The sequence below is a fragment of the Cryptomeria japonica genome, chromosome 2 (assembly GCF_030272615.1).
Source record: "Cryptomeria japonica chromosome 2, Sugi_1.0, whole genome shotgun sequence".
In the NCBI taxonomy this organism is placed as follows: Eukaryota; Viridiplantae; Streptophyta; class Pinopsida; order Cupressales; family Cupressaceae; genus Cryptomeria; species Cryptomeria japonica.
Window position 1 is genome coordinate 653,488,034 of NC_081406.1, and position 518,363 is coordinate 654,006,396.

The 518,363-nt window shown below is 37.4% G+C and overlaps 1 protein-coding gene across 1 annotated transcript; it reads left to right on the forward strand.

The window, feature by feature from the left end:
- The first annotated feature begins 186,067 nt into the window (after window positions 1-186,067).
- Window positions 186,068-484,314, forward strand: LOC131038390 (myosin-11). Its single transcript, XM_057970810.2, has 39 exons — window positions 186,068-186,634; window positions 233,404-233,532; window positions 233,811-233,954; window positions 234,431-234,576; window positions 234,691-234,847; window positions 235,028-235,086; window positions 243,449-243,605; window positions 243,759-243,908; window positions 244,045-244,181; window positions 282,567-282,713; window positions 282,818-282,919; window positions 326,437-326,494; window positions 326,593-326,694; window positions 332,401-332,438; window positions 333,323-333,449; window positions 333,566-333,739; window positions 333,907-334,038; window positions 334,227-334,336; window positions 334,598-334,658; window positions 334,965-335,142; window positions 335,354-335,559; window positions 363,339-363,458; window positions 378,724-378,822; window positions 390,884-391,105; window positions 427,690-427,829; window positions 428,243-428,357; window positions 428,678-428,728; window positions 428,836-428,925; window positions 429,021-429,191; window positions 454,094-454,246; window positions 458,467-458,664; window positions 477,929-478,072; window positions 478,876-478,946; window positions 479,050-479,149; window positions 479,239-479,295; window positions 483,055-483,111; window positions 483,226-483,306; window positions 483,423-483,499; window positions 483,754-484,314. Exons 1-39 carry the CDS (start codon window positions 186,632-186,634, stop codon window positions 483,878-483,880), a joined length of 4,590 nt encoding a protein of 1,529 aa, XP_057826793.2. The 5' UTR covers window positions 186,068-186,631; the 3' UTR covers window positions 483,881-484,314.
- The last annotated feature ends 34,049 nt before the right edge of the window (window positions 484,315-518,363 follow it).

A 518,363-nucleotide genomic window follows, 5' to 3' on the forward strand; every position in this document is an offset into this window, starting at 1 on the left:
TTGTTACATCTTCTCAAGTCACAGTACTTGAGGTGGGGAACTTAACCATCAACTGACACCAATTGAGCATGCACGTCTGATTTGGTTTGAGCTCAGTTTGTAGAGCGACTGATACCAATTGTTGATGTGTCAGTGAATACTAAACGCCTGTCGATCAACCTGCAACACCTCTGCAATTTCCATCTCCTGCAGCTTGAGCAGTCAGTATCCTTGCAATTTCAAGCAACCCAGCTCTTCATCATGAGAACTTGAACTCCCCCTGAGTCATACATCTCAGGTGCTTATCTCCAGTCAGGTACAGTACCGGGGCTTCAATGCTCTTCGTATACCATTTTATCTATGCATATGTGATCATCTGATGATCCTTCAACTCCATTATAACCACCACAGCCTATGACATGATCCTGAATTTTCCCCATATAATGACATCATCATGCCAAGAGACAAACCAGTTAGCCCAAAGACATGCAAGCCTGCATGGCCAACAATTATGGCCAACATGTCTTTCCGGTCTCCATCAGCACCTCCTGAGACATAATTTCACTCCATGCTACTAGGGCTAATGCAATGCTCTCCAACCTCATTGTCTTACATAACCCGCAAGTACCTGTTAGCATACATGCAAGTAACATCCTGCACATACCGGTTAACATCTGATGCCAGTTGTTAACCTTCACTCTTTGAAACATGCAGTGGTGATCCATCACTAATCTGTAGGTGTGTAGTCAAGGCAACATCTATACACACTTATCTTTACATTTTCATCCTTCATACCAGCAGCATCATGTTCTTTCATGTTGCCTCCTTCACTGAGGGGGTGGTGTTGGCATATGATGAAGTGGTGACAATGTATGTTGTCATTGATGTCAATAGGTGAATTGGTATGAAGATTGGAAGCGGTTTTGGTCAACCGGGATGGAGTGGATTTGTGTCGGGGTTCACTAAGCATGTCTATCGGTTGGTAGTCTCTGATTAGCTCTAGGGTTTCCAGTATGGCTTGTGTTGAGAAACCGATGGTGTTTTGTGAATGTTAAGGATAAGGATTAGGATGCCATGTTAGTTGTGTGCACGTGAAGGATTTCCTTGAGGATTTTGTGCATGGAGATCGAATGCATTGAATGCCTACCTCAGGAATGCACGATTTTCTGAGTAGTGTATAAAGAGCGCGTGATGGGTTACCATTTTCCAGATGCGGTGAAGATCGGATGATGCAGAGTGACTTGAGATCTGTTTAGATTGTTTCGTTCTATGTAATGTGTTTGGACGGTCAAATTTGGACCGCTTGAAATTGTAAACCTAAAATACTTAGGGTTTAGGGTTTATGTTACTGACCTAATTTTTGTCTATAAGGTCGATGAGTTTTGATATTGTTGTTGTTGGCAAATGTTGTGTTTGTGTCTGCATGTTAAGATACTTGACAAACCAGAGTGTGGAACCTGCAGAGTGTGATTGCAGAGGAGAGGAGCTAAAAAGGATATGCCTTAGCAAGTAGTGTTGTTATCAGATCAAAGCTTTACCTGTTGACTTCTAACCATTTCAATAGAAGAAAAATCCCTTGACCAAGTAGCTTTAACAGGCTTGTTGCAAATCCTCTAACCAGGTGACTCAAGTTCATTGATTTCTTTAAATCCTCTAGCGAGGTAATCTTTAGTAGGGTTTTATAGCCATCCCTTAACCGGGTGATCTCTAACAGGATCGGTTCCTAACAAAACCTTATTGTAAAGTCTTTAACCAAACTAGGCTCCTAACAGAGTGAACTTCAAAAGAGTTCAAAACAAGCTTGTGGGTATTCATCCCCACTGTGGTTTTTTCCAGTTTGGTTTCCACGTGAAAAATCTTTGTTATCGATTGTGAGTTTTCATGTGATGATTGAGAAGTTGTTGATTAATCTAGTTATGCATGCAGTGCTAAATGATTCTGGTATTGTTAATACAACTCATGCTTGATTATATCAGGAAGTAGTCATCAAGATCTAAGATTTGTTAAAGTACATTTGGTTAACCGGTTTAGATGTCTGGAGCATTTATGTGTTTAACCAATATACCCATGGTTAAGTTCAGTGGTGAAGATAACTGGTCAGCATTGTTTTAATATGATAAAGTGTTAAGAAAGTTTTTATCTGTATTGATTCACCCCCCCCCCCCTCTCAGTACTAGTTAGGGTATTAGTTGTTCATCATTATTTATCAATTTGTATCAGAGCAACTCCAGCTCCTCGGTGATATAAGCTTAACCGCTTGAGGCAAAAGATCCTGCTTTAATGATGAAGAGAGAAGGTCCTAAGTAATCCCCACTGGCACTCTAACCGATGATTAGAAAAGAGATATTCAACAAAATAGGCAAGTCATGGAAGCCCTTATTAGCAGCCTATCCGATATTGAGTTCATTGATGTACAAGATAAGAACACTCCTAAGGATTTATGGGACACACTGGAAACCATTTATGGTGGTGATGAGCATGTCAAGCAGGCTAAGGAAGAAAGCCTTAGAGGAAAATTTAAAGACATGAGGATGGTTGAAGGTGAGACCATTCAGCAATATGGCATAAGGATCAAGACTGTGGTTGGAGATATCAAGAGCATTGGTGGAACAACTGATTATGTCACCATTTTCAGTAAAGTTCTGAGATCATTGTTACCGGTCTATGCAATCAGGGTTGCCTCTATTTAGGAGTTAAGATCTATCAACAAAATAAAGGTATCTCTAGACTCTATCACTGCAAAGTTGACTGCATATGAATTGAATAGCTATGATGGTAGTGTTGAGAAGACAGAGTCAACCTTTAGAGCATTTGTTTCCTCCACACCAACCAGAAAATGAAAAGAAGTCAGCACCAGCTATGAATCTAGGCCAAACAGAGACATGGATGATGAGGAGATTTTGATGGAGTTTGAAGCTCTTCTTGCCAAGAGACTTTCAAAAGGCACTGGAAAATACAGAGGTAAGCTTCCTCTAAAATGTTTTTCCTACAATAAGATAGGACATATAGTTGTTAACTGTCCTAACAATGACAATAAGGACAAACCGGAAAGGTTTAGAAAGTATAAAGGAGGAGGTAGGACAAATTGTTTTGTTGTAGTGGATGAATGTGTTACCGATAAAGAATCTAGGGATAAAGAGAATGACGACATAGTGTTTGTAGTTGTAAAGGAAGAGGTGTCTGTTCATAAATCCCTTGTCTCTCGTATTGACAACTCTAATGAGTGGATCATTGATAGCGGGTGTTCTCACCACATGACTGGTGACTGGAGAAAGGTTTTTGTCTCTGGAATAATATGATGGAGGTGTTGTCTGGTTTGGCAATGATGCACCTTGCATGGTGAAAGGAAAAGGATCCATCTCACTGAATGGAAAAAGCAGTGCGGATGATGTCTACTGGGTGGAAGGCCTTAAGCACAACCTTTTGAGTGTTGTTTAGCTGAACGACAAAGGACTCATTCTAGAGTTCAAAGGTGGAGTCTGCAGAATAATTGGAAAGAGTGGTGAACTTATTGCCACCGGTAAGCAGACCAGAGGAAACCTATTTCAGTTGAATGCCAAGATTAGTCAGCGCCTGATGGCAAAATTTGATGGCAGTTGGATATGGCATAGGAGACTTTGTCATATGAATTTTGACAATATTGTAAAGGCAAGTAAGATCAAGGCAATAAGAGGATTGTCTTTGCTAAACAAACTAGAGAATGTTGTGTGAAGAGAATGTCAACTTGGGAAGATGTCTTCCTCAACATTCAAAGGTAAGTCTTTTTCAGCAGAGAACTTACTTGATCTTATAAACACTAATTTGTGTGGTCCTATGAAAACAAGAAGTATTCAGGGAGATCGGTATTTCATGATTCTTACTGAGGACTGCTCAAGGATGATGTGGGTCATATTCTTGAAAGACAAGTCTGAGGCGTTTGGAAACTTAAAAGCCTTTAGAGCATTGGTTGTGAAGGAGAGCGGCAGAAGAATAAATTATCTTAGAACTGTTAAAGGAGGTGAATTCACTTTTGATGAATTCAACAAGTACTATGAAGAGAATGACATCAAGAGGCAGTTGTTTGCCCCAAGGACACCACAGTAGAATGACATAGAAGAGAGGAATAACATGACTGTAGTGGAAGCGGCCAGAACTATACTAATCCAAGGAAAGGTTGCTCACACTTTTTGGAGAGAAGCGGTGAGCACTGCAGTCTATACCATGAACCGGGTACTCATCAAGAAAAGTAAAGACAAAACCCCCTATGAGTACTACAATGGGAGAACTCCTAATGTGATTTATTTTAAAGTGTTTGGTAGTAAGTGCTATATCAGGAGAGGTAAGCATCTGAGCAAGTTTGATGCTAAATGTGATGAAGGAATATTTCTAGGATATTCCACTAAAAGTAAAGCTCTCAAATGCAACAACAACATGACTCAAAAAATTGTTGAGAGTATCAGGGTTGATGAATCCCTTGAAGAGCCTGAGCAAGCCTGCAACAAGCAAGCGGAAGATGAAACAGGTGTAGCCTTTTGGGAACCGATTAAGAAGGAAACAAGTTGCAAACACCAGAAAGACATCAGTGTTCCTATACCAGTAGAAGCTGCAGCAGGTGAAGAAGAAGATGAAGTGGAAGAAGAAGAGGAAAAGCAAGTAGAACCAGTTAGAGTCATTCCTAGGTATGTGTAACTACATCATGATCCGAAGTAGATCATAGGAGATAAAGATGTAGGGATACTCACAAGAAGAAAGGTAAAAGAAAACTATTGCATGATTTATGAATTTGAGCCTAAGACCACTAGAGGCACTTACCGATGAAGACTGGATAAAGGAAATGGAAGAGGAGATGGGCCAGATAGAAAAGAATGCAACATGGTCCTTGGTACCCAAATTGGAACACACAAATGTAATAGGTACCAAATGGGTCTTCAGGAATAAGTTGAATGAAGAAGGCACAGTGGTAAGGAACAAGGCAAGACTTGTATGCAAGGGATATGATCAGGAAGAAGGAGAAGACTATGGAGAAACCTTTTCCCCAGTGGGTAGAATGGAAGGTGTCTGGATGCTACTTGCATTTGCAGCATTCAAGGGATTTAAGGTATACCAGATGGATGTAAATCTGCCTTCTTGAATGGAATCTAGGAAGAAGAAGTGTATATTGAGCAACCAGATGGGTTTGCTTTGTCAGAAGATAGTAACATGGTGTGTAGATTACACAAGGCCCTGTATGGATTGAAACAAGCACCAAGGGCATGGTATGAATGGTTACACACTCATCTTGTGAAAATGGGATTTTAGAGAACAAGTGAGGACAACAACATATACCTAAAATCTAAAGGTGATCAAATATTGATCTGTGAAGTATTTGTAGATTGCATAATCTTCAGAGGAGATGATGAAATGAGTCATGCATTTGTAGATGAAATGAAGAAACAGTTTGAGATGTCTCTCATTGGAGAGATAAAGTTCTTCATTGGTCTATAGATTCAGCAGATGAAAGAAGGAATCTTCATTACCCAGTCCAAGTATATCAAACAGGTATTGAAGACCTTTGGCATGGAGGAGAGGAAATCGGTTGGAACGTCGATGGTGATCAGCTGCAAACTGACTAAGGAGGATGACTCAGCATTGGTGAATGAGAAGGAGTACCGGTCAATGATCGGTAAGATGCACTATGTGGTGCACAATAGACCGGATATTGCTCATGCAGTGGGCATAGTAGCTCAATTTCAGAAGAGTGCAAGAGAATCTAACTTGGTAGCAGTAAAGAGGATTCTTAAATACCTGAAAGGGATAGTTGACTGTGGAGTGTGGTATCCATACAATGGCGACTTTGATCTCAAAGTGTTTACCAATGTAGATTGGGTAGGTAATGTGGACGACTAGAAGCGCACAATCGGTGGAGCGTTCTTCCTTGGTGGAAGACTAGTCTCCTGGACGAGCAAGAAGTAGAGTTGTATTTCCCAGTCTACAGCTGAAGCAGAATATGTGGCAACATTTCTAAACTGTACTCAGGCAATTTGGATGAAGCATGTACTGAATGGCTTCAAAGTGCCTATATCTAAACTGGTGATTATTTTTTGTGATAATACTAGTGCAATCAATATTTCAAAAAATCCAGTATTGCATGCTAAGACAAAGCACATTGAACTCAAGTATCATTTCTTGAGATAAAAGGTTCAGAATAAAGAGGTTGTATTAGAACATATTTCCAATAAAGAGCAGTTAGTAGACATATTCACTAAGCCCTTACCGAAGACAACATTTACCTATTTGAGAGGTGAATTAGGGGTTCTACCCCTTCATGAAGTGAATTAAAAATGTGTGCTCCACATCAGTCAGCTACTAGAATGACAAATCTTACAAGGTTGATGTGTTGAAGGATGCCACTCCATAGGTTGAGTAGCATAGTGGAGCTTGGAAGCTTGTGCCTCCACTTTGGAATTGTTGTCAAAGGGGGAGAAGATATCTAGAGGAGAAGATATCTAATGTATGGGGGAGAAGATATCTGATGATGAAGATATATGGCAGAGAACATACTGACCAGTCCAGATGGTGGTGGTTGTGATCTTTGAACCGGTATATGTTATTAAGCATGGTGCAGATACTGAGCAATGATACACTTAGTATTGCCATCAATGCCAAAGGGGGAGATTGTTGACATATGATGAAGCAGTGACAATGTATGTTGTCATTGATGTCAATAGGTGAACCCATATGAAGATTGGAAGCGGTTTTGGTCAATCAAGATGGAGTGGACATGTGTCGAGGTTAACTAAGCATGACTACCAGTTGGTAGTATCTGATCAGCTCTAGGGTTTTCGGTATGGCTTGTGCAGAGCAATTGATGGTGTTTTGTGAATGTTAAGGATAAGGATCAGGATGCCACATCATTTGTGTGCACGTGAAGGATTTCCTTGAGGATTTTGCATGTGGAGATCGAATGCATTGAATTCCTACCTCGGGAATACGCAATTTTCTGAGTGGTGTATGAAGAGCGCATGATGGGTTACCATTTTCCAAATGCGGTGAAGATCGGACGATGCAGAGTGACTTGAGATCTGTTTAGATTATTTCATTCTATGTAATGTGTTTGGACGATCAGATTTGGACCGCTTGAAATTGTAAACCTAAAATACTTAAGGTTTAGGGTTTATGTTACCGACCTAATTTTTGTCTATAAGGTCGATGATTTTTGATATTGTTGTTGTTGGAAAATGTTGTGTTTTTGTTTGCATGTTGAGATACTTGCCAAACCATAGTGTGGAACTTGCAGAGTGTGATTGTAGAGGAGAGGAGCTGAAAAGGATTTGCCTTAGCAAGTAGTGTTGTTATCAGATCAAAGCTTTACTTGTTGACTTCTAACCATTTCAATAAAAGGAAAATCCCTTGACCGGGAAGCTTTAACAGGCTTGTTGCAAATCCTCTAACTAGGTGACTCAAGTTCATTGAGCTCCTTAAATCCTCTAGCGAGGTAACCTTTAACAGGGTTTTATAGCCATCCCTTAACCAGGTGATCTCTAACAGGATCGGTTCCTAACAGAACCTTATTGTAAGGTCTTTAACTGGACTAGGCTCCTAATAGAGCGGACTTCAAAAGAGTTCAAAACAAGCTTGTGGGTATTCATCCCCACTGTGGTTTTTCCCATTTAAGTTTCCACGTGAAAAATCTGTGTGTTATGGATTGTGAGTTTTCATGTGATGATTGAGTAGTTGTTGATTAAGCTAGTTATGCATGCAGTGATAAATGATGGTGGTATTGTTAATACAACTCATGCTTGATTATATCAGGAAGTAGTCATCAAGATCTGAGATATGTTAAAGTACATTTGGTTAACTGGTTTAGATGTCTGAAGCATTTTTGTGTTTAACAGATATACCCATACCCATGGTTAAGTTTAGCGGTGAAGATAACTGGTCAGTATTGTTTTAATATGATAAAGTGTTGAGAAAGTTTTTGTCTGTACTGATTCACTCCCCCCTCTTAGTACCAGTTAGGGTATTATTTGTTCATCATTATTCATCAAGTGGAAGATAAGTTCAAATTGCTACTCCCCCTAGGATCCTGCATCTCCTTTAGGCCTTAGGAGATATCACTTGTGCGCTGAGTGCACAGTGTCGGTTCACGGTCTTCTTCCTCCATACCTGCTTGGTCTCACCCTTCTTCCCATTTCCAGATTCTTCATTACGGTCGGAAGTAGTGCTATAGTAGCACACAACCTCCATCCCAACTTCATGATTGGGAAATCTCTTGACATACCGGTTTGACCATCTTCTCCTGGTCATGTTGCTTTGACTAGCAACTGGAACCGGTGAACCTCTTACTCCTGCAGGGACATTTCTCCTTTGGTTCCATGCAGGTTTCTATCTTCCATATGCTCTATTTTCACTTTTCTATAGAGCATAGCCATTTTGTCGGCACCCATGTGACTGCAGGTTCCTCTTCTTGCATTCAAACTCTCTATGGCCAGATCCATTATAGTTATGACAAACAATCTTTGCACTTCTGGATACATATTTCCCATAAGCATGATTTCTATGAGATCCTACATTATCCTTTCTAAATCTCTTTTTACATTCCCCTACCATATGGCCATAATCATTATAGGTAAAGTAGTAACTGGTAAATGATGCCATATGACTTACAAATTTACTTTGCCATGCATGAGGAAATCTTGTTGGTTTTGCATCCCCATCTTTTCTTTTTTGAGAATGGACCCTTGGTTGTCCATTTTGATCACCTCTTTCATCTGATCTCTTCTTCTTCTCCCACACTTTCTTTCCCTTGTGGTTGGTTGAATTTTTTTGTCCTCTGCTGGTAGAGGGTCTCCTTTGCTACTTCTGGTGGAGTTTTCTTCTTCCATCTTCCCCTTACCTCTGGGATCTGCAATAAGATTCCTTTTTGTAGCATTGATATTCACTTTTGTCTACAAGTCCACACCAGTTGTGATTAGGTCAACCTTCTTTCAAGGAGCATATCTAACTGGGGAGGTCTGGCTTTTGTTCTCTCCAAGCAGCCACTGAAGTTCTTTGCCTTTTATTTCTAGCTGAGACGCTAGATCTTCACACCGGCATTTCTTGGTGTCTTCTGCCTGAGTCTTGAACTCTGAGATGCATTTCTCAGATTCTTCAAGGCATTTGACTAACCGGTTCTACTCCACAATAGAAACATTCTTGAATAGCTTGTATTCCCTTTTAACTCTATTGAGTTCTTCAAGTGTATTTACAAGCTCTCCTTCAAGGTCAACTTTTGCTACTTCATCATTAGAAGGGTCTTCATGGCTAGATACATTTGCCATGTCTTCCTCTTCTTCATCATCACTGCTCAACAAATCCTGTTGAGGGGAACTGTTTGCCCAGCCACTTTCAAATTCTTGGGCCACGAAGAGTTGAGCTCCTTCTTCATCATTGTTGCGGCTGCTAGCAGATCTATCTTCATCATCCAGATAATTATGAGAGGTATTTCTCATATTTTCTTTAATTTCTGGTTCCACAGTTGATGGTTCATTTCCATATATCTTCTTCAATCTTTCCCATAAGCTCCTTGTTGTTTTACACATGTCCACCTATGAAGAGACATCATTGGTGAGTCCACTTAAAATAGCCTTCATGGCTTCTTTATTGCACTGGTTTCTTCTTTCTTCTACAAATCCGATGGAGGATTGATATTTCTAGGGAGACCATCAACTATTGACATCCATACATAAAACCCTAAAGAGGATATGAAAACTTCCATTTTGCAACTCCAAATAGAAAGGTTTTAACCATCAAATACTAGAGCAGAGATAAACACTAAACAAATCATTGTGTCCTTAAGCTGGAATCTACCCAAGTTGGAGAACACTCTTCTAACTGGGAACCTATGCTTTGATACCAATTGTTAGACACAGTATACCACTAAGAGGGGGAGGGGGTGAATCAATGGTTCTCAAATCTCTTTCCCTTTTGCAATCCTATATGAGCATATCAGTTGATATATTTAACTCAATGCAGACTTACCAGTTATGGAGGAGACTAACTTAAATGCAAACACACTCACAAGGGGACATCACATAACACTAGCATATATGAGGAAAACCCAAGATGGTAAAAACCTCGATGAGCAATATTGCTGAAGTCTACTGCTCCAATCCAACCTCACAATAAACACAATTACAAAGTTTAGAGCACCAACCCAAGGAACACCAACCCTTACTTGATTTATGGGCTACAATCCAAAGGAGCACCAATCCCTGACTTTAGGGCACCAACCCAAGGAGCTACAACCCCTGCACCGAGCTACAACTCAGTGTTCACAATGTAAACATCAAATACATAAGTAGTTATCTTGTTACAAGTGAATCTTGCAACCATTATACATATCTTACTCTGTCAGTGAGATACCTTCTCTACTTCACCAACTCACTTATTTGTTGCTCTTCACCTGTTGCTTCTCTGCTAGTAAGCCCTACCAGTTTATCTCTCTTCTCAATTTCTCTCATTGTCTCTCCTCCTCACTGCTCTTCTCTTTACTGATTCAACTCTCTGATGGTTCTCTATCTATCTTCTCTACAGTCTCCTTCACCTATGTTCTGTCAGTATGAATACTACCAGTTGTTTTCTCCAACCGATTGAATGCTTCAACTAGGTTCTCTCTCACTCCCACTCTCTTCTCAGATGCTCATTGAACACTTGGCTGATTTTCTCTTACTTGCAAAAGTCTTCAACTTTGCAATCACACAATATTCTTCCATTCAGCAACCCCAAACATTCTCTTTGGCCCCCACACTTATCACCAGGTTTTCCCTCCAAAAACCAATTCAAAATCCAGGCGATTAGGGTTTCCTCACCATCCTCGAGGCAAACCAAATCCAATCAGATCTTGCATGATCTGATCTTTCTGACATTCGATTGCTCAACTCTATCATTTTCGCAACTCTGGCGATTTTCTTTTTACCCTAATAGCTGATCCCTTGGTTAATCATGAAAGAATTGTCATGTCGTTTCCTCCATCACCTTGATCTTCTCAATCACTCTTAGCTGACTCATACTTGTCTTCCAGACCTCAAGCCTCAAACCCCTGCAATAGCTCTGCAACATGTCCCATGATTTGAGTGACTTCTCATTAAAATTGACCAACCCTACAACAACCTGTCGATGTACATTCCATCTTTATCCACACGCATGTTCGCCATGTTGACTCCATGTGGCATCCATATTGACTAACTGCCAGCTTGGCACTTCATGTTGGTCTAAATAGGATCACCGACCAGCCACTCAACTGGTTCCTCTTTCCTGTCGATTCATTAACCTCGGTGGTACCACACACTGTATCGGTAATCTTATCATATCTACATTCTGCACCTTGCTCATATTACCGGTGAGCTTTACATACCGATTATCACTCTTTGATGATACCAGTCATGATCCTTCACTAGACTCCTTCATCGGTTAGACCATTCTCCTCTGATTGTATCTACTCAGTTGGTTTGTCTAAATGACAAACACATCACTCATATGTTGTATCAGCATCTCAGCATGCCTTCTCTATCAGTCTAGTGCATAACCCTAATCTCATGCACTTAAGGCATTCCCTCAATTTACTTGTGGATCTAGAGTGATCCTTCAAGTTCTTGCCTTTACCTATTTTCTCTTATCCCACCAAACTATAATGCACTTAATGCATATAGGGGATAAGCTCCACTTACTTGGTGGAGGAACACCTTGTCATCTGCTCATGTGATTTCCCTGTTTGTGCAGCATATCTTCAAACAGGCATGTGTGAACCAGTGTAAGCACATACACTGTCAGTCATTGCTTCTCATGATGACTAGATTTTCTTCCGGTGGGAGTCCTATTGCTCTACAACCTCATAGCATACCGGTGACCTGTTCAATCTTCTCTTCCAATGTGGATGTGATTCAGATAACATTCTGCCTCTTAATCACAAACAACTACTCAAACACCTCTCTATCTCATCACACAAGTCGGGCATTAACTTGTGTGCAGATGACTCCTGAGGTCATGTTCCTTACCTTACCGGTGTTCTGCAACACAAGGTGATATCCAAGATATCACATCCTGTACTTCTTCATAGCAGTGTTGCACATACATCTCATCTACTGGTGGTCATCCCATACCAGTTGACATCAATGACAACACAATACCAACATAGGGATCACCTTCTTCATCCTGAACTCCATCTAGAAGCCACACCAACACCACTTATGCATTCTGCCAGGATTTCTCACTGAAAGCTCTGCTGGTTAAACCTTAAACCCATGCTGGTAAGGGTTTACAAGAGTGTATGATAGAATCTGATCACCAAGTCAATACCAACTGACCAAAACATGCTCCAGAAACATGTAACACATACAACCAGACATACCCCATTGATCCAAACATGTCGGAAGTGTCCAATAGATAGTCCCTCCTGTCAATAATACTAGATCTTTTACCAGTAACCAACCATAACAACTAGTGTTGACATCAATGACAAAACATCAATACAACACATAATCAGTTCATCCATATTGCCAACAATCTCCCCCTTTGGCATTGATGGCAGCACTAGATGTGAAAAAAATCTAAGTACCAAGAAATGCCAAACAAGTCTCCCCCTATGGAAGACAACCAACAATCTCCTGAATATCAATAACTCTCCTCCTGTGAATAATATCTTTGTAAAGTTCTGAATTTATTTTTCACATCACTATCTCTCCCCCTTTGACATCAATGCCATAAATCTGACAAAAATATCAAAGCAAGAATACAAACCTCTGAATCTCAAAGCTAACTACTCCCCCTGAGTAGTAGCACCACTCATCAATGCCGAAATGAATAATATCTCTGCTAATGCATGTCGAAATGATGACAATCTGCATCAATCAAGTCTCTGTTGAAGGGGCAGAAACCCCGAACCTATCTCTCAAATACTCAAATGATTCCTTAGACAACAGTTTAGTGAATATATCTTCAATCTACTCTTTTGTGTTCACATAAACCAATTTGACTTCCATTTCTTCTACCTTGTCCTTCAGAAAGTTATATTTTATTGATATATGCTTAGTCTTATAGTGAAATACCAGATTCTTAGACATGTCAATAGCTGCAAAGTTATCACAATAGATAACTACAGGTTCACTACAATTTACCTTGACATCCTTCAATATTTGCTTCATCCATAAGACTTGAGTGCAATTAGTTTCTACTGCAACATACTCAACTTCTGCAATAGATAAAGAAATGCATGATTGTTTTTTGTTGATCCATGAAACCAGTTTCTTTCCAAGAAAGAAAGCTCCACCAGAAGTGCTCCTCCTATCATTAGTATCTCCTGCTCAATCTAAATAAGTATATGCACATAAAGTGAAATCATCATCTCTAGAACACCATAAGCCATATTCTGTTGTTCCTTGCAAATACTAGAATATCCTCTTTACTGCACATTCATGATTTTCTTTAGGATTACTTTGATATCTTGAAACAATACTTACTGCATTCATAATATCTAGTCTAGTCTAAGTTAGATATAACAAGCCACCAATCATAGACTTATACCTTGTCGGATTTACCGATGTAGATGTATCTTTGATAGATAATTTCTCACTTGTCACCATAGGAGTACTTACCGATTTGGAATTATCCATACCAAACTTCTTCAATAATTCCCTCAGATATTTAGTTTGACAGATAAAAATCTCTTTGTCGGTTTGGGTAATTTGAAAACCTAAGAAAAATTTCATCTCACCAATCATGGACATTTCAAATTCATTCTTCATATTATTAGAAAATTCCATGCACAATTTATCTTCTCCAAAAATAATATCACCAATAAATACTTCAATAATCAGAATATCATCATCAGTGATCTTATAACACAAATTACTATCAGCACTAATTTTTGTAAAACTAAGCTTCAAAAGATATTTATCCAACCTTGCATACCAAGCTCTAGGAGCTTGTTTAAACCCATATAAATCTTTCCTCAATCTGCAAACCATATCTTTATCATCTGTCAATGAAAATCCATCGGGCTGTTCAAAGTATATTTCTTCCTCAAGTTCACCATTCAAAAATGCACATTTAACATCCATTTGATAGACCTTATAGTTCTTATAAGTTGCATAGGCAAGAAATAGTCTAACAACTTCAATTCAAGCTACAGGTGCAAATGTCTCACCATAATCAATTCCTTCCATTTGAGAATATCCTTTACAAACCAATCTAGCCTTGTCTCTTACAACTTGACCATCCTCATTCAATTTATTCCTAAAAACCCATTTAGTTCCAATAACATTCTTATTTTTAGGTCGGGGAACTAAAGTCCAAGTCTCATTTTTCTCTATCTGATCTAATTCATCTTCCATAGCTTTTAACCAATGTTTATCTTTACAAGCTTCAATAACAGATGTTGGTTCAATTTGAGAAATAAGACATACCTCTTCATTTGCCATTCTTCTTCTTGTCATAACTCCCTTGTTCCTATCTCCAATGATTTCATCTTCAAAATAATTTAATCTTACATACCTTGGTGTCTTCTGAACTTCAGGTTCACTGCTCTGATCATCAGTCACAGTTGAATTTTCTGATTGTACTAGTGTAACTGTATCAATTTCCTGTACCGGTTGAGGCATTGTCGGTTCCCTGTCATATGATATAGATTGATTTCTGTATTGCTCATCCACTTTCACATTAGCGCTCTCCACAATTTTTTGTAATCTTTTGTTATAACATCTATATGCTTTTCTTTGAATTGAATAACCAAGAAATATCCCTTCATCACATCTAGGATCAAACTTCCCAATTGAATCATCCCTTTTGATATAGTATTTACTTCCAAAAATTTTGAAATATTTAATAGTAGGTGTATGTCCAAACCATAATTCATAAGGGATCTTACTGGTTTCACCTTTGATGTGAACTTTGTTAGACTATTGTACTCACCATTTCTCTTTAGTAGATGTGAGGCAATTTGGCTTCCATCATCATAGATCTTGATGCATCCAAAATGGTTCTATTCTTCCTTTCTACTACTCCATTATGCTGAGGAGTCCGAGGTGCAGATAATTGTCTCCTAATTCCATTTGTCCCACAATAACTATCTCTTAATTCCATTTGTCTCACAGTTAACATGACACAACATTTTATGCCATAGCCAACTCTCATCAATATGAGCAATCAAACATGTCTTATTACCAGTGTTCAAGTGAAAGATATTACCTCCAGTTTGAATACTAGTTGCAATCTCCAAACCAGTCTTGTTAATGATTTTGCATTTTCTATCTTTAAACTGAAGTTAGAATCCCTTGTCCACCAATTGACCAACACTCAAAAGATTATGGTTTAAACCTTCTACATAATAGACATTATCAGTATTATGCTTGTCATCCAGAGAAATAATACCTCTACCTTTGATTATACATGCTTTGTCATCTCCAAATCTGACTTGACTGCCATTGTATTCTTGCAAGGACATAAATTTTCTTTTATCTCCAGTCATATGATGCGAGCATCCACTACCAATTACCCATTCATCCTTATCTTCAACTTTTGCTGCCAGGGCCTTTTCTTCATTCATGATAGCCAGTTCCAGTTCATCTTCCTTTAAAGCATAGAACACCCATTCCTTTCCATTGTCGGATCCACTAGCAGAATCTATTACTGGTTCATCCTCAAAGTCATCACTTACTCCTTCCTCATCCGCTATGTAGCATTGTTTACTTTTCTTGAATCTATATCTGTTTTGATTAGGCTTAAATGATTTCTTAACTCTTTCTTCAAATCTTGCATTCCTTTCAAGACATCTAGATGCAAAATGACCAATCTTATTACATGCAAAACATTTAAAAGGTGTTTTTCCTTCATACTTACTTCCTGTCGGTCCTTTAGGTACTCTTCTACCAAATAAGGCTTCAAGTTTCTCGAATTCTTCATCTTCTTTCCTCATATCTTCCAATTCTTTTGCATATAAGGCTTTCCGATCACTTTTGTTGGTAGATGATGATGTTGAATGAAAAGAAGGTTCAGACTTTGCAGCTCCAGAAGGTCCAAATTCTTCAAGCTCAAAAGTAGATAATTTCCCAATCAGAATCTCTCTGTTAACTGAGTGTTTTCCATTGTTCTCATCTCATTAATTGCAGTTGCCTTCATCTTGTAAGCCGGTGGAAGGGCTCTCAATATTTTGGAAACTATTTCATCTTCACTCAGAGATCCTCCACAACATTGAATTCCCATAACAATCTCATTTACTCTTTCCATAAATACAACAATTCTTTCATTATCTTCCATCTTCAAGTTTTCATACCTTACCCAGTAACCATCAAGTTTAGCAATTTTGAGAGTAGGATCACCTTCATTCAGAGTTTTCAATTTATCCCACATAACATTTGCAGATGATTTATCAGTCAATCCCATGATTTTCTGATCAGTGAGTGCACACAAGAGGGCTTCTCTAGCTCTACAATCATTTTCAATATTCTTGTCCAAGTCTGCAGGAGCAGGATTGCTAGATGCTGGATCATAAGGTGTGTATCCTTTCTCAGTGATCTCCCAAATATCCTTTCCAAGACATCTAAGATGATTCTCCATTCAAATTTTCAATATCCCATAATTTGTTCCATCAAGCTTAGGGATTTCTCTTCTGAAAATAGTTGTCGGTGGATTTGAAGTGTTAGTTGCCATAGGATCTACCTCAAGCACTTAAGCTTCTGCAAAAGAGGACCAAAGTTGTGATACCAATTATTGGGATAACTGGTGAACAACTGAGAGGGGGAGGGGTGAATCAGCTGTTAATAAATTATATCAACCAAACCACTTAATAACCTTTAAACGGATCACATAAACATTAAGTACCGAAATAGAAGAAACAGATACTGGGAAGCAATATAACTTAACAATAAAACAGATAATCAACGCAATGCATCCATACCGCATAGCACCATGACTTGTATGTGGAAAAATCAAAAAGGGAAAAACCATGGTGGGAAGCCTACCCACAGTCAGATGATACTTCTGCAGAAAGTATGTGATACAATACGGGGCCTGCACATGCAAGAAGGTACATTGCCTAGAGCGTACTGCTCATTACAAAAGAGTCTCACTGACTACAGAGAGATTATAACCACCTCAAGATAAATGGAAAACAATCTAGAATAATGAACTGCTAGAGATAGCATCTATCATGCCTGATTACAGTCTCGGTTAAGCTCAATACCTGAGGCCTTTGACCTCTTCCTTAATCCCAATTCGATCACCTATGATCTACCGAATTTCCTTCGCATATGATATTACATTTCCATTCCCATGCAGTGATCTAAAATGAGATATTACATCAATTTATACCAACCCTAAAGCCTAAACCAATTAGGTTGGTCACCTAAAATATATTACAATAAGATCATTACATACATATTACAATGATATGCCATGTCGGCTTAAGACCAAAACAACAATAACCAATCTATAAATCATCCTGGTAACATGTAGATAACACGTTAACATGATACTGGTCCATAACCTAGATAGGTACCAGACCTAATCAAGGTCCACCATGCCAAAGCAATATCTTCAAATAATTGAAGCATGATCAGGGATCACAGTCTACATCCTAAATTCCATCTAGAAGCCGCACCAACACCACTTATTCATTCTGCCAAGATTTCTCAGTGAAAGCTCTATCAGTTAATTCTTAAACCCATGCTGGTATGGGTTTACAAGAGTGTATGATAGCATCTAATCACCAAGTCAATACCAACTTACCAAAACATACTCCATAAACATGTAACATAAAACCAAAATACTCCATTGATCCAAACATGCCAAAAGTGTCCAACATATAGTCCCTTCTGTCAGTAACACTAGATCTTCTACCGATAACCAAAACCTGTCTATCGATAACCAAACATAACAGCTAGTGTTGACATCAATGACAAAACATCAATGCAACACATAATCAGTTCATCCATATTGCCAACATAAATAGCTACCAGTTCACTACAATTTACCTTGATGTCCTTCAACATTTGCTTCATCCACAAGACTTGAGTGCAATTAGTTGCTGCTGCAACATATCCAGCTTCTGCAGTAGATAAAGAAATGCATGACTATTTTTTGCTGATCCATGAAACCAATTTCTTTCCAAGAAAGAAATCTTCACCAGAAGTGCTCTTCCGGTCATTAGTATCTCCTACCTAATCTAAATCTGTATATGCACATAAAGTGAAGTTATCATCTCTAGAGTACCATAAGCCATATTCTGTTGTTCCTTGCAAATACCAGAATATCCTCTTTACTGCACATTAATGATTTTCTTTAGGATTAATTTGATATCTTTAAATAATACTACTACATTCATAATATCTGGCCTAGTATGAGTTAGATATAACAAGCCACCAATCATAGAATTATACCTTGTCGAATTTACCAGTGCAAATGTGTCTTTGATAGATAATTTCTCACTTGTCACCATAGGAGTACTTACCGGTTTGGAATTCTCCATCCCAAACTTCTTCAACAATTCCCTTAGATACTTATTTTGACAGATAAAAATGTCTTTGTCAGTTTGAGTAATCTGTGAATTTAAGAAAAATCTCATCTCACCAATCATAGACATTTCAAATTCATTCTTCATATTATTAGAGAATTCCATGCACAATTTATCTTCACCTCCAAAACTGATATCATCAACAAATATTTCAATAATCAGAATATCATCATCAATGATCTTGTAATATAAATTACTGTCAGCACTGCCCTTAGTAAAACCAAGCTTCAAAAGATATGTATCCAACCTTGCATACCAAGCTCTAGGAGCTTGTTTCAATCCATATAATGCTTTCCTCAACTTGCAAACCATATCTTTGTCATCTGTTAGTGAAAATCCATCAGGCTTCTCAATGTATACTTCTTCCTCAAGTTCACCATTCAGAAATGCACATTTAACATCCATTTGATACACCTTATAGTTCTTGTATGTTGCATAGGCAAGGAATAGTCTAACAAATTCAATTCTAGCTACTGGTGCAAATGTCTCACTATATACGGTGAAAATGGAAACAACAATGATGAAAGACTAAATGAATTCAACCACAAAACCCTAGCCTAACAACAACAAAGATCCACCATAACATATGAAGATTACCTAAGAAAATGCAAATCAAATGAAATCACAAAGATTATACCATCACTTGTCCAATAGGGTTTGGATCTTCATTCTTCCTATCTCCATTGATCTTGCTTGATATATTTGCTCTCAGATTTTATATGTACACAAGAGCTCAACAAAGAATGGAAATGTTGTTGCAAGTAGGATCGCATGTAAAAGTGCAAAGGCATAGTGTAGTCAAGTAATCAAGTAGTTAGTCAGTTAGGGTTTGATAATGAAGGAAGAATCTCCTTATATAGAAGACACCATATGAAATGAAGCGATAAGATTGAGAGGTGTAAAAGATAAATGGTCGGCTATGATTAGAGGGTAGGTAGAGAAAATAAGAAAATAATGAGAGGGTAGGTAGTGTATGAATTAAGAGATGAATGACATGTGTCATAGGTAGAAAAGGCTAATGAATGAATTAAATAAATAAAGATTTATTTGATTAATAGAAGAAGTGGGATCAATTAAATAAATAAGATATTTATTTAATTTAGAAAAGGGATAATTTAAATAAATAAATGTATTTATTTACATGAGAAATAAGGCTAGAAGAGGATAAATGAATTAATTAAATAAATAAAGATTTATTTAATTAATAGAAGAATCAGGCTAAAATAATTAAATAAATAAAGATATTTATTTAATTAGACATGACAATTTTAGGTGTCTACATTTTGCCCCTCTTTGAGACAATGTAGTTTGTCATGTTGTTTCAAAGAAGATAAGATGAACTGATACAAAGTTGCTCCAAGATGGGAATGATATGCCCCCTTGAGAGATTGGATGAAAATATCTGAAAAGATCGCAGACAATCTCTCGATAAGGAAAAAAGGCTAGAATGGACTAACAGGGTAAAGTGACAGAGTCACGGGATAAAGAAGACTGACTTGGGAGATGAGGGCTAGGGCTAGGGCAGTCTATAAAATAGACCACGAGGGGGAATACATCCTCATTGTCATCCACACTTCCAAGAGATCATAGCACAGAGATAGCAGAGAGTAGTCAGCAGTCAACAACGATGGCATTGGTGCATAGATTCGATCGCGTTCACCGATATCAGAGGCCAGTAGATGCAGGAGAGCCGGTAAGTACTGCAAAACCTCCTTGTACTTTGTCATAATAAATGTTGTCATTAATGGACGCTACGTAGTGCAATAAATGCACTTTAGGATAATGTCAAAAAATGTCAAAAATGTGTAGGCATGTCTGCGTTGGTTCCAGGTGCATCTATGTTGGCTAGGCGCATCTGCGTTTGTGCCAGGCGCGTCTATGCTAGGAAAAGCATCTGTGCCAGATGCGAGCACGTCTGCGTTGTGCAGGCGCGTTTCTAAAATGTGGGCACATCTGTGCAAGATAGGCGCGTCTGTGCAGAGCATAGGCACATCTCTCTATTTCAGGCGCATCTATGCAGAGCAAGCTTGTTTGTGCAGTTTATAAGCGTGTTTATGTCATGAAGGTGCATTTATGTCTTCAAGGTTAAATCGACAGTTCTATGATGAACATACGCTGTTGATTGGATAAGCGGCTGAGAGGATACACTCAAGCAGGTCCTTTAGGGAAGACTAGGATAGATCGAGGCACTTTGTGATGAACAGTGAGTACTAAGACATAGTACTTTGTGATGAACAGGGAGTACCACTAGGATAGAAGCAACACTTTGTGATGAATAGGGAGTACCACTAGGATAGAAGCAACACTTTGTGATGAACAGGGAGTACCAATAGGAGTAGCACTTTGTGATGAACAGGGAGTACCACTAGGATAGAAGCAACACTTTGTGATGAACAGTGAGTGTCACTAGGATAGATAGCAACAATTTGTGATGAACAGTGAGTGTCACTAGGACAAAAGCAACATTTTGTGATGAACAGTGAGTGTCACTAGGATAGAAGCAACACTTTGTGATGAACAGTGAGTGTCACTAGGATAGAGAGAAACACTTTGTGATGAACAGTGAGTGTCACTTTGAATGACATGATTGATTTGCTTGACTGCAGGAGTACTTGCCTATGCTGGAGTCATAGGAGAGATTCCCATCAACTCCGAGGTTACAACCAGAGCTGACATTCGAGGATAGGGTTGCCATTGAGGTTATGGGTCGGAGATATATTCTGTATGTGCCTGAGTTTCAAGAGAACATGGGTTTGCTGACTGCACTTGCTGAGAGGTGGCATTCTGAGACATGCACTTTTCATTTGCCAATGGGTGAGATGATAGTCACCTTGGAGGATGTGTACAGGATATTGAGGATACCAATCGATGGGGAGCTGATACCCTATGATTGAGATGGAGACAGGGAGGCCCTGAGATGAGTGTTCTAGGATCCGGGACTGGAGATGAGGGTTGGACACGTGGCATGGGCCACGATGACAGCAACAGGATTGGCACTACCAGCAGTGCTAGGAGGAGTGATCAGTGGGTTCCTATGTCCAGACAAGGTGACATGGGGGTTGGCTGTGGGTTGGAGGAGCACCTTGGAGACACTAGTTAGACAACATACCAGATATGCCTGGGGACCGTGCGTGCTAGCACACTTGTACTATGAGCTTCATCAGTTTGTTTATCATGGATCCGTAGGATTGTGCTATGGAGTTACATTGTTGCAAGTTTGGGCATATGAGCATCTACCAGTCACATGGTCGATACATTTCAAAGGCCTGGGTCATGGATGTAGTTTTGTTCATCTATATGATATGATTACCTCACACCCACGGATTGGCAGGTTGGAGCACTGGCGTCATGTGATCGATGAGATTGACACTGTGATATGGAGGTCGTACCATGAGTGCGAGTAGTGGGAGGATGATGCAGTGAATCTACCCTATACCTTCAGGAGTAGATATTTGATTGGGCAAATGCCCTATATACTGGAGAGGCAGTTGGTAGACAGGGTATGCAGGCAGTTTGGCAGGATATAGTGGATGCCACGGGGTTCTGGTATGCATGTGTGAATAGTGCAAGACCATGCACACTTTGGGCCACTATTATCATATGATCAAGCCGTGATGCAGCTAGTAGAGATGGTGCCCATGCCATGGGATATGTGGCCTGAGATTGAGGATGCAGGGATGGATGCAGAGTATACTGCATATTGGGCAGAGTATCCATTTCCATGCCTGACAGACCCAGGTGAGCAGATAGATGGAGATGGTGGGGGGGATGAGGATGATGATGGAGATGGTGGTGGGAGAGGCCGACGGAGGAGGTGGGGTGCAGTTGGAGAGAGGAGGGTGGCTCCATGGAGAGAGGGTGGAGAGGAGAGGCAGGCTTGGGTGTTGAGGGGTCGTGGTGGATTGCCACTACAGGTGCCAGCAGCACAGGGTCCGAGACAGGTGTAGGGATAGGGACAGATGTAGGTACAGGTACAGGTACAGGCAGAGGCATAGGCACAGGGGGCCAAGGAGGAGGAGGATGAGCTGCTTGAGCTGAGGGAGATCTGCCAGGGACAAGCAGATGAGATCCAGGATCTGGAGAGGGAGATAGTTAGGCTCAGGAGACATCTGAGGGATACTAAGTGGGAGTGGGATCAGGTTATCCAGTGTTATACTGAGGGTGAGACAGCACTGAGGGCTGGGAGGCAGGCAATAGAGGACACAGGGGCTAGATAGGCCTATGTTCTGCAGGCAGGGGAGAAGATAGGTTATTGGCGAAACCTATACAACGGGGCAGTGCTATTAGAGCAGCGGGCGAGGAGCTTCCGCAGACCATCACGGACAGTGATGGCTACTAGAAGGTGTCAGAGGAGACAGGCATCCAGCAGTGGGGTTATGGGTCCTCCACCACCACCAGATAGAGGGGGTAAGAGAGATGATCCTGGGGCAGGTCCTTCTAGGGCTCAGACTCCGTCAAGGCCATGCAGCTCTGAGGGAGGGAGTTCATCATAGCATAGAGGGCTCCCTATGTATCAGTTTTGTACTATTTTGTATGATGATGTAGACACCTTTGGGTGATTGTAGCCATATGATTTTGACATCATTGTATCATGACACTTTTGATTATATATATATGAGATGATTCACCTTTGCGGTAGCTATATGCATGTGTACCCATGTGATGCTTATGTTCCTATGATGTATGTTTCTATGTGATGGTTATGATATGGATACAAATATGTACATGATGAAATGCAATATTTTTGTTCTTTTATGTTTTTATATGTTATGCAAATGCAAATGTGAATGTATGAAATGCAGATGAATATGATAATGCAAATAATTATTTACATGATGAGAATGTAAAATGTGCTAATATGTGTTGTGTGCAGGATGTGATGCAATTATGATACCTATATGTATGTATGAAATTCTTAATATGTGGTAATCCAGGTGCAACTACATGAAATGCAAATATTTTTGGTGTGTCATTATACTCAGTCATGTGATGGCAAGCTACACGGACTCAACAAGGATGATGGAAGTCAATCAAGAAATGGGGATGGAAGATAGAATATATGAAAGTGAAAGAGCTTCTTGTGCGTTATCATCATTGAGTTTTATTATGGCAAGTAGGTTATGACAATCGAGGCATATGTTCGACCCAGAAAGTCATTGTACCTGTTTGCATGGAGATAAGACAGTCACAAACAAGGAATGCCCCAGTTCATACTAGACTCACAGTGTCCTCATATCCTTGGACAAGTAATAGCATTACTAAGAGACAATCCACAAACAACAAAGAAAAATAGGTGACAATACCCCATCTTCGCCTTTCTAGTCAAAGACATCCTGGTGATAGAATCTCTAGTTAGAGACATCTTGGAAAAGCTAAAGACATGTCACCAAAAAGATAAAATCAAAAGAAAACCAAGACTCAACACCAACATTCACTGTAGTCCTCAAGTGTAGTGTCTCTTGTCACTTGTATAAGTCTTATTTGATTGTGGTCACAATGTTTACTTTCACAAAAAAGGATAGATAGCACTGAACCATAATGTTGTCTAAGTCTGTTGAAAGATTTGATTTGTTGAAGCCCATTGTTGCTGCTGTCTCATCTGAAACTGACTGAATCCATGAAACTAATACTTTATTGCGGAGAAGACAGAACTTTATTGCAGATTGGCAATGCAAATGTTGCTTTATTGTGGATTGTGCATGGATAGACTGAAGAAAAGTGGAAGAAACTGTACTCCTCGAAAACATGTGATGCTCTTAGTTCCACACCCATTACTACACGTAGGATTTGCCTTAGCCACAGATAGGAGCTGATTTATTATGAATGGAAAAGGGTGAAAAGGAAGCTTTTATTATGAATGGCTAACCAATCTTGGGTAGATCAATAACAAGCCATGATGGGAATGGGTAAGTTTATTACGAATGAATAGGTTGTGAGTGTGTGTAAAGTGAAAGGATGAAAGTGAATCCTAAAGGAGGGAGGAGCAATGTCTCTACACATGGCGTCGGTGACCCAGTTTTCACCATGGTACTTGCCCAGGGCGCCACTGAAGTGGTTTTCACCATTGGACGAAATGTTTTTCTATTTTTCAAAAAAAAATTGTGTCACAAGGCGCCTATTTGGCAGGTTTTCACCAAGTAATGAATTTTTTATGTTTTATGATTTTATTTTTTTTGAATTGGGATACTCTGAAGAGCTATGTGTAAAACCTACGAAGGTGCATGTTGTTGATAGGATCATCTAAAGGTTCACCCTCTGTGGTTGAGAGCTAATATGCACAAGATCCATATGTTGTTGTGATGATGTAAGGACCAAGCCAGTTTGGTTCGAACTTGCCCTTCTTCTCTTTATCTTGTTGATTTTTAGGGTTTTCTCTAAGAACCAAGTCACCTACCTCAAATGTGCAAGGCTTGAATTTATGATTGTAGCTGCGACTCATTCATTGTTGATAAGCATTGAGATGATTAAAAGAAATTTGTCTTCGTTCATCCAATAGTTCAAGTTCTTGCAAGTGAGAGACCCTGTAGTTTTCATCACTGATAATGTTTTGCAAAGAGACTCATAAAGAGGGTAACTTGACCTCAATAGGCAAGATAGCTTCAGTGTCGTAGACAAGTGAATAGGGTGTAGCTCCTGTAGGTGTGTGGACGCTTGTGCGGTAAGCCCAAAGTGTGGGATTAAGTTGGATATGTCAATTACAGCCAGCATCATCGACTCTCTTTTCCAAGATTTTAAGGATTGTTTTATTAGACGCCTCAGCTTGACCGTTACCTTGGGGGTAATATGGTGTGGAAAAATGATGGGTAATATGAAAACGGTCACAGAGTTCACGAACATCCTAATTTTTTAAGGGACACCCGTTATCAGTGATGATGGAAACAGGAATACCGTATCGACAAATAATATAGTTGAGAATGAATGTAGCAATTTCTTTTCCAGTGACTTGTGTGAGAGGCATGACTTCGAACCATATTGTGAAATACTCTGTGGCATGATGATGAATTTATGACCGTTGGAAGATGGAGGGTGAATCTTGCCTATTAGATCGAGTCCCCACTAACAAAAGGGCCAAGGAGTCACAATTGGTTGAAGTTCTTATGCTGGCGCATGGATGAGGTCTCCATGAATTTGACATTGCTTACATTTCTTGACAAACTGATATGAATCTTTTTCCATATTGGGCCAGTAATATCCAGTCCCAATGATTTTCTTGGCTAAGGTAGGACCACTAGAATGTGGACCACATATCCCTTCATGTACTTCATGTAATGCAATCAGAGCTTCGTCGCTTTCTAAACATCTAAGAAGAGTGCCATCTAGACCTCGATGGTAGAGGATATCGGCTAAACTGATATATCAAGAATATTGGTGAATGAAAGTACGACGTTGGTTATTGGATAGGTCAGGAGGTAGGATGTTGTCATGAAGGTATGTGAAAATGGAACCGTATAACTGGGACTCAGGACCAACAACACATATCATCTCAGTAGGAGTGATTTCATATGAGGGAACCAAAAGGTTATCCACCAAGAACTCATAGCGGGTCTCATTCGGTGGTAGATCAATTAGTGAAGCAATTGTAGCCATGGCATCTGTGGCTCTATTCTGCTCTCTTGCTATCTTCTCAAAGTTTATCTTCATGAAATGTTGTTTCAGGTCATCCACCATTCTTTTGTAGGGCATTAATTTCTCATCCTTTGTTTGGTAATCATTAGTTGCTTGACAAATTACAAGTTGAGAGTCCCCAAAAACATGAAGTTCCTGGATCTTCCACTGAACTGCAATCCATAATCCAGTTGTTAATGCCTCACATTCTGCTATGTTATTAGTGTAGGAAAATGATAATCGATATGATTTTGGTATAGAATCTCCTTGAGGAGTTATGAAGAGGATGCCAGCTCTTGCCCCATGCTGTGTGTATGAGCCGTCAAAGTATAGTTGGTAAGGCTTTGCATGTGACACTGTTAAAATGGATTCATCTGGAAATTCTGAAATTAGAGGAACATCATCTAACATGGGAGCATCTGCTAACTGATTTGCGATAGCTTGTCCTTTTATTGCTTTTCTATCCACATACTCGATGTCGAATTCACTCAGGAGCATCACCCATTTGGCTAATCGCCCAGTAAGTGTTGCTTTATTGAGAAGGTATTTCAATGCATCGATCCTTGCAACCAACTTAGTCTTATGAGTTAGCATGTAATGTCGTAATTTCTACAAAGCAAAGACCATAGCGAGACATGCACGCTCAATTGGTGTGTAGTTTAGCTCGTATCCCACCAATGTGCGACTGATATAGTATACTGCCTTTTCTTTGCCCTCAGCAACCTGTTGTGCTAAGAGTGCCCCCAGTGCTATTGAAGTAGTTGATATGTATAGTAATAGAGGTTGGTCTAGAACTGGTGGCATCAAAACTGGCAGATTCAGAAGATAATCTTTAAGTGCCTGGAAAGCTTGTTGACAATTATCATCCCATTTGAATTTGAAGTTTTTATGTAGCAAGTGTTGAAAAGGATTACACTTATCTGCAAGTTGTGCTATGAATCTTCGTATGGACTGGAGTCTCCCTTGCAAAGATTGAAGTTGACTGATGTTTCGTGGTGGTTGCATCTCTAGGAAGGCCTTGACTTTTGTTGGATCAGCTTCGATTCCTCTATTTGATACAATGAATCCCAGGAGCTTCCCAGAGGTTACTCCAAAGACACATTTCTTGGGGTTTAATCTTACTTTATACTTTTCCAACCAATCAAAGACGACTGAAAGTATGTCCAAATGTGTATCTCTATCTATTGATTTACCCAAGAGGTCATCAACATAATCTTCCACAGTCACGTGCATGAGATCATGAAAGATAGTAGTCATGGCTCTTTGATATGTAGCGCCTGCATTTTTTAGCCCAAAAGGCATGACATTCCAACAAAAAGTTCCCCAAGGACAAGTGAATGTTGTTTTGTATTGATCCTTGGATATGATTTTTATTTGATTATAACTAGAGAATCCATCCATCAAAGATAACATCGCATGACCTGCTATGAGATCGACAATCAAGTCAATATTTGGTAATGGAAAATCGTCCTTAGGACAAGCTTTGTTGATGTCTCTGAAATCTGTACATATTCTGATACTATGATCTAGTTTACTGACAGGCACTAAGTTGGAGATCTATTCGGGATAATCAATTGGGCGTATGAATCCGACATCCAATAATTTCTCAAGCTCTACTTTGACTAATAATGCCACTTGTGGATGCATCTTTCTTAATTTCTGTTTCACTGGTTTTGCCCCCGGTTTAACTGTCAAATGATGCATTACCAAATCCGGATCCAATCCAGGCATATCAGCATATGACCATGCAAAGTTGATTTGTCGTTCTGTGAAGAAACTTATGAATTTTGATCTTTCTGACTTTGTCAAAGATTGAGCCAGGAATATGTTGTGTGGAACTTCTTCTGTGTCAATGTTTGTTTTGATAGTCTGCTCTACCAACATGGATGACTTTTCCTCATATGATGCTGGGAGAATGTCGAGCCTTCCATCTTCGGGTGCCTCAGAGAGGTTTTTGCCCTCAGATATGTACTTTCTTTTTACTTTTTTGGGGTCAGATAGCGCCACAATGTGGTTTTCGCCATAAGACCCTTGATTTGTTTTTATTTTTATATTTTTGCAACTGGAAGGCTCGACACCCTCACCAAAATATGCCACGCTATTGAAAGCTATAGTGTATCCCTCTTTATGGTCCCTAGGGGGAAGATCATCTCATATGCCAAGATAGTCAATAAAAGCTTCACCATTTTGGAATGTGTCAAACTGTGCAGGTCCTTCATGGTCCCAGTCAATAAGTTGGTGGTGAACAAGGGGAAGGCCTTTGATGTCTTCGAAGTTAGCGGGGCTAAGAGTGAAGATGCAGTTATATTCAGGTATGTCGAGGTAGTTATCAAGGTCATCGTTGGCACTCTCCTCATCAGTCTCGATCATGATCGAATCCAAATTGTCATCACTAGTAGCACATTCTGGGATAGGTGTTCTCATTCTATGTGATTTCGACCTAGAACCTAGAGGCAAGGACTATTTGGGATCCTCTGAGATTGTTTCTTGACCAACTTTGAATTTTCCATAAAATTCCTCTTCTTCTAAGGGTTCACCTAGTTCTCTAAATGTCTCAGTGAGCTCATAGTCACAGGAGGATTTGTCTAAACCCCATTCCCATTCATTAGAGTCTGTGGAATAGCGATTCTCTTGTTGAATTTTGGCAGCTTTGATCTATAATGCTTCTTTTGACCTTTGAGTATGGACCTTGGAAGTCACGAAACCAAGTCCCTTCGAGCGTTCCTTTTTGAATGTCAATCTAGGTTGCAAAGGTTCAATGATGCCTTCCTTTCTTAATCCAAGAGGGCTTTTTCCATCATACCCAAATTTTTGTAGGATCTTGAACCCTTTGCCATACTTTTCACATGGTATGCTAATGTGATCTTGTGTATCATTTTCACGGTCTTTGTAAAGCATTTTGTATAAGTCTTCCTCTTCCAGTTCACCCCATCTTTGAAAGATAGTAGGGTCCCATTTGAGTACAATGATAGATACCTGCTTATTAGGATGTGGTCTTCCATATTCTTTTGGTGAACTAATGACATGTTGTAAGTACATGGTTTGATTCAAAGTGTATTCACCCATGCCCTTGTCCTGGAATTTGCCTTTAAGCTCACCTTGTTTTGAGGTCGAAGGTTTTAATGATTCAGGATCAATGTATGCAGAAGAAGGGACAGCTTCCCTATTACTTCGAATAATCGTCTCATTTTTCGGTCTCAAGTTATTGCAGTATATGAATGGATTAGGATCACCATTAACTGTTATCTCAACTCCATTGTGAGGAAACTTAATGCATTGGTGGTATGTAGATGGGACTGCCCTCATTTCATGAATCCAAGGACATCCTAGTAATATATTGTATGTGAGATCTAGGTCTAGGACTTGACAAACCAAATCCTTTGTAACTAGCCCAACTTTGAGAGGTAAGGTGACTGTGCCCTTGGATGAACGCTCCTCATCATCATATGCCTTGATGGTAATTTTGTTTGTAGAATTCACAGCTTTATCAGAATATCCTAATTGTTTAATAGTGCTCAATGTACAAATGTTTAGACCTGCTCCTCCATCTATCAGGACTCATTTTATTCAATGTTTGTGTATGAAGGCTTCAATGTGTAAAGGTGCGTTATGTGGCTGACTTACGAAGGCATCATCAGCTTCAGTGAATGTAAGAGAATGTGGAACAGAAAGGTATCCCACCATGGCTTGAAACTGGTCCACGTTCAGATCAGTAGGGATAGAAGTGTCACTCAAGATTTTGTCAAGAATGGCTTTATGTGCAGGGGATGTGTGTAAGAGCTCAAGGATGGAGATAAGCACAGGTGTCTTCCCTAACTGTTCTACAAGGTCATACTCAGGCTTGGTTGATGAAGAATCTGTGTTTTTTGTTGGAGCACCTTGCAAGGTGAATTTACCTTGATGAGTTGTAACATTACATTCAGAGGTAGGTTCAGAAGAAGATCCAATGCCTTTTAGGACAATCTTGGGTCTTTGGGTAGAATTCTCAGGCATTTTGTCCTTGATGATAATGGTAGAGACATAATTGTCCATCAAGATGTGATTGATAGTTGAATCATAGTTATAAGATGCTCTGGTATAGTTGGTTTGGTCATCTGTGGCTTTAGACTTTCCCTTGTCATGCTTTGGGAATGGTTCCTTAAACATCTCATGTTCTTGGTTGGATGAGTGTCCTTCGATATCAATGTCACCTCTATCAATAAGATCTTGTATGATGTTCTTCAGTCGATGGCAATTTCCTATCTTGTGACCCTTTCTCTTATGAAATTCACAATACCCATCATCATTCCACCAATTTGGTTCATATGGAGGAAAATCTGGAATAGTGATTACTTTGTTTGGCACTAGCTTCTTGAAAACTAACTCAAGTGGTTCTCCCAATCGAGTGTACTTCCTTCATGACTTTGAAGTTGTTTGAGTATTCACTTGGTTGTTTGTAGAGCTTGATCCAGAAAAAATGATTTTGGGTCGTACTGTATTGGTATCCACAACACCATCATTGACTGTGTTCTTGTTTTTATTCCAAAATCTTGGCTTATCTTTTCCTTTAAAGTCTTCTTTGTTTTCCTTGAATATCTTAATGACTCCTTGTTCAATTAGGACCTTCTTTGTTGCTAAGCCTTTTTCAATGACGTCCTTGAAGGTGGACAAACAAGCTTTTCTTAGGTCATAACCAATGTCTTTGTTGACATTCTGGGTGAACATCTCTACCATTTGTTTTTGTGGAATTTCACAAGAGCATCTGCTGGCTAGATTCCTCCATCTTTGTAAAAATGATGAAAAATACTCTCCATATTTTCGCTTGGTGTTGCACAAATTAGTGACTGATATGTCTGTCTCTATGTTGTAGGAGAAATGTTGGATAAATGCCTCTGCTAAGTCACCCCATGACTTAATTCCAGGTGGGAGTTGGGAGAACCATTCCATAGCTTGATCACCTAAGCTTTGTGGGAATAATCTCATCAAATATGTCTCTTCTGCTACCACTTCAATGCAAGCTATGAAAAACTGTCTTTTATGTGCCTTAGGATCTCCTTTACCTCTGTACTTATCAAACTTAGGTGTCACAAAGTGTGTAGGAAACGGAGGCATTGGAATGCTCTTGTCAAATGGATAAGGACATATGTCTCTCATTGTGTATGTTGGCTTTTGTGTATTTATGTCCTCCATTTTCTTTTGTAAGTCCCTGATTTGTTGTTCCAAATTGTTCTTCAGTGGAGACAGACTTCTTGGAACATACCCCATGCCTGAACCACCGGGTGGAGGAGGAGCATGTTGCATATATGGATGATATTGATCATACACATGTTCATATGGAGGAGGTCTATAATGATGTTGTGTATATGGACCACTTGGTATAGAGTCATGTTGAGGAACGACATATCTGCTTTGTCCATGTATACCATACTCTATAGGAATGTCATGAGTTTGTTCTAGTGTGTTGCCCCCAAATTTGACACAGGGTTTCCTTGTGTCCAAATTTTGAGCATGCCTTTGAATATCCAATTGCTTTGGTGGTTGATCCTTAGCATTGGTATGTCTGCATAAGACTTCCATAATGGTCTGCGAAGGTGAGTATCATATGCTTGACCATGTGTGTATGGGACTTCTGGTTTTTGAAACAAAGATGATGGTGATTCAGGCACCATATGTGGTCCTCTATTGCCTCCACTATTAGGCCTCCTTTGATCCATGTTGGAGTGAGTTTGTTGCAAAGTTTGATTTTCCATTATTTGAGACATGTCAAAATCATGAGGGATCTTGGCTCCACTTTGTACCATCACTTGTAGAAAGTATTGCCTATCTCTCCTCATTATTTCCTCAACCAATCGATTGAAATGGGGATTACTAATGGTATCTTTCACTTTTGCCGAATGTACAAAAAAGTTGTCCATATTGTCATTGTGTGTATCATTGTTGTTTGTAGTGTCCATGTTCTCAACATTTGGAATGTTTCTATAGGCATCCATGTTAGGTAATGTAGTATGATCAGAATTGAAAAAGATATCATTGTCATACTCATAAGAACTCATATTTGCAAATTCTTGAGCCTCTTTAGCTTCTCTCCTAGATTTTTGGGAATGGATTTCAACCATGAACTAGGTATTGACCAAGATGTGAGAGACTAGATGAAAATGGAAAGAGTATGGAAGACCAAGAGTTGGATGAAATGTAAATGAATCTGAGGTGTACTTGCAATGTCCAAAGTGTAAGACCAAGTATGTATGTAGTAGAGTAGGTGTGGCTTCCAAAGAGATGATAGTTTCTCTTGATGAGGTAAGTTGACCTTGACTCTAAGTAAGACCAAATGAAACCCAAAGGTGATAGACCTTGATGAGGGACCACTTAGCAAAATGTTGTATGTATGTAATGTGTTGACAAAGTATGATGAGGACAAGCAAGTGACCTTTTGACTCAAGTTTGGACAAATGTGAATGTAATGTAAGGTGTAAAGCAATGATGGACTTTGTGAGACCCAAAGACAGGTTGAATGCTAGATGAAAACCCAAAGAGATAACCTATGAAACTCAATAAGTCTGAAACCTAATATTCTTGTTTGTGGAATTGTGAAAGTTTTCAATCCTGAACACGGACATGTCTATATACTTCACAGACGCACTTAAACGACACAGACACTATTCTATCAGACACAAACGCGTTTCTGAGATGCTACAATGTTTCTCAAAAGACACAGATGCGTTTTTGCCCTTCACAGATGCATTTAGATGACACAAATGTGGTTCTGTCAGACACAGATGTGTTTCTACAAACTTTGTGCAATTTTTCCAATCTGTGAAGTTGTTTTTTTGTGACCAAATCTAAATGTTTGACTATTTTTCATGACAAGAGGACACAGTGTTGATGAGGACTCAACTTTTGCAAGTGTTTAGACTCCAAAATCACTCCAAAAAAAGTGTGTTGTTTGATGTAAAATTGTTTTGCATACACTTGAAGACACAAAAGACACAATGTTTTGGTGTTTGGTCTTGAATGTTTGATTGTTCAAAATAAGTCAAGCACAATTCTTATGGCTGGCCAAGACAATAGTTGTTGATCCCACATGGAGTTTCCCCCGAGGCTACGCTATTCAGAGCGGATACTTAGATGCTTGACCTCACTGGCTCCACCCTCGATACTCACTTCTCGGGGCAGCCAAGCATCAGTCCCCACGAAAACTCCCCGTGGTGAACTTTGTATCTCTACTAAGAACCGTATGTGTGTGGGCTGCTACCAGAGGTTAGACCTCCTGCCCCAACAACTAGAAGGATTTTGGCTTCTAAAACAAAAAGGTGCTAGTAAGGGCATCCGCTCGTGTGGCCATACATGCGGCACTTTCAGCTCTATAAATACAGAAGGCTCCCAACTGGTAGGGGTTATGCCCTACAACTGATCAAATAAATTTGATCAAACGGGTTTATGGGGAGACATAGTGTCGGTATGAACTAATCAGCACACGTTATCCATAGTTTTCACCATGAATACAGTTATTTATAGTGGTTTGGAAGAAGATGGCTTTTCTTTTGCTACCACTTGGGTCATTCTCTCCTCACTAGTAGTCCTAATGACCACATGGGGAGATAGGACCTCTAAAGATTAAACAAAAAGAGCCTATTGCTCAAGACACAAAAGACACTAGTTCAATTTTAGTGCACCAATTGAAGTGTTTGCTAATCTATGAAAACAAGGCACACAATAAATATCAAAAACCCTTGCCAAGGTCCTACAACAAAGATCTATTAGTAGTTTGGATTGTTTGAAATAATCACCCCTTCCTGCAAGCACACAAGTTAGGTGAATTTTAAATCCAAAAGACTTTATGAAATAAGGGCCTTCAACAAAACGATTTTGCTTTCAAGACAAACTACACCAATTTCGTTAGCTAGATCTAAAAATGTTAGCTCAAAATAAACCAGATATGAAATCCGAGTGACGAAAAACTGAATCAATGAAACCAAAAATGCAACAACCCAATAGAAACGCAGTTGTCACAGACACAGACACTGCAATAACACACAGATGTGCCTAGATCTGACATATATGCGGCTCCTGAACACAGATGTGGCTCCCTAACGTAGATGTGTCTGAAGACTTCACAGACGCGACTACGAAACACAGATGCGTTTCCCGAAATCTATAAAAAAAAAAATTGTCGAAGACGCAGACGCGGTTCTAGATGTCACAGGCGTGGCAGAAAATCAAAAACATGATCTGAAAGTGCGCAGATGCAAAAATATCAAAATGTTGTCGGAAATGTTAGATCTGCAACTTCAAAACACAAAATCTACAACAAAAGATGTTAAATGTAAAAGGGACAAGAGTCCCACCGGGCGTGCCAAAATGTATACGGTGAAAATGGAAACAAAAATGATGAAAGACTAAATGAATTCAACCACAAAACCCTAGCCTAACAACAACAAAGATCCACCATAACATATGACGATTACCTAAGACAATGCAAATCAAATGAAATCACAAAGATTATACCATCACATGTCCAATAGGGTTTGGATCTTCATTCTTCCTATCTCCATTGATCTTGCTTGATATATTTGCTCTCAGATTTTATATGTGCACAAGAGCTCAACAAAGAATGAAAATGTGGTTGCAAGTAGGATCGCATGTAAAAGTGCAAAGGCGTAGTGTAGTCGAGTAATCAAGTAGTTAGTTAGTTATGGTTTGATAATGAAGGAAGAATCTCCTTATATAGAAGACACCATATGAAATAGAGGGATAAGATTGAGAGGTGTAAAAGATAAATGGTCGGCTATGATTAGAGGGTAGGTAGAGAAAATAAGAAAATAATGAGAGGGTAGGTAGTGTATGAATTAAGAGATGAATGACATGTGTCATAGGTAGAAAAGGCTAATGAATTAATTACATAAATAAAGATTTATTTACTTAATAGAAGAAGTGGGATCAATTAAATAAATAAGATATTTATTTAATTTAGGAAAAGGATAATTTAAATAAATAAATGTATTTATTTAAATGAGAAATAAGGCTAGAAGAGGATAAATGAATTAATTAAATAAATAAAGATTTATTTAATTAATAGAAGAATTAGGCTAAAATAATTAAATAAATAAAGATATTCATTTAATTAGACATGACAATTTTAGGTGTCTACACTCACCATAATCAATTCCTTCCATTTGAGAATATTCTTTACAAACCATTCTAGCCTTGTTTCTTCCAACTTGACCATCCTCATTTAGTTTATTTCTAAAAACCCATTTAGTTCCAATAATATTCTTATTTTTAGGTTGGGGAACTAAAGTCCATGTCTTATTCTTCTCTATCTGATCTAATTCATCTTCCATGGCGTTTAACCAATACTTATCTTTACAAGCTTCAATAATAGATGTCAGTTCAATTTGAGAAATAAGACATACCTCTTCATTTTCCAGTCTTCTTCTTGTCATAACTCCCTTGTTTCTGTCTCCAATGATTTGATCTTCAGAATGATCTAATCTTACATACCTTGGTGTCTTCTAAACTTCTAGTTCTCTGTTTTGATCATTAGTCATAGCTGAATTTTCCGATTGTGTCAGTGTAATTTTCTCAGTGTCTTGTACCAATTGAGGCATTGTTGGATCAATTATGATCACTTCCACTGTCAATTCTCTATCATATGATATAGATTCATCTTTGTATTGCTCATCCAATTTCACATTTGCGCTCTCCATAATTTTCTGTAATCTTCTGTTATAACATCTATATGCTTTGCTCTGAATTGAATATCCAAGAAATATCCCTTCATCACATTTAGGATCACATTTCCCAATTGAATCATCCCTTTTGATATAACATTTACTTCCAAAAATTATGAAATATTTAATATTAGGTGTATGTCCAAACCATAATTCATAAGGAGTCTTACCAGTTTCACCTTTGATATGAACTTTGTTGAATGTGTAGACTGTTGTACTCACTTCTTCTCTCCAGTAGATGTGAGGCAATTTGGCTTCCATGATCATGGTTCTTTTTACATCCAAAATGGTTCTATTCTTCCTTTCCACTACCCCATTCTGCTAAGGAGTTCGAGGTGCAGATAATTGTCTCCTAATTCCATTTGTCTCACAATAACTATTAAATTCATGAGAAGTGAACTCACCGCCTTGATTTGATCTCAAACATTTGATTTTCAATCCAATTTTTGTTTCCACCTTTGCTTTAAAGATCTTGAATTTCTCAAAAACTTCAGACTTATCCCTTAGAAAAGTCACCCACATCATTCTAGAATAATCATTAATTATTAGCATGAAGTACCTATCACCTTGAAAGCTTCTGGTCCTTGCTGGACCACATAGGTCAGTATGAATTAAATCAAGAACATCATTACATTTATCATGTATGCTCTTAAAAGAAGTTCTAACTTGCTTTCCCAATTGACATTTCTTACATATTGGATTATGAGGCTTTATAATCTTAGGTATATCTCTAACTGCCTTTCTTGAATTGATCTTAACAATACAATCAAAATTAACATGACACAACCTCTTATGCCATAACCAACTCTCATCAATATGAGCAATCAAACATGTCTTATTTCCAGTGTTCAAGAGAAAGATATTACCTCCAATCTAAGTACTGGTTTCAATCTCCAAACTTGTTTTGTTAATGATTTTGCATTTTCTATCTTTGAACTGAAGTTGGAATCCCTTATCCACCAATTGACCAACACTTAAAAGATAATGCTTTAAACCTTCTACATAATAAAAATTATCAGTATTATGCTTTCCATCGAGAGAAATAGTACCTCTACCTTTGATACTACATGCTTTATCATCCCAAAATCTGACTTGACTGCCATTGTATTCTTGTAGGGACAAAAAATTTATTTTTATCTCTAGTCATATAATGTGAGTATCCACTATCAATTACCCATTCATCCTTGTCTTCAACTTTTGCTGCCAAGGCCTTTTCTTCATTCTTGATAGCCAGTTCCGGTTCATCTTTCTTTAAAGAATAGAACACCCATTCCTTTCCATTTCCTGATCCACTAGCAGAGTCTCCTGTCGGTTCATCCTTTGAGTCATCACTTACACCTTCCTCATCCGCTATGTAGTATAATTTTTTTTTCTTGAATCTATATTTGTTCTTATTAGGCTTAAATAATTTCTTAACTCTTTCTTCAAATCTTGCATTTCTTTCAAGACATATAGATGCAAAATGACCAATCTTATTGCATGCAAAACATTTAAAAGGTGTGTTTCCTCCATACTTACTTATTGTCGGTCCTTTAGGTACTCTTCTAGAAAATAAGTCTTTAAGTTGCTCAAATTCTTCATCCTCTTTCATATAGGGCATTCCATTCACTTTTGTCAGTAGATGATGATGCATGAAAGCAGGTTCAGACTTTACAGCTCCACAGGGTCCAAAATCTTCAATCTCAAAAGTAGATAATTTCCCAATAAAAATTTCTCTATTAACTGAAGTGTTTGTTATTGTTCTCAATTCATTAATTGCAATAGCCTTAATCTTGTAAGCTGATGGTAGGGCTCTCAAAACTTTAGAAACTATTTCATCTTCACTCAAAGATACTCCACAACATTGAATTCCCATGACAATCTCATTTACTCTTTCCATAAATGTACCAATTCTTTCATTCTCTTTCATCTTCAAGTTCTCATATCTTACCCGGTAACCATAAAGTTTAGCAATTTTGACTGTAGGGTCACCTTCATTCAGAGTTTGCAATTTATCCCAATTAAATTTTGCAGATGATTTATCAGTCAATCCCAATATTTGTTCATTAGTGAGTGCACACAAGAGGGCTTCTCTAGCTCTACAATCATTTTCAATATTTTTGTCCAAGTCTACAGGAGAAGGATTGCCAGATGTCGGATCATAAGGTGTATATCCTTTCTCAGTGATCTCCCAAATATCCTTTCCAAGACATCTAGGATGAGTCTCCATTCATATTTTCCATATCGCATAGTTTGTTCCATCAAGCTTAGGGATTTTTCTTCTAAAAAATAGTTGTCGGTGGATTTGAAGTATTAGTTGCCATAGGATCTACCTCAAGCGATTAAGCTTCTGCAAAAGAGGACCAAAGCTCTAATACCAATTGTTAGAATAACTAGTGGACAACTGAGAGCAGGGGGGCTGAATCAGTTGTCAACAGATTATATTAATCAAACTACTTTACAACCTTTAACTGGAGCACATAAACATTGAATACCGGAGTAGCAGAAACAGATACCGGTAAGCAATAAAACTTAAGAATAAAATAGAGAATTAACACAATGAAACCATACCACATAACACCATGATTTGTATGTGGAAAGCCTGGTAAATGGAAAAACCACAGTGGGAAGCCTACCCACAGTCAAATAATACTTCAGGAGAAAGTATGTGATACAATAAGGGGCCTGCAAATGCGGGAAGGCACATTGCCTAGAGCGTACTGCTCATTACAAAGAAGTATCACTTACTATAGAGAGGTTATAACCACCTCAATATAATTGGACAACAATCCAGAAGAATGAACTGTCAGTGATAGCATCTACCATGTCTGATTACAGTCTTGATTAAGTTCAATACCAGAGGCCTTTGACCTCTTACATAAACCCAATTTGATCACCTATGATCAACCAAATCTCCTTCACATATGATATTTCATTCCATGACCACGACCATGATCTACAATGAGATCTTACATCAATTTATACAAACCCTAAGGCCTAAACCAATTAGGTCGGCCACCTGAAAGATATTACAATAAGATCATTACATACATCCATATTATAATGATATGCCATGTCGGCTTTAGACCAAAACAACATTAACCAATCCATAAATCACCCTGATAACGTGTAGAGAACACGTTACATGATACCGGTCCATAACCTGGATAGGTACCAGACCTAATTTGGGTCCACCACTCTAAAGCGATGTCTCCAATTAGTCGAGGCATGAACTAAGATCACCTTCTGCATCCTGAATTCCATCTAGAAGCCGCACCAACACCACTTATGCATCTTGTCAAAGATTCTCAGTTAAAGCTTTGTCAATAAAACCTTAAACCCTTATCGGTATAGGCATACTAGAGTGTATGATAGCATCCGATCATTAAGTCAATACCAACTGACCAAAACATACTCCATAAACATCAAACCAAACATATTCCATTGATCCAAACATGTCGGTAGTATCCATTTGATAGTCCCTTCTACCGGTAACACTAGTTCTTCTAATGGTAACCAAAATCTATTTGTCGATAACCAATCATAACAGCTAGTGTTGACATCAATGACAAAACATCTATTGGCATTGTGTTGTCATTGATGTCAACCAGTATGGGATGACCACTGGTAGACGAGATGTATGTGCAACATTGTTATGAAGGAGTACAGGATGTGATAGCTTGGATATCACCTTGTGTTGTTGAACACTAGTGAAGGTAAGGAAGAGGACCTCAAAGGTCATCAGTACACAAGTTAGCGCCTAACTTGTGTGATGAGATAGAGAAGTGTTTTGAGAAGTTGCTTTTGATGAAGAGGCAGAATGTTATCTGAATCACTTCATCACTAGAAGAGAAGAATGAACCAATATGATGTGAGGTTGCGGAACAACAGGACTCCCACTGGTTGAAGATGTAGTCATCGTGAGAAGAGTCAGAGGAAGTTTGAAGTGTTTGTCACCTTGACAAACCGGTAGAGGAAGAAACAACATCAATCAGGAAGAAAGGCTGAGTAGGTGTAAACATAGGAATCTGACCTCACTGAAAGAAGATAGGAGTCTTTTAAGGTTGATGACATGGTCTCATCATGAGTGATGACCGATATATGAGTCCATCGGTTATATAAGAAAGGTGAAGTTTCAAAAGATTTCTCATTTATGGGAATGAGCATACATTGGATTTACCAATCTAGAGACTGGTTTGTGTGTTCCATCGACATGTCAAGATGAGAGCAGATATCATAAGGTAACTGGTAGAATGGTTGAAACCAAAAGAAGTAAGGAATCGGTAGGGTGGTTGGTCGGTGATCCTACTTGGACCAACTTGAAGTGCCAAGCTGGAAAATAGTCAACATGGCAAACCCACATTTGGATAAAGATAGAATGTACAATGACAGGGTTGTTGCAGGTTTGGTCAACTTTAATGAAAAGTCACCCAAATCACGGGACATGTTGCAGAGCTATTGCAGGGGTTTGAGGCTCAAGGTCTAGAAGACAACTACAAGTCATCTAAGAGAGATTGACAAGATCGAGGAGATGAAGGAAACAGCATGACAGATCTTTCGTGATTGACCAAGGGATTAGCTATGAGGATAAAAAGCAAGTCACCAGAAAGGGAAGGCGTGACCCAGGAGATGCGACCATGGTGGAGTTGTGCATTCAAATGTCAAAAAGATCAGATCATGCAAGATCTGATTGGATTTGGTTTACCTCTAAGATGGTGAGGAAACCCTAACCGCCTAGTTTTTGAATTGGTTTTTGGAGGGAAAACCAATCTATAAGTATACGATAGAAGAGGAAGAATGTCATTGCTGAATAGGACAATATTGTGTTGTTGCAAAGTGGAAGACTTCTGCAAATAAGAATAAGACCAGCCAAGTGCTCAATGAGCATCTAAGAAGAGAGTGGGAGTGAGAGTGAACCCGGTTGAAGCTTTCAATTGGGCTGGAGAGAAGAACCAGTAGTTCTTTTACTAGTGATGTGCAGAGAAAGGTGTAGATTCAGCAGAGAAGCAACAGGTGCAGAGCTGGAAGAAGAGTGAGTCGGTAAAGGAGAGAAGGTACTTCACCGACAGAGAAAGACATATGATATGTTGCAAGATTCACTTGTAACATGATAACAACTTATGTATTTTAAGTTTACATTGTGAACACTGAGTTGTAGCTCGGTGCAGGGGTTGGTTCACGTTTGGGTTGTAGCCCATAAATCTGATAGGGGTTGTAGCTCCTTGGGTTGGTGCCCTAAAGCCAGGGGTTGGTGCTCCTTGGGTTGGTTCCCTAAACTTTGTAACTGTGCTTTATTGTGGGGTTGGATTGGAGTAGTAGACTTTAGCAACATTGCTCACTGAGGTTTTTTCCATATTGGGTTTTCCTCGAATATACTAGAGTTATGTGATATTTTCTTGTGAGTATGTTTTGCATTTAAGTTAGTCTCCTGTATAATCAGTAAGTCTGCATTAAGTTAGACCCTTCAATCATTGTTCTCATAAATGAGAGCTGAAAGGAAAAGTTTTGAGAACCACTGATTCACCCCCTCCCCCTCTCAGTGGAACATTGTGTCTAACAATTGGTATCAGAGCATAGGTTCCCAGTTAGAAGAGTGTTCTCCAACTTGGGTAGATTCTGGCCTAAGGACACAATGGTTTGTTTAGTATCTATCTCTGCTCCTATATTTCATGGCTCAAATTATTCTATTTGGAGTCACAAAATGGAAGTTTTCCTATCCTCTTTAGGATTTGATGTATGGATGTCAGTAGTAGATGGTCTCCCTAGAAAGGTCAGTCTTCCTACCGGATTTGTAGAAGAAAGAAGAAACCAATGCAATGAAGAAGCCATAAAGGCTATTTTCAGTGGACTCACTGGTGATGTCTCTTCATAGCTAGACAGGTGTAAAACAACAAAGAGATTATGGGAAAGATTGAAGAAGCTCTATGGAAATGAACCCTCAACAGTAGATCCTGCATTTGAAGGAAATATGAGAAATACATCTCATATTTATTTGGATAAGGAAGATAGATCATCCAACAGCCAGCACAGTGAAGAAGAAGGAGCTCAACTTCTTGTGGCCCAAGAATCTAAAAGTGGCTAGGCAATCACCTCTCCTCAAAAAGATATGTTGAGAAATGATGATGATGAAGAGGAAGATGTGGTAGATAGTTCTAGCTATCAAGATCCCTCTGATGATGAAGAAGCAGGAGAAGTTGACCTTGAAGGAGAGCTTGTAAATACACTTGAAGAACACAATAGAGTTAAAAGAGAATACAAGCTATTCAAGAATGTTGCTATTGTGGAACAAAACTAGTTAGTCAAATGCCTTGAAGAATCGGAGAAATGCATCTCAGAGTTTAAGACTCAGGCAAAAGACACCAAGAAATGCCGGTGTGAAGATCTAGCCTCTCAGCTAGAGATAAACGACAAAAAAATTCAATGGCTGCTTAAAGAAGGCCAGACCTCTCCAGTTAGGAGTGATCCTCTAAAAAAGATTGACCTGACCACAACCGATGTGGACTTGTAGACAAAAGTGAAGATCAATGTTGCAAGAAGGTATCTTCATACAGATCCCAAAGGTAAGGGGAAGATGGGAGAAGAAAACCTCACCGGAAGCAGAAAGATGAGGAAGCAGCAAAGGAGACCCTCCACTAGCAGAGGGAAATGAAATGCTACCACCCACAGGGGGAAACAAGTATGGGAGAAAAAGAAGAGATCAGATGGAAGATCTTCTGACAATGGACAACCAAGGTTCCATTCTCGAAAAAGAAAAGATGTGGATGCAAAACTGGCAAGATCCTCTCATGCATGACAGAACAAATATGTAAGTCATATGCCATCTTTTACCAGTTATTGTTTTACATGTAATGATTATGGCCATAAGGAAAGGGAGTGTAGAATGGGATCTAGAAAGGATAATGTAGGATTTCATAGAAATAATACTTATAGGAAGGATGTACCCAGAAGTAGATACATGCATGTCCTTTCTCCCGATTATGCAAGGATTGTGTGTCATAACTACAATGGATCTGGCCATAGAGAGGTTGAGTGCAAGAAGAGGAACCCGCAGTCACATGGAGGCCAAGAAAATGGTCATGCTCTACAGAAAAGTGAAAACAGAGCATATGGAAAGCAAAAACCTGCATGGAACGAGATGAGTGGTGTTCCTTCTCCAGCAAAGTATCCAAGGAGACTAGGTGATGGCTACAATAATATGACAAGAAGAAGAAGAATGAACTGGTACATTAGAAGGTTCCCTTGTCAAGAGGTTAGTATGGATGTTGTGTGCTACTATAGCACTATTTCCGGTTGTAATGCAGAGACTAGAAAAGAAAGGGCCCATCAGCAAAAGAAGGCAAACCTTGCTCCCAAGTCCGAAAGTGGGAAGAAGAATGAGATTAAGCAGGTTTGGAGGAAGAGGACCATGGACCGGCACTGTGCATTCAATGCACAGGTGATAACTCCTAAGTCCTAAAGGAGATGCAGGATCTTAGGGGGAGTAACGCATTGAATTTATCATTCACCCCCTCAGTAATGAAGGCAACATCGACAACCATGTTGTTGCCGGCATAAAGGAAGAAGATGATAATAGTGTGTAGGTATTTCCTTGACTACACACCTACATATCAGTGATGGATCACTACTGCATGAGTCAATGAGTAAAGGTTAACAATTGGTATCAGGTGTTAACCGGTATGTGCAGGATGTTACCGGCATGAATACAAAATAGGTTATGTAATACAATGAAGTTGGAAATCATTGCAATAACTCTGGTAGTAGGGAATGTTGATTTTATGTCTCAGGAGGTATTGGAAATGCCCTGAAAGACATATGTTTGCCCCGTGGTTGATCATGCAAGCTTGCATACATTTGGGCTAACCGTTTTTTATTCTTGGCATGATGATAACATTGTTTGGCATTGTGTAAGTCCAAGATCATGTCATAATATGGTGGATACAATGTAGTTGAAGGATCATCTGATGATCACATATACATAGCTCAACCGATATATGGTGAAGAATGGAGTTCTGGTATTGTACCTAACTGGAGATGAGGACCTGAGATGTATGACTCAGGGGGAGTTCAAGTGCTCATCATGAAGAGTCTCATAATGAAGAGCTGGTTTGTCTAAACTTTGAAGGATATTGACTACCTAGATTGCAGGAGATGGAAATTGTGGAGGTGTTCAAGGTTGACCGACATGTGAATAGTATTCACTGACACATCAGAAATTGGTATCAGTCTTTCTGCAAATTGAGTTCCAATAGCATCAGACTTGCATATTCAACTGGTGTCAGTTGATGGTTATGTTCCCCACCTCAAGTGTTGTGACTTGAGAAGATGTAACAACTGGTGATAAGATAACAAGTGGCATCAAAGGAAGTGTTACATCCAATGAAGATGAAGGGGGAGAAATTATTATGTCAGTGACCAGTACATACCAAGAAAAATAATATCCTGATAGTGCCCTTTGTCATTGTGTCAAAGGGGGAGAATAATTTTGTAGTATGTCAGATACTACATGTATTGACATCAATGTCAAAGGGGGAGATTGTTGGCATTGTGTTGTCATTGATGTTAATCAGTATGGGATGACCACCAGTAGAAGAGATGTATGTGCAACATTGTTATAAAGGAGTACAGGTTGTGATAGCTTGGATATCACCTTGTGTTGCTGAACACCGGTAAAGGTAAGGAAGAGGACCTCAGAGGTCCTCAGTACACAAGTTAGTGTCTGACTTGTGTGATGAGATGGAGAAGTGTTTTGAGTGGTTGCTTGTGATGAAGAGGCAAAATGTTATCTGAATCACTTCATCAGTGGAAGAGAAGAATGAATCGGTATGCTGTGAGGTTGTGGAACAACAGGACTCCCACTCGTTGAAGATGCAGTCATCATGAGAAGAGTCAGAGGAAGTTTGAAGTGTTTGTCACCTTGAAAAATTGGTAGAGGAAGAAACAACATCGATCAGGAAGAAAGGTTGAGTAGGTGTAAACATAGGAATCTGACCTTACTGAAAGAAGATAGCAATCTTTTGAAGGTTGATGACATGGTGTCATCATGAGTGACGACCGTTATATGAGTCCACCGGTTATATAAGCAAGGTGAAGTTGCAAAAGATTTCTCATTTGTGGGAATGAACATACTTTGGATTTACCAGTCTGGAGACCGGTTTGTGTGTTCCATAGACATGTCAAGATAAGAGAAGATATGATAAGGTAACTGGTAGAATGGTTGAAATAGGAAGAAGTAAGGAATCAGTAGGGTGGTTGGTCAGTGATCCTACTTGGACCGACTTGAAGTGCCAAGCTGGAAGATAGTCGACATGGAAAACCCGCGTTTGGATAAAGATAGAATGTACAATGATAGGGTTGTTGCAGGGTTGGTTAGCTTTAATGAAAAGTCACCAAATCATGAGACATGTCACAGAGCTATTGTAGGGGTTTGAGGCTCGAGGTCTGGAAGACAACTACGAGTCAGCTAAGAGAGATTGAGAAGATCGAGGCAATGAAGGAAACAGTATGACGGATCTTTCATGATTGACCGAGGGATTAGCTATGAGGGTAAAAAGCAAGTCGCTAGAAAGGGAAGGCGTGATCCAAAAATGCGACCATGGCGGAGTTATGCATTCAAATGTTAGAAAGATCAAATCATGCAAGATCTAATTGGATTTGGTTTTCCTCAAAGATGGTGAGGAAACCCTAACCGCCTAGTTTTTTAATTGGTTTTTGGAGGGAAAACTAGTCTATAAGTATACGACAAAAGAGGAAGAATGTCATTACTGAATAGGAGAATATTGTGTTGTTGCAAAGTGGAAGACTTCTGCAAATAAGAACAAGATCAGCCAAGTGCTCAACGAGCATCTAAGAAGAGAGTGGGAGTGAGAGTGAACCTGGTTGAAGCTTTCGACCAGGTTGGAGAGAAGAACCAGTAGTTCTTATACCGGCAAAGTGTGATAATGGTGATGTGCAGAGAATGAGCTGCAGATTCAGTAGAGAAGCAACAGGTGTAGAGCAAGAAGAAGAGTGAGTCGGTAAAGGAGAGAAGGTACTTCACCGAGAGAGTAATACATGTGATAAGGTTGCAAGATTCATTTGTAACATGATAACAACTTATGTATTTGAAGCTAACATTGTGAACACTGAGTTGTAGCTCGGTGCAGTGGTTGGTGCTCCTTTGGGTTGTAGCCCATAAATCTGATAGGAGTTGTAGCTCCTTGGGTTGGTGCCCTAAAGTTAGGGGTTGGTGCTCCTTGGGTTGGTGCCCTAAACTTTGTAACTATGTTTTATTGTGGGGTTGGATTGGAGTAGTAGACTTCAACAACATTTCTCATCGAGTTTTTTCCCATATTGGGTTTTCCTCGTATATACTGGTGTTATGTGATATTCTCTTGTGAGTATGTTTTTCATTTAAGTTAGTCTCCTGTATAATTGGTAAGTTTGCATTAAGTTAGACCCTTCAACCATTGTTGTCATAAAGGAGAGCTTAAGGGAAAAGTTTTGAGAACCACTGATTCACCCCCTCCCCCTCTCAGTGGAACATTGTGTCTAACAACATCAATGCAACACATAATCAATTCCTTCATATTGCCAACAAATATTCCTCTACCACCTCCTCCTCTTTGATAATCGATTGGAAAATGATCACCAATCCCTATACAAGCAATATTTGGTCCTTGCTTCATATCTTCAACAATGATTTCAATCAACCCCTCCTGCAAAGGCTTCCCTTCAAAAACTGTCTCTTTCTCACACAACTTGATGCCTTTGTTGGCAAGCCAGTTTGCCACCCTGTTCCCTTCTCGATAGGTGTAATTAATTCAATTATCCACTAGATGATCGAGTGCACCCAATACTACATGAAGTCTCTATTTCAATCTTCAATTCATAACAATATTTCTTTGAACCACATTTACCACCAATTGAGAATCCCATTCTATTTTTACTTATGATATGCCCAATCTTCTGCACAATTCTAAACCCTTCTCCGGAGCTATAAACTTAGCTTTTTTATTGGTGGCTACACCAATGTTTCCCATAATCGTTGAGATCATAATCCCTTCATGGTTTTTGATGATGGCGCCAAACCCCGTAGTTCCTGGGTTCCCTTTACTCGCACCATCAAAGTTCAATTTAAAATAGTTAAATCTTGGCTCTTTCCATTTAACAATAGATCTATCTTTTTTCTTTTTGAAATTGATTTCCTCTGCCTTTAAAGTCTACCATTTCTCTTCCATCTTAGTGTCATACTGAGTGTATGCCTTAACTATCTTACTAGCCATCTTCCCTCTAACTAGTTTTGAGATTGTCTCCTTAATTCTACATATTATCATTTCTGGAGACAGATTTTTTTCTTTAAATGCATGCCTACTCCTTTCTTTCCAAATCTTCCACACAATGATGGACGAGCCCAAATATCCCCACATTTGGTCTTCGATCGATCTGTGGGCCAAGAGCTACAAAATCCAAGAACGATTCATTCTTAGCCATCTACCATTCTATCATTTTCATGAACCAATCCCAGAACCCTTCCGTGAATTGGCACCAAAGAAAAAGATGATTAGCAGTTTCCTCTACTCTTTTACACATTGGGCACCAACTCGTTCGTTCAATGCCTATGGACTTTAACCTATCTCTTGTTAGAATCCTAACGTGAAGGGAAATCCACATGAAGGATCCTTCTCTTGGGAGAAATTATTTATCCAAACATAATTTTGCCATCCAGTTTATATCTCCTCTCCTCATCCTATGAACCTCATAACCCAGGTTGACATTGTTGGACACAATGGATCACTGAGAGGGGAGTGAATCAGTGATTTGAACAGTTTTTACTTAATCAAAGCTCTACCGATTCAATATGAGATACACAAGATGCAGACCAGTTATCAAAGCAATTTAAACAGTGTGTGTAGGAGAAATAACTAAAGGATTAATGCATCACACACATGAAGATGCAACACATAACACCAGATGTATGAGGAAGACCCAATGTGGGAAAAACCTCGGTGAGAATAGTTGTTGGAGATATTTTTCTCCAATCCAAACTCATAATGAAAAGATGTAATTACAAATTTTAGGGCACCAACCCCTGATTTATGAGCATCAACTCAAAGGAGCACCAACCCCTACATAATTTATAGGCTACAACCTAAATGAGCAACAACCCCTGCATTCAACAATATGAAAAACTCAGATAAACAATTTGGTTCCTTGCTCCAAATCAAGTTTTGCAAACTTTCAAAGCTTTGCACTGTCAGTTTCTATCTTACCAGTTTATATCAACTCAACACACACTGCAACTTAGCCTTCTTGCTAGTTCTACCTCTCCTTAATCTTCTCTTCCTCTGTTCTATTGAATTCAAATCACACTTGGTCACTCTCTATCAGATACTGCTTCTTTCATTTTGTCACCTCTGCATTCTATGTTCACTCTGTCAGTTTGTTCCTTACACTGGTTTACCCTGCTTCTCCTTACTGGTACAATCTTTACTCACAAACACTTCAAGTGTTTTTCTCTTCGGCTCTTAGACAAAAAATTCACTCTCTTTTTTACCCTTTTAGCAACAGCAACTCTATCCATCTTAGGTCACCATATTTAAACTGAAGCTTTCCCGCCAAAAACTAATTCAAACAGAGGGAGGCTAGGGTTTCCTTCTTCTGACCAAATCTGCATCCAATATTATCCAATCCACCTTGGATCGCACACCTACATTGGAGGAATAAGTGATCATGCATTTTCCATCTGTCCAAAATATGTTTACCAAAAATAGCAAACCCGACCATGATTTCCAGCCTTGAAATTTGTCGACTCATTTATGACCCAACTGTTTCCTTCTCGAGGTCCTCTTTTAATCTGATTTCCTTGCTTTGATCCAGGTGCCAAAAACTCCTTGATCTTTCTCTATTGTTCATTTTTCCTCGAGCCGCATCAATTTTTTATCGACCCATGATTTCTGGTTGTTTCATTTAATATCAACTAACAACTCCAACAACCATGTCGATAGAAACTTCACCGACCTCTACATGCTTGCCACCTCATCTCCATGTGGCATCACATTGGCATACACTTAGCTCACTGACACAAGGTCAGTTTAAACTTGATCATTCATCAAACTTATACCGGCACAAGCCCTTACCAGTGAGACCTTCTTTTGCTGCTAACCGGTGGTGTACACTACACCGATAGCACAACTTCACCTCCGGTGGTTTGTGATCTCTTTGTCACTCTCCTCTTTATCACAAGCAAACAACCAACCTTTATACTGGTTACAACTTGTCATGCCAACACACAAATTTATATCACCTCTTACCGATGATGTCACTGATAGTCTCAATACCTACTTGTCTCCCACCATACCGATTGACAAGCCTTCATGTTAATCTTCCTTATGCCTGATCAATATTCTTCATACCGGGTTGATATACCTCTACCAGTAGTGTACAATACCGGTTGACATGAATGACAACTCAATGCCAAAAATCTCCCTCTTTGGCATTGATGTCAACATTATGTGGTCTAGTTTCTCTCCCCCTTTGATAGCAATGGAAAAGGGAACCTTAGTCTGACCCCAATAATCTCTTCCTTCGCTACACCTAGCTAGGACACAATCTCCCATTGTATCCATGCTTCATGATTCAAGAGTCATAAGAGAGTACCAAAGATTGACTCCCCCTGAATCATACATCCTCCTATGCATTTAAGTGTTGTCGGATGGTGGGACAACTCCCATCTTTTGTCTTAAGTACTCAAATGGACCTAAAGGAAGTGGCTTGGTAAATATGTTAACAATTTGCTCACTATTTGGAACATATTTAACTATGACCTCTTTATCTACTACCTTCTCCCTCAACAAGTGATATTTGATTGCAATGTGTTTTATTCTTGAGTGCATGACTAGATTCTTGGAGATTTTGATTGCACTTGAGTTTGATGGACTTGAAAAGAACTGAGAGTGGGGGTGAATCAGTGACACCAAAAATAAAAATACTTCAAACACTAACAGGTAGATAAACTTAACAAAACTTTTAACACAATGCATGCAATCCAAAATGATATAACAACATCCACAAAAAGAAAAACATCCACCATAACACAAGTGTTTGTACGTACAAAACCCAAATAGGTAAAAACGATGGTGAGATGGAACTCACAAGTTAAATATCTACAGCTATAGATAACTTGCCGGTTAAGCTCTACAAAGTGCTCTGCTAGGAGCGAATCTTGTTAGAGATCCCAAAGCTTGATTAGAAGCTTATACCCTATTAAAGATAGTACCCTGTTAGGAGTAACCTCGGTGGAGGATTTCTGAATCCAAACTAATGGATCACCCTATTAGAGGATTTATACATTGAAGCTTGTTAGAGCTTACACAGTTAGGGGATTTGATTTTGTTGTAATTGTTAGAAAACAACGGGATTGGTTTGATCTGTCTGAGTAGCACAATACTTGCTTGATCAGATCCTTCTAAACATATTCAACACCGCTCTTCTGCATACTCTGTAACTTAACTTTTTTTACTTTTGCACACAACATAACACTTTCAATTATATCAAATAATTCATTGTGATGTCAATATATAGACATTATGATTTCATGTTGGCCTTAAGAAATCATAACACAATTTCCTAAGTGCAGTGTATCTGGACAAGTGATCATAACACATCACAAAAATTACCGCCAAAAGTTTGTCGGTGGGATAACTCATCATGATCTATGGTAACTCATCAGAAAATTACCAAATACCGGTTGGAACAATCAAATATTGGTTTGAGTAAAACATATGAACCGTTATCCTTGAATCTCCTATCATGATCTCCACTTGATCTCCATCTTGATGTCAACTTAGTATAACCACAGGTTGTCTCTTATGCACATACCGGTTATCACAAAGTACTGGTTAGAGATTAACCACTAAGCATACTGGTTGACATTGTAAACAATTGAAGTAACACCGAAGTCAATATAATCATATGTGTGTGTGTGAGTGTTTCATCAATGATAACATATGATGAATGCATTACAATCATCATGCCAACAATCTCCCCCTTTGGCATTGATGGCAACACTTAGAAAATTTTACAGTAATACTACTAAGTGTGCATACAACAAAAAATTTTACACATATACGCATGCTCCCCCTTAATACATGCATTATACAAAATTTTCAAAAACACACATACATATTTCTACTCCCCCTTTGACAACAATGCCAATATATATATATATATATAGAAAATTTGTATCAATATAACTGAAAAACTTGAATCAAAGTTCAAGCATAAGCAATTCTCATGAAAATAACATTGTAGCTCTTCTTCAATTGTGACAAAGCATTTTTCCATGACACCAACACGTTCTCGGTGTACTTGAATGTAGACATCAGCTGTGAATAGAACTCTTCCATGGAATCCAGTGTACAGGTTTCTGGAGTTGCTAGGATAGCTTCAACATTTGAGTAGGCTCTCTGAAGTATGTCTACTTGTGATGTGAGCAGAATTTTCAGTTCCTTTAGAGAGTGGAGTCTTTTTGCCTTGTCATTATCATAGATATCTAGCCTATTATGCAAATCATGTACATATTTGCTAAAGGCAAAAATAGAATCCTGAAGAGGGACATATGCCTTGCATATCCTTTCCAGCTCTTGCTCTATTTTTGTTTGTCTTTTTGAAATGTCAGAATAAAAGAAAGAAACATTAGAGGTGGAAGCAAGATACTTTCCTCCTGTTTCAATAGCTTTTCCCCACAAATCTTTATTGTGTGACAAAGCCATTTTTCCACTACCAATATCCTTTGCCAGTTTCTCTCCATACTTCTTCTTCTGATTTTTCTCGGCATAGGTCTGAGTAGCTTCTCCAAGTGACTTGATTTGATCATATGCATTTGCAACTAACTGACCAAGTTTGCTAATAGGGGATGTCAGATGTGTTGTAGAAGTGTCTAGTAGCAGACCAGATAAAATATCTATTGTAGTCTAAATTGTCTCTGCCTCAATCCTTTTATCTTGCAGTCTCTTCTTATGCGCCCTAGATTGCATGACATTAACAATCTTCATCATTTCCGATGCGCTCATGTTGTCCACATCAATAGGTCATGAAATAGTTAAAGAATCATCATCATCATCATTAAGTTTCATTTGCTTTGCTGGTTCAGAGGATACAACCTTAATGATTGCTTTCTCTGTATTTTTCTCCGTTTTCTTTGTAGAGGACTGTGTGACAACCTTTTCAATAGACTCCTTATTATTATCTTCAATGACCGATGGAGATTGGGGATTCTCCAGTTGTTTTGTTTCTGGTGGATTGACCACTTTTAGTTGAGTTATCGATTGCTCAACTAAGGTAATTTGTGTATCAATGATTTCAAAAGGTTCCATATCTGGTGCAGTGTTTTCTCCAAATAGATCAACTGTGTCCTCAACATCATCATCAACATAAATAATGGTGTCATCCTTCTTCTTGATAGGATAGACTTCATCAGCTTGAACAATCTCTTCTTCATCCATTTTTGGTTGATTAACAACATTTTCCTCATTCATAGAGGAATGGATGAGTTCTTCCATCTTTTTGATTTCATAAGCTATTCAATGGGTCTCAGTTTCAATAATTTCCCTCTTTCCACTTAGTAGCTTCAATCTTCTTGCTTTGCACATAAACTGAGATTTATATCGAGCGACTAAAGCACTAATTTGATCTTTAGAAAATTCAGGAAAATATTGTACAAATACTTCATCAATGATTTCTTCTTCCAATTTTATAGGGTAAAAGTACAAAGCTATGTCACACTTTTATAAACGAAATGGTCAATGTTGATTCAACTTTACAAATTAAATCAATAGAAAGTGAAATATATGTTTTGAATTTTGAAATGATGTAAACTAATAAAATTTATATTCTTATGTCTATTTTATGTTTGTAATTTTAACAAAAACTTAAAAAATTATTTGAATTTAGTTTTTTATAAAGTAAACACTATAATTTAGTTGCTGAAAAAATGCTGAAATTGAAGTTACATAAGCCACCACACTTTATTTAGTAAATTTTACCTTTTTTTCTTGAATTGTTTTTTGTATATTGATAACTTGAAACTTTAGTGCATGGATATATTTTTTACTATTTTTATAAACACATATTTTTCAATAAATTTGAAAAGTTGTGTGTGCTGAAATAGAACTCTTTCCAATTCCCACCATATTTTTTCTTAATTATTTATCCAAATTAGAAAATAATTATATCATCTTGACATAGATTCTTTTCTCTACTGCATCATATTTTTTTCCCATTTTTTTAATAAATTTTAGTATTTTTCCTTGACAAGATAATCAACCTTAAATTTTAGTGTTGGTGACCTACTTTCAATAAAAATAAAATATAAAATATAAAAAATAATTAAAATATTAAAATATATCTATTTTAGAAAATTCACTTATAGATCTATAAAAGGGTATTTTTACATTTCAAAAAAAAAAAATTTATAAGAGTAGGAGTTGTTGAAACATCGAGTTTTATTTTTTTTTGTAATTAGACCAAAAGTAGTATAAAATATACATTTAGTAGACACTTCCAATTGGAAAAGTTGTGGCCCATATATAACTTAGTTATAATGAATCTATATAGACCATATGTTTGACTAAAATTAATTTTTAGTTAGAATTACTTAAATTCACTTGTGTTGATAAGTTAGCCTGAAACGTGACACAACTTTGTGCTTTTACCCTATAGCTTCCTCTCATTTATCTAAAAGAATAGTGTACAAAGAATTTGAGATATCATTTTCTTGTTCATGTGGATATCTACAGTAATGACACAATTTGTTCAAAACTACAACTTCCATAGGCTCAAAAGTAATCATTAACCTCTCTACAGATATTGAAGATGATGCCATTGCAGGTGAACAAGACTTTGAAGCAAGATTTTCAAAGAAATACCTTTTCTTACACACGCTGCCTCATTTTACCGGTAGTATGCCCAAGTGCACACCAATTCGACTTTTTCCAAGCTTCAATTAAACTTGATTACACAAATCACAAAGCAATTTGGCAAATGATAGCAAAACAATCTTTCTCAGCTCAGCAAGTGCTCCAAATTTCTTTCTCGAATGCGTTAGGATAAAAATGACAAAGTAAAAACCTGATTTTATCCTTTTTACCTACTGCATTAAATGCTTGCCTGTTAGGGTTACAAACCCTGATTTCACCGCTCAAGGAGAAAAACCAGTTGATAACATATTGACAAAAAGTTACCAAAATTTCATGCTTCAAAAATTCTTTTACTGCTCATTTTTCTCAAGGGGTCCGTAGGCAATTTGACCATTAAGCTCCCCTTAGCCATATTAAAAAGTGTTGATGTAAATAATTATTCATCTTGGATATTATTACACTTACTTAATTTTACTTAGGAATGCATTTCACAGTAGTTTGGGTATGAGACACTTGGGTGTTTGTGCCACATTGGGATAGTGTGTGTAGGAGAATTTCCACCTTTTATGGTGTTGATCTTGTTGTTACACTCCACATTCAGTGGGTGATCCACCTCATGTGGACTATTATATTATTTCTCCTACCTAACCACACCTATTTCCTACCTACCCTTGTTTCTTATTGAGCCACATGTCATGTTTGTGTGCTCACATATCCATATAGCCTTGCCTATATAAGCAGGCTTATATTCATTGTATGTAATGCTTGATAATCCATTTGATCAGTATTTTCATCTTGATAGAATACAGTTTATTTTATCATCTATTTTGTTTTCTCTATTTGTGCTTTCCATTGCCTCTAGGTCTTGGAAAAGTCTCACATGGTATCAGAGCCATTAGAGTGTCATTGGTTTGCCAATTGAGAGAAATTTGATGTTATTTGGGGTTTACATTTTGGATCTTTCTATCGCAGGTTATTATTGAAGCTTGATGGATCAAATCTAAGGTTACCATTGGATTGAGGAGGTCCAAAAAAGTCAGTTTTACCTTTTGTTTCATCCAAATCGAACTTCGAAGGCTAAATCTAGAGGCATTTGAAGTTTGAAGTTGCAACGGAAATTTTCTAGAAAATATAATTTTGCAAGTGATTTTCAAATAGCGATATCTCAATCATCCGAACTCCTTTTTTCAAGCAATTTTTTTTGTTTTGGGGTAGAATTTCATGATCTGTACAATGGTCTAGGATTTTTCTATTTCTCGGATATAGGTGTTTTGGAAATCATGAAATCCCGATTTTTACAACTTTGGAGGCTTCATTTGGGCTCTTATGGACTCCTTTTCAGGTGCCATTTTTTTCTAAAGTGCATATTTTTTCATCTACTTTCATAATCTACCATTTGTTTGCAGTAATTTTAAGTAAAAATTGTACTTTCATTATTTGGCCATTTTTGGCATATTTGGTACTTGCATTTTGCTTGGATCTCAGTTTAGATCACTAGCAGTATTTGTTGAAGTCTCTTAGATCTCATTTTGAGAAGTTGTAAATTGAAATCAGAAGTCCACTTTGCCTTGTTTTGTAAGTGGCCTATTGTACACGCACTACATATAAAGTGCCAAAATCATATTTTTGGGGGGGTACTTTGACTGAGTGAATTTGGGGGGTGTCTCTTGTGCTTTTGTGCTCTTGTGTTCCTTCCTTTTTGCTACTATGGGTTCTTCTAATTTTCCTCTCTTAACTCCTCATAATTATGCTACTTGGAAAATTGATGCATGGAGTAAACTTATGGAAAAAGGACTAGCTCATTACACTGATGGAACTATTGTTGCTCTCGCTGATCCTAAGGTTGATCCAGTTGGTCACTTGGATTGGCTCACTAAAAATATTATGGCAATTGGTACCTTAAGAAAGTATGTATCAAAGGATCTCATTTTTCATATTGAGAAATGTAATCTAATCAAGGATGCTTGGCAAAAGTTTCAAGACTTATATGGTCAAGTTGATGAGATTAGGGGATATCAAATTGATAGTGATCTCACCATGTTGGATCCCAAGAACTTTGATACTATAAAAGATTATGTCACTAAGGCAAATGAGTTGAGGGCACAACTCAAAGATTGTGGCATTGATAAGAAGGATACTCAATTGATCTTCAATTTGATAGGAAAGCTTCCACAAGAGTATGCAGCATTTGTTTCTAGTTTCCAAACCCATAGGATGACAATGGGGTCAAGCTACACAATGCCTACATTTGATGCTTTCAATGAAATGTTGTTGATGGAACAAACTAAGTTGATAAGCATGGGCATTATTAAGGCTTCTAAGTCTCAAGCATTAGTAGCAAATCAAGGGAACAAAGGAAATCAAGGAAAGGACAACTCAAACAAAAAGAAATGGCAATCAAAGCCTAAGGACAAAGCATCATCCTCTCCACAACAAGGAGATACATCCTCTTCCAAGAGGGATAATTCACCAAAGAGGGAGAGACCTACTTGTGCCTATTATAAAAAGTCTGGTCATGAGGAGCATCGTTGCCATTTTAAAAAGATTGATGAGCTCACACATATCATCAAAAAGCATAACATTGATTTGCCTAATGTCTACAAGAAGGATGATTCATCAACTTCCACTTCCTCACATTCAAAAGGAAAAGGGCAAGCATTCATGGCTTCTACAAGTGGGAAGACTCACTCTTTTGGGACAAGAAAAGGAAAAGCTCTTTGTGCTACAACAAGTCATGATTCAGAGAGATGGCTTCTAGATTTAGGGGCTTCTCATCATATGGCATCTTCACAGTCTATGTTCTCTACATTTGAGCCTTGCACCATGCCGCAGATTTTGATGGGCAATCATACATACATGGATATGATTGGGAAAGGATCTATTGATATTGTGGATAACTCTTTCAATATTGTGTTGTGTGTACCCCACTTGACAAACAATCTCCTTTCTATCTATCAAATCACACATGGTGCAACTAAGAGAGTTGTGGAGTTCAAACCTGAGTCAGTTTTCATTAGGGACTGGAGACTAGAGCTATCATTGTGACTGGGGTGGTTGATCATGCATCTCGGTTATACTCCTTTTCAGGTTTTGTTGATGATGATGATTTCACATTTGATGATTCTACACATGATGATCACACTTCTTGTGATGGTTTAGTTTTTGAGGAGAACTTTGGCCACTTGAACATGGGGATTCTCACATGTGACCCCATTCTTGAGTCTTGTATTTCATCTCCTCATATTGATATCACATCACCTACTACACCTGATGATGTGGATAGTGCGACATTTTTGCCTTCATGTGATTTAGTGCAGCAGGATATTCATTGTCTTCCAGCTTTAGATTCATGGGATGATTACTTGACAGACATTGCAGGTTTATTTATGGAATCCTACATTGCATATTTGGGAGACATCATTGATGACATTCATCTTCTCTTTGATGAAGGTGATCCTTCTTCGATTGTTGTGAGGGAACACTCTGACCCTCTTGTTCATTCTCTACATGATCATTCTTTTGAGGTTGACATGATTGTGGATACTTATGTACAGCAATTGGAGGAGGTCTCTTTATCTTTTGAGGAGACATGTGAGTCTTTGGGACATGCTCTACATCCATCTCCACTAGATCTTGGAGTGCCTTTTTCAGTAGTGTGGCACAGTTTACTACCTTTGGAGGGGGTATCTTTCAGCATCGACATGGGGACACTTGAGCAGTTTTCAGAGATTCCTTTCATCATGAGTTTTCTTCATACCTCTTCCCTTCATGATTGGGGAGACTTCATGGATACACCTTTGGTTTTGTTTCTTCCTAAGGGGAGGAATGTTTTTCGACGTTCATGGAGAAGTTTCTTCATATATCGAGCTTCTATCATTGGTGCAGATTCCACATTGAGGGGGGGCTTCCTAGCTTCTCTTCTTCTCTCATATGGGGGGGACTTTTTCCTCACATGGGGTTTTGTCCTTCACATTCTTCTATGAGAGTTCTCTTGTATGTTTTCATCTCTCTTTTGGGGGAGGGTTTTTTCCTATTGGGTTTTTCTCTCTTTCCCCACTTTGTGAGAGATTTCTTTGCATTGGTTTTCATGCATTCGCATTTGTACATGGGTACCTAACATGGCCTAGTATTCGGGACCCATCTTGCATTGCTTAAGTTGCATTGTAGACTTAAGTGCATTCCCCTAAGTTGCACTTAAGGGGGGGTGTTGGTGTAAATAATTATTCATCTTGGATATTATTACACCTTACTTAAGTTTACTTAGGAAATGCATTTCATAGTAGTTTGGATATGAGACACTTGGGTGTTTGTGCCACATTGGGATAGTGTGTGTAGGAGAATTTCCACCTTTTATGGTGTTGATCTTGTTGTTACACTCCACATTCAGTGGGTGATCCACCTCATGTGGACTATTACATTATTTCTCCTACCTACCCACACCTATTTCCTACCTACCCTTGTTTCTTATTGAGCCACATGTCATGTTTGTGTGCTCACATATCCATATAGCCTTGCCTATATAAGCAGGCTCATATTCATTGTATAAACAATATCGATTGATGATCCAATTGATCAGTATTTTCTCTTGATAGAATACAGTTTATTTCTATCATCTATTTTGTCCTCTCTTATTTGTGCTTTCCATTGCCTCTTGATCTTGGCAAAATAAAGTCAAGTAATGTTGAGAGGTTAGTGGAGGAGTGAGCTTGGCATTGTGAGTATCTGATGATTCTAAATTCTAGTTTCATTTTGTCATCTTAGATAATGTTAATACATACTTAAGCAACTCTATTATTATCCATATTTTTGAAACTCTTGTACTGTAATCGTCAGATTCCCTTCTATTTTAAGATATATAGTAGAGTTTATAAAATGAGCATTTTATGGAAAATGAGTTGTTAGCTATTATATATATATATATATATATATATATATATATAGAGAGAGAGAGAGAGAGAGCACGTGCTTTGTTGGAAAAGTCCATTTTCATAAAAGATATCTATTTATAAACTATTTTATTTGGATCACTCATTGACACATGAAATGGTTGAAGAGATTATTCTATGTAGTTTCATTCTTTTGATTAAAAAAATCATTTTACAAAAAAATAGTGTTTCCTATTTATTTTAACTATTACTAACTAAAAACTTTTAATTTTGTAAGTGTAGAGTTACATTATTTTGATTTTAAATGGGGGAGAATCTAAAACCCTTGAAAATAGATTAAAAATAGAAGAAATTTAAATCCAATAAGAATGTACTGCACAAAATAGGATCTTCATATGCTAGATTCAGTACCGGTGTAATGCTGATATGCTTATACAAAAACCTAGCTTCACCTTCAAATGATGTCTTCGTGTATACCTCTACTTAATCTCACATATACCTTCACTCAATTCTTTTTTGCATTCCACACTTGATCTTACAAATAAGATCTTACATCTATACCATACCCTAAGACCAATTTTAGTAGGTCGGCTCTACAAGATATTACAATAAAATCATTTTACAAACAATATAATATCCGATGCAATAACCGATTAAACATGTCAGCTTAATGCATTTACATCAATAATAAATCATCTCCATAGCGTGCCATGTTGATCTGGAAAAGATAAACCTGTCGGTGTAACCCTAGATAACTTGGACCTATTTGTCGGTAAAAGCAAATATGCAATTATGAATATACCAATGATTAATTCTTCAAAACAAAATGTCCACACGATGTCTTCAACATTACCAAGTGTCTTCCATATCATTCTAGATACCAGTGAATATTATATCCTGTCGGTGAACCATATACCAGTAACTATGCAATAGTTACTTGCTTGTCGGTGAATGTTGCTAGATCTCTAAAGTGCTTGTTTTCAGTAGGTGTTGACATCAATGACAAAACCATACCAAAATACCAACAATCTCCCCCTTTGGCATTGATGGCAACACAAGATGGAAAAACCATCAAAGTGCCAAAACAGAAATGCCAAATACCAAAAACCAACAATCTCCATTACTCCCCCTGGGAGCAAAATGTGTTTATCCAAAGATTTATTTTCAATACCAATCTCTCCTCAAAAGATAATGTGCTTTTCCATAGATATCTCTCCCCCTTTGACATCAAATTCCAAAGTTATAAAAATTAATTTTATATAAAATACCAACTACTCCCCCTGAGAAGTAGCTTCCTCATCAAAGACCGGAATAAAGATTTGTCTTTGTTCTTCTTAAATCTATATCTCTGATATTCAGGATTAGGCTTGTATGTTTTTCTAGCTTCTTCTCTTACTCTAGCATGTCTATCAAGGCATCTTGAAGCCATATGACCAATCTTATTGCAGTTAAAACATTTAAAGGGTGCTTTACCTTCATATTTACTTCCAATTGGACCTTTTGGCAGTTTCCTTGCAAATAGTGCTTCAAGTTCTTCAAGCTCTTCATTCTCCTTTCTGGATTCTTCAAGTTCTCTTGCATAAAAGGCTCTCCAATCTGATTTGTCAAATGATGGAGCAAATGATGTTGATGCTTTAAAGGCCAAATCAGTTTTTATAGTAGCAACAGGACCAAATTCCTTAATTTCAAAGGCTGAAAGTTTTCCAATCAATGTATCCCTAGTTACTGATGTATTAGGCATTGTTCTCAACTCATTTATAGCAGTAACCTTCATTTTATATGCTGGTGGCAAACCTCTTAAGATTTTTGAAACAATTTCATCCTTACTCAAAGTTCCTCCACAACATTTAATACCCAAAACAATTTCATTTACTCTTTCCATAAAAGCAGAATCCTTTCATCTTCTTCCATTTTCAGATGTTCATACCTGACTCAGAAGCTTTCAAGTTTTGCAATCTTAACTATGGAATCTCCTTCATTCAGTGTTTCCAAATGATCCCAAATAGCTTTAGCAATAGACCTATCTGATAATCCCATGATTTGTTGGTCTGATAATGCGCTCAAAAGTGCTTCTCTTGCTTTGCAATCATTCTCTTCATCTTTAGCTAAGGTAGTTGGAGCAATATGACCAGCTACAATAGTAGTATAACCATTCTTTGTAACTTCCTAGATGTCTTTACCAATGCAATTTAGATGTGTCTCCATTCTGATCTTCCATATCCCATAGTTGGTTCCATCAAGTTTAGGACTGTCCTTTCTGAAGTAATTTGTAGACATTGGATCTCCTCAAGTTGTTAAACTTCTGCAAAAGAGGACTAAGCTCTGATACCAATAGTTAGGTCCTGGAGACAACTGAGAGGGGGGGGTGAATTAGTTGTCTAATAAATTCAAACCAAAAACCAATTAACCAACTTAATGCTTAATACCGGTAAACCAGTTAAGTATGCCGGTAGACAGTGTTAACAGTAAATTGCTATACCGGTTAAGATTAATGCATGAAACACAAACATAAAGTCATCCACAACACATAACACCAATATTTGTATGTGGAAACCCTGTAAGGGGAAAAACCATGGTGGGAAACCTTACCCACAATCAGATGATACTACTACAGATAGTAAGTGTACATAAAAAATGGGGTCTACACATGCAGAAAGGCCAACAACCTAGAGCTCACTACTCAATCACAAAATGGGAGTCACACTAACTACAGTTGGATGGTTAAATCCAATAAGAATGTATTGCACAAAATTGCATCTTCATATGCTAGATTCAGTACCAGTGTAATGCTGATATGCTTATACAAAAACCTAGCTTCACCTTCAAATGATGTCTTTGTGTATACCTCTGCTTAATCTTGCATATACCTTCACTCAATTCTTTTTTGCATTCTACACTTGATCTTACAAATAAGATCTTACATTTATACCATACCCTGAGACCAATTTTAGTAGGTCGGCTCTACAAGATATTACAATAAAATCATTTTACAAACAATATAATATCCGATGCAATAACTCATTAAACATGTCAGCTTAATGCATTTACATCAATAATAAATCATCTCCATAGCATGCCATGCTGATCTGGAAAAGATAAACCTGTCGGTGTAACCCTACATAACTTGGACCTATTTGTCGGTAAAAGAAAATATGCAAATATGAATATACCAATGATTAATTCTTCAAAACAAAGTGTCCACATGATGTCTTCGACATTACCAAGTGTCTTCCATATCATTCCAGATACCGGTGAATATTATATCCTGCCGGTGAACCATATACCAGTAACTGTGCAATAGTTGCTTGCCGGTGAATGTTGTTGGATCTCTAAAGTGCTTGTTTTCAGTAGGTGTTGACATCAATGACAAAACCATACCAAAATACCAACAAAATGGACTAAACCGGTTGTCGTAGGGTCTTTGCCAGTTCAAGTTTACCCGGCTGTAAAAATTCCTCATCCAGACACCATTTGGTCTTGGATGCATGTGTGGTACAGGATTGTTTGCTCCATATCTGCACTCAACAGATCTATGCCCATACATTCCACATGTGAAGCAATGACCTTCAAATTTCTTGGACACATACCTAGCATTAGTATTGTAACTTGCATTGCTATTAGGTTTGTCTCTACAAACATTTGTAGTGTGACCAGGTTTATCGAAAACAAAACAAATAGGTTTAAAGATCTTCTTACTGGTAGGCTTATTGATCTTAGGAGCATATTTGTTCTTAAGAGTGTTGCTCTTTGTACCAGAGGATTCACCTTTTTTAGATGTGTGAAAACCAAGTCCAGAGATATCACCCTTCATCCTTTGTGATTGAATTTGTTCTTCCAGCATGGTAGAAATTATGTTCAACTTTTCCAGTGTCTCATTAGCTTCAGTAAGCTGTTTGGTGAGATCTTCATTCTGTGTTGATAGGTTCTCTCTCAGAGATGATGCAAGTTGAAGATCTAGTTGTAGGTTCTCCTTTTCTTCTCTTTCAACAACCAAATGCTCATGCATAATGACATTTTCTTGCTTGATCTTGGCAATCTCTTGATTTCTTTCCTTGATAAAATCTTCAATAGCTCTTCTGGCTTCCAATTCCTGACTTATGCGAATAGTGAGACCTTCTAGCTCTCTCCTCAGATTCAGTTTCTCACCGTTTAACTTTTCAACTTCCTCTTCTAAAGCATCAATATTGGCTTCATCTAAAGAACTATTATTAGATATCTCTAACAGTTGTTCAGTTAGCTCTCTCCTTTTGACTTGTGAAGCTTTCAGTTTGACCCTAAGGGTTTCAAGCTTATTTTTGCTAGCTTCTAGCTCTCTAGCCATCTCGAAGTAGCTCATGTCCCCCATGATGGTTTGAAGGCTCCCTTCTAAGTGATTAGGCTTCAAATAATTTAGGCTCTAATACCAATTAATGGACTTAAAAAGCACTGGGAGGGGGGGTGAATCAGTGACACCAAAAATAAAACTACTTCAAACACTAACCGGTGGATGAACTTAACAAAACTTTTAAATGCAATGCATGCGATCCAAAATGATATAACAACATCCACAAAAAGTAAAACATCCACCATAACACCAGTGTTTGTACGTGGAAAACCCAAATAGGTTAAAACCATAGTGAGATGGAACTCACAAGTTAACTATCTGCAGTAATAGATAACTGACTGGTTAAGGTCTACAAAGTGCTCTGCTAGGAGTGAATCTTGTTAGAGAACCCAAAGCTTGATTAGAATCTTATACCCTGTTAAAGGTAGTACCCTGTTAAGGGTAACCTCGGTGGAGGATTTCTGAATCCAAATTAATGGATCACCCTGTTAGAGGATTTATACATTGAAGCTTGTTAGAGCTTACCCGGTTAGGGGATTTAATTATGTTGTAATTGTTAGAAAACAACATGATTGGTTTGATCTGTCTAAGTAGCACAATACTTGCTTGATTAGATCCTTCTAAACATATTCAACACTGCTCTTCTGCATACTCTACAACTTAAATTTTTTTACTTTCACACACAACATAACACTTTCACTTATATCAAATAATTCATTGTGATATCAATATATAGACATTATGATTTCATGTCGGCCTTAAGAAATCATAACATAATTTCCTAGGTGCAGTTTATCTAGACAAGTGATCATAACACATCACAAAAATTACCACCAAAAGTTTGTTAGTGGGATAACTCATCACAAAATTACCAAATACCGATTGGAACAATCAAATACCGGTTTGAGTAAAACATATGAACCATTATCCTTGAATCTCCTGTCATGATCTCCATCTTGATCTTCATCTTGATGTTGACTTAGTATAACCACAAGTTGTCTCTTATGCACATACCGGTTATCACAAAGTACGGGTTAGAGATTAACCACTAAGTATACTAGTTGACAGTGTAAACAATTGAAGTTACACGGGTAGTCAATATAATCATGTGTGTGTGTGTGTGAGTGTTTCATCAATGACAACATATGATGAATATATTACAATCATCATGCCAACAGAGTTATCACACCGAATTAGAATAGGATCTGGTATCTCCACATGTATGGCCTTCAATGTCTACTTCATCCATAGCACTTGTGAGCAACATGTAGCAGCAGCTATATATTCGACCTCAGCAGTAGATAATGACACTAAGTCTTGCTTCTTGTTGTGCCATGATACTAATTGGTCTCCTAAGTAGAAAGCACCTCCACTTGTACTTTTTTGGTCATCAATACTTCTTGCCCAATCTGCATCAGTATAAGCATGTAAAGAGAAGTCTCCTTTCTTTGGATACCACAAGCCATAGCTAATAGTTCCTTGCAAATACCTGAAAATTCTTCTGACTGCATTTAGGTGAGACTGCTTAGGAGCAACTTGGAATCTTGCTACCATGTAAACAGCTTGTACAATATCTGGTCTAGATGTTGTTAAATACAACAGACTACCAATCATAGACCTATACAGTGTTTTCATAACTTCTGGTGACTCGTCTATTTTTCTCAACTTACAACTGGTAACCATGGGAGTACTTACCGATTTGTTTTCCTCCATTTGAAATTTCTTGAGCATGTCTTTCACATACTTGGTTTGGGAGATGGAGATTCCTTTCTCCTGTTGTGAGATCTGTAAACCAAGAAAAAAGGATAACTCACCCAGCATAGACATCTCAAATTTTGTCTTCATCTGATCTGCAAATTCTTTGCACATGATGTCCTTGTCTCCACCAAAGATAATATCATCCACATATACAACCACTATAATCAAGTGATCTCCATTTACCTTGACATACAAGTTATTGTCTTCATTTCCTTTGTGGAATCCTTGCTCCTTCAAGTATTTATCCAATCGAGAATACCATGCTTTGGGGGCATGCTTCAAACCATACAAGGCTTTCTTCAACTGGCATACAAAAATCTCATCATCATGTAAAAGATAACCCTTTGGTTATTCCATATATACCTCTTCTTCGAGGTTACCATTCAAAAAGGTAGATTTGACGTCTATTTGGTAGACTTTGTAACCTTTCTAGGCAAAGAAAGCTAAAAGTATTCTTATTGCCTCTAACTTAGCAACCGGTGCAAAGGTTTCTTTGAAGTCAATACCTTCCACTTGAGCATACCCTTTGCAAACTACCCTTTCTTTATGTCGTATTATCTTGCCTTATTCATTCATCTTATTCTGGTAGACCCAATTGGTACCTATGACATTCTTGTCTGACTGTCTAGGAACAAGTTCCCATGTTTGATTCTTCTCAATTTGTGTCAATTATTCATCCATGGCATCTACCCATTTCTCACTTTTGCTAGCTTCATCAAAAGTTTTGGGTTCAAGTTCTATCATGAGGCAGAAATTTACCTGATCATCATTTCAGGCTAGTCTTCTTCTAGTTTGCACACCTTCATTTTTATCTCCTATGATTTGTTCTTCCGAATGATTCTTCTGCACATACCAATTAGATTTATTGCTTGGTGCTTCCTCTACTAGTCCATTTTCATATTGATCTTCATTCTCATTGTCTAAAACATCAATATAGGGTGTCGGTGCAAATTATTTCTTATGTACGTCTTCATCTATTCTCACATTTATACTATCAACCATTTTTCTCAAATTCTTTTTGTAGCATTTGTAGGCTTTTCTCTTCGTTCAGTAACCCAAGAATATTCCTTCATCACTTTTGGAATGAAAACTTCCTAAGCCATCTGCATCTCTCTTGATGAAGAACTTACTTCCAAACACTCTAAATGCTTGAGTGATGGTTTCGGTTGTACCATAACTCATAGGGAGACACTCTACTATTTACTCTTAGTTGTACTCGATTTAATGTATAGACAACATTATGAATTGCTTCCTTCCAGTATGTATCTGGTATGCTAGCCTCATTTAACATTGTTCTATCCATTTCCTTTATTGTCCTATTCTTCCTTTCTGCCACACCATTGTACTGTGGTGTTCTTGCTGCTGAATATTGTCTCTGGATTCCATGTTTCTCACAGTAGTCAATAAACTCACTTGAAAAATATTCTCTGACCCAGTCTGATCTTAAACACTTTAACCGGTGTCCACTGTCATTTTCAACCATCCTTCTAAAAATATTGAATCTTTCAAATGCCTGTGATTTTCAATGCAAAAATGTCACCCAAGTCATCCTTGAGTAGTCATCAATGAATAGCATGAAGTATCTCTCACTAGTGAGGGCTCTTATCCTTGATGGTCCACACAAATTTGTATGTACTAACTCTAGAGGTCTTGAGGTATTATACTCTTTTGTTTTGCAACTCACTCTGATTTTCTTGCCTCTAATGCATTCATCACAAAAAGTACTTTCTGGTTTAGTTATTTGTGGAATGTTTCTTACACACTGGTTCTTGCTTATCTTCACCAGATTGTCAAAGTTCACATGGGCTAATATTTGATGCCACAACCAGCTTTCATCAACCTATCCCATCATACATTGCGACTCATAGGATTCCCTCAGATTGTAGACATTACCATCTATTCTCTTTCCTTCTGCCACAACCTGACCAGTACTCTGCTTTCTTATCTGACAACCGGTAGCGTCAAATGTGAACTTGTACCCTTTGTCACACATCTAAATTACACTCAGCAAATTATGCTTCATTTCTTTTACGTAATACACATCATGAGCCTTAAGCTTGCCATCAATATTCAATGTACCATGACCTTTAATCTCGATGGAGAGTTGTCACCAAAACGGGTAGAACCACCATTCCAATCATCAAGCTTGATAAAAAAATTCTTGTCTCCAAACATATTATTTGAGCAGCCACTATCAACTACCCATAAATTCTTCCTTTCAACATGTAGAGCAATCTGTACAATCAAGCTTGACACTATCTTGTTCTTCTCCTTCTCTATCCAAACTTGTTTCTCTTCTTTCTTCTCCTCTTTTGTCATCTTGTGTTTCGGTTTAGTCTCTATCTTCTGATCGAGTATAGTTTTCTTTTTCTCACCAGTTCTCAGCTTACAATGCCTTGTTATGTGACCAAAAAAATGACACTTATAACATTTTACATTAGTATTTAAAGATGTATCCAAATCATTCTTATAGGACATCTGCACACTTTTTCTACACTCATAACTCTTATGACCAAACTTATTGCAATTGTAGCAAGTGACATTTGTACCTTGTAATGCAGTAAATGAGTTTCTACTCTCAAAATTGGGATTTACATTGATTTTCTTATAGTCTGCCATTCTATGACCGAACTTATTACAATGGTGACAATAACCATGAAAGTTTGGAACATACCAGTTAGATTGTCTTGGTCCTACAAATGACTTCCTCACCAATGGTCTTCCTTTCATGCTGCTGACTCTCATGAACCCTTCATGATAAACTCTTCCATTTATCCTTGGATTTGCATGTCAGTGCATTGAGTGTGGTCTTTGGTTCATTGATTGTGTATACCGGTTTGTGTGACGATTCTTGAAAGCATCTGCATATGTCTTCTTACCGGTATCTTTGCTTACCGTGAATGTCATCTTCTCTTTGCTTTCATTTGAAGAAGTAAATGGGTTCTCCTTACTGCATGTGCCTTTACTATTTTAACTTTGACCCCCTTCAAATCCTAAGCCACCAGTATCCTCAGATTGCTTTTCTTTTCTCAACATCTTGTCTAAAGCTTCAATGTTGGTTTCATATTTGCTTCTCACTTTCATTTCTTCCTTGCTTTTCTCTAATTCCTTCCAGAGCTTAAAAATTTATTCTTCTAGGTTCTGATGCTCCTTTTCCTTTTTACTCAAACTAGTGCTAGTAACTTCACTGATCTTCTTGGCTTCTTCCAATTAAAGTTTTAGATCTGCAATTATTTTCTTAGACTCTTCAAGAGATTTCCCCAACATCTCTTGTTCTTCAGCTGCAATCTTTTTCACCTTCTCCAGATCTCTTCTTGTTTTCTTCAACTCTTCCAAGGCACTAATGAGCTCTACTTCAAGATATACTTCTCCTTTTTCCTCTTCCTCTTCTCCTTCTTCAGGTACCAGAACCTCTTGGGCCATGAAAAGGTTTGCTTTGACATCATCTTCACTGCAACAGTCATCTGAGACACTATCCTCATCTATGGTGTCATTTTCATGTGTGTAGAGACTATTATACTTCCAGTTGCCTCTTCTACCATACTGGTAGACATTCTTCTTCCTCTCTTTACCATATGATCTGCTACCACTTGATTGACCATCTTCATTCCTATCATCATAGGGACATTTAGTAGCAAAATGTCCAACCTTTCCATAGTGAAACATTTCAGGGGTAGCTTGCCTTTGTATTTTCCTGAACCTGTCTTGAGTCTTCTGACAAAATTTGCCATGTTATCATCAAAGTCTTGACCGGTTTCATCATGAGCAGACTCCTTTTCCTAATGTTTTGAATGCAGCTTCTTTCTTCACAGGCTCAGTACTGGTAGTCCTCATTTCATGAGCAGTTAGGGAACCATACAACTCATCCATTATAAAGACTCTCAGATCTTTTGCTTCTTTTATTGTAGAAACCTTTGTATCATACTTAGGTGTAAGGGATCTAAGTACTTTCTTCACTACCACCTCATCTTTTATTTCTTCTCCAAGCCCTCTAATGGTGTTTGTTGTTTCATCAATCCTTTGGAGATAGTCAAGAATCTTCTCTTCACCTCTCATCTTCAAACCCTCAAGCTATGCTCTCAATGTTTGTAACTTGGCTTCCTTGAATTTAGCATCCCCTTCAAATATTTTATGCAACTTAGCCCAAGTTTCTTTGGCAGATGAGCAGTGCATGACCTTAACAAACTCATTATCAGATAGCCCACTCAGAATAGCATTCATTTCCTTAGGATTGTTCTCATATTCCTTCTTAGCATCTGGATTAGTAGGAGGATTATTAGGGATAGTATACCCATTCACAACCGACATCCATACATCACAACCTAGAGAGGACAAATAGGTTTCCATTCTTCTACTCCAAATGGCATTGTTGATACCATCAAACATAGGGGCTTTTGAGGAGGTTGATTCATTTCTTGCCATTATGAACACTTCACAGGATCTACCCAAGCTAGAGAATGCTTTGACAAAATAGGGTACCTAGGCTCTGATACCAATTGTTGGACATAATGGATCACTGAGAGGGGGGTGAATTAGTGATTTGAATAGTTTTTACTTAATCAGAGCTATATCGGTTCAATATGAGATACACAAGATGCAGACCGGTTACCAAAGCAATGCAAACAGTGTGTGTAGGAGAAATAACTAAAGGATTAATACATCACACACATGAAGATGCAACACATAACAAATTTTCATGCCAACACACAACTTCATATCACCTCTTATTGATGATGTCACTGACAGTCTCAATACCTACATGTCTTCCACCATATCAGTCGATAAGCCTTCATGTTAATCTTCCTTATGCCTGATCAATCTTCTTCATACCAGGTTGATATACCTCTACTAGTAGCTTGCAATACCAATTGACATAAATGAAAACTCATTGCCAACAGACCTTGTAGTCCCCACTTTTTGCTGCACACCAGATCACTCTATCCTCATCTCCTATCATCACTACTCTTCTTTTGGCTAAAGCCTTCTTCAATTTGAGTTCATCATCTTTACTAATCCCTGCCTCAATCTCTCTCCAAATCAGCTTATTTAATTTGACCTCTTTTATATAGTTTTAAACATAAACACCCATTTTTGTCTCTACTTCCCTGATCTAGTCTTGGTCTGTAAACATATCGGCTAAGGCTGCTTCCCCAACCCATGAATCCTGCCAAAATTTGGCTTTACATCCATTACTGATTTTCCATGTGATATGCTCTAGGATAATACTCTTTCTCTCCTAGATGAATTTTCAAACCTTTGATCCACTTCTAGATTTTGTCATGGTGAGAATCATTTATGGTATATATGAACCTAGGTACTTTTTACTCATAATTCTACACCAAGGCTTGTCCAAAAAATGTATAAAGCTTCCATACCAATTTATCCCCTAAAGCTAAATACTATAACTTCATTTTCTTGAGTCTTTCTCCTCCCTCCTCCTTTACCAAACACATTGTCTCCCAATTGATCAAAGGAATCCTTCTAACCTCTTTTGATCCTTCCCACAAAAAAATTTTCACTAGGCTTTCAATTGACCCAATAGTTCTTGTCGATAATCTGAAACATGACATAGAAAAGATTGGAACAATCGATGGGACAGATTTAATCATCAATATTCTTCCTGTCTGCGAGATCCACTTATTCTTCCAATCTTAAGCCTTTGCTTGACAAGTATTCATCACATCCTCCCAAAGTGCAGAAAGATTTCTTCTGGGAAATAGCAAAACTCCTAGATATTTGACGGGAAAATTTGCTATCGGGAATTCAAGAATTTCTACAATTTTATTTGGAGAACTTTTACTTGTATTTAGAAACAATACCTGAGATTTGTCCTTGTTAATTAGCTGACCTGAAGCTCTAGAGTACTCATCCAAAGTGCTCTTGATGACATCTACCTCCTTTACCAAGGCTTCCCTGAGCAACAATGTGGCATCTGCAAATTACAAATGAGAAACTTTGTCCAAGTCCTTGTGGACTTGAATCCCCTTCCACACCCATTTCGTACATTCTACTTTGATGTTATGACCCAAAACTTCAGCAATTAGAATAAATAAAGAGGGAGACAATGGTTCTCCTTGACAGAGACCATTGGTGGCTTCAAAAAAACCACTCGTCACACCATTTACTAGCACAGAGAGTTTAGTAGTAGAGATTAAAAAACGAATACAATCTAACCATCTCTTACCAAAACCAATTTTTTTCAGAACTAATAACAATAAATCCCAATTGACATGGTCATAATCTTTACTTACATCTAATTTGACTACCATACTTTTATTGCCCTCTGCTTTGATGGAGTGGATGGCCTTAGCTGCCAATATAATACTGTTAGTAATCTATCTCCTGGGGGCGAAGCCATTTTGTTCCTCTAGGATGAGCTTGCCAAGGAGAATCTTAATTCTATTGGCAAAAACTGTAGAGATAATCTTGTAAATGGAATTGCACAATGAAATTGGTCTATAGTTCGCCATTGATTCGCAGGGCTACTTTTTCAGAATGAGGATGATGACAATATTGTTGATCTCCTTCACAAATCTCCTCATCTTCTTGAAGTCCTCCACCACCTCCAAAATATCTGAACCCATAAAGGCCCAACACTTCTGGAAGAGTTCTACTATGAATCTGTCTAGCCCAAGAGCTTTGTTGGGATGTAAATCAAATGTTTCTCTTTTCACTTCTTGTAAAGTAAAGGGTTGAAAGAGGAAATTGTTATCCCCCTATTGAACTTCTGGCTTAATAACTTTTGTCAACCTATCCCACAGACCTCCTTCTCCTTCCACCTTTCCGCCAAGAAGGTTCTTGAAATGAAGAACAGTAGCATTTTCTATGTCCTCTACTACAGTACACCATCTTCCATATAAATAACGAACACCTTCAATTATGTTTGCAACTTTTATTGCTTTAATCGAGGAGTGAAATAATTTGGTATTCAAATCACCCAAGACAATCCAGAGCTCCCTCAACTTATCTCTCCAGTGCACCTCTTCTCTTGTCAACAATTCCAAATTTTGTATCTTCGAGATCTTTTCCCTCTTGAAATACTCATTTTGCATACTGAATTGGATGATCCTCTTATTTACTGAGCGAAGTTACTCCTCCACTTTTAGTATTTTCGCAAAAATATTTTTAAAATGTTTAGAATTCCAAATCCTAATTTGGTCTTTCAAAAAATGTAGTCTTTTCACAAGGCGGTAACTCGGAGTGCCAACAAATTGTCAGCTCTGTTCCCACCAATTCTGGACACTGCTAAAAAATGTGGCATCCCTCCACCACATGCTCTAAAACTTGAAATACCCTTTCTTCTTGGAGACACCCAAATCAATAGCTAATTGAACCAAAAAATGGTCCTGTAGACACCTAAAATTGTCCAGTCTAATTAAATAAATATCTTTATTTATTTAATTATGTTAGCCTAATTCTTCTATTAATTAAATAAATCTTTATTTATTTAATTAATTCATTTATCCTCTTCTAGCCCTATTTCTCATTTAAATAAATACATTTATTTATTTAAATTATCATTTTCCTAAATTAAATAAATATTTTATTTATTTAATTAATCTCACTTCCTCTATTAATTAAATGAATCTTTATTTATTTAATTAATTCATTATCCTTTTCTACCCATGACACATGTCATTCATCTCTTAATTCCTACACTACCTACCCTCTAATCCTAGCCGACCATTTATCTTTTACACCTCTCAATCTTATCCCTTTATTTTCTTATGGTGTCTTCTATATAAGAGGATGATTCTCTCATTATCAACCCTATTCAATGAGCTAATCAACCCTTCAAGCATTCTAGCATTCGAACTTTCATATGTGATCTAGCTATCAACCACATTTCTGTTATTTGTTGAACTCTTGTGCACATATATCAAACAAGATCAATGGACATATGAAGAATGGAGATCCAAACCCTATTGACATGTGATGGTATAATCTTTGTGATTTCATTTGATTTGCATTGTCTTAGGTAATCTTCATATGTTATGGTGGATCTTTGTTGTTGTTAGGCTAGGGTTTTGTCGTTGAATCTATTTAGTCTTTCAATATTGTTGTTTCCATTTTTACCATAAACATTTTGGCACGCCCGGTGGGACATGGATTTATGTTAGATCTATGTTTTTTTTTGCAGATTTTTCTAACCCTATATTGTTTTTTTTTTAAACAATTTGGAGAATAACCTTTTGCAACTAGAGTAAAGGACACAAAATTAAAATCTTGGAGAGATCTAATCTGATTTCACAAACGGCTTGGAATTTTTGCATCAAATTTTGTTGGAAGGTTGAGAACAGTATCAAAAGCTTTCAGTAAAAATTTTAGATCTTTTGGAGCATATTTGAATTCTCTATGAAATTTTTATGAATTTTCATAAAAAATTAATTGTGAGAGCTGTAGACACCTAAAATTGTCCTGTCTAATTAAATAAATATTTTTATTTATTTAATTATTTTAGCCTAATTCTTCTATTAATTAAATAAATCTTTATTTATTTAATTAATTCATTAGCCTTTTCTACCAATGACACATGTCATTCATCTCTTAATTCCTACACTACCTACCCTCTCATTATTTTCTTATTTCCTCTACCTACCCTCTAATCATAGCCGGCCATTTATCTTTCACACCTCTCAATCTTATCCCTCCATTTCTTATAGTGTCTTCTATATAAGGAGATTCTTCCTTCATTATCAACCCTAATCAAACCTTCTAGCATTCGAACTTTCATATGCGATCAAGCCTACTTGCAACCATATTTTCGTTCTTTGTTGAGCTCTTGTGCACACATAAAATCTGAGAGCAAATATATCAAGCAAGATCAATGGAGATAGGAAGAATGGAGATTCAAACCCTATTGGACATGTGATGGTATCATCTTTGTGATTTTAGTTGATTTGCATTGTCTTAGGTAATCTTCATATGTTATGGTGGATCTTTGTTGTTGTTAGGCTAGGGTTTTGTGGTTGAATTCATTTAGTCTTTCAATATTGTTGTTTCCATTTTTACCATAAAAAAGAGCAAATGAGCGAATTTTTTGGATTTTCTTACATTTTTGGAAATCTCTCAGAATTATACACAAGATTTGTTCTTTGTGATTTTAAAGTTTGATGCAAAATATTTCCTAAAAAATCGGATCTTTACAAATTAGGGTTTTTCATTATTTTGATCATATCTCACAAAATTCTTTGAATTTTGACATCCACTTATTTTTTATAGATCAAGAACAGTATTAGAAATGCTCAGTAAAAAAATCAGATTTTTTGGATCATATTTGAAGTCTCTATGAATTTTGTATGCATTTTCATAAAAAATTATGTTTGAGAGCAAATTAGCGATTTTTTTAGATTTATTTACATTTTTGGAAATCTCTCATAATTATACACAAGCTCTGTTATTTGTGATTTTAATTTTGAAGCAAAATAATTCCTAAAAAATCAGATCTTTAAACATTAGGGTTTTGCATTATTTTGCTCATATCTCACAAACTGTATGGAACTTTTGCAGGAATTTTTGTATGTAGGTTTGGAATACTATCGAGAGTTTCCAATAAAAAATTTAGATCTTTTGGATTCTTTTTGCATCTTCTATGGATTTTTTATGATTTTTCATAAAAAAATAATTTTTGGAGCAAATTAGAAACTTTTTTGGATTTTCTTATATTTCTGGAAATGTCTTGAAATTTTATAGGTGGTATGTTTTTTATGATGCAAAATAAATCATGTAAAATTAGATCTTTGAATCTATCAAAAAAACATCTTGTCGAAGAACCCCTATTTCACAAAGTCTTTTGGATCTAAAATTTACCTAACTTGTGTGCTTGCAAGAGGGGTATTATTGAAACACTACTAACAAATCTTTCTTGCAGAATTTTGGCAAGGGTTTTATTTTGATCTTCATTGTGTGCCTTATTTTCATAGATTACCAAACACTTCAATTGGTGCACTAAAATTGAACTAGTGTCTTTTGTGTCTTGAGCAATAGGCTCTTTTTGTTTAATCTCTAGAGGGCATGTCTCCCTGTGTGGTCATTAGGACTACTAGTGAGGAGAGAACAACCCAAGTGGTAGCGAGGAAAACCCACCTCTTCTGAACCACTATAAATAACTATACCTATGGTTAAATCCATGGGTAACGTGTGCTGATTAGTTCATATCGACACTATGTCTCCCCATAAACCCATTTGACCAAATTTATTTGATCAGTTGTGGGGCGTAACCCCTACCGATTGGGATCCTTCTATATTTATAGAGCTAAAAGTGTCTCATGTATGACCACAAGAGTGGATGCCCTTACTAGCACCTTTTTGTTTTAGAAAGCCAAAATCCTTCTAGTTGTTGGGGCAGGAGGTCGGACCTCTGGAGCGGCCCACACACATACAGTTCTTAGTAGAGACACAAATTTTTCCACAAGGAATTTTCATGGGGACTGATGTTTGGCTACCCTGAAGAAGTGAGTGTCGAGGGTGGAGCTAGTAGGGTCAAGTATCTAAGTATCCGCTCTGAATAGCGTAGCCTTGGGGGAAACCCCATGTGGGATCAACAACTATTATCTTGGCCAGCCATAAGAAGTGTGCTTGTCTTCTTTTGAACACTCAAACATTCAAGATCAAACATCAAAACATTGTGTCTTTTGTGTCTTCAAGTGTATGCAAAACAATTTTCCATCAAACAACATACTTTTCTTTGAGTCATTTTGAGTCTAAACACTTGCAAATATTGTGTCCTCTTGTCACAAAAAATAGTTAAAAAATTCAAATTTGGTCACAATAGCAACTTTACAAAATTGGAAAATTTGCACTGAGTTTCTGGAAACGTGTCTGTGCAGTGTTCAACAACGTTTGTGTCATTTAGCTGCATTTGTATAGGACAGAAACGTGTATGTGTTATCATAAGCCAATTGCATCCACAAAATCTTAGAAACGCGTATGTGCAGCATTTGGTCGCGTCTGTGTTGGGAAACCGCGTTTGTGAAGTATACAGGCACGTCTGTGTTTAGAATTGAGAAAATTTACAGTCCAACAAACAAAAGCAGTCAGTTTCAGACTCATTGAGCTTCCTAGGTTATTTCTCTAGGTTTTCATCTAGGATTCGGCCTATTTTTGGGTCTCACAAAGTCCATCATTGCTTTACACCTTGCATTACATTCACATTTGTCTAAACTTGAGTCAAAAGGTCACTTGCTTGTCCTCATCTTGCTTTGTCAACACAATACATACAACAACATTTTCCTAAGTGGTCCCTCATCAAGGTCTATCACCTTTGGGTCTTATTTGGTCAAGGTCAACTTACTTCATCAAGAGAAATTATCTCTCTTTGGAAGTCACACCTACTCTACTACATACATACTTGGTCTTACACTTTGGACATTGCAAGTACACCTCATATTCATTTACATCTCATCCAAGTCTTGGTCTTCCATACTTTTCCATTTTCATCTAGTCTCACACATCTTGGTCAAGACCTAGTTCATGGTTGAAACCCATTCCCAAAAATCTAGGAGAGAAGCTAAAGAGGCTCAAGAGTCCGCAAACATGAGTGCCTATGAGTATGACAATGATATCTTTTTCAATTCTGATCATACCATATTACCTGACATGGACATTTATAGAAACATTCAATATGTTGAGAACATGGATAATACAAACAACAATGATACACACAATGACAATGTGGACAACATTTTAGTACATTCAGCAGAAGTGGAAGACTCTATTATGGATCCCCATTTTAATATATTGGTAAAGGAAATCATGAGAAGAGATAGACAATATTTCTTACAAGTGATGACACAAAGTGGAGCTAAGATACCTCATGATTTTGACATGTCTCAAATAGTGGAAAATCAACCTATGCAAGAAACTCAACTCAACATGGATCAAAGGAGACCTAATAGTGGGGGTACTAGAGGACCGCATTTTGTGCCTGAGTCACCATCATCTTTGTTTCAAAAACCCAAGGTCCCAAATACACATGGTCAAGCTTATGATACTCATGAAAGAGAATCTCATTAACAACTCCATCTACGCAGACCATTATGGAAGTCTTATGCAGATAAGTGTACACAATTTCATACCAATGCTAAGGACCAACCTCCAAAACAATTGGATATCTAGAGGCATGCTCAAAATTTGGACACAAGGAAACCTTGCGTCAAATTTGGGGGCAACACACTAGAACAAACTCATGACATGCCTATAGAATATGATATACATGGACAAAGCAGATATTCCATTCCTCATTATGACTCGATACCAAGTGGTTCCTATACACAACATCATTATAGACATCCTCCATATGAACATGTTTATGATCAATACCATCCATATATGCAACATGCTCCTCCTCCACCCAGTGGCTCAGGCATGGGATATGGTCCAAGAAGTCGTTCTCCACCTAAGAACAATTTGAAACAGCAAATTAAGGAATTACAAAAGAAAATGGAGGACATAAATACACCAAAACCAACTTACCCAATGAGAGACATATGTCCCTATCCATTTGACAAAAGCATTCCAATGCCTCCTTTTCCTACATATTTTGTGACACCTAAGTTTGATAAGTACAGAGGAAAAGGAGACCCTAAGGCACATATAAGACATTTTTTCACAGCTTGCATTGAGGTAGTAGTAGAAGAAATGTACTTGATGAGATTGTTTCCACAAAGCTTAGGTGGTCAAGCTATGGAATGATTATCCCAACTTCCACCTAGAATTAAGTCATGGGGTGATCTAGCAGAAGCTTTTACCCAACATTTTTCATACAACATAGAGATAGACATATCAGTCACCACTTTGTGCAGCACCAAGCAAAAGGATGGGGAGTCTTTTTCATCATTCTTACAAAGATGGAGGAATTTAGCTAGCAGATGCTCTTGTGAAATTCCACAAAAATAAATGGTAGAGATGTTCACCCAGAATATCAACAAAGACATTGGTTATGACTTAAGAAAATCTTGTTTGTCCACTTTTAATGACGTCATTGAGAAAGGCTTAGTGATAGAGAAGGTCCTAATTGAACAAGGAGTAATTAATATATTCAAAGAAAACAAAGAGGACTTTAAAGGAAAAGACAAGCCACGATTTGGAACAAAAACAAGAACACAATAAATAATCGTCTTGTCAATGCTAACATAGTAAGACCCAAAATCTTTCTTTCTGGATCAAGTTCTACAAACAATCGAGTGAATACTCAAACAACTTCAAAACCATGAAGGAAATACATCCCATTGGGAGAACCACTTGAATCAACCTTCAAGAACCTAGTGGCAAACAAGATAATAACAATTCCAAACAATCCTCCATATGAACCAAAGGTCAAACCAAATTGGTGGAATGATGATGAGTACTATGAGTATCACAAGAGAAAGGGACATTAAATAAGAAATTACCATTGGTTGAAGAACATTATACAAGATCTTATTGATAGAGGTGACATTGAGATTGAAGGACATTCATCCAATCAAGAACATGAGATGTTTAAGGAACCATTCCCTAAACATCACAAGGGAAAAGCCAAAGCCACAAATGAGCAGACTAACTATACCAGAGAATCCTACAACTATGATTCAACTATTAATCACATTTTGATGGACAATTATGTCTCTACCATTATCATAAAGGAAAAAAACACCTGAAAATTCTACCCAAAGACCCAAAGTAGTCCTAAAAGGCATTGGGCCTTATTTTGAATCTACCTCTGAATGTAATGTCACAACTCATCGAGGTAAGGTCACTTTACAAGGTGCTCCAGCTAAAACCACCACTTCCTTAGCAACCAAACCTAAGTACGATCTAGTAGAACAGTTAGGGAGGACGCATGCGCTTATCTCCATCCTTGAACTTTTACGCATATCCCCCGCACATAAAGCCATCCTTGATAAAACTTTGAGAGAAACTTATATCCCCACTGATCTAAACGTGGACCAGTTTCAAGCCATGGTGGGATACCTTTCCGTTCCACATTCCCTTACATTCACCGAAGCTGATGACACCTCCATAAGCCAACCACATAATGCACCTTTACACATTGAAGCCTTCCTACATAAACATCGAATAAAACAATTCCTAATAGATGGAGGAGATGGTCTCAATATATGTACATTGAATACTCTTAAGCAATTGGGATATTATGACAAAGTTGTGAATGCTACAAACAAAATTACCATCAAGGCATATGATGATGAAGAGCGTTCATCCAAAGGCACAGTCACCTTACCTCTCAGAGTAGGGTCGGTTACAAAGGATGTGGTTTTTCAAGTCCTAGACCTTGATCTCACATACAACATATTGCTAGGATGTCCATGGATTCATGAAATGAGAGCTATTCTCTCAACATATCATCGATGTATCAAGTTTCCACACAATGGAGTTGAAGTGACCATCAAATCTGATCCAAACCCATTCATATATTGCAAAAATCTGTGACCTATATCAGAAATAACAATCCCAATCAATCAAGAAGTTGTTCCATCTTTAGCATATGTTGATCCAGAATCGTTGAAAGCTTCTACATCAAAACAAGCAGAGATCAAAGAAAAATTCAAGATTAAGGACATGGGATGTGGTGAGTATATATTTCATGTTGATCAACTCCCACTATCTCCTAAGCTATTCAGTCAGCAGGAACAATCTATAAACAACTTCCAAGGAATTGGGTGTGAACCACCTAGTGTTGTGGCTACTAAGTCTGAATGCAAATCTCCTCTAGTGGTGCAAGCATCTCTTGATATAAATAGTTCTAAGAGTGGTTCCAACGAAGAATCTATTCAGTGTATCACTAGCCCTCTTGAGAACTCACATAGCTTTACCAATTCACCCACTCATTCCATTTTCACTCCTCCTAGACTTGGATCAACAAGAATCACAAAATCCCTTACTAATCAGGGATCAAAAATCAAGCTATGAAAAGAAAAATCTAAAAGTCAAAAATAAAGAGAAGTCATGTAGTCCAAATCAAAATCAAAAGCTATTGGACTCTGCAAAAATCAAAGTCAAGGATAAAAATCCTATGAACGAAAAAGAACAAGAGATGATCTCCCATAATATCAAAATAACTGGGGGCAAAAGCTCTAAAATTTCAAGTGAAAAAGCATACTTGTTGATCCTAAGTCTCCAACATATCATGATACTTTCACTTCTTTTTGCAATCATAAGCCTTCATAACTCATCCACTTTTTCCACACATCCATTCCCTTCTAGTGATACATCATGGACCTTTAATGGATCTTCCTCAAGGGACTTTGTTATCAGGGATGCCCAAACTTCTTTAGGTGACACGCATACGGGCCTATGTAGTCCACAAACTAGTAATTCTACCCCAGTTCCTTCATCAAGGGAGAAAATTATGTGAGAAACACATCATTTAGTCAAGGAACAACGCATCTACAAACATAAGGTCAAGCCTTGCACATTTGAGGTGGGTGACTTAGTTCTCACAGAAAATACTAAGAATCAACATGACCAAGAAAAGAAAGGAAAATTCAAACTGAATTGGCTTGGTCCTTACATCATCACAACAGTCTATGGATCAGGTGCATATCAAATTTTGACACCAGATGGAGAAAATTTGGAAGATCCTATCAATAGCATGCACCTTCATAGACTTTACACATAGCTCTTCAGCATATCCTAATTCAAAATACCAAAAAAAAAAAAAATCCAAAAAAAAAGAATCATAAAAAATGAAAAACCGTTACTTGGTGAAAACCTGGCAAACAAGTGCCTTGTGACACAAAAAAAAATTGAAAAATTTGAATAAAGTAAAGAGAAATAAATTTTGTCCAACGGTGAAAACCACTTCGGTGGCGCCCTGGGAAAGTACCATGGTGAAAACTAGGTCACTGGTGCCATGTGTAGAGACATTGCTCCTCCCTCCTTCAGGATTCACTTTCATCCTTTCACTTTTGTTCACACTCACAGCCTATCCATCCACAATAAACTTACCCATTCCCATCATGGCTTGTTATTGATCTACCCAAGATTGGTTAGTCATTCATAATAATCCCTCATTTTCACCCCTTTCCATCCATTATAAATCAGCTCCTTTTTATGGCTAAGGAAAATCCTACGTCTAGTGATGGGTGTGGAACTGAGAGCATCACATGTTATGAGGAGTACAGTTTCTTCCAGTTTTCTTCAGTCTATCTGTGCACAATCCACAATAAAGCAACACTTGCATCGCCAATCTGCAATAAATTTCCATCTTCTCCACAATTAAGTATCAGTTTCATGGATTCAGTTAGTTTTAGATGAGACACAACAACAACAATGGGCTTCATCAAACAATATCTTTCAACAGACTCAGACTACATTATGGTTCAGTTCTATCTATCCTTTTGTGAAGGAAAACATTGTGACCACAATCAAATAGACTTATACAAGTGACAAGAGACACTAAAATTGAGGACTACAATGGATGTTGGTTTTGAGTCTTGGTTTTCTTTTGATTTTATATTTTGGTGACATGTCTTTTAGCTTTTTTGGGATGTATCTGACTAGAGATTTTATCTCCAGGATGTCTTTGACTAGAAAGGCGAGGATGGGATATCGTCGCCTATTTTTATTTGATGTCTATGGATTGTCTCTTAGTAATGCTTTGACTTGTCCAAGGATATGAGGACACTATGAGTCTAGTGTGAACTAGGGTATTCCTTGTTTGCAACTATCAGATCTCCATGCAAATAGGTACAATGAATTTATGGGTCGAACATATACTTGGATTGTCATAAACTATTTGCCATAATAAAGCTCAATGATGATAATAGCACAAGAAGCTCTTTCACTTCCATATCTTCTATCTTCCATCCCCCTTTCTTGATTGACATCCATCATCCTTCTTGAGTCCGCATAGCCCGCTATCACATGACTGAGTATAATGACATGCCAAAAATATTTTCATTTCATGTAGTTTGCACCATCATTACCACATATTAGCATTTCATACATACATATAGATATCACAATTACATCACATTCTACACACACCACCGATTAGTATATCATATACATATCATGCATCTCATCCTGTACATTATCATATTCATTTGTATTTCATACATTCACATTTGCATAACATATTAAAACATAAAAGAACAAAAAAATATTGCATTTCATCATGTACATATTTGCATTCATATCATAAGCATCATATAGCAAAATACATCACATACATACACATGCATGTAGCTTCCGCAACGATGAATCATATCATATATATATCAAAAATCATAAGTGTCATGATACAATGATGTCAAAATCATATGGCTACAATCACTCGAAGGTGTCTACATCATCATACAAAAATGGTACAAAAAAATTGATACATAGGGAGCCCTCTACGGCTATGATGAACTCCCTCCCTCAGAGCCAGCTGGCCTCGACAGAGTCTGAGCCCTGGAAGGACCTTACCTAGGATCATCTCTCTTGCCCCCTCTATCTGGTGGTGGTGGAGGACCCATAACCCCACCACTAGATGTCTTTCTCCTGTCTCTCCCTCCAGTGGTCGTCGTCGTCCGTGATGGTCTCCAGAAGCTCCAAGCCCACTGATCTGGTGGCACCACTCCATAGTACAAGTCTCTCCAATAGGCTATCTCATCCCCTGCCCATAGAACATAGGCGTATCCAGCCCCTATGTCCTTTGTTGCCTGCCTTCCTACCCTTAGTGTTGTCTCATCCTCTATAAAGCGTTGAATAGCCTGATCCCTCTCTAGCTCAGTGTCCCTTAGTTGTCTCCTAAGGCTAGCCGTATCCCTCTCCAGATCCTGGATTTCATCTGCCTGTCCCTGGAAGATCTCTCTCAAGGATAGTAGCTCATCCTCCTCCTCTCTCCCCTCACCCTGTCCCTGTGGCTGCTCCTGTGGTTGCCCTTGTCCCCGTCCCCATCCCTGTACCTGTTTGGAAACCTATGTTGCTAGCACCTATAATGACAATCCACCATCACCTCAATCGTCTCCCTCTATCGGCTCCCCTGGATCCGTCAGCCGTGGAAACAGATGCTCTGCCCAATATGCAGTGTACTCTGTATCCATCCCTACATCCTCCACATCTGCCCAAATGTCCCAAGGCATGGGAACCATCTCCTGCAGTTGCATCACTGCCTGATCATATGACAATAATGGCCCTAAATGCACTTGATCCCTCACTGTCTGTGCATACATCCCTGAACCCCATGGCATCTGTTGTATCCTGCCAAACTGCCTACATACCCTATCTATCAACTGCCTCTCAATAATAAATGGTGTCCGCCCAATCAGATACCTACTCCAAAATACATACGGTAGCTCTACTGCATCATCCTCCCACTCCTCACAATCTAAGTAAGGCCTCCATACCACATTGTCTATCTTGTCAATAACCCGACGCCAATACTCCAGCCTCCCAATCTATGGCTATGACGTAATCATATCATACAGATGCACATAAATGTGCCCATGTCCCCTTCCTCTAAAGTGTATTGGACGTGTAACCGACAGATGCTCATATGCCCATACCTGCAACAGTGTCACTCTGCATCCTAATCCTACTGATCCATGATATACAAACTGATGCAGCTCATAGTACACGTGTGCCAGCAGACATGGCCCCCATGCAAACCTAGTGTGCTCACTCACCAATGTCTCCAATGTCCTCCCCCATCCCACTGCCAACCCTCGTGTCACCCTGTCTGGATAGAGGAACCCACTGGTAACTCTTGCCAACACCATCGGTAGCGCCAAACCTATCTGTGTCATGGTATCCCAAGCCACATGTTCATCCCTCATCTCCAGTCCTGAATCCTGGAACACTCATCTCAATGTATCCCTGTCTCTGTCTCGATCATAAGGAACTAACTCCCCATCGATCGATATCCTTAGTATCCTGTACACATCCTCTTAGGTGACTATCATCTCACCCATCGGCAAATAAAAAGTGCATGTCTTTGAGTGCCATCTCTCAGCTAATGCAATCAGCAAACCCATGTTCTCCCAAAACTCAAGCACATACACAATGTATCGCAAGCCCATAGCCTTCACTACTGCTCTATCCTCAAATGTCAGCTCTGCTCACAAACTCTGAGTCAAAGGGAATCTCTCTCATGACTCCAGCATAGGTAGGTCCTCCTACAGTCAAGCCAATCAACTGTGTCAATCCTAGTGGTACTCATTGTTCATCACAAAATGTTGCTTTTTATCCTAGTGCTTATATCTATCATATGGCACTCTATCCTAGTAGCATTCCCTATTCATCACAAATTGTTGCTTTTATCTTTTAGGGCACCTAATTGAGTGTATCCTCTTGAGTAGCAAGTATCGAATTGGCAACTTAGGTTCTATCACAGAATTGTCAGTTTCAGCCCAAGCCAATTAGCAACGTATGTTCTATCACAAAATTATGAATTTCTATGGTACTCCCTCTTCATCACAAAGTGCCTCGCTCTATCCTATCCTAGGGCCTCTGCTTGAGTGTATCCACTTGAGTATTTTCCTAATTGGCAACGTCTGTTCTATCACAGAATTGTCAATCTTAGCCCTATCTGCTACCCTAGTCTTCCCTAGAGGACCTGCTTGAGTGTATTCTCTCAGCAGCTTATCCAATCGACAATGTATGTTTATCACAGAAGTGCCTATTTGACCTTGAATACATAAATGCGCATTCATGACACAAACATGCTTGCATACTTCACAAACGCGTCTGGCACCAACACAGACGTGCCTATCCTACCCAGACATGCCTAGCACTAGCGCAGACGCACCTTGACTTTTTTTCCCTCGCTTGACACTTTTTGCAACCTACCTAAAGCGTATTTATTGATCTACCTAGCATGCATTTATGACAACAATTAATGCAACAAAAGTGCAAAGAGGTTTTGCGGTACTTACTAGCTCTCTTGCATCTACTGGCCTTTGATATCGACGAACGCGATCGAATCTATGCACCAATGCCATCGCTCCTGACTGCTCTCTGCTCTCTCTGCACTCTGATCTCTTAGGTGTGTGGATGACAATGAGGATTTTTTCCCTCATAGTCTATCTTATAGACTACCCTAGCCCTTGTCTCCCGTGTCAGTCTTCTTTATCCCATGACTCTATCACTCTATCCTATCTTGTCAATCCCTTCTAGCCTTTCTTTATCGAGAGATTGTCTGTGATCTTTTTAGACATTCTCATCCAATCTCTCAAGGGGGCATATCATTCCCATCTTGGGGCAACTTTGTATCAGTTTATCTCATCTTCTTTGAAACAACACGACAAGATGCATTGTCTCAAAGAGGGGCAAAATGTAGACACCTAAAATTTTCCAATCTAATTAAATAAATATCTTTATTTATTTAATTAATTTAACCTAATTATTCTATTAATTAAATAAATCCTTTTTTATTTAATTAATTCATTTATCCTCTTCTATCCTTATTTTTCATTTAAATAAATACATTTATTTATTTAAATTATCCTTTTCCTAAATTAAATAAATATTTTATTTATTTAATTGGTCTGACTTCCTCAATTAATTAAATCAATCTTTATTTATTTAATTAATTTATTATCCTTTTCTACCCATGACACATGTCATTCATCTCTTAATTCCTCCACTACCTACCCTCTAATCCTAGCCGACCATTTGTCTTTTACACCTCTCAATCTTATCCCTTCATTTTCTTATAGTGTCTTCTGTATAAGAGGATGCTTCTCTCATTATCAACTCTATCCAATAAGCTAATTAACCCTTCAAGCATTCTAGCATTCGAACTTTCATATGTGATCTAGCTATCAATCACATTTCCGTTCTTTGTTGAGCTCTTGTGCGCACATAAAATCTGAGAGCAAATATATCAAGAAAGATCAATGGAGATAGGAAGAATGGAGATCCAAACCCTATTGGACATGTGATGGTATAATCTTTTTGATTTCATTTGATTTGCATTGTCTTAGGTAATCTTCATAAGTTATGGTGGATCTTTGTTGTTGTTAGGCTAGGGTTTTGTGGTTGAATCTATTCAATCTTTCAATATTATTGTTATCCACTTTCACCATAAACAGGTCCAAAACTGAGATTTGTAAAATTGAGGTTATCAATGAGAAATTTCCCTCCATCCAAGTCGATCCCACCAAAAAATTGATCTAGCCTTTCCACAGTATTTGTAAAATTTGATCTATGGTTGGTCTAAGTAAACAGGTCATTTTTGGGAGAAATGTCGACTAGATCGTTGCAAGCAACAAAATCTCAAAAATCCTTCATTTTTTTGTTAATTCTAGTCAATACTTCATTCTTTTCCTGAAGGTTCAAAATGCCATTGAAGTCACCTACAACTATAACCATCTCCCCTGCATGCTTCCTAATACAATTTGATACCTCCTCCCACAGTCTAGCCTTCTCGTTTGTTTTTGTGGGCCATACAAATTGAATAGTAGGAAGTCCAAATTGTTGGCTATCAAGGTTACATTGCAAAACATCCAATTATCGTTGGACTCTACAAATCAGATTTTAAACAATAGAGGATTCCATAGGACCCCCAAACCCCCTAAAGATTCTCTAGCCTCTTGAAAAAAATCTTCCCATTTACCATAGAAGTTTATAAACTTGAGTGCCTTATCAAGATTAAGCTTGGTTTATTGCAATAAGATCACACCATTAGAGAGATTCTCTAACATGCACCTCACCATGTCAAGGGTCGATAAACCCCTGACATTCTAGGTGGTCAATCTCATTGATCTCCAAGGGAGATCTTCGCTCCCTTGGATCTTTTCATGAAATCTATGAGACTGATTATTCCTTTCTCCTTGGATCTATCTTCCCTCTTTTGTTTATGGCTTCTCCTGCCTCTCCTAGACTTTGAGTTCCCCAACAAAACATTGGTCAATTGACTCAAACTTCTAGGGTCAATGATGTCCAATTCATCGCCTAAAAATTCTTCAAAACCTTCATCAGACTCTAAATATTCAACCGAAACATTTTTGCTGACCAATACCTTGCCTCCGATCCCCATTTCCTTCCCCTACTTCTTAGAGGGACAATCCTTCTGATTGGGTGAAGCCTCCATTCATCCTACCTTGATCCCTTGGATAGATTGTGATGCTTGAGTCTCTAAAACCTTCTTTTTCGATTTAGCCATAGGCAACATTGGCAAAATTGCCTACACAACCATTTCTTCATTATTCCTTTTGAGAATCCATTGTTTCTTTGTTTTATCCTTAAGCTTGCAATTTTCCTCAAAATGGTTCCTCTTTCTGCAATGCAGGTATTATTTCTTAATCCTTTTGAATTCAATGCATTGCATCCACCCTTTTCCTTCTGATGATAAACATATCTTAGAAGTAACTCTCCTCACTGCAACAATATGGATTCTTGCATATAGGTATGACTCCTTTTCAACCAGGTCTTCATCAATTTCCAATAATGTACCCAATGATTTGTTGATGTTTTCCAAACTACCTTCTACCCAATATTCAATTGGGAGGTTATATAACCTAATCCAAATTGGACCAGCATAAGGTTCCAATGCCAGCAGGTCGAAATTTGGAAACCACGGTTGCATGGTTTCGAGTGACTTTAGTACCACCAAACCTCATGCTGCAGAATCCTATTGTTCTCCATCTCTTTCATGAAAATCGCAATAAAAAATCCTTTAGGGATAAATTTCAGAATGATGTTGGTTTTCCAATGATTGTCAACCCATGCCTTGATACATTTTCTATCAAATCTAGGGTCAATAATCCTGCAAATAACTGCCAAATTCTCCCACAATTCGATATCTTCCTCAATATCCTCTGATAAGTCAATGGATAAAAAGCCCTCTATTCTACAATGTTTCTTGGTTTCCTTTACATCAAACTCCCCAACATTCCCTAAAAGACCACCTTTGTTTTCTTTGTTGATGCTCTACGCCTTCTCCATTTTTTCCACCTCACATATTCAAATGTATCTTGAGATTTTGATCATTTGAAATATTTGTTATGGAATATTTTAACTATTTTTCTTAGCTTGTGATAAGGATGGCAACTACTAGAGTATGTCATCAATAAATCTAGAACATTCATTCACCATTTGGGAATGAGGTATGTCACCAATCTATGGGAGGGTGCAATCAACCTTGGGATTAATGAGATCATTTTTGTAATAATTTTTTATTTCACAATGATTGTATTTCAATAGGATCATGTAATGATATGAGAATATACTAATATTTCTAATTTGTTAAATCTTTAAATGACCTAAGGTTTTGTCCTTTTATACAACACAATAATATTTAAATTTGCATATATTGTACATGAGTTGGAAAGAAATGGGTAGTTAGACTCAAGTTAGCTTAGGCCTCTAATTAGATTTAATTGTTGAAAATGGGTTAAAGACCACCCTAGTGGTCCTAAGCCATGTTTAGGGTTTCATAGGAAGGCTTGAGATAGGATTGAGAACAACAAGATTAAGGGCTTTCTATAGACCACTAGGGTATGGGGAAGTTTAAGTCTAGGATGAATCCCAAATCTTACACAAAAATACACAAATTGTGTATTAAAATATTACTAGAGACAAAGGTCAAAGTGATTCCAAAGAAAAATGGAAAAATGTTAGGTTGTTAGGTCCTGAAATTGTTGCTCCGCAATCTTAGAATGTAGTTTCAACTTCAAGGCTAGGGGATGCCATCAAGAAGGTAAAATGGAGGTACATCAATAGATTGAAGAGGTTTAAAATCCAATAAATGAGAGTGGGTAGCTCTCCTACACATTGGGCTCAACTTGTTGTCCTCATTTTTGTTTCCAAAAATGAAGGACCATTACATAATTTTTTTGTGAAAAAATGAAAAATTTTACTCTATGGCGTGCTTCCTGAGGTAGAATTTCGACTAATCCTTGGACTGGCTTAATCCTCAGTCCATCCTCGAACTACGTTTCAAATTTCATCGAATTCTAGGTTCATTTTCTATGTCTTTCCTTCAATTTCGGGTTTTAAAATCTCGACTGCAGGTGGAGAATTTTCTTCAAACTGCAAGTTTTAATGATATCCATTATTTTGGTCTTTGTAGGGGAATTTTCAGCTTATTACATGTGCACTTTTATTAAAAGATGAATACTTGTAATTTGTTTTAAATTTCCCCTTTGTTCTTTTTATTGTTTTTATTGTTTTTTGGCTTGTTTAGTTAAAATAGGGATTTTTTGGCTAAATTGCAAGTAAACTTGTAGTTCTCTCCAAAAACCCCTACTTTAATGGTTTTTACATGTAATAGGGATTTTAAACCCCTATTACATATGTGCAAGTAAGTTATAACTTGGTGTAGGGGTTTTATTTCCCCTTTACAAGTAAGTAAAACTTGCATCTCTCTCCAAAAATCCCGATTTTGCCTTGCAAGTGAAAAAGTGACAATTTTAAACTTGCACTTTGGTCTAAAAAACCTGATTTTACACATAAAGTGCATTTTTGACAATTTTAAACTTGCAATTCATTCCCAAAAACCCGAATTTGGCTTTGTAAGTGAAAAAGTGCAAATTCGAACTTGCCATATCTTCTCTAAAACCCGATTTTCACATGTATGAACAAATTCGAACTTGTTCTTGTCTCCAAAAAACCCGATTTTCAATTGGAAGCAAATTTGTGGAAATTTTCAATCAATTTTTGTGGAGATCTTCTAGGAATAAGAAGGCAAAATGATTGCAAGGCATTTTTTGTGAGTGTGTAAACATGTTGCCTTTGATTTGGTAAACAGTTTACACTCCATTTGCTGTGTTTTTACTTCTTCAAACCGTTTTCCATGTGACCCTCCTTTGGCTGCACATTGGAAGGATTTGATGTCGTGTTTTCCCTTCATCCTTGGGCATTTGGCTTTGACATTTTCATAAACGGTATTTCCCTAAGGATTTGGCCCTATCTTCATACATTTGTTGCCACGTTTTTTCACATAAGACATTTTTCCAAAAATGTGGCAAGGGTTTGGGGATTATGGTTTGTCTCTATTTATTGGATATTCTTCTTCATTCCAAGTTTGATTGCATTTTTGGAGAAGCATTTTCAGTTTGAAGAAAGATATGTTCTCTTTTCTTTCTTTCCTTCTTTTTATTATTTTCTTGATTTCTTTGTTTTCTTTCTTAATTGCATTTTTGTAAATATGTTGTTCTTCCCCCAAAAATCGATTTTTGTGAGAGAGATCTTCCCCTTGGTATGCAATTTTTGAATTGCATTTCCCTCTTTACTTGTGTAGACACCTAAAATTGTCATGTTTAATCAAATAAATATATTTATTTATTTAATTACTTTAGCCTAATTCTTCTATTAATTAAATAAATTCTTATTTATTTAATTAATTCATTTATCCTCTTATAGCCTTATTTCTTATTTAAATAAATACATTTATTTATTTAAATTATCCTTTTCCTAAATTAAATAAATATCTTGTTTATTTAATTGATCCCACTTCTTCTATTAATTAAATAAATCTTTATTTATTTAATTAATTCATTAACCTTTTCTACCTATGACACATGTCATTCATCTCTTAATTCATAGACTACCTACCCTCTCATTATTTTATTATTTCCTCTACCTACCCTCTAATCATAGCCAACCATTTATCTTTTACACCTCTCAATCTTATCCCTCCATTTCATATAGTGTCTTCTATATAAGGAGATGCTTCCTTCATTATCAACCCAATGCACCCTACTGACAACCTGACTATGCTTTCGAACTTGCATATGCAATCAAGCCTACTTGCAACCATATTTTCGTTCTTTGTTGAGCTCTTGTGCACATATAAAATCTGAGAGCAAATATATCAAGCAAGATCAATGGAGATAGGAAGAATGGAGATCCAAACCCTATTGGACATGTGATGGTATAATCTTTATGATTTCATTTGATTTGCATTGTCTTAGGTAATCTTTATATGTTATGGTGGATCTTTGTTGTTGTTAGGCTAGGGTTTTGTGGTTGAATTCATTTAGCCTTTCAATAATATTGTTGTTATCCATTTTCACCGTATACATTTTGGCACGCCCAGTGGGACTCTTGTCCCTTTTGCATTTAACATCTTTTGTTGAAGATTTTGTGTTTTGAAGTTGCAGATCTGACATTTCCAACAACATTTTGATATTTTCACGTCTGCGTGCTTTCGGATCGCGTTTTTGGTTTTCTGCCGCGTTTGTGACATCTGGAATCGCATCTGCACCCTTGACAGTATTTTTTTTTTTTTGCAGATTCTGAGAAACGCGTCTGTGTTCCCTAGTCGCGTCTGTGAAGTCTTCAGTCGCGTCTGCATCTAGGAGCCATGTCTGTGTTCTGGAACCACGTCTGTGTCGGATCTAAGCACGTCTACAAAGTTATATGACGTTTGTGTTTCTAATAACCGCGTCTATGTGAGGCTATTACATTTTGGGTTTCTTTGATTCAGTTTTTCATCATTCAGATTTTCAGATCTGGTTTATTTTGAGCTAACATCTTTAGATCTAGCTAACGAAATTGGTGCAGCTTGTCTTGAAAGCAAAATCGTTTTGTTGAAGACCCCTATTTTCACAAAGTCTTTTGGATCTGAAATTTACCTAACTTGTGTGCTTGCAGGAAGGGGTGATCATTTGAAACAATCCAAACTACTAATAGATCTTTGTTGCAGGACCTTGGCAAGTGTTTTTGATCTTTATTGTGTGCCTTGTTTTCATAGACTAGCAAACACTTCAATTGGTGCACTAAAATTGAACCATTGTCTTTTGTGTCTTGGGCAATAGGCTCTTTTTGTTTAATCTTTAGAGGGCCCCTCTCCCCGTGTGGTCATTAAGACTACTACTGAGGAGAGAACGACCCAAGTGGTAGCGAAGAAAACCCACCTCTTCTGAACCACTATAAACAACTGTATTCATGGTGAAAACTATGGATAACGTGTGCTGATTAGTTCATACCGACACTATGTCTCCCCATAAACCCGTTTGATCAAATTTATTTGATCAGTTGTAGGGTGTAACCCCTACCGGCTGGGAGCCTTCTATATTTACAGAGTTGAAAGTGCCGCATGTATGGCCACATGAGCGGATGCCCTTACTAGCACCTTTTTGTTTTAGAAGCCAAAATCCGTCTAGTTGTTGGGGCAGGAGGTCGGACCTCTGGAGCAGCCCACACACATATGGTTCTTAGTAGAGATACAAAGTTCACCACGAGGAGTTTTCGTGGGGACTGATGCTTGGCTGCCCCGAGAAGTGAGTGCCGAGGGTGGAGCCAATGGGGTCAAGCATCTAAGTATCCGCTCTGAATAGCGTAGCCTCATGTGGGAATCAATAACTATTGTCTTGGCCAACCATAAGAATTGTGCTTGACTTATTTTAAACATTCAAACATTCAAGACCAAACATCAAAACATTGTGTCTTTTGTGTCTTCAAGTGTATGCAAAACAATTTTACATCAAACAACACACTTTTCTTTGAGTCATTTTTTAGTCTAAACACTTGCAGACATTGAGTCCTCATCAACATTATGTCCTCTTGTCACGGAAAATAGTCAAACAATCAGATTTGATGACAACAAGTCACTTCACAGATTAGAAAAATTGCACAAAGTTTTCAAAAACGCATCTATGTCTGACATAACCGCGTCTGTGTCATATAACCACGTTTGTGAAGGACAGAAATGCGTCTGTGTTCTCTTGAGGAACATTGCACTTACAACATCTCAAAAATGCATCTGTATCTGACAAAACCACGTCTGTGTCATTTAAGCACGTTTATGTCTGACAGAATAGCATCTGTGTCATTTGAGCGCGTCTGTGAAGTATACAGGCACGTTTATGTTCAGAATTGAAAACTCTCATAACCCAGCAAACAAGGAACAATCAGTTTCAGACTTATTGAGCTTCCTAGGTATCTCTCTAGGTTTTCATCTAGCATTCAACCTATCTTTGGGTCTCACAAAGTCCATCATTGCTTTACACCTTACATTACATTCACATTTGTCTAAACTTGAGTCAAAAGGTCACTTGTTTGTCCTCATCATACTTTGTCAACACACTACATACAACAACATTTTTCTAAGTGGTCCCTCATCAAGGTCTATCACCTTTGGGTCTCATTTGGTCTTACTTAGAGTCAAGGTCAACTTACCTCATCAAGAGAAACTATCATCTCTTTGGAAGCCACACATACTCTACTACATACATACTTGGTCTTACACTTTGGACATTGCAAGTAAACTTTAGATTCATTTACATTCCATCCAACTCTTGGTCTTCCATACTCTTTCTAATTTCATCTAGTCTCACACATCTTGGTCAATACCTAGTTCATGGTTGAAACCCGTTCCCAAAAATCTAGGAGAGAAACTAAAGAGGCTCAAGAGTCTACAAACATGAGTTCTTATGAATATGACAATGATATATTTTTCAATTGTGATCATACTACATTACCTGACATGGATGCTTATAGAAACATTCCAAATGATGAGAACATGGACAACACAAACAACAATGACACACACAATGACAATATGGACAACTTTTCCGTACATTCAGCAGAAGTGGAAGACACCATTATGGATCCCCGTTTCAACAATTTGGTTGAGGAAATAATGAGAAGAGATAGATAATATTTCTTACAAGTGATGGCACAAAGTGGAGCCAAGATGCCTCATGATTTTGACATGTCTCACATAATGGAAAATCGACCTTTGCAACAACCTCACCTCAACATGGATCAAAGGAGGCCTAATAGTGGAGGCAATAGAGGACCACATCTTGTACCTGATTCACCATCATCTTTGTTTCAAAAACCTGAGATCCCATACACACATGGTCAAGCATATGATACTCACCTTCGTAGACCATTATGGAGGTCTTATGCAGAAAAATATACTCAATCACATTCCAATGCTAAGGATCAACCACCAAATCAATTGGATATCCAAAAGCATGATCAAAATTTGGACACAAGGAAACCCCGTGTCAAATTTGGGGGCAACACACTAGAACAAACTCATGACATGCCTGTAGAGTATGGTATACATGGACAAAATAGGTATTCCACTCCTCATCATGAATCATTACCAAGTGGTCCATATACGTAACATCATTATATACCTCTTCCATATGAACATGTGTATGATCAATATCATCCATATATGCAACATGCTCTTCCTCCACCCGATGGTTCAGGAATGGGATATGGTCTAAGAAGTCGGTCTCCACCTAAGAACAATTTGGAACAGCAAATCAAGGACTTACAAAATAAAATGGAGGACATAAATACACCGAAGCCAACATACACAATGAGAGACATATGTCCCTATCCATTTGACAAAAGTATTCCAATGCCTCCATTTCCTACACACTTTGTTACACCTAAGTTTGATAAGTATAGAGGAAAAGGGGATCCTAAGGCACACATAAGATAGTTTTTCACAGCTTGCATTGAGGTAGCAGTAGAAGAGACATATTTGATGAGATTATTCCCACAAAGCTTAGGTGATCAAGCTATGGAATGGTTCTCCCAACTTCCACCTGGAATTAAGTCATGGGGTGACTTAGCAGAGGCATTTATCCAACATTTCTCATACAACATACAGACAAATATATCAATCACTACCTTGTGCAACACCAAACAAAAGGATGGAGAATCTTTTTCATCATTTTTACAAAGATGGAGGAATCTAGCCAATAGATGCTCTTGTGAAATTCCACAAAAACAAATGGTCACCCAGAATGTTAACAAAGACATTGGTTATGACCTAAGAAAAGCTTGTTTGTCCACCTTCAAGGACGTCATTGAAAAAGGCTTAGCGACAAAGAAGGTCCTAATTGAACAAGGAGTCGTTAAGATATTCAAGGAAAACAAAGATGACTTTAAAGGAAAAGACAAGCCAAGATTTTGGAACAAAAACAAGAACATAGTCAATGATGGTGTGGTGGATGCCAATATAGTATGACCCAAAATCATTTTTTCAGGATCAAGCTCTACAAACAATCAAGTCAATACTCAAACAACTTCAAAGTCACAAAGGAAGTACACTCCATTGGGAGAACCACTTGAGTCAATTTTCAAGAAGCTAGTGGCAAACAAGATAATCAAAATTCCAGATTTTCCTCCATATGAGCCAAAGGTCAAACCAAATTGGTGGAATGATTATGAGTATTGCAAATTTCATAAGAGAAAAGGTCATAAGACAGGAAATTGTCATCAACTGAAGAACATCATACAAGATCTCATTGATAGAGGTGACATTGAGATTGAAGGACGCTCATCCAATCAAGAACATGAGATGTTTAAGGAACCATTCCCAAAGCATGACAAGGGAAAAGATAAAGCTACAGATGACCAAACCAACTATACCAGAGCATCCTATAACTATGATTCAACTATCAATCACACTTCGATGGACAATTATGTCTCTACCATTATCATCAAGGACAAAATGCCTAAGAATTCTACCCAAAGACCCAAAATGGTCCTAAAGGGAATTGGATCTTCTTCCAAACCAACCTCTGAATGTAATGTCACAACTCGTCGAGGTAAATTCACTTTGCAAGGTGCTCTAGTTAAAAACACTACTTCCTCATCAACCAAGCCTGAGTACGATCTTGTAGAACAGTTAGGGAAGACACCCGCGCTTATCTCAATCCTTGAGCTCTTACACATATCCTCTGCACATAAAGCCATTCTTGACAAAATCTTGAGAGACGCCTCTATCCCTACTGATCTAAACATGGACCAGTTTCAAGCCATGGTGGGATAACTATCCATTCCACACTCCCTTACAGTCATAGAAGTCGATGATGCCTCTGTAAGTCAACCACATAATGCACCACTACACATTGAAGCCTTCATACACAAACATCAAATAAAATGAGTCTTGATAGACGGAGGAGCAGGTCTAAACATTTGTACATTGAGCACTATTAAACAACTGGGATATTCCGATAAAGCTGTGAATTCTACAAACAAAATTACCATCAAGGCATATGATGATGAAGAGCGTTCATCCAAAGGCACAGTCACCTTGCCTCTCAGAGTTGGGCCAGTTACAAAGGATGTGGTTTGTCAAGTCCTAGACCTGGATCTCACATACAATATATTACTAGGACGTCCTTGGATTCATGAAATGAGGGTAGTCCCATCTACATATCACCAATGCATTAAATTTCCTCACAATGGAGTTGAAATAACAGTTAATGGAGATCCTAATCCATTCATATACTACAATAACTTGAGACTGAAAACTGAGACGATCATTCCAAGTAACGAGAAGTTATTCCTTCTTCTGCATACATTGATCCTGAATCATTAGAACCTTCGACGTCAAAACAAGGTGAGCTTAAAGGCAAATTCCAGGACAAGGGCATGGGCGAATACACTTCGAATCAAACCATGTGCTTACAACAAGTTATGAGTTCACCAAAAGAATATGGAAGACCACATCCTAATAAGTAGGTATCTATCATTATACTCAAATGGGACCCTACTATCTTTCAAAGATGGGGTGAACTAGAAGAAGAAGACTTATACAAAATGCTTTACAAAGACCCTGAAAATGATACACAAGATCACATCAGCCTACCATGTGAAAAGTATGGCAAAGGATTCAAGATCCTACAAAAATTTGGGTATGATGGCAAAATTCCTCTTGGCTTAAGAAAGGAAGGCATCATTGAACCTTTACAACCAGAATTAACATTCAAAAGGGAATGCTTGAAAGGACTTGGTTTCATGACTTCCAAGGTAAACACTCAAATGCCAGGAGAAGCATTACAAATCAAAGTTGCCAAAATTCAACAAGAGAATCGCTATTCCACAGACTCTAATGAATGGGAATGGGATTCAGACAAATCCTCCAGTGACTATGAACTCACCGAGACATTCAGAGTACCAGATGAACCCACAAAAGAAGAGGAATTTTTATAGAAAATTCAAGGTTGGTCAAGAAACAACCCCTAAGGATCCCACACAGTCCTTGCTTCTAGGTTCTAGGTCAAAATCACATAGAATGAGAACACCTGTCCCAGAATGTGCTACTAGTGATGATAATTTGGACTCGTTCATGATCGAGACAGATGAGGAGAGTGCCAACAATGACCTCGATAACTACCTCTACATACCTGAGTATAACTGCATTTTCACTCTTAGCCCTGCTAACTTTGAAGACATCAAAGCCCTTCCCCTTGTTCACCACCAACTTATTGACTAGGACCATGAAGGACCTACATAATTCGACACATTCCAAAATGATGAAGCCTTTATTGATTATCTAGGCATACGAGATGATCTTCCCCCTGGGGACCATAAAGCAGGATACACTATAGAACTCAACAGCGTGGCATATTTTGGTGAGCGTGTCGGGCCTTCCAATCGCAAAAATTAAAAATAAAAACAAATCAAGGGTCTTGTGGCGAAAACCACGTTGTAGCGCTATCTGACCCCTAAAAAGTAAAAAGAAAGGATGTATCTGAGGGCGAAAACCTCTCTGAGGCACACGAAGATGGAAAGCTTGACATTCTCCCAACATCATATGAGGAAAAGTCATCCATGTTGGTAGAGGACACTATCAAAACAAACATTGGCATAGAAGAAGTTCCACACAACATATTCCTGGCTCAATCTTTGACACAGAGACACAAAGGTCAAAGTTCATAAGTTTCTTCATAGAACGACAAATCAATTTTGCATGGTCATACGCTGATATGCCTAGATTGGATCCGGATTTGGTAATGCATCATTTGATGGTTAAACCGGGGGCAAAACCAGTGAAATAGAAATTAAGAAAGATGCATCCACAAGTGGCATTATTAGTCAAAGCAGAGCTTGAGAAATTATTGGATGTCGGATTCATACACCCAATTGATTATCTCGAATGGATCTCCAACTTAGTGCATGTCAGTAAACCATATCGTAGCATCAGAATATGTACAGATTTCAGAGACATCAACAAAGCTTGTCCTAAGGATGATTTTCAATGAACCAAATATTGACTTAATTGTTGATCTCACAGCAGGTCATGCGATGTTATCTTTGATGGATGGATTCTCTGGTTATAATCAAATAAAAATCGCATCTGAGGATTAGCACAAAATGACATTTACTTGTCCTTGGGGAACTTTCTGTTGGAATGTCATGCCCTTTGGGCTAAAAAATGTAGGTGCTACATATCAAAGAGCCATGACTACTATCTTTCATGATCTCATGCACGTTACTGTGGAAGATTATGTTGACAACCTCTTGGGAAAATCAATAGACAGAGATACACATTTGGACATACTTTTAGTCATCTTTGATCGGTTGGAAAAATATAAAGTAAGATTAAACCCCAAGAAATGTGTCTTTGGAGTAACCTCTGGGAAGCTCCTAGGATTCATTGTCTCAAAAAGAGGAATCGAAGCCGATCTAGGAAAAGTCAAGGCCATCCTAGAGATGCAACCACCAAGAAATATCAGTCAACTTCGATCTTGTAGGGGAGACTCCAGTCCATATGAAGATTCATAGCGCAACTTGTAGATAAATGTAATCCTTTACAACATTTGCTACATAAAAACATCAAATTCAAATTGGATGATAATTGTCAACAAGCTTTCCAGACACTCAAAGATTATCTTCTGAATCTGCCAGTTTTGATGCCACCAGTTCCAGATCAACCTCTATTACTATACATATCAGCTACTTCAACAGCACTTGGGGCACTCTTAGCACAATAGGTTGCTGAGAGTAAAGAAAAGGCAGTATACTACATCAGTCGTACCTTGGTGGGATATGAGCTAAATTACAGACCAACTGAGCGTGCATGTCTCGTTGTGGTCTTTGCTTCGCAGAAATTACGACATTACATGCTAACTCATAAAACTAAGTTGGTTGCAAGGATCAATCCATTGAAATACCTTCTCAATAAAGCAACGCTTACTGGTCGACTAGCCAAATGGGTGATGCTCCTGAGTGAATTTGACATTGAGTATGTGGAAAGAAAAGCAATAAAAGGACAAGCTATCATAGATCAATTAGCAGAGGCTCCCATGATAGATGATGTTCTTCTAACTTCAGAATTTCCAAATGAATCCATCTTAACAGTGTCACATGCAAAGCCTTGGCAGCTATACTTTGACGACTCATACACACAACATGGGGCAGGAGCTAGCATCCTCTTCATAACTCCTCAAGGGGATTCTATACCAAAATCCTATCAATTATCATTTCCCTGCACTAATAACATAGCAGAATATGAGGCATTAACAACTGGATTATGGATTGCAATTCAGTGGAAGATCTAGGAACTTTAGGTTTTTAAGGACTCTCAACTTGTAATTCGTCAAGCAACTGATGACTACCAAACAAATAATGAGAAATTAATGCCTTATAAAAGAATGGTGGATGACTTGAAACAACATTTCACGAAGTTAGACTTTGAGCAGATACCAAGAGAGCAGAATCAAGCCGCGAATGCCATGGCTACGATTGCTTCACTAATCGATCTACCACAAAATGAAACCTACTATGAGTTCTTGGTAGATAACCTTTTGGCTCCCTCATATGAGATCACTCCTACTGAGATGATATGTGTCGTTGGTTCCGAGTCCCAGTTATATGGTCCCATTTTCACATACCTTTGTGACAATACTCTTCCTCCTGACCTATCCAATAACCAACATCGCACTTTCATTCGCCAATCTTCTCGATATGTCATTTTAGCCAATATCCTATACCATCGAGGTCTAGATGGCACTCTTCTTAGATGTTTAGAAAGAGACGAAGCTCAGATTGTGTTACGTGAAGTGCATGAAGGGATATGTGGTCCACATTCTAGTGGTCCTACCTTAGCCAAGAAACTCATCAGGACTGGATATTACTGGCCCAACCTGGAAAAAGACTCATATCAGTTTGTCAAGAAATGTAAGCAGTGTCAACTTCATGGAGACCTCATCCATGTGCCAGTGCAAGAACTTCAACCAATTGCGACTCCTTGGCCCTTTTGTCAGTGGAGACTCGATCTCATAGGCAAGATTCACCCTCCTTCCTCCAACGGTCATAAATTCATCATCACGGCCACAGATTATTTCAAAAAATGGATCGAATCCGTACCTCTCACGCAAGTCACTGGAAAACAAATTGCTACATTCATTCTCAACTATATCATTTGTCGATACGGTATTCTTGTTTCCATCATCACCGATAACGGGCGTCCCTTCAAAAATCAGGATGTTCGTGAACTCTGTGACTGCTTCCATATTACCCATCATTTTTCCACACCATATTACCCCCAAGGTAACGGTCAAGCTAAGGTGTCTAATAAAACAATCCTTAAAATCTTAAAAAAGACAGTCGACGACGTTGGCCGTAATTGGCATATCCAACTTAATCCCACACTTTGGGCCTACCGCACAAGCATCTGCACACCTACAGGAGCTACACCTTATTCACTTATCTATGGTGCTGAAGCTATCTTGCCTATTGAGGTCGAGTTACCCTCTTTATGAGTCTCTTTGTGAAACATTATCAATGATGAAGACTACAGGATCTGTCGCTTACAAGAACTTGAACTATTGGATGAACGAAGACAAACCGCTTTTAATCACCTCAAGGCTGATCAACAACGAATGAGTAGTAGCTACAATCATAAAGTCAAGCCTCACACATTTGAGGTAGATGACTTGGTTCTCAGAGAAAATCCTAAAAATCAGCAAGACAGAGAGAAGAAGGGCAAATTCGAACCAAACTGGCTTGGTCCTTACATCATCACAATAGCATATGGATCTGGTGCATATCAGCTCTCAACCACAGAGGGCGAACCTTTGGAGGACCCTATCAACAGCATGTACCTTCACAGGTTTTACACATTGCTCTTCAGAATATCCTAATCCAAAAATACAAATTAAAAAAAAAAATCAAAAAATTCAAAAAGACAAAAAAATCAAAAAAAAAATATAAAGAAAAAAAGCATTTCGTCCAACGGTGAAAACCACTTCGGTGGCGCCCTGGGCAAGTACCATGGTGAAAAATGGGTCACTAGTGCCATGCGTAGAGACATTTCTCCTCCCTCCTTCAGGATTCCATTTCATCCTTCACTTTGCACACATTCACAACCTATCCATTCATAATAAAACTCATCCATTCTCATCATGGCTTGTTATTGATCTACCTAAGATTGGTTAGCCATTCATAATAAACCTTCTTTTTCACCCCTTTCCATCCATAATAAATCAGATCCTATCTGTGGCTAAGGCAAATCCTACATCTAGTGATGGGTGTGGAACTACGAACATCACATGTTTCGAAGAGTACAGTCTCTTCCAACTTTCTTCAGTCTATCCGCGCACAATCCACAATAAAGCAACATTTGCATCACAAGTCTGCAATAAAGTTTCATCTTCTCTGCAATAAAGTATCAGTTGCATGGATTTAGTCAGTTTCAGATCAGACACAACAGCAACAATGGGCTTCAATAAATCAAATCTTTCAGTAGACTCAAACAACATATGGTTCAGTGCTATCTATCCTTTTTGTGAAAGTAAACATTGTGAACACAATCAAATAGACTTATGCAAGTGACAAGAGACACTAAACTTGAGGACTTCAGTGGATGTTGGTGTCGAGTCTTGGTTTTATTTTGATTTTATCTTTTGGTGACATGTCTTTTAGCTTTTCTAGGATGTCTCTGACTAGAGATTTTATCTCCAGGATGTCTTTGACTAGAAAGGCGAGGATGGGGTATCGTCACCTATTTTTCTTTGTTGTCTGTGGATTGTCTCTTAGTAATGTTATGACTTGTCCAAGGATATGAGGACACTGTGAGTCTAGTATGAACTGGGGCATTCCTTGTTTGTGACTATCTTATCTCCATGCAAACAGGTACAATGACTTTTTGGGTCAAACATATGCCTAGATTGTCATAACCTATTTTGCCATAATAAAGCTCAATGATGATAATGCACAAGAAGCTCTTTCACTTTCATATCTTCTATCTTCCATCCCCCTTTCTTGATTGACCTCCATCATCCTTCTTGAGTCCGCGTAGCCTGCTATCACATGACCGCGTATAATGACGCGCCAAAAATATTTACATTTCATGTAGTTGCACCTGCATTACCACATATAAGCATTTCACACATACATATAGATATCACAATTGCATCACATCCTGCACATGACACATATTAGCACATTTTACATTCGCATTATCATATTCATCTGCATTTCATACATTCACATTTGCATCATGCATACACATATAAAACATAAAAGAACAAAAATATTGCATTGCATCATATACATATTTACATCCATATCATAACCATCACATAGAAATATACATCATGAAACACCTCATCACATAGATACACATGCATATAGTTGCCACAAAGATGAATCTCATATATATATAATCATAAGTGTCATGATACAAAGATGTCAAAATCATATGGCTACAATCACCCAAAGGTGTCTACATCATAATACAAAATGGTACAAAATTGATACATGGGGAGCCCTCTAAGGCTATGATGAACTCCCTCCCTCGGAGCTGCCTGGCCTCGACAGAGTCTGAGCCCTAGAAGGACCCACCCCAAGATCATCTCTCTTATCCCCTCTATCTGGTGGTGGTGGAGGACCCATGACCCCACCACTAGATGCCTGTCTCTTGTGACTCCCTCCAATGGTCGTCGCTATCTGCGATGGTCTGCAAAAGCTCCTCGCCTGCTGCTCTGGTGGCACTACCCCATAGTACAGGTCTCGCCAATAACCTATCTCCTCCCCTGCCCGCAGAACATAGGCGTATCCATCCCCTATGTCCTCTATCGACTGCCTCCCAGCCCTCAGTGCTATCTCAGCCTCAGTATAATGCTGGATATCCTAATCTCACTCTTGCTCAGTGTCCCTAAGTTGTCTCCTGAGTCGATCCCTCTCCCTCTCCAACTCCTGGATCTCATCTGCCTATCCCTAGTAGATCTCCCTCAACTCTAATATCTCATCCTCCTCCTCCTCGACCCCCTGTACCTATAGTTTCCCCTGTACTGGTGGTTGTACCTATGCCTGTACCTATGGCTACTCATGTGGCTGCCCCTGCCCCTATCCCCGTCCCTGTACCTGTCCATGCACCTATCGAGGACCCTGTGCTGCTGGCACCTGTAATGGCAACCCACCTCGGCCTCTCACCACCCGAGCCTATCTCTCCTCTCCATCCTTTCTTCGTGGAGCTACCCTCCTCTCTCCTACTGCACCCCGCCTCCTCTATCGGCCTCTACCCCCACCATCTCCATCATCATCCTCATCCTCTTCGCCATCTCCATCTATCAGCTCTCCTAGATATGTCGAGCGTGGAAATGGATGCTCTGCCCAATATGCAATATACTCTGCATCCATCCCTGCATCCTCAATCTCAGGCCACATATCCCATGGCATGGGCACCATCTCTACCAGCTACATCATGGCCTGATCATACGATAATAGTGGCCCAAAGTGTGCCTGGTCTCGCACTATCCACACATACATACCAGAACCCCGTGGCATCCGCTGGATCCTGCCAAACTGCCTACATACCCTGTCTACCAACTACCTCTCCAGTACATAGGGCGTCCGCCCAATCATATATCTACTCCTGAAGGTATAGGGTAGCTCCGCTGCCTCATCCTCCCACTGCTCGCACTCTCGGTATGACCTCCATATCACAGTGTCAATCTCATCAAGGACTCGACGCCAGTGCTCCAACCTGCCAATCTGTGGTTGTGATGTAATCATATCATACAAGTGCACAAAGCTGCGTCCATGACCCCTACCTCTGAAATGTATCAGTCGTGTCACTGGCAGATGCTCATATGCCCACATGTGTAGCAATGTAACTCTGCAGCCCAATCCTACGGATCCATGGTAGACGAACTGATGGAGCTCATAGTACAAATGTGCTAGCACGCACGGTCTCCAGGCATATCTGGTATGTTGTGTCACCAGTGTCTCCAAGGTGCTCCCCCAACCCACAACCAACCCTCGTGTCGCCCTATCTGGACACAGGAACCCACTGATCACTCCTCCTAGCACTGTTGGTAGCACCAGTCCTATCACTGTCATGGTGTCCCAAGTGACATGTCCTACCCTCATCTCCAATCCCATCTCCTAGAACACGTCTCAATGCCTCCCTATCTCCATCTCGATCATAGGGTATCAACTCCCCATCGATCGGTATCCTCAATATCCTATAAACATCCTCTAAGGTGACTGTCATCTCACCCATCGGCAAATGGAATGTGCATATCTCAGAGTGCCATCTCTCAGCAAGTGTAGTCAGCAAACCCATGTTCGCCCGAAACTCAGGCACATACAGAATAAATCTCAAACCCATATCCTCAATGGCAGCTCGGTCCTCAAATGTCAGCTCTGGTTGTAACCTCTGAGTCGACGGGAATCTCTCTCGTGACTCTAGCATAGGCAAGTACTCCTGCAATCAAGCAAATCAAATGTGTCAGTTAAAGTGGCATTCACTGTTCATCACAAAATGCTGCTTTTTATCCTAAGCGTTTATGATACTCTATCCTAGTGACACTCACTGTTCATCACAAAGTGTTGGTTTTTATCCTAGTGGTACTCCCTACTCATCACAAAGTACTACGTGTTTGCACTCCATGATCATCACAAAGTGCTGCTCATATTTGCACTCTCTGTTCATCACAAAGTGCTGCTCTTTTTAGTACTCCTTGTTCATCACAAAGTACTATGTCTTGGTACTCACTGTTCATCACAAAGTGTCTCGATCTATCATATTCTAGGGCCTCTGCTTGAGTGTATCCTCTTGAGTATTTTCCTAATTGGCAACGTATGTTCTATCACAGAATTGTCAATCCTAGCCCTATCTGCTATCCTAGTCTTCCCTAGAGGACCTATTGGAGTGTATCCTCTCAGTAGCTTATCCAATCGACAGCGTATGTTCATCACAAAACTATCAATTTGGCCTAGAAGACATAAATGTACATTTTTGACACAAACGCGCCTTCATAACATAAACACGCTTACATATTGCATAAACGTGCCTGCTCTGCACAGACGTGCCTAAAGTACACAGACATGCCTCTGTTCTGCACAGACGTGCCCACATAGCACAAATGCACCTAAACAATACAGATGCGCTCACATTTTGCATAGACGCTTTTTCTGGCACAGACGCGCCTGGCACAAACATAGACGCGCCTAGCCAACCTAGACATGCCTGGCACCAACGCAAATGCGCCTCGGCGTTTTTTTGACATTTTTTGACATTACCTAAAAGCACATTTATTGTGCTACCTAGCATGCATTAATGACAACATTTATTGCGACAAAGTACAAAGAGGTTTTGTGGTACTCACCGGCTCTCCTGCGTCGGCTGGCCTCTGAAATCGGCGAACGCGATCGAATCTATGCACCAATGCCATCGCTGCTGACTGCTACTGCTCTATTCTCTCTCTGCACTCTAATCTCTTGGATGTGTGGATGACAATGAGGATGTATTCCCCTCGTGGTCTATTTTATAGACTTCCCTAGCCCTGGCCCTCGTTTCCCAAGTCAGACTTCATTATCCCATGACTCTGTCACTCTATCCAGTCAATCCATTCTAGCCTTTCTTTCTTATCGAGAGATCATCTGCGATCTTTCCAAACATTTTCGTCCAATCTCTCGAGGGGGCATATCATTCCCACCTTGGGGCAACTTTGTATCAGTTCATCTTATCTTCTTTGAAACAACGCGACAAGCTACATTGTCTCAAAGAGGGGCAAAATGTAGACACCTAAAATTGTCCTGTCTAATTAAATAAATATCTTTATTTATTTAATTACTTTAGCCTAATTCTTCTATTAATTAAATAAATTCTTATTTATTTAATTAATTTATTTACCCTCTTCTAGCTTTATTTCTTATTTAAATAAATACATTTATTTATTTAAATTATCCTTTTCCTAAATTAAATAAATATCTTATTTATTTAATTGATCCCACTTCTTTTATTAATTAAATAAATCTTTATTTATTTAATTAATTCATTAACCTTTTCTACCTATGACACATGTCATTCATCTCTTAATTCATACACTACCTACCCTCTCATTATTTTATTATTTCCTCTACCTACCCTCTAATCATAGCCGGCCATTTATCTTTTACACCTCTTAATCTTATCCCTCCATTTCATATAGTGTCTTCTATATAAGGAGATGCTTCCTTCATTATCAACCCAATGCACCTTGCTGACAACCCGACTACGCTTTTGAACTTGCATATGCAATCAAGCCTACTTGCAACCACATTTCCATTCTTTGTTGAGCTCTTGTGCACATATAAAATCTGAGAGCAAATATATCAAGCAAGATCAATGGAGATAGGAAGAATGGAGATCCAAACCCTATTGGACATGTGATGGTATAATCTTTGTGATTTCATTTGATTTGCATTATCTTAGGTAATCTTCATATGTTATGGTGGATCTTTGTTGTTGTTAGGCTAGGGTTTTGTGGTTGAATTCATTTAGCCTTTCAATAATATTGTTGTTATCCATTTTCACCGTATACATTTTGGCACGCCCGATGGGATTCTTGTCCCTTTTGCATTTAACATCTTTTGTTGCAGATTTTGTGTTTTGAAGTTGCAGATCTAACATTTCTGAAAACATTTTGATATTTTCGCGTCTGCGTGCTTTTGGATCGTGTTTTTGGTTTTCTGTCGCGTCTATGACATCTGGAATCGCGTCTGCACCCTCGACAGTATTTTTTTTTTTTTGCAGATTCCGGGAAACGCGTCTATGTTCCCTAGTCTCGTCTGTGAAGTCTTCAACCGCATATGCGTCTAGGAGCCACATCCGTGTTCTAGAACCGCGTCTGTGTCGAATCTAAGCGCATCTGTGAAGTTCTATAGCGTTTGTGTTTCTAATAACCGCGTCTGTGTGAGACTGTTACATTTTGGGTTTCTTTGATTCGGTTTTTCATCATTCAAATTTTTAGATCTGGTTTATTTTGAGCTAACATCTTCAGATCTAGCTAACGAAATTGGTGCAGCTTGTCTTGAAAGAAAAATCATTTTGTTGAAGACCCCTATTTTCACAAAGTCTTCTGGATCTAAAATTTACCTAACTTGTGTGCTTGCAGGAAGGGGTGATCATTTGAAACAATCCAAACTACTAATAGATCTTTGTTGTAGGACCTTGGCAAGGGTTTTTGATCTTTATTGTGTGCCTTATTTTCATAGACTAGCAAACACTTCAATTGGTGCACTAAAATTGAACCATTGTCTTTTGTGTCTTAGGCAATAGGCTCTTTTTGTTTAATCTTTAGAGGGTCTGTCTCCTCATGTGGTCATTAAGACTACTACTAAGGAGAGAACGACCCAAGTGGTAGCGAGGAAAACCCACCTCTTTCAAACCACTATACACAACTGTATTCATGGTGAAAACTATGGATAACGTGTGCTGATTAGTTCATACCGACACTATGTCTCCCCATAAACTCGTTTGATCAAATTTATTTGATTAGTTGTAGGGAAAAATATTGCAAGCGACATATTGATCAAAGTGCAGCAGCGTGAAGAGGGAAAAATATTGCAAGCGACATATCAACAGGTGGATCCAAGAGCCACGAGCCTCCTTCTCAAGGTGGGCGAAGTTGTACCACTGCTATTTCAAATGGGAAATAGGAGACACCATAACCCTTCTCAGCAAGATGATGGGCCTCGAGTATTTTAATTTCTTTGAGCCATGGATGTATCAATTCATCATGTTCATAAGGCAGTCTCATCACATTTCATGAGGAGAAGTCATCAGCGATGCCTTGTGTGAACAACTTGCAGCAATCCCTACCACCATGACTTTCTTCATGAATTCGTATTTGGTATACTTGGCAGCATCACTTAGACACTTTTCAGGTCTTTCTACCAAGGGTGATCACTCACTTATACCAGTTTGGGAATATTATGACCAGTTGTCGTTGAGACCCAGCAGATTGCATTTCAGAAGAGTTCAAGATGCATTCTTCGGATATTTCATGTGCCAGTTTGACAGAACTCTGAGGAACAAAAGAGTATCAGATGAGGCATGGGAAATGGTGTGTGAATATGGATGTTAATTTCTAGAGTTTCCCACCTTCACCTATATGAGGATTGGATGCTATGGTGGTCAGCCATATATGCTTCCCAGATACCCACCTGATAAGATCATTCTTATGGAGTTGGGAAGACAGATCATGGCTGTCCACACTTTTCAATCTGATAGACACAAGGTTGGAATGGAGATCTCTACCACAAATCCACTGAAAATTGGTCGGTATTCCCTTGTCAGATCTGTGAAATCTAAGGCCGTGGAGACTGAATTGCATGAAATCAAGCTCAAAAGGTTTAAACCTAGAGATGATTTTGATTACACGGGGTGAACTCACAAAGCTGGTTCCCACTTTTGCCAACGAAGGAAATTGGCGAAAGTGAAAAAAAAAATTTACGAGGGGTTCGAGCGAAGTGGGGGTGTTCGAACGGAATACCCTTTTGGGTTCGAGCGAAGACCCCACTTCGCTCGAACCCCATCTTTCGAGCGAAGCACCTTTAATGCCCTTTTATGTCATTTTTCAATTATAGCGCGGGGGTTCGCTCGAACCCCCCTTCATTTGAACCCCCCTAAAAATAGGGGGTTCGCTCGAACCCCCCTTCGTTCGAACCCCTTTTTTTAACACTTGTCTGAAAATTTCTACATTTTTTTGCAGATTTTTGGCCTTGAAACCTCTAGTTGAAGGCTCAAATGGAATGATCTTGACAACCCAAAATGTAGTATTATAGTCCTCGAAGCAAGCTTTCCAATGAATATAATTTTATTACATATTGAGTTTATTATGAACTTGTTTTTTTAATTTTACCAAATATAGGTTTTTCATCGAACATGAACTTCTCTGTTCAACGCATTGGGAAAAATAGGAAACTAATTTAAAAAAAATCTGAAAAATATATAAGCCCTGGGTATTGATGTCTTCTTTCTAACAAAAAAAAAAAAAATGAATTTCGATATATATAGAATAAGTTATGTGTTCAAACGTAAACCTATGTCTGAATTATGACTAGTCGGACTTCAAAACTTAATAAAATGAAAAATATTGAACATATCACTATCAAACCAACTACAAGCCCTGGATATTGATGTTACAAACCAAAATTTGAAAGAATTGAGTTTTTATCATTTATAGAAAAAAAGTTATGAGTTTCGGGAGACACATCACTCTTAAAAAATGTAGTTTGTTGTAAAAAACTACTTTTCGAGGGAGATGGAAAAATTAAAAAAAAATCCTTCAAAAAAATTTGAAAAAAATATATACAGAATCTACAGACAAAATTCTACAAATCACTAATTTACATCATCTTCAAATTCTTAATAGTTTAAAAGTTATAGTTGTCGGAAGTTGAAGATTATTTTAAAATTGTTCATCTCAGTGTCAAAAGTGGCAAAAAAGTGGGAACCATTATTGTGAGTTCACCCCACGGGTATGAAGGAAAAGATCAAGAAATCCTTTGTGCATGTGCATCGCATTGAGGACATCTGGGTAGATCTCCACAGAGAAGTCAAAGTTTTGAAGATGGATTACTGCAAGCTCACTGTTGAGAAAATTGTTGATTTGAACTTGGTGGATATCCCACAAGGGATGATTGATGATGGGCACATACTTGATCCTGAATACATTGCACAGAGGGTTGAGGAAGCTCCACTTCCTTTGATCCAATGGTTGCACAAAGAGTGCATATCCATCCTTGAGAGATTTCAGCTATCTTGGCTAACACTAACACATGGTTGAAAAATAATGTTGTTAGACTTATAAAAATCAAGGTTGGAAAAGAAGATGATTCTACAGGGCCTCTTGGACGTAAGTCTGAGATTCAAGTTGACAACAAGGAAGGTGCATCATCTTCAGGCACAAGGATCAAGTTGCGAGTAAGTCGGGCAATAGTGCTTCCTCCTGAGGAAACAACAGTTCATGGGAAAGAAAAATCATGATTTCATGTTCAAGTGGTTGATCTAGATAATCCAGAAGAAGGACAGCAATCTGATGATTCTCTTAAGACTCCAGTTTCAGACTCGCCTCATGAGATCATTCCCCCAGTTTCCATTAAGACGCCTCTTTCTCCTCTTGATTTGCTTGTGGATGAATCTCCTTAGAATGTTATTCCCATTTCAACATACGAGCCACCTCCTGATCATCAACAAAAGAGTGTGTTGGAAGTTCCTGAGGATATTTCTACTTGCATTCAGTTGTCAGAAATTGATACTTCCACTTCTGATTTTGAAGAGTTTATGAGGCAATCTTCATGCCCATTGGTAACTGAGAAAACCGTGGTCACTATCCAAACAGATATTCCTCCCAGGATGACCATGGTGACTCCAACAGAAACTACTTCTCCTTTGCCTACAACTGCTACTAAAGGGGAGTTGATGACTTTGCCTCCATGACTCAGTTCTTTTACTCCAAAAAGGAAGAAGCAAGAAATCTCACCTGATGCCTTCGACTATCAGCAACTGAAACAGTCCAGATCCAAAGTTGCTAAGAAGGTCAAGACTATCTCCAGAGTAACTATTGACAGCAACAAGATGAAGGTAGCTGAAATTGTGGAACCTATTGCAGATAAGCCACTTGAAGAAATGTCAATTGTTGATTATAAGGTTACAAGGATAGAGTTGGGAAAACAAATTCATGAGGTCATTAAACATGATGCTCGGTTTTCTGTTGCTTCATTGGTGCAAAGGTGTGATGAGCTTCTAACAAAGAAAGACAAGCTAGAAGATGAAAACTGACAACTTATGGCAGCCGTTCATAAAATCACAAAACCTGTTGTTGAAGGGAGTAACTCCATAGGTTCTTTTGGTTCCCAAGAATCAATTCGTGGAGTGGAAAGGGCTGCTCAGAAGGTACAAGCACTAGATTCTTGGGTTGATCAGCTTCATGATCTATGTGCATAGGTAATGAAAGACATTTTTCAGATGATGTCTAAGTTAGAAACCATTAATGAGAAACTGGGTCAGACTTCTAATACTTTCAAAAATAATCTGGAAAGTGTTGAAGAAAGTTTGACAATCTGGCGTACCATGCCCCAACAACAACTGAGTGTTTTGTAGGAGCATGCCATCATCTCTTCCAGGGTCATGTACTTGAAATCTGAAGAGCTCCTGAAAAACAAGGCCCTTGTTCTTAAATCCCTCATTGAGGAGATCAGTGATGCAAAGAGATTTTGGGGTGAAGTTTTCTGAGATATTGTCTCACATTGTGAAAGGGCCTCTTGCAACATAGTAAGTCAAGAAGGAGAGCTGATTCCAGAAGAAGAATTCCTTGATGATTTACAAATGGGGATTTATAATGAATGGAGGAGCAAACAATTCTCGGCCGCTTCAATTCATATATTGATGAAATATCAATCCTTTTTGCATGAAATCCAATCTATCCTGGATAAAAACAACTCTGCGCTCCTCCGGTGTCATGACACTATTGTTAAGACCATGGTTGTTGCCAAGAACACCCATGAACTGAATTCTGAGGAACTACAAATGAGCATCCAGAAGTTTAGAGGATTCATGTCTTCACGTAATGCAACTTAAGTGTTTTTCAACACTTAGTTGTATTTTACCACTTTTGTAATCTTTAATTGTAATTTTGTTTTGACTAGTTACATGTAAAAATATTTTTTGTAAAATGCAAGTTACACATTACTTGCACTTTTGTAATTACATGTAAGGCAACTACAAGTTGTGTCCAATTAAGACTGTAGTTGGAATAAGTCTTAGTTAGTTATTGAAGTCTTAGTTAGTTATTGAATAAGTCTTGGTGGTTGAGAGAATCTCTCAAGTTAGTTAGGATCCTCCCACCTTTTTCTCAAGGCTCCTCTTCTATAAATACTTGAGGGGTCTATTGTAATCTTTATCTTTGGAAAGCAAGCAAAAACTCTGTTAAATTTACAGCAAAGAAGTCTTTGAGCTTTCATGTGTAAATTCAAGAATTGAAAGGAATAGAAGGAAATTTCTCAAGCTTTGAGTCTTTGTGCTACATTCTTGAGTTAGTGTTCTATATTATCTTTCTTGCAAGTATTCCTAAAGAGCTTAATCACATCTGATTTGCAGTCTTTGTGCTGCAAGTAGTTGAGTTTAATATATATTAAAATAAATATTTTTTTGAGAGAAGCTACAAGTCTTTTTGCTTTCACTTGTTCTTAGGAGAATTTAGAAATAGATTTTGTTGGAAATATCTATGAGTCTTTGAGCTTACACTACTTCTCATTGTTTTAAAGAAGAAAAGAATAGTGTTTTTCAGTCTTTGAGTTGTCATAACTTGTTCTTTATATCATTAGTGTAGAAAAGGGTAGATAAGACTTCACATAATCAAGTCTTTGAGCTTGATATTGTCATCCCATCTCGAAGGAAGTGACGGAAGTCGAAAGTCTTTGCACTTTCAAGAAACTTCATTTCCTTTCTTTCATTTCATTTGAAAGTGGTTACTGTTGTTCATATTCAATCGCTATCCTTTTCTGTGAAGAGAAAAGGATATTGTCTTTCTTGAAGGAAGAAGAAAGATTATTGTCCCATCCTATTTTATTTTCAAAGTTGTAGTTAAATAGGGGGAGCCTTCCCTTAATTAGGAGATTTTTTACTCATGTGCTGTGGTTGAAACCACAATTTTGTATATTTCCCCAAGTGTACAAAATTTTCAACCAACACAACTTAAACCCAAGAGAGTAATTTTAGATATAACCTTAATAGGTTTGTCCATCAAGTAAAATGTAACATGACTACAAAAATCAATAGCTATACCAAATGTACACTTGACCCTACATTTATCACTAGGTTAAAAAATTAACTAGTTGTATATAATACCTCTTATGTATAGTTGATTTAATACCTTGCACATGTATCTATACATGACAATAATATTATAACCCCCATGGATGATTTCATTTAATATTTTATACACAATGGAAAGGTGCAAACATACATTTCATGATTCTCTTAGTATTTAACTAATTAAGTTATCTTAAGATTAGTTCCTTGGTTTCTAATGCTCAATCATGAAGACCATGCATAGCCTACACTAAATATAATCTACTCTTATTGTAGCAAGGATGGAGAGTGTTTAAATGATGTATATTTGATCCTTCACAAATGTGAACCGATGCTTACTCCATTAGGAGATCAAGTCATAAGTAACAAAGTGGAAAGAGATATCATCAAATAAATTTTAATTACTATTTTATATGTCATTTACATGGAAATTGAATGGTACATTCCATGTGATGGACATTGTTATTATGATATATATGGTTATGAGACACCACAAATGTCATATGGGTCATTTATAAACTCATATATCCATTCAATACCACTTAAATAGTCTTAAAACATCTCTGATATACCAAAATAAGCTATAAAAGTATAAAATATTATAGGAGAAAAGACAAATTCATGGGAATAATATAATTAAGTGTTATTATGAAATGATATGATGGAAAGAAATTATGAAAGGGTATTGAGAGGCTATATAAAAAGGAAAAAGTGGGACATAAGAGTGTGAAATTTTTGGCAACCGGAAGAAAACTGAGAGGGGGGGTGAATCAGTTTTCACAAAATCTTTCTGCAACTTATACCACAAATCAAATCTGATAATTAACAATTAAAACATGAAACAACACCACATCAATATCACAAATAACACCAAGATTTTTGACATGGAAAACATGGTTAAGGGAAAAACCATGGTGGGAACCTACCCACAATGAGTTAATACCCTCTTAGGAGTAAATGGATTATTACAATGGGGAATGCACATGCATTCAGACTCACATCCTAGAGCTCACTGCTCAAATAAGAAACCTAGATAGGCTACAACCTTAAGGGAAGGATCACTGCCTTACACAAAGTCTCGCTGACTTACAAAAGCATTCAAATAACAAACTAGATTACATGAACTGCAAAGATAGCATCTACAAATGCCCAGAAGTACAGCTCCGGTTAAGCACGCAGTCTGTTTTGTAACACTTCTCTTCTCTTCTTTACTTCTGAAAGATAAAATCACTTGTTTGCACATACAACTCGTTCATACACACTTTCAAAGATCACAGACGTACATCTTACATTATTTTTACATTTCTTTATACATGACATCAACCCATGAAGTATAGGTCAGCTAAACTCTCAACGAAAATTATAAAATAATAGCCTCACACGCTACAACAACATATGCAGACCAAAATAATGTCAACTAAGACATATCCAGGACAAATATTCACACTGCAAACTCGCAACAGCTCCAACAATTATGCCTTGATCATCTGCAACACGCTACAACCTCCAAGAATGTCGTATAACACGAAGAACATCATCAGACCAAGAAAATCTTCAATAACGTGCACAAGAATCAATGTGAACCACCAATACTCAAAGAACATGATCTAGATATATTCAAAAGCAACGTTAATTGTACCACAACAACCACAATAACTCAAATTACAAGAATCATCACCATCTCACCACTAGAGCTCAAGAAATCATAAAAACTGACTGACAACAGGAAATATTTTCGCATGGACATACAAACCATGAACCAATTGAACTGAGGATACACATCAACGTCCCGAACACATCCCATACATCTGCAACTAAATATATACCAATTCTGAAGTAGTTCATAGCAGAAACAAAATACTTAATAACATGATCAACTGAACACAAATCTCAATACTGAATCATATAACTCAATTAGAACATTACGTGGACCACTGAGAATTATGTTGAATCAACTAGAGATACTTATCTCAAAACTCATTAAATCGCAGCAGCTCATCTGCAAAACACTAACCAAACCAACTCATTTAATCTGACAGCAACACTAAAATACATAGAAGAATATGTTGACATCGATGACAACACATCTCAAAGAATCATCCAACAATCTCCCCCTTTAGCGTTGATGACACCATATGAATGTGAAAAATAATAAATGTAAAGAAATAAATCAACAACCAACAATCTCTCATAATACACAACAAACTCTCCACAAGATATAATAGTTTTTCACATGCTTCTCTCCCCCTTTGACATTGAAATGACAAAGACATATACAACACAAATCTGATTCTCTCCCCCTATGATAAATACACAAATCTAAACATCAATACTGACTACTCCCCCTAAGTAGAAGCCTTACTCATCAATTCAAATCAAAAGATAGCTCTATGAAGTGCATCGGACTGATGCAAATCCATGCACCTTAGTCATTATCAGGAGGGGCAATTACCCCTAACTTCTCTCTGAGATACTCAAAAGTATCTTTACGCAAAGGCTTCATAAAGATATTTGCAACCGGTTCCTTTGTAGATAGATACTCTAGTCTGACTTCTTTCTCGTTCACCTTCTCTCTCAATTAAAGATTGAGTTGGAGTTGAAGTTTGTGGTTTTAAGTTTAAATAAGATTATGTCATTCAAGTAATTTATTGGTGTCACACAAAATGTAGTTGGTAAAAGATATTTGAATTATGTAATATTGTTTAAGAATATTTTTTAAAATCTTGGTGATATTTTTTTAAATCTATCTAAGATCTGAAACACTCTAACATTTCTATTTTTCTTCAATTCCTTATTATTTGCCCCAGATCCAACTTTACAATTCAAATAAAACTTCAACTCAAAAAGAGGAATCAAACACACAAATCCAATCAACATCTCGACCCTTTCTTTAATTGAATTATGGATAGATCTATTCATTTCCATTCCTCTTTTAAATGTAAAGGGTTAATCCCATGAAATTAGTAGTTTTAACTACATTTTGGTGAAGCCTTAACTTTCCACCCTTCACAAACTCCTATCATGATAAATAAAAGATGCACATACCAGATTGCAAAGATAATTATCAAGAGATAAAGAAGTGTTTCAAAGTTGCCAATAAGTTATGAGAATGAGGAAATAGATGGTTGTATTTAGCCATATGGGTGGGAAGATTTTTTACAAGCATGTTTGGTTGATGTGGCATACATCAAGGATAAACTACATGGAATATTTTGGTCTTAATCTCAAAATATACTAGGACATTAGTGCATCGTGTAGATATGTGTGTGTCATACTTTCATCCAACCAACCTTAATATGTTCTAATTAGATAAAAATATGTTCTAATTAGATAAAGTGAGGAATGATGAGAACTCTTACATAGAAATCAAATAGAAAAAAGGAGGGGTCTCACAAGGTGTGAGATAACCCAGTATTAGAACCAACACCCACAACCAAAACACAACCCCTAGGAGAGAAACAAATGATCTACAAACTAGGGGCTTTAATAGCTTTCCAGTCTTTCTTGAGGTCTATTATCTTCTCATGAAAGGGAAGCCTTTTAATATGTTTGATATATCATTCAATAAAAATTATTGTGGTATGATATTTTTCATCAAGTGGTCTAGTTTTCTTGTTTATACTTTGTGCAACCTTTTGGTTTTGGGAGTTGGATGCTCATAAGTCCAGAAGGTTTCAGATCCTTTTAAAAACCCATGGTTCGCTGCCAAGTAGTCTTGTCCACTTTTAGGTAGCAACTCTTTGATTGTAAAGGGTTTTAGGGCCCCTTCAAAACCTGTTTATCTTAAGTAAAAAACAATAACTATGCCAACTTCACCAAATTCCTTCACATACAAGTTTGGACTATGGGATATTATGAAAGCCTTGAACTTCAAATATTCATCAATCTTCACATATAGAACCCTTGGATATTACTTCATGCCATAGAGAGACTTTATTAACTTGTAAACTAAGTTTTCATGTGCTAAAATTTTAAATCGTTTTAGTTGAGGCATTTAGATATTTTCATCAATTTCTCCATTCAAAAAGGAATTATTAGAGTTTATTTGGTGAAGAGACCACTTGAAATGAGTTTCTAATATTCTAGTAATCCTAATAGTATTCATATTTTCTATTTAAGCAAAAATTTCTACGTAGTAAATTCCCTCCTTTGGTGAGAACCTTAAAGCCACTAATATTGTCTTATTTTTTTTAATGCTTTCATCAAACTTGACTTAATTTTAAATGCACACTAATTATTGACCATCGGATTTATCCTCAGAAATTTCACCGGTTCCCATCTTATTATTTATTAAGTAATATTCATTATGCATAACTCATTCCCATTCATGTTTTCCCTTAGCGTCATCATATGTTTGAGAATAAATAATCTTTATTATGGTGGTCATTAGGAGATAGCTAACTTCCTGAGTCATTAGATAAATTTATTAAAGAATATTGGTTCTTGGAGGAGGACTAGATTCTTTAATTGCATTAGAAGATTCCTTTGAACTTTGAATAATTTTCAAGGTTCTATAGTATTCATCATTATTTATGTCTACTTGTGGAAAGAAAATGAATTTATCATTTCTTCATACACTTCATTAAAATTGGCATCCCCACTTGTTATCACATCCTCCAGTTTAGGATCATATGACCTATACCCTTGCCTTTGACCATCATATCCAAAAAAATGTACTTAACATTCTTCTTATCAAATTTATTTTCTCTAATCTCATCAAGTATGTGACTGAATGACACACATAAATATTTTAATCACATTATCATTTGGTCTCTTACCACTCCATGATTCCTCAAGAGTGATTATATACAAGCAAGTTGTAGGCAATCTATTCAAGACTCTAGATGTAGTATTAATAGTCTCAACCCAAAGAAACAAAGGATCCTTAGATTTTAGCATTTGTTGTTCCAGTTCCACTAAGGTCTTATTTTTCCCTCCATTTTATTGAGTATATCTACATTTCTCTATTGATCCCATATTGTTCACAAAACTATTTGAACTTGTTATTGATGTATTCTCTACCATTATCTATTCTTATTCATTTGATCCTATTTTGACTTTTATTTTCCATGAATACTTTAAATTTTTTGAATTTTCCAAATTTTTCATCCTTTTTGTTATGGAAATACACCCAATGTTAATATGTACCTAGATCCTCCATTCAATGCAAGATTCGTAGGCCCTACATAAATTACAATAGACAAGTTCAAAATATTTAGTTTCCCTCTATATAGATCTTTGAAATTTGTCTCTATGTTGTTTTCTCTGAATCCATCCTATATAGGCATTTTATTTAGCCTTATCCAAGGAAGTCTATTAACCATACTCATTTTGAAATCATAGCCAAACTTTGATAATATGAGTAACTAAATTATTTATGCCACAACTCACTTGTAGAAGAACTTTTAGTTATGTATAATGGCTTATCTAATATGATAAAAAATATATAAATTGTTACTTAAATGTCCTAAAGTGGCTAAAGAGGTTATTAATATATTATGATCACCTTCCTCTTGATTAAAATTTAATTGTCTTCTTTGGTGGAACTTTATTTTCCCTCTTATATTTGATTTTTTAAGACATTGATCACTTTTATGTCATTATTTTCCATAATTGTAATACGTAATGGATTTTTTATTTTTATAATTGTCTTTCTAGTTTTCCCATTCACTTTATCATCCATCAGTTGCTTTCATTATCTTTGATATTTTCCACCTCAAAAATGGATGGCCAATAGAATATTTCCTAGAGTATATGGTATATTATATCTTTGATAAGCTTATGTAATATGGTCTTCAACATAGCATCACTAGTATGATCCAAAATTTAAATTTTTAAATTCATCTTTTTTAATTGAAAATTATAATTATTAAGTAGGTGCAAAAGGCTAGCATTTGGTCCTATGTGGGAAAGCTATCAATCATTTTCAACCACTCAAAGTTTATCCATGTGCTTTACTGTTGCTACCTTCAATTGTTTTAGTGGCTAAATCTACTAGATTTCTACTTCAATCTATTTCCAAGCACTTAGAACCCTCAAATATGGTCTAGATGACCAATCACAAACCATTGGTGACTAATTTTCCCTTGTGTACCCTAATAGAGCTCTTTTTCTCTAATTTCCATAACTCTTTGCAAACAATACTTCATCAAAAAGTTGGTTTTAAGAACTTCTTAGCAATATAGGTAATTTTGCCAAATTTTCTTGCAAGTACATTTAATTTCTATTCAAAGTTAGATCTTCATTTTTGGTCTTTGATCTCATTACATTTTTCTTATATCTCCATTTTTTTCATTCTTACAACATTTGAAAGGCGAACTAAGGAGCTTTATCAAGCCATCTATGAACTTTTTCTAAATTCAACCCCAATTACTATTAGATTCACCAATGGTCTCAAGCTAATAGGATCACTTGCCAAACCAAAAGATGTCTTCTACAAGAGAATAACAAGAATAAAATATTGCTTGATTGTGATGCACAATGAATTAGATCTATTAATCATAAATTATGAATGAGATTAGGAATCACCTATTGGTTATGAGATTAAATGATCAAAGATTATGAATGCCTCTCCTTAATTTCAACTACAAGAGAATGTAAATAAAGAAAATGATGCAACTATGATAATAGATCCCAATTACTAGACAATGTTAGGTGCCAATTTACGAGTGAAATCTCTCACAACAAAGTAAAGGAGAAAACTTAGTGGAAAAAAATAATCTCCAAAAGAGATAAAAGATGTGAAAAAAACATAAACTTGTGTTTGTACTTGATATATATGTGGATGTTAACTATTCATTGTAAAAATTTTGAAGTTAATAGGATACTCCTTAAAGTTTGTGGCATTATTTTATATATAGTACAAATCTTGTGTAATTAATTCATCATCCTAGTGTTCTATTACAATCCATGGATTTCATTTTTTAATAATAAAATTTTGATTATGAAGTAGATGCAAAATATCAATGTTTGGTTGTATATGGACAAGCCAATAATCATCACCAATTTCTTAGGGCTAATCCTAGTAGGTGGCACGTGTTCAATTTTGGCCACCTTTGGTGGCTCTATTCACCAAATATACCATGAAATTGCCTCAATCTACCTACAAGTTCTCAAAAAGCTCACTAGTGCTCACATAGGTGAACACCCAACCCATATGGGCCTAAATTTTCCCCACATGCCCTTAGAGGGATTTTTTTTGTTTTTACCATAACTTTATGCCATAGAGTAAAAATTTTGTAAATAATATATTGTCAAAAATATAGTTCCAAGCACCTGGTAATAGTGCAAACTAAATTTTGCTAAATTTAACTACAACTAATTTTAATTTCTATTTGATGTTGTAACTTTATTTTTGGCCATCAAGCTCATAAAATGTTTTCTAGATCTATAATTTTCTTTGATCTTTTAGTGTTAGAAATATATTTATGAACTCAATAAAGTCATCCATGTACTTTTTCTATATTCAACTTCTAGTATATTTTAGTTATTTTGTTGCATATTTTTATTTTTAATGATTACTTGGATATCTTGGCACTTGGAAAAGTGTTTTTAATAGGTTAACAATTAATTTCAATTGGTTAATATGTATTCATATTTTATTTTATCATTTGAGGAGTGTATCATTAAAATATATTGGAATATACAACACATCATTTTGTAACAATTCTAACTAAGGATAATTATGAATTTTGGAGAAAAGGCATCATGACACATTATAGGTGGATTAATATTTTACAATCTTTATGGTTTCATCCATAATAGTACAACTAAATAGTACAACCATTGGATACACCTTGGAAGAAATATGTTTTGGGTGATAAAAAACACCATATGAATAACTAAATAGTACAACCATTGGTATAGACATTATTTGGGATACTTACTCGAAGATCTCAAAGATCAAGTTCCCACCCTTACTTTAGACCAAAATTTTGGAGATCTATTTAGAACCACATAACTCTTGATTCTCATATGATTCTACATAAAATTGACTCATTCCATTTGATGGAATTGATAATATACCCAAGTTGATTATGATACATTAGAGAGTATATAATATGATGTAACGCTTGAGCTTCTTGATGATACTAAAATATCTCTGGTTTCTCTATCTACGCCAACTAGGATCACAAATACATCACCTAATTTTGAATATTTGAGTTTAGGGTTTCTTCTTATAGAGATTCTGATGATTATTTGCAATAGGTAAGTCATAGTATTACAAATTCATTTTTATGGGATGGCTACATGATAAGTATTTCAAAAAAAAATATTAGATTTGAATGATAAATTTGAGGGGTTATTTATCCTCTTTGATGATAATCCCATCATAGCTATTATCACATCATCTTTTTCTTTAGATATTTTTTACCATTAATTACCTCTTGGTCTCGGTTTGTCGAGTCTTGGTGCAAGAGCACCCGGGTGCATCCGTGATTAGCACCACCAAAAAAATAGTTTGTTTCAAAATTGTTTTCTTTCCCAATTTTGGTTGTTTTTAGTTTTAATTAGCATCTCTCTTTTGTTAGCTATGATAAGAAAGTTAAAATCTAAATTTTTCTCTTATTATTGGCCCCTGAAGTGGGAGCTATGGAAAAAGGCATTGATATCCAATTCTTAATAATTTTGTCTAATATTGTAATTACCCTAGTAGATGTGCTTGCAAATGTGGAAGCATAGATTAGAATGTAGACTATTTGATATTTCCTCCAATAAATGTGTGTATTGATTCAATATGATACATAAATACAAAATAGATTTGTCAAAGAGATTCTAAACAAGCATAAAGCCAAATTCCCTTGGTGCATGGCATAAGTTGAAACAAAACTACGTTTAGCTATTCGATTTAGCTTCAATGTTGTGGGATGAAAGGACATTCATTGACTGGAATTATGAACATGAAGAGACATCTAATTATTGTAGGGTAGTTGCAACAAACCTCTCTTATTATTGTATTTCCTCCCATTGAGATTAAAAATTCCTAATATTGTAACAGAGTTTATAATTGCTTATTTGAGAGCTTCTATTCATTCTTGCAATAGGTAAATCATAGTCTTTCCAATTCATGATTATGGGATCATTAGTTGAAAAATATTTCAAACCCTTTTGTAGACTCTCACATATTAGATTTGAAGGATAAATCTAAGTGGTTATCTCTCCTCTCTGATCACAACCCCATCATAGATATTGTCAGATCATCTTTTTCTTTGGATCTTATCCAACATTAGTTACCACTTGATTTGTATTTGTCACCTTCTTTATTACTTGAGCATGTAGCTAGTTTTATTATGACATTGTCAGCTTTCACGAATATAGCAACACATGAGAAAATTCTAAATACACCTTCGTCATATACCTTCATTCTTATTTTGACTAATTCCTATCTAGAATTGGAATAATTCTTACATTTATACTTGGTATAATTTCTTTCCCAGGGGAGAAGTATTTTTTGTAGTCATTGGATCTTGTTTATGTTAAGAATCACCATTTTTGTAGGAGATTATATATTGTGGGGGAGATACATAGTATTCTATTTGCCTCTTATGGGGATATTAATTGTATACTTATGATGGATCTCATCCTTGGAAATCTTAAGTTTTCCCTCCATTATTTTTTCATGCTTGTTTACATATTTTCTCTCTTCTAGGGAAGATTTTTTCCTTGATGGATTTTCTCCTTTTCTCAAATTGTCAGAAATGCATTTGTACATCGGTTCCTAACATGGCCTTGTATTTGAGACCCATCTTATTACCTTTGCATTTATGTACATATGTTTACATTATTCCTAAATTAAACTTAAGGGTGGTGGTTTTGGTGTTAATAGTGGTATTTCCTATCTCATATCCCCCTTTATAGTTTGAAATAAAGGTGAAAATACTTGATTAACATTATACATTTATAATCTAGAAATAGATGCAAGGCATAATTTCATAAGAATAAATGCCTATAATAAGTATTCTAACAATGTAACAATATAATGGAGAGCAAAAGCGAGAGTGTGAGGTGTGGAGATAGGGTTTTAGAAGGAGATGGAGTTGCAGAGGAGGATGCGGGAGAAGATGGTGAGCCTGATACAGATGGTGTGGGATGTGTTTTTTGGCCCTTGGTTAGATGGGATCTCCTGGTGGATGTGTTTGAGGAAGGAGACTAGAATGGAGATACTTCTCTATTTATGTTCAGTTTCACTACACGGAGTGTAGATGACATTTTGGTCATTGCGCTCTTTCTCTTGCTCTTAGTCTTTGTGTGGTACTTACTTTCTTTCCCCCTCTTCTCTATTTTTAAGTTGAGGGCCATCACTACTTTTTTTCCTTTTCATGGATTTGCGGAGGTGATATATTTGTGGCCTATTCTTGTGTGGGATGTTTTGACCTTTTGTTTTGTTTCCAAGACTTTATTTATAAGGGGTTTGTCCCTCCCCTACTACTTCTTGGGTGTCCTTGCACCTCTGGTGTGTAGGGAGGGGGTGTTGGCCTTTGTTTTGAGATACTTTCAATTTATGCACAATAATATGAGTGGCTTTTGTGTTGGTCTCTACATGGACAATGTTGGGGTGCTTTCTTCTCAGTTTCTTCATTCACTACCTAGTGTTGTTGAAGGATGGGTCAGCGTGAGGTCTTTCACCCATGTTCTTGTGTTGTTGTCTTGTGGATCCAATCTTTAGGTCTTTCTGGTATTTCCAGAGTGTTCTCTAGCTCTGACCTTTGATGTTGGCCTCTCTAGTATTTCTTTGAATGCCCTTGTTTCTGACTGTGCCTCTAGTGTGGGTTGGTACTTTGCATATGCTACCTATCCTATTTCATGTGGGTGTTTTCTTGCAGATCACCTTCCTATTTGTAGGTGCTTCCCTAGTAGTTGACAGTGTCTACTGATCTCCTAAAGATGTGGTGGTGATAGGTTTGGTCATCTCTATGTTACATTGATCTCTCCTATTGTATGGTGGAGCCATGGTCGGTGCTATTCTTGGGGCTTGTTACATGGTAGATGATGGGGATCACTCCTTTCATTTTTCCCTTCATTATTGGGGCCGGGGCTTTTGTTATGTTTCAAGGCACTCTTGGAAACTGATAACTCTCTTTTGTATGCACAATTTGATACCTAGCTCCCTATTTATTCTATCATTAGCCCTATGGAGGTGGATTTAGAGGATAATCTCAATCCTACAAATCCTACAGAGGTGGATTTTGTTGATATTTTTGTTTCAACTATTGGTCTCCTAGCTCTTAGTGGTACTGCGGATAGTAGACCTATTGAGGTGGTCCATGTTTCTCTATTTTCAAGGATATCCAACAATGTAAGGTTTAGGTATGCCTTTCAAAACCCTTTGAGTTTGTTTGTTCTAGTCCATTTTTGGGTTTTTTGTTTAATGTTCTACGTACCAGAATTTCTAGGTCATTGTTTTAGCACAAGGTCTTTGGTATCTCTAGATATTTGTGGCCTCATCCCTTGTCTAAGATTGTATTGGCTCAAGGTCATCCTTTGAGTAAAATATTCCAGAAAGCCTTTCAAAATCTACCTTTTTTTCAACTACACCCTTAGCTACTTAGGTTTTAGGTCAAGGGTTTTTTCCAAGAAGATAGTTCGAGGTTTGGTCCTAAACCCCTATGTTCTAATTATGTGATTTTGTTGGGTTGGGACTCTTGTTTCCCTAGTTTTTTTCTGCCAACCAAAAGCCTCATTTCAAAAAATGATTTGTCTTTTTTTTGGTTTTTGTGGTTTGGGTGGTCTCACTACTTATGAGTTTCCCCCATTTATGAGCTTGTGTCACAATTATGTAATGGTATGGGCCTATCCTGATTTTATCTAATCAAAACAATGTAAGAATATAACTTACTACTCTAGTGTTTCTCCCTTACTAAATTGTTCATGCAAAAGAACCATAAAAACCTCAAATTTCATTTTTCCAAGGGACGCAAAAATGTTGATTAAAAAATACATATATTCTTGAGAAAAAATTTATTTCAATAAAAAAATCTTGAATCAAATGGAATTCCATTAAGCTTCCTTATAATCCTTGCAAGGGTGTAGCTTTGAGTTGAATTCTCAAGTTTGTAAACTTTCATTTCCCCAAACTCTTGAATCATAGATTCCCAAATTATTGGACAATACTCCACACTAAATTGCACCCATAGAGATCCTTCAAGTTTCTTTATGAACCTTGAAAATCTATAATTCTTGATCATAGCTTCATGAACTCAATGGACAACAATCCATATTGATTTTTACCAAATGCATTACTTGTATTCAAAAAGAAAACTTCACAATATATGAATTCTTCAATTTTATTGGCATCAAAAAAGAAAGAAGAAGATAAAGAGGAAATATATGTTTCTCATGAAAAATACCATCTAAAAGTGAGAAATTAGCTTGAGATAATGGAAATTATTCCATCCTCTAATGCCTCCAACCCCCAATTGCTAAGGATCAAACTTGTTCTTTCTTTTCTTCCTCTTTATTGTTGGAGACCTCTTTCTCTATGGTTCTCTCAACTGAAAGAGATATGTGATAACTATAGACACCTAAAAATGTACCATGTTTGTGGGCACTAATTTACTAATTATTCATCTTTAAATAATTAAATAATGTAATTAATTACTTAATTCAACATCATTCTTCTAATTCAATTTCATAATTCAAATTTCCTCTAATTCCATTATCAATTCATCATTAATCATTTTCTCTCTAATATTAATTAAATAATCTTATTATTTAATTAATTTCGATTTCCAATTTAATTAAACTAGCAATCACACTTTGGTGTGCAATGGGTACGCCAAAGAGGTGTGGAAGGTCAATTGGGGAAAATTTTGGTTTATTTTGCATACATTTATTTAGTGCATAAGTTCAATTCGTAGGCCATTTAAAAATTGATGTTGTTTGTGCAACCGAGGCCTCAATCAAAAAGTGGTAGCTTAAAATGAAATATGCATCTAGTTATAGGAATCCAAACATAACTAAAAAAATTCTTTGAATCGGGAAGATAACTAGATTCCATTACCAACATGAACATGTTATGTTTGTAATAGGTGGAGAGGGAGATATATATATGAATAGGTAGAGAGGGTGGGAGAAGAAAGGAGAGAAATAAAGAGAGGAGAAATAAGAAGAGAGATATAAAAGGAGGGAGTGATAGAGAAAGAAAGAGATGGAAGTAGAGAGGAAGATGGATAGGGAGAAATAGAGGTAGAAAGAGGGAGACAATGAGAGGGGGGATGGAGACATAGAAAAATAAAGATACAAGAAGTGATATATATAGAGAGAGATAAAAGGATGCATAGAGAGAGTAGGAGAGATGGAGTGAATAAAATAAAGATAGAGATAATGAGATATAGATAGAGAGGGAGAGGAAGAGATGGGAAGATAGAGCTAGAGGGAGTGAGAGAGAGATAAAGGAGGTAATAGAGAAAAAAAGAGAGAGGCGGGATAGATATAGATAGAGTTAGAGATAGAGATAGAGATAGGCGGGGAGAAACAAGGAGTGTGTGTGAAATGTGAGAGATTGAGATAGAGATGGGGATGAGTAACAAGGAGTGTGTGAGAAAAATTTAGATAGATAGATAGATAGAGGATAGAGAAATAGAGAGATATAGAAAGATGGAGTAACACAAAGAGGAGAGAGAGGGAGAGGTATAGATAGGGAGAGATAAGGATAGAAATAGGGAGTGATAGAGATAGGCATTATGAGTGTGAGAGAGAGAGAGAGAGAGAGAGAGAGAGATGCATGGAGAGAGAGAGAGAGATAAATTAAATGTATTAAATATAAATTACAATAAAAATTCAAAATATAACTGTTCTACAATAAACTAAAATTCTAAACTCTTTACTAAAGCAAAAAAATCTATTAAGACTACATTATTATTATTACACTTTCATATCATTATATATATTATTATAATATTAGACTGAGATAATTATGAAGTTAGCTGATTGCATGATGTAGATAGACAGAATTGATTATCAAAACTCAACTCAGAATGAGTGGTAGTTGAGAGGAGAAAATAAATAAAATAAATTCATAAAATTGACTAGTTAGGTAAAAAATTGATCACTAAATTCATAAAATAGGTAGAAAATAAATAGGTAAAGGAGCTAGCAAGTATTATGGTGATAGCGATAGTGGCACCAACAATGGTTTCCCCATAGGGGCTTCACTTAGTGAACTTGGTTTATAGCACATGCGTTCATGGCATACTAAATAATCCCCCTATCTTCAAAAAATATTGCCCTAAAATCCTTTTTTGTCACCCCCTCCCAATACACAACCCAAATTAAAAACCCCCCTATTTTGACCATATATTGCATTTTTTCATTGCCCAGATTAAAAAAACCCCTATTTTCACCAAATAGACAATATATTGAGCTTATTTTTTGAGATATTAAACCCTACAATATGAATGCACGTGATATAATATTGCCTAGCTAGTGAAGCCCCCTTGCATTTCCCCACTACTACCACTTTAAGGTTATGCCTTTACTAGACATTATTCATTTCTTACATACATTGACCTTTGGTTAGTAGTTCACAATGTTCCAACTATTTATGTGCATATTTTATTTGGCCATTGTGCATTGGCCCTTGGATAACTCACCCCCCCCGCCCCCGCCCCCGCCTCCCGCTATAAAATTGAGGCTTTACCCTCTTACTATTAGCTACATCAATAGCACATGGCTTACGTTATTTTTTATGTAGTGCATTCTTATTAGCCTACATTGATTCCAATGCCTTAAAATTAAAACATCTTGAATCAGCTACGAGTTGTTATTTTATTTATTTAAAAGAACGTTCATTCTGGTATAGTTAGTGATCTTGAATTGCGGAGATAACTCCTCATTTTAAAAGCATTTTAATCAAATAAATTGAAATGATATTTTTTAATAAAAAAAATTAAAATGAAAGTTATAAATACAAAAGAAGTAGAAAAAACGATTAATAAGTATTTAGATTAGAGAAAATAGCATTAAAAGATGTTCTTATTATATTTCAACCTACTAATGAATAAATAATTATATTTCTTATTTTCTTTTCTTTTATTTTATCATCAATATACAAATAAAATGTAAAATTTAAATTTTCACATTACAATCTTTAAATAGTCATGAGATTGCTCAATTGGTATCAAGTTTTTGAACAACGAGTCATGAATTATTTGGGTTATAACTAATCATTTCTTCACATCATGATACCTAGTGTTTCAAGTGGAATCCATCATCACCAAACCCTAAAACTTGTGCAATAATATGTAAAAAAAATCAGTGGAGAACATGACGTCGTTGCCATGCTAATGCGCAGCCAATAGAATTTGGAATAGGCTGCAGCGACAGGATAAGCATAAAAAATCATTGAAAAAAGCATAAAAAATCATTGAAAAAAGCATTAAAAAATCATTGGAAAGCATTTTGAATAGGCTGCAACGATGGGATAAGCATAAAAATCATAAGAATCAAACTGTCATGAGTTCTCGCTATTAGTGCTACCCATGCTTTTCCATTGTCTGTTCAAATAATTGCATTCTTTTTCATTGCCTCTTCATTAATATCAGTCTTGCGTTGGGATTCTTTCTCATTGTCTCTTCAAATATATGCATGCGACTCCATCATCTCCATGTCAACTAACTATTTTAATAGGAATTTCTCTGCTATTTCCATACGTTATTTATCCTTTCCTCTCTGAGTTTTCTCGGTTATTAAAACAATACTTGGAAAACACTCCATTAACGCTTAAAATTTTAGATTTTTTTTTAGTTTGTCGACGATTGCATATCATTTCTGTGGTAATGGTGGCTATCCACTTTCTACAATGCACCAAATATCTATTATAATGTATAAAGGATAATGATATCTTGGTACGTTCTAAGAGTTGGATAGCGCATGGTTTTCTGACATCCCTTACTCTGATAGTGAAGATAATACTGGTGAGATTGAAATGTTAATTTATCTTAGCATGGTTAAATTCATAAACTATTATCACTCTCTACATTGTTAATGTTTATTCTATCTTTTTAATAGAGTTTCCTTAGTAACGAAATTTTAACCATGCAAAACATACCTAAATATACCTATATAGAGAGAAGTTGCAACTATATTGGTTATAAAGAAACAATCTTACATCTTCAAATTATTATTAGGGCATTTTTTCATTGGAGTGTTGTCTGTTAAGGCCGAGGACCTCATTAGACATGATTTTGAATAGATTTTTCATTTCATCAAACTTATTAGGGATTGATGGATTAGAAAATTGATATTTTTGGTGCTAATCTTGCTAGAGTAAAATTCATTTTAGGATGTTTGTAGCTCATTATCCATGTGTGTACTAGTACGGAGGGTATATGTTGACATATCATAGAATGAAAGGGTGAGGTGTCAACTTTTCAATTTGAATTAGGTCAAAATTTGAAAGAAATATCAATTCCATGTACCTCTAAGAAAGTGTTTCCCCTTGAAATGGGGGGAGTGGGAGTCTTAGCTTAGAAATGTAAACTAAGAACTTCGGTGAACACTATTCCGACTTGTTTTTCATTGAGGAGGTATAATCTATAGGATCCAACTTCAACTCTTGAAGGAAAGACAATGTAAAGAGCTAGGGAGTTGACAAGAAATAGCATGAACAAGAAGATAAAAAACTACAAATCATAAAGTAAACTCAAATTTGAAAATGGGATGCAGAAAGGAACATGTTTATGTAATGTGGGCATAAAAGTGTCAGACTAGGTAGTGACGTGTCATTGACCAGGGGTGTCTTCATCAATTTTTATGTGTGGATTCTAGATCAGAATGCTTTTTAGAATGTTCTCCCAGAATGTTAATAGAAAAGTATCGATCACTAGAGTGGATTACACAGTGACCAAGATTTTCCACCTATTCAAAATCTAGAAATGTGTATCTCTATCTTCTTTCTACAAATCTGCAACTCTTTGTTGTCAAATATGGAATCTGCACATAGAAAAAAGGGTAGAAGTGATGGGTTAGATAGGGGCTTTCCTAAATCAAACCACGGGTAAGAATTAACCTCGACTAAAGAAATGATGATTAAAAAGGGGAGCTTACCCCTAGTGGGGCAGAGGCTAAATTTGAAGTAAAATGTTGAATTGACAAGAATATACCTCGAGATTGATAATGGTGGTGATTCAATGCTCTTTGACCTTCAAGTGTTGATGTAATAACATGACATGACATGGCAAGGCAAGATCACTACGGAAACACACTTGCATGTAGGTTGTTGTAGCTTGTTGCTCCATATGCTCAAATCTAAAGAAATTCACTCATAATGCTTCCTCTAGGATGTACTTGAATATGATTAGTTTGGAAATGAATTAGGAAAGATGTTCTTGTATAGGTTTCTCAAGGCATTTCATATGCTAGGCTAACTTCCAATAGTCATATTCAAATATCAGGATCAAATAGTGAATGATGGGAACTGGTGCAACAACACATTTGATTTTGGGCCCATTACAGGGGAATTATGGTGCCTAGTATCCTAGTCCACTAGGACTATAGCACCCAGCACCCTATTCCACTAGGAATATGGTACCTAGCACCATAGTCCACCCAAAAAAGGATGAAACATAGGCAGATGCATTGTTTATAGGTCCAAGACATAGGATCTGGTTACCAAGTGAATATATGACAATAGTTTGGCAATGACAATGCCGAAAATATGCTTGAAATGGGCTATGAAAGGGCACACTAAGGCAAGGGCCCAAAAGGAATTTTTAAATTGTAAAGGGGTTACAATTTACAACACTACACCCCTAGTAAATTTTCTAATTATATCAATTTAAGATTCTATCGCCTCCAATTAAAATATCTATGTCATATTTGATGAAGGGTGGACCTTCATAGGACTTCAAAATCATATGTTTTAAAATCTACTATTCAAATCATCCAACATCTCCACTGAGGGACAATTTATTGTGGTGAGCCATGTTTTCATAGTGAAGTAAAAGTTCATTTAAATTCAATGAATTTATTAATCAATGTTTAATCTAACTAGTCATAACTATTTGTTAAAAAGGAAACTTTCCTTTCAATGAAGATTCTATTAATATGAGCATATTGTTTTCCTCTCAAATGTTAGAAATCAAGCAATGATTCATAATGTCATGTAGATGTTTAGTAGGAATAGTTAGGTCTTACACTATAAAATGTATGTGTGAGAGAGAGAGAGAGTGCGTGTAATATGAAATTGAGATGGATCCCTACATAGTAGGTGGTACAATTGATATGTGTAGACCTCTTGTATTCCATACTAGAAATAATCTTCTTTTTTTTATTGGTACACTTGATAGGATTTTCCTTTTGGTTTTAATATTGAAGTTGTAATTTAGTTTGAGTTATTATTTATGGGATGAGCACAATAAGCTTCACTTGGATATGTGGGTTAGCTCTAGTTGTATATATATTATTAGTTTCAAGCGTCATAATACTAGATCAATCCAAATAAAATGTATAAAGATAAAAAAAAAATTAATGGAGAATAATTCACTTTGAATCCACAATTCTTTCAATCGTTAAAATGAAGGATAAGGTTTTATCGTGGTTTGAGTCCCACTAGGCATGCCAAAATCTATTGAGAGGTCTAAATGCCTTGTTTATAACTAATTCACCACACAAGAGAAATACCAACACTAGAAATAATAGCTAATGTGGGATGTTACTAGCACATTAATCTTTGAGATTGAAAGGCCAACTCCTCCACTATTAGAAAAATATAAAGAGGCTATAAAATCACTAACAAAAAGGAAGGATCATGCTAGATAGATGTATTCTCAAAATAAGTGTAGAGCTTCATATATAACAATAAAATAATAAATATAAGGAAATCATATGCAATAGTCAAAAAATGAAAAAATAACAAGAATCAAATCTTTTTTTAAATAGATTTGTATATTAATGCTCATGAGGCCACTTAAAATTACATATAATAAATCTATTGGAAACATCCATAGAGGCCCCCCTACATGAGTATGAGAAGTTCAAGGGTATGATTAAGCACTAATCAAAAAATCTCAACTACACAAAAACTCTACAAGGCTTAGCTTACACAATAGGCTAACAATATTAAATGTAGAAAAATATATCTGGGCTAATAAGAGCCACACATGCCATTACATAAGATAATAATTATTTGAACCCAAAATTATATTTTACGCAAGGAACAAGAGGGTCAGTGCAAGAAGATGACTCCACTTTTTGGCCAAAAAGTGGAAGTGTTTTCCCTAATTTTCAGATTTTGTCTCATTTGAGCTTAAATTTTGAAACACTTAGAGATTGAATCTTGGAAAAAGTCAGTATTATAAAAGAAATCCCTCTGAGTGTACTTTCCAAATATGTAATTTATTTTAATACCCACATAATAAAAAACTACTTTTTGAATGGAGTTCTAAAAACTATGTTTTAAAAATGCTTGTTTCAGGACCATACCATGCATGTGTACGACCCACACTTTTTGACACAATTAAAATTATTTTCTCAAACCGTTTTGGGAAATGGTTTGTAACACACTGAAGATTGATGAGCATATTTTTCTATATTTATTTTTCTAATATGTTTTTTTTTAATTAATTTTTTAATGGCCGTAATTATCTTTTTAAAAATTTGACGTGTACGACCCACATAATTTGACGTAAACTTAACATTTTTTTATTTTTTATTTTTAAATAGAAAAGAATTTTCATAATTCGTTAAAATAAAAAAATTTATTAAATTAACAAAATTAGTTAATATTGGTGGCATATGGACACTCCAATGAGACATTGTGTGTGATTGAAGGTTTTGTCATTGATGGCAACCTTGCAATCATATGGCACCGGCAAGACATTATACCGGCAAAGCATTACTCAGACAACCTTGCAATCCTATGGCACCGGCAAGACATTATACCAGCAAAGCATTACTTAGGCAACCTTGCAATCCTATGACACCGGCAAGACATTATACCGGCAAAGCATTACTCAAGCAACCTTGCAATCCTATGACACCGGCAAGACATTATACCGGCAAAGCATTACTCAAACAAGATAGTACACCGGCATCAGCAAGATCAATCTACACCGGCACCGACACAGAAGATGTACACCGGCACAGAAAAGAACATGTATACCGGCACTGAGGCCGACAGGATTTTTGATATGTAATATTTTGTTTATTATTGTAAGCCGACTTGGAAAATTATAAAATGACTCTTGTATATAAAAGAGATCATTGTAGGCATTTGTAGGATATGGATAGGAAGCATAATAAATTATAAGGCAGACCTAATTTGTGAATTGTAGGTTAAGGGTATATGTAAAGAACCGAGCAAGAATCGGTACTGAATCTGGCATTGAAGATGTTATTGTAAAGCAGTACAGAATATTGGATTTGTGTAAATCCTCATTGTAAGTCAATGTGACTTCTTATTGAGCAGTGAGCTCTAGGCAATTGGCCTTCCTGCATGTGCAGGCCCCTATTGTAAGTAATATTCTCTTATTGGCCAGTAAGTGAATATTGTGGGTCACAAATCCCACCGAGGTTTTTCCCACACCGGGTTTCCTCGTTAAACATCTTGTGTTATGGTGTTCTTTTCATGTGGATGTTTTTAATTATGTTATTTACATTAATTTTTACATACCGATATACTGTTACTTTATGTTCTTCATATTCAGTTTCAAGAAAATTTCATTACCGATCCGATACTGATTCACCCCCCCCTCTCAGTATCTGTGGGAACCCTAACAATTGGTATCAGAGCTTGGTCCTCTATTTTCAAAAGCCTAACAGCTTGAGGAAGATCCTGACACCGATAAAGATGGAAAACCTGATGAAGCAACTTCAAGGAGCTCTTACTGACTATGATGCAGAGAAGTTAAAAAATATCAAATTAGAAGATGATTTAAAAGCAACTCAGGACATTATTCAGGCACTTCAAGAAAATCTTACTGTTACAAGGAATAAGAGAAGAGAACTTTGTGAAAAATTACAAAATGAGAATGATGAAAAGGAATCACTAAATGATATGATAAGAAAATTGAAACAAGAGATCATGACAACAAAAAATGAAATGCAGGATATGACTATGAGATTTTGCAAAGAGATTGAGGACAGAAAGAAGAATGAAGAAGAATTGACCAAAAGACTAAGTGATGCAGCAAATGAGAACACAAGACTTAGCTATGAAAATGACATGTTGAAGACAGATCTGATGCATACTCAGAATGACTCAAATGAACTAATGAGACAAAAAGAAATCTTGGAAAGGGAATTGGAAACTGCAAATCAACACAAAGAAAATTCAAGAAAAGCTCAGAAGAACTCGGTACCTTATTGAAGAATTAAAAACCCAAAGGTGACACTTCTGGAATTGGATTTGAAGTTGGAGAAAGCTCTGGTACTGCAAATACCCAGGATCACAACAAACCGGTAAGACCTTCTAATACTTACAAATTCAATGGAAAATGCTTTAACTGTAATAAATATGGTCATAGGGCGAATGAATGTAGATCTAGGAATTATCAAAACATCAATCCTCCCACCGGTCAATGCAACAAAATTGGTCATAACTCTGAAAATTGCAGAATGAATGTAAGATGTTATGTTTGTGGAAGATTTGGTCATTTATCAAATAAATGCAGAACACAAACCGACATAGGTTATGGGAAAGCTATTCAGAAAAATAATGTAACTTGTTATGCATGTAACAAGATTGGTCATATTGCTAAATTTTGTAGAAGTAAAGGTACACCGGTAGATAACAGAAGTACTAACTTGAAAGGTAAAGAAAAGGTTGAAGAGGTTAAGCAAGAATTTTCAAAGCAATGGATTAGAAAAGGTGAACTAAATATTGGGGTTACTCCTCCACCAGTAGAACCAACAAATGCTTCACCGGTAGGACAATATGATGCTCCACCGGCAGGACAGAGCAATGCTCCACCGACAGGATATCAAATTGAAGAAAATTATCTTGAGGGTTTGGCAATCAAATGACACATGTGCTATTATTCCCTCGGTTAGAGAAAAGAAGTTGAAAATCTTTCATTACCGGCAAATAAAGTTGAGCTAATACATTACCGGCAAGCAATTAATGTGGTAGGTAGTAGAAAAGACTTTATAAAATAAGGTTTTTGGTTCCATTTCATTTCACCGTGAATTCAAACTTTCAGAGAGCACGAAGATTTCCGAGCTAAGGCATTCTAAGCAAAGAGGCAAAGCACTTCAGCAATCAATCCATCCAAAGGTAGAAAAAGGTATTTATCATCATGGCATCCTCCTCTGTACCTAAATTCATAGCAAACCCTACAGTAGTCAAGGTTATAAAAAGACCTAGGCCCGTGTTTCAGCTAGTTCCCGAGGTAGCTAAGAAAGATGACAACATAGGTGTTTTTTCAAAAATTCCAAAAGGTGTTGTTTATGCAGAAGACCCTAGAATGTATATTCATTGCAACATAGAGGAATTAGGTGATGAAGAAATCAAAAACATGTATAAGTCTGTTATATGTGACAACTCCGGGAATGTGAAACCTGAACATAAAATTGTTGAAACCCTAGGATTCACTGAAATCCTCCGCATTCCTGAATTTCCCAAGGAAGTGGTTAGGATAGTTCTGAGTAGGGTACATGGTTCATTCTTTTGGCTTGACTAGGTGCATAAAATTACAAAGGTAGCTGTGAAAGCAGTAATAGGGTTACCTTCCACCGATAATAGACCCGACAAAACCAAGGTCTCCAATGACTTGGTAACAAACTTAACTGGTGCAACATCTGACAAGAGATCATTGAGGGTTAATGATGTGACCGATACAAATGTTAGATTTGTTAGCATGATTCTAGGTTACAAAGCAACTCATGCTAATAGGCTTAACTCAGTTTCCAGTTTATGCATAAAGAGTGCTTATGACATGGTTAAGGACAATGTAAAAATTGATATCTGTGAATGGTTAAAAGATGAGTTAATTGACAACTTAGCAAAAATCAAGAAGGATAAGAAAGGAACCTTTAGATTTGGAAATTTACTTGTATGCTTAATGCTACACATAACCAAATAGGCTCCCGGTATAGGCAACAAGGATTTTGGATTCGACATACCGGTAGGAAAACAACTGTCTGACTTATTCAACAACATGGGTGAAAACAGAGAAAAGAATATCAATGAGTATTTTCAAGCACTAAAGATCAGAATAAAAGAATCAGACTATCACAAGAAATTGTCAACAAATACAAGGATGATATATGCTTTGTGATCAAAAAGGATGAGATCTGGAATCTGGGTTACAGAGATGGGGTATGAAACAGATGACCACATAGTGGAAACTTATGCCAAAGCACTTCTGGAAGCCCCCAATGAACCAAAGGAAGAAGTATTCGGTAGTACTGAAACCATCGAAAGTCAAATTCAATCTAAAAAGAGAGTAAAGAAAGTTGAGGCATTTGTGAGGAAAGGAACCAGACAAGCAAAAGCCATAAAGGAAGATGTATTAAAGAAAAGTGGCATAACAGAAGATGAGTTGGCAGCCCAACAACTTGAAACTCATCTATCACCGGTAGATACTTCCTCAGAAGGAGATATGCCAGCAACTTTCAAAAGAGTTGTTAGGAAAAGAGACCCCTCACTGGTATCCACTCCTTCACCTAGAAGGACAAGACAGAAGCAACAAGCTATGAGGTCTCCGGTCAAGAAAGCCACACCTAAGAAAAAGTTGACCCCCAAAAAGAAGAAGAAGACAAACATTGACTTTGCCCCTCTTGACATACTACTGAATGAGATCACAGAGGAAGGTAAATTGAAAAACATAGGGAAAATCTATGACACCCTATCAGATGATGAGAAAGGACAAGTCGAGGAGAGTGTTATATTACACATGGACATGTATAAAAAGTTTTTGATGCAAGTCCTAAATGAAATTCCTGATGAACTATATAAAAGACTTGAGGCCAGAAGGCAAGGAATAATTGAGTTGGATAAGAGAATAAAAATAGAGAAATTACTTGCAGTATACCCGGTCAACTCACCTAAGGAAATTGATGATTTGATAGCTCAGGCCAACCGGATAGTTTTTTCCACTGCACACTAGCAAATATCACTAATGGCAGGTAGAGTTACTGAAGTTTCAGAGGAAACAGAAAATGGTTGGGATACATTCTTGGTTGAAAAAGAAAAACAAGAAGAATATAGGAATCCCAAGCCCATTCCGGTATATCAAAAGGATAAAGGGAAAGGTAAAGTTGGTGGACCACCAAGTATCAAGATTAGAGACAACTTACCCCCACCTCCTTTAAATACTCCACCGGTAAAAACAACAACTGCAGAAGACCAACCGGCAGCTGAGAGCATGGACACAGAGGATAATAATCCTAATCCTGAAGTCCTATATACTGTGAATGTTGATACGCAGAAAATCAACATAGTGGTAGATAAGGATACAATAGATAATTCAGAAAACAAAGAGCAACCGGCAGCAGATTCAGAGAAAAAGATGGAATCTGGAACACAAACAGAGAAACCAACAGAGCTAAAGGCTCCAGAACAGATGCCACCGGTAAGAAATGATGTTGGAAAACCAATGCTTAAAGAGATGGAGACACAAATAGACCTACCAGAGGTCAATACTAGCATGGTCACTTCCACCGGCACTCAGTTTGTTGGGTCACCATCAAATGTAACAGAGGTATTGCTCGAATCTATCAAGAAAATAACTGATTATAGCTCACAAGCCTATAAAGCGATAGATGATTCAATTCCAGTTTTGAAATCAATAGCTCCCAATTGTAATATAGCCAACAAAGATTCTTTAGGCCAATTGGATACACTTTGTAAATATATTTCTGGAAATTTTGAGCAAACAAAGGTAGAAACTGTAAAGGAAAGTGTAGAAAAAGAGAAACAGAAATTCTTTGAGGAAGGAATAAAGAAGTGTAACAAGGAATTTGACACACTTCTACCGGAACTGTACAATTTATTGAAAGAGTACAAAACTCTATACAAAGACCCCTATAAGATAAACTTTTTGACCATAGATGTAGACAAAAAGATGAGCAAGGTACAGGAAGAGATCAATAGACTTGCTAATAATTTTGTTAACTCACCCGATACATTATCAGTTTTTTAGGAAAAGATAACAAATTTTGAGGAAGAATTGCTCAAATTAGAAAGAGAGAAAGAGAAAAAAATAAACAAGGCAAAATTATTGAGATCTAAACTAAGTCCAAGATTGGACTATTTAGCATCTCTGCGAAAGGAAATCTCAGAGGCACTAACACAGGGTAGCAAAACACCGGCAGAGCACTTGCAGCATCTCACCAGTACAATATACAGAACTGAGATAGCAATAAAGGAGAGCAAGAAGTTTATGGATGGCATAAACTTAATTTTGGGAGATATTCTTCAGATAATAACCACCCAACTACAAGGTTGAGGTTATGAATTGGTACAACTACAAAATCTACTAACCTTTGTCATTGATGCCAAAGGGGGAGTAGTAGATGAGAAAATTCAAAACACGGGGATCACATGCTCAGGGGGAGCTCTCACATTTTTTGTAACATTTTTGGTCTACACATTTTTGGATATCTTTTTAAAATTTCTCATGAGTGTTGCCATCAATGCCAAACGGGGAGATTGTTGGCATATGGACACTCCAATGAGACATTGTGTGTGATTGAAGGTTTTGTCATTGATGGCAACCTTGCAATCCTATGGCACCGGCAAGACATTATACCGGCAAAGAATTACTCGAGCAACCTTGCAATCCTATGGCACCGGCAAGACATTATACCGACAAAGCATTACTCAAGCAACCTTGCAATCCTATGACACCGGCAAAGCATTACTCAGGCAACCTTGCAATCCTATGACACCGGCAAGACATTATACCGGCAAAGCATTACTCAAACAAGATAGTACACCGGCATCAGCAAGATCAATCTACACCAGCACCGGCACAGAAGATGTACACCGGCACAGAAAAGAACATGTATACCGGCACTGAGGCCGACAGGATTTTTGATATGTAATATTTTGTTTATTATTGTAAGTCGACTTGGAAAATTGTAAAATGACTCTTGTATATAAAAGAGATCATTGTAGGCATTTGTAGGATATGGATAGGAAGCATAATAAATTATAAGGCAGACCTAATGTGCGAATTGTAGGTTAAGGGTATATGTAAAGAACTGAGCAAGAACCGGTACTGAATCTGGCATTGAAGATGCTATTGTAAAGCAGTACAAAATATTGTATTTGTGTAAATCCTCATTGTAAGTCAGTGTGACTTCTTATTGAGCAGTGAGCTCTAGGCAGTTGACCTTCCTGCATGTGCAGGCCCCTATTGTAAGTAATATTCTCTTATTGGCCAGTAAGTGAATATTGTGGGTCACAAATCCCACCGAGGTTTTTCCACACCGGGTTTCCTCGTTAAACATCTTGTGTTATGGTGTTCTTTTCATGTGGATGTTTTTAATTCTATTATTTGCATTAACTTTTGCATACCGGTATATTGTTACTTTATGTTCTGCATATTCAGTTTCAAGAAAATTTCATTACCGGTCAGATACTGATTCACCCCCCCCTCTTAGTATCTGTGGGAACCCTAACAAATATTTCAAATTTATGGACCCGATTTAGTATAAATTAAATGAAAAATAGTTAAAATAATTATTTTTTAAATAAATTTACATATTTAGAATTTAGACAGTATAATCTGAAATGGGTTTTAATTTCTTATAAAAAATCTCTGATTAGAGGCACGTAAACTATTTCAGAAGTTCATATTTGTGCTTTCATTCATGGAGATTTGAATTTGCAGGTCCATGTCTTAGGTGTGGCCATCCCAAGCCAAGTGGCAGGTTGTGGATTCAAATTCTACTCAACAGGGGCCCGTTCCATTTTTTTGCCCGTTGGATTTACTAACGGGCCCCCGTTCCTAAATAATCGTTACTATAAAAAAAAAAGGACAGATTGCATCAATATACCACACTATCATTGAAATCCGTACTGACAAAGATTTTTTACATCATTTGGCAGTACTTTTTAATATTTTTTACACAAATTTTTGAAGAACTCGGTAAAAAGGTTTTTTTTTTTAAGAGGAGTTTGTAAAGATGGGTTTTAAGCAACGTCAAAAGAAAAAAAAAAAAAAAAAAAAAAAGAGGACAATGACAGCGAACAAAATTCAAGCACAAAGAGAGAAGGAGGCAAAACACCAAAGAGATCGAAGATCACAACAACGACAATTGAATAACACTTCTGAAGCATCTAGTTCAGTTCCCGTTGTAGATGAGACCATTGAAGACATCATGATGGATGCAAGAAATGTAGAACCAAACACGGGTATGACTGTTGATGCAAATGTTCATGTGGATGTGAATCCTGGTATGTTTTTAAATCCCCATGACTATGATGTCAATCAAATTGTTGATTTAAATGAATCTAGATATAAATTTCATACACCAATACGAAAAGAAATAAAAATTAAAAATATTACACCACCCTCTCTGAAAGAAAATGAATGTAATTTGTTTACTATTGATAGTAATGTGCTAGATAATCTTAATGGGTTAGTTTCTTGGAGACAAATCAGAACACATGCGAATAGATTATATAAACAATTTTTCTACAATAAAAAGTTAGGATTCCAATGTCAATTAATGCTACAATTAATAAAAATGTTAAAAATGCGTAAAGTCATGAAAAAAATAGGTATTTATGCAAAACCAAAAAGAAAAGATGAATCATATAAGCAAGTTGTATCTACTGTTGCCAGTGCCATCGATTCTATCGGAAAAACAAGTCGATCTAAAGATAAGAATGCAGCACATAGAGTTATAACGACTGCTATAGTTGACAAAATGATGGTTAGTAAAAGAATGTTAAGTGATATAAGTGGCTATTTGAACTTACATCGTAGAACCTTGTCAAGAGCAACCAAAAGAAAAGACACAATTGAAATTGATCCACTAAACCATTGTTGGAGTTTTAGTGGTAAACTTCAAAGGTCGGACATGAAATTAAATGATGAAACTAAACAATTAATTTCAAAATTTTGGCATGATAGCACTAGAGTTTCATCAAATGCTAGAGATGTTTTAAATTTAAGGGTGGGATCAAAAATTCGTGATCCTCATCTAAAACATCTTGTCATGACTCAAACTGAATTTTTAAAAAAAATTAGTGATGAATCTGTGCTAATGAATTTACGAATTAGTCAAAGATCATTTGAAAAATGCAAACCCTGGTATGTTAAAATCATAAACAAAGAATATCTTGTTGTTGTAAGACTCATGTTCAGTTTCGTTACTATTATGATGTTTTTTGATATATACGTTGTATGTTGCATGGTAATGATCTTGTGCAGGATTGTGGTGTTTATGTTCCACCTGAAACTATAAAAGATTTTATTGGAAGTTTATTTTGTAAACCACCTAATGAACAATTATTTCTTTCCAGTTCATGCATTTATGGCCTTTGCAATTTATGTGCGAACTATTCTTTGATAGGTGAATGTTTGCATGAACATGTTTCATCTGAGTTTGGATAAAAAATGGTTGATCTTAGGATATTTATAAATATAGAATACCCTCTAAAGGATGGAAAGATGGGGAAACGTTTAGAATTGATTACAGAACAGAATAGTGTGAATGCATTTATTAGTGAGTTTAAAAGTCATATTGTTCCAAAATATGTGAAACATTCCCAACATGCCTGATGGCTTCATGGACAGTTTCACATATGCAAGAACACATTTCCAGTTGGAACAATAGTATCAGTTGTGGATTTTGCAGAAAATTATACTCTAAAATCACAAGAGGAAACTCAATCACAATACTACAACTTAGTGCAAGTGGCCATATTTGTGCATATTATATATAGGCATGACCATGACAGTACAGAAGATAACAGAAATTTTTTGAGGGAGTATCATTTCTATGTTAGTGATAATCGATTGCACTCTTCAAAGTTTGTTCAGCATTGCTTTGAGGTATTTCATGATAATCTTAAGGAAAGATAAATTGACATTGTAGACGTATAAAAATGAATATTCAATGTTCATTTTATTCTCATTCCTCTATTTAGTTAAATCTAATTTAATTAAATCACCCACATTCTTCTATTTAATTAAATAAATTATTCAATTTATTTAGTTAAATTCACTTAAGCACTTTATGTCATTTTATTTAATTAAATCCCTTCTCCTTACTTTTTAATAAAATTTACATTTAATTAATAGTTTACCCCAATTGAATAAATCTAATTTATTTAATTTCCCAATTTGCAACCAAAATGAAATAAAGCAATTTATTTTAATTAATCCTATTATCCCTCATCCACTTGCATTTTCCTACATCTCCCACTTGCATCCTAACCCTACTCCTAATTTCTTCTATAATCTATCTAATCCTAATCAATTAACCTAAACCCATCCATTACCCCTTTTCCCTAAATTTGAGGAGGTCACTTCTCAAATTTGGAGTAAAGTCTTCAAAAGGCATTAAAGCCTTTATGCCTTCAACAAGCTAACTTGTTGAATACCCCCAAATTTGGAAGGACTCTTACAAATTTGTCCCCAAAAGTCTTCAAACCATTAATGGTTAACTAACCCTTAGTGGCATGGTTAGAGACTTTTTACCTAACTTAATCCTCATCTAACCTAGGGGTCTCATCAAGCATTCATTGCTTTGACCATGGTTATCCCTTTAACCTTTGCACAAGAGTTTACCCTTTTGGTAAAAGCTTTATCCATTGGATAACCCTAACCTAACCTTAACCCTTACCTTCTAAGGTAACCATGAGGTCTTCTCAAGCATTTAATGCTTCTTTCATCTCCTCTCAAGCAAACTTATGTTGACAATTGTCACCATTTCATTGGTGAGAATTGTAAACATGGATTGATAACTTTCAATCCTGACCCTTGATTAACTCCTTCAATCTTGACCATCCATTGCCCTATTTTCACTATAAGTAGAGCTCTCATTCCTCCATTTTAAACATCCATGCAAGCTTTTAGTATCTCATTTATGCTCAAATTTATCAATACATCTAGCTTCTCTGTGTAATAGGAATTAATCTAATAAGCATTTTAGAGTATTTCCTTTATCATTAGCTTAAGTCATTAACTAGTATATCATGTTAGGATAGTATTGCTACTAACCTTGTCATCTTATAATCTAGTTTGCTTCATTTGTAAAATCATACATAGATAGGATGCATTTCATGCTAAAATCATTATAAAGCATCCCTTGTTCTTGCATTCGTCATCCCTAAGTCACTTTGCTCAGTGATCTAAGAGCAAAGGCATTGGCTTGAGGGACCTTGTGAGATAGAGAACCATGGAACCTACCTTGGGAAGTTGAGTCATTCTTCATGACTCCATAACTTGCACCAAGAAGTCTCGTGGGTGTGTGGACAAGTCTCTTTGAACATATTATTCACATTTTAAGTTTCATTGACCCGCTTTTCCCACACACATTTATGGCGCCCACCTTGGGGAACTACCCCATTAATCAAATCGGTTTTTGAATATAATCACTTTGGCAAGTACGTAGGAAACAAGAATCGGTGTGTGGGGAGCATCCCTTAGTGCATCTGGTTAATCTTCCAGCACATCCGGCTCACTGTTTAGCGCATGGGACTCATTTCCCAGCGCGTGCAAACCATAACTTAGCGCATCAACTTTACTAACATTTTACTGTAGGTCTTGGCACAGAAAAACAACAGAGAAGCGCATCTCAAAAATAGTTCAGCGCATCCCGGTTGTTTTGTAGCACATACAGTCGTTTTTGTAGCACATAATAGATAGAAGACAAAAATTAAAATTGTAACCAATTATAAAGTTAGACTTGTTGAAGTCCACAAAAGCCTGTATTTTTCTAACTACTGTGGTGGCTATTTTACAGGATTTCTGACATCTTATTGCAGGGAGGAGCTTAGTGTTATTTTTAGAATTATAAATAGTTTAATTTTTTACTAACTTGTTTAAGTTAGTTAGAATTTAAAGTCTTTTTTATTCTTGTTAAATAAAATTGAACTCACCTTATTTGGGCTATAAAAAGAACCACAAAAACAATCTTTTGTTGCTTTTCCTAGGAAGACAAATTTTTATTTTGGGCTTTAAAAAGAACAAGTCAAATTTTCATTTTTGCAAACAAAGGTGTTTAAAAAGAACTTCACCATCCTTTGGTGCATAAAAGGATTCACTTCAAATTTTTGCAAAGTAAAAGAATCACACATGTCCAAAGTCATTTGCAACTAAAGAGGGAAGATCTTCCCCTTTTGATCGATTTATTTTATTGACCAAACATCGAATTTACTTTGTTAACCAGTTCTTTTTCATAGATCAAAAAATCGTTGCCTTAAAAGGATAAAATAAACACCATGTTTTCATGGAGCAACATCTCCATATAGATTTTAGCAAATCATTGCCTGGAAAGATAAAAAGAACCTTGTTTGTCTTGTCTCGAAAGTGGAAGGAATATGCTCTCCCCTTAACTAGGTGATCAAAAAGCCAGACCACTCTTACGCTTTCAATCATATTGCATTAAATCCTTTAACAGGCCTACCTTCTTGAGGGGTTGAAATACTCTTAAAGCCATTTTTTGGCTGGTGTGAAGGGAACGACCTAAGTGGGAAATGGCTTTGAGGCCAAGTGTTCCAACCCACTATAATCAAAAGTGGAAAGTGATGAAAGTCCTTTTCAACAATTGTACGCAACAATTAGCCTTCCCCCAGTATCCTTGAGATACATAAAGCCTTTGTTCTAAAGGTTGGGAAGCCTCCTGAGGAAGTTTATCACTGACGGCCGAATGGGAAGCCTGATTATGAACTTTAGCATAGAAACTTTGAGCCGAGTCAGTATCCAGACATTTGTAATATCATAATGCAAGGGTGGGGAAGAATCTGCCCCCAAGATCGCTCACCATATATCTCCCAAGATAACTACTCAATTGTGAAGCAATTCACTTTGGGTTAATTTCTGGCAAAAGGCAAAAAAATGGGCGCCCCCTAGGGGGTGACACGACTATTTGAGCTGACGGAGTATCCAGACTAGTGGGCTATGATATTGCTTATGACCCTTGAATAAAGAGTCTAACTAAAGTGCATGTTGTATCTAAACCTGTCAAAACATTGAGGATTTGAACACATCCTCATAGAACATATACTTATTGTTTAGATTAAGCAAAATGGTTGTCTCTTTGGTGTTGTGTCTTCATTTGTTACTTTAGAAAATCATCTATCATCACTGCAAACTCAAAACAAAATTTCAAAAACTGTAGAAAAGCAACCAAGTCAAAATATCAGGGTAGTTTAGCGCGTAAGAGAAACCTCTTAGCGCGTGGAAACCATCTTTTAGCGCATTCGACCTTTACCCTAGCGTGTTATGGCTTAACGTTAGCGCTTCGTAAAAATCCAAAACTAAGAATTTTAAGTAGCGCCTTTTGAAAACAATCTGACGCGTTGAAGCATCATCTTAGCGCGTGGAGATCAAACTTTAGCGTGTGGAGATCAACAGTTAGCGCTTTGGCGGCCCATATTAGCGCATAACCTTTTGAACCAAGACAATCGAAGCAATCCAGTTAGCACGTCACAAGGGCCAGTGTAGCACGTAGGGTCTTTTCTCTAGTGCATTAAGGACTTTCTGTAGCGCATTGCATCTTTGTCTTAGCGTGTAGCCCAAAACTGGGAAAACAGGGGGCAAAACAGAGGTCATTTTTGAAAAATTTGAAACAATTTTAGGAACTTTCCTTCCTCAACCTGAACTTCATCAAACAGGAAACCAAAACAGAGTATCCAAAACTATTCTCAAAACAAGTTTTTCGTCGAACAAAGTTGTCCAAAATCTGAAAACTAGTCGCAAGATAACACATCTCTCCTATCAAAATCAAGAAACCTCATCACAAGTATCAAACAGGTCCCTTCAATCAAACGGATTTCTATCCCAAAACACACTTGTTTTAAAACTTGGGCAAGTGCAAGCTAATGAGTCACAAATTCGCGGAAGTCTGCGCGTTGGAAAATGCGCTACTCAAAACGGACCCCCGTTTTCAAAAAATGGGGGCCCGTTAATGGTTCGGGCTCCCGAGCCGAAAGGTGACGAGGGCCCGAAGCTAAAATAAATGGGGCCCCGTTTTGTTATACAAACAGGGGCCCATTTTTAAAAATCAGGCCCCCGTTTTTAAATTGTATTTTTACTATTTTTTTGGGCGAATTTTTCATTTTCACCATGACAGTAAATTGAGAAGAGGAGATCAAAAACGGGCCCCCGTGCTATGGATTCCATTTCAAGCCTCCACCACTATCCTAGGTACACATTCAGTCATCTATTTTCACATTTCATAATTTTCTTGTATATTTTTCCTATTTTTTGTGTATTATTTAGTTTTTTTTGTATTATTTTAGTTTTTTTTTAAAGTAGCCTATAAATAAATTAGTTTTTATATTTGTAAATTCTTGATTTTGATCTAAAATATTCTTCAACATTAATCATAAACCCTAATCAACAAATTTACAAATCAAAACCAAACCTAGATAGTTAACAAAACAAAATATCAAATTAGATATCTCAGAAACATCAAAACGAAAACGAAATCAAAACAAAAACAAAAACAAAAACGAAATCGAAACAAAAACAAAAACAAAAACAAAATTGAAACAAAAATAAAAACGAAAATGAAATCGAAACAAAAATAAAAAACGAAAACGAAATCAAAACAAAAATAAAAACGAAAAGGAAATCGAAACAAAACCAAACATATGTACCAAAATTGTTCTTAATCCTCATTAGGCAATACAAAACTTACCATTATTAGTATAACCTTAAAAGTAATTATCATTACTCTTCAAATTTTAGATATCAAAGTTTAGGCTTAGGTTTATGCCATGTCATGGCATAAAGGTCCTATCATGGTCCTATTATGTCATGTGATGGTATAAAAGGACCAATTATGGACACATTATGTCATGTCATGGCATAATAGGACACATTATGCCATGATGAAATAATGTGTCCTATTATGCCATGATATTGCATAATGGGTCCATAGTTGGTCCTATTATATCATGTCATGGCATAATAGGATGGCATAATAGGTCCTATTATGCCATGACATTTCATAATAGTCCACCTATTATGCCATCATGGCATAACAGGTCCATAATAGGACCTATTAAGCCACAACATGACATGATTTTCTCAAATTGCCAACTTCATCATCTAATTAATCTCCAACACTTAAACTATGCTAATTCGACATGTTTACTTAGTATGATAGGGCCAATTATGGACCTATTATGCCATGACATTGCATAATAGGTCCATAGTTGGTCCTATTATTGGATTTTTAAAAACTTATAAATATCTTGTATATCATTTAACATATCCACACCTAAAGGATTTGGTCTTACATTAAAATTAGAAAAGAGAGAAAAGTAAACATAATTTTTTTATTCATGGGTGAAAACCATTCTTATGACACCTTGGACAGGTACCTTGGCATCATGTATAATTTTTTTTTATAAGTACCCTACACTTAGGATTATACCATAATCCATTCAAATTCTCTTTATTCTCAACCATCCTTGTCATCATCCATATCATGTATCTCACATTCCTAGTTTTTTACCTTGATTCAAGTGTTTTAATCATTTTGAGACATGTTTTAGGAAAATTCTAATATATAAAATCTTATTTACAGAGAACTCTTACAAAAAAATTGAGAAGATGAGTAACATATATCCACATCTCTACCAAAGTAGGGAGTACGAGTTGAACATGTGATGCCTACCTAGCTAGATATCTACCCAAGTAATCTTATCCTATCCTCTAGGTGCAAATATGCAATACAATAGTTAGCTAAATGCAAGAAAATAATGGTGCACCAACAAAGTGAATGTACACATTGAGGTGACACATAACATAAAAGAGAAACCACTAGATATCACATAATTTAATCTTTTATGTTTACTTCATATTATATTACCCCACTTGTAGATCATGTTTAATATTTTCTCACTTGATTTCTTTTTTTAATCCTACTTTTACTTCATGTGTAAATTATCTCCTATTTTTACATTATCTAATCTTTATGAGTAACTAGACTAATTTCCCATAATGATTTATGTCTTATACTTTAATCTTTGTTCTATCTTATGATCTTCAAGACTATTTGCTTCACATGTATGTTCATATAGTGGTTTTTTTATCTTATTAAAGCATTATCTTATGTTTGTATATTGGTTAATATATCTTCTTAAAGTATTATCTTATGTTCATACATTGGCAATTTATCACTTTAGATCCTATTACCCCGCTTGTAGGGCATGTATTCTATTATCACTTTAGATCCTTATACTTCCATGAATTTGTGCATGTATTATATTACCCCACTTGTAGGGCATGTTTAATATTTTCTCACTTGATTTCCTTTTTTAATCCTACTTTTACTTCATGTGTAAATTATCTCCTATTTTTACATTATCTAATCTTTATTAGTAACTAGACTTATATCCCATAATGATTTATGTCTTATACTTTAATCTTTGTTCTATCTTATGATCTAAAAGACTATTTGCTTCACATGTACGTTCATATAGTGGTTTTTTAATCTTATTAAAGCATTAACTTATGTTTGTATATTGGTTAATCTATCTTCTTAAAGTATTATCTTATTTTCATACATTGGGCAATTTATCACTTTAGATCATTTTTGTATATCCTTCCATTTATATATAATTATATCTTATGTTCATACTGTTGTCCTCATTTTTTTGTTTCCAAAAATGAAGGACCACTACATGAAATTTTTGTGAAAAAATGAAAAAAATTACTCTATGGCATGCTTCCTGAGGCAAAATTTTGACTAATCCTTGGACTGGCTTAATCCTCAGTCCATCCTCGAACCTCGTTTCAAATTTCGTCAAATTCTGGGTTCGTTTGCTATGCCTTTCCTTCAATTTCGGGTTTTAAAACCCCGACTGCAGGTGGAGAATTTTCTTCAAACTGCAAGTTTTAATGATATTCATTGTTTTGGTTGTTGTAGGGGAATTTTTGGCTTATTACATGTGCACTTTTATTCAAAAATGAATACTTGTAATTTGTTTTAAATTCCCCCTTTGTTGTTTTTATCTTTTTCTTTGTTTTTGGTCTTGTTTAGTTAAAATAGGGATTTTTTGGCTCCTCTACAAGTAAACTTGCAATTTGGTCAAAAAAACCCTACTTTAATGGTCTTTGCATGTAATAGGGATTTTAAATCCCCATTACATATGTGCAAGTCTTTCTTACTTGTTTTAGGGATTTTATTTCCCTTTTACAACTAATTAAAACTTGTATTCCTCTCCAAAAATCTCGATTTTGCCTTGCAAGTGGAAAAAGTAAATTTTAAACTTGCTATTTGTCTAAAAAATCCCGATTTTGGCTTGTAAGTGGAAAAAGTAAATTTTAAACTTGCTATTTGTCTAAAAAATCCCGATTTTGGCTTGTAAGTTGAAAAAGTGAAATTCAAACTTGTTATTTCCTCCCCAAAACCCGATTTTCATTGTTTCATGACAATTCAAACTTGTTGTTTGTCTCCAAAAACCCGATTTGCAAGAAAAACGGATTTGTTGAAGATTTCAAAGCGATTTTTTGTGGAGATTTGTTGGAGATGCAAGGTGTTTAGGATTCTATCCTATTCTCATGCATTTACAAACACATTTTACGCCATTTAGGGTTTATTGTTACTAGTTTTTTGAGCTAAATCAGCTAACACGTGGTTCCTTCAATCCACATTTGGGGCATTTTTCACTCCACAAATCTGCATTCTCCTTAATCATTTTCCCTTCTCTCACCTAGGTGTGGAGTTTGGGATAAGCTTTAAGCTATTTAATGATCCATCTAAGATGCATTGAATATCACGTTTTTCAACTAACACGTGATTCCGTTGTCTCCATTTTGGAAGTATTTAATGCCACGAATCTTTAACAAGATGAATCATTTTTGCTTTCCATGCTAAGGCCTTGGGGTTTGAGGAAGATTTGACCTCTTCTTGTGCCTCCAAGTTTGCATTTTGTACCACGATTTTCTGCTAAAGACGTTTTTCAAAAACGTGGCAAGGGTTTGTGCATTACGGTTTGGGTTTATTGATTGATTTTGCTTCTTCATTCCAAGGATTGTTGCATTATTGGAGAAGCATTTTGCATTTTCAAGAAAGGTGTGGCTTCTTTCCTTTCTTTCCTTTATTTTATTTTCTTGTTTTCTTAATTTTTCTTTCTTAGTTGCTTTTTTAATTATGTGTTGTTCTTCCCCCAAAAATCGGTTTTTGTGAGAGGATTCTTCCCTTGGTATGCAATTTTTGAATTGCATTGTTCTTCCCTAAATTTTCCCTCTTTACTTGTATTCGGGATTTTTAATCCCGATGACAAGTTCGCTGGAAATTCTTGTTCTTCCCCTACGGTAAAGGAATTTAACCATTTTTGGTTAAAATTTCAAGTTGAAAAGTGTGAAATACCCCTCCCTTGCAAATTCGGGTTTTGAAAACCGGATTACATGTTGAAGAGTTCTTCCCATTTTCATGAAAATGACTTTCCCGGATTTTCCCATTTCTATCCATTCATGTTCTCCATATTCGTACTTTCCATTTCCGTCATTTTCTGCAAGTCAAAATCTCTTTTTTTGTCCATTTCTCCATTTTCGAATTTACAAGTGTACTTGTATTCGGGTTTTAAAACCTCGATTGCATGTATGTCCTTTCCAACTTGTATACTTGCGAAAATTCTCCCAAGATCCGAAATTGGTCAAAGTCAAGATTTTCCCATTTCTACATATTTCCCCTCTTCCTCTCACAAAATCGTGAAATTCAAGAATCAAAGTTTTACCCATTTGGAGAAGGAAGAATGATATTTGCAGTTGACTATGATGTTGCCTTAACTTAAGTCTTCATCACAGCATTCCAGGTTCACAATCAATGTCAGATTTGTCGGCATCTCCAACTCCAAAGAAAATGAAATACAAATAGGAAAAATATCAGAATGAGGTTGCACCTTCCCAGGTTTCTTCTCCTTTGGATCGCATCAGAGACACAGAGATAGGGCACGTTGATATGGTAGAATTCATCAATAGGATAGAAGATCCACAGGATAATAACTTGCAGCAGCTGTTGGATAGCCATATCCATCATGCATCTTCCTTCCCGGTGGCTGCCCTAGAACCTGAGTTCATTCTTGCATGCGCCCATCATTTTGACAAAGAATCAAGAGTCATCAAAAATGATGATAGTGAAGCTATAATTCGTCTTGATGCAGATACAATCGAGAAGGTCTTCAGAATACCTCCTGCACCTGTTTATATGGAAATCACCAAAGAAAGTGCATCGGAATATTACATGAAGAGGGAAAAAGATTGCAAGCAGCGCATCAATAGGTGGATCCAAGAGCCACGACCTTCCTTCTCAAGGTGGGCAAAGTTGTACCGCTGCGATTTCAAATGGGAGATAGGAGACACCATCACTCTTCTCAGTAGGATGATGGGCCTTAAGCATTCCATGTCTTTGAGCCATGGATGTATCAGTTCATTATGTTCATATGACAATCACATCACATTTCATGGGGGGAAGTCATCAGTGATGCCTTGTGCAAACAACTTGCAACAATTCCTACCACCATGACCTTCTTCATGAATTCTTATTTGGTATATTTGGCAGCATCACTCAGACACTTTCCAGGTCTTTCTACCAAGGGTGATCGCTCACTTATACCAGTTTGGTAATATTGTGACCAGTTGCCATTGAGACCCAGCAGACTACATTTCAGAAGAGTCCAAGATGCATTCTTTGGATATTTCATGTGTCATTTTGATAGAAATCTCAGGAATAAAAGAGTATCAGATGAGGCATGGGTCAAGGTGTCTGAGTATGGGTGTTTGTTTCTGCAATTTCCGACCTTCACCTATATGAGGATAGGATGCTATGATGGTCAGCCATACATGCTTCCGAGATACCCAACCAATAAGATAATTCTTATGGAGTTGGGAAGATAGATCATGGTTGTTCACACTTTTCAGTCTACTCGACACAAGGTTGGAATGGGGATCTCTACCACAAACCCATTGAAAATTGGCCGATACTTCCTTGTCACATCTGTGAAGGCTAAGGCCATGGAAACTGAATTGCAAGAAATCAAGCTCAAAAGGTTTAAACCTAGAGCTGATTTCTATTATAGGGGTATGAAGGATAAAATCAAGAAATCCTTTGTACATGTTCATCGCATTGAAGACATCTAGGTAGATCTCCGCACAAAAGCCAAAGTCCTCAAGATGGATTACTGCAGGCTCACTATTGACCAAATTGTTGATTTGAACTTGGTAGATATCCCACAAGGGATGATTGATGATGGGCATATACTTGATCTTGAATACACTTCACGGAGGGTTGAGGAAGCTCCACTTCCTTTGATCCAATGGTCACATAAGGAGTTCACATCCATCCTTGACAGATTTCAGCCTATCTTGGCCAACACCAATTCATGGCTGAAAAGTAATGTTGTTAGACTTATCAAAATCAAGGTTGGTAAAGAAGATGATTCTACAGGGCCTCTTGGATGGAAATCTGAGATTCAGATTGACAATAAGGAGGGTGCTTCATCTTCGGGAATAAGGATCAAGTTACGAGTCAGTGGTGCAGTAGTGCTTCCTCCTGAGGAGACGACTGTTCATGGGAAGGAAAAATCATGATTCCATGTTCAAGTGATCGATCTGGATAATCCAAAAGAGGGGCAACAATCTGATGATGCTCCTAAGTCTCCAGTTTCAGACTCGCCTCATGAGGTTATTCCTCCAATTTCTATTGAGATGTCTCTTTCTCCTCCTAATTTTCTCATAGATGAGTCTCCTCAGAATGTAATTCCCATTTCAGCATACGAGCCATCTCCTGATCATCAACAAGAAAGTGTGTTGAAAGTTCCTGAGGATATTCCTACTTGCATCCAGTTATTAGAAATTGATACTTCCACTTCTGGTTTTGAAGAATTCATGAGGCAATCTTCATGCCCATTGGTAACTGAGAAAACCGTGGTCACTGTCCAAACAAATATTTCTCCCAGGATGACCATGGTAATTCAAACAGAAACTACTTCTCCTTTGCCTACGGCTGCTACTGGAAGAGAGTTGATGACTTTGCCTCCATGGCTTAGTTCTTTCACCTCGAAAAGGAAGAAGCAAGAGATCTCACCTAATGCCTTTGACTATCAGCAACTGAAACAGTCCAAATCTAAAGTTGCTAAGAAGGCCAAGACTATCTCCAAAGTAACGGTTGACAGTAACAAGATGAAAGTAGCTGAAATTGTGGAACCTATTGTAGATAAGCCACTTGATGAAATGTCAGCTATTGATTATAAGGTTACGAGGATAGAGTTAGGAAAGCAAACGCATGAGGTCATTAAACATGATGCTCAATTTTCTATTGCTTCATTGGTGCAAAGGTGTGATGATCTTCTAGCAAAGAAAGACAAGCTAGAAGAGGAAAACCGACAGCTTATGGCAGCCATTCATAAAATCACAAAACCTACTGTTGAAGGGAGTAACTCCATAGGTTCTTCTAGTTCCCAAGAATCGATTCGTGGAGTGGAAAGGGCTGCTCAAAAAGTACAAGCACTGGATTCTTGGGTTGATCAGCTTCATGATCAATGTGTACAAGTAATGAAAGACATTTTTCAAATAATGTCTAAGTTGGAAACTGTTGAGGAGAAACTAGATCAAACTTCTAATACTTTCAAAAAGAATCTGGAAAGTGTTGAAGAAAGTTTGACAATCTGGCGTACCATGCCCCAGCAACAGCTAAGTATTTTGCAGGAGCATGCCATCATCTCTTCCAGGTTTATGTACTTGAAATTTGAAGAACTCCTGGAAACCAAGACCCTTGTTCTTAAATCCCTCATTGAGGAGATCGGTGATGCAAAGATATTTCAGGGCGAAGTTTACAGAGATATTGTCTCACATTGTGAAAGGGCCTCTTACAACATAGTAAGTCAGGATGGAGAGCTGATTCCAGAAGAAGTTCTTGCTAATTTACAAATGAGGATTCATAATGAATGGAGGAGCGAATAATTCTCGGCAGCTTCGATTCAAGCATTGATGAAACACCAAGCCTTTCTGCATGAAATCCAGTCTATCTTGGATAAAAACAATTTTGCACTCCTCCGCTGTCACGACACTATTGTGAAGACTATGGTTGTTGCCAAGAACACCCATGAACCAAATCCCGAGGAACTACAAGTGAGCATCCAGAAATTTCAAGGATTTGTGTCTTCATAAAATGTAACTTAAGTGTTTTTCAACACTTAGTTGAATATTCCTTTTTTGTAATCTTTAGTTGTAATTTAGTTTTGACAAGTTACATGTAAAAGTATTTTTTGTAAAAAGCAAGTTACACATTACTTGCACTTTTGTAATTACATGTAAGGCAACTACAAGTTGTGTCCAATTAGGACTGTAGTTGGAATAAATCTTAGTTAGTTGGAGTAACTCTTAGTTAGTTAATGAAGTCTCAATTAGTTATTGAATGAGTCTTGGTGGTTGAGAGAATCTCTCAAGTTAGTTAGGATCCTCCCACCTTTTTCTCAAGGCTCCTCTTCTATAAATACTTGAGGGATCTATTGTATTCGATATCTTTTGGAAAGCAAGCAAAAACTCTGCCAAATTTACAGCAAGAAGTCTTTGAGCTTATGTATGTGGATTGAAATTTTTTGAAGAATAATAAAGAAGGATTACTCAAGTTTTGAGTCTTTGAGCTACATGTTTGAGTTTGAATCTTTGATTTCTTCTTTGCCAAGTGTTTCTAAAGGAGCTTAGTCCAATCTGATTTGAAGTCTTTGAGCTGCAAGTAGAGAAGATTAATTAAAATAGGAAACTCTCTTGAAGGAGTAGTAAGTCTTTGAGCTTGCGTCTATTCTTGAGGAAAAAATACTGTTTGATAAGAAATAGCAGCAAGTCTTTGAGCTTGCATTAGTTCTTGTCTTTGTGTTGAAAGAATAGATTATTCCAGTCTTTGAGCAGTTATCTTTTATTCGTTGTAAAATTTAGTATAGCAAAGGGTAGATAGGACTTCCAATAGTCAAGTCTTTGAGCTTGATATTGTTGTCTCGTCCCGAAGGAAGTGACGGAAGTCTTTGCGCTTTCAGGAAACTTCATTTCCTTTCTCTTATTTCACTTGAAAGTGGTTACTGCTGGTATTCAATCGCTATCCTTTTTGTTGAAATGTGGCAACTGATCAGCAAAGTACTGTACACTCAGCACGTATCCTTGTCGGGGTCTTTTGCTATTTTTTTGTTGATGAAAATCAACATTGTAATAAAACCCTAAAAAGGCCGACTTTGTTTGTTGCCCTAAAAATGCATGTTATAAGCGGCTGGGATGCTTAAGGCATTGTAATGTTGATGTACTATTTTTGCTGGATAATAAGAAAGATTGGACAGCTGTGTATGGTGGACGTAACCCATTCTGGGTGAACCATGTTAAATCTATGTGTTATCTGTGTCCTATTTTATTCCTTTATCTTTTGTATTTAAATGTGCATATAATTGTTAGTTCATATTTGCTTCGGATCTGCTTGAAACCCTAACAATTGGTATCAGAGCGAGGTTTTCTGTAAATTGGCAGGACTTTCAGATTTGAGTGGGAGCAATGGAGGATTCCAAATTCAAGGTCGAAAAGTTTAACAACCAGAATTATCAGTTATAGAAAATGCAGATGGAGGATTACCTGTATCAAAAGGATTTGTGGTGGCCATTAGAAGGAAAGGCAAAGAAAGCGACCACAATGTAAGATGAAGAATGGGACATTTTAGATAGAAAGGCACTGGGATCCATTTGATTGTGTCTTGCATCGTCTGTAGCTTTCAATATAACAGAAGCAAAAACGATTGTAGATTTGATGGCAACATTGGCTAAGCTATATGAGAAACCCTCGGCTTCGAATAAGGTATTTCTTATCAAGCATTTGTTTAATTTGAAAATGAGTGAGGGAGGATCTGTAGCAGAGCACTTAAATGAATTTAATACGATTACGAGTCAATTGTCTTTGATAAAAATTACTTTTGCAGAAGAGGTTAGGGCTCTCTTGATTTTATGTTCTTTGCCAGAAAGCTAGAATAGTCTGGTTATGGCTGTAAGTAACTCTATCTCTGGAAAAAATACTTTGGTACTTGATGATATTGTTGGTGTTATCCTAAGCAAGGAAATGTGAAGGAAAAGTACAGGTGAGACTCCAATATCATCAAGTAGTGTTTTGAATGTGGAGAACAGAGGAAGATCAAAGGAAAGAGGAAAAGGCCCTTTGAATGAGAAGTCACGAGGGAAGTCAAAGAAATGATGCTCTCAATCTAGAGGAAAGAAAGATTGTTGGTACTACGGAAAGCCTGGTCATCTAAAGAAAGACTGTAGGTCTCGGAAAAACAAAGAAAGAGACAAAAATGAAAACGACAGTAAGGAAGCTAATATTGCAAGTAATACTTACAAGATGCTTTAATCTTATGTTTGGATAATGTTAATGATTCATGGGTAATAGATTCTGGGGCTTCATTTCATGCTACACCCCATAGGAAATATTTTCTAGATTATGTTCAAGGTGATTTTGGACAGGTATATTTGGGTGATGATGAGCCCTGTCAAATTGTTGGAAAAGGAAAGATAAAGATCAAGTTGAAGAATGGTAATGAATGGTTTCTGCAGGAGGTAAGACATGTTCCTAACTTAAGAAGAAATTTAATTTCTGCAGGGCAACTAGGTAGTGAAGGTTGCATAGTTACCTTCTCAGACAATATCTGGAAGGTCGGTAAAGGATCATTAGTAGTAGCTAAAGGTGTGAAGGTAGGCATATTATATCTGTGTACTGGTAACACTTACTCTACCTTAGCTGCTACAGATAAAGTTATTGTAGGGACAACAATAGATGTTGCAAGAACAGATTCAATAATGTGGCACCATAGGCTTGGGCACATGAATGAGAAAGGGATGAAAATTCTTCACTCCAAAAATCTATTGTTAGGACTAAAGAAGATTGATATAGAGTTCTGTGAAAACTGTGTTTATGGCAAACAGAAAAGAGTCAGATTTCTCAAGGTTGGGAAAGAGAAGAAGAGTGAGAAGTTAGAGCTTGTGCATTCAGATGTATGGGGATCGGCTCAGGTATCATCTCTTGGTGGCTCTTATTATTATGTTATTTTTATTGATGACTCAACCAGAAAAACATGGGTATATTTCCTGAAACAAAAATCAGATGTTTTTGAAACTTTTAAGAAATGGAAAGCTTTGGTTGAGAATGAGACAGGAAAAAGGTTGAAGTGTCTTAGATCGGATAATGGAGGTGAGTATTGTAGCAAGGCATTTGAAGATTATTGCTCCTTAAATGGGATTAGAAAGCAGAAGACAGTTCCAGGAACTCCATAGGAAAATGGAGTGTCAGAGAGAATGAATAGGACTATCATGGAACGTGTGAGGAGCATGAGATTGCATGTTGGATTGCCCTTACATTTTTAGGCAGATGTTGTACATACTGTTGTCTATTTGATAAATAGAGGACCTTCAACCCCTTTGGATGGTGGTATTCCAGAGGAGGCATGGACTGGTAAAAAGGTCAATTATTCTTTTTTGAAAACCTTTGGTTGTGAAGCTTTTGTCCATGTTGATAAAGAAACCAGAACCAAGCTTGATGCTAAATCTCATAAATGTACCTTCATTGGATATGGAATAGATGAATATGGCTATCGGTTATGGTATTTTGAAAATAAGAAAATAACTAGAAGTAGAGATGTTATATTCAATGAGAAGGTTATGTATAAAGAACAGATGCGGGAAAAGAAGCATGAACAGGACAAGCAAGAATATGTGGTGTTGGATGAGATTCCTGAAAATGAAATGCCACGGGTACCTGATGCTCAGCAACAATAGAATTTCCCACAAACTCCTGCAAGTGTTAGACGTTCTACGAGGTCAAGTAGACCCCCTGAAAGATTTTCTCCTTCTTTGTATTCTATATTATTAACTGATTCTGGTGAACCGGAAGAATATGAAGAAGTAATGCAGGTGGATGCCAAACAACAGTGGGAGCTAGGCATGAAAGAGGAGATGGACTCCTTGATGAAAAATAAGACTTGGGACTTAGTCCCTTTACCTGCAGAAAAAATAGACTTGCCTAACAAATGGGTTTATTGGCTGAAGGAGGAGGAAGGAGGTCAGAAAAGATATAAGGCCAGACTTGTGGTAAAAGGTTTTGCAAAGAAAAAGGGTATATATTATGATGAAATATTTTCTCCAGTTATAAAAATGACTTCAATTAGAACTGTGCTTAGTCTTGTGGCTGCAGATGATTTACATCTTGAACAATTAGATGTGAAAACGGCTTTTCTCCATGGAGATTTGGAGGAGGAAATTTACATGTTGCAACCACAGGGATATGAGGTCAAAGGTAAGGAGAACTTGGTGTGCAGGTTGAAGAAAAGTTTGTATGGCCTAAAGAAAGCACCCCGACAATGGTATTTAAAATTTAATAGCTTCATGGTTGAACACGGTTATCATAGATGTCATTCTAATCATTGTGTATATTTTAAGAGATTGGATAATGGCAGTTATATTATCCTGTTGCTTTATGTTGATGACATGCTTGTTGTTGGGTCTAACATGGAACATATAAATGATCTTAAACATAAATTAACCAGGTCATTTGCTATGAAGGATTTGGGTGCAGCTAAACAAATTCTGGATATGAGGATTACACAGGACAAAAAAAAATAGAACCTTGAATTTGTCCCAAAGTGAGTATATAAAGAAGGTGTTGAAAAGATTTAACATGCAGGATGCAAAAGCAGTTAGTTCACCTTTGGCTAGTCATTTCAAATTGACTAAGGAGATGTTCCCAAAGGCATAGGAAGAGGTAAAGAAAATGTCTAACATCCCGTATTCATCAACTATTGGCAGTCTGATGTATGCAATGGTATGCACAAGGCTAGATATTGCACATGCAGTGGGAGTTGTGAGCAGGTTTATGAGTAATCCGGGTATGGAACATTGGAATGGTGTGAAATGGATCCTTCGGTATTTGAAAGGAACCACTACGAAGGCATTATGTTTCAAAGGATCTAATGCTGCTCTGAGTGGATTTGTTGACTCTGATCTGGCAGGTGATATTGATTCATGGAGGAGCACTACAAGGTATGTTTTTACTATAGGGGGAATTACAGTCAATTGGATTTCTAGGCTGCAAAAGGTTGTTGCACTTTCAACCACTCAAGCTGAGTATGTTGCTGCTATAGAAGCCAGCAAGGAGATGATTTGGTTACAATATTTTATGGAGGAATTGGGTCAGACATAGGAGGATCACCCATTGTATACCGATAGCCAGAGTGTCATTCATCTTGCGAAGAACTCTGCTTTTCATTCAAGGACAAAGTACATTTAGCTTAGGTACCACTTCATCCGAACTGTTTTGGAGGAGGGTCAATTACGGCTTGAGAAGATTCACACAAGTGAGAATCTTGTCGATATGTTCACGAACGTAGTTCCACAGGAGAAGCTGATTTCTTCATCAGTTGCTATTGGTCTTCTTGATTGATAATTGTGAAATTTATACTAGTCGAGTCCTAGTGTTTTATCCAACGGATGTTGCATGTACAGTGGTGTCATGTAGTATCAGTCTCCAAGTGGGAGATTGTTGAAACTTGGTGACTGATTAGCAAAGTACTGTACACTCAGCACGTATCCTTGCCATTTTTTTTGTTGATGAAAACCGACATTGTAATAAAACCCTAAAAAGGCTGACTTTGTTTGTTGCCCTAAAAACGCATGTTATAAGCGGCTGAGATGCTTAAGGCATTGTAATGTTGATGTATTTTTGTTAGATAATAAGAAAGATTGGACGGCTGTGTATGGTGGATGTAACTCATTCTGGGTGAACCATGTTAAATCTCTATGTTATCCGTGTCCTATTTTATTCCTTTATCTTTTGTATTTAAATCTACATATAATTGTTAGTTCATATTTGCTTTGGATCTACTTGAAACCCTAACACCATGGATTTAGGATAAGGAAAATAATCATGTCCATAAGAAAAATCCAGCTCTGCAAGATCTGGTGAGCAAATGCAAGAAAATGCATAAAGAAATGCTAAACTGCAAAATAGGGAAAAAATTGAAAAAGAAATGTTTTTGGTTGATGCAAGATTTCCAAGAACCAGAGATGCTCCTACATTAGTGTGCATGGTTGTACCAAGTGTAGGCTTCCCTTCCATCGACCATAGTTTCATGAGCTCATGCAAATTAGGATCTTTGAGCCACATCAAATAAAAATTAAAGGGAGGGTTCTTTGGAATTGAGAGTACCAAGCTATTGAATAAGATAGGCTAATGATCATGATGAATAATTATGAACAACAAATACCCTAACTGAAACTAAGAGGGGGGAGTGAATCAGTACATACAAAAACTTCTCTGCAACTTATCAAGTTAAAACAATGCTAATTGGTTGTCTTCATTACTGAACTTAACCATGGCAATATCGGTTAAACACAGTAAGACTTCAGACAACATAAACCGATAAAACTGAACACTTCAAATACATTCAATAATTGATAACTACTTCACCCATAAACATATGCATGTGGTGTATCATCAATACCATAACCATCAGCTCTGCATGCATAATCACTCAAACAAAGAATACTTAATCATCACATGAAAAATGCACAACTCATGACACACAGATTTTTCACGTGGAAACCCAAATGGGAAAAACCACGGGGGGGATGAATACCCACAAGCTTGTTTTGAACTCTTTTGTAGCTCGCTCTGTTAGGAGTATAGTTCGGTTAAAGACTTACAATAAGGTTATGCTAGGAACCGATCCTGTTAAAGATCACCCGGTTAAGGGATGGCTATATACCCCGTTAAAGGTTGAAACCTTGTTAAAGGTTACCTGGCTAGAGGATTTAAAGAACTCAATGAACTCGAGTTACCTGGTTAGAGGATTTATAGTAAGCTTGTTAAAGCTACCTAGCAAAGGGATTTTCCTTTTGTTGAAATGGTTAGAAGACAAGGGGTAAAACTCTGATCTGATAACAACATTATATGCTAAGGCAAACCATTTTCGGTTCCTCTACTCTGCAATCACACTCTGCAATTTTCACTTACTCGTCTGGCAAGTATCTCATCACTCGAATACATACACAACTTTTGCCAACAACAACAATATCAAAACTCATCGACCTTATAGACAAGAATTAGGTCAGTAACACAAACCCTAAACCCTAATCATCTTAGATTTACAATTACAAGTGGTCCAATCCTGACCCTCCAAACACATTACATAGAATGAAACAATCTCAAATAGATCACAAGTCATTCTACATTGTCCATTCTTCACCACACATAGAAATCAGTAACCCATCATGCTTTCTTCTCATGTCGCTAAGAAGAATGTTCATTCTTGAGGTAGACAATAAATGTTGTCGATCCTCACATGCAAGATCCTCAAGAAAATCCTTCACCTGCACAAAATTGACGTGGCATCTCGATCTCATCCTTATTTCTTAGCTACCTCATCATAGAATATCATCGGTTGCATCGTACAAGCTAGATTGCCAAACCAGAAACCCTAAAGCTGAGACTACCAACCAGTAGTCACACTTAGTGAAACCCTGACACCAGTTCACTACATCTCTTCATACCGATTGACCTGTACTGCTTCCAAGCTTCATATTGGTGTACCTGCTTGAGCACATATTGACATCAATGACAACATACTTTGTCAGCGGTTCATCATATGCCAATAATCTCCCCCTTTGGCATTGATGGCAATACTTAGTGTAGCATTGCAATTATAAACATCATAAACCACTGCATCTAAAATATCTTCATCAGATATCTTCTTCCCTATCATATATCTTCTTCCCGTTTGACAACAATGTCAAAGTGGAGGCACAAGCTTCCATACTCTGCTATGTTGCTCCCCCTATGGAGTAGCATCCTTCAACACATCAATTCTGAAAGATTTGTCATTGTGATACCTGACTGATGTGGAGCACACATCTGATAGTTCTGATACTTAATGTAAAGTACAGATGCCAGTAGCTAACAAGATGAGAGGGGGGGTGAATCATACAAACTTAAACTTCCATAAAATTAACGGATTCAACCTCGGTAACTTATACTTCAGCAACATAACCAAAAACTGCTAAACATGTAAACTCATAAACACATAATCATCATAACACTCATAACACCAAATTTAACGTGGAAACCCAAATAGGGAAAAACCATTGTGGGATTTCGGACCCACTAAGAAATATACTCTTCTAGAGTATGCTTGGTTAAAAGCAAATCCTGTTAAAGATTACAAACACATTGCTAGATGTGACCCGCTTAAGGGATTTCCCTCAAATCTGTTAGGATCTTCACTTTGTTAGAAGTGACCTTGTCAAAGGATTTCAAACACTCATTTAGAATGTTACCTTGCTATAGGGTTTACAAATAAGACTGTTATGTCCACTTGGTTAAGAGATTTTCTGTCACTTACAAAATAACAGTAATAAAAATCTATCTGCAACTTCACATCTAAAATGCTAAAGTAGATTCTTATTTGCTCGAAAAAATCTAGTCATAGGACTTATCTTGTCCCTCTGCTGGGCTCTCTAATCTGTTATTCAAACAGGTCTTCAAGCTTTTGTGCTCGGTAATCACTATGTAGCATCCTTGTGCTTACACTTGGCCGCATACATTGTTTATTAACAATTCCTTATTTATAAACAATTGCTAACCGCTAAATCTCCTTGATCACATTTCCCATGATCAATCTTAGCCATTAGATCTTCAAACTTGACCAGGTTCAATGTATCCTTCCGATCTGAAAATGTTTTACCTTGCCTCGGGACTTGCATTCCCTTCTTGGAACTTGCACAAGGTTATTGCGGTTCAATCTGCGCTGTAGATCTTCCTGCCGATTTTTCTTTGTCATAGATCCTTAACAAACTTCATGCACGACATACCAATCATTTATACATCTCCAGCTAATCATTGTCCTTCATTAAATAATGCTTTTATCCATCCAATGCGCACTATCATAACTCGGTTGCAACTCGATAAATACTAAACTTTACTCGGTAGACATTCCACCTTCATTAACCGATATCGATAACCTTAGGGTTTACCGACTAGGTTTTTTACTCGGTGACATAGTATAGTATTAACCTTACAATCAACAACACATGTAGGATATCAAAACAATCTAAATATCATGATCTCATCATTGTCTAACTCGGTAATAGTTGCCCATTGAATAACTTATTCCTCCTCTTATTCATCACATTCTTTCTATGTCTTTTACCGACATCTTAATTCTCTTCAAATCAATCTTCTCAAGATATGGCAACAACATACTGAATCAGATAATCAATTTCTTGACATCAATGAAAAAATAATGTTATAAAGATAGTTATCATCCTTCTTTAGTTATATCAATAATCTTCAACAACCTTCTCAATATCCTTATTGAGAACCAACAATCTCCTGATATTGAAATGCCAACAATCTTTCTTACTGTAATGCCAACAATCTCCCCCTTTGGCATTGATGGCAAAACCAACAATTAAATGGTAATAGCAACAAGATATTCAAATTGATTCGGATTCAGATTGTTGTTAGACTTCTCTTGTTATCCTTGATCTGTTGTCTTGCATTTAGTCTTCTCCATGTTACAGTAATCTCCCCCTGTCATTAGTCTTCTGTTATTTTCATCATTCAGGGCTTTACCATTCAGTCAACCATTTAGTCTTCCAACCATTTTATAGTCTTCTCCCCCTTTGACAACAATGCCAAAAAGTAAAAGAACTAAATCATGATTTCTTCCTCTATGAAGTGATTTGCCTTGTTGTGTATCATCTCAGTCTCAGTTAGATCAACTTGTCTCTATTCACTATTTCCTGTATACCTTTAGAAAACTTTCTAAAGTGCGTAAATCAGCATCAATCCACACATAATATTCTATAGATTCATCGAATTGATGTTTTCACCGAACTCGGTCAGTGAGTAGAGGATAGGGGTAGGACCCCTAACTTGCTTCTGAGATATTCAAAAGTGTCCCTTGGCAATGGCTTTGTGAAGATGTCTGCTAATTGCTCCTTTGAACTGATATATTCCAGCACAACTTTCTTCTCTTGAACTTCTTCTCTGAGATAGTGATACTTTATAGATATATATTTTGTCTTAGAGTGCATTGCTGGATTTTTTGAAATGTTAATGGCACTAGTATTATCACAGAATATAGTTACTGGCTCGGTAACTTTCTCATTTATACCTTCCAACAGTTGTTTGATCCATGCTATATTGGTACAATTCAATGTTGCAGCAACATATTCAGCTTCTGTTGTAGACTGAGAAATACATCCTTGTTTCTTGCTAAGCCAACTTACTAGTCTTTCTCCTAAAAAGAAAGCTCAACCACTTGTGCTTTTCCTGTCATCTATGTTGCCTGCCCAATCAGCATCAATATAAACTTTTAAATCAAAATTATTCCTCTTTTTATATACTAAGCCATAATCTTAAGTGCCTCTCAGGTATCTGAAAATTCTCTTGATTGTTGTCATATGGGTTTCCTTGGGATCTACAGAGAATCTTGCTACAATACCTACTGCATGTGCTATATCCGGTCTACTATGCACAACATATTGCAATTTTCCAATCATAGATCGGTATAGTGTCTCATCAACAGATGCATATTCATCATTCTTTGATAATTTTGAAGAATACTAAGAGGGGGGGTGAATTAGTATGCCAAAAATCTTTGTACTAAAACACTTTGCAAGACTAGCAGTAAACCGGTAAAATAGTTTAACAGACAAACCAGTTAATAAACATGCAAACCAAATAGCTAATAATGCATTCACCCACAGAAGCACAAACACCATAACACAAGATATTTTGACGTGGAAACCCAAATGGGAAAAAACACGGTGAGATGGAACTCACAAGTAACTATCTACAGAATAGGAACCAGACTGGTTAAGGTCAAACCGGTTAAGGTCTTACAATGTTCTTTACCAGAACAGATCCTGTTAGGAATCTCAATCTCTATTAGGAGACAAGTCTGATTAAAGACTACCTTGCTAGAGGATTTTAGATCCACAGATGTGAACCACCTTGTTAGAGGATTTACAAAAAGGCTTTTGGGCCAACCTGGTTAAAGGCTATAGACTTGTCAAAGATGCGAGTAATCAACAAGTGTTTGATCTATCTAATATCACAGACTGCTCAATTAGATCCTTGATAGCTCGTTCTTAATGCACTCCAGCATTACTTCAGTCTTCTACACATTCATATTCTCTCCAACTCCTCAACCACCTTAAACCCTAGCCGCAATATCAACTATCGCAACAACAACAACTTCAACAACCTAAAACCCTACACATGATGTCCTTATAAAGGAAACTAATTTCATGTCGGTCCAATAGGATTACATTACAATTTCCTAGGTTATATGAACCTGGACATACTTGGTAATACGTCACAAAAAGCATCGCTACAGTGTCGGCACCGTCAAACAATCGGTGGATGGTAACTCATCACACAAATATAGTTGGTAACTCATCACAGAGTATACCGGTTCATATAAAGTGTCGGTTGCCGGTTTGACAAAAATGAGGACTGGTAGAAATGTGTTATGTCGCTTTAATCCCTCATACTGCTTAAGGTTAACATGTCGCTTTAGACCGGGAAACACATTCTGCAAAACATCAATAGTCTAAAGACTATAATACTACCAAATACCAGTTGTTCTCTAACTCATACATATAAAGAGGATCTCAATGCAAGAGTGTGTCCATCGATGACAACCACAACATAAAACATCAAAAATGCCAACAAATTTACAGTTAGTAGTCATAGGAGTACTTACTGGTTTAGAATCCTCCATTCCAAATTTCTTCAAGATTTCCTTTATGTACTTGGATTGAGTAATGAAAATCTCATCTTTCATTTGCAGTATTTGTAAACCTATAAAATACTTTATCTCATCGATTAGTGACATCTCAAATTCTTTGTTCATTTCATTTCCAAAATTCTTGCATAAGGAGTCATTACCATAAAATATAATATCATCAACAAATATGGCTGAGATCAGTATTCCATTGTCCTCATCTTTCTTCATGTACATATTGTTGTTTTCACTTGTTCTTATAAAACCAATCTTGATTAAGTAAGAGTGCAGTCTCTCAGACCATGCTCTAGGTGCTTGTTAAAAACCATATAAAGCTTTGTTTAGTTTGCATATATGATCTTTACTCTTGTCTTCAACAAATCTTTCAGGTTGTTCAATGTAAACTTCTTCTTCTAGTATACCATTCAAAAATGTAGATTTAACATCCATTTGATATACCTTGAAATTTTTGAAAGCAGCATATGCCAACAATGTTCTTACTCCCTCAAGTCTAGCCACAGGTGCAAAAGTCTCACCATAATCTATTCCTTCTTCTTGAGCATAACCTTTGCAAACCAGTCTTGCTTTGTTGCGAATGACCTCACCTTTTTCATTTAGCTTGTTTCTGAAAATCCACTTTGTACCGATTACATTTTTGTCCTTTGGTCTTGGTATCAGTTTCCATGTGTCATTCTTCTTGATTTGATCAATCTCTTCTGTCATAGCATTTACCCAATCTTCACTGTTAAATGCCTCTTTTACTATTCTCGGTTCAAATTCAGAAATCAGACATGTGTTATGTCTCAGTTTGTTTCTTGTCATCACAGGATCATCCTTATCTCCTATAATCTGTCTTGATGCATGATGTCTTCTGACATATTTGGCTAATATAGGCTTGGTAGTTTTTGTATGATCTTCTTCATCGCTCGGTAACTGGATATTATCTTCATTTGCTTCAGCAGCTTTCTTGGTAGGACTTCTCGGTTGAACATAAACAAATTCTTCATAATCTTTTGGTTCTTTGGAATTTCCTTCATCATTTCTTTCTGCAAATTCATCAATTTTCACATTTGCATTTTCCATTATTTTGTTAGATGATTTGATCAGACATTTGAATGCTTTACTTCTAGAAGAATAACCAAGAAATATTCCTTCTTCACTTTTCTGATCAGACTTTCCATTTCTGTCTTCTTTGTGAACATAGCATCTACTTCCAAAGATTTTAAAGTAACTTACATTAGGTTTCTTGTCATACCAGATCTCATATGGTGTCTTCATAGTTCCTTTCTTCATTTGAACTCGGTTCAAGGTGTAAACTGCAGTGTCGATTGCTTCTCTCCAAAACATTTGAGGTACCCTCTTTTCTATCATCAGGGTTCTTGCACAATCCATAATTGATCTGTTTCTTCTCTCGACTATCCCATTTTGCTGAGGTGTTCTCGGTGCAGATACTTGCCTCTTTATACCATGATCATTGCAGAATAAGTTAAATTCATCAGAAGTGAATTCTCCTCCTCTATCAGATCTAAGACATTTCAGTTGTCTTCCTGTTTCATTTTCAACTCTTGCCTTGTACCATTTAAACATTTGAAAAGCTTATGATTTTTCTTTTAAAAACATAACTGACATTATCCTTGAGTAATCATCCACAAATAATATGAAATACTTATCACCATAATAACTTTGAACTTTCATAGGACCACAAAGATCAGTGTGTACTAGATCTAAAATTCCTTCAGAAGTGTAGGACTTACTTGTAAAGCTTGATCTTGTCATCTTACCCATCTGGCATCCTCGGCATGTAGCATTCTCAAGTTTTTCAAGAATCGGTAGACCTCTTACTCGATGCTTCTTACTTATTTTGATTAGATTATCAAAATTTACATGACAAAACCTTTTATGCCATAACCAGATATCATCTATCTTTGCATAAAGACACTTGTTCTGAGTTGAGTCAAGATGAAATGTATTACCTTTTGTTTGTGTCCCGGTAGCAGCTAACTTTCCATGCTTGTCATGAACTTTGACAATTCCTTTCTGAAATTCTATTCGGTATCTTGTATTGTTTAGCTGTGCTACACTCAACAAATTGTATTTCAAACCTTCAACCCAGTATACATCATCACATTTAGCATTGTCAAGAAGTGTTATAGATCCTTTACCTTTTACCGGACATGGTGCATCATTACCAAATCTTACATAGCCTCCATCATAGTCTTCTAATTTAACAAACTTGTGTTTATCACCTGTCATGTGATGTGAGCATCCACTGTCTATGATCCAAGAGTCATTATTATTTATGTGAGATATTAGGGCTTTTTCTTCATACCTTTCTTCATCAGATCCATCTTTAATAGCCACATAAACAACTTCCTCTGTATTAGTTTCATCAGAATTGTCATCGTTGGATTCCTCATCTGCTACTAGACATATCTTTCTATCTCTCCTTCTGAAGTCTCGGTGTCCTCTGTATTGGTTGACTTTCTGCCTGTTATCTCGGTATTCTCTCTTTTCACTAGATTCTTTGTCAGGGCAGTTAGAAGCCATATGTCCTATTTTATCATAATTGAAACATTTTAAAGGTAGCTTCCCTTTATACTTACCTTTTCCTCTCGGTAACCTTCTGGCTAATAATGCTTCAAATTCTTCTTGCTTCTTGATTTCCTCATACAGTTTGTGCACTTTTTCCATGTTCTTGTGAAATCTTTCACTTGCTCCACTGTGATCCCCTTCAGAGTACTTACTCATTCTATCATTGTAATCATCAGATTCTCCAATATGAAAAGAACTGAATGCAGATTCTACTTTATTTACCGAAGACCCATTGTTATCAAAATTACTTAACTCAAATGCATGTAGCTTACCAATAGTAGCATCCAAAGAAACTGGCATGTTAGGTACAGACCTCAATTCATTGATAGCAGAGACTCGAATAACATAAGCTGGTAGAAGGGTTCTCAACAACTTACTTGTTATATCCTTTTCTTCAATAGTTCCACCTGCTCCTTTAATTTGATTGACAATCTCCTTTAGTCTTGTACTATATTGGGTTATGTTCTCACCTTCATTCATTCTCATGGATTCAAGTTGTCCTCTTAGACTATCTACTTTAGCTCTTTGAACATGTTCATCACCTCCATACATAGATATGAGCTTAGTCCACATTGCTTTTGCATCATTACAGCCTTCTAGATCATTAAACTCCGAGTCGGTCAATGTTGATGTTATTTCAATCATAGCTTGAATATGTTCTTGCTTTGCCTTTATCTCTTCCAAGGTCATAGGGTTGGTGCTCGGTGCAATGTAATCATTCTCTAGATAATATGTTGCATATTCTCCAATTCCTAATAAATGCAGCTTCATCCTTTTCTACCACGTGGAGAAACTTGACTTGTTCAGCTTTGACGCATCCATTTTATACATCTTCAAATCTTTGCCTCAAGTACCTTTAAACTTTTCTTCCGAAGTCCAAAGCTCTAATACCAATTGATAGTTCTGATACTTAATGTAAAGTACAGATGCCAATAGCTAACAAGATGAGAGGGGGGAGTGAATCATACAAACTTAAACTTCCATAAAATCAACAGATTCAACCTCGGTAACTTATACTTCAGCAACATAACCAAAAACTGCTAAACATGTAAACTCATAAACACATAATCATCATAACACTCATAACACCAGATTTAACATGGAAACCCAAATAGGGAAAAACCACTGTGGGATTTCAGACCCACTAAGAAATATACTCTTCTAGAGTATGCTCGGTTAAAAGCAAATCCTGTTAAAGATTACAAACACATTGCTAGATGTGACCCGGTTAAGGGATTTCCCTTAGATCTGTTAGGATCTTCACTTTGTTAGAAATGACCTTGTCAAAGGATTTCAAACACTCATTTAGAATGTTACCTTGCTATAGGGTTTACAAATAAGACTGTTAAGTCCACTCGGTTAAGAGATTTTCTGTCACTTAAAAAATAACAATAATAAAAATCTATCTCCAACTTCACATCTAAAATGCTAAAGCAGATTCTTATTTGCTCAAAACAATCTAGTCATAGGACTTATCTTGTCCCTCTGCTGGGCTCTCTACTCTGTTATTCAAATAGGTCTTCAAGCTTCTGTGCTCGGTAATCACTATGTAGCATCCTTGTGCTTACACTTGCCTGCATACATTGTTTATTAACAATTCCTTATTTATAAACAATTACTAACTCCTAAATCTCCTTGATCACATTTCCCATGATCAATCTTAGCCATCAGATCTTCAAAATTGACTAGGTTCAATGTATCCTTCCGATCTGAAAATGTTTTACCTTGCCTCGGGACTTGCATTCCCTTCTTGGAACTTGCACAAGGTTATTGCAGTTCAATCTGCGATGTAGATCTTCCTGCCGATTTTCCTTTGTCATAGATCCTTAACAAACTTCATGCACGGCATACCAATCATTTATACATCTCCAGCTAATCATTGTCCTTCATTAAATAATGCTTTTATCCATCCAATGCGCACTGTCATAACTCGATTGCAACTCGGTAAATACTAAACTTTACTCGGTAGACATTCTGCCTTCATTAACCGATATCGATAACCTTAGGGTTTATCGACTAGGTTCTTTACTCGGTGACATGGTATAGTATTAACCTTACAATCAACAACACATGTAGGATATCAAAATAATCTAAACATCATGATCTCATCATTGTCTAACTTGGTAATAATTGCCCATTGAATAACTTATTCCTCCTCTTATTCATCACATTCTTTCTGTGTCTTTTACTGACATCTTAATTCTCTTCAAATCAATCTTCTCAAGATATGGCAACATGATACTGAATCAGATAATCAATTTCTTGAAATCAATGAAAAAATAATGTTATAAAGATAGATATCATCCTTCTTCAGTTATATCAATAATCTTCAACAACCTTCTCAATATCCTTATTGAATATCAAGTATCTCCTGATATTGAAATGCTAACAATCTTTCTTACTGTAATGCCAACAACATCTTTAGTTTACTTCATGAAGGGGCAAAACCCCTAATTCACCTCTCAAATAGGTAAATGTAGTCTTCGCTAAGGGCTTAGTGAATATGTCTGCTAGTTGCTCCTTACTTGAAACATGTTGTAATAGAACCTCTCTTTTTTGAACCTTCTCTCTCAAGAAATGATACTTGAGCTCAATGTGCTTTGTTCTAGCATGCAATACCGGATTCTTGGAAATATTGATTGCACTAGTATTGTCACAAAATATACTCACCGATTCAGATATAGGTACTTTGAAGCCATTCAGTACATGCTTCATCCAGATTGCCTGAGTGTAGTTCATAAATGCTGCCACATATTCTGCTTCAGCTATAGATTGAGAAATACAACTCTGCTTTTTGCTTGTCCACGACACTAGTCTTCCACCAAGGAAGAATACTCCACCGGTTGTGCTCTTCCGGTCGTCCACATTACCTACCCAATCTGCATCGGTAAACACTTTGAGATTAAAATCACCATTGTATGGATACCACAATCCATAGTCAATAGTCCCTTTCAGGTATCTAAGAATCCTCTTTACTGCTACCAAGTGGGATTCTCTTGGACTCTTTTGAAAACGAGCTACTATGCCCACTGCATGAGCAATATTTGGTTTGTTGTGCACCACATAGTGTAGCTTACCGATCATTAATCGGTACTCCTTCTCATTCACCAATGTTGAATCATCTTCCTTAGTCAGTTTACAGCCGGTCACCATTGGTGTACCAACCAGTTTGCTCTCCTCCATGCCAAAGGTCTTCAATGCCTCTTTGACATACTTGGACTGGGTAATAAAGATACCCTCTTTCATTTGTTGAATCTGTAAATAAATGAATAACTTTATCTCTCCAATCAGAGACATCTCAAACTCTTTCTTCATTTTATTTGCAAAAGCATGACTCATTTCATCATCTCCTCCAAAGATTATGTCATCTACAAATACTTCACAGATCATAATCTGATCACCTTCAGATTTCAGGTAGATGTTGTTGTCCTCACTTTTTCTCTGAAATCTTATCTTCACAAGATGAGAGTGTAACTGTTCATACCATTCCCTAGGTGCTTGTTTCAATCCATATAGGGCTTTGTGTAATCTACACACCATGTTACTATCTTCTGATAAGGCAAACCCATCTGGTTGCTCAATATACACTTCCTCTTCTACGATTCCATTCAAGAATGCAGACTTCACATCTATCTGGTATACCTTAAATCCCTTGAATGTTGCAAATGCAAGTAGCATTCAGACACCTTCCAGTCTAGCCACAGGAGCAAAGGTTTCTGCATAGTCTTCTCCCTCTTCCTGAGCATATCCTTTGCATATAAGTCTTGCCTTGTTCCTCACAACTGTGCCTTCTTCATTTAGCTTATTCCTGAAGACCCATTTGGTACCTATGACATTGTTGTGTTCTACTCTGGGTAGTTGCATTCTTTTCTATCTGGTCTAGCTCCTCTTCCATTGCCTTAATCCAGTCTTCATTTGTAAGTGTTTCTCTAGAAGTCTTGGGCTCCAATTCGGAAATCATGCAAGAGTTTTCTTTCACCTTTCTTCTTGTGAGTATCCCTGTATCTTTATCTATTATGATCTCCTTCAGATCATGATGTAGTTTCACATATCTAGGAATGACTCTAGCTGGTTCTACTTGCTTCTCCTCTTCTTCTTCACTTACCTTTTCTTCTTCACCTACTGTAGCTTCTACCGGTACAAGAACACTGAGGTCTTTACTTGTTTCTTTCTTAATCGGTTCCCAGAAGGCTATACCCAATTCATCTTCCATTTTCTCACTGCAAGTTTCCTCAGGCTCCTCAGGGGATTCATCAACCCTAACATTGATACTCTTAAAAAATTTCTGAGTCCTATTATTGTATCACTTGAGAGCTTTACTCTTAGTGTAATATCCCATAAATATTCCTTCATCATATTTAGCATCAAACTTGCTCAGATGCTCACCTCTCTTGATGTAACACTTACTGCCAAATACTTTAAAATAACTCATAGTGGGAGTCTTCCCGGTCCAATACCCATAAGGGGTTTTATTTTTACCTTTCTTGATGAGTACCCAGTTCATAGTATAGATTGCAGTGCTTATCGCTTCTCTCCAAAAAGTGTGAGCAACCTTTCCTTAGATCAGCATTGTTCTGGCCACTTCAACTATAGTCTTGTTATTCCTTTCTGCTATGCCATTTTGTTGTGGTGTCCTTAAGGAAGATAACTGCCTCTTGATACCGCTATCTTCACAGTACTTGTTGGATTCATCAGAAGTGAATTCACATCCTTGATCAATTCTTAGGCATTTTATCTTTTTACCACTTTCCTTCTTTACTAATGCTCTAAAGGCTTTGAACTTTCTAAACGCCTCAAACTTGTCTTTCAAGAATGTGACCCACATCATTCTTGAGCAGCCATCAGTAAGAATCATGAAATACCTATCTCCCTGAGTACTTCTATTTTTCATAGGACCACACAGGTCGGTATGCACAAGATCAAGTAAGTTCTTTGCTGAAAAAGACTTACCTTTGAAAGTTGAGGAAGACATCTTCCCAAGTTGACATTCTCTGCACAAAGAATTCTCCGGTTTGTTCAGCAAAGGCAATCCTCTTACTGTCTTGATCTTACTAGCCTTTACAATATTATCAAAATTCACATGACAAAGTCTCCTATGCCATATCCAACTATCATCAAACTTTGCCATCAGACACCAACTTATCTTAGCATTCAATTGAAACAAGTTACCTCTGGTCTGCTTACCGGTGGCAATAAGTTCACCACTTTTTCCAATTATACTGCAGACTCCACCTTTGAACTCCAGAATGAGTCCTTTATCATTTAGCTGAGCAACACTCAACAGGTTATGTTTAACACCTTCTACCTAGTAGACATCATCCACACTGCTCTTTCCATTCAGTGAAATGGATCCTTTTCCTTTTACCAAGCATGGTGCATCGTTGCCAAATCTGACAACACCTCCATCATATCCTTCTAGAGACAAAAAATTTCCCCGGTCACCAGTCGTGGTGAGAACAACCACTATCAATAATCCACTCATTAGAGTTGTCAATGCGAGAGAAAAGTGTTTTCTTATCAGACACTTCTTCCTTTACAACTACAAACACTATGTCCTCATTCTCTTCATCCTCATATTCTTCATCAGTAACACCTTCATGCACTGCAACAAGACAATTTCTTCTATTTCCTCCTTTGTACTTTCTAAACCTCTCCGGTTTATCCTTATTGTCATTGTTAGGACAATTAACAGCTATATGTCCTATCTTATTGCAGGAAAAACATTTTAAAGGAAGCTTACCTCTGTATTTTCCAATAACTTTTGGAAGTCTCTTGGCAAGAAGAGCTTCAAACTCCATCAGAATCTCTTCATCATCCATATCTCTGCATTGCCTGGATTCATAACTGATACTTACTTCTTTTCCTTTTCTGGTTGGTACAACAGATGCTCTAAAGGCTGACTCGGTCTTCTGAACACTACCATCATAGCTATTCAACTCATATGCAGTCAATTTTGCAATGATAGAGTCTAAGGATACCTTGGTTTTGTCAATAGACCTTAACTCCCGAATAACAACAACTCTGATTGCATAGACCGGTAACAATGATCTCAAAACTTTACTGACAATGGTGGCATCATCAATTGTTCCACCAGTTCTCTTGATATCTCCAACAACAATATTGATCCTTATGCCATATTGTTGAATACTCTCACCTTCAACCATCCTCATGTCTTCAAATTTTCCTCTAAGGCTCTCTTCCTTAGCTTGCTTGACATGCTCATCACCACCATAAATAGTTTCCAGTGTGTCCCATACATCCTTAGGAGTGTCCTTATCTTGTACATCAATGAACTCAATATCAGACAAACTGCTAATAAGGGCTTCCATGACTTGCCCATTTTCTTGAATCTCTCTTTTTTGATCATCGGTTAGAGTGCCAGTGGGGGTTACATAGGCATTCTCAACATAGCTCCAGTGTTGAGCACCCAAACTCTTGATATAGATCTTCATTCTGTCCTTTCATATTTTGAAGTTATCTCTATTGAACTTAGGACCTTCCCTCTTCATCATTAAGGCAGGATCTTTTACCTCAAGCAGTTAAGCTTATATCACCGAGGACCTGGAGTTGCTCTGATACCAATTGATTAATAATGATGAACAACAAATACCGTAACTGATACTGAGAGGGAGTGTGAATCATTACATACAAAAAATTCTCTGCAACTTATCAAGTTAAAACAATGTTAACTGGTTGTCTTCATTACTGAACTTAACCATGGCAATATCGGTTAAACACGGTAAGACTTCAGACAACATAAACTGGTAAAATTAAACACTTCAAATACATTCAATACTTGATAACTACTTCACCCATAAACATATGCATGTGGTGTATCAACAATACCATAACCATTAGCTCTGCATGCATAATCACTTAAACAAAGAATACTTAATCATCACATGAAAAATGCACAACTCATGACACACAGATTTTTCAAGTGGAAACCCAAATGGGAAAAAACATGGTGGGGATGAATACCGACAAGATTTTTTTGAACTCTTTTGAAGCTCACTCTATTAGGAGCCTAATCTGGTTAAAGACTTTACAATAAGGTTCTGCTAGGAACCAATCCTGTTAAAGATCAACCGGTTAAGGGATGGCTATATACCCTGTTAAAGGTTGAAACCTTGTTAAAGGTTACCTTGCTAGAGGATTTAAAGAACTCAATGAACTTGATTCACCTAGTTAGAGGATTTACAGTAAGCTTGTTAAAGCTACTCGACAAAGGGATTTTCCTTCTGTTGAAATGGTTAGAAAACAATAGGTAAAACTTTGATCTGATAACAACACTATATGCTAAGGCAAATCCTTTTCAGTTCCTCTACTCTACAATCACACTCTGCGGTTTTCACTCACTGGTCTGGCAAGTATCTCATCACTCGGATACATACACAACTTTTGCCAACAACAACAATATCAAAACTCATCGACCTTATAGACAAGAATTAGGTCGGTAACACAAACCCTAAACCCTAAGCATCTTAGGTTTACAATTACAAGCGGTCCAATCCTGACCCTCCAAACACATTACATAGAATGAAACAATCTCAAACAGATCACAAGTCATTCTGCATCGTCCATTCTTCACCGCACATAGAAATCAGTAACCCATCACATTTTCTTCTCATACCGCTAAGAAGAATGTTCATTCTCGAGGTAGACAATAAATATTGTAGATCCTCAAGAAAATCCTTCACGTGCACAAAAATGACGTGGCATCTTGATCTCATCCTTATTGCTTAGCTAACACATCACATAATATCATCGGTTACATCACACAAGCTAGATTGCCAAACCGGAAACCCTAAAGCTGAGACTGCCAACCGGTAGTCACACTTAGTGAAACCTTGACACCGGTTCACTACATCTCTTCATATCGGTTGACCTGTACCGCTTCCAAGCTTCATATCGGTGCATACCGATGTACCTGCTTGAACACATGTTGACATCAATGACAACATACTTTGTCACCAGTTCATCATATGCCAACAGATCAGACCCTTTCCAACCCATTTTTTTTATTATGTGGACCAATTATTATCCACCCAAAAATTAGAAATAGGGAATATGTGTAGCCTTTAAGAGATAGATCGAGTTCCACACCTACAATTACTTTAAGATAAAATTCTATTTCTTGGATTTATATCCACTTAATTGAGAAAGGAAATGTTATCATTCAACAAGTTTGATGAAGATCCAAGATATTTAACCGCTCCTCATTTCTTATTTATGCTAGCAATATTATTAAAGTCACGAGATACAATCTAAGGAAGAATATGAATGATAAAATAGATAAACCTAATATGGGACTTGACAAACACCTCACCTAAGAAGCATATGAATTTATAAGAATAATAGATTCCCTAAAGCCAAAGTAGAAAAAAATCATAGAGATTGAGTTATGTATTGCAACCCACCAATTTAGTGTGATTGTGCATAGATTCCAAAGACATGCCACCTCTATAGAAGAACCTTGTACTCCAATACAAACACATTTCCCTCCTCTTTGAATATTTGAAGATAAATGAGCCATATTTTTTTCTAATAACTTTGTTTTTTGAATACAAATAATATTTGGTTTATGATCTTGAATAATATAAGAAGTAGCTTTTTGTCGAGGGATGCCAACTCAGACCCCTATCACTTTAGGAAACTACAACCATTTTGGGGATTTAGAAAAGTGATTATCTACTATCCTTATGACACCAAATTCTACTAGATATTCCCCTTTCAATTTAACTTTGTCTTGATCTTTTTTCTATCCAACCTTTTATACCTTTTTAGTACCCACTTTTTGTGTTCTTTTGAAGGAGGCCTAAAATTAGAGGAGCCTTTTTTTACCATTTTATTTTTCCCTTAATTCTTGCAATGGATTTAAAGAACTAATAACAAAACTTGGATATATTTGACTATCTATGAAGGGGATAAAAGCTAAAATATTTATGTGATTCCCTAACACCTCTTATTGATTATCATTTATCTCGAGAAGACTAAGATTTAAAATTCCCTCTTCTCAACCATAATAATGTCATGCCCACCAAAGTATTCATCCTTAAAAATTTCAGGAACATAAAATTTATTACCAAAAGTCCCTCTAGAAATGCCTTTGTTTAGACAATTAGAAATCTTCAACCATGAGATAGATTTTATTGGAATAATTTCATCTGATTCTAGAAAAAAAATTGAATAAAGGCCTTTCTTATAGCTTTTATTTTTGCTACTTATGCTTCAATAGTAGGAATAAGAGATCTAGTACCCATTTTTGTCCAATTCCTCTATAGATGACCATATTCATAAAAATATTGACAATAAGTTGTAAGTGCTTCATAGTCAATGTGTTGGATCCAATTAATGTCACCCAACTCAATCTAAAAGGCTTTGTGATGCAAATTATTCAAATTAATTTCCACACAAATACAAGAAAATGTGGTAAAATTCCTATCGAGGGTTTCATGGGAAACCTCTAAGGGTTTCCCACCTCTAAGGGTTTCCCTATGATTGCCCTCATAGATTGTAGATGTTGTGTAGGAAATTGATCTTAGACTAACACATGTATTAACCTAGCTCAATCCTTCTCCTAGACAACATTAGATATGTGATTGGGATTGGGTTGTTGTCCACAAGGAAGAGCCGCACAATCCCAAACTCAAACTTTTGTTGATTACATGTGAAAATTTTAGGAAAAAGTTTATGGATTCTAACACCCAGTTTTAGTGTCCCAAGGTTTTTCATTGTCTGAAGTTTGGAACTATTTGTCACTATTTTCTCTATCTATTTGTATTATCATCTTGATTATAATTCATCATATATACACCTATACACATGAAAGAGGAGAAAAGGTTGTCTTGTATAAGGGCTTGCCCACGTCAAACCATGTGTTGCTATTCCCACCTTCACAACAAAAAAGATCATGAATGGAAATCGTCACGTGCTCCCTTAGGAGAAAAGGAAAATGAATAACATAAACTAAAATGATTACCTTGGGCATGAAACCCTTTCCTAAATCTCATGTAAGGTGAATTTGACTTTCTCTCGTGAAGATCTTCAAAAGGTTAGTACAACATGATAATAATGATGGATCATAAAAAATAATGATACTTGATAGCAAATAATTGCATGCTTGATATTGCCTTTGGAATTTTCTGTTGAACACATAACACCACTGAGAGGGGGGTGAATCAGTGGTTCCTAAACTCTTTTCTTTTTTAAGGCAACTTCAAAATACCAGTTGTTGTCTTAAGCACTAAACAATCAAACTAGTAAAGCAAATGAGGAGACCAAAGAAGACAATCACACACATGAAACTGACAACACCAGATGTAAGAGGAAAACCCAATATGGGAAAAACCTCGGTGAGAAATGCTGCTAGAGACTACTACTCCAATCCAGCCTCACAAGTGAAACACTGAATTACAAAGATTTAGGGCACCAACCTATGGAGCACCAACCCCTTCACCAAGCTCCAACTTGGTGATATATAGTGAAATACAATTTAGATACAGTTATGGCTTCTTGTTGCAAATGAATTTTGTAACTCTTTATCAAATAGGTCTTTGTCGGTTAACAATATTCTCTTCTTTACTGGATCTCACACTACCGGTTAACAACTTTCTCTCTCTAATTCTCGGCCTCTCTTCTCTTTCTCTCATAGCCTCACAACACTCCATGTCACACCTGGATGCCTTCTTGATCACTCACACTTCACCATTTTTCTCAACTATTAGACTTGCTGCAGTTATACTGGTACTCTATCACTGTAGGTTAAACCCTCTCACCGGTTTTCTTATTGACTCACTCTACAACTTTCTTAGAATAAATTCTAAGGGAGATGATTCTTCTCTACACTTAAGCTCTCTTCAATCTTATTCTCCACCTCAAGCATCAATCATTTTTATTTTGAGCTCATGTATTTATAATCAAGGATTCCCACCAAGAACGCATTCCAACACTGTCGTGTTAGGTTTTCCTTTTCCAACTCAATCTGAATCATATTTGATTTGATCTACTTTTTAGGGATATGCTCTTTATGACAATGATCAATCACCAGTACAGTTGTGCAATCCAATGTGCGTTTTCTAAATCTAGAGGTCTGCACCATGTTTTTCTACTTTTCTCTGTCACTCGCGATTAATGGATTTGCTATTTCCTTCACCTAACAGGTACGAAGATCAAATCTTATTGCAGAATCCGTGTAGTTTCTTTTCTAGCTTGCCTTTCCCAAGCCGCAATCCTTTGGCATCCTCCATGACTTGTGGGTTCCTCATTAAAGCCGACCTGCTCACAGATTTTTGTGTCGATGCACACTCCACCGACCTATGCAGTACCTCCACTTGGCATCCAGCTATCATGCTTGTCGACATCCACCTCTTCTTGGATTACTATGTCGGTTTGACATTCTTTGTCGACCAAGGTTGACTACCGATGTGACCATCAACCATCCTTTTTGTTCTATTCACTGGTTGTTGTGCCTTCATAACACATAGACAACCTTCATCTTGGTTTAAGCCTTACCGGTAAGCCTTCTTTACAGGTAGATGACACAAGTCACATTTACCGGTAGCCTTTCTTCTGTCTTGATCTTCTTATCCCTGTCACCATTTCTTACTTACCGGTGACCTAGCCAAACCGGTTGACATCAATGACGACTTAATGCCAAATTGCCAACATTTTCAACTTGATTGCTCTTGAATTATTAAGATTGGGGAGAGAGAGAGATAAACTCTTTATAAAGTGTTGCAAAAGATAAATGGAGTTGCTTTTATATGCAATTAACACCTCTTTACAAGAAATTTTTTAAGAGATACCAACATAAGAACGTATTCATTAAGGGCCTGACATCAACATCCAAAAAATTTGAATATAGAGCCAAATTGGGGGGACAGTAGCATTAGCCAACCCAATTAGGCTACCAAAGGTCTAGGCACAAGGGGCTGAGACCAATATTGTAGACACGGACTTGGAATGAGCTTGTTTGTACAATATTAGGCACCACCTCTAAAATGGGTGCTAAACACAATGTAGAATTGTAAAGGGTATACACTACATGATGTTACATTTATCCCCCAATTTAGTGGGGGTATTAGCTTATGTACATACCCATACTAAAGTAGGGAGAAACCAAGTTCAATGCACACATCAAATATACCCAATATGAGGGAGACACATATAGAGCATTAAAAAACACAAAGTAGACATGAGTTGAATACACACAAGGCAAAAAAAATACATGCAACACACATAAAAGACACATGAGACATATAGAAGACACACAAGACATGTAGAAGACACATAAAACACATAGAAAACACGTGAGACACATAAAAAACATGCGAGACACATAAGACACATAGAAAATACACAAGACATGGAGCAAACACATTAGGCATGAGGTAAATACATAAGGCACACAAGGCACGTAAGACAATTATGAAGCATAAAATTAAATCTAACACATAATAGAGCAAAAAAGGATTCCAAGTTAGCAAGGTAAGGAGACATTAGTATGAAAATTTATCCCAATACCAAGTGTCATCCCTAGAATATAACAAAAAAATGAACTTAGCCATATAACACACATATGCAATGATTCAATATACAATAAGCATGCACAAGAACATAAACACATGTATGAATATAATAAAATATATATGCAAGAATTCAATTAGTACAAACACGTAATGGTGCATGACTCTGTCATTAGTTTGCTTTGTCACTAGGGGCCATGCACATTAGAAGACCCCATGGGTCTAACAAGGTGTGTTATGCTCGATTACCATGGATGACCAATGCTTCAGGGAGTGTAAACAACAACAACAACCATAAACTAACAAGTTGTGCTATACTAGAAGACAATGTGAGTCATATGAATTCTAGAAAGCCTCACTATACTAGGTGATTCATAGACCAGTGATGCCTCTGGGAACATAAATAATAACAACACCATCACAAAAAGGGGTACACTAATGAAAATAACAAGGAAGGAGGCCATATGCCCGTCCCTTCTTTAAGATTTTAGCATATTAATATGACAATATCTTAAAGAAAAGAAAGGGCATCCTCATTAGGGATACACACCATCAAACTAGGAGAAGGGAACCTCATTAGGGACATGCCTTTAAAATAAGGGGGATGGGATCCTCATCAAGGATAAACACCTCCAAATAAGGAAGATATCCTCATCGGGGATACATCTTCCAAACAAGGGGGAGGGGATACTCATAAGTGATACACACGTTCAAAACAAGGAAGAAATCCTCATTAGAGATACATCTTCCAAACAAGGGAAAAGGGATCCTCGTTAGTGATACACATCTCCCAAAAAAAGAAGAGATCCTCATCAAGGATACATCTTCCAAACACGAGGAAGAGGATCCTCATTAGGGATACACATCTCCCCAAAACCAAAGACGATGAATCCTTGACCAAGGATACACACCTCCCAAAACAAGGAGAGGGGATCACCAAACAAAGATACACACCTCTCAAACACTAGTCATCATTGCCCCCAATGCATAGGCAAGAATAACCATACAATAGACTATTATGTTGTTACCCAAGATAAAGTACAATGCACATAAAATTGTACCATTGTGAATAAAAATGAGGCCACATATAAGGTTACAAATGTCACACAGTGAGAAGCAAGATAATAGAATTTTTTTTATTGATTATGAGGGACTGAACAAAGGAGAAACCCATTCTTGGTTGTCATATGAGGAACAAAAAAGTGCATAAACCAATCGAAGGTGATATACCAAAATCAAGTAGTTGTTATAATTTATCACTTAAAGCTTGTTATCCACTAGTAAAGTGGCCAATCACTTGATGATATGCATAGAAAAAATTATTTATTTATTGTGTTTATCAAATTTCTTACATATAGACAATAGAGGAGGGGGTGCAGACAAAAGAGAAGGTCAAAAACCTAAACCTGTTTTGTAAAAGGTATGGTGTAGGTTTCACAAGAGCCTTGAATTCTTGTTGCATATGCACTAAACCATTTCTATTATACTGAAGTTTAGAAAGAATTTTGAATCCAGGTCCATAAAGTGTCTCCAACACATATGGAGGCAGGGAGGCCACATTACTAACCTTGTCTATATGAGAAGTATTATCAAAATTTGAAGAAGAAATAGTAGAAAAATTAACATGAGAAGAGACATAAATTATTTTGCAATAATGCAAATCCTTAGTGGTTTTTGAGACATCAAGGTGATGAGGGTCAATCTTAGTCTTGACTAGTCCATGAGGGATCAAATCTAAAGAGCCCCAATCATCACCAAGACATTTGTTAGAAGGAGAAGGTACATCCTTAACATATTTGATTTGTTTATGTTGGCATTATGTGAATCGGTATGAAGACATGATGACATCGTATGTTGTCATTGATGTCAATATGCTGAAGAGGAGAGAACTGGTATATGTGAGAACTGATATGTTACCAAGAACTGGTATATGTGAGAACCGATATGTTACCAAGAACCGATATGTTACCAAGAACCGGTATATGTGAGAATCGGTATAACACTGTGAACCGATATTTGTGCTAAAGTGAAGCGGTGTGTTTGCTTAAGGTGAACCGACATGTGGTTATAGGAACCGACACATGGAAGCTTTGTATGACTACCGGTTGGTAGTCTCAACTTCAGGGTTTTCGGTTGAAGTGCTTCAAGCCTGTGTGGCTCAACTGGTGACTTTGTGTGATGAGTTAGCATTGTAATGAAGAATAGATCATGTTGCCACATCATCTTTGTGCGCATGAAGGATCTTGCATGAAGGAGATTGTCCCTATCTACCTCGGGAATGTGTGAAGTCTGTAAACGGTGATAATATGTGATGGGTTATCAGCCACCATGAAATTGGTGGAAAACGAACGATGGAGAATGTCTTGAGATTGGATCAAGACTGTTGCATTTAATGAAATATGCTCAACGGTCAGGATTGAACCATTTGAATTCCTTAACCTAGCAGGTTTAGGGTTTAGGGTTTATGCTACCAACCTATCTGTTTCCTATAAGGTCGATGTTGTGTTTCTTTCTGAGGTTGTTGGCAAAAGTTGTGTGTGTGTATCCAAGATAAGAGATTTGTGATTCTTGCCAAACCAGAAGAGAGAAGTGATACCTGCAAAGTGTAAGTGCAGAAGGTGAAGAGGAGCTAAAGCGGATCTGCATTGGCATTGAGTTCTGCTACCAGATCATTGTAATACCTGTTGATCTCTAACCACTTCAACAGTTGGGAAATCCCTTAACAGGGTAGCTTTAACCGACTTGCTGTAAATCCTTTAATAGGGTGACTCAAAACCATCGAGTTCTTGAAAATCCTTTAACAAGGTAACCTCTAACAGGGTTTAACCCTTAACTGGGTATTCTAGCCATCCCTTAACCGGGTGATCCCTAACAGGATCGGTTCCTAACAGAACCTATTGTATCAGTATTTAACTAGACAAGGCTCCTAATAGAGCGGATTTCTAAAGAGTTCAAAAACAGCTTGTGGGTATTCATCCCCATCGTGGTTTTTCCCAGTTGGGTTTCCAGGTGAAAAATCTGTGTGTCATGTGTGGTGATATTCTTGCGATGGTTTGAATGATTTGTGTCTGAAGGTAAATCATGTTGATCTAGCTGCTTATATATCTTTTGATGATAGATTACCTATTCATGCACTAGGGTGAAATGGAAATGAAGTATTAGAATGTATGAAAAGATAAGTGTCAACCGGTTTATGCTTGTCTCAGTTATTCTGGGTTCTGCTGGTTGTACTCTGTTTAAGACCGGTGTTACTGTTTGTCTGTCAAAGCACAGTGTTTGCTGACAAACCGGTTTAGGATTGTGTTTTTGTCTGTACCGATTCACCCCCCCCTCTCAGTACCGGTTTGGTACTATCCGTTCATCATTGAGTTATCAGTTTAAAATAAATAGAAGCCACCATCAAGGTCTTTGGGTTTGATCCATAGACTTTATTATCTCTAAATGAAGGTGTAAAGTCTTAGAGCGAACCCCAATCATCACCAAAGAGTGCACTCGTAGATGATATACAATCCTTGTCCACTATATTGTTATTAACAGTAAGTGGTGGATCCATTATTGTTGAAGATGGAATCAAATTGCTAAGAGATGCAGATATAAAAGGTTGACAACCACTCTTCACTTGTAAGTAGATGCTCAAATTATTATAAGCTTCAATTGTATGAATCTTGTTATTATATATGAATTTTACCTTTCAATTAAACGTAGACGAGACTACCCCCATGTCATGAATCTACAACCTACCAAGAAGAAGATTGTATGAATTTGACCTTTGGTCATAACATGGATGAACAAAGGTAAAGTCATAGGTCCTACCTTAACTAGTAGTGTGATTGTACTTAAAAACTGTCTAGCCACATTATTGAAGCTACAAATAGAAAGATATTTAATTTTAATAAAAGACGTATCTACACCAATCTTATGTAAAAGGTCTATGCTATAAAGATTAAGACCCAATCCATTATTGATTATAGTATGCTTTCCAGTTCAATTAATGACGACCATAATCATAAGAGGATAATATTGTTGCTAAACTTCTAGGGAAGGTAAGAAGATAATGTCCAAACATGTCAAATACATATAATCTAACAAAGCTGCTACATCATCCGATCTACCAAAAGGTGGGACAACTTTCCTCTATAAGGGCTCTTGGAGCATTTGCATTCCCCATTGATGATGGCTACTTTTCCCATTGTAAGCATTGATGATGCCATGATTATTAAACTTTACTTTAACAAACTCAAGATATAGAGAACCATTATTGGTCTAGAGTTATTATAAAGGGGGAACTAAGTAGAAGAAAGAACACATAGATAAAATACAATATTAAATGGATGAACAAATGGGACATTAATATGCAAGAGTGCCTCTAAGACCTAATAAGGGAATGAAAAAAACATGTAAGCAAAAAAATTTAGTACTACCATGTAGACAAAGCAAATTGGTTAGAATAAAGTTTTTACTATATCAAAGAGTTTAACTCCATATGAGACATGGAGAAAAAGTTTACATGGAAACAAGAGTTAAATGAAAAGCAAAATTGTTGATGGCTCATTTAAGGACTAGCTCACATTATCTTAAATGTGAGACCAACAACCAAACAATACTTAAAGAGAAAGAATTTTTTTATATGGAAGCAAGAATTAAATGAAAAGCAAAAATGTTGATGGCCCATTTAAGGACTACCTCACATTATCTTAAATGTGAGACAAACAATCAAACAATACTTAAGGAAGACTGATAAACAAGAACTTGCTTATTTTTACAACAAGAAAGTGGTAAAAATAGAACGACACTCTAAACAAAGTGTTTGACTTATAATGACATCCATATTAGATAGAAAAACACTAAATATATGATAATAGAACTTCATCGAAAAGAACTAAAAAATGATTTAAAAGTTTCCTATTTTTCTCCTAGAATACCAGTAACTATTATTAAAAGTCATAGATAAGACTTTTAACACCCACTAAATTACAAAATAGTCTATGACAAATTGATAAAGACTCCCTTAAATGTGAGCCAAAGAACCAAACAACACTTAAGGAAGAATGCAAAATAAGAACTTGCTTATTGTTACAACAAGAAAGTGGTAAAAATAGAATAACACTCTTAACAAAGTGCTTGACTTATAATGATATCCATATTAGATATAAAAACACTAAATATATGATCTAAACACCATATGGAAGAGATATACTTAGACAAAATAACAATCTTTTCATAAAAAGTTCATAATGAAACTTCATCAAAAAGAACTTAAAATTGATTCCATATTAGATATAAAAACATTAAATATATGATCTAAACACCATATGGAAGAGATATACTTAGACAAAATAACAATCTTTTCATAAAAAGTTCATAATGAAACTTCATCAAAAAGAACTTAAAATTGATTTAAAAGTTTTCTAATTTTATCTAGATACCTGAAACTATTATTATAATCTATAAATAGATCTTTTAAAGTCCATTAGATTACAAAATAATCTAGGTATGACAAATTGAAAAAGGCTCCCTTAATCCCCTAATTTCATTTCATTATGAATAGTGATTAGACATGGCAAATTGAAAAAGACTCCCTTACAAAAACAGTTTCACATGGGTGTCCCTTCATGGAGACAACACCTTCCTTTCTACACAATAAAGTTACATGGTTTCTTCGTCTCGAAGTACAACTTCGACTCTTAAGTAAGGCAATCAAGGGAAATAACCGACAAAAACGGCCGTGCGCTGGCCCGACCCAATTATTACCAATATTAACAAAATTTGCAATTGTGTTCTCGATGGCCGCGGCACGTTTTCCGTTTCAGCTGGTTATGCTGTGCGTTAATTTTGAGGATTAAAAAAATGGCGCGTAGTACGCAGAAAATAAAGAAGGGTTTTGGGACAGACACCTTGCAGGACTTTCACACGCTAGCGAGGAATAGAATAAACATTGTTTGATGTTGCTGAAAGGTGGAGGACTTTTTAAAGCTCAACCTTGCACCGCCATGAAAGATTATCTTGGCCCCACCGCGCAGCCAAATATAGTAATATTTGCAGGGTCTCGGCATTGCAGACTTTGATTTCTCCATTATTACGGCCCTCGTTCCATTCGCAGCTTGAGTAGTTATTTTCAGTAATATATATATATATATTTTGGTTTTACACTGTCGAGGCTTTTGCCGTAAAGGTAATGGTTGCAGCTGGGGGATTTTGAATTTCACGTCAATTGACGGTGTGGAAAGTTAGCATCTGCGTCAACTGACGCAGCTGCCATCTTCGTAACCATGGTTAGCCTCTCTTTTCTCCTGCAGTGCTCAGTCATTTGTTGAGAAGATTAGAATTTGTGTAAAAGTGAAACGAGAAGAGAAATTAGGGTTTTGTACTAGGTTCTGGTATATCTGGGAAAAAATCATCTTCGTAGTTGATATGAACATCAGTGATAATCTTGTACTAGATGGCATAAATTTCAGTTATAATCATGTTCATAGCTGATATGAACCATATTTTTTTTTTCGTCTCTTTGCAGTGTATTTTAAAATCTAGTTAAGACAAAACTTATTACAGAACTAGTCTGCGTAGTTTTCTGATTTTTCTTTTGACTCTTGAGTGCTGTACCTTTTTATATAAATCTCTCTGTAAAGATATATATAAGAATCTTGTTAGCTGTTTTGACATTCTTGTGAGAAATCAAAACTTTGATAAATTAATATATGGGACAGTTTCTGGATTCAGCTGCTCAGTGCTATTCATTTTCTATGTTTGGGGTGTGGTCCGTGGGGTCATCATCAGCTCAAAATGCTGGAAAAGAATCGTGTTATGCAGCTGAATCCAGAAACTTATCATATATCTTTGCACTCAGAACATAAAATATGCACTAAACCATTATCTCTTTGGAAAGATCATGAATGCTCTGAATTAATTTAATGATCACTTCGTGAATAAGATTAGTTACTTTTAATTTGGACATATCATATTTTTTTACTGATGGCCGAAAGTTTACAATATAAGCCCGTTCCAGACATGGGCCTTGTTTATATGATTTATTAACAGGATAATTGTCCTTCAACTGTGGTCTTTAAGACTAGATACATGCTACTGAGATCTTGAATCACCTAACCAGCTAAGTTAAAACTGGAGCCAGTAATACGGGGTTTGGTCTAGTGTTGTCCATACTATTTTTTGTGAGCCGTCATAGACATCTGTAAGAAGGAAAAACATGATATCAATCTTAATTGATTTTTTTTTTTTACGTATTAGGTTATGCACAATGCTTATTGTTCTTTGTCTAAGCGCATTAGAGCACAGAAGTTTGTGATGTCTTGGATTTCTAACTTGTGAAATGAATTGTTGAGTTTGAATGATCTCACATATTTCTTCAAGACCTAACTCCTCTTGAAGTTTCTGACTTTATGAAATAAATTACATCAGGCCGATATGGTGTCATGTCATTGTTGTACTTGATGCAAAATGACCTTAAAAATCTACCAGATTTTAAGAACATTAATGGTGAATAAGCCTAAAGAAGGTCCTTAGGCAAGGGTATCAACTATCTTGGAGGCGTGTTACCGTAACTTGTGGATGCCACCGATATTTTTTTTGAGAAATTTGCAGTAAAAATAGTTACACGCAACATGAGATTTCTACCTCTTCGTTGCAATTTTCAAAGACTGCATTGAAAACTTTCAATAATGAAAATTTCAGGAAGAATCCACTACATGGAGATTGCTATTACCAATAAAAGGCTTCCGAAAAATTTGAGCAGGCAGTGCAATTTCAAGTCCCCACCTTTCCAGTGGCTGTTCAAAGTCTGGCTAAAAAAAGTTGCCTCTCCAAATTTCAAGATAAGATTTGTTTATTCCTTGTTGCATGTTTCAAACTGTCATGGGATTACAAGCACAGGGAAAATGGGAGTGTTTTCCCCAACTGTTGCTGGAGGTGGATTGGTAAGGCTAGTTATGAATTCGAAACCCAGGGGTAGAAAATGTGAAGTATTTATAAGGTAAAGCAGAAAGAAATATGTCAAATTGGTTTTTAGCTTGGTTGTGGCAAAAAAATTCCTTTTTTAGCAACCGTTAAATTTAAAGTTCTCATTAAGTATAAGTTAGTTGCTCTAAATGCTTAAAGAACCATAAAATATAACTTTCACATTCATTTATAAAGAAACCCTAAAGTATAACTGAATCTCTCTATTATAAGTTATCGCAGCACAAAATTTTTGAAACAGCCTAGGATTTAACTAAGGGAGACTTTGAAAAGGTTATGATCAAAAGTTAACCAAAATTACGTTTTAAAGATGCAACTGTTTGACATTTCATGAGCTTTTTGCCTAAGAAACTCTTCGTTTAGGCATATAGATTGTGTTCTCCCCAATCCCAAAGGTATTTTTTGTTAGACACAATGCAACCCTGAGAGGGGGGTGAATTAGTGGTTCTCAAACTTTTCCCTTTAAGAATCCTATTTGAGTATACCGGTCAATAGATCTAACTGAATGCAAACTTACCAGTTAGTGGGGAGAATAATCACAAATGCATTCACACATAAAGGGACATCCCATAACACTAACATATACGAGGAAAACCCAAGATGGGAAAAACCTCGGTGAGAAATGCTGCTGAAGACTACTGCTTAAATCCAGCCTCACAATGAAACACTTCGGTTACAACATTTAGGGCACCAACCCAAGGAGTACCACTCCTGCAGTTTATGGGCACCAACCCAAAGGAGCACCGACCCCTGATTTAGGGCACCAACCCAAGGAGCTACAACCCCTGCACCGAGCTACAACTCAGTGAATACAAAAACATATTTTGATATCAAGGTTATCTTCTTGTTACAAATGGATTTTGTAACTCTTCTTCAAATCTCTCTGTTGTATCTCTTGTCGAGTTCACTGTCGGTTCTCTCTCTAGTTGCCTCTTCTCTCTGCTGCTCTGCTGCTCTTCACCGGTACTACACTCTGCCGGTTTTGTGCTTGCCTTCTCTACGGTTTCCTTCACTTCTGTTCTGCCGGTATGGACACTATTGATTTTCTCACTATTGCCGGTTGATCCTCTCAACTTGATTCTCACTCGCACACCCTCAGTCTCTTTTCATATACTCGTTGAGTACTTGACTGATTTGCTCTCACCTCCAGAAGCAGTACTCTCCCTTTCACCAGCAATACTCTCTCCTTCAAGAACAATACTCTCTCCTTCAGCAACACCAAACAATATCTTTGGCTCGCATACATATAGCCAGATTTTCCCGCCAAAAGCCAATTCAAATTTAGGCGGTTAGGGTTCCTTCTTCGACCGATCAAATCTTCATCAGATCCGATCCAATCTGCCTTGGATCGATCACCTGCATTGGAGGAATGCATCTGTACGCGTTTTCCATCATCCAATGCATATTTGCTAAAAATAGCAAATCTAACCCTGTTCTTCAGCCTCGAAAACAGTTGACACATTTATGATCCAGCTGTTTCCATCTCGAGGTCATCTTGCAAACTGATTTCGTGCCTTGAACATTACGCCAGCAAATCTCTAACCTTCCTTTGTCGTTCATCCTTTGCAACGCCTCTGCAACACGCCCCATGATTTATGGGGTCTACCATTAATATCGACCAACTCTGCAACAACCTCGTCAGTGCACACCCCATCTACTGTTGCAAGCGTGTTCGCCACCTTGACTCCCCGTGGCATCCATGTCGGCATCCACCGCTGCTCGAACAACTGTGTCGGTATGGATTGGATCACCGACCAACTCCATTACCGGGTTCATCTACCGACTTACTAACTCTGTCGGTTAAACCCTCAAACCGCTCTGTCATCAACCTTGCAATTTGCTTCTCTTTCGGTGTAACACTTAACCAGTTAGCACTCTTGCTAACCTACCTTATGCATATCTGCATCAGATGGGAAGTCTTCTGCATCTGCACCTTGTCCATATTACCAGTGGACTTACATATCGGTAAACACTCTTGATGACACCTTGTCATCAACCTTCAATAGACTTCATCTTTAATCCGACCATTTTCCTTTGTCTGCATCTGCTCAGCCTTGCCTACTTCCTGATCAGCTCAGACCATATCTCAACTGGTTTGTCAAAGTGACAAACTCATCACACTTCATCTATTCCGGCAGCTCAACATGCCTTTTCTGTTGGTCCAGTGTATATCCTTGATTTTTATGCACTTGAGGCATTCCTTGGATTCACCGATAGATCCGGTGTGAGCCTTCAAACACCTGCCTTTACCTCTTCTTCCTTATCTCACAAAACTATGATGCACACTTTGCATAATAGGAGATAAGTTCCACTTACCGGTGGTAGTGATTCCTTGTCATTTGCATCCTGCAATGCATACATGTGGCTTCCCTGTTTGTGCAGCATATCTTCAAACAGACACATGTGATCCGGTGTGGGCACATTCATTGTCAGTCATCTCTTCACATGGTGACTGCATCTCTATCCGGTGGGAGTCCTGCTGTTCTGCAACCACACAGCATACCGGTGACCTGTACATCCTTCTCCTCCCATGTTGATGTGATTTAGGTAGCATTTTGCCTCTTCATCACAAACAACAGCTCAAGCACCTTGCCCATCCTGCTTGTACACTGGTCATGAGCTTGCCGATTGGCCACTACTTACTGTCAACACAACACTTGCCAGTGGACATCCTTTCCTTACCGGTGATAGACTGTACCGATAACCTGTCCATTTCATCCACACAAGTCAGACACTAACTTGTGTACCGGTGACCTCAGTGATCATTCCTCTGAATGACATTCTCTCCCTTACCTTACCGGTGATCTGCAACACAAGGTGATATCAAAGATATCTCATCCCGTACTCATCCATGACAGTGTTGCACATACATCTCTTATACCGGTAGTCATCCTATACTGGTTGACATCAATGACAACACAATGCCAACATTTTTTTACCACATAATCATCAATTATTTGGATTTAGATTTTATCCATAACTATATAGTGTGTAGGTGACACTTTTATTATCTTTAGTGCTATAGACATATTCCATTTTCATTTGTGGGTAGATAAGTACATCTCATGTCTTTACATGTGAACTATCAGTCCCTTAATAATAATAGAACACTATCTTTTTTAGTTATGCAGTATTGTGCTTATGTTAACATTCACACTTGGGTGCAACAGTTGGTATGATGGCAGTTTTGGCTGTGAGTCCATAAAGGATGCCATTACAATTGGTGCTCATAAATCTCATTTGGTATGTTGGGTTTAGGGCTATTTTGAAAGTACACGTAATGATGATATGTATCTTTTAGGTTGTAAGTGTTCATGCTATGCTCAATGCATAGATTAAAATGATACCTAGAGCTTGTTAAGACTTTCCAATAGTCAAACATCGAGACAACTTGAGGGTTAATATAAACCAAAGAAACAAGATTTGCTTGTTTTCACCAAAACTCGACGAGTCATGAGGCGACTAATGCTAATTGAGTTTGGGGGGCTTGAACTCGGACTTGGCCGAGTCTTTCCCAAACTTGCCTAGACTCCGCCATTTTTTTTTCCTTTTTTTAATTTCAATGCTTTTTTGGTTTATGACATGTCCCCAAGATATACACGTAATATAACATTTAACTCATCGTCTTTGTCTTAAAGTCAGTCTCATTCTCTTCATCAAAATATATAAATGAAATATAACATGTAAGTAGAAGTCACATTTCCTTTCTTATACTTTAAGTTATATTTCATGTATATATTGGTAGGATGTTTGAGAGTGGTTTCAGATTTCTAGTAGTTATAATGCAAATTCTAGGTTTTAGATCTTATAAATTTTTCAAACTTAGTCAAATTTTAGTAATTAGCAGTCTCTTATCATCATTCTCTCTATCTCTCTCTATCTATCTATCTCACTCTCTTTATCTCCCTTGAACTCTAGATCTCTCTCTCTCTCCCTATTACTCTTCCTCTATCCCCTCTCTATCTCATTTTATCTTCTCTCCCCCAAGATCTAGACCTATTTCCACCTTTCTCTCTCTCACCCTTAGACCTTCACGAGGGGTGCTACCCCCAACCTTGTTTTGGTGCTGCCCTCAAACCCCCATTAAAATATAATTCTAAGCAAGTGATAGGCCAATGGTGAATCATGATCATAAAAATATACATAATACATATCCTTGTTGCAAAATTTAATATATTCATAGTTAAAAATATATTATGGCTGCTACATCATCCAGGGCCTACCTTAGATGCCTTTGTAGGAAGGATGCAGGTTCCTTTGAGCCATAGACTTCTAGTTGTTGTTTTGATATTTGTTTAAAACTTTTGATGTCATGGATTTTGTATTTAATGAGTTTTGTATACATTTGACAATATTTATATATTTGTGTGCTATTTCCTTTAGCTACAATTTGCATTTATACTTATGTGATCGATTCATACTTGTGTCTGTGATCAAATTAGCTTCTATTTGATGATGTTATTGTGTTTTTAAGGTTTATTTAATAAATGGTGCATGAAGTAAGTTTTAAATCCTTAAAAATCTTTGAATTTCTTGGGTTTTTTCACTTTGCCGAGTTTTTGCCGTTTTTCTCCTTCGAGTCCAAGTCTGTGCCCGAAATATGCTTGCCGAGTCTAAGGTGAGTCCGAGTCTTGTAACTATGTTATAAAGTAATTTTGAATAAATTTCAGTAATGGTGGGAGCAAACATTACAAGGAATAATTAGATAATTCAAAGGGTAAAGATAAAGGGGAAGAACAATTCAATACATAGTGGGACATGATGAGGAGGGAGAACAATAACTATATTGTAGGTATTGAAAATGTTAACAGCATCAAAGGAAAAAATTGGAGATGAGCAATAAGAAAAGAGATGAAGAACAGTACATTGAAAAATGCAGACAATCAACAAGGAATATCCCTAAGATATGAAGAATATCAATAATGCTAGGAAAGTTTAAAGATGATTATCACAATTATGTAGGAAAAGGGCATTGATAATAATTTGTGTGATAATGAAATATCATTGCAAAAGATATTGATAAAACAAGTAAAATTCCACAGTAAGAATCTGATGGTGCTTTAGCCTACATGTTTTATTGATGTCTCTTGGAACAACAACACAAATTAGTCAAAAAAAACACAAAGACAATAAAGAGATTGAATTAATTTCTGCCAATAATTTATGTTTACACTCTTACCTGTGTGGAATATATAGACGCACGACAATGAGGATGCATGCTGGTTGGATGAGGCTAGCTGCTAAACATGAGAAAAAATAGACAACATAGCAAAAAATTAATTCAAATAAATATACAAGAGCGAAGCTCACCTTTTCCTCCTTGTTGAGAGGAAGTTTTCCTTCATTTTGGCATGATATGGTGAAACTTTCCTATAAAGTGATGGCAAATGAACACTTAGCCTTTGTTGGTAGAGAATGTTTGCTTGTATAGCTAAAGCTGGTTCACTTTGATAACATCATGGATGCTAATGAGTTTGGAGAATAAGCCCTGTATGTGATAGGATTCAAGACATCCTTTGATCGACATCTTGCATATTTATCTAGTAATGAGTTCATATAATCACATGCTAATTCTAAGATTTGTATTGAATAATAACATTAATCAAATGGTTACAAGGTTTTAGTAACGTCGAGGAGAATCCTTTATCTTTGTCATAAAGCTTCACTTTTCATGGTATGGTTAGTTTCATAGGTAAACATTGCTTCAAATCATTTAGGAAACCCCTCCAATGCAATGAAAATCTCACCTCATCATTATTATACGTTTCTTTCAATAAGTATTGTGAGTAATCAATGCAAGCACACATGTTTGCTTATATGATATAATTTGGTATGATTGATTTCATATGTTTGCCTAGATGATATACTTTGGGATATGATTGAGTTCATATGTTTGTCTAGACAATATAATTGGGGATATGAATTAGTTAAATTTTTGTGAACGTGTTTACACATGCACTTCCCTTGTCCACCACAACATCTTAGCAATACATGTTGGGAAATATTTTTTGTGAGTTTTTGAAGCGGGAAATGTTAGTTGGAGAGGAGTGCATAGAGGTCATTGAATGCATGCTTAGTTCAAGTATTTGATTAAATCTAGAATAGTTTTCCCCATAACTTGTGAAATGCTTTTTCTTAAATATTTATATGGATGTTTTCTAACCCTTTTTTGAGGTCTAACTTAAGGGCATGCGATGCAAGATTGGTATCAAATGGATGGCCTAGAGATGTATAGGTTGAGCTCGTGATCATGAGATATTGTTGAGCAAATGATTTTAGTGGTGGCGGTTGTTGAGAATAGGAGGAATGGGAGGTCAAATGAAACATATAGGCAATTGTAATATGTTGTGACATATGATATGAATTGAGGGCATTGCATAAAATTTCAATTTGGGTACACAAAACTTTGTGTTTGGGATAGAGTTTTTGCAAATGATCAATCAAGAATGCTTGGGTACAAGTGACTTCTTTGTTAAGGATCATTACATAGGAGTTTGAGTGCAAAGAAATTAACTTAAAAGATAGATTTTGGTTATTGAACTAAACAAGGATTTTAGACAAAGGTGCAAAAGCAAGTTGGATTAGGAAAGAAAAAATGAGAAATTGAACTCAATTAATGAAGGTAATACTAATGCACACGAGGGAGAAGACAATCCTTGGACAACTTGACAATAGAACAAAGGAACTTGTAATTAGTGAATGGAATTTGTTAATCTCATTTTGTGAAGATGATGTTTGAACAAGTTCATCAATAAAATGTGCTTGATAAATGGTTTGTTGTTGATGAATTAGAAAGGACACTCAAATGAGCTGATTCATTTGATACAAGTGGATTACAAAGAAGGGTATATGACCAAATAGTTATTTTTAGGTAGAGGGAGATGGCGTAGAATGGCCTAAAGGAGTGCGGTAGATGACTTGGTAGGCCTTAGAATTGGAAAGAGGCTGACAATTTTAAATACGACATGTTAAACCTATTGGTTTTTGTGGGTGTTTGAATGATCTCATATGGTTTTCATTGAACAACCTCATAGAGGATTGTGCAAACCACCATAAATGAGATTTTTTGAAAGAAGCTTTATCCATGAATTGCCATAAATGCATCTGGTACAGAAGAGATAAACAAGTGTATTGTAAACAAACTATGAGAAATAATAAAAATAACAACAAATATAGATGATTTATTAAAAGTATCAAATATCAAATGGGACTTAAATCCCATAATTACAACGTCTAGACAACAATATCAAATTATCTTATAATGCCTCTAATCAAGTTAGTTGCATGTAATATCATTGCCCTCGTTCATAGTGTTGATGTGTTTTTTATGCACTTCATACATAGAATAAAATACCAAGGTATCTTATCCTCACTTGAGCAAAATCTCCTCTTATGCTAAACTTCATGATCATATGAGGCGACTCCAAGGTTCCAAATGTCAGGTCTTGACGTGTGGGTAAGCTCAATGCTTGATGTGATATTGCTGGAATCACAAAATGGACTTGCGCATTTTGCATGAACTCTTGCTTGAATACTGTTGGAACGCGAAAATTATTGGATTTGAAAAAAAAGATAAAAGGATGAGATTTTAGAAAGCTAGTCTATTTCTAAGATCAACGATAGCAGTGGATCATGCTAGGGTGGACACATTCCTCAACCAAGTTTTGCTTCACCATGTTGCCAACAACTACACAAAGCCGATGCGATCTTCCAAGGAAATGAAAGGTTTTCATATCATGAGTCATTTACCCAAATACCCAATACACTAGCGCAACTTGAATAAACATATCCACGATTGAACTTAACACATTTCAATGTTCAGGCTAACTATGCACTACAATTGAAATCATCCAATCACAAACAGTATGAACAAGGAATTATCAACATCCACACATTGCATCACAATCAATGAACTTCATCTAACACAAGGATTCAACAAGAAATTATGCAATATGTAGAAGAAACAACACATTCCACCATATCTTCCATGCAAAGGATGTTTATTTACAGGCTTGGCAACAATTTCTCCTACTCTACTTATAATTGCTAACTGCTTGCTACCTACTGCTCTCTACTAACTATTAACCTGGTATTAACTATTCACTATTAACCCTTACAAATGAGGAGAGCAAGCCTTATATAGTGCTCTCAATACAATTGAATGGTCAGGATCAAATCCACATCAATGGCCAAGATTGAAAGATAGAAACCCTAATTAGGGTTTGTTACACCCATTACATAACATTTAATGCTTGACCAATGATAAAATTACAATAAATAGGACACATGTCCTTCCTCAAATGTTGACCAATGAGTGATGAGGTTAGGTAAGATAAACAATATTTGATGAAGTGACATGTGTCACTTGCTGCACCTTTGAATGAGTTAGGTTTGTTGAACTTTATGCCATCGCATGTGGTAGTTATCCTCCTTGATGGATGAGTCTTGTGCATTGAATCTGGACGCCTTGACTTGGAATGAAGTGATTGGGTTGAATATGAGTGGGCGCCACCTCAGCTAGCAGCTAGCTGCACACCTTGTAACTCATTACAAGTGTTTGTGATAGGCAATATCTCTTGATACTCAGCATTTCCGAGCCTGTGATGAATGAGATGATGGTGGGAGATATTCCCAAATTGCATCATCTTATCTGACCTGATCATCTTCACCCATTCCTCCTTCATGTGTCAAGAACTCTCTTGATGATTTGGCAATGATTCTTGGATTTCCAGAGGAAATTCAAGATATTTGTAAAATTCCTTACTTATCGTGAGTGCTTGATCCTCCTCGTATAATGTTATCCTCTTCATGTTGTGGAAATTCTTTATTTCAAGCTTGGGTTTTTTTATTCTCTCCTTGATGTTGATGATCTCTACACTTGCCTTGTAGCACCTTTCCATTGATGCCTCCTCCCCTTGAAGGTCTTGATCCCTTCAAGTTGTAATGTCTTCTCTCCATTCTTCCACATGCTTGCTTCCTTTCATTCGCTACCTTCACTCTCTTGCATGTCTAGACTTCTGATGTCCCTGTTGATTCAACCTTGAAGTATGTTGATCCTTGCCCTGGTGATGTTATCTTGCATTTGATTCCTCAAATCTTGAATATCTTGATTCCTCCAAGTTGCAATGTCTTCTCTCCATCATTCCATGTGTTTACTTCTTGCATCAGAACTTGATGTTGCTGAGCTTTTAGAGGATGACTGGAAGTGCTGTGAGGAAGTCTGCGCTTTTGGGGGGTAAGTGGCAGTTGATAAGGTAGGCTAGGCTTTTCAACATGAAGTGGAAGTTGATGCAAGATGGCCGGACTTTTAAGCACCAAGTGGAAGTTGAAGGAAGATGGCCGAGGTTATGGGGGTGCATTGGAAATCCATGGATTTGGAGGCTCACTGGAAGTCAAGCAAGCTGGCCGGGCTTTTGGAGGGTCACTAGAAGTGACTCAAGCTGGTCGGGCTTTTTGTCCCCAAGTGTAAGTAGTGATTTCTCCTTCCACATTAATATTTTTTGTTTAATCAATCTTTTCAAGGCATCTTTATCTTCCCTTGCTAAGTATACTTCCTCGACATCACTCAACATTATCTTTCAAAAATTGTGAAGTATTCAACCTTTACCAAGCATGGATCTCAGCAAGTGGAGGAGTATGTGCATCTTAGTTGGGGTTTTGAGCATGAAGTGGAAATGGAAGGAAGTAGAAGTGGAAGTGAAAGGAAGTGGGATGACTTATTCAATTTTGCTGATTCCAACACTTATCCCATCTATTTCAAGACTTTCCTATCCTCATTCTCTAAGGCAACCTCATCATCATCAAGGCATTTTCATCATTCCTTGGGCCTTGACCGCTTCTCACCAAACACTTTATCTCAATTAATTGTTCATCACTTCTTGATTGCTCCTCACCTCCATGCTTTGACTAAAGGAAGTCCATTTATTCACTTGACTGCCTGTCACCCCTAAGACCCATACTTTGACCTAACCTAGAGTTGCACTACATCCCCTCTCAAGCAAGAGGTTAATAGCTAAGGAAACTACTGCCAAACTAGACAACTAAACTAAGACAATTAACCTATGAGCAAAAAGTGGGGGTCCTGTTGTGACGATTTCACACATCGCCCCATTGCAAATGGGGACCCCTACTTTTTTGGCTTTCTAGGTTAGTTGTCTTAGCTTAGTCGTCTAGTAGTGTTTTAGCTATTAGCCTTTTGCTTGAGGAAGTGCAGTGTCTTAGATGGTCAAGAAGTAATCAAGTCAAGTCTTTCTCTCTAAGGGAGTTGAGTCAGTGTAGCTTTTCAGGGCTTGGCAATGAACAGTATGATGATCATTTCATTTGATCATCATCATCAATGTTGATGCAAATAGCATCGGTCAGATAAAATCTAATACAGATCCATTTACATCAAATGAAGAATGGCATTAATGCAGATATATATGTTCGATCTTGGAGATGTATAAATATATAACTTGTTCTTCAAATTGAAAATTGCATATACATTTACAATAAAAAATGGAAACAATGAGTGAAAGTGTTGAGTCATAGGAATTGAAAGGTTAGATGCATGTCAATCAGGATGAAGGCCTAACAACCATGGAGGCTTGGTTGATGATGAAGGACCCTTAGGATCGGAGAGGTGAGTGCTTGATGTTTGAAGAGATTGAGGTGATTGAGCAAGTACAATTGATATGTTTGAGTCACTGTCAGTGAGGGGTGAAAACCCCGAACACTGTCAGTGCCCTATCAAAAGCACGACCACTTCCAGTTAGTGCTCATCCAAATCTCCGACCTGCCTTACACCTAGCCTGTGATCCTTCAAAGGCACGATCAAGGTGTGGAAAACTTGGCAAGATGAACATTGATTGAGGTAAATGCTTGATGTTTGGGGGGGGGTTAGTGATGAATAATTTAGGTGAAATCTTCTAGCAAAGACTTGAAATGCTTTAAACCAACTAATGGAACAAGTGAAGTTGACACCTTTGTGTCACTGTCAGTGACCCTGTAAAAGTCCGACCATTTCCAGTCAATGACCCCCTAAATCCCCGACCATTTCCAGTCAGTGACCCCCTAAAAGTCCAACCATTTCCAGTCAGTAACCCAATAAATCCCCGACCGCTTCCAGTTAGTGCTCATCCAAATCCCCAACATACCTCTTTTAGCACTGCCAGTTGGTGGTAAGATCTCCGATCTGCCTTAAGATCATTTCTTGTTGCCTACTCAGGTTGGGAAACTTATGAATTTACTGAGATCAGTGTTCCTTGAAGTCAATGCTCTAGAATTTTAAAGCTAATGATGTTGCATAGTGGTAGGTGGAAGCATGTTGAAATGCTAAATGGGCAAGTTGCAATCATCCTTTGATGTCCCTGCCAGTGGTGCATCAAAAGCACGACCTTCCTATTGCCACTGTCAGTGACCTATGAAAAGTCCGATCATCTTTTGATGACTGTCAATGCCACTCAAAAAGTCCGAATTTCCTATGCTCACCTAAAAGCCCAAACTATCAGTGCTCACTGAAAAGTCCGATCTCCACAAGCCACTGCCAGTGCTCCTTCAAAAGTCCGACCTATTGCAACATACTTCCAATTGCTCCTAGAATCAGCGATCTGGCCTAGAAGAATGGAATCAGCAATTTAAACCTATAAGCAACTAAAATCAGACATGAAATCAAGTAAAATCAGATCAAAACTCAGATCATGAAGTGGCTGAAAGCATGAAAATCAGACCTCAGGGACTGCAATCAGACCTAAAGACATCCCTTAATCAGACAAATCAGAGCGCATATAGATGAGAGATAGGTAAAATTAGTATGCATCATATATATTTGACACCCTCTTGTTTGTTTTGCAGGTAAAAGCGGAGGATCAGGTCTGATTGTGAAGGATTAGAGTGGCACTTTTAGGAAGGATTTCACCACATTAGTAAAGGCAAGGGCCCAAGGTAGAACTTAGCAACAAGTGATGAAGATCATCTCAAAGATGATGGCAAGTTAAAGACAAGTGAGATAGGAGGCAAGGAAGAGTATGATCAATGCCTTTGTGACATCAAGGAAAGACACAATAAAGCAAGTGTAGGGCGTGGCATCAAAGGAAGTCAAAACATATACTTCACTTCAAGCCAAAGAGGTATATGCAACGCGAGGATATCAGCTTGCTTCATGAAGAGAGAGATCTCACCACATAGAAGATATCAAGGAAGCACAAGATTCACAAGAGCTAGCATGAGAGGTGCACGTGCTAAAGGAAGAATATTTTCACAATCTTGAATTTCCTCCGGAAATCCAAGAATTATTGCCAGTACTTCAGGGAGATAATTCCAGAAGAGTTAATCAAAGTTAGAAGGATTGATCCCCAAGAAGGATACAATTTGGGAATATCTCCTACCTTCGTCTCATTCATAATTGAGCTTAGAAATGTTGAGTATCAAGAGATATGCATCAATCACCTACATTTGTGATGAGTTAAAAGGAACAAGCTGAGGTGGCGCCCAATCATCACTTATGCAATCACATCATTCCAAGACAAGATGCCTAGATTCAATGCATCTGACTCATCCACCAAAATGATAACTACCACGTGGACACAAAGTTCGATGTACCTACCTTCACCATCTATTGGTTAGAAATTCAAGGAAGGATATGTGTCCCATAAAATGTGATTTTATCATTGGTCAAGCATTAAATACTTTGTAATGGGTGTAACAAACCCTAATTAGGGTTTTTATCTTGTAATCTTGGCCATTGATTGTGAATCAATCTGAGCCATTCATTGTAAGGATCTACCTATATAAGGCTCCACTTCCTCATTTGTAAAGGTTAATAGTTCAGTATTAGTTCAATTGCAGGTTAATAGTTGATAGTTTGTAGAGAAGTAGTAGATAGCAAGCAGTTAGAAGTAGAGTAGGAGGAGAAGGCAGAAATTGTACCCAAAAATTGTAAATAAACAGTTTGCAGATTGGATCTGTTTTCAAATTTTAAGTCATTCATTTCATATTCATTGCAGATACATCACATATAAATGTTTGCTAGAGTAAAATGCATTTAGCCAAACGCTAAACTTCAAACTATCAACATATATTTGCATAAATCTGTAAATGAAGTGCAACTAACATATTCAAACCTGAAAACAAGACCACTGGAATTTGTCATCAGCTCACACTAATAAACTCCTTTGGCATTAAGCATTGCCTTAATAGAATAACACAATGTTTTCCATGACCTTCGAAGCTAAAAATCAATTCTGAATTTTATGTGCAAATCTAATCCACCCAAAGAAGCCCAACACCCTGAATAGAGGGTTCCAAACATGAATAATAAACTCGGAAATTTCTGCAGCAAATCTGGGTGCTAAAATTAGACGGTTGAATTCCTCAATAAGTTTCAAAGACCCCAAACAAGGTCCAAATCTGCTCTCAAACAGTAATATTATTTTCTGAACATTTAAGTGCTCCTACTGAAGGTATTTTAGCATTCAAAAGTGCAGATTTAATCCTCCAAAGAATCTCAGGTGTCAAGGAAAATCTGTACGGCCCTTCCCAAATGGGTGACTAGCATGAAAAATTCAAATGTTGTCCAAACCTTGCTAATAAACTAATGTTTTTTATACTGCAGTAAAGAGGAAGGCATTGCAACAATACCCATAATGAAAATGGCTTAATTGCAATGATATGATTAAAATGTGCTTCTCTGAATAGCTGGAATGGTATGGCCAGCACTGGGAAAATGTCCAAACCCTTACAAACACAAATGACATTCCAAAAAGAAACTAAACACACCAAAATCTGAATTCCCAAATCAGGAAACTTTATAAATCTTCATCTTCATCAAACCTTTATCACCCAACTTTGAGCAAACACAGAAAACTCTATCTGAAAATCAACAACCAGCTAGGGTGGATCTTGCACCACGGAAACTTGATCAATTGTAGAGGGTTTTCGTCTTCAACAATCTCTAAAAGAAGTCTCTAGGTTCATTTCAATAATATCTTGTTATGTGTGCACAAGCAGAATAATACAAATAAGAGCCTCAATCCTCCTTTTATAACTTTTTGAAAGTTTTTTTTCTCATTGCTTTTTTGAAAAAGAGCTTTTTGCTTTTTTTGAAAGTAGTTTTTCCATACAAAAGGACCCTTTGAAATATTAAAAACATTTCATGTGCAAACTCCGCCCCCTCCCCGCTTATCACTCCCCACTTGAGGGACAAAACTTAACACTTCTATAGATAAACTGTAAAGTGAACAATTAAATGTCGCATTATTACTTCAGTGCAAAAATTAAATAATACCATTCACCTTGCAGAAGAATTGCCAAGACACAGGAAAAGAAAGTCAATCATGTTGGAACACAACTGATGCTGAAGGATGATGACTGGTGCTGACACGGACACATATTATAAATGACAATGTTCTTTGAGAACCAAAGAGAACAAACCTGGAAAAACCCATAAAGATCCGTGCCATGCAAGCACTTACCATAAATAGCAATGTTCTCCGAGGATCTAAGAGAACAAACCCAAAAATACCCAAAAGGATTGGTGCCATGTAAGAATTTACTATAAATAGCAATTGTTGTCAAAACTCTTTGAAACTGAGAAATGAGCTCACCAAGAGCATTGGAACTCTCCCAGCACATCTGGAAACCTACAAAAATCCCTAAAAACTGGCCAACACTCACAGAACAAGATGATTTAAAAATGGGAACATTACAATTTTTTTTTCTAATCCTATGAGAGTTCATAATTTTTTTTCTTCTACTACAGTCCAGATTTGGTGTCATTTTGAGTAAAATTTAATGAGTTATTGCAAAATCTGGGTTTTCAATTTCATCAAATTTGCTACAAGGTTGTTAATAAGCAAATTTCTAAGAGATTTCTTTTGGAAAGTGAGATCTAAGACACATTAAGCTGTAGTAAAAGCTCCATATTTATTGGATTTATTTTGTGTGGGTTTCTACTAAATTTAATCCCAAGGCTATATATTAGTGAAGCTCTTGGATCTTTTTGGGTGGTGAGTTCTTCAAACAAAGAAGTAGCAAAATAACAAGAAAAAGAAGAACAAGAAGCAAAAGGTAAAGAAGAACATGAACAAGTAGAAGAAGTAGTGAAAGAAGAAAAATAAGTTGAAGAAGTAGCAAAATAACAAGAAAAAGAAGAACAAGAAGCAAAAGGTAAAGAAGAACATGAACAAGTAGAAGAAGTAGTGAAAGAAGAAAAATAAGGAGGAGGAGGAGGAGGATGAGAAGATGAAGTAAAATAAAAATAAAAAGAAGCATCCAAAAGCGATTAGTGTTGAGGACAATGCTTCTGTAAAGATGGGAGGATTGCTATGCCCCTAACCCTATAGTGTGTATTGGGTTATGGGGAGTTGGCTAATGGCTATGTTAACTCTTAAGTAAGTTTCATAATCATCATTATAATCATATGTAGGCATTCAAGTCGTCCTAATGGTTATAGTTAAGTATCTAGATTGGCCTGGGTGGCATTCAAGGCATTAAGTATGGTATATATATGAGTTATAGATTAGTTATCATGTGGAGTATTGTGTTCTTATTGAAGATTATTGGAGGTATCTCCCTCAAAGTGGATTTGGAGATTGCCCCCTTGTAGTGTCATATTATTATCAACTATTTTCAGCACAGTTCTTATATTTTCTCTTGTACAAGTTAACCATTACACAAAGTGCTATTTGTTTGTCCAAAACATTTCGTGAGATGGTATTGTTGCAAAAGGTTGAGGCTTTGGGTCATGTTGTTGATTCCATCACAAGCCAATGAGCACAAAGAAGTTCTCTTGGTGCAGGAAGACCACGTGCGTTGGATCTTGTATTTGATATATTTTATTGTTTCTTTGGATGATATTGCAATGTGTATTATCATGGAAGATAGTATGATACTTAATTGCGATCCAAGTATAATTATTTTGTGCATCTCCAACAATCTTGGAATGGGTGCTTGGATATTCATGCTGTTGAGTTTTTTATATTTTATCAGTATTGCCCTTGTTGACTTGGAATATTGGTTGTAATGGCATTCATAAACATTGAAATTCGAAAATCAAATTGCTGTAGGACACAACAAATCGAAAATTATTATTAATTTTAGAATTTGTTACAGAAATACAGGTCTGTTTTAAATATTTTCCATGTGCAACAACTTCCGCAACAATTCCTAAGCTCAATCCACAACAAACATGACATTCCCAATGAGTGTAGGGCATCCGGAAAACCCAAAAATGCATTGTAAACCCTCCAAACTTGGACAGTATGATCTTGATGCCTAGAATATTAGATATTTAATTATATTTAGTCAACTTTGTTTAGTTATTCTATTAATGGTCATTTAAGTTCGTTTAATTCATTTAATTTGTTTAGCTTAACTGTTGCTTCTTTTATTAGAAGGCATAGTTAGCTTTTTAACAATTTTTGCTTTTTAGCTTTTTAGCTTCATTGAAACAGTTTGTTCTTTTTAGAACACCGTCTTGTAATCTCTATTTAAGGAGCCTTCGTCTCCTTTGTTAATACATCGATTATTTGAGCAATGAATTTTTCATAGTATCAGAGTGGATGAAATTTTTTGAAATTTATAATTCTAAAATTTTTTCCTATTGGAATTTTTTAGTGAAATTACTTGAAGTTCCTTTTTTGGGCAAATGTGTTTTTCGTTGGATTTTCTTCGTAGGAGGGTTTTTAAGAATCATGGGAGTTTTTCGCAATTGTAGGAGGGTTTTAGCATGGATTTTTTTCAAGGAAAATCATGTTTCTGTTCAGCGTGATTTTTAGAACCCGCGATTTTTCTGTGCCTGTGGTCGCTGCGATTTTTTCATGGTTTCTTGAGTTTTTTCATGCGATTTTCTTTGTCTCCGGCCGCATGTTTGTGCTTTTTCTTGATTTTGATACAACACGATTTTTTTTCAGCCCAAATTTTTTACGCGGGTGGTGCGATTTTTTTCTTTTCGGTGCCGCGTCTTTTTTTCGCTGCAGCAACTTTCGCGTGTGTTGTGGTTTTTTTTGACAACTGTTTTTTCTTGCGCGCGAAGGGTTTCAACGGTGTGATTTCCACGTATTCTCTGTGCGACGTTTTCCACCTCCGTTTGTGGTCTCTGTTACTAGTGAATAGGGCATTGTTACTATTCAATGTTGAAGCTTGCATTCCTCGGGTTTTATAATTTTTGTCCCTTAAAAAAAAATTATTTTTGGGTTAATGCAGTTATTTTTGGATTGATTGTGTAAAGAATTTTTTGCATCAATGTTTTGGATCACACTTCGTGATCCATCATCAAGATGAAATTATTTTTGGGTTAATGCAGTTATTTTTGGGTTTTTATAATTTTTTCCTCAAATTATTTGTATGGGTTTTCTGATTTTTCTTCACAAAAAACCATGGGAGGGTTTTGTTTTATTTTTTCCTCGAAAATCAGGGAGTAATGTTTTACCGCATGATGTTAGGGGTTTTGCTGTGCGACGTCTCAAGGTTTTGTTCGATTTTTTCCTCAAAAACCGTTTCAGGTTTTTGTTCGATCTTTTCCTCAAAAATTGTTTCAGGGTTTTGTTCTTGTTTAGGGTTTTTACCATTTTTTTCCATAAAAAATGATGATTTGTAACTTCAATTTTGGAGGGTTTGTCAAATTTTCCTCGAAATCGTGGTTTCAGTATTCAGTTTTGTTACCCAACATCAAGTTGGATGGATTTTGGTAATCTTGGTCATTAACACTTTGTAGATCCTAGGAGGGTCTCCGTAGCAGCAGAGTGTTCTTTGCATTTGTGATCAAAAGACCTGGAGTGTTTTTTGTAGGGTAGTTAGTTGATACAATGACCATTAAGGGAGGGTATTAGAATATTTAATTATATTTAGTCAGCTATGTTTAGTTGTTCTATTAATTGTCATTTAAGTTCGTTTAATTCATTTAATTTATTTAGCTTAACTATTGCTTCTTTTATTAGAAGGCATAGTTAGCTTTTTAGTGTTTTTCGCTTTTTAGCTTTTTAGCTTTAGTTAAACGGTTTGTTCTTTTTAGAACACCATCTTGTAATCTCTATTTAAGGGGCCTTTGCCTCCTTTGTTAGTATATTGATTATTTGAGCAATTGATTTTTCATAGAAGAGAGTATGTACTGCCAAATGATAGTAAACTGTAGCTACTCCTACAACAAACTCGATAGAAAACTCCAAACCCAAACTAGGAACACTGAAAACTACTCCTTGCAAACCAAAACGCTGAAAACTGTTGAAGGTGCCAACTCCTTCTGCACAAATGTAACCTCTAGATGAGATTACCTGCTGTAATCTAAGGCCTGCCATCTTCAAATCACCTGAAACCTGTGGACATCCCGTCCACAAACCTTCAACTCAAATGGTTTACCAACCACTGAAGAAACACAATCAATAATATTTATGAGGGCAAAAGATGAAAATGTAATAATGTCGAATAACAAATTTTCTGTTTAAATATGAAAATGGCCCAAGAGGGTGTCCAAGATTCCAAAGCCTTGCATATAGGAGCCTTGTCAATTAGTTGCCAAAATTAACCCTTGGCAACTATTATTGCCAATTAGCTTCATTGGTTACAAAAAGGCAATCGTTTATAGGATTCTCTATTCCCACAATTGTTCAAAAGACTCCAAAAAGCCCCCAAGCCAAACAAAGCAATTTACTATTCATTTCCTTATTTAATGAAAATTTCATTAGAACAAATAAAATATTAAATTAATCATTATTTTTCCAAAGCTGTCTTGTGGCCCCGACTTACCATTTTTGGACATTGGGAACTTACTATTTTTGGAGAAAGTGACATTTCAAAGTTCTCTTGGTGCAGGAAGGTTGTGGGCTTTGGATATTGTACTTGATATATTTCATTGTTCCTTTGGATGTCATTGTACTGTATAATATCATGGAAGATTGTTAGGATAGTATGATATTTAATTGCAATTTGAGTATATTTATTTTGCATCTTCGACAATCTTGGATGGGTATTGTTATCATTTTATGGCACCCTTAGTCCATCAGTAAAAACCGATTAGAGATACGATCCATGGACCAGCGCTGCCCTAAGTTTATCAAGGAGAAAGTAGAAGAATCATGAAGTGTGAAGTGTTGCCTTGTCCAGAGGAAGTTCCTCCCTTGGCCTTTAGTTTTCCCTGAAACTTTGGAACCTCGAGGTTTCGAAGTTCCTTCTCTTTGCCTTCTCTCGCTTTTCCTTCTTTGAAACTTAGGAACCCCGAGTTTCCGAAGTTCCTCTCTTTCTTTCCCTTTCTCTTCTTTTCTCCGGATCTTCGGAACCCCGAGGTTCCGAAGTTCCTTTCTTTTCTTCTTCCCTTCTCCGGAACTCCGGAACCTCGAGGTTTCGAAGTTCCTTTGCGCAGTTCCGCCTTTTCCTTGCCTCCTTCCTCTTCCCCAGAACTCCAGAACCCCGAGGTTCCGAAGTTCCTTTCCCTTGCCTTCTTTGGAACCCCGAAACCCTGAGGTTCCGAAGTTCCTTTCCCTTGGCCTTTCCTTCCTCTTCCCCGGAACAACAGAACCCCGAAGTTCTGAGTTTCTTTCCCTTTGCCTTCTCTTGTTCTTCTCTCCGGAACTCTGGAACCCCGAGGTTCCGAAGTTCCTTTGCACAGTTCCGTCTTTTCCTTACCTCCTTCTCAGGTCCCCGAAACTCCGGAACCCCGAGGTTCCGAAGTTCCTTTCCTTGAAGTTCTCCGGATCCCCGAGGTTCCGAAGTTCCTTTCCTTGAAGTTCTCCGGAACCCCGAGGTTCCGAAGTTCCTTCCCTCCTTCCCTTTTCTCTCTAGTTTTCTTCGGAACCCTGAGGTTCCGAAGTTCCTTTCTTAGCCTTTTTCTAGTTCTCTGGAACTTCGGAACCCCAAGGTTCTGAAGTTCTTTCCTTGTCTTTCCAACTTCGGGAACCTGAGTTTCCGAAGTCCCCAGACTTCCTTCTGGCTTGCAACACTTCCAGATGGCGTGATCGACACTCAAAGATTTAAATGCTCTGACAACTTTTGTGACTTGTGCACCTCCTTTTGTGGAGCCACATGGGAGCATTTAATGTTTTTGGCAGGATTTCCATCAAGAGAGGTACAGGGCCATGCTTGTTGTAGTGACTTATGTCATGTCTGCATACTTTGACTTTGGAAGGTCAATCAATCCACTTTCTCAAGGTTGCCTTTTGTGGGTATGGCTTGGTTGCTTGCATGTACAAGTCAAGTGCATGCACTTCCCTGCACTCCTAGATTGACATACAGGGGTCATGATCACTCTTGTAACCATTTTTCTATATAAAGGCTATTAAGCCTCATTGTAAAGGGTTCTCTCCCTATTGCGTTGAGCTTTCCTATGCTCTTTCTCTTCTCTTGACGACTCGTAATTATTTTTGCAATTCTGAAATTGTAAGTTTGGCCTTCAACCTTTGAATGAATGAAATTACATTCTTGCCTTCTTTCAACTTATGCATGCTGTGTATGTTCCCTTACCTTCATCATAGGTGTATGTTTTGTGGCTCTTATCTCCATATATGCTCTGTTAACTTGTTTTTTCTGAGTGTGGCTTGTGGGAATCCTTTTCCCCTCTTGACACTTAGCAAATTCTAACCTCCATACATGCGTTTGGGTCATTCATGCAACTGAAATTTGTGCATCTCTTGGGTATTTCAGTTGATTCCTTGTGCCATTTTGGGTGGGGAGAGGAACAATCTTTTATCTTGGTGCATCACCTCCTTTGATTTTAAACATTTCTCTCTTCCCTTTACCTCTGCAATTTGTTAGGATAGGCCTATGAGTTAGTTTTGAAGTGTTGAGTTGGTTCAACACCTGCACCTTGATGGAGAAGGAAGTCGACCTTCTCTGGAGATTCAACCACCTTGGGCAAGGTCCCACACTTCGGGGTTGTTTCCATGTTTCACAAGGTTGCTGAGTTGATAGCTTAGCAAGGGTGCGAGCTTTTGTGATAACAGTTTTTGGCACGCCCGGTGGGACTTAGTTTGACATACATGCTAAGGATTCAATGCTAATTCTTAGTGTTTTAGCCTTTAGAGGCAATCACCTTTCAAGCACTTGGCGACTCTGCTCAAGGTCTAGTTCTTGTTCACGCGAAGTTCATAACTTAGGGACTCCAGAACCCCCAAGTTCCCAAGTCATCGCAAATCTCACAACTCCGGAACCCCCATGTTTCGAAGTCCGCTACTCCGGAGGTTCGGAACCCCCAGGTTCCAAGGTGCTTAAGTTCAGAAATCCGGAACCCCCAGGTTTCGAGGTCTCCGCTCAACAGGTCCACTGCTTGCTCATGAGTTGTTGCAACTCCAGATTTCATGCCTTGAATTCATACAAGGCGTCTTCTAGAGGTAGTTTCCAGTTCGAAGAACTCTCATCTTCAGGCTCTAGAAGACGGAGAGGTAGACCTTCTTTATCACTAGTTAGGGAGGTCAGGGTTGTAAACACTCCATCTCCCAGGACTCATTCTACCCCTCCATTTACAAGACCATTTCTATCAAGGGCTCCCACCACTCATATCAATAGACCATTGTTTCACATGGCAAGAAATCAGGTTTTTGTTACCTTAAATGGGGGGAGTCCTCTTATTTTGACTCAATGGAGTGACATACTAGTGGCTGCGTTGAAGAGTATACCATACTTCACCGGTGAAACAACTACTACGCCTATTGAGCACATTCAAGACATTGCAAACATCTTCTCTGTCCATAATATCACTCAGGATGATGTTGCTGTCAGACTCTTAGCCACATCTTTGAAAGGAAAAGCTTTGCAATGGTATAGAGGGTTTCCGTCTAGCTCCATTCACAATTGGGATGCATTGGGGGAGAGGTTGTGCAACCATTTTGAAGACAAAAGTGACCACCTAGCACTTGTAGAGCAGTTGACTACAATCAAGAGGGCACCCCACAAGTTCATGGGAGATTTCAGTTTTAGATTCCATAAGACATGGAATAGAATTCCTGCTCTAGCGAAGCCGTCTCCAAATCATGCCTTCTTGTATTATCTTAGAGCTCTCAACAGCAATATAGCTGTCATGGTACAATCAATGAGAGGAGCCTCTCTACCGGGTGCGTATGACATAGCCATAAGAGCAGAAAATTGTTTGATTCAGGCTAGGAAGATAGCTCCAAGGCCTCCAATGCCTCTCTTCCCAGAAGCTTCTACTCAACAACCCACCTTGGCTCCTATCTCCATGGCATCCGCAGGTCAACCATCCACACCCTGCACATCCTCCAATGAGCTCCATGAGGTCAAGGCTCTATTGCAAAACTTTAGCAATGAGTTGGTGACACTAAGGAGGCAGCTAGCCCAGCATAGCAGATCTTATCAAGCACAAAATCAGAACTATTAGTAGAATAGGCCACCCTTTCAAGGGCAAAACTAATGGAGCAATGCCAGGCCTTTGAATAGTGTGAACCCCACAACCGCAAGCAACTCAAAGGCGATAGTTCCAATGCAAAATAACCTCGCCCAAGAGCAAGATTGGTGTCAACCATGCAATTAGCCACACAACCAAGGTGCATGCCAAAATGGAGGGTTTGTCCAAACCTTAGTGGTGCAGGATGAGCCGACCACTTCTGGCCATCAATATGACCCAAATCAGCCTAGTGTTGGCACTCGGGCTTACTTACAAGGGGATTCTACCTTTGTCAATTGGCAGGAGGCAGAATTCTGTTGTTTGAACCAAACAAATGGTGAGTCTATGTTGCAATATACAAGGTCAAAGAAGAGAGCCATGGAGGCTGCCTCACCTCAACATCAGCCCAAGCTCCAACACCCCATGTAGCCGCCTATGATACAAGCCAGAGTACCATGCAAGGGAGCAAGAGGCCCAAGTCGTCCAAAGAGCAAAAGTAGACTTTGTAGCATCAAAGGGGCTTTTAAAGTCAGCTGGTGTTCCTTTCAACATAGTTGATTAGATGAAGAAGGCCAACCTCAACGTCACTATGTGGGAGGCCCTTTCAATCCCATCTCAAAGGGATTTGCTTGAGGAGGCACTGAGGGACGTCGATCAGTCAGGTGATGAGGCAACGGTCAGTGGAAAGGCAGTCTCCACCAGTTTGGTGCAACCCAAGGAGGAAGAGGATTCAAGCATGGTCAGCAAGTCTCCCCCCTTCTATCTCTCCTTAATCATAGGAGATAACTTGGTTCACAACTGCATGATAGATTCAGGAGCTAGTAGCTCAGTCATGCCTAAGAAGGTAGCTGATCTTCTTGGCATAGAATACGAACCTATGACCAAAGGGGTGGTCCAATTAGATGCCACTTCTATTAAGACAGTAGGCGTGGTAAAAAAATTGAAGTTGACCTTGCATGCATGCCCTGGTTGCACTGTCTTACAAGACATCAATTATCGACCTCCCTGCCTTCTTTGCCATCTGCCTGTCTAGAGACTTCACCGCCAAGATAGGTGGGTACCTGTCTTCTGATTGGTCCCACATGCTATTTCGAACAAGGTATGGTACCAAGGTTACCATAAGGGCAGAGCCCATTGCCCAAAACCACATTGATCCCTACACCCCCAACCCTATAAACATGAATGTCGCTTTGCATGAAGAGGGGGAGGAGTGTATTGTCCGTGAGCCTGTTACTCTTTTGCAAGAGGTCCCTGATTGCTTGCTGGATGAATGCGCCAATGCTTTTCAGTTTGATCCATTAGCTGAGGCTGAAGAGACTGGGCTTGGCACCTATTGTATCCATGAAGAGGATACTCCTATCCCTAACTTCATCAAGATACAGGGAGACTCAGAGGGGGTTATGGAACATGTTTTTTGATGGTTCAAGAAACAATAATGGTGCAGGTGCCGGTGTGATGTTTGTTTCTCCTAAGCAGGAGAAATATTTCTTCTCTTTAAGCTTCAATTTGGTTGCACCAACAATGTCGCTATGTATGAAGCCTTGATCCAAGGCCTCGAACTTGCACAAAGCAGGATCAAATCCTTGCAAGTATTTGGAGATAGTGAGTTGGTTGTTAATCACATCCGAGCTCAAAGTGTAACAAAAAACAACCTACTCAAATCTTACAAACATAGGGTTTGGAATTTGATTGAAGGATTTGATGCCTTCAATATCTAGAGCATTCCTAGAAGTCAGAACAAGCATGCTGATAGGCTTGCAGTAGTTGGTGCTCAATTCGACATACCAGCGCATGTTGGAAGTGAGAAGGAGCAACACATCAGGCTTGTTGTGAGGCCTGCTGTCCCAGACAATCAGGTAAATTGGCAAGTGTTCGAAAGCGATTAGCAAATCGTCAACTTCTTGCAAAATGAAGCAGAATTTTCTGCTAAAAATCAGTCTAAGCTGCAAGACTAACATGGAGCTCAAATCATGCAGCTCAACTCCAACAAGCTGCCCAAAGGTCTAGTTACCTTGGAAGGCATTTTCAACTCGGATGATCAGTTGAAGAAGAAGGTGAACTTGGCTGCAAAGAGGGGTGATTACAAGCCAGTTGCTGTTGTTGAGGGTAGGTCCTTGAACTTGGGCAAGGTGTGTTCCTCAACCGAACAAGAGGCCTTTGTTGAGCTTTGCCAAAAGAAAGTATGATGATATAGTTGCTTGGACCTATGAAGACTTGAAGGGTTTTGACCCTAGCTTTGCCCAGTAGACCATAGAGCTAAACCCAGATGCAAAGTCAGTTAGACAAAAGCAAAGGCCAATAAACCCCAAGATTGAGCCACTAATGAGGAAGGAGTTGACCAAGCTTATAGAAGCCAATATCATCTTCCCTATCAAGCACTCCTCTTGGGTGGCCAACCTCGTCCCTGTAAGGAAGAAGAATGGGGAAATTAGACTATGTGTTGACTTCAGAAAATCTCAATAGAGCCTCCCTCAAGGATCACTATCCCCTTCCCTCTAAGGAGCAGATTCTCCAAAAGGTCAGTGGCTCGGAAAGATTTTCATTCTTGGATGGGTGTTTAGGCTACAATTAGATCTTGGTCCGAGAATCAGACCAATACAAAACTGCATTTACTACTAACTGGGGTACCTATGCTTATTGTAAAATTCCCTTTGGGCTAACCGATGCAGGTGCCACGTTCCAAATAGCAATGGACATGGCTTTCAAGGGTGTATTAGCAAAGTTTGTGCTTGTATACCATGATGACATAACTGTTTATTCGAAGCATGTAGCTGACCATCTTGGTCATCTTGAGCAGGTTTTCATGAAATGCAGGGAGAATGGTGTGTCCTTGAACCCTAGAAAGTGTGTATTTGCTACTGATCAAGGAAGATTGCTACGACACATCGTATCCAAGGAGGGTTTGACCATTGATCCAGAGCGAGTGGAGGCTATTCTTTCTCTTCCACTCCCCAATCACAAGAAAGGATTGCAAAGTTTCCTTGGTAGGATCAACTTTGTGAGGAGGGTCATTCCCAACCTTGCCACCATGGTAAAACCCCTCACTTCCATGTTGAAGAAAAACTTGGCTTTCAGTTGGACCAAGTGTAATGTCCTCACTTTGAAATAAAATTTAATAATAAATGATAATAATAAAATTAAAATATTTAAAATTAAATTAAAATATAAAATAATATAATTAAATATGATTAATTAAAAATTAATTAAGTTAATGAAAAGTCAAAAGACATGAAAGGAAAAGTTGTGACTCCCTCAATAATGAGATATAAAAGGGAGAAGAGAACCTCATATGAGAGGGGGGATAATTTGGAAATGAGAAGTGCAGATCTAATTTAAATAAAAAGTGCAGACCTGATTATGAGAGGTTGTGTCCCTTTCAAAGGGCAGAAATAATGAAGAGTTGCACTCTATCAAAGAGAATGGTGAAAGGGTGTGTCTCTTGCCAAAGGGCATACATGATGAGGAGGTGTGACCTCTCCCTCACATTGAGAGATATAAAGGAAAGGAATCAAAAGCATCTAGTAAGAGCACCATGGATCAGATCAGATCAGAACTGTTATTAAGTTACAGGCAGTAACATCCTTGTTCTTGGTGGTATGCATGGGGATGTGTTTAATAAGTATCCTTAATATATGAAGCCCAATAATGTTCTTATGCAGAATTAATAGTAATACTAATATGGACTGCAATATGTATGATAGTCATACTTAATTTCATATACGTATTCATAATACATAAGAAATATATATACTTATAGTCTAAATCATGTTATTACTTTCCGTATTTAAGAAGATGGGATTGAGATGTTCCAAAGAGGGGCAGTCTAAATCCAAGCAATAGGTTAAGTCCCAAGATAGGGTGGGGATCAATGACCAATAAGCCTTGAGGGTATAGACCCAAGATAGGTAAGGGCTTGGATCTATAAACTTTGAGGGAACCTATTGTAGTTGGTTTCTAAGCGCTTTTGTAACATATGTAAACCCTTCTCCCTTAAAACTGAAGTAGTAGCAGGGTTTGATATCTATATTAAGAACTATGAATAATGAAATTAATCAGCTAATGAGGAAAATAGACAAGCACTTGTTAATAACTTATTGAAGAAAATCTATCAATTTTAGTATATTTAAATAGATCAGGTAGGGGACATTACACCAAGGAGGGGAGGGCCGGCTTTGAAGAGATCAAACAAGCAATTGCTCAGGCCCCTACCCTTGTCAATCCTAACTATGAAAGGGATTTTATCCCCTATACCTTCGAAGGAGAATCCAACGTCTCAGCTGTCCTAACACAGCCGAACGATGACAATTTGGAGCAACCTATTGCTTTCTTTACTGAGGGGCTAAAGGACTATGAGCTTAAGTATAGTTATGTAGAAAAGCAAGTCCCCTCACTGTTGTAAGGGCATTAAGAAAGTTTAGACACATGTTGTCCAACAACAGGATCCATCTCTTAGTTCCGCATGCAAGTGTCAAAGATTTCCTTCTAAATAAGGACATTAATGAGAAGAGGGCTGGGTGGATAACCAAGGTCATGGAGTATGACATCAACATCAAGATCACCAAGCTTGTAAGAGGCAGGGGCCTATGTGAACAACTTGTCTTATGTTTTGAGACTACTTCAAAGGTCGCCCTTGTGTTACAAGAGGATCAACCAACTGACAACAACACTCAATTTAGTTGGGGAAGTGACATGACCACCTTCTTAATGGAAGGAAGATACCCCCAAGGTCTGGACCAGACCAAAAGAAGGCATTTCGGCTTGCAGTCCATTCCCTATGTCTTAGTGAATGGCACTCTTTTCCGTAAAGACTCCAATGGAGTCTTACAAAGATGTACTAAGCAAAACCAAGTCAGCAGATTGTTAGAGGAATTTCATGATGGCTCTTCAGGGGGCCACTTCTCTGCAAGGACTACGACTATCAAAATAATGAGGGCTAGTTATTACTGGCCATCCTTATTCAGTGACTCACATAGATGGGTGAAGAATTGCAAGAAATGTGCTCTCTTCTCTGGGAAGCAAAGACTAGCTGCCCTACCTCTTCATCCCATCCAAGCAGATCAACTGTTCGCCCAATGGGGTTTAGACTTCATTGGCATGATAAACCCACCTTCTAGTGCTGGCCATAAGTGGATCTTGGCCGCAACAAATTACTTCACTAGGTGGACAGAGGCAGTTGCATTGAGGGATGCCACTGAGGCCTCAGTGTTGGAATTTCTTAATGGAATTGTGACAAGATTTGGTGTTCCCTCCACCATCATATCAGACAATGCCAGGGCATTTGTTGGAACCCAAATCAGTTCTTGGGCAGTTAAGCATGGTGTATACTTGAAGACATCATCCAACTATTACCCTCAGGGTAACGACTTAGCTGAATTTTGCAACAAGAACCTCATTAGGATAATTAAAAGGACAACTGAAGACAATCAGAGGGCATGGCATACTAAGTTAAGGACAGCCTTATGGGCTAACGGGATCACACCCAAGAGGGCGATTGGTAACTCCCCTTTCATGCTTAGTCTATGGGAAAGAAGCAAGACTCCCAACTTCCCTAGAGTTACCCTCTCTTGAACTAGCACATCAACTGGAATTGACAGAGAACGATGCCATGATAGTAAGGCTAGCTGAGCTGATGGAGCTGGAGGAGGTTAGAAGTCAGGCTATGCATACACTTGAGACTCATCAAGAGCAGGTCAAGAAAGTTTTCGACAAAAAGGCGACTAATAGGGTCTTCAAAGAGGGAGATCTAGTTCTCAAGTGGGATGCAGACAGAGCCAAAGCTGGGCGACACTCCAAATTTGATGCTATCTGGAGTGGCCCATATGTCATCACTAGTTGCAAGGAGGCCAATGCATTTCATCTCTCCAGGCTTGATGGCGAAGTTCTTCCAATCCCAGTGAATGGGATTCATCTCAAGCCTTGCTTCTGAAGAAGGTGTTGATAACTATGTAAATATTAGACTAGAAGTTGTTTTGCCTTCATAAGTGCTTGTACACTTACTGCATTCTCCTTAAGAGGGTGTGCGCTCTAGTTTCTAGTTTTCCTCCAAGTGATGGCACACATATGTTTTGGGTCTTTCAATGACTCAGTGCCCAATGGATGCTCAAGGCTTCTAGACTTCATGCTGAGCAGGCAAGCATCTCGCAGAAATCGCCAAAAATGTTGTCATTTTATGGCACCCTTGGTCCATCAGTAAGAACCGATTAGAGATACGATCCATGGACCAGTGCTGCCCTAAGTTGATCAAGGAGAAAGTAGAAGAATCATGAAGTTTGAAGTGTTGTCTTGTCCAGAGGAAGTTCCTCCCTTGGCGTTTAGTTTTCCCCGGAACTCTGGAACCTTGAGGTTCCGAAGTTCCTTCTCTTTGCCTTCTCTCGCTTTTCCTTCTCCGGAACTTCGGAACCCCGAGTTTTCGAAGTTCCTCTCTTTCTTTCCCTTTCCCTTTCTCTTCTTTTCTCCAAAACTCCGAAACCCCGAGGTTTCAAAGTTCCTTTGCGCAGTTCTGCCTTTTCCTTGCCTCCTTCCTCTTCCCCGGAACTCCGAAGTTCCTTTCCCTTGCCTTCTCTAGAACTTCGGAACCTCGAGGTTCCGAAGTTCCTTTCCCTTGCCTTCTTCGGAACCCCGAAACCCCGAGGTTCCGAAGTTCCTCCCTTGGCCTTTCCTTCCTCTTCCCTAGAATTCCGGTTCTTTCCCTTTGCCTTCTCTTGTTCTTTTCTTTGGAACTCCGGAACCCCGAGATCCTGAAGTTCCTCTCTTTTCTTCCTCCCTTCCCCGGAACCCCGAGGTTCCGAAGTTCCTTTCCCTGAAGTTCTCCGGAACTCCAGAACCCCAAGGTTCCGAAGTTCCTTCCTAGCCTTTCTTCCTTACTTTCTCCGGAACTCCGGAACCTTGAGGTTCCGAAGTTCTCTTCCTTTGCTTCCCTTTCTTCTCTCCGGAACTTTGGAACCCTGAGGTTCCGAAGTTGCTTCCCTCCTTGCCTTTTCTCTCTGGTTTTCTCGGGAACTCCGGAACCGCGAGGTTCCAAAGTTCCTTCCTTAGCCTTTTTCTAGTTCTCCGGAACTTCGGAACCCAGTTTCCTGCTGTGTCTCTTTCCTCTTCCCCGGAACTATGGAACCCCGAGGTTGTGAAGTTCTTTCCTTGTCTTCCCCACTTTGGGAACCCGAGTTTCCGAAGTCTCCAGACTTCCTTCTGGCTTGCAACACTTCCGGGTGGCGTGATCGACACTCAGATTTAAATGCTCCGACGACTTTTGTGACTTGTGCACCTTCTTTTGTGGATCCACATGGGTGCATTTAATGTTTTTGGTAGGATTTCCATCAAGGGAGGTACGGGGCCATGCTTGTTGTAGTGACTTATGTCATGTCTGCATACTCTGACTTTGGAAGGTCAATCAATCCACCTTCTCAAGGTTGCCTTTTGTGGGTATGGCTAGGTTGCTTGAATGTACAAGTCAAGTGCATGCACTTCCCTGCACTCCCAGACTGACATACAGGGGTCATGATCACTCTTGTAACCATTATTCTATATAAAGGCTGTTAAGCCTCATTGTAAAGGGTTCTCTCCCTGTTGCCTTGAGCTTTCCTATGCTCTTTCTCTTCTCTTGACAACTTGTAATTATTTTTGCAATTTTGCAATTGTAAGTTTGGCCTTCGGCCTTTGAATGAATTGAAATTACATTCTTGCCTTCCTTCAACTTATGCATGTTGTGTATGTTCCCTTACCTTCATCATAGGTATATGTTTTGTGGCTCTTCTCTCCATATATGCTGTGTTAACTTGTTTTTTCTAAGTGTGGCTTGTGGGAAATCCTTTTCCCCTCTTGACACTTAGCAAATTCTAACCTCCATACATGCGTCTGGGTCACTCATGCAACTGAAGTTTGTGCATCTCTTGGTATTTTAGTTGATTCCTTGTGCCATTTTGGGTGGGGAGAGGAACAATCTCTTATCTTGGTGCATCACCTCCTTTGATTTTAAGCATTTCTCTCTTTCCTTTACCTCTACAATTTGTTAGGATAGGCCTAGGAGTTAGTTTTGAAGTGTTGAGTTGGTTCAACACCTGCACCTTGATGGAGAAGGAAGCCGGTCTTCTCCGGATATTCAACCCCCTTGCGCAAGGTCCCACACTTCGGGGTTGTTTCCATGTTTCACATGGTTGTTGAGTTGATAGCTTAGCAAGGGTGTGAGCTTTTGTGATAACAGGTACTTGGATATCCATGTTGAGTGATTTTATTTTATTATTGTCCTTATTGACTTGGAATATTAGTTGTAATGACATTTACGAAGGAGGTGGAGTTGGCAGTGGAGGTTCAGGTTACAATGTTATTTTTGGCACATTCCTCTACTTAGGCATAAGATCTGAGTAGTGGAGCATTTTGCAAGTTATTGGTGTGTTCAGATGAGTTGGGTGGTGAATTTGCACGCTTACTTTGGGATATGGGACATCATGGAGGAGTTGGAAGTCAAAGATGTTGCCTATTATTTGTAGGGAGATTATTTTTGCTATTCATGGCCTCATTGAGAGTTACATTTATTATTCTTGGAAGAGCCTCTTCATTTTGGACGTGGGAGTTTTTGCATTTTACCAATGGTTTGGTGTCACGTTTTGGGAAACCATTTGTGATATTCCTCTCCCATTTCTCTATAAATTGGAGGCACAGAATAGTAGTTTTATCATGTTATTTCATAAGTGCGCAGGTGTTGTTGGAATGATCTCAGATTGAAGGGAGTTAGACTGTTGCATATGTGTTATATTCTGAAGATTAATACATATTTGAGCCTCTCTTTGATGGTGGAGTTTTTTTTTCTGAAAGGGTTTCTCCATGTACATCCACTGTTATGTGTTTCAACTTTCAACTTTATAGTTTTCTGATTTTAAACAGTCGCATAATATTTTATGGTTAATCCATTGTTGCATAAATAAAAGTCAGATTTGCATACTTATTTAAAAGTTTTCATTGTAATCTTTCGTCATGGTTTAACAAGAAGTGTAATAAAGTATCAACTTGTGTATCACACTCTATAGAATGGAAATTTGTAGCCAACCAATAACCTGTAACTTCAAAACTAAGTTGCAAGGTTCGTGTTTGTGTTTAGTTCAGCAAAGAAAAAAGTAGGATCAAACTCATCAACTAATATAATTCGGGAAAATAGTTTTGGATTAAATCTAAATAATATGAGTGCAAATTTTATTTTCATTTAAATACAGTATATTAAATTTAAAGTTAAATATTAAAATACAAATGAATTTAAAATAATAGAATTTAAATAAATATAAAATAATAAAATTTTGGCAATCAGAAAATATTTGAAGTAAAATATATTTCAAAATATTAGAAGTAAATAAAATTTAAAATTGAAATGTAACATAAATACAGTAGATTACTAATAGTAATAGTTTATAAAATTCTAAGTATCAACAAATGTTTTTAATTAAAAATTAAAAGCTAAAGACTAAACATAAAACTGCCACCTATTCTAACCCCTTATGACACCCAATGCAAACAGACCCTCAACGGAAGGAAATAGAAACCCCAGTATGCATAGAAAGGGTGCAATGCAACCAGGAGAATAAATCAGATAATTTTTGTTTTGCCACCACATATTGATTTTCTTCTCATAAATCAACTAGTGAGATCTCTTTCTCCAATAACAACATTTCCCAGCAGAATAGCTCTACCTCTTTCGCAACATATAAATTTATAAACAAAAAATAAAAACAAAAGCTGAACTTGGCATTCTGCTGGTTTAACAATGATGCCGCTGTGGCCTGGAGATCTGGAAAACCTTTGATGCCAAAGCCACCTGGAAAACCCTGATGCCAACTGAAGAACTGATCTGTCCTGCAGTATTTTCCTGTCATGCTTTTGCAATTTCTAATATTTTTCTGTCACAAACTGTATGGCCATGTTCAGATGAATCTAACGGCAATTTCAAAAAAGTTCTAGGTTTTCTTATAATATTTACCATATTTTGATCATCTATGATAAAATCTGCCAAACTGTGACTTAGCTTTAAAATTTGCATGATTACACATTAGTGATGTTGGCATAGGCAATGAGGACTGCTGTAGGAGAGAAAGATCACAAAGCTGGAATCCTAACAACATTTGGACCTAATCAAAACAAGAATTCATAGGAATGATAATAATTTGGATCATTAATATAATTTTTGCTTTTGCATGCTTATTTGCATAATAGAATCCGTTATTTGTAGAGTAAATGTCTTTTAAGTCGTTGTTTCCAACTTCTACCTACAAGCTTCCAACTGTCCACCTCCTTTTTTATTTCTATCTGCCCTTTGAGTTATTCCACAAACCCACTTGCATATGGGTTTGTCTGATTTGTATTACACTTACTGTTTACAATAGATGGCCTCATCAACCACAAACCATTTCAATGTATATTCCAAGATAGTTGTAAGCCCAACAATATATAGCAAACTCATGTTCATGTTGATTCCTCATTTGGGTGCAAGTCATTATACAAAATTGGATGCAGCAAGAAACATGGGAAAGGATAAAGAATAAGGTTGGATTACACTAAAACAAGACCCCCAAACAGATTTTAGATAGATATAGCCATATATACACCCATTTGATGTTGGCATTTGTTCGTCTTTAATTCTAGTTTAAGGTTCCTTGAAAGGAGACTTACTGAGTGTTGAATTTCAAGCTCATTCTTTACGCCAACTTAGCTCAACTCTTCTGAAAAATATAATCTATTACCACTCAAAGGTACTAGCCTGTTGTGTTGTCATGTAGAGCAAATACCACACAATTAAATGTTAGATTGGTATTCCACCCACTTAAATTGGAGAATGATGTTACAAATCTTCTTCACACCTCCAGGTTACAGTATGAATTGCATATGCATGCATGACTATGTAGTTTTTATGATGCATATCACGAGGCAGAGAAAACAAGGTGATGGTCAAGTTCTTATCTTTTTATGTCATTATTAGTTTATCTTTTGTCGGAGTTACAAGGTAGTTATGTTCTTATCTTTATGTGAATTATAGGGTTTGTTATTACTATTACCTAATTGGCTTATGAGCATTTTTGCATAGATTTCTCCAAGCATCTATCATTGGACTCCCGCGACCAAGTCTTAATTATTGGCCTGTTTTACTAAGTGGAATCAATGGAATACCTCAGTTGGTCATTTTTACTTAATTCCTATAATTCCCATACTTTTAGTTTTGAGTTTAGTGAAACCCAATTAAATAATCTCCATAAATTTCTTACTTTTTATGTGTATTTGGGATAGAAAGAGATGGTCTGTAACAAACATGACAGAAAATAACTTATGGAGGTTCAATAAAATTCTATGATGGGTAGCTTGAACATTTTTAAGAGCTTCTTTGTTTGTGCTTTACTTCTAGCATTCTTTCGGATTCATAATTGATGGATTTGTTTGTAAGTTAGTAGTGGAATTAATATGTCCTTGGTCTGCTGGTGAAGTTGAATGGTTCTTAATGAGCCCACCAGGGTTCAAGTCTTGCTGAGTGCAAGACTCCAACATCATCGGGGATGAAGCTGAGATTGTGCCCCAGGCAAATTTGGCGGAATGGATACTCCTCAGTCCTCGGCTCCTTAGCTGAAGAGGTTTGTCATGTCCCCTAATAAGTGATCACGAATGTATAGAATATTAATTATCTTATATAAAGCCCCCATTCACTTATATAAATAATTAATATTTATAAGACATATGTTGCAATTATATGTATTTTTGTTTAGCCATAATTAGTCTTAACTATTACGGGAATTCAACCAACTCTTGTCAATAAAGGATGGGCTCACGATAGGAAGAGCATCGGATTTTATAAAATCAAAAGTGTGGAAGGAATATTTGAATCTGCGTGTGTAACACTCAGACCCATCTTACCTTTCGTCAGTCTCCAATTGACCTATTGGTTTCACGATTCTGGAAGAGAATCGATTTGCTAGAATGAAGTGAACTTCATCGGGGGTTCCAGGTTGCCACGAGTATGTATATTGCATAGTAGAGTAACTGGAAGTATAACCTGATGTCACACATCTTATCGCAGTCAACGGGAATTCCAAAATTGCACGGCGTGTGAGTTACAGCGGAATCGCGGGGGAAGTGAAACCCGACTATATCCTATTGCAGACGGCGGTGACTCCAGGTTGCCACGACGTGTGTGTTGAACAGCAAGAATCATAGACAAAGCATCCCATTTCCTACCAATCGCACGTCAGAAACCGAAGACTTGACCACTGCGCAAGACGTCACAGCAGTATCGTAGCAATCCGAAACCGGGATGTAACGCGGGAGGAGCATTGTGGTGTGCAAACGGAATGCAGAGTACCAGACCCGTCGTTATATAGGCATTGTATATTCTGATAAATCGATGCAAAGTTTAATCAACAGAAAGCCCAACCAAGTGCATTATGACACAAAACTTACCTCTGTTCTTTGAAAGAATAAATTGATTCCATGTTTACAGTGACTGCTCTAGTTGTATATTTATTGGTGATTACTTAAATAGAACTAGAATCAATGCAAATAAGGAAGACACCCAACTAAGAGATGTTGTATAAGAGGTTATTTCCACCATTGGTTATATTGCACAAACAATCTTCTACAATGTCCTGGTTATAAAACTGATTGGTATCAAATCCTAGGTAGGGAATTTTACAGTGGTATCAAAGCTTTTGTATCTTGCCAGCCTATAGGGTATTGACACTTCTTGAAAACTTATGCACAATTGAGTATGCACCCGGGAAATTATAATTTTCGAAGTACTAGGGCCCGTCAAAACAGATTTCCAAACTCTCCTTTAGTGCAAAATAGTTCATCTATTCCATTTGAAATTGAGGATAGCCACACAAAAACAGACGAGGAATTTATTTTTGGAACCAACATGGGAGACCCGGATAATAGTAGGGATCTATTGGCTGCATTGATCAGAAGTCAGCAAGATATGCAGGATAATGTTAACAGAATGACCAACTTGATGGCCTAGTTTATGGCTAATAATATTAATCAACATCAAAATAATGGAAGACAGAATAATCAACATCAAAATAATGGGGGAAACAATGGGGGTAGAGATGAACAGTCAGTTAATAATCAGCCAGAAAGAACAGGAACAACTAGACCATTTATGCCTACATTTACTGCTAGAAACCAGCCACCTGAAAATGAACCTACAATAAGAGAAATACAGGAAGAAATACATCAGGACTAGTTAGGTTTCGGTGAAGAATTCAGATCATCAATGACATTTAGAGAATATTTAGATGTTAGAATGAAACATAGACCAAGAGGACAGCGAGGAAATAACAGTGAATTACAAAGAAAAATTGGAAAAATGTCCATTCCTTATTTTCTAAGTTACCGGGTTCGCCCCTGGGACGCCCTGGTACGGGTCCGGTTCGACCTGGGTTCGACCAGGGTTCGAAAAACCCAGGGTGGGTTCGGCCCGGGTCGAACCCAATCGAACCCGGGGTCGAACCCAGTCGAACCCGGGCGGACCCAGGCGAACCCGGGCGGCCCATAAAGCTAAAAAACAAACCAAATTTTAATTTTTTTTCAGTTCCGCCTTTTAAAAAGTGAAAATTATAACCTAAAAAACACTTCTAAAACACTTTATTGACACATTTCACCTCATTTGTGTTGCAAACAAATTTTTTATGAGAGCAGGTTGAAGAAAGGTTGAAGAAAATTTGGCTTCCAAGATCAAAGAGGAGGAGTTGAAGACTGATTTTAGAAGCTTCAACAAGTGTTGCAGCATCATTTCCATACATTTTCAAGCTTCCATTGGCTGCAAGAGGTAGGTTTTTAAACATTTTTTTCCAACTTTTTTTGTTTCACAAATTGTCAAACATGAAACTTGAATTTTTTTTCATTATTTAGTTTTTGTTTTTGAATATTTTTATTTTATTTCTTGCCATAGGAACTAGAATGGCATCTACATCTTCCTCCATTGGCAATGAACAAATAATTGCAAAACAAAGAAATGATCCAAATTCTCCCTTATGGAAATATGTGGACATTATAAAACAACTTCCGGGAGGTGGGGGATTCCGTTGGAAATGCCATGGATGTGATATTGAACGTAATAGTTCATATTATCAGGTGGTAGGCCATTTGTGTGGAATAAAAGGAAGAGGCATCAAAAAATGCCTTGGAAAAAATGGTAAACCTATACCAGATGAGATAGTGATGAAATATATTAGGGAGCATGAGGCGGCAGAAGAGAGGGAAGCCCGTAGATTGAACCAAACCGCATCAAAGAAAACAAGGGGAATGCAAGGCCCTTGTAATCCCAGTATTGTAGTAGAAGACCACCCCTTCTTTGCCACAAATGAACCTCAAAGTGAACCACCCTTGACACGTAAAAGAACAAAGGGGCCTTTAGAAACCGCATTCCAAAATGAGAGTAGAGACAATGCTGATCAAGATATAGTAAGGTGCATTTATGCAAATGGGTTGTCATTCAATGTTGTTCGCTCCCCATATTGGAAGCAAATGATAAAAAGTGTTAATGAGGCACCAAGAGGGTATAAGGGCCCCAGTTATGAGAAGGTACGTGGAACATTATTGGAGAAAGAGGTGAAGAGGGTTGAAGATGCATTGAAACCCATAAGGGATTCATGGGTTGAGACAGGTGTAACAATTGTTTCAGATGGGTGGAAAGATGCTAAAAACCGTCCCTTGATCAATGTCATAGCGGTGTCCCCTAAAGGGGCAATGTTTTTGAGAGCTGTGGATTGTGAGGGCCAAATAAAAGATGGCCAATTTATTGCAGAAATTCTCATCTCTGCCATTGAGTCTGTGGGACCTCGCAATGTTGTCCAAGTCATAACAGACAATGCAAAAAATTGTAGAGCTGCTGGTTTGTTGGTTGAGCAACGCTATGATCACATCTTTTGGACACCTTGTGCGGTACATTCACTCAATCTTATGCTACAAAGGATTGGGCAAAAAATAAAATGGATCAGAGATGTGTATGCAGAGGCTGAGGACATCTAGATGTTCATCACAAACCACCACATGTCTCAAGGGATTTTTAGAACCTATTCAAATTTGGAGCTATTGAAGGTAAGTGAAATAGTAATTTAATTTTACATTTTCTGATTTTTTTGAATTTTCAATGTTAATAATATCATTGTGTAAGCTATATTGTGTATTCTTCTTTAAAGTTTGGCTTTATTTTTTAATCATTTGGCATTAATTTGTGTTATAGGTTGCTGAGACCCGTTTTGCATCAAACACAATCGTCTTAAGACGACTTGTGAAAGTTAGAGTGACACTATGCAATATGGTGATCAACACCAATTGGACTGTATGGAAGCAAAGTAGCACTGAGAGGGCAGAAAAAATTAGGGATAGAATATTGAATGAGAAATGGTGGGATCTTGTTACATATCTCCTAAGTATCACTGAGCCCATCATGAGCATGATTCGCTATACAGACATGGATAGGCCTTGCATAGGTGAGATTTATGATGGCATTGATTCAATGCTTGAAAAAATAAAGGTCACTATAAATGAAAAAGAGAATGATCCTCAGGAGAAATTCTTCAAAGAACTGGAAGTAATTATTGTAGAGAGGTGGAATAAGATGACCACTCCTTTGCACCTTCTTGCCTATGCCTTGACACCTAAGTACTATAGCAATCAGTTTCTTGATAAACCAGGAAGGATTCCACCATGGAGAGATCTAGAAGTATCTGATAGGTATAAGGCAACATTTCTTAGACTATATCCCGATGATGATTTGCGAGATGTTGTTACAAATGAGTTCATAGAATTTGCAAATGGGAATGGTCTAAGTGTTGATGCACTTCGTCATAGATCCAAGAAAGATGCTCATAGCTGGTGGTACTTCCATGGCACATGCTTCCAATACCTACAACCCCTCGCTATAAAAGTTTTATCACAAGTAAGTTTAATTAATTAAAATTTTAAATTTACAAGTTTTAGTTTATTTATAGTTTACTTTGTCTTCATAGGTTGCTAGTAATTTTATTTTTATTAATGTATAACTTTAATTGTTTACTTTGTCTTCATAGGTTGCTAGTTCATCTGCTTCAGAAAGAAATTGGAGCACATACTCTTTCATCCACTCAGTAAAGCGCAATAGGTTGCTATCATAAAGAGCGGAGAATTTAGTATATGTGCATTCCAACCTACGTCTTCTTTCACACAAACAACATGACTACACAAAAGGGGAAACAAAGATGTGGGATATAGAGCCAGAGCATACTGATTTGGATGCTCCTGCTTCTCAGCTTCTTGCATTGACACTTGATGACTCGGAAATTGAGCCAACTTATAGTGCAAGTGCAAGTGGCATTGGCTCATGTAATGTCAATGTCAATGAGGAGGAGGAGGAGGAGGAGGATGAAGAATTAGATGATCCATTTGATGATTAAACTTTAAGTTTATATTGTTGAAAGTTGAAACAATGATACTTGAATATTTTGTCATTTTGATATTAAACTTGATGTATATGATGCTATTATCAATTATGGTATGATCATGATGCTATGATTACAAGTTTATGTTTGTTTTGTTGTTCATATGATGCTATGTGACATGCATATTTTAATTCATGCTTATAGGCTTCACAAATATCAAAAAATATATATATATATATAAAAAATTTACATGTTTTTGTACTAACGAACCCAAATGAACCCAAACCCCTTTTCAAAATTTTGCCGTACCGACATACCGGGTTCTTCGAACCCGAACCGGAACCGGAACCGGAACCGACAACTTAGCTTATTTTGATGGTTCAGGTAAGAGAACGGCTCAGGCTTGGGTGCAAAAATTAGATTCATACTTCCAATTAAATCCTATGTTGGAAGAAGAGGCAATTAAATATGTTGCGTTACATCTTGATGGTGTAGAACATGAATGGTGGCATCATGGACAAATAACCTTGGGTCATAATTTGATAGGCACTTATGTTGAGTTCACCGAGAAACTTATTTATAGGTTTGATTCTGAAGATTCTGAAGATCCTGGATTTAACTCAGCTTAAGCAAACTGGAACTGTTGAACAATATATTTCCGAATTTGAAATTGGCTGTCTTAGTTACGGAAATTTCAGAAAGACACAAGATTGTGATATTTATAGATGGATTGTCTGATTCCCTCAAAGGGTGGGTTAAATCCTTAAACCCCCTTACTTTACAAACAGCTGTTAAAAGAGCAAGAGAATTAGAACCATCTTCAAAAGGAATTTTTTTTAACAAAGGATCACCTCCTAAACCAGAAAAAGACAAACAACCTTTCAACAAAGATAATTTCCCTAAAAACAGGCTAGATAAAGAGGAAAGAGAAGAGCTCAGAAGGAAAAAACTATGTTTCAGTTGTAGATAAGCGTGGCAGCCTGGACACAGATGTTTAGGGAAGGGGAAAATTCATTATATTGAGGTTATGTCTGACAGTGAGGATGAAGAGAATGTTGATCCTAACATAGAACGAACACCTCAGAATACTGAGTCAAAAACAGGTACCAAACTAGGAGGAGGAGTAATAGCATCCATGACAGGAACCCCACATTATAATATTTTCAGAGTTAGAGGAGTTTTGAATAGACAACGTGTAATTGTTATGCTTGATAGTGGTTCTACACATAATTTTATAGATGCAACACTTGTGGAAAGGCGTGGTTTGCAAACTGAAAAACATGAGGGATTTGATGTTAGAGTAGCAGGAGGAACTAATTTATCTAGCACTCATAAAGTTCCTAAATTGAATATTACTCTTGGCAATTACACTGTTACTGATGATTTTTATGTGATTGATTTGGCTGACACTAATGTTGTTTTGGGCATACAGTGGATGGAAACATTAGATGAATATACACAGAGTTTTAAAAGAATGGAATTCTCTTTTAAAATTGATGATAAGAAGGTAGTCCTTCGTGGTATGTCTAACAATGGTCCTAGGATCGTCAGTGCTAAAAGAATGGAGGCTATTTTCAGACATGGAGATGTGGCGTGGTCAGCACAATGTTTAATCTCCAACAAGGTATCGGGCTTTGAATCCAAATCTTATCAGAATGATTTGTTAACAGTATTAGATTCACATCATTTGGTTTTTCAGTGATATTCCTCCAGGAGTCCCACTTGATAGAGTATTTGAACATACTATTGAATTAGAAGAGGGTGCTAAACCAGTTATCACTACTCCTTATAGACACCCTAAAACATTCAGGGATGAAATAGAAAAAGCAATTAAAGAATTATTGGATATGGGACACATCAGACCTAGTTCTAGTCCTTTTGCATCATCTGTAGTGTTGGTCAAGAAGAAGGATGGAACTCTTCGAATGTGTATTGATTACAAAGCTCTTAACAAGAAAACAATCAAAAACAGGTATCCAATTCCTCGAATTGATGAATTGTTAGATGAATTGCATGGTGCTATTTATTTTTCTAAAATTGATTTGAGATCAGGGTATCATCAGATTAAGTTAAGAGAACAAGACATTCATAAAACTGCTTTCCGCTGTCATTATGGTCATTATGAATTCTTGGTTATGCCGTTTGGTCTAACAAATGTTCCGGCAACATTTCAGTCCTGTATGAATCATATTTTTAACAAACAGTTAAGGAAGTTTTTGCTAGTATTCTTTGATGATATATTGATTTATAGCAAAACTTGGGAAGAGCATTTGAAACATATTGATATAGTCCTTGGTATTATGGAATCACAATCACTGTATGCAAAGGCGTCTAAATGTGAATTCAAAATGACTGCAATTTTGTATTTAGGACATATGATCAGTGCAACAGGGGTACAAGTTCATCAAGAAAAGATAAGAGCCATTTTGGATTGGCCACCACCATGGAACCTTACAGAATTAAGGGGATTCTTTGGTTAATGTAGTTATTACAAGAGGTTTGTCAAAGGTTTTTCATAGCTTGGGGCACCCTTGACAGATCTTACCAAAAAGGGGGCATTTAGATGGACTGAGGAATCTCAACAGGTATTTGAGAAACTTAAAGAGGTAATGAGTTCATGTCCAGTACTTGCTCTGCCAGATTTTAATCAGCCTTTTGTGTTGGAATGTGATGCTTCTGGTGATGGAATAGGGGCAGTTTTAATGCAAAACAAACATCCTATAGTTTATGAAAGCAGGAAACTTAATAAATTTGAGAAATTATATTCTATCTATGATAAAGAAATGTTGGCAATCATGCATGCATTGACAAAATTTAGACAATATTTGGTTGGTAGCAGATTTGTGGTGAAAACTGACCATAACAGTTTGAGATATTTCTTGGGACAAAAAGATTTAAATGACAGGCAACAGAAGTGGATCAGTAAAATTCAAGTTTATGACTTTGAGATTGAATATGTAAAAGGTAAAAATAATGTTGTTGCTGATGCTTTATCTAGAAGGCCTGAAATCAATGCGTTATTTGTCGTAACAACTGATTGGAAATCTTTATTGCTGATCGAGTATTCAAAGGAATCTTTTTCATGTGATTTGCTAGATGGTAATATACAGGATGATAAATATAAAATTGTTAATGATGTTATTTATTACAAGGACAGGATTTATTTAACTCCAGGATCGAAGTTAAAAGAAAAAATTCTCCAATCTATGCATGATATTCTTCTAGCAGGTCATCTTGGATACTTCAAAACGTATCGTCAGGTAAGAGAAAGGTTCACTTGGAAAGGCTTAAAAAACGATGTCCTACGCTATGTCAAGGAATGCACCACGTGCCAGCAAAATAAAGCAGAACAAACGTATCCTGCCGGGTTACTACAACCACTACCTATACCAGATCAAAAATGGGAAAGTATATCCATGGATTTCATCACAGGTTTACCGAAATCCCAAGGTTAAGATTGTATATTTGTTATGGTTGATAGATTAACTAAATTTGCACACTTCTTTTCTATCACTACAGAATTTATAGTAGTTCAGATTGCAGAGTTATTCTTCAGAGAGGTTTTCCGATTATATGGTTTACCAAAGACTATAATCAGTGATAGAGATAGCAGATTTTTGAGCATATTTTGGGGGGAGCTTTTTAGATTGATAGGTACAGAGTTGAATCATAGCACCAGTTATCATCCGCAAACCGATGGGCAGATGGAAATAGTGAACAAGTGGATTGAAGGTTATCTTTGTAACTATGTAGCCGATCATCAGAAGGCTTGGGTTCGTTGGTTATATTTGGGTGAATATTGTTATAATACTACCATTCATATGTCAATTGGTATGTCTCCTTTCAAAGCATTATATGGCTATGATGTACTTTACTTTCTTGACCTTGCTTTTGAACAGAGCAATGTACCTAGAACTCGTGATTGGCTTCAAGAAAGTCAAGACATTTTGTCAGCTCTCAAGGAGAATTTGCAATGTGATCAGAATCAACAGAAAATCTATGCAGATAAAAAGCGAGTTGAACGCCATTTCGAAGTGGGAGATTTGGTATTTCTCAGGTTGCAACCTTATCGGCAATCTTCTCTCAAACGTAGTGGATTTGAAAAACTTAAGCCTCTGTTTTATGGTCGCTATCCGGTAGTACGGAAGGTTGGTACAGTTGCGTATGAACTTGATTTACCGGTAGATAGCAAAATACATAATGTATTTCATGTATCTTGTCTCAAGAAAGCTCTGGGGCAGTAGGTGTCAGTATCCGAAGACTTACCTCCCTTGACTGACGAAGGGAAACTTGAAATGATACCAGAAGTAATTTTGGAAACACGGGACAGGAAACTGCGGAACAGGACTATCAGGGAATATCTCATCAAGTGGAAAAATCTGCCTCAAGATGATGCCACTTGGGAAAATGAAAGAGTTTTGGAGTTGCTTGAGGGTAAGCAACACGAGGCAGGGGAGATTGTCATGTCCCCTAATAAGTGATCACAAATGTATAGAATATTAATTATCTTATATAAAGCCCCCATTCACTTATATAAATAATTAATATTTATAAGACATAGGTTGCAATTGTATTAATATTTATAAGACATGTTGCAATTATATGTATTTTTGTTTAGCCGTAATTAGTCTTAACTATTACGGGAATTCAACCAACTCTTGTCAATAAAGGATGAGCTCATGATAGGAAGAGCATCGGATTTTATAAAATCAAAAGTGTGGAAGAAATATTTGAATCTGCGTGTGTAACACTCAGACCCATCTTGCCTTTCGTCAGTTTCCAACTGACCTATCGGTTTCACGATTCTGGAAGAGAATCGATTTGCTAGAATGAAGTGAACTTCATCAGGGGCTCCAGGTTGCCATGGGTGTGTATATTGCATAACAGAGTCACTGGAAGTATAACCCGATGTGACACATCTTATCGTAGTCGACGGGAATTCCAAAATTGCACGGTGTGAGTTACAGTGGAATCGCGGGGGAAGTGAAACCCGACTATATCCTATTGCAGACGGCGGTGACTCCAGGTTGCCACGACGTGTGTGTTGAACAACAGGAATCATAGACAAAGCATCCCATTTCCTACCAATCGCATGTCAGAAACCGAAGACTTGACCACTGCGCAAGACATCACAGCAGTATCGTAGCAATCCGAAATCGGGATGTAACGCGGAAGGAATTAGTCATTGCGGGAGGGGCATTGTGGTGTGCAAACGGAATGCAGAGTACCAGACCCGTCATTATATAGGCATTGTATATTCTGATGAATCGATGCGAAGTTTAATCAACAGAAAGCCCAGCCAGGTGCATTATGACACAAAACTTACCTCTGTTCTTTGAAAGAATAAATTGATTCCATGTTTACAGTGACTGCTCTAGTTGTATATTTATTGGTGATTACTTAAATAGAACTAGAATCAATGCAAATAAGGAAGACACCTAACTAAGAGATGTTGTATAAGAGGTTATTTCCACCATTGGTTATATTGCACAAATAATCTTCTACAATGTCCTGGTTATAAAACTGATTGGTATCAAATCCTAGTTAGGGAATTTTACAGGTTTCAGCCTAAGGCTCATGCTCCCGTATTGGGTAGCTAAAAAATGAATTTGTGGATGAATATCCCTCCATAAAAAAAAGAGCAACCAAATATAAGGAACCGAGTTGGTTTCAGCCTAAGGCTTGTGCTCCCGTATTGGGTAGCTAAAAAATGAATTTGTGGATGAATATCCCTCCATCAAAAAAAAAAAGAGCAACCAAATATAAGGACAGTTATTGCATCTGTTTGCAATGTTTAACTATTGCAATCATCAGTACACTGGTTAGGATGTTGCTTGGGGTATAATTTACAGTAGTGGTTGATGGTGCTTAGAGTTTAGACAATGTTGGTGTCCTAACTCTTACAAAATGTGGCTAGAGAATCTTGATTGACCTATGTGAAGCAGCTAGAAGCTTTCCAAATAAGCAAAGAAGGAAGTAACTCATGATCATTGCATTACCTCGAGTTCTATTTTTGCATAAATCTTTTTTTCTGCAGTTGATATTCTTCTATTTTACAGTTAAAAGTCTGGTTTGGTTTTGGTAGAAATATGGTACTCCACACATAAGGAACACCATTTTCTAAATTTATAGTGGAGATCTAAGTTGTTAATTGGTGATCTATAACAAATATGGAAATGCCATGGAAGGTTTTTGTCAGTCACATATAAAAGCAAAATTTAAGAATATAGCTACTAAATGAATCATGGAGTATCTTTTTCTATGCTTGTCAGATGCATCCAATTACAGTTTTTTGTGTTCTAGAAATGTATAGGCAATGATGGATGTGTGTGGTTTGTTTTCTTCCTAAAAAGATGTTTACCTTCAGCTTTCTATGTAACAGGCAACTGAAAGAAACATAGTTGCTGGGTCAAAAGTGTGGATTGAGGACAGAGAGTTGGCATGGGTGGGTGGTGAGGTGATTGAAGTTGTAAATGGGCAAGCTAAAGTTTTTTCAAGTAGAGGAAAAACGGTAAATGTTTCTGCACATTTGTTTATACCATCTTTCTTGGCTTGCATAACTGTGGGCTATAATCCTTGCTTTATGAAACTTTACTGTGTCTGAATGAATGCCTTTGGCAATGCTAGGATATGTTTGATGCTTTTCATCGGTACAGAAGTATCAATTTCTGTTTATATTTATGGATGATATTAAATGCTTTATAGATACACCTTTTACATGGATTCTAGGCTACCATGATCGGGGCTGAAGAGCTTGTATTTTTTGTTGTTGTTTAACTGTTGATGCAGCTGCTTATTCCTATTCAAAAGGTGCATCCAAGGGATCCAGATATACAACCTGGAGGAGTAGATGATATGACTAAACTAGCCTACTTAAATGAACCAGGTGTTTTATATAATCTTGGGAGAAGATACGAACTAAATGACATTTATGTGAGTGATATGAATATGTAATCTTTCTTTCTGTTGCAATGGAAGATAAATAGTCTAGCATTTGTGAGGTCATAACACTAGCCTTATTTATGGGAGAAGTCCTAGAGGCTGTGCAACAGTTATTCTTTAAATTTTAATGTTGTGTTATCATGGGGAATGCTTCTTACGTGGCCTTTGTGTGTGCATGGTGATACTTGTGCAATTTTATATTTCATGTCTTCTGAGCATCGAGTCAATAATGTTGTAAATTTGTAATAAATTTCTGGTAATTGGCAATCTTATATACCATTTCAATAAACTACAGTTAAATTTTGGATTATAAGAAATATGTAGTTGTTTCAGGTCTATCTAGGCATGTTTTCATATGTTTTCCTCCATGTCAAATGACCATTTAGATGGCTTATTTCTATATTGTCTTGGCCATTTAATGGTAGAGCATTTGTTGTCTCTAATAATTTCTTTTGCAATGGAGGTAGACATATACAGGAAATATCTTAATTGCTGTTAACCCGTTTACAAAGCTTCCACATCTATATGATGTTCACATGATGGAGCAGTATAGAGAAGCCCCCTTTGGAGAATTGAGCCCCCATGTTTTTGCAATTGCTGATGCTTCATATCGGTAAACTATTCAATCACTGAATGAGAACAGATACTATGTTTTGTTGGCTGATTGCTGATGACAGAAAAGTTTCCTTTCTTTTTTTTTTCTCTCATTTTTACATTTTCATTACAGGGCAATGATCAATGAACAATGCAGCCAATCAATCCTGGTTAGTGGAGAAAGTGGAGCAGGAAAAACAGAGACAACAAAACTCATAATGCAGTACTTGGCATATATTGGTGGTCGATCTGTGGCAGATCATAGAACAGTTGAACAGCAAGTTCTGGAAGTAAGAATTGTTTTCTGGAGCTTTTATGGGCCCATGTTGAAGCATGTTTTCTTTGGATGCCAATTAAAGCTTACTTGACAAGACTTGAAGTTGCCACATTTGTCTGATCTTCTCGTTCATTATATGCTAAAAGTTCATTTGGGTGTTTCTGTACTCATGTTGGTTTTGTGATTTCTCCAGTCAAATCCACTTCTAGAGGCATTCGGCAATGCAAAAACAATTCGAAATGATAACTCAAGGTGAAATAAGTTAATACACCAGTTTTGTCTTTATATTGCACTGCTACCTACAATTGTTTTCCAGTTGATAGAATGCGAAAAACTTGCAGCTTAATAGGATTTCATAAAAACATTACTTTCAGAGGAATTCTCCATTTTAAAGTATAGATACGTTTGGGAGTTATTGATGATAAATAATCTTTATAGAGATGAAAGGATCGTTATGTATAATAGCCTCTGGTGAATATAATTTTGATTTGGACTGCATAATGTTGAGTTTAGCCTTTTTGCTTAGATTATTAGATTTTGCACCTAAAGTGTATGCTTGTTTTGGAATTCCAATACATATTTAGAGAGAGTTTTGTTATAGTATTTGCAATGTATTGCTGTAATCAGTTAAGCTTTTACAATATGTTTACTTGTTAGACGTTTGGGACAACCATTTATTTTTCCCTCTGTTATATCTGCTTTCTCTTATTCTGATAGATACCCTTTTAGTGTTGCTAGATTTGCTAAACATAATGTTTCTCTTCTGGCCTGAAAGGTTGAGCACTGAGACCTAAAAATATCAGTGACTCTAGCAGGTTTTAGTTATGATACAGTTACAGATGCAGACATAGAAAGTCTGAGCAAAACCTTGGATATTATACAGGTGCAATATGCAAGCAATACAACATAGAATATTCAAAAGACAATTCATCAATTTAGTAACGAGGACAACCTTGCATATGATATGGCTGGGTATATATATATATATGTTAGCTACTTGAGTAGGTTTTGGGGATCAGTCCTTCAAGTCTCATGAATATGATACAGTTGCAGATACAGGGATAGGAAGTTTGAGCATATATGATTGTGTGTATGTGTACATAGACACACACACACAGACATATATACACATATATGAATATATGTATACACACATATATACATATATATGTATATATGTATATATACACACACACTGTATGTATGTACGTATACGTATATGTATGTGTATATATGTGTTTATATATATGTATATACATATATATATGTATATGTGTATGTATTTATGTATGTATATAAACACACACACATATGTATATATATAAACACATATATACACACGTTTGTGTGTGTATGTGTGTATACACATATATGTATAAATACATGACAAAATTGCTTGATATTGTAACAATTCTTGATCAAAAAGGAGAATGCTGAGTAACTTTATGATGGAAAATGAAATAAGTACTTGTGAGGGCCAATTATAGTTGCCACTGAAAATGCTAAAATTGGGTCCGGGTGTGCATTCATGGGGAATTATAGTGAGAGGTGGGTGGGAGAACCTTAGCCCCCCACCCTTGTCTCCTTGAAGAAACAATAGGCCTTTGGGGGTTGGTTGATTATGAAGAGAAGATACCGCAAGGTATGCTCTGCTCTTTACTTCAACTGTCATGTCACTTGCGCTCGACATGAATCACGAATGGATCATTGCCAGATATTTGTATTGAAGGAGAGCAGAGCGTTTATAGTCTTCTGTCTGATCGGGGCAGTATGTATACGTATATACACATATATGTGTGTATATACTTTATATATGTATACAAATAGTTATATACACATATATGTGTGTATATATATACATATATGCACACATGTGTATATATATATGTGTGTGTATATATATATGTGTGTATATATATGCGTGTGTATATATGTGTGTGTGTGTATATATGTGTGTGTTGTGTGTATATATATATACACACACAAACACTTATACACACATATACACATGTGTGTGTATATATACTATATACACACAAATATGTGTATGCATGTACACACACATGTGTATATGCGTGCATATGTATGCACACATATATATACACAATTGTGTGTTTATACACACACATATATGTGTGTTTATCGACTCTAGTAGGTTTTAGGTTCAGTCCTCCCAAGTCTCATGAATATGATACAGTTACAGTTACAGGGATAGGAAGTTTGACCAAAACCTTGGATACTATACAGTTGGACATGGATAGATGTGTAAGCAATACATGAGAAAAATAGACCACACAACATAGAATATTTCATCATTTTAAGTTTTGGGGATGAGGGCACCTTTGGATATGATACAGTTGGGTGTGTGTATATACATAAAGTTTTATGATTATTATATTGGAGATCTATAAAAGGAGCCCAGCTTAATTATATGATAAAACCTACATGGTCACAGCACAACTGCCATAAAGTATATCAGAGAAAACACAAAACCAGCCTGTCTCCTCAGTGATACACCGAGAAAACAATACACAAAATGCTCAGTAGTTAAAGGTAGACCTGTACCACACTAAAAAGCTTACAGAGTATACCTAGAAACCTAACGACCCATGGCTACAGGACATAACAGCAGACACTGTGACTAAAAAGGATGTTTGGAACAACAGCTGTCTGGATGAGCTGTTTTCCAATGCTCAGATACTCATCCATATATCCCATTCTCTGAGACGGGAACCACCTTCAATAACAGTGTGAATGCACTAGAAGCAGGCATTGCCCCGTGCACCTTGATGGCTCTGATAATCTGCATCCTCCGCACAGCCCTTGTCAGCAGACCATTCTCTAGTAGCGGCATCATGAAGTCACTTGACAATTCCAGAGTGCCATTATGAAAGGTTAAAAACTTAAAACCATATGACATATTGCCAAGCTCAGGTCTTGACAAAACTTTTGCAATATTTTATTGTCCACCCTAAGCTCATGCATGTCTTCTTGCAGATGCATTATGGAAGCTTCAATCTGAATGCACAAGGGTTTGATGCCATTTTCTGCCTTTTACATACTTCAGCTAAACCTCTAGATCACAACTCTTTACATATTACTCATATTTAACCTTAACCAGGAGCTTCAATACAAAGTCCTAATGTCCTCATTCATTATAGACTTAGACAACTTCTCCTTGAACTCAGCGAATATTATAGCATGTGACTAAAAGCAACTACAATAAGCCAAGCCTCCATTAAAATTGCCTTCACCAGCTGAAAAGGATCTGCATTATCACAATTGAAAATCCTCTTTAGCCAGTGGTTTGAGACTGGTCACTGCCTATGTGGGTCCTAGGACAATTCCCTGCATGCCATCCTACAGGAGACTACACTGCAACAAGATACGTACACCTAGCAGCCACACTACAAGCTATGTGCCATCTACATTATCCAGTACTTTGCCACTCAAACTAACAAATAAATTCTAGAAAAATGCCTTTGAACGTATTAACAAATGTTTCTCCATACTTCTCTTGTGAGCTACTGCAAACCAGGAGCCTCGTTTGAACAATATTAATGGAAAACCTTCTCCATACTTCTTCTATGAGCTACTGCATACTATGAACCTCCGCACACTTAAATCCAACTCACTTTCTTACAATGCCTTAACTTCTCATAAAGCCTTTAAATTTAGGCCCATGTCAATCTTTTCTGATCATTTATGTCTTTACTTTCAACCAAAGAGAATTTTTGAAGTGAATTTTGGAAGGGTCAGGAGCGAAATTCAAGTTTTAGACTTGATCCTTCATTTCCTTCACTTCAAGTCATCTTACAAGGCAAAAATACATCACTCCACCTCCAACCACGCCATAGGAATCAATGTCTTGGCTTCACACAAGGAGAAAATAGGTGGTTTGAGGAATTTCGCTCTGGACCCTTTGGAAGGGTCAGGAGCGAAATTCATTCTTTGCTTGTTTTCTCTTACTTACCTCCATTCTTCTCACTTTGTTCTACTTTGACACTCACCTTTGGATCCCCCTCCCATGAAGACAACACCTGCTTGATGTCAAAATGGCTTGAAAGGAGAATTTCGCTAAAAACCATGGCCAGGGACAGGACCTACTTAGGATTTCGCTCTGGACCCTTTGGAAGGGTCAGGAGCGAAATCCTTGTTCTAGCTCAAAATCTTGATCATTGGTGGTCACAATCCATTCAAAGGCATGCCTAGGGGTCTTTCCAAGCTCATTTCACCTTGATCAAGGTTTGTCTTGACACAAAAAATGGAAGAAAGAGGGATTTTGGGAATTTCGCTCTGGACCCTTTGGAAGGGTTAGGAGCGAAATTCTTGTTTTGAGCTCATTTCTTCATTTTTTCAACCCCAATCCACCTCAAAAAGCAAGGACACGTCACTCCACTCCCATCCACGCCATAAGAACTAAGGATTTGACCTTCTCCAAGGAAAAATAGGTGTTCTTCAAGAATTTCGCTCTGGACCCTTTCGAAGGGTCAAGAGCGAAATTCCTGTTTTGGCTCAATTCCTTCACATTTGGTGATCACAAGCAACTCAAAGCCATGCTTAAGGACATCTTCAATCTTGATCCACACTTGACACAAAATTGAGAGAAAAAGGTAGATTTTGGGATTTTCGCTCTGGACCCTTTGGAAGGGTCAGGAGCGAAATTCTTATTTTAGGCTAAAATCCTTCACTTCTTCACATTCCATCATTTCAAAAGGCAAAGACATGTCAAACCACTTCCAAATATGCCCAAGGAGCTAAAGTATTGGCCTAAACAAGGGAGAAAATGAGGTTTATGAAGAATTTCGCTTTGGACCCTTTGGAAGGGTCAGGAGCGAAATTCACAATCTTGGACAAAATCCTCACTTTTCAATGCTTTCAATCACTTCCTAAGGCTAGAACAAATCAATCTACCCCTACCATGTCCAAGGAACAAGGTTTTCAGTGCAAACAAGGAAGAAAAAAGAGGTCCTCTAAGAATTTCGCTTTGGACCCTTTGGAAGGTCAAGAGCAAAATTCACAATCTTGGTTGATTTCACACCTCTTTCATCCAATCCATCTTAAAACTTGATCAAACTCACCCTCCTCTCGCCACATTCAAGTGAATTTGCCACCTACTTAGTTCAAAACAAGGTCTTTCCAATGTCCTAGGCAAGATAGAGGGTCAAATGAGGATTTCGCTTTGGACCCTTTGGAAGGGTCAGGAGCGAAATTCACATTTTGAGCTAATTTCTCACTTATTTTCTCCTTTTCATGCCTTGGACATACTTTGTTAGGCTTCCTTCCATCATGATCATGTGAATTTGCTCTTCGAGTTGACATCTAGCCCAAGATTTTGTGAAAAATAGGGTTTTACATGAATTTCACTCCTGACCCTTCCAAAGGGTCAGGAGCGAAATTCACCGTAGGCTATAATCTTGACTTCATCTTTCACATTTCTTCATTCCAAATAAGTGTTTTGCCTTCACTCAAGCCTGGGAATGAGCTAGTTCGTGGCTTTGGGCAATGTAAAGTGTCTTACAGAGGAATTCGCTTTAGACCCTTTGGAAGGGTCAGGAGCGAAATTCCTATTCTAGGCTCAATTCACCTTGGATTTGACTTGACTTTGCCTTAGACTTGATCCTAGATCCATTTCCTTCCCTATCCTTGCAAATTTGCTCAACCATTCAATGACTTAGGTGAAATCTTAGGTCCTTTGTGAAATTTCGCTCTGGACCCTTTGGAAGGGTCAGGAGCGAAATTCATGATTTTAGCCTCTTCGTCAGGATTGACATATGGAATATAACATTTAAGTATAAGTGATTACTTATACTTTAAGTTATATTCCATATATATTGTCAGGATGTTTGAGAGTGGTTTTGGACCTCCCAGAGTTATAATGCAAAGTCTAGTTTTGGGAGGATTCTTCAATTTTCCAGACTTAGTCAAATTTCAGGATCAGGATGACATTCCAGACTTAGCCAAATTTTAGGATATTTGAAGATCAGGATGACATTCCAGACTTCTCAAGGCGAATTCGCTTTGCCCTTGATGTAAGGGATGGGACCTAGGAGGACATTATGCATTCAACCAAGGTTTGATTCAGCATCTTGAAGTGCGACCAGATAGTACACAAAAAACATCCTAGGAATGATCTAAATTACCCCTAATCACTCAATTGACATGACCTCTTGAGGAGATCCACCTGACTCAAGCAGAGCCTGCTATCCTAATGAGCCCCCTCGCGACCCTTCAAATGCAAAAGGTCAATAGACAAGAACCTAAAAGACCTAAAAAGAAAACCCTAGAAAGCAGAAAGTAGGGGTCCCCATTTGCAATGGGGCGATGTGTGAATATGTCACAACAGTTAACAATATAGCATGCCATGGTATTTTGAACTTTATAGCAATATGAAATCTTGAAGGAGAAGAATTCTGATCTCCATCCTTTAACTTACATTCTATTTCCAATTCAATTCAGACAATGCCCGTTTAATCTGAGATTTTCCCTAACTTCTACTTCTCGAAATCCTGCTGTAAAAGTAGCCTTAAGACCAGCTAACAAAGCTGCCCATTCTATCTAATTATTCGTTTGCTTGTCCAGGTTAATCGAACAACCCATTTCAAAAGCATCCAACACGATTACGTAGTACATAGCCTACATTGGCCTTACCTTGATTTCCTTTGGAAGCCCCATCAGAATTCAGCTTCACTTCTCCACTTGAAGCCTGCCATCCTAACTCCTTCCTACACTCAGTTTTCTTATTTGTTCTGTAATGGGAATATACATAAGTAATACACGAGCAAAAAATTAAAGCAACTTTGTAACTAATACAGGGAAGGCATAAGTTCTACTCTCATACATAATGAAGTTGTCTATTCATAGCAAAGAAATGGGAATTGCCATAAATTGCCTAAACTCGGCGAGTTCGAGTCCGAGCCATGCTCGCTGAGTCTCTGGGACTCGGACTTGGACACGTCCGAGTTTGGCGAGCAAACTTGCCAGACTCGCCAAGCTGGCGAGTTTGGCTCAAACTCGCCAAACTCAGCTACTGCCTAGGTTAAGTAAAGTGACAAAAAAAAAACATTTTAAAAAGTTTTTTTAAAATGAATGGTCTCCTCTTTGTTTACTACAACCTCCGTTTGAGAATGAGAAAAATTAGGGTTACAACATGTCAGCCAATAGAAAAATAACACCGGACGCATATTCAGTTGTTTGAGTTGGAGCCGACTATTCTAACAATGGACAGTAGTATACACTAATCTTTTTAAATTGGAGAGGACCTTTTTTATACCGAACACCTTTGTGTACTTCTTCATTTTGCAGAGAGTTCGTTTTTTTGTTGCACTTTCCATTTTTGAGCATATTTCAATATACCTCTATATATCTACAAAGTGTTTAGTGTTACTTGATTAAGATTGATGCCATCTAATTCCTGAAATGACTATTTGGAAAATAGTGGTTTTTACTTTTGTGCTTACTTGAAATAACAGTTAAGTATTACTTGAAATAATAGTTAAGTCTTATAGATTTTGGGTCTGAAGAGAAAATGGCCCTACTTGATTGATATAATTGTTTCAGTAGCAGTTTGGATTTTAGGAGCAACTAGAGCTTGTCCACATTTTGAGAATAGTGACCTACATAAAGAGAAGGGATCAAATCTACGTGGACCTGAGGTGCTACTCAGTGGGATAGAATACTTGGAATACAATCATTCTGGCAGGCAATGAACCCTATCCTTCTAGTGTTAGACCATGCTGTCGGAGTGCCTGGTTACCTATATGGTCTCGGTATGCCCAGAGGACTTGTTATTGTCCTCATTAGGAGAAAGATCACTACAGAGCAATCAAGTTGACCGCAATGGAGAGGTCTAGTCGTGCTGCAACTTTTTGGAATGTTGTTACCTTCTAGTCACTTATCATGGGATCGAGGATCAGAAAAATCTGGATTGAGCAGAGGCAATTTTCAGTTTCCAGTTTTTCCAGACTCAAGAAGATTCAAGTTTTTTCTTTTATCCTTGGATAGCATCATTCAGATGTCTTTGTGTTCTTTTTGGTTGGAGCACATGTTTAAGTGTGGGTTTTGTATACTTTTTTATAAATAGATGGTTAACCACTTTTGTCCTTTGTGTATTCAGCTCATCTTGACGTCATCTTTGTGAGTTCCCTGCTTTGTAGACTTGTTTAGCCAAGCTACAGGATTAAGTTCATTTAAAAATATTTGTACCTTTTAAACAGAAGATATATGAGAACATTCCAATTGAAGGTTCTCTTGTGAGTGTTCACAGAAGATTCTTGGGAAAGCAGTTTTTACTTTTCCTCTGTAATCTGCCCATTTGCTCTTGTTTTTAGAAGGGTAATTTTTGTGATGTTTGTTCTTCTCATTCAATTGACATTTGAAAGACTGTTATCTTAGAAAATTGCAGCTTTATCCTTTGTTTTTGTTTGATGTATTTGTCTTTTTTGCATGGAAGTGGTTTTAGATATTAATGTAGTAGTTGAATTAGACATAACAAAGTGATGAAGGCATGTAATCATTGCTTAGATCTTTGACATGAACTAATCCAATATTATAAAATATGAAAAGTAAGTTTTGGCTATGCTGGTTAACATCGTGATTTCATTTCCTCGTACAGCCGCTTTGGAAAATTTGTGGAAATACAGTTTGATAGGAATGGTAAGATATCTGGAGCTGCTATTAGAACATACCTTCTGGAGAGATCTCGAGTAGTGCAGATTACGGATCCTGAGAGGAACTATCATTGTTTTTATCAACTATGTGCTTCACCCGAGGTTAGCTGATTGTTGAGTTGAGTCTGAAATTTTCTTGAATGGCATTTAACTTTTGCTGCCAAGAGTTGTCTGTGCTTTTGGTGTAAATGGTATTCTTATCATACAGAGATTATTTATCATGTTTTTAACTTGCTGGCTTCTTTACATTCCAAGGATACTGCTATGTACAAGCTGGGAGATCCCTGTATGTTCCACTATCTGAACCAGAGCAATACTTATGACTTGGATGGGGTGAGCAATGCTCAGGAATATATGAGAACACGAAGAGCCATGGATATTGTTGGCATAAATCTTGAAGAACAGGTGCACATTCTTTTGATGCATATATGTGCTGCTGAGTTTGTTTACCTAGTCAAATGAACTTATTTTATTCAATTGCTAGATTATTCAAAGGGTAAGCTTACTGGTTTTTAGTGTCTTATGACTAATTTGGTGACAGGAAGCTATATTTCGTATTCTGGCAGCAATATTACATTTAGGGAACGTTGAATTTGCTCCAGGGAAAGACCATGACTCCTCTATCTTGAAGGACCAGAACTCTGTATACTATCTTCAAAATGCAGCAAAACTTTTCATGTAAGCATGTTTTGTAAATAAAGGTAACTGCTTAGAACAAGTTGCACTTCCATACAAACAATTTCTTTTGAAACTGCACAGGTGCAATGTATTAAATTTAGCTCTCAATACTAGTGCATTTATCACATGAATTTCTTGCGCTCTAGTTGAACTTATCTGTAAGTCAGCAAAATTACTACTGTTACCATGAGAAGTGAAGTTGGCTTGATTGATACGTAGGTTGCAGACACTTTGAAAAGGGAATATGCAATTATGAAAATTATTCAGCATGCTAATCATGAAAATGCTAGTAGTAATTAATAATAGCGGTTTTATTAATGTCAAAAGATCAGTGGACAAAAGAGACCCCAAAATAGTGAAGATGAATGTTTTTCTCCTAGTCCTAATTGCATCAGCATTAATTCTCAAATAGTCTCTACATAAAGCTGTCCTAGGCAAAATTGTGCAGTGTGAAGTGCTTAAGGAATAAGTCTAATTGATGTTAATGTTTAGAATTTAGATCTCATCATACAACTTTGTAATCTAGCCTTTGTGTTAGCTCTGTGAGTTCCCGTGTATTGTATGCAATCTGTAATTCCTTTTGCAGCTTACAGCTTTCATAGCTCTTGGAACACTAGCAATCCTGTATAGAAGGTTCCTGCACTAAAGAATGACCTCACTCACTTGTGTAGGTATTTTATGGCTTTGTTCAATGTTGTCTGTCATCTACAAACTTTCTGTAACTTTCCTGCTTATACTGGTGTTTCTCTGTCCACTTTCTTCTACTACCCTGATCTAAGATGCTTGGCACCTTTTTTCAGGAGGTCACCAATAAAGCATATATCTCTCTCCGGAAGTCCAATGCCTATCAGATTGATTACTTTCCTCTTTCAGCCCATAATAGATTTCGGAGGCCTTAAGTGCCTTTTGGTTACTGCTGATTCAAGTACTGATGGAGGCAGATTGGCGAGGCATTGCTCATCCTTGCAGCTACTACGACTAATATTTTTTTGTTTTACTGCGACTTCGGGGAACATCAAACACCCCTCTTTGATGACATAGATCATGGAGACAAGCTCACTTTACATGTTTCTTTTATATCTGCGAGCAGCTTTTTGGCCATGAGTGTTAGGGAAGGTTCAATGCAGATTAGGCCACATCCTAGGATTGCATAGCCTGAGTTCCTTAGCCTTGGAATTTCCCTGATGAGAATTCTGAGACTCTGCATTGGTACTCCTACATGGATGATAATTTCATTGGTTTCTTGGATGTGTCCCAGAATATAGACACCTGATGATTATCGTTCCCTGCTTGGGTGGTCTTAGTCTACTTCCTCTGCTGTTTTTACTTGTACTTGTTTGGGGTTTGGCATTTTCTACGTTAAGCCCTTGTGTGTTTGTTTGTTTTCCCCGCTTTTCTTGCTTCTTTTAAAGGTTGCTTTTTGCCCTAGTTCTTTGCTATGCATTTGTTTTATGCTCCAATCCCTTTCACATGTTTTTGTAATTTGTGGACTTCAACATAACTTTTTTTTTCTTTTTCTTTCTATTTGAGGGCTTTCCGTAGCATATATGGTGTTCTTCATTTGTATTAGCTCTGCATTCTGTATCATGAAGTTGAATCAATAGAAACCAATTAAAATGCCATAAAAGAAGATAAAATACCTTTTTTGATTCAGACCATGATTGAAGTGGCTACATGGCCCTCCTGTTGTATAAAGTACAATGCAGTGCATTGCTTTTTAATTTTGTAAAACTCTGATCGTTAATAAACATTCTGTGTAGGTAGATAATCATACCCTCCACACATGCACAGATATTGTACATTTTTAAATAACTTTTTTCCCCTATGGTGAGAAACTATTAACTGGAAACTTTTTATATGATGTGATGAGTACATCTATCAACATGTTCTTCATTCTTCTTAAGCTCTTAATACAACTAGAATTTATATTTAATTAAGATCAGAAGAAATTTTAATAATCCTTCAGCAAAATTTAGCATCCCATAAGTAAGTAAGTCAACAAGAGGTTGATTGGAGGAGTCTCAAATTTCAAATGGATGTCTTTTCTGAAGGAGCTTAAGATTAGCTCAATACCCAAGACCACCTGTAAAAACAAAGAAAGCTTCAACAAGAGAGTATGCAAGAAATGAGCTTGCTTGATATTAAGATCTATGAGATATGATAAAAAGTGTACTGACCCTTGCTTATATAGGCCAGGTGAGTGGTAGGATTAAACAAGATGTTGACATGTGTCTTAAATCTTATGTTGTGAGACAACTAACTTAGAACAAATATTAAATGACCTAGGACACAAGAAGTAGTGAGATACATGACCCCATTATGAGTAACTTCTAGAAATAAACCATTGTAACTGACTTCTAGAAATAACACCTAGGACCTAAGTTAACTTGTGAATGTGTCCGCAACAAGGAATTATTTAGGACATGACCTTATTCACTCTTAACATTTGATGCTCATTAAAGATCCTGACATTATTACTTTGAAATGAAGTGACCTTGTCATTCAGCGTTACATAGGTGTCCTGCAATGAAGTAAACACCTCACAAAGTTTATTTTTAATTGGAAGTGAAAATTTTCTCACAGATGCTTTCAAGGAGCAAATTTTCTTCCTCAAAATTAGTAATAATGAAAGAAAGCTACAAAGTGCTGTTAAATAGCATCAAATTAAAAAACAATGAATACCGACATTTTTCTTGCAAAAAAGGTTTTAAAAGTTATAGCAAAGCAAGATGATGCAAAAATTTCAGCTTTTTGACTGCATTCAGGTATTTAACGGTAAACATCTAGAGGCCAATCAATTTAAATAATATCAGAAAAATTGTGAGGAGTCTCTGTTGTCAATACAGGTGTCACTGGCTGTATTGAGGCTTGCCTGTTCTTCTTTGTCCTACTTTGTAGTTACAGTCCTGCGGTGGTGATATGGGAACTTCTTAATGCCATGTGATTAAATATGTTTCCAGATACCCATTTTTCATGTATAGGCCAAATTTTGGAGAAACAGAGAAAAGTACAGAACTTGGCTAGTTGCAACTTGCAGGTCCTTACTGTGGTTTGACTTCTTAACAAGGAATGAAATTATAAAATATTTCAGAGATTGATTTCACATAAAGGTTGAATTTAGTCATCTTACAAAAGTATTTTTTATATGTACCGACTTAAAGAATGAATTTGAGATTTTTTTTTTTGATAGATAAATGAGGAATTTCAGTGTAGCTTCACTTATAAGAAGTAGCTCTATGGGAATTAAGGGTTACGGTACAAAATTGCTGCAAAGAGCATGGTATTGAGTGACGAGATGATGAAGGTCAGTAAATGCCCCTATCTGTGTGAAGTCTGGACATGCAGCTAGAGCTACAATACAAAAAATGCCCCAAAGTGCATACTAGCAAAAACCAAGAAATAAACTGTTGAAATGAGACCACATGAAAGAGAGTGAGAAGACCAAAGAGTGAGGAACCATGGTGAGACTTTGGAGGCTGAAGGATTGATATCTTGCCCAACCAAAGTTCACCATTTCAAGTCCATGTCATCCCCAACAACCATTTCTTTTTCGAATACTACTCCGTGTTGTTTGCCATCTCCAACAACCAGACTTACCCGCTCGATGGATCGATCAGCATCCAATGCCAACTTACCACTTGAGCCATACACCCTTGCTTCTTCAGGATGCCTTTCTTTGTACTAGCCATGCCCCTGGCTGACATAGTCCACTCTCTAGGCAGGGTTCTTGCCCAAACCAACCATCTAAGATCCAATAATGTTCTAAAGAGCAGTTGAAGCAACTTCAGAATATCCACTTTGGGTTTTTAGTAGGTAGGAAGGTGTCATGTTGCCATTTTTGGATTAAAATAATTAATAGTATTTTTTTTAAGTTGGGTCTGAACAGACAACTATAGAGGGAGGGTTTTTCCTCATTCATGACCATTCAAGTTACCCTTTTGCCTTCAATTTTTGGATTTGAGCTGTTTGTTCAATCTAGGGCATCCAAGGATGAAAATTCTATTGGATTCCACATTTGACATCAAGGACAAAAACCATTGTTTTCAGTGGACACAATGTGCTCTTTCAGGAGGAGGAGACAAACCAACATAAGATAAAAGGTGCTTGTAGTCACTAACTGTATTTAGAAAAATCCGGTAAGTTTATTTAAATACATTTAATAAACATTGGGCAGTCTTTCAAAACTACTTAGGCTGTCATCTAGGAGGAGTTGATGTACGCAGTGCCAGTCCTCCTTGGAAGGGCTGGATAGGGATGTGAAATAAACCATTCTTACATGTGGGTTTGCTAAAAAGGACTGGGATCCTTTCTAAAGCAATGCTTGAAGCTTATCACATTGAAGTTTGCTGCTAGCCATCTCACCTCCTTGATGAGATACTCTAGCTTCCAGCTATCCTTGATGAGATACTCTAGCTTTCAGCGAGGGATCTTCCTCTTCATTACAGCATTAATAACTACAAGGGAGTCTCTCTCCATATCAACCATTGGTAGGTATTAGGAAGCTGGCCAAATCAAGAACCTTAATCAGTTCCAAGGCATTTGTCTTCTTTTTTGTTCCAAGGTTAATATGACTTGTAGAAGCTATAATGTTGATCTTTCTTAATCTTGGATGTGGAATCTGGCTCCTTTAGCACCAAGGTTCTCCTTTGACGCTTTGTCAAAATTGACTTTACATGTTTACTAGAAGGAGAACATTTGCTTGTTGGTATCCCAACCTTTGTGTCTCTTACCCTTTAATAGGGCAAGAAAAATAAGTGGTCACATGCTTGATAAATTTTTGTCTCTCTAGTTTAATCCAATTAGATTTTTCTCAGCATGGGAGGATTCCTCTTAGGGACAAGAGCTTCAATTTTGAGTACACATTGGTTCCAAGGCAAGATGCACTATTGAAATTTCTTCCTATTATATTCTAGCCAAATGTTTGATAGAATGATACCCTTTCCACAAGACTTATAGCTGAGATTTTTTTTCCAGGCTGTAAGAGTAGGATTAGAGATCATTTTCATTGTTGGCTAATAGAACTTCAATTTGGAGAGTGCAAGTGTCAAATGCAAAATTTTTATTCATAAGGGAAGAGGAGCTAGTCTCTTTTATATAGAGTACACCAGCTTGAATAATGGTAGCCTTGCTTCTTTAGCTCATCCAAAGTGAGAATTTTGTGCCTAGCTTTCAATTGTATGAGTTTTGCAATCTTAGGGATGTAAAGTTTAGACTGAAGCTTTCTACCATGTAATGTTCTTTTGTCTTGATTATAAAATTAGATAGATTAATATATCAGAGTTGATTTTGTACAACGGATTTGTGAATTTCATTCTCTAAGTTTAAAGATTATAAAGTTTTCCCAAAATTAACTAGTTTAAGACTTAGCGCGCTAATATATATATCCAACAATATGAATATTATTGAATGGAAACCAATAACATCTTTTGAGAATTTAATTTAATTAACTTCATACCATTTATTTATAATTTTGAATATCTTTGAATAATAATAAGTTCAGTTTTATCTAAAGCAGATTACTTGGAAATATCACTCACCCTAGGAATATTTTAGTAGTCATGGTCCTCATAGCTATGGCACACTCTAGGAGGAAATTGTTCTTATTCAGAACACAACATGTAAAGCATGTACAACAGAGCAAGTGTTGAAACCCTATCTAGGACAATCTTGAGCGTACCATGTACCTTGAGTTGGAGACACTTTGTATGTCCTTCTCCAATGCGCATAGCCCACCAAAATTTCCTTCCTTGAGTGATCTCCATGCTCTTTCCAAGTCTCACTAAATGCTTTATATCATAGAAACATAAATCAGGAAAAAATCAAGGAAATCGTGATCAATTGCTAAGTGGAAAAATGCAAATTTTATGAAATGTTGTTAATTTGCCAAGTTTGATTGGCTATCTTTGTTTTTTCAATTATAATCATGGTTTATTGGAGGGTTTTTGCCTATGTTTTTTTTGGTAGGGGTTTTCCATGATTTTCACATTGATTTTTGTTTTCTTCCTCTAGTCATGGCAAATAAATTATTGACTTTGTAGGGTGTAGTTTTGTGATTTTATTTCATCTATGCCCTAGGATTTGCAATTACTGTGGCTTTTTTCTAGATTGTCGTTGCATGAGTGAATAGTGGCTTTTATTTGAAGATTGCTGTGACACGGTAGATTTTTGTTATTGTAAATTTGGTTCCTCCTTGTAATATACCTTTATTCATTCTTCAATCATTAAGAGAAAAGCTAATAGTTAGAAAGCACCTATGCTGCCAGATCCACTTGCAGATTGGCCAGATTTGCGTTTTGTTCAAAATGGATTTGTGATCCGGTCTAATTTGTTTGTGGATATAGGTAGGATGTGGGAGAGTGGGATTGGGTTTGACTGGGACGAACTTGGGTAGGATCTAAGTGAACCTAGGTGAACCTAGGGAAGATTTGTCCCTTTTTTTTTGCTTTGAAAAATAATTCCCCATTTGCCATTACCTTTTAAAAAATTATAAAAATGTTGTGCGCCATGGTAGTGTATGTAGGTTTGAAGGTCTTCATTTGGGCTTGGTGGTGCGGGCTTTGCCGCTCAAATCTGCCTTGTATTGTGACAAGAAACGTGCGAGGGGTGTTGCCCTGAACTTTGTGAGGGGCATTGCCCCTCCATCCTATCAATTGTGTTGATCCTAGACCCTCACAAGTGACATTGCACGTTGACCCTATTGGGGGCATTGCTTTCATACCTGTTGTGACCTAATCACACATCACCCCATCCCAAATGGGGACCCCCTTAGCTTTTAGGCCCTTTTGGTCGTTTGGCTTTCGTTTTTGTGTGTGTTAGTGGTAGTCTCTTCAATCTCTCCACGTTATGGGTGTTTGGGAGTCAGTTGGGGTTAATCTGCTTCTCTGTCAAGCAAATTCTGTGAAGTCTAAAGCCTGTTTTGTCCTTTTTCTAGGGTTTTGCCTTCTGTCCTAGATTTTAGGGGTTCCTGTTAGGGTTTCGGGGAAACTGAGCATACGACTGGAGTCGGGACCCTTCAGGGGACCTCCCAACAAAATTTGAGCCCAAACGGAGCAACTTTCTATTTTTAGAAAGTCCCTATTTTTTAGGGATTTTTTCGAGTCCTGGAATGTCGCCATTTTGCCAAAAATCAAACTTACTATTTTTAGTAAGTTTCTATTTTTAGTAAGTCATTATTGCACCCGGTTCGGGGATCTAACATTGACACCTGGAAAGTTTCTATTTTTGGAAAGTTATTACAGGCAGGGTCAGTCAACCAAGGCGACAAGGATCAGGCATTCACAGGCATTTCTAATTCCGAAAAGTCAGACAACAGACAAAGGTGGCCAGAAATGGGTCAAGTGCTGGAAATCCATGCCTAAAATGGAAAGCTCAGGAAAGCACTCCCAAAAGCACAGAAGGTCAAAATATTCTAAGTTTGGAAGGCATTCACAAGTACAATATTCCGCCTCTCCATGGACATGTGCAAAATGCGCCCAGGTCTGGTCTGGGGCGCTGAAACCAAGGAAGCATTCACAAGTACAATATTCCGCCTCTCCATGGACATGTGCAAAATGCGCCCAGGTCTGGTCTGGGGTGCTGAAACCAAGGAAGCATTCACAAGTACAATATTCTGCCTCTCCATGGACATGTGCAAAATGCGCCCAGGGCTGGTCTAGGGTGTTGAAACCAAGGAAGCATTCACAAGTACAATATTCCACCTCTCCATGGACATGTTCAAAATGCCCCCAGGTCTGGGCTGGGGCGCTTAATCCGAGAAGTCATTCATAGAGGGAAAATTCATGAATCCTTGGCATGGTAAAATTTCACCCAAGCAGAAAATTTGAAATTTTGCCTAAGGCACGAAATCCAAGGAGTGAAGGAGGAATAAAAAACAGAAATTCCCCTCGGGCGAATTTTCAAATATGCTATTTTTAGACATCAAATCTCGGCCAAATATTGAAATTTTTATAGATTCCGAATCAGGACGAAATTCCCCATCCAATGAACCTGACTCCTAAAATTTAGGAAGATCCCTAAAAAATAGGGATATGGAGGAAAGCTAGGAAAGTTCCTTCAACAGCACGAGATGACAAGTCGGAGTGGAATTGAGCAAATCCCGAGAAAGATCCTGCAATCTCCCTCCAAAATTGGAAAGTATGAAATCAACGAGTTGGTAGGAGGAATCTTCCAAGTATGACGCATGACTAGGAGCATTTAAGGAAGGTTCTAAATTTGAACTCACACGCATGGGAAACTGCCTTGCATGTCATAGTGATTAAGGAAAGTATGACGTGCCATAAATGCAATTTCTAATTTGATGCCTCTTGAGAATTCTATGTAAGTTCGGAAAAACATTTCATTTTTCACGTGCAAGATTTAGGAAAGGAAGAGTAAAGAAGTGAAATTTTTTTTATACTTAGTCTCTATTTCATCATTTCGAAGTATTCCCAAGATGGCGGAACCTAGTTGGACAACTACTATCTCCAAGCAGGCAATGATCAAAGCAGAGATGAACGGTTTCCTTCCCCATTCTCGGTTGAATTCAAGATGGGAAGAGATCAGTGATACCAACTTCGGCACGTTCAAACTGGGCTGCATTCAAGATAAGAATGTTCGGAACTACAGGGCACAATCCATCTCCGACAGCTGTCAAAATTGTGAGAAGTGGAATAGTTGCAGCAGCTGGCTTTCCTCCCGCCATTCAATGCCCAGATCTAGTCTTAGAATGTGCAGCACATTACAATCTGGAGCAGAAGACAATCTCAACGCCAGACGGCAAGTTACTGGCAACTTTGACTCCAGAAGCAATTGGTGAAGCCTTCGGAATCCCTTCACATTACTCCATGACGTACAGGACGAGCAGCGGAGCTCAAGCAGTCTATGAAGCAGGCCCCGCCAGATGTGCTGATTTGATCAACAAGCAATGGTTGCTGAAGCCTAGAGTACACGTTTCCAAGATGCCCAAACTCTCACAATCTTCGAGTTCAAGCAGGAATATGTGGACATGATAAAGATGCTGAGCAGAGTAATGGGATGCTCACACTCGGTGAACTTCGAGCCTTGGATGTTCTTCTACATTCGCGAGATCATGAATTCTAATACACTGATCGACTGGGCTAGATTGATCAGCCACTACCTGCACGAACAATTGAAGAACCTGCAGGAGAAAAGGTCTCAGTCCTTTTCCATGAGTTCCTACCTATTCTATATGCTGGCACGAAGGGGTGGATTTGATGGGCTGCCAGCAAGAGGAATCATGGGTTGCGGGCCAGCTCAGCTGAAGGTGCATGAATGTTATCCTCAGCTACATCTCCACAACGTGAATTCTTACAAATTGGCGAATGACACCTTCACCATGTACCTGACACGACTTATGCAAAATAAGTTGCACATGAGGTTGTCTCCGCAAGCAATTGCTGTGGTCCAGAAGTATGGCGCCGCATTCCTGCAGTTCCCCAAGTTCACCTACATCAGGACGCAGGGCTTCTCCTTCCAGTCTTACAAATTGCCTAGATATCCGTCGGATAAGCTTATATTGCTCGAGCTCATGAGGCAATTGATTGCCTATGATCAGCTGCAGAAGAAGAAGAAGAAGCAATCTATTGAATTTCCAATTGTCTTGGGGGATTTCATGGAGATATGCCCAGGATTGGAGGACGCTGAAAGTGCAGCAAGCGAATTGGCGTTCTACTGCCTACCATTTTACACTTCCAGGGCCCAATATGATCCTTACAGCCAGATTAGGAAGGTTGCCAGTGTCAAATTCATACATAGATTTCACTTGGAGGATTACTGGGCAGGAGTCGAGGATGACCTTGAGGTCAGGAGAAGAATGCACTTCAGACTGCCCCTCGACACCATTAGGATAAGTGAGGTTCATCAGGGACCAGACTAGGTGAAGGAAGACTCAGATTTGATGCAACCCGAATTCGAGAAGATTAAGGATCAACCTATCCTATTGCCAGATTGGTCGGAGCTTGAGGTAGATGATTTGAACACTTTGGCCAAACCAGTGCTAAAATTCACTAAGCACTGGATTGATAGGCAGACAAGAAAGTTGGTAGAGAGCCATGTCCATCTGACATACCAGCTGATGGGGAATCTGGATTCCCACAGTGAGGCAACTGAAGGCTCTTCACAGGGTCAGGCAGGAAGAGAGGCCCGGATGGACAGAGGGAAAATTGCCCCAAAGAGACCAAGGATAACAAAGACGAAGGATGCCCAACATGAAATCCCGCGCGAGGTTCAGCAGGAAGCCCAACAGGAGGAGCCTCCACAAAAGAGAACGAGGACAGGAAGGGAACATTCACTATTCAGCTCCGTGAGCGTACAAGAAGTAGAAATGTTCCCACATCCCGCAGGCCCACTGCTAGGAAACGTTCCAGCACCTGATATACTTAGCATCAATGCTTCACAAGGGCCGTCATCAGCCAAGAAGTCAGAGGCAAGAAGTTTCCCCGCACCTGGAAGAAGTTCGCCAGGATAATTTCATAGAAACTATCTTTGGCGAAATGGAAGAGGAATCTCAAGAATGGGAGCATGCAGAGGACTACAACCATTCCATCCCCGCGCTAGATTGGTTGGTAGGCAGATTGGGAAATGAAGCAGGAGGGGAGCCCAATCTTGCTTAGGAATCAGAAGAATTATTGAAGAGGATGGATCAGCCACTGGAAAGAAAGGCCCCTCGAAAGTTTTCCAAGGTAGTCAGGGAAGAATCCGGAGCCCGGACCTTGCACATTGCCGAACCTGCGGTGGATAAGGATAGGAGTGAGATTAGGTAGGAAGATTACGTCATCAGACAGGTGGATCTTGGCCATGCTTCCACCGGTCAAGTAATGGGAGATTTCAACGATTCTTCCTTTGCCATGAAGGAGAAATTGCTGAAGTCAAAAGCAAAATGTAAGCGGCTGAAGGAGGAAAACGGACTTCTATGCGAGTATGTCAAGAGTTTCAAGAAACCCCTCAGGGAAGCAGGTCCTTCATCCACTCCCCCTCCCTTCCTTCCCAAGGAAGTAATTGATGATGCAGAACTTACAAAGGCAATGGCACAGAATTCCCGAGAGTGGGTAGAGGATGTTTACGCTGAGGCAGGGAAATTTGTAGAAGATCTAGCTCAGCTCCATTCGAGGTTCGTGGCCCTCCTAAGTAGGTTGGAAACAGCGAAAGGACTATGGGAAGATGTTGATGTCTACCACGACTTAACCATTTCCCAACTCAGGGCTCTGATGAGGACCCCAAGGCAAACACTGGTAGACGAGAAAGTAATCCAGGAGAATGAAGCCTATGACTTTCCCCGATGGTTCTACGCCATCTGTTTAGGGAAGAACACCCTTGATAAATTCAACATTGATTCCGTCACCTTGAAGGAATCTATCAGAGGGATACAGGAAGAAATCCTTAGTGCCATGGAAGCTTTATTCTCAAGGAAACTCAGCGATGGGGGAATAACAGTGAATTCCTTGAAATCCCAGTTGCATGATTTCTTCTTCGTCGGTTCGTTTCCTAAGGAACATTTTGCAAATGTTTCTTCATTCTCCGGTATGATGAAGAAAACACAGGAAGCCATGGCAGATTGGGAAAGTTTCTTTTCCAGAAGCGAAGAGGAGATTGCCTTGATGGAATTCAACGTCGAGAATGTGCCAAGTGTCTCCATCGAAGAATTGGAGGCCGTCGTCGGTAGGTTCATTGCATGTGCCATTAATGAACGAGATAATGGTCGTTCGTTTTTGGACGAAAGTTTTTTGATTGAACAATGATGGTGTATTTATGGCTGAAGGGAACATTGACTAGGCGCGGGACCAGTCAACGCATGCCACCACAGGATAAGGAATCTTCTTGCATGTCGTCCTCATTATGGTTATGACGGATTCTTCTTGCATGTCGCCGTCGCTTGGAGAGTGATGGGCATTTATGACGGTGTCGGTTATATTCTGGGCATGATCATCATCATGGGGGCTATTTTAGGCCCTTTTAAATTTATTGTAAGTGGGCATAATGGGTTATTTAATGCAGATTCCCACCTTGTTGCACCTTGAGTGGGGAATCTTTAGGGCAAACCCTAATTAGGGTTTTGCATGTAATCTGGGCTGTGAGGCCTATATAAGGGGGTGACCCCCTCATTTGTAATGAGGAGAGACGATCGTCAGAGATTGTTGTTGAGAGTTTTTGAAGCAAACACTTAATACATTGTTCAATTGTTGGTGTGTTCTTGTGTTGTTTTGGAACTCGCATGGTCTCGTTCTCTTCATAGATTAGATTTGTTTTCATGCAATTAGATGAACTAGATTTGATAGGATTGCTTGTTGCCAAATTCGCGCTCATACTTTTGGTGTGCAGCTGATTGTTGCATACCGTACAAAGTTAGTTTGAGCCTCATTATATGTGTATGTTCAACTTCGATTGTTAGAAGAGATTGTTCTATCTGATGGTTTCTTTTGACGATTTGAAAATCCTTAGCACTCCCCCTGAAGATTGCACCGCCTTCGTGTAAGTTGTGCTTTGCTGGCGAAGCGAAGCGCGGTTGGATTTTGCACAAGTTTGTGCCGTCTCCTTGTTCCTAGGATTAGATTTCCCCTTTAGTTTAGTTTCCCTCTACCCTATTCCTATTTACTTTATGCATATTTCAAAGTCCAAAAATCTAAAACTTAGAGCTTCATTGCAAATCATCCGCATCAATAAATTCTTGAGCTTGAATAAATTTCTTCGACATACGTAAGGCCCCTTGGATTACCAGCAATCACATCAGCCAACTGAGTCACATCCGCAACGTAAAAGGAACCTTGGAGTCGGTTGTTTGATTCTCCTACTATATCAGCATGCAATCGTACTTTGATCAAGAGAGAGTGAAGTGACCATTGGGCAACTTTATTCTGTGTTGGACGCCGTCATAAAAAACACATGAACAATACCCCCATGAAGCTTTGGGATAGATGGAGCCAAAGTAAATTGACTTGGATACTTGCACTTTCTAAGTTGTTACACTTGGGTTTGAAAGCGAGTAATAGTGTGAAAGCTAATTGCTTAGAAATTCTTTTGAATTTGCAGGGACACAAAATAATGAAATCACTAAAATATTTTTCCTATCGAAAATTTTTCATATAGCTTTGTTTCTTAAGAAAAGTGTGGAATTATTGGTTTTCCACTGGCAACTTACTCTGAAACATACATTCAAATGTACTCATTGGTTCACTCAAGTGTAGATTTATGACATGAAAAGGATATATCAATTCACATTAGAAGCCAAACATGACTTTAGGTATGCATGCCAAAGCTTGTAAACTATTATTATTAAATGGGGTGTAGAAATGAAATGTGATATACTTTTGTCAATTATTTGATCATGTCATTTACATTGGAGATGACTCTTTTAGAATTTATCAAGCACACATTATTTAAAATTATTCATGTCTCTCTTCAAAATGTCATTTAGTGAAAAATAGTCTACAAAATTAACAAGTTCTAGGAACATTGGCTGGTTAATTTAAGATTCTTAATTGCCAGATCAAAATAGAGTCTCCTTATTAGAATATCTTTCAATGTGAGAAATGATTGTTTTAAAAGGGGAGATCTTAATTAAAGGGATCTCTATAGTTGCATAACCCAACAATATGATGCACAACATTTATCTAAACATATGATTTGCACAATTTTCTTGTAAGACTTGTGCAAATTGTTTGGTGTGGAGCCTGATCAGTCTCCAAGTGGGAGAAGTTGGTATGTGGCAATTGATCATGTTGTCGGGTTTAAATTTGGTGACTTTGTCAATTGTGTTTTCTCCCCAAGTCAGTTAATGGGGGAATGCAAGGGGGCAAAGCCGCTCTTGTGGGGCTTGGGCGGCAGGATCCCCTGAGTGGGGGTCTAGGGGCAACGCCCTAGCGGGGATTTTTGGGGGTAGCACCCTCGAGAAAAAATTGCCCATTATTTAATGAAGGAGTCGGCTATTGTTTTGGTATGTAAACTGATCTTCGTAAACCACCAAAAAGAATTGATAAATAATTGTTTGTGGATTGTGAATATTATCAGATTGTACTTTGCTCTTTGCTAGAGAATAAAAGGAAAGTGGATGGCTGTTTCTCCGTGGATGTAGCCTGCATTGAGTGAACCACTTTAAATTTGTGTGTTATTGTGAATTGTTATTTTTTGCCTCTTTTATTATACATTATATTTAATAGTTTATTGCTCCAGTCTGCCTAAACCCTAACAGAAACTTCATCCAGAAGTTTCTAAAAATCTAACATTTGAGCATGGGTTTTGCACAAGTTCCTCATTTAGAATGTATTAGTCCTACTTGGACATTTCCTTTGTATTGGTGATCACAAACATCATATAATTAGGGAAATTCCCTTCAATTTAAAAAACAAGAAGTTTTACTCTCGTTTTCTACATTTTTTTAAATTCATATATATTTTTTTAGTTTAAACCCCTAGATCTTAATTAAAGGAGATCTTCGTTGTTGCATAACCCAACAATATGACACACGGCATTTAGCTAAGCATATGGTTTGTACAATTTTCTTTTAAGACTTGTACAAACTTCATTAAGAAGTTTACGAAAATCTAACATCTGAGTAGGCGATTTGTACAAGTTCCTCATTTAGAATGTATGTGTTCTACTTGGCAATTTCGTCACAATTGTATTGTAGATCACAAGCATCATACAACCTAGATGTTTGAATATCTCTATGTTATTGAAATGCCTTTCAATTTCAAAAACAAGAATTTTCTCCCCTTTTCTACATTTTTTAAAAATCCATTTTTTTCTTGTTTAAATCTTGATATTTTTGAAAAAATATTATACTTTTGGTTTGCCCATTTTTTCCTTAAAAGATTTTTTGCTGCTATGCTTTAGATAATCCCTTAAGGCGTGGTTTTTAAACCATCACACCCTGTCACAAAGGGCTTCTTTAGTTTGTTTAATAAATACTATTAATCCTCTATTACAAAACGAATCTATTAAAATTATTCGTTATTATGCCCCCATTTAACTAAAGGGTCATAATAACCTTTATTTTTCTATCTCATTTATAATTCTTAAGGTTTATTTTATAAAAAGAATAACTTTCTTTTCACTTTGGGGAAAAAAGTCCCATAACATACCAACTTTCTCCTGCATGTCCATCCAATTTTCTTGAGCAAGCACCCAATCATACCCTTTTTTGTCTGAATGAATAATTCTTATTCATTGTAGCAACCCATCCAAGAGTATTAGGTTGAGGCAAGAGCCACAAAATTCTACTCTTGAGAATGCCAACATATTTGTCTATTTGATCTTGAGGGGCTGAGAGGGTGTCATAATATCCTTAAAATCTGGATCCAGTGATAATGGGGTTTATCCTGTCCATGGGTCCTCTTAGAAGCATGTTTGGGTATCATCCTTTGTATCCCAGGCGAATATTCACAGACAATCTAACAACAATCCTTAATGAAGTTCCATATGTTTGAAATTGCAAGTAGTGGGTCAAGAAAAAAGAAGCACCTTGGGCTGCTCTTACCCAAGTATTTGTGTTTTAGTTGTGAATGACACAAGCTAGATGTCTTGTCATATATTCTTCAGTCCACTTTTGCATTGAATTCAAGGTTGTGAATCTGTGATTACCTATGACTTAAAGGTTTGCTCCTTATCTATTTCGGAAGACAAATTGACATTCAATTAGGAGGAACTTTTGATTGTTAGAGGGGCCTTGACATAGAAAGTTTAAGTTCCTGATTAAGGGAATTATGGAAATCAACAGAGGCCTTATCACAAAGAACATATAGATTGGAATAAATTACAAAAAACATATTTGAATATAAGCAACTACTTTGCTAAGCTTAACTATTTAGTATTTTCCCCTCCAGGAAGAAATTTTGGCTTATTGTTTTTTATAAGATCTCAAGAATAGAAGGATACCTAGATATCTGATTCAGAGCTGGTCAAATTTTTAAAGTCCAGTATAAGAGTAGGGTTCTAGTGAAGCCTTGGGTTGGCATTGAAAAATACACTGGATTTTCTGCTCTTCTAAAAACTTGAAGTCGTAGAGGAAAAGATTTTCTTGACCATTTCAGCTTCCTCCTTTTTAGTAGCAGCAAACAAACTTGTATTGTCAACAAAGAACAAATGAGAGAAGGGGTTAGCTTCTGGGACTAAAAGTCTTTCCTTTCCAATATTGAGTAGATTTAGTATTTGTGAGGCTCCTACTCAAAGCCTTAGCCATGACGATAAACAAGTAGAGTGATATTGGGTCCCCCAAATGGCGTTGGGAAGGAAGCCAACCAAATATCCATTCACTAGAACCAATAATGGAGGGATGGAGAGACAACTCCAGATCCAATCACACCAACTGCTAGACAAAGTACAATGATTTGGTACTCTTCTTTGGAAAATTGAGCTTATCAATTTTACCCTTTTATTTTGATAATTTGAAAGATTGCATGGTTTCATGAGTGAGCATAACATCATCAAGGATTTTCTTTCCTTCGACAAAACAACCTTGCTTTGTGGAAATAAAGCAGGGTAGGACTGCTTTGAGTCTGTCGGCTTTTGCTTTCATAATAATTTTGGAGATTGCCATACAAAGTTATGGTTCTAAACTTTAAAGTGTAAATTTTCTCTAAGTCTTCTCTTTCAGGGACAAGGGGAAAAAAGGTGTTGTTGATTTCTTTTAGGATCTATCTAGTTTTCTGCCCTTCATTCATAAGCATAATTACTTCACAGTTTAGGATACTATATAAAGCTTGATAAGAGTCCTTGGAGAACTTGTCAGCCTCTTGGGTCTTATCCTTTGTCATTGCCAGTACAACTTCCATTTTTTCATCTTTTGAAAAAGGATTGAGAGATTGATGTATTATCCACCAAAATAAATGAGGGATGCTGGCTAGAAATTCCTCTTTGGCTAAACAACATGTGGTGTCATTAGAAGAGAGAAAACTGCTAAAAAAACTTTTAACTTCTTCTCTAATATCTCCTAGGTCACTAATTCTTCTCCATTGCTAGATTGAATCTTGCTAATCTTAATAACTTGTCTACTAGAAACTTGGAGTCTTGAAAAAAATTAGTGTTAAGATCCCCAAGATGCAGCCAGATCTTTCTAGACTTCTGTTTCCAAATGCCTGCCTGGCATGCCTCCTCTCCTAACAACTCAGCTGTCAAACCATTCATCTGCCAAAATTAGAGTAATCATCATTGATTGTTCCAGGCAAAATCCTTTTTTCCTCCTCTAAAAGACTTTTCTAAAACAGGTTTTTGCTTCACTCTTGATGCATCATTTACCACACTCAAGTTTTAACATAAAATCAAACATTTAAGACCACAAAAAGGCGCTCCCCTTCCATGAAAATTTGAATAGATCGTGGATTGTTTGATATATTAGTCATTTGCGTTTGAGTTTGAAAGGGTTATAACTTATGAACAAATCTTCTTTCATCAAAACTCATATTGGGACATGGATGGATTGGAACCCTGGCTAGAAAAGATTCACCAACCTTAGACTTTCTCCTAAGAAAGTATACCCAAGATTACGTAGAGTACTCATCATTGAATGATAAATAGTATAGACCTACCGATGAATGGGATATTCATAGGACCAAACACATTGCTGTGTATCACTCCCAAAATCTCTTAAGCTTCAGTACTTCTAGAGTTGAACTGCACTTGATTCTGTTTTCCAAGCATACAATGTTCACAGATATCAATCTTCACAGAACAACTCTTAATTTTGTTTTCCAAGCACACAATGCTCACAAAAGTCGATCGCCACATAACAATGACCAAGACCTTCCTCTATATCTTTGCTTACTGAGATTTTTAGACCCTTGTCAGTCAGGTGACTTGATCTAAGATGCCATAAAAACCTAGATTTAAATGTAGTTACATTATTTTGATGTGATACATCTGACGTATATAGAGAAGCACATTTGACCCCTTTTGGAAGGACCAAATCACATCTTCCTAATCTACAAGCTTTTCTATCAAATGTGACATGAATTCGCAAGTTAACCGTTTTAGACATAGACATAAGGTTTCTAGCCAAACTTGGAATGTGTAGAACATCCAAGAGTGTCCTTACCTTACCATCCATGATGGCAACTTTTAGCTTTCTCAGACCAACTATCTTCAAGAATTTGTTATCGTTGAGGAACACTTGCCCTTCATCACATGTAGTATACTCTGAGTATCATTCCTTGTGTGGTGTCATATGAAAAGAAGCACTTGAGTCAATTAACTAGGAATCATCACTAATCATGTTAGCAGAAATAAATGCATCACTACTATACTCATCATTGTTAGAGGACTTATCAAAGGATTTGTTCTTAATCTTGGACTTACACTCCTTTATGTGACCCTTCTTATCATAATTCCAGGATTTTACTTTAAATTTACTAGGAGATTTACATGTGTCCTTACCCTAGACTTTTTATCTCCTTTGTCAGAGGACCCATCAAAGGAATCCTCCTTCATCTTGGACTTACACTCCTTTATACCACAATTCTAGGCATTTTAATTAAGATTTACTAGGAAATTTAGACCTGTCCTTACCTTGAGACTTCTTATCTCCAATCTTCTTTTTATCACAACTAGGGCATCAAAGGAATTATTATCCATGAATTTTTTCCTAATCTTCTCACCTAACAAAATGTCAACAACATTTTCTTTAGGGGTGCAAAGTTATTGTTGGTGGACATAATTGATTTTTCCCATGAATTTAGTAATGAACAAAGTAATAGAATGCTCTTGTACTCATCATCCATTTTGACTCCTATTGATGCAAGTTGACTTAAAATCATATTAGATCTCTTCAAATGATCAATTATTGAGTCTCCCTGTATTTTTAAAGACTATAATTTCTTTGTTGAAACAATTAACTAAACTCTTAGATTGATATAATGTAGCTACCTTCTTTTACAACGAATTTGCCATTGTTTCAAAGACATTCATTAGCACAAAATCTTATAGACATTATTGGACTGTACCTCGTTCTTTCTTATCAAATTTTACTTCGTCTTCATTAGACATTGTTGAAACAATGTAGCGTCGGTAAGATAAATGATTGAATGAGAGATAAATGAAGTCTCTCATTCAATCATCTATCCTATCGATAAATCTACATACTAATGGTAGACATCATAATCATCCTTATAAGCATCAAAGATATGATTGTATTTATGCAGTGATTTCATTTATATGCTGTGATTGTAATCGGTTCTGCATATCTATTCTAGTTGTCATATGACAACACTAATTAGTGTTGTCATATGATAACTACAATAGTTATCACCTTAACATATTTTTGCTCTTATACCGATTCATAATCGGGTTACATTTACCACCGATTACCACAAAATAGCATTAAGTATAAACCGATTGGTGATTGGTTAATGATTAAATTGCATTAGAATCTAACCGATATATTATCGGATACAATGATAAGCAAACCTGCATTTAATCACAAACCGTTTGGCATTTGTTATAAATCGGCTTTGACATTAACCGATAGTTATCGGTTTGCTCCACGAAGAGGCACCACCCTTGATCAAGACATGTCTTGATCGGACATGTCATGAGACATGTCCGGTCAAAGCATGCCTTGATCTCAAGGCGATGCCTATATATGTGCCGTGAAGCATGCTGAAGATAACATTGAAATCAATAAATATTATCTACAGCCACCTGCAACCAAAGAAGTTTAAATTCATGATTAGAAATAACTAAGAGAGTACAAATTAATAGCATTGAATATTGTCTAAGAAATTAAAGAAAGATAAAATCCTTAACATTTCAATTTTGAACATAAATTTTAATACTTTTACATGGTATCAGAGCCAAGGTGATCGAACCCAAGGCATTCAAATTTGAGAAGTTCAAATCGAGGATATAGACATCACATTTCCATGGCTAACGGTATCAGATTTGAGGATAGACTTGACGGAGGCGACAATTTCTCAGCATGGAAATTCAGAATTAAGATGATTCTAAAAGAGAATAAAGTTGAATCATTTGTAAAAGTTGAATCTAAAGAACTTGAGAATTAACCCTACAAATCGGCATGGATTGAGGGAAATGAAAAAGCCATGAAGATCATTGTCGATGGAGTGAGAAATCACATTATGCCAATAATAACAAAACATGAGACTACCTATCAAATGTTCAAAGCACTTGAAAGTGCATTTGGGATAAACAATGCAAGTAGAACCTTGGCTCTAAAAAGGGAAATAAATCATATAAGTATGAATAAAGGAGAGTCAATCAATGCATACTTTATGTGGATATCAGCCCTAAGGGATGAACTGGCAACGCTTGGATATGAGATCCAGAGCAAAGAGCTAACACTCATTGCTCTAGATGGGTTGCCTAGTACATGGGAAACATTCATCCAAGGCATTAGTGCAAGGGCTAAATATCTGAAATTTGATAGGCTAAGAGCAGATTGTCTTCGAGAGGAGTCAAGGTTAAATAAAAAGGGGATCAAGCAAAAGAACATAGATGAAGATCTCCATGTCCTAAATACCAACTCCAACAAGAAAAGCAAGAAGAAACATTTCAAGAAGAGAAAGAATCTACATGAGATAAGGTCATCTAAGAAAGACAACTCTCACATTCAGTGCTTTAGGTGTGATCAATATGGACACTATGCAACAAGATGTCCGGATAGAATCAAACAACAAGCTACATTTGCAAAAGTGAAAAAGGAAGAACATGACTCCGAGAAGCATGTATTCTACTCTGCCCTCTCTAGCCAAGTATCCAATAAATCTAACACCTGGATCATTGACAGTGGGTCTTCAAGACACATCACTGGGTATAGAGAATTATTGGATTCCATGTTAGAAGAAACTAATGAAGAAGTAACCATTGGTGATGACTCTGCACATCCAGTGAAAGGCGTCGATACTTGCACCATTAAGATGAAGACAGGCATGTCCCTCCAACTCATTGGAGTCCTATTCATTCTTGGCATGAAGAGGAACTTAATCTCCATATCTGCACTTGAAGATGATGGGTATAGAATAACCTTCATGAATGGTAAAGTTCTAGTATGGCCACAAAACTCTTCCATCAAGAAGGCTATAACCCTAGGACATAGAAAAGGCTATTTGTACGAGGTATGTACTGAATCTAACCTCGCCCTACTTCATGAGATTGTAGATTCTAATGAAATTTGGCATAGAAGATTAGGTCATTTAAACTTTGGTGCTTTATATTCAATGGAAAAATTAGTAATTGGTTTGACTAAGTTAAAACAATACCATTCCGGTACATGTAAGGGGTGTGCCCTAGGCAAAAATACCAAGAGTTCCTTTCATAGTTCTAGGAAAATGAGCAATGTTTTGGAACTAGTTCATTCTGACCTATGTGGGCCAATGTCTGTACCATCATTAGGAGGGTTCCTTTATTATGTAATATTCATTGATGACTTCTCCAGGAATACCTGGATCTATTTCCTTAAACGTAAAGAATTTGAAGAGATTCTCAAGAGATTTAAGGAATTCAAATCCCTCTCTGAAAACTCTTCCGGAAAGAAAATAAAAGTCCTAAGAACTGTTAATGGGAGGGAATATACCTCAGACATCTTTAGGGAATTTTGTAAAGAAGCTGGGATTAAGAGGGAGTTCACTATTCCTTACAACCACCAACAAAATGGGGTTGCTGAAAGGAAAAATAGAACCATTGTAGAAGCAGCCAAAGCCATGCTCTAAAGATTACATCAAAGTAGCTGTTCAAAATCAAACATGCCGCAGATGGTAGCATAGAGAAACACAGAGCCAGTTCATGTTTGAACCTAAGGAGATACATCTTATGGCTGTGAAACATATTATGAGATATCTTCAAGGTACTCTTAACTATGGACTCAAGTATGAGAAAGTTGATTTGGATCTTCATGGGTTCATTGATTTAGATTGGGCTAGAAGTGTGACTGACAGGAAAAACACCTTAGGATGCTGCTTCAGTTTGGGTTCAGCCATGATATCTTGGATTAGCAGGAAACAGTCTTCAGTAGCTCAGAGTTCTATAGAGGCCGAATATATCGCAGCTTCCATGGCTGCACGAGAAGCCGTATGGCTTAGAAAACTACTTGTGGGATTATTCGGTGAGCCACTGAAGCCTACTATAATTCATTGTGATAACCAGAGCTGTATAAAACTCTCCGTGAACCCTGTATTTCATGATAGATCCAAACACATAGAGATTCCTTTCCACTATGTGAGAGACATGGTGGATAGGAATGTGATTTAGTTGTAGTATATCAGTACAAGAGAGCAGACAACAGACATATTGACCAAGCCTCTATCCAGAGTAAAAGTTGAACACTTCAGGAAAGAACTTGGTATGATTGAATTGTAATTTGCTTTATAATCTGTACTAATATATAAGATGTTTAATGTGTAAACTTCTTTTGTCGTGTTATGACTTTATGGGCTCCTCCCCTTGTGTCCATTTCTAAGAAGTGACGACTTTTTAGATAATGAACACTTGTACTGAACATTACAAGGTGACGATCTTGTAATGTTGATATCATGCCGACTTGATATCATCTTGACTCATGGATGTGCCATGATATGTTATGGTAGAGATTATGTGACCTAATGTCAGTGCACATACCATAACCTGGATATAAGAGAATTCAATATTCTCAAATTATTTTATATCCAAGGTATCGCGTGTTATGCGATGCTGATGTCACGTGCTATGTGATATCTCTATATCACGAGATGATGTGATATATTTCTGTGTCACGAGCATATGTGACACATCATGTCACGAGCATATGTGACTTGATCGTTTGTATTACGAAGTCATGTAATACATTCTATTATGAGAAATGCGATGTTATATAATTAGATGATTATTTTTCTTCCCTAGCTAAGAGGGAGTGTTGAAACAATGTAGCGCCGGTAAGATAAATGATTGAATGAGAGATAAATGAAGTCTCTCATTCAATCATCTATCCTATCGATAAATCTACATACTAATGGTAGACATCATAATCATCCTTATAAGCATCAAAGATATGATCATATTTATGCAGTGATTTCATTTATATGCTGTGATTGTAATCGGTTCTACATATCTATTCTAGTTGTAACTACAATAGTTATCACCTTAACATATTTTTGCTCTTATACCGATTCATAATTGGGTTACATTTACCACCGATTACGACAAAATAGCATTAAGTATAAACCGATTGGTGATCGGTTAATGATTAAATTGCATTAGAATCTAACCGATATATTATCGGATACAATGATAAGCAAACCGCATTTAATCACAAACCGTTTGGCATTTGTTATAAATCGGCTTTGACATTAACCGATAGTTATCGGTTTTCTCTACGAAGGGGCACCACCCTTGATCAAGACATGTCTTGATCGGACATGTCATGAGACATGTCCGGTCAAGGCATGCCTTGATCTCAAGGCAATGCCTATATATGTGCCGTGAAGCATGCTGAAGATAACATTGAAATCAATAAATATTATCTACAGCCACCTGCAACCAAAGAAGTTTAAATTCATGATTAGAAATAACTAAGAGAGTACAAATTAATAGCATTGAATATTGTCTAAGAAATTAAAGAAAGATAAAATCCTTAACATTTCAATTTTGAACATAAATCTTAATACTTTTACAGACATAACTAAGGGTTTGTTTGAAGAAGATACTATAGTCCACTAATCTCTTTCTACTAGAAGATCATCCGCCTTCAAATTCCAATTCAAAGTTTTGCGCATTGAATCTCTCTCCATTTTAGACCTCGATGTGGTAGCTATAGATTTAATAATTCTGTTTTCTCACAAAGTTTTTCAATGTTTTCTTTTGTGTCTAATTATATACGAATTGCAAGAAACCAACTTTTGTAGGGTTTGCCAACACACCTGCTAGGGTTTTGATTCACAACAAAGTATAACCAGCCAAACAATCTACACTTTGATATGAAATGTTGGGGATTTTGAGCCATTTTTTAGATAGCCAATAGATTGGGACGGAGAAACTTAAGACAAAATAATTAGATAATAGTCAACAACACTTGCAAAATCTATCTAACTACATGTCTAAAAGTAAATGGAACAATATGCATGTACAAGATTACACAAAGATTTACCTCGGAAACCCTTTTGCAAGAAAACCCACTGGCAAAAGACATTCGTAGTTACGTTATTTAGAATCAATAAATATCTTTGAACTTTTTACAAAATCCTAATTTACAACATACTTATTCTGAAATTGCTCTAATGACACCAAACAATGTTCAGTCCTGTTGGTGTGTTTTTTATGCACGGGCAACTTAGAATAAAATGCCCTAAGATATCCTATTCTCTCTTGATCAAAATCTTCTATGTGCTAAATAGATGGACTGTGTGACAACAAAGTCAACTTCAATGTTCTTGATTCATTCGGATAGTCTCAGTTGGTTCGTTGTGATATACTGGTAATCTCAAGGGGGACTTATGTGATTGTTCAAGGAGTGAATCAATCAAAGGATTTTACTAATTGCCAACACTTGTAATTTTCTTCTTTTTTGGAGTGATTTTTCAATAAGCTCTTCCAATCCTACTTCTACTAAGACCTGGAAAAAAAGGCAAAAGGATGAGGGTTTAGGAAGCTACTTCTAATCTTAATCTAATCCTATGAATTAGGGCAACAAAAATTGCAAAAGTGGAATCCAAGACCAATTCTTGCTTCACCAAATTCAATGACTACACAAGAATGGTGCAATCTTCTAAGGAAATCAAAGGATTTTCATATCGTTCATATTCACCAACATCTTGAATAGTGAATAAAATGATAGAAGTTAAATTTCATCTATTAGTTTAGGCTAACTTTGCACGATAATTGAAAGTCATCCAATTATCAAAAGTATGAACACATCATTCCACATTGAACAATCCTATCAAATCCTTCATTCAATCTATCAACTTGGAAATGAAATCTATTCTATTGAGAGCCAAGAAACCATGGTAACTTGCAAAAGTAGACAAAATTCACCAACAATTGAACAATGAACATGTCTCAGCCCTTAAGAAGTATCACTACAACAATTTCCCAGAAATCTCTCCCTTTACAAATTAGAGGGTTTATATAGGCACCCCATTACAAACAATGACTTGGATTGATTTAAGATCAATGGCCAAGATTAAACACAAAACCTAATAAGGGCAAACTAGCAAAGTTATACAAACTGGACCAATGAGAAAATTATAATGCTTTGGATAACCAATGAGAAAATAGGAGCCACTTAATATCTTCCACTTTTTGAGTCTAGTTCATTGCACCTGGACATGTCTAACTTGGAACCCTTGGATTGGCTGATTGATGACTGGGATGGCACTTCAACTTGCCTTGCAGATTTGATTCCCTATCATAAAGAAGTTTTGATAAGGCAATATCTTTTGGATAATCAAGTTTCTAACTTTGATTAAAACTATCTTCCTTCCTCGATCATGAAATTCCTTGCTTTGGACTTGGATTCCCGGGTGGAGTTCTTGACTTCATGTTGCAACATTCAAGATTGCTTCCTTGTATTGACCCCTACTCTTGGATTTCCTACGGAAATTCAAGATGATTAGAACATTTTCTTCATTCTCATTGTGTCTTGAACCTATCGCTCCTTGGTGTGGAATCTTTTGTGTTTTGGATTTTCCAAAGAAATCCAAGGTAGATGTAGATCCTTTCATCCTTGGATGACTTAATCTTCTTGAATGTCTAGATGAAGTGTAAGTCCTTCTTCTTTGTTCTTTTCATCTTTGGTTTCCACCTTGAAGTGTGAATGTTGTCCTTCCATCATCTTTTCAATTGGTTCCTTGTTTCATCGACACCTTTCTAGAAATCCCTCCTTGTGCTGACATCTACTACCTGAAAATATGAAAAAATATGAAAAGTTTCTAAGTTAGGGAAATAGGCATGATGTACACATGACAAATTTTGAAACATAACTTGAATTCTTGAGATGATACCCAAAATCAGACTGAGTAAAGTCATAAAAACGAAAAGTCAGAGTTAGAAAAACTTTGTAAATTACGGAATTAAGTCTGATTGTGAGCTTTAGAAATGGAAATTGGACTTTAGGAACATTCTGAAAATTGAAATCAGACTTAGAAAATCTCTTGAAATCATGAAGTTAAGTCTGATTTATAAACTTGTCCATCTCAAAATTGAAAAAGCACAAAAAAGCAATATGTTCTCTTTGACGAAATTCGAAGGATTTGCGAAGGAAATCCATGGGCAGGTCTGAGAATCAGAAATTCAGATTGATAGAGGGAATTTTGAAGTTCAAAATCCTGAAAATCTGTCTTGAGAGTGCTTTTAGACCTGGAAAATATTGAAGCAATTCTTCAGCTCTGTCTGATTCCTTCCCTAAAATTATTTTGCACCTGCAATTTTACTCTGAAAATCTGCCTCACAACTTGGAAAAAATTCTTGGAAGAGTTCAAATTCTATTTGTGAGAGACAACTTGTGAAGAAAAATGGATTGCCAAGGCTATGTTTATAGGGAATTCAATCCTTGCCCTGCCTTGTTTTTTTTTGTTTTAATGATTTTTAATCCTTTTTTTCCTTTTTGATTTTAATTTTTTCTTTATTCACCCTTTTCACTTCTCAAGACTTAAGCAAATTCTTGCTTTCATCCTTTTTCGCTTTATTTTGTTTTTCGATACTCTTAAAGTTTTGCCAAGTTTAAATTCTTTCTCCCCATGTGTTGAGTGAATTTCTCCTTGTGCTCATCTTTTTGTTTTAATCACTTTTCATCTTGCCTTCATGCTTGAGTGAACCCTTGTGTTTTATTTCTTTTCGTTTTGATCCAACACTTAGGTAAATTTTATGATTTCATCTTTGACTTTTCACCTTGGCTCAACCCTTGGGTGAATTCTTTTTGATTTAAGCTTTTTGTTTTCCCTTGCTTTAATCCCCAACTTTATTCATGCCAACCAAGGGCGGACTTGATGGTAGCTTGGGGAATTTTTTTACTTGACATAGGGCGGACTTCATGTGTTGGTAAGGATTGTTGCCAAGGGGAGGGGCGGACTTTGCTCTAGGATAAGGAAAATTTTACCATGCCAAAACACCTAGCCAAATTTCTCTTCCTCACCTTGGGTGGCTTTCATGATGGTCTAGGGAATTTTTTAAAATGTCCATGGGCGGATTTCATTATGGGTTTGGAAGTTGTCATGACGCTGCCTACACTTAAAATGTTTTTCTTAGCCTTCTCCCAACACTTAATCTCTTTTCATACCCATTCCTTGAGCCGACTTTGCACATGGCCAAGGAAGTTTTTAAACAAGGAATTTCTTGATCTTGATTCCAAACTTGACCATTTCGCCATGGTATTCCACTTAGCTTTTCAAGAACATCCTTTGAATTCGAAAGATATTTCACGCTTGGTCCGTTCTGGATTAATTTTTCCATCCTGACACTTCCCATGATCCTAAAACCATCCACGACCAAAAAAGCAACTTTCTATTTTTAGAAAATTTTAAAAAAAGCAGATCGAAAAAGCAAGTTCCCTGATTGGCCCCAAAATGCCAAAAACAAAACTTTCTAAATTTAGAAAAAGCAAAAACGTAAAAAATTCTTGAAAAAACAAGTTGTCAAAATTGACCCCAAGAAATTGCGATTTTACTCCTTCGACCTATTTGAGCCCATCCGTAGCATTAGAACGTCCATTTGACCACTTTTCCTCCTTATTGACGTCAAAGACTCCTCCAAATTTCGACAAACTTGAGTCATTTGTAGAGGGTAGAAACCGTAGACACAAGACCCTAAGACAATAACCCTAAAAAGCAAAAATTAGGGGGTCCCCGTTTGCAACGAGGTGATATGTAAAAATGTTACACATACACACACACATATATGTATACACACACACACAGACATATATAGTTCATGGTAATATCAATTGTCTAATTGTCCAACCAACCCAAGGAACACCAAGAGTCGTGCACTATAATTTGACCATACTGCTACAATTGCTCCAATTATACTAGATAATGTTCAATTCAATGCTATCAATGTTTGTATTTTCTATTCAACCTTCCAACCTTGGTGCATTCACACAAGGTGATATATATAGACGTGTTCATGGGAATACCAACCATCTAATTGTCCAATCAACCCAAGGAACACCAAGAGTCATGCAACTATACTATGGCCATCCATGATGTCAGCATATTGCATAAACCACCAAGTGTAATGTCTCCACATGGATAATCACCTTGTACAATTTGCCATTGCTGCACACTATGAATCAATAGTTGCAACTTTTACACTATTGGTGTACTTGCTTGTTTCTGGTATAGCCATCAATGCCAGCTCCTCACTTGCGGTAGCTTGCACCAAATAACATTACTTATAATTGCTTGCTGTATCTTGTGCCATCTTCTAGGACATTGTCGTGCTCTCAAATTGTGCTGTATGAACTCCAGTAAATAGAGATTGGTAAGGAACACAAATGTGTATAGTAGAAAAAGATAAAGAGATAGAAGAGGCATTGGAAGAAACACTAGAAGAGTCCAAACTAACAATATTTTGCCATCCACTATTATGAATTAGTACCCCACAAATCCTAAATGTAGTGGGATTTCTGAAAAATAGTGACAATATTAGTTGTTCAGGCATAACTCACGATTTCAACAACATAAGGTTAGCCCCACATTTGAATTGCTTTATTTTCTCAACACTAGAATTTCAAGTTATGATTGAAGATAGGGATATTGTCAATTGTTTAGGGAAATGTTGTGATATCAAACTTACTATGGGGGATTAAATGTTGACTAGCCCTATGTTTGCCATTCTATGGAGGGAGTAGATCTAGATGTAACATACACTAATCTACGCAAAATAAATTACAACTTTTGAACAGAAAGGAAAAGAAACTTGCAACTTTTGTTTTTGCAGCTACAACATTACACTGAATAGAATCTTGAATGCTAAACAAAATACTAGAAATTGAATAGAGATCTATTCTATGAGCAAAATAATTGATAAAAATGAAATTTCTATCATTCCAAATTGAAAGAGTAGAGAGGTTTAGAGGTTACATTTTCCAGATGCTCATTCTGATCTTTATATAACTTAACCATATATTTTGAAGTAGGAAAGTATCATTAGGGCGCTTTTCCGCCCAACCACGGACTTACTGGTCCCCCATGCCGTATCCAACTGGATTGGCCCAACCCTTCACAGGGAGGTAACGAGAAGTTGAATTCATGCCATCTGAGGCTGGTGTATAATCTTACACAGCTCCTTAGTTGATCATACACTAAAGGCTACCCCTAACTAGTATGACCTTTGACCGGGGTGTATATCTGGACTATTGAACCGACTGACGCTCTTTGAATCGAGCACTACCTTGGCCAAAGGTTTTAACTTAGTTACAGTCATGCTAGAGTGCGAAGTCAAGTTCCACCCTACTCGGCTGCAACATAAGGTTCCAAGACAATGGTTTTTGTTAAAGAGTTATAAGTTTTGGTTGTTCATTATCGCAATCACTTAATAACCAAAAACCACACAAGAGTTAAATAGGAATTTAAGTATACAGACAATGGTTCTTGAATGTAGATTTTTGTTTTGTTCCTCTCTCTGTTTATTGTATCAAGGGTTGAATTAAGCTAACATCTAGTTGTGAAAGATAAGACAGGCTTGAGAGTTGCTAACTCACATGTACACCTTAAGTTTTTATGTGTATCTCATGCATGACAAGACTCTGCTGTCACTGCAATATCTAAGTGTTTTTTTAACTGAAATGCTAACTGCATTATTGAGTACTACTGTTTTACTCTTGCCTGTCTTTCTTTTCCCAAACTAAAGATATGTTATCATTCATATCCAATTGGAGGTTTATCTCAAATTCTGTAAGCAGCTTCTCAGCTAAAAGGTAATTTTCCACTTTATGCATCTCTTAATGACTGAGCTAATTAACAGTCTTAATAGCCCTTTATTGTTATTTTTGTTTTCAGAGAATACTTTAATTGTAAATACACCCTAGAAATCGAGAGGGTCCGGGTTGCAGCCCCAGCTCAGTTCTATTTGCAAGACTACAATGACTAGTTAAGCAACTCTGGCATATATTATCCCCTTTTCAAAATAAGAATTAAACACGGTTTTACTGTGAATTACAGTGAGGGTATAATTTTTCCTACAGTCCATTTGAATTATTTCCAGCCATACTGTATAATGTGTAGGGAAATATATTCTTCTTCTACAGACGAAATACTCACTGCTACACATTATAAAGTACGGTGGGGTAAATATCTTTAAAAAATTATCATTATTTACAGCCTTACTGCGTAATTCATTTCTTTTGTTAAAAAACAATGAACTTACAGCCGTGCTTATTATTGCTACACATTATAAAGTACAGTGGGGTAAATATCTTTAAAAAATTATCATTATTTACAGCCTTACTGCGTAATTCATTTCTTTTGTTAAAAAACAATGAACTTACAGCCGTGCTTATTATAGCACTAGTATGTATTTAGCCTTTTTTTTAACTTATATTATGCTTAATTCTCAGTCAAACAGAAATAAAATACTTCCTATCAATTTTTCTTTCATAATTCAAAACTTCAGAAGGTAAGAATGGCTGCACAAAGCCTTAATAGGCTTGGAAGAAGCAACATGACCTAGTAAAATAGATGATGAATGACTTGCTAAAGGCTCACTGTGCTGCTCTTCAACTCTCGAGAACCTTCAGAGCTTTTGAGAGGAAGGATATCTTTCCAATACTGTTTCCGTATGCCAATAACAGAAGAAACCGGTAATATTTTTATGCAGAGCTCGTATGTTTTCTAGCAAAAAGGTAAAAGTGTCCTCATCGCTTCCCAATAAAACTATATAACCTCTCAACATGAGACGGTTTTATTAATTTCATCTCATTTACTGCATTTTATTCCAATTTGGATAAATCTCTTCCGAAATGAGAAGCATGCCGTAATTTTTGCAGCCACTATGGCGGCGCTAAAACCCTCAAAGTCTTGAGTATAGCTCAACAAATTCTGAATGCCCTCGATGTAATATCTTAATGATATGTGGAGATATTAAAATGGTATCGGTACAAGCATTGGACTTATACTAAAACATAGCACTCGATACATTGCTAAATGCCAATATAAACTTTAGTGGAGCTTAAGAATTATTTAAATTAATCTAGTTCACATATAAAAGCCCCCTCCACGAACATAGCTTTATATTAAAATAGCCATATAATAGAATCAACTAATGCATTATAAAGTGGACTTTTCGTTGAAAGAACATAAGCAAATTATATACATATATTTATACCATATAAGTGTACATGTCAATACAAGTACGTATACGCATGTACATATCTATATCTTGAATACATGCATATACACACTTATATATATAAAAGCAAGTGCAATAATGCAATTTTTAATTTTTAAAATAAAAAGAAAAATAATATTATTAATAATAATAATCTAACCTTGAATACCAATTCCACGACTTAATTGATGAAACCCTAAACATCTACTTAGACCATAACATGGTTACCTGGCACAATAGGTTGACAAAACTAGGTGAATGGAAGACAACTTGACTCAACTTATGGTGAGAGTTTTCAGATGGCATGAGCTCTCTTTCATTATCTCTTGACTTGATGATACTTCCCCTCCCTTCTCAGAGGATGACGAACTCTTGCACACTCTTGGCCAATTCAAACAGTTAGCTTGTAATCCTGTCATGACTTGACATTGGAATATAATTAACAGAAGTAAAACATCTTATATGTCATTATATTTAACATCAAAACATCAATATAAAAGTTGTGAATCATTGCATTGAGGATAAATAACATGAAACAACTAGGCACAAGTAACATTGCGTAAATATAGCATAAAAATGTCTAGGGCACAAAAAACATGGTGTAAATATATAGCATTTAAACATGGCACAAGTGGGATGTAACATATCCTTCTCCTTATGAATCATCGTCCTTGATGATTAAAAGTATCATTTAAAAACAAACATGCAATTTACATTGTTTATACAACTTTTAAAGGAACAAGTTCAATTGTTGAAAACATTAAACAAATGAGGGAATCTTTGATGTATTTAATTATAATCTTCCCAGGTGGCAATGTCCTCAGAGTACTGATCCCACTAGACCTTGCACTGAGTGACCTCCCTGTTACATAAGCGATGCTTACGTACCTCGAGCACCGTGACTGGCTTGATCATGACCACCCCTGGGTCCCGTACTTGAAAGGAGTTCCAGTCAATCATCTGTGCAAAATCAGAAACATACTTTTTTAGATAACAAACATGAAATACATCATGCAATCGGGCAAGACTTGGTGGTAGAGCAATTTTGTAGGCGATCGGGTTGATGATCTCTAGGACTTCAAAGGGTCCTACATCTGCCGATAGTTAGCTCCTACTAACCTTTTTCTGATCAGCTTTACTTGCTCTTCCATTTTCGAGAGCATTTCTGGACCGAGGGTTATCCTATCTTCTAGCTTAACCTAGCTGATAGTAGTTCTACACCTTCTCTCATATAGTGCTTCGAAGGGTGCTATCTTGATGGATGACTGGTAGGAATTGTTGTAGGCAAACTCAACCAAAGGAAGGTAATCTTCCTTCTTGTACTGCTGATCCATGCAATACATTCTCAAAAGGTCCTCTAAAACCTGATTGTCCCTTTGTGTTTGGCCGTATGTTTCCGGCTAATATGCTGAGCTGATATTCAACTGAGTTCCTAAGGCTGTAAATAAAGTCTGCCAAAATCTGGATGTCATTCTAGCATCCCTATCTGAAATGATTTTTCCTAGTAATCCATGTAACCGAAATATCTCTTGCACAAATTTATAGGCAATGATAGGCACTCCATCTGTTAGGTTGCCTGGAATAAAGTGAGCTACTTTTGTTAATCTGTCAACCACTACCAGAATGGCATTATGCTTTTTCCTCGACATAGGCAATCCTTGGACAAAGTCCATGCTGATTATCTGCCATTTCCAGTCAGGTATTGCGTTGGGCTTTAACAACCTGTTGTGACCATTTCACACATCGCCCCATTGCAAATGGGGACCCCTGCTTTTTGCTTTCTAAGGTTTGTTTTCTAGGTCTTTTAGGGTTTTGTCTGTTAGCCTTTCGTTTTTGAGTGTCGCCGAGGGGATCACCTGGATAGCAGGTTCTGCTTGAGTTAGGTCAAGTTGGTGAGTAATGAAGTCTGGAATGTCCTGATCCTGAAATTTGACTAAGTCTGGAAAACTGAAAATCCTCCAAAAACTAGATTTTGCAATATAGCTCGAGGAGGTCTGAAACCACTCTCAAACATCCTGAAAGTATATATGGAATATAACTTAAAGTATAAGTGACATTTCCTTCTACCTTTCACTTAAATGTCACTTATACTTAAATGTTATATTCCATAAAATTATCCCGACAGAGAGTTCAAAAAGTCAAATTTCGCTCCTGACCCTTCCTGAGGGTCCAAAGCTAATTTCGCTCCTGACCCTCTCAGGAGGTCCAAAGCGAATCTCGCCCCTGACCCTTCCAGAGGGTCCAAGGCGAAAATCAACCTAGGACTCATTCCTTGCCTTATTTGACCAAATTTTGATTTGCAAAGCATTTTGTTTGGACTTTGGAATTGATTGAAAACCTTGAAGGAAATGATGAATTTTGACCAAGATTAGGAATTTCGCTCCTGACCCTTGCTGAGGGTCCAGAGCGAAAATCCTATTTGAGCCTATTTGTCACTAATTTTGGCTAAATTTTTATGTGCAGGGTCTCCTGGAAGGAAGGTTGAATATCATTCAAAGGTTTGGATGCTTGAAAAATGGTGAATTTTGGGCAACAAAGGTAAATTCGCTCCTGACCCTTGTTGAGGGCCTAGGGCGAAATTTTGAATAGCTCTCATCTTGCATGGAAAAAAGTCAAGTTTTGGACATAGATGAAACAAGGACATCTCCCTTTACCCACACTCCAGTAAAAGATGCCATTTAAGATATCTAGATGAAGTTTTGGACGTGCAAAAATAAGGTATTCAAGGCCTAATTTGAAAAATCACTCCTGACCCTTGCTAAGGGTCCAGGGCGAAGTTATTGATATTCTTCATTAATACCTTAGTCAAGTGTTGATATCCCTCAAAATCACCAAATTTGCTAAATTCCAAACATTTGGGAGGATTAAAATAAATTTGCATTAATTTTTTAATAAATTAATTTTTAGGCCTTGAAATAATTAAAAAATCCACCTTGGAGGCACTAAAATTAATTTTTAAAATTAAAAAAAAAACAAATTGAGCTCTCAAACACATTTATTGGCTTTTGCAAGCAAGTCGGCCTCCTTTTTAATGGATTATTATCTTATTTTATTATTAAAAAAACTAGGTCGGCCTCATGGTTGAGTGAGGTGAGCGCTCTATATAATGAGGGAGTATTGCCTCAAGTTGCAAATCATTCATTCATCCTTCTAAGTGCGAAATTGAGGAGCAAATTGGAGAGGCAGATTTCTTGCTAGATTGGAGGATAATTTCCAGATTTTGGAAGGTATTTGAAGGCGAATTTCCAGATTTTGAAGAAGCTAGTGGAAGGTGGAGCTCTTTTAAAGACTAATGGAGGCGTAATTCATCCAAGGGAAAATTATAATCTAAACCTTGTCTAGTAAAATCCAGTCTTCTTTCATCATTTTCGGATGTCTTAGAGTTAAGTACTCAAGAGAAGGTATGGAAATCATTTTGATATTCTTCGTCGAGGCTTGTTTTAATTTCATAGCAATTTTTGAAAAAAGTCTAAGGCTTGAGAGTTTGATTTTGATAGATTAATTAATTAGGAAATGAAGAATTCTGGATTTATCACGAAATTTCCTAATCAGTATCTTGAATCTTCCCTTTGGAGAGTCTTAATTTCTACACTTTAAAATATAATGCTTAAAGACTAATTTTGGAATTTTTGTGTAGGCATCAAATGGTGACTCCCAAGCCCAGAGGATCTACAAGTTGGCAGGCTCTCATCAAAGAAGATCCGGTCCAGGACAAAGATGATCTCCTCCAGCTCAGTATCATTAAAGAAGATCAAGCAAGGATAAGGGCGACCTCCTCCAGTCCAGCATTGACAAGGACGGCCTTCTTCGGTCAAGCATCATTAGGAATAATTTCTTCCAATCTAGCATTCCAGGGTGAGGTACATCATCATCCTGCACATCAAAGACAAAAGGAGTTAGAGCAAGGGTTCGTTGAAGAAGCAGATAGTTTTAGAAGAGTTAATTAAAGCTAGCTTCGCAGCAACATCAAATTGGCATCAACCAAGTGTCAGATGAGGTGGCATCCTAGTCATCGCTCCTCCAGTCGGTGTGGTCCACCTCAGCATGTCCAGATTCAATGTACCTAACTCATGGGAGATGGCACAAACTTCGATGTACCTACCCCAGCTATCCATTGGTCGAATTTTTCCAGAGAAGACATGTGTCCAATTAATACAATTATTTCATTGGTCAGAATTGAGTTTGTTGTAACAAACCCTAATTAGGGTTTTCATTGTTGAATCTTGGCCATTGATCTCAGATTGATCTTAGCCATTGAATTGTATTAAGGGCACTATATAAGCCCCAACTCTTCATTTTGTAAAGTCTAATAGAATAGAAGAGAGTTAGCGAATAGAAAATAGAGAGTAGTTAGAAGGTGAATAGTTAGCTAATAGTAGATAGTCAGTTGATAGAATAACAATTAGAGTAGAGTAGAGAGAGAAGGCAAAGATTGTTGCCAAGATGTTGTTGTAAAAGACTTGTAAAACTTCATTGAAGAAATGGTGAAATTTATGGGTCGATTCAACAATTTGCATGGTCTCTATACTTCTCATATTTGATTTCATGTTATTAGATGAGTGGAAGAAATGTGTTTGATTGATGGTGAAATTCGTATATCCATACTGCTAGCAGTTTGTTGATTGTAGACTTGCCTTGTGTAGTCAACTGGAATCATTCAGCTTAAGCTTAACTTCAATTTTCGCTTCTTCATTGATATGCATCAACCTGATGGTGTCTATGCCTATAGTGATGATCTGAACATCATAAAGCTTTCCTTTGAAGATCGCACTAACCTTGTGGAGATGGTCCTGGGATGTCAAAACAAGACTTAGTTAGAATTTCATCAAAGATCATTCATTGCTCCTGCATTCTTAGTGTTAGGATTAGATCCTTTCCTCGCCCTCGTCTTTTTTTTCCTTTTTTCAAATCTAAGCCAGTGAAATCCTGTGTTCCAGCAATATTCAAAGCAAATCAGACGTTTAGGTCGACAAGTGTAAGTCCCCTTGTGATTCCAGCAAATCACATCATACCACAAAGAGCTTATCCACACGTAGAGATCCTACAACAAAGAACCTTGAAGTCATCCCGATTGATCCTTTTCGCGACATCTTCAGCATTCGGAGACTTTATTCAAGAGAGGATAAGGTACCTTTAGGTATTTTGTTCTGTGTTCGCATGTGCATAAAAAACACATCAACACAACCCTACTGGGTGTTGATATTCGGCTTTAACTAACTCACATTCAAAACAACTGGCCACAAACCTTGCAGCATCCTTTTTCATCCCTTTCCAAAAATACAAGGGTTTGATGTCAGCTAGGAGTTTAGTAACTTCTAGATGTCCGGAGTAGGGTGCAGAGTGTATTTCTTTCCATACCAAATTCCTTAATTCAGCAGACTTGGGTATATACATCCTGCCTTGGTATCTTAATAGTCCATCGGTTTCAATCCGGAAACCTTCATACCGAGGATCTTGGGGATCAAGTCGTAGGGGCTTCTTTTAGCTGTTGGTAATATCTATCCCCTCCTAACAACCGAAGAACACGGTTTCTAAAATCAGTATGCACTACAGTAATGACACTAATATGGTGCCGACGACTCAAAGCGTCTGCCACCTGGTTTTCCTTACCCTTGATGTAGTTGATCTCAAAATCATAATCAGAGATTAGTTCTAACCACTGTCTTTGTCGTGCATTGAGATTGGGTTGAGTGAAGATGTATTTCAACCCCTGGTGATTTGACTGAAGTTTGAATGGTTTACCTAGCAAATAGTGATGCCACATTGCAGGGCATGAACTATTGCCGCAAGGAACTAGTGCAATGGTAATAAATTTGAATTAAGTGTATTGGAAGCAAAGATTCCACAAATGGTAAGTTCTCAGTAAATGCAAAAGTTGCTCAAAAAAGATTCAATAGGGCTTGAGGAAAATTATTCCTCTAGAGAATCCATCATCACTACCAAGAGTTCACACTATGGAAGATCACATTCTACACCACCAAGAGTTCACAGTATGGAAGATCACATTCCACATCAACAAGAGATACAATCTCAAGAGGAATTTGGCCATGGTGCAAAACTAGATGAAGCAACAGGTTGACTATCACTAGAGTGAAAGGAACTTTGAAGTGGGAGATTGCTTTTTTTTGTGGTTTCAACCTTTTAAGAAAATGTCCATCAAGTATGAAAAGAAGGATAACAAGTTCTTACCTAATATTATGGTCCTTATCAGATTTCATAGAAGATTGGTAGTTTGGCATGCAAGTTAGAGTTACCCCCAATAACAAATATACATCCACTTTTTCAGTTCTCTTGTTTAAAGAAATTTATTGGACAACGAATTTCAGCACAGGTAGTTTTGCTTGAGCTGGATGAAGAGGGTAGAATCATCTTGATCTCAAAGAATTTTTGCAGATATGCTCAAAGAAACTAAGGACCAGGTTAATAATAGAGTATCTCATCAAGTGGAAGAACTTGCCTATGAAAGATGAAGCTTTTATGCACAAGCTTCTACAATCAATCCATGTTGAGAATAACACTTGTTTGAAGGGTTAGGGCATGCTACACCCTTAACCCATTGAATATATGGGGATATGTGATTGCCAAATATGGCTCACATTATCGTTATTTTATTCATTTATTATTGCATAAGTATATTTATTGTAAGCTAGGTTGGCCTCATTGGGATTGGGGATTAATATTGCCAAATTAATCCTGTAGTGAGTAGCTGTTGAGCATTGTATTGCAAGACTTTTGGAGGTTGCCCCCTCAAAGTGGCTTATTATAATAAAGTATTTGCATCTTCCTTTCTCTTATATTCTTCTCTTGTGCTATGCAATTTCATTACACACTATAGAACACTCCAATCTGTCACTGAAACACAAAATTAAAAATCCTCTTATGGATTTCAAAGAATGAATTTAGTAGGCTTGCTAATTGTGTAATATTTGTGTTCTTGTAAATGAGTATGGTTTTAGCATCATGTTCACCTAGAAGATAAATAAGGAAAAATTAGATATTGTCAAGCATAGCAATGTAAAAATTATCAAATAAGCACTTTAATGAAAAAATGCAGTTTAAGAAAAGCCATAAATGCATGATTAAAACTTTGCCCCTTGAGGATTTTGTGTCAAAACTAGAAAGCAGTGTTGAGCTTTATTTTCCTTGTCTCAGGTGTGATGCAAAAGTACTACAAGATGCACTATGCACCCGCATTATTGTGACTCGGGAGGGGAACATTACAAAATCTCTTGATCCTCCTGCCGCTGCAATCAATCGTGATGCTCTGGCAAAGACTGTATATTCACGATTGTTTGATTGGTCCATATCTCATACCATTTTTATAGTTCTTTCTCTATTGTCTTTAAAATTATGAGGCTTCTATGTACTTGGATGGAGAGATGATTCTACTTACCTTGCTACAGGTTGGTTGATAAAATCAACAAATCAATTGGGCAAGATCCAGATTCTGTATCTGAAATTGGTGTCCTGGATATCTATGGCTTTGAAAGCTTCAGGAAGAACAGGTTTGTGAATTCAATGCTATAAATGTTTTTCAAGGAATACTACATTTTGACTAGAATTGTTTCTTTGTCCAGTGTAATGAAACCTAGTTTGAGATGGATTAGCTAGACCGTGAAAATCAGTGCCACAAATGCATTACCTTGTAATTGCCATAAATTTATTTTATATTGTTAATGAATACATTCTCATCAATTTAGTGAGCTTAGTTTCGGTGAAGAAAATATTTTGGTTCCTTGAATAGAAAATACTTAGCTTATATTTGATGCTCAATGTGCATAGTTTGTGTAAGTATGCACTGGGAAATTTAATGTTGTTTGCTGCTGTAAGTTGAAAAATATTGTTTGTTGATTTTGCCCTTGCTCTCCAAGTGATTGGACATGGACATGCATTAATTAATCAATGTAACAATTGAAATGATTATTGAAAGAGAATGTTTTAAGCTTGGATAATAAAAAGTTGGAAAGAGGTTGTGAGATACTCATTGAACTCTGCTAATAAATAGTTGGAAAGGTGTTGCATAACTCTCAAAATTTTAACAACTATCCAATTTTAATGAAAAACCTGCTGTCTCACTAGTCTTGATATTGAGGCTGTTAAGCATATGCGCTTGATATTGAGTCTGTTAAGCATATGCTTACAATCCTGAGAAGGCCTTTCCAATTAGAGGAGGCAACAAATAGCATATTCAAATTCCTAGAAGATAGTCTGCTACCAAAGATGGGTTTCAAAGTTTGTACAAGACACAAATTAAGTTGATGAGGCTATCTCTTATGTTTATTGACTTCATTGTGATATTTCTAATTTTAGGCTTGTGAATCTTGGAAACCTTTTTTGCTTGCTTGGAAATGGATTTTGGATTTACATGGATGCTTCTGCATGCTAGAAACTGCCAGCAATGCCCAGGGGTTGGCTGAAATATGTGGAAACAGTTACCATGGTGTGTATTGAGTTCCCTGGATATATTTGCTGGGGATATTTCCAGTTAATCCTCACAAGTTTCATGTCATTTCCACCACGGGACTTGTATGATGAGCAGATCCAACCTTTTGAGTAGAGCTCCTCAAAGGCCGATTCTACTAAGGGCCACACTATCTCCATATGAACAATGGTCCAAGACTGTAATATTTTGTGGCCATTCTTGGGGTGAACAGTGGAGAAGGTAGTGGCAATATGGGAAAGGCAAGAATGGTATAGGAAAATGGGCAATTAATAGGTAACTCTAGGAAGAGTAGAAGAAAGGATTGGAGGGGCCCATGTGGATCTGGTTCTTATTTCTGATTGTGTGGTACAGTTAAAGAAGAACTTTTGGAGCTTGTGATCTCTTAGGACATAAGGGATTAAGTAGAAGAGATGTAATCTGTGTAGTGGATGGTTTGGCAAGAATATGGGTTGTGTGCAAGATAGTGGGAGAAAATTTGAAGCTAAAATAGGCAATAAAAGGAGAAAAAGAAATACAATATTTCTTTTTGCTTTTTTTGTAATAGCAATCCCTGCAACAAACATGCGTTGGTCTTTCTAGGCTTTTCTAGTTTCTACGTGTTTTTAGGAAAGCAATTGCTATTGAGCTTTGTGTATGCTAGTGAATTGCTAGAGTCTGCAAGGGCATTGGTTAGGGAATAAAATTCAAAATTAGCAATGAAATAAATTATACAGGGCAACTAAACAATATCTCTTAGCAAAACCAATGTCAAAGAAGTTGAGCACAAAACCAATCCTTTAAGTCTGAAGAAGTGATGAAGAAACTACCAAAAGGTGCATTGTATGTAGAGACAAAAACAAGATATGAAACGTATGATAGATGAAAATTGAAATAAGCAGGCATAATAAAGCATTAAATGAAGCAAAAATGAAATGAGAAATCTGACATATCAAACTGAGCAAAAGAAAACTAGAAGTTCAAGGAAAACCAAAAACTTAATGGCAGCAGCTAAAATGAAAATTGCATGTTCAAGAAGAGGATGAGAGGAAGTTGCTGAAAGTCCCAGGGGAGGTTGGGATGTCTCTTACCTTCCTTGGAAGGTGCAGGGGCTAACAGAGTCCTGCAGATCATTTGATTAACATATGATGGCTATTTGTGGCTAGAGACCAACACTCTTATCCTCTTTCACTCCCTGGGATATTGTAATGTGCACTATTTGAATCACCTTATATTTTGCCCACAAGAGATTAGACTATCATGGTTCAGGTCTGATCTGATTGCTTAATGAGAACTCCTGCTATGCTTCCATGTCCTCATCAAATGAAACCTTCTTCACTTATATCTTCCAATGTGAGGGAGGGTCACACCTCTTCATCATGTCCACCCTTTGTAATGGTCACAACCTTTCACAATCACCACCCTTCAAAAGAGTCACGACCTTTCATCATTTGTGCTTGTTGAAAGAGTCACAACCTTTCATAATTTCTGCCCTCCGTTGGAAGAGTCACTTCCTTATTTACTTCCTATTCCTTCCTTCTTCCATTGATTCTTCCTTGATTCACATGCTCCATCTTTCTTCTCCTCCGCCCTCAAAAATGAGGTTCTCTTCTCCCTTATAAATCTCATATTTGAGTCACAACTTTTCATTTCAGGCCTTTTGACCATTCATTCTTAATTAAATTTTAATTATATTTAATTTTATTCGTTTGTATTTTAATTTTATTATTAAATCCTATTTCAAAGTGCGAACATTATAGTCCGCCCCAACCAAGATTGTTTGTCCTCAAGCAATGATCATGGAGTGTTCAAATGATTCCCAATATGAAATGGCTTTGGAAACACACATGGAATAAACTTGCTGAAAACACATCAAACATGATGCGAAGCATATTTTAGACAGAAGGCTTACATTAGGAAGGTGCTCATATAGTAGATATGTTGGAAACACATCAGGTATGAACCAAACATGGAACATTCACATAAAAACACAAAGCATACACATGAATGCATGTAGACATAGTGAATAGGTAGATTACAATAAACATTATGACTAGCTAATTATCCTATAACCAATCATTGCTTAGTTTGGTAGTGTAAGAATTTGCCTATAGCAACCCAAGTTCTAGAGGCCAATGAATAGCACAAAAGAAAAAGAGAACAAAATAGACGAGAATAAACTGCATTCCTATCAATGATGCAAAAAAAAATGGATCTCCATACAATGTACATGAGCTTTCTTATAAAGGCAAGGCCATAGGAATGCAGTTTATTCTTGTTCCCTTGGGTAATCAATTCTTCAGTTGGCCTACAAGAGGTAGGAACGTTCAAGCATGACTAGTTCCATCCCTTGGGGTAATCAATTCATCACTTGGCTCACAAGAGGCAGGAACGTTCAAGTATGACTAGTTCCATCCCTTGGGGTAATCAATTCATCACTTGGCCCACAAGAGGCAGGAACGTCCAATCATGACTAGTTCCATCCCTTGGGGTAATCAATTCATCACTTGGCCCACAAGAGGCAAGAATGTCCAACTATGACCAGTTCCATCCCTTGGGGTAATCAATTCATCATTTGGCCCACAAGAGGTAGGAACATCCAACTATGACCAGTTCCATCCCTTGGGTAATAAATTCATAATTTGGCCCACAAGGGGTAGGAACTTCCAACTATGACCAGTTCCATCCCTTGTGGTAATCAATTCATCACTTGGCCCACAAGAGGCAGGAACACCTGTTTAGTCCTTAATGTGAGGTTGGTAAACTCACGGATAAAATAAGGATATCCCACACGTACCAACTATTCATGTAACAGAACATTCATATGTCAAAGCATGAGTACCAATAACAAAACAGCTATACCAGAAGAATGATATCTTTATTGAATTCTCAAGAATATGTCTGTACAATACCGTCCTTGCCGATGTTCCATCCAAATCATATATAGACTCGACGGTTGGCCAAGTTGCCAACCGTCACTAACTACTTACTACCCCACGGGAACCTCTCGGCGATTCAAACATAACCAAACATAAACATCCATCCCAACTACAAACTAACATGTGTTATTGACCCCTAACATCAACCCCCCCAAAAAGTAGTTGTCTTCCAGACGACTAAGACAACACTAGCTGGAAAACAAAACAAAAGACTAATACTGAGAAGGGGGAGGAGGCGTCCCTGTGGTGGTCGAAGAAGAAGGTTGTTGGCCTGTGTGGAGTTTGAGGTTCTTTTTTGCCATCAATTGCCGTTCCCGTGCCTTCTTCACCATGTGTGCGGCCTCCAATAGTTTTTTGTCCTTTTGTTCCATCTATAGAGTAAGCTCAGCCACTTGTGCTGCTAGTACTTGTACCTCCTTCTGCATGTTGCAACGTGCCTCATAAGTAGTCACCTGCGTCTCTAGCTCAGTCCTCAGGTTCTTCTCTACTGCGGCTAACTTCGCGTGTTTCTCCCCTTCCTTCTTCAGTTTCGCTGTATACAACCGCTGTGTCTACTGCTCTATTTGACTTTGTCGCATCTGCAGATAGACATCCCGAAAAGATCCCTCCATACTGCGCAAGGTGGCGCCCAAGGTGCCCACTCCCTCCACCAGTCGCATGCGCGTTCATTCTTGTACCATCTCCGGCATACTACTGTCTGGCCACCCTTGTTGCTCAAAGTGGCATGCAAACTCGTCCGCACATCCAGAAGTCATGAAGCGGCGCAGCTTCTCAGCGTTGGCAGAGTTGCCGACATCCATCTGCCCAGTCAACTGTGCCATTCCACATGCTATATCTGAAATCCCCTGTAGCTCCCCAAGGAACCGCTGGAGCGAGCCTGCTAGATTGCTAGGGTCTGGTGGCGTGAGGTGAAGTCCGACCAGTAGTCCTTCGGACTCACTTTCCCAAACATTGGTGATCTTCAGGCTCTGCCCACCCCTTCCCGTTTCTCTATTCTGCTCCTCAGTAGACATCCTCTCATCTTGATCTGTGATAGGGGTGGTCCTGTTCTGTGTTTGGTTCGGTCCAACGGCCATGGCGTGTGGTGAAGGCGAGGGGGGAGGGTGAGGTGTGAGTGCAAACTGCCCCAGCCACCCATCCAACGATGCATCTATATCTTCATCCGTCAGTGTCTCTAGTATTGTCAACTGCTCCAAACCATCTCCCGTCATCGGTACATCCCCCGACTCCTCTTTCTTTGCTGGTACCGTACTAGTATCTGCTGTGCCAGTACCCAAACCTGCTGTGCTAGTATCGATTTCCTGTACGACTACCTCTTCTTCCCCTGGTACGGTTGTCTCCTGAACCATTTTATTCGGACTATGTTGTATGGCCTCCTCTGCCACCGTACGGTCTGTCATACTCCCACCACCTAGGTCACTAATCGTATGATCAAGCCTACTGGTATGTTCTGCGACTGGTGCAACTTGTGACTCGAGTATAGCTAGACTAATCTGCGACAGTGACACCTGTCGCTGTGTCGGTGGTTCTCCTTCATTAATTTTCCGGAACAACACCCCTACTGGTCGTACGTCCCCTACCGGACTCGCCACTGTAAGTGCTTCCTGTGGTACCAAGTGTGCTGAAGAGGACAATTTTGGGGGTGTAAATTTCACCTGCGTGCTCTTCCACTATGCTCGCAGCCCTCCCTGCTGCTCTTCCTCTTTCTCCTCTTCCTGCTGCTGTGATTTCGCTTCCCCTTCATCCTCTCCTGCCGTGTATGGTGCCATACGGAACCCCTCATCTCCACTCTCTTGCTCCTCAGTTTCTTCGGCCTCCTCCTCGGAATCCTCGATGTTGCTGTCATCTTCGACTTCAACGGACAAGTCCAACTTCCTCCTCTTTGCCGGCTGCGTGGTGTCACCAAGCGTGTCCAGATGGGCATAATAGTACATGGATGGCTTATTAGGTTCCACCCTTCCGCGCAGTTCGAAAGTCCTCCACATCTCCGACGACACTTGCAGGCGTACGACAACCAAGAAGAGGTTGATGGCGTGGTGGCACTTGTAAAATGTCTTGTGTTCCAGCTTGAGGAAATCATGAATCCTCTCTGCCAAAATCTACCCCCAGTTGTAAACTTTGCCACACTTAATGCCATTCATGAACCCTATCATCCAGATGGCTATATCGGATGCACAGCTGGCCCCTGTGAGCCGAATTTTTACCAAGTCCATGAGCATTCTCCATTCTCCTGGTGCAATAAAAGAACGCTTCAATCCCCTACTGTCAGACCAGGCACTCTTCCATTGCTCTTCTGTGAGGTCATCTCTGCATACCAAGTCCAACAACCGCATACCAAGTCCAACAACCGCTTCTTTTTCTCCTTGGTGAGCTTCTTGGCTGGTTTCGCTGCAGATGCCCCCTTCTTGGGTATACCAAATACCCTCTTGAAATCTTTCGCCTTGAAGGAAACTCGTACCGTGCAGCCCTGGAACTGAATAATGGAAGCCCTTTCCTGGAGGTTGTATCTAGACACCATAGTTCATAACACCGACTCAAAATTCTTGATGTTGAATGTCGGCATCTGGATGGCATGGTCTACCTATGCCTTCTTGAGGGAGTCCTTTATCACATGGTCGGGAGGGGTTTCCTCCCACCAAGTTCGACATTCGCTGCCAGTCATGCTCTCAAAGGCTACATTCTCGATAGTGATTCCCTCTGGATCTTTCTGTATTTTTGTCCTGATTTTGGCCTTCTTGCTGCTGCTGGCTGGGTCTGTAGCGGTCATGGTTGCACTGCAGCTGCTTTGCCCTGTTTTCTTGTTTTTGTTTAGTCCCTGACCGTTATTATAACAGTTTGCAAGTGTGCTCTGCCAATTTGTACGGACCATTGTGCTCACTGTTGCTGGTGTGATGTACGGATAGGTCTGTATGCTTCTCTCCTTTGGTCGTACAACCTCTGCAATTTGTTTCAACTCTGTGCCTAACATCGTACGGACGACACGGATTTCCAAACTGATGCCTTCAAATTTTTTATAAACTGCTTCCTTGTCTGTACATTTGTCGATCCTCGTACAACACTGTATGATATTCTTCCTGTGGTCCATACGAATTGCTCTTGGTTGTTGTACGACCTCTGCCTTTGGTTGTCGTACCTGTAGCGTGGGCGTAGGACCTGTTGTGACCTTTTTCACACATCGCCCCATTGCAAATGGGGACCCTCTCTTTTCCTGCTTTCTAGGATTTTGTTAGTATCCTGTGACCTTTTGCTGCAGTTTCACCAAGCCTTGTCCAGTTCAGAGCATTTCAGGCCTTGACGATTGAAAGTTAGTTTTTTGCAAGTTAGATGATTCCGAAGTGTGAACACCACCAGAGTGCTTAGAGAGGCCAAAGGACGAAGATCACAATTGATTTGGACGAATTTGGACAACTTTCTATTTTTAGAAAGTTTGCTTTTTTTGCTTTTTCCTATTTTTTAGGAAGTTTCGTTTTTGGCATTTTTAGCCCAATACTCGGTATAGCGTTTTTTAGAAAGTTTTCCCTATTTTTTAGGGATCTCTGCTTTTTGCTTTTTCGGAAGGGAAACCTAGGGTTTACACTTGTGCCATTGACCTACTTCGACCGGAACCCGAAAATTCCAAGTCTTGATCTAAAAAGCTGGATCCCTAGATTTTAGGCTTTTTGCTTTTTCAGATGATCCACCTAAGCACGGATTTCAAATTTCAAGTTAATTCGGTTTAATTAGATTAAACTGTGAAATTTTGAAATTTCTTTGAAAATTCTTCTCAGTCTGGCTAACAAGGGTTTTGAAGTGTTTCCGCAGGTTCAAACCCCATCACCATGGTTGAAGAGGCCATGAAGGAGCCATGCATGAAGTCCGCCATGCCTTAGGAGGCTGTGTGGGTGCTCTCATCAAAGTTCGCCATGCCTTAGGGAGGTTATGTGGGTGCCTTGCCTAAAGTCTGCCAAAGCTTGAGAAGCCATGAAGGGGCTAAAGCTAAAGTCCGCCATGCCCATGAAGGGGCCGTGAAGAGGCCAAGCTAAAGTCCACCCAAGTTTGAAGGGGCCACGAAGGAGCACTCTCCAAAGCCTGCCCAAGGTTGGGAGGCTAAGGAGGAGGAGTGATCAAAGTTCGCCCAATGAGGAGAAGCACTAGAAGTCCGCCCAAGATGGAGAAGACACCAAAGCCTGCCATAGTCATGTGGAAACCTTGCTAGAAGTCCGCCCAAGATGCTAAGTCAAGCAAGAGGAGCCTTGTCTAAAGTCCGCCCCACCTAAGGAGACCATGGAGGAGCAAGGGTTGAAGTCCGCCCAAGTCTATAGGGGCCACATGTGTGCTAAGGCTAAAGTCCGCCCCACCTTGATGGAGGTTATGTGGGAGCAGAGGTCAAAGTCCGCCATGGGTTGAAGGGGCCATGAAGAGGCCAAGCCAAAGTCCGCGAAAGCTTGAGAAGCCATGAAGGGGCTAAGGTTGAAGTCCGCCTAAGTCTAAAGGGGCCATGAAGGAGGCCAAGCCAAAGTCTGCCAAAGCTTGAGAAGCCAGGAAGGGGCTAAGGTTGAAGTCCGCCCAAGAGGAGGGATGCTTAAAGTCTGCCCTAGGAGGTGTCTCCAAAGTCCGCTCAAGGAAGGAGCTAACAACAAAGTCCACCCAGGCTTGCCAAGTGTTGGGAGCAACCTCCAAAGTCTGCCATAGGCTAGGAGGGTCCATGGGTGTCATAGCCAAAGTCTGCCAGGATGATGGAGAGCTTGAGGGTGCCTACTCCAAAGTCCGCCCCACCTAGAGAGGCCATGAAGGAGTCAACACCAAAGTCCGCCAAGGTAAAGGAGGCCATGGAGGAGTCAACATCAAAGTCCGCCCCAATGCCTTGGTCAATTTTTCACGTTAATAGAGGCCACGAAGGAGTTCTAGACAAAGTCCGCCATACCTTGGAGAGGTTGGCAAAATTCGCCAAAATTTGAAAAAGATGGAGATAAAATTCGAAAAATCAACCTACACATGGAAGGTAAAACAAAGTCAACAAAATCCACAGAGAATTCAAATTAAATCCAAAATGAAGAAATATCTAAATAAAAAAAAATCCTCAAAATAAATCCAAAATGGAAAGTTTTTTTGAGAATATTGAGGGAATATTAAAAATTTATTGAGATATTAATTCAAAATGGAAAGTTTTTTTGAAAGGGAATATTGGAGGATTAATGAATATCTTCAAACTTAAATCAAAATGGAAAGTTTTTTTAGAATTAGAAGTATGAGTTTGATGATTTTAGGGGTTTTGCTTAAAACTTGTCTACAAATACTTCATTATCAAATTCATTATTACATCAAGTTCAAAATTACTAAGGAGAGCTTAGTAAAGTATGTCAGTTTGAAGATTATCTGGAGGAAATTCTAGATATTGCTGGAAGTGGGATAATATTTTTTTTAGCAGAACGCTTACAGATTTCTGGAGAAAGGCATCTTTTCTAAATTTTCTCAATATTTTGGAGAGAAGTCTAGCCTTATTCCTATCCAAGTTGGAGGTAAAACTAAAATTGTGAATTTTCTGAATATTTTCTGGAATTTAATAAATGATTTTTTTTCAAAAATTTTGGAGAAAGAAAATTATTTTTTTGGGTTATGTATGAAAATTTTTGAAAATTTTAACACTTGATGGTAACTTCAACCGACCTCAAGGCTGAGGGTCGGGAGGTGAAAATTCAATTTTTTTGGTTAAGTACGAAAATTTTCGAAAGTTTTAACTTTTAACACTTGATGGTGACTTCAACCAGCTTCAAGGCTGAGGGTCTGGAGGTGAAAATTCAATTTTTTTGGTTAAGTATGAAAGTTTTTGAAAATTTTAACACTTGATGGTAACTTCAACCGACCTCAAGGCTGAGGATCTAGAGGTGAAAATTCAATTTTTGTGGCTAAGTATGAAAATTTTCGAAAGTTTTAACACTTGATGGTGACTTCAACCAGCTTCAAGGCTAAGGGTCTGGAGGTGAAAATTCAACTTTTGTGGCTAAGAAAATTTTCCAACACTTAGCCATTTCGTAGCCTCATTATTTTTTTTTTCGAAATTCTGCAGAATTTTTCTAACTTAAAGTTTTTATCATTCATCTGTAGGTCTTAAGCACCATGAAGTTCCAAGTAGATAAAGATGCTCCTCCAGAGTCAAGGATGACTTCCAAGTGGAAGAACATCAGTGACACCAACCTTGGACACATCAATCTGAGGGAGTTTAAGAAGCGAATGTTTGGTCTGGACAACCTCGTGCCTATCACCATTGCGCGGAAAATGATGAAGAGTGGTATCGTGCACGCTGCTGGCTTCCTCCCCACCATGCAGTGCAATGAACTAGTAGTTGAATGTGCCAACACTACAACCCCATCAGTAAGGATATTGTTGCACTTATGGAAGAGTGTTGGCGAATGTCAGCGATGAGGCCATCAGAGAGGCCTTCAGGATCCTTGAGTACCACAACACAGTATATATGACCAAGGATGAAGCTGACAGTCTGTACCATGATCACCTGGAAGAATATGATGCCATAGTTAATCATTCTTGGCTAGACAAGCCGAGGAAGGGCGCCTCCAAACTCTAAAGAAAGAGCCTAGTGCGAGCATACTTCAAGGAGGACATTGGGGACATGATTGTCTTGCTCAATAGAATAATAGGAAATCCTTAGGGAGCTCCATTCGAACCCTGGATGTATTATTTCACTAATGAAATAATCAATGGAGTAAAAATGATAGACTGGGCCCGTATGATCAGTGACAACCTAGACAGCCAACTAAGGAATCTGGAGGCGAATAGGACTTTTTTCATGAGTTCTTGTTCTATTCTTTAGCCAGGACCTACAGGTACAAAGGTCTCACTTGTAGAGGAGAAGTTGGGAACAAGGAGAACCAATTTCCGGTATGTGATTGCTATCCCCAGCTCCATATGGAGGAGAAGTTCCATTTCAAAAGGGTGAATGATGCCTTCCTAATGCACATTACCCGGACCCTTCAAGGTGGCCTGCACCAGAGGCTCTCTCAAGAGTCTATGGACTTCATCGGTCGGTTCGGGTGTTGGTACATCCAATATCCAAAGTTCACTTACCTCCGAATTCAGGGATTCTCTGGTCCTCCATACAAGCTTCCAGCTTACCCTACCAACCGAGTGGTGTTGCTCGAGGTTGTGAGACAATTGGAGGAGTATATAGTGATTCAAAGGGATAAGCAGAAGAAGGCAGGCACATCCTCACTTACAATTGGTAATGGGCTGGAAACATGTGCATCATCACAAGCTGCAGCTACCGCTGAGAAAGAACTGGCCTGGTATCCCTTTTACCAATACAAGGCAAGAAAAGATTTCGATCCATTCCATAGGATAAAGAAGATCGAAGGGACAACGTTTGAGCACAGACTAGATCTGGAAGACTACTGGGCTAATGCAGCTGATAGTTTTGAGATCCGGAAGAGGTTTTGGTCAAGAATTCCTTTAAGTATGGTGAGAGCAACAAAAGTGTTCAAAGTTGCCGATCAGGTGGAAGAAAGCCTAGAACTTCAGCAGCCGGGTTTTGAGAAGATGAAGAATGAACCTTTAGTCTTGATAGATTGGACAGAGGGAGAAAAATCAGATCTAGCAGACCTCATGAGGTCAGTGGTTGAGTACTCAAGGTGGTGGGCATCTGAAAAGACAAAATAGTTGAAGGCCAAAGGTATGGTTCTAACTTATGAATTAATGGGAGTGGATGATACTCTGTCCGTCCACCCTTGTACCTCCGCCGGTGATGCTTGGAATCCGGAAAGCGTTGGATCTCGAAAGAGAAAGGAGTTGGGTGGAAACTCCACAAAGTGCACAGGGAAAAGGGCTGTAGTTGAGAGAAGAGAATCCAGCGAAAGTCACTCCATCGTAAGTGTTGCTTCCATTGCACCTGATCAGAGTACAATTGGGGAACAAGAGATGAACATCTATGTGAGTGATGATGAAGTAAGAGTGCTTTCCTAGCTAGTTGAGGAGGTGGTGGAGAAGGTCTTCCGAACTCCAGACAGGCGGCAGGATGAAGCCCCTATAATTTTCTTGGATGGCATACCAGCGAACCCAGGAGAAGCAGACGATGAGTTTGATCGGAACACTGTAGAACAATCAACCATTCCTGATTGGCTCAGAGCAAGGATAAAGGCCAAGGTTCCCAAGGATGTCCACTCAACCGAGGAGGCTACCGCAACATTCCTGGAGAAGGTGAATGAACCCGCCGCAGCTAAACCGCCCAAACCAGCCAGGAAGTTCTCCTTGATTCAGAGATACAGTGCCGGATTCAGGACAGTGCAGATAGCAGTGCCCAAAGAAGGGAAGACTAGGGACATTGTCACCGCAGATGACTAGAAGATCACCACCATAGAGATGGGTAAGCCTACCCAGGACCAGGAGATCCAATATTTTGACGACTCCTGTAATGTTCTAAAGACAAGGCTAGCTCATGAGAAAGAAAAGAGAAAGAAAGTGGAAGAAGAGAATCAATAGTGGAGGAAGTATGTTCTCCATCTTACCAGCCCACTCAACCATGAAGTCCAGCTACTTCACCACAGCCTCTTCAGCAAGGATCAATGAAGGACTATGATGAGATGAAGGGATCATACACTCAAGAAAAGGAGTGGATTTCGAAGGCTGTGATACGTGCTGACACCCTGGTAGAAAACTTAGTATCAGCACATGAGGGAACTTCTTTGTTGATTGATCGTATCCAGGATCTATCATCCAATTGGGAAGAAGTGGATGAAATTCAGAATGAAATACTCCCTCACCTAAAGGTTATCCGAGGCATGTCAAAGAAGAGCTTAGTGGATGCAGGCATCATATAGACAGGAGACAGGTACGACTTCGGCACGTGGTACTATGCTCTGGTCACTCGGATTGAGGTTCTGAAGAAATCCGAGACCAATTGTTTTGAGACAAAGGAAAGGGTTAGAGAGATCGTGGGCAAGGTATTCCGGGTTGCGTCAGAGATCTGGCAGAAGGAAAGCCTAAGGGAGAAGCATTTACAAGCAGAGAACCTGAGAGCCAGGATTCAGACAAGCTTCTTTCGAGATTCAGGGATGATTGACAAAGGCGATCTTTCTAAGATTGCAAACTTCCTTTGCATCGATGACAACTTCCTCACCCAAGCAGTGGAGTGGGAAGGCATCCTTGCTACATGCCCCGACGATGTGGATCTCGTCGACTTCCAAATTGGCGGTTTGCCAAGTGTCACCATGGAGGAGGTCAAGCTCGTGGTGTCCAGATACGTTGAATCTCTGAAAGAGGAAAGTGGCCACTCACCTCAGTAAAATTAGCAGCTGCGCCACTTGTCACTCTTTCATTTGCTTGAACTGATAGTATTTCGGGAAACCCTAATTAGGGTTTAGGAATTTCAATCTTGGCCCTTGATCACTGTTTGATCACGGCCATTCATTTATTTTTGAGAAACTATATAAGGTTACCTCCTCTCATTTGAAAAGGGTAAGGTTTTTGATGTATTGTTGCTTAAGGTCATTTTCAGATAATATATTGCATGTGCGCTGCTTTGTAATCTCTATTATTTGAATGATTTGCATGGATTCAATTGCCTCAACACTTAGTTAGAATTAATTTAGATTTGCTTTCGTTGTTATTAATTTGAATGAAGGATTTGATAAGTGTCAATTGATGGTGTATCTCCGCTCATACTTTTGGTAAATGGATGATTTCCATTCTACCGTGCAAAGTTAGTCTGAGCCCATCCCCTGTGCATCCCAACAGCTCGATCATAAGCACAACCCATTGAAGATTGCACCGGCCTTGTGTAGTTGTCCCTAGTGTGGCGAAGCAAGGTTTGGTTTCTCGAGAGCACCCAGTTGATACCGTCTCCAGAATTCGTAGGATTAGATTAGCCTTCCTGAACTCTATCCCTTTTTCCCTTTCTTTTGAAAGTCTAAATCCCAGAAAATTCCCCAAAAAAAGAAGAGCCTAAATTGCTAAATCCATCTAAGTCCAGCAGTTCAAAAATACTTTGTCAAACGTAAGTCCCCCTTGAAAATTTCAGCATACACTACCCAAGAAGCTATTCCACTAAAGTCGCTTGTTCGCACATATAGACCTTGGAATCAGTAGTGATTTTTCAAGAGAGGATAGAATACCTTCGGGTATCCTATCCTAATGTTTGGTAGATGATAAAACAGACACCAACAGGACCTCTCCCTAATTGCTTCCTTGTACACTGTACGATGCCTCCTGTACAATATCCATATGGCTTCCTTGTGCATCGTACAACGTTCCTTGTGTAATATCAGTCGTACGGTTTTATCGTACATCGCACTCTGTTCCCTGTGTAGTTTTTGCCGTACGCCGTACGGGTTGATTGGGTGAGCTATGCTGTACGGAATGGTTGGATGAGCTACGTTGTACGGGTAGATTGGATGGGCTACGCCATATGGATGAGCTACACCGTACAGAATGGTGCTCTGTCGTACGCTGTATGCACTCCTCTCCTTGCTCTGTGCCTGTGTGCTGACCATACGCATAGTCCGTATACTGTATGGTATTTCTGCTTTTTCGCCTACATCGTACGGATTTGACTTCTCCTATGGCTGGATAGGGTTTTTCCTTCTCTCTCTTGATTTGTCCTACTGTGAAGTCTGCTTCTCCGACTCTGACTCCTTTCCTGAAATGTGTACAAATGGCCTTTTTGGGGGTTTTATAATCTTTTGTCAGGGTTAGAGTTAGGCATAAGTATTTTATTAACTTTTTATAAAATAATTGCCTTTTTACCAATCGTATTTTTTCCTTACTTATTTACCTTACTTCTGCCTTGCACTTTAATTTTTTAATACTCGCTAACCTTGGCCTTTTTATCTCCATATACTTTTCTTTTTCCACTTTTAATATCCCCTCTCTTATCAGCTGTTTTAAACTTTTTACTTGACAACACTTTTTAAATGTAACTCTTCGTACCTTTAGTTTACCAAGGTATCCCGGAGTTAGGTTGCGTCGTTCAGATGGCCCTTTGTGATCCATAGGGTAGCTTATTGCCTCTGCGAACGCTGCTGAATAATCTTTTTGCCCCCTTAGTTTCCTCCTTGTTGTTCGAGTACTTGATTTCTTCCTTGCTATTCCCTTGCCACCCGTCTCGACTTCCTTCCACCTTTTGTTTGATCCTTGGTCGACGTCCTTGTCTTCTCTGTTCCTCTTCACTCCTGAGGGGTCATTCTGAGTCCTTAGCCTTATCTTTGAATCGTGCAACCACATACATACGTGCGACATCCTCCTATAGCATTCTTGTGCACAACACGTCCCCACATACTCCAGGTCCCATATCTTGTCAACTAACGGAGCGGGTCCCACCCCCTTATATCGCCTGTCAATGTAGCGGCCTCCGTACTGTTGGTACCATTTTACTTTTACTCCGTCAACCTCCGGTGGTCCTGCGGGGTTAGGGATCACTCGGTATAATGAATTTGGTCCGGCATCCAACTTGCCTGGCTGGGAGGCGATGATGAATAAATCTTCCGTTTTCAGCACCATTTTTAAACAGGGACCTAGGGTTGCCTCGTACTCCTCTAAGTCAAGTTCTTCCTCCATGTCTACAGGTTCCTCTTTAGTTGCACTCTTGGCTTTCCTTCGGGCTTCAGCCTCTTCATCGATATCGTATGCTACGTACCCTTCTCGAAGACCTTCATATGGGACCTTCTTCTTCCAATGCCCTGAAACCCGTACCCATACAGCTGGATCCCCAAAATACGCGTTTGTGAGGTGCTTGTGGTTCCTCGGAACCGCAACACCTTCCACCTGCTTTGGCACAAGCCATTCTTCCATGACTGCAAAAGGCTTTGCCTAGTCTTCATCTCTTCGGTAGGGCTTTGCTTTTACCACCGGGTCTTCGTCGACTTCCTTGCTCTGGCCAATGGTCCAGTTCCCTTTTGTAGCATATCCCAACATGTTAATCCCGATCACAGGTTTGTTTCGTTCTTTGTAGACTTTCAGTTTTGAACCATTCACTGGGTCCCTGATTGGATTGTTATCCAGAGTGAATAGCTTCACTGCCCCGTTCTTGCCGACCTCTCTGATCTTATAGGTTCCGAGCCAACGAACATTAAACTTCCTTGGTCGGAGTTTGTTTCGGTCGTTATACTTCAAAACCAACTACCCCAGTCGGAAGTTGACCCGCCGTAAGTGCTTGTCATGACAGTGCTTCCGTCGTCGCTGCGCTACCTCCGTTGCCCATTGTGCCATTACCCTTCATTCGTCCAGTTTCACTAGGCTGTCAAGCCTTGCACTCAAGCTTTCTTCATCACCGAGTCTATTATCCACGGCCACCCGGAGGCTAGGTATGGTGTACTCGGCCGGTACCACTGCCTCCTGCCCATACATGAGTTGGAACGGGGTATGCCTCGTGGTGACCTTGTAGGTTGTGTGGTAGGCCCACAGTACGGCTAGTAGCCTTTCCTCCTAGTCTTCCTGCTCCACCCCACACGACTTGTAAATTATTGTCACCAACACCTTGTTGGTCGCTTCTGCCTGTTCGTTAGCTCGGGGGTAGTACGGACTAGAGAGATTGTGAAGATTTTGAACTCTACGGTCATGGTACGGATTACTTGGCTGACAAAGTGCACTCCCCTGTCACTGGTGATTTGAAGGGGTATCCCATACCTTGTGACGATTTGTTCATACAAGAACTGTGCCGTACTCAGAGTCGTGTTATCTGGCAAGGCTCTCGCTTCTGCCCACTTGGTGAGCTATTCCGTAGCCCCTACAATATATTTGCACCTTTGCATGCTACTCAGCTTCAAGGGTCCTACAAAGTCCAGACCCCATCGTTCGAATAGCTCTTGTGGTTGCGAGGGAAAGAGGGGCATGAAGTCCCGCTTGAGTGGTTTTCCTGCACGTTGGCAAGTGTCACACCCAACCACCCACTCCCGGGCGTTGGTGTGTAGAGTTGGCCACCACAAACCAGCCAGAAGTACTTTCGTGGTAGTTGCATCTGGTCCCATGTGTCCGCCTGCTAACCCGTCATGTGCTTCCTTCAAAAGACTTGGAATATCCTCCTCCATAACACATCTCCTTAGGATTTGGGTGGGGCCCATTTTATATAATAGGCCATTGATCAACTGGAAAGTCTTTTTCTTCAGTGCTAGCTTCCGTCGTTCCCCCGGGGACATCTCCTGTGGGAATGTGGAAGTAGAGAGGTACTGACCGATCTTCTCATACCACGATGGTAGTACTGCAACCTGGAACAAGTGTGCATCTGGGAAGTCCTCATTCACCCCTTTGGCTGGTTCTCCTGATCTGATCCTTGATAGTGTGTCGGCTATCACATGGGACTTGCTTGGCCGTACAATAATGGTGAAGGTGAATTCTTGCAGGAGTAGTAGCCATCTACTTACCTGACCCTGGATAATTGGTTTATTTACCAGGTACATTAGTCCCTGATGGTCCACGTAAAATGGGAACGGAGTAGTCAACAGGTAGTGGTGAAACTTTTGTACCGCGTACACCATCTCGAGTGCCTCCCTCTTCGTTGTGCTATAGTTTCGTTGAGCCCTTGACAAAAGTCGGCTGGCGAAAAAAATGGAATGACCTAGTCCTTGTGGCCCTACTTGTGCAAGGGTAGCACTAATCGCGAAGTTGGAGGCATCGACGTGTACGCAAAACTCCTTATTCCAATCCGGGTACACCAGTATTGGTGCACTTACCAACCGATCTCTCAATTCCTTGAATGCTTCTTCTTGCTTTGTACCCCATACGAACGACTCTCCCTTCCTTGTCAGCTTGTCTAGGGGATAGGAGACTTGTGCAAAGCCTTTGATAAATCTCCAGTAGTAGCTAACATGGCCCAAGAATGACTTCACCCTTGTCACATTCGTCGGATTCTCCATGTTGGCAATCACTCCTATCTTATCTGGGTCTGTCTTTAGACCTTCTTTACAAACAATGTGGCTAAGAAGCTTTCCTTGTGGTACCATAAACCTGCATTTCCTTGGGTTAAGGGCTAGCCTAGCTTTTCGACACCTTTCCATACATTCCTCGAGTGCCTTTAGATGGGTGTCTTGATCACTGAAAATCGACCAGTCATCCAAGAATGCCCTGAAGTTTCCCATGGACATTTTGTCAAAAATGTGTAAAATTATTCTCTGGAAGGTTGCCGGTGCATTACATAGCCTGAAGGGCATGCGATTGTAGGCGTACACCCCCTCCACCACGAATGTGGTCTTTAGCTTATCTTCTTCCACAATACTTATCTAATTGTATCTGGATAACCCATCTAGAAATGTGTATATCTCATGCCAGCTACTTCTTCTAGAATGCTGTCAGTGAATGGGATTGGGAATGGATCTTTGATTGTTACTACGTTTAGGTACCTGAAGTCTACGCATATCCTTATCTGATTAGCTTCCTTCTTGAGAGAAGTGACTATTGGGGAAACCCAGTCACTTGTTTCCAGTTTGAATATGATCTTAGCTTCCAACATTTTGTTGATTTCCTCATTTACCTTGGCCGCGTAGTTCTTATTCATCTTGTACGGTCTCCTCCATACGGGTTGGGCTCTTGGTACGAGGGATATGTGATGTACGCACAATTCCGGTGCTACCCCCTTCAAGTCCTTGTAGGTCCAGGCAAAGACGTCCTTGTATTCTAGGAATATCCTGAAAGCCGCCGCCTTCAGTACGGGGTTCCAGTCATCCCCTACGAGTATCACCTGCAGGTCCTCGTCCTTGCCTAGATTGACTTTTTTCACATCCCTTTCCTCGTACTTGATGGGCTTGTCTTGTTCAAACTGGTGGGCTAGTGTGTCATCCACCCGTGCCATTCCCTCCTGGTACCTACCATACTCCGGGGGAAATGATTGCTCTTCCATACCACCACTTGATTCCCCAATCTCGCATATTTGCAGCATGTGGCACTCCGAGTGGAAGACCTCGTAGTCCTCTATCTGCCAATGGAAGAGTCCGGCCAGCGAACTAGTTCAATCTTCAGAGCATCCGTCCAGTTCCAACAGTCCTCCTTTGTTGGGTTCCCTTCCTCCTCTGTCTCCTTCGGAACGCCACTCCCATCTATTTGAGTCCTTCGAGTCGGAGTTAGACGACGCGAGCTCTTCACTGACAGACTGATTCCTCATGTTAATCACATACTTATGACCTTCACTCTCGATTGAGAGTGTATTCTTCTTCCAGTTATGATTGGTTCTAGCCATGATCGTACGCTTTTCTCTCCAGTGGAATGACTACGAAGTTCAAAAGGAATTGCTGTGTTCCGATCACCACCTTTTGTGCCATGAGAGTCTCAAGAGGTTTGATGCCGTGCTGATCCGCACCGACGAGATGGAACGTTGGTGGCTAGAGCGTAGGCTTGCCAAGACCTCTCCAAGTTTCTTCCAGTAGCATGTTGACTCCAGATCTGCCATCCACAATGGTGTTTGTGAGCTTTTGTTCCATTATGTCCATCTCCACCACGACAGGTTTCCGTCCAATGCTTACTGTGAGCACCATAGGGTCTATGGCATTCGTACCAGGTTCCTTCACCAGAGCCGCACAAGGTGGTTCTGTCATCGTCTGGTGTTCCTGGTCGACGGTGATGTCACCGACTGCATTTGTCAGGGCCATCCTCAACTGTGGCATGGTCTGTAAAAGGTTGGATACTCGTACGGGTATAGTGGTCTGTAACATCTGCTTAATGATAGTTTTTTTTGGTCTCGACTGGAGTGGGGTACTGGCAGCCGAGTGCAAGGCCCTTCGTTCTTCTGCCATCGCCCGCTCAATATTTGCCCTGGCTTCCTGGAGTCTTTCTTTCTCCGTGCGAGGGTCAGGATAAATGGCTTTCTTGTTTTGCAATCTTGTGATTGCCAGTACGCCTTCCTCCGGTTCTTCTACCTCCAGCATATTCACCCCTTTTTGCTTTGGACATTCTGTGTCCTCATGATTTCCCGGACCGCACCATTTGCACAGCAAACTTCCTGCGTCATCTCCATTTTGACATTCCCGTGAAAAGTGACCCCATTTGTTGCATTTCTGCCATTTGATCATGGGTCATCCCTTTGCGTCGTATTGAATTCTACTCCTCTACGTGTTAGTGTTGGGCCTGTTGTTACCTCGCCGATTGTTTTGGTACCCTCCAAGAGAGGCGTCAGAGTTTGCTACCGGCTTCGGAGGTGTCGCTGGCGGTGTGACTTGGTTGGGTTGGGTGTAGAGCACTTGTGTGCTCCGTGCATTCAAGTTGTACAAGCATTCCTTAATGGAATGTCCCATTACTTGGCAGATGTCACAGAAGGCTTTTCGAGGGCAACTCCCCTCAGTGTGCCCTTCTGTCTTACAGTCGGTGCACCATAGTTCCTTTCCTTCCTTGCCAATTTCTTTGTCAGCCTTTAGTTCTTTCATCATCCTCGTCATATCCCTTCAGAGTGCTTGCACTGTTTTGGACTCCCCATCGCTGTCTTCATCCGTACTATCACCATCGCTCACTCGGCGCTTCCCTCGAGATGTCTTATTTTCACTCTCAATATCCATCGCTCGGTTGTATGCTTTGTCATTCGAGGGTGGAGGGACCACCTTCATCTTTCGTCTGAGAGATGATACTAGTCCTTCAACAAACCATCTCTTCTTTAGCCCATCAGCCGATTGGTTCTCCATTTTGTTGAGCAGTTCCCTCAGCCTTCTGTTATAGGCCCACACACTTTCACTTTTTCCCTGCTTGGTATTGTAAATCTCAGCCACGATTTATTGTCATCTCGTAGGAGTTTGAACTCCTCTTGGAAAGCCTTCTTCAAATTGTTCCATGATGTTTTATATTGGGCATCCAGGTTTGTATACCAATCAATTGCTATTCCTCGCAGAGTGGCTGGAAATGCCTTCAATTAGTAATCCTGGTCGTCCTGGCCATTTGCCTCCCAAATGGTCACGCATGTCTTACAATGTCGTACGGGATCCTCCGACTCGTCGCCCATGAATTTTGGAAGCTTTTGTTTCTCCGAGGTATGTGCCATTGTTTTTGTCTGGAGGGTTTTATGTAGCGCTTGGTAGTTACTATATGCTCGGAAGGTACCGTATGCTCGACCTGGTTGGACCCCTGTCCACAGGGCTTTGGTCACCCTCGCTCCTATCTGGATCTGACTCTCCTATTTTGGTTCCCTCTGACAAGGACAAATTCCTGATGCCGAATAATGTTGCTTCAAAAATATTGGCAATCTCTTCGTGCAGGTCTCGTACTGCCTCCTCTCCTTGTTCAGAATACTCTGACGGGTTGCTCTGCTACTCGGCTCCAGGGTCTTAAGACGTCGAGTGTGGGGCTTGGGTGGCGAGATCTTCCTCCACTACGTTTGGAAGTGGCGGGTTCCTGGCGACCTCCACCAACTCCTTCCACGTACACGACCTTTGTCTCTCTCGACTCCGACTCCGACTCACACTCCGACTTCTACTATGTTTCTCAGGGCTCTTCGAGTTAGCAACCTCCCTTAGCCGTTGTCTCCGCTTGGCCTATTCTTTTATATGGAGAGATCTCCGTATAGTTCCCTCGTCTACTCCTTCGGTGGTAGTGGTATGTTTGTCTTTGTTTGGCCGTAGGGGCATTAAGTGCCAGGGGTACAGTGTCGGCTTGTCTCCCTCTCCTCTTCCTCCCTACGGTTCCACTTTTCGTACTTTTGGAGTACATGTGGCTGATGGAGTTCCTGTGCAGTTTCCTCTCTTTCGTCTTGAAGTGCAATCAGATTTTTGGCAAGTAACCTTGAAATACTTCCGAGCAGGTCAAAGACGGGAGTGCTGACAGTGAGTTCACCACGTACCATGCCTTTAGAGACGGCTCTCTCCTGTGCCTCCCTCTGCATGTATTGCGTGACCGACACATCCCACAACTCTACCAAGTTTGCCGTTAATTGATCCTCTCGTGCCTCTTCTGCAGTACTTTCTTTGTGTGTGTCATTGTCTACGACAATTAATTGCTGGTTGAATGGCCGGCCCATTAATTCCTTCTGCCTGCAGCCATAGTTATCTCCAGGTTCGTTTAGGCAATGACGCCAAAATGTTTAGTCTTTAATGTGAGGTTGGTAAACTCATGGATAAAACAAGGATATCCCACATGTACTAACTATTCATGTAAGAGAACATTCATATATCAAAGCATGAGTACCAATAACAAAACAGCTATACCAGAAGAATGATATCTTAATGAATTCTCAAGAATATGTCAGTACAATACCATCCTTGCTGAGGTTCAATCCGAATCATATATAGACTCGACGGTTGGCCAAGCTGCCAACCGTCACTAACTACCAACTACCCCATGGGAACCTCTTGGCGATTCAAACATAACCAAACATAAACACCCATCCCAACTACAAACTAACATGTGTTATTGACCCCTAACAACGTCCAATTATGACTAGCTCCATCCCTTGGGGTAATCAATTCATCACTTGGCCCACAAGAGGTAGGAATATCCAACTATGATCAGTTCCTTCCCTTGGGGCAATCAATTCATCACTTGGTCCACAAGAGGCATGAACATCTAACTATGACCAGTTCCATCTCTTTGGGCAATCGATTCATCACTTGGCCCACAGGAGGTAGGAATGTCCAACTATGACTAGTTCCATCTCTTGGGGTAATCAATTCATTTTTTGTCCCACAAGAGGCAGGAATGTCCAACTATGAATAGCTCCATGTAATCTAACTTGCTTCTTATCTCAATCATAAGATTGTCACTTCTCATTACCCTTCCATGTAGGGTTAATTCCCAAAACCCTTGTCCCTCTTGTGTCCTCTTCTTGGTTTATAAAGTCATGAATGTCCCTTTTTGGACTCTCATACCTTCATCCATGCAACACAAGTCTGTGCATATTCCCCCATAAGATCTGCAACAAAACACCTTCAAGATCTGCTTAATGTTCTTCAAAATTTCTGCTCAAGGGGCTCTGATACAATCTGCTCACAAATCTGCAAAAATCTGCCCACAAGTCTGGAAAATGTCTGCCCGTAAATCTGGAAAATGTCTGCTATAAATTGCTTCAGAATCTGCTTATGAACTTTGATGTTCTATACTCATAAGGTCTGCTAAATCTGTTCAGGAAGTCTGAAATAATTTGCATTTTAACCTTTAAAAATCTGCTCACAAAGGCTCCATAAGTCTGGTCTTAGGTCTGCTACAAATCGTCATTAACATCTCCTACAATTCACCTTTGATTCTGCTCACTAAGTTTTGTCAGATCTGCTTTTTAATCGGAATATTAATAAATTGAATCCATGATAAAATGATCTCCAATAATTTCTTATTTATACCCACAGAATACCACTTGTAATGTCCCTCAGGCTGGCAGAATCATGCTCTGATACTATTTGTAGTGTCCCCTATTTGAATCACCTTATATCTCGCTCACAAGAGATTAGAGTATCACGGTTCAGGTCCGATCTGATTGCTTAATGAGAACTGCTATGATTCCATGTCCTCATCAAATGGAACCTTCTCCACTTATATCTTCCAATGTGAGGGAGGGTCACACCTCTTCATCATGTCTGCCCTTTGTAATGGTCACAACCTTTCACAATCACCACCCTCCAAAAGAGTCACAACCCTTCATCATTTTTGCCTGTTGAAAGAGTCGCAACTTTTCATAATTTTTGCCCTCCTTTGGTAGAGTCACTTCCTTATTTACTTCCTATTCCTTCCTTCTTCCATTGATTCTTCCTTGATTAACACGCTCCATCTTTCTTCTCCTCCTACCACACAAATGAGATTCTCTTCTCCCTTTTATATCTTATGTTTGAGTCACAACTTTTTATTTCAGGCCTTTTGACCATTCATTATCTTAATTAAAATTTGATTATATTTAATTTTTCTCTTCTTATATTTTAATCGAAATTTTATTTTTATTCTTTTGTATTTTAATTTTATTATTAAATCCTATTTCAAAGTGGGAACATTACAGATAAATATTGCCCTATAAATTCAAAAGCATGATTCGCTGATTTAGAAAGCCTTACATCTTTAAGCTAGGGTTAATTGATTGAACTTGACCACATGAGAGAAAAACACATTTACTTTGGCAAAATTAAACTATAATATATATAAATGAAAAGAACCAAGAGTCAGAAAATAAATGCCATAAAGGATTGGCAATAAGTTAAGGTCTTTGGGCTTTATTCTAGCATATTTGGTTCTCATTATGATAGACTACAATTAGCATGACCATCCATGTAGCAAATACAAGTGACTTTGGCATCTTACAGTAGTTCATTTTATGCGAATCTGCAATGAATTTCTTTAGAATGTCTAATGATGCTTGATTTTGTAAATGAAAAGCTATAAAATTTGCATATTTTTTCTTGATTTTTTCATTTTTATTTTTGAATATTATAATATTTTTTTTTATATTTATGTTTTCCATCACCAAAATATGTCAATTTGTTTGCTGTAATGGAATCTCCATTGAACACAGCAATCCAATGGCATGGATGACCAATGTCAGAGTGTCCATTCTTCTGAGCCTGGATTGGTTTCAAAATATTTCCCATCCTACACCTATTTGGTTTTGATCTTTGACTTTGTGGGGCTAGCCAGCAGATACTAGGATAGCCAATGTGTTATGTTGTTGTATGTACATATTCCGGTTGGACAATTTGTAAGAACTTTTATATATCCAATTCCTACTTTGTCTTTATTTGGTGGTAGCGGACATATAATTTTTAATAGGCTGCCCTATTAGCTATGATTTCCCTTGTCAAGCTCACTGTTGGTATTTCGTCGAACAGTTGGCAGATTACCACTGAAGGTCAAATTTTTCCTTTCTTGATAATATCTGTGGTTTAGTTGTTCCCTGGTGCGTCTAAGTGTTTGAAAGAGCTTTAATTTTAAACATGAATCACATTCAAAGTGAACAAGATTTAAAAAATTGCATTAACTGAAAATTTTTATACACTTACTGCTGTCTCAGTTTACACTACTATAAGCATCAGAAGAATTCAAAGGTTATCATGGTTTCACAACTCAATTTAGAATAAATGCACAAAATGTAATCACCACAAACAATAGAACCTGGTAATGTCCTGTGACTGTTTTGAACTCCAATGGCAGCGCCATTTATATACCAATATCTGAAATAACGTGGTGATGCTTGATGGCGGCACCCCCTTGGTCAGCCAAATACCACGAACTCCCTTCACAATATCTGCCTTCACTAATTCTCCAACTACGGCCTGCTAAAACATGGCGTCTGCTCTTAAATTGCGCCCAGCATACTGTTCAACTCCCAGCGAATAAGAATGAGCTCTGTATTCATTCTTGGCACCCAACCTGTAAGCTACCAGCAGTCCATACGGCTCATACAATGGATCTCGACCTGCTTCCTCAGTAATTTCTGCCGCTAGCTCCAGTTCCAACCCACGTCTTCTGCAGTTACTATTCAAAACGTACTGACTGGAATCGCCTAACTTCAGCGCTGTGAATGTTGGCTTCTACACTAACTAAGGACTGCAATTCTTCCTGTAGCATGTCATGTCGGGTCTGGAATAGCTAAACTCTAAAATCGAACCCTTCTTCTAGACACTATTCGGTCTGCAACAACATTCTTTAATGCTGGAAATCTGAATAAGTACCTGAATGCTGCGATTTCTACCCAGCTGTGACTACACAATCAAACTGAAATATCTTTGCCTATTGTCTCATGCAGTGCCAATTTGTTTTTAAATAATTTCCTAGACCTGGTCTTTCACAGGCGTAAGAAATGTTGCAAGAGAGGGTGTTCGTCCTCCATTGCATGAGAACAATCTCCAGATTTCTCCAGAAATCCAAAATCCAAGAAAGACGCAATTTCCCCCATCCCATTAATGCTCTACAAACTCCCTTTTATAACTTCATTTGGGCACGTTTTCCAATTCACCACGAGTGTGGGACAAAAGAATGTTATAATAAAATAATATTATCTCCTTATGTCTCCCATTTTAAGGGGCCTTTTAATATTTTCTTTTCCAACATTAGTCCCAGCATTAATTAAACATTAAAGTTAAATATTTAAATTTAACTTTAGCTTTAGGAGTTTTTAATTAAATTGCCCAATTAACTAATGGCTCATTAAATTTGCAAACCTGATGGCAAATATTGATCACCATAAATACTGGCATTATAAAATGGATCAAATATTTCCCGCCATTGAGCCACAACTGACTTACTATAAATAGTAAGTATCTGGAAACCCTGTTAAAACACCTCCAATTGGCCTGAAACTGAAATCGCCTAGGCCAAATCCCTCACTAATCCCTATAAAGTCCTGGTTAGCCCTCGGGACCAAGGCAAAATGGGCTAACGACACATCTTCTGATGTCAGACTAAAATGGGGACATTGCATAATTAGGGTCTTTTGTTTCTGCAGTTTGTTGATTTTTTATTTTTTCCTCGTGGAATTCCCCCATCATAGGGACATCCATATGATATATTGCGTCAAGTCAACCAATGCCTCATTGGGTAAAGAAAATTCTCGATGTGGCCCCTACAAACCTTATCCAGAATGAATTTTCTAATTCAAGTTGCCTGATTTGTAAATTGGTTCCAATACCCGCACATCTCATTGACAATTGAGGCATTCAAAGAAGACCTCATATCTAACAGACACTTTAATATCACACTTTGATAAGAAAATGTAGTTTCTGCTTTTTACCGCCTTTATTAACCTAAGCTTCGCATGCTACCTATGCATGTATTGAGCAACTTCAATTTATATATTTTGTTAATATGAATTAGAAGCACAATTGTTCAAAAAGCAAGATATAAACTATGGATGAAACATGGTGTTAAACAAATGTGAATGTGCTTGCTTCAGTTATGGTTTGTGTATTTTGGATGCCTTTTCTCAATTATGCTCTGTGTAATATTGGAAAGTTGCATGATCTCAACTACATTAATAAGGCTTTTGTATTCCATTGTTCATTTGGATTAAGTATCTGTTACCTTTAAGAAGTATTGTCCTCAAGTTGACATCATAATCAATTTAATCCATGACTTATTGGTTGAACAAGTCAATCTTTTTGAATAATGAATAGATGAGGTGTTTTAACTGTTTGCAACGTCTCCAACATGAACTTCTTGTTTTCAGGAGTGTGGTCCTTATGGTTTAAAACTTTCAAAGGCCAAGTCTCTTACTTGCTAGGATCTCAATAAACAAATCAAGTCATGTCTTGCCAATATGGCACTCAGATTAAATTGAAAAAGGTCACGAGGATGAAGCAATGGGTAATATTACAATGGAGGAGGATGCAATACACCCCACTTCACATGCCTAAGCAAGAAAGAAAAATAACAACAAATAGAAGGCAGCTTTCCAATCATGGAGGAAGAGGTAGCACATTACTGGTCCATACAGTCAAGGAAGAAAACAAAACAGTATAGAAGAGAGGGAAGCCTATTGATGACAAAGGAACAGGTAATTTGATGCAATTCGGCAAGTACTATGCAAGGTCATAGAATCTATGCATACGAGGTTAGACTTTTTATTGGACATATTGTCATTGATGTGGAGTCTTCAATATGATGCAATAGAGAATGTACTGAAGATTTATTATGGCAAGAAGAGGTTTCAATATGAGGAAGTCAAGAAGAGTTTGCTTATGCATGGAAATAGAAAATATATATAAATCATGGAGCGATAATACACATATTAAATTGTGAAGCAATGAAGCAGCTATAATACTTATATAGGCTGGTCGACATCACTTCTTTTATGTTAGGGCCCATGTTTATGTTCAAGACAAAGCAAATAAAAGGCAATGTATAAACATAAAGAGAAGCATGTTCCAAGGAATATAATGATTTAAGCTCCCAGGTTTGTGGCTAATAGAGCATCAATTTAGATTTGTAAAAGGCAGAATTATATGGCAGCAATTAGTATGTTTCTAAAGACAGTGCTCAGAATTAAAAGGAAACATAGTTTAAGGCAGCGATTAAGTGTATTAAGAGGCAGCGATCGTTCTTTAATAAAAGGTGATGACTTTTCAAGATGTTCTCTCTCTTCAAAGGATGGCTCTCTTCATAGAGACACAAGGATATAAATAGAATGAAAAATGTGTGAGAGAAAAAAGATATATCATCCAAACACGAGTATTTGATGAGGAGAAAAGAATATTTGTGTAAGACAAATTTTTGTAAAGAAGGTTTATATGATCATTATCAGTTGAAGGGAAGCCAACATCTTCCTTATTCAAACAGATTTATAAGCACATTTGAAGATCTAAAAGCATATTGAAGCTGATTTATAAGCATAATTGGAGCAGATTATTGAAGCAAATTGGAGCTGATTTGTGAAGAATTAATGAATAGATTTATAAAGATACTTTAAAGGAGTTGTGAGCAGATTCGTCAAGGATTTGCAATCAGAACTGAGAGTAAGAAATAGAAGTGAAATGATACAAGATTAAAGGTTATCGAAATGTCCATCATTTGTTGAAGAAGCAACATACATGGCACTTGGATTTGATATTTGTCAATTAGTGATAAGCAGATATAAGGCACACCTACCATATAAGGCACACCTATCATTTGTTGAAGAAGCAACATAAGAATGCACACCTACTTAATGGCACTTGGATTTGATATTTGTCAATTAGTGATACTCAGATATAAGGCTCCATCATCTCCACCAACCATAGAAACGAGATTTGGACTTGGTGTGGACCTAGCAAGGGTGACTCAGCTTGGGACTTGGGACTTGACAAAAAAACGGATGAAGACTCGACAGGACTCTACAATGTGAAAAACCCAAGAAATTTAGAGATTTTTAAGGATTTAAAACTTGTTTCATGCACCCTTTATTTGATAAACCTTAAAGGCACAATAACATCATCAAATGGAAGCTAATTTGATCACATACACAAGTATACATTGATCACATACACAAGTATACATCGATCACATAAGTATAAACTCAAATTGTAGCTGAAGGAAATAGCAAACTTAGATGTATAAATATTGTGAAATGTATACAAAACTGATGGAATATAAAATCCATGGCATGAAATGTTCCACACAAATATCAAAACAATAACTACAAGTCTATGGCTTAAAGGAGCCTGCATCCCTCCTACGAAGGCTTCTAAGGTAGGTCCTAGATGGTTCAACAACTATAGTCTTTGTCCGTGACTCCATGCCACCCTCACCAACATCAGCTGTGCTTGTGTCTACTTGTGCTCTAACCTCCTCCTTTGCCATGGCTACAACCTCAACCTCTCTATTTGCTTGGTCAACCCAATCAAGGTCCTCGTCACTAAAGACAAGATCCATAGTCTCAGTGATCCACACAAGGTGTTAGATGTGAGAAAAGCCCAACGATAGAAGCGGTCCTTGCCATTTTTTGAGATTTAAAAAAAAAAAAGAAATTTTGAGTTTGGCCCAGTCTAGGCATAAGGGCTCGTCGAGTCCGCGAGGCCCAGGCCTCACCAGGACTTGCCTAGGACTCGTCCAGGACTTGCTAGGACTCGAGTTTGGGCCCTTGGGACTTGCACAAGATCACCCGCCTCGGAACTCGCCGAATTCTGGTGAGTCCAAGAACTCTGCCACCAACTGATTCAGCTAGAAAAAGGGCAAGTGAAAATAATGCCAAATCCATGACTGCAATTCTATGTGGATTATTTGCATTGGAATTTGCCAAAGTTATGCATTGCACATTGGCAAAAGATATGTGGGACAAATTACAAAAGACCTGTGAAGGGGATGATAAGGTTAAGAAGGCCAAGATTCAATCCCACAAGAGGCAATTGAATAGTCTAAAGATGAAGGATGATGAAAATGTTACTGCCCATTTGTTTCATGTGGATGAGATAGTTAATACCGTAAAGGGTCTTGGTGAAAATGCAGAAGAAACAATGGTGGTGCAAAAGATATTAAGGTCTCTACCCTTACGATTCAATGCTAAAGTTTCTGCCATAAAAGAAAGGAAGGATTTGGATAAGATAACTATGGATGAGCTATGTTGAATCATCCTTGCATATGAGATATTGACCAAAAAGGAGAATACATCCAAATGTGAGGCAGCCTTCAAAGCCTCCAAAAGGATGAAGAATAAAGAGTCGGAATCAAATGATAACTCTAGCAATGTTTCAGATGCAAAGGAAGATCATTTGATCAGAAAAACTAAGGGAGGATCCTGAATGTATAAGGGTAAGATGCCTTTCAAATGCCAATTGTGGAAAGGTAGGACATCTTGCTGCCAAACGCCCACATGCAAGTAGTGAGGATGAAGGTCATAGCATGGACAATGATATCATATATTATTGATACAAAAAAGAGCCATAAGTATGGTAAAAAGGATAAGAATTATTTTTACAAACATAAGAAGATCCTCTACTCCAAGGAGGAAAGTAGTTCTTCCGAAGAGAGTAACTTCGTCCATGATAAAGAAGAAGAATTTCTATTCATGGCAATAGAGTCGAAAGATGATACCTTAGAAAATGAGGAAAAAGAAGAATTTTTAGAAATACTGTAATAGATTGGGAAGTTGATTGACAAATATGAAGGAGAAGTTAATTTGAAAGAAGAACTTGTATACTCTTAGTGAAATCAAAATACTCAAGAAAAAAATCATGAATTTTTTTTTGGAAATCCAACAATTTGAAAGTGAAGATGATGATTCAAAAGAAAATTATCACAATGCCTTGAGGAATCAGGAAAACTCATTATTGACTTAAAAGTGCAAATTGAAGAAGCAAAAATAATGGAGGATGAAGCGAGAATTCAATTAAAAGCAAAATATGAAAACTATGAAAAACTAGAATTCAAAATTGTTTCCTCAAGGAAGGAACTGGAGAAATCAAATGCTCCATCGAACAAAAGCTTGAAGAATGAGATGAGTATGAAAACATTAAATGACAATATCAATAGACAAAGGCCAACTTATGATTAGATTGTTATTGGCTATGAGGAAGGTCAAAGTTCAAAAGCTACACAATTCTCAAAGAAGATAAATGGAGAAAAGCCAAAAGGCTATGCAGATGCTTTCAAATGTCCTATTAGAAATGAAGGTAGCAAGAAGTCAAACACTCCTAAAGTTAACAAGGACAAATTTAGGAAGTCCTTTTCCCAAGGCAGGCACATATGACCATGTTTCAACATGCTTTATATGGCTATATTTTTTCATGCAATTTATCTGGTCACATAGGAACTATAACTCATTTTTTCAATTAGTAGACTATAATATCATATGCTACAAATGCAACAACTATGGGCATAAGGCAAGATTTTGTAGAAGTTGTATAGAACGTAAATAGGGCAATAAGGAAACCATGGGTAAGCAAAAGAAAGAACCTACAAAAGTTTGGAAGAGGAAATAGGAGCAAGAGAAGGCGAAATCTATGCTTGTGCTTGTGCTTCATGCACAAGAAGTATCACTGAGTTCATAAGGAGAAGTATGAACTCAGGGGGAGCTAATCATTGCATTATCTTATAGCTAAGTTACCGGGTTCGCCTCTGGGCCCCCCTGGTACGGGTCCGGGTTCGACCGGGTCCGTGGTATGGGTCCGGTTCGACCTGGGTTCGACCAGGGTTCGAAAAACCTAGAGTGGGTTCGACCCTAGTCGAACCCAGTCGAACCCGGGGTCGAACCCAGTCGAACCTGGGCGGACCCAGTCGAACCTGGGCGGCTCGTAAAGTTAAAAAACAATGCAAATTTAATTTGTTTTCAATTCCGCCTTGTAAAAAGTGAAAGTTATAACCTTAAAAGCAGAAAATTAGACGTCTTAAAAAAACAGAAAACTGATGCACGCCATGGAGTTCCGTGTGGGTTTGAAGGTTGTGATTTGGTGTTGGCGGCGGGGGCGCTGCCCCTCGACCCCGCCCTGTACCGCGACAGGGAGCGCGCCCTGGGCGCTGCCCCAGGACCTTGCGAGGGGCGCTGCCCCTCGACCCCGCAAGGGGCTCTGCCCCTTGACCCCGCTGGGGGCGCTGCCCCCAGACCCCCGCAAGGGGCGCTGCCCCTTGACCCCGTTGGGGGTGTTGCCGGCAAAATCCAGGTCCTCAGTTTGAAAAATTAAACTTGGATGTTCTTAGTTTGAATCCATTTAATGATCAAACTTTAAATTGTTGAAAGTTGAAACAATGATACTTGAATATTTTATCATTTTGATATTAGACTTGATGTATATGATGCTGTTATGGTATGATCATGATGCTACGATTACAAGTTTATGTTGGTTTTGTTGTTTATATGATGCTATGTGACATGCTAATCTTAATTCATGCTTATAGGTTGCATACATATATAATTTACATGTTTTTGTACTAACGAACCCAAACGAACCCAAACCCCTTTTCAAAATTTTGCAGTACCGGCGTACCAGGTTCTTCGAACCCGAACCGGTACCCGAACCCGAACCGGTAACTTAGTCTTATAGCTACATTGAAGAAGACAACTCAAAGAATGAAGACTTATTGAATATTAGACAATAAGAAGATGTTTCCCATGATCTATTTATGGATGAAGTACAATGAACATCTCATTGCCATTGATTTTAGAGAAGGGGAGAGAACTACTGAAAAAGAAAATGAAGCTATTGATGTCAAGAGGAAGATTATAGGAAGGGGGAAATTCTTTGTGAAAGTATTGTACATCCATTTGCCATTGATGTCAAATTGGGAGAGTTAGAGAAAGGGGGAGGAATAGAGACAAGGGGAGCATTATGTTCTCACTTATTCACATGTTATATCTATTTAAGGCTACCATCAATGACAAAGGGGTGAGATTGCTGGACATATTGTCAATGATGTCAAAGGAGTCTTCAATACGATGAAATAGAGAATGCACTAAATATTTTATCATGGCAAGAGGTTTCAGTATGAGGAGGAAGTCAGGAAGAGTCCACTTATGCATAGAATAAATAGAATATATATATATTGTGGGGCAATAATACACACTTATATATGTAATCATGAAGCAATGAAAGAACTATAATAATTTTATAGGCTGGTTGACCTCACTTCTTTCATGTTAGTGCCCGTGTTTATGTCCAAGACAAAGCAAATAAAAGGGAACGAATAAACATTAAGAGCAGCAAGTATGTTCCAAGGTATATAATGATTTAAGTGCCCAGGTTTGTGATTGACAGGGCATGGAATAAGATTCATAAAAGGCAGAATTATATGGCAGTGATTAGTATGTTTCTAAAGGTAGCATGAAGGAAGTGCTTGGAATTAAAAGGAAACATAGTTGAAGTCAGCAATTAAGTGCATGGAGAGGCAGCTATCATTCCTTAATAAAAGGTGATGATTTTTCGAGAGGTTACCTCTCTTCAATGGATGCCTCTCGTCATGTAGACATAAGTATATAAATAGAATCAGAAATTGGTGAGAAAAAAACTAAAATATTATCCAGACACAAGAAGATTTGATGAGGAGAAAAGAATAATTTCGTAAGACAATTTCTTGTAAAGAAGGTTCATATGATCATTATCCATTGAAGGAGCAAGCAGACTTATGAGCACATTTGCAGCAAATTTAAAAGCATATTGAAGCAGATTTATAAGCATAATTGGAGCAGATTATTGAAGTATATTGGAGCAGACTTGTGAAGAATTAATGAATAGATTTATAAAGATACTATAAAGGAGTTGTGGGCGGATTTGCAATCAGAATTGAGAGTAAGAAATAGAAGTGAAATAATACAAGATTAAAGGAGGAGATTGAATTGTCCATCATTTGATGAAGACACAACATTCAAAGGTGGAATGTTGTTTTGGAAGTTGGTGCTTCCTAAGGAGAGATGGGTGTCTCTCACTAAGTTGGTGCCTATGAATTGTGGGGATTGGTGTCTCTAGTGGGTTGGTGTCTACAAATGATTTAAGAGGGGATTGGTGCCTCTTGCGGATTGGTACCTACGAAACTTGTACGAGAGATTTATATAGAATAATTTTTTTGCTTGGTTTCTCTTGAAGGGTTTCCATTTAAATCTTGTGTTTTTCGTGTTGCATAATTGGTAGATCTTATGTGAATGATATTTTGCAATTGATATTATTGTGGTTGTTAGTTTTAAGTAGAGAATTATATTATATTGATTCACCCCCTTAGTATAATTATATGCTCATCACTTTTGTTTTTGCAAGCACTGTAGAAGTGGTTATATACTCATTTTGTTGGAATATTCATCTTTGTTATTTTGTGGAAAGATTAACCATCATATGAGCATATGCCCGAGGGGGCATGACAAAAGGAATGTTCTAAGTAGTTTGAAGCCAGGACAACTTGCAAAGGATCTCTCTTTCTAACTTATGGAAGAGAAAGGCAAGAGAGGAAAGAAATGATGCAAACTGCTTCAAAGAACCATTGTAGCTATTGCAATATTGATGAGCATTGTATTACACAGTCTTGGAAACTACACCTAGAGATTCAACCTTAGAAACAAATGGGAAGGCGCTTTGACAAGTATATGCCAACTAAGAACTTGAGGAAAGGAGTAGAAGATGCAGTCAAATGGAGAGAATCCTTTTTTCCCCAAAGGAGGAGGGCAAATTTCATTAGGAATTATTTAAGGTTGCTACATCTTCAAAAGAGGTTTCTTGAATCATCTCTAATTGAAATTAATTTCACACTTTCAAGATGATTCATACAGCCAAGTAGTTTGTATCTAAAGAGGGGAGAAAGGGATTCGACTTGCATTCATGTATCATGGAATGACAAATTCACTTAGGAAATCATGAACAAGTGGTCAACAAATCTTGTTTGGGCACAAGGGGGGTAGTAAATCCTCTTGTGCAAGCACAATAAATGGGGCATCAAATCCACTTGGTTAAGAATAGGCAAGGGGGCAACAATTTCACCGGGGTATGCATAGGCAAGGGGGTGACAGTTCAACATAGTGACTAACAAACATAAGAAGAAGATGGGGTAAGGAAGTTAATAAATTTTTAGCCATAAAAAGTGACATGTGTCGTAAGGTAATCATGCATGATTATGATTTTGTTCATACCACTTGGTTGTGCTTAAATAAAAGTCGACAAGCAAATGTAAGAGGAAAAGTAGAAAAAAATAAGGTGTTGTCAACATTCTAGATGGACACATTTTATAGTAAGAAGCGCTTTAAATGAGTAGCTGTAACATGGTAGGACTCCAAATCTGTTCCCTCTCACAATCAAATCAATTTCTTTGGAGAAGGAATATTGTACTTTATAGAAGGTAGAAGGTATTTCCTCATTGTTTCAGTGTATGAGTTTTTATAGGACCACAAGCATTAAAAAGGGAAAGATACGATTAATAATTGATTGACACAACCATTCACAAGTGCAAGACTTTGTTCAATTCAGTTGGTAAATGGTGAAAGAATGACTAGCTGATTGCTGGTGGCTAATGAAAATTCATTAAGTGTTCTACATTGAAATGTTTGCAGAAGGTTATGGCATCTGATTTACTTGTGTTAGAAATGTCATAGAGTCAGTCCGTGAAGTTTTGTGTAGATATGATAAGTTTATTTAGGTTTTCATTCAGTACCATTGGCAGCCTGTTAACACAGTTTTAATGCAGATTAATTAAATTTTTCATATCATCTAATGGTAAGATGAAACTTGGTGTGGGCAAGTTGGATTTCATTCTTGAAAATGGTTGTTATATATCATGCAAAAGCCTCAATTATTTGATGGGTCAACTCTCAAAATGTGAGCACAAGTCAATGGGAAGGTGAATGATTTGGGAGTGCTAGGAAGTTGGTAAAAACTCAAATATGATGAATTCAAGGCAATGTGAAACCTATCTGGAAAGTGTACAAAATAGTTATTGCATGGTTTGTATCCAATAGAGTCATTGTATGTGTTGGACACATCCTGAACTCTTCCAAAGGTATTCCTAGAAACTGTCCAACTCTTCCTGTTATAATCTTTAACTTCTGTGGTTGTGGCAGTTAAGGTGATGCATCACCCAGGTGGTTCACTCAGTCTTTCTATGGGGGTTCGATAGGGAATCAAATCTGAAACATTCCTCCACTATATATAGATTGAAGTAATCATGCAATTTTGGTCGATTTAGAGTTTATATCTTTGTTGATCTGTGATAAATCAACTTGTCTGGGGTTCTACGGTGCTTCTAGGCAGATTCTAGTAGAATGTACTTTTTTCGAGAGTGAAGGGATTTGCAAGTATCCAATCTCCCAAAAAGAAATAAATTTTATCAGTTTACATGAATAACCAAAATAGTTCAGTGGGACTTAGAAAGCACAATTAGATATAAAAGAGTACCTTCTATTCATTGTCAAGCCATGAACATGAATGGTGTGTAGCTTTTTATTGCTAGAGTTTCTCCTACATTGGATTTCAGCTGTAGTTGCATTTATTACTGATAAAGGACCATGCACATCATTACGAGCTTGTGAAGCTAGTCATGTATATTGCTTCTGAGCACAGTGGAATCAGTTATCAATTTTTACATATGTATATTGAATTTCAGTATTGTAGAGCATTGAATGAGCAACATGACAATTTTAATGATTTATGTTGGTGAATTTTTTGCTTGAATATCCAAGGTGTACAATCATATAAGCATGTGCCAACACTTTTTGTATCTTAATACCAGTTTGATCCATATGGATTAGCATATGTAGTTGATACCAACTCAGAATTGAAATTGCATGATTTTGGGTTTTAATTTCTATTATTTCGTGTCTCATCTTTGCATTTTTTTTTTTGATAGATAAGGTGCAACAGAGTTGCGGTTGTATTAATATAATAAATTATTTACAATATCTAGTATGGCAAGCCAGTAACATTAATAGCTACAGTTCTACTTCTAACCATGGCTGCAATAAGGCAAAATGGACATAACGTCCTTACATCAAATACAGAGGTACAAAGTATGTCAAAAAATTCCATAAAAGCCAAAGCCAACTAAACATCGCATTATGAGCCACTCTGTAGGATGTAGAGCCCAACCGAAACCACCATGTCATCTAGGGCCATCCAAAAAGACCAAAATCAGCATATCCTATGACCATACCCCCTTAGGTTTCATCATAGAAAGCCCCCGTACTCACCACCTTCGCAAAATCTTCCAGCCTGGGAGACTCATCTTCAAGTTGCATGCGCACTACATGACTCAAAAAATCACAACCAACCTGAGTACACCGATGATGTTGTTCCAGGCTATGCTTGTCCAAACCTATTACGAAGGGCTGCATTGGCATTTCTTCCTCCGATTCAAACATCTTGGGTATGTCATTTGGCCATGAAATACTCTCACCGAGCTCTGCAATGACCACAACATCGATGCCTTCAAGAAGGATATACTGCTTGAAAACCAATTTTAACAGTAGGAGAGTCTGCACCTTTGGGTCTCCCAGGTCCAGGAGCGATGCCAGAAACCTACAAGAGATATCCGTATTGACTTTGTGTTGATTAGCACTCGTTAGAAACTCTCTGCTGATAACCATCTAAAGTGCTTCCCTGGTGAGCACATTGCAGATGGCTTGCAAACAAAGGTTCGAGATGAACCTCAAGAAGGTCATCTGTCATTTGTCACTGCTCAAACGTATTGGGGACTCCATCACAACTAGGAATTGAGTATAAACCTAAGTTACCGGTACTTCCTAGTTTGCTCCCAAATCCGGATACGATACGTACCGGATTCGGATTCGCCATGGAATCCCTGTGGATTCGAACAGGGTACTGTTTTCTTTAACCTGAAACGTATCCGCGTTTTTAGACACGAACCCTGACGCATCCGATGTAGACGTGGCGATTCCGTAGGGTTTTTTTGCCAAATCTGCACGTGCAAAAATGTCGAAGGTTTTTTCACATCGTTTTAAACCCTAAAGTTAAAAAAAAAAGAAGAAACATCCCACGAAAGCGCAGGAGGAGGGCACGGGAGCCACGAAAACATAGGAGGCCGCCACGGGTTGCACAGAAGGAGGAGGCCGCCGCCACGGGTTGCACAGAAGGAGGCCGCCACGGGTTGCGGGTTGCACAGGAGGAGGAGGCCGCCACGGGTTGCGGGTTGCACAGGAGGAGCCACGGCAGAGGACGCGCGAAGGAGCCAAGACGGGAGGCGCCATTTCGAGCTTGCAGGTAGGTTGTTAATTTCGAAATTTTTATAATAGTTTGTTAAATTTTTTATTTTTATTATAGTTTGAATTTATTAATTTTAAATCAATTAATAGTTTGTTAAATTAAAAGTTAAAAAAAAAACCTAATATAAATTAAAAATTACAATTTTCGATTTTTAATATTAAATAATAAAAGACTAAAAACTATAAAACTATTTTAATAGGTTAATAATTTATTAATTATTATTATTTTAAATATGAATTATTCATATTTAAAATAATAATAATTAATAAATTATTAACCTATTAAAATAGTTTTATAACTTTTATTATTTAAAATTAAAAATCGAAAATTGTAATTTTTAATTTATATTAGGTTTTTTTTTTTAACTTTTAATTTAACAAACTATTAAGTGATTTAAAATAAACAAAGTTCAAACTATAATAATAAATTATAAAACTATTTTGCTAAATGTTAAATATATAAAATTAAATTTAATAATTTATTTAAAATGAAAGTGAAATTATTATAATATTAATTATGAAAGTAATAACAACATTTAAATTTTTACAAACTTCTAAATTACACAATAAGTAATTAAATATACCTATTTAAAATTTTAAAATAAATTAAATAATAAAACTATTTTGCTAGTTAATAATTTATTAGTTATTATTATTTTAAATATGAATATTTTAACTAAAATATTCATATTTAAAATAATAATAACTAATAAATTATTAACTAGCAAAATAGTTTTATTATTTAATTTATTTTAAAATTTTAAATAGGTATATTTAATTACTTATTGTGTAATTTAGAAGTTTGAAAAAATTTAAATGTTGTTATTACTTTCATAATTAATATTATAATAATTTCACTTTCATTTTAAATAAATTATTAAATTTAATTTTATATATTTAACATTTATAATCTATTGTTTAATATTAAATATTAATATTTTTTTTTTTAATTTGTTGTAGAAATCATAATGGCAACGACTAGTAGCTCTACTCCTCAACGGACTTTCAAAACTGACCCAAATTCACCTTTATGGAAATATGTCAAAATAATAGACCAAGTAAAAGGTGGTGGAACATTTTTATGGATATGCAACTTCTGTAGTACGAAAAAAACTAGCTCCTACAGTCGTGTCAAAGCCCATTTTTGTGCCATTCCCCAACAAGGAATCAAACCATGTCTAGGAAAGAATGGAAATGGGATGTCACCTCAAGAAATAGCAGGATATATTAGAGAGCAAGAGGAAGCAGATGCAAGAGTTGGTCGTGCCTCAAACCATCCTTTGTTGACAGGAAGAGGAAGTAAATCAAAGAGGCCCCCTACTTCTCCATCTTATAGCGATTTTCCTGATATCGTGGTAGAGAGCCACCCATTCTTGGACCCAATTAGTGAAGACCCTGTTATTGTGAAGAGAAGCAAGGGACCATTAGAGAGAGCATTTAAGAATGATGCTAGAGAGATTGCAGATCAATCCATTGGAAGATGTCTATATGCAAACGGTTTGTCATTTAATGTGGTACGATCACCATATTGGCAGGATATGTTGAAAAAGGTAAATGAGGCTCCACAAGGGTACACAGGGCCAGGTTATGGGAAGGTGCGTAGCACCTTACTAGCAAAGGAGGTAAAAAACATAGACAATGCATTGGCTCCCATTAGAAATTCATGGAAACAAACAGGGGTGTCCATCATTTCAGATGGATGGAAGGATACCAAAAATCGGCCATTAATTAATGTAATTGCAGTGTGCCCTAAAGGGGCAATGTTTCTGAAAGCTGTGGATTGTGAGGGACAGGTGAAGGATGCACAATTTATTGCTAACATCCTTATACAATGCATTCAGGATGTGGGACCTCAAAATGTTGTCCAAGTAATAACGGACAATGCAAAGAATTGTAGAGCTGCAGGTATGTTGATTGAGACACGGTTTGAACACATATTTTGGACACCTTGTGTTGTCCACTCTCTCAACCTCATGCTACAAAAGATAGGCAGGAAAATAGATTGGATCAAACAAATTTATGTTGAGGCTGAAGAGATCCAAATGTTCATCACAAACCATAACATGTCACAGGGCATTTTCAGATCATTTTCACAGTTGGAGTTGCTAAAGGTAATTGAAACACTTCAATTTTTAAAATATACATTTCACTTTGATGGTTACTTAATTTTTATTTTTTTATCATGTCTTCTTTGTATTCTAATTTTTATTTTTAATTTTTGAATAGGTTGCCGAGACCTGATTTGCATCCAACACAATCGTCTTGAGGCGACTTGTGAAGGTGCGACAGCCACTTGCTAGCATGGTAATTAGTCAAAGTTGGTCCCTATGGAGGCAATCCAATACTGAAAGGGCAGCAAATGTAAAGCGCATGATCCTAGATGACATTTGGTGGGATCGAGTGGAATATCTTTTGAGTTTCACTGAGCCCATCATGAGTAGGATCCGTTATACTGACATGGATCACCCATGTTTGGGAGAGCTATATGATGGCATTGACTCGATGATTGAGAAAATGAAAGCCATCATCAATGCAAAAGAGCAAGATCCCGAAGAAACTTTCTTCAAAGAGGTTCAATCAATTTGTGTTGAGCGGTGGAACAAAATGACCACCCCACTACATCTTCTTGCATTTGCATTGACTCCCAAATTTTATAGTGATGAAATGCTTGCTAAGCCATCAAGGGTACCACCATATAGAGATTTAGAAGTCAGTGAAGGGTGTAGGACAGCACTTACTAAACTCTTCCCAGATTCTGAAATGGAGGATTTAATGACAAGTGAGTTTGCTGATTTTGTAGCCTCCAATGGTCAAAGTGTTTCCGCTCTCCGTGACAAGTATAAAAAGGATTCTCATGCTTGGTGGTACCTCAATGGCCATACATCACCAAACCTTCAAACTCTTGCAATCAAAGTTTTATTGCAAGTAAGTTTCTTAATTTTTATTGCTCTCTAAATTTAGATTTTTTACTATTTTATAATTGTCACCCTCTCACTTTGTGTCAATTATTCAATAGGTTGCTAGTTCCTCTTCATCTGAGCGAAATTGGAGCACATACTCCTTTAATCCACTCAGTGAAACGCAACCGACTGGCAGCAAGTAAGGCAGAAGAGCTCGTTTATGTGCATTCAAACTTGCGCCTTCTTACTCATAAACAAAATGAGTATAAGGATGGGAGCACAAAGTTTTGGGATGTAGATCCAGAGCGAACTGATTTGGATTTTTCAGCTGCCACACAATCTTTACTTTTTGGGGAGTCTGATAGCCAATGTGCTGCTAGTGCAAGTGGCAGTGAGGCTGCATGTGGTTCCAGTACTCTACCTACATCATCTAATGTCAATGATGATGTTGATCTTGATCTTCCTAGTGACCCATATGATGCTATTGCTGATTATTAGTTGTGTTATTTTATTGTTGAACGGTTGAGCCAGTGAACAATGAATTCGATATCTATCATAACATTCAAAGTTTGTAATTTTGTTATAGACTTATAGTTATATCAATATGAATCATATATGATAGTTCCAAGTTTTGTTTAGCATATGGATGATATGTGGGATTCTAAATTTAATTTTTGTTTCTACTTATTAGAGTGTATATATGTATATATTTATGATTTTTACATTTTTTTGTACGGATGTACCCAGGCCCCCCCTAAAAAAAATGCCGTACCAGCGTACCGTACCCACGTACCCGTACCCGTACCGGCAACTTAGGTATAAACAAAGAATGTCACGGGTGGATTTATAGCTAATCTGACCGAGCTAACATCAAAATATAGCAACAGGGCCAAAATCCTTGCAAAATTTTGATCCACTAAGTGGATGTGACGACCAAAGGACAACTATAAGGGGATATTTCCATTTCCAAGACAACCACCCAAGGTCCCAAATGAGTGGAGTAAATGCTTCGTGCAAAATGCATCGAGAGTAGAGCTACCACAATTGTTGCCAACTCATTCCCCAGGCCCAATTGCCCCAAACTCAATGCCGTCAGTTTCCATGTTGGCTAAGTTGTCAACCATCGTACTGGCTTCTCTGTAAACATGATTGATTGTATGCTCGTCAAAAAATTTGAGTAACTCCAGAACTCTTACCAGCAATGCATTCAACCTCCAATTTAAGGAGATACCAGATCTAATTGAATTAATCACAATTGCAGAATCGCCTTCAATTTCAACCTTGTGGATACCTAAATCCCCACAAAGCAAGAGCCCCTCTGTCAAAGCTTTAAATTCTGCAACATTGTTGGTGTCTATTTCCAAAGGTGTAGCCAATCTGGCGACAATCGAACCATCCCACAAATGGATAATGCATCCAGCACCAGATGGGCTTGGGTTACCACAGGAGGCACCATCAAAATTCAGCTTAAACCACCTGAGTTGAGGCGGTTACCATTTCACTTGTGCTCTTTTAAATGTGGTGTCAATGCCCTAGTTTCCAAAGAATTGAGGTATATTGAGCCCATGCCAATGACTTCGCATTTTATTATCCCAACTTGTAAATATGCTGTGTTTGTTACGACGACTGTTGGTTTTTCTATTGATCAGTTCAACAATCGCAGATTCAATTATATTTAAAATGGCTTTCCAACCGCATGCTCTTATCTTGAAAGAGTCTCCTATTGTGCTCTTTCCAAATCTCTCAAAGCAGTAGAGAGGGGCAGGCAACCCAAAGGCCACTAAATAGTCCTGTTTTATAAAGAACGGACCAACCCTTAAACAGACTAAGGATCTCATCTTTGCATTTATTGATGCACTCTTAAATTAATAGAAAATATTTAATCTGCTATTTGTAAACTTTTTGGTTGCGAAATTGGGCTTATTCTGGTGAAATTTAATGTTGAGCGAGGACAAGTGTCTTTCAGGTACTATTATTAGGTATTGAAAGCGAGTTTTACTTGTTTTGGTGGCTTCTTGTTTGAACAAGACCATGTTCAGTCAGTTTCAAGAAATCTCATAAGTAATTTTTTCTTTTTATGTATGAACGGACATGCAAACAAGCTATTGAGGTGATTATGTATCAGATATAAACACAATATTATGTCATCAATTGATAGCCCAGTCTATCAGTTCGGTAAAAACAATTAATTTCACATGGTTTAACGCTTTATTTTTTTTGTTATGTTTCGAAGTTTTACTTCTATAATTCTATGAAAATGCAGAATGAAAACAAAGGTATTGCAGTTCTTTTTGATTCTCGATAATACAGATTAGTTATATTATGGATGTATGTTAAGTTGTTCCTGTTATTATGATAAACTAGCAAAATTGATATTCATTCTTCCATTTTCTTGGTATCAAAATATTTCTGAATTCTCTCTTTCCAAGGTGTTTTTTGCTTGACCCACAGCCAATTTCACTGTGGAGATCATGCAATGATAATTTTCATTTTTTAGGTTATTATTATTTGAGGAAGTGTTTTGGTCTTTAGCACTCACAAGTCAGAGATGTTTATGTTTTTTTGTATGACAGCTTCTTATTGAACATTCACCAGTGTATCATTTCTTTTAATTAAATTTTGTAGTAATATAGGATTCAATATTCTGAATATTAATAACTCTCTTATAATGCACGTGGAGATGAAATTTTGACTAACTAAATGTACTGAGCATCTCACTTTGTTATAGTAATCTCTTGTAAGTGGGCTGGATTTAGCACTTTTCATGTGAAAACACTTATTTTAATTTAGTCACCCTGGTCAGTTTTGAGCAGTTTTGCATCAATCTGGCAAATGAGAAGCTTCAGCAGCATTTCAATCAGGTATAGTCAGATCCCGTACTTGTTGAAGAATACTGAACGTCTTTGTCTGTATGATGCTTAACATAAAATTTTTGCTAATCCATTTAAATTTGTTTCAGCATGTGTTTAAAATGGAGCAGGAGGAGTATAGCAAAGAAGAAATTGACTGGAGCTACATAGAATTCATAGATAATCAAGATGTTCTAGATCTAATTGAAAAGGTATATCCTAATCTGGAAAGGTTGACTTTTGTTTATTCTATTATGATATCCAAATCTCATAGATCATCTATCAGAGTTTTTTGTTTGTAATTTCTTGGAAAGAAGCAAAAAGATATTTTATGATTGAATTTTTCTTTTAAACTTCTGTGTGGAACTTAAAGATATCTCTGTGTTATGAAAATGAGAAAGAATCAAAATCAATGTTGGGTTTAGGTTATCAGTATATGGTTTCTTTTTGCTTCAATTCCCAATGTGTCCAGCATTGTAGCAGGAATCACCAATAAATCATGAGAAATTAGAACTTGGACTAGAAAATGATTTTTTAAGCCAAAAAGCTGCCCAAAAATAGTTTTTCCCAATTTAATTGCAAATCAGCTTAAAAGTGTGACTTAAATTGATTTTTGCAGGGATTTTGACTGTTTTTTACATAGTTAGAAGACACGGATTCAGCTCAGACACAGCAAGCTGATTTTGGACTCAGCACCCAAACTGGGCAAATTGGAAAACCCAAGAAATTTAGAGAGTTTTAAGGATTTAAACTTGTTTCATGTACCCTTACTAAATAAACCTAAAGACATGATAATCTCATCAAACAGAAGCTAATTTGATCACATACACAAGTATACATCAACCACATAAATATATTGTAATATCCCTTGCCCAAACTGACTGATTTTGGCTCAAGGAATATTGTCAAACACTTTGTATGCTGTCTTTCTCTATTCTGATTTTTGTATTTCAGATTGTTTGATACACTTTGAAAGTTGCCAAGAAATTTAGGAAGTTCACCAATGATGTTGACAATACCTCTTACAATGAACTAGTATGCGTGTGCAGTTCTTTTTGGTATTTTTAATGCATATACATGAAAACTAGATATGGAATGCATACCTACAACCAACTGACATTTCGACAAACAACTGGCATGCAACTATTATGCTGATCATATATGCTATTAAAAAGACATTTGACAAACAACTGGCATGCAACTATTATGCTGATCATATATGCTATTAAAAGGACATTTCGTCAAACAAATGGTATGCAACATATATCTTCTTTATTGAATTCATTCCTAAGTACAATGCTGCTATGGATTTGCCAAGACTAATTGGCTTACAAAAAGACTACATCCAAATCTGATTCTAAGTTATCACTTACAACAGCAAAATTATATGCCTAATATTTCAATGCTAGCTACTAATAGTTGCAAGAGGAACCTGATAATAGTGATGCTTAATGATGGAGATGAAAGTTGCAATCGGAATCAAGCAAAATACTGTAGCGCGGCACTGTTCACGCACACTGTTCACGTGCACTATTCACGCGCACTGTTCATGCGCACTGTAGCAGCAAGAACAAACTTGCAATCTGCTCTTAAAACCCTGAATAATTTGTTGATAATCTCTCCCAACAAGAATGATATAACTCCATGTGCCAAAGAAGGACGATTCACAACCAATTATAAATGTTTTCCAACAATAAACTTCAAACCCTTGTAGAAAAATTCACCAATTTGCACAAATGAAAGAACTGAAGTATTCTTTCCCACAACTGCAATAATTCAGGTGTTATTTCACACCTTCAAAATTACTATCAATAGGAAGTTTTCGTTTCCTATGATCAAAGAAGAAAATTGCGAAAGCCCTAGGCTCCACAATAAAAATCAATCAAAATACTATTCATCAACTGGATGCTAAGAATGAACTCTTGCCTTTCCTTTTATTCTTTCCTTAAGAGAGCTCAAACACCTTCCTGGCCAATGTGGGATAAAAGATTTATTCCCACATTAAATTATTCACTTAACGCACTTTATTATATTAAAGTGACTTTATTATTATAAAGTTACTTTAGAACTTTATAATAATATTAAAATATTAAATAAATCACTTAAGTCACTTAAACTTTAATATCTCTTGATGTACTTGTCTGATTGCTAAACCGTCTGAGCCAAGAGTCGACTCTCCCTGTTCTCCATGTGATTGGATGCTGTCTAAAAATAGAAACCCTGAATAGTGACTTACTATAAATAGTAAATATGTGGAACTGAGTCTAGAAATAGCTGCAAAGGCCCAATCAAGGTCGACACTGCCAATAAGCTCTGCTCAGGTGTCTTTCTATTAATAGGAACCTTGACTCTCCCAAAATAGTAACTTACTATAAATAGTAAGTGTGCCAATCTGAGTCAAAAAACCTGTGCAAAGGCCAAAACCTGAATCCAGTTGAAGAGTAATGTCTCTAATCACCAAGTAACTGCCACACGAGGCCCTCTATCAATAATTATTAGCCTACGAGGGTCAAATGATAGGCTAATTCTTACAAACTCTGATGCTCGCAAAATGGGGACATTACATGGATTCAGCTCAGACACAGCAAGCTGATTTTGGACTCAGCACCCAAACTGGGCAAATTGGAAAACCCAAGAAATTTAGAGAGTTTTAAGGATTTAAAACTTGTTTCATGTACCCTTACTAAATAAACCTAAAGACATGATAATCTCATCAAACAGAAGCTAATTTGATCACATACACAAGTATACATCAACCACATAAATATATACACAAATTTCAGTTGAAGGAAATAACACATTTAGATGTAAATGATGTTCAATTTACATTCAATATGCAAGTTTATATTCTACTTTAATATTTATTTTATCTATCACTGAATTGTTATATAAATCTGATTGTCTTCTTTTATATGGCAGGAGAGGAGGAGCATTTATAAATTTCAATGTCCATTCTCACACATTTCATTTGGTATATGTAGTGGGCTGGGTACGGTCAAGCGATGCCTTGACCGGCCATGTCTTTTGGACATGGCCGATCAAGACATCACTTGATCGTGCCCCCTCACAATAATGATGCATGACATTTTATTTACCAACCAGTGCATATATTAAAACACCAATAATTATCGGTGGTGAATGGTTATATTAACACCCGATATAATTATCGGTGGAGCATGGTTATATTAACACCCGATATAATTATTGGTGGTGTTTGGTAATATTAACATTATCTTTTACACCCGATATAATCGGTGTAGCCAAATGGTGTATCCTTAACACCCGATATAATCGGTGTGAACATAGACTAATCTAAATATCAAACGATAGTTTAACCGATAATCGATAGGTCTTATTTGCAAGAGTTAACTCGATTTGTCAATCGGTGAATATGAATAGATTATCAAATTTGGATACTATGATTAATATAAAGGGAATGTTTATCAATTGAATGCTTGAGTTTATTCATTTTAATAATTGATATGATAAATGATTGAATGAGAGACTTCATTTATCTCTCATTCAATCATTTATCTTACCGAAGCTATCTATACATTAACATTAGATATATAAATATTGTCAAATGTATACCATTGAATATGAAATCCATGGCATCAAAAGTTTCAATCAAATATCAAAATAAAAGCTAGAAGTCTATGGCTCATAGGAGCTTGCATCACTCATGCATGGGTGTCTAAGATAGGTCTTGGATGATATTGCAGCCATGATATCTGCCTCTATCTTGGTGACACCCACACCAACATCCAAGGTGTTTGCTTGTGCTCTATCACCTCCTTTGCCATGGTTACTACCTTATCCTCTCTATCCACCTGGTCAACCAAATTGAGGTCCTCATCACTAAAGATAGGTTCCTCAACCTTAGTGATCCAATCAATTTGTGGATCGACTTCCTCTAGTGTGATGGGGGATAAGTCAGCCCAAGATCTGTTTGTGGCAAACATGAAGGTTGTATTGAACATATACTAGATCATTCAACCTTTGCACGAACATTTTATTGCGCTTCTTGGATTGTATGTGCTCAAACATCTCGAATTGTGCTCACAACCTAAAGATCTTCATGGTTGGCTCAATATTCGAACTACAATCCTCTAAAGATTTGGTTCCTTAGCATCAAATCTTTCCCACCATACATCTAAGATGAGAAAAAGAAAAATGTTAATCTTGAAAAATAATTGAATGAATATATTTACGAATATACAACATATATATAGAGGTTTACAAGACGGTGTTCTAAAAAGAACGAACCGTTAAACTGAAGCTAAAAGCTAAAAACGCTTAAAAAAACAAAATAGCTAAAAACTAAAAAGCTAACTATGTGTTCTAATAAAAGAAGCAATACTTGAACTTAAAACACTAAACAAACTAAAAAGCTAACTAAGTTGACAACTAAGATGACCATTATAGAATAGATATAGTATTATTTTAATACCCTCCCTAATGGTCATTGCACCAATACCCTACTGTAGGTTTTTTGATCACAAATGCAATGCAAAGAACACTCGGCTACTACGAAGACCGTCCTAGGATCTGCAAAATGTTAATGACCAAGAGTACCAGAAGCTGTCCAACCTAATGTAATCCTCAGAAGCTTGAAACCACGATTTTGAGGAAAAATCGGCAAACCCTCCAATGAGGAACAAACACGATTTTGATAAAAACCGCAAAAACTTTTGCAGAAGAGCATTGAGCTTTGTTCAGTCGAGCAACTCCAAAACTGATTGCAAGATACCACGGTTGCAGATGTTTGCCCCAGCAACTCCAAGTGCGACCCAAAACAAACTGCAACAAAGCACGATTTTTGAGGAAAAAACCGGTAAACCCTGAAATCTGAGGTTACAAATAATTGTTTTTGTGGAAAAAACAGTAAAACCCAGATAACCAAAATCCCACGCAAACTTTGTGAATCACAGATGATAATTTTTCGTTAAAAATTATCATCCTTGTGAACAATTTTTGAGGAAAAAATCGTGAAAACCCAGCAAACAATTTTCGAGGAAAAAATGGTGAAAACCGTAAAATTTCATGTGGCAAAACACTAGACATCACGCGACAAAACCCTGATTTTTGAGGAAAAAATAAAGCAAAACCCTCCCATGATTTTTTGTGGAGAAAAATCAGAAAACCCCCAAAAATAATTTTTATGGATAAAAATTATAAAACCCACAGAATAATTTTTGAAGGACAAAAAATATTAAAAACCCATGGAATAATTTTTCCAATAACCTTCCAACACAAACCATCAGTATTATATGAAGTTCAAATGTAGCTTTACCTAACAAAAATATCTACAAAACATATCTAAAGATTCTAAACGCAATGCTGTTTCTCCAAATAATAAAAGAATTCATTCTGAAAATGGATGATTGTCACATCTTAAAAATTGAGTCTCTTTTCTGGATAATTATTTCTGGCTCCACAAATTTATCTTTGGAGTTGAGCATTATAATTATTTGGTACATCTTTCCAGTGTCTTTATTATTAATGGAAAGTATTTCTGGTGATGTGTCACTTTACTTGAAATCTTTGTTAGCTAGACTCTTTTTCTGTAGTGCTTAAAGTTTAGTTTTAACCAGTCGCCTTGTTAGCAACTTATTTTCGCTCCCTTGTGTTAGTTTTACTTTCAAGGCCCATTGACCTAGTGCTGACAATAATACAATGTATTTATCTTTTTTCTCTTTTGCCATCATAAAGCTTGATCTGGGAATTGTAATGAGACAGGTACTGTATTTCTCTTGGGTTAACTCTTAGATTTTCATTGTTATTTTATTGTTTAATATTGTAAGATTTAGTGTGGTTCTATCAGTTGTAGTGTACTGTAAGGAATTTTATTTTTTGTTTCTTATATTGTTATAAAGGGAATATCTTATTAATGGGATTTTAAACATTTTTATTTGCAGAAACCTGTGGGAATCATTGCTCTTCTAGATGAAGCCTGGTAATTTCAGTTCTGCTGCATTGAGCTATGTGCATTTCTTTATTTCCTCTTAAAGCATAGGATTTGAGTATTGTTTCATATTAAAGAATATTTGTCCATTTTGGACATACTGTGTCAGCTGATTTATGCTATCTCATAAAAAGTTCGGTGATTTAATATTGCTTTGATAACTGTCTTGTTGATTGATGATCTTGTAATCAAATGAAAGTGCAGTGGATTCCCATTAATTTTTTGTACAGGGATTACTGTGTAGTAATTAAAAATTACTAATCTCTATGTGATGATGGAGATGTGTTTTTGATAAATAAGAGCTAACATGCTTAGGGACATTGGGCCAAGTTCGTTCCTATGCATTAGGTTTGTTTAATGTTCAAAGCTTAAGGTTTAGGAAAAGATACTTTGTAGTGAAAGGTAGACTGCAGAAGGTGAATTATTTTATGTTTGTGATTCGAAAGCCACGTGTTTTTATATACTCCCATGTAATATAATCAAGTCAGTGTTTCTAATGATGAATGTTCTAGAGAAGATAAGAAAGTAGGTTAAGTATACTTAGATATATCTCTTGTGCGGAAAGATTTGCCTGACATTTTTTATTAGGTTGGTTGCTTCATTTCCAAAATTCATATTAGATTTCAAAACATAGAATTATAATATTATTATTGTAGCTGACTTGAAATAGATATTTGATTGATAACAATGAATATAGTCTATGTACATTTGTTTGACAAGCAATGATAAGTTATTTGCCCCGAGCTTGTGATGTATACACACTGCTAGGTTATATTGATTGACAGATTACTTATCTAGTTTATGGTTGTAGTCCTTGGGCTATAAATAGGGATTCCTTCTTAAAACAATAATTTTAACTTAATTGATTGATACAGCATGTTTCCTAGATCAACTCATGAGACATTTGCAACCAAGCTCTTTCAAAGCTTCAGAAATCATAGCCGATTTAACCAGCCAAAGTTAGCACGTACAGACTTCACAATTTTTCACTATGCAGGCGAGGCATGTGGAATTTATGGTTTAGTTTTTTGGTCTCATTTTGGTCTGTAATTTGCTACATTGCTGTTTATTAGCAGATATATTCATATAAGACCTGAATTGCTTTTTACTTTGTGTAGGTAACATATCAAACAGACTTTTTTCTTGAAAAAAATAGGGACTACATCATTGTGGAACACCATTCCCTGTTATCATCCTCAAAATGCTCTTTTATTGCGGGTCTTTTTCCTCCTTTGCCTGAAGATTCTTCCAAGTCCTCTTACAAATTTTCCTCCATTGCTACACGGTTCAAGGTAATTATATTCCATGCCCGGTAGCAAAACTTACTTGTATTTTGTGTTAGCTTCATTAGTTTGCTTTACTGATGTTGCGTTTATTACCATAATATCCTTAGTTTCTTTTCAGGCCATTTGTTCGTGAAATTTTTGTATCTGACGTTCATTTTGAACTAAACATGTAGCAACAACTTCAAGCTCTGATGGATACTCTGAGCTTGACAGAGCCACATTATATCCGATGTGTGAAACCAAATTCAGACAACCGGCCTGGAAAATTTGAGAACCTAAGTGTTCTACATCAACTTCGTTGTGGTGTAGGTTTTCTTCTCAATTTGAAGTTTCTAGTTTTATTCTATATTTAATTTTTTTAGAAGATGTACCTGTTATCGATATGTTATTACAAAATTTTGATTGTAGCTTAGTGTTAGATGGTTATTTTTTCTGGTGCTGTTTTGGTTTGAACTTCTACTTGTTGTGATAACTTAAACATTCTTGTGTTCAGGGAGTTTTAGAGGCTGTGCGGATAAGCTGTGCGGGTTACCCAACACGACGGGCATATGATGAGTTTTTAGACCGCTTTGGGATACTAGTGCAAAAACTTCTTGATGGACAGTATGCATTTCTCTCCTATCTATATGAGAAAACATATTTGGCAATTGGACTAAAATTCACATTTCATGGTAGGGAGATATCTGATGCAACCAGGCTAATAAGAAAAACTTCCCCACTTTTGTGGTGTTCGGGTCTTGTCTACTTTGTTGAAGGGAAAAATTATTATGCTAGAGTCTAAATGATTATTTCTATTTTGAAGCTCCATTTGAAGAAAAATGCATTTAAGGGCTTCTAATTGTAACATTTGTGGTTCAACTACAGCTGCGATGAGAAACTAGCTGTAGAAGAGTTGCTTCAGAAATTTAATCTCAGCAATTACCAAGTAAGCTTATCCGTTTTCATAAAATTCGAATACAGTCGAACAATCTTAAAATATCTTGTATACTTATCTTTCTCCAGTTTATCATGCCAGAAATTATGCTTTTATTTTACTCTTTATACTTGTGCATGAGTTATATTTGTATTGAAAGTACTTTATTTGGATCACATCTTTTACCAAATTGTTGATACCATGTTTTATGCTTTTGTGGTATTTTGAATCATAGCAGTTGAAGGTTACTTGCCTTTGATGGTTTTGTGTTGGTTGTTTAATGATTGTTTTTAATTAATGTATTGTAAATTTTTGTAGTTGGGGAAAACAAAGGTATTTCTTAGGGCAGGTCAGATGGCGGAGTTGGATGCGCGAAGAGCAGAGGTGATAAACAATGCAGCAAAAATTATTCAGCGTGCCTTGCGCACATTTATTGCATGGAAAGAATTTAACCGAAAGCGGAAGGCTGCACTGAAAATCCAAACTTATTGGCGAGGTTGGAAGATTCAAGAGCATTTTTGATATGGAAAATAGGGAATCTTAATGAATAAGATACAAAGCAATAATTGAAACCATTTTTGTTGTTTCCCTGTTTCTGATTCATTGGTTCAGTCCTAATATGGGAGTGGATATAAAAGGTTAGTTTTGTTGATTGATTTCACCTGACAATCTTCATCACATTTTGATGTAATTAATTTATTTGACAGGGTGGCTTGGACGCAAACTTTATGGGGTGATGCGAAGGGAATCTGCCTCAATTATTCTTCAAAAGTACACTCGCAGGTGGCTGCTTCGGAAAGCCTACATTGAGCTGAAGTATGCAGTATGTATTGTACAGGCAGGAATTCATTCATATTTTGCTTGTAAAGAGTATCATCTGAGAAGGCTAACACTGGCTGTGGTCAATATTCAGGTATAGAATGATGCTCTAACATATTTTGACATTTGCATGTAAAACTTAATTGAAATTAAAACCAGTTTACATCTAATTTAAAAAGATCTTTTTCATAGCTGTTGTAGAACTGACACATAATTGTCTTTTATCTTGTCCTCAGTTGCACACATGCATATCTATGCCTTAAAACGGAAACCTTGTATTATTTTCTAAGTTACCGGTTCGGGTTCAGACACACGAATCCGGTTCGTGGGTTTGGGCAAATTTTTTTCGCCCTTTGTGTTCGTGGGTTGGGTTCATCTGTAGACGTATATATATATATATATATACAAAATTTTAAAGAAATATACAAAATTCTAAAACTAAATACATTTGATAGTATGATACTTCATTATTGATCAATGCCAAATGCCAGTTGATAGTTCAGAATTGAATTGGAAGATGGAACAATGCAAAATGGCAGAAGAAAAACACTTGATAGTCTGCTACTTCATCATTGATCAATGCATGAGACATTTTTAAGTGACCGAAGGAGAGATTATAAAGTAATATGCATCAACTTTAATATCTCTTTTAATTTTATTTTATTTTCTCTCTCCTCATGGATACCTGGCAAGGAAGCACCTCAATCTCTCTCTAGACTCATGTATGCCTTTGAAGGAGATATTCTAGGGTTTAATGCAGAGTTTTAGATTGGCAACTTGGAGATAACAGTATTGTCAACTAATTCCACCCATGTTTTCTCTAAAGTGCCCTCTGAAATAGGAGAAAATCTCTAGTCTAGTGTCCTTTGGCCATCTTGTTAGTCTACGAGGACTCATTGATAGACTAACTTTTGATCACTGATCCTAATTGGAAAGAGGGGACATCACACTAAATATGTCAAAAGAATATGATTGCATGTATTTAGGTTCTAACAAGATGAATGGTTTCATAATAGCTAGCATTTTGCATTTCACGGCGATACATGTACATGGGTTGCCCCATAGTGTTGACTTTCCCTAATGGGAAGGCGAGAAGATATATGTTAGAATTAGATTGCATTTTATTACATTGACAAGTTATTCAAAAATATCGAATATGTTTGGTAAATAATTATTTTTTAATAAGTTGAAGGAGCTCAATTAATGTATGCATTCATAACATGCTAAAGAGGAAAATATAAAAATACATATCAATGGAGTCTATGATTTAAATAGGTGCAAAGATATGTATAATAAAGATACAATAGCAAGCTAAAGTTTAAAGTGAATGAATGGGAGTGTGGTAGGAAAGGGCTAATATGTTTGATATTCTTTTCTTACCTAAACTTTCTTATGACTGAAGGCTGAACCTTTAATAAAAAACATTCAAAAGACGTGGGGTCTTGTGTAATTAAGAATGCTTTTAGTTATTGGTGTAATGAAAGATTGAAAAATTGAATTTATAAGCCTTTTGTATTCTCCTATGCTCCCCCAAGTTATGGGGATGAGGATGGCGAGGGATGATGGGACATGTTTCTAGTATGATGTACTTTTAGGCCATTTTCTAGGGGACAGTATGGGACGACTGTTAAAAAATAGGGAAAATTTAAAAAATATAGAGAATTTTCAAATATTCATATCATAACACTGATAAAGCATTCATCATAGACATTGTAGAAGCTTAATACATAGTATTAGACTTGAATTGAGATTTCACATGAGAATGACAAAATATTTAACAAATTTAAATGCTCTAATTGTCAATGTGCATACATAGTATATAAGAATTATAACAAAAATGTCCAAAGGCTTCAAGTTTCAACTATGAAATGACATAAACATAGAACGAAGAAAATATATGGCTGTCCCTAATTAGCAGATGCAATTGGCATCTCTAAATCAAAATCAGAGCTCAAGTCTGAGTCACTGCTAGTATAAGGGGTTGCCTCAGGCAATGGAACCCCAACCAAACCCTCCCATGTCTTCTCATCGATTTGTATGGTATCTTTGAGATCAACATCCCAATTTACACAAATAGCATCCATACACTTGGGGAAAACCCTTTCAGGATTAAAACCCCACACTGCAAAAGTCACCCAATATATTATTTAGAAATCAACAATAGAATACAATATATTTGCAGAGCAAGCTTCTCAAAGGAGTATCACCAACTAGAGATCCAAAGGTAACTCAACACCTATAACACTCTTACACACAACCTCCATCTCATATAAGACTAGAGTCTAATGATACTCAGGAGTTTGGTGATCCTATAGCCGCAAAGCACTATGTACAACCACCAACTTCTTCGATTGTCTAGAGGTAAGATTGTACCGTTTGACTGATTGGATGAAGCTATATGTGGAACAAGTTTCCTTTGAAGCAAAGGAATTGGCAACTTGCGAAAGAAGACGAACGACAAGTAACCTCAACTCCGGTGCATCCTTGCCATGCCACATTCACCATCCAATAGGGGTGGTTTGAGCTTGTGTAGCTCTGTCCAAACTCGTTTCTGCTTTCCTAAAGGCTGGACCACAAAGATTGACAAATGCAAGTCATTGTGTGTGAAGTAAATCAAAGTCCTCTTTAGTATACATTTGTCCTAGGGCCTTCTTGAAGCCTTCATTCACCTCTTCATCATGGGATGGAGGCACTCTCCCAGGTCTCGTTGCATACCATTTGGGATTGAGAGCATAGGTTGCCATATGAAGTGGGGTATTCATAATGTTCCATTGTCACATCACAATTGGCCTAAGATGCTCCTTATAAAATCCCAAACTAGGGTCCGTGCTATGAATTACTTGCTTGATTTGCCCAAGCATGCTAGCAAAGGTCTCATAAATCTCTCCAACTTTAGGAGAGTCAGTATCAACATATTTAATCCCTCACACAATAGGCTCAATGGAGCAAACACATCTGCAAGTGCAAATGAGTTACAAAAATTAAAATCATCAAAACAATCGAAATATTTTACAAGTTAGAAAGATTGATAAATATTATTATTTAATTATTAAATTAACATTTTAAACACTAAATAATAAAATTATCAATTTTCTTACCTCATTGTGGATCACCAGTCATCATCAAGGATTTTTTTTGTTTCCAACTTCTTTCCGGTATGCTTGCCTCTTGCCATCTACCCCACTTTGCATTGCCCATCATTAATCCAAGTTGCCAATTCGGGTTCGGGTTGAGATTCGGGTTCAAGAACCCGATTTGTTAGTTCGAAATTTTTTTGAAAATGGGTTTTAGGTTCATTAGTACAAAAACAATGCAAATATATATATATATATAAAATTAAAATCATCAAAAACAATCGAAATGTTTTACAAGTTAGAAACATTGATAAATATTATTATTTAATTATTAAATTAACATTTTAAAGTTTAAACACTCAATAATAAAATCATCAATTTTCTTACCTCATTGTGGATTCACTAGTCATCATCAAGGATTTTTTTGTTTAACTTCTTTCCGATATGCTTGCCTCTTGTCGTTTACCCCACTTTGCATTGACCATCATTAATCCAAGTTGCCAATTCGGGTTCGGGTTGAGATTTGGGTTCGAGAACCTGATTTGTTAGTTCGAAAAAAATTTGAAAATGGATTTTGGGTTCGTTAGTTCGAAAAAATATGTAGCCTAGAAGCATGAATTAAGATGAGAATATCACATAGCATCATATAAACAACAAAACCACCATAAACTTGTAATCATAGCATCGCATACTTCAAGTTCAATATCAAGATGATAATATCGAGTTCAAGTTTCATTGTTTCAACAATTGGAACTTTTAACTTTTAAGGTTGAATCATCAAATGGATTCTCTAAATCATCAACATCATCATCATCATTGACATTAGATGAACCACAAGCAATGCCAATGCCACTTGCACTTGCACTAATAGTGTTCTCGCTTTTCGAGTCCTCAAATGCAACATGATGAGAAGTGGAAGCATCCAAGTTAGTATGCTTTGGCTCTATATCCCACATCTTTGTCTCCCCTTGCTTGTAGTTATGTTGTTTGTGTGAAATGAGACGCAAGTTGGAATGCACATATACTAAGTTTTCTACTCTTTTTGAGTGCAATCTATTGCGCTTTACTGAGTGGATGAAAGAATATGTGCTTCGATTTCTTTCTGATGTAGATGAACTAGCAACCTTTGAAGACAAAGTAAACCATTAAAGTTATACATACGTACTTTTATTAATAGAAATTTCATTTAAAAAAATAAAAAAATATCAATAAAACTTTAAATACTAAAAAATAAATATTCATTAGTTGTTAAACTTGCGATTAAATTTTGATTGTGAGGGGCTGCATGATTTGGAAGTATTGGCCATGGAAGTACCACCAACTATGAGCATCCTTCTTATACCTATCACTAAGAGCCTCAACACCTTGACCATTTGCATGCACAAAATCTATGAACTCATCTGTAATTGCATCTCGCACACCATCTTCAGCGAAGAGTAAGGAATGCTGTTTGTATCCTTTAGACACTTCGAAATCTCTATATGGGTCAAGCCTTCTTGGCATATCAAAATATTGATTGTTGTAATATTTGGAGTCAATGCATAGTCAAGAAGATGTAATGGACTGGTCATCATGTTCCACCTTTCTTCAACAATTGCATGCAATTGTTTGAAGAAAGTCTCCTCAGGGTCTTGCTCTTTTGGACTTATGATGCACTTCGTCTTCTCAAGCATTTAGTTGATGCCATTGTACACCTCCAATGCAAGTGCCTACCATGTCAGTTTATTGAATCATGCTCATAATGGGCTCGATGAAACTATGGAGATACTCCACACGATCCCACCATGAGTCATCTAATATCCTTTTCTTAATTTTATTTGCCCTCTCAGTGCTGCTTTGCATCCATATAGATCAATTTTGGCTGATCACCAAATTACAAAGTGTCTTTAACTTTCACAAGTCATCTCAAGACGATTGTCTTAGAGGCGAAACGGGTCTCTACAGCTTATAATACAAATTAAAGCCAAAATGATTAAAAATTAAAGACAAAATTTAAAGAAGAATTAGAATGCACATTACATAGTCAAATTATGAAAATGAGAAAATGAGAAAATGTAAAATTTATACTACACTTACCTTTAATAGCTCCAATTTTGAAAATGATCTAAAAATTTCTTTACACGTGGTAGTTGGTTATGAACATCTGGATGCCCTCAGCCTTTGCATACACCTCTTTGATCCACTCAATTTTATTTCCAATCTTTTGTAGCATAAGATACTGTGGACCACACGAGGTGTCCAAAAGATATGTAGATATTGTTCCTCAACCAACAAACCAACTCTACAATTCTTTGCATTGTCTGTTATGACATGAACGACGTTACGGGTTCCTATTGTCTCAATGGCAAAGATGAGAATATCAGCAATAAATTGTCCTTCTTTTACTGCCCCTCACAATACATGACTTTAATAAAAAACATTGCCTCTTTACGGGATGCTGCTGTGATATTGATCAAGGGGCGATTTCGTAAATCTTTCCACCCATCTAAAACAATGGACACACCTATCTCAATCCACGAATTCCTTATGGGCTTCGATGCATCTTCAACCCCCTTGAACTCTCTTTCCAACAAGGTACTAGGTACCTTCTCATAGCTTGGGCCCTTATACCCTCTTGGAGCTTCATTAACTTTTTTCAACATCTCTTTCCAATATGGGGAACGAATAACATTGAAAGACAACCCATTTGCATATATACATCTTGCTACATGTTGATCGGCAATGTCTCAACCCTTATTTTGAAATGTGCTTTCCAAAGGTTCCCTTGATCTTTTGCGTACAATGGGTTCTTCACTGTAAAAAATGGGTGGTCTTCTACCACAATATTGGGATTAGGTGGGGGCTGCATTCCTGTTGATTTTTTTTGGAATGGGCTGATTTAATTTACGTGCTTCTCTCTCATCTGCTTCATCTTGCTCCTTAATATATTTTAATATTGTCTCTTGTGGTATTGGTACATTTTTTCCACGACAAGTTTTGTTGCTTCTTGTATTCCACACAAATGACCTTTCACACGAAAATATGAACTAGAATGTTGTACATCACAACCCCTGCATTTTCAAATGAATTCCCCAGTTCTTGGAATCGGTCGTATAATATCAACGTATTTCAATAGAGGAGAATTTGGATCTGTTTTGTATTTTTGTTGTTCATTTGTGGAGGTAGAGCTAGTTGCCATTATAGTTCCTAGGGCAAGAAATTTTATGAATACATTCAAAACAAAAAAAAAACGAATGGAAAAATAATACAGGAAACCAAAAATGGAGGAAAAGAAAATGAAATAAATCTTACCTCTTATAGCCAATGGAAATTTGCAAATGTGTAGGAATGATAGTTCAACACTTGGTGAAGATTCAATCTTTGATCTTCAACTCTCTATGTTGATGCAGCAAGAAAAAATACAAGCCAACATGTAAGAATGAGTTTGTTCTTTGCAAATGAAATGAGCAAGAATGATGATGTTTTTGGTGTTTAAGTGTTTTGGAGGCAGCTTTTAGGGTTTGGGTTGGTCATAAAGTGAATTGGACATCAAAAAAATTAAAAAATTGCAATTTTATTTTTTTGCCGTCTGGGTATCTAGGGTTGCCTAGGTCAAATTGGTGTGGTTTGCGGCAGCCCTTGGTTGATCTAGTAGACGTACTAAACCCGAATCTGGACCGGGTTTGAACCAGACTTGGATTTGACACCCCTGCCAACAAACCTTGCAATGTAATCATTAATTGTAGAGCGTCTTGGATATTAAGCATCGTCTCTAACAAAATGAAGTAGCTGACATATCTAAATTCTATGGGCATGAGGAATTCCTTCCTAAATGTCCTAAACAAGGCAAGTGAAGTGTGATAGTTGCAAATGAACATCTGCACATCTCTAGCCTTTGACACCATTGCTTTCACCCAATCTATCTTCCCGATATCCTTCAAGGTATTGTTCAATGCATGAATGCAACATGGGGTCCAAAAATGTTCTTATAAGCACCCTCCATTATCAAGCCAACTAAATTACACACATGGGTTGAACTAGTCACTACATGCACAACATCAGAGGCTTCAACCACTTCTATGGCATCTTTCAAAATTTGAAATTGGAAGGTGCATACTTCATTTTCCCCAACAATCAGTAGCTCTAAGAAAATAAGAGCTAGTGTAACCTGTGACAATAATATTGATGAGTGGCCAATGTTGGATATTGGTCCACCCATCCATGATGATGGAGCATCCATCCCTTATCCATGTTTGTCTTATATGTTCCAGCAATACACTCACCTTGGAATTCTCTCTATTAAGGAGGGTGGTGTGTAGCTTATGTTCTCTAGGTGGAACAAATGAAGGACCAACTTCTGCCACATCTTTGAACATTTGTTTGAAATATGGTGAATGTGCCACATGAAATGGTATGGCATGAGCAAAAAAAAAAATTGGCAATAGAGGACTCAACCGCATCTCGTAATTGTGTGTTAAACATAGTTGCAACAGTTGTAGTTTTTTACTTTCCTCTAGTAGAAGCAGAAGTAGAGCTCCTCCCCTATGAAATCCAACATTGATGGATCTTGTAGGCAATGATATACTAGGCTACAAACTCTCCATTAAAGTTCTTGTCTTTTTTGCCTCCCAGTGTTATAGTTTCACGGCCTTCCACCCCTTTACCACCTATCCACAAAAGATGACAATAAACTCTTGTATAATTGCCCCTATATTTATTGTGGCACAAATGGCAAGGCCATTCTCTACTTCCCCTTATATTTTATTGCTATCATTATCTTCTTTTGTTGCAAATTGCAATAGAGGTTTCATCGGGTCATTGTTCCACAAGGACGCGTCCCCTCCCAAAACCTTGCGTCCCCAGTAGGGGGACATTTTAGAGACTTGGGGACTTGAGGGAAACATCTCCCCACAACACCACCACTTCTGCCAAGGATGCCACCAGGTCGCGTGCTATATGGCACATGCCATTACATACTGATTGCAACCTTCAACTTTGTGAAAACTAGTCCACCTTTCATGGGGAACTCACAAAGATGTTATATTGCAAATTTTGCCTTGAAGATTTCAATTCACCTCAATTTGTATATCAGTCTTGCTCCCCCAACCACCACTCCACCCTTGGCCATTCCCAAATTTAGGCCCTTTGTCTCTTCATGTCCGAAACCCATCCTTGCGTTCCCACGTCTCCTTGTCAAGAAACTTTGTGGAACTATGCTTCAACTTAAATGGCCCTTTTGCAAAGTTCTTAAGGAGTTCAGAAGGACATTTAAAAGGGTTTGAACTTGCTGGCCCTGGTACACTCCCACTCCATGAAGAACCCTTAGTGTTTGCCACTTCTAGATCTACTTCTATGAGTTCTACTTCTAGGTCTGCTTCTTTCTTCCACTTGAATCTTAGCCTCCTTAGTGGGAAGAACCTTTAGTGTCTGCCACTTCTAGGTTTATGCCATTAACTAGCCCAAAAAACTCGCAGAATATTTGGGAAAAACTTGCCGAGTCTTTTGGGAAAAATTCGTCGGGTTTTTGGTGAGTTTTTCACAAAAATTCAGCAAGTCTCCGGCAAAAACTTGGCTGCATAAAAAAAAGAGGCCCAAACACGTCAAAATATTATCTTTTTCTTTTGGTGTTAGTCTCATTCTCTTCATTAGAATATATAAATGAAATATAACATTTAAGTTCAAGTCACATTTCAATATGTCTTTTTCCTTTCTTATACTTAAAGTTATATTTCATGTATATTGGAATGAAATATATATCATTATGAAATATATATCATTCACTGGGAAGAAGAGTAGAGGGGGCAAAAGCTCATGTTTTCAGCAGATGGTTCAAGTACAATCTAAGGATGGGCTCAATCCTAAAGAGAAAAATTAAAATTGTTTTTATTGGTTGGAGCTATAGTGATGTGGAATGGTGGAGCTCATGGTGTTAGCAAGGGAAAAGGATTTAAAAAGCTTCCCATGTGCTCAAATAAACATTAAGCTTTTATTAATATTTTATTAATATCAAGGGAAAAACATTTCAAAAGGTGGGGTCCTTTTCTTCCTTAGGCAAGGTAAAGGTTTTATAAAGTGAAGTCATATTTAAGTAGTTTCCCATGAGCTCAAAACAAAGGGAGATCAAGTATTCATGATTTAAAGATTTTAATAAGGTAAGATATGAAGTGTGCTGTTGTTGCAAAGAGTTTTCCCTAAAATAAAAATGAAGGTCCAAACATTGGAATGGAATTATGTAATGTCCTATCCTTGCACCTAGTTAGCAGTGGAGTTCCAATTGTGTATTCTGAGTCCCTGTAGGCTATATGTGGTTGTGGTTAAGGGATTTTTGTGTCCTGGTTAAGATCGTGTAGGTGTTCCTCGAGCTTTTTGGCAGTTGCTTTTTCTTAGCAAGGAGCTACTTTGGGTGTTTACTATTTATAGTAAGTCAGTGGGCCACCAGTCCTTCAGTCAGTGCAGAGTTTCTATTCATATCGTTGGTGAGTAAAAGGCTTCCGAGAAATATTTGTTTTATTGGCCTTATTAATCTTTTAAATGTTGCCTTTTGAGTCTTTCGGAAAATATCCCCATGTGCTAGTTAGACAGTGTTGTTTCAAAAGGGGGCCAATGTATTTCATGACTTAAGGCAAATATTATGCCTTATAAGCTGGACGCCTAGTTGAGAGGGAAAAGTTTATTTAAAAAAAATGTAATTTATTTCAAAGAGAAAAGGGACGCTTATATGAGGGAATGAAATGATTTTCAAAGAAGTTTAAATGGAGGGAAATCCCTAAAAGTGCCCTAACTCTCCCTCTCATTCTTTTAAAAAGGTGGTTGAGCTCTCATTTTGAACTTCTTGATTTTGGCAACTTAAGGAATTGCTGCTGGAGTTTTTCCAGGAAGGACAATCTGCTGGTTTGAGGATGAGAACCCTCAGCTGGGACCCCGGTTTCGGTGGTGGAAGACTCACTCAGACTGGTTACTGTTACAAGAAAGAAGTTTCCAGTATTTTTGGGTGTGAAGATGAAGATTTCCAGTGTGTTTTGAAGAGGTTTTGCAGGTTTTGGCGTGGTGTGAGTTTTTTGGGTGAATAATTTTGATTTGCAGAGTGCTGGTGTAGATTTTAGCAAATATCTGGTAATGTTTTGGGTGTGGTTGTAGCTGTTCTGTTAACTTTTGATCCTTTCCTGATTGCTGGGCACATTCGGGACAGAATATCAAGTGTAGCAGGTCTTCCCAGGTCTGAAATAATAATTTATTTGAGTTTAATACTGCTGTCAACAAACAGTGAGTGCTGGAGCAGATTGGGAACAGCTAGAGTCCTATTTATCAATTAAAGAAGTTGCCTTAGTCCATGCATACTTTGCTATGGTGCTGGACACATCTCAGAGCTGTCTTTCCTAGTGAATCATGTTGGTAACAGGTCTACAATTTCAATATTTAACCTGATTTTTAGAATACTGTTAATTTGAAGTCTGATTTGCAATCTTTGGCAATGTCCTATGAAGCTTGATTGAGGTTTAGTTACAATCCACACTTGCTATTTAATGTCTTTATGCACATAAATTTGTTATATGTTGATTATTATCATGAAAACAAACAGCAAGTACTCTTCATTGGTCTAATATTGCATCATATAGCCTTCAAAAAAAAACCAGGGATGAATATTACCAATTATATATCATCGAGTGGGAAGAAGAGAGGAGAGGGAGCAAAAGATTAGATTTTCAGTAGATGACTCAAGTAAACAGTTTCAGTACTGATTTCTCCACTCAGCCAATTTGATCACGAGCGGCAATATTTAATGGGCATTTGCAGTTTTTATTGCAAGAGTACATATCTTTAGTGTAGAACTCCTCTAGTTTTAATCATGTCTCTGTTTTGCAAATAAGAACAAGATACAGCTTTATAGAAAACGTTTGATATCCACAACACTGTTTCCGTGAAACAATTTGTCTATTATGCAATATCCCATATTTACTGGATAGTTGAATTTTCTTTGGGGATGTGTTGTGACGTATTCAGACATCGCCCCATTGCAAATGGGGATCCCTACTTTTTGCTTTCTAGGGTTTTCTTTTTAGGTGTTTTAGGTTCTTGTCTATTGACCTTTTGCATTTGAAGAGTCGCCAGGGGGCTCATTAGGATAGTAGGCTCTGCTTGAGTCAGGTGGATCTCCTCAAGAGGTCAGGTCAATTGAGTGATTAGGGGTAATTTAGATCATTCCTAGGGTGTTTTTTGTGTACTATCTGGTTGCACTTCAAGTTGCTAAATCAAACCTTGGTTGAATGCATAATGTCCTCCTAGGTCCCATCCCTTACATAAAGGGCAAAGCGAATTCGCCTTGAGAAGTCTGGAATGTCATCTTGATCCTCAAATGTCCTGAAATTTGGCTAACTTTGGAATGTCATCCTGATCCTTAAATTTGACTAAGTCTAGAAAATTGAAGAATCCTCCAAAAACTAGATTTTGCATTATAACTCCGGGAGGTTCAAAACCACTCTCAAACATCCTGACAATATATATGGAATATAACTTAAAGTATAAGTGTTATACTTAAATGTTATATTCCATACATGAATCCTGATGTAGAGGCTAAAATCATGAATTTCGCTCTTGACCCTTCCAAAGGGTCCAGAGCGAAATTTCACAAAGGACCTAAGATTTCACCTAAGTCATTGAATGGTTGAGCAAATTTGCAAGGATAGGGAAGGAAACGGATCTAGGATCAAGTCTAAGGCAAAGTCAAGTCAAATCCAAGGTGAATTGAGCTTAGAATAGGAATTTCGCTCCTGACCCTTCCAAAGGGTCCAGGGCGAATTCCTCTGTAAGACACTCTACATTTCCCAAAGCTGTGAACTAGCTCATTCCCAGGCTTGAGTGAAGGCAAAACACTTATTTGGAATGAAGAAATGTGAAAGATGAAGTCAGGATTATAGCCTAAGGTGAATTTCGCTCCTGACCCTTCCAAAGGGTCCAGAGCGAAATTCATGTAAAACCCTATTTTTTACAAAATCTTGGGCTAGATGTCAACTTGAAGAGCAAATTCACATGATCATGATGGAAGGAAGCCTAACAAAGTATGTCCAAGGCATGAAAAGGATAAAATAAGTGAGAAATTAGCTCAAAATGAGAATTTCGCTCCTGACCCTTCCAAAGGGTCCAGAGCGAAATCCTCATTTGACCCTCTATCTTGCGTAGGACATTGGAAAGACCTTGTTTTGAACTAAGTAGGTGGCAAATTCACTTGAATGTGGCGAGAGGAGGGTGAGTTTGATTAAGTTTTAAGATGGATTGGATGAAAGAGGTGTGAAATCAACCAAGATTGTGAATTTCGCTCCTGACCCTTCTAAAGGGTCCAGAGCGAAATTCTTAGAAGACACCTTTTTTCTTCCTTGTTTGCACTGAAAACCTTGTTCCTTGGACATGGTGGGGGTAGATTGATATGTTCTTGCCTTAGGAAGTGATTGAAAGCATTGAAAAGTGAGGATTTTGTCCAAAATTGTGAATTTCGCTCCTGACCCTTCCAAAGGGTCCAGAGCGAAATTCTTCATAAACCTCATTTTCTCCCTTGTTTAGGCCAATACTTTAGCTCCTTGGGTATATTTGGAAGTGGTTTGACATGTCTCTGCCTTTTGAAGTGATGGAATGTGAAGAAGTGAAGGATTTTAGCCTAAAATAAGAATTTCGCGCCTGACCCTTCCAAAGGATCCAGAGTGAAAATCCCAAAATCTACCTTTTCTCTCAATTTTGTGTCAAGTCAAGTTTGGATCAAGATTGAAGATGTCCTTAAGCATGGCTTTGAGTTGCTTGTGATCACCAAATGTGAAGGAATTGAGCCAAAACTAGAATTTCGCTCCTGACCCTTCCAAAGGGTCCAGAGCGAAATTCTTGAAGAACACCTATTTTTCCTTGGAGAAGGTCAAATCCTTAGTTCTTATGGCATGGATGGGAGTGGAGTGATGTGTCCTTGCGTTTTGAGGTGGATTGGGGTTGAAAAAATGAAGAAATGAGCTCAAAACAAGAATTTCGCTCCCGACCCTTCCAAAGGGTCCAGAGCGAAATTCCCAGAATCCCTCTTTCTTCCATTTTTTGTGTCAAGACAAACCTTGATCAAGGTGAAATGAGCTTGGAAAGACCCTTAGGCGTGCCTTTGAATGGATTGTGGCCACCAATGATCAAGATTTTGAGCTAGAACAAGGATTTCGGTCCTGACCCTTCCAAAGGGTCCAGAGCAAAATCCTAAGTAGGTCCTGTCCCTGGCCATGGTTTTTAGCGAAATTCTCCTTTCAAACCATTTTGACATCAAGCAGGTGTTGTCTTCATGAGAGGGGGATCCAAAGGTGAGTGTCAAAGTAGAACAAAGTGAGAAGAATGGAGGTAAGTAAGAGAAAACAAGCAAAGAATGAATTTCGCTCCTGACCCTTCCGAAGGGTCCATAGCGAAATTCCTCAAACCACCTATTTTCTCCTTATGTGAAGCCAAGAAATTGATTCCTATGGCGTGGTTGGAGGTGGAGTGATGTATTTTTGCCTTGTAAGATGAATTGAAGTGAAGGAAATGAAGGATCAAGTCTAAAACTTGAATTTTGCTCTTGACCCTTCCAAAGGGTCCAGAGTGAAATTCTCAAAATATCTTTTTTCTTCCAAATTTGTGTTAAGCCAAGCGTTTATGAAGGTGAATTGGACTTAAAGATGGCCATAGGCATGTATTTGAATAGGTTGTGATTCCAAAAAGTAAGGATTTTGAGCTAAGGAATGAATTTCGCTCCTGACCCTTCCCAAGAGTCCAGAGCGAAATTCCCAAAATCACCTAGTTTGCCCATGATGAAGGTGAAGGTATGAATTCCTAAGCCTTGGTGGAGAGAAGGCTAGCATCTGCTTGTCTAGGGAGGCATTTTGGAGTGTAGGAATGATGGAATTTGAGCTTAGTCAAGAATTTCGCTCCTGACCCTTCCAAAGGGTCCAGAGCAAAATCCTTAAAAACTCTATTTTGGTCCAATTTTGCATCAAACTTAGTGTTGATTGAGATTAGAAACATCTCTAGGTATGCATTTGAACAAGTTGTGGTCACAAAATGTGAAGATTTTGTCCTAGAATGCAAATTTCGCTCTCGATCCTTCCAAAGGGTCCATAGCGAAATTCCCTATAGGTCCTGTCCTTGGCCTAGGTCCAGAGCGAAATCCTCTTTTTGGTCTTTTTGGGGGTCAAATCAATGATGTCTTTAGGAGAAAGTGATTCCAAGGTCAAGAAAAGTTAAAGGCAAGGAGATGATGAAATTTGAGTTAAAATGCAAATTTCGCTCTTGACCCTTCCAAAGGGTCCAGAGTGAAATTCTTATAGGGCCTGTCCTTGGTGAGGATCTTGAGCGAATTTCATTCTAATGCCTTTTTGTTGATGATTTAAGGTAGAAAATGCTATGCGAGATAAACATATCATGTGTGCTTAATCATCTTTTGGTTTGTTTGGCAGGTGGAAGAAAATCAAGCCAGGACAAGGACGACCTATTCTAAGCCCATCACCATCAAGGACGTTCCAGATGCATAAAGGAGGACTCAAGGTGTTTTGAAGCGTTGGAAGACTGTAGGTGTTCGAGGATTTGCAAGCTAGCCTCAAGACCTCATTCTACCACATGAAGAAACCACATGATGACAGAGAAGAAAGGTCTTATAAACACTTCAAGGCGAGGTGAGCTACCAGAGATAGAAAACTTGACAGTGAGGAGGCTTCATCAAACACATGGGAGTCAAGGAGGTTCATCATTCATCGTGTCAAAAGACAGAAAAGAGATCAACGTAAACACCTCCTTATCCTTCTTGTCGACGCTCTCCAGTGCACTGACCAATCGAGTCTCTAACCGAGCTTTGGATGCCCTTTCCTCTTCTAGCTGCATAACCAAGGCAAAATTATCTGCTACTAGAATGTCCATTGCTGTTCGAGTCTGTGCCACTGTAGCCTCAACCTCCTAAAACCTGGTAGTCAGCTCCTCCCGAGCTGTCACTGTTGCTACGCGCAAGGCCTCAGCTGTGGATGCCATATGCTGTGTCCTCCGGAGCTCAAGATAGCCTTCTCGGAAAGCCTGCTCCACCTCTCTCAATAAGGACTGCATTCGGGTCTCGCCAACCCCCTCAGTGAGGCGCCAAGCCTCCAGCATCCCCAGGTTCTTCGTCTCAGGCCACCCAACGGACTCAAAACACCTCACAAACTCTTCTCTGCATCTGATGTGGGCAAAGGTCAACAACCTCTCCATCTGCTCGACCATGGCGACATCCTCCTGAAGTCTTGTAGAGGTCACAAGCCGTTGCGCTCCTAGAGTCATCTCGGCAATGAACTGCTCAAACTCTCCCGCACCCTGCTGCACTCCCACAGGCACCCCGTCCTCTCTGTAAGGACTGGTTACTACATCCACCGAGGGTGAAGCAGCCCTCTGAAGCGCCCTACTACTGGGAGAACTCCCTTCCTCGAGATCAATGATATCCAGAGAATGCATCTCCCTCCCTTGGAGATAGAGCGGCCTCCCCTACAGGTGCCACGGGTGTGAGCTGGTAATGTCTCAACCAGGCATTGAGGTCATCCTGGAGAGTGCCTGCTTCCATCATTACCTCCTGCATATAACTTGGCACACCCGACACATCCCGCTCCATGCAAGCCCCCGCACTCGCGAAGATACCCGACCCATCCTGCTGAATTGAGGCCACCCTAGAGTCGATCTCTACTGTGGTCTCGACCCTTGGTGGTGTCATAGCGATCGTCACCCGAGGTTGCCCAAAGCTAGGTACTGGCACCGTGGTGACTATGCTGACTATCCCAAGTGACTGTGGCACCGCCAACTGACAAGTCTCCGGTAAGCGTGTTGGTGTAAACTGGACCTGAGCCGGGTGTGATGCTAGAGCAGTACTGGCTGGTGCAGATCCTTCTGTGCCTACCGATTCGATTACCTCCTCTTCGGGCAATTGGTCACCCCCTCTACCTGCCAGCTGGAAACTCCCTCCGCTCACCTGGGAGGTGTCGGTGAATTCCTCCCTGCCGCTATCAGCATCCTCCTTTGCGTTAGACTCTTCTGTGTCGGACTTCGTTTCTGACATGGCATGCTTCTTCCTTTTAGTGCCCAGACGTGCCTTAGCGCTATGTGCCAAGACATCCAAATGCGACCAGTAAAATATAGGCGGCTGGTCCGGTGCAACACGACCTTGTGGCTCCAATGGTTGTGAGCCTGGGGTGATCTGCGTGCGGACTGCATCAAGAAATAACCCAATGGCGTGATGTGGCATCTAAAATTTCTTATACAAGAGGGTCATGAATTCGTCCATCCTATCCGCCAGCAATGATGCCCAATCATACACCACTCCAGTGTGCAGCCCATTCATCAACACAATTTGTGCGATAGATATCAGATGCGCGGCTCGCACCTGTAAGGCGACTCTTTACTACGGACAATAAGCACCACCATGCTCCCTTCGCCAAAAATGTTTTCTTGACCCCCCTACTCTTACCAACACTTTTGAGGCTATCTTTTTCTGCCTGTGTGGTTATCCCGCAACATCAACTATAGCAAGGTGGCACGGTTTTCTGGAGTGATTTTTTGCAAGTATCAATTTGTTTTCCTTTCAACCCAGGTATGCCAAACACCCTACTGAACTTGCTTGCCGTGAAAGAAACAATTATCCGCTGATGTTGATAGTCAAATACAGACTGGTGGCGGTGTCTATCATAGGTGCCAATCATGGCACACAAAACTACCTCAAAATCTTTTATGCAAAAAAATGGCATTTGGATAGTCCAATGTACCTGTGCCTGGCGAATATTTTTCTTTATTGGGTCGTCGTGAGGTGTCTTCGCCCACCAATTCCTGCAGTCTATTGCATTAAGACCCTTAAACACAATATTGTCCGTTGTTACCTCTTCCTTGTCCTTTGTCGACTGGGTTTTTGGACGATGCTTCTTGCTTTTTTGAGTGCTGCTCATCCCGAGGCTGCTTGCAATACGCACACTAGATGGCAAAACTCGCTTGCCTGTGTTTGCACTTGATTTTGAAGTTCTTCGCCCTCCCTGTAACTTGTCTTCTAACGGCTGCAACTGTTTTCTCCAATCCACCTTACTCCTGTTTGTGTCCATTGATCTCCGATTAATTTCCTTAATCTTCTTTTATAGCTTTAACTTTCTTGCACCTGCCACTTTCTCCTTCCAACTGCGAGCGTTTCCCTTTCAGCTCTCGCCGTACTGTGTATGGCTTACGGTGTCCATGGTACGGTGTACGGCTTGCGGGTGTACGGCGTGCGATGGTGATTTTCGGCTCTCCTTCCTCCGTGATTTCTCTCCTTCCATATGGTTGTGCAGGGTCTATAATTGTTTTGGGCGCCGCAAGGTATATATGGCATGCATGGGCACCTGCCTCACCGCACAGTGAGCATGCGGGCTCCACCGCGCAGTGGGAACGCGGGCTCCATCACACAGTGGACGCGTGGCCCCACTGCTCGGTGGAGCCCTACCATACGGTGCATTTTTTTTCTTTTTCCTTTTCTTTTTTTTTTGCTGTACGGTCACCATTTGCATGGACTCGTACGACCGTACAATTTTTTTTTTTTTTTTTTGGTCGTTGTCTTTGTTTGTGATACTGTTTTAATTTCGACCCATTGACGACATCTGACATCTTCCCATCGAGCGTCCACAACTTAATTGCCTCGTTGGCATTGACCTCACGTACCTTGAAGGGGCCTAGCCATCGTACTTTAAATTTCCTGGGTTTGATTTCGTTCCTCCCATTGAATTTCAACACTAATTGCCTCGTAGTAAACTTCATTCGCCTAAGGTGCTTGTCGTGCCAGACTTTCCGTCTTTGCTGGGCTGCCTCTATGGCCCATAGTGGCATCATTCTTTTTTCGTCCAACTTGCTCAAGGCATACAATCTCTCCCTTAGGCTCTCCATATCCCCGAGTCTATTCTCCACTGCAATGTGAAGGCTTGGCACCATGAATTCCGCTGGCATGACAACTTCCTGCTTGTACATGAGTTGGAACGGAGTTTGGCCGGTGGTCACCTTGTAGGTTGTGCGGTAGGCCCACAAGACCGAAGGTAATTTCTTTTCCTAGTCTTCTCCCTCGACACCGCACAACTTGTAGATTACGCCCACGAGAATCTTGTTGGTAGCCTCGGCTTGCCCATTGGCTCGCAGGTAATAGGGGCTAGACAGTGAATGGAAAATCTTAAATTCCGTAGTGAGGAGTTTAATAACGTGGTTCACAAAATGTCCACCCATGTCACTCGTCAACTGTATAGGGATCCCATACTGTGTAATAATTTGCTCATAGATGAATCTTGTTGTACTTATGGCCGAGTTGTCAGGTACGACCTGTACTTCAACCCACTTGGTTAAATATGCTGTGGCTACCACAATGTAGCGACACATCCTAGCGCGGCTCGCCTTGAGTGGCCCAATAAAATCTAGCCCCCAGCACTCGAATAGTTCTTGAGCATGCGAAGGGTTGAGGGGCATGAAATCCCTTTTTAGCAGCCTCCCCGCTCTCTGACAGGTATTACAACCTACTACCCATTCTCTCGCATCATTATACAATGTGGGCCACCAGAGACATGCTAGCAACACCTTCCTTGCCGTAGTGTCTGGTCCCATATGGCCTCCCACAGGCCCCTCATGTGCCTCCCTCATGATGCTTGGCACCTCTTCCTCCATCACACACTGACGTAACACCTCGTCGGGTCCCATTTTATACAATAAACCATTAATCAGCTGGAACGTGCAGCTTCTCAACACAAGTTTTCTTTGTTGTCCCGGTGGCATGCCTTGGGGGAATATGGAGGTGGAGAGATATTCCCCGATGGCAGTAGACCATGGTGGTAGTACTGCGATCTTGAATAGGTGGGCATTTAGAAAGTTGTTATTTACCCCCTTTGGCGGCTCTTCGGACCTGATCCTGGACAATTGGTCGGCAATGACATGGCTCTTGCCTAGTGGTACAATTATTGTGAACGTGAACTTCTGAAGTAGCAGTAGCCACCTGCTTATCTTGCCTTGGATGATGGGTTTGTTTACCAGGTACATCAAGGCCTGATGGTCCACATAGAAGGTGAAGGGTGTCGCCAGCAAGTAGTGTTGAAATTTCTGCATGGCATAGACCATTCCGAGGGCTTCCCTCTTGGTGGTACTGTAGTTCTTTTCGGCTTTGGACATCAACCTACTCGCAAAATAGATGGGGTGATCCAACCTGTGTGCCCCTTCTTGAGCCAGCGTAGCCCCAATGGCATAGTTCGAGGCGTCCACGTGTACGTGGAATTCTCGGTCCCAGTTTGGATAGGCCAGAGTGGGTGTTGCCACCAGTCTCGTCTTGAGTTCCTCGAATGCTTCCCCTTGTGCCGATTCCCATATGTATGGTTCGCCCTTTCTAGTTAGTTTGTCGAGTGGAAATGAAAGTTGGGCAAAGTTCTTGATGAACTTCCAGAAATATCCAATGTGCCCCAAAAAGGACTTGACTCCCGTCACATCAATGGGCGACTCCATTTCCACAATTACTCGTACCTTATCTGGGTCAGTTTTTAGTCCATCTTTACAAATGATATGGCCCAGCAACTTCCCTTGTGGTACCATAAATCGACATTTCCGTGGCTTTAAGGTGAGCCTGGCCCTTCGGCTTCGCTCCATGCACTCTCTAAGAGCCACCAAGTGAGCGTCTTCATTTCTGAAAATCGACCAGTCATCCAAAAAGGCTTTAAAATTTCCCACGGACATCTTGTAAAAGATGTGAAGGACTATCCTCTGGAAGGTTGCAGGAGCATTGCATGACCCGAATGGCATCCAGTTGTATGCATAGACTCCATCTTCCACCACAAAGGTGGTCTTCAACTTGTCCTCAGCTATCGAAATCTGGTTGTATCTTGAGAAGCCGTCGAGAAATGAGTACATTTCATGGCCAGCCACCTCCTCCAGGATACTGTCTATGAAGGGCATGGGGAACAGGTCCTTGATGGTGACTGTGTTGAGGCACTGAAAATCCACGTAGATGTGGATCTGGTTGGCCTCCTTCTTGAGTGAGATCACAATCAGCGAGACCCACTCACTTGTCTCCACTCGAAATATGATGCCATCCTCCAGCATTCGTTCAATCTCTTCGTTCACTTTGGCAGCATAGTTTTTATTCATTTGGTACAGCCTCTTCCATACCGGTTGGGCTCCTGGGACCAATGGTATTCGATGGACACACATTTCTGACGGGACCCCCTTCAGATCCTTGTAGGACCACGCGAATATGTCCTTGTATTCCAAGAAGATTTTGAATGCTACAGCCTTTAGCACTGGGCTCCAATTGTCGCTTACCTAGATATTTTGGGGGTTGGCTATGTCTCCCAAGTTTGTCTCCTTCACAGTGGGGTCTTCCTACCGCATCGGCCTATCCTATGAAAATTCGTATGTCGGAACATCATTTACTTAGGTGTCTCCCTCCTTGTACTCTGTGTATTTTGGCGGAAACTCCTCGCCTGGCTCGTCCTCAATCTATAGCATGTGACAAGCAGGGTGAAACACTTCATAGTCTTCCATTTGCCAGTGGAAGAGTCCGTTCAATGAGGAAGTGTCATCTTCTGAACATCCACCAAGTTCAAGCACTCCTTCCTCGTTTGGTTCCCTCTCGTCTTTACCTTCATAGGAGTCCCACTCCCATCTGTTTGAATCCTCCGAATCCAAGTCAGATGACGCAAGTTCCTCGCCGACAACCTGGGTCCTCAGATCAATGGTATACTTCTGCCCCCCTTTCTCCATGGAAAGGGTGTTCTTCCAGTCGTGGTTCACCTTTGCTGTAACCAGCCACCCTCTCCCTAAGATGGTGTCATACCCCTTCTTCTTGAGTGGGATTACCACAAAATCTAGTAGGAAGGGTTGTGTGCCGATGGTCACCGGTTGGGCCATCAGGGTGCCGAGTGGCTTGATGTCGTGCTGGTCTGCACCTACCAAGTTGAACGTGGGTGGCCATAGTGTTGGCTTCCCGAGCTTCTTCCACGTATCCTTTGGTAGTACATTCACCCCCGAACCTCCGTCCATGATGGTGTCTTTGAGGATAGCCCCGAGAATTCCCATCTCTACTACCGCAGGATACCGACCACTATTTAAGGCCAACAACATTGGGTCAGCCGAGGGGTTGACCGGAACTTCCGCCCGTGTCGCACGTGAAGGTGCCTGCGCAGTGGTTTGTATGGAACTAAAAATGGCGGTTCTCAACTGTGGCATTGTCTCTAGAAGGTCCTTTACCCTTATAGGCACTTCCATCTGCAATACTTGCCCAATTATGTTATTTTCAGCTTCCGTACGGGATGATGTACCCATGACTTCTTTGTTCCGTCGTTCGGCCATCATCTCACGCTCAATATTGGCTTTTGCCTCCCGTAATCTCTCCTCCGTACGGGGGTCGTGATAAGTGGCCTTTTTGGTCTGAGCGCGGGTGATTGTTAGTACTTCTTTCTCACTAGTCTTCTCAATGTTGAGGAGGTTAACCCCTGGCTTGGAGCAATTTGTCTCATCGTGGTCTCCAAGACCACACCATCTGCACAAGTGTTGCGATGCCTCCTCTTTCTAGCAGTCCTGCCAAAGTCTCCCCATTGGTTGCATGCTCGACACTGAATCATCAGTCGTCCCTTGGCATCATACTGCATTCGACTCTGATTATTGCTATTATTATTGTTGCCTCTTCCTCCCCTTCGGTTACCTCTGTAACCGCCAGATGATGCCGTGGTGTTGGCTTGGGGTTGCGATGTGCCTGCTGTCGCTGACAGCTGCTCCTGGTGTAGCGTCGTAAATTGTACGCACTTGCTAGGGTGGTACAATTTCACACCTAGTTTAGCACCCGCCTTGGCGCATTTTGCATTTTGCATTGCATTTCCCCTTTAGCACTTAATTAATTAAATTAATTAGGTCTAAGGTTCTATTTTATCATCTTCCATATCATAAAGTTGGGCCCTTTTCATTTAAGTGTGCCCCTTTCATTTTATTCTTCCAATACATCATTTAATCAAAAACCCTAATTAGGTCCTATTTTGAACTTGGGGGCTTGATTTCGGGGGTCAAAACATCTCGAAATCAGCTGTAACTTCGAGATTCGCTCTAAAATCATCATATCCGACGGCCCTGAAAATTTGGTGAAAAGCTGTCGGGACCATGGCGCCCGACGTGCACATGGTCTCGGACATTTTTCCCAAAATTTTAGGAGCATGATCCAATCATAAAATAAAGCTTAACCCCAAGAAATTGGCGGGAGATTCAATCTCTAGGTTGGCCAAAAGTTGAAATTAAGACCTAGGGTTTCATATATAAAAGCTCTCTTTCTTCATTTGAAAGGATACGAATTTTGGTTTCAAGGACCTTCTATGTAGCGAAAGAGCAGATCTTTGAAGACTTCAACAACATTCAAAATCCATCCATCAAGCATCTATCAATTTCATTCATCCATTTAGGGCTTTGAAGGCATTGAAGAACAATAAGGGATCACCGACTGAAGATTGGCTTGTACCCCTCCCTTGGGGTTGGGTATGATTTCATGTTGTTTTCATGTCTTTGCATAAGCCTCATTATATCATTTGTATTCATGCTTTAGATCACTTTGCATCGTGATTTGGAGCATTTACATTATCATTTGCAAGCAAATTAGGGTTTACTTTCTAGGTTGCTCTAGTTTGCTTGCTTGCATTTTAGGATCTTGCACACACACAAGGTCTGCACACACACTACTTTTACAATACAACTTGGCTATTCGTGGAGGTGGAAATCACCAAAGCGGGGGTTTGACTAAGGCAAAACCCTATATAGCCGCCCACCATACCTTTTCAGATATAAGTGCAGGTTTCGGGATTCGGACGACGCCGCAAGTTGCAGATCCGACGGAAGCAGACTGAGACGGGACAACACACCAAATTGCAGAGAAAAAGACCAGGACAGGGGCGTGGGGTGCCCTGGTCCTGCCAGGACAGGGTCCCTGGGCGCCCTGGTCCCTGGGATAGGGGCGCTGGGCGCCCTGGTCCTTCTGTCAGACAGCAGTTTCAGCATTTTTCTGACAGCTTTTCAGGTTGCAAAACAATAGTTTCAGGTGCAAAATCAGGACAGTGGCGCCCGTGCCCCCGTCCCGAACATTTCCACTCAGATTTTAACCCCAGGTACACATCTGCATTCTCCTTTTATCCTTGTGTTTACAGCTTTTCATCACTTAATCTCAATCTTGCAATCTTGTTACTAGTTCATACTTGCACTCTAGGGCTAGTAGTTGAACTTGCATCATTTTATCTATCATTTGCAACAAAGGAATAGAAATCCTAATAGGTAGCCCGTGGCTCTCTCTTCCACAGAAAGAAGTAGCCAATTGTGTGATACCTCTAGGCTCTTTCGTATTCCACAAGTGTGTGATTGAAAGTGAGATTAGGGCATGTTTGCTTAGTGTCACTTTTTCCCCTACACACCTGGGTGAAGAGCACTTGGTTCCTGCGTGTCTTCATGTTGTAGGGACATTCTTTGGTAGAATGTCCCAACACTTGGCAAATATCGCAGAAGGCCTTTTTTGGACAAGAGCCTTTTGTGTGACCTTCCTCCTTACATTCTGCACACCGTACTTCATCATTTTTGCTGGTGCTTCCCTTCATGCTCTTGAATTCCTTCATCATGCTGTGCATATCTTTTTGAAGTGCTTGCACCTTTTTACTCGACCCCTCGTCGTTGCTACTTCCGTCGGAGGAGTCCTCCTCTTCAGAGGATCTGTCTTTCTTTTTCCTGGATGTCTTCCCTTCACTCTCCAGGTCCATTGCCTGGTTATAGGCATCGTCGTAGGATGTGGGGGTACAATTTTCATTTTTCTTTTGAGTGATGATTTTAGGCCCTCCACAAACCATCTTTTCTTTAACCCATCTCTGAGTTGATTATCCATTCTCCCCAACAATTCCTTGAGGCGTCGGCTATATGCACGGATGGTCTCTCTTTTCCCTTGCTTGGTGCTCAGGATTTCTGCTACAATTTCATTATCATCTCTGAGGAGTCGAAACTCTTTTTCGAAGGCTTTGTGCAATCCATCCCAAGTTGTCAGTTGGGTTTTGTCAGCATCTGAGTACCAATCGATGGCTACTCCTCGTAGGGTGGTGGGAAATTGCACCACCCATTCGGCCCCGTCGACCACGCCATTGGCCGACCAGATTGTCTCACATGTACGACAATGCTGTACAGGGTCTTCTTTCCCATCTCCGGTGAACTTTGGTAATTTTTGCTGATTCGCCATTACGTTTCTTGGTGCTGGCCCGATCTGCCCTCCGAAACTCGAATTTAACCCTCCAGGGACTCCTCCTCCAGGTACTTGTCCGCCCGAAGGTACTGTGCCGAGATTTGGTCCGTAGGGTCCCACCAAGTTGCTCTGACTACCAGGGTTTGTTGAGCTTGCCCCGAACATATTGCTTCTACTACCGTGACCTTGTGTCCTCCTGACACCTTCGGTCGCACCGGTATCCTCGGCCTCTTTGTCCTCAGTCTCTGTCTCATCTTCCCTCCTGGTCTCAACACCTCTGTATGGCGTGTACGGCTCCACCGTACTCCCGTCACCGATCTCCTCCAATGTTAGGGAAAGGTCCCCCAACCGTTTCCTGGTGTTTCTATTAGTGTGGAAACCTGGCCCTCGCTAGAGCCATTGCTGCCATTTCCTCCGCTTCCTTCCTCGGCAATCCTCTTGAATCTTCTTCTTCGTTCTACTTGTTGTTCGAGAATTAATGCTCGTTGGGCGGCTTCAGAGTCCCCAATGTATTCCTTCTTATTTTTGTCCTTATTTTGCAGATTGGGCATTAATTCTAAATTCTCTTTATGCAATAGAACAAGGCATCATATTGAAAGGAACACTTTTATTAATTCATCCCTGGTATACAATATATGTCACTACAGTGGGGGTGTTCTTGTTTTATTCTTCTTCTTCGCCCGTACGCATTCACAGATTATTCATCCCTGGGTCGGTTTCATTGCGCTCCTCTTGGCGCTTGTGAAACTTTCGTAGGATTTGCTGGCGTCGGTTCTCCCAATAGGTCTCTTCCTTGCGGCTTTGGAGAGCCAAAAATGCCTGTGCCAGAAGGCTGGGCAAATTGCTCATCAACCGATTTACCGCTAGGCTTACACCAAGCGCACTCCACACAGCGTCCTCTGGAACATCCTTGGTGGTGGCTTCCCTTCATACGTGTGTTTCAATCGCTACTTGGAGGATGCTGGAAAAATCCTTTGTGAGTGCTAGTTCTCCGTCGAATAGTTCTTCAGGTTCTTCGTCTGGGTTACTGCTCGTCCCTTCGGCCAATGGTTGTCCCATTATCTGTGTGCCATGTAGTATACTCCCGTGCGGATAAATTTTGGCAACGGAGCCAGATGTTTACCCTCTAGGTGAACAGTTTAGAACATACAGATAGAACACTCAATGCAGAATAATAATGCCATAGATATCAGATAAAACATAAGAGATGCTATTCCATTCATAATCATGTGCGTCTTTACAAGTTACCTTCCAAGGTATATAAAGGTACTGAAGGGGTGCGAGAGGCAACCGTCGCACCCGTAACTACCATCCCTCGGTTACTGAACTAACAAGGACAAATACAACTTAATTAACTAGTTTTATTCTCGTACAATATTTCCGCCAACAACATTCCAGTCATTTTTTCTCTAGCTGGATTGGTCCACCTCAGCATGTCCAGATTCAATGTACCTAACTCATCGGGGACGGCACAAACTTCGGTGTATCTACCCCTGCTTCCTATTGGTCCTCACTCTTGGAATGTAATTTTCTCATTGGCTAAGGAAGTTTGTTATAACAAACCCTAATTAGGGTTTCTATCCTTTAATCCTAGCCATTGATTCTAAGTCAATAAGAGCCGTCAATTTGTAAAGGGCTCTCTATATAAAGCCTTGGCTCCTCATTTGTAAGGGTTAATAGTTAGAGAATAGTTAGGAGTTCGCAAAAGGCCGATAGTTAATGATTAGTAGCTCAATAGTAGATAGCATTTTAGAGTAGAGTAGAAAGAGAAGGCAAAGATTGTTGCCAAGAGATTGTGGCAAAAGACATGTAAACTTCATTGAAGGAATGGTAAATTCTATGTGTCGATTCTACAATTTGCATGGTCTCTATGCTTGTAGCGGTGATCTGAACATCATAAAGCTTTCCTTAGAAGATCGCACTAACCTTGTGGAGATGATCCTAGCATGTCAAAAACAAGACTTAGTTAAAGTTTCATCAAAGGTCATCCATTGCTCCTACATTCTTAGTGTTAGACTTAGATCCTTCTCCAACCCTTATCCTTTTCCCTTTTTAAAAAATCAAGGATCAGTAAAGACCCACGTTCCAGTGATATCCAAAGCAAATCAGACGCTCAGGTCATCGAATGTAAGTTCCCTTGTGATTCCAACAAAATCACATCATACCGCAAGAGCTTATCCACATGTAGAGAACCTACAATCAGAACCTTGGAGCTACTCCGATTGATCCTTCTGCGAGATCTTCAGCATTTGGGGAAGCTTTATTCAAGAGAGGATAAGGTACCTTTAGGTATTTTATTCTGTGTTTGGTCGTGTACAAAAGACACATCAACAGGATGCTATCTCTATGTGCTCTTCAATGATGACTTATTATACAGTCCAAACAGCAGGAAGCATCCAGCTTATGTGTGAATCTTGGATATTTGAAGATAATAAAATTCAATGTATATTCCATTATAGATTCCCTTGGGAATGCTCTGCGGACTAAGTACTCCTTGTGGTGTAACAATGTGAGTACAGTTGTGCTAAGTATTGACAATAACTTCAAGAACTGATCGACTGATTTAATCTTCCTAATAATATATAAATTTGATAGCTTAAAAGCTTTCTCATCTCTCAAGTGCTTGCTGGAGTAGACATTTTTTTGTGGGATTGGAAATACTGTTGAACATTCTAAAACAAACAAAAAGGTTTGAATTTTACGAAATATCACCAAATACTGTGAAAATAAAGTTTTTGATTACACTTCGTTTCAAATTTTTCTTATAGGCTTGTCTATCGTATGCAAAGTGAAAATATGACTTTTTTAAACATCCTTAGATAGATCTCCGTTGAAGCATCTTTGTAAGTGAATGATACAGCATTTCATGGTAGCATTCCATTTATATGGAACAAATAGAGAATGGTGAAAGTGTTTAGTTTTAAAGCAGGAAAAATGTGGCAAATTATAAAAACAATATAATATTGATGAACTACAATTTTGAGTTTGTTATTTCATACCATGGGTGGACATCAAAACAAACAAATAACATATATTTAATAAAAGGTGTAACAAGCATGATGAAAATGTTATTGAGCAATTCAAAAGATTCAAAATGTTTCAAATGCTAATCCCAAAAAAACTTGGCAGCCTTTAGTAACTGAAAATAGCACCACATTCTTTTGGATACATTTCGACTCTTTGCAAGCATTTGAATCTCACTTTTTTGAATTACAGGATTTTTTGAAAAAGCTGTTGGTTTGAGTGGGTTAATTCTCGATTTGATCACTGAATTGTATGACACTGAAAAACTACTCTTCACAATTATTCACAATAACTTGTGTCCTTTATCTGAGTATTGCTACTCTGCAGCATGCCACATTTCTTCATATGTATAATTGTATGATTTATAATAAATTTAAATCAGACGTATAGGTCTGATTTTCAGTATGGGTTGGTGGTGGGAACCTTCTTCTATTTTCCTTTGAAATAAAGATTATTATTGTTGAAATGATTATCAGAAAAGCTTTATTTTCTCTTTTGTTCAGAAGCATCTTTATAGATCGCTGAGGATGCAACTGTTTGATATGTTACTTTTCTTTGATTTAGAAAAATTGGCGTATGTGCAAAGCTCGTTTGTGTTTCCTTAAATTGCGGGTTGCAACTGTTACTTTTCAATGTGCATGGAGGAGCAGACTTGCAAGAAGGGAACTCCGTGAATTGAAGCTGGTATGTTTAATGCAAATCAGTGGTTTATTTTTTGCAAGATTTTAGTTAATATTCTCTTAATGTGCTCAAGATGTGAATGCTGAGTTTAACCTCATTTTTTAGTTGTATGTTATGATGGGACGTCTTAAACCAATAGGATACTCTTGCTGCTTTCATATTATAATTGCTTCAGTGCATCAAATTTCGTTTCTAGCTGCAATTTATTATTACATATTGCTATCAGTCTGCTTGTTCACATGTGAATGTATTGCTACATACTGCTTTTAATATATGCCTTATGAGCTCTCCTAAGAAATATAACATGTTAAGATGCATTGATTATATCGTCCAGAAATAATTGAATCCATTTCTGCACAGTAGCTAGCCATTGGGTTATAAGTGACCATCTTGGTCATATTTAACTCATTATGCCCTGCATAGAAGATGGTGGAACTTGGAAGTATTAGTATGGTACTCTACACTTGAGAAAAATGTAGATCAGAGGATTGACATGATTGTGGTCTGAAACAAAAAAGATTCCAAGAGTTTTGATGAGTGTGTAAATGCTTTGAATCATGCAAATATGTTAACTTTGGCCTATTTTATTTCCATTACTGTTGTTCCGCGGGCTTAAATTTTTTGTGCAATCATTGAGTGGTTTTCGTAGGAATGTAAGATGCTAAGAGTTGGAATCAACTAACATGGAGTGTTTTTGTGGATGGGAGAGCATGCCATAGATGGGCAGGTTCAAAAAGAGATTATAAGTGGATGGTTGTAGTTAAGGAATCTTAGATTTTTAGGAGACTCCATTGTTGTGGTCTTGTTTATGTTGAGCACATTTAATTTAGCATTTCTCTGCATTTGTGTTTAATTTTTTCCTATTTTGGAAGATATCAAGTAGGGCAGGTCCAGTTGTTTTGATTGTATGCATGCATAGCAATGCCTTGGACAAATATTAAGATTGAACTTTGTGTCATGGAATAGGAAGAAAGAATAATTGAAAAAAAAATTATCATATTATCCAGACATGACTGAAACTAGTCAATGGAGCTGCAAAGTGGGACTGAAAAAGATATCACCATTGATAGTCTAAAGAAAAACACAAATCAAAGAAAAGTTAAAAAGGATACAAGATAGATAATCAGAGGCTTTACAAGAAAAATATAAACCCAAAAAACCTAAATAGTAAAAACTAGTAGCTGTAAACCTGATAAGCCTAATGGCTAATAGGGGTTGATAAAATAAAGCAGGAAATTATCCAGGCTATAAAAACCATCCGAAAGCTTAAGATAACTGCTAGTCTTGAGTCCTGACTATCTAGCAACTAAAGAATATGTGGGATCAGCAACTACCAGGTACTTCCTAATTCATGATACGTTAATATTATTGAAGGATAATGTAGAGAACTATAGTTGAACTACTCGCCAAAACCAAAATCTCGCCAAGCCCCGAAAAAAAAAGTCGGGAAAAAGTCGGCCAATACTCAGCAAAAACTCGGGAAATTAAAAAATTGCTTAAATTTAATTAGAAATGCAATTTTTTTGCAAATTTCAATAAGAAGATGCACCCATGAGTCAATAAATGAGAACACAAAAGAAACAAGTTGAGTCTAGATATATTTAAACGCAAAGTGGGTACAAAATCGCATCGTCATGAGGAATGTTGATGGCTGGAAGCAAAATAGTAAATAGTTTTTGTAGAACTAAAAGTAAATAAATCAATACAATTCATCTTCCTCTTCCCAACTCTAGTAAAAACTAGAGGGTCTAGTCCTAGAAGTCTGCTGTGGGCGTGATTGTGCCTCCTCGCTTGGTATGACTGGCTCAGGCTGTGTCTCATCCTCCATCGTAGATGTAGCTCTGCCTCTAGCTGCACTTGACACTGCCAATGACTCCTCATCCTCCTCAATGTCATCCAGTGGAAAATCAAATCCACCCCCCTCCTCCTTCGTAGCCTGCCTCTCCAAATCATTGATGTCATCCTTTGTAAACAATGGAGGCTGCTCCTGCGATGTCAAATCACTGTAAGGATCTATATCATCCAAATCAATTGGACCAGCTGGTGCTTCCTCTACCTTATACGCAACCGAAGATTATATTGCTCAAAGACAAGGTCATTGAGGAGTTTTTGAGCTAACTTGCTCCTCTTCTTCGTGTGGATGGCCTCAAACAAGCTCCAATTGTGCTCACAACTGGATGAACTACAAGGTTAACATAAGATTCTGAGGGATTTTTTTTTGAGATTTGGGGTATTTCCACCCCAACTTTGCCACCAAGCATCTGCAAAATAAAATTAGGTTGAGGGTAGCATCCCTAGCAGGGGTCTGAGTGTGAGAAAGAGAGGGGTAGAGAGATAGGTCTAGATCTTGGGGGAGAGGAGAGAGTGAGATGGAGAGTGGTAGAGAGGGGGATATGGGAAGAGTGATAGGGAGATAGATAGGTCTCAAATTCGGGGCAGATAAAGTGACTGAGATCGAGAGAGCGAGAGAATGTTGATAGGAGCATACTGATTACTGAAATTTGACTAAGTCTGAAAATTTAAAAGATCTTCTAAAACATAGAGTCTACATTATAACTACTAGAGATGTGAAACTACTCTAAAACATCCTGCCAATATATACATGAAATATAACTTAAAGTATAATATACTTAAATGTTATATTTCATGTATATATTCTGATGAAGAGAATGAGACTGACTTGAAAACAAAAAATAGATAATTTTTTGACATGTTTGGGCCTCTTTTTTTAATGCAGCCGAGTTTTTTATAGAAACTATGTGCCAGAACAACTACCAGATACTTCCTAATGCAGGATACATTAATATTATTGAAGGAACATGTAGGGTTTGGGAGAGGAAATGTTACGACTCAGCCTATTCTTGTCTGCCATTCAGTGTTAAAGATCTCCTAGAGGACATCTCAAACTAGTTTCTAATATTTACTGTAGTGCTCAGGTTGTTTTCACTGGTAATTTTGTAAGATCAATTCCGTGATCGTACTGCATATTAGATTCTGGCTTTTAACTGTATGCAAATGCAATCCAAACTTGGTCTTGTTGTTCCTGCAAATTGATAATGCAATGTGGGTTTTCATGTTGCAACCTGAATAAAATATGTACTATGTAGTACACTGACTGATTTGTTTCTGCTCTCCTCAAACATGCACAAATCATTCCAAAGGGTAAGAGACAACTGCTAGTAATGAGTATCTGTAGCAGCTAAGATTAGAAACCACTAGATAGTTTCCAATGCAAGATCTGTTTATGTCATTAAAGGATCATTCAGGATCTGGAAGGGGCACAACTGAGAATCACAGCTTAGTCTGTTTTTATCTTACATCCAATATCAGATTTCCTCAAGGAGATTAAAGTGCCGGTTATACTTGTCTGCGCATGCAATATGATGCAAACTAAGTGTATAAAGCTGGTTGTTCCTGTGTATTGATAGTGTGAAATGCATATGAAGTATGCTGACTGAGTAGGTTTTCTTACACACACATGTATTAACATCTAGGCTATAAAAGTTATACTTGTCTGCACATGCAATACGATTCAAACTAAGTGTATAAAGCTGGTTGTTCCTGTGTATTGGTAGTGTGAAATGTATATGAAGTATGCTGACTAAGTAGGTTTGCTTACTGTTGACGTGTATTTTATACACAATCATACACAGAATAAAATACCAATAGGTATCTTATCCTCTCTTGAGAAAATAGTCTCTAACTGCTGAAGATCTGCAAAAAGGATCAGTTAGATGGACTCCAAGGTTCTTTTAGTGGGGTCTCCACGTGTGGACAAGCTTTTTAGTGGTATGATGTGATTTGCTGTTTCCTCCAAGGGGTCTTACGTATTCAAAGCTCGAAGATTTTACTAAACTAAAGGAACTTTTCAAAAAAAAGCAAAAGATAGGGTTTAAGAGGTCTAATCTAGCCTAACCCTATGAATGACTTAGCATGGACGAGACTTGGCAAGACTCAACCAACTTCAATTTTGCCATAAGATAACAACTCAATTGAAATTAGTGCGATCTTCTAAGGTAATAATGATGTTCAATGCATCAAAGACCAAGGACACTACTACGAAGGTACATATCCTAGATACGAAAATGCTTGAAGGTTAAGGACTCAAAATGTTCTCCAGTCGACCACGCAAGGCGTTCCTACAATCAGCAAGAAGCTAGTGGTTTGGATAGCGAATCCTACCAAATATCAAATCCCACACTTAGTCTTTCAAATTAACAAACTACTTTGATTGAGCGTGATTCAAGTACATCCAACAACCATGAAGATAACTCAAGAAATTTGCAACAAAACACCATAACTTCAATATTTTATTGATTTCCAAGTCATCATATACAACAATTGCTTGAATTTCTCTCTTCAAGACTCAATCTTGCTACAAAATGAAATTGCTTCTAATTCTAATCTCTCTATTTCACTCTTATCAGACTATTCGACTATTAACTATTCACTATTACCAAATGAAATGAAAAATGGGGGTATAAATAGCATCCCCAGTTACAATGAAAGGCCCAGATTGAAAGTAAATCAACGGACAAGATCATGACACCTAAACCCTAATTAGGGTTTGTTACAAATGACCTCCTTTTTACTGAACAATATTAAATACATAGCCAAATATTAAATTCGGCACAAAAATCTAGGAGGTATCAACCAATGAGAAATAAGATGTCATGTCATCTGTAACAACCTTTCATCTAGAATCTTATTCCTTTTCCAATTCTCTTTCTTAGCATATGCAATGAATTTTGTCACGATTCCTTCGATTTCTGTGATTGGAATCTCGGGAAGATTCTTGATACTCTCTTCTAAGTGGATGACCTGATCGAATGCATCTAGAAGAGCTGCGTCCCAAGTAGGTTCAAGTTCCTTTGTTCTATCAATCAGGAGCATGGTGGCATACATCTGATCATACTGCTCATCTGTAACATCTGCGTCCTTGCGAAAGATGATCTTGATTCTATCCTCAAATTCTTGTATATCCACATCTGTCTCGACCTCGATCCTTCTGCCAAGAATGGTACGAAGTACCTCAAATACTCTGTCCTGGATCGGATTGATCACCTCCTCAACTTGACCACATCTAACACTGATGTCCTCGAAGAGAACACTCTTTATATGGAGTAAGGTTGACCACTGAAACAAACTGTGAGAATCACCCTCCAAGATCCTCTCCTGTGCTAAAATTCTTCTGGATGTATGTCTTATTACTTTCAAGACAGGGATGACAACGTCCTTGGTATGGGCAAATGCAGCTACTGTTGCCATCAATCTGTGGATTATCTCAAGAACTTGGATAGCCTGATGAATGATCTTCGACATCTTTGTAACAAACTCTATGGCCACTGTATGAGATCTATCCATCCAACTGCATGTACGCTGGACCAGGTTCCTGAATCTTTCTGCTTCATTGATCGATTGAAGGGGCAATGCTTGCACTGGTGATCTAACTGGATCCTGACGTCCCAAAGGTTCATTGATGTGACTGAAATATGTCCTCCATGCACCGACCTCTCTCTCAAGCTTTCTATTCTTTTCCACCTCTTCTCTAAACTTGTCCTTCAATGCCTCAAATGTGTCGGTGGCATCATCTAAAGTCTGCTCTGCTGTGGATGGTCCTAACTCAAAAGTCTGTATATCATAATCCTCTGCTAGGATCTCACCCTCGTATTTATCTGCTGCCGGTGTAGCTATCTGTAGTTTTCTAGATCCAGTCTCATCTCGAATCATCTTGGACATCTTTGTGGCCTTCTTCTTCTCTGTTGTCATATGTGAACGTCCAACAAGGCTCTCTAAATCAATTACACTGTCCTCGTCCTCTACTACGATCACCTTGGTCAATCTTTCCTTCAACCAATCTGGGATATTCGATCTTGTCTCTTGAACTTGAATTTCTTTATGTACTATTTCTTCTTGTCTGGGAGGAGATGTTACTTCATTATCATTATCTAAATCATAGTCTTGGAGAGATCCATCTGACGAAACATGCTGTGCCTGTCCTTGCTCCTGCCTGTCATTTTGTACCATCGACTCCATGGACTCTTCCACTCGAACTGTTCTATTTTCCGGTCTGGAAGAAGTACCTGGTGTTTGATCTTTGTTAGCACCTTGCTTTTTCTTGGAAGACTCTTTCTTTTCTGATCTTTCCTTTCTCTTCGAACCTCTTGAATGGAGATTGCCCTCACTGGCACATCGAAGGTTACCTTCACCTGAATTCCTAGGATTAAGATTGCCTTCACTAACACTGGCTCCACCTTCGGCTGGTTTTTCTTCCAAAGTAAAAGACATAGCTATGCCTTGTTCTCTCAACTTCTGATGCTGGACGTCTACCCATCTGCGAGTACAAGACAAGACTGGTGCCATCAAATCATCTAAATCCACGACCTCGGGCTCATTCCAATTCAAACTTATTGTTTTGCTTTCTCTATCATATGAAGATTGGATGTGCCTGCCATTGTCTTGAGCTTGGTCGGCCACTCTGTAAATCCTGCATTTCCTGATGAAATCCAAAGGCAATCTAGAATGTATCTTACGTTTCACTTCAAGATCATCTAGGAGGTTCATCATAAAATCTTCAATTTGGTGCTCATGTCTAAATCTTCTACCGACCGTCTCCTCTAAATGTCCATGGGGATCAAAACTATTCCTCCAAGCAAAAGATGAAAAAGAATACAAGGCTAACTCCTTCTCTGCGTCATCCATGGCTAAGACATTAGGACATACCTCAACTGAATTACCCAAAATAATAGGTACCTGAACTCCATTCTGATGTCTGTGTCTGAATGCCTTCACATATGCTGCCAACTGCCTTGTTACTTCAAGTAACACAATTCTGTCTGTCGGGTACCTCGGCAACATGTATGGAGGTAAAGGACATCCATGCACTCTAATGTAAGTGAACTTGGGAAACTGAATGAACCAAGCACCGTACCTCTTGATGAATTCCTGGGCATCTTGAGATAATCTGTTGTGAATTCCACCTTGCAACGTCCTCGTGATGTTCATCGTGAAAGTATCATTGACTAACTTGTAGTTCTTTCCTGGCGGATGATGCAAGTAGGTATAGGATTCACAAGCTCTGACCTCGCCGGGTCCTCTTCCAATCACTCCTTTGTGAGGTAGTCCTGCGTACTCAACGCTCCTGATTAAGGCATAGATGACGTATGAACTCATGTGGAAGGACTTAGTAGCCCTGAGTCTTCTCAACTGTACGTCTAAGCAATGGCTAATTATCCTAGCCCAATGTATTGTACCCTTTCCTTGAACAATCACCTGGATGAAGTAAAACATCCATTTCTCAAAATAGAAGGCATGAGGTGCTCCTGTAACTCTGTTGAGCATGGTAATCAAATCTCTGTACTCCTCCTGGAAATCAATCCGATGCGGTGTGTTCGGTACCTTGCTTAGACGGGGACGACTCTTGAGTAGCCAGTTCTTGTTAATTATGCTTAGGCAAGCATTTGGATCATCATCGTACACTGATCTGGCTCCTTCAATGCTCTTGTATATCATGTCCCTGTGCTCTGGAAGATGGAAGGCTTCACTTATGGCTTCCTCTGAGAGGTACGCCAAAGTGTTTCCTTCATTGGACACAATTGTCCTGGACTGTGGATTGTAGTGACGGGCACACTCGATCATCAACTCGTGGCACTGAATAGCTGGAGGGAAACCGGCCGCCTTGATGATGCCACTCTCTATTATTCTCCGGGCGACAGGTGATGGCTTGCCAATGTAAGGGACCTCTCGAAACTTCTTCGTGCTAAAGTTCCCCAGGTTTGTATCTCCAATGTTGCTCCACTTCGACACGATCTTGGTCTCCACTTCTTCGGTCTTCTGATCTTCTTTCATGAGAGCCGAGCGACTGGTGGATGCTCCCGCCTTTGGGGTCGCCATACCTACACAACATTTCATTATAAGAAATAGATTTTGCAATAAATAACGTAAATAAGAGAGATAAATTTTTTAGGAAACATCATGATAAGTCTCTAGAGTTATCATTTCCTAAAATAAACGATTGAGCTAAGAGAAATTCAAAAATCAAAATTTCAAAACTTGAAATATGACGATGAATGAATAAAGCAATAATAATTAAAATCGCCATACCTCGATAGAGAGCTAACTCTAGAATGCAAAAACAAAATTCGCCTAGGCAAAAATTGAGGTATAAAATAGTCTTCAATGTGGTCTCCTCAAAATCGACTTCGCCACCTCTGGAGAGAACGTGATCTTCAATTATCGCCTTTGGCGTGGTCTTAAATGATCTTCAAATTTGCCCTTGACAAATCGCTCAAACAAATCCTCCAAGTCTTTAGCAAATTCGCCTTAATGTCTCCTCAAGTTCGCATTTGGTGTGGTCTTCAAATTCGCATTTGGTGTGGTCTTCAAATTCGCACCACCCTTGATAACTAAGCGCCACCCTTGGTTTGAATTCGCACCACCTTTGAACACACTTCGCACTATATTCGCCTCTTCTTAATTCGCATGAAGAAAGGTAAAAATGATTATGTGAAAATGAAATCTCTCACCCTTCATATATAGCACGCTCATCCTTTCACCCCTTAGGCCGACTTGCTTAATAAAACCATTTCTTAAATGATTTGCAATAAAATAACAAGGCCGACTTGCTTAATTGGGCGCTTCAAATCGATTTTTATATTAATTAAATAATTAATTATTAATGCCTTGCGTTTTTTAAATGTGAATTTCGATTTTTAAATAAAGGCAAAAAATAATTAATAAAAGATAACGCCATATTAAATGCTAAATAAAATGGATATTCAATTTTTAAATTGATTTAGCATTTGAGGAAAATTCGAATTGCTTACTTGGCGCCAAAATTGAAAAAAAAGAAGGGACGTACCTCATCGTTCTGGTCCCTTGGAGAGGGACAGGAGCGATCCATGATTTTGGTCTTGATTTTGCATTTCTTACGTCCAACTCCTTCATCTTCGCGTTGAAAATCGATCATTATGATGAGTCCTTCGAATTTGATCATCTTGCATGCGTACTTAAATACCTTTTGAGTGTTCATCGCCCTTGTCCCTTGGAGAGGGACAGGAGCGATCTCCAAATTTCCACGTTCAATATGCATCTTTGTTCCTCGATCTTTCATTGTTAGCGAATAACATCTATGCTCATTCCTTTTGCGCTTATTCCATTTGTCTTCATTATGTGTTTGGAAGTATTAAAGGGACCATCGCCCTTGTCCCTTGGAGAGGGACAGGAGCGATCCACGTTTTCTCCTTGACCTTGGCAACTTTACACTTTGATCTCCTTTGCGATGTCCTTCAAATGTTGTCCTTCACTCTTCCTAACCTCGCTTCGCTTTGATCTTGAAGGAACGTGAGTGTTTTTGATAGTATCGCCTTGGTCCTTGTCCAAAGGACAGGAGCGATGTGAGGCTTTTACATTATTTGGCGATGTTTGGACGTTCAACACTCTTGCGAATTATCTTCAAACGATGCCTTGGACCATATGCTATCTTATGACGTCTTGACTTAGCTCGAACTTGAAGCAAAACGAGGAATCCAAAGCAAATCGCCCTGGTCCCTTGGAGAGGGACAGGAGCGATATGGTCCATATGTTCATTTTGGTGATTACTCTACGTTTGAAATCTTCATGCATCACCTTTCTATCCATCCATGGACCCTCCAAGACGTTGCGAACCCTTGATCTTACGTAAATCTTGCATAAAATGGCCAATATATCCAATCATCGCCCTGGTCCCTTCCTGAGGGACAGGAGCGATCTAGGCTATAGGGTGCGAATTTCATCATTGTGACGACCTTTTAATGTTTGTGCTTGCTAAAGACGTCTTGAAGTGTCCCTCGCCACCTTGTCTTGACTTGTATCGACCTTGAACTTGCATAAGAAGTAACATCACCATTGTATCGCCCTGGTCCCTTGGAGAGGGACAGGAGCGATCTTCCTTTTGTAGCCTTTACCTCACTTTGCCAGGTTCCAAGTTTATATTCAACGGACTCGTCCTTCTTCACTCCATTCGTCCATGCCTTGACATCATCTGTAACTTTGCAAGAAAATCATTTATATCAAAAATCGCTCTGGTCCCTTCCTGAGGGACAGGAGCGAACTAGGCATTTAGCACTGTTATGGACGTCCCCAAAATCTTCAATTTATATTCAACGCATTTATCTCATGTCTTTCCTTGTTTTTGAACGTAAACTTACCTTGACCTTTATCTGGATTTTGCATAATGAAGGAAATCGCTCTGGTCCCTGGGAGAGGGACGAGAGCTACAAGGTACCTCGCCCTGGTCCCTTGGAGAGGGACAGGAGCGATTTGGTCAATATAGGTCATTTTCCTTCGTTTCAGCATCTCAAATTATATTCATTTGGCAAAGCATCTTCTTTCGGACCCTTTCAAATTGTTAAGTCATCGAAATCTTACAAGGACAAGGCGAAATTTGAATTGTAGCTCCGGTCCTTCATTGAGGGACAGGAGCGATTTTCCTCCTGGAGGCATTTCTGTGCTCATGAAAATCTTCAATTTATATTCAATGGAAAGATATCGCCGTTCTCCATCACTTCCAACTTGAAATTTGTCTGGACTCTGCAGGGATGATGAAATATTTGAAAATGAGCTCCCGTCCTTCACTGAGGGACAGGAGTGATTTTGCTCCTACAGGCCAAAATAACATGACTTTTCACATTTTAACATTTCACGAGGTGGAAACAAATCAATTCCAATGCCCAGGATCAAAATCAAAAAAAAAAAAAGTCAAAATTTGGTCAAAATATTCAATCAGACAAAAATTCACATTTGACTGTCAACACTTAGACAAATTTAAGCCCTATATCAACATTCCAATTGAAAATTAGACCATTTTGGCGAATTCATTGCATTCAAAATTTGCATCCTAGAAAAGGAAGCTCAAAAGCTCTCAAAAACGTCTGGATTTTGGCCTGAAACGACAAAATTTAAAACCCTAAGGCTTGACCCTAAATCCAGACGACCAACTGACTAACAAAACCCTAAAAACGAAAGCAAAAGCGAGCGAAAAACAAGCAAAAAGAGGGGGTCCCCATTTGCGATGGGGCGATGTGTGAAATGGTCACAACACTTACACACACATGTATTAACATCTAGGCTATAAAATTTATTCCAAAAGGTACATGAGAACTGTTAGTACTCAGTCCTATGTCTGTAGCAGCAAAAGTATAGCATCAACAACCACTAGATAGCTCCCAATGCAATGTCTGTTAATGCCATGAGAGGATCATTTAGGGTTTGGGTGGGTAATTACTGAAGTTACCAGTTGCAGATCTGCTGGTTGGTCTTCTGTATTGTTTATGCTTCACACATGCACACATGTGCAGGCACACACACATGAACACACATGACTTGTATCATTGTTGGTTGCTGGTACAGGACACTTGTATCAGTAGTCAGAGTGGCTGAAAAGCATTATTTGACATTAATCACCAAAAAATAAATCTGTGAGGATGACATTAAAGTTGTAGATATGTGGAATGGTTTAGGAGAAGCCCTGAAAGAAACCTATTTTCTTGTTGGAAACTATGACAACGAATCCACTAAGTATTCGCAACTTGGCCTAGGTTATGACCATTTTGATCAAGAATATACTTATCCACAATTTGACTACCAAATTGGACATATAAGAGTTAAAACACAATCTCTTTTTGAAATATGGCTAATGCTTGAGACCGTATATTGAGGCCAGCATGGACTTGCTGTGTATTTCCTCTTGAGGAGAAGCCTTTTTGTGTGCTTGCAAATGTGAATCTAAAGCCAATCATAAATGTAATAATGATCATTCCAATTCCTATGACATATCACATAATAGAATCTTAAGTTATGAGCCATACAAAATTCAATACAAGGAAAATGACCTTCCTATCAATTCAAGAAAAACATTCAAAAATAAAAAGAACTAATCCAAAACAAGAAGTTGACACACAAAACGCTCTAGAAAGCACTCCAATAAGGAATGTTATGCTTGGGAACTTTTCTATCATAGATGGAAACATCTAGTTCTACTACAGCGACAAAAGATGAATGCAAACAAATTATGGAATGTGAGTCTAGCACAATGTAATATGAGATGATCTAAAAATTCTTTATAAATTATTCACCACTTTCACCACTTAAGTGTTACAAGTGTGTTTTGATCTGTTCGCCAACTCAAATGAAATACTGAAGCATCTCACATCTCTTGAAAGGACATCAAGTTCAAAGATGGAAACCAATAACCCTAGGGTTTCTTATGACCAAGTCTTGGCTTGTGATATAGCTTGGTTGATCGTTGTGTTTTGTTGCTAACACACAGAAGACTCGTGCAATTGTTTGCTAAAATCCTAAGATATGGGTTAGCTCTAAAAGACACAAAATTTCCACCATTCTTAACCTGGAAATTGCTTCCTCACCTTATAGTTTGAGAATGTTTTATTGGAAACAATGCTAATTCATTACATATGCAATACTGGTGTTGTTGGTTCTAAACTAACTAGAAGCTATAAAAAAGCGCTAAATAGAGGGTGATAGATAAAAAGGTTTTGAGCTTCTATTTCAATATGTGGGTGTGCAAGTAGATAAATTTGTATTTTACTATTTCTTATTTAACCAAATAAGTCCTAGTATCATAAGAAAAGTGCTATCTTAAGTGGAAATTAACACCATAAAGATTCATTAAACACCCAGTTACCATGAAAGTCATTAAGACTCTGCTATAACAAAGGGAAATGCTTAGGTTAACAATGTAAGACAACTTATATTCAGTAGTTTGCAAGTGACATGAACAATAGATTCATCAAATGCTCATTACACTTGTACATCCACAAGGAAAAGTCCAACTAAATGCTTGGAAATGATGAAGTCGACATGAAAAAATAGAGTTTTACAATTTACACCATTATCTACAATTTCCAGAACAATTTGTAATGAAATTTGAATCCCTTGGCCGCAGGAAAAACATCTGAAACTCCATGGTCAAAGAAATGATTTCCAACCCTTTACTCGAAGAAATATCATCCAAACCTTTACATAGAGAAATGTGCTTCCATTATAGAGCAAGACAATATCTTTGAGAGAGTTTGAAGGGCATAGATTGATCTTCATCATGGACAACCTAGATCTAGTGGGCACAAATCATGGCAAACGGCTTTGGCAAGGAAGCATGTAAGGTATGGAACAATTCCATGAAATCTATGCGTTCGGAACTTTGTGGCATTTTGAATGCCCCTTTGGTAGCTGAAATCTTTCATCACGTTAATGTTGGCATGGGTTCCCTCTATGTTTTGGCAGGAGCAACATGTAATTCGTGTCTTGGAATGTGTAAAAAGACTTTCTAGGTAGGAAAAACTGAATCCATCAATAAATGTGTTTTGGTGCTCTTGAAAATTGTAATAACTACCCTCAATTTTGTTTTTTGACAATATGAAACCTCAACACAAACATATCAACAATGATATATCGCTGTCATAAAGTGCATGATAAATATTACAATGCTGATACAAATGGTACTGAAGAAATCATCTTCCTTGAAGGCCCAAACTCACAAACGGAACAGCCAGCTGGGAATAACAATGATATACCTGGAATTGCTGAGTAAGATGAATAGGTGTAGGTCTGAAAGCACTTTTTGATTACCATTGACTGAAATGGCGGGTCTCATATGGCTTCTACAGTGCTGATAACCTCCAGCCAGCACACTAAATCACCCCAATATTTAGCCAAATTATGCACAAATCATCCAACTTGCAATATCTAGCATTATACCTCAAATGAATTGAATATGGTAGCTGATCTAGGTCTAGTATGCACTGAAATAGGCTGCTACAGAACAGGGCAGCTCACAATCACTCAGATAACTTTTGCCAAAATAATCCAAACACCCCAAAATGAAGACAAACTGGATCAGCGCCTGAATGACAGCTCCAACACGCATCATACCTGATTGGAAACATGAAACATTGCTCTGGAAAGATTATCAAACATGTGCAGGTCTGTCTAATAATGAACATCAGTCAAAAATCACATGCCAAAGGCTGTATGGCTCCTTGAACAGCAAGAAAGAAGAGAGTAAGAATGGTTGTGGGGTTTGTGAAGAAGCTGGTCAATTCATTCATATAACAAGAAGTTGAATTTGATCCTGTAAAGAGACAGCCAAGTTTGCACAGAAAAACAATTCTTCTGTTTGACAGATAAGCTTTAGAGCTTCATACATTTACAGGAGAGAAAAATATGCACTTTTTTTCTTGTGCATGCTGAATTAATGGAAGATTTACCAGAAGTGGGTGGCTTGTCCTAGTCCATTCTTAGAATCCAGAATGAGAAATGGAAAAGAAGAATTGTTTTCTACTCAATATAAAGGTTAATGCTGAAACTAGGCTAATATCTCTTAAATCAATGACCTAATAAGATTCGCCCATTTTTTTCCCAGTAGGATCTTCAGAATGTTGCTGCTAACAATCAACTTCTATTTGTTTCTTGATGACTAGATGTTTGCATATTTGATGTGCGATTTCAATGTGGTAGAATTTTTTTTCAGATAGCTTATTTCTAGACAACCCATGTATGACAACTGCAATGATTTCTGATGGTCATTGCACTATCTTTTCTTGACATTGGGATCCTCCCACACCACTTTTAAATGGCCCACATTTCAGGGCAAGGTCACATCACTAGTTTTTTTCATGATACCTTCAGTTCATTGGCTTTGAATGTTAGGGGAATTTCTATGAGAAATCGTTTGGTTCCTAGGATTATCCAGTCCAACTTCGTTAGGTCTGGACTTTCCCCAATGACCATTCTCACACTTGGAATTGATATTCTTGCAGTGTTAGATTATATCATTGGTGGCTTCTCCAACAGGTCACTGAACAGTGACACCTGAGGGTTTTGGTTCTCAGCCTGGGCAGTCTTCCTTTGTTTCTACTGCTTTGCAGGGTTGTCCCCCCACTTTTCTATTCATAATTGTACTAGATTGGGGGTTACTCTTTTTAGCTTGGCCTATGTTCCAGCAATAATCACTATTTTTGCTTCAAATCCAGGGTGCTTTTTCTCTAGTCCTTTGCTATTGTGTGGATATTCAAGTTGTGTGGAATTATATGATTTTTCACTTTTATATAATCAGTATCTTCTATTTTTTGGTAAGGACATCTGTAGAGCAAGCTGCAGGCTTATTGTGTGTGATGGATAAAATATTTCTACAATTATAGTGTGCAACTGTCTTCTTCTTTCAGCTGACTGAATTTAATTGTAAGGTATCTTGTCTTTTCTGATCTGATAGGCTGCGAGAGAAACAGGCGCACTACGTGAAGCAAAGAACAAACTTGAGAAACAATGTGAAGAGTTAGCATGGCGACTGCAGCTTGAGAAAAGATTGCGAGTAATGGAATATTCTTATGTTCAGTTTTTATATTGTCTTCATATTGTGCATTAAACAGTTTCACATTGCATGTCATGCTTCTTCTCTTATAAGCTAGTGAACTTATTTGGAAATTTTTTTTCTTGTGATGTTAACTACACTGTGGTTGGAATGCTTGTCATTAGTTATTAATTACCACAGCTTTTTAACACTTATGCTTTATTGAAATATTTTATATGCTAATTTGTATTCTGTACTGTATTTTAGCTCAATTGGACCTATTTATTTGTACTGTTTCCTTTCTAGATTTTGCTTTAGCTGGATTCTTGAATTGGGGCTGAAGATTGCAAATGTGTGTTGCATTTTGTTATTTGTGTTTCAGTTCATGAATATGTTGACTATATAAATAAGGAATTTATGTTGAATAATAGGAAAAATGAACCAATGATACTCTTCATGTGGATCTATGTATGCGTTTCTAGATTCATGACCACAGCTCTAAATCCATTGATGACTGCTGCACAGTAAAGGCTAGATATTCGCATATCCTTTGTAATTTATAGGCTATTAAGCTGCATTGAAGTAAGACAAGCCTAATAAGTCTCCAAATATATAAATCAGCCTCTCCTTTGCATTTGATATGATGTATGGCTGGCAATTAAATATGGTATGACAGGAATATCCTTCCTCAAGGTTGCGTTGAAAATTCCTTAGGCTTTTAAGCATTTATAAGCCACGTTCCTTGGTCAATACCTTTTTTGGTTTAACACTGTGGCATTTTTTATGAGGAAATACTTCAATTTAGGAGCTAGCGCCCAGTTTGACTATTAGAAATCTCTCTTTATGTGCCACATCACCAATATGACTCCATAAGGTGTACGGAAGTCCCTAAAAAAGAAGCAACCAGCAATATATTTTGCAAATAAACCACCAGCAATATATTTTGCAAATAAACCTTACGCCAAGCTTTAGGCCTTGTCCCCAATTGATTTTGACCCCATTTTTTAGCAATAAAGTTGTACAACATCCTTAACCAGCTTATGATATAGTATGACTGGGTTTTCAGTCTCAGCAACTAGAAAATATTAATAATATTAATTCTACAATTTTCTGCAAACCTGGTAAATTATTCAAATGATAAAATCTTCAATTCCAAACGAAACAGTAAAGTTCAACTTTGAATCCTGAAATAAATCCATCCCAAAGATGGAATTGGGTTTTCGTCCAATCCACCCCCTGATCCTAGTGTTTCTGTCCTGGATTGAAGTATGAACCTGGTTCAATCTTTGATAAACAACATTTCATGAAACATCAAAATGCCAAATGACTCCCTTCGTTCCTCCTTTTATAATGTTTTTTCAAACTTTCTGGAAAGAATATAATTTAATCCATTTTTTATAATAAGCTTCTGGAAGGTCTTTTTAATTTAGTGACTTTAAAATAATTAATTATATTTTATTTGTCATTTTAATTAAATTAATTAAATAAAGTTATCTTTACGATTGAGTTTATTACGACAACTTTATAATAATTAATTTAATTAATTTATTCCCTTAAAATTTCTTATCATATGTCAATGGGAATAAAAGTACATCAGACATCCCTGCTGGATAATCACTCAGACAAAAGGACATTACAGGAACCTTACTGATCTGAATATCTGTAATAAATCTCAGATTAGTATATGACAAAGAAGGTATGATGGGTCACCACCACAGACAGGCCAGTAGATGGAGAAGATAGAAAATGCTCTCATTATAAATTTAAATTAGAGATATCACAAAGCCTTGGATGGAAAAAGACTGCCGAAGACCCTAGTAGGAGGAGTTATAGAAGTAGGTGAATCCATAATGCACTTATTAGAGATCGAAATCTGCTATATTATTGGGGAAGGTTCTTGAATATATTGATTCATAAGTATAAGAGAATCCTTCCCTCGTAGTAGTAAGACAGACTGCTATTGGAATTTTGAAGTTCTGAATGGAAGTTGTCCAATATTGTGAGTTTACCTGCAAACAGTTAGCCTGTAGAGGATCAGGGCTTTTCCATGGATTGTCTGGAGGATAAAACAAATGTTCAAGTCATTGGCAAGGATCATCAAGTTATAATGATCAAAGGTTACTACGGAGGATCCACCGGTACTACAGCAACAAATACATGTTGCAGAGGACCGACTGTTTGCAGCAGAAAGAATCATATGATAAAGAATGGACATGTCCCTTAGATTGTAATTGTTTTAAAGCATAGTTCATTTCATAGATATATGTAACCTATGTCATAGCATTCGCTGAATTTCATGTATGAAATTCAAAATTCGGCGAATTCCCATAAAATATTAAAAATTCATTCTAATTCGCCCAAAGTTCGTCAAAACAAAGCTAGGACTTTTTTAGTTGAAATTCATTTGTTGTTTGACACACAATCTAGAGGAAGAGGCACGAATCTTGGGCGGAAATGAAGACGTGGACAAAAATTGTGAATGAAATGCACACTAGTGGATGGCTGATGATGTGCTGGAACCAGGGTTTTGACAGAGACTCATGAAAACCGCCACAAATACTGCCACGATTGCAAGGTATGCTCAAAGCGCAAGGTGCCGCCATAAAAGTTCAAGAAGATTGCTACGAACAATGCCTTTTGAAGAAAATACTTCATTTTCTAGTTGCTGAAGCGAGGCCCACAGAGGAGTTTTTAGGAACCTTGATGCATTGTATACAAAGGCTGAATATATATTAAATAAATACAGAATATATTGTAAGTTCGCGATGAATAAGTTTCGCATCCATCCTGAGCTTATAATAAATTTATTATTTAATATTTAACATCTTTATTATTTATATATTAATAAATTAGAAAGGTAAAATTTTAAACAAATTTATGTTTTCTAAATTTATTATATTGTATTCAGAAGATTTGATAATATCATTTTATTTTTAATAATTTATTTTAATCAATGTAAAATATTTATAGTAGTTTTTATTATATTTAAATTTTTATATAATATTATTTTATTTTAATAAATATTTCATCATTTTATTTCAAATTTATTCTATTTTATAATATTATTTTAAATATATTTAACAATATTAAATTATTTTGGCAATTTAATGAATTTATTATTTATATATTTAAAAAAAATTAAATTTAAATAAGGTAAATTTAATGTCGAATTTTTTTCCGAATATTTTACCCTTGTTGAACTTCATCCAAAAATCATTGTTGCCAAACTGTTGACGTGTATTTTGTACACAATCATACACAGAGTAAAATACCCAAGGGTACCTTATCCTCTCTTGAATAAAATCTCTAATTGCTGAAGATATCGCAAGAAGGATCAGTTAGGGTGACTTCAATGTTCTATTAAGTAGGGTCACTACGTGTGGATAAGCACCAGTGGTCGTTGTGATTGCTGTTTCATCAAGGGGCCTTACGTTTCCGAAATGCAGGAACAAGATTTCCTAATACTAATGAATTCCAAAAAAGATCAAAAGAGTAGGGCTTGCAAGGAATCTAGTATAATCTAACCCTAAGAATGACTCAATGTGGACGAGACTTGGCAAGATTCTACCAACTTCAATATTGCCATAAAGTAACAACTCAATTGAAATTGATGCGATCTTCTAAGGTAACAAATGATTTTTTTCAATTCATCAAGGATCATGGACACTACCACGAAAGCACATATCCCAGATACAACAATGATTGAAAGTTTAAGTGATTCAAGTTGATCCAGTTGACCACGCAAGGCGTTCCTACAATCAGCAAGAAGCTAGTGGTTTGGAAAGTGAATCTCACCGACGATCAAGTCCAACACTTTGTCCTTCAAATTAAAACACTACTTTGATTGAGAATGATTCAAGAAAACGAACAACCAAGAAGATAACCACAAGAATTGCAATAAAACATCATAACTTCAATATTTTATTGATCTCAAAGCCATCATGAACAACAATTGTTTGAAATTCCTTCTTCAAAGCTCAATCTTGCTACAAAATACTTGCTTCTATCAAATTGCTAATCTCTAATCACTAATGCTGATATCTAATCTCTAGTTTCTTAGTTCTAGTTACAAAATGAAAAGAAATGAGGGTATATATAGCATCCTCAATTACAATGAACGGTCCAGATCAAAAGAAGATCAATGGCCAAGATTATGACACCTAAACCCTAATTAGGGTTTTATTACAAAAGTTCCCCTTTTATTGCACAACATTAAATGCATAGCCAAATTAAATGCATAGCCAAATATTAAATTTGGCACGAAAATCTAGGAGATATAGACCAATGACAATTAAGGTGCCACATCATCTATAACAACCTCTCATCTAGAATCTTATTCCCTTTCCAATGCTCCTTTTTAGCATATGCAATGAATCTAGATACGATTCCTTCGATCTCAGCAATGGGAATCTCGGGAAGATTCTTCATTCGTTCTTCTAAGTGGATGACCTGATCGAAAGCCTTGAGAAGAGTAGCGTCCCATTCAGGTTCAAGTTCCTTGGTCTTCTCAATCAGGAGCATGGTGGCAAACATCTGATCTCATTGCTCATTTGTAATAACATTCTCATCTTTGCAAAAGATGACCTTGACTCTATCTTCCAATTCCTGCAAATCCACATCTGTCGCAACTTCGATCCTCCTGCCAAGAATAGTACGTAGTACCTCAAACACTCTGTCCTGGATCGGGTGGATGTCCTCCTCAACATGATATCATCTGGTACTGATGTCCTCGAAGAGAACTTCCTTCATCTGGAGTAAAGTCGACCACTGAAGTAAACTATGAGGTCCTCCATCCATTATCTTTTCTTGCACTAGGACCTTCCTTGATGTTTGTCTGATTACTTGCAAGACAGGAATGATAACATCCTTAGTATGAGCGAAAGCAGCTACAGTTATCATCAAGTTGTGGATGACCTCAAGAACCTGAATAGCTCGGTGAATGGTCTGCATCATCCTTGTTGCAAATTCAATAGCAACTGTATGGGATTTGTCAATCCATGAGCTCATAAGCTGAACCAAACTCCTTACTCTCTCTGCCTCGCCAACTGATTCAAGGGGAAGTGCCTGTGTAGGAGATACAGCTGGATCCTGACGTCTCAAAGGGTGATTGAGATGGCTAAAGTAGCCTCTCCAAGCACTGACCTCTCACTCAAGCTTCCTATTCTTTTCCATTTCTTCCCTAAGTTTGTCCTTAAGTGCCTCAAATGAATCAGTGGCATCATCCAACGTCTGTTCGGCTGTGGGTGGACCAAGCTCAAATGTCTCTACATCATATTCCTCTGGGAGTATCTCACCTTCATACTTGTCCACTGCCGGTGTAGCTATCTGCAATTTCCTGGATCCTGTCTCATCTCTGATCATCTTGGACATCTTAGTAGCTTTTCTCTTCTCTGTCATCTTTTGAGAATCTCCAACAAGGCTCTCTAAATCAATCACACTGTACTCGTCTTCGATCACAATTACCCTTGTAAGTCTTTCCTTTAACCAATCTGGGATGGCCGATCTTGTTTCTCTAACTTGTATCTCATTGGGCAATGTTTCTTCTTCCCTGAGAGGAGACGCTACTTCATTATCTTCCTTATCTTCATGTAGCTCATTAGCTTGGAGAGACCCACTTGGTGACCTTCGAGGTGCCTGTCCTTCTTTATCGTTCTGTACCATTGATTCCATAGACTCCTCTATCTCAAGTGTCCTCTTCTCAGGTTGAGAAGATGTGCCGGATGAACGATCTCGGTTGGCCTCTTGCTTCTTCTTGGAAGATTCTCTTTTCTGAGGTCTCTCTTTCCTTTTCGAGCCTCTTGGATGGGGATTGCCCTCACTTACACTTCGAAGGTTGCCTTCGCTTGTATTTCTGGGATTAGGATTACCCTCACTTACACTTGCTCCTCCTTCAACTGGTTTCTCTTCTAAAGTGAAAGTCATAGATATACCTTGCTCTCTCAACTTCTGATGCTGCACATCAACCCATCTGCGAGTACAAGACAAAACTGGAGCCATCAAAGCATCTAGATCCACAACCTCGGGTTCATTCCAATCTAGCCTCACTGATTTGCTTTCTCGATCATAAGATGATTGGAGATGTCTGCCACTGTCCTGAGCTTGGTCGGCCACTCTGTAAATTTTGCATTTCCTGATGAAGTCTAAAGGGAATCTAGAATGCATTTTTCTTTTCACTTCAAGGTCATCCAAGAGATTCATCACAAAGTCTTCTACCTGAGGTTCATGTTTATATTTTCTTCCGACCGTCTCCTCTATATACCCATATGGATCAAAGCTTTCTCTCAAGGCAAAGAATGAAAATGAATATAAAGCTAACTCCTTCTCTGCATCCTCCATGGCTAGAGCATTAGGACATACCTCAACTGAATTGCCCAATATGATAGGCACAGGAACTCCATTTCCATGTCTGTGTCTGAATGCTTTCACATAAGCTGCCAACTGTCTTGTTATCTCAAGTAACACAATTCTGTCTGTCGGATATCTCGGGAACATATAGGGGGGTGAAGGACATCCATGAACTCTAATATATGTAAATTTATGGAATTGGATAAACCATGCACCGTACCTCTTTACAAGCTCTTGTGCATCTTGAGATAACCGGTTGTGAATCCCGCCTTGCAATATCCTGGTGATGTTCATCGTGAAGGTATCATTAACTAACTTGTAGTTACTTCCTGGTGGATGATGCAAGTGAACATAAGAATCACAAACTCTGACCTCGCCGGGTCCTCTTCCAATCACTCCTCTGTGAGGTAGTCCTGCATATTCAAAGCTCCTGACCAAGGCATATATGATGTATGAACTCATGTGGAAAGACTTAGTAGCCTTCAATCTCCTTAACTGTACGTCCAAGCAATGGCTAATCATTCTAGCCCAATGGATTGTTCCTTTCTCCTGAACTATCACTTGGATGAAGTAGAACATCCACTTCTCAAAATAGAAGGCTTGAGGAGCCCCTATGACTCGGTTGAGTAGTGTTATCAAATCTCTGTACTCCTCCTGGAAGTCGATCCTATGTGGTGTATTCGTAATCTTGCTCAGGCGAGGACGACTCTTAAGTAACCAATTCTTGTTGATGATGCTTAGGCAAGCATCTGGATCATCTTCGTACATGGACCTGGCTCCTTCTATGCTTTTATAAATCATATCTTTATGTTCTGGCAAGTGAAGAGCTTCACTGATAGCTTCCTCTGAAAGATAAGCAAAAGTGTCTCCTTCCTTGGACACTATCGATCTGGATTGTGGATCATAATGGCGAGCACACTCGATCATCAACTCATGGCACTGGATTGCTGGAGGGAAGCCGGCCGCCTTGATAATGCCACTTTCAATTATTCTCCTTGCGACAGGTGATGGCTTGCCAATGTAAGGGACCTCTCGAAACTTCTTCACACTGAAGTTGCCCAAGTTGGTATCTCCAATGTTGCTCCACTTAGACACGATCTTGGTCTCCAATTCTTCGTTCTTCTGATCATCCTTCATGAGAGCTGGACGACTGGTGGATGCTCCTACCTTCGGGGTTGCCATCGTAATACCTACACAACATTTCATAATAAGTAATAGATTTTGCAATGTATAAACATAGATTAGATATTAAATTTAGGAAACTTCATGATAAGTCTTTGAGTTATCATTTCCTAAAAACGATTAAGCTAATGGAATTTCAAAATTTCAAAATTCAAAATTTAAACCCATGACGATCAAAATTCAAAATTAAGACAAGGGATCTTTGCCATACCTCTCTTGCGAGCTAACTCTAAAAATGCAAACTAAGGCGATTTGTCTAGACAAAATTCGGAGTTTTGAATATTTCAACGTGATCTTCCCCAAGCGAACACCTTCCTTAGTAACTTCGCCAACCTTAGGGGTCTTCAACGTGATGATGGGAAGTTCGCTCAACTCCAACCTAAGTTCGCACTCCCTTTTATGATGTTTCGCATTACCTTGATGAAATTCGCACCTTGTCTTCTTGATATTTCGCATATGAAAGGATGAATATGATGGTTTGAAATGAGATATCACATCTTCATTATATAGGCGCTCACCCTCTAATTGCACATAGGCCGACTTGGAAATAAGTCAAATAATAACAAAATTTTAAATAAAAAGAGGAGGCCGACTTTGCAAAACATTTAAAATAAACCCAAGCGCTGTTTCTTTATTTAAATTAATATTTAATTAATTAAATGCCTTGTAATTAATTATTTCGATCTTTTAAAAGGCAAAATTAATTAATTAAATGTCTTGTGCGCACTTATTAAATGCCCATTTTATCGAAATTTAGCATTTGAAATAATTTGAAAATGGTGTTAGCGCCAAAACATGAGAGGTGAAAGGGTACAAACCACATCGCTCTGGTCCCTGGGAGAGGGACAGGAGCGACCTAGCATTTTGCTCTTGATTTTCACGCCCTTTTACGTTCAAAGTCACTTCTTCTACGTCAAAATTGGCATTTTAATTGGGGAACCTTGAGCTTGATCGATTCAATCTTTTGAATGAATGTCCCCTAGACCATTTTCGCCCTGGTCCCTTGGTGAGGGACAGGAGCGAACTTTTGTATTTCTCCTTGATCCTTGATCATTTTAATTGCCAACTTACGTCACAAGGCAAGAAATAACTTTATCTATTCATTCTACGCATACTTAACTTGTCCTTTGCAAGGCCAATTTGATATTTAAGTGAATATCGCCCTGGTCCTTGACTGAAGGACAGGAGCGATCTTTTGTTCATTGTGCTAATCCTTGATTATATCGACTTGCAATTGCCTTCGAAGTATAAAATGGTGTTCCTTACTCCCTTTTGAACGTTTGAAACGAACGTGGCCTTCAAAATTTAAGCATACTTAGAGATTTCGCTCTGGTCCCTAGGAGAGGGACAGGAGCGAACTTAGGCATTTCATCATATTTGGCGATCTTTGCAACTTCGTTTCTCTTGAAGCACCTTCAAAACATCATTGCCTCCTCGTACCTTGGTCTGGAGTGATTTTAAACTTGTAAGGAAGGCAACATAACTAATATTTCGCCCTGGTCCCTGGCTGAGGGACAGGAGCGAATTTGCATTTGTAAGCTCAATCACACTTTGCCAATGTTTAAAAATATCTTCAATGGACTCGTCATGCTCCCTTTCATTCATCTTTAGGATGGAATTCCTTTCAACTTGGTGAGAAATCCTCCTTAGTAAGAAATCGCTCTGGTCCCTGGCTGGGGGACAGGACCGCCTAGGACAACATAGGCCTCACTTGGCGTTTTACAATCTTCAAATTATCTTCAACGGGTTCGTTACGCCTCCTTTGCTTGCCTCAAAGTTAAAACTTACTTGATCTTCGCCTAAATCTTGCCTTATAAGGAAATTCGCTCTGGTCCCTGAGAGAGGGACGGGAGCTACCACTAAAATTCGCCTTGGTCCCTGGGAGAGGGACAGGAGCGATTTTGCTTCTATGGTCCATTTTCCTCATGATGACATTTTCAAGTTATATTCAACTGATAAGATGTATCTCCTTTGTTCCTCTCAAATCGCGAAATCGTTCAAATGTTGCAAGGGCAAGGCAATTTTGGATTTTAAGCTCCGGTCCTTCAGTGAGGGACAGGAGCGATTTCTGCTCCTGGCACATTTCCATGTTTGCAAATTTCCTCAAATTATATTCACTGGAAAGAACATGCTTCCCTTTATCTCTTCCAATCCAAAATTCGTCTTGATCCTGCAAGGACAGTAAAATTTTTAGAAACAAGCTCCGGTCCTTCAGTGAGGGACAGGAGCGATTTGTCCTCAAACTTCAAAAAATTGCCATTTTCAAATCTCAAAATCTTCAAAGGTTTCAATTCGCGTTCAAACGCATCTCCTGGCGACCCTGCACAAGACAAATGAAACAAATTAATAACCAGGATGCATAAAATATCATTTTCGCCCTGGTCCCTGACTGAGGGACAGGAGCGAATTTGCTTCCACAGGACAAAATATCAAGTTTTTGAGACTTAATCACTTGAGAAGGCAACAATAAGACTTTTCCAATGTCTGGAATCAATTATCAAAATTTTCAAAATTTGGTCAAAATCATTCAATCAGACAAAATTCCATAATTCCATCATCAACACTTAGGCAAAATTTGGACTTATATTCAAAATTCCGACTGAACCTAGACCAACCTACTCGACCTCTGACGAATTTACCCCACTTCAAAATTGCATCCTACGAGAGGAAGCTCAACAATCTCTCAAAATTGGACTGGACTCTGGCTTAAAATCATCAAAACGGAAACCCTAAGGCTTGACCCTAATCCAGACGACTCAAAAACCCTAAAAGCAGAGAGAGAAACAGACAAAACCGAGCAAAAAAGAGGGGGTCCCCATTTTAATGGGGCGATGTGTGAAATGGTCACAACACAAACTGAAATTCGAATTCGAACCTTGAGACTTAGTATGTAACTTAAAGTGAGTGAGAACATAGGCAAGAGAAGATAGAATGTAGATTAAGATAAGGAGTTGAATGTAATAAAAGGTGTAGAGATATAGAGAGTGAATACATGAAGATCATATTATTGAATACAAAATCTAATAAAAGAGAAAAAAGTTAAAGGAGAAGACATTGTGTACTGCATTTATGTGTAAATTTGTGTACCCCCATCTTTTTCTATTTAAGTGTTGAAAAAGGATAATATTTTACTTAATTCCTCTTGAAGTGTTAGCTCTAAATAAGGTTCAACATTCTAAAATAAGTGCTCAGTAACTATTACTTCTTTTTATGTCAACCAAGTCGGAAGCAGGAATCATGACAAGATATCAGTGATGTCATATATTTCTCGAGGCTCAAGCCAAACAAGCAACATCATCATATGCCATTGCAAATGGATAATGATTTTGGTGATAATTCCTATAGTATGCAGATTATGGGACAGATTGCACAATGCTAGGAGGATTTGATGAACCTTTGGTGGTAGTGAATAAACAAATAATCCTTGCTTCTTTCCTCTATCTAGTCTTCGGGCAAGTGGAAGTTTGTTGATGATCCAAGCTGTCTAGACTGATGATCCGAGTTTGGTACTTTGGTTGTAACAGAGTCTGTGTTAACTAATTGTCATCTTGTGGGTAGTTCCTATGATTTGGTTATAAGTAGTTGCCGACTTTTGTTTTCTATTTGCCAGCCATCAGGTATGTTATATATGTTTATTGTAGTCAGGGAAAGTAGTCTTATCTTATCTTGCTAGAGGCTTCTTGGTTTACGTTTTGTACAAGCACTACTTTGAATAAATAAAGCAATCATTTATATTAGTCTACAATTTCCTACTATATTCTGTTATCTTCTGTTTATTTTGCAATAGAAAGTATTATCTTTTAGGTGTAAACATCCTTGAATTATTTGACAAGTAATTGCCTTGGGAGAATTAAATACAACATTGTGAAATCTTATAAAAAGGAGTTTAGCTGATCTGCTATTTTCTTATTGATACTGTGTCCGCCTTTCTTCTTATTTTCTGTTCTTAGCACCTTGAAGTCAACTTCCAAGATTATCAGAAGTGTTATTTTTTAGGGGCCAAATGGATGGGTATATAGATAAACATGACTGTAACGTCAGTTGCAGGCACATAATATTAAAACGTTCCCAGGCCCTTAAATAAAAGTTGAACACTCTTGGTAGGCTACATACTTACACTTGAAGCTTGTGATCATCAAGGCACTGTCATATTATAATCATCAAGGTTTGGACTAGAGCTTCACACTAAAAAAGTAGGTAAGAATATCTTGAAAGACCAGAATTGCAGCTATAAAGAAAACAAGTTATTTTCTGACCAATTATTTTCGTCCTGCATATTGACATTATGGCTTACTTTTGACATCTTAGTAAGTTGCTGGCATGTAGTCTTTATTGAATGGTTTGGAGTCAGGTAGCATTAACCTGCAGAAGCTGTCTTGCCGTATAGGTCTTGGACTGGAAAATGTTTCCCATTGTTTATAGCAAAGTTATTTTTGTGTGGATTATTCAGTGAGTTTAAGAATTAATGTTAGAATTGCTGTGCTTCATATATGAGTTTTTGAAATTTTGTTTCATTTTAAGGGAATAATAGTGAAATAAATGTTCCCATTTTCAGGGTGATGTGGAGGAATCAAAGAATTTGGAAATTAGGAAGCTTCAGAATGCATTAGAAGAAATGCAAATTCAACTTAACACATCGAAGGAACTTGCTTTAAGAGAGCAAGAAAAAAATATGGTTCTTCAACATGATCTCAAACTTGCAAGTGATCAAAGCTCAGCATTGGAAATGAGTTATATTGAAATTAAAAAGCTGAAAAGAGAATATGAGCATATTAAGGTAATAATTATTTACATTAGTCATGAACAGCAAAATAATGCTTTTGTTTTAAATTTTTAATCAGTATAAGAAGATGAATTGATGTGGTGTCTAGTATTATTCATGTGCTAGCATGCTTTAAACTAATATGTACTTATCCGATCTCATTAGAATATTTTGAGAATTTCAATTAACATTATCAATTGGTTCATTGCATCATTTTGTGGGGCAACTAACTTAACAATAGTTATTATAAATTTGTTTGCTAGAAAAAGAGATTTGAATCCTACGTGAAATGTTGATTTAGTTAGTTACAAAATTCTCTTAATTCTAAATCTATATTTATGGTTACATTTTTTTTCTGGTATGTATGCATTTTTATATATGATCTACATGCAGTAGTCTATAAACCAAATTTTATAAATTTTTGGATTGCATTTCTCACTATTTCACAGTAGTATCCATCCTAATTGGAAAATTCAGATTCTGCGAAAACTTGGCAGACCCAACATTTTTGACTCAGCAAAAACTCAGCAACTTAAAAAACTGCTTAAATTTTCTTAGAAATGCAGTAAAAAAAAAAAAATTCAATGACAAAATGTATCCAATGAGTATAAATGAGTAAAAAAGTGTTTTCTATTAAATTTGATTAATTTGAGTACAAATTGAGTACAAAATTGTATCATTATGCAGAATCCTAATGGCTGATAGCCTGATACAATAGATAGCTGACAAAATGAAAACTGTAAATACAACATTTTACGTCTTCCTCTTCCCTAATCTAGTGAAAACTAGGGGAGAGGTAGAGGGTCTATTCCTTGGAGTTTGTTGTGGCCCCTTGCTTAGCATAGAAGGCTATGAATCGACCTCCATCCTTGTAGTAAGTAGCAATAACTCCTCAGCCTCATTAATGTCATCCAATCCTACATCTCTTGCTGCACCCACATCTCCAATGCTTGCTTCTCAATGTCAAGAATCTCATCTTCTGTAAATAATGGTTGCTTATCCTACCTTGTCCTATCGCTCTAAGGATCTATCTCATCCAAATCAATGGGATCCTCTGATTTGTCCTCTACCCTTGTGCATAGCTGAAGGTTATTGCTAAGTTATCAATCGCAGTACTTTTTGATGTGTCTTTTATGCACATACGAACACAAAATAAAATACCAAGGGATCTTATCCTTGATTGAGCAAAATCTTCCCAAATGCTAAACTATGTGATCAATTGGAAGACTCCAAGGTTTCTCTCTAACAATTTCTTGATCACACTCAACAGGTTTTTGTTTGTAGAGTCTGCTAGGCCATTACCCTGTGGGTAGTAATTTGATGAAAATTTGAGCATTGTTCCATTTTCAAAGGTCCAATTGGAAAATATAAATGATGTAAATGCAAGACCATTGTCACAAACCAAAGCATAAGGGCATCCAAACCTAGTTGTGATGTTTTCTTCTAAAAAATTAATTACAACATTAGTAGTGCATAACTTCAAGGCTTGGGCTTCCGACCACCGAGTACAGTAATTAGTAGCGGTTAGAATGTACCTATGTTGTGCTGAAGAAGGGGGGTTGATCATACCAATAAATTCCAAACCCTATTTGGCAAACGGCCTAGACTCGATAACCGATTGTAGTGGCATCGTTGGGTTTCTCTTGCGGAAAGCTGCTACCTGGCAAGTGTGACATGTCTTCACGTGTTAGTGAATATCTGGAAACAATGTGGGCCAGTAGTATCCCGCCCTTAGTATCTCATGAGCTGTAGCTAGACTCGTGCCATGACCTATCCCAAACTTGTTATGGAAATGTTCCATAATTCGCTTTGCTTCATCTTTGCGCACACATCTTAAATAGATTCCTTCATGATTTCTTCTGTATAGGACCGAGCCTTGGACCATATAATGTTGGCTTTTCAATCTGAGAGCTCTTTTTTGTGTAGGAGTCATATGAGTGGAACATCTTTGATTGAGTAAATAAGTCACCATCTCCTTTATCACTCATCCAGAGTGACATCTTCTAGTTCATAGTCTTGTTGAACCAATCCAGGTCCATCTACTGCTAGAGTTTGCACGAGAGACTGCCCTCGAACGAGTTTCATCGACTGGATTTCTACATCATACTCTTGGATAGTGGCAACCCACTTTCCTGTTCTCTCCTCTTCTCTCTCCTAACTTGTTTTGCATAAGAAGGGTTTTAACTGCTGCATTGGGTACTATTGCGTACACCTTTGTTTTTAAAATGTAATGCTGGAATTTTTTGATTGCCTTCATTAGAGGATATGCTTGTTTTTCAACATTTGGATACCTCAATTCAGCATCTTTAAGTGGCGTGCTCATAAATACTATGGGGTTTTCATCTTTCTCTTCGTTTCTTTGAGTGAGGATGGTTGCACATGTATGTTCTGAAGCAAAGGAATATAGATAGAAAGGCTTCGTGTAATCTGGACTAGTCAACACCAGAGCATTAGCAATTGCCAGCTTGATCTCTTCAAATGCTCTCTTCGCTGGTGTCGTCCACTCCATTTTGGCATCCTTCTTTAGCATTTCGTTCAGCGGTCTCACTATTTCTGCAAACCCAGTAGTGAACTTGTTGACAAAGTTTATTTTGCCGAAAAACGATTTTAACTCTTTCTTACTAGCAGGGAGATTGATCGTGGATATTGCTTTTACTCTATCGGGGTCTATAGAAATCCCTTTTTCTGAAATGACGTGCTCTAGCAGTTTTCCTTCAGTGACCCCGAATATGCACTTCTGTGGGTTTAGCCATATTCCATATCTTTGGCACCTTTGGAATACCTTTCTTAAATCTTCTACGTGATCTCTCTTCTTGGAGAACACTGTGATGTCGTCCATGTAAATAATGATACACTTTCCTATCAGGTCTTCAAAAGCGATATCCGTTGCTCTTTGAAAAGTAGCACCAACATTAATTAGCCCAAAAGGCATTCTCCTATAAGCAAACGTTCCCCATTTTGTTGTAAAGGCTATCTTTAGGCTATCTTCATGCTCCACCATTACCTGGCTGTATCCTAAGTATTTGTCCAAAAAGGACATCATTTGTGACCCATTTACTATTTGTAATACCTCATCTAATGATGGTAATGGGTAATTGTCTTTCTCTGATGCCTTATTAAGGTTCCTGAAATCCACACAGTCCGATTTCACCATTTTTCTTTCGCATTGGAACTAAGTTGGTGACCCACGTTGAGTGCCTTACTAGAAAAATGATCTTGGCTCATAGCAACTTTTTAACTTCTTGATATATCAACGGTTCCAACAATGGATTCACTGGTCTCTGTCGCTGTTTGAAGGGTTTACACCCTAGCTTCAAAGGAATTGTGTGAGTGATGATTGAGGTGTCATATGTCTTCAAATCCTCATAGCTCCATGCAATAACATATGGGAACTCCCTCATGTTCTTCAATATACCCTCCTTTTCTTGTGGTGTGCAAGCCTTTACTATAAATACGTTTTTTATTTCTTCATTATTCCCCAAATTGACAGTTTCATAGGCATTTCCATCTATGTCATGACTTTTGATAGCTCGCAACTTATTTGGGTCAAAAATTCTTTCCAGCTCCACCATTCCTCTTGGGATGGTATTAGTTTTTAGATTCAAAATACCCTCAGGATCCAACTCCGCTCCTTCAATATCTTCTTCATCAATGATCTAGGTTAAGAAGACATCTGAATTGGTCAAGAAGTCTAATATGTGTTTGTCATCCTTGAACACCTAAAAGTTTGTGATATTGTCAGGGATTGAAGGCACTTGAGTCAATTCTTCCATGAATTTCTTTAACCCCTCCATGGAACTGACAGCTTGAGCAAGCGAATTTGGCACTTGATTATGATATCTATAAACTGACTTGATATTGAAAGCATCGAAACTTTCGATGAGGTCCCATACCCTATTGCAGTATCTTGTCAATCTTTTGTCGTGACAAACATATTGTTTCCTTATTTGTCTTATGACTATCTCTGAATCTCCAAATGCATGTAGAATCTTTGCTCCCTTTTGAATGGCCAGCAACAACCCATGAACTAGTGATTCATATTCAGCAACATTGTTTGTGCATGGAAATTGTAACCTGTGAGCGGCCAAGTAGGTTTCTCCAGCAGGGCTAATCAGTTCAAAACTTGTTTCTGATCCTTGCTTTGGTTTTGACCCATCAAACCTTAAGAGTCCACACCTGGTTCTCATCATCATTATATCTTCCTTGTGAGATTTGCTCTTGTGGTTTCACTTCATTTTCATCTTCTTTCTGTGATTTTGGCGAGGTTTCTTCAAGTGAACTATCAGCTTCTGGAATTTTGATTTCCTCCAACATCAGGGCTTCGGGAATCCTTTTGTACACTTGTTCCAAAGCGATTTTGCACATAGCACATGAGAACTCGAAATGGAAGGCATTGTGTATCTTGCACCAATTTGGTAGCAATAAGTCTTGAACACATTCTAAGTTACCAAGCTCAATGCCTTGTTTGATATTCTTGTAGACAAACTTCTTGAAATTTTCAAACATTCCATCATCATCTTGACCTGAATCATGATCACTTTCGACAACAACTTCAATAGAATTTGTGACTTCTTGTGAACTACTTTTTCCATTAAGACCTTGTAGCATTAGGACTTCTTCAACTTTGGGTCTATATGTCCCGAGATCTGTTTCTAGGAATAGAATTTCATTATCTTCCCCATATTATGTTATCATCAGCCTTAGCCTTGGGGTACTATCAATCTTGATCTGATCTAGGACACCACTCCAGGGTAGCCACATGTGAGAAAAATCGATTGAGACATATCCATTGAATCTCCATGACCAATCTCTGCTTAGGAGCATGTTGTATCTATCAGGTATATCTACAACTGATATATCTATGAAGTGTTGGACTCTTGGATTGACAGGCAATTGTATGTGAATATTGTTAGGCTCCCCTACCACTAGAACCTTGGTCTTGTCTAGTTGAGTTGCTTTCTTCATGGTAGGTGTAGGAGTCAGGCCCAGCGTTTTGGAGATGGCTAAGGGCATCACATTGCTTGAAGCTCTTGAGTCATACAAACAATTGTGCAAGAGTTTTCCGAAAATCTTGATTGAAAGCGAGAATGGAGCGGGCTCATTTTTTCCTTGACAGAGGACTGCCGACTTATCCTTTTGTCTATGTGAACTTTCTTCTTCTTTCTTACTGTTGTCACTCACTTTTAAAATGTTGTCTTTAGCGATTTTCCCATTCTTTGAAGTTTTCTCCCTTTTGGTTAGATCTTTCTTGGTGGTAGTTTCTTCCTTTGGAGTAATCTCACTTGTGGTAAAATTTTCTCTTACAACTAGCATCTCTTGGGTTTTCTTGGCATTATCTCTTGTGAGCAATGTTTTCCCTTCTAACATATCTTCCTTCTTTGACGGAGTAGGTGAACTTTGGACCATGCATTCTGTACTAGATGGTTGTTGATCATCATCCATTTCTTCTTGAACCATATTTACATTGGCTTGGGAAGCATTGGTTATTCCTCTTGAGGTGTTGGAGGTGTTCTGATTGGTTATCCTTGTCGTGGTGGTATCACTCAAGCTATTTATCAAAGTCTCCCTGATCTCAGGTACTTTCATCAACTCAAACAATGACATGCTTATCTTAACCTTTTTGAATTCTTCTAGCACATATAAGCTCAACCTTTTCAATTCATCCTTTGGAGGAGAAGGAATGTTCTTCTGCCTATACTTAGGCGAATCTTGTGGATAATTTGGCATATTATTGGCATTTGGATTTGGCAGAGTAGAGAAGTTGTTCAGAGGAATCAATGTGGTCAATGGTTCTTGATTTCTATAGTTCCTCTGATACAATTTTGGTCCTTGATTGCCCGATGATTGTTGCAGTGTCTGCACCTCTTTGATTCCTTCGACTAAAACGCTGTTGTTGAGTGGTGGAAAAATATAAACTGAGTCTTCAACAGGTCCATTTGCGGAAGCAGGTGGGAACTGAGAGCTCGACACTACCATCGGTCCATTAGCTGACTCTGGAGGAAATCTTCCATTTTGTTCTTGTGTCAATTCATCTTCATATACTAGAGGGAATTTGAAGTTTTCTACAATCAAAGCTTGGTCATATCGTGTTGTAGGATTTCATAACTTGTGGTAGGAGGATTCTTTGATGCTTCTGTGCTACGCATCTCCTGTTGAAATATGTTAGCAGCTATCTTGAACTCAAGGCATTGAAGTTTAGAATGTTGATTTGTGTTGTGTAACCTACACCAACTTGACAATGCTACTTCTGCTAGGAACAACTTCTCAGTAGGACGATTCTCTTGATTTTGTGAATTAGGTGGGTTATCTAGTGGTGAAGGGACATTTCCATTATTGGGTGTTGTGTTTCACATTCTTCTTTGAAAACCTTGATTGTTGTTTTCTTGGTAATTCTGATTGTTTCTTTGCATATTCTACAACAGATTGTTCTGATTTCTCAAATAAGTCACCTCGGTTGACAGCTTCTTGACTTGTTCAATTAATTCTTTCATCTCTTCTTTCTCCTCTTGTGTCCAGGTGGACGTCGTCGCATTTTGTAGGTACACTGGATGCGATGGCAAGGCTTGAGAAAGAGAAGCCCCTGGATGAAGTAGTAGCTGATTGGATGGCTGCATGTTGGGACACACCGCTTGTGAATTGGATTCATGATTGGCGTGTGGTGAATCAAAGCTTGACTTATAGCTTGAATGTGGTTGGATGCTGTCGGTGGCCCCATGTGAAGTAGTGGTCCGGTAATATTCTGTCCAAACCCTTTGCTTACTTCAATAGCTTTTGCATAGGCTGCATTCAAATCAGCTAGAGCTGGATGAGCCCTTACGAACATGGCAATTAGATGATCTAAGGCAAAAAAATAGTTATCTTGCATCAGCAATAAGGTAAGGGGCGCGTAACCTTGTGTAAGCTTTGTTGAACCGATTATTGAATGCAGTAATAGGTTCATGCTATTGTCTCTTGACTTCTATAAACTACCTATACAACTTAGCAAGGGTAATCGGGATACCGTACTTTCCAATAAATGCATCTTTCCTTGCCTCCCATGTTCTTATGGAGCCAATGGGTAAATGAATAAACCAGAAATATGCTTCTTCCCCTAGGGAATATGGGAAGAGTTTGCAGGCCACATCTCCATATTCAATTCGCCTATTGCGTGGGATGTCTTCGAACATCTTGATGTGATCTTCAACTGTTCGATTTAGATCATTTATATTGAATTTGGAACAAAAGTTCTCTGGATTCTTTGGCATTTCATGATAAGTTGTGAACTCAAGTGGGGATGGATTGTTGACCAACCATGTAGCACCATTAAGAGCGTGGGGAGGAGGAGGAGGAGGTGGAAAGTACTGCATCGTGCTTCCGTTGGATTGAGAACTTGATTGAAAACTTGATGGAATTGAACTCGCTTGACTAGCCAATTATACAACAACTTGAATACTTGCTTGAATAGCATCTTGGACTTGATGCTGAAGTGGTGAAGTCTTAAACGAGCTAGTTATATCTTCTTCACTTAGTATTTGTTCTCTTGAAGGGTTTCCTTTCTTCCCACGTCTTGGTTTGGAGGTAAATTTCAATTCATTTAGCTCTTTTGATCCTAGTGTAGATCTCAATACTCTTTGATGGTTCTCAGGTGAGAAAGAACCAATGCGATCCAGCGTGTAGTGGTTGCCTTTTCGAACTTATTCAAGAGGTTGGGATTCCTTTGATTGTGAAGTGCTCTTTCATTTGCTCTTTTGATTCTTTCCGCTTTCACTTCTTGTTCCAACACGGCTCTAACTCTTGAATTTTTAGCTTCACTTCTCACGTTCCAAGCAAGGTTGTTCAGTCCTGAAATAATGTCTTCTTGGACGTTATCGAACCCCAAGTTTGGTTGCAATAGAATATCTAAATTTCTATGCGGCAACACCATTGTGGTTCATGATAATTCTCCTTGAATAGTAACAATCACCTTAAGAAAGCTTCTCTTCAAGGGCCCTCCTTCTAGCGCCAATTTTGTTGATGTGTCTTTTATGCACATACAAACACAAAATAAAGGGCCAAGGTATCTTATCCTAACTTGACCAAAATCTTCACAAATGCTAAACTATGTGATCAATTGGAAGACTCCAAGGTTTCTATTGTTGGGTCACTGCTCGTGGATAAGCTCAATTGGTCGTTGTGATTGCTGTTAATCCAAGGGGCCTTATGTACTTCTTAAGAGATGAATGTCTAGACTTCAAGGAATGTTTTTCGAATGATATGCAATAAAGCTCTCCTACTTACTACTACTTCTAATGGTTTGATAAAGAAAATGCAAAAGTTGAGGGTTGAGAGATACTAAGCTACTTCTAAGAATGCAAGGATGAAGGATGACTTTAGATGAAACTCTATTAGTCTTTGCTTCGACATACAAGAACAACTCCACAAAGGCTAATGCAATCTTCTAAGGAGATTAGAAAATTTTCAAAGTATTACCAAACATAGACACCATTAATTAAATGCATATCCATGATTTTGAACTAAAGCAGTTTCAAGAATTCCAGTTGACCACACAAGGCGAATTTGCAATCAACAAACTGCTAGTGGAATGGATTAGGAGTTTCACCATGAATCATACACAACATTCTATCATTTTAACTTAAATACTTAGACTAATTTCAAAGCTTGATTTGAGAAGATGAATAATCATGCAAATGCTTCAAGGATTGAATAGAAACATCACAATTCGATGTCTTTATTAATCCAATAGCAAAATAGCAACAACTCTTCAAATCTCTTCTCTAATCTCTCACAAATGAAAGTGAGTGGGGTTTATATAGTGCTCCCAAATATGACGAATGGCCAAGATTGAATGAAGATCAAGGGCCATGATTTCGCCACCTAAACCCTAATTAGGGTTTGATGCAATCAAAACCTATCTATATAAACATTATCAAACACATTAGCCATTTGGCACAACTTATGAGGAGGAAATCTCCAATAAGAAAATGAATTGCCACATAGGATCACAACAAGTTTTCATCTAGAATTTTGTTCCCTTTTTCCCTTTCTCTTTTGCCAAATTCAATGAACGTAGTCGTCATGCATTCAATTTCAGTTATTGGAGCTGCTGGCAGGTTCTTCAATTGCTCTTCCAAATAGATAGCTTCTTCAAAGGCTGAGATGAAAGTAGTATTCCATCCAGACTTGTAATCCCTTGTCTTGCTAACAAGTACCATGAGTGCATGTATGTCACCTACTTGCTTTTTTGTGATTGACCCACCAGTTCCATGGAAAATGACTTTTATTCTTTTCTTCCAACTCACTAATATCTATATGCATTTCGATATCTATCTCCTTTTCGAGAATGGTTTGTACTACTTCCACAATCTTGTCACGAATTAGGTGGATTGCTTCATCAACTTGATTGCACCCATTATTGATATCCTCAAAGGTAACCTTTCTCATGCGAAGCAAGCTCCCCCAATGCAGAAAACTTGGTGAGCGTCCATCTTTCAATATCTCTTCCTTCACCAAAATTTGCTTAAGTGTCTTTCTCAATTCTTCCAAGACAGGGATAGTGATGTCCCTTGTGTAGACAAAAGTATCAAATGCTGCCATGAGACCATGAGTTCTCCCAAGAACTTTAATAGCTCTATCAAGTATCTTCATTATATCTCTTACGAATTTATTAGCCTTCTTGAAGGATTTGTCTATCCAAACATCCATTAGTTGCACTGGATTCCTTATTTTCTCCACATGATCCATTGATTTTGGAGAAAGCAGCAGTGGTGGTGTAACCGATGGATCATGTTGCCTCAATGGCTCCTTGAATTGATGGAAGTAATTTTTCCATGCACTTATTTCTCTCTCCAGATTCCTATTCTTTTCTACTTCCATCCTAAGCATATCATGAACTCTTTTCACTAAATCATTCATATCACCCAATTCTTGCTCAGTGGTAGGCAAAACCAAATCAATAGTCTCCACATCATACTCTTCAGCTATGATATCACCTTCAAGTTTATCAACCATTGGAGTGGCGATTTGAAGTACTCAAGAACCTATATTATCCCTTATCACTTTAGACATCTTTGTTGCTTTCTTCCTTTTAGTGATATCTTGAGTCCGATTTAGGAGACTATCCAAGTCACCCAATGGTTCTTCATCCATTGCTATTACTTCTTTGGCGAGCCTCTCTTTAAGCCATGCCGAGATAGAGGATCTTCCTTTTCCTACTTGTGTTTCTTCGGGCAATTGTTCATCTGTAGGAGGGGAAGTCGTCTCATCACTATCTTCTCCTTCATCTTCACTACTTACTTGAATGTGGGGAGTGGGATCATCTTGATCTTGTGATTGTTTTCTTTTGTCTCGCCTCTCACTTTTGTCATTCTGGATTGTTGATTCCATTGATTCATTCACCTCATGACTCAAATCTTTTTCAAGTCCTTGATTCTCATGGCCTTCATTTTCATCTCTTCTTCATGCCTAGAAGAGGTACTAGTAGAAGGATGATCGGAACTGACTTATGCCTTTTACGTGATGATCCCTTTTCTTCATGATTCTCCTTCCTCTTGGAACCTTTGGGGTGAGCTGATCGGGTGACGCTTCCTCTTGCACTTGCATCTTCTTCATTATCTTCTGACAATCTTGCTCTTCTTGCTAAGTCAAATGTTAATTGCACATTCTGTTCTTTCAGCTTTTGGTGTTGGATATCTACCCATTTGCATGTATAGGTCAAGACTAGTTTCATCAAGTCTTTCAAATTTGTGATCTCTACCTTGGTCCAATTGACTTTTACTTGTCTTTCTTTTCTTCGAAGGTAGGTTGGAGGCGTTTGCCACTATCTTGTGCTTGATCAGCAACACTAAAGACTTTGCATCTCCGAATGAAGTCAATGGGTAACCTGGAATGCATCTTTCTTCTTACTTCAAAATCATCGCGTAATGTCCCCATATTAGCATGACATCAGATGATGTGTCGTTAGCCCATTTTGCCTTGGTCTCGAGGGCTAACCAGGACTTTACAGGGATCGGTGAGGGATTTGGCTTAGGCATTTTCAGTTTCAGGGAAATTGGAGGTGTTTTGGCTGGGTTTCTAGATACTTACTATTTATAGTAAGTTAGTTGTGGCTTAGTGACTCGTAAATTTTGAAGAATTTTTGGATGTCAGCATTTTGGTGCATTTAATTCTCCATCAGGTTGGCCAATTTAATGAGCCATTAATTAATTGGGCGATTAAATCAAAGTTCCTAAAGTTAAATTTAAACATTTAACTTTAATGATTAATTAAAGCTAGGACTAATGTTTAAAGGGAAAAAATTAAAAGTCACCTTTAATGTGGAGACATAAGGAGCTAATGTAATTTAATTATACTCATGTTTTATCCCCCATTTAATGTAAGACACCAAATTGAAACCACCATAGCATGGGTGCTCCAAGTTAAACTTCAATGAGGCCTCCAAAGGCAATCAAGGAACATTAGGTGCAAGTTGCACAATTCAAGATTGGGAAGGAAAGATGATTAGTAGAATGTGAAAAGATTGCCAAACAGCACTAACAACAAGGTTGATTTGCAAGCGCTCATTTTAGGTTTGCAATTTTGCGCAATGCTAAATGTGATCAACCCTTGCTGGTTCAATTCTTCAACCTGCTGTAATTTTATAATTCTTTTTGTATTTTTTGATTATTAAAGATGGTCTTTCAGAAATAGACAGAATTTGCAGAAGGGGTTTCTTAATTTTCAACACATATTGAAAATAATACATGAAATAATCAGCTGAAACAATAAATTGGAGAATTTAGAAGCATAGCCGTAGGTCCTTAGCCAATTTATTGAAATGAAAAGATTAAATCAGCAATTTACAAAGTTCTGATTTTTATTCAGGAAACAATTCAGATCTGCTCTTATTTTAATAATAAGACGTCCAAATAGTAGAAGATGGCGCCAATTTAATGAGCAAGCTGTGTGTTTGGGAAAGGAGGCCTCCAAACCATAGAAAATTAACAGCAATAATAGGAAATAAGAAAACCTACAACAAATCTGCCCTGTAAGAAGCCAAATCTGCCTGCAATCATCACCAATTTGACTTTTGAACGAGGCCAACCACAGCTGCAAGTTGCAACAATTCAATTGATCTTTCATAGTCTCACCATTACCATGCACTGAAGAATAGATGTTCTCCAATGAAGAATCTAGTCTGAAACCCTCAAGCTTCAAAACCCAGAGAGAAAGAGATATCAAATGATTAACAAATTAATGAGTTTGTTTTCTCAAGGAGGCAAAACCCACGATTTTTAATTAGGGTTGTTTTTAGGGTTTGAAAAATATCATTAAGTGTTTAAACATTTTTAATATGGGCGCTCAACGATGGAGAAAAATAATAAGTCAAATAAATTTAAGTGAAATATTTTATTAAAAAGTCAATGTGACTTTATAATAAACGTCATTAATTAAATATTGCCTGTAATTCACTAAAAAATTAATATCTCTCTCAATATGACTCCAAAAGATGAACCGTCAGAAGCTGGAGATAAAGCTCCCAAAACCCATGTGACCAGGGGCTTGTCTAAAAATAACCAACTTCCCATCTATAAATAGCCCAAATGCTATAAATAGCAAATTCCTCAAATAGAGTCAGAAACTGCTCAAACGAAGCCTGAATTGAACCCAACCCTTAACTGAAGAACATCATCCTCCATCCATTGTCCCCATGACCCTCTGTCCATACCTTGTTAGCCTACGAGGGTCTTGGAAATAAGCTAACTCATCAACTCTAAAACCCTGACTAGGATGGGGACATCACAATTCCCCCTCCTTGAATTTGCTTGTCCTCAAGCAAACTCAATGTTGGATGCTGTAAAATGCTATCACTCTCCCAAGTAGCATCCTCTATCGGCAGATCCTTCCATTTAATAAAAAATTCCCTGATGACACTTCTCCGCAAATGACGCTTCTGAACTCCAGAATAGCCTCAGGTACTAGCAGTAACTTCGCCTCATCATCCAGGGGTGGTAGAACTGTTGAAGGAACTATATGCTGTCCCAATGCCTTCTTAAGGCGTGACACATGGAACACATTATGAACCTTACTATCTACCAGTAAATATAGCTGATAAGCCACCTCACCAACACGCTTGACAATCATGAATGGTCCATAGTAGCGTGGCTTGAGTTTCTCTCCACCCTTCTGCCTAAAAGTGGACTGCCTGTAGGGATGAAGCATCAGATATAGCATATCACCAATGTCAAATGCTCACTCAACCCTCTTTTGATCAACATATTGTTTCTGCTGATTTTGAGCTTTCTGGATGTTCTCGCGAAGAGCTCTCATAATGTCCTGGTTCTCTTGTAACAAATCCCTAGCACTAGGCACTTTGCAATCACTCAACAATAAATCCAGGAAACTCGGTGCATCATAACCATACAAAGCTCTGAAAGTTCGTCATTTGAATAGGCATGTGGTGAGTGGAATTATAACAATACTCGCACAAGTGTAACCACTTCACCCAAGCCTTCTGCTGCCCTGAAATGTAGTTCCGCAGGTATTCTTCCACCCATTTGTTGACAATCTCTATCTGTCCATCAGTCTGGGGTTGGTAACTGGCACTTGGAGTGAGCTCTATCCCGCAAAGTCTGGATAACTCCTACCAGAAGTGACCCATGAACCTACTGTCCCTATCACTGACAATACTCCGAGGTAAACCATGCAATCTGAATACCTCACGAAAGAAAATATCGGCCACCTGAGCAGCTGAATAAGTAGCCGTGATCGAGAAGAAATGTGCATACTTAGTCAACCGATCAACCACCACATAAATGCTGTCACTACCCTGTGCTTTAGGCAAGCCCGTGATGAAGTCCATAGACAAGCATTCCAACTTCCTGTTAGGAATAGGAAGCGGCTAAAGTAACCCTGTAGGAAAGTTGTGCTCCTGCTTGTTCTGTTGGCAAACAGAACACTCTCTGACATACCGAAGAACATCAAACTTGAGACCCTTCCAAGAGAATCTCTCCCGTAGCTGCCTATAGGTCTTAAAGTAACCAGGATGTCCAGCCATAGGTGAATCATGGAAAGTCCTCAATACTATGCACTTCACCTCAGAACCTGGGACTAGAAATATCCTCTCTTTGTAAATGATGAGATCATTCGCAAGAGAGTACTTGTTGCTCGGTACTGTCCTATCAATAATACCAGAGGCCTATGGATTCTTGGCATACTCTGCTATAATCAAGTGTTTCCAATCCTTGGAAACAATTGCCAAGGAGCTCAAATGGGGATGACGAGATAAGGCATCAACAACAATGTTTTGAGTCCCTTTGACATATGAGATGTCAAAATCATAAGACTGTAACTTGCTGACCCACTTCTGTTGACGCTCATTTAGATCGCGCTGTCCAAGGAAATGCTTCAAGCTATTATGATCAGTTTTGACACAAAACTTGCTGCCAAGTAAATATTTCCTGAACTTAGCCATTGCATGCATGATGGCCAACATTTCCTTATCAAAATACTATATCTCCTCTCTAGACCCCTAAGCTTCCTGCTCTCATAAGCTATAGGATGACGATCTTTCATAATCACTGCACGAATACCCTCTCCACATGCACCACAATGAAGCTCAAAAGGTTTGGTGAAATCGGGTAAAGCAAGAACTGGACATGTAGTCATTAATTGCTTGAACTTCTCAAAACACTCTTGTGCTAGAGGTGTCCAAACAAATACACCCATCTTTGTCAAATCAGTAAGAGGTGCGGCATGTCGTGAAAAACCACTAACAAACCGACGGTAGAAGGCACAAAAACCAACAAATCCCCTGAGCTGAGTCAAGGTCTCAAGTGTAGGCCACTCAACAATGGCACGAACCTTATTAGGATCCATGCAAACTCCCTCTCTGCTGATTATGTGACCCAAATATAAAAGTTCTGTCATTCCCAGTGCACACTTGGACTCCTTGTCAAGTATGCCTAAAACAGTATTCAAGTGAACCAGGTGCTCCTCCCAAGTTCTACTATAAACCAAAATGTCATCAAAGAAAACCAGAACAAATCTCCTCAACTGAAACTGGAAGACCCTATTCATAGTGGACTGAAAAGTAGCTGGTGCGTTGGTTAACCCAAAAGGCATAACCAAAAACTCATAGTGTCCACAATGATATCTGAAAGCAGTGTTTTTAATGTCCTGCTCCTTGACACTGATCCGATGATAACCTGTCCTCAAGTCAATCTTAGAGAAATAACAAGCTCCGTGAAGCTCATCTAACAACTCATCGATGCGAGGAATGGGATACCTGTTCTTTATAGTCCTTCTATTCAACATACGACAATCAATGCACATTCTAAGTGTGCCATCTTTCTTCTTCACCGAAACAACTAATGAAGCGAAAGGAGACTTACTTGGCCTTATGTGTCCCATTGCTAGAAGTTTTTTGATGGCTTTCTCAATTTCATCTTTCAACCGCTTGGGGTGCTGGTAAGGTGTAATCATGATGGGCTTGGTGCCCTCTTCCAGCTCAATAATGTGCTCTATGCCTCTATTAGGAGGCCTAAAAAGAGGTATGTCACTAAACACCTTTGTATGCTTAATTCTAAGCTCCTGAATATCTGAATGGTAAGGTGTTTTATGCTATTCTTCATAAGTAGGCATTAGTTTACACTCTGCTGCCCAATCCACCATGTCATGTCTGATAAGTCTCTCCATTCTTTTAAGAGTGATGAGTTATAAGTTGTTGGCCTTGATAGCTTTAAGAACATGATTAGTCCCGTCAACCTTGAATTTCATCTCCATATCTCTAAGGTTGAGTGTAAATTCACCTATTGCATGAAGCCACGTCATGCCAAGGACCACATCTATGTTTCCCATGTTAACCACATAAAAGTCAGCTTTGAATTCATAATTATTGAGTTTCATGGGTAAGTCTGAAATCATTCTATCACAAGTCAGCACATTATCATCAGTAACTTTCACCCTTCTGCCTTCAAACTCTTGAGTTTGAATCCCACGTTTCTCCACCAACCGTGCATCTATGAAATTATGAGTTGCACCTGTATCAAGTAGAGAGATGACTCTTTGACTAGCCAAGAGTCCATGCAACCTAAAAGAACCTTCTCCTTGCATGCTAGACATATGAGCCTCCCGTAGATCAAATTCTCCTATATTTTCAACTCCCTTCTCTTAATTTTCAGTCTCTGAATCATCTTGATCAGTTTGCTGGCCTGTGTTATCAGTCATGTTTTCTCTCTCATAAAACCACTCCATATTCCTATTTTGACCCTTAGGCTTGAGGGGACAATCATGGTTTTGATCATAAGGGCCCTTACAATGAAAACACAACTTCCTTCTACGCAAATCATTAAGTGTTTCCTTGTCCAAAGGTGCTGCAAACTTCTTCCCTTAATCCACATTCTCTGATTTCTTTGGATCAGACTTGCTGTCATTAAATGATGAGGATGGTTTGGAGTGAACTTACTATGAGGAGCGGTAAGTTCCATGCTACGTGCGTTCCTCATGGCTTCTTGCAAGGTAGGGGGATCAAAAGCCTTAATCCAACCCTTCATAGGCTCATAAAGACCTTCAACGTAAAGATGACCAGCCTTCTCTCTGAGATATTAGTTACCATAACTGAAAGCTTCTGAAATTCACTAATGTAAGATTCCAAGCTGCCCATTTGTTTCAATTGGGCTAGATCCTTGAAATATAAGTTTGGATCTCTTTTGTCAAAACACTAAATCAATCTGTCAGTGAATTTTTGGTATGTAGTAATAAGGTCGTGATGCAAAGTCACCATCCCATGGTGCCACCAATCATAGGCTACTCCATCCAAATGCAAAGCTGCAAACTTAATAGCATCTTCTTCTGACATAGGACGTAGGTTCAAGAAAGTATCTGTTGATGTGTTTTTTACGCACATGCGAACACAGAATAAAATACCACAAGTATCTTATCCTCTCTTGAACAAAATCTCTCGGATGTTGAAGATTAGTTTAAGGATCACTTGAGAAGACTCCAAGCTTCATGAATGTAGGGTCACTATGTGTGGATAAGCTCATTGGTTGATGTGATTATGTTGGAATCATAAGGGGACATACATTTGAATGCCTGAATGCTTGATTTGCTGGAACTTAGGTCCTATCTACTCAATTGGAAGATAAAAAAGAGCAAAAGAGGTAAGGTTTGAGAGAGCCTATTCTAATCTTAAGAATGTAGGAAGATGAATGAATGGGTAGATGGAATCCTACTAAGCGAGGTCTCACCATCAAACTGAACAATTTGACACAAGCTCAGTGCAATCTTCTAAGGACGTTTCAAGGATGTTCGAATCAATACCATCAAACATCGATTACCATTCAAGTTAATGCATAAGCAATGAATGTAGAACGATTCGGAATTAAGCTCATATCATTCCAGTTGACCGCACAAGGGGTAGTTACAAGCAGCAAGAGGCTAGTGGTATGGGTTGGGCGGATTCCACATGAATACATTCTACAACTACTTCCATTCAATCTAATTATTTACCATCTAACATGAAGATCCAACAAGAAACCATGCACATTGTAAAGAAACAACACACTTCACTATAACTTCAATGAAAACGGAGTTCATTTACAACTTAGGCAACAATTTCTGCCTTCTCTTCCTACTCTACTTTAACTTCTATTCTATTCTCTTAAGACTATCTACTGACTATTAACTCGCTATCAGCTATTAACTATTCTCCAACTATTAACTATTAACCACCTATTTCTCTATTCACTATTAGCTCACTATTTATTAACCCTTACAAATGAAGAGCTTGAGCCTTTTATAGTGCTCTCAATACAATTCAACGACTAAGATCAATTTGAGATCAATGGCCAAGATTTTACAATAAAATCCTAATTAAGGTTTGTTACAACAAACTCAATTTGGCCAATTAGATAATTACAACACATTGGTATGACCAATAGATAGCAAGGGTAGGTACATCGGAGTTTGTGCCATCATGGAGGAATCAAATACATTGTATCTAGACATACTGATGTAGACCTTCCCTGATTGGTGAGTGGTGGCTTGTAATGTCCCCATTTTAGCAGACATGGTTTTTTTGGGTGATTGGCCTATCATTCTGACCCTCGTAGGCTAATGAGTATGGATAGAGGGTCTTTCGAGGCTTGTATCGTCTCCAGAGTTCAGTGTGTTTCGATCTGGCTTTCATTTGGTATCATTTGGACTTCATTTGCTATACTTACTATTTATAGAAAGTTGAGATGTTAGAGATGGACCCCTTCTATTTTTAGTAAAGGGGTATGATCATATGCAGCTTCATCATGTCGGCTCCCAGTTCAGACGACATTAAAAAATGTTGAGTATTAATGGAGTTATTAATGTTTATTTAGTTTAAATAAACATTAATGTTTTGAGCTTATATTATTAAGTTATAATATAATTTTATATTATAACTTAAGTAAGGGTCCAAGTATCATTAAAGGGGACCATTTAATTAATTAAGTGTGGCTCTTTTATGAAGGTGAAATATTAAATGACAAAGTGAAAATATAATATCATTAAATGTCATTTAATATCATTAATTGATTTAATGCCTTATTGGAGAAGATCGAACCTTCATGGTAAATATATATAAGGCTTTTGAAAAGAAGAGAAGGGGGATTGATCATTGTTATTTTTGATGAGAAGACTTGTCTCTTGGCTTTGGAGAAGAAGCTGGGGTTTCTGCAGCTTGTCCAGAGTATCGGCATTGGAGAAAGTGAAGACTTCATTGCATCAGCAATCTGAAGGTGTGAGATATTCATCTGAAGTTGCTCCTAGGGTTGGCTTCATCCAGAAGTTGACATTGTGCTGATTGGGGATTTATTTTCAGATTTATTGGCATAGCTGAGGGCATATGTATATGGCAAACTGAGAACATCATACAAAGGGTTTATTTGCTGCTACAGTGTCATGAACAGTGCATGTGAACAGTGCACATGAACAGTGCGCTACAGTACCCGTGAATAGTAAACACAAATATTATATCATTAAATGTCAAATCGAACCTTCATGGGAAATATATATAAGGCTTTTGAAAAGAAGAGAAGGGGGATTGATCATTGTTATTTTTGATGAGAAGACTTGTCTCTTGGCTTTGGAGAAGAAGCTGGGGTTTCCGCAGCTTGTCCAGAGTATCGGCATTGGAGAACGTGAAGACTTCATTGCATCAGCAATCTGAGGGTGTGAGATATTCATCTGAAGTTGCTCCTAGGGTTGGCTTCATCCAGAAGTTGACATTGTGCTGATTGGGGATTTATTTTCAGATTTATTGGCATAGCTGAGGGCATATTTATATGGCAGACTGAGAACATCATACAGAGGGTTTATTTGCTGCTACAGTGTCGTGAACAGTGCGCATGAACTGTGCGCTACAGTACCCATGAATAGTAAATCGCTACAGTATATTGCATCTTAGTTGAGTCTACTCAAGGGTTCTTCAAGGGTTTTAATTGCTGCTCATTTTCAGATTAGTTGCTGCTGTCATGACATTGAAATTTGGGCAGAATTTATGATTGTTGGAGGCCGCACTATAGCAGCAACAGCCACACATGTTGCTTCACAATTTACATGGTATTTGAGTTGCTACATTCCCCACAACGTAGGTGCTTCATTGGATCAGGTTCTCTTGCATTTAATTTCAGTATTTAATAGACATTCGAAGTTGGTTGTATGCTGCCATTGTACTCAGACCTGGGTATTTTGTTTCATATCATATTCAGCTGTAAGCCAAGAGTCTTGGCCCTTTCATATTTGTGGTAATTGGGACATCAATAAAAAGGAGTTGCATGACATATTTGTAGTATTTATTTCAGTTTGCAAGATAACTGTTTGTCTTAATGTCCCTAGCTGAAAGTCAACATTTCATAATAGGAATTGCATGGCAAATGTTCGATAAAATGCTTATGGCTGTAGCTCTCATTTCCATACTCTAGTTTGCATGCCAATTGTATGACGAAATGTCACTTGGCTGTAGGTGATTAGTTTGCATATAGAAGTCATATATGTGCATTGTAAAAGTTCAAGATGAGTCATTCTTGCATTTAGATTATAGTTTAGTCATTGTAGCATTGATTTATAAGTCTTTGGAACATTTTATCATAATCTTCAAGCCAATATACCAGACTGAAACCACATACCAGTAATTTAAAAGTTTACATCAGAATTTTTTGACAATATTCCTGAAGTCCTTAATCAACAATTTGAGGGCAGAACTAGGAAGGTTCCCTACATGGCTAGGACGATGACTAGGATGTCGCTTCAACTTGCACTTGTAGAGTTGACTTGTCACCATGAAGGGATATTGAGAGATATCTCTTGATACTCAACATTATCTAGCTCGCTCAAAGTAGTGGTGATGGGAAGTATTGATATAGCTAAGTCTTTCTTCCATCCTTACTTGTGTTTCTTGGAGTGATTGCACGATCTCTCCTTCGCCATCTTATGATCTCTCCATGTCGATGTGATAGAATGAAAACCTTGAAGATAACCCGATACTGCTTGTAGGTGCTTAGTACTTTAAGTCTTCTTCATGCAATTGAGGTGTTCTTGATGCTGCTGAAGCTTCTTGAAGTAGTCCCCTTGTATCTTGTCCTTGGTCTTGCATAGTGATGATAGGAAGTGTTTGTCATGATCGAGTCTTCCCTCCATCCTTGCTTGTGTCTCTTGCCTTATGGTGGTTGCATGATCTTCCCTTTTATACCTGCAAAACAAAGCAAGTATAGTATCAAATTCATATGATATATAGCTTATATAATCTCTTAACTTGACACAATCTCTGATTTTGAATGATTGCAATCAATAAGTTCATTGGGTGATTTGAATATCCTTGAGCAAATTTGGGTTGTCTAAAAATGAATTTGCTGGTTGATAGGCTTCCTAGCTGAGCAAATTCGCTTTTCCTCAATACTTAAATGATAAATTTGCCTTCTCAAGACATCAGACCCGCATCCTCAATATTCAATTTCGCCTATATGCTGGATGAAATTCGCAAATTCATTGTCCTGCTGAAGTATTTCGCTGACCTGCCACTGATGGAGAGAAAAATGTTTGAATTGATGCTTGGAATGATTGATTTGACCTTCCCTTTATATGCGATTTAGGGTAAGAGACATGTCCTTGGGAGTAATAGGCCGACTTGGTAAAATAAATAACAAAAAGCTTCTTTATGATAGCCGACTTCTTACCTTGAACTTCTCTTCTTGGAATTTGAAATACAAAATTCGTTCTAAAACTCTTGCAAGGTACATCTTTGAAATTCGCTTTGACTTGCTTGTGAAGTACATGTCCTTGGAAAATTCGCTCTATGTCCTTGCTAGGGACAGGACCTATATGGGAAAGTTCACTCACTGTCCTTGGTAAGGACAAGTCAAGATGTGAAATTCGCTCTATGACCTCCCTAGGGACAGGCCCTATAATTAATTCGCTCTTCCTAAGAACAAGACCAAAATTAAATTGCATCATTTGATTTGATCGATCAAGGTTTAAAGCAATCGGTTCGCTCTCTGACCAGCCCAGGGACAAGACCTAAATCCAAAATTCGCTAATGGTCCTCTTGAAGGACAGGACCTATGTTCATCCTAAGGACAAGATCTATAACTTTGCTTTGGTCAGCCCCTTAAAAATGTATACTTTATCAAATCGGGTCATATGTTTGATGATCAAACTCAAGTTAAGGATTTCGCTCAAGGTCTTCTCTAAGGACAAGCCCTATAGTAAGTGAATTCGCTCCATGACCATCTCAAAGACAAAACATATCAATCACTTCGCTGTGTGTCCTCTTGAAGGACATGCCCTATATGGTTTTTCGCTCTTCGTCCTTGCCAAGGACAAATTCAAATCGTTCAAAAACTGAGGCAAGGCAAGACAAATTCGCTCCAAGACCTTGAAGAGGACAAGACCTATAATCAAATTCGCTCTTGGTGACAATCCTGAGGATAGGTTCAAAATATTAACATTTTCGCTCTACGTCCTTTCTAAGGACAGCCTTATAACCTTGAAAATTCGCTCCCTGACCTCAAGGGGGATAGGTCTTAAAACTTAGTTAGCTCCAAGATTTCTTTAAGGACAAAACTTGTAGATGAATCCGGTTCATGCTGATGCAAGATTTAATGAAGAAGGTCGTTTACCATCCTTAAGGAGAATTTCACTCTATGACTGCTCTAAGGACAAAACTTGTAACAAACTTCGCTCCTTGACCAAGGTAAGGACAAGAATCAAAAGCACTCTAAGACCAAAGTAAGGACATAAATCAAGATCGCTCTAAGACCAAGGTAAGGAGAAGCCACAAATAAGGTTTTCGCTCTCTGTCCTTGGTGAGGACAAGGCTTGATCCAAGACACATACTCAAGGTTGCTCTATGATCAACAAGAAAATATCAAACAGATCGCAGCTTGCTCCATGATTATGATGAGGATTTTTCTCTAAGACCGACCTACAGACAAGACCTATAACAAGCTTCTCTCACCAACCCTCCTAAGGACAAGGCTTCAAAGTGCAGCTCGCTCACTGTCCCTTCAAAGGACAAGGACAAGATAGGTGAATTTTGCTCTATGTCCAACGTAAGGACAAGCCAAGTTGAAAATTTCGCTTCATGTACTTTTGAAGGACAGGGCCTATAATGTAATTTTCGCTCTATGACCTTCGAGAGGACGGGACTCAAAGACAAAGTTCGCTCTTGACCCTTGGCAAGGTACGGGACCTAGGAGGACACTATGCATTCAACCAAGGTTTGATTTAGCAACTTGAAGTGTGACCAAATAGTACACAAAAACCCTAGGAATGATCTAAATAACCCCTAATCACTCAACTAACATGACCTCCACTCCACCTTGAGGAGATCCACCTGACTTGATGATCTTTGAGAAATTCAATCCCTTCAAAGCAAAGGCTAAGATGCTAAAACGACCAACAACAAAACTAAAAAGAGCTAACCCTAGAAAGCAAAAAGTGAGGGTCCCCATTTGCAATGGGGCGATGTGTGAATACCTCACAACAATATCCAACTTGTTAATCCAAGATTTGGCTGTAACTCTACTGTGCCATGAAAAGTTGAAAGTGTGAGCTTGTTGATTGCATATTTGAGATCATTAGTTTTGTTCCAAGGTTTCTGATTATTCGAATTCCTATTATGATCTCTCTTCTAACTAATATACCTGTCAAAGCTAAGGTGATCCTGAACTCACTGTGGTAATCTATCCCACTCATCATGCATTGCCAAGATATTGTCACCAAAACCCCTGTCATCTCCAGCTTCGGAGTCAACCTCATCTTCAGGTTCAGCTCTGACAAAAGTGGGGCGTGTGGGTTTGTCATATGTACATGTGTTAGTCACATGAGCTTTGGAATGACCAGCAACACTGCCATTCTCTTCTTGATTCAGATCATTACCTTTAGGTATTGAAAGTTGTTGTATGGCGGTGGTTAGCTGTTGCGACACTGTTGCTACCTGTTGTTGTCCAGATGCTATACCTCTCATGACCTCCCTTGCCTCGTTGTCATCATTTTGTGTAGTGTTTCTGGTGGCTTCTTCATTCCTATCACCCATAATTTCAATTTGGTTCTGACCAAAATGAAATTGGTTTCTCTGAGAACCGAATCTCTTGCGGGTATAAAACCTGTGATGCCCAAACTGTTGGTGATGCATATAAAATCCCCTAACCCTCCAGGATGGCAGTATCAGAGCTTTGATACCACTGTGATGAACCCTTGCTGGTTCAATTCTTCAACCTGCTGTAATTTTGTAATTCTTTTTGATTTTTTTATTATTAAAGATGGTCTTTCAGAAATAGACAAAATTTGCAGAAGAGGTTTCTTAATTTTCAACACATATTGAAAATAATACATGAAATAATCAGTTGAAACAAGAAATTGGAGATTTTAGAAGCATACCTGTAGGTCCTTAGCCAATTTATTGAAATGAAAAGATTAAATCAGCAACTTACAACGTTCTGATTTTTATTCAGGAAACAATTCAGATCTGCTCTTATTTTAATAATAAGATGCCCAAACAATAGAAGATGGCGCCAATTTAATGAGAAAGTTGTGTGTTTGGGAAAGGACGCCTCCAAACCACAGAAAATTAACAGCAATAACAATAAATAAGAAAACCTACAACAAATCTGCCCCGTAAGAAGCCAAATCTGCTTGCAATCATCACCAATTTGACATCTAAACGAAGCCAACCACAGCTGCAACAATTCAACTGATCTTTCACAGTCTCACCATTACCATGCATTGAAGAATAGATGTTCTCCAATGAAGAATCTAGTCTGAAACCCTCAAGCTTGAAAACCCAGAGAGGAAGAGATATTAAATGATAACAAATTAATGAGTTTGATTTCTCTGGGGGCGGCTTTATGCAAAAACCCATGATTTTTAATTAGGGTTTCTTTTAGGGTTTGAAAAATATCATTAAGTGTTAAAACACTTTTAATATGGGCGCCCAACTATGGAGAAAAATAATAAGTCACTTAAATAAATTTAAGTGAAATATTTTATTAAAAAGTCAATGTGACTTTATGATAAACATCATTAATTAAATATTGCCTATAATTCCTTGAAAAATTAATATCTCTCAATATGACTCCAAAAGATGAACCGTCAGAAGCTGGAGATAAAGCTCCCAAAACCCATGTGACCAGGGGCCTGTCTAAAAATAACCAACTTCCCATCTATAAATAGCCCAAATGCTATAAATAGCAAATCCCTCAAATAGAGTCAGAAACTGCTCAAAAGAAGCCTGAACTAAACCCAACCCTGAATTGAAGAACATCCTCCTCCATCCATTGCCCCAGTGACCCTTTGTCCATACCCTTTTAGCCTACAAGGGTCTTGAAAATAAGCTAACTCATCAACTCTAAAACCCTAACTAGGATGGGGACATCACACTAAAACTATGCAAAGTCGAAATTGAGGGTGACTCCTTTATTGTTGTCAATGCAATAAGAAGAAAAACTATACAATGATGGAGACAGAGAAATTTATTGGGAAAATAAATTGACATAGCATTGGAGTTTGATGATTATATAACAAACCATATATATCGCGAGGCCAACTCTGTGACCAATTATCTTGCAAACTTGGCTACTGATGGCATTGATCAAATGGAGATTATGTCAAATCATGAAGAGTCAAACAACACATTGATAGGTGCTCAATTATAACATTCAATGTAATCATTCACTTATTGCTTGATGTAAAGATTTAAGTTGGCTAAGAACAAGTTTGTCAAGGTGCATTCAATTTCATGAATACTTGTGCGTGTGATGTGGTGTAATGGGATTATAACACAGAATGGGTGTATTCATTTGATTCATAGTGCAACATGTGTGGTTTCAAGAACAACAGGTATGGACATTCCCATTCGTCTCACTTGCTCGTGAAGACAAATTGCTTTTCTTTGAGAAACCACAGCTAAGAGACTTAAATGTGTGTTCAAAACCCATCATGGTTGATTTCGCATGTTGTTAAAAGGGTGCTGGGGGTGGCTTTCATGGTGATGGATTACAGGCATGAAGTAAATATGGACATTTGATTGATGTTCTTGACCTCTATTTTGGATTTTGGGAGAATCGTTGGAATTGACTGGGGTTTTATGCAAAAGGCTCATCAACAAGTAGTTCCTGGGAGACTTGAAGGATGTTTAGTTGATGGTTATGGAAGGTAAGGGGTTCCCATCCTTGTTGATTTTTTCAAATCAAATGTTTGGGGGATGGAGGTTGAAAGGTTCGCATTGCTCTTCACGTCCATGTATTCCAATGTTCCTCGACATCAATAGACGACCATAAATGGTGTACGGTTCCTAAAACAGATTCTCAGTTTGGAGCTCGCTAAGGGTCTTGAGTTGTTGTAGGAGTATATAAATGAGGAACATATGGGTTGAAATGTGTGCGGCCATGGGAATGAGTAGGTATATAGAAAGTTTTTGGTTTTATAGTGCTCTAAATGGAATGTAGTTTATGTAGAAGGCTCCAATTTTGTTTGACTTTGTAGATGGAGCTAGCATTGTATAGATAGAAGCATAAAATATCATAGTTTCACTAGTCACTGAAAACTCAACGAGTTTTGAAAATCTCTCTATTTTTTCTGGCAGTGAGCTAACTTGCCATAAACTCACCGGAGTTTTTGTGAAAAACTTGTTGAGTTTTTGCAAAAAGATTGATGAGCATGAGTTAAAAACTTGCCCACACTGGCAAAAAAGGCCCAAGACAGCAATAAGGGCATTTCATTTTCATTTTGCTTGCTCTCTTTTGCCGCTCGAGAGAAAAAACAGCCTCCCAGGCTTCTTGAAGGTCATTTGAAGCAATTTTAATTGATTTGAAGGATACATGAAGTGGATTTCGAAGCAAAATCGGATTCCCAAGTAGGTTTTCTAATTTTTTAAAACATTTTATTTCTTTTTGGTTGCATCTAGGTTTATAGAAAATCAATAACTGCCTTTCCTAAGTACTCTAAATGTCTTTAGAGTCCAATGAACAAGATTTAACATTATTTTTTGACAATTTTTTTTAATTTTATCATTGTTTTCTCATGAATATTAACTTCTCAAAAACAAATTAAACCCTAACACTTTTTTTTTTCAAGTTTCAACTGTCTAAATTTATTTAAACTAATTTAGTTTGTTTGCTAAATTTTTTAATTAAAATATTATCTTGTGTTTTCACTTTGTATGTGTAGGTAAATTTACAATGGCAAACATAGAATCTTCTACAACCGGTTCAACTTTAGGCTCTGCCCCATCAGTAGACACATGCCCATCTGGATATGTAGGCACTCGTCTTAAAGGTGCTAGAGACAAGGCTTGGAAGGATGTCTTTGAAGGACAAAAACTTGGGTTAGTAATTTGCATTAAATGTGAAACTATTTTATGGCAGCATAAACTGCTTCAGATACCACCTTGCAATCTTCACTAAGCGTGATAGTAGGGGTTGTCGTGGGGCCACAGAGGAAATAAAAAGAGAATTAGTAATTTGCATTAAATGTGAAACTATTTCATGGCAGCATAAATCGCTTCAAATACCACCTTGCAGTCTTCACTAAGTGTGATAGTAGGGGTTGTCGTGGGGCCACAAAGGAAATAAAAAGAGAAATTAATGCCTTGCAGTTGGGGAAGGGAAGTTGCAAAGGGAGAGGGCAAAACTTAGCTATGAGGGCATCCATAGCTGAATCTCAAGGTGGTCCAATCAACCTCGAAGAAGAAGAAGAAGAAGAAGAAGAAGAAGAAACACTTCAGGGCATAGTGGGCTCTCTTTGTGGCCCACATATCCGCAAATCCACAACCACCTCAGGCACCACTTTAACTACTTCTAGTAGAGCACCACCATCAATGTTGCAATCTATAGGTGATGATTTTGTGCACAAAAACACACTTGGAGCATAACCATCATTGGAGACAAGTGGTTGGAATAGGGAGGTGCATGAGCATGTAGACATTACATGCGCTGATTTTTGGTACTTTAATAATGTCCTTTTCAATGTGATAGACAATCTTTATTGGCTTAATTTGGTTGCTGCATTGATAGTTTTGGGAAAAGGCTACAAGGCGCCTTCTCGGAGAGACTTGAGTGGGAGGTTAGTCCACTTGCTTTAATTTTTAAATGTTTTACTTTTAGTTTTGATAAATTATGTTGAGTTTTAAAATTTAGACCAAATTTATGTTCATTTTAATTAATAATTTTTGGTGAATTTAAGCTATATTTTTTTGTCAAAATTGTTTACTTAATTTCACTTCGTACTTGTAGGTTGCTCACGAATGCAGTTGATAGGGAAAGAGAAGTGTTGGAAGAGCAAAGAAAGGAATGGAAAAAATATAGCTGCACTATTCTTTCCAATGGGTGGACAAATGGCAAAATGACACCATCATTAATTTTTTGGTTGCTTGCGAGAATAATATGTTTTTCTTCAAATCGGTGGATGCCTCCAACAAGGTGAAAACTGTTGAAACTTTGCTTTAATGTTGAAGCAAGTTGTCATGGAGGTGGGAGTTGAAAATGTGGTGCATATAATAACCGATAATGCATCAGCATATGTGGTGGCTAGTAGAATCCTCCAAGAGAAACACATGACTCTTTTTTGTACACCTTGTGTAGCACATGTCCTTGACCTACTTTTGGAGGACATAAGCAAACTAGATTGGGTGACGCAAGTTGTACAAGATGCATGGAGGATCACAAAATACATCTACAATCACCCTTGAATTCTTCGCTTGATGAGAGAACATGCCCAAGGGAAGAGCTGGTAAGATCAGGTGTCACAAGGTTTGCAACAATTTTCTTAATGTTGCAAAGCATTTTTGGTTCATTGACGGCTTTGAAACAAATGTTTGAGTCAAACATGGCTAGACTCAACTTATTCAAGGACGCCTAAAAGAGAGGGTGTTGCATGCATAGTCTTTGGCAACATATTTGCACAAAGAGCTATAGAGATTGTGAAGGTAACTTTAAAACTTGAATATTTAATTTTTTTTGATTCAAATCTTTCATTATTAATTTGTAACTTTAATGATTAATCTTTTTTTTTTTTTCATTTGTAGGTGTCGAAACCTTTGGTTAGATTTCTCCGCTTGGTAGATAGGGATCAAACTCCAATGGGTTATCTTTATGAGGCCATGGATAGGGCCAATGAGTCTATCAAAAATTACTACAAGGGGGACAGACTCAAATTTGATCCCATATGGGGAATTATTGATAGGTGGAACAATCAACTCCAGCAACCCATTTATATAGTAGGATGCTTACTCAACCCTCATTTTTTCTTCTCGGATTCCTACTCAAATCCCAATGGAGAGGTCATGGAGGCCTTACTACATGCATTTGGAGGATGATACCTGAGCTTGAAGTGAGAGACCTCGTTGTGGCTGAATTGGAAACTTACCAAGAAGCAAGCAGTAAGCTATATTCTTCAAAGCTAGCCAAGAGAGGAAGAACCACTCAAACCCTAGGTATAATTTTTGGAGTCTTTCACATACATCTTACAAGCTACAAATTCCAAATTTACAAGTTTACAAGTTACAACTATTGATAATTTGATAAAATATGTTTTCACTTTGCTTTCTAACTCTTTAATATTTTCTTTTAGATGCTTGGTGGTGAAATTGGGGTGGAAATATCCCAAATCTCCAAAAATTTGCCATTTGAATCTTATGCTAGCCTTTTATTTCATCCAATTGTAAGCGCAATTGGAGCTTATTTGAGGCCATCCACACGAAGAAGAGGAACAAGTTAGCCCAGAAATGCCTCAATGACATTGTTTTTGTACAATATAATCTTTGGTTGCGCACAAGGAAGGTAGGGGAAACACCAGCTAGTCCAATTGATTTGGATGATATAGATCTTTATAGTGATTGGACATCGTAGGAGTAGCCTCCATTGTTTACCAAGGATGACATCTAGATTTGGAGAGGCAAGCTATGGTAAAGGAGGGGTGTGGATTTGGATTCACATTGGATAACATTGAGGAGGATGAGGAGGTTGAGGGTGATGAGGACGAGTTATTGCCAGTGCCAACGACATATACATCCAGGATGGAGGTCGAGCCACAACCAGTCATGCCGTGCGAGGAGGCGCAGCCACACAGACTCGTAGGACTAGACCCTCTAGTTTTACCTCTCCCCTAGTGTTTACTAGAGCTGGGAAGAGGAAGGTGTAAACTGTTTTAATGTTGTATTTATTTTTAGTTTTACAAAAACTATTTGTTATTTTAATTTTGCTTCAGACTATCAGGCTACCAGCCATTAGCATTCCACATGGGGATGCCATTTTGTACCCAATTTGCATTTAAATCAATCAAATATATCTAGACTTGGCTTGTTTATTTTGTGTACTCATTTATTGATTCATTGGATGCATCTCCTCATTGAATTTTGAAAAAAAAATGCATTTCTAATTAAATTTAAGCAAATTTTTAAGTTCTGAGACATTAGATTTGCACAGTATATAATGATTGTTGTTGTTCTTCTGATGCAAATAAAAGTTTACGCAGTTAAATCCAAAAGAACAGCAACAAATTTTTAAGTTGCCGAGTTTTTGCCAAGTTTTCACTGATTTTTTTTTTCGGGCCTTGGTGAGTTTTTCAACTATGTAAAATATAATGTATGGCTTCCAGTTAAATATTACTGGTTATAGCCAAAATGTGTGTACTTCTAACTTTTTTCCTGATAATATAATGGGATCAGTCCCCTTGACTGCAATTTACCTATCAAAAGAAAAATAATAATGATCATGTAAAATTAGTAAGATTAATAATGATATGCTATTAAATTAAAGATTTAATAATATTAGTGTAAGGATAATACAAAAGTAACAACTAAACATAATAAATATTAATAATGAACTAATAATATCAAGTCATATACTAACAATAATAAAATAATGAACAAGCTAACAATAAAAAAATAATGAATAGGTAACAAAAGGTACCAAGTTAGAAAACGACAATGATAGGAATTAATAATAAAGATAAAAACAATGAAGTAAAAATAATAACCAAAAGGAAACAATAAAATGAAGAAAGAGAGGAAAAACTAAAGCTAGAATAAGATATGGAAAGACATGAAGGGTTAGAAAAGGCAGAAACAACGGACAAGCAAAAGAGGACAAGAAAGCTAGAATAAGATATGGAGAGACATGAAGGGTTAGAAAATGCAGAAACAATGGACAAGCAAAGGAGGACAAGAAGCAAGAGTGGGAAGGGATAAAGCCATAGAGACTTGGAGGCAAGATAAAAATAGGAGGAGGAGGGAAAGCAGAGTAGGGGGTGATGACAAAGACGAGAAAGATGTGTAAGGAGTGAGACAGGCACCAATTAGTGAGATAAGTCACTTAGTCATTTTTGGTCATTTCAAAAATATAAAGTGGCTATGAAAAGTCACTTTGAAATTAAAGCCTTTAGATTCCCTCGAGTCTTTAAGTTTTGTGTCCAAGTAAAAGCTCTGCAAGTAAGTGTTATTATCACGTAGGATATAAACTTATCCAATGGAGAGAGAGTTTCTTGAGAGTAGTTGTGTTAAGAATGAAGAACAATCTTCAGTTTTCACCACAGATCGGTACTTTAAAAAGAAAGGAACCACCCCCTAACATTCATGTACTTGTAAAATTTGAGAAAAGAGATAGATGTGTGGGCTCTATGAGTGGCAGACTGGCAGTTGATGGATTTCAACTACACATGCTCTATACAAGTCATCAATTAAAATCAATTCATTTTTCCCTTGTATCCATACTGTGTTTGTACTTCACTGACTAGATTAGCATCAAAGAGAGCTAGAAATCATTTTATCTTGTGTTTAGGGATCACATCAAACTAATGTGACTTTAACGGATGGGGTCATATCATACATTGAGTTCAAGTTTAACTCATTCAAGTCTTCTTTCTTGGTTGCCAACTTCATAGTCATCCACCAAATACATGGCCTTTCTTGTTCTTGAATTGAAAACTGCATGTTTACTTCTTGAAATCCTTTGAATCTCTGTTCCTGAAGCTCTTCAGCTGCAACCTGTGTATTAAATTTCTTTTTATGAAGTAGGAGAAACCCCTCTTTCCTTAACATAGTGAATACATTTTCCTTAATATATTTTTTCCTTCCTTATCGATTGATGGTAATATATGTTTCCAGAGTCCAACTGAAAACAGAACTTTACTTGAAGTTTCATCAAGTTTAAATTCAAATAAGCTCCTTTTTTTGTTGCAAGCAAGAAAACAGTGACTCCAGAGAAAGGTCCCCTTCTAACAGAACCAAGATAATAGTCAATAACTTAAAGGCTAACAGCACTTAGAAGCTTCTTCATGTCAGGTATGCTGAAATTTTGATTGATCCCCATCCTTTTTGCTCATGAGGTATGCTAAAAGAAGGTCCTTCACAGTGAAATTTCTTTCTAATAGCAATAATCTATCACAGAGAGGCTGGCCAAATGTTTTTATTTCATTTACCATACTATTGCTCATTAATGAACCTGAGAAAACAATGTTCTTTCCCAGATTTTACAATTCCTTTGTTTGAGCATCTAGTCTTATGTCACTACCATTCACACGGTGTATGCTTCTGAGTCTTTTCTGGTGCCTGCGACCATGCACCATTTCTTTTTCATTGGTTGTCCTCCATTCTCCACTTCAGAAGTATGTCTCTCCTTCATTTGACTTCTTATTTTGTGGCTGTTATTCAAATGCACCATGTGGGCCCGAAAATAGAACACTGCATGCTTTTTTTTCTTGCGTTGGTTGTGGATATAAAAGTTTTGAAAACTGTTTGCATCGTGCTGTTTTTGTTTTGTTCCTATGTGGTAGTCACTTGAACCAAAACTTTTTCTTATTTCCTGTTATGTTGGTGGCAGACAGAGGAAACAGCAATGAGGAGTTGGTTGTGGATATAAAAGTTTTGAAAACTGTTTGCATCGTACTGTTTTCGTTTTGTTCCTATGTGGTAGTCACTTGAACCAAAACTTTTTTTTATTTCCTGTTATGTTGGTGACAGACAGAGGAAACAGCAATGAGGAGATAATACATGAAAAGGCAGATGTGGTGGTCTATGTGACCCAGGTCTTTGTTTAATCCTTCCATTGGTGTCCTCTTTGTATTTTACATTGATTATCATGAGGGAGCAGCAGCATACAAAGGAGATTGGAGAAAGTGCCATATCTTGGTTGCCATATCTATCATAAAGGACAGAGTTCTCTTAATCTTTTATATGCACCTTGCTTTTATTATCCAAAATTTGTCTCATGAGGGTTTCAAATTTAGAAAATTTGAGCTCTCTTGATATGCATTGTGGGAGATGGGTGAAATGTGTGAGCCAGTCTTTAAAATATGTGGCCTCCCTTACATGTGGTCAGCCCTTTCAAATACTAACACCTTGATAGTGTTTTATGACCTCCTTTTCCGTATTTCAATTATTACGTTTTGTTGTCCTCATTTTTGTTTTAAAAAATGAAGGACCATTACATGAAATTTTTGTGAAAAAATGGAAATTTTACTCTATGGCACGCTTCCCAAGGCAGAATTTCGACTAATCCTTGGACTGGCTTAATCCTCAGTCCATCCTCGAACCACGTTTCGAATTTCGTCGCATTCGGGATTCATTTGCTATGTCTTTCCTTCAATTTCGGGTTTTTTCTCCATGACTGCAGGTGGGAAATTTCTCTTGAATTGTAAGTTTTAATGATTTCCATTGTTTTGGTCTTTTTAGGGAAATTTTTGACTAATTACAAGTGCACTTTATTGAAAAATAAAAACTTGTAATTTGCTTTTTATTTTCCCCTTGATGCTTTTTGGCTTTTTAAGTTAAAATAGGGATTTTTTGGATAAGTTACAAGTAAACTTGTAATTCTTTTCTAAAACCCCTACTTTAATATCTTTTGCTTGTAATAGGGAATTTAAACCTCTATTACATATGTGCAAGTTATTAAAACTTGTTGTAGGGATTTTATTTTCCCTTTACAAGTAATTTGTAACTTGCACATCTCTTTCCAAAACCCAATTTTGCCTAGAATTGAAATAAAGTGACATTTTAAACTTGCTATTTTGCCCAAAAAACCCAATTTTCTCCATAAAGTGCAAATTGGGGAATTTTATACTTGTAATTGCAATTTTAAAACCTGATTTTACCTTCTTGATGGAAAAAATGAAATTTTAAACTTGCAATTAGATTTTTAAAACCCGATTTTGCCTTGTTGAGAGAAAAGTAACATTTTAAACTTGTTGTTTGCTCTCAAAAACCCGATTTTCCTTATTGCATGCAATTTTAAACTTGTTGTTCTTTCCCAAAAACCCGACCAGCAATATTGGAGGATTTTGTTGAAGATTTCCAACGATTTTTGTGGAGAAATTCAAGGAGGAAGGCGTTTTGGATTCCTTGCTATTTTCATGCATTTTCCAACTCTCTTCATGCCATTTGGAAGACATTATCGCTGGTTTTATGGGGTTTTAACAGCAAAAACGTTTTTGAAAAATGCCACAATTTGCCTCATTCAAGTGCCACGAATCTTGTCTTTCCTAAATCGTGTTGGCTTGTCTTGCCTAGGCGTGGAGGTTGGGTGCTTTACTTGACCGATTCTTCATGCTTTTAATGGACATTTTGATACATATGGCATTTTTTCAAAAACGTGGCTAGGGTTTGAATCTTTTTCTTTTTTCTATAAAAGATTCTTTCTCTTCATGATAGTTGTTAGTTTTGTTTTGCTCTTTCATAAAATCAGTTTTTGTGAGAAAGATTTTCCCCTTTGATAGCAATTTGTGAATTGCATTGTTCTTCCCCATTTTCCCTCTTTACTTGTATTCGGGATTTTAAATCCCAATTACAAGTAGGATGAAAATAATTGACCTTCCCCTTTGGCTGGAATATTTTAATCATCTTTTGGTGAAACTCCAAGTTTCTAAATTGGAAAATATTCATCCTTTCAAAATCGGGTTTTTAAAACTTGATTACAAGTAAAAGTTCTTCCCATTTTTCATGTGATCAACATGGAAAAGTTCTTCAAAAATCCATTCATAACCATCCGCACTTGTTGTTTTTGGTCATAAGCTTCATTTCTCTCATATCAAGATCCCTATTCCCACCATTTCATCCACTCATTTCACACCTTCATTCATTTTCCCCATTTAAAGTCTACTTGCAGTCAGCCATCCAGAATCCGAAATTGGTCCAAAATGCACTAAAAAAACACTTGAAAATGAGTTCTAAAGGTCCAATTACAAGTGCAAACTTGTAGTTATCCATTACACATATGAAGTTGCATGTTTGTTCCCCACAATTGCAAGTTAATGCTCTTGTTTTTCCCACACATGTAATGCAACTTCCAAAACCCGAAATTCACTTGTGAGCCCATTTTTGCATCAATTTATCCCTTCCCTTGTCAGTTCGGTTTGCACACACGATCTACCAAATCAATGGATTAAGGCATGGGCCTTATTTTGCAAGAAGATTTCAATAATGAAGGATGATACAAAGAAGAGATACAACAACAATTCATGGTTGAGAGCATAGAATGCTTTCAAGACAAAGATGGTCATGACATGAAAAGAGGAAGGCAACCCTTTCCCTCCTGAAAAGATAGTACTACCCCAAGCAAGAAGACAAGGATGCAAGTTCCCATTCCGGTTCGAGATGTCTTTACCAATCCAGAATACTTCAAGTTCTAGCATCCTGAAGCGACATGAAGATCATTATAGACAAAGGATGATGCGGTTAGAGTCGTGTCTTTAGACACATGGGATAGTTTTAGTTATACATTTGTAATTTTGTTTTGACAAGTTACATGTAAAAAATAACTTTGTAATTGCAAGTTAACTCATCACTTGCACTTTTGTAATTACATGTAAAGCAACTACAAGTTGTGTTCAATTAGGACTGTAGTTGGAATAAGTCATAGTTAGTTATTGAATAAGTCTTGGTGGTTGAGAGAATCTCTCAAGTTAGTTAGGATCCTCCCACCTTTTTCTCAAGGCTCCTCTTCTATAAATACTTGAGGGGTCTATTGTAATCTTTATCTTTCTGGAAAGCAAGCAAAAATTCTGCCAAATTTATAGCAAAGAAGTCTTTGAGCTTTCATGTGTGGATTCAAGAATTGAAAGGAATAGAAGGAAATTGCTCAAGCTTTGAGTCTTTGTGCTACATACTTGAGTTTGTGTTCTATATTATCTTTCTTGCAAGTGTTTCTTAAAGAGCTTAATCACATTTGATTTGCAGTCTTTGTGCTACAAGTATTTGAGGTTAATATATATTAAAATAAATATTCTGTTGAGAGAAGTTGTAAGTCTTTGTGCTTTCACTTGATCTTAAGAGAATTTAGGAATAGATTTTGTGAGAAATAGCTATGAGTCTTTGAGCTTATACTACCCATTGTTTGAAATAGAAAAAAATAAGATATTCCAGTCTTTGAGTTGTTATAATTTGTTCTCAATAGAATTAGTATAAAAAAGGGTAGATAGGACTTCACATAATCAAGTCTTTGAGCTTGATATTGCTGTTCTGTCCCAAAAGAAGTGACGGAAGTCTTTGAGCTTTCAGGAAACTTTATTTCCTTCCTCTCATTTCATTTCGAAAGTTGTTACTGCTGTTTTATATCAAATCGCTATCACTTTTCCAGTGAAGAGAAAAGGATATTGTCTTTCTTGAAAGAAGAAGAAAGATTGTTGTCCCATCCTATTTTATTTTCAAAGTTGTAGTTAGCTAGGGGGAGCCTTCCCTTAATTAGGAGAGTTTTACTCACTCTCTGTGGTTGAAACCACAATTTTGTATATTTCCCCAAGTGTACAAAATTTTCAACCAACACGTTTAATGTTTATCCATGAACCACATAGGACCCTTTGCAATGACACAGTTTACGAGTGGTTTAACTAATTATAAATTATATAAAGAACAATACGTCCCATGAATTAAACTTGTGATGTAGGCAAGACAGGAATTGAAAGTTCGATTATGATTCTTATCAAAATGACAATTGACATAGCAATTAAAGGGAACAAATGTTACATTCAAATTGCAAGAGTATTGAATGTATATGATTCTGATTATCACAGAGCAATTATGTTGCTCTAGAAAATGGTGATTAGCAAGTATGAAAGCTATCTCATAATATCTAATATGTTTATTTATACCTTAAGTCTCTTTATGGCTTAGCAGTGTTAGTGTGCAGGTCTCAATGGAGGCACTGGAGATGAAATATGCCAAGACAAAAAAAGAATTGGAAATGTCCGCAGAACAAAATGAAGACAGAATCAGAAAAGGAGAGGAAGCTGAATCAAGGATTGCTCGTCTTGAGGAGATGTTGCAAAGGTGTTGGTTGTGCCATTTTAATTTCTTTTTGAAAAGGTTTTATATGTATGCGACCAGTTTATGATTGTATCATAAATATGGCAGTTTTCTTTTCTTCCTGTATACTTCTTTTATGAACTTGGTAGGACAAGCTGTCATTTTATATATGAACATGCTCAAAAGGGAACTGGATCTCTGGACAATTCTTAGGCTGAAAAAAACTAAGCAATAAATAAAAGACAAGTATTGAATTGATGGCAAACCAGAATTTTTCCATTGGTTCCATATTTAGTAGGGCTTTAAATTTTAATTATATATCAAAGATAAAACGTACAAGTAGTCTAGTCATCTTATGAAACTCGTAGTTTCACGCCATTAGATTTTGTCTTCAAACTTCCTCTCCATTGAAATTTTTCTATTCCTCTATATTGCAGATTGGAAAATAAGGTATCAAGTTTAGAATCTGAAAATCAAGTTCTACGACAGCAAGCTTTAGCTGTTCCTTTATCTAATGTCCTTGGCAACCGTGCAAACCCTATGACTATGCAGGTACGGTACTCTTCATTTAGAGCAATGCAGGTTTACTTTTATCTTTTATATCTTCTAATTGAAATGAATACTATAACATATCAAATGCATCTTTTGGTAAAAGATGTAGTTTGTATTCTTTTATTTAGGAAGGCTTGAACTCTTTGCCTAAATAATTTGTATCTTGTATTTGCTTTCCATTGGGGAATTATATTCTTTTAAATAAGAAAGGTGGTCTGAACATAGAATCAACTAGACATATTTCAGTTGTTGTGTTGTTTCTGGTTTCATTTGACTTCCTATGACCATGAACTTTAATTATCAGGAGTTTTGTGATACAGAATATTCCTGAAGTTAACTGGCTCTCTAATGGGGATCGGAAATCTATGTTTGTAAGATTCTCACCTCTCTTTTTTCTTTTTTGAATTGTAAATTCAATTCTGAGAAATTGTTGCTCATCTTCCTGCATTGGCTCACAAAAGAAATTTTGGGATATTAGGATTCACCAATTGGCTCTCAAATTATAAGAGAACGGAATAATGTCCTCTCAGAACCACGGCAATCAAAGTCCATCATTGATAAGCAGCAGGTATATTTGTAATATCAAGGTTACTGATTGGGAATGGAATATATATTTGAATTTATGACTCTATCCTGATGGATTTGAGCATTGCTACCTGACAGGATAATCAAGAAGCTCTTACCAAGTGTGTCAAGCAGGATGTAGGATTTAGCAATGATACACCTGTTGCTGCCTGTATTATATACAAATGCCTTCTTCACTGGAATGCTTTTGAGGCTGAGAGGACACGCATATTTGACCACATTATTCAAACAATTGGCTCAATTATTGAGGTAAGTTTTTCTATGAAGGTGGCTTGTTTGTTCATACAATTTGCTGTTGATATTGGAGGATTAATTATATATCTGACAAAGAAGCAAATAAATGGAAAAAATGAAAAATAAATATATCATTTTTTTAATTTTTTTTCATTTAAAACTATGCCTGGTAAACTTTTTAACGTGACCGGTGACGCTGGCATGACATGCCCTCTGGCTCCACGTGAACGCTTTTGACCCGGAGCTATGAACCGGTGAGGCCACAAATGGGGGACCTCATCCCCACACTTCACTTGTTCAAATCCGCGAGCACAATGGCCCAGCGAAGGCACAAGGCCTTGCAAGCACAATGGTCTCGCAGGGATTTGAACCTTGGTGGCTGCTTCACCAACGAAGTGTTTAAACCACGACACTACATGTCCAAAGACGAAAAACAAATATTCATGGAGTCATTACGTAACGAATTATATTGTCTTTGAATGCTTTGTCAGTTAGTTAAATAAATGTTACAATGACATTTTGAACACAGGCAAAAAGATATATTTAAGAAAAACTAGGATCTAATTATATAAGTGAACTGCATACTTCACAGATGGTCTTCTGGCATGCAATGATCCAGGTAGCTCAACCTGGAATTTTCCCAGCTTTTCCTATAATCGTTGAGGGCTTGCCAAATGCTTCACATTTTAATACAAACTTATATCAGTGAACTGCATACTTCCTGCTGCTCTGCTGGCTTTCATACCAAAACATGCTTGGAATTTTATGAGTCTTTCCTATGATCAGTGAGGTTTGATTAGACACTTAACATTTTAATGCAAAGTCTGAATCAGCATTTTGAATTCATGGAAAACATTTAGCAGTATGTGATGTTTTATTAGAATTCAATGGTGTAGATTTTGAGTGAAATCCATTGACCCATAATTCATTAGGAGTGGTTTACAAGAACTCATTTCTCATGAGCATGAATGGTCTACTTACGCTCATTGCATCTACATAATGCTCATAGGTGTCAAGCACTGATACTTCCTATGGGCTCTCCTATCCTAATACTTCTTTGACTAAAGTGCATTAAACCAGGGAGTTTCCTCCAAGATCAAGTCCACTTAGCTTGCTACCACATTTTTAAAACCTTGACAAGGTATTGTACTAACCATTTATTATAGAGATCATAAGCTTATTCGTTAACAAGTAGGTGCTGGTTTGTGTAGTGTGCCAAATTATGCGATGTTTATAAAGATTCAACTGCATGGTTTTGAGTCAAACTTATTGACCTATAGTCACGAGTAGTGGTTCACAAGAACCCATCTCTCAAGAGCATGAATGGTCCACTTAGCTCATTATATTTGGGTGATGCTCATAGGGGTGAAGCATCGTGACTTCTTGAAAGTTCATCCATCATAGTAATACTTTGATTTAAGTGTGCTTAACCATGGAGCTTCCTCCAAGATTAAGTCCACTCCGCTTACTACCCCATTTGCAAAACCTTCAACAAATGTTGTGCCTAATGAATGAGCTAAGGAGCTCTATAATGAATAATTCATAAGGCACAACTTTGGTTAAAGGTTTTGCAAATGGGGTAGCATGCCACATGGACTTGATGTTGGGGAAAACTCCATTGATAAGCACGTTTGAGTCGGAGTGGTATTGGGATGGGTGACTTCTAAGAATTCCTAAAATTTCACCGTTGTGAGCATTACCTAGATGTAGTGAGTGCTATGTGGACCATTCATGCTCATGAGAGATGGGTTCTTGTGAACCACTACTCATGATATGTGGGTCATGTGTTTGACTCAAGAACTATGTAGTTTAATCCAAATAAACATCATGGTAGTGGACACTTAATTCCTCATTTATGGATTGGGAGAAACAGAAAAGATTAATATTAGGCAAGCTAATATTAGATATTATGTGTACTTCAATGTTATTTGCTTATGCATTTTATAAGGGAAATTTTTTTCTTCCATTTTATATTTTATATTAACTTCAGTTTTAAAGTATGAATTGAATTTATATTAGTGTATACATTATGTTTTTTAATAATTAAAATTGTAAAAGATAATAATTAACTTATTCAGATTTGATTTCTATTAGATATTAGGTGAAAGTTAATATTGGACGCTTTTGAAAAAAATCAATTATTATAATTTAAAAAATTTAAATAATAAATTTTAATAGTGGGTTAATTTGAACATACCAACTTGTAATTCTTATCAGCAAGATAATTTTATACTAGTAATCTCCAGATTAGGAAAGAAAAATTATGCAGACTCAAATTCAAACTTTCAGATCAACAAAACAAACATCTCAGAAAGAATAAACAGTTTCAATATATCAACTCAGTTGGTATTCTGTTCCATAGTCATACAATTCATTAGTTTGTTCTAATATATCTCTATGCACATTTAGGTAATGCTCAGACCTTTCTGTGACAAACAGAGACAACTGAATGCATACAATAATTAGTCTACCTGACGGCACACATACAGATTAGCCTGCGCCCATACTGGTATGCAAATTTTATCTCAATGATTCCTATATAGACTACCAGAATTTTCCTGTGATTATGGTAGTGTACCTTAGCATTGGTGCACCTGGAAGAAACCTAACAAAGACTATATCTTTGATTGTGGCAGCGTGTCTGATCTTAGATATCGACTCCTTGTTTCTTTACTCCCGCATTCAACTTTCTTCTATCATGAATGCTGGTCCAAGCCCTATCACCACGTGAGTCTACTTTGCTGTGTCACAGACAACAGCAAATAAATGCTTGATTCTTAACCTTTGAGATCGCTGCTTTATGTGAAAGTCTGAGCATGTCGTGGAATGCTCAGCTCAGCACCCTGCTCTTATAACATCGATGAATGAGATCAATGGCACTTGCAGAGGCATTGGCAGAGATAGCACCATAGTATTCTAGTCAAAACTAATGACAGGGATTTCGTCCTGCCAAAGGGCTTCCGCCAGGGTTGCATCTGGAAAGGAAGTTGCATTTGTATATTGCATCTGATGTATAAAATCTTCCCTCCTAAGCTTTAATTTGATCCCCTATATATATCAAACTTGCATAAGCTGGCCTTAACTGCAAACCAACCCAGTGTTGGGCAAAGTAGGTTAACCCAAAACTTTATTTTAAAATATTTAATAATTTCTTTTATTAAAATTTTATTTATTAATTATTGGGGCTGGCCAAGAGTTGGAAATAGGGAACATTATAGTCCTCCCATGCCAGAGATTGCTTGTCCTCAAGCAATCCACACTTGCATACCAAAACTGAATGCCAAGATTCCATATTAACCTCAGACTCTCTGCTTTTCTACTCCGCTAAGCTACTTTGAGATGAACATATCTCTTCCAAACTCCATCAATGATCTTATCAATCATGGAACAAAGGAGTGCTAATGTTTCTTGGCCCATCTTCATGTAATCGGAGTGCATAATTATGGGACATTCTAGATAAAACTGCAGGTTCTTCTTCATGGCCCTCAGTCTCAAACAAACCCATCATGACAACATCATTTTGCATTGTATTGCATGGACAAATCATTCTCATATACTATGAATCCTCACTACCAAATGCAATTATATCCGTACCTAAAGTTTGGGTTGATGTTGCCTGGACAATACTATCTTCTGGCATTGAGAAGTCCAGAAGTCCTCCAATTTGACATCACGAGTTTCTAAACTTTCGTTCTATTCCACGATCATCACTTCTTTCTTGAGCTCTCCTTGTGCCCTTGCAGTCTTCTATTAGAATATTTAATTATATTTTAGTCACCTATATTTAGTTCCTTGTTTAATGGTCATTTAGCTTTTTAGTTAGTTAGCTTTTAAGCTTTATTTAGCGTTTAGCTTTTTCTTTTTAGTTAATTAGCTTTTAAGCTTTATTTAGCATTTAACTTTTTAGTAGTTCACTTTAAACGACTTGTTCTTAATTTAGAACATCGTCTTGTAATCTCTATATATATGCTTGTATATTGTTGAATACATTATCCAATTATTGAATCATTCATTCAATTTATTTTTCATGGTGTTAGAGCGGGTCGATGGGATTCTTTAAAGTTTGGCGATTTTTTTAATAAAAATTCATGGCCTTCTTTCTGGAATATTTTCCAAAATTTTTTTAATTGTTTTTTTATAAAAAAAACGATTTTGCTTTTTTGAAGGCTTTTTGAGAGTTTCAAGGGTTTCTGGTTCGTGGGCGAATTTCTTTGTGCTGGGCAGCAGTTCATGTTTTTTTTAGGGTTCTAGAGATTTTCGGGCCTGCAACCTGTAGGTTTTTTTTGTAGATTGAAAATTTTCCTAGGGTTTTCACAATTTTCGACTAGGGTTTTGACCCTTCAGTTCAAGTTGAAATTTTATTTTGGTTGCAGATTCTTGGTGGGTTTTTCGAGACCTCAACTGGGTCGTCGTTAGATTTTTCTAGGTACATCGTTTTCCATGCCTCAATTTTTGAGCCATCAGATCTGCATTCTGTTTTCAAATTCTTGGTGGGTTTTTCGAGAGCTTTTTTGAGTTGGTCTCAGATTTTTCTGGGTGCCTCGTTTTCCATGCCTCAAATTTTGTGCCAGCAAATTTGCCCTGGAATTTAAAATCAGTTCGCAAATTTTGCTAATTTTGTGGACGTCGAGAATTTTGCTATCTTCTGGGCACCGTTTATGCTGTTTTATGTTTGCAGAAAATTTAAATTTTTGAGTTTCTTCCAAACCTCAAAATTCATGCCTTGGAATTCTTGCTAGAATTCTCCTATAGGGTTTTAGTTTTTTCAGCAGCTACTTCTATTTTGATTTTTTTTAAAAAAATCAGATTCTTCTATCTCTTGCTTTCACTCAGTTGACCTCAATCAACTTCGGTTTCCATGATGGCATCTTTGACCAGCATCATGTTGGAACACAGACAAAAGTTCAACAACTACCACAACACCTGGAAGCAGTGGATGTTCATGATATCTCAATATTGTTGCCTTGATCAGATTGATTTAGGCCAGACTTCATCCTACAGGTCCCAGGGTTTTCAATTTTTGTTTTCCTCAAAAATTGTTCACAGGGTTTAGAATTTTTTCCTTGAAAATTATTATTTGTCATCTGCAAAGCTTGCATGGGTTTTCTGATTTTTCGCCATAAAAAATCATGGGAGGGTTTTGCTTAATTTTTTTCTCAAAAATCAGGTTTTTACCACGTGATGTCTATTATTTTACCACGTGATGTTGTCTGGTGTTTTCCCGCATGATGTCTAATGTTTTACCGCGTGATGTTTGGTGTCTTACCATGTGGTGTTTTGGGTCTTGCCATGCGAAGTTTCAGGGTTTTGTTTGTTTTTTTCCACAAAAATGATGATTTGTATCTTCAGTTTTGGAGGGTTTGCTGATTTTTCTTCAAAATCATGGTTTCAAGTTTTAGTTTGGTTACCCAACATCAGGTTGGATGGATTCTGGTATTCTTGGTCATTAACACTTTTCAGATCTAGGGAGGGTCTCCACCGCAGCAGAGTGTTCTTTTCATTTGAGATCAAAAGACCTGCTGTGTCTTCTGTAGGGTAGTTAGTAGATAGAATGACCATTAAGGGAGGATATTAGAATATTTAACTATATTTTAGTCACCTATAATTAGTTCCTTGTTTAATGGTCATTTAGCTTTTTAGTTAATTAGCTTTTAGCTTTTTAGTAGTTCACTTTAAACGACTTGTTCTTAATTTATAACGTTGTCTTGTAATCTCTATATATACGCTTGTATATTGTTGAATACATTATCCGATTATTGAATCATTCATTCAATTTATTTTTCATCTTCATCATTTTAGGTTCCATCTTTGTTGCTGCTGAGTATTCCTCTTTTTTTCTTATTCACCTTATGTTATCATAAAGTCTCCATTTACTTGGATTTATCCAATCTAGATACCCCAAATAATCCTCAAACGAAAATACAGATTTCATTTGATCAGACAGCCCCAAATATTCTTCAAAGATTTTAATGGCTTCAAGTGTTTACCTCTTCTGAAGCTCTCCTTGCAAGGTTGCTCCTCATATCTTCCTCTCCTTCATCCATATGTTTGGAACTCAAAATATGCAATAAAGGTTATATCTTGTCGGATAGTTGGACCTATGTTCATATATTTAGTGTGACATCTTGCCACTACTTTAGTAGGTTCTTCTGGTTGTCGTAAGGGCATTAAATCCATAGCTCCGTCCTATAATGAGGCTGCAAAACTTCTCACAGGCTGGCAGGAAGGTGGTTCTGATACCACTAAAAGATAGCAATTTGTAATTCTTATCAGCAAGAGAATTTAATAGTAATAATGTCCATATTAGGAAAGAAAAAGTATGTAGACTCAAATTCAAACTTTGAGATCAACAAAACAAATATCTCAGAAACAATAAGTAGTTTCATTATATCAACTCTGTTGGTATTCTGTTCCATACAATTCATCAATTTGTTCTCATATATCTTTATGCACATTTAGGTAATGCTTGGACCTTTCTGTGATAAACATAGACAACTGAATGCATACAATAATCAGTATATTAGATGACATACATATAGATTAGTTTGAGCCCATACTCGTATGGAAATCTGATGGCAGTGATTCCTATATAGCCTGCCAGTATTTCCCCGTGACTGTGATTATGAAAATGTGCCTTAGCATTGGCATACCAGGTAGCACCTATTGATGACTGTGACAGCGTGTCTGATCTTAGATGTTGGCTCCTTGTATCTTTATTCCTGCATTCACCTTTCTGCTATCATGAATGATGGTCCAAGCCCAATCACTACCTGAGTCTGCTTTGTTGTGTGGCAGACAACAGCAAATAAACATCTGATTCTTAACCCTTGAGATTGCTTCTTTATGTGAAAGTCTGAGCACATCGTGCAATGCTCAACTCAGCACCCTGCTCTTATAATGTCAATGAATGAGATCAATGGTGCTTGCAAAGGAATTGGGAGATATAGCGCCATAGTATTCTAGGCAAACTAATGACAGGGATTTCGACCTGCCAAAGGGCTCCCTCCAGGTTTGCATCTAGAAAGGAAGTTGAATTTGTTTAGTGTGTCTGATGTATAAACTCTTCGTTCCTAAGCTTTGACTGTTAAAGATGATAGCTTCCGTCAGATAAATATGATCATGAATGAGACTTACATCATTGGAATAATTTATATATGTATACCAATATACATAATAATAATAATTGAGTTTATTATTATTATATATATTAATATACATACATTAATATTCTTGTTATAATATGATCATGAATGAGACTTACATCATTGGAATATTTTATATATGTATACCAATATACATAATAATAATAATTGAGTTTATTATTATTATATATATTAATATACATATATTAATATTCTTGTCATGAATAAATTAAATTTGATTAAATGATCTAATGGCTGATCATATATCGATCATCATCTTCCAAGTATAAATCTGTGATTGTGCATATCTATACCCTGTCGATAGTGTGTATCGACTACCTTCTTCGATTTACCATAAATCGATAATGTGTATCGATTTACCATAAATTGATAATGTATATCGATTAATGATTCTTCATTTTAATATACCGATTGTGAATCGGTTGTGTTAAATGAATTGTTAACTATCAATTAGAATTGGTTTGGTAAATGAAACGGTTTGTGTTAATGCATTATGAAACTAACGATTATGAATCGGTATGATGTTTGTAATAATAAATGAACAGACATATCGGTGGAGAGACATGTCTCCGTGGACGGAGACATGTCTATCCATCGATGTGCCTTCTCATTTATATATATATATATATAATTCACAAACAGATCGATGAAGGTGTTACAGCAATCAATAAGTACATGCCTATGAAGATCGATCTATTCTTCTCACCCAGCAATATATTTTAATCATACTTGGTGAATTAACTTACTGTGTGCATTTATTAATTCCTCCTTACACTTGCAGCAACCTGCAAGATTCATAGGTTAGTAAGAGCATCATTTGTGAAACATAAAATTAGAAGATACCTCTATTCTATCTACTAAGAAATCTAATCTACATTTACATTGTATCAAAGCGAGGTCAAGGAAGATCCGATTAGATTTGAGATAAGTAGATTATCTATCGTATCATTTTGCTTTGAAGAAAAATTGCATTCCTTTCTTTAGAATGGCAAGCGGAGTCAGATTCGAAGATCGTCTTGAAGGAGCATCAAACTTTGTAGCATGGAAGTTTAGGATTATGCTTACCTTGAAGGAAAATGAACCAGATTCATTTATAAAGGGAAACATACCTGAACCAGACAATGATGTTGAGAAAATTCAATGGAACAAGAACAATGGAAAAGCCATGAAAGTGATTGTGGATGCAATTAGATACCATATAGTTCCAGTTATTTCAAAGTATGACATAGCATACCACATGTTCAAATCACTTGAAGACATGTATGAAATAAACAATACCAGTAGAGCTCTCACATTGAAAAGACAACTCCATGATGTGAAGATGAATAAGGGAGAAACTGTCACATAATATTTTATGAGGATCATTGAATTAAGGGCCCAACTTTCTACAATTGGTCATCAAATTGACGACAAGGAATTAACGTTGATGGCTCTAAATGGACTCCGAACTTCATGGAATAATTTATTCAAGGAATAAGTGCACGTTCAAAGCTCCCCAAGTTTGATTGGTTGAAGACGGATTGCATTTAAGAAGAATCCAGATTGATCACCAGAGGGATTGACCAACATATCACCAATGAAGATATTCATGTGTTGAACTCTCACTCTCACAAGAAAGGGAAAAAGAGGAACTTCAAGAGGAAGAAGGACAAGGGCACCAATAGAAAAGGCTCTTCCAAAAGGAGGATTGACATATCCCAAGTGCAGTGTTTCAGATGTGATAATTATGGACATTATGCCCTGAAGTGTCCAGATAGGCCAAAACAACAAGTCTCCATTGTTGAAATTGAAAAAGCTAGCATGGAGAATGAACCTGACAAGTGTCTCTTCTATTCAGCCTTATCAAGCCAAGTCTCAACCAACCTCAACACCTGGGTGATTGATAGTCGAGCCTCGCGTCACATCACCAGATTCAGAGAACACCTAGACACTATGGTAGAGAATTCTAATGAGGAAGTAACCATTGGGGACGATTCTAACTACCCAGTCAAAGGGATTGGAACATGCAAATAAATCTGAAATTAGGCATATCTCTTCAGCTCACAGGAGTATTATTTGTACCAGGGATTAAGAGAAATCTAGTATCCATTTCTACACTTGAAGACAAAGGGTATAGGATAACCTTTATGGAAGGCAAAGTTCTAGCATGGCCAAAGAACCTCATAATCAAGAAGGTTCATACTATAGGAGTCAGACACAGATGCCTTTACAAACTATGCACTACTCCCTCTCAAGCCCTAATTCACGAGACTTCAAATTCAAACGAGATTTGGCACAAAATATTAGGACATCTCCATTTTCGTGCTCTACCCTCCATAGAGAAAATGGTGATTGGTTTGCCTAAGATAAAACAAAATCATGAAGGAACATGCAAGGGTTGTGCCCTAGGAAAGAATACAAAAGGAACTTTCCACAATAGTAATAGCAAATCTAAAAATGTATTAGAACTAGTTCATTTTGATTTATGTGGACCCATGTTTGTAACCTCTATAGGAGGATTCTTGTACTATGTAATATTTGTAGATGACTTCTTTAGGAAAACTTGGATATATTTTCTTAAATGTAAAGAGTCTGAAGAAATCTTTATGAGGTTCAAGGAATTCAAAGCTCTTGTAGAAAACATATCTGGGAAGAAATTCAAAACATTAAGAACAGACAATGGGGGGAATATACTTCAGACATTTTTAAGGAGTTTTGTGTAAATGCTGGAATTAGGAGGGAGTTTACATACCTTATAATCCCCAACAAAATGGGGTGGCAGAAAGAAAGAATTGGACTATATTAGAAGCTGCTAGAGCTATGATGTATGATCAAAACATAGAAATTTCATTTTGGGCTGAAGCCTCTAGAACAACTGTCTACATCCAAAATAGATGTCCTCATTCACTTCTAGACAACAAAACACTTGAAGAAGCATTCACTGGCATCAAACCTGATATAAGTCATCTAAGAATCTTTGGTTGTCTGGTCTACTTACATATACTTAAAGAAAAGAGGTCGAAGTTAGAACCCTTAGGCAGAAAAGGAGTGTTTGTAGGCTATAGTGAAACATCTAAAGCCTATAGGATATACATACCTGCCCAAAGATTAATTGAACTTAGCAGAGATGTCATTTTTGAGGAAGACATTGGTTTCAGGAGATCCAGAAGCTCTCTTGAGATAGAAGATCAAGATCCTCCTAACAATATGGAAGAGGATCATGCTCCTGAGATTCAGAGGGAGACTCTTGAATAAATTGATAGTGAAGATCAAATTGCTCCCTTAAATGAACCTAGTAATGAAAACCGAAAAAGATCTCTTTGGGCTAGGAAGATGATTCAAGAAGCCAAGAATTATACAGCACCATAGGGAACCTTCAGGGAAAGCAAGAGACCTCATAGATTTTCTAGTTATGTTGTCTTGATGAGTGAGATCATGAATTCAGAACCATCCTGTGTTAAAGAGGCTCTCAATCATCAAGTGTGGAAAGATGCTATGTCAGAAGAGTATCAGTCCATTATAAAAAATGATGTCTGGGAAATCGTACCAAGACCTAAAGAAAAATCTGTTGTATCATCAAAATGGCTTTTCAAGATCAAACATGCTGCAAATGGTAGCATTGAAAAACACAAAGCCCGGTTTGTTGCCAAAGGTTTCTCCTAGAAAGAGGGAATTGATTATGAAGAGAATTTTGCCCCTGTTGCTCGTTACACTTCAGTTAGAGCCGTAATTGCTATTGCAGCATCAAAAGGATGGAAGATACATCAAATGGATGTGAAAACCGCATTCCTGAATGGCACGATCGAGGAGGAAGTCTATCTAGAGCAACCTGAAGGATTTGTTATACATAAGGCTGAATCACATGTTTGAAGATTGAAGAAAGCTTTGTATGGACTCAAAGAGTCCCCTAGAGCCTGGTATGAAAGAATTGATCACTACCTCTTGGGGTTAGGGTTTTCCAAGAATGATGCAGATCCAAACCTCTACTTTAAGGTAATTGATGGTGATATGTTAATTCTTATTTTATATGTTGATGACCTATTAATGACAGGAGAAGATCACCTAATTACCCAGTGTAAAAAGGACTTAGCTTTAGAATTTGAGATGAAGGATTTGGGTATCCTACATTACTTCCTTGGATTAGAAGTTTGGCAGCAGGCATATGGCATCACGCTGAATCAAGGAAAGTATACTATTGACATTTTGAAGAGGTTTGGAATGATGGAGTACAGACTCATGTCTACACCTATGGAAACAAATTTGCACAAATTGAAGGAAGCAGCAATAGACTCAGAATTTGCAGATCCCACTTTCTACAGATAGATAATTGGATCCTTGATGTATTTGGTCAACACTAGACCTGATATTTGTTATGCAGTGAATGCACCTAGCCAGTTTATGTGTGAACCAAAGGAGATACATCTTGTTGTAGCAAAACACATTCTGATATACCTTTGAGGATCAATTGGATATGGTCTTAGATACAAACATGTAGACCTAGATCTATATGGATACACTGACTCAGATTGGGCTGGAAGTGTGGTTGACCGGAAAAGCACATCAGGATGTTGCTTTAGTTTAGGATCAGCAATGATCTCATGGATCAGTAGAAAACAATCCTCAGTTGCACAAAGCTCTACAGAAGCTGAGTACATTGCAGCCTCCATGGGAGCAAGAGAAGCAACGTGGCTTAGAAATTGCTTGTAGGGTTGTTTGGTCAACCCTTGAATCCTACTGTCATCCATTGTGACAACCAGAGTTGCATCAAGCTTTCAGTGAATCCAGTGTTTCATGATAGATCAAAACACATTGAGATCCCTTATCACTATGTTAGAAACATGGTAGAAAAGAATGTGATCCAGTTGGAGTATATTAGTACAAGTGATCAAACAACAAACATCCTCACCAAGCCACTCTCCAAGATAAAGGTTGAACACTTTCGGGATAAACTTGGTATGGTTGAAAATGTAAATTAAATTTGAGATTGAGTCTCTAATTATTTTATTTGTACTAATATTTAAAGATGTTTAATGTGTAAACTCTTCTATTGTCATGTGTGTGACTCCATGACTTCATGGGCCCCTGTGGACATTGTTGAAAGGTGACGATTTTTCAATAATTAACACTTGTATCTAATTGATGTTGTGAAGTGACGACTTTACAATGATCAATTTTACTATCATGATGGATATCATGTGACTTGATATCTGTGGACATATCATGATAGTTAATATCTCTTAGACATTATGGTAGATATCATGAGACTTGATATCATTAAATAAAACATAATAACTCTGCAAGAGATCATCATGGTGGATATTATAAGTCTTAATATCCGTGGATATGCCATGATCTGATATCCATAATGGTAGGCATCATGAGACGTGATGCCAAGTGCACATACCATAAAGATGGATATTTATGAGATATGGTGAATATCATGTGACTTGATATTCTTGGTCATATCATATCTCCTGATATCTTGATAAGGTATCTATCTTCTTGCACAATTAATGGATCTATTGTGTTACGCTCTTGGATAGATTTATCCTAGCTAAGAGGGAGTGTTAAAGATGATAGCTTCGGTCAAATAAATATGATCATGAATGAGACTTACATCATTGGAATAATTTATATATGTATACCAATATACATAATAATAATAATTGAGTTTATTATTATTATATATATTAATATACATACATTAATACTCTTGTCATGAATAAATTAAATTCGATTAAATGATCTAATGACTGATCATATATCGATCATCATCTTCCAAGTATAAATCTGTGATTGTGCATGATCTATACCTTGTCGATAGTGTGTATCAACTACCTTCTTCGGTTTACCATAAATCGATAATGTGTATCGATTTACCATAATCGATAATGTATATCGATTAATGATTCTTCATTTTAACATACTGATTGTGAATCGGTTGTGTTAAATGAGTTGTTAACTATCAATTAGAATCGGTTTGGTAAATGAAATGGTTTGTGTTAATGCATTATGAAACTACCGATTATGAATCGGTATGATGTTTGTAATAATAAATGAACAGACATATCGGTGGAGAGACGTCTCCACACATGTGGAGACATGTGTGGAGACATGTCTATCCATCGATGTGCTTTCTCATTTATATATATATAATTCACAAACAGATCAATGAAGGTGTTACAGCAATCGATAAGTACATGCCTTTGAAGATCGATCTATTCTTCTCACTCAGCAATATAATCATACTTGGCGAATTAACTTATTGTGTGCATTTATTAATTCCTCCTTACACTTGCAGCAACCTGCAAGATTCATAGGTTGGTAAGAGCATCATTTGTGAAACATAAAATTAAAAGATACCTCTATTCTATCTACTAAGAAATCTAATCTACATTAACATTGACTTGATCCCCTATATAAATCAAACTTTCATAAGTCAGCCTTAAGCACAAACCAACCGAGAGGCGGTTAGAATAGGTCTGACCAAAACTTTATTTTAAAATATTTAATACTTTAATTTATTGAAATTTTGATTATTAATTATTGGGGCTGGCCAACAGCTGGATATCAGGAACATTACATAATTTCTAAAATAAAAAAATGCTGCTCTCAAAAACCTATTGTTGCTCCCAAAACCCTAATCCTGATTGGTTTGGCTAATATAATTTTTGCATGCCTTCGGGCTCTTCTAATGGCAGTGACATTGGTGCTTTTAGTGATCTTACCTTGCATGTGGTAGAATGGGAATGTTAAATTCTTGTAACATCGGTAGTGCTATTTCATGATTCCGATACATTAATGTGATTACATGTTAATACATTAACAAATAATGAGTAAATCAAAATTATATAGATGCATTTACCACCGGTTCACCGTTACATGTTATCGGGTTGTGATTAAACGATTATTAACAAATCGCGTTCCTCCCGATCGAGCAAATAAATGATACTAATGTTTGTTAAAGTGTTGTGGTGAACGGTACTTAGGGAAGAGAGGTGTCTTCCCATGTGGGAAGACACATCTCTTCACTACGTAACCCCTCATCCACTTATATAACATGCATACATTGAGGAGGATAAATACACTGAAATCAATAAGTGTGTTCGCATCCTTCAATTCACATTGCAGTAGATCAAATACAACTTTCAGGTTATATCTCCATTTCTCCTATCTTTTGATCACAAAATTTTAAATAAACTTAACATGGTATCAAAGCAAAGTTAAGGAAGATCATTTTAAAATTCTGTAACGATCTCATAGACTTTCACCCGGCCCTTAGAAGATCATATTCCTATAATTCTAATGGCAATCAGAGTTAGGTTTGAAGATCGATTAGATGGAGCATCAAATTTTGTATCTTGGAAATTCAAGATCATGCTTGTTTTGAAAGAAAATAAAATTGACTTCCATGTCGAGTGAAATTCCTGAACCCTCTGATGATACAGAGAAAATTCAGTGGAGCAAGGACAGTGAGAAGGCTCTAAAGATAATTGTGGATTCAGTGAGAGACCACATTGTGCCAGTTATTTCTAAATATGAGATGGCTTTTCAGATGTTCAAAGGCCTAGCTGACATTTATGAAATCAACAACACTAGCAGGGCTCTCACCTTAAAACATCAACTACACCATATAAAGATGAATAAAGGAGAAACAATTACATCCTATTTCTTCAGGATCATTGAGCTTAGGGATCAACTATCCACTATTGGACATTTAGTAGACACAAAGAACTTGCTATGATTGCCCTAAATGGACTTCCTACCTCATGGGAATCATTCATTCAAGGAATCAGTGCTCGCTCTAAATTTCCTAAGTTTGATAGATTGAAAATTGATTGCATTCAAGAGGAATCTCGGCTTGTCACAAGGAATAAAACAAAACAATGGTAATGAAGACATTCAAGTTCTAAACTCTAATTCCCACAAGAAAGGAAAGAAGAAGAACTTTAAGAGAAAGAGGGACAACGACTCAAATGGAAAGAGGTCTTCAAAGAAGAAGAGAGACATTTCTGAAGTACAATGTTTTAGATGTGACCAATATGGGCACTATGCAATGAAGTGCCCAGACAGGATCAAGAAATAGGCTTCAATGGTAGAAATTAAGAAAGGGAGTGATTCCGAGAAACTAGTCTTCTACCCAGCCCTCTCTAGTCAAGTCACCTCCAGTTCCAACACATCGGTGATTGACAGCGGAGCATCTCGACATATCACTGGATTTCGTGAGCACCTAGATACACTTGTGGAAAATTCAAATGAACAAGTGACAATTGGTGATGACTCAAATTATCCAGTTATGGGAATAGGAACCTGCAACATCAACCTAAAGTCAAGCATATCCCTACAGCTGACTGGAGTTCTATTTGTACCTGGTATAAAGAGAAACCTTGTCTCAGTTTCTGCACTTGAAGATAAGGGTTACAGATTAAGCTTTATGGAAGGAAAGGTACTTGCTTGGCCAAAGAACTCCACCATCAAGAAAGCCCACACCATTGGAGTAAGACAAGGGAGCCTCTACAGACTTTGCACCACTCCACCTCTAGCCTTGATTCATGAGACTCCAGATTCGAATGAACTTTGGCACAAAAGATTAGGGCACCTTCATTTCCATGCCCTACCTAAGATAGAAAAGATGGTGATTGGCTTACCCAAGCTAAGTCAAAATTCTGAAGGAGCCTGCAAGGGGTGTGCTTTGGGAAAGAATACTAAAGGGTCTTTCAATTCTAGCATCAATAAATCCAAAAATGTATTAGAATTAGTTCATTTTGATCTATGTGGACCCATGTCTGTTCCCTCCCTAGGGGGATTTTTATATTATGTAATATTTGTAAATGATAATTCTAGGAAGACCTGGATATATTTTCTGAGGTATAAAGAGTCTGAAGAAATCCTTTCTAAAACTAAGGAATTCAAAGCTCTTGCAGAAAACATGACAGGTAAGAAAATCATAACCTTAAGAACAGACAATGGGGGGGAATACACTTTTGATATGTTTAAAGATTATTGTATAAATGCTGGGATTAAGAGGGAGTTAACTGTACCTTATAACCCACAACAAAATGGGGTAGCTAAAAGAAATAATAGTACTATAGTAGAAGCTGCTAGGGCTATGTTGTTTGACCAAAATATAGAAACCTCATTTTGGGTTGAAGCATCTAGGACAGTTGTGTACATCCAAAATAAATGTCCTCATTCTCTTCTTGATAATAAAACCCCCGAAGAAGCCTTTACTAGTAACAAACCTGACATAAGTCATCTCCGGATCTTTGGGTGTCCAGTCTATATTCATGTCCCCAAAGAAAAGAGATCAAAGTTAGAACCTTTTGGAAAGAAAGGGGTATTTGTTGGGTACAGTGAAACCTCTAAGGCCTATAGAGTTTACATACCTGGTCAAAAGGCAAATTGAACTAAGCAGAGATGTCATCTTTGAAGAAGACATAGCATTCAGGAGGTCCAAAAGCTCTAATGAATTAGAACACCAAGATCCTCCTACAAGCATAGATGAGGATTCCACCCTTGAGATTCAGAGGGAGACCCCTGAAAACGCTGAGCATGAAGTTCAAGGCTTACCCTTAGAAGAACATTATCTCGAAACTAGGAAGAGACCACTTTGGGCTAAAAAGATGCTTCAAGAAGCTGAAAATTATGCTGCTCCAAAGGGGACCTTCAGAGAAAGTAAGAGGCCTAACCTATTTTCCAGTTATACTGCCTTGATGAGTGAGATCATTGATGCAAAACCTTCCTGTGTTGGAGATGCTCTCAAGCATCAAGTTTGGAAAGATGCTATGTCAGAAGAGTATCAGTCAATTTTGAAAAATGATGTCTGGGATATTGTGCCTAGGCCTAAAGGCAAACCTATGGTATCTTCTAAATGGCTATTCAAAATCAAACATGCAACAGATGGCAGCATTGAGAAGCGCAAAGCAAGGTTTGTTGCCAGAGGTTTCTCTTAGAAAGAAGGTATTGACTATGAAGAGACATTTGCTCCTGTTGCCAGATACACTTCTGTCCGAGCAGTTTTGGCTATTGTAGCATCCAAAGGATGGAAAGTCCATCAAATGGATGTTAAGACTGCTTTTCTGAATGGTAAGATTGAAGAAGAAGTTTATTTGGAGCAACCTGAAGGTTTTTTGATTCATAAGGCTGAATCATATCTCAGCAGATTAAAGAAAGCTCTAGATGGATTGAAACAGGCCCCTAGAGCATGGTATGAAAGAATTGATCACTATCTCTTGGAATTAGGGTTTTCCAAGAATGAAGTAGATCCAAATCTCTACTACAAGGTAATCAATGGTGAATTATTAATTCTTACTCTTTATGTTGATGATCTACTAATCACATGAGAGGATAATTATATTTCTCGATGTAAGAAAGAATTAGCCTTTTGAGTTTGATATGAAAGATTTAGGAATTCTCCACTACTTCCTTGGATTGGAAGTTTGGCAGTAGGCAGATGGTATGATCCTTAATCAAGGAAAATACACCATTGATATACTCAAGAGATTTGGAATGATGGATTGTAAATCCATGACCACCTATGGAGACAAATCTGCACAAGCTAAAGGAAGCAGCTGCAGAATCAGAGTGTACAGATCTTACCCTCTACAGACAAATTATTGGATCTCTAATGTATTTGGTAAACACAAGACCTGATATATGTTATGCTGTTAATGCACTAAGTCAGTTCATGTGTGAACCTAGGGAAATACATCTTGTTGTTGCAAAGCATATTCTGAGATATCTTCGAGGAACTATTGGTTTTGGTCTGAAATATAAACATGTAGACCTTGACCTACATGGATTCACTGATTCTAATTGGGCTGGAAGCGTAGTTGACAGGAAAAGCACATCAAGATGTTGCTTCAGTTTAGGATCAGGAATGATCTCATGGATATGTAGAAAATAGTCTTCAGTTGCTCAGAGTTCTACAGAAGTTGAATACATTACAGCCTCCATGGGAGCAAGAGAAGTAGTATGGCTCCGAAAATTGCTTGTAGGACTGTTTGTTCAGCCCTTAAATCCTACTGTCATCTATTGTGACAATCAGAGTTGCATCAAGCTTTCAATGAATCCAGTATTTCATGACAGGTCTAAACACATTGAGATTCATTATCACTATGTTCGAGATATGGTGGAAAGGAATGTGATCCGACTGAATTATATTAGTACAGGTGATCAGATTGCAAACATTCTCACCAAGCCTCTCTCCAGGATCAAGATCGAACACTTTAGAGATAAACTTGGTATGGTTGAAAATGTTATTTAAATTTGAGATAGTCTCATTTATTCTGATAGACTAATATATTTAAGATGTTTAATGTGTAAACCCTTTTATTTGTCATGTGTGTGACTCCATGACTTAATGGGCCCCTCCCCTGTGAACATTATTTAAGGGTGACAACTTTTCAATAATGAACACATGTTTCAAATTGATATTGTAAGGTGACGACCTTACAATTATCAATTTATCTATCTTAATGGATATCATGTGACTTGATATCTGTGGACATGTCATGATAGTATATATATCTCTGAGACATTATGGTAGATATCAGTTGGTTGATATCATTAAATAAACCATAATTATGATAGAGATCTTCATGTTGAATATTATGAACATAATATTCGTGGACATGCCATGAAATCATTATCAGTATGGTAGGCATCATGTGACTTGATGCCAGTGCACATACCTTACTTGATAACTATGAGTTATGGTGAGTATCATGAGACTTGATATTCATTGTTGAACCATATCTCTGAATATCACTACAGTGTGATAGCTCTTCTCTTCACAATCAATGGATGAATTGTGATGTTTTTCTAACATGAAATGTGTCCTCCCTAGTTAAGAGGGAGTGTTAAATTCTTCTAATATCGGTCGTGCTATTTCATGATTCCTATACATTAATGTGATTACATGTTAATATGTTAACAAATAATGAGTAAATCGAAATTATATTAATGCATTTACCACCGGTTCACCGTTACATGTTATCGGGTTTTGATTAAACGATTATTAACAATCGTGCTCCTCCCGATCAGGCAAATAAATGATTCTAATGTTTGTTAAAGTGTTGTGGTGAACGGTACATAGGGAAGAGAGGTGTCTTCCCATGTGGGAAGACACATCTCTTCACTATGTAACCCCTCATCCACTTATATAACATGCATACATTGAGGAGGATAAATACACCGAAATCAATAAGTGTGTTCGCATCCTTCAATTCACATTGCAGCAGATCAAATACAACTTTCAGGTTATATCTCCATCCCTCCTATCTTTTGATCACAGAATTTTAAATAAACTTAACAGGGAAACCATTTGCATTTGGTAGGTGTGGATTGGATGAATCACACACATTTTTTTGCAAAGGAAACGAAGATTTTGCCATCCATTCTTGGGTCCTCTCCTATTATTATGGTCTTTGCTAGATTGAATGGTTTGAAGATCTGTCTAAAAATTTCTGCAAAGGAGGATAAGATTTTTTTGTCTATTCTCAAGTCTTCTTGTGTAACCAAGTTCTCTATTAGGGGTTCCTCGAATAAGAAATGTTTTGATGGCTTTAGGAATGCACACTCTCAAAAACCTTCTCCAATTTGAAGGTAGGAGACTGCTCCTAGGATAAGATCAGATCTGGGTTTTTAAGGGTCGCATGAACCATTTAAAAGGAAATCCCTTACATTCACCAAGCACTCCCTTGTTCTATAATTTGGAGAAGAATTGCTCAAAGGAGATTTTTTTTGTCGCATATAGCTTGATTAGTTGCTTCAATTGCCTTTGTCCAAGCCTTCTAGATCTAAACAAATGGATATCGCAGAATTGGTGAACCCTCATGGAAGACGATATTGAAATTTACCTTTGTGCTTAGGAGTTTTTCATTATAGCTTTTGAATCTAGCAAAGATTGGTAATTTATCCTTTGTGGTCATTTTTGTAGTTGCAGTTAGCACATTCTTATGCTAAAACCATGCCATCAATCCCTCCATTGAATCCTTCGATGTCATGCCGATTTGGGTCCACCTACCAAATCTTCCACTTCAATTCCAGCTGGAGTCATTTGTTGAAGCCATCAGCAACATTTTAGGTAAATTTTGGTGACATACAGGGTCACTACAATATTTACTTATAAAACTTATGATCGGATTCTAGTTGATTCAGATATCTCAAAGAATCTTCCTGTGGATATCACCATGAAAGTTGCAAGTTGCAATTGGGCGCAAGTTTTGGACTATGAAGGGTTGCCATTCTACTACTGCAGATGCTATGATACAGGTCAATTTGTAGCAGATTTTCCGAGTAGAAAATGTAAATGTATTGTCCCCTTTTGAGATAGCTTATGAATTTGGGACAATTACCTTGTAAAATCAATTGAAGGGACTTCTTTCCTTAAAGTCTCAATTATTACTATGAATTACCACTTATGAATGTTTAAGTTATGCAATTGATAAGCTGTATATACAGATAATAATATTATTTAAAGAATACTTTGAATATTGATCACTGCTATATCTGATATGACTGATAACAATTATGCAAGATGATCTTCATGTTCGATGCTGAAGATATCAGCCTTCTCTGATTTGATGATGGAGAGTATGCTATATTACCTTCCGATTGCCTATGGCGATGAATTGCTATTTCTGATTATAAATCCCTTTATATATATATATATATATATATATATATATATATATATACATACTGATCTTGGCAATATGTGCTTGCAACAATGGTTCTGTCTCTGATAAATGCCTTTGAACTATGCAACCGAACTATGCCAAAAAAGGCTTATGCTCAATGAGCAGATCCAATGATGGATAAGAGATTAAAAAAGTTCTGAATGATGATTGATTGAGAGAGATCAATTGCCTACTTAATCTTGTAAATCGATAGGATGCCTCCAAGAGACATGTCCTTTGTCTCTTCATAACAATCGGGTTGTCATCCAAGGAATACCAATTAGTCTTTTTATCATAATCACTGTATAACTATCTCTAATTTTTGTCATCTTAAGGCATAACAATTGATCTTGTAATTGCCACCACCTTGTACACATAATCACTGTCTTTATATTTAACAACTCCTTTCTTTATTAATAATCTTAGATAATCATCCGATTAGTTGTCTTCTCCTTAAATTGATATTACTTAATAATACAAATCACTGTCTTCCAATTAAATTGACGCTTGTCTCACTTTGTCATATTCGATCTGCATATCATATTGTACTTGATATCTTTAAAGATTAATTGAGATATATTAGTCTCTAACCATAATATATCTGGCTTCTTCGATCTAATCAAGGCAATCGGACCATTATGTTGTAATTCATGCTTATTATTTGTCAATGCTTGATGATCAATTTTACTCTAATCATTATTGATTATTTGTGACTTTCCGTATGATCGATGTTGATCAACTTCAAGTAATCAGTTGATCACCATGTTCTACTTTGTCGGGTGCATGACTGATCTGTTTGTATGATCTATCTGTTGTGCTATGATCATCTTTTATAGAATCATTAATTGTTGCTTGTAAATATCTTTGGTCATGTACAGATAAATATTGATATCAACTGCATGGGCTGACTGATGTATGGATCACTTGCACATCTCCCAATAAAATTGATCATAACTTAATCCAATCCTTCTTCCATGAAGATGATCTTCTTACTTGGTATAAGAGAAGTATCAAAGAGGACTTGTCCTTATGATTGTCATTCTCAATGACTTGTTTTTGGTGATGCTTGATGGAGATATTTGTCATCATGGATTCTAGCTCATCATCTCTCTATAAAACGTGCAAATTAGATCCAAACCTTTCTTTTAATCCACCATAGGAACAAAAACAATAGATATCTAGCACAACATTTTTGGAGGCAAAAATGTCCCCCTTCAAACTCCTATGAAGGAGGAGGTTCAAAAGAAAATGACACAATAGATCACAGATGCTTCTTAGCCATTGATTGAGGATGTACTAAAGGATGAAGGAAAATGTACTGTAGAAGTGCAAGAAAGCTCAAATTATACAAGATTTAGGTCGGCATTAAATGCTTCTCCTCTCCCATATAGTTGGATAAGGATCAAGCATGATGATGTTCTATTAGTCATTGTGCATGTCTCCGTCCATATTTTTCCATCCTTATTTGGTACCTCTTGCCAATGTCCCCACTAGGTCACTCAAAAATAGTCATGATTGTAATTTGTGAACTTTTTATCTGTCCTTTTTCAGGGCTCGAGTCTTTCTGTAAAATCTTAATATTCTAATAGAAAGAGAGAGGGCCCTTACCCCTCACCTGATTGATCATCGTTTTCAATATTGGGTTGTAAAATAATAAAATAATCTAATATTAGTAAATATATTAAATAAGATATTGTTCATGAGTATAAAATCTCTAGTTTATTTTTTGGAACTTATTTTAATATCTAATTTGGTTTTTATCTATGTTTAATTAGTTGAAGTTCAGATAATTTAATTTATAAGTATCCTAAATGTAATGATAGCATGTGATTCTACCAATGTATTATTTTCAATTATCACATCACATCTATGAACGAATTGGGATATGTAAATGCTATTCAAATTTATGTTCAAGTGTGAATTTATATATATTATTATTTCTTTACTAATATTTTCTGTTTCTTATGTCATAGATTTCTGAAGATTACATTAATTATTTCGATGCATCCTCAGCATTTCATTTGCATATACTTATAGTTCTATGCTTCACTGATCAAGGCATGCCTTGATCGGTCATGTCTTTTAGACATGCCCAATCAAGACATGTCTTGATCGGTGCATAGACACCGTTTCAACTAATATTACCACTTATCATATGTTAATGCCGATAACTATCGGTCACATCATTTCTCTTTATCGTGAGTTATACCGATAGCTATCGGTCACGTTATTTAAGACATGCCCAATCAAGGCATGCCTTGATCGGTGCATAGACACCGTTTCAACTAATATTACCACTTATCATATGTTAATGCCGATAACTATCAGTCACATCATTTCTCTTTATCATGAGTTATACTGATAGCTATCGGTCACGTTATTTAACATGCCGATAACTATTAATAATCGGGGCAACATGAAGTAATATAGTTACCCAATAAATGATCGGGATAAGTTAATCATAGTCAACAGATAAATGATCGGTATTAACATGCATTTTAGAATGATAACTATTATAGTTATCATATGATAGCATTAATCGATGCTATCATATGATAGCTATGGTAGTTATAATTCTGGTCTGATCACAGCATGAGTAATATTATCGATTATGCATATAAGATGGTTATAACAAGTTCATTTATTTAATCATGAGGTCTATACTTAAATTGTAGTTATATCGATAAGGTAGATGATTGAATGAGAGATAAATGAAGTCTCTCATTCAATCATTTATCTTACCGAAGCTACTAAGTTTCAACAGGATATGTTTTCGTAGTGTATAAAATATTGTGATGGTTTATTGTGGATTCAACCATGTAGTTTGAAGTCAACCTTAATGGACCCATATGTCACAAGTAATAGTTCACAAGAACCCATCTTTCATGAAAAGTTATAGCGCTTGCTGCATCTACGTGATGTTCACTATGGTGAATTACCAAAATTTTTCAGGAGCTTACCTTTCACAAAATTACTCTAGTTCAGGCATGCTTAACCATGGAGTTTTTCCCACAAGCATTTTGATATTGCTTGCTACCCCTTTTGCAAAGTCTCCAAAAAGTCTCGTGTCTCATGAACAATTCATTATAGAGCTCCTCAGCTCATTCATTTCATACAAGGAGCAATAAACATAAATTAGTTCTCAACTAATGAAAATTTCATTATAGCTATGATTTGTGTCAAAAAAAATGCTGTCTTTTGATATATATGTGTGCATGTGCTTTTTTAATGAAATGCCATATCTGTATTTTGATATTGTATCTCTGTCAACTTATCTCTGCCCTGGACAGGTTCTAATCTGGGTTTCTAATATATTTTTTGTGATGTAGTAATTTGTTACTTTTTCTGGCCTTTAATGAATTCTTGGAACTTTACAGTCATAAGAGCATTTTATCAATTTGACATTTTAAACTGTTAATTTATTTGAGATTCAATAGGTTAATTATTGTTTATTTTGTGTTTGATCTTGAATAAGATGGAAGCAGTGATTGCCAAATGGCATATATATGTTCGGTGACAGTTCTTCAAAATTTTAGTAGAATTGTTAGACATTTGTAAATCTCTTATATCTGAGCAGGTTGTATTATCATGCTGACAATGCATGTGAATGTGCATATGTGCACGTATGAATAAACTTTTCCTGTACAAGCACAGTAATAGTGGTTTGTAGGAGCTAGGAGGAATCATGTCAAATTAGACTGAAGGGAATATGCCTTATGACAGCATGGCATGGCTATCAGACAAGGGCAGATTGACTTAAGCTAACTAGATGGCATTCCCACAAATGTGATGGCTTCCTATATGACACATTGACAAAGTCAATGTGCATCTATATGGAGTTCGTAATTTTTCCTTTTGTTGATTTAGTGTTCTTGTTTTTGAAGAAAGGATTAATCCCTGTAAACAGCTGATTTTTTTTATTATATTAAATTCCCCATCCTTAAATTGGACTTAATATTTTCTTTGTACGAGGATAGACGTTTAGTTGCTTTTGGTTCTGTCACATTTTTCAATATAAATATTTTCAGACATGTTTGCCTTCAAGAAAAGTGCAACAAATTATACTTTTTTAATACTTTCTGGTTGTTAGCAGGGAAAGGACGATATTGACACTTTCTCATATTGGCTTTCAAATACATCAACATTGATTTCCCTACTACAACATAATATTAAATTGAGTGGGGTTTCTACAACACCTCAACGTCGCTATGCTGGTTCAAGCACCCTTATAGAGAGGATGACACAAGTAAGTACAAGAAATATGATTGTATAATTTGATCCTCTACATCATTTGATTCATCCAACTAGATCAATTACTAAGAAACAAAACTTATAATGTATTGCAGAATTTTAGAGCTCCTTTACTGCAATTTATTTCAAATGGACAATAATTTTATAATAGGCATGCAATTGTAGATTTATTTTTTATTTTTGTTTGATGAATTTGTACATGCATTTTTTTTGCTAAAGGAATCTACTGTTAAGGGACCCTATACCCAGAAACAGTGTTGTCTGAGATGCCAACTCCCAGTTGGGAATTTGCACATCCGTTGAATTGTTCCATTTTTTCTTTTTCGGAATAAAATTCCACTTGTAGGTCATTAGTGTTCAAGAAAGCACTTCAAACATGTATATAATATTATTTTTTGAATTGTTCCATTTTTTCTTTTTCGGAATAAAATTCCGCTTGTAGGTCATTAGTGTTCAAGAAAGCACTTCAAACATGTATATAATATTATTTTTGGTTTATGGTTCGACAAGAAAGACCCATTTTTGAATTAGAAAAATACTAAAGCATAGCAGATCAAAATTTGAAAATAATTTCCTACATGTTTGCCTTTAGAACAGTCTGAGAGTTACAAAATCCTACTAACTTAGAACAGAAAGAAGAAATATCATTGATATCAAATATTATACAGCACTACACTGGACTGACCTTATAATTATATTTCTATCCACCTACAGACTGGCTATATTTCAATAAAATTGGGGCAAAGAGTTTGATGCTGCTTTTTCTGCAAATAACATAATGTCACGTTCTTCATCAAATGACAAGCTTATGGAATCAATGTATGCTTCAGATGATAGATTTTCCAATGAAGTTGCACAAAGTAGTCAATTAGACTTGTGAAAAGTGCCTTCAAATCCTTAGATGCCTCAAATAAAATGGGTCCCTGAAATTTATGTGCATGAGCTAATTATGATAGTAAAGTTGTAAAAGAAGCCAATTAGATTTGTAAAATGTGCCTCTAGATCCTTAAGTGAGACCATAAAATTATGTGCATCAACTTAAACATAGTGTTGAAATACGGAGTGATAAATGTGCAAGGTATGCAGACAAAACACCAGGAAGAAAGAAGTTGCAATTTGTATCATTGAATATAAATGGTCAGTTCTATTCTCTTTGGCTATGTTTAACAATTTGAATCATAGCACTTTTTAGCTCCCTAACTTAACCATCCAAGGCTCTATCCAAATCAAACTGTCAAGTTCCTGGTTTATGATCCTGGGAGTCCTCTATGTCCTTCATTGCTCTAAACCTTATCCATTCTACCATGGAAACTGTATTTTGGTTTGTTCAACCCGCCACAGTTGCAGTGGAGATGGTGTTTTGCCCGTTGAGGAGTCCATGGTCTCTCCTCTTGGAATGAGCTCCTCCTGAATTACACTCAAAACTGTAAGAACTTTTTTTTCATAAGAAGTATATGTATCTATCCAATATTAGGTGAAACTAGTAATCACAAGACTCATTTTCCATTCAAAATAGGAAATAGGCACTACATCAAAATAGAACACCCCTTGACCATGGTCAACTAAAGATCTTCTCGATTGAATTCACGGTTCCTGGTTCAGTTGAATGATCTGCCATTGAGCTGCATAAAGTAGTTTAGTGAACTACTGAAAGGTGGCCCTTGATTCTGGGGTGGGTATTGAATTCTATGAATATCAGCTATTCATTTCTCTCCCTTTTGTCATTGGCTACTTTTGTGTCTTGGCCTTTCATTGTGAGACTTGTAGATTTTGTGGTGTTCATGGTTAAGGAGGGGTGGCTTGCCTCATTCATGAAAACCTTACGTCTAATGTTTCATTGGTAGCCTTTGATGTCCATTCTAGATACATATTGCTCCAAGTTCATTAAGGACCACTTCCTCTTGGGATGTGGTCATTGCCATACTTAACCCTCACCCACTTCATCATTCACATTGATGGGGAGTCGTATTTGGACCTCTTCATAATGATCTCCAAATACCCTATAGTTGGTGATATCATTTGTTTGGGTGACTTTTTAAAGGAAGTAGAGGTGCAAAATATGCTTCTCACACTAATCTATGAGAGAGGTACATGCAAAACTTAAACTGATCATACTGTTACAAGGAGCACAAAATTACAAAAACAAATATAACTTAACATTGATTTATGTGGGGAAAACCCTTTTCAAAAAAAAATCTTACATTCAAAAGCAACCAAATGTATTTTTCAGTAATCAACAATTATAGTACACTTGTAGAGTCTAATCCTTCACAAGAGTATCACCAACAAGGGATCTAGAGTAATTTTGGCAAGTAAAATTACCTACAAAACTCACCATGAAATATCCATCCCAAGCATCCAATAAATGGGAGAAGCAATACATCTTGATCTAACCATCAAATGGTAGTTAGGATACCATAAGCCAAAACCATGCAAAATGTGGTACCCAAATCCCTTGTTAAAATCTAGTGCCCGAATTGCAAGATGAGTCTATCGGTAAAAAATAGTGTGTATCTTACATTTATTCTAAGTTCATCATAATCTACTCATCAACTCAGTTGATCTATTTTGGCTCCATTATCTCCATACATAGACACCTTATGACATGTCATAACATGTGTCATATGTTAGTCAACAAGTGTAACTCCCTCTTACAGCTCTCTTATGCATCATAGATGCTCTTAAATTTGCATATGGGGAGGCTAACCTTCTAGAGGTTAAATTTGTGATCTAGAAAGCTGATTAGCCCCTCTAAACAAAATGAAGATCTCAAAGAGATCCATGTTGCTGTAACCTGCTTGCTCTAGTTAAGGTCCATTTCCACAGTTTTGTGTTCTAAAGACTGAAAATTGCATTTTTTGGTTCTGAACATTAGGATGCAAGATTGACACAACTCACAACAACTTTAATGGTTATGTATGGACCCACTAGATACCCATTCATGATCTTGCAGAGGATGAGTTATGTCTACCTGAGATGGATCCAAAGGAGTTTGGTTTACGTAGAGTTTTTGCTGATGAGAATACTATTCTCATGGCCTATTGGAGACACCTTCTCTGATTAAAGGAATCTTAGAGTCATTCTCAGCAGGCTCTCTTGCTTCCCTACTTTTGGTAGGTTCACTTGCTTTCCTCATGGTGGTGGTGGAAGCCTCGTGGACCATGTTCTCTCTTGTAAGTCTCTCACTCTGCACACCTGTGGTTTCCTTGGTTCCCTTCAGCTCTCACTTGTTGACATTGCTACCTTAACATTCACCCTATGTCATTCCCATGCTTTTCACCCCTCCTGTCACTTTCTCTCCCACCACTTCCCCCAACACTAGACATACCTCTATGCATTGTGACAATGATTGCACTCTCTCCCACCACTTCCCCCAACACTAGACATACCTCTATGCATTGTGACAATGATTGCATTCTTGATTATTCTGCCCACTTCTCCCTTCTTCTGCCTGAATTATACTCACTCTCTCTTCCCACAATTAATCCCATGAATGGGTTCCTTCATTAATCCTTTTGGGATTCTTCCGTTGATGCTTGCCCCCACAAAGCCTGCCCTATGAACTGGTATTTTTATGATAATGTAAATCTCTTCATCAAAGTCTTTGGCTCTCCCTAACCCACAAAACCTCCATCCATATTATTCATTTGTACGGAGTATTGATGGATTCTCCAATACAAGAAGTGGAAGTTTCTTGCTTCTTGGCAACCTACAAAACTAGGACCAACAACCGAAGATTATCTTTTCTGTTGGCTTTTTTTTCACTGATCCATAAGCTAATATAGTCTTGTCAATGAATCCAATTCCTTGGTCACGTCTTGTTTTCTTGAATGTGTATTCTTGTTTCCATGAGCTTATCCTTAGTCTGCACACTCTACTTTTCTCTTTTAATCTGCTCATTTAAGTTTATGCTTTTATGGGTTTTTGTAATGCGGTACTCTTACATATATGTAAAATGTCTTTTATCAAAACAGGAAAGAAAAATCCAAAATTACACCTTGAATGTTGGTTGCTCTTCTCATCTGTATCTCTTAAATGCATTAAGAACATTCTAACAACAGAACATTGGCAATACTCAGATGAAACCACTAATGCAAATCATCAATTTTTTTTGGTAATATGTATTTTGCTTTTTTATTGATTAAAAAAGTAGTTAAATATGATCTCTTTGGAGAAACACTTCTTTTTTATATGTTAACATTTACTCGTTTTCAGGGATTCAAATCACCTTCAAATTTTGGCTCTTTGGGAATAGGCGTAATCTCTGCTGGGCCGGAGGTTACTAAAGTGGAAGCAAAATATCCAGTCATTCTCTTCAAACAACAATTGACAGCTTATTTAGAGAAAATCTATGGGCTAATCAGAGATAATGTCAAAAAGGATATAAGCCCACTACTCAACCTTTGCATTCAAGTTAGTGCTTCCTCCTTGTGCTCCATCTTTTTTGCTATGTTATTTAAATGTGCAAATGCATTCATCTCTACATGATAATCAAAAGACAAGTGTACATTGTTGAGTGTGAACTATCAACACATGCACACACATACCTTTCCTCATCAGGGTCTATTTCATCATATAAGGTGACGTCTTTTACTTGAATCTAAATTGCAAGTTTAGGTTTTCAAAATGTTGTTATATTTGGCAATGCCCTACATTAATGTGTTTTTGGGGACTCTTCTTTATCAGTTTATTTAGCATATTTTAGCATTTAGTGAATTTGGACATGCTTATAAATCTTCATAATAACTGTCAACTTCATTGGTTATTCAATGCAACCTGACTAGATCTAATTTTGTGATAGGAATAAATATCGAAAAGTCTCAAAAGTAGTTGCATAATTATGAAAACAGCTTCTCAAGTGTTTACTGCCATGCACTTTTACCTTTTCTGTGCTCACACTCAAATTATTAGAATTATCATTAGCCACAAATTACAATTGATGGAGACTAGAATCCAGAATTTATGATACTTTGGGTTTTCTTTTCTAAATACCTTATCATCTGTAATGTCCCTCCTTGTGATTTTCCCTAATTCAGTCCTGAGACAACAATTTCAACTTATAGTGAGAATTATAAAACATTTATAAATTAAATATTATCAAATCTGAGGACATTTCCCTATAATTTTTAACTTAAATTTCTATGAATAAATCAGAAGGTAGAACTTATCTTGATAGCTTTGTCTGACTTATGCTGATCATTAACCTCCCATAAACTGATTACCATCTCCTTACAAATCTACTAAGTCTGTCATAAAATTCTTCACAGTCTTTTTATATAATCTATTCATACAATCCTCCGTAGATCTACAATAGTCTTATGTACACTTCTCTTCATTGGATCTGCAATCTTACTTTTCATCCATGTCCTTGGTGCCTATGTTCAATAGTCTTTTTAATACGTATACCTTTCCTCTATTCTGTATGGACCTCTTGTCTTATGTGTAGATCTGATATAATATTATTTCTCACCCAGCACCTACTTATACTTTTCTCTTGCTGTAGTATATATTTTATTCTTCGCATCCTTCATACTTTCCACTTCTTCCTTATATACCTTTAAACTATGTCTTTTATCCAAAAGACATGCCTTTTGATATCTTCTTTATTTAATTAATATATTACACATATTTCATTACATTTGCTTTATTTATTCATATTTTAGTGTCCTTGAATAATCTTCTTTTTTTATATTTCTCCACCCCCAACACACACTGTTTCACTCTCTAAATATATATATTTTATTTTACTCACACATATTTCTCTGCCCTTTTACCAATATTTCTAAGTCTTCCAAGTGGGTCCCATTCAATTTAGTGGAGCTGCTGCTAAAAACACAAAATAATTGTGGAATCTCCAAAATCTTTTCTAATTGATGCAATCATCATTTGAGAATCCTTTTATTTTAGGAATCTAAGTAATTATTGTTTGGGGCCCACAAAGCACTTTTGGCAAATTTATTCTAATGCTAATAAATCTGAATTCCTATTGAAGTCCTTTTTCTTTAATTCTGATATCTGTCAGACCAAAGATCCCCACATGGTATTCCTTCCTTTATAATCTGCTTCCACAAGATAATTATAAATGCTGCTGAATTTATATATGTTTTCTGAGTTCTCCCTAATCACTTTATTTGTTATGTCCCCTTGTACGCATACACCTTGGACACTGTTTCTGAATAACGGCCTTAAGATTATGCGGTCTTATGCTTATGCCTTGGTCTGGTCACTATGCCTGATTATAATCCCTTTGTTCGTGGAGAATGCTATCTCTGTTTGTCAATCCTAAATTCCGTGTGTCTATGGTCTACCATGGACTGGAATGGACATATCCCTTCCTTGCTCATGGCCCTTCCCAAAAGTTAATCGAATCATTTCTTGTTATTAGTGGATGAGGATTAGAAAAATGATATCGATTGGGTTATTTGTGGTCTTTAATGATTAGTACCGATGCTCTTGATAGTCGCATCCCTTAGTGGACAATGATTTGGTGACAACATTATTTAATATACTCTTTTGGGTGGTGACAATGAAGATTTAATACTTGCTCATCGTAACTCGATAAGCTTGAAAACTTCTGTATTGCTGTTTTCGTATTATTAAACTCCATAATAATGGTTGTTTGCTTCATTGCTTATTGTTAGTTCTAAACAAATGACTTCTCAAGTCCCCCTTTAATATAGACATCGTTATAAACATGTGTAATGTTTATAATAATATTAATTTACTCTATTTGAATATTTTCAGAATATTATTATTAATGAATATTAATTAAATAATAATATTTAATAATTTTAATTAATCCTTCATTAATAAATATCATATTAATTAATAATAATTATTTCATTTAGGTTTTATATATATATGTAAGTAGTATATTTCTAGGCATTAAATAAGTTCATCATAAATTTCTTTGACATCAATGACAATTATTCATTATATGATTCTTTTAGTCATTGTTTACTCCTTTGTATTTTTAATTGTTTTATTATTATTTATTATTGAATATATATAAATTATGTTTACAATTAAGAAAATGTAAATTATGTTTATAGTTTATAATATATAAAATATGTTTATAATTTATTTTTTATTTGAATATTTATTAGTAATAAATATTAATTTAATGAGTTTCAAATAATCATTCTTTGGTAATTAATTAAAAAATAATAATTATTTCATTTAGGATCAAGGAGGGGGCATGACATCATCTAACTTTACTTTTAATTGAATGGCTTAATACAGGGACTCTTTCCCCATACCCATATCTTCTTGCAGCTATCTATGATTATATAGTTGTACACATATCGATATACTCCAGGTCCCTAATTTGAAAAGGCCTTGCATCCTCTGTCCCTATAATTTGACACAACTTTTCATGTCACTATGTTAAATAGTAATTACCCTAATTATACATGTCCTTATGAATTAGTTGTCATTGTTTTTCTTTCATTCACTTACTTTTTTATATCCAAATTTATTTAACTTAAAAAATGCTAACCAAGTTTTTGCTACTTGAACTGCTAGTACTGTAGATATTTTGGAGGATGCTGGTCTAGGTGATAAAACAATTGAAATTGTGGGGACATTTTAAACTTTTGAGTTTCAAGTACTGGACAAGTTTTTTGTGTTGCCTTTTTGTAACTCTTTTTTGGATTCTTATTATATTTTGTGTCATCCAATCATGTTGAAACTTAGTAGCTTCGGTAAGATAAATGATTGAATGAGAAACTTCATTTATCTCTCATTCAATCATCTACCTTATCGATATAACTACAAGCTAAATGGTAGACCTCATGATTAAATAAATAAACTTGTTATAATCATCTTTATATGCATTCACTATCCAAAACATCGGATTGCACAGTTTGACGTTTGGACATCATTATCAAACATAATCGATCATGCTATGATCATATTACACATGTTGTGATTGTAATAAGAACAGACCGGACTTATGATAACTATCATAGCTATCATATGATATAGTTATCATATTAATCTCGCATTATACCAATTTGTTATCGGTTGTTATATCAACAGCATTTGACGTGACTCTATTTGTTAATCGGTTGATTATATTATTTGACGTGACCCGATTTGTTAATCGGTTGATTATATTAAATGACGTGACCCGATAGTTATCGGCATAACACTCTAATGAAGCGGTGCTTGTGCACCGATCAAGACATGTCTTGATCGGGCATGTCAAGAGACATGTCTGGTCAAGGCATGCCTTGATCGGTGGGCATTGCTTATAAGTATATGTCATATGAAATGCTGTAGATGCATAGAAATAATATAATGTGTTCTACAGCAACCTGTAACATAAGAAGCAATAGTAAATATCAGTAAAAGAATAACAAAATTATACAACTTTAGACTTGAACATAAATTTGAATAACATTTACATGGTATCAGAGCCACACTGATCGAACCTAAGGCATTCAAATTTGAGAGGTTCAAATCGAAGATATAGACATCATATTTTCCATGGCTAATGCTATCAGATTTGAGGACAGACTTGAAGGAGGCGATAATTTCTCAACATGGAAGTTCAGAATTAAGATGATTCTAAAAGAAAATAAAGTTGAATCATTCGTAAAAGTTGAATCGAAAGAACTAGAGAATGAACCTGACAAATTGACATGGATTGAGGGAAATGAAAAAGCCATGTAGATCATAGTCGATGGAGTGAGAAATCACATTATGCCAATAATAACAAAGCATGAGACTGCCTACCATATATTCAAAGCACTCGAGAGTGCATTTGAGATAAACAACGCAAGTAAAACCTTGGCTCTAAAAAGGGAAATAAATCATATAAGTATGAACAAAGGAGAGTCAATCAATGCATACTTTATGTGGATATCAGCCCTAAGGGATGAACTGGCAACACTTGGATATGAGATCCAGAGCAAAGAGCTAACGTTCATTGCTCTAGATGGGTTGCCTAGTACATGGGAAACATTCGTCCAAGGCATTAGTGCAAGGGCTAAATATCCAAAATTTGATAGGCTCAGAACATATTGTCTTCAAGAGGAGTCCAGGCTAAATAAGAAGGGGATCAAACAAAAGAACATAGATGAAGATCTCCATGTCCTAAATACCAACTCCAACAAGAAAAACAAGAAGAAACATTTCAAGAAGAGAAAGAACCGACATGAGAAAAGGTCATCTAAGAAAGACAAGTCTCACATTCAGTGCTTTAGGTGTGATCAATATGGACACTATGCAGCAAGATGTTCGGATAGAATCAAACAACAAGCCACATTTTCCAAAAGTTAAAAGGGAAGAATATGACTCCGAGAAGCATGTATTCTACTCTACCCTCTTGTTAGAAATTAGGATCTTAGGATACTAATCATTATAAACAAGATTATAAAGTAAATGAAATATGAAACATACATGCAAAATGTACACATTACACAAGATATACATGGGGAAAACCCTTTTGGGTAAAAAACCCCATAAAGCATCATTTAATTAAAACACTTACAAATATAGTCTATCATAAAATAGACATGAACCTGGGGACACTCCTCCAATACTTCCACATGGCCAATAATACCTCATATGCATAGTGATACAACTCACCATAAAGCTCCAAATTCTCACCCTCTCAAATGAGAGAGAACCTCCTTAAATATAGGAGGAAGGGTGACTTCACTAGTCACACCTTTTCAATAACCCCCACTCATAAATAATTAATAATCTAATAGTTATTAGATTATAATTATTTCAAATGGGATATGCTTATAAAGCATATAATATATAAGGTTTTATAACCTTATATTAGAACATTATATATAAATGTTATAAGGATGTGATCCCTAATAACATTATGTTCTAACACCTCTCCAGTCAAGTATCCAATAAATCTAACACCTGGATCATTGACAGTGGGTCTTCAAGACACATCATTGGGTATAGAGAATTATTGGATTCCATGTTAGAAGAAACTGATGAAGAAGTAACCATTGGTGATGACTCTGCACATCCAGTGAAAGGCGTCGGTACCTGCACCATTAAGCTGAAGACAAGCATGTCTCTTCAACTCACTGGAGTTCTATTCGTTCTTGGCATTAAGAGGAACTTAATCTCCATATTTGCACTCGAAGATGATGGGTACAGAATAACATTCATGAATGGTAAAGTTCTAGTATGGCCACAAAACTCTTCCATCAAGAAGGCTACAACCCTAGGACATAGAAAAGGCTATTTGTACGAGGTATGTATTGAATCTAACCTAGCCCTACTTCATGAGATTGCAGATTCTAATGAAATTTGGCATAGAAGATTAGGTCATTTAAACTTTCGTGCTTTATGTTCAATGGAAAAATTAGTAATTGGTTTGCCTAACTTAAAACAATACCATTCTGGTACATGTAAGGGGTGTGCCCTAGGCAAAAATACTAAGAGTTCCTTTCATAATAGTTCTAGGAAAACAAGCAATGTTTTAGAACTACCTATGTGGGCCAATGTCTGTACCATCATTAGGAGGGTTTCTTTATTATGTAATATTCATTGATGACTTCTCCAAGAAGACCTGGATCTACTTTCTTAAACGTAAAGAATCTGAAGAGATCCTCAAGAGATTTAAGGAATTCAAATCTCTCTCGGAAAACTCTTCAGGAAAGAAAATAAAAACCCTAAGGACTAATAATGGAAGGGAATACACCTCAGATATTTTTAGGGAATTTTGTAAAGAAGCTGGGATTAAGAGGGGGTTTCACTGTCCCTTACAACCCCCAACAAAATGGGGTTGCTGAGAGGAAAAATAGAACCATTGTAGAAGCAGCCAAAGCCATGCTTCTTGATCAAAACTTAGAAACTCATCTTTGGGCAGAAGCCTCCAACACTGCTGTATACATACAAAATAGATGTCCTCACTCCCACATTGAAGATAAAACTCCTGAAGAAGTTTTCACAGGTATAAAACTTGATATCACTCACTTTAGGATATTTGGATGCCCTGTCTACTTTCATATACCTAAAGAGAAAAGAACAAAACTAGAACCCTCTGGAAGAAAAGGAATCTTTGTTGGATATAGTGAAACCTCTAAAGCCTACAAAATATTTGTGCCTGGACATAGCAATATTGAACTTAGTAGAGATGTAATATTTGAAGAAGACATAGCCTTCAAAAGGGCCAAATACTCTATTGAGTCAGAAATTTATGTTCCATCTTCAGACATAGAAGAGGATCCCACTCCTGATATTCAGAGGGAGTGTTCAGAAGAAAATGAAGTACAAATTCCTCCCCAAGAAATCTCTTAGAAAATACCTCTATGGGTTCACAAAACAATGGAAGATGCAAGGGACTTTGCAGCTCCTTCAGGGACTTTTAGAGAAAGTAAGAGGCCCCGAAGATTCACTAGCTATGTAGCCCTAATGAATGATCTCTCCAAATCAGAACCTTCTAGTGTACCAAAAGCTCTAAAACATCAAGTTTGGAAAGATGCCATGTCGAAAGAATATAAATCCATCCTCAACAATGATGTGTGGGAAATTGTTCCTAGGCCAAAAGGGAAATCCGTTGTCTCATCCAAGTGGCTATTCAAAATCAAACATGCCGCAGATGGTAGCATAGAGAAACACAAAGGCAGATTTGTTGCCCAAGGATTCTAACAGAAAGAAGGGATAGACTATGATGAGACATTTGCTCCAGTTGCTAGGTACACCTCAGTCAGAGCAGTACTGACCATAGTAGCCAAAGGTTGGAAAGTCCATCAGATGGATGTGAAAACTGCCTTCTTGAATGGTAAAATTGAGGAGGAAGTCTACTTAGAACAACCAGAAGGGTTTGAGATCCACAATGTAGAAACACATGTGTGCAGATTAAAGAAAGCCCTATATGGTTTAAAATAGGCTCCCAGGGCCTGGTATGAAAGAATTGACAACTATCATCAAGGATTGGGATTCTCAAAGAATGATGCAGATCCAAATCTATACTTCAAAAGGGTCAAAGGTGATATGCTGATATTGATCTTATATGTTGATGATCTTCTGATTACAGGACAAGATCACCTTATTGGACAATGTAAGAAAGACCTTGCAAAGGAGTTTGATATGAAGGATTTAGGCCTTCTACATTACTTTCTTGGATTGGAAGTTTGGCAAAACTCTGACAGTATTGTGATTAATCAAGGAAAATACACCTTAGACATATTGAAGAGATTTGGTATGATGAACTGCAGACCCATGTCTTCTCCTATGTAAACTAATCTTCACAAATTGAAGGAGGCAGTAGCAGATTCCCCATTGGTAGATCCCACTCTCTACAAACATATGATTGGATCGTTAATGTACTTAGTCAATACTAGACCTGATATCCGTTATCCAGTAAATGCCTTGAGCCAGTTCATGTGTGAACCTAAGGAGTACATCTTATGGCTGTGAAACACATTATGAGATACCTTCAAGGTACTCTTAACTATGGACTCAAGTATGAGAAAGTTGATTTGGATCTTCATGTGTTCATTGATTCAGATTGGGCTGGAAGTGTGACTGACAAGAAAAGCACCTCAGGACGCTGCTTCAGTTTGGGTTCAGCCATGATATCTTGGATTAGTAGGAAACAGTCTGTAGTAGCTCAGAGTTTTACAGAGGTTGAATATATCGCAGCTTCCATGGTTGCACGAGAGGTTGTATGGCTTAGAAAACTACTTGTGGGATTATTCGGTGAGCCACTGAAGCCTACTATAATTCATTGTGATAACCAGAGTTGTATCAACTATCAAACTCTCTATGAACCCTGTATTTCATGATAGATCCAAACACATAGAGATTCCTTACCACTATGTGAGAGACATGGTGGATAGGAATGTGATTCAGTTGCAGTATATTAGTACAAGAGACCAAACAACAAACATACTGACCAAGCCTCTATCCAAAGTAAAAGTTGAACACTTTAGGAAAGGACTTGGTACGATTGAATTGTAATTTGCTTTATAATCTGTACTAATATATAAGATGTTTAATGTGTAAACTTCTTTTGTCATGTTATGACTTTATGGGCTCCTCCCCCTGTGTCTATTTCTAAGAGGTGACGACTTTTTAGATAATGAGCACTTCTACTGAACATTACAAGGTGGCGATCTTGTAATGTTGATATCATGCTGACTTGATATCACTCTGACTCATGGATGTGCCATGATATGTTATGGTAGACATTATGTGACATAATGTCAGTGCACATACCATAACCTGGGTATAAAGGAATTCAACATTCTCAAGTATTTTATATCCAAGGTATCGCGTGTTATGCGATACTGATATCACGTGTTATGTGATATCTATATCACGAGATGATGTGATATATTCCTGTGTCACTCATTATGTGATGCATCATGTCATGAGCATATGTGATATGATCCTTTGTATTACGAGGTCGTGTAATACATTCTATTATGAGAAATATGAGGCTTATTTCAATGTTTACATAGGTCTCCAGTTATCTTCCCTAGCTAAGAGGGAGTGTTGAAACTTAGTAGCTTCGGTAAGATAAATGATTGAATGAGAGACTTCATTTATCTCAAATTCAATCATCTACCTTATCGATATAACTACAAGATAAATGGTAGACCTCATGATTAAATAACTAAACTTGTTATAATCATCTTTATATGCATTCACTATCCAAAACATCGGATTGCACAGTTTGACATTTGGACATCATTATCAAACATAATCGATCATGCTATGATCATATTACACATGCTGTGATTGTAATAAGAACAGACCGAACTTATGATAACTATCATAGCTATCATATGATAGCATCAATTGATGTTATCATATGATAACTATAATAGCTATCATATTAATCTCGCATTATACCGATTTGTTATTGATTGTTATATCAACAACATTTGACGTGACCCGATTTGTTAATCGGTTGATTATATTATTTGACATGACACGATTTGTTAATCAGTTGATTATATTAAATGACGTGACCTGATAGTTATTGGCATAACACTCTAATGAAGCGATGCTTGTGCACCGATCAAGACATATCTTGATCGGGCATGTCAAGAGACATGTCCGGTCAAGGCATGCCTTGATCGGTGGGCATTGCTTATAAGTATATGTCATATGAAATGCTGTAGATGCATAGAAATAATATAATGTGTTCTATAGCAACCTGTAACATAAGAAGCAACAATAAATATCAGTAAAAGAATAACAAAATTATACAACTTCAGACTTGAACATAAATTTGAATAACATTTACAAATCAACATCCTCATTATTCTTTAATCCAAGGAAGCAATAATTGTTTGGGGAATTAATCGGCAAAACAAAAGTATAAGATTTTTTCAATAAATCGGGAAAAAATCGGATTTACAAAAAAACGTAAAAAATTGCAGAAAACAATCAAAAACTACTTTTTTAATATATTTTAGGGCATTTCCATAGCATAGAGATATTGTAGGCAAATAAAATAGACACTTGAACACATGAATTGCAGGAAATAGATTTCCATTGTTTATATTCATATCACTGATTACGTTGCACAAAATATACTACACCATAAATAATACTAGATGGTGATAGATGTCAAAATGTCAATTACAATATAGTTTGTGACTTTGAACAAAGTCAACTTGTAAACTAAGTACAAAATTCCAAAATATCAAATGTAGACAATGACATGCTAGAGGGCAGGAGGCCCTGATGATGAAGCTCCCAGGTGAGAGCCTGTCCTAATTCATTCAACCCATTGAGGACCAAAGTTGGCTTGCCTCATGATATCAAAATCTTCAGTCTCAAATGGACGATCAGCAACATCATCATCATCATCATAAACATCATCATCATTATCATCATCATCAACATCAGCAATAATCAACTCACACTCTGGATATATCTCATCGAGGTCAATTGGCAAGCCATCCTCAATAGTTCCTGATTTTGCCCATGTAGAAATTAGTAAAAAACATGGAAGGGTATTTATTTGTTAGAAGTCTCCCTGCAGGAACACAAGCAGCAGCATTGTCTATGATAAATTGAACCACATTTTGTGGCCCTACATCCGTAACTACCACGTCATACATCTCAAACAATGCATTTGTGGATTTCATCATATTAGATGCATCCACAGATTTTAGAAAAACAGTGCCAATCTCACAAGAGACAAGAAAGTTAATGAGAGTTCGATTCCTTCTATCTGTCCAACCATCTAACATGATACTGCAACCAATTCTAGCCCACTGTAACCGATGTTGTTTAACAACATCATGAACATCCTCTACTGCATCTTTCAGTATACCAACCCTCAATGACTCATAAGATGGGGCTTGAAACCCAGGTCCTACAGCTGCAATAGCATCTACCATGGGTTGCCAATATGGAATTCTGGAAGCATGGAATGCCATGTGAGAGGAGTACCAAAAATTACCAATTGCCTCCCTTGCTTGTTCAGTGACAGTTTTCCTCCATCCTGTACTCTCCAAAGTGGTTTGTGATCCTGGAGTAGTACAAGGTTGGAAGAAAGTATTAATGTTTCCTCCACCTGTGTTTGGTCCACGTGCTACAGAATTAGGTGTTGACCCACATTCCCTAAAACTCCCATCTTCGCCATCCTCCTCACCCAAATGGTACGTTCTGGGATCTGCAGAATTAGAACCTACTTCAACCCCAATTCTTGCCTTTTTGGCCTTACTCTCAACAATCCCGTCAAGAGATTGTTTTGCTTGATACGAGACATCTGCAGGGCATGCTTTGCATATCACGGTGTTATTTCCTTGTTTTTTGGACAAATGCCATTTGAAACAATAAATTCCACCATTGATCTCTTCTAAACACCAATTGCACTTGACCTTCGTGCTACCATGAACTGCTGTGCAATGTGTCCATGCGAAGTCTTTTTGACATGGCATTCTGATCAAGAATCAGATCTGCAAAAGTATTTTAATTCAGTATTTAATGGCTCCCCAACAAGTTAGATAAATGATTTCAAATGGGGCATTCTTCACATCATAAAGTTCTTTTATTGATTGATTATCACTTGCCAATGCAAAACAGAGTAAAACAAATTTAATATTTAGAACAACCAGATTAAAGAAAAGTTTAAAATGAAAAGACAACAAATGTTAATATTGCAGATAAAAAAAAGACAGAACATGTTATCCCATAAAAGACTACTAATGTTAAAGAAAAGACCAAAAATGTTTAACTCTGTTTTTTGTGTTCTGAGACAAAATGTTTTTCTCTGTTTTTGTCTTCCAAGCATACGTTCACCTATACCCTTTAATTTGGTACCACATATGCATGAAGTAGATAAAAGACAAGCAACTACTGTATCTGGATTGGGAATCATGGCTCCATGGTTGAAAATATTTTTGTCAAATTAACTGCATTTACAAGGGATGAACGTATGCCTTACATTGAAACAAATTGTTTTCGGTTGAAATTGCAACAATTTCTACTCTAAAATTTACAGTTTTGAGTATTTTTCAACCAATAAAGAGAATTCAAAGGACAACCAATGATGATCAACAGATATCAAAGAACCACATGCAAGGCATATCTGTTGTTTTCTTATCTTTACAACCATCTTCACACCCAGATTTCACTCTATTTCTTATCTGCTGTATTTGTTTGAATGAATGTCAGTCTGTCAACTAAAGAAGACAGTTTATTTGAATCAAATTTCAGTCTCTTAACTAAAGACAGTCAGTTAATTTGAATCTTATTTCAATCTATCAACTTAAGACAATTAGTTTAAATCAGATTTCAATCTATCAACTTTGTGAGGCTGCTTAATAGTAATGTAATACTGTCCAACTATGGCTTACAATTCCATTCAACTAAATCGGCAAAGACTTTGAAAAAGAAAATAAAAATTAAGTTTGAGATGCAAAAAAAATATTACCAAGATAATGTCATTCTAAAAATGTGTGCCTTAGTTGACGTATCATTTTCCTCTAGAGGGACAGCAAAAAAATCTTGGTAAAAGTATGCAACAATGTAAATTTTTTTTACAGTGATTAAATATTCAAAGCCTTAATCTAATATTTTAGTTATTATAAATAAACCTAAAACCTCCAAATGATCTGTCATTTTACATGGTTGTTCAAATCGAGAAGTAAAGCTTAAAAAAAATGAAATGGCATCAATAGACTATTTTGCAGTTGTTTTTTGGTGAAAGATAAGTGAATCCATATTCTAGATTATTATACTTTCTTATATTTAAAAAAAATGAAATGGCATCTTTAAATAGAGCTAGAAAGATAAGTATAATAATCTAAATTATATAGATTATTATACAATGGTATAAGAAAGTTATCAATATTTTAGATTATTATACTTTCTTCCTAGCTCTATTTAAAGATATTGATAACAACTGTTTGCAAAGCAAAGTATGAAAAACCAAAACTGTTTAATATAAAATCTTCTGCCTAAACCAGACGAATACGTTAGGCAGATATCATGCCACTAGTATTGTCAACGAAAGAAATCTATTTTATTATTTCTAAAAAGTCCAACCTTTATTGCAAGTTGCTATGCCTCCTCACTGTTGTGTTGCAGCACTTCAGCTTGTTGCGATTTTCAAGCAACTCCTCCTCACAGTCGCGTGTTCTTTCTGCAACTCCCTCACAGTGTTGCTTGTGTTTTTAAAGGTTGGACTTTTTAGAAATAATAAAATAGATTTATATAGCCGATTGGAGGGAAAAAATGGGGAAAACTTTGCTCTGTAAAAACTAGGATTGGATAGTTATCACAATAATGATCAATATACAGATTTATCAAATGGAAATAAAAAATTGCATATGTTAATGAGAGCAAGACAATCACCACAAAGTAAAGAGAAAGGGTTTATCTTGGTGAAACCATTGTGGGAGAAAATGCCATCAAAATGTGTGCTGTAACTCACATAAAATCCACAACTTCAATGTCAAATACTGTCCTAGGGCACACAACCAGCCTAAATCTCAAAAAATTTAGTTCTTGGATCATTAACAACAGCTTTCTTATAAGTCTAATTAGCCTATACACTCCTCCGCCATAGAATAGTAGGGGCTTAATGGCATTAGTGTTTGTGCAGAATGTGGAGCAACTCTTTCTACTGCTCGCTATGAGCTTCTCTCTGATTTACTCTTGCAAGTTAGACTTACAATAAACCATTCCAGTTGAAAATTTCAAGGCTTTGTTTGTAGACCGACATGTCCATACCATGGAAATGAGACTTGGACTCTGCAAGGGTGACTCGACTTGGAACACGGCAAAAAAACTCGGCGCAGACTTGGCAAGTGAAAAAACCAAAAAATTTAGAGATTTTTAAGGATTTAAAACTTGTTTCATGCACCCTTTATTAAATAAACCTTAAAGACACAATAACATCATCAAGTAGAAGCTAATTTGATCACATACACAAGTATACATCAATCACATAATTATAAATGCAAATTATAGCTGAAGGAAATAGCGAACTTACATATATAAATATTGTCAAATGTATACAATACTCATGGAATGTGAAATCCATGACATAAAATGTTCCAAACAAATATCAAAACAATAACTAGAAGTCTATGGCTCGAAGGAGTGTGCATCCCTCCTTTGAAGGCATCTAAGGTAGGTCCCACTAACAAGCGGGGTTTGGGAGTGGCCAGTGGAAGTGCTAATGGGTTTGAGGGGTAGCAATGATAAGCTGCACAAGGTTTTAGATGTGAGAAAAATGTCAAAAAATGTTTGTTTTTGTCATTTTTTGAGATTTAAAAAATGAAAAAATTGAGTCTAGAAGAGTCTGGACATCAGGACTTGCTGGGTCTGGGTCAAGTCCATCCCACTCCTGGGACTCGCCCAAGGTCACCTAGTGTGGGACTCGCCGAGTCCTGGCAAGTTCTAGTGAATCTCGGAACTCTGATCCATTCAAATCTAGAAAGAACACCAAAAGCCATTGGAAGTTAAAAGAATGAAGAATTGGAAGCATTTGGGCAGTTTCAGAAGAAGTGATGAAACAACCATTTGTCAGCAAGAGGCAATTATGAAAGTGGTTCTTTTTGTTGAAATGACAACTCTTGATTCTGAAACCATGTCTTAATGAAACTATTGCTACGTCCTTTATGAAACTGCCACTTCTTTTGGCAAAACCACTGGGATGATTATGAAACCACTGTGTATAAAAAACCAGGGCTTCTGCACAAAGTGCATGAAGCCTCCATTTCTTTGTCATTTTCTCTCTTTTCCACGTTCAACATACCTTGTGAAGATGGGTTGCACCCTATCATGAAATTTGAGATAAATAGTGATCATTTCTTTTTATCGCACTTCTGCAATCTAGAGACATTTGGTTTCTAAAAGCTGTAGACTCAAATAAAGAGAGATTTTGCTCTTGATAGATGGACATTGTGGCCATATCACCCTTCAGCACTCCAAGAAAGACCTAGAAAACCTAAGTTTTTGAATTATGTGATAATAATATAATACTAAAGATCTTGAACATGAAGGAATTTTATTAACATTTGTTTCCTCTTCCAAGAGAATGATCCTTGTGTATCAACTCAACACCTTTTCCCCATGAAGATTCGGGATCTGCCTAGAGTCTAGACTGCTTCTCCTTGCCTTTGTAAGCAAACAACATGAGGCTCTTTCCACCCTTGATGAGGTGGTACCTATTTGTCCTTTGGTATCATACTACCTTTGGTCAGACATGTAGGGATTGTCAAACACATCTCCACAAACATTTGATGGAACACCATTTACAGCTACTTCATCAACAAACTTGGAGTTGACAACAAACAAGAATGTACATTTTCTTCTCACAAGCAAGCTAGCTTGTTCTTCAATCCAGCTCAAAGCATAAGGCTCGAGGTGTTGATAATATTTTGGACCAAGTTTTCCAATCAAATCTTAAGAAACGAGGTTAGCTAGCAAACAAGAAGTGAAAGAGTAGGGCGATTAACTCTAGAATCTATTTTTAAACTACAATCAACTACCATGTCTTCTTCTTGTAAAGTGGAGTTTTTCTTAGTCTTTTTACCTTGTGTAATGCATTTTTCCAGATGTAGTTTCAAACAAGATGAACACATATGACCATCTTTATCACAAAGGTCACAATTTTGTGCAGATTGTGTCTTTGTCACAAAGGTCACAAAGTGGGGGGTGAGATTTCTTGCACCTCAGATAATGAAAATATTCAACATCATTCAGCAAGGGTTTCCTAAGGAATGATTAACTAGGCCAGCATTACCTCTTTTTAAGAGTGGTGACATCAATAATCCTTCCAACTAAAGAACCATTATGATAAACCTGTTGTTTGCAAAGCTATTTGGCAGTATGATCTTATTTTGATTGCAAATTCGGCTCAAGGGTTTTAAGAGCACTTATTTGCCCTTGAACGGTTTTGTAATGTTGTGGGGATGCAAGTTAATACCAGCAAGACTAAAATCATGATTTTCTCTAACAAAAGAAAACAAAGTCATCATAATTTCCACTTCAAAGGCAATATTCTTGAAGAAGTTAAAGAGTACAAATATCTTGTGTTTGACTACAACAAGAAGCTAATTTAGGAAGGCTGCAGAAAAAAAAAAACTTTAGGAGGATGGAAAGCATTATATGCTCTTCAAAACAGATGTAGGGAGGCTGAACTTTTGGGACTGGAAATCTATCCAAGTTCTTTTTGGTCTTCTTATGCTCCTAGTTGTGCTATATGGGTGTGAATTGTGGGCTAGCAACACTTATATTTCAAAGTGGAAACAAATTGAGAAAATAGAAAAGCGCCTGATCACAAGAAAGTTTAAATTAAAAGTTCGGTTAATTTTGATATTTTGCTGAGTGAAGAAGTGGGGACAGTCCATATTGAAGCAATTGCTTTAATGCATCTCATAGGATATTTAAAAAGAATTGAAAAAATGGAAGCAAGTAGATGGCTTAAGATTGTTTTTGGTAACAGCTTGAGTAAAAGAAAGAAGACATGGATGAGACAAAACAACAGATGGATGAATAAATGGAATATCTATTTAAATGCGTGCCTCATAGACGAAAAAGAAATTAAGGCTTTTCTTATAGTAAATTTAGTAAGCATGCTTGGAGTAAAGAGCTATGGAGAAAAAAAGTTATTATATTGAGTTCGGTCCCACATGCAATCTTTTTCAAAAAGAACACATAGAGGCTTGTATTCCATGGAGAGCCAAAATTCTTATTGCTCAATTGAGAACTAACTCTCATTAACTCCGATGTGAAACAAGGTGGTGGAAAAGGCCAAAAGAATCTTGGGAAGAAAGGGTGTGTATTTTTTGCACTTCCGGGGCAGTTGAATCTGAAAGACACTTCATTTTGGAGTGTGATGCTTATAGAGACATCAGGAGCAATTATGATAATGCTTTGGCAGCTGGTTCTTGGTATAGTCTTTTCAATGAGGGCACTGTTGAGAAATTGGGGGAGCTCATCATTATCTTGTATAGAAAAAGAACCGAAATGCAAAAGTCAATGATGGCAAGGCTGACTGTCCCATAGGCTATTAATGTTTAGCCTCATGGACGTTAAAAGGTGTTCTTCTTCTTCTCATATTTATGAATGCATTTTGATTAATTCAACCAGGATATTCAAAGTAAGGCATCAATGTTGCAATATATTTATTAAAGATTTTTCAAGAAAAATCATCGTGAAGGCTAAATTTTTAATCTTTATCTTGGTATGATTAATATTTCTCTTAGTTAAACTTGTGTTTTATTAGCCATTATGTTATAGTGGCCATAGGTTTGGGATCTCTAACTTTAACTGTGCACCTTTGTGTTGGATGTAAATGGATCCATCAACTATGATCTTTTACATTCTTGTTTCTGATTCCAGATTGATTCTGTTGCCTCCTTCATAACAAGTCCAACTACCATGTCTTTAATTTTTACCATGTACCTTTGTGTCGAATGTAAATGAGTCCATCAACTATGGTGTTTTTCAAACACTTGTTTCTGATATACAAATTGATTGTGTTGCCCCCCCTTTATAGCAAGTCCAACCACCATATCTCTAATTTTTACTGTGCATCTTTGTGTTGAAAGTAAATGAATCTGTCGACTATGGTGTTTTTCAAAGTCTTGTTTCTGATATCCAAATTGATTATGTTGGCCCCTTTATACTAAGTCCAACCAACATACCTCTAATTTTTACTGTGTACCTTCGTGTTGAATATAAATGGATCCACCAACTGGTGGTTTTCAAAGTCTCGTTTCTGATATCCAAATTGATTTTGTTGCCTCCTTTATACCAAGTTCAACTACCATTACTTTCTTCACAAATTGTTACCTTTTCTGTTGCTGGCTTAACATTTTCAGAGTTACCAGAAATCAATCAATGGAAAATTCATTTAATCAAGATGAGGGTTTGAAACAATCCTTTAGTTGTCTCTCTGGTAGTGTGACTGTTTATCCTGAAACAGTCAAATGCTAAATGCTGCTCTCTATGATGCCATAATCTCAACCTTCAGTTGCATTGTGATGAGCAACCAACTGGGTAGATGAGACAACAACAAATTCTGGCCATGCTCCATATGCCCCATTCTATATTCATTCTATGAGGTATCTTGTTAATGTTTTATGACTTTTTATTTTCTAGTTTCTGTGCCAGCCTTGTTTTGTACAGTTCAAAGCTGAATAGTGCACATAAAACATGTAGAAGCTTCAAGCGTTCAGGACTTAATATACCAAGCAGATTAATATTCTTAAATAGGAAATACAGATCAGGCATCCACCAAAGCACAAAGCAGAGTCATATCTTTCTCTCTTTTTCCAACTTGTCCACATTGTTACAGGAGAATTGATCAATACAAAATAGTACCAAGACTCAAGTTTCCTCACTGTTCCATGATTTTAAAGGACTAATAAATTGCTATATGTGTTGTTCCCTCATTTTATTTTATTTGGGTACTGCCTAAATTGCCATGGTTTAATGACTTGATTTTAGATTTTTTAGTTTTCTAGAACTAAACATTATCATTCTCTCACATGCTTGCTCCTTATGAGTCTCGGGCATTTTTACTTTTCCTTGTAAATCGCTGAGTAGTTTCTTTGCCTATTACGCAGACGCCCCATTTCAGTCTCATGCGTATTGTTTATAAGAGTTGCAAAATTCCACATATCCATCCGATTGATATGACTAAAGATGATACTGCACTTCTGTTTATATAATATGCTATTTTGGGAATATTGGCTTCAAAGAGCTTGAATTTCATCATTATGATAGCTTCTTTAGTCCTTGCAATTAATACATCACATATATTATGAAATATAATGGGATTTTATGTCTACTGCCTTCAGTGAAACTTACACAAGATTTCAATAGTGTTATATCTGAGTTCTATAGCTACACTCTTAATACCTTTTGTCCAAAAGGTGGTCTTGACTGGTGACCGTTAACAACAGCTTGGGCATGATCTGCAAAAACATAACTGTTTGAGACATATCCCTTAACTGGTGACTGGCTAATGCCATAATTTATGGCCAAAGGGAAATAGTTTGTAACATATTTTTAGCTCTATCTATTAAGAACTAACGTTTTAAGATCATGAGATGCTTTGAGGGAAGTTATGCTATACACAGATATTAGTATTTTACTATTTGGATGCCAATCAATTAACTCTATTTAATAGAACTAGAAACTAAATGGCTTATGTTTTTAGAGTGTATGGATGAGATCTATTTGACCAAGGTTTTACTTCTTTTTCATGAAGGCACCAAGAACATCTCGAGCAAGTATGGGCAAAGGATCACGATCATCGAACATGGTTGGAATCGTCCAGCAAACTTTGAGCAGTCATTGGCAGAGTATTATCAAAATTCTGAACACTTTGTTGAATAAACTGCGTGAAAATCATGTCAGTACTCACACTCTCTCATTTAAGCATTTTATTGCCTCTCATAGGTTTTGTTTCTATTTGTGAACCGTGTAGTTGAACCATCATGCATGTGTAGTTATGTATATTTTTTGTGTGAGAGAACACTGAAGATTGATGATATAGTTAATCTTGATATTTTAATGAAACAAACAACCTTCTAAAATTCATTTAAGCTCAACTGTTGACTTAAGAAGCAAATAAAAGGAGACCTAAGGAAATAATTCAATGTTTTTTTCCCTCATCATGAAAAAAATCAATGTAACTGCTGTTAGTTTTGGCTATGATGGGATAACTACGATTCTGATCTTTTTGTATAATAGCAGGAAGATCACATAACCTATTGGTTAATGACAACTAGTTTTAAGCTGCATATCTGCAGGTCTGCAGGTGATAAAAGCTAATATATTTGCGTGTTCACGAAATTGGATTTGTGTACTATCTTGAGTTGCCTGATTTGTTTGCTCAAGACAGATGTTTTCCTTGTTCTCACAAAGAAAGAAGTGTGGGGAGTGGAGTTCTGATAAATAAAGGGCTAATTTTACTTTCTGATAGATTTAGAAGAAATTATTAGTGGTTAGACTTGCTAATATATGATTTTGTTAACAATCTTTAATTTTGATTTTACAAGAAAGTTTCCAATTTTTACTGTCAATCTATATATATCATGCCAATGTTTTCTTTTTATTTTAACTTTTCCAGAACACATATTACCTTCTTAGCAAGTTACTTTCCAGTGTCGAGTTTTAATGGATATCTTCACGATTGTCCTTGTGTGCTAGCAGGTACCACCGTTTTTAGTGCGTAAACTCTTCACACAAGTTTTTTCATTCATCAATGTGCAGCTTTTCAACAGGTCAGAAAAGTTATTAAACTTTACTAACTGACATTCTCAGCTGGGTGAATTTACAGATTATGAGTCAATCTTATATTTTTTTCATTGTTTGGAATCTGGACAGCCTATTGCTGCGACGTGAATGTTGTTCTTTTAGCAATGGGGAATATATTAAATCTGGACTTGCCGAGCTAGAGAGATGGATGTGTGAGGCTTCAGAACAAGTATGGAATTGTTTTTTCAGTTGAATTACCATTCCAAGTAAAATATGAAAAGCCTTGGACCAAGGTCTGATTATGTATTATTTTTCCAGTATGCAGGGACTTCTTGGGATGAACTAAGATACATTAGACAAGCTGTTGGTTTCCTGGTAAGAACTTTGCCATTTTGTTATGGAAGTTCTATCGCATGCAACATCATAACTGAGGAATATCTTATCTTCAGTTTCAAATGCTCATGATGCTTGGCCTGGAATTAATTTGCTTCGTTATTACTAGATTGAAGTAAACATACAACTCTCAAGATTCTTTCCTTGTAATACAACAATTTATTAACTGCATTTAGATTAGGTTCTATTCGCCCAGAACTAAGTACACAGCTTTCATTCAAACCAGCACTTGCTAGAATATTAAGGCTGCAAGGTATGAAAGCTATGAAGGATGGGATGTTGCATGTTAATCAGACCTTTGGAATAGGTTGTGGTATTGCTGAAGAGTTCCACACAAAACCGTGAAATTTAATTGAAGTCATTACACGTGCTTGATTGAACTATTTTAACTACATTATTAGCAACGTCAAGTTTCATTGGAAAAAATGAACTGGAGCACACCCATGATGAAAAGGAGGAAAGTTGGCTTTGAAATGTACAAATTTTTTTGGAAGAGGTAAAACCTAAATAACTTGCAATGTAGCATCTTATCGAGTTTAAGGGATCAAACATAATTCAACTAAACATTTCTGAAGCTTAGGATTTAATTGAAAACTTATAATGAAATGGAAAATGGAGGACAGCAAGAAAATAAAAGTATTGAAGGGAACTAGCAGATGTATGGCAATTATGAACTTACAAACTATGTAGTTTCTTGAGATTTCCATGTAGCCATAAATCTAAGCAAGAAGAAAGAAGGAAACAAAGGAAACAACAGTTAGTTAAAAAGTATGATGGATTTCATGCACTAAATAGACTAAGGGACTAATTTATAACAAAAAGGCTGGATAGCTTCTGAACAAGTCCATAATGGTTTGTATCGAGCAAGAAGATGAATTCAAAATGTTTAAAACTTTAAATCACTAACCAGTATCTCTGAAGCATTCAGGATGACAGAAACCAATAGATATATAGTTTTGAGTTTGAGATGATTGGGTTCAGAGGCCCAAATTTTGAACATAAGCTAAAAGAATGGTGGAGAATAGATTTAAGGGCTTTAAAACATATAAATTGACATAAATGTTAAGCATGTGAAGAAGGTGGCTACTAAATGGAACAAAACAACTTATATCAAACTCTTCAGAAAGAAAAGAAAAAGATGAATAAAATGACATTAAAGTAGTTCAGAAAGTTGTAAGAGGAACAAATAAATGGGGCATTCCAATAGAAAGAGAAAATATGGAGGTGTCCAAAGCATATTTAGAATGGGAGAATCTTTTCCAGAAAAGAAGTCCAAAGTAAAATGGTTGGAGGGAAATTAGAAACACTAAAATTCTTTCATCTTAGAGAAAATAAAAATGGTTTGTGCAGGTTAAAGGCTTAAATTACTTGATGCACAGAAGAAATTTCCGAAAGATTGGTTTAAGTCTTAACATCAGTTTTGAATTTTGATAGAGCTGTGAAAAGAAATCTCTAGTTAGTAGGATGGGGACAGTGGAGAAAGGGGAAGATCTTTAGAGATTTTGATGGACAACCTTTGTTATGGTTTTCTTTCCACTTGGGACTTCTGAAAAATAACAAGGCAGAAGCAAAGACTCTCTTAGAAGGAATAAAACTGGTTCAGGAATAAGTGGCATAAGCTTAAGGTGGAAGGAAACTTCATACTAATTATTCAAGCAATAAAAATAGGCAATGAAATATTGGAAATAAACCTATTGTTGAGGAAATTAAAATAGAAATTAAGAATTTTGACATCATAACAATATATCAAGGAGAGGAAACAAAAATGATATCAGCAGGCTAAAAGCTTAAATTACTTAAAGAAGCATGAAAGAAACCTCCCAAAGATTTGTTGGTCAATTTTGGAGTTGTGAAAGGAAATCTATGGGGGGTGGGGGGATTTTCAGAGATAATGATGGACAAGCATTGTTATGGTTTTCAGTCCACTTGAAATGATTAAAAATAGCAAGGCAGAAGCAATGGCATTCTAAGAAGGAATTAGAGTGGTTAAGTAAAAATGAATGTCAGAATTTAAGGTGGAAGGGGACTTAATGCTAATTATTCAAGCAAGAAAAAATGGCCAATGGAATATTGGAAAATAAAGTATAATCCTATTCTTGAGGAAATTAAAATGGAATTTAAGAATTTTGATATAGGAGCAACATATCATGGACAGGAAATACTACTGCAGATCTACAGTCAATTCGGGGTGGAAAAGTCAGGCAGGATGGTTTAATCTACTTCTTTTAATGGCATTAAACTAATGTTAGAATTATGCACAAAAGAAGAAGAGCTTTCTCTCAATTAAAAGTTGTCAAACTTGGAATTTAAAAAACTAAAAAAGGAAATATTCCTGTGGATAAATAATAGTTTTTTTCTGCACTAAGTAGCGCCTTCTATGTTTGAATCAATCAGAAGAATGATAGAAGAAATGCAGCAAAATGCTTGGTAACATGATACAAATTATTGAAACTTTTCCTTTTCATGGTATTAAAACTAATTCTAGAATTCTGTGGAAAAATGGAAGAGATAGATCTTTATTAAAAGTTGTAAAACATAAATTAGAAAGAGGAAAGATTTCTGTGGATAAATAATGGTCTTTATCTGCACCTCTTATATTTGAGTCAATCAAAGGAGAATGATAGATGAAATGCAATGAGATTCATGGTGACTTGATGTATGTTATTGAAACTTAAAGATAATTTATGCCGGGAAATAGGATTGTTTATGATCCTTGTCTAGAATTAATTCCCCAAAATAACGTATTACCCTAACCTCTTCTAATTTACGTGGGTTTTGTTGAACCAATCCAATAACATAATTTCATGATCAACTTACTAAATTAACTAATAGGTTTAAATTATAATAATTTGATCCTATCCCCCTAATCAGACTTATTTAATTAAACTATTAAACACCATGTATATAAAATGCTAAAATCCAAACAGGCATTAAAGTTAATACTAGACTTCTGCGCTAAAGCGGAAGAGCTTACTCTTAATTAAAAGCTGTAAAACTTGGGATTATAAAGAGGAAAGGTTTCTGTGGATAAATAATTTCTTTATCTGCACTCAGTAGCACCTTTTACTTTTGAAGCAATCGGAGGAGAATGATATGGACATTTACCAGAGTGTATATCATATGGTACGTATGACAGAAGCTTGATTGGACTATACCTTGGGTATGACACCTATCGTGGAAACTTGAGTGGATTATGCCTTTTCTATGCTAGAAGACTCACATACTGGGAGAATCTGCTGCAAGTTACTGACAGGATACCTGGGATTGATCATACAATTGTCTTACTTTTAAATTAGATATGCTGTTTGATTGATCACTAATATGAAAGCAAATTTCAGTATAGGATACTAATGAAATACTGTTCTATTCATTGTGTTACTCCAAGTGCATATGAAGATGCTCATTGTCGTTGTGATGCCGTCTTTGGGCTTTGTTTGCTTCTCAATTCAATTTAACTTTTTCCAATTAGTTACCAGTTATACGAACAACACTGCCCTAACAAGTAGAATCTGCTTCATATTAAAGTGCAAAGTTTATACAAATATTACCTTGCATAAGAAACTAAGATCAGATGATCCTGATCAGAAACTATGAATTCTCAGAATGATCATAGATACTGTTTATAAAAAGCACAGATTAATAGTGGGATGTGATACAGCATTAGTGTTGTAGTAGTGATATCATACTATTATGTTACATTGTTTGTGTCAAATAAGCAAACCTTTATCATCTTCTATGCAGGTGATACATCAGAAACCGAAGAAGTCTTTAAATGAAATTATGAACGATATCTGTCCAGTATGTGCTCCTTCACGAAGTGCAATTTTTTTCCCCTTATCATTGGGTTTACCTAGATCAAATTGCAATATTTTGATGTAATAATTAATTCCATATACTGGGAACTGCCATTAGGTTCTAACTGTTCAGCAGCTTTATCGAATAAGCACCATGTATTGGGATGATAAATATGGAACACAAAGTGTATCGAATGAGGTGAAGTTAGATATTTTGAATTGAATGTTTATTTAGCATGATTCTATTTGCTGCAATGTTGAACTTCTATTAGTTTGTATTTTCTATTTTCTAAAGCACATAAATCCCATTTCTAGGTTATTGCAAGCATGAAGAAGATGATAACTTCACAACAGGGCTCATCCAATTCATTTTTATTGGATGACGATTCTAGGTAAGGAATTATATCTGCTACGCTAAGTTTGAACAGGGTCAATCATTCTGGTCAATTTAGCATACTGCAATGCTTTTATAGAAATAAGTAGTTACTTCGTTTAATCTAATTTTTGGTTTCCACTGTCTCTTCTTTGTCATACATAAGCGTAAGCATGTTCATTTTTATGTTTGTTCTTTGCAAGCATTGAAAAAGTTCATGAAATGAGCACTTTCTGATATTTGGCTGAACTTCTCTTGCATTTCTGTTTGTAGCATACCATTTACTGTTGATGATTTATTGAAGAGTATGCCAGATGTAGATCTGTCAGATGTAGGGACACCACCCCTTCTACGTGACATTTCAGCTTTCCAGTTTTTGCAGCAGCACACAAAATCATGAGAAGGTTGTAACATTTGATTATTTTCTACTTTCCTTGGGTCTTTGGGAGAAAATTGTTTTCTCTTGTTTTAACAAATCTGGAATCAAGAAAGTCTCAGATTCATTTCCTTGAAATTGTGCATAGAATGTTTTTCTATGAGACCAGTGTATCATATGAATTCATGAAAAGGTCATCTGGCATCCATTCATAGGTGCAATGAAAATTGGTGATGGCTGTACAAGCTCTACTTCTCTTCTGAGAGGATCAGAGAACTCTTCTCCACAATTTTCATTGGACAATTTAAAATTGTTTCAAGACACCTCACAACATGTTTATTGAACGAGTGAGGCTCAAAAAGAAGCTGTAGCGTGAATAATTGTATCGAACTAAAAGTACAGTGTATTTTTGCCAATACAGGGTGAAGAAGCAAGGCTTTTATTGCATTTTGGCTGAATTTGCAACATATTTCATTTCTTGTATCATAATCCTTAAGCGCCATGACAACAGAACTATTAATATTAATTTATAAAAGCAACGTGTCTTATTTTGTCAACCATGCTGAAGTCTTCGATCAAGAAGACAAACCAACCTTCCCCTCACACTGCTATTTATTGACCACACAACTTAATGCAGGTGACATGATGGTAAATGTACCTGCCTCCTATAAAAGTAAATAAATAAGTACAGAATTTTTTCCCTTTTTCTTTGCCAACTGAAAGATATTAAAATTAATCATTAGAATAAAAATAATCACATATAGCATAAGATGCAGATCACATACGAACTGTAAAGATCTCCATCCTTGATTACAATTTTAGATGAGTACTTTTACAGAAGCAGCCATACAAAAGCTATCATTTTAATTAAAAAAATTCAAAGATAAATTCACAGCTTAGAAATTTGGAATAATGATTAACACATACTAAAAATATTCTATTAGGTGTGCCAAATGGTGACAATAGATTTTTAAATGAAAACTAAGCTGGCCACTGGACTTGTTTGACGAGATCAATTTCCTGCTTGGAACTTGATAATTTATAGTCAACTTTAGACTGAAATAAGTGCAAGCTAATTAGTCTCAACTGATTCATTCATTCAGAAGCTTCTTGGATGCGAGGAAGCTACTATCAAGTTCAGAGTAATCTCATTTTGCGGTTTGCTGTTTAGACTGCTGCAATGCATGGACATATTTACGGACAAACTGCTTTCCTCAATTTGTATTATTGAAATTGAAATATACAATTGTTCATAACTACTCAAGTGGGTGGGCCGAAACTAAAATACATGAATAGATAGTTGCTATTTATGAAGTTAATTATTGTAATTAAAGATTCAGTATGGAACAGATCAAATAAAAAGATGGATTTAAATATCTCGATTAATTTCAAATGAACTTCCAGACCCTTCCATATAATTGAGCAGGGATTGAGTATTTCTAGCACTATGCAAAGTGAGGCACTCGGGGTTCTAATTTGTTATTCTAGATAAACCTGGCAGGATACCTGCAAAATGTTTTAGATTCGGAGGTTTTTCTTTCAAGAAGATATTGGTTTTGGTATGTGTATGTTTCCTAAGGGTGGGGTCCCGTGGAGGGGACTACTGCGCCTAGTTTTACTGCACATATGATCCCATGAGGGTTTCTGACGAGTTTTATGGAAACAAAGAAATCTCCTGCAAGAAAGATAAAGCGGCTTACTTTTACTGCAGGAAAATATCAGCAGGCTTTGAAGAGGAAATTGACATTTTTTTTTACGGTTCAATGTTTTAAAAATTATATCTCTACAAGAGAAATTTTTGTAAATCCTCTCTGGTTTGCCTCGGCATCAGCTAACAAAGAATTCATTAAGTGCATAACTTTGTGTAAGATACTTTGAATTTTTTCAGCATTTTACGAAAGATGGTACTTTACCATGTCTGTCCATGAGATCAAGTGTTGCTCCTGAATGGTCCCTATTAACAACTTATTTTTTAAGTTCTGGAAATAATGTATCTCAAGGTCAATAAGAGAGATGGCAATGTGTTTCAGATCCGTTTATAGAGAGCGTAGTCTAGCTTGTCTTTTAATACAGTTATAGAAGCTAGTTCTACAATCTTATACGCTATGATTGTATATTAAAAAATTGTTCCTTTTCTTCCTGTACAAAAGAACTATTAAAGAGGAACATTTACCTCAATTACATTGAATCACATTAAATCTGTTTTCCAGGAACTTTTAGATATAAATCTTGTTTTCTTATGGTTCTTCACAAAGGTGGTGTTATGTATATATTGGTAGGCATCATAGTAGTTATTTAATGGATGAGTTTGTCATGTGGAGCCATATAATTGGAACTTCTAGAGCGAACAGTTATTTATGGTTATGATTGTAAGCAGACTGAACCAGCAACATATAAGGGCTATCTACAATCTTACAATATCAAAATGCTCATAAATTGTCTTCATAATGGAACTTGAGAGTTTTGTAGAAGATAGATGAGATTTTTATATTCAATATCTGGACTTTACGAAAGGAGACTTGTCAGCTGTAGCTGGTGCAGCGATCCTTTTAAAGAGTTCCGAGCTTGACGTATCATGGAACAATGTCTAAAATGGTTGTTAAAAATTAATTGTGGCTATGGTGATGAGAATTTAACATTAATAAATCCGTGTTTGCAAAGAGAAGGTGTTTTACAGTTGAAAAAAAGATCCAGAATTTACCTCATCTTCTCCATTTTTTAATGTAAATGACTTTCTATTAGCCGTATATTTTATATATATAGTGGGTGCATATTGTTAAAAAACTATTCTCGTTGGGCAAAATAAATTACAGCTGCCCAGACATCCAACCTCCCTCTTCTATTATGAGTGGAGGTTTCGTTTATTCGACTTCATTTTTTTTGACAGCTAATTTACTGAATCTTGCAATAGATGTGAAACATGAAAGTTTGGAAATATTTGAATCGATTTATAAAAGAGAAAGATGTACAGTTCACCTAAGTGAAAACATAGTTTTACCAAGCATACATCTCTTAATTTTTTAAAAAGTCACTTTGAGTTCTTTTTGTATTCTTTAATTTGAAAATTTATTTGAGTTCTTTTTGTATTCTTTTAATTTGAAACTCAAATTTTTAAGTATGTTATTACATAAATATCATCTTACCATTATCAAATAGATTACAATAAACATACATCTAAATTACAAACAGTCCTTTGATTACTACAATGAAATACATTTTCTGCTTCTAGCAACCTCTAAAATATATTTCTATACCCATTTTTATAGAACACCATCTTTCTCCAATCCACCCTCCATCACCCTACCTAAAAGAATAAAAAATGACAGCTACCCTTAATTACTTTTTGAACCCATTTGAATAAAAGTGTTTTATATTAAGACAATATAAGGCCTTCATAATACTTTTAAGTTTATGACTTATAAATCACTTGCTTTTGATGGTTAATCCTTATGGTGTCTAGGGATGACAAGGTAGAGGGATTATCTTTGCCTTTAGTCAAGTTAATGGGATCTAATTTGTTCAAATCTTTCTTTAGAATATGCAACCTATACTATCTAATTGCTGTATTTATTCGTGTCTATATTTTATACACATTTAGGGTGTCGATGCACCTTGCTCCTGTTTGCCATGAATAGAGAAAATCTTGATATTTAGTTGTAAGATTTGTGTTTTGCTGTTTGCTTGAAAGGGGTTCATCTCTTAAAAGCTTTAAATTTTGTTTAAAGATTAATATTAAGTTCACTAGATTCTAGAAAATGGCAGTTCCTCATAGGGATACAAGTATAAATAAAGGAGGATATTAGAATGTGTTAGATGAGTTTAACTGACTTAAAGCTTTGACTTACCATTCCCAACAGCATTACACATGAACAAATAATTAATTGAAGCAAGATGAGCAAGTGCTAAATTTATATTAAAACATGATCAACTCTAACCTAACTAAATTTGGTTATAAAAATATTAAGGTAGGAAAGAGAAAGGTTAAGGCTGCATGTTTTGAAGGAATCCAAACATTTGTTGTGTTTTTCATGTAAGCATGTGAAATTTTTGTAATAATAGATATCTGAAATACAACTTGAATATTGGAATAATACAATTTTGTACGAAAACAAGTAATTATGTGTGTTTGTGTAATTGTTTAAATAGTGGATAGTTGAAACATTAATTTGAATATTGGAATACAACAATTTTGTATGAAAATGAATAGCTATTTTGTGTATGTGCACATCCATACACATTGAAAATACTAAGATTTTTTTTTTCTATTTACTAGAGATGATGAAAGATTTTTCTCCCTCTCTTTACTAGAGAGTGAAAGATTATTCTCGATCAAATTTGGAAGTTCTACAATTATTGGGTCTACAAGCGCTATTGGTAGTTTTGCATTTGCTACTAGAACTACTAAGTCTACTATTGATATTGGAGTTGTTGTTCCTATTGCTACTAGATCTACCTACTTAACCCTAACCTGTGCATGTATGATCATCTGCCTAACAATCACATGCACGTGCATGTCCATGCGTGTGTGAACACAAGTTTGGATTAGAAACAAAAGGATAAAATTAATACAATATTAAGCTAACTCTTTACAAAGATTAACATTTAGTAGAAATAGATTTATTTTTTTTATTTCAACACATAATAGATTTTTCAATAGAAAGTGTTTTTATAGAGTTTTGTATTTATGGAATGATTAGTTGCTTTTGTCAATAATAAACATTTCAAAATATATATGAAAGGTGTAAACATTAGGAATGCATTCTTAATAATTTAGTTTGTTGAACTTCAGCTACATAGGGTGATCATCTTTAAAATATTAACCCCATTGATTAGTTGTAGATAATAATAATCATCCCTCATAGCTTTTTGAAGAGGTTTGCATTTAAACCTTGATTGTTGATTTGGTTCTCTCTCAGTGGCCTTTCTAGTTTATTGTCTGATTTTGTTGTTTGCTCTAGTTACATGCTATAGTTGACTCTCTTGTTCAAGGTTCATGGGTTTTTTTGACCTTTCAGTGAAAACTAATCTAAGAAGTTTGACTTACTAGGCCCCATTTAGTCTCTTATTCATCTTTGGCGTTATTTTGTATTGTTTTTGGTTTCTCAACCCTGTGTTTGTAAAGTTATATTCAATTGCAATAAAAGAACTTATTATATATGTGATAATATCATCAAATATTTTATTGTTTCGTATGCAGACTGAAGGAGAGAGATCATTTATAATTTTCTATGTCTTCTCCAAATGATTCATATCGGGCTTTATATGTTTAGAGGACCAGTCAATAGATGTCTTGACCGGTCATGTCATTTAGACATGACCAATCAAGGCACCTATTGATCGGCGCCTCTTCATATTGCACATCTGATCTATGTTATGTTTGGTAACTAGCATTAATACTTAAACATATTGTTATCGAAGCGGTGTTTAGTTATGATGCTTTGTTAATGGCCCGAAAATGTTTATGAACTAAACTCGATAACAATAGCATTATATATGTTATCGGGTTAATACCCCGATAGCATATTAATGCCGATCCACTTATGGATAGACATTAATGTGCTATCGGGTTACTAGCCCGATAGCATTAGATCGACGCTAACCTATGTTAAGCAAGTCATCGATCTAATCCATCTTTATCAATGTCAATATCATAATCATGATCAATGTTATAATCTGAAAGACATATTCAGTTTGGAAAGCATAAATCAGATGGTATAATCAAAACAGAACAAAGGAGATTAATAGGTTAGGAGAGTCTTATCTTGCAGAAGCTACTAATGCATTAACACTCCCTTTTAGCTTTGGAAGATAGATAAAGTAACCTGCATCACATTTCTTTTTCATAATGTCAGTCTCCAAAATATATATATCATCAATACATCTGATATGAAGTACCATTCAAAACATCACTTTAATCATGTGATATAAAAGATTCATTATTTCATTATGACAAGATATCACCTGAACACATGATATCAATATTGCCTAAACACGCAATATTAAGGATAAACATATGAGGATGATTAAATTCTCATCTTATCTATGTTGTCATATGTGCACAAGCATTTTATACAAATGTTTTATCACAACACCATCATGGCACATCCATTACATACCAGAGATCCAACATGATAACTGGTTAGAGAATCATAAGATCATCACCTTATGATGTATGTATACAAGTGTTCATAATCTGAGAGATCGTCACCTCTTAGATATGAACACAAGGGGTGAAACCCAGAATTTCCCAACATGACAAAAGAAGTGTACACATTAAACATCTTGTTTACAAAGCAGATTACCTTTCTATCATACCTAAACCTTTTATGAAGTGATCAACCTTCACTTTGGAAAGTGGTTTGGTCAGAGTATCTGCAGTCTCATCTCCTATGCTAACACATTCCAATTTGATCACATTTTTGTCTACCATGTCTCGCACATAATGGTATGGGATCTCAATATGCTTGGATCTGTCATGAAATACTAGATTTATAGAAAGCTTTATGCAGCTCTAGTTGTCACAATGGATGACAGTGGGTTTCATAGGTTCACCAAATAGTCCCACAAGCAACTTCCTAAGCCATACTGCCTCACGACCAGTCATGGAAGCTGCAATGTACTCGGCCTCGGTGGAACTCTAAGCTAGAAGATTGTTTTCTATTGATCCAAGATATCATGGTTGATCCTAAACTGAAGCAACACCCTAAGGTGCTTTTCCCGTCAGTCACACTCCCAGCCCAATCTGAGTCTGTAAATCCGTGTAGGTCTAGATTGACTTTCTCATATTTGAAACCAAGGTTTAAAGTACCTTGTAAGTATCTCATAATGTGTTTCACTGCAATCAAGTGAATTTCCTTAGGCTCACACATAAACTAACTTAAAGCATTGACAGCATGACAGATATCTGGCCTTGTATTTACCAGATACATCAAGGACCCAATCATCTTTCTGTAGAGTGTAGGATCAGTGGATTGTGACTCTGCTGCTGCTTCCTTAAGTTTATGTAAATTTGTTTCCATGGGAGAGGTCATAGGTCTACAGTTATGCATTCTGAATCTCTTCAAAATGTCCAAGGTATACTTTCCTTGGTTTAGTATAATATTGTCAGAATTCTGCCATACTTCCAATCCTAGGAAGTAATGAAGAAGTCCTAAGTCCTTCATATCAAATTCTTTGGATAGATCATTCTTGCATTGATCTATAAGATGATCATTTCCTGTGATTAATAAGTTATCAACATATAAAATCAACATTAACATATCACCTTTATTTCTTTTGTAGTAGAGATTAGGATCTGCATCATTTTTATAGAAGCCTAGTCCTGAGAGATAGGTGTCAATTCTTTCATACCAAGTCTTGGGGGCCTATTTAAGCCCATAGAGAGCTTTCATGAGTCTGCACACATGAGACTCTGCATCATAAATTTCAAACCCTTCAGGTTGCTCTAGGTAGACTTCTTCTGAGATCTCACCATTTAGAAATGTTGTCTTAACATCCATTGGTGTACCTTCCATCCTTTTGATGTTGCAATGGCTAATACAGCTCTCACTGATGTATACCTGGCAATAGGTGCAAAGGTTTCTTCATAGTTTATTCCCTCCCTTTGTGAGAATCCTCTGGCTACGAATCTGGCCTTGTGTTTCTCAATACTGTCATCTGCAACATGTTTGATTTTCAATAACCATTTAGATGAAACCACAGATTTCTTGGTTGGCCTAGGAACAATCTCCCAAACATCATTTTTCATAATGGATTGATACTCTTCAGACATGGCATCCTTCCATACTTGATGTTTAAGTGCATCTGATACATTATTTGGTTCAGTTTTAGAGAGATCATTCATAAGAGCAACATAGCTAGTGAATTTATTAGGTCTTTTGCTTTCCTTGAAGGTTCCTGAAGGAGCAGCAAACTTCTGAGCTTCTGCTACAGTCTTGGTGGCCCATAGAGGTCTTTTCTTGAGGTTTTCTTTAGGTGGGATTGGAGTTTCACCTATAGTTTCCTCAAGATTCTCCCTCTGAAGCTCAGGAGTAGGGTCTTCTTCTATGTTAGGAGTGGGGATATAGATTTCAGGCTCTATTGTACTTAAGGCTCTTTTGAAGGCTAAGTCTTCTTCGAAGATTACATCCCTACTAAGTTCAATATTTTTCTGACCATGTACATATATTCTATAGGCCTTGGATGTTTCACTATATCCTACAAGTATTCCCCTTTTTCCAGAAGGTTCTAGTTTTAGTCTTTTCTCTTTAGGTACATGTATATAGACAGGACACCCAAATATCCTAAGGTGGCTGATATCTGGTTTTAGTTTGGTAAATACTTCCTCAGGGGTTTTATCTTGAAGATGTGAGTGAGGACATCTGTTTTGTATATACACAACAATGTTAGTTGCTTCTGCCCAAAGATTGATATTTAGATTCTGATCAAGAATCATGGCTTTGGCAGCTTCTACAATTGTCCTATTTTTCCTCTCAACTACCCCATTTTGTTGAGGATTATAAGGTATTGTTAGCTCCCTCTTAATCCCCGAGTTTTTACAAAAATCTCTAAATAATTCTAATGTGTATTCCCCCCCATTATCAGTCCTTAGGGTTTTAATTTTGTTACCTGAGTAGTTCTCTGTCAGTGATTTAAACTCTTTAAACCTACTAAGGATCTTTTCTGATTCTTTACACTTCAGAAAGTAGATCCAAGTTTTCCTAGAGTAGTCATCAACAAATATTACATAATACAAACATCCTCCTAGAGAGGGAGCGGACATGGGTCCACATACATCAGAATGAACTAACTCTAATACTTTGCTTGTTTTCCTAGTACTATTATGGAAGGCACCCTTGATATTTTTACCTAGGGCACATCCCTTGCATGCCTCTGAATGATATTGTTGCAACTTAGGTAAACTTGTGACAAGGTTTCCCATAGATGATAAAGCTCTATAATTCAGGTGGCCTAGTCTTCTATGCCAGACTTCATTTGCATTTGTTGCTTCATGAATTAGGGCTAGGTTGGGCTCTGTGTACAACTCATACAAATAGCCTTGTCTTTGACCAACTACTTTAGCTTTCTTGATGGAAGAATTTCTTGGCCAAGCCAACACCTTGTTCTCCATGAAGGTTACTCTGTATCCGTTATCTTCTAGGGCTGATATCGAGACTAGATTTCTCTTGATGTTGGGGACATATAGTACTCCTTCGAGTTGTAATGATATGTTTGTCTTCAGTTTGATGGTGCAGGAACCAATTACTCTAACTGGATGCGAGGAATCATCTCCGATAGTTACTTCCTCATCATTATCCTCTTTCATGAAGTCTAGCACTATTCTAAACCCTGTAATGTGTCTGGATGAGCCACTGTCGATCACCCAGGAGTTAGATTTATTTGATGCATGGCTTGTAAGTGCTAAGTAGAGGACATAGTTCAGGAAGTCATCTTCTCTTTTAGATTTTCCTGCTTTGGCAAATGTGGCTTGTTTGGCTCTCTGTAGACATTTTGCAACAAAGTGTCTGAACTTATCGCACCTATAGCATTGAATATGTGATAGGTCTCTCTTTGAAGTGTTCTTACCTTGATGACCCTTCCTCTTCCTAAATTGCTTCTTCTTGGTTGTCTTATTTGTGTTAGTATTTAGAACTTGAAGGTCTTCGTCTATGTTCTTTTGTTTTATTCCCATCTTGTTCAATCTCGATTCTTCTTGGAGACAATTGTCCCTTAATCTTTCAAACTTAGGATCCTTGGACCTTGCACTGATGCCTTGGACGAATGTACTCCATCCACTAGGCAACCCATCTAGAGCAATGAGTGTTAACTCTTTGCTTTGGATCTCGTAATCTAGAGTTGCTAGTTCGTCTCTTAGAATTGATATCCGCATAAAGTAGGTGTTGATTGTCTCCCCCTTGTTCATGGTGATATGATTTATTTCTCGTTTTAATGTCAGAGTTCAACTTGCATTTGATATCTCAAATGTGCTTTCAAGTGCTTTGAACATTTTATAGGCTATCTGATGTTTTCTTATGATGGGCATTATGTTGTTTATCACCCCATCAACTATTATTTTTATGGCTTTTTCATTTCCTTCAATCCATGCAGTTTTGTCAGGTTTATTTTTAGGTTGATCATTTTTAGTTTGAACAAATGAATCCACTTTGTTCTCCTTTAAGATCATCTGGATTCTGAACTTCCAGGCTGAAAAATCATCGCCACCTCCGAGTCTGTCTTCGAATCTGATAGCACTGGCCATTGGAGAAATGTGATGTAGTATATAACCTTGTTCTTAAATTATTCACAAAATTGAATAGCCTCAAGTTCGATCAACCTGGCTCTGATACCATGTAAAGTTATATTCAATTTCAATAAAAGAACTTATTATATATGTGATAATATTGTCTAATATTTTATTGTTTCATATGCAAGCTGAAGGAGAGAGATCATTTATAATTTTCTATGTCTTCTCCAAATGATTCATATCGGGCTTTATATGTTTAGAGGACCGGTCAATAGATGTCTTGACCGATCATGTCATTTAGACATGACCAATCAAGGCACCTATTGATCTACGCCTCTTCATATTGCACATTCGATCTATGTTATGTTTGGTAACTAACTTTAATAAACATATTGTTATCAAAGCGGTGTTTAGTTATGATGCTTTGTTAATGGGCCGAAAATGTTTATGAACTAAACTCGACAACAATAGCATTATATATGTTATCGGGTTAATACCCTGATAGCATATTAATGCCGATCCACTTATGGATAGACATTAATGTGCTATCGGGTTACTAGCCCGATAGCATTAGATTGACGCTTAACTATGTTAAGCAAGTCGTCGATCTAATCCATCTTTATCAATGTCAATATCATAATCATGATCAATGTTATAATCTAAAAGACATATTCAGTTTGGAAATCATAAATCAGATAGTATAATCAAAACAGAACAAAGGAGATTAATAGGTTAGGAGAGTCTTATCTTGCAGAAGCTACTAATGCATTAACAGTGTTGACATTGTTTTTGTGGTTATGATAGGTGCTAAAAAAGGTGTTTCAATCTTGCACGATAATGTTAAGAACACAAAAATGTAATTATTGGGCTAGAAGACAAAACTAAGATTCTGGGTTATAGAGGTCATTTTTGGCTTTGATTTATGTTGGATGGGTTGTACCTACTTATCTAGTTACGGGGAAATAGATCTCTTTAAGCTCTACAATTAAAAAAAGGTGGTTTAGTTGATTTCTTAGATAAAAAGTGATGACATTTGGAAGTAGGACCTCCTGCATTAGAAACGCAAGAGCATCTATAACACAAAGAGATGTAAAAGGGAGTTACACTTGATCAACTAGGACCTATGTTATGACATGTAATTTTAGGTATCTTCAGATAGAGATATAGTGTTAAAATGGAACATACAAGTTGGTGAGTAGTTAGGACGAGCTTAAGTTAAGTGAAGGGAATATGTTATTTTAAGCCTATGGGCTCATCCTAAGATTTGGATATTGGATTCTAAACTAGGGATTTGGATGACAAGTTTTTAGTGGGTTTAGTTAATGGTTTCCTAATTATCATTTGATGGTTTCAAGTATTGTTTCTTCTATTTAGTGGGTGCTTGATATGAAGTTAGTGAGTTTTATGGCACTATTATGCTACTAGGATTGCTTCAAACCTCTTATTGATGATACTCTTGGAAGGCCATGTTTTTGCAAGTGTATTGTAACCTTTATTGATAATACATTTGCCTTGTGTTTTGAAGTGTGGTTTTTTTTCTTGTGAAAGTGTTTTTCCTACGAAAACTTGTCATGCTATAATTTTTGTCATGTATTTTCATTGTAATTGCAAATATTTAATTTATTTGCACATACTTCCTCATATATTAGATTGGGAATTGTTTCTATACTCCTTTTTCCTTTCAATAGGTTTTATAGTTTTTTCATCGGTAAATCAATTGCCTCATGTTTGTGATCCACATCTCATGTGTCATGTTGCTTCTCAAGCTCATTTTTGGACTCGATTTATGTGTCGTGTTTTGTTTGTATTCATGAATTAACATAGGATAAATTTATGTTAGTTTGAAATATGTAGGCTTGGGTATTGTATTAAACTAGGCTTATTGTATGTTTATGCTTATGTTTTCTTTTATTTTTATAGTTGAAATTATCTCATGCCATGTTTTAGTTAAGGGCTCATGCTCAAATTCTAGAAATATTTACATTTAACAAACCTAAATCTTGTATCTAACATAGTTTATGTGTTGCCAAAAGTCTAAAATTCATAATATGCTCTAAGATTGAGTTAACCATCACTTGTCAAGGACTTAGAAACTTTATATAGCAACATTCATGAGGTTTTTTAGATACAGATTGTTGATTGCATGTCCTTTGGTATCCTTGAGCCCCCTATGCATAGAATAGAATAGAAGACATTTTAACATTCATGAGACCAATGATGACCTATGGGACAAAGACCTTTCTATTTTTTCTTTATTAAGTAATTCTACTATTTAATTTGACAATGAACTCTCTTATTTTCTCATATTTTCACACCTTATCCTCTTGAATAAATCATGAAAAGAACTTGTTACTAAAATGCTTATGCACTTCACTCAAATGACTTTGTATGCACTACAACCTAGAATAATGTGTACTTGTTCCACTATATAAAGACATAAACCATCTCTTCCAAACCCCTTTAGGCCTTTTTCACCTACATTTTTCACACTAAAGACAATGTAAGTTCTCAATTGGGCAATGAGAGTATATGACCTCCATGGGACATTGGCCTCTAAAAGGCATTTTGTTGATGGTTTGGCTTGGGTTTGAATTTATCAAGGTAATGGGCATTACATATTGCAAATTCTTTAGGTTTGGAATTTCACAATTTAAGTTTAAGTGTTGCTCGTGTTTTTTAGAGATGTGTTTTCCTATATATGTGAGATTTTAGTCACTTACTTGCCTTTGTGTTTTTTTAGTTTCAAGTTTGGGAGGTTGGACAAATCCAAGGTTTCTTATGCATTAGGTTGAGCAAGAGCTTCATGTGTAGGATGCCAAATTTTAAGTCTATGGTAGACCTAAGATATTTTTTAGACAATTTTCAAAGTGTCTCATGTCTAAAGTGTTAATGGTCTTATGTTTATGGGTTTTGGTGGGCCTAACAATCTTACAAGGTGTGTTTTGGTGGTGGCTTGATGTTTGAGGTCATGTTTTTGAGTTCATGGAGCTTGTATGTTGTTAGATATGTGGTTTGTATATAAAGTATAATTTATAGGTGGACTTGTATTTGAATGTTGATAGCTCCATCTTTGTATTGCTCAGTAACCTAGAAATTCATTCATTTGAGTTTTGTGACCTATATTGATTCTATGTTTGTTAAGGTTTTGGCACTCAAGTGAGCCTCTAATTGTCACTTAGTCTTTTCTAATTGGAACAAATGATGTGTGAATAGTGGAACTTGATAGATATGGGGATATGTGGTGAATCTAAATTGTTTCTATTATTCTTTTGGATCAATCAATGACATGATCGATGATGTCTATTATGATCAATAGTAGTATGTGAAGGGTTGTATGTATTTTGGTTGTGATCAAGTGGTGAATAGTCTAAATTGGATTTATAAGTGTCCTAATTGGATGTGAAGGCTTGTAATTTTTTATACTTGAGGTGGTGAAACTTGTATTTTATTGATAAAAAAATCACGAAAACAATGGGTCCATGACAAGTATCTCTCTAGGTAGTTAGTGTAGAGGAAAAATATGAGCTTTATTTATTAATAGAAGATTAGATTCCATTTGTTTTGTCCTATTGAGTGTAGTTGAGAATTAATTAATATCAAACGATAGGGTAACTTTATTATAGCATAGAACATGAGTTTATACTAGATCTCAATCTTCCTAGTTGTTATGTAGTTCTCCTTTGTGGTGTTTAATGTTGTGGATTTTGACCCTTTTTGCAAATGAATAATATATTGCGATGAAGAAAATTTAAGACAACATATTCAACTAATAGTCAACATTGCTTGCAAAGCCTATCTAACAACACATATATGACAACCTAAATGGAGACTCTCGCAGTTCCCGCCCAGGCGTTTTCAAACTGCCCTACGTCTGCAACTCTCGCGATTCCTGCCCAAGCTCTTCCAAACTTCCCTTGCTCCCCTGTCAATGCGAATGGCGCATCTGTGGGTTTCGTTGTTGTGGGTAGCGGTTGGGGCTTCTCTGCGTCATTTTCTGTTGCCTTCCCTCTTCTTTCTACGGAACATTTTGTGCGTGATGCCCCCCTGGAGGTGGGTTGTGCCTCGGATCCAGTTTTGGACTTGGACGCCCATCTTGCTACTGCTGATGCTCAGGTCAATTGAGACTCCCCTCATACTGTTGGGCCTCCTGACGACCCTCCTACGGTTGCCAATGCTCTGCCCAAACCTTCCTTTGTTGGGAATCGTAGCTTTGCTCGTGTGGCCAGATCTGTTGCCCATCCTTCCAAGGGGGTTCGTCCTCTTCCTTGTGCCAAGACTTCTCCTGTGCTGGTCTATGGCCAGGAGGTTGTGGAGAATATTGATTTCTCCCAACACAGTGCTTTGGTCTGTAGATTTGTTGGGTTTTGGCCTTCCCTTCCAGACCTTCATCATTGGGTGAGTGTTTCTTGGAAGCCTTTAGTTTCTTATGGCATTGAGCTTTTCCCGTGTGCTAAAGGCTTTTTCATTGCTTCTTTTACCTCTACTCTTGACCGTGATTTGGTTCTGGGAAATTTGTGGTCCTGGGGGGACCACTCTCTCTCCATTTAGCCTTGGTATCCTTCCTTCAACCCCCTTACTGAATCTCTATCTATTCGTTCGGTTTGGGTTCGCCTCCCCAATCTCCCCCTCCATTTCTGGGAGCCTTCTTACTTTGAGGCTATCGGTAACTCCATTGGCATTTTCCTGAAGGTTGACGATGCAATGACCTCCATGGGTCACTCTACCTTTCCTCACCTATTGATTGATATTGACATATCTCTAGCCCTCCTCAGGGATGTGGTGCTTATGGTTGGGGACAAGCCTTGGGCTCAACCGTTGGATTATGAGGGCCTCCCCTTTCGCTATCGACGGTGCTTCTCTATGGAACACTTAGCTTCAGCCTTCTCTCTCTCCCGCCGCAGAGGCACTGCTACTTGGTGGAAGGACGCCACTGAAGATCACTTAACAATTAGCACTTCTGACTCTGTCTTGGTTGAATCCTCTCGAGATGAGGTGCCCCTTACTGTTGATGATGCCTTTGCTGAGATTACTACTGTTGCAGACTCTTATGTCCCCTTGGCTCCTACATTCGTTGCTCCTTATCCTCAGCTTCGCTCTTCTCCTGGCAATTTTGTTCTTCTTCAGCAACAGCCTGTTGTGTTTCTGCAGCATCAAGTTGCTGGTGTTTTGTTGCAGCAGTTTGGCAGTGTATCTGTGGGGTCTCCCCCGCCTGATTTGTCTTTGAATATTCCTAATGATAGTGTTGCCTGGACGGTTGTTTGTCGCAAGCGGAAAGGAAAATCTACCCCCCTTCCCCAGCCCCCTTCATCAAGGTGTGGATTCTCCCCACTCTTGAATTGGGTTGGTTTGTTTATGGTTTGACAGTGGGCTTGTTTGCCCTGTCTAACTTTGTTTGTTTGGGGTTTTCACCCTTGCCTGGTCCATTTTTTCCAGTTAGTCGTTTAGCTTTGTAAAGGGTCAGTGCCCTTGTTATCGCTGCTTTATTATATTATTTAGAATCCTAAAAGATTCAATACATTAAGGTCTTTGGAATTTTTATAGTCTAAATATATGACATGCTTCTTTTACAATCACTCTAATTTAATTAAACAATTTTTATTGTTTGTCCTATTTATTCAATCTTCCCACATTCTAAACATCAAACCTTGGTGGATTCACATGATATGACATATGTGTGTGTGTAGATAAATGGAAATACCAATCAGTTAACTATCCAACCAACTTGATGAACAATGTAATGTCCCCAAACTATATTTTTATGAAATACTTCTTTTGTATTTTCTTGATTATGAGCAAGAACAAAACTACCACCAAATTAAAATCAAACTAAATATTGATAACAACTTCAAGTGCTTGAAAATCATGAATCAAATCCTCAAACATTGATATAAACTTGAAATATGAAAATTTTAAACCCTTATCTATGTATGCAACTTCAAACAAATAATGTAAGCTCCCAAGCTAACTCACACTTTGAATAAACCATCCAACACAATATTAATTGAATACACAACAACTATGGGACATACATTTCAAAATTATTGTTATTTATGAACAACTGAAATAAATAACTGTTATGATTGGATCTAGAAATTAGAATGTTGCCAACACTTATATTTTGTATTGATAGTTCAAATAAGATAGTATCTATGTACAACAACCCTCCTTCAATGTTGATTATTATAGTGTTATCAATAAATACTAGTAAAATTTAGTATAAACAAAAAATTTAGACCTTATCCTTGATTAGTAGTAGCTCCAAATAAGTTATGTCATGCTTCTAATATAGTTTAGATTTGTAAAAAGATCAAAATACATTTAAGAAAAATATATCAAAACAAAATTATTATTAATAGTAAATGGTTTGGACCCATTCTAAGGAGCATCTATGGTGTAGAACAATCTTGCATCACCCAAAAAAATTATGATTTTTTATAGGTTTCTTTAGTTGTTTTGAAGCTTGTGATAACACTTCAAAGGTATAGAACATGTATAAGTTTTAAAAGGCCAAAAAAGTTCACCTTCTATTTTTAGTAAGTGGATCTAAACAAGCACATATAAACCTAAAAACTTACCCCAAGGAATGGAATTGAAAATTGGAGTGAATGGTGAAAGAATCATCTCAAGAACTTATACCATTTGAGAGTTATTAAATTTTTCGTCCAAGGAAATTTCTCTTATAAATTTCAAACTCAAATTTGAAGCTCTTAGAAGCCTCGTAAAAGATCAAATTTTTTTTAACAATATATTACAATAGCAAATCAAACGCCCAAGTCAAGAGTAATGGCTCTTGAAAGTTGTTCTACCAAGACTCAAATGAAAATGAAAATTCTTCCTTGGTAGGAAAATGAGCATTCTAAGGTGGTTGTTAGTGTCAAATGAAGAGGGAAATGGATGATATGAATGATAGCTCCATTAATGCAAATTGTAGAGTTTTTTCAAAGAGGTTTTTCTTTTTAATGAGTTAAGCCCATGTGGTTGTAACATTGTAATTCCTAGATTTGTAATTCCATTTTATTAGGGAAATTGAAAGTGGCTTGTTTTCTTCCTAATTTTTTTTAATTAATATATGTTTGGCTACATGTCGGTTTTGGCGTAGTATACCTTCATCAGTCATACATAATATATTTGGTAGCCTTTAAAATTGTGTGAAAACTCCTTAAAGGTTGTGATATCCATATTACTTGATGTGGTATGGTTTAAAACCCTCCTCTAAGGTGGTGATCTCTATGTTTGATGAAAAGATGGAAATGATTGAGCCCACCATTAATGAATATACTCAAGATAATTCACCTTCAAACCTAAGTAAAGACATAAAAAGGATGGCTACTCATGTTGGATGGTGCAAGCTCAATTTTGATGTTGCATCCAACGATAAACAAGAAATATTTGGTGTACGTTGTATTTAAGAAATTTTGATGGTTTTTCAATTGGATTGGTTTCAGAAGGGCTCAAGCATGGAAGAAATAATGAAATTGACTAAAAACATGTATCTATCTTGGAATAAGAAGTGTGCAATTCCAAAGTGACTTAATCAATATTATCTATGCCATAAGGAATAGGGGGCTCAAAATTAGAATAATAATAGGATCTAATGCATATTTGACCTTTATTACAAACTTTAAATTAGTTTTCATTCAAATAAATCAACATAGATATAATACTCTACAAAGACTCCCTAGAAAACTTATTTACTAATGAACATGTATAATTATGAAGAGTGGTTCTCATATAGTAATTATAGAGAAAGTTTCTCAAGTATGTGTAATTAAGGAAAATTGGCCCTTGACAATTGAAGTAGAGGCATGCCAAAATCATGGGAATATATGGAGCATATGTGATTATATTTTTCTATTCTCTTTCATTCTCAACAATGTTCCTCCTAGATAGTGATGGATAATACCATAAGGCTAATTGCCAAGAAGAGATAAATCTCTTTTTTAGGGGAAATTTTTTACTTGCATCTAAAAATATTTTCAAAGTTATCTTGATGATTACGATTCATTCTAGCAAGGTGTTGTTGAGGGACTTTTTTCTCATAATGATGTGCATGTGTTGTGTAAACATGAATATTTCCTTCAATTTTTTTATGTTTCTAGAAGTATGGGAATCTAAAGATGTAATAAGGACCATTTTTAAGGCTTTGATAAGGCCAATGTGGTATAGTTGTCTTAGTACAATATTTGATGAAATATTTTTGGTGTGGGTTTTCATTATAGCATACATCAACCATTACTTTTTAACTCTACCACAATAGTTCAATGGATCTCATTTTTCATTATACTCATAGGACATAACAAAACCTTTACAAACAATAGAAAAAGTGAGGATTTGAGTTTATCAAGTTCACTATAGGTGCAACTCAATTGTCAAGCATTGAATGGGTTTTGCAATGGACATAGAATATTCAAACAATGGGGGGGAGAATGTCCCTAGCAATAAGGATAGTGCTTTGTTGTTCATTTTATTTGTTGGTAATGTTGTGTTGAATGTAAATATTATAAAATATGTGTTGTTATTTTCAATGATTAACTTTATAACACTTATCAGTGGTTTTTATTCTCTTCTTCTTACTAGTTGCTTGGTTATTTGGCCCTCCATGATAGAGTTGTCATAACTATATAAATTTTATTATGTTAATATATGGGTATTGACCCCTAAGGCCATTCTTATCTAGCAAAAACAACCCTAGTTGACCCCTTAATAGACATCCCCTTCTATATATAATTATATACTTTCTTAACAAATTGTGTTTATTTATATTATACATGCTTATTTATAGTTTCATTTTGTATTGTTATCACTAACTTGGTTATCCTTCTACAAAGGCACGCACCGATATAAAGGAATTTTATAGTATCTTAAAAAAAATGACCTTTTGCAAAGGCATACTCCAATATACGCATATTTTCCTTTGAATTTATTTGCCCATGGTCCCTTGGCTTGGGTGTGTATCAATACACAAGGAAAAGTTTTAGCATCTTCTTGAACTTATTTATATAATTGCATTTTTTATTAAAAACACAATTTTTAGCAAATAAAACTTTTCCTTTTCCTTGAATCCACATGTTCATCTCTATATAGTCATGATTTTGGTTACATAATCAATGAATTTGATTCAAATAATATGGAATTAAATTATGATATAATTATCATAAATAAAAATATATGTTATGCCTTAGATATGCACTTCAAAAAGAAGTATGATGCCTCATGTGATCATTATTTAAAACCTTATTTTCTTTGACTAAGGGTGAATGTTTGTTGGTGTCCAATTTTGTTGCTTTAATTTTCTCTATTTAACCATTGGATCATGATGATTTTTTGTCATCCCACCTTTTATAATCCATCTGAGGTAGCATAAATGGATTTTCATTAGTCAAAATATTGCTTAAAGTGTTTCCTTGTGTTATCCCTAATATGCTTATGATTAATCAAAAGTTGCAAAAAATCTCAAATTTTATAAAAGTGTTGCATCTTTTTGGGTCATTTCCTTAAGCTTCTAGAAGTTTTTGGAGTTTTCAACTTTTAGTGTTGTCCATTCTAACATATCGCCATGGATCCATCTCTACCTTCCTCTTTATCCTTAATGGGTTGTCATATTTCTTCCTTGAAGTAAACCTAATCCCAACATCCCAAACAATTTCTTTGTAAATTTATTCTAAGTGTTTGAAATATTAAACCCTCCCCTATTGCCGTACCATTCATCGGAGCCTCAACAAACCCCAACACAATTCTTTATAATATTTTAAGTGTTGGTGTTTCAAAAATGTTCTTCCTATCGATATTTCATTGGCACCCTCGAGCTTTGGTTCCCAAAATTTTTGCACTAAATACTTAAATCTTTCATTTGCACTAGACTTTCAAAATTCCTTCGCCCATCATGTATTTCATTATTTCCTTGCCAGACTATCAAAGTTTTCTTTTCTTGTGTATCTTTCATGTGTTATTCCCCATTCTAACTCTATACTCGTTATTTTTCACCTAGTATTCTATCAAAGTTACAGTTTCATCCATCTTTCTACTTGAGTACTTGTTCCTTGTTATGTTGGACTTGCTAACCTAACAATTTCCTTCATAAAACTTTTTGGAGTTGTACTTTCACCCATCCCTTTAACTTGGTAATCTTTCTTATGCATCTCCAAATTTCATCACCTGATAACTTCCCTTATACTTTCCCTTTTTTTAACTTCCCTCCATGTACATGACTTCTTAGTCACCTCCAATCACTAGTACTTTGACTTCCCAATTAGCATGAGCTATGAGGTATTTTTGATCTCTCACCCTTGAAATTCTGAAACTCATCCATTTTTTAAGTTGTGTAGTCCCGCCTACCCTCCTAAACATGGCAAGTCACCATTAACAACCAAATATGATGTGAAAATATTTCATATCATAATTTATCACCTAGAAATAATTATTCATCAAAATGGGCATAGTTTCACACATGTCCAACAACTAAAAACATGGATGACATCGATAATTTTTTTGAAGTAGTGGGTGAAGTTCAACCACTATTCCAACAAACTTTGTAGGCTATTTCTTGCAATGCACTATAGGATCACTGATAACATTGATGATGAGGACACCTTAAGATTGGATAGAATATTCCCCTCATTAGTTTCTAGTACATCCAATAAAATTTGTAATGCAATTTATGGCAAGAGTTAAAGAAAAAGGCACATGATAGGCATGGGAATCCTCTACAATGTATCACTTTGTGAGCTTACATGACATTTATTGTAAAACTTGGCATATTTCTTAGAAGTAATAAAAGTCTCTATTGGTTGACATTTAAGAGGATGGAAAAATGAAGTGAGAAATTACAAAGCTAGCAATAAGATATTGTAGGAAGCCTTGGGATTTTAGTTTACCAATTCTAGACATTGTAATTTTGAGATTGTATTGGTGTGGGTTGTTTGAAATATATAATTAAATGACTATAATTTTGAAGATTGGGTGTAACTAGTAAATCTAACATTGTTTAAGTGTCTCTAAGAGTTGTATGTGTATTTCCTTGATAGATTTTGGTTAATTTTCAATCATAAGGCCATAAAATCATTTCACGACTTCTATAGTGTATCTTCAAAAGGCCTATTTTTTCTAATTATTAATTAAACTCATATTATGTAATGCCCCACCAATGAACCTTGAGGAAACAAGCCAAGAAAACTTGGAATAATTTTTTTTTAAACATTACAGATACATTTAACTTCAATACCAAAGATGCGACATTACATGTCTCACTTGCATGATAAAATGCATCGAACTGTTGCAAGGGAAACCACTATGCACAAGAACATCTAATCAAGACTGCACCATCGCACAAGTGAGGTGACAAATACAAAAGACTAGCAACAAAACCACTCGCCACAAGAAATAGTAGGATAGAGAATGTGAGAGAGAGAGGGAGCAACATCTTCGATGGTGATCAACACATACCATGACCGTGTCCTATCACAAACAACACCAAAATGGGATGAGGGATTCACCAACCTCCAATCTACATTACACTAGGCCAACCAAGTTGAGCCTAAACTCTATCACCACTAGCAATAGTCCACTAGCTCGACTGTGTACATATGACATCTCATCACAATGTAACAACACACAAGCAAACAACTGTTCAAAGTCCCTAAACACCAAAAAACCACTACAGAAGGCTTGAGACACCTTAGCCAAGTTCAATAAGGGTTTTGAACCTTGCAAGACTTCACTTGGTGAACTAAGCTTTCTCCTTGTTCTTAAGTGTGACAATCGGCTTCCTACAGACACGAACACACAAATCAATGCAATCAAGACCACAAAAAACCAAGTCACGAGACACTTAGACTACTTCAAAGGTTCTCTTGACTCTCGATCCCTAATGACAACTTCGATGCAATCAAATTGCTCCTTTGAGGCCATCAAAACCTTGACGAACAAGTGTTACTAGATAGAGGCATTCATAATGAAAAGGGGTGCTAGACGAGGACAATAATGAGCCAAAAGGATACTAACATGATTTATTTTGTAGTCCTCTAGGCATGTTGGCATCCTTTGGGAATACTAGTGTCCATTATGTGTGCTAGTGTCCTCGACAACCCAATCTTGCATTGTCATCCTCTGTTTCACACTAATGTCCTAACTAGTGAACAAAATGAAGTCAAGGATTAGTCCCATGTGTTGAACACACCCAAAAATCAAAGGGGAGGGGGGGGGGTGTGCGAATCAACATAAACTAAAACAACCTTTCATTAATATTTAAAACATTAAATCATATGTACATAAATAAAGAACAAACATAACACAAAAACAACAAAAATTTTACGTGAAAAACCCAAAGAGGGAAAAACCATGATGAGGATCAACTCACAATATACGAAACATGAATTGCAATGTTTATTTTAGGCTCATTTCCAAGGAAGCTCACTGCTCGCTATATGGACTTGCAAGCTAATGCACACTACCCTAGGGAAAGATGCAATGGACTTGCAAACTAAAGATCACATCTCCAGGGAAAGATACAATGAAATTACAATAAGAAACATAATGTTAATTGTTGTAGAAGAAGCATTTGACAAATTCTAATAGTGCAATCCTCTTTGTAGCCCAAATACTTTGTCACACAAATTTCGCACACTTCATAGTCATCTGATATACATTGATTGATTTCCCACATCACAACACCTCACATCAAATCTCACATATTTACAAATGATTTAACCTTCCTTATATATCCTCCACGACATCCCAAAACATCAATTAGGTTGGCTCAAATAGGACCTAACAAATGGAACATGCAACACAACATAGATTGGCCTCAAATGCATTCATCATTATCAAAAATAAGTTGTGGATCAACCCAAAAATTGATTAAACATAAAACATATCATAACACATCGTTCAAAAACAATAAGATAGCTCAGTATTAACCACAATTGGTGGAACATTACCACTCGGCTCAAATATGAACGCCTTTCAAAATTGCTAGCTATTTTTCTTCTTAACATCAAAGAGGGGCTCAAAACATTATGCGAACCAAGATGAAGGAACTAAATATTGTCTACAACATTTCTACAAACATCTCCTAAAGTAATCAATCATCAAGTGTTGGTACAAATGAACAACATTACTAAACTAGTAAATGATGTGCAGACCAAACAAACTATGTGACATCAGCATAGTAAATACTATGCACCGGATCACCAACACACATCCAACTCATATCATTGATCGAATACACCATCCTTAACATCTTCCCAGAAGTGCAAGGTCATACCAATTACTGTGGTAGAGTGTGGAGCATTCTAGTGATCCAACTGAGACATGCTTCATTATCAAACTGTGAACTAAGGAACAAGACCTTATAATTTTTTTAGTAGAGGATATTATGACTTGAAAACTTGACAGTAGGCCCCTGACACACTACAAATGTTAAATCCTAAACCGTGCAACCAAAAGATGCAATGCATTAAAATGCAAAGCAATTTACCAACACACTGTCACAAGGAAATATATTTTTCAACACAAACAAATTTCTTCAATCATCCACTTATGAATATGAATTGAAACCTCATCCACCTGACTTTTTAAACATCTAGAAAACCAAAGTGCATCATATAACGAAGGCATAAATCATGTGTACCAATACATCTACCATATGTTAGTTATAAGGAAATAAATCATTCCACACAAACAAATTGTTTTAATCATCCAATTATGAATGTGAACTAAAACCTCATCCACCTGACTTCTTGAGCTCATTGCATCATATAAGAAAGAAATAAATCATGTGTATCAATACATACCATATGTTCCAGACTAATATATTGTTATCTAATGTACCTTTGGATTGTCTTCTATGTCTTTGACCAATCTGCAATGGCACAACTACTCTCAAATATGCCCAAAACACATCATTTGATACATCAATGACCATAATGCATACTCCAATCATCTCCCCAATGACAACACATATTGTTAAAAATCAAGTTGACATCAATAACAATACAAATTGCCAACAATATTCTCCTTTGTCATTGATGGCAACACCATGTACGTCTGTACATACTCTTCCCATTTCAGTAGTATCTGCATTAATTTATGTAATGTCTCTTACGCATAGAATCTATCTAGTATCCCTCCCCCTTTGACATCAAGGAAAAAGGAAATAATATCTACATCATCAAAAACAATAATGCATATACATCCCCTAACAATGTGCATTCATTTCAAAATTATCCCCCTTAGATGGAGATTCCTCAAAAACTAACTCTATATACATGTCTTCAACTATGAAGTAAAAAAAGATACTATAATATACTACAAAATTGTATAACCCAAAAACTATCTTATCTATGCCTTAGCCATACTCTTGGAAGGTAAGATGTCTTTATGCTTTACCTTGAGATCAACCAGAGTTGCATCCCAAGTAGCCTTTGCTAAGGTGAGAATCTAATTTTGATATTTAACCTTTAAGTATAAGTCCTCTAATATATCAATATTATCCAAAACCTTCATTTTCTGCTCATTTTGGTCAACTTCTCCCAAAATGTTGGACAAAGAAGCCAATCACATATCTATTGCTTCCCTCAGCATACAAAACTATCTCTTAATTTGATCTCTTTGCTCATGCAACAAGGATAGCTATGAATTAAGTTGTTCTATTTAAACCTTGGTGGAGCCATTTTTATCTTTTCCTAAATCATATACATCGGTCAATTGAAAAATTTGTGACTCAATTGAGTCAATCTGACCTTTTATAATTCTTCTTTTTGTTCCTGACTTGAGTGAAGTTGTTCATATCGTCTTTTGTCTTCTTGGATTCATCTTAGACCTCTTTTTATTGTCTTTCTCATTTGTGTCTTTAGTCTTAGAACTCTCTCCTTTTTGAAAACCAAGGCCACCCTTGTTCTTCTATGGTTTCTGATAACTGGGCATCTCATCAAGAAAGTCACTACCACCTTTGAGTTTCAATCCTTTTTCATTTTTTTCTTTTGCATCCTTCAATTAATTTCTCAGAGAAACAATCTCTTCCTTGAGTTTGCTACATTCAATAGTTCCATCATGAAGTTCATTTTCTAAGCAATCACCAACCTTCTTTCTTTCTTCAACTTGAATCTTTAGATTTACTATATCCTTTTCTGCCTTCTTGAGTTTATCATCATAGTTTTTGCTTCCTTCATTCTCATTTTTTAGTTTGACAATTTCATCTTCTGCCATTTTGAGTTTTTCTTTACATTCCTTGCTTTCTGCAACATGAGTTTTTAGTCTAGCAATCATCTTTTATGTCTTATTGAATTTGGTTTTATAATCATCACATTCTTCTCTTGCAACATCCACATCATCAAGGGAAAACCAAAGTTGTCCTTTAAGATCAACCTGACAATCAACAGGATCAATATCCCATTCTTCAAGTTCCATTGCTTCTAAGTCTACTTCCAGAAGAATCTCACTAATTGGCATCATACCAAAAACATTTTGTATTCAAATGTAGGATCTACCTCAATTGTTAGACTGTTACCTTATGAACCTTTCTTTGATACCAATTGTTGAACACACCCATGTTGAACACTATCAAATGTTAAGAGGGGGGGTAAATCAACATATATTTAAACTTGATCAAAGTAAATCATTTATTCCATTAAATCTTCACATTCATCACAATGAATGAAAGTAAATAACTAAAGCAACAAACACAAGAACACAAGAACACCAAGATTTTTATGTGGAAAACCCAAATTGAGAAAAACCTCGATGAGAATTACACTCACAATATATGTATGAAGATTTTTTGCAAAGATTTAGGCCATATGCCAAGGATCTCACTGCTTTGGACTTGCAGGATAAGGTGCACACCCTTAGGGCAAGATAAAAAAGACTTGCACAGTTGAAGATCACTTGTTCAGGGTAATACACAAAACATTTGTCCAGATACAATAAGGATTAGAGATTGAACTACAAGGAAATAATATATACCAATATGCGGATAACAATTCACAACTTCATACTTATCTGATCCAACTTTCATTTTTCGTATTGTATCACATCCGGACCTCTATACCACTTCGCCTTAGCTTCTCACATCATCTTAATCTTGCATCATCATTTCATATCTATATTAGTCATACCTCATATCGCACATACATTACTCAATTAATCTATCCTTTATATATCAACCAGATCTTCAATATTCTCTATAAGGATGGCCTATAAAGATATAGCATGTATGTTCACCATCGACCCCAAAACAATCTATACAACACATGCAGAAGGAAAAAGAGATGTGTAAAAACTTACACCATGTTGACACACCTTCCAAATATCTCCAAAAAGATTCTACACTTCACTGCATGCAACAGTTCAAACCAAAACACATAAGTCAACCCATACCAATCTATCTTTCCCAAAACTTTCAATCCAAACCAAACCAAAAATCAAACTTTCAAACCATAACGAAAGAAACATAAAGTGCCAAGGATCAAGAATAAATGATCCACAACACCTTAGAGTACTAGCAAGATGACGAATGCAGTGCAATCCTTTGCAACATAGAACATAGACATAAAATAGCTCTTGCAACAACAAAAAAAACATTTGTCCACCTAAAAAAATAAAAGGATCAATCTTTCATAATCATTCCTCCACAATATGTACATCTGTCTAATACATATCTGATAAAATCACAAACCACCAGCTGATGATACTGATTAACAGAGCACTCACCAAAAATAGTTGTATAGTTTTTGGACCAAATAGAAAGCCATCAATCCTTTGGAAACACAACACACCAACTATATTTTCCATCTAAAACACCTCTAGATGGATTCCATATATCCACACAACATCTATGATCCAAGAAACAAAATTGCAAGGTCATATCAGTCACCACAGTAGAATGTGGAGCATTCTAGTGATCCAATTGAGACATATTGTAAGGAAGTTAAGTAGCAGAACTTCTTCCTATACTAATCTTGAGAGGAGGGTAATGCAAAACGTTTACAGATCGTTACAACAGTTACAGAAACAACATAATATCATGCATACCACAACACAACACAATGATTTACATGGGGAAAACCCTTTTGGGAGAAAAAACCCACACTCCAAAAGTAGCTCAATATATTATTCAACAATCAATAACATATTATAATATACTTGCAAAGCAAGCTCTTCACAGGAGTACCACTAATTAGAGGCTCGGAGGTAACTCAATTGCCATAACACTCTTACACACAACCTCTCTCACACACCTCATATATAGGAGATACAATACAAGAAACCATTAAACAATATTATAAAACCATGGGCTAAAACCACCCAATAAAGTAGAGCTAACCTTATCTCCATTCTAGATGCCCTATGACGTGTCAAAACACACATCTACATGTGTTCCTCCCTTTTACATCTCATTTGTGTGTCTAATGCAATTTATATTTTCTATTTCAAGAGTCCAAACTTCCAGAGGCCAGAACTTGTGAACCGTGTGTCTGATTGACAAATAGTTTGAAGCATTGGAAATCTTGCGAAGTGCTCTATCACCTTGTAAACTACTACGCCATTTATGATGACTTTTCAAGGCATTTCAGAGCCTCTAAATTCCTCAAAATTAATTTTAAACATTTTATCGCACCCTCCAAAAATGGAAACTTTAATATCTTCAAAACTAACTATGATCTTTCAACGAAAAAATTTGTCGGCATGCTTATCTAACCAACCAAAAGCTTCGGAGAGAATTTTGCACCATTTTGTGCTCAAATGAAAACTTACTATAAATAGTAACATCATGTAAATGCAAGGTTGAGACACCATTTTCCCAACATTCTCCCACTTGTCGAACATCTTGCAAGAGCAAATGGAGTATCAAAAAAATACTTTAATTGCTAGGGGCCATGAGACCCATAGACTCCAAACACCATCTGAACTTCTTTGTGCTCACAACCTTAATTAAAGAATCTGTAACATTCATCAAAGTCTCTACCTTAACCAGCTTCACCCTGCCATCTTCGACCATATCACTAACAAAATGATACTGAACATCAATGTGCTTGGTTGTAATGTCCCCTTTTGGTAGTTGGCTTAACTCAGCCCTGAGAAAACAATTCTAAGTGTAAATTAGAGTTATAATATATTAAGAAATACAATTTTGTCAAAATTAAATATGTTTTATTATAAAATCCAAAAATAATTCGGAGGGTAGAAATTATCTTTCTCTGGTTGGACAATGGAAATGTAATGTTCCACTTGCATACCACCAAGAACAAGGTGCTACTGCCTGTAACTTAATAATAATGTTGATCTGATCTATATGTCATTGTCTCTGATTTTACATTTTGTTGTTTATGTGATGTTCGATGTTGTTTCTCTTTAACAATTTTTTGTAATTATACATCTATTGCTTAAAAAGTCGGCAGCTTAACTGAGCTATCCAATAAGGATATAGATGAACATTAGAACATCTCCCTAAAATAGAAATCCCTTATAATACTCGTAGTCCTCTCTGTCATCATATTCCTATGTCTTTATAACTCCTCCTTATTACCCTCCTTGGAGAATTGACTACATTGAAAATGCAATCGTTGTTCCTTTTGACTTGTCTTCGTTATTCTTGTGAATAGTAGTACCAATGTTTACAGTTATTGTCTTGACCAACATAACCGCTACCCAAGTATAGGAGGTCATCTTTCTCCTTGGTGATAGCTGTCTATTCCCCCTATATTCTGATCCCCCCATTTAAATGAGTTCAAACTCCCTATATAAGATGGAAGAATTGTCTTCTGGAGATACGTCTTCATAATGATGCCTCCCATTAAGCGAAATCGCATCCTTTCATAACAATGGGCTAGTTAATATAGTAATAGCTACCACCCTCTCTTGTTTGATCACCTAACAATTTATCTATATCACCTTCAACCGTTATTGATTATTATTATGGTGCATCGATACTATGTCTGATTTTGAAATAAGTCATATCTTCCTATATGATTGGTCTAATTAAGGCTATCATGTTTCCTCTCCACTGGGTGACATTGTTTACCAGTTTGGAATACATATTTTTAGTAAACACATTCCTCAGCGATACTTATCGTATGGCAGTTATTTTGAATGTTGACTTGTTGAATTTTGTTTGTGTCTATTCTTGACGACACCATGATGGATAATTAAATGTGGTTTCTCATCCTTCTTGATCGGCGCTTGTGGTTAATCTCAATGGGCTCAGTGGATACGTAACATTATGGTTACTTTTGTTTCATCAATGTTTAGTTTGTTGTGTAGCCAAGTTGCTGCAATATGTGATAGACTATCTTTATGAAGTCGACTATCATACTCTCTTTGAGGAATCGCTGCTTTATTTTTGTCCACTTCTGCCTTGTTGTATTATCTCACTGCTTCTCGTACCCTAATCCATCACTCATTTAATAATCTTGGACATTCCCAATGCACAATCACTAAACCATTCATTTATCCTTTGTTACTCATTGATGTCTTCAATACTCTGATCACTTCTTAATGGGGTCTTGCGTGGGTATGATATTCATAGTTGCCCCATGAATAAGTTTACTGTCTTCCAATAAATATCTCTTGATCCATTTTGCAATTTTGCCTATTTTAGAGACTACACAAATTTGCAGGAATACTAATGATGTAAGGATAAAGTTGGGGACATTACAGTCTCCCACTCTTGCATTTGCTTGTCTTTAAGTAATTTAAGACTCCCTCCACCATGCCTCTTGTTCTTGGACAAACCAGCACATAGATTAGTAGTACCAAACATACAATCATATAAATCAAATTAATGATAAATGTTAGAAAAATTACTACTTAGTTTCTATTGCATCTGTTGCAACTTGGAGAGACTAGCTTCCTTGAGCCATTTTGTCCATTTGAGGGGATCTGGCTTCCTTGAGAAAATTAACCCAATCTTGAGAGAGATTGACTTCCTTGAGCCCTTATACTTAGAGAGGATTGACCTTCTTTGTGTCATCCTACCCATCTAGGGTGTTGGCTTCCTTGAGCCATGCCACCCCATATTAGCTTCCTTAAGCCCTTATACTTAGAGAGGATTATTGGTATTGTGTTGTCATTGATGTCAACTGGTATAGGATGGCAACCAGAATGGGAGATTGATGAGCAGTTTTATCATTGATGAATACCGGAAATGGTGCCATTGATGTCAACTAGCATAGCAGGTCACTGGTAAAGAAGAGAAGGTCATCTAGCATAATGGCCATTGGAGTCACCGGTGCACAAGTTAGTGTTGACTTGTGTTGAAGACACAAGGACTGCAGACCGGTAAGTGACATGTTGGTAGTACATTGTTGCCAACCGACAAGAGAGCAAGATGTTGGGTTGTTGATTGTGATGAAGAGGCGGAATGTTACAAAATCACATCAACACCGGAGGTGAAGTATGTGTAGGCCACTAGTATGCTGTGTGAATGTGAAACAACAGGACTCCCACCGGATAAAGATGCAGTCACCATATGAAGAGATGACTGATAGTGAATGTGCCCAACCAGATCATATGTGCCTATTGGAAGATATGTTGCTTAAACAAGGAAGCCACATTGGTGCATTGCAAGATGCAAATGACAAGGATCCACTCCCACCGGTAAGTGGAGCTTATCTCCTATTATGCATGGATTGCATCATAGTCCCCCAAGATAAGACAAAAGAGTTAAAGGCATGTGTTTGAAGGCTCACACCGGATCAACTGGTGAAACACTAAGTTGCCTTAGGTGCATGAGATTAGGGATGTGCATCAGATCTGTAAGGGTAGACATGATGGGTTGCCGGTACAGAGAAGCAAGGATATGTTTGTCACTTTGACAAACCAGTTGATAGAAGAATTGGTCTATTGATGAAGAAGGCAAGGATGAGCAGCTACAGACAGAGAGTGCAACTGGATTGAAGATGGAGTTTGTTGAAGGTTGATGACATGGTGTCATCAAGGTGGTTGCCGGTAAGTATGTCCACCAGTAATGCTGATAATGTGTAGAAGTGAATGGCTCCCATCTGATGAAGATGTGCATGAGGTAGGTTGGCAAGAGTGCTGACCGGTTTAGGTGTTCCATCAAAATAGAAGCAAAGTGCAAAGGTGAAGACAGACCGGCTAGGGTATAACCGACAAAGTTTGTGAACCAGTAGATGAAACCGGTTGTGTGGTTCGTCGGTGATCTAGTTTGGACCGACATAGAAGACCTAGCAAAGGTGGATGTCAACAAAGGGGCCACGTGGAGTTGAAGTGGCATGCATGTAGAGGTCGGTGAAGTGTTGTTGGTGAGGTAGGTGGTGACTCGTCGACATTAATGTACTCGATAACGTGTTTCACGGGTCGAGAGAAGAAGAGTACGGCTCGAGACTGATTTGATGACTTCATGATCGAGGTCGAGTGTCCAGGTGTTGATCAGGGTAGGTGAAGCTATCTACGTGATCACTTCGTAGGTGTTTGACAAGTGCAGATCGAAGAAGGTGTCATGTTTGCCAAAAAGGGAAAACCTGTTCTGAAAGCAATAGGATTGGTGAAGTATGATTGATCCATTGTAGGTGGTCGATCTCTAAACAGAGATCTAATTGGATTTGGTCTGCCTCAGGGTCGATGAAGAAACCCTAGCGAGCCAGAAGTTTGAATGTCAGTCATGGTGGGAAAACTCAAGTATAAGTATGTCGACTCATGACTGAAGAGGATTGATGATGCTGCAATCCGAATGTTAAAGAGTGGAGTGTGAAAGTGCAGTAGAGAGTTAACCAATCAGAGACTTCATCAAACATCATAGAGATTGAGTGTTGAAGGTGCAACCGATGAGAGGGTTTGGCTAAGGCAAAACTAGCAAGAACAGAGAAACCAGTAAACTGCAAAGTGAGTTACCGTGGTGTAAACCAGTAGGGCTAGAACCTGCAATAAGGCAAAGAAGGAGTTGCAGTGCAATGCAAGTAGTTGAGGAGATCCAACAACCTAGAGAATAGTGCAAAGTTAAACTTGCAACTAAAATAATTGAAAAGTTGAGAACTGATAGTGTGCAAAGAGTAGAACCGGCAGAGAAGAAGAAGAGGTTGAACCAATAAGGTTGCAACTGAGAGTGAGTTGCAGCAGGAGATAAAGTTGCATTAGAGAGGTGAGCAGAGAACCGACAGTGAATTGGACAGAGGAGAACCAGTGGAGAGACTTGCATGAGAGTTAAAAATTTCTTTTGTAACAAGGCTATAACTTTTGTAATTGATTATGTTCATGATAGATCACTGAGTTGGAGCTCGGTGCAGGGGTTATTGCTCCTTTGGTTGGTGCTCGAAAATCAAGGGTTGGTTCTTCTTAGGTTGGTGCCCTAAAGTAGAGTGGTACTCCTTGGGTTGGTGCCCTATATGTTTTAACCGAGGTTTTCATTGTGAGGCTAGATTGGAGCAGTAGTCTCCAACAACATTTCTCACCGAGGTTTTTCCCATTTTGGGTTTTCCTCGTACATATGGTGTTATGTGGTGTCTCTTTTATGTGTGGTTGCATTTGTTTCATATGTCGTGTCTGTGAAGTGTATACATGTTCCTACAACACAAAACACTCAATAGATCATTATAAGCATGGTTAGCAAATAAAGCAAAGAAAGATAAACCATAGCTAAGCAATCTATCCCCTCCTAGTAAATGCGAGTATGAATTTTGCTCTCAGATCTGGTTAGGCAAATTCTAGTGACTTGACTACACGTAAATGGAGGATTTAAATGATAATGATGATGCATTTAAGCTAGAAATGATGAGATTAAGCTACATGATAAGCAAATTAAGCTAGAAAATAAGCTAGATTTAAGCTAAAATTGATCATGATAACAATGCTAAAATGCTATATGCCTATAACTTAACAATGCTTGAATGCAAAATGAGATGGATTCGGGATCTTTTGAACTCCAAAATGGGGTCTATTTAGAGGATTTCCAAGGCTAGGGGTGAGGTGGCAGGAATCAATGGTCAAGATTAAGTCTGAAGATATCAATGGTTAAATTGGAGGAGGTTGGCAAAGAGGTTGGATGAAAGGGAACACTTAGAGGTTGGTAGGAGAAGGGGTTGGATGAAAGGGGACAATGTCATCTCCATGGTGACAAGTGTCAAGAGGCTTCTAGAAAGGTTGGATGAAAGGAAACACTTAGTGACAAGTGTCACAAAGCTTTGTTCATGAGAGGGAAAAGTGTTCAAGGAAAGGGGACATAGTGGTTAGGATGTGGGTAAGTGCACAAAGATGGTGGTCAAAAAGGGGGGTATAAGTGGACACTTTTTTTCTGAAATTCATCCACTCAAGATATGAAGATAATCAAAGAACAAATATTGTAGTACTCTGAATCTAGTTTCCAAACTACTAAAAATTTTCAAAATTGGATAAGATTAAGGGGGTCAAATCCTTCACGCATGAAAAACTGACCTTGTTTTTTTTTCTGAAAAACATAACATAGTGTCTGACATGCGCATCAAAAAAGTCATAGTTAGATTTAGTATTTTGACAAATCCTTTGGCAGAAAGATAGTTAAGAGTGAGCACTAGAAGATGTGCATTTTTTTATAATTTTTTGTTGAGTATTTTTTTTTATGATTTTTCCAATCGAGCACATCCTGAAAATTCGGTACCTATTCGTGTGCGAAGCATAAGTTGCACTAAACAAATCGAAAATACAATCACTACAATAATATATAAAGTTTTTAAAATTTGGATATGTATATCAAAAGTTACTCAAAAAATGGTGCACCCTATGTCTATGAGAACTATGGAGACACTAGTAAAAGAAATTCAATAATAATATGTTATTGTTGTTCAAATTGAAAAATAATTATATGGTTAGAAAGCTCAGAAGATGGGTGAAAATATGGTAGCAATTTTAGAAATACCCACTTTATGAAGTGTAAACCTGATGATGACAAAGTCGATAAAACAAGTTGATAAAATAAAACACGTCAAAAATGAAAGAAATGGAGAAAAATCAAACTTCCAATCCATAGCTTTGTCATCCAGGCCTATTTCCAAGCCTAAAAAGTCAAAAGCGCGTACGGGGTACGTATGGTTTAAAAAGCGCGTACGGGGTATTTATAGTGTAAGAAGCGCATACACGCTATTGTATAATATTCTATTCTATGTATAATATGTGTATATTCATATAATATATGTAATATATAATATGTGTATAATATGACATTGTATATATAATATGTTTATATACATATAATATATTAAACATATATATACACATGTAAGTGTATCGTCTCTCCCTCTCAAACGCATACAAGGTCTCTCTCTCTCTCTCTCTCTCTCTCTCTCTCTCTCTCTCTCT

Coding starts and splice junctions, on each gene's coding strand:
- LOC131038390 (XM_057970810.2), top strand. Junction 334,337..334,597: donor CAAAAACTTCTTGATGGACA/GTATGCATTTCT, acceptor GTTCAACTACAG/CTGCGATGAGAAACTAGCTG. Junction 428,729..428,835: donor GGGATCGGAAATCTATGTTT/GTAAGATTCTCA, acceptor TTGGGATATTAG/GATTCACCAATTGGCTCTCA.